General features: G+C 40.5%; 7 protein-coding genes across 22 annotated transcripts; 3 read left to right on the top strand and 4 right to left on the bottom strand.

Annotated features, from left to right (window-relative positions):
* Positions 1-94,262: 94,262 nt before the first annotated feature.
* Positions 94,263-181,478, top strand: CTTNBP2 (cortactin binding protein 2). 5 transcript variants are annotated; one of them, XR_010608199.1, is made up of 24 exons: positions 94,264-94,473; positions 105,218-105,325; positions 125,312-125,536; positions 130,142-131,795; positions 137,598-137,801; positions 143,209-143,308; positions 146,680-146,830; positions 147,928-148,182; positions 151,295-151,412; positions 153,805-154,080; positions 157,266-157,361; positions 157,777-157,856; positions 158,961-159,047; positions 159,131-159,230; positions 162,877-163,029; positions 163,297-163,484; positions 166,398-166,576; positions 170,503-170,708; positions 170,936-171,121; positions 172,880-172,940; positions 174,688-174,820; positions 176,738-176,839; positions 178,047-178,961; positions 179,869-179,952. XR_010608199.1 is itself a non-coding variant. In XM_065659818.1 (23 exons), exons 1-23 carry the CDS (start codon positions 94,405-94,407, stop codon positions 180,112-180,114), a joined length of 4,977 nt encoding a protein of 1,658 aa, XP_065515890.1. In that variant the 5' UTR covers positions 94,267-94,404; the 3' UTR covers positions 180,115-181,478. The 5 variants fall into 5 exon arrangements, 2 of the variants coding, with proteins under 2 accessions (XP_065515890.1, XP_065516010.1); XM_065659818.1 differs by lacking the exon at positions 178,047-178,961 and having other exon boundaries at positions 94,267-94,473; positions 179,869-181,478; XM_065659938.1 differs by lacking the exons at positions 94,264-94,473; positions 178,047-178,961 and having other exon boundaries at positions 105,281-105,325; positions 125,312-125,343; positions 125,457-125,536; positions 179,869-181,478.
* A 3,232-nt stretch (positions 181,479-184,710) lies between these two features.
* On the bottom strand, positions 184,711-278,851 carry CFTR (CF transmembrane conductance regulator). Of its 3 annotated transcripts, none has more exons than XM_065659611.1 (27): positions 278,660-278,851; positions 265,896-266,006; positions 264,307-264,418; positions 257,743-257,958; positions 256,735-256,824; positions 255,193-255,356; positions 254,595-254,720; positions 248,379-248,625; positions 246,784-246,876; positions 246,078-246,260; positions 243,628-243,819; positions 233,397-233,491; positions 230,605-230,691; positions 228,994-229,726; positions 228,282-228,410; positions 224,481-224,518; positions 223,071-223,324; positions 221,928-222,007; positions 217,028-217,178; positions 215,741-215,968; positions 213,429-213,529; positions 205,817-206,059; positions 202,200-202,355; positions 194,230-194,319; positions 190,996-191,168; positions 190,551-190,656; positions 184,711-185,146 (listed from the first exon to the last, which is right to left on the bottom strand). In XM_065659611.1, exons 1-27 carry the CDS (start codon positions 278,710-278,712, stop codon positions 185,078-185,080), a joined length of 4,320 nt encoding a protein of 1,439 aa, XP_065515683.1. In that variant the 5' UTR covers positions 278,713-278,851; the 3' UTR covers positions 184,711-185,077. The 3 variants fall into 3 exon arrangements, with proteins under 3 accessions (XP_065515683.1, XP_065515597.1, XP_065515764.1); XM_065659525.1 differs by lacking the exon at positions 184,711-185,146 and adding an exon at positions 187,914-189,308; XM_065659692.1 differs by lacking the exons at positions 184,711-185,146; positions 264,307-264,418; positions 265,896-266,006; positions 278,660-278,851 and adding exons at positions 187,914-189,308; positions 260,887-260,963.
* A 7,906-nt stretch (positions 278,852-286,757) lies between these two features.
* LOC136003283 (uncharacterized) lies at positions 286,758-305,247 on the bottom strand. The gene is made up of 8 exons (XM_065662731.1): positions 305,074-305,247; positions 302,134-302,211; positions 297,403-297,526; positions 293,472-293,554; positions 291,490-291,529; positions 289,116-289,211; positions 287,214-287,304; positions 286,758-287,119 (listed from the first exon to the last, which is right to left on the bottom strand). Exons 1-8 carry the CDS (start codon positions 305,245-305,247, stop codon positions 287,086-287,088), a joined length of 720 nt encoding a protein of 239 aa, XP_065518803.1. The 3' UTR covers positions 286,758-287,085.
* On the top strand, positions 292,010-349,373 carry ASZ1 (ankyrin repeat, SAM and basic leucine zipper domain containing 1). 5 transcript variants are annotated; one of them, XM_065659234.1, is made up of 15 exons: positions 292,010-292,054; positions 297,369-297,590; positions 298,444-298,488; positions 306,895-306,991; positions 311,709-311,831; positions 314,962-315,073; positions 326,721-326,832; positions 327,098-327,232; positions 331,397-331,509; positions 335,014-335,089; positions 335,432-335,488; positions 340,879-340,991; positions 345,761-345,887; positions 346,325-346,438; positions 348,228-349,373. In XM_065659234.1, the coding sequence occupies exons 4-15, from the start codon at positions 306,907-306,909 to the stop codon at positions 348,378-348,380; spliced, it is 1,320 nt and encodes a 439-aa protein (XP_065515306.1). In that variant the 5' UTR covers positions 292,010-292,054; positions 297,369-297,590; positions 298,444-298,488; positions 306,895-306,906; the 3' UTR covers positions 348,381-349,373. The 5 variants fall into 5 exon arrangements, with proteins under 5 accessions (XP_065515306.1, XP_065515387.1, XP_065515468.1 ...); XM_065659315.1 differs by lacking the exon at positions 298,444-298,488; XM_065659396.1 differs by lacking the exons at positions 292,010-292,054; positions 297,369-297,590 and having other exon boundaries at positions 298,296-298,488.
* A 5,411-nt stretch (positions 349,374-354,784) lies between these two features.
* Positions 354,785-372,353, top strand: WNT2 (Wnt family member 2). Its single transcript, XM_065664989.1, has 5 exons — positions 354,785-355,273; positions 356,569-356,792; positions 359,763-360,040; positions 363,359-363,623; positions 372,060-372,353. The coding sequence occupies exons 1-5, from the start codon at positions 355,194-355,196 to the stop codon at positions 372,287-372,289; spliced, it is 1,077 nt and encodes a 358-aa protein (XP_065521061.1). The 5' UTR covers positions 354,785-355,193; the 3' UTR covers positions 372,290-372,353.
* Positions 372,354-380,175: 7,822 nt separating this feature from the next.
* On the bottom strand, positions 380,176-527,936 carry ST7 (suppression of tumorigenicity 7). Of its 6 annotated transcripts, none has more exons than XM_065699808.1 (15): positions 527,346-527,522; positions 450,778-450,860; positions 441,997-442,156; positions 437,043-437,097; positions 436,468-436,583; positions 435,236-435,311; positions 432,067-432,221; positions 428,720-428,817; positions 415,510-415,624; positions 406,239-406,311; positions 404,582-404,684; positions 394,803-394,953; positions 389,926-390,018; positions 386,758-386,897; positions 380,176-380,502 (listed from the first exon to the last, which is right to left on the bottom strand). In XM_065699808.1, exons 1-15 carry the CDS (start codon positions 527,494-527,496, stop codon positions 380,407-380,409), a joined length of 1,665 nt encoding a protein of 554 aa, XP_065555880.1. In that variant the 5' UTR covers positions 527,497-527,522; the 3' UTR covers positions 380,176-380,406. The 6 variants fall into 6 exon arrangements, with proteins under 6 accessions (XP_065555880.1, XP_065555969.1, XP_065556058.1 ...); XM_065699897.1 differs by lacking the exon at positions 527,346-527,522 and adding an exon at positions 488,967-489,164; XM_065699986.1 differs by lacking the exon at positions 527,346-527,522 and adding an exon at positions 456,416-456,434.
* Positions 527,937-541,060: 13,124 nt separating this feature from the next.
* CAPZA2 (capping actin protein of muscle Z-line subunit alpha 2) lies at positions 541,061-576,504 on the bottom strand. The gene is made up of 10 exons (XM_065699683.1): positions 576,398-576,504; positions 559,864-559,927; positions 557,896-557,947; positions 557,120-557,183; positions 556,380-556,586; positions 555,161-555,240; positions 550,298-550,376; positions 546,787-546,858; positions 544,106-544,168; positions 541,061-543,223 (listed from the first exon to the last, which is right to left on the bottom strand). The coding sequence occupies exons 1-10, from the start codon at positions 576,434-576,436 to the stop codon at positions 543,083-543,085; spliced, it is 861 nt and encodes a 286-aa protein (XP_065555755.1). The 5' UTR covers positions 576,437-576,504; the 3' UTR covers positions 541,061-543,082.
* Positions 576,505-576,716: the final 212 nt, after the last annotated feature.

The following is a 576,716-nucleotide window of genomic DNA, read 5'->3' as shown; positions in this document are numbered from 1 at the left end:
ACATGTGAAATTCATCATGTGGGTAGCTGAAGATATTTCCATGTTAAATGCATGGAGCAGATTGCTGTGGACAAAATGGTCATTTTTAGAAGATTCATTGTGGTCTTGTGACAATGGCTATTATTTAATGTAGACATCAAATAATAATATAATCATTGTTGTCATTTGGTTTAGCAGCACTCTGCTGTAACTGTCTTCAAAGGCATCAGACATAGAATTTAGGAGAAGTATTCAAGGAGGAGATAAAATATTTATCAAACTTCCTAACAAAGTATTATGTGATTTCTTTACTTCTTCAGATATTTTTCTTAAGGACTGCATAATATTTTGGGTTTCTGGGCCAATGGCAGAGAGCCAGTCAGTTCCTTTCCTGGCTTATTTTTTCAGTTCTGGTGCTCACTCAAACTCCTCAAATTTGATTTTCCACTTACTTCAGTTAGAAACAGCATTAAAAATAAATGGTTCTAGGGTTATTACCTTATAAACAGGAACAATGGAGCCTGAGATCTGCTTTTTACGCAGTTCTTTTGTGGATAATGTAAAATTTACTTACTGTTATCAGAGCTTCCACTATTGCCTTATGCTAACACCATGTAACAGGTTTATTGTATTAAATAAAGATGCCTCCTATAGACCTTCTGGATGTAGTGTGTCCTTATTCAGGGGCTGCTTCTTGGAAGCAGGAAGGACGGTTGCAATCAGGAGATGGGAGAGTCTGTTGTTTATTTTTCTATTTAAAAAGTAAACAAGATGTTTCCACATAACCATAGGGAGAAGGAAGACTCCACTTAATAAATTAACTAACTCTATTTACTCTGTTTTCGTTCAGAAAAGATATATTAGACATGCTGCTGGTGTTGCACAATGTTTAACTCGAATAGTCTGAACTTTGTGTAGACCTTGTGCAGGGCTCTGGCATTTCCTTTCTTAGGACTTTTAATAGCTTCCAGTTCATGCAAGCTGGAGCATTTAAAAACTCTGCAGCTCATATTATTAGTCTTTATTTCACTCTGGGGTCAGTCACCCTCTGCAGGGGCCTTCAGAAATATTCAAATGTCAAGTTGCTTAATGCCTTAAGCATATGGGTCTATCTTTAATAGCATGCTGTCATGGATGTTCAAGGATGCTCAAGGATTCGTCTTCCCTGGAACTCCTGCTTACTCAAGTGCAGCTGGGTGTTATGCAGGACCAATAGGGAGCAACCAGAAGTCACTACCTGCAGTGGCTCAGGCCTTGAGCTCCATGGAAATGAAGCAGGAGCAGGAAGACTTGGGGCTGCCAAATCTCTCAGGTACTTTCCTGACTAGAAATAATCAGACAAATAAAGATAATAATGTTGATTATGAACATTGGTAATGATAATAACAAAACCAGCGGCACTACTACTACTAACAAAACCATCACCACCACCACCAAAAATAATTTAGAGAGTGTTGATTATAGAACCTGCTCTTTTCTCAGTGGAAGGCCTGGCATCTGATAGAGCAAGAGCCCCTCAGCACTCACTGATTTAGACTGTTTAAAACTCAGTCTTTCTGAAAAATTATTACAGTCAGTGCATGAGATATCCTTTTTGCTGTTGCTAATTTTTCTTGCAAGCTGCATTATTTGGTGGAAAATAGATGCATAATACATTGTCTCTGAAGTGTAGAAACATCAGACTATAGGAAAAAATTAAGAGAATAGTTTCTGCTTAGCCAAAACCTGTCATAAATCATGTCACACCATGTAATGACAGGTAAAAATGTTGCTGTATTAGAATTATGGCCCTTCATGGCTGGTGGTCCACTACTTGACTTCTGGAAGGAAAAAATGTAAGAAAAGCTAGATAGAATCACATTTAATCTTGTTCCCAACCCAAGACCTGATTGATTGAAAATTATAGACAGGCATGAATGTTTTCTCTTCAGAAATTTCTAAATATTTTTGTTCATTTTAACAACACCACTCTGAATTTCATCTCACAAATTGAGAACTGTAATCTTGAGTTGTATCTACAATTGACCTGACTATAACTTATTATAATTCCTGAAAAGCCTAAAGGCATGATTTATTTCTAATGGTGATGCTATGACAGTATGTCACATCAATGCTCATACACAGATATGAAGAATTAGTAAATGATGTACGAAAGTAAACATACAACAATTCTGTATTATGAGAGAAAGAGTTCCCTGGGTTTGCAAATGAAGCGACAAGGAAGAGTGAAAAAACCTCAGCTGTGTTCCAGGCAACAGGACTCCTTGTGAGTAGGTCTACAAAGTAAAAATATGTAGGATTGCCGATGTTGGCTCAACTGTTAGCTAAATTAGAGAAACGGGGATAGATAGAAGATGGCTAAAATAAAATAAGTCAAGTGAAGTTCATGTAGAGGAGTGGTCTAGTCTGCAGAACAGAAGCAGAAGTAAGGGAAACAGGTGTTAAAGTTAGAAGGGAAGGTCTTACCATGGGAGAAAAGGACAAATGAATCAAGGCTGAAGACCAAAGCTTAGTTAATTACTGATGTATCAGCACATCACTAGGAGAGAGGATCAGAAGGTGAGAGAGGAGAGCAGATGAGAAATCGTAAAATCATAGACACTAAATCATTAGGAATAATGCCTGAGAAATTATGGAGAGGTGAAATGATAAGACACAGAGGGATGAAGAGGAAATCTAATGTTGAGTTAAGGAAAAGAGTAAGAGGTTGGCTGGTACAGCCCAAGTTTGTGAGCAAGTTCACTGAATTGAAGCTACCTTTTTCAGGGTAGCTTCTCTTAACTAAATGGGGTTGCTTTGTGAAGAGTTTCCTCTTTTATGGAAGGGAACATCCAGTGCTTTGCTTGTTGCACTTTCTCTTTTTTTTTTTTTTTTTTTAAATCTTCTATCACTTCCAGAGATATTCTGTTCGTCCTCTGGAAGTCATCTTTCTTCTTTAGCATGTTATGCAGCACACTTTTCTTAGTTCCTGATAAAGACCTCAAACAAGCTGTTTCAGACTAAGGTATTTTTAGTGCTTCACCAGTCACTGCTGTAATATAATAGGCTTTTATGGATCAGCATGAATTCCCTGCAGGTAGATACTAAAAGCCTAATCCAAAATTGCATAAAGACAACTAAAAGAAGTACCATAATATTTGTGAGCAGATCTACAATTCCCTTGTCCTGCAGGAATGTAATCAGAGGCCTAAACTAAAAATAAATCTGTGGAGTATGCTTATCTTAGCCCTTTGAGAGGAAGAAAAAAGAAACAAAAGTATAAAAATAGACATAAAAGAGATAAAACAAGAAATAAGGAAGATTAGAGCTCTTGTTGCCTAGTATAAAGGGTAGAAGAAGTATGTCAGGTGCTGCTAGATGTATCCTTATTGCTAGATAGTTTATAAATGACCATTTCTTTTCAGGCAGCAAATTTAATGATTCTGAAGTTTCAGTCTTAATTTTTGTCTTGGGCCACAATTGGGCAGTTAATAGCATCAGGAAAAAATGCACCTTAAATCTTGAAATGTCCAGGTGCAACTAATCTAGCTTGAAGAGTAACTAGATGACTAGCTACAGAGTCCTCTACCTTTTATTCAGCAAACACCTTTTTAATTGAAACTTTCAGAGGCTGATAGCAGCTATGTGATAAGTCTTCCATAATAAATTAGGTTCCCAATGGACAGAACTGGCCAACTCACCTTTGTAACTCAACAAATGATGGCACTTCCACTTGCAAGAGAGCACAGGCAGTTATGGATCCCTGCTCCAGACTTGGTACACACCCCACTGCCTACATTTGCTTTTGGTGGTAGACTGCCCACTGTAGGAGACGATCAGGTTCAAGACCATCTTAGGAATCTGATAGTGCACAAGTCCATGGGACCTGATGAAATCCATCCACGGGTCCTGAAGGAGCTGTCAGACCAAGTTGCTAAGCCACTGTCCACCATATCTGAAAAATTATGGCAGTCAGGTGATGCTCCTGATGACTGGGAAAAGGGAAATATAACCCCCATTTTCAAGAAGAGGAAAAAGGAAGACCCAGGAAACTACAGACCAGTCAGTCTCACCTCTGTGCCAGGCAGTATAATGGAGCAGATTCTCCTGGAAAGCGTGCTAAGGCACATGAAAAGCAACAAGGTGGTTGGTGACAGCCAGCATGGCTTCACTAAGGGGAAATCATGCTTGAACAATGTGGTAGCCTTTTAGGATGGGGCTATAGAGCTGATGGATAGGGCCAAAGTAGTTGACATAGTTTTCCTGGACTTGTGCAAAGCGTTCGACACTGTCCCACACCACATCCTTGTCTCTAAATTTGAGAGACATAAATTTGATGGATGGACCACTCGGTGGATAAAGAAGTGGCTGGATGGCTGCACACAAAGAGTTGTGGTCAATGGCTCGATGTCTGGCTGGAGACCAGTAACGAGTGGTGTCCCTCAGTGTTTGATGTTGGGACCAATCTTGTTCTACATCATCGTTGGCGACACGAACAGTGGAATTGATGCACCCTCAGCAAGTTTGCTGATGACACCAAGCTGTGTAGTTCGGTTGATATGCTGGAGGGAAGGGATGCCATCCAGAGGGACCTTGACACGCTTGTGAGGTGGGCTGATGCCAGCCTTATGAAGTTTAACCATGACAAGTGCAATGTCCTACACCTGGGTCGGAGCAATCCCGGGCACAGCTACAGGCTGGGCAAAGAAGAGATTCAGAGCAGCCCTGCAGAGAAGGACTTGGGGGTGTTGGCCATGAGAAACTTAACATGAGCCAGCTTCAGTGTGCACTTGCAGCTCAAAATGCCAACCATATCCTGGGCTGCATCAAAAGCAGCGTAACCAGCAGGTCGAAGGAGGTGATCCTGCCCCTCTACTCTGCTCTTGTGAGACCTCACCTGGACTATTGTGTGCAGTTCTGGGGTCCTCAACATAAAAAGGACATGGAACTTTTGGAACAAGTGCAGAGGAGGGCCATGAGGATGATCAAGGGACTGGAGCACCTCCCGTATGAAGACAGGCTGAGGAAGTTGGGGCTGTTCAGCCTGGAGAAGAGAAGGCTGCTTGGAGACCTCATAGCAGCCTTCCAGTATCTGAATGGGGCCTACAAGGATGCTGAATAGGGACTCTTTATCAGCAATTGTAGTGATAGAACAAGGGTTAATGGGCTCAAACTGAAGCAGAGGAAGTTCAGGTTAGATATAAGGAAGAAGATCTTACTGTGAGGGTGGTGAGGCACTGCAACAGTCACCCAAAGAAGTGGCAAATGCTCCATCCGTGGCAATGTTCAAGACCAGGTTGGACAGAGCCTTGGGTGACATGGTCTAGTGCACATACATTGCAGGGGGGTCGGAACTAGATGATCTTAAGGTCCTTCCCAACCCTGTTAGTGTCTGTCATGGTGACGACAGCCAATCAGAGCTCACTTTTTCTTTAAATGTACACATGCTAAATCTATCATTCAGCTTTTGTGTGTATGTTATAGGGAGTGATCAGGAGCTTTCTTATGCAATATATTTCCACTGAGAAATGCCAGGTTTTTGGAAAAGTGCCTCTCAACCCAACTCTTCTGCCAGTTCAACCTTCCCTTTGACTGTCCTCAAAGCTGCCTCCATCTGTTTGTTTTTGGTGAGCTGGAGGTGGGCTTCCAAATTCCCCAGTTCCGTGTTCCCCAAGTTCCAAGTCCCCCAGCTGGTGGTTGCAAGGGATAGCTGGTATCTGAGCCATACATAACTTAATTCGCTTCCAAAGCCAGAGCTCCTGGGCTTTCATCTGGCTGCCTCTGCAGATCTCATCTCAAATGGTGTTTTTCCTTATGGCAGCAGCCTCTTGGACACCAATAGATTAAATTGCTAGTTAGCTGGGCATCTGCTGCCCAATGTCTTCATATCAGCCCAGGGAAGGAGAAAGCAGTGGTCCCACAGCCGGTCTCTCTTCCTGGTAGTCAGCAGACTTCAGGGTATATCTCCCTCATGTTCTCCAGCTGTCTCTTTCTGTGGAGCAGGCTTTCAGCTCTGTGGGAGCCCGCCTACATAGCAGGCAGCCAGAGGAGCTGGGCAGCCCAGGAAACAAGCTGAAAATATGTCTGCATCCTTCCAAAGAGGAATTTTTTTCAGGCTTTTTCCCTCCCACAAAAATGTTGTGATTGTTGGCCTTTGTGTCCCAGCAAGCACAGCATTGCTTTTCTTCCAAAAATAAAGCAAGTTGAAATAAACGACAGTCATCTGGCTAGCTCTGGTTATTTTATTCCCCTTTTTGGGTCATACCTTGATGCACGCTAGGGTACCATGACCTGTTAACCAGGAGCATTAAGTTCTCTTGAAAACTAAGGCTGGATGGAAAACCAAGCCACAGAGTATTAAAATTACATCTCTGGATCACAGTGAAAGCTTGGACTAGTGGCTCCATGGCTCTGCATGAAAGGAGAAGGGTAAGCCAGGCAGTATTTGAGGGGTGGTGTAAAGCTGTTTTGGTCAGACTCCTCTTTAGCTGATCTAATGATGTGTGGAACAGATAATTATTTCAGCTATTGTTATGATTATAGGTACCACAATACATGATCATAACTTCAGAAAGGGAGGGAGAGAATGAGAAAACAGGTATTAAAGTAGCAGATCTGTAATTGATTATTGTTAATATGCAAAAAGAAACTGTGTTAGTGGAGCTCACTGGGAATATCCAGCAACAGTAGCAATCCAGGAGGATTGTTTCAGACCCATGTAAAACTAATGCTGGGACTGTAGAGTTAAGGGTTTTTTGGTTTTTTTTTTGGTTTTGATTTTGTTTGTTTGTTTGGTTGGTTGGTTTGGTTTAGATGTATTGTTTGACATGGGGGCCTTATTGCATGATCTATCACGTAAGGAGATGCTTAGGTGGCAAATATTTGAGATATTGCGCTTTTTGGATTTGTTGTGGCAGGAAGAATTACATATATGTAGCTACATATTAACAAGATTGACTAGAAAATATTGCAAACTACACTGTATTGATTTTTTCTGAGGTCTGCATTTCTTATCATTACGGGGTTTTTTTTAACTTGACAACCTTAAAATTGTGATAGGCACATTCCTTATAATTTATTTTTCCTAGTAAGTGTTTTTCATAAATATAGCATTAAAATGTTTGTAATAGCTCTTCAAAGATCAGACCTTGAAAATGGGAACTGTTTTGATGACTCTGTTGGCTGAAAAATGCTTTATTTGATCAGGTAGAGAGGAAACTGATTATTGTAAAAAATAATGCATAGAGCAAAGTATTTAAATGTTTGCTATGCAAATCCAATAAATATACCCAGCAAAAAAACCTACAGGGAGCTTTGTCAAATATTTAACATTTTGCCACCTTGAAAATAGGTGCCACTATCGCAAAGCTTGTATAGAAGTAAACAGTAGCCCATTATACTAAAAAGTAACTGTAAAGCACCTTCCACTCATTTTCTAGATTGTTCATATAATCTGCAATCTCTCCCCACTTCAACAGAAGATCACACTGGACATATTTTAAGGGGCTAGGAAGCTTTTCTATTGAGATGTCATTGATTATAAAATATACTAGAATTGTATTTTGGTGACTGATTAGCAACTCCATAGTATCTGAAATGATATTAAACAAAAGTTATCAAATGCAAATAAGTATGTTTTGAGAAGCATTGATTTCTGCTGTTCATTGCTTTCATGGTCACGAACCTGAAAAAGTTAGCAACTTCCAGTGAGTCACACAAATTTTAGTATAAAATAGTCAAGGTTCAGCTGTGATTGAAGAATTAATTACTTTTGTACTTGAATAAACTTGAAAGAAGAGAACAAAATACCAGTCCACATGGGATTCTTGAAGTATTAATTCAGACTTTTGTGTTGTCTAAAAGCTTCGATTTCTCACAGCCAAGTCTTTCTACTAGACCCTGAAGTGAAAAACATAATCTTGTGTTTCTTGTAGAACATAGCAGGGTAGCAACGAATGCCACTAACTTCTGTCAAGATGAAGTAGGAGGAGAAGTGGGCTTAATCCTCAGCCTTCTTATTTATATGAATAATAAATAACACTACCTCTCTTTTCTCATGGTTTGGTTTTGGTTTTGTTTGGGTTTTTTTTCTCTTTCAATCTGAAATATTTAGCAGGAAGCTGAGCAATCCATACCTTGCCGTCAAGATTTACAAAGAGAAAAATTGGTGTCCTGTACTTCCCCTCCTCATGGTCTGGAAAGCCCTGGCCTAAGGCTGAGCTCCCCCTTGTTGCCTCTCAGACGGCAGTCATCACCATCTCTGCTGCCCCCAGCTTGTCCCCTGTGCTCTTGGCAGCAGAGTGCCACCTTCTTCTCTGCACCTCACCTCATCTCCTTATCCCCTGCTTACATTCATGATACGAATGGCTTATGAAATGCCTGTGATGAAGCATTACATATAAAGATAAGGGATGGACCAGTTGCCCACCCCAGGCCAAGAAATCCACAAGTCTGATAGAATCAGACCTGACTTTTTCTCAGCTTAGACACTTGCTCTCATCTCTAATTATACATAATAATTCAGTGCAGTCACTGGCGTAATTGGCCATCTGTGTGCTTTCATATGTGTGAAACAAATACTGGGAAGGGTTACACAGGCTGGTGCTACTAATGCTCATGAAGAAGTGATGGAGACTAATCTTCAGAGCTGGATTTGAGCTGAAATCCATTTTGGAAATGAAATGTGGTTTTTCTTGTTGGCTTTGAGAGTTATGAAAGGACCAGACAGTATGACAGCAGCACCTGATGGCAGGTAGAGAAGCAAGGGTGGGGCCAGAAGGCTTGCAATTTGTTTCTTAGGAAAAAAGCAATTGTTTGTCATACTGTTTGCTCAGATTTTTATTTACTCCTGGACAGTTTCCACTATTAATGAAATGAAGGACAGTGTTTCAAAAATGCATCTTCAAAGCTGCTTCTCTGAGAAACAGTAACAGTCCTTACAGCCTATTATATCTTTTTAGAAACTTTCCTATGCAAAGTAGCGTGGGGAGGGTAAACAGGGTGTGGAAAAACCTCATCCTTGTTGCAGAAGACTTTACTGTAATAAGAAATCACTGCACAGTGCTGCCAGGCATGGAAAGGTTACAATGAAATAGTGATGATACTTTTCTTGTGAGTTGATACTTTGTGAATACAAATAGTGGACAGTCAGGTCAGAGCCACATCTCCATCTATGAAATTAGGCATAAACTCCCCTTTAAAAAGCAAACCTTCTCTTGAGAAAAAAAAGTGTGGCGGAAGAGTCCAGAGTCTCACTTAACACAAAGAGGAATATTCCTCTGATATAAGGGTAGGACAGGGTGGGCAATTGAGATGGCTTTCGTAGCTCTGCAGCAGGATGAAGAGAAACTTTTGAAGAGCTGCTTCTTGCCATCCTTGGCTCACAATTTGCTTGTGTGCGTTCCCAGGAGCTCAGCTAAACCCTGCCTGAGGTTCAGAGGGCTTTCCTTCCAGCAAGGAAGCTTTCTAAACTGTTATGAAGTGCCACGGAAAACAGGGTGGGCAGCAGAAAAGAAGCTGGTATAAAGCAGCATGCATACTGGCATAAGGCACTCCTGCAGCAACCAGATGTGTCTGCTTTGTGGTCCTACTTTTCTTGTGATCTCTCAAGCTTGTGTATGCATTATATGTATTCAGATCTCTCTATATACTTAATATACTCTTTCTCTTCTTTAAACTCTGAAGTCAGAAGGTATTTTGATAGAGAAGTCAGGCCACTGGAGAGGCTGAGAGCATGCTCACACCCACACATGGTCAGCCATACACAGAAACAGTGCCTTACCAGCCCTCACATGAAAACATAGCGCTCTCAAAGAGCACAGGCTGCCTGAATCTGTTCCTTTTCTCCAGCTGATTAGTACTCAAGTCCACTAATGGAAAATATTATTTTGTGTTTATATATGTATATTTTATGCATATATATATATATAAAAACACAGCATGGGTCATCCTGGTAGCAGGTCTCCCTGGTTTCCCCAGGTGCTGGCACCCAGACGTACTACGCATGAAGGTTCACAGTTCTGCTCTTGTTGCTGGTACACCCACCTCTTATCCTACTTGCCTACAAGTCCATCTTGAAGCTCACTAACGTTCACACATTCCTACTGAGAACAGAAGACCGTTATAAATAGGATTTACCAGAATATTGGTTAGATTGTGTTGGTGAAGCACTAGTCTCAGTCAGACAAGTGCATTGATTACCAACCTGTTTACACATAACCAGCCCCTTTTGTCCCCTTTTACCTCTATTTTCACTTGTTTGTCCCTCCCCAATCCACCTTGGTGCCTCCCTTTTGTCACGTTTGTTCCTTCACCTGAATATCCCATAAGCCTCATACATTCCTACAATCTCCTTAAAATTTGACACAGGAAGTTTCATACAATCCCCAAATGCCCTTTCCAGTATCCCATAGTGAGTTTTGTGCCCCTGTAGGCAATAATCCCTGCAGTCTGCAGGGTGTTCTGGGGAGATAGCTTCTTTGGTTAATTCACCTTGGTGGGTTTCGCATCAGACATGATGGGTGAACACTTTTCCTTGGATAGTCTTCAGAACAGCCAATTCATTGTGAACAGCTTTCAAGTTATTAGGTTGCTAGGGCTCCGTTGTTCATCTGCTCCTCACCAGGCCTTTGTGTAAACTGGTGATTAGCCTTTAATAATATAACCTAATGACTATCTTCTCTGTATCTATCTGTGCCAGAAGAGCAAGGAGCATCTTATTATGAACTGGATGTGAAGATGATAGCAGTCCCATAGTGCTGCAGGAAGATGTGCTGCAGAATCTTAGGGTGCTGGTCTTCTTGGTAAAGTTGTTTTAATATTATGCCCAAGTACAGTGCTGGGGAATATTGTACTCCTGGGGGATTCTTTTCTGCAGCCTGCAATGCTGAGTGAAATGAATGTGCGCAAAAGTAGGCAATGGCAATTCACGGCTGTCACTGGAGAGATAAACTGGGGCCTGATCTCTTCTGCCACTGCTGAGCATAGGGCATCCTGTGAGAGGGGTTCATTAGCTTGCACTGAAACACCATGTCTGTGGATGCTGATCACTCCTGTTCTTTTGCATGTGTCTTGCCTAGATTCAGGAACACAGTGTCTGGGAGGCTCTTTATTCTGTATTATGTGAAGGTTTTGCGTGCAGTCAGCTCCACTCCAGAACACTCATTACTTTTTCCTTTAGAATCACTAAATCATAGAATAGTTTCGGTTGGAAAGGACATTTAAAGGCCATCTAGTCCAACCCTCCTGCAATGAGCAGGAATTTTCTCAACTAGATCAGGTTGCTCAGAACCCCCTCCAGCCTGACACTAGGTAACTTGTTCCAGTGTTTCACCACCCTCACTGTAAAAAAAATTCTTTTCTATACCTAGTCTAAATCTAACCTTTTTTCGTTTAAAGCTCCTTGTCCTATCACAACAGGATATCTCCATTCCCACGTTTTATCCCCATCTTTCATATATGCCCCCTTTAAGTACTGAAAGCCAGCAAATGTCACTTTTTTATTTTAGAATGTTACTTTACATCATGCCAGCTGGAAGTTTCTCCAGAAATCAAGAAACCAATGCACCTTGTGATGAGTAAATTAAGGCTACAGAGATGCCACTTTGCCACACACATTGTCACCAAACTGAATGATGGTACACCACCAGAGCTGAGTGAACAGTGTCAACACATGCCTATAAATAATTATTTGAATTCCAAACCAAGTTCTGAGTTCATGATACATTCACATCTAAATGAAGACAGAATAATAAGTTGCATGCTCAGTCTAAAGGGATGTTTCAGCTGGCAATACATTTCCAGTGGTATATTTGATGATGGCAGTGAGAGCTTGCTATTTGTCTTCCACTGTGTTCTCTAATCCTGAGGCAAACCTAGCAATTAATTACTCAACCAAGAAAGCTCAGATAACCAGCACTTCATTACAAAATAATCACAGGCTCTGCACTTGGGAAACATTCTGCAAACTGTTTTGAAAATAATTTTGAATAATGAGCATATCTGAGGATGTTGCAAGCAGCCTGCACACATTTCTGAAACAAAGAAAGAAGTGAAAGGCAACCATTCATACATGATGGATTAAACAAGGAAAGTGTCAAGATCTAGCTTGCTCAGTAATGTGTATGTCTGTGAACCCTTAGGTATGTCTCCACTGCCGAACTTATGCCCTGACAGGCTTGTGATGGTAGATTAAGTTGGGGCCATTTTTTCCTGTCCTTAAGGCAGGCATGTTTAATCTGCTTTTTGAATCACCTCTTGTATTGGTAAAACTTCATGGCTGTGAGAGAGAGGGATAGGTGAGGGCAAAGCACTTTGAGCTGACCCTCCTGCTTCGAGTGCAGTTGGGGCCCTTTGCTTTCTCAGCTCTTACTCCTACCCTTCCATTCACCCACCTATGAGGTGTTTTCATAAGGTGGCACAAATGTACGTATAAATGTGAGGCCAAGGGTTGCTGTTTGGACTTGTGATTCACCCACCTTGCAGTGACACTGTGGGCTAAGTTACACAGGTGCTGATAATCCCCTTCCTGCCTTTCCACAGCTCCTTTTGTACCCAGAAGGACAGGCAAGTTCATTGGGAAAGTGGTATAGGGTAAAAACTCTCTTTATGGCTGGAGAAAGAAGAGCACACCAGTCCAAGTGCTACCAAGAACTGTCCTTCTTGGAGAAGGCACAGTGAGTGAGATGTGGAAATAATCTTGTTGACACTGGTCTAACTCAGGAGCTCAGAACTTGGATGGTCTCTTGACCCTGCAGTGAAGATCCCTACAGACACAGGCATTATCTGCTTGATAACCCTACTTCCCTGTGCAGAAGGGCCTACAGTATGTGCCTTTGGTGGTTGCCCTTTCTGAGCAGGAGAGCCCATCTGATTCCTGATGCCTAGCCAAGGTGCCTGGGTAAGAAGTGTCATTCTTTTCTCCCCTGCTCTCCTTCTGAGGCTAGCTACCGATGTGTATACAGCTCCAGGTAGTAACTCAGGTCCCAGAGGTACTGAGTGGTCTTCTGGTGGCATCTTCATCTCCATGCTGACATGTAGACACTGCAGATGAACAATTAGGGGCATAAACTTATGTGACACTGATCTCGCAGTGCTCTTTTGCTTCTAATCCCCAGATTCCCAGCTGCCATTTGTCACATCTCTCTATATATAGCAGTCTGTTAAAGAAAACAGTGATCTATACATTCGGGGGGGGGGGGGGGGGGGGGGAACCCCAAGCTGAAAACCCTTTTGTAACTAACACTCCCACAGAGAGGTAAGAACAAAAGAAGAAAGGCCAAGACAAAATATCTGCAAGTGGTGGTGGTGAGATGGAGGAGGGAGTCACGTGCCTACATTTCTATTACCAGGCAACCAGGAAAAACCTATATGATATATCACTTGTTTAAGGGATTTGGGCTTTTCAGCTCTTTTGTTTTGCTTTGGATCTAAAGACTGGAAAGTAGCAACACATTTGCAGGAAACTTGAAAGCTGTGACACAGACCTACAGAAGGAATAGCTAGTTTAGGAAGAGATTTTTAAAAAATCTTGTGGAAAAAAGTAAAGAAAATTATCTACTGGGCAAAAGAAAAGAGCTGAATATATAAAGAATGGAAATTGTCCAGGAACAGGCAGACAATTCTTTGAGTTAATCATCTACAAAATCATCTACTAATATAATCCAGATTTCTTACACATCAAACAGCACTGGCAAGTGACATTCCAGCTTGTATAGCTCAGAAAAATCCCAGATTGCAATCACTGTAAGAGGAAGAGTTGCCTCTTACCAAGACTGTGATTGACCTCCTCTACTTCTTTCTCTCTGTTTTTCATTAATAGTGTGTGTGAAGAGAACAAATCATCTGCATATACTCAATAGTAGATGTAAGGGGGTTCTTTTCATAGGGTGTTGTGCCAGTGCATAATTTGTACAGCATGACATGCTTTATTTATTACTCCTGAAGCTTGGGCCCTGAACATATATTAGTATGTTTCTTTTGCATATCTGTACAACATTAAAAGATTAAATAGATTTATTTAGGACATATCTCTTTTCTGAACTATTCTTCAACCTTTCAAAATGACAGAGACTGTGCAGACAATATTTACTAGGTAGCATTTTTCAGGCTCTACAGTCCTTCAGATCTTTTTTGCCCCAAAGTGTAACTTGGGTCATTGATTGCACCTTTGTCATTTCTAGTACAGACAAGGGGCAGTTTACATCTCCACCTTTGCAATTGTTATTATGTACTTCACCAAATGAACTTCATTTTCTTCCTTATTTTTTATTCCCTCACAGGTCAAATTTTCTATCTGCCTGATTGTTCTCACTGCTTGCCTTGATTGGGACTGATTTCTTGAAGAGTGGGACCTGTTGCAAGAGACAGCTCAGCTGCCCAGTTAAGGACATTTCAAGGAGGAGGAGTTACTACTCCTTCCTTTTTGCAGCTTATGTGCTTGTTTCACATTCTCAGTACAGTGTTTGCCCACTTCTCAACACTGACATTTTTTTCTGATATACATCTGTTGTCCATGATCAGCTATAAATTATATCTTAAAACTGCCGAATGTGAAGGAAGGGCTGACTACCATGAAGAGTAACCCTCACAGCTTACTTGGAGAACTTGGCACAGTAAGCATGCAGACTTGCAGAGTACATTGCGATCCTGAATGTCAGATGCGTGGTAGGAGAGAAAGGCAACCAAACAATGTTCAGCTTTGTTCTGACTTGGATTGTGGTACTTTGAGTTATTAAAGCTACTTTTAGTGAAAATTTTGAAATAAAGTAAGGTAGGTTCAAAAATTAACCCATGTTTCTTGTTTCAGTGGTTATTTAAAGGGATACGAAAGCGGACAAAATCAATGGCAATAGAAGTGGTTTTTCCAGGACTCTTTAAATATGAATCCATCAAATGAGTAGCTCTGTTCTGTGTAAAGCCTGAGAATTGCTTGCTATTTCTGTCTCATACTCTTCCTTGCACTTCCATTTCTTTTGCCTTCTGCTCTCTTCCAACGCAGCTCCCTGGATACTCTTGCTTGTACTGTGCCATCACTTCGTGATCTTGCTGCTGTGAATACCAGTTTCCAGTAAACACCTTAGCTGCTTTTGTGCTATGTCTCCTGCACCTACACTTCTTCTTCAGTCAGGCTTTTTCATCTTCTTGCAAGCCAGCCATACTGCTGACCTTATAGCTGTTCAAGATCTCCCCAAACTTGCTCTCACACAGCTGCAAGTCCTTCTGCCCAACTTCTACTGCCTTTGAGGCCATGATACCATCTGCCATGCTACCTGTCATGTCTGACATCTGGATTTTCTTCCTCTGCTCCTAGGCTGGAAGAAATCACTGTGTCCATGCGCTTTCCCTTGCCACATATTCATTCTTCTTCAAAGCAACAACACTGGGTAACAACAAGTTAAATAAGATGCAAATTTGGTGGCAAGTTCTTCTTCTTCAAGGTATATAACACTAAGATCTTTGGGTGGAGAACAGGAACACTAGCTGTGGCATCATTCTTAGAAGCCTGAACACATGAGTAAAGAAAGCCTTTTCTGGCTCAATTGCTCTTGTGAAAATCTCTCCAAACAGTAGTACTTGCCTACAAGTTATACTCCCGCAAACAAACAAAATGCTGCATAAGTGTCAGTAACCTCATATCTGAGGACCTGAAACTAGGAACAGGACTGGCCAGCACACACTGTAAATGATGTCTCTGGAAAATAAGAAAAATGCATAAAGACAAAACAACTCAGAAAACTGATTTTTAAGCACTCCTGAAAAGTCCAAAGATGAAAAAGTCAAAAGCTGGCAACTAAGCTAGTAAGAAGGATTCAGTACTTTGGATATATCACGAAAAAATATGAAAAAATAGAGACAATATAAAAAATAGAGATGGATGCGCTGACAGTGAATGCAGTTATTCACACCCCAGAGGCTGTTTGCATATACATATTCCCTGAGAGGGTGCAGAGGCAGCTTGCCACAGAGTTAGTTGCCACTCAACAGCTGTGCCTTTCCTGATAAGTAATCTGGAACAGGAGAGAGTCTGATTCACAAGAAGTCTGATTAATTTGAATTTTGTATGGTAGGGACTGTTAAAAACTCATTCATGCCTAAACACCATTATCAATCTCCATTATGATGGTAGTTACGGGGTTTAAAAGTGATTGCACAGTCTAGAAGTGTAACAAGACCCTGCTGAAGAATAGAGAACTAGTGAAAAAGATTTGTAAGTTTACGACTATGTTACGTGCAAGTCATGAAATGTGCACCATAAACTGTAGGCTTCAGGCAGGGCATATTCAGTAAACCCCAGTCAGCACCCGGATGATAAAACTGAAAACATATTGAGACTTTTGTCAGAGAACATATTGTGCTCAAACTTATACAGCCTGCATAATTGTTGCTTTACATATAGGAGACCCAAAATGGCAAACAGACAGCATGGTGTCCTGGATGACAGCTCAGGATGTAGCTACTTTTGCACTAAAAGTCTTAGTCAAAATACTGACTGATCAAAAGTACACGGTACTTTCAGTGCCTTCCAGTAATTTTTGTGTTGTGTATTCTGAAGACTTTTTGGGAAGAACAAAACAATTATTTTTAACCATGTTATGTCTTGTTTTCCTGTTGTTGGAAGCAAATAAAAAACTGAATACTTAAAATTTAGGAAAAGACTAATGGGGTTACTGCACATTTTTGGTGATTAATAGCTTTACTGTTTCCCCACCTGTAGTATCATAAATTAATATTACAAAGAGAAAACACACACAGACAAAATATATCCTATATGTTAATTAACAAGTAGACTAAAGCAGCATACTATTAGCATATCCAAACAAGTTTTGCACAGTCCATCTCAAATCTGTCCAGGATTATTAGCTAAAATGTAGTATTACACAAACGTGGAACTATTGCAACTGTTTTCATGCATTCACATAGCACTTTGAACAAATGAGTCCTCCTCAACTCAGGAATGCTGAGCAGGGATAACTCATTGGAGCAGCAGCACATTATAAATTACCCCACTCAACATTAATGTGAATAGAAGAGAATTTACCCGAGTTTATTTCTGTTATTTTGTTGCCATCAACAAGTTATCATTCCATATTTGAGGCACATATGATAATACTTACTTTTATTTAGCTCATTTCTTCTGTCTGGCCTAATCAGTGGTTTCATTCTTTCTTCATGTACAAAAAGACACTATTTTTCTCCATTTCCTGTCTTTTTGACTGCTGCTTTCTGCTCCCTGGTAAAAAAAACCCCAAAGCCCCAAACTAAACAACCCAAATTTTTGGCTATGTTAGGCCCTTTACTTTCTCTCTTTAATCAGCTCGCTCCTGACATTTCATCATTCTTGCCAGTCAGAGTCTAGATGCTTTGAACAGTATTTATCGGCATGCAGCCATCTCTCAAATGCTTCACAAACATTTTCATTCATTTTTCTGTCTTTTTATTTTCTGCAGTGCTTCCTATTCCACAGCTTCTTTTTATGACCAAGACATCAAATAATGAAAAGGCAAACTAGGCACGTTTGTTACAGAAATTAAACACAAAAATGACCAATTTGCTCATTCTCTGCAAATGCTTTTCAGAGATTGCTTTAATATTTCCACAGGCAAGAAAGGCACTTGCAGTTCTAGGTATTTCTATTTTTACCTTAAGGTGAGGGGTTTTGTTCAAAGAAAATGTATTTGATATTTGACAACTGTGAAAAATTAAGTTCACTCCAATAAAATGATAGTGCGTCTCACAAAGTCAGGTAGCACGTTTGCAGTAAAAGCCTGAAAGAACAAAAACCATCTCTGGAGCCATTAGGAGTAATACAGGTGAGGTACAAGTGTTTGAAAGTCGATTGTGTTTGGTGTAACCCACAGTAAGAGTGCATATATACAAAGAAAATTGCTTTATCAGGCACAGTGCAACAGACAAAGGTATTAATAAGTGGTCTCTCTTCACAGTCTTACTGGTGTTGATTTCTAATACAATTAATGTGGTTTTAGCAGAGGGGTCCTGTGTTGGCATATGCAAGACAGTTGGGATTTGCATTTCAGTTCACAGTTACTGAAATAAAAAGGGTTTGCGTCTTTTTGCATTAGCTTCTTTGGGATCTCTTCTGTGCTCCATAGGTTAATAGATATCATTTCCCAAGACACAAATTTGTCAATCAGGAACTTCTTCATCACCCAGAGAACGTTTCTGAACAATGTTTGTTTTTTTTTTAAGTATGAATAAGTGATATAATATTAGCTAAAATCTACTTTTTCACTTTTATGAGAAACTGTAATACTGCAGAAAACATAATAACAATGTGCTTTGGAAATTCAAGCGTTTCTTACAGACTGCCTAACAAAGCTGCCCAGCTTCAGCTAACATTAGCCAAAAGGACACTTTTATTTCTGACTGACTTGCACAATCAGACACTCCAACTCTTCATCACCACTTGAACTAATTTTTTAACGTGTTCTAGTTTTCTTTTTATGCTTCTTTCAGCTAAATTAAAAGCATCTGCTTCTTTCTTTGCTCATAGCAGACTGCTCTGTAGTTTTGATCTGCTGATAATTTTGTGTAACAGCATGGGAGCACAGAGAAGCAAACCCATGAAAACTGTATATGACCTAGTCAGGGAAAAGAATTTTTTAGACTATAAGACTTTCCTTTATGACTTTTCAGTCCTGGCCTCACTGGAGGTTATGACTGAGGGGGGAGCCAGGGAAGTGCTATACAAGCGGTTGAGAGCCAACTTTCAAGTAAAGAGGGAGAAGACAATTTATCGCACATGGTAGAGATTCTGCCCAAAGCCAGAGGATTGGTAGGCCTTGGAATGAAAACTTCAGAGAATCACTCTACAGTTAATAACCAGTAATAATGCAAAAAAGGAGAGGCTGAAATTTGCCAGCTTATGGAAAGAAACGTAAGAGGCTCTGTAAGGGTGCTTTGAGGCTGTCCTAAGGTACAGTTGAGATAGGAAAGTATATATAGCCTATTTCTAGACCTGTTTTCTCAAGAAATAGTATTTTGAGACAGTTGGCTGGTTTTAATAACTCTTGTAATTACACCTGGAGGGAAAAGAATTGCAGGCACTGAAAATAACTTAGCCCTGCCAAGGTAATCACTGTTAGCACTGCTCTGTAGGTTAGTCAATCTGGTGACTTTGCACTGAAGTACCTGATGGTGAGAGAGGTAAGGTCTGATGAGAGCTGGGATCAGATGCTAGTCTGTAATGCCTGCAGAACAGACTGGACGATGGTGCCTGTGCGTCCCTATCACAGCAGCATAGACACTTGCAATTTGATGGCCAGATTACCCAGACACTACTCCTAAATTGCCTTTACATGCCAGGACTGAGGCATAGGGAAAAGTCTGGCATGATTCCTGACCTGTTTCAGCATGTTAGGAGGAGTTTTGCACCTTGGGCACCCTACACAGCCACAGCCGCGGTAGGTGACATCAGTATCCATCCAAGGGATGGATGCAAGCATCACAGGGCAGGGTAGGAAATGTTGGAGTTGCTACTACTAGTAGCAGGGGAACAAAAAACTTAAACAGGGGAAGTTTAGATTGGATATAAGGAAGAAGTTCTTTATTGTGAGTGTGGGGAGGCACTGGAATGGGTTGCCCAAGGAAGTTGTGAATGCTCCATCCCTGGCAATGCTCAAGGCCAGGTTGTACAGAGCCTTGGGTGGGAGGGTTTATTGTGAGGTGTCCCTGTCCATGGCAGGGGGGTTGGAACTGCATGATCTTGAGGTCCTTTCCAGCCCTAACTATTCTATGATTCTATGATTCTATCTACAGTGTCATTTGATAGCTGAGGCAGGTAAGTTTTCCCTTACATCAACATCACATTCCCAACAACATCACATTGTTGTCTTGGACTTAGAAATATTGACTTGGATGTTGTGCTTTGTTATGCAGTTCTTGGCACAAAAGAGTCATATATGTCTTTATCTTTGTGATTCGTAGGGGAACCTGGGATCAGTTCTAGTCTGCAATGCAAGATATATGCACTGCTCGGGTTGCTACATTTTATGGACCAAGATGCTCTCATCCACGCCATCCTTCTTCCTTAAGATTATCTTTGCACCAACAGCCATCACAGGTTGCATGAAGATCTGCTTTGTCAGTTATGGCTCAACAGGGAATTATTGAGCAGAAGAAAACCTAGATAGCAAGTAAAGCAGGGTCATGCCGGCTATCTTTCTTGTACAGTATTAAGCAGCTACATCAGAACAGGACTGTCTTGTGGATCCTATTCCATTTAAGTGCACTTTTGTGCTTCACCATCCGGGATACATGTTCTTGCAAGACTAGGAAGCCTGATGCACAGGGAAAATTGAAATCCTGAAATTTTACTTTATTCCTGAATTAGAAACACATCCTCCTTTCAAAAAAAAGTGAAATCTTCCCTGAAGGAAATGTATGCAAAAACCGTATCTATTTCAGTGGAACAGTGTTCAGTTTCAGCTTCTTAAAAGTTTTATTTTAGTAACACTCTGCAGGAACAATATGCTAATATTTTTTAATATCTTTGAAATTATAGTCATAGAATCATACAGTTGTTTAGATTGAAAAAAGAAGATCATTGAGTCCAACCATTAACCTAGCACTGCCAAGTCCACCACTAAGCTATGTCCCTAAATGCCACATCTACATAACTTTTAAATACCTCAAGGGATGGTGACTCAACCACTTCCCTCAGCAGCCTGTTCCAATGCTTGATAACCTTTTCCATGAAGAAAGAACTGGCCACAGTGCTGGGCCCTGGGAAGCACCCCTTGTGACTGGTCACTAACTGAATTTAACTCCTTTGACCACCACTCTTTGGGACTGGCCATTCAGTCATTTTTTTACCCAGAGAAGAGTATACCTGACCAAGCCATTCTTCAGGCAAATGCTGTGGGAAATTGTGGCAAAGGCTTTACTAAAGTCTAGGTAAACGACCCTATGTCAAAGCTGATTTAAATTTTTTGAATTGGAATGATTTGCTCTGAGAAATAGTCCTGGAAATGTTTCCTGCAAAGCTGAAGGTTTCAGAATGTGTTTGTCTCTGATGGAACTGAATTTTGCAAGAGGAAGCAAGTCAGTCAGAGTTCCATTCTAGTGAGAACCTGCTGCTCCCAAGTACTGAGGCAGCTAAATTCCTGTAATTGCACAGCTTATTGGCATTAGTCAAAATGCTACTAAATGCCTATAGACAAAGCCCTGTAAGAAGTATCTGTTACAGTTATCAAGTCAGTCATATTTCTTATTTGTCTAACTTTTTCAAAAACAGACCAATCCTTATTTAGCCCCAGTTCTAACAAATCTTTATCCATCTGGGCACCAGCCTTTTTCCAAGCTGAGCTCAACACCAGGGAAGAAGAAGAAGGAGGGATTTGTTTCTATAACTGCTAGTGCAGATTTAGCCTCATCTCTTCCCATCTTGTGGAGATACGACAGGTAACCTTGGATGTGACACATGCCTAGCAGTGCCTTACTGGAGTTTCACGTGAGTGATAATGCACAGGGGAATCACTCAGAGGCTTTCATAGAAAGGCCTTATATTGTCCATCTCAGCACACTTTGTGCATATCTTTGTTCTGAGTAACAAGAAGAAACTACATTGTGTTGATACAACATGATGATGACGCAAGTGTGTGGTTAGACACATGATAGAGGTGACAAACCTGAATGAGAAAATTCAGGCAAATATAGTCAAGCCACAGTGCCCACCTAGTGCCTGTCTAAAGGCAGAGTAGAATCACAGAATCGTAGAATAGTTAGGGCTGGAAAGGACCTCAAGATCATGCAGTTCCAACCCCCCTGCCATGGACAGGGACACCTCACAATAAACCCTCCCACCCAAGGCTCTGTACAACCTGGCCTTGAGCACTGCCAGGGATGGAGCATTCACAACTTCCTTGGGCAACCCATTCCAGTGCCTCGCCACACTCACAATAAAGAACTTCTTCCTTATATCCAATCTAAACTTCCCCTGTTTAAGTTTTTTTTCCCCTGTTACTAGTAGTAGCAGCTCCAACATTTCCTACCCTGCCCTGTGATGCTTGCATCCATCCGTTGGATGGATACTGATGTCACCTACTGCAGCTGTGGCTGTGTAGGGTGCCCAAGGTGCAAAACTCCTCCTAACATGCTGAAACAGGTCAGGAATCATGCCAGACTTTTCCCTATGCCTCAGTCCTGGCATGTAAAGGCAATTTAGGAGTAGTGTCTGGGTAATCTGGCCATCAAATTGCAAGTGTCTATGCTGCTGTGATAGGGACGCACAGGCACCATCGTCCAGTCTGTCCTGCAGGCATTACAGACTAGCATCTGATCCCAGCTCTCATCAGACCTTACCTCTCTCACCATCAGGTACTTCAGTGCAAAGTCACCAGATTGACTAACCTACAGAGCAGTGCTAACAGTGATTACCTTGGCAGGGCTAAGTTATTTTCAGTGCCTGCAATTCTTTTCCCTCCAGGTGTAATTACAAGAGTTATTAAAACCATCACAACGATATGATGTTAAACAAGGGAAAACATACCTGCCTGAGCTATCAAATGACACTGCAGATAGAATCACAGAATCATAGAATAGGTAGGGTTGGAAAAGACCTTAAGATCATATAGTTCCAACCCCTCTGATATGGGCAGGGACACCTCACACTAAACCATCCCACACAAGGCTCTGTCCAGCCTGGCCTTGAACACTGCCAGGGATGGAGCACTCACAACCTCCCTGGGCAACCCATTCCAGTGCCTCACCACCCTTACAGTAAAGAATTTCTTCCTTATATCCAATCTAAACTTCCCCTGTTTAAGTTTTAACCCATTACACCTTGTCCGGTCACTACAGTCCCTGACAAAGGGTCCCTCCCCAGCATCCCTATAGGCCCCCTTCAGGTACTGGAAGGCTGCTATGAGGTTTCCACGCAGCCTTCTCTTCTCCAAGCTGAACAGCCCCAACTTCCTCAGCCTGTCTTCATACGGGAGGTGCTCCACTCCCCTGATCATCCTCATGGCCCTCCTCTGGACTTGTTCCAGCAGTTCCATGTCCTTTCTATGTTGAGGACACCAGAACTGCACACAATACTCCAGGTGAGGTCTCACGAGAGCAGAGTAGAGGGGCAGGATCACCTCCTTCGACCTGCTGGTCACGCTCCTTTTGATGCAGCCCAGGATACGGTTGGCTTTCTGGGCTGCGAGCACACTGAAGCCAGCTCATGTTCATTTTCTCATCGACCAACACCCCCAAGCCTTTTTCTGCAGGGTTGCTCTGAATCTCATCTCTGCCCAACCTGTAGCTGTGCCTGGGATTGTTCCAACCCAGGTGTAGGACCTTGCACTTGTCATAGAATCATAGAATCATAGAATCATAGAATAGTTAGGGTTGGAAAGGACCACAAGATCATCTAATTCCAACCTCCCCCCGCCATGGGCAGGGACACCTCACACTAAACCATCCCACACAAGGCTTCATCCAACCTGGCCTTGAACACCGCCAGGGGTGGAGCACTCACAACCTCCCTGGGCAACCGATTCCAGTGCCTCACCACCCTAACAGGAAAGAATTTCCTCCTTATATCCAATCTAAACTTCCCCTGTTTAAGTTTTAACCCATTACCCCTTGTCCTGTCACTACAGTCCTTGACGCAGAGTCCCTCCCCAGCATCCCTATAGGCCCCCTTTAGATACTGGAAGGCTGCTATTAGGTCCCCACGCAGCCTTCTCTTCTCCAGGCTGAACAGCCCCAACTTCCTCAGCCTGTCTTCATACGGGAGGTGCTCCAGTCCCCTGATCATCCTCGTGGCCCTCCTCTGCACTTGTTCCAGCAGTTCCATGTCCTTTTTATGTTGAGGACACCAGAACTGCACACAATACTCCAGGTGAGGTCTCACAAGAGCAGAGTAGAGGGGCAGGATCACCTCCTTCGACCTGTTGGTCACGTTCCTTTTGATGCAGCCCAGGATACGGTTGGCTTTCTGGGCTGCGAGCGCACACTGCAGCCGGCTCATGTTCATTTTCTCATCGACCAACACCCCCAAGTCCTTCTCTGCAGGGCTGCTCTGAATCTCTTCTTTGCCCAATCTGTAGCTGTGCCTGGGATTGCTCCGACCCAGGTGTAGGACCTTGCACTTGTCATGGTTGAACTTCATAAGGTTGGCATCAGCCCACCTCACAAGAGTTTCAAGGTCCCTCTGGATGTCATCCCTTCCCTCCAGCGTATCAACTGGACCACACAGGTTGGTGTCATCGGCAAACTTGCTGAGGGCGCACTCAATCCCACTGTCCATGTCAGCGACGAAGATGTTGAACAAGACTGGTCCCAACACCGATCCCTGAGGGACACCACTCCTTACTGGTCTCCAGCCAGACTTCGAGCCATTGACCACAACACTCTGTGTGCGGCCATCCAGCCAGTTCTTTATCCACTGAGTGGTCCATTCGTCAAATTGATGTCTCTCCAATTTAGAGAGAAGGATGTCATGTGGGACAGTGTCAAACGCTTTGCACAAGTCCAGGTAGATGGCATCAACTGCTTTACCCTTGTCCATCAGTTCTGTAGCCCCATCATAGAAGTCCACCAAATTGGTCAGGCAGGATTTCCCCTTAGTGAAGCAATGCTGGCTGTCACCAAGTGCCTTGTTGTTTTTCATGTGCCTTAAGGTTGGCATCAGCACACCTCACAAGCGTGTCAAGGTCCCTCTGGATGGCATCCCTTCCCTCCAGCATATCAGCTGAACCACACAGCTTGGTGTCATCAGCAAACTTGCTGAGGGTGCACTTAATCCCACTGCCCATTTCACCGACAAAGATGTTGAACAAGACCTGTCCCAATGCCAGTCCTTGAGGGACACCACTCATTACTAGTCTCCAGCTGGTCATTGAGCCATTGACCACAACTCTTTGCATGTGGCCATCCAGCCAGTTCTTTATCCACCGAGTGGTCCATCCATCAAATTGATGTCTCTCCAATTTAGAGACAAGGATGTTGTGTGGGACAGTGTCTAACACTTTGCACAAGTCCAAGTAGATGACATCAACTGCTTTACAGAATCACAGAATCACAGAATCACAGAATCCCAAGGGTTGGAAGGGACCTAAAAAGATCATCTAGTCCAACCCCCCTGCAAGAGCAGGGTAACCTACAGTACATCACACAGGAACTTGTCCAGGCGGGCCTTGAATATTTCCAGTGTAGGAGACTCCACAACCCCCCTGGGCAACCTGTTCCAGTGCTCTGTCACTCTTACAGTAAAGAAGTTCTTCCTGATGTTAACGTGGAACTTCCTATGTTCCAGTTTACACCCATTGCCCCTTGTCCTATCACTGGATATACCCTTATCCATCAATTCTGTAGCCCCATCATAGAAGGCCACCAAATTGGTCAGGCAGGATTTCCCCTTAGTGAAGCCATGCTGGCTGTCACCAAGCACCTTGTTGTTTTTCATGTGCCTTAGCATGCCTTCCAGGAGAATCTGCTCCAAGATTTTACCAGGCACAGAGGTGAGACTGACTGGTCTGTAATTCCCCGGGTCTTCCATTTTCCCCTTCTTGAAAATGGGGGTTATATTTCCCTTTTTCCAGTCATCAGGAACTTCACCTGACTGCCATGATCTTTCAAATATGATGGCCAATGGCTTAGCAACTTCATTCGCCAGCTCCTTCAGGACCCGCGGATGGATTTCATCAGGTCCCATGGACTTGTGCACATTCAGGTTCTTAAGACGGTCTCAAACCAGATCCTCTCCTACAGTGGGCCTAGAGTGTTCATTGTCACAGTCCCTTGAGTCTGCCTTCCAAGACTTCAAGATATTGAAGTGTAAGCCAGATGAAGCTTTTCATTGGGAAGTTTTGCACTTGCAAGAACTCTAAAGAAATGAATTCATGAAGGTGTTCTCAGAAAAGAAGTAGGGTGTGATCCTCTTTTTTCCTCTGTCTAGGTGCTATACAAACAGTCTACAAATAGTCTACACAGCCTATGTAATGATTATCAAGCAGGAACTAGAGCTCTCTAAGTCTTTGTTTAAAAATCAGGTTGGACTAAGCAATACCTTCAATAACATTTCATTTATTCTACATTCAAGATGTTGTTTGAGCAGGAGGCTGCAATTAATGACTGCATAACTAGGCTTATCACAAACAGGGTACGTGTACTTTTCTCTCATTTGCAGAGCATCTGGTAGCAAAATTAACTGACCTTCTGTGATTCCCATGCATTGTCAGAGAGTGCAGTACCAGTCTGTCCCTTCCCTTATGCCTTCTGAAAGCCAGACAGACCCACTTATTTGTAGTCATTAGCTTTTCTTTAAAAGGCAAAGGGTGACACTGAGATGACATTCACAGTATTCAATACTTGATTATCAGATTTCTGCAAACTTCGGGTTAAGTGTATTGTGAAAAAGATTAACAAAGCTTAGAAAGAATTTAATGAATGTCAAGAGTATTATTTTTTCTTTTTTCTTGCAGAAATTGTCTTTCATAGAATCATAGAATCATTGAATAGTTAGGGTTGGAAACGACCTCAAGATCATCTAGTTCCAACCCCTCTGATATGGGCAGGGACACCTCACACTAAACCATCCCACAAAAGGCTTCGTCCAACCTGGCCTTGAACACCGCCAGGGATGGAGCACTCACAACCTCCCTGGGCAACCGATTCCAGTGTCTCACCACCCTAACAGGAAAGAATTTCCTCCTTATATCCAACCTACACTTGCCCTGTGTAAGTTTTAACCCATTACCCCTTGTCCTGTCACTACAGTCCTTGATGAAGAGTCCCTCCCCAGCATCCCTATAGGCCCCCTTTCAAGCATGAATATAGCATGAGAAGGCATTATTCTTCTGTGAGAATCTGAGATTGTTTCTCAGCAACAACCACAGAATAAAGTAGACAGTAGATCTTAAGCCATTCTTAAAGCAATGTCCTCATCTAAAATTTTAACCAAAACAACAAACATTCCATAGAGCAAACACTTTATCTACAGTTGCTCTGAAGAGTGATGTCCTGATTCCATTGAAATCTCCTTTGGGAAATCATCAGATAGGTTTTCTTTTAATTCTTATTTATTAATATGTATGTATATCAGTCAGGTAAGCCAATGATCCCAAGTCACTCTAGCCACATAAAATCATGTAATAACTGGAGAACTGATTTTCATTAGAGCTGATAAAATGCATTACTGTGAAAAAGAACAATAAAATATACCTGGCTTCCAGCAACTGGGTTAAAATACATCACTGATTCATTTACAGGGCAAGTAGCATCCACAGGCTTGCTCCTGAGAGCACTAGGCAAACTCAAGAGTTTTAGCCTCCAGCCCAAGACACAGATGAAACTGATGTATTACTGGGAAGTGCTTATTTGAGTACAGACAGCAGCCAGAAAAGATTTCCAAGTGAAAATTAAATTTTCAAAGCTTAAATGTTTCCTGTGTGCCATCACTTGACTTTGTAGCTGTCAAAAAAAAATTATCTGTTTTTCTGCTATTCCTGGAAGACAAACAGATCTCTGGACTGTTAACTTTTGTGGGCAGCTGACCTTGAGATGTCAACTTTTCATTTGTCCCAAACATCTGTTTATATTCTTTCCTGAAAAAGAAGATATATACTTGTCACTTTCACTGAAATACAGGCCCTCAATTTGGCCCTCATTCTCCTAATGATGCTAGAGTGGATCAAGTTTTCCTTAGCTCCCCTGGATGCAACGCATTTGCATGAGTGTAGAACTGGTAAAACTGAGAAAAGAGGAAAATCTCTGCTCTTTCAGAGTGAAAGAAAATCAGGTGAAAGATTTCTAGATCAGAAGTGTTCCTGCAACCCCATTGCTAAAATTAGAATGTCGCATCATCCAAAATTTGGGTTAAATAATGACCAGTATCTAAGGAACCCATTTTGCATGCCTCTAGATTTCTGAGTCTGTAAGTTCCATCTGTTTCATATTTCCAAAGTTTGCTGATTTGCTGGAAGGGAGCATTTAGGTATAGCTTTCTTTTTGTTGTTGTGTTTTAGTTTGGTTTGGTTTTATTTCTCCGGGGTTTTTGTTCTTCCCTGTTCTTTTTGTTTCTTCTTGTCTTTCCTTCTTCCTTCTTAAATAGGAAAGGAATGAGTTTAATACAGTTTCTTAATTTAAGCATCTGATATTTTTAGAAAGATGTCTACACTGTGAAACTCTGAGCAAAAGAGTAGCAGGCAGCCCTACTATTAGTGATAGTATGGAAGATATGAATACCAAGCCATACCATATAGTCACATGTTGGAGTATGGGTTATTCTGACTATCTGTATGGAGAACCATCTTCACATTAAGAACAAATAAACATTGGGTCACGTTGCTTTGAGAGACAGTGGAATTTTCACCCTTGGAGATTTTCAACACACAGGTGGGGAAGACCCTAAGCAACTGCTGTAACTTGAGGTTGGCCCTGCTTTGAGGAGCAGTTCAAACTAGGTGACCTTTGAGGTCACTTCTAACCTAAATCATTCTGTGACTTTAAGTTTCCACTCTCCTGACTACTTAACCACTCTGTAGATACCAAGATGTTGATCACTTTTCAGAGCTGTGCCACCATTCCTCTTGCCTGCGCACACCAGCCTTTCTCAGCACTCCTCGCACTACCCATTCCTGTGCACTGGACAGCACATTTCCAAGTCAGAGACCCACGTTCAACAGAAAGCAGTCGCCTTTGCCTTTGAATTCAGGACAGGGGCTGAAGCTGTGGCTGAGGGCTCTGTGGTCACTGGAACGGCCACATGAAGCAGCCACCACAGGCTTGATAGCAAGCTGTTCTGTTCGTGCTGGTGCTGGGAAGGGGTGGAGCGTGCACAGCAGCAGAAGAAATGCTCCTGTGCTTTCAGGGAACCCACAGAAGCTAATTTTAAGCTTTCAAAGGAGGTTCCTCAGATGGGTGGCTTGCCTCCCTTCCCTCCCTGTGCATGCAGTGAAGGACAGTGGGCACCTCTGTGATGGCTAAGAGGAAACATGGGATGAGAATGTTCCTACCTTAGGCATCTTGGCTGCATGCTTGGGGTTTCGTGGGCTCATTCTGAGCCTAATATGCCTTGGTTGGTAGCTGGAGAGCAGCTGTGTAATCATACCCCTTTCATTCAAGATAGATAGCTTCCTTTGCAAAGACAAACCCCAAATGCCTTGTTGTGTGCCAGCAAGTGGTTCCTGACCACCACTTGAAGATGTTTCAGAAGGGAGACAACAGCAGAAGATGCTTTGTCTGAGACTACATCTGCTTTCAAAATCTACAGCAAGACTTAGCGCGTCAAAAAGTGTGAAGGTTATCTTAAGAGGTGAAGAAACATGTTAGCTGCGGTGATGAGATTTTTTACCAAATTTTTATTAATTAGTGTTTGCTTCAGACCTCAAACACTGGAACAGAAGAAAGAAGTAAAAGGTAAAAGCAGAAAAATCACAAGTTAATAAGCAAATCAAAGAAGCAAATACATGAAAGACAGGGGCTGGGAGGCAGGAGGAGACAAAAGATACGTTAAATTACACATACAAGCTGCTCTAAGCAGGATATTGCATTACATTAATCTTTGCAGGCTTTTATCAGCCAGTGTTTGAACTCCCCCAGCGATAATGATAAGCCACCTCACTTGGCAGCATGTTACACTCTTGGCTGTTCTTTCAGATCACCCACAAAAAGTGCTAACAAACATGAAAACCCATGGCTTCTGGTGCAGCACATGCTTAGGGCAGCTGCTTTTGGGTGAGGGAGTGCTGGCCCAGCCTTGCACCTGGGTGGGCAATGCAGCTCTTCAGCGGCCAGGTGTGCACAGACACGTGCTGCCTGCACTTCTCCCCATGACAAACACCCTCAGCTGCTTCCAGAAAGTGCTGACATGGTGGCACACATGCCACATACCTTGAGGAAGGGGTAGATGCCAACAGCTCTTGTCCTTGGGAAAGGTAGATGCAAAACAGCCACTGGCCATTGTCGGAACAACCCAACTGCCTTCCCCTAACCTGTGGGAGATGCGCTGTGGTGTCTCAGGGACATTTTGTAATGTTTTTATGGAGATGGTTTCTATTCTTTAATTCATATCATTCTTGTGCATTGCAGTCTCCTTCTATGAGGTAGCAATCATTCACCTTTTCAAGGAGCAGTCAGATACCTACAGAGCAGTATTCTGTTACACTGCTGGTTATTGTTATTATTACTTAATATTTTAATTGTTAGCATGATGCTTTAACCTGATGAAAGTGGTATTTCCAAATAAAACCTGCAAACAGTGAATATGTTGAAAAGTATGTTGCATAAAAATGAATCCCACTTCAAAAGCCTTACACCAGATTAATACTGCTATAGCTGAGAGCAGAATTTAGTCCCATGTTATTACCTCTGAAGGAAGATTAAGGCTCAAGAAGTAATTAGCTTCAGTTTAGTAAAAGGGTCAGGACGGAACAAGTATACTTCCAGTAGAGTATTTTCCATAGGAGACCAAGGAATGAAAGACCTTTTGTATTGCTGTCTGAATTATACATGTCCCAAAGTTCTGTCTTAACCTTTAACAAACCAGTCATTAGACAAACAATGCCTTTGCATTACAGATTTTTTTTTTTTTGCGTATACAGAAATAATCACTTCTGTAAATTTTCTGCTTTAAACACAAGAATATGGAACTAGATGATCTTAAAGTCCTTTCCAACACTAACTATTCTATGATTCTGTGATTCTATTATTCTATATTGGTATAAAAATGTTTTCAGCAATAAAGTCTATTCCCTTCATGTTTCAGAACACTTTCCACTTATATAAGCATACTGATACTGGGTATAAACACTTTTCCCCAGATACAGCTAATGCAATTCAAATCTTTATGTGAAATAGAGCCTAGCCGTTTTCCTAGTCCTGTCTATCCCCGCAATCAGAGTGAGGAGGAGGAAGTATATGAGTCACTGGAAATGTGTTTTCCACTCTCCAAAAAAGTTAGATTTAGGAGGCCTAAAAAGTGTATTTAGTTTCAAAACATATTCTGGCATGGCACTTAATTTAATGACATGCCTTAAACTTCAGCAATTTTCTAATGCCGTACACCAGAATTAACCAGGTCAATTGTTTTTTTCCTTTTTCTGCTAATACTGATCATTTCACCGTGAGAGTTCCCCTCTCTCCCTTTGTCAAATCAAAATGAAAAGAAAATATCTTAAAATCAAAATGAAGAAAAGGTGGAAATGTAAGAAATATATAAATGATTTTGCTAAAACAGACTGTACACACTTTAGGCAAGGACAGGTTCACACAACAGGGTTGCTAAATTTTTCAGCACTGACTAGTGATGTATTCAGTTGGGATCTCTACACATTACTGTTTGTTCTGCAAGCCGTTCTGGAGGATAGTTGGTTTTGCTTTTTGAGAACTTCATGGAATAGGCTAAGGAGAAACTAAAGATGCTGAAAAGAAAAAAGAAATGACATTTTGAGAGAGTTTTGGTTTAGTTATAATAAATGTAATAAAGTAAACTTTATTGTAAGCAGTAAATTATGCTTAAATAGAATTTCTTATAGGCATTGTATTTTGAGAACAGACTTCAGGATTACTAGCACTATAGCTGGTTACTAACAGTAACTGGTTGAGAGTAGCAAAAGCAATAAGGAAGAGAAGTCTATCAGAAGAGTGTTCATGGTTTGAAATTCAATCCCTAGCTGCTCTAGAGATCAGAGATTCTCTTACAAACTTTAAGGTCTCCAAGGTCCTTCATTTATGAGATAAAATGTCTTCCCACACCATGCAGACTGTGTTCTGGGGAAAACATTTGGAGAAAAAAATCTTTAATTTCTCTCACAATCTCCCCCTCTCTTATGGTAAGGGTGAGAGGAGTAAGAGTTCAACACTGCCTGTTTCACTGTAGCCTCACTGATGCTGCAGTTAATTGTGTGTCTCCAGGATGTCTGTGTGTGTGCTGTAGTGGGTTAAGGTGCTCTGCAACTCTTTCCTCGGTAAAATATGAAGAAAATTCCCCCAGCAGGGTATGTGGGTGAAGAAAAGAGAGACACTGGAAAGTTATCAGCAATTACATGATTTAACTTGCATCTCCATTTCAAAGCATGAAGTCCCCACCAGCTGAAAGTGGCAGCCAATTTCCAGCCGATCCCTGAAGACTGGAAAACCAGCCTGGTCTGAGATCAGTCAAGCTCAATTTCTTTGATTTTTGGCGTGTGTGACAGAGGTTCCATCAGGTCAGTACAACCTGAGATACATCCATCAAAGACATAAGATTTTGAGAATACCTCATTAACTAAAGCGTTTTCCTCTATCAGCATAATTTCTTTTATTCTACAGTCCAGAATTTTTCTTTGCATTGAAAACAGGGTAAATAGTACTTCAGACTGTTTTGGAAAAATAGAATCAATTTTCCATATCCTCAGTGATCAGACATACACTTTACTTTATGAGATTCAAATTATGTGAAAGCATTAGTTCTCAATTATCATTTGCCAGTTTTTCTCAAACACACTGATGCTTCCTATTTAGCTCTGTTTAAAAAAATAATCTTTTGCATAATGAAGTAGTAAATAGGATAAAACAACAAGTAATCATTCAAACCTCTTGAGAACTTTGCAAACTCTCATTTGGAATCATCATGGATGCAATTTGTTCAAGAGTCTAAGAACTAGAAGTATTTATAACATTTGAGTAGTTGAAAGCCAGAACAGGGAGTTGGGCTAGATATCCAAAGATGGAGCTTGGAAAACCAGGACCAGTGGTCAGCCAAAGCCTTTCACAGAGCTGAGAAGATTTCTAGAATGAACATACATACATTCTGATAATCATCAGTGGAATATCTTTGAACGAAATCTAGAGCCTTAGCTGTTTGCAGTCCTTTGCAAATACTGTCATTTATTTATTAGTTATGTTGGGTGCAGCTGTACCTAAAGACTGATTTAGGAGCCAATTTGGACACAGAATAACATACACAATCTGTCTTGAAGAGTCTTCAAATGAAATATATGTAGGCAAAGGACATGATGTGAAAATCAACAGGGTAATTAATGCTTGAATGTCATTTAGTTCTCTTTAAGCGATTTGTTTCAAGTGGGTTGCATAGTAGAGCAACAAGTAAATGGAAAGATAGAAGTGACATACTGGGTAGAGAAGGGCAGGGGAAGAAAAGATATAGCTGTGGAGCGGTAGGGATGTACAAAGTTGTGAGGACAACAAAGGGTTTGTGCAGGCACAGAGCACTCCTTGTCATGGTGCAGTGGGTCCATCGTCCCACCACAGCTGCAGCGAGTCCTCTGCATGGACACATTCACCAAGTCATCAGGCTGGATGTGGTGAGGGACGTGCCCTTTGCTGTCCTCATGCCTCTCTTCTCAGTCTCTTGTGCCTGGCAGGGAGGAAGCCTTCAAGCAGATGTGGTCTGTGGGAATCGCCGGGAGACGAGCTCATCAGATGGTGACCGACTAGTCTCATTTATTGCTAAGCAGATGGACACTTATATACTTTGCATACAGAGATTATTGGCTCATAGCTTTTACATGTTACAAGATCATTGGTTTGTAGCTTCTACATTTTTGCAGCTACACCGTGCACCCCCCCACCATCCTCCTTCTCATGCACTTATCGCTTAGTGGCCTTGGCTGTGATTGGTCATAGTTTGTTGCTGTTTGCCGGTGTCCTTCATTTCCTCATTATCTGGCGTGAGAGGTTTGCACCATCTTCTACACAGATGTCTTGTTTCAGCTCGTTGATGGGAGCGTGACCTTTTGACCTTTTTCGACAAGCCAATCCTCCACAGTGGTCTGGGAGGAGGGCTGGGCCCTGTGGAGATGCTGAGACTTCTTCAAGCAGAGATCCCACCTCTGCACCATATCCCAGCCAAAATCAGCCTTTGGTTTGCTCCCCTCTGTAGTCTTTCCTCATTGTGGCATGTTGTGAGGGAAGAGTAGCACCAGCAGAACTTGAATTCCCATTCATAGATTTGTCAATGCAGGCAGGTGCTGGGGGTGAGTGTAATAGTTTTTCCTCTGGCAGACTTCGTAGATGCACCAACCACCCATCCTGCTTTTACATAAAGTGAAATGAACTTTGCCCTGGGCAAAGCAGAGGAAGGTGCATAGGAAAATCCTATTATTATATATATACAATATATATAAAATATTATTATATTACTGTGAGGGTGGTGAGGCACTTGAATAGTTGCCCAGAAAAGTTGTAGATGCCACATCCCTCAAAGAGTTCAATGCCAGGTTGAATGGGGCTTTGAGCAATCTGCTCTAGTGGAATGTGTCCCTGCCCTTGGCAAGAGAATGGGACTAGGGGATCTCTTAAGGTTTCTTCCAATCCAAACCATTCTATGATTCTATTCAGAATGACTGGTTACTGGGGGTATTGTAAATAAAAAACCTTTTGCAATTATTTGAAATAGCCTCTGTGTCTGAGCTCAGGTTTAGTATGTTGCCTGCTACCACAGAAACCCCCCTCAGGAGCTGGGACCATCTTGTCACACAAGCAAGAAGTGTTATAAACAAAAATTCATTATACAGTTGGATGTGATAAGGATCAGAAATAATAAATGTATGTTGATTAAAAAATAACCTTAAAGAAAATTCAAATTTGCATAGCCTATATGTATTTTTGTCAGCCTTGCAATCTGATAAATGCCCATGTCAGGATCTATATTTTGAAAAATAGACTAGTCTACTGACAATCCAGATTTAAATTCAAACACGGCCCTAGGTTTGTACCTGTACCACTCATTCATGATGAATCAGGGAGAATACTGTATTAATAAATGCATCTTATACACTACTGGAATGATGTGCACAGATGGAAAGATCATGGTGGGATCAACTTGAGATGCATATATTTTTCTGATATGTCAAGCCAACAAAATAACTACAGTGCAGTTTCTCATACTGAGGTATTTTCTACATATTTTTGTTTAGGTTTGCTTGTAAAGACAGAATAAATTGTTCCTGATGTTAGTAAAAATATTTTTCCTGTTAGTCCATGCCCCTTCTCCCTCTGCGCAGTACCCCATGGAAACAGTTCATGGGGAAATCCATGCTCAGTATTCTGCAGCTTTGAGTGCCTGAGATCTCCTCTCCAACAGATTACTGCAGGGGAAAATAGACTATGCTTGCTTTCAGCCTACAACTGTTTGCCTTTGTGAAGTGTAATGCAGTTTGTGAAAGCAATGCTGATGATATTTTGTTACATGAATCTGGATTTCTTATATTACTGAGTGATGAAGAAAGACAAAGAGCTGGACTATTCTAGGTAATAACATATGTATGTGATGTTCTTTGTACATGTATGCAATTGCGCATGTGTACATTATATAGCTAGTTACCAACAAGACGCAAAAATCCCATTCCAGCATCTAATGATGCTATCTGTAGTCCAGCCTTCCTCCTTTTCCCACACTCACTCTCTCATTTGAGATATTCTTATAGGCCTTATGCTGGCCCTTTGCAAATGTAAATCCATTTCAAAAATCTGTCACCCATATCTTTCCTGCAAAATTGCCTGTCAAAGTCTCCTTTCCAATCCCGCTTAACAAGAACTTAAATGTTTAAGCTGACGGTGCTCCAAGACCCCTGCCTGTCACACTGACAAACACGGTTGCACTGTTTCTTAGGATTTTTCTGTCTGTCTGGATTAGTCTGATGTCTCTATTCTTCTATCACATGCTCTTTTTCTGTTTTGCTTTGTTTGGTGATTTATACAGCTCTTACAACAAAAGAATGTTGGTTCTTATGCATTAAGATAATGCAAATAAATACTAATAAATGAAAAGTGAGCTCACTGTTAATGCACTCAGGATGAGAAATGAACAGCAAAGCCTGGGGGAATTAAACTGAATTAAATCAGACAGACAAAAAAAAAAAAAACAACTCAGGAAAGATACCCTGCTTTTTTTTTCAGATATAAAGAATATAATCTGTTTTCTATTTGAAGAATAACAAGATTTTCACAAGGTACTTGTTGGCTTAGACACATTATTGTACCATAATTCAATTATTTTTCTCTTCTTTCAAAGTAACCACTATGGCAACAAATAGGAGATTCCTAAGCAGCTGCCTACAGTGATGGTTTCATGTATTCAGGCTCTTCGCACCTGGAGGAACGCTGGAATTCAGGTGAGAATATTTTATGTTTTGCACCTGCAAAATAACAGCCACATCAAATGCAGAGGACAGGCACCCTTTGCTTACAAAAACTGTTGTGCTGAAACGCCACAGTTGGCTGAGCTGGTCTGTGCTCTGTTGTCCAGCTCACAATGCCAAATTGCAGCTAGAAAGACTGAAACACCACCCTGCCTTTGCATCCTTGCTCTGCCTGTTACCCCAGCCAGTGCAGAGGCGGTACAGTAAGGGCATAATGCGGTTCTGCATCCGTAATTTCAAACCCACTAAAAATAAATTCATTGATAAACAGGCAAGCAGCAGCTGGCAGCCGAGGCTCTGCAGCAAGCGGGGGGGGGGGGGGGGGGGGGGGGGGCAGAGCCTGTAGGAAGCGCAGAGGTGTGAGCCAGTGGGAGCACTGCTCACGGCGGTACTGAGTCCCCAAAGGAAGAGGACTGTCAGAACGTGGAGATTGGCATTGCGTATTTGCAGTACATAATAAGTTTAGATTGTGTGAAAAGTGGGACCCAAACTCTGCTCCACTTAACCCAAAACACTGCATGTAAGATGCCTCTGCAAGCTCTGTTTCCATGGAAATGAACGTTAGCATTAGCTTCCTTCCATAAAGTGAATCTATTCGACCGAGTTCAATAAAACAGGTATTTTAGCCCATTTCACTCAGAGAGAAGATAAGGATTAGTTTGAAATCTGCACGTGGCATTATAAGAGCATGATTTGATTATTCCTTCAGGGCTTTATAAGCTTAAGAACTACTAGGCTGTACTACGTGGGCAGAATAATACCCATTTATGCTGAGGCTGACTCAGATGCACAACTCTGCCAAAGCCATATAAATCTTACACCAAAAGGAGGACAAAATAAAATCTGAATGTATCTATCTGACCTCAAATTAGACTTTATTGCTGATACGATCTCCCAAAAATAGAATGACTGATTTCAAGAAGCAAAGAAAGTGTTTCAGTTGTCCTGATTTTTTTAAGGATTGGATTTATTTCCTACAAATAAACCTTTTTCCTTACCACAACATTAAATTATTAAATCATCTAAGTCAATTGAAAAGCAGACCTTTTCTGTAACGATATTAAATAGTAAGCTAAACTCCATCTCAAACATGGAGGAAAAGTGGGGTTTATATGGATTTGTTCTCAATACACATTACCAGAAACACTGCCTGGTGGGTCTCTCTCCAAGCTGTCAAAGAAATGGCAAGTCTCCAATGAATATTCTAGAAAAGTTTTAAAATAAACCAAAAGAGATTTCAAAGCTATTTTCAAAGCACGGTGGATCACTGAATTTGACAGAATGAGTACAGTGTTTACTCAGTTTAAATGTGGTAATCTTATTTAAAATGGCCAGTAAAATGGCTAATGCTGAAAGAAACGAACTTTTTTTTCTCAGTAGACCTGTTCTCTTTTCATACCTGTAAGTACTGGAGATCCAGAATATCTGTGGGGCAGAGAGACTCATGTCCTACCCCACGGATCATTAGTGTGGTTGGTAACTTGAAACTCAACTGTAGAATCATTACTTTCTTTCTTTCTGTGAGACAAACCTAATAAGACTTCAGATCCCAGACTGGATTGATGGAACTTAGTCCACAGTTAAAGAATTTTTATTTTTTTTTTTTATTTATTAAAACTGAAGATAATTTGGCCTGAGTCTGAAAAAAATTAAACTTGAGTCTAATTTTAAGCATGGGCTCAGTTCTTTTGAAGTAAGGACTTGATGTAAAGTAAGAGAAAGATGTACATGGCATGACATACATCAGTTTTATTCTGGGAGTTTATGGTATGTTTTCTTAGAAAGCAGCAAGCAGCAGTGAGGATGCCTTTCCTGAAATGCAGGAGTGCCCTCGTGCAGTCAGGAACACCCTCCCCTCCCACCAAACCCTGCAGGGCAGAGGGTGCTCATCATCCCATCCACATTACCAGCACTGTACAGAACTAGGCCTCTAAAAATCCATGCTGTTCTAGCTAAGGAAATTTTCCCACTCAGACCAAATTTTTGGAGGCCTTCTCTGTAACACTCATAGCTGTAAAGTTTTCAGGTAAACATGCACAGTCTTTGCTCCGTGACATTATTCCTTCTCTTGCGAACCTCAAAGTATATAATGAATCTAAAATCCTTAAAAATGCATCCTTTGGTCAGTCTTAAAGAAATACATAGAAAAAAAAACATTTAAAAATCCACTAGGAAACAAAATGCTTTCTAACATAAATGAGGTTACGAGAGTATCTTAGTCTAACACAGCTAATCCTATTGGGGCATAACCTGGTCTCCTACCCCGCAACAAGATACTGTTTATAACCTACCCTTTTAAATCAGTTCCTGATCACATCCCTCCCCAGTTCATTAAAAGTTATTCTACAAGAGTAGCTAATAAAAGAACTAATTGGGACACAGGCCAACATTTCCCAGCTTCTTGATAGAGCTCTGACATTTTTGTACTTTTAATTAAGTGTATGTGCTCATGTTACAGTGTGAAATAAATTGTTCAGTAATGATATGGAATACATTTCAGGACTCTTTTTGGGGAGGGGACAAATTTTTATTTTGTTTTTGAAACAGATGCACAAGTACAAGACTCTTCAAGTTCTGTTCTTGATCAAATGCACCAAATTCTCTCCTCCTCTTGATCTCATAATCCTGCAAGATCTTTCTGTTTCTCAAGTTTTCTAGATTTTATTGCCTGTAACAAAACCATTTGGTATTTTGTTGTTGTTAGTTTAATTTCATTAATGATATCAGTAATGAAATAAATGAGCAGATATCTGAAAATGAGAATGCATTTTGCAAATACATTTATTTTCTTTTTGTTTCCAAGACCACTTCATATTTTCATTTCTCCTCTCTTTCAGTAGCCCACTGTATTTGCAATGTAGCGTTTATTCTTCTTACGGCGCTTGCTGGAATCTTTGTTCCCACTGCTATTTAGGTCAATAGAAGTTCTGCAGCTGACCTCTGTGCAAGCAGACTCAGGCTGGAGTACAGATGGGTACAGACAACAGAAGAGATTAAGTACAGAAAATAGGGCAGGCCTAAGAACACCACAATACAGGCAGGGGTCTTGCTTATGCCCTTTCTATCCACACACAAAACCTTGTTTCTTGACATTCCAGTGGTCCTTCCAGTTGACACAGATGGAGGCTGGGCTAAAACTTGGACCAGTAAACCAGTTACTTCATAGCAAAGACAGATGTGCACACCACCACTTACAATATCATAGGCAGCTCTTGCCTTTCCAGTGTCAGCTTCATACTCCACAAATAAAAACCAGGGCTTTCTGTAACTCAGCAGGAAGGAAGCACCAAACAGCTCAGCGCAAGGCAACACAAAACCTTGTACAACATGCTGCAAGGCCTCCAAGCCATACAGAAAGTCTGCACTGCGGCTCTGCATATCCAGGTGTGATCAGAGAAGTAGGCTTCTCACTCTAGCTAATTTTCAGTACAGTTATAGTCTGAAGGCCATTGCCATGTAATAAAAATTTTCTGAATTCAGCCAACTAAGTGATTTCAACCCATTTCCACATGAATCCATTTTTTTGGCCGTAAAGCCATCACAGCTCTTTCCTATTGTTTGACCTTCTCAGCTAAGAATCCAGTGACTGGGTAAATTATAAGCAACTTCCATTTCCCCTTGGATCTCAGCCTGCCTCTTCGCCTCCATAGTGTGTGCTTGTACTTCAAAATAAGTTGGAGGAACAAGGTAGAAAGTTGTTTCTGTGTCTGCATATATCTTTTTATACTGCTAAAAAATGTTACTTCATCTTCAGCATTCCCTGCATGGTACTTTTTATAGGCATATAAGTCAACAAAAAGAAGTTCAGTGACATTTAAAACAGAGCGTGATACTTCATACATCAAAGCTGTAACCATTTTTCAGTGTTTGTATTCTGAACAAGAATAACTGACTGTAATTATTATATCAGAATTTGCAATGAAACAGTTAAAGGAAGATAGAAAAACTATGGATTTGAGATACATTTATCTGTCAACTGTTATCTGTATCTGCAACCACACCAAAAATCCGAGACAACAGCAATAAAATTTAGGTTAAGGAAGAAGACAAAGAGATTAGGATCTGATCAAGCATCTATAAACAAGTAATGGAAAAAAAGCTTTTTGCACATAAAGCCTAATTACTTTGGGAGAAAATCCTTTGCACGCTGAAGGACAGATCATGTGCTAGCTCTAATTTATGCTGATCCTTACATACTGTACAGTAGGAATCTGCCTTATCCCTTGGATGTCTCTGCGTGACATGTAATTTTTCACAGTTCTTCCCAGTGATTTTCAGAATAGAGGATCAGCTCAGCATGGAGAACAATGGCAAGCAAGATATGGTGAGTTGTGGCTGCTCATGGCAATGAGTTTCATGTTACATTCCAGCAACATGAAAAGAGATTTCATGCTATCAATCATGACTACTACTTGTTCATGACTACTACTTGTTCTTGTAATAGCAGTAAAGTGGACAAGAATTTCTACCTTGTCTTTCACCATCTAGCCATCTCTCATTTCTTAAGTAATTTCCATCTTTTCTCCATCTTCCATTGTTTCTTCTGTATCGACACCTTAATTCATTAAGGAGATGAAGCCACATAACTCCATGTATAAGTAGCAGACTTATTCTATCAAATACAAAATGTTTCTTCACTAGAACTTTTATGGTTATGATCTCTCTGAAAGCACTGCAAAATCTTCGATGATGTGACTGGTACTGGTAAGAATGGCTATTTTAGGCATATGTTCATATTTTGAGATTAGCAGGGATTTTTTTTTTTTTTAATATGGCAGTTACTATAGTGATACTGACAGTCTCAGAGAGGAAAGATGGTATTGTGATAAAGATACTGTACTGAGATTCAGCTCCAATCATCAGGAACCCTTCAGAAAGGGTCACTTACATCTTTCTGTTTTCCAGTATTTTTTACTGTTCTGGCAGTGCTCTGGTGAACAAGCCATTGACCCGAGTTGCAGGAGCAGAGCTGTCTGAGAGTTGTTCTTTCAATCTGCAGAATGCTTCCACATTTAGGAAATGTTGCTGTTCTGTATCAAGCAACTCCAAATTTCTTGAAAGCTATTTTGTGTAAGTAAAATAAACTATTCCAGCAAAGTTTAATGCTGAAGACCCATGCTTTGTGCAGAACAAGAACTTGATCCTAGGCTGCCAATCTGTCCCAAAAAGCCTAGTACTGGTACAATACTGAGGAATACTGTGGTTTTGCTCATATTTGAAAGGAATTTCTTTCTGGATTTGGAAAAGAAAAAAACCCTCAAAAAATACCAAACCCAAACCAAACAAACCAAAAAAACACAAAAAAAAAAAATCCCCCCCCCCCAAACAAACAAAACCAAAAACCAGCCACAAAAACCAACCAAAACAAAACAAAGAACAAAACACCCAATCTTTTTCTGGAAATAAATTTGTCATAAGAGGTATGCTGTTATGAAAAAAATGGGTTTCTAATGAATTAGTATTCTTGCAAATACTTGTTTTTAATTTAAAAACTAGCTGTAACCTGCACAACTGTGCTGGTCAGTTTACAGATATCCAAATAAAAGATGATAGAGAATCTATTTGCACTGATGTCCTGAAGTGTACATGTGTGTGCAATTCTACAATTTATGAGGCTGAGCTCTAATTCAGGCTTGGTCAGAACATGCTTATTTACATGTCAGCTTTTCATCCATAGTTAGCAAGCTAAAGAAAGTCAGTCCTCATAGTCACAGTCAAATATTCTCATGCTTGCCCAAGAAGCAGAAATGAAGCTCTTTCTTTGGTCCAAAGCTCCAACACACACCATGTATGGGGGCTGCCATCTTACAGGGAATTGTCAATGCCCATGATAATTACAGTTGCCATGGCCCTAGCCATGGCCCAGGTGGTCCATTCTTGCCTCTAATGCCAGTAATACACACATTTTAAAGTGTGACAGAGCCTTTGACGCTGTAAATTTACTGTACATATGGAATCATTCATGGCTGTTGGCAGCTGAAATGTTCATGGCTAAAATCCCAGGGACAGCTGAGACAAGGTTCAGGCTGCTGATCTTTCCTCCATTTCAGTAGCTGATTGCCAGCTCAGAGCTAGTAATTCGCTATGGGAAGCATTGCTGTCTATGGCCTGCAAGTGTAAGCTATTAGTGGAGAACAGCCTAGCAGAGGAGAGTAGGACTCTGGTCACAAACCTCAGATAGGCAGCACCAGAAGTGACTGATTTTTCAGTTGCCTCCTGAACAAGACCAGCATCCAACTGAGTGAGCTGGCAGTGAGGTTTTAAGACCAGAATTTTTTCCAGTTGTAGCTGAGAAACTAGTTTCTTATATTTTAACATCTTAGCTACTTGTCAATACTCTAGGGAGAAGTGTTCCAGCTCCGTTTACACCACCGCGGAGTACACTGAACTGTATAACATTGCCCTGGAGGAAATGTTAAAATAATCGATTACTTCATCTCAGGAAGCAATCACAGAGAAGCTTTCTAGGTTATCTCTGTAATGAGGTCTTCAGGATAAAGCCTCTGCCCATTCCTTGTGTATCCACCCAGCAAGAACAGTAGGTTCCAGAGTACCCTATGCCACATCATAATCTTCTGGTAATACTGCTGCATCCTGAAACATCAGGATCTCCTATGACAGGAGTGTTGGTCTTTGGCAACATGAAAAGTTTATTTCCCTTTTTTTTTTTTTTCACCTTATTGCTTTGGTAACCCCTGCTTCTAACAGCAGAATGAAGATAGGCTTTCTTCCAATCCAGAACAAAGAAACTAATTTATTTAATGCCATGGAGTGTTATTGGAGTGGTGTGATAACAATACGACAGTTAAGTCTTATTTGGAAGTGATCTAGCTCATGGGGACAGCACTGGCATTATTGCCATTTGGCATGGAGCTGAAAGGCCTAAAAAGCTGATTAGGCTAAAGTGTTTGAAGAAAGGATCCAGAACACAGCCCTGAGAGCATTATAATCCTCCTCAAGCACAATGTGACTTAAAAGCCCGCAGTTGTATTTCAACTGTTTTCTCCCTGTGCCTGCAAACCTCTATTCTTCAGAGCAAGGTGTGCTTCTTATTTTGAATAAGGTGATAAGAGGTCTGAAAGAAATATTGTTGCCACCTAAACTTACTACATAACTTAGCTTTTCAAATGGGTACAGAATCAGAGCAAGTCTCTGCTGATTCCAGTGACAAGGAGTAAAATGAATAATATTTAGGTCTTGAGGTTATAATTCCATTGAAGCTGGTTCTTCGTCCAGATCTGTAATGTTTAATAACATGGGTTCATATGGGTGACATTACCTCGCCTGAGTTAGTTCACAGTGGGGCCCTGTTCTGGGTACAAACTCCTCAATCAACAACAGAGGAAGATGAATGCTTGAAATGGCCAGTTACTTTATAACAAACTAGTAATAATCTCTTATAAAGGGGAGGTGAGGGTCACATTTGGAAGAAAATGGTAAAGATGATTTATGAGCAGTAGGTTTTGGAAACTGAGTCATTTTTAAGGCCCTAGAGCAATGAGCATGAAAATACACATCCAGATACCACCTTGTTCTGAAGACCATATCTGCTCTAAATCCCTTAATGTAAAATTAAGGAAGTAAGACAAACACCCTAAAGCATAAGCTTCACCATGTGTCACTGAAAGCAACATCTTAGCATCATCAGTGCTCTCTTGGGGAAGGTGGTGGAGAAGCTTAGGTCTGCTCCTTGAACTGCCACCCCCTCTCACTCCTACATACGGGTTTTAGGAGATGTTCAAAGGCACTGGAGGAGTTGGGCTTTAAGCTTTGGTTGTTGATTTTTGGGGACTCTGTTTTCATTCCACTGTCTTTTGTTATATTAGTATCTTTTGGATCATTTTAATTATCTGACAGGCTGTCATGTATAATGGTGTGCTTCTGGGTTGAGTTATTTCTTCTCTGAAACGTTCCAGGGCACTGTTTCAAGCAAAATCCTTTACTGGTTCCTCTGTTATCCTAAAGAGTCTTTTTGAAAATTTCTGCTTTGCCATGCACACAAGGCCATGAGGAGGATGAGGAGACCATCAAGGCTCTCATGTCAGCAGTGCTATCGCCTCTCACTGCAGAAACAGATGTTACAGCACTTGTGTGCTCCCAGGGGCAGGCCTGGAGAAAGGATCAGCTGAAAAGCAGTGGGGTAGGAGAAGACTCGGGCAAATGCAGCTGGGAAAGTATCACTACCCAGTAATCAGGGTGTTTCCCAGGTTACTGAAGGGATTTGTATGCCAAAAGCATACATGTCTAACAGCGTCAGGAAGAAATTGATATCCCTGGCTCACGTACATGTCATTATTAGAGCTATTGTCAGTCCAACTACTGGACTCAAAGTGAGTCCTTAACACCAAAAAAATGTCAAGCAAAAAAAAATTGTATCAATTCTATTTGAATTTTACCAGGTCAGTGATGATTGTCATAGAATTTTTCTTTTTGATACCTCTCAGGTGTGTGAAGGGCATCTGAGAGAGCTTTTGTTTTGTTTCTGATCTTAGGCACCAGGACTACCAGTTCTGATCCAAACTCACAGTTCTGTGCTTGTATTCCATCCAGTGACTTAAATAGAAAACACATGAAGACTACTGGGAGGAGGGATGGGATTTGGTCTTAACTAACGGTACTGAGGCTTAAGCATGGTTGAGTTACGACTCCTCTTATTTAGGTTCTTTTTACTCCTCCATGTCTTGATTTCCTATCCGCACAGTGGCCCAGCTTAAGAATGGAGCTGGAAAATAACCCCATCACAACTGTATCATTAGACCCACCACCCACAGTTAGGAGGTGGATTGGAAACTATTTAGGTTGAGGAATGCTTAGAATAGAACTCTCTCCAGACCAAATATTTATCCTGAGTGATGGCTGCCTCCTATTCTATGGTTTATTCTTAGTTTGGGACCCATTCCCCAAGAGATCTGACACAGCCTGTGCCTGGGGTTTCCTGTGGGGTAGTCCTTGGCATCTCCCTACCAAACGTTCAGGATCACTCCATCATGCAAGTTCCTCAGGACCCTACAAAATCAGGAGAAGATGCCATCTGAGGTACCTCTCTGTTTGTTGCACTGAAATGTTTGTCTTTTAATAATTTCAACATCTGAATTGGAAGGCGAGGGTTGGATTCATCTCACCCACGCTATACCATCTGGAAGATAGATGCTTGGTCCTGACTAATCATTTCAGCTCTATGCAGTGATGGCATATGGGTATGTGCAGGGATCAGTTCTCATCTATCTCAGATACCTGTTTTAGTGTGACCTGAATCTGCCTCTGCAAACGCCTGTCTCTGTAGTGATTTCTTATGGAGATTGCATCTTTAATTCAGACTCAATCTCCACTTTTAGGTAGTTTAAGATGAGTGTTTTATCATTCATTTCTACACTACTATATCAGAATATGGTCTAATGGAGTCCACACGTGATCCACAGTGGACAGTATTCAGTGCCTATTACCTACCAGATTGGCAGTGCACAGCTGCTAATTTTTCTGAGGAGCTTTCAATTAAAAATCCATTGGAACTGATTCCATATAGATATCAGATAATAAAATACTGAGCGTGGCAGCATGTTCATATTCAAGTTAGGTAGGAGTTGAAAGGAAATGGAGAGAATGGTGATCCGGGATCTACACATTAGCACACACAGCATAACAGACACTCAGGAGAACTGACATGGTTGTAGCCTTTGCAGTGTTTGAAGTTTAGCGGGTATTTCACAACATTCTCCAGACATAACTGTGCATCTATACATATGTAGGACACTGAAAGAATATAATGATTTAATCCAGGGAAAATGATACCCCACTCGCATAAACTGTTCATCCCTTAGGCACTGTGAGATTATGCTGTATTTTCCACTGAAGCCTTACTTGTAGCATTTAACCAGATCTAATACACTTGCTACTAGACAAACACTGTGAGTTACAGTACCATGAGATGCAAAGGTGGATGCTTAAAGTGGAAGGATCTTACTATATTAAGGAATAGTTCTATTTACTGCAGTTTAGCCCTTTGGATAGTATTGAATGTTATTAACAGATAGTTTTCCTAGCTTTAAAGGATATGTGAAGGTACTTTAAAATAACATTTTTAAAATCTAAGGGGAGGAGGTCATGCATGCAGTTTGTGTAGAAACTTGCTTTCAAATGTCTAATTATAAACCATAATTTAAAGGATTCTGATGTATGAGACTAGGATGTTTATCAATTAACTTGCTTGCTTATCTCAGAACAGGAGGTAATGGCCCAAGCCCTCTTCTGGTACCTGAAGGGCAAAGTACAAAGCACAATTCAGGAACAGTTCGCAGTGGTGGCTGTAAGCCATGTCAGAGCTGCTTGGTCCGAGACCAGCTGTATGGTGATCTACTTTCCAGTTTCAACACAGTAGCCTCAGGGCTGCTCTTGCTTGTGCCAGTTTTCCAAATCCCCAGCATTGCTGCTGCAATTGCAGAGAGCACAGGGAGATGTGGGAGGTGTGGAGAGAGGAAAGTGCCCTCACCAGAAGAGCCCACATTCTGGAGCATTCCTCCAAGACCTGTGCCAAGTAGCAAAGTCACCTATTGACTCAGACTGGCAAAAGTTCCTCAAATTTTGCAAGTTTTTCATTTTGCCTTTGCATTGCATCTAGAGGCTTTTTGTGTGTGTTTCTTGTTTTTTGGGTTTTTTTTTTTTTGTAACATACTGTGCTTTGTATGGTTTTGTGCTCAGGGGTGTTGTACTAATTAGCAGCGATTACTGTGCTTTCATATAGCGTTCCATTGTGATGGAGAGGCTGGAATATAAATAGTTGTCAATCATTATTTGGATATCTTATATATAAGATGCTTTTAAAATATTGCTGTGATGTAATTAAAAAAAACCATAGAAATTAAAGTTTTATTTTCCTTCTGCAAGCCCCTCCTTTTTCTCTAACAGTCATCAATTAATTTAGTTCCCTACATTTTGCAACAAGAAGAGGAATGACTGTACTGTCTTCAAAGAGGATGGGCACTGCAAAATCTTTGTGCTCCTGAGCAAGTATCATTGGAGTTAGTGCAGGTCTTGGAACAGGGCATCTAAGTTGGGTGTGGATGGGAGATATTTAATGCAGTGTAGAGGAACTGTATTGCTTTTGGTAAAGTCTATGAAGTAAATTTGTATTAGAACTGCCTGGGACATTTCTGAATGAATGACAATTTATCAAATGCAGATGTTTCTCAAAGGTGTATCACACAATTTTAAACAGAAAAGAGAAAGATTTTAGCAGCATGGTACTGGCCCTAGGAAGTGGGAGGTGCCGAGCCAAGGACTTTTAATTGCTTCAAGGTTATCTGTGTTAAAGAACTTTCACTCAGTGTGTGTAGACCTACATTTGAAGCTTTGTCCCACAGCCTGGGCCATTCTTCTTGATGAAATTGTCAATATTCTCATTGAATCATGCTTTAGTGAATCTCTTTGAAGGGTTTTCATTTCATTCTACTGTATAGTGGAACTTATGTGTAAAACCCCACTAGGAGCCACAAAACAGATTTGTCTTTTTTGAGTTTGTCCTGTTTAGAGTGGATGTAGGTGGCTCTACATATGGGAATAATCTTAAGAGTCTTTCACGGTGTCATTCCAAAGATGCATACCTGTAATTGTAAATCATATCTGCTTACATTGCAGCCTTAGTAAGTACGAAAATCAAACATATAGCCACATATATTTTAGTTTGTTTCCACTATTACCTAACAACTTTTTCTCTACAAATACAAAGTTACTCAGCAAACACCATAATCTTAGTAGCAGATTTTCTGTAGATAAAATTATTCTTTCCATGAATAAGGTGTAATATCTCATGATATTGTAGGCCCAGAAACAGAAGCTTTACACTTTTGAAAACAAGAAGCCTGCAGCTTACCGATGGAACCTATAGCTAGTTGTTTGCCTTGGCCTCAAAATAGTGTGTATTAGAAAGGCATAAGGTAGGTTGTTTTCAGATATTTTATGCAGTACTGTTACAGATAAATCATCTCACTTTATAAGGAGAAGGATATGAAAAGAAGCTCCAGTAGCATTTCTAAAAATCCCTTTAAATATTGCACTTTCGCCTGCTCCGTAATATATCTGACATCTCCCAACATGATATGTTCTACGGGGGGTATGAGAGTTTTGTATATGTAAGTTTTATATGAATTATGTAACTGATTCATGGTTTGCCTCCCACATGTAGATAACTATCCAAAATCCTGCTAGTATTACTTCTATGTGTCATCAGATAATTTTATATTGAACTACAATGTCCTTAAATGACTTCTTTGAAAAAATAACTCTGATGTATAAATATATATGCATATGTTTCCTCTCTCATTTTAGGCTTTAATTTTGTTCACAAATGTCCCTTGACAGTAACTGCATGAACATCTATCAGCAAAAGTTCTGCTCCAGATCACAGAGAACACAATGTGGAAACTTCTGCAATGGAGTTGAGCAATTTGTATGAAGATTAATACCCATGTCTAAAACTTGACAGCAGCCTCTTAATCACATTTGGAACAAAACCATCCACAGAATGGGAAAAAGGGTTAATGACACATCTTCCCTGGAAACAACTTGGACAAACATGGTTCACTATATAATTTCATTTTGAAAACACAAATTTATAGATTACATCTCACTGAATCGATTATTCCTGTAAATACTGAGAAAATAGCTATCTTTCTAATAAAAAGCAGCTGTGTTTTTCCAATACTATTAAAATTTGAATTAATACTAAAAGGAACAAAAAATGAAGGGAGTAAATAGATTATATAGGCATTTCTTGTTCCAGATGACATAATTCCACCACAGGCTCCACACGAAGTGTTTATGGTAAAATAATACTTCAGCTTAAAAATATTATTACTGAGTTCTTATTTGTATTTACTATAAATTCTTCTCTGTGGAATCAGAAATCACTCTCATGAACAAAAGCAAGAAGCAAAACTCAAGATGAATAAAATCCTTTCCACTTAAAAATGTCATTAATTAAATCTCAGCTCTGCTCCTCACAGATTTCTTTCATGGAGATGATGACCAGTAGGGACCAGTATAATCAGCTAGTCTAACCTTCTCTGTCTGTAGACTTTCACTCAGAAGCTGGATGAAAGCACGTTTTATAGGAAGACACATAATCATTTCTTGAAGACCTAAGGCTGTGATGGACTTACAGCCTCCCAATAAGCTGACTCAATGTTTAACTACCTTCACAGCTAGGAAATTACATCTCATTTTGAGTTCAAAGCTAGGTTTCCCCCCTTCATCTTCAGTTCTAGCTATTGGATGTTCCAATGCCATTGCCTGAAAGACTGGAAAACCCACCAATCACTATGTGAACAAAAGCTACCTTAACGGATGAGATCTTTAAACAATCCAGTAGTATTCCAGAGTCTCCACATTGTAAACAGTGTCTTTCACCACCTGAATTATTTGTGGGCTCCTCTGTACTGTCTGCATTTTCCACATTGTTACTCAAATGGGGCTGTCAAAGAGTCAGAAACAGGGTTCTAGTAATGGTTCTAGCAATGCTGCGTTCAGAGGCAAAGTGCCTTCCCTGCTTATTCTAGTATCACCCCTGGTGCATATGCATCTTATTAAATGCCATGGCCACAACACTGAAAAGGGTCAGTGAAGAGGCAATTGGGTTTTTCTAGTGACTGCTTCAATGAGTCTCTCACCCTGTAAGCACAGCTGATCTTCTCTGTACCCAAATACACTACACATGCTCTGTACATTTTGATGGTCTGTGATCTATAATTATGTATTTACTGCCTCACCTAAGACCTGCACTAACATCTTTATTCTACAGATATGGAATCATAGAATCATAGAACAGTTAGGGTTGGAAAGGACCACAAGATCATCTAGTTCCAACCCCCCTGCCATGGACAGGGACACCTCACACTAAACCATCCCACACAAGGCTTTGTCCAACCTGGCCTTGAACACCGCCAGGGATGGAGCACTCACAACCTCCCTGGGCAACCGATTCCAGTGTCTCACCACCCTAACAGGAAAGAATTTCCTCCTTATATCCAATCTAAACTTCCCCTGTTTAAGATTTAACCCCTTATCCCTTGTCCTGTCACTACAGTCCCTGACGAAGGGTCCCTCCCCAGCATCCCTATAGGCTCCTTCAGATACTGGAAGGCTGCTCTGAGGTCTCCAGGCAGCCTTTTCTTCTCCAGGCTGAACAGCACCATCTTTCTAAGCCTGTCTTCATATGGGAGGTGCTCCAGTCCCCTGATCATCCTCGTGGCCCTCCTCTGGACTTGTTCCAGCAGTTCCATGTCCTTTTTATGTTGAGGACACCAGAACTGCACACAATAGTCCAGGTGAGGTCTCACGAGAGCAGAGTAGAGGGGCAGGATCACCTCCTTTGACCTGCTGGTCATGCTTCTTTTGATGCAGCCCAGGATACGGTTGGCTTTCTGGGCTGCAAGTGCACACTGAAGGTGGCTCATGTGCATTTTCTCATCGACCAACACCCCCAAGTCCTTCTCTGCAGGGCTGCTCTGAATCTCTTCTCTGCCCAACCTGTAGCTGTGCCCAGGATTGCTCCGACCCTTGCACTTGGCATGGTTAAACTTCATGAGGTTGGCATCAGCCCACCTCACAAACGTGTCAAGGTCCCTCTGGATGGCATCCCTTCCCTCCAGCGTATCATCTGAACCACACAGCTTGGTGTCATCGGCAAACTTGCTGAGGTCGCACTCAATCCCACTGTCCATGTCAGCGACAAAGATGTTGAACAAGACTGGTCCCAACATCAATCTCTGCGGGACACCACTTGTTACTGGTCTCCAGCCGGACATCGAGCCATTGACTACAACTCTTTGTGTGCAGCCAGCCAGCCAGCTCTTTATCCACTGAGTGGTCCATCCATCAAATTGATGTCTCTCCAGTTAAGAGACAAGGATGTCATGTGGGACAGTGTCGAATGCTTTGCACAAGTCCAGGTAGATGATGTCAACTGCTCTACCCCTGTCTATCGGTTCTGTAGCCCCATCATAGAAGGCCACCAAATTGGTCAGGCAGGATTTCCCCTTAGTGAAGCCATGCTGGCTGTCACCAAGCACCTTGTTGTTTTTCATGTGCCTTAGCATGCCTTCCAGGAGAATCTGCTCCAAGATTTTGCCAGGCACAGAGGTGAGACTGACTGGTCTGTAATTCCCCGGGTCTTCCATTTTCCCCTTCTTGAAAATGGGGGTTATATTTCCCTTTTTCCAGTCATCGGGAACTTCACCTGACTGCCATGATTTTTCAAATATGATGGACAGTGGCTTAGCAACTTCATTCGCCAGCTAACCATATGGACTATATGTTGTATGACTCATTAATAAAAACATCAAACGAGATTGGAACAGACTCGTCTATGAAGTTTCTGGAGAGACTGTAGGGGCTGGATCTTGTATTGAGCATGAGGTGAAACAATTTTGTTAGTATCTTAATTTGCAGCCCTGAGTGGACATCATCTTCTTACCTCTCCATGGGCTCTCACTGCACTTTCAAGAGTCCTTGCTCCTGTCAGCATTTGTAGAAATTTTTGAAACAAATTTTGGCTTTCTCTTGACTCTTCAGCACAAAGGTGACAGATGGGTTGAATCTTTGAAACTACTTTAATAAGTAGCTTAAATATTTTCAGGTAACGATATACACTAGAGAAGGCTTACTTAAATGCAAGTTTCAGCAATATAGCCATTGCACCTGGAGAAAAATATGTGAGGAAAAGTCCAGGGACTTCATATCCCAACTGCCTTTATATCATTCAAATCATCTCCAAATACTGTCACAGACATGACTGAACATTTTTACACTATATTTACATATTTATAATGATTTTTTAAAAGTATGTTAGGACCTATATACTGTGAGGACTCTGGAAGAGTTAAGATGAAACCTGTGATCTCTGTTGTACACTCTTGGGGAAGGACAGTTTTACCAGCATGACTTAAAGAATATAGGTTAGGATAAAAGAAAAAAATATTGCTCTAGATGAAATGCAAAGGAAGAACAATAAGAGGGGGAAACTTTAAAAGCAGTAGTGATTAAACTTCTCCAGAACATGAAAGAGGCAGTAAATGGTCAAGTAATGTGATCAAAATGCAGATGGGTTTAGCATGCCTGTGGTACCATAAACAAGCACGAGAACTGGACAAGGCAATTTCACAAGCCATCATGTACAAGGGTGGAGAAAGAGAATGAAACTGTAAGAACAGCTGAAAACTCAGGCTCATGAAGGACAGAGAATTCAGTTTGCCAGACAGAGTTTTGTGAAGGTCTGCAGAAAAAGATTGGTGAGTGGCGTAAGGTCAGTCACTGAATCCAGCAAACAGCAGTATCCACTCTTGAGAGGGTGAGCAGACCATGGAGAGAGTGCCCAGTAAACACAACAGTTATCCCATGATGCTGTGGGCAAGTCCAAGAGACAAGAGGAGCACTGCAATTTATTGTACATGGAGTATGCTACTGTTGAACTGCAGACCCTTCCTAAGTCAAGAAGCATGTGTTTGTTACACATAGCTGTTCACTGCCCTGCAATGATCAATCAGATTTAGAATAATGATGTTTCCTCCTGCATGTAAGTTCTCCATGCTGCACGTCTTACCAGTAATTAGGCAAAATCTCTCATGAGGTGAAGACTGCAGAGTGCTGTTGTGAGAAAGTGCACTAACTTACCAAACAGCCAAAGAACACAGGTGAATGACGGATGGTGAGAAATAAAATGTGAGCAAGGATCTAACCTAATTTGAATACACTCCAGTCTGTTTTAGTAATGTGTGGTTTAGCCTGTTCTTCAGATACACTACATAGGCTAAAACCTTTCTCAGTTTCTAACACTTTGTGTTACATAGATTGACCAAAGGGCAGGATTGAGACATGCTGTTGTCCTTGAGGCAGTGATTTTGCAGCCAGCAATGCAGGAATTAGCTTCCCTTGCCCTTTAATACAGAAGATTTACCACCACCAAAGAAGCCTGTGAGGCATTTTCCTCCTCTACCTCTAATGACATAAATGCCTAAAGTTCTTAGCCTGAAAACCTGAATTTACCTCTGCTTCTCTCTCCATGTAGGATGAATGATTCATTTTGTTCTCTGATGCTGTTTCCAACGGCAAAACTGTTACATAAAGGCATTCAGGCCTTCTGCTTTTTATTCACGTTTGGGAATTGCCTGTGCTCACCACCAAGACCTAGGCAGAATGAATAAACTTCAGGATGGTCTTGAGTCAAGTGGCAGTAATACACACAGATTATAATTTTCTATGTTTCATTGTATTCCTTCTGATATTTAACAGAGAGTTGCTCTACCACAAAACTCAATATGGTTAAGCTAAATACTGTTTCATCTTGTCCATGAAAGATCTCATTTCATATCAATATGACATTTACTGAGTCCCAGCTCAGGAGGGACATCAGGTATCTGTTTAAATCACAGGACCAATTGGAAGAATGTACAAAGGTTTAACTAATGAATATGAATGGACCACACTGGGAATAGGTTAATCCCCAAAATAATTAGATTATTATTCTTGTCTATTTTTAAAAAACAAATGCATTTATATTTCTTTCAGTTGTGAAGTTCTTTGTCTTAATTACCTTCCTAGTTATCATCAGTATTTTTTATTTCTACTTGTGAATTTTACACTTGTGTGTGGATTCAAAAGTAATTAAATATGTAATATGTAATCACCTCTGATTAGGTAAGCCACACACACAAGCAGTATCTGTTCAATACAGTGAGCCTTAACAGAGCTAAAGGCTGACCTGTGTAGAGACATGTAATGGGCAACTGAGTTCTTTTGCTTCCTGACCCAGGTTTCCTTTCTTTGCAATGCACTAGGATTCTGCTTTGTCCCATTGGTGAACTAATACTGACAAGGTGATTTCCACTAGGAGAAACTTTCCAGTTTCTTAATATTATTTTGACTTTGGAAAACAGATAATTAGGATATGCTGAGATGGTAAAACTGATACTTTCTGCTATTGCCTCTGAAGCAGGAGGAAAAAAACCCAAGAGTAATGAAACACTATTAAATTTAGTTCAGGAAATGTTATTAATATGCTTTGTATAAAATCAAACAGGTATTTCCGGGCACTGCAAAATACTGTTGAAACAGATTAAAGGCACTCATCACAGCATTCTAGATATCATACCATTCTCTGTCAGTGTGTTATTAAATAGCATATACATGACAAATGTGCTCTCTAAGCATTGAAATGCTTTGTTTTGCTTGGGGAGGAGGGGATATGCAGCAAAACAGCACTATTGGGCCATATTTTTAGCTGCTGCAAATTAACATAGCTCCACTGGGAGTAGTGCCAGGAATTTGGAATGAATATTGAACTTACAGTAGAATCAGCTACTGTGGTATTTCAGTATATGGAGGGCTGGGGTGTAGAAAACATTTGAAAGAAAGCATAATGGATTATCTGTGGATAAGATTTGCTTAGAATAGAATAGAATAGAATAGAATAGAATAGAATAGAATAGAATAGAATAGCTTCTGTGTCAGGTGAACAGAATAAAATATTTCAAGCGGCAAATTATTGAATGTCTGTAATATGTTTCAGTACTGGCAGTATAAGTATCCTATAGAGGAAAAGCTGGTGCATACAAAACCATAACTTCCTAATACAGTAGAATTCCCTGTGTGTAGACTCTGAGGTAAAAGCTAAAAACCCCATTGTTTATAACCATATTCTCTAGTGAAATCCCTGTTAAATAAGCCATATGGTCATTACACTGCTGTTTGAAGCAAGAGGAAAAGTATTATCCTGAATCAGAAATAAGGTGAAAGGCATTAGATGAAACACTTAACAAATTCCCTTTTTCAGATAGTAAAATGCGATAGCAAAACTTGTGTTTTAAAATTAAGTAATATATATAAAAAAAAAGAAAAAAGAAGCAGTTTGGAGCCATTATATTTTTAAGAAGCTAAGTGAAATGCAATCTACATTGAAAGAAAAGTATTTAACTATTCATACAGTGTGGCTGAACATTGAATGAATTTTATCAGCTCTAGAAAAACATTTGGTGCCATGGAGGACAGGTCAGTGGAGTCATTGGTGTACAATGTGAGTTCTTAAAAGCAAAGTTAGAATATTGAAGTAACAGAGACAAAATATAACTGAAAGTAATCTAATATTGTGTATATCAGTCTTTCCTGCAATGCTGTGTCCAATTATGCTCAGCTTGTCTCAGCAGAGCTATAAACAGGAAGAGGAAGGGTTCAAAGCTGGATCAGTGACACCACAAACACTAGTGGAACTCATCACCACCAGTCATGATTAAAATCAAGACAAGACAAAACCAAAAAAAGATTAATCTTATGGTAAATGAATCACGAAAATATCAACAGTTATAGCAAACAAGGCACTATCACAACTCTGACACAGAGGAAAACCAAGTAAGGAATTATCAGGGCCAACAAGCATTCTTTTCAAAGGTCATAAATTATTTACCCCAGCTGCTTCCAGTTCACTGGATGCCTCACCAGCTGGCTGGACAAGTCTAATCTCTGTAAACCAGGCACAGGAATTGAGTCCTTGTTAATAATAACCAGCTCTGGCTGTAAATCTCAAAATGAAGATAATTATTATGGAAATGGAAATTGAGGTACTGAAGTAATTTCTTGATTTGTTAAGGGGAAGATTCTCAGCAAAACCCAAAAACTCAGCTATGGAGGGCATGATACCTATCAAACATCCCGGAATGAAACAAAAGCAAAGCAAAATTATAGTCCTGAAAGAAGAAACAAAACCTACAGCCCACTAGCTGGTTCAACCGCTGCCAAGATGGTGCACAAAATCTACTCGTATGTGAACTCATATCAGACATTACTGGGAGCAGGATTCCAGTAATGAAGCACAAATGTTTTTATTCATTTCCACCCAAATTATGGCCGTATCTTAGGGCTCTTGTTTTAGCCCTTTGGAGAGTAGAAGTGAAATGAGGCATTTCACTCATTTAAGATGTAACACTAATGTGCAGCTTTGCTGGTTTCTTTTAACATGCAATTATTTCTTCCTTGATAAGATTCAGTTAATTGGTGAGATAATGAAGTAGCTATTCCCCAGGAATTATTATGTAACTTACATTATCTTGTCTTAATACAATGGAAGATATTAAAATTAGAAATCTTTGCTGGTTTCAGCTCTTTTGCACATTCATTTTACATACTAAACATTGTAAAAGAATTCTAAACCTCAGGCATGTGGTGTTTTAAAAGCACATCACTGATTTGCCCATTGAATGTTTGTTTTGTTCTTATTAATTACAAATATGCGTGTAACGACACACTAGTTTGATTTCATTATGTTATGCAGGCTTTTTAAAGCCGTTGCCTAAGTAGTATAATATAATCTGCTGAGCTCTGGGCAGACTGATTTACAGATTGCTCTACATTAACCTGTAGTTCATGCACTGCTGAGTGTTCTCCTCTCCTAATTAGAGACTAGCCAATTGCACTATTTATAATTACTTAATATGATGATTATTTATGCAGAGAGAGATGAAATAAAGATTTAACAAAAACGCAGAACAGAGACAAAGCATTTAATTAGCAAAGCAGTAAGTTTCAGGATACTAGGATCTTCAAAATGTGCTTTCTACTAGTTTGTTCTTCTGTTGTTTCAGTCCTCTTTCTGCAGGTGGAAAACATCTTGGCATAGTCACAAAAAACTCCCACAGAGTCTTCTCCAGAAAACACTGGCACAAAATCTTCTTGATTTGAATAAATGTGTTGGTGCAGATAATAGTATTCCAAGCTCTACCTCTTAAGAAACAGGAGTAATTGCTCCATGTTCAAAGCTGTCAGGAAATTCTATTACAATACAGGATTACAGGCAAGGGAGGGGAGACACTCCTCTTCAAATTTCTTTAATTCATGGAAATTACCAATTTCCATGAAGGTAATTCTTATTCATACTGAAATTGGGGGGGTGGGGGGGTAGGGGGGGTGAACCCTGCAGATAGCAGGTTTAGCATTATGAGATGAGATGTGCTCTTGCTACTTTCCTGTGGAGCAAAACTATTTCTAACCAATCCAGATCAGAGCAAGCACTTCAGCTTTCTCAGCTTTTTTATCTCCTTTTCACCTCCAACAGATTTCCTGTTGCAGGGGCTAGAGCAACTCATGTAGGCTCAGTAAACCCAGTTGCTTGAACGATTCCTTCTGTAGCAAGCTTGGATTAAACTGTTAATGATATGATTATGCAAGTAGTCGCTCCCTTGCTCTCTGAAGCAGTCTGCCTGGATGATGAAGGTTTAAAAAAAAATAAAAATTATACATATATATATATATATATACATATATATATAAAAGACGTGCTTAAATGTAGTGTTTCCCCTAACCCAAGACATACTGACAGAACCAAGTTATGATGCAAATGTGTGTGATGTTACACCAACAGGTAAGAGCTGAGCATCTCTGAGTGTGTGTGGGGAGAGATGGCACCCTGATCAGCTGCTGTCAGTTCAACACATCTTAAAGCAATGGTCCTAGCAAAGGAAAATGTTTCTGTTTCACTTTCATAATATTTCTAACTTTTCTGGTCTTATCATATCTGCAAAGTAAAGCAGAAGATAAAACCTTTTTTTGCATAAAATCTGATCTATAAGTATTGTGGGAGGGACAAATTAAGATCTACGCTCAATGGCAGAAATACAATATATAAATAAAGCTATGAATTTTTAAATCCTAGCAGAAGTAAAATGAAGAAGGAGAGTGTTTAGTAAGAGCCAAGATAGCAAACATACAGCAATATTACATTTCCAAAATGAAAAACAAGAAGCTCTGGATGTTTTCAAAACAGCACAAGAGATAAAAACATAGCTCATCATTTGCCAGCCCCTTTTTGGAGTACTTTCAAACACTCCTATTTAATATAGCTCAATCTATAACATTTGCACAAATTCAAATAGATAAAAATGTACCAGCATGAAACTAGTGGCTGAAGTCTCACACATATTAAAGCCAACTTGTGCCATGGCTTTTCAGAGCCGAGACAAAGGTAAGGCCCTGTGTGAAGGAGCAGGAGGGTCCTTCTGGCCTCCCTCTTTATGCTGATTCTGGACAGTCCTATTTGCTCCCTGAGAGACTGCTGTTCACTGACACCAACATATGTGACAAGTGAGTAGCACCTGCATATCAATTGCCCAGTGTAAAGGAGCAGCAGAGGGGAAAACCTCTATTCAGCAAAGGTATGGATAATCTAGAAGAAGTACAAATTAAGCTATAGCAGCATATGTAGCATATTTACCTTTGAAAAATGTGTATACAGGTGTCTGAAGACAGGAGCGAAGCGTTAGGCAGTGGTGGGAGACTGTGGCTCTATGTGGGCAGCGCATACCCTTTAGCTCTGCCACAGAGGAAGGTGTGGCATTGTCCTTCTGGAGGAGTGAAAGAGGGTGACTGATATAAGGCATAAGGTATTCAATTAGCAACTGCATCATCTGCCCACAATTGATTGAGAGCTGAATATATGTATGATGGTTGCCACATGATGTTTTTAAAAAGATAAGGCAATAAATTTAACTTCAAAGATAAAGTTACACTGCCACCTAATCAACATATTTCTTAACAATATACAGTGCAATCTTCACTGAATATTTATAGTTTACCAATGCATACCTCTCTGGCCTAATTCAATATAGAATCATAGAATCATAGAATAATTAGGGTTGGAAAGGACCTCAAGATCACCTAGTTCCAACCCCTCTGATATGGGCAGGGATACCTCGCACTAAACCATCCCACACAAGGCTTCATCCAACCTGGCCTTGAACACTGCCAGGGATGGAGCATTCACAGCCTCCCTGGGCAACCCATTCCAGTGCCTCACCACCCTAACAGGAAAGAACTTCCTCCTTATATCCAATCTAAACTTCCCCTGTTTAAGTTTGAACCCGTTACCCCTTGTCCTGTCACTACAGTTCCTAATGAATAGTCCATCCCCAGCATCCCTATAGTCCCCCTTCAGATACTGGAAGGCTGCTATGAAGTCTCCAGGCAGCCTTCTCTTCTTCAGGCTGAACAGCCCCAACTTCCTCAGCCTGTCTTCATACGGGAGGTGCTCCAGTCTCCTGATCATCCTCGTGGCCCTCCTCTGGACTTGTTCCAGCAATTCCATGTCCTTTTTATGTTGAGGACACCAGAACTGCACACAATACTCCAGGTGAGGTCTCACAAGAGCAGAGTAGAGGGGCAGGATCACCTCCTTTGACCTGCTGGTCACGCTCCTTTTGATGCAGCCCAGGATATGGTTGGCTTTCTGGGCTGTGAGCGCACACTGCAGCCGGCTCATGTTCATTTTCTCATTGACCAGCACCCCCAAGTCCTTCTCTGCAGGGCTGCTCTGAATCCCTTTTTTGCCCAATCTGTAGCTGTGCCTGGCATTGCTCTGACCCAGGTGTAGGACCTTGCACTTGTCATGGTTGAACTTCATAAGGTTGGCATCAGCCCACCTCACAAACATGTCAAGGTCCCTCCGGATGGCATTCCTTCCCTCCAGCATATCAACCGGACCACACAGCTTGGTGTCATCGGCGAACTTGCTGAGGGCGCACTCAATCCCACTGTCCATGTCAGCGATGAAGATGTTAAACGAGACCGGTCCCAACACCGATCCCTGAGGGACACCACTCGTTACTGGTCTCCAGCCGGACATTGAGCCATTGACCACAACACTTTGTGTGCAGCCAGCCAGCCAGCTCTTTATCCACCAAGTGGTCCATCCATCCAGTTGATGTCTCTCCAATTTAGAGACAAGGATGTCATGTGGGACAGTGTCGAATGCTTTGCACAAGTCCAGGTAGATGACATCAACTGCTCTACCCTTGTCCATCAGTTCTGTAGCCCCATCATAGAAGGCCATCAAACTGGTCAGGCAGGATTTCCCCTTAGTGAAGCCATACTGGCTGTCACCAAGCACCTTGTTGTTTTTCATGTGCCTTAGCATGCCTTCCAGGAGAATCTGCTCCAAGATTTTACTAGAACAGCGGGCTTTTTTCAAACTCTCTTATGCACATTCAGTTAAGAAAATACACAAATCAGCAGTGACTTGCTACCAACAGTTCTGTTGCAAAGCAAAACGAGGAGACAAAACCAAAGACAGTTGGATTAATATCAGTCCTGTGGACTGATGGGGGTGTTGGAAAAACACACAGCAGAGAGGAAACGAAGGAGTCTTATGCTCAGGCTGCTGACTTCCAGATATCTCAGCAGCTGGGCTCTCAAATGGTATGGCTGACCTGAAAGGAAAGTCCGGCACTGGCTGGGACAGGTAGCCATGCTGGAGTTCACTGAAGTATGCTTTCAAAATAAAGGCTTGTATTTGTGGGATTTGGATAATGTTGTAGTGACAAAAGATTAATGGAAGAAACAAAAGCTCTGCTTTACGTTACTTGTCTCCTCAGGAAGGTGGATTCTTACGGATGCTTTAACTTGGTTTTGCCATTCTCTTACTCTCCACAAAATGAGGCTAAGTAGGTCAGCTATCCTATGGATGCTATGAAAGACTGATGAAAGTCGCTCTATAAAGGGAAACTATTAGTTGCATATATTGTTGTACAAGATGTGCCAAAGACTTTGAGCTAATCATCGCTGCTGTTTTTATATCATACTTCTACAGTTTGTAATATTTCAGAAAGGTAACCAAGATCAACATATAGCTTCTTCACTTCATGCTGTGTGAAATGTTCATGCTAGAAAGCTCAGGGTTTATTTCATATATTACAAATATCACAGTGATCACATGAATACTGCCTTTAAAACAAAGGATTTTCCTTAACAAAAGATGACATGTTTGGTGTGCTAGTTTTGTCACCCAAGTTGTTCTTTTGTAAAATATCATGTACCTTCCTAAATGTGCTGAGAAAGCTTGTACCAGATACTCTATGGCTATTTTTCCAAAAAGCAAGAAAGATGCTCTGAAAAGAGCATTTCTTTTATAGAATATAATGGAAGGGTAAAGATATCCTAAAGTTAAAGTAAGGTCAAAGCTGTTTAAAGCCATCAAATAATTTATCCTGGAGAAAGAATACTGGCAGGCTAAGCTAATCAAACAGTTTGGTTGACTGAACACTGGCTAACACACTATGGCACTTTATTGACTTTCCAGAACTTGTCGATCCTTTCAGCCTCCCCTGCATTACTGTAGAACGACACACGTCAGGAGCTCCGCTACAGTTCTAACTGCAAACAAGGCAAATATTTCTGAAATACTGCTCACTGCCCATTAAACCTTAGCACTTTCTCAAGCTGACAAAAAGACTTTTTAGGTGTAGTAAACTACTTGGAAAAGTCTCTTTGATTTCCCAGAGAACCTCTGGAAAGTTGCATTGCCTTGACATGCCTGTGAAATAAAATCTGTTGCAAAAAAACCCTCTTTTTTTCCTTTTTCTTAATCCTGCCAGTTGTGCAGTCTTGGATATATGTTTGCATAAAAGCAAATTGCATTTGTAATGTAGGCTATATGTGATCTATACAGTGTTCTTCGAAAACGGGTGTGCCTATTACCATTATTGCTGTATTCTGTTGCTGCCTTGATGGTTTACAATTGAGAATTTCAGCCTCAGCTTGTGTTTCACCTTCTTTTGCTAGCAGTCCACAAACATTTCTCCCATTCTGCTGAATGAAGATTATGTGGCTTTGCTTCTTTCTCTTCACATAAGCTGCAGTCAGTTCAACCCTTCATATAGTCTCTTCAGTTTAACTGAGTAACAGCCAGTCAAGTGCTGTACACTTCATGAAGTAAATAAAATTTCTAAGAAAGGGATCATTGCAGTCAATCGCAGGAATAGGGAAAGAAATAACTAACCATATTCAATTAGAGCTAGAAAGAACTCCATAAAAAGCTCCTGTGGTCTCAGAGAAACCAGATGATTCAGAACTTGCATGGTGTGTATAGCTGTCCTGCTATGCTGAAAACTAGAGAATTTATACAGCTGCCAGGCCAAACCCTGCACTCACCAAAACATAAATACACAATAATTCCATTAGCCTTTATGGATTTATGTTACTGCAAGGGAAATCAGAATCCAACTATTTATTTTCCCTGCTTCCTACAATGAGTATTGTGCTCATCATAAATACACAGTGTCAGGAAAACCCAAGTGTTGAGATTAGAATATATGTCTTCTAAAGTGGCTGGGAAAAAATTGAGACAAATTGATGTTCCTGATGAATACATACAATAATGTCCAGCTCCTGCTCTTCACAAAGTAGAATACAACATTTTTTTCAAACTTGACTTTAGTCAGAACAAAATGAAACCATGGTCATTTGCCAGTCTTCTTTTCCTAAAGGGTTTGCCCTAGGCAGGTTTGAAATGACAGCTTAGAAAGTGCAGAGAGAAATATGGAATTAAAGATGACATTTTTAATTTCCTATAGCTAGATTTCAGAATTTTATGGGACTGAAATGTAACCTGAATCCAGTGTCAGGTGTTCCAAGTTTAAACAAAGGCAAAGACATAATAAAAAATGGGACATTATGTTGACCCTTGTTCACCCTTGTCACAATTCCGGATATTAACTGATTTTTTTAAGGTAGGAACACTAAGTATTTAATACAAGTGAACTTTGGATGCCCTCTGGTACCAAATACAAATTAGCTAAATTAGCTATGTACTGGACCGTGCTTACAGAGGAAAGCCAGGGCTAGTCACCTGTGGTTTGGCCATTTAAAGGCTGAACTCTGGTACGAAGGACACTTGGGATGGTCTCCAGGCAGGGAGCAGCTTGATGCAGCCAAGTTTGGAAGAGGAGCTGTGAAAAGATTCAGCAGCTTTGAGGGCTCAGACCTGAGTCTGTACCTGGGCTACCTAGGTTCATGGGTCTCCAGTTTCCGAACGATGCTGGCCTGCGAGCAAAGCAGGTTATCCTGGGACTGTATGTGCTGCAATCGATACTTCAGTTCACAGTCTGAAGCAGGTCACAGATAGTTATATTCAGCACTTGGCCTTGCTGCGCTGCTTCTGGAGCTCTGTGACCTAGTTCAGGGAGGAGCAGGGAATTAAGGTGGGATGCACCTACTGCTTTTCTTTCCTTTCCTTTTCTTTTTCCTTTCCTTTTCTTTTTCCTTTCCTTTTCTTTTTCCTTTCCTTTTCTTTTTCCTTTCCTTTTCTTTTTCCTTTCCTTTTCTTTTTCCTTTCCTTTTCTTTTTCCTTTCCTTTTCTTTTTCCTTTCCTTTTCTTTTTCCTTTCCTTTTCTTTTTCCTTTCCTTTTCTTTTTCCTTTCCTTTTCTTTTTCCTTTCCTTTTCTTTTTCCTTTCCTTTTCTTTTTCCTTTCCTTTCCTTTTTCCTTTCCTTTCCTTTTTCCTTTCCTTTCCTTTCCTTTCCTTTCCTTTCCTTTCCTTTCCTTTCCTTTCCTTTCCTTTCCTTTCCTTTCCTTTCCCTTTTTCTCTTTTCTCTTTTCTCTTCTTTTCTTTTCTTTTCTTTTCTTTTCTTTTCTTTTCTTTTCTTTTCTTTTCTTTTCTTTTCTTTTCTTTTCTTTTCTTTTCTTTTCTTTTCTTTTCTTTTCTTTTCTTTTCTTTTCTTTTCTTTTCTTTTCTTTTCTTTTTTTTCTTTTCTTTTCTTTTCTTTTTTCTTTTCTTTTCTTTTCTCTTTCCCTTCCCTTCCCCCTTTTTTTTTCTTTTTTAATTAAATTAGAACATCACAAAACATGTAATGGTTGTTGTTACCACCAAATTAGTCTGATCTCTGGCTTTGTGTCTGAATGTGCAGGAGCTGTGAAGCATTAGAAATCAGTTCATAAGCCACTGTAGCTTCTTGTTTACCTAACAGGCAATTATTCCTATTAAAAACCTTTGATAAACACTTTTAGGGCTAATGACATATTTCAGTAAATAGTATTCCTAGCAGACACTATGAGGCCACAAACATCATAATAGGCATCCTAAAATATTTTGGATAATATCTACCATCAGCCAGGCATGGATTTCCGGGGCAAATGGAGATTTATAGCACCATATTAGACCCTCTCCAACTCCAGTGACACAACAGGGTGTATTTTGAAGTGCCTAATCTTAATTATTCTAATTCTCTGTCAAAAGACTTTTTGAACATAACACCTTTATACAATTGACAGAAGCTTGTATGGTCATTAGCTGCAGAAACTGGACATAACAAGTGGTGTCCCATCTAGAGCCTGCACGGGATTGATATTAGCAGAATTCTCTGTTTATCTGAAATAAAAGTTATTTCTTTGTTTAGCTGAATTTACTTGTAATATTTCCAGACTTGACAGAAATTAGGAATAAGATCGTGATTTATAGATGTGGTTCTGAAGCAAAAATATAACAGAAAGATCTTATTTTCAGACTGATTCTAGCCGTTGCCTTATGTATTCAAAATTGGAGTGTTCTCATGTCAAAAATCCACACGTACTAAATATCTTTTGAGCAGCTACATTGCCATTTCTGTTGTATTGAATTTCCAAGGGGGAAATCTTCCTTAAGCTGCAAAAACACAGTACAGAGCTTTAAGTATAAGCATAAGAGGATTACAAACCAGATAAGCTTATTTTGAAGAGGACAAGGAACTCACATTTCACATACATTCTGTCCCCCATAGGAAATCATAAAAGTCCATTCTATTTGCTAGACACATCTTGCACAATTCAGAAAACACACTTGAGAAGAATTATCTGCATTAAATATAAGGTCTCAACAAACATGAACATGCCTTCAGACATTTCTTTCTTAACTGCTTGGATGTCTTGTCTGACATAGTGCTCACAATCATTCCCTTAGAGAAATGTTTTGAGTAATAAGCTGGTAGAAATGTGGTCAGCTTGGCTATTGGAGTTGCATTCTCATGCCTTGAAAAACTGATTGCTGTTTTGTGTCTACGCATGGAGAGCCTGAATTCTGCTCTGCCACACACTTTTGCAATAAATGGACGTAAGCTGTATTGTGACAAAGATGTTGCAAGTGGGATGCAGTTTCTGTAAGACCATCAGTCTGAAATGGCAATGTAGGTCAACAAATACATTTCCCTGTACTAGCAGGTAGCCACAGAGTCCTGAATGGGCAAAAAACCACGAAATCCAAATCCAACTGCCGAAGTTTTTTTATTGGGAACAAACAACATCTGCAGTGAAAAACAAATATCTGCAATGACCTACAGAGGGGAAGCAGGATAAATCCAAGATATTGCTAGTATTGTAGGTTCCAGCATAGCTGGATTTTTTCTTGTTCTTTTGTGGTTTTTTATTTGTTATTGTTTTTTATATTCACAGGGGATTTAGGACAAAGATATCAATATAGAGAAACACAGATATCAATATAGAGAAACACAAGAAAACAGCAAAAATCCCCTAACCATCCCACTTGGATTAGGGGAAAAGTTCGTCCTGATCTTAAATATGGTTACCAGTTTAACTGTAAGTTTACTTCAAGTGGCACCAGGAGCAGTGCAGTGCTGTGCTATTGCATCCCGTACAGACACGTGGCCTATTTCCAGTTGGCTGGTCAATAGAAGAATGTAACAAAAAAAAAACCCCAAAAAAACCAACACCAAAAACACAACCTAGGAGCCAATTTATGTGTCAAGACAGAAAAGGAAAAAATAAAATAAATCCTTCTTTGCCCAAAGGCAGGCAGTGAATGCCCTGAAGCACAGGATTAATACAATATGATATATGTCACGAGCAAGCAGTGATCCAATTTCCTTTCAAAACTGCTGGAAGACTTGGACCTAAAGATTCATGTCTGTCCAAGGCTGTGCTGGGTATTGGAAGGCATAGCTTTCAAAACTTGTTTCTTTAGGTATAATTTCTTCCTGTGGAAAGAAAAAAAAAAAAGAGAAGCTTTTATCTCTGCAGAACTGAATACTGATCCAAAAAGGCATTTCAAAACCTGAAGTCAGCAAAATAAATGCCCTGTGCCAGGAACCTGCTGGTAGATGGTCATCTGGGATATAGAGTCAGAGAGCAGAGGTGCAGGCAAAGGAATTGGGAGTAAAGGCTTCAGAACACCATGTACAGTGAATATGCTTTTTTACATCCTTTTTTTTTACATGCTTTGTAAAAACCTTCCTTCCACAAAAAGTCTATGCCCTTCTACCTCCATATCACATATTATGATTCATTGATTTGACAAGAAGATATATCAGTAGGATTGGGTACTTGACTGACTGGCTTTCTAGGAAATCTTGTTTCACATTCTGGGCACTATATTTAAATTATGCCATGAGAGGCATTTTACATCAGCAGAAAGAGATAAAACTGCACTGGTGGTAGTGGGGATCATGGCAAAATATAGTCTATATGTATTTAGGGACATCAGAGTTTTATTTTATTTCTGCTGCATACTGAACACTTTTTTCCTGATGTATTTACTTTCCCTTAATGGTTTTTTAAGGTTATCCTTTTCTATCTGATTACACAGGTTAATTGAAAATAGAACCTATGGAAGATGAAGATATTACCCTAATGTATTTATGTATGTGAGTATCCGTGTGTGTGCATTTCTGGACCAAACCAAAACCAAATTTGGGAAGAAAATATCCATTATTTTTATTGGAGTCAGTATTTGTTTCAAATAATATTTTTGAGCTGTATTACTGCCTACAAATCCAACGGGAGATTAGGGCCCCTACTTGGCATGCACTGTACACATCTATAACAGAAAGGATACCCCACCAAAACCTTATCATCTGCACAGTTAATGGGAGATAACAGTGGGTACAATAGGCTCGAGCAGAATGAAGTTAAGATGCAGTTTAATCAGTGTAATAGGCATCAACCTGAAATGAGCCAAAGACTGATCTTGCAGCACTTGCTCAAGGTAAAGGGTTCTGTTGTCTTCATACACCAGTTTTGCACTGTGTATAAGGAAATGCCCTCAGGAAGATCATTCCCCTTTCTGGTCATCATTTGTTGTCAGTGATACCAGTGATAAGAAGTAGAGCTATTATTACCTTAATATGTACATATTTCAAAGAGAAGAGTTTACCCTGATCCACATGATCATGATAACATAAAGAGGGGAAAAAAAAGTTTTCCTGTATAAATAATATTTATAATACTTTAGATTTCAAAAGATAGTAATGCAAACGGCACTAGAAAAACAAAGGTATTCCAAAGGAAAGGGGATGTACAGTCAGATTTGCTAGAAAATCAGTATTTGTTCATTTCCACTAGATATGACTAGATCATTCAGGAAAATGGTAATTTTCTTTATATGTATTTAAAGCTGTCAACTTGAATACAGCTTAGATTAGTTATAGCTAGAAGTCTCATTCAGTGCGTGATTTATGTGAGAGATGCTAACTTTATGGCACGTTTTTATTCACTTCTGTTTGATGGTAGATATTGTTGCCTCAAATCAGTTTCTAGCAGATGATTTTCACACTACCAAAATCACAGTGGGTGAGCAGAAGAGGTCCCTTAGGTTGTCTTTTTAGGCAGTTTGGCACTTGCCAACCTGTTGAAAGTTGCATAAATGAATATATTTCATGGTAAAAAATCTTTTTATATAGGAAAAAATAATGCCATATTCACAAGCCAACACACACCTTTCATTTTGAATCTGCTGTTTCTTGAAAAAATTAGAAAAAAAAACACTTTAACTTCTCAAAAAAAGACAATTTAATAAATAAGAAATATCTTTCTCGAAATACACATTAATAAAAGAGATTTTCCCTGTGCATTTAATACATAGCTAGTGACTCATGAATTATAGCTTTTAAGCGCCAACTTGGATATCTAACATCCCAAAATAGAAGGCAAGCCACAGAGTGAGAAAATTCCTTCCATCTGCTTCTGGACAACCTTTTCCAAGGGCTTCCTGATAAATGAGAAAAAAAGTCTCAGAAAATGTATTTTTTTTTCCTAGGCGAAGGGGGTAGAGTTTCACTGAATTCATGATTTTCTGATTCCACGTGCCATGATCAACTGCAGATTTCTCTAGCATTGTACCATAGGAGCTGGTGCTTTTGTCCTCTTTAGGTTATTCTGCTTCTCAGCCTGCTTCTCCTGAGGGTCCCCACACACAGTGTCCCATCAGGAATGGATCTCACAGAAATATACTTGGAGCAGTGATGAGGATATAGCAGAGTGAACACACTGTCAAACTCCGTATTTCCTGTATTTATTGAATGTCGGAAAATGCAACTACATATTGCAGCTATATAGTACAGTAATACATCACCCAGACCTCAGCTTATAATATATATATATGTATGTAGCAAATTCAAAACATCACGCAATCAGTAATCTAACACTTGGAGTGCGTAATGCTCCAGTATAATGCAGGGGTTAATCAAGGTCCAGATGTGGGTGAATTTTGTCTGAGGGCATGCATGTGACTGCAGAAAGATACTGCTTTCTGGCTACTTTTTGAAGTCAAAAACAATAATTTCCAGGATATATAGTTTTGCATCTCTATCAAGGAAAGGAAAACACGTGCCATTCATTTGATAAAAAGGTGGGCTAATTATCAGGCAGCCAGATGGCAAAATAAAAACTATAATTCACAGGCGAGCATTCAGCACAGATCAACACCTCTCATATGGCTCCCACACCTAAACAGCAGTAAAAACATAGGGCTACAGTAAAGAAATGCTGTAAGGGTTTCAAGAAACCATCTAAACCACCTTCTTGCATTCAGCAAGGAAATGTTGGGTCAGTGCAATATATTTTTTTCAAAGAGAAACTGTATGGACAAAGGTCTCAGTAATTAAAAATTCCTTCATATACAAAATGGGGGGGGGGGGGGGGGAAGGGGGTGGAACCAGAGCAAAGCCTTCGGAAATTCACAGAAACCCAAACCACAAAAACCTCAGAAGAGAGGATAACCACAACATACATCCTGACTGCTGCAGACACATGTGGCTCTTTAATGTGGTTACAAGTAGAGCCTGCAACAGGAACCTTTTATTGCACATGTGATCATTCAAACACATACTGAGCAAACAAAAAAATACATTTCCATAACATGTGCAAAAACCCCAGCATCTGACACTGACTGAAAGCAAAGTGATGGACAAGTTATAAGAACCTGAATAGAATATGAACAACATTCACTATGAATCAGTGCCAAGAAAAGGCAGCCGATGAATCTGCACAGGTGATGCAGCTGCCATGGCTGGGTGTATGTGGGACGATGCAGGATGCCCTGCCACAGACCAGAGACCATGAGCTGTCCTGGGCACTGGCAGCAAGGAAGGGGTCCTAAACCCTATGAACACTTGTAAATCTTGTCCTCGCAGAAATTGGTCTGAAACTCCTTTAAAAGAAGGTAACTCCTGTGCTTGCTCTGGACTCAAACACCCGTAAGTCTGGGGTCCTCCTTGTGTGTTGATTTGCACAGGCACACCTCAGAAATGCTGCTGTGGCACCCTGCAGCCTCGGGACCAGTTTTGGATTTGTCTGCTTTTGTGCCTCAGTACTGAGTATATGACACACCACCTGCTGACTGCTTGAGGACAAATGGAAGAGGATGGCATCTTCGTGTACTTTGTGGTTTTTAATTAATTCTGTATTTCTCAACTAGGTTCTGTAAGACAGAAGAGTTATGTTGGAAGCTTTCTTAGGCATTAGTAATTGTCAGCAGAGAATATATTTGGAGTTCCTGCTCTGTGCTCAGAAGAGGAAAAAACAAGTCAGAACATATGTACTTTATTAGTGCTTTTTCTGAACAAAATTCCTAATTAACATAAATGGTAGTCTGACTTAAAGAACTGATGTTGTTTCTATTTCTTACAATTGCTGGTTTGTTTTAGGGTTTTTTTTCACCCCCCTGAATAAGAGAAAGCAGGACAGGAATCTTGAGTTTCTTTCCCTCGAAAATGTTAGTGGTGAGCACTGACCAGAGCCACTTCTGCAAGGGTGCTGATGGCAGACAGGAGGGCTGGCTTTCAAAGAGCACTGGCCTCTTTGGCAGCTCTTTGAGGATGCCCATTAAGAGCAGCACCATTTGCATTCTCCAAGGGCTCTCATCCATGCAACTTTTTGGTGTCATCTCATATGAACAGCGGGTGATGAAGTTTGCCCTGAAGTTACCACAGTTCAGTCCCCTGAAAGTTCAACATTCACAGTGGATGAGAAGTCACAAAAAGAATGGTGATCACTGGCAGGTATCTGCGACTGCAGACATCAGCTGCTTGGTTCTGCGAGCTAGTGAGGTCTGCCTGTTGCCTTCAGACCCAAATTCAATGCAATTACATGGTGGAAAGTGTAGACTAGCAGAGCATTGCAACTAGAGCTTTTCCTACTTGGAGGGAAGGGAAAGCTTTTTACCTCTGAAATTTAGCTTTCATTCATTTGCACAAGTCCTGTGGCTATCAGTGAGTTTTAAGGGTTTTTCTCCTGGCTGGTACTTTGAAATTTAACTTTCTGTACAGACTGGAAATGTAACAGACAAATATATTTTCTTCACATTTACATTTACAAACTGACATGTTTGGAATATTTTGTGACCTAATTGTATAATGAAAAAGCAAAGTATATCAATGCACTGAACACACAGAACAGGAGAGATATATTTGTGCATGCACATACAGTGTGAACAGCAAATTTAGCTACATTTTTTGCAAGAATTACTGAACCGCTGCAGCAGATTTATTTAAATTAGCCTGGCTGCATGAGATTTAACATTGGGAAGCAATAAGGATGGAAATGGAATTTCCTCAGCTGATATATAGCTATTGTTCATATTCTGCAGGAATGTTAACTAGAAATTTGAATCACACGCCCTTGTTAATGAACTCAGCTCTGAGAGGTACTTCCATAACAACACTTACCCTCTGCCTTGGTTCCAGCAGTTCAAGTTCTGTTTTTTCTACAATACCTTAGATGCATATGGATGGCCCAGAGAAAGGTTGCATTAAGTCAAGAACCTAGAGAAACAGAAGTGCCTTTGTCGTATAAGGTGAAAATGCTTAGGAATCTTGTGAAGTGGGTGTTGGGCACTTAGTTTCCTTGGAGTTTCATTTTCACAAGGTTACAGACCAGTGTATTTCAAATTATAGACCAGATGGGCTGTGTTTCAGATTCCCTACTCAGATGTTCCCAATGGCTCTGCTTTCTAAATGGGAAAGATTTTACTTCTCCTACCATGAACTGTCAAAGCCTACCTCTATATGTGCAAAATCTTCTTGAGGATTTGTATTTTCTTGCCACAATATTTACATCTACAAACTACTTCCATAATCTTAAGGTATCTTAAGAAATTCAGACACATATCATTTTCTTCTGCAAGAAGCTTTGTATAAATCAAAGGGTTGTTGTGTTTTGTCTTGTTTCATTTTGTTTTTCCAAAATAAAGCGACACTCAATGTAGTAGCAGCATTAAAGTCATACAGCGCAAATAACCTAAATGCTCCAGGACAAGGGTGGCTGTTCCTGGCATTCAGTACTTATCCCTGAAGCTCTTGGTTGACAACTGAGGACAACACTGCATCTGGACCACATGCTTCCATAACTACAGAAGACATTTTAAAATATAGAAACAAGAGACTGCTTCTTCTAAGCAGGGTTTGGTCTTTACTGGAAAAGTAAGCCAGAAGAAGAAGGGTAATATCCCCCTTGCAGCTAAACACTTTGCTGAGAATAAAATAGAGAATGTATCCCATAGCAATGTCCTAGCGGCATTACAGTCTGATACTCACCTCAGACACAGGCATATCTACTGTGAAATCATCTCCTCTGTAGAGGCATAAGCAAGATTCTGTAAAATCTTTTCTATATATTTACCCAGGATTAAACGTGATTCTCACTGTGAAACTGACTTGAAAAAGCAAAGGATCCTCAAAAGTTAAGACAAAATTCATCTGGAGACAAGATATTTTTAGTCCACAACACCCATACCCACATGAATTGTCAGCTACAAGCACATGCAATGTGTGCTACAGGGTCATGATCACAGTGGGGCAAGAGAGGCACCAGATGGTGAGAGATGTGAGGGCCACAACCTCAGGGTGCTCTGCAGGGCCAGGGCAGACTCTGGAAGAAGCATCTGGCAGCTGAAAGGAGCACAGAGGGCAGCAAGGCTAAGCGGGAGAGAGCTCCAGAGGAAGGAACACGGGGGAATAAAACAAATGTGTCCAGTGTACCAAAATGTCCTGCCCCTGTCTGAATACAATAAACAGCTTTGTGCATGGACCTGCAAGACCTGTGTATAATCAGTGCTTGGTTAATTTACCTTATTAAAATAATTCTATGCATGGAGAGAGGAAAATCCATGAGTATTTATTGCATCTGAAATTCACTTGCATAAACAAAACCTCTAGTATTGCTTTACACATGATTTCATTTACCTCTGTTTTATATCACAGTAATCCCAGTAATTTCAGCAGACATTTTACACTGCAGCATCTAAGGCCAGAGTGTGCCCCTTCCAACAGACTTTAAATATTGTGATCTTGGAAGGGATTTTTCATCTTGTGGGATAAAAATCCGTACTGGGAATATTCAGACGTAGTTTTTGTACACATTTTAAAAATTGTGTGTAAAGGGCCATAAACAGCCTCTGTGGAAATGAAAGTTTGAAATGCTGAAAGATTCAAATATTTGTGAGACTCAGAGATTCATTAGATGTACAATTCCAATAGCAAAAATGATTGTTCTCTGCAGATTACCTCACAAAGCATGCATTATATTTAGTCTTTTGTCTAATGTGTAGGTTAGCAATCTGTAGTTCTGAAATTTTCCCTTTTAATTTCTCGGTTCACAGTATTTGACATTTGACCAAGATTAGGTTTTGCTTATTTCGGTGTAGGTGATGACTTTATCAGAATCTTAATTAAAGGGCTCCAAGATTAAAAATTTTAACCTCTGTCATGCTTAGTTTGTATCATTCATGGACAAACACAGTATATACTGTATATCTTTTTAGGGAAACTTCCTTAGATTTTTTACATTAGCAACATAGTCCCTTGTTAAAACAAAAAGTCTGCACAAGGAAAAGTGAATTGTGCAACTCCACTAGTATCATCCCTTCCTTGGTACCCCTGCAGATTGGTACTGCATTCTGCTGCTCTTCATTCCACATCCTTAACTGTGTGCTAAGGGGTGATGGTCATTCTTCTGCTAAGAAATGTCCTCTGTAATGCTCAAATGTTGTTAAAATGTGGGGAACATGTCTAAAACCACTGCAGCCAGCTGTAATGAAGTCCATGACAAACATTACTCTGATGCCACACTGCTCATTGCAGCACATACATTTATGACACCCCCAAGGTACTGCATGACATTGTGAGGACACATTGACTGAAATAATGAGTGGACACTGTACAGTAACATGTCATTTTACAGGAGGGAACCTGTGTATGGTAAGCATGGTTCCACACAAAGATTGATTAGAATCAGATGATAAAAATTGCATTGCAATTGGCACCCCGATGAGCTTGCTGGAATGATTATTAAAATGGTAGACTGATCTTCCTGAAGCACACACATGTTCCCTAAGGCACCTCCTGGTGAGGTCAAAGTTCCAGATCTCAGAATTGGGATGGAAATGGTTGTAGTTGACCTCACTGATATATAAATAATTATATTGGTGGTATATATACAGTACAGAGGTCACATACCTACCAAACTCCAATCAAAACAAGTGCTCCTATGGTCCTTTTTCTGGTCCAGAATTCAGAAAACCTGCATTCAGTTTCTGTCTCTACTATGTACTGCCTGTGCCACTGAAGTGACATCCCTGTGGGTAAAGGCCTAATCCAGTTGCTGTCACTGGCGAAATTCTCTCTGACTTGCACAGAGAGAGACATTAGTTCTTAACCTTTATGTTCCTCATCTAGTAAATAAAGAAGATATTTCATTTCTCCTAGAACATCTGCCTATTGTTTCTTTATTTAGACTATAATGTTTTTGGACAAAGACTGTTGCTAATTTGGGACCTTCTATGAAATTAAGGTCAGTAGTAACCTGTGTCATCCTCAAGTCAAGTAACACCAGCATGTAACAGCCCAAATATCAGTACCTTAGGTTTCTAAAACCAAGCATGCTTACCAATGGGTAGAAAAATACAGCTAACAATTTGACAGAGGCTTACATGGTCATGTTGTGGCATGCAAGTGGTCCTGTCCTATGGTTAGCCTGGCAGTGCTCTTCCTATACCTTCACAGTCAGCACTAGACCAGCTGCCCAGAAAGAATAAAGATATTTTCCTGCAGCTCACTGGGAATTTAGAGCAGCTCAGCTGCCCCAAGCATTTAGAACAACTAGACCATTCTCTATAAAATGCTGAAATGATTAGACAATAGTCAGATCATTCTGGCACAGCTGATACTTTTTAAAGTTGCCATTCTCAGTTGAGCCAGATTAATGCGGTTAAGAATATTAAACTTACTCTTAGATAATATCTACCACAAAGGCCCTCAGTCTCAGTGAAGATCTCTCTGAGTTACAGTGATATAAATAATACTGAAATAATTACTGTGGGAATTAACTGATATTTAGCAATTTCCATTTTATTACAGCATTTGCCCTTGAAAGCTCAAGTGATAGGTTCTGTAGGAACATCCAATGCTTGTGGAAACACAACTGTAATTAATGATAACAGCAAGATCAATTGAGACAAAAATGTGATGAAGTCTCATAGAAAGTTTACAATTTAAATAAAAATATATTTGCAACATCAGTGCATTTAAAAAGCATTTCTTAAGTTTGTTCTATGCATTCAACAAAAGTTTTAAATAAGTACTTGAAGAATTCTTTTTTTGTCCAGAAATGCTGAAGTTGAAATGACACTTGTAGTTCTTCCTTGAGTGAGACAATCCATTCTACTGGTGAGACCATGTATTTCTACAGTATAGTAGTATCTTCTTCCAGCATGATACATTTTGCCTTACGCTACAGTACAGAGTGAATAATTTTCCATCATAAGTAGGACTGTTTTCTCACTTCAGCAGAAAAAGAAATGCTTAATTTTCATCTCACCAGCATTTAACTCACTTTGGGTCTATTTTTCATTCTAGCTAGTTGTGTAAATCATGCCCATCTGTTTCTCTGCAAGTCAAATGCTAGTATTTATTTTTGAAATGTATTCTTCTTTTTGTATATTGCAATACATCTTAGAATAATATTTTGCTGACCAATTAACTAAAAAGAGCACTAAAGAGTTTCCTTCACAGCCATAGGGTTCACAGTAAGTGCAAAAATTTTCTTTGGTCACAGCAAAAATGAAAGCAATTATTTTCAGGAGTGTCAGGTTTATGCTATGCATTCACAGTCAAAGGCAAACTCTGGTTTCTAAATGCAAATGATTTAATATAGTCTCTCAGCTCTAGAAGAATGTATAAGAATAAGGAACAGAAAAATTATAGCTTAAAATCCACATGACAGCCTTCTGCTCAGATCGTGAATAGACAGCAGCAAGTAAAATATACAAAGAAGGAAAAACAAAACAAAAGGAAAAAGTAGATGCAGCCATTCAGCAGTAAAAATAGTGAAATGATTCAAGGGGGTCACTTGTAATGGAAAAGTAGATTCTTTAGTTTCAGATGAAAATATGAATGAAACTCGAGAGGTTGTAGAAGATCTTTACTATCATATATTTTAGCGGTATGACCCAACTTGTCCTAGCTGTTGTCCATATTGATGGGGAAAAAAATCTTTTTGACTTCAGAAGCATTTCTCAGCTTGGGCTCCAGCTGCTGTACAACAGCAATTTTTCCTTATCTCATTCTCTTCCCATGTGGGAGACACCAGAGCAGGTAGTAGATGCAGATATTTGTGGTAATTTTATGTCACATATTCAAGAGGAACAAAGAGAGCACAGAGTGTCAGAGATATACCACTTCCAAGGGCTGCTCCTGGAAGGTGCAGGTTACCCAGCACTCCCAAGTTGCTCAGAGCTACTGCTGAAGACATGAAGATGTGGCTTTGTCTTTGACTTTCTGACTCCTGTTGCAGTTAAGGTTTTTCTTCTTAAACTTATGGAAAAAAACAGTTGTTTTAATGAGATACTTCAAATAATGTCACACAGTGCTGAATAGCTCCCTTGGCAGGCTACCACTTCACTGTCCTTCCATAAATATGAAAGATACAGAGAGGTTCTGCTCTCAGCTCTCTCTTTCATTCAGGAATAAGCTATTGGCTCCCTGGATTTGTGTTTTCTACTGCAGTGTTCCTGGAGCAAAGCCAAAAAATCATTCCTAAGCAACTCTGAACATAGAGTGGACTTAGTTGCATCTGTTTTGAGGCATTTTCGCTTTATTTTCTAGCCTGTCTATCCAAGGATGTGAAGGTTACAAAATTACACCATCTATTTCTTCTTTTAGGTGGCTGGCAGGCAGTTCCCCCTGCCTCCCCATTCTCTTCTCTTCATTATTTTGGTAGTCCTTGACCAATTTCAGACCCACATAGCATATGGTTAGAGATCGCAAATACAACAAACATCTACACTGAACTCTAGATGCTGATTAAAGATGAGAGACCCTACTGGTGCTTCTTCTGAAGTAAATGAATAGCATCTAGCTGGTCAGTCAGCTGGCATACCCTGACTGGCCATTTAGCATGCACATTTTATCAGGCTATATGGCTGAAAGCTGAAAAAATAGCTTGAACTCATAAGAAGTGCTGGTGAGGGGAAAGCTAAGCTAACACCAGTGGGCTGGAGAACCACTCTAGTATGAAGAAAGGGTATGGGACTTTGGGAAGTTGCTGCAAGTACTGCAGGGCAAGCTAGGAGGACAGTAGGAATCATGGCAGCAAATCAAAGGAACATAAGGTTGAGCTGAGTGTATTGTGGTGAGAGTACTTCAAAGGATATACTACACAGACTCAAAGGAAACCCAGCTTCACCAGTCCCACTGGCTGTGGATTAACTACTTGGGCACAGTTACCTCACCAGGACTTGAGAAGTGGAAAAGAGTCCATGGTTTGGAGATCCCAAAAGAAATCAGGCATTTGAGTCTGCAGTATGGCCCTTCCTGCTATTAAGACTGAAAAAGTCTACCGACAACTCCAGGAGCAGCCCCAACCGTTCTGATCCAAAGGGATCCCAGAAACTTCAAATAAAACAATCACTTTTTATTTTCCCTGCTCAGACAAGTCAAACTGGGACTAGACTGTGTACCTTTCATGCTGTGTGACTAAATTTTACCTGGCTCATTGCTTTTCCATTTCCGTTTCATGGATTGATTCTCTGCTATCTTAATTCGTGTAACTGTATTGCTTCTTCATTTCCATGGATCTGAATTGAGAACACAGAACAGCAGAACAGGAAATTATTCTCCAGTCTTGCAGGATCCTCATCCTTCCCATACACCTTTTCTGACCAAAATTTAAGTTTTTAAAAAATGTTAGAGGAAACAAGATAAAACCTATACCTTTATGCTGGAACAGCCCTGTGATGTGGGCATTCACACAGGAACTGCATCACCACCTGAACATATAGCAGAGTTAATATAGCAGGATTCAGATCCAAGCTTATAGCAGTTTATGAATGCTTGATTTTTAATATACAGTGTTTGCATCTAAACACACAAAATGCACAAACACGTATCTATGGATCACTTCTCTGTATGATGTGTGATACAGAAAACTCTGCAAAAATGTTTTCCCAGTCCTGACACCAAAGGAAAGCTTTTCGACTTTTCAGATTTTTTATGTATACACGTATTGCATGCATGTTTGTGTGTGTGTCTGTACATACATACAGATACGCACATATACAAAAATCTGAAAGTGTTGTCAGGATTCACTGTCCCACATGACATCCTTCTCTCTAAATGGGAGAGGTATCAATTTGATGGATGGACCACTCAGTGGATAAAGAACTGGCTGGATGGCCTCACACAAAGAGTTGTGGTCAATGGCTCGATGTCCGGCTGGAGACCGGTAACGAGTGGTGTCCCTCAGGGATCGGTGTTGGGACCGGTCTTGTTTAACGTCTTCATCGCTGACATGGACAGTGGGATTGAGTGCGCCCTCAGCAAGTTTGCCGATGACACCAAGCTGTGTGGTCCGGTTGATATGCTGGAGGGAAGGGATGCCATCCAGAGGGACCTTGACACGCTTGTAGGGTTGGCTGATGCCAACCTCATGAAGTTCAACAAGGAGAAGTGCAAGGTCCTACACCTGGGTCGGAGCAATCCCAGGCACAGCTACAGGATGGGCAAAGAAGAGATTCAGAGCGGCCCTGCGGAGAAGGACTTGGGGGTGCTGGTCGATGAGAAAATGAACATGAGCCAGCTTCAGTGTGCGCTCACAGCCCAGAAAGCCAACCGTATCCTGGGCTGCATCAAAAGGAGCGTGACCAGCAGGTCAAAGGAGGTGATCCTGCCCCTCTACTCTGCTCTTGTGAGACCTCACCTGGAGTATTGTGTGCAGTTCTGGTGTCCTCAACATAAAAAGGACATGGAACTGCTGGAACAAGTGCAGAGGAGGGCCACGAGGATGATCAGGGGACTGGAGCACCTCCCATATGAAGACAGGCTGAGGAAGTTGGGGCTGTTCAGCCTGGAGAAGAGAAGGCTGCGTGGGGACCTCATAGCAGCCTTCCAGGATCTGAAGGGGGCCTATAGGGATGCTGGGGAGGGACTCTTCGTCAGGGACTGTAGTGACAGGACAAGGGATAAGGGGTTAAATCTTAAACAGGGGAAGTTTAGATTGGATATAAGGAGGAAATTCTTTACTGTTAGGGTGGTGAGACACTGGAATGGGTTGCCCAGGGAGGTTGTGAGTGCTCCATCCCTGGCGGTGTTCAAGGCCAGGTTGGATGAAGCCTTGTGCAGGATGGTTTAGTGTGAGGTGTCCCTGCCCATGTCAGAGGAGTTGGAACTAGATGATCTTGAGGTCCTTTCCAACCCTAACTATTCTATGATTCTATGATTCCAAACATGATTATAGATGAGCTAAGTCAGAATGAGTGTTGTTGCATGCAGCTCCCAGTGCAATGAGGCTGGACACCTGTTCACCCCAACCATCAGCGAAGCTACAGGACTGCGACAACTCTAGCCCCTTACAGTTAAGGTGTTTTGCTGTTTGTGAACTATTTGACTCTTTCAGTGAAGGTAATCTCTCAGGGCAGCTGAATTATAGGATGAGATGGCGACTGCCTCACTGAGCAGGTCCAGTGTCCTAGCAGGCTCTATAGACCTTGGCTCAATTCATCAGCCAAAAGGGAAAGCAGCACAGAACAATCAGAGAGAGTTACATTCCTGCTGAGTTGTACTGACGGGCAGATAAGCCGCTGCATTGTGCACATGTCCTTTACTAGATTAAATAATTAAGCAATAGGTAGACATCTCTTCCTTAGACTTTAAGATCATTAAGCAAATCTATTTGGAAGCATTCATAGGTTTGCAATTATTCTTACTAGATTTAATAGCATCACAGAATGATGTGGGCAGCCAGCATCTTTCCTGATGCCGTTCAAGTGATGGGCTCATGCTGTGTAATTCAAAGTCACATTACTACTTGCTATTACTTTTTTCCCACATTGAAATATTTTGTTTTCAGCACTATGCATACATTCTTCTTAATTCTGGAAAGTCTTTATGTCATCTGCCTTTCAACAAGGACTCCTTATTCACCAACAATTCTCTTGAAAAGTAAATAGATCAGTAAAATAACAAAGCAGTTGATCAGAACAGCAGTCACTGCTGACTTGCTGTTCCTTGGTGATGGTCATCAAATATATAGGTATGATTTTTCTACACATGGAATAAAAGAAAAGTTAATTGTACAGACTACTATATTAAATAGTAAATATATTCACATCTTCCTTGGAAGAGAACTCAATATATAACAAAATAATCACACTTTATCTCCAAAATTACAATATTCTGTGCAGTGCCTTAGCAACTTGAAGTGATGATACATTTAGCCAGAACTTGACTGAGATCCACCTTTATTGCATGGTAAACGAAGAGCACAGCAGTTGAATCTCCAATCATTTGCTTGAATCTCCATGAACCTCTGCTGATGACCAAGAAATCTCCAGACACCTACGAAAGCTACAGTTACATCAGGAGGTGTCCTTTCCCTTTGGCCTTTTCGAATTAAACTTCAAATTAAATTTTCTCATTAAATTTGGAACCCAGACGAGCATAGGAGGGAAGGAAAGAATAAGATTAAAGCAGAAGTATGTTTTTATCTCATGTACAAGTCAATGTTTGCATACAAGGCGGTTTGCATAGCAATTGATGATGGTTGCTTCACTCTCTTGGAAGCATCTAACCAAGAAAGTGTCTTTGCTGAAGGAAGACCTTGCTTTGCATTTAAATATCTAATTTTAACAGGTATTGAAAGTTATTAGAATATGGTGAAGATTAGAGTCTCTCAACATATCGAAAGATTTTATTTCAATGGAAATGAATGATTTTTTTTAGCACTAATTTTCTAGTATTCCGTTACTTAAGAACTCAAGGTGTTACAATGGAAGTTTAAGTGCAAAATTTCTAGATCATAGAATCATAGAATCATAGAATAGTTAGGATTGGAAAGGACCTCAAGATCATCCAGTTCCAACCCCCCTGCCATGGGCAGGGACACCTCACACTAAACCATCCCACACAAGGCTTCATCCAACCTGGCCTTGAACACCGCCAGGGATGGAGCACTCACAACCTCCCTGGGCAACCCATTCCAGGGTCTCACCACCCTAACAGGAAAGAATTTCCTCCTTATATCCAATTTAAACTTCCCCTGTTTAAGTTTTAACCCGTTACCCCTTGTCCTGTCACTACAGTCCCTGATCGTCTCTAAGCAAGTACAGTCCAGCACAGTGTTTTCCTTTAGCCCCTCTGGAAGAAACTCCTTTGTGTGCCAAACCTTCTTATAAAGACATTTTGGCCCACATGTCCTAGGGCTCCAAAACTATTGGTGGCTATCACTGACTATGCAGTTGCTTTCTCTTTCTAAAAGTTTCTTCTGATCGGGACCCTGGTTCACAATTAACCCTTATTTGACACTTATAACAACAAAATATTAGGATGTATTTCTGTTCTTCAGTTTCTTCCTCAGAGTAAGCAGTCTCTAGGCTTTGATCATATTCCTTTTCTGTTTCTAATATGTGGCTTGACCTCTAGTCAGTCCATACATTTCATCTCTGTACAGGTTACAGGATTTTCGCATTACCACATGTGACAAGGAAGCACAGGAGTTCTATATTCAAAGTGGAACGTATGGTTTAACACAAATGTACACAGAGGAACCCCACAAACTTCTCCAGATGCTAACACAAGGTTTAGAGTACCTGTTTTGTGGCAGTGAAGTTGGAAAAAATATAGAAGGGCGACTGACTGTAATTCCAGCATGAAAAATTTTATCTCCTTTAGTTCTGCTCACGTGGAGCAAGAGGAACCAGAAGCATTGGTATGGCACTTTAAGTGGCAGGATTCCTTACTGCCTTATCAGTAGGGGCATTGCTAGCTCTTTCCTTCTTCTCTGTTGCACTCACAGACTTTGTGGCTCTATTCAGTTGATTAGCTGATTGAATTTTGCCACAAGATCATTCTGTTTCTATAGTGATCTTGGCGCCAGTAGTGTAAGCTCATCTCCTATCAGTCACAGTTTACTTACGTCAATGAACGCATTATTTTCAACTGCGTTTCTTTCATTCCTGCATCATGTAAGTCATTATATTTATATGCAGCCAATGAGACCAGCAAGTTTCTAAAATTGCCAGAATATTTAGAACAGTCTGACGAACTGTACTACATTCCTGCCTATTAATGTGCCATTATGTTGGGAAAACAGAGCATAAGCAAACACTAATTAGGAAAATAAGTAGAAAAAATAGGCAATTTCAGTAGAGAACTTAGAAACAAAAATCTTAAATATATGGAAGTTAAAAAGTCAGAGCATGCTAGTTTTACAAAGAAGTATTGAGTCCTAAAAGCTACAGCAGGGACTCAGCAAGAATGAAAAAATAAGGCTAACTAAAATCTATTATTGTTATTTCTGCTTAGTTGAAGTTGTGGCTATTATTTACCATAACGTGTATAGCACAGCACAGATCTCATGTTCTGATCTACCTTTTAAGAAGGCAGCTGTAAGTCAGATAAATGTGCTTTTCTAATTCTATGTACTGAAAATACTTAACAATTGTCTACACCAATCTGCCTTTTAGCCTTCAGTAGCCACTATAATGATATTTTGTTCTCTTGGGTGATGAGTGTATATGATGAAGGAGGCCTCTGTTTCCAAACAAGGAGGGAATTCAAGAAGAATTTGTCAGTGAATAGGACAGCTAGTAGATAAAGACAAAATTTTCCCTAGAAATAATTTATTGTTGTTCCATCACAAGTAATACAAAATGCACTAATGTAGCTTAGCTATGACTGTGAAAATCAGGATCTTGTTCAGACAGTTTATTTAAATATATTTGACTTTCTCTGATTTTAAATCATGTTTTCAATAAAAGTATTGGAATTTAGATTATATTGAGGCAAACCTTTGCAAAGGAAATTAAAGCAGGTAGCAAATGTTTCCATTTCTATGGAAGGCAATTACAAAAATGTGAAGTTTTGTAGCAAAGATAGGTAGTTATGAATACAAGTGCATTCCTTAATGATCATCTTGCTCTTCTTTTCAGGAACACGCACGGTGGAGAAAAGGGCTAATGAGAATGAGTTTTCAGGGATAGAAATTGAGGTATGGTTACTGAATCTTATGTTTGTATCACTCCAGTTAATATGAACCTGTGAAAGCAGCTTGAAGCCCCAGAGAAGGCTGACTTTGAACCCAAGACCCCTGTAGCCCTGCCACAAATTTTGCTAGCTGTTTTATTAAAGGTACATCCAGTAGAAAAAGACTTCAGGACTTTAAAAAGCCTCTTCCCAAAGCAACATCTCTGGTGAGAGCAAAAAGGTTTATTTAAGGATTTTCAGAACAAGGACCAGTTATCATTTGCATTTATGTTTCTCTCAGCTCTTGCAACAAGTAATTTTTTTTCCAGTTGCAATCTTGATGGCTAAACTGTGCAAGACTGGGTTTTTCTGTTAAATAACAGCATAATCTTCAGCAAAGCTGTAAGAAAAAGTGAACTAGAGGGGACAGGTTTAAGATCTCACTTCCCAGCGCTGTGGAACACTGAACTGAAATTTTTTATAGGCTGCTTTTTTTCTTTTTTTAAGTATGTCACTGAAAAATACTGTACCAGGTTTAAGCACATTGCAGGTTGGGGTCAGGTCTGCAGCTGATGTGCGCTGGCATTGTTTCGTTCTTTTGATTGTTCATTTCACACAACAGCCAAAGATCTGGTCTCCAATAAATGTGAAATTTTATCAAATTTATTCTGACATATTTCAAGAGTAAAAAAGAAGCTGAAATCACTCTACACCTAGAACAGCTCATGTTCAGATTCTCTAGACTATATATCCAGAAAGTGGGACTGAGGCTTCAGAATTTTGCAAAGTCCTTTCACTGCTGACTCGTCCTACATTTTGCAAGTGAATTCCTAACCAGAGGTGATTTTGCTGTTGGATTCCGGCACCTCCAAAGCTATATTCTAGCTTGCTGGGCAATGAGACCCAGGTGCCTTTGTGGATCTGGGCCTGAGAGAAAATATTTCTGAAGCCAACTGGATTAAGCATAACAGCATCAGACAAACATTGAAGTGGAAATGAGATGAAGGTTTCAGTCAGTAACTAAGTACAATAGCTGACTCAGGAAAACTTCTGATGAAATAATAATTTAAAAAATCTAAAATCTAAGCTATTTCTAATGAGAAAAATTAAGGAAGTAAAGAAGATATAAAATAGTAAATAAATAACTTGAAGCCCATGATTCACTGTGTCAAATGACTAAAAATGCTGAGGAGTAAAAGTTATATAGCTACACCTCAAAATGTAGAAAACCCAGAGAACATAAATATACAGCACATTTCTATTTTTATCTAATGTTTTCAAATCAGACAAGTGGGAGAAAAGACAAATACAGTGATCAAACAGATTATCAGGAAAAGAGGAGGAGGGGGTTATAAACATTCATAAGATTGCAGCAGGTACTCAAAAATCAATATTATAAACAAGGCAGGATGTGAGTCACGCTTGTTTGGAGGTTGTCGTATGAATTCTGTCACATAAACAAATGTATTGGTTAGGCTCTAGCACAGACACATATCCTGAGCCATCCTGAAATTTGTGGTTGCCATTATGCAGTACATCCTGGCTCCTCAGAACTAGGCAAATCCACCTGCTTTGGAAGCACTACCAAAGGAAAATCTCTGCTAGATAGAAAGATATTCCATATGACAAATGTTTCAACAATATGAAGTTTATCAACATACATTCATTATAAAATTACAGTATGCTAGTTTACTTTTTCAAGACGAATAATATAATTTATACATTTCTATGCTTGTAGCATGTTTTTGTGGAACAATCTTTTCTTTTTTTTTTTTTTTTAAATAACTGATTTCCCTAACATACCAGTTTGTTAAAAAGTATACGTGCTATTGGTAAGATGCTGTGCTTGGAAAAGCAGGATTCAAAAATTGGAAAACAGGATTCAAAAAATGTTCTCCTAGCTTTCATGAACGAATATTTGTCACTATAAATGGCCAAGGGATAGTAAGTTTGTCTCACCTGTGTGTGCATCAAAATGACTGCTCCTCATACCTTTCCAGTTGGAAGCAGTGAAAAGAAAATCAGGCAGCTGCCTCAACAACTGGCCAGTCATATTTTGGAACTGAGAATGGCTATGGAGACAGCTGTGAAATATTCATGCTCTCTGCCCCCATTTAATCAAAACTGAATGTCCAGACTCTTCACTGCCTACTGGAAGAAGACAGGTTCAGAGTTTTTCTGATTTTATTAGTTTTGTTGCCTGCCTGATAATTTTGCTCACTAGCATGATCTTTGGACATTTGAAGAAGCATACTAACAGTCTGACTAGTGTTCCAGTTTCTGGAGCATCCTGAGGCAAACTGTCAGACATCAGCATTCATGACACTTTTCTGCCCCATATCTATCTAAAGAGACATGACTCAGGAAACAGGACAGAAGCTTCACCCTCTATCATGTGCCTCATCTGCAGGCAGGACAATCCAAAGGACTTCCAGTTCCCTTTGCTGCATTCCACTCTCCCTCTGCACAAATATTAGTGTATTCAAGATGTTAAGAAAAGGCATCCTTGTAAGTACAAAGACTTTCAGTGATGCAACCTCTTGTCAATGTCTCCTTGAGCCTGTGCCATCCACAGTCTCATCTTTCTTCAACGAGAAAATTATTAGCACTTTTTCTCTTCCAGTAATTGATAAAAGTCTAATAATCCCTTTCTCTAGTTTTCTTATTACTCAATTTATGTGCTGAGACAGTAATCTGTTTGCTTTAGTGCTGGTTACATTTTGTTTCTGTCGCTTCACAGAAGTTTGTTGGTTATGTTTTCACTGTTGGTAATGGCTTGATTTAGCATTAATTCCAATTTTCTTTGCACTAATGGAGTCTCTTCTTGGCTTCCCCAATTAATTTCAGCAGGTATAACCTGTCTCATACAGTGTAAACATCCCCTTAAAAGTGGAATGTACCATGTGCACATCCCATTACGCTAGTGATGATTAATACGGTGGGCAATGCTAGAGAACGAAGAGCAGTTCTCCTTTCTCATAAATACAAGCCAGTGTCATGAATGATATGAAGCAATTTATCTCAAAGACAACACTACCAGACTAAACCTTGCCTCTTTCACAAGATTTAATTTGTTGTTTGTTTCTACTTCCGTGTTGCAACATGCAGCTGCTATTAAATGCTTCATTTTATAGCTTTCATATTCATATTCCAAGGCTTGAGTTTTTTTGCTCAGCTACTGAGCTGAACTCAAAATAAAGAGCTGGTAAGGATCAGTTTAGGGCTACGCACTTTAATCAGAGGCACAAATGAAGCAAATTATATTCTAGTTCAGAACCTTTAAGCAGGTTACTGTAACCATAGTGTTGCTCAAATCCCCCTGCTGCAATTACAAAAATACAGCACAACAGAAAGAAAATATTAGGTTTGGCAAAGTCACCTTTGAACAATTTATCAAATTCTGAATTTTCTGCAGAATAATAATGCTTGTCCATCAGAATGCAAACTGACTTATCCTGTGACGTGTCTAATTGTATATTTTCAGGATTTTCTGTGGAAAAGGCCCATGACAATAATTAATACCTAATGCTATAAACACCATTGCTTTGGGTGTTGCCTAGCAACCAGCATCCCGTAGGCTTCCTAGAGGGCCTCAAATAAAAGCAGGAGAGCGATCCTTTTGTACCACCATGGGGGAGAAGCAGCTTTGTTCTAGGCTGCTGCTCTGCTCTGGTTGTTTGTGGAGTGATCTCTGCAAAACAAATCTCCCTTTAGAGGTTTCATGTCTAAAAAGCCTTCTCAGAGGCTAAACAGGAGCCAAATGCTGCATATGTGGATTTCTTTGTACTTCCGGATACCTTTTATGATCAGAAATACAACCACTGTCCTCTTGTTATCCTCCAATAATGAAGCCTTGTTTCCAAATGAGGTGTATTTCTGTGGTTTCATTTCTACTTCTAATTAGAATAGACTCCCCTCTGTGACACAGTTCGTTTTTTTTATTATCATCTGGTTTTATGGACAAACTATACATTAAATTTAAAAGAGGACTAGGGCTGTGTAGTGTTATTGTACAAATACTTTTGTATCTCAGTGGTATATACAGTGGAGAGTAGAACAAATTTCACCGAAATGCAGTCTTTCTCAGGAGTGAAAGCATTCCTTTCTGATAGTGCCATTTTTTTTTAAGTGCCAGTTCATTTCCAGTGTAATCTCTTTATCTTGGCACAAGAACATCTAAATCTCGTTTCATTAAAGTATATATTTACTCAGATGGTCACTTCAATAAGAGCAAGAGGCTGGAAACCAGTTTTCCAGTGTTTCCTTTCTCAGGTACAGTTTCTGGACTGTTCTGTGGGCCTTTGCAAGTTACTAAGCTTTCTTTTATCTTTGTTTTTACATTGAAATTATGTTATTTGATAGTCCTTAAGGAAAATTTACCAAAATTGGGACATATTTAATTTTGTCATAAATAATGCACAATTCATACAGTTTTAAGCCAACACATTCAGGATTATTTGAACAGAAAAGATACAGCAAAAATTATGGTTTTAAAGTAATCATTTTATTGTCAGAACTGTGCAATATGTTTGCTAAGATCTGGAAGAGGTTAGATTAACTGATTGATAATCCAGTCCTCTGTTTCTATGAATCATATTTTGTAGCTGTTTTAAAATAACAAAGATCAAATATTATGTAAACATTCTTCATTCCAAATCCACTGACTTTCCTTTTTTCTGCCTTTGTCCAGCAGGAAGATTATTCAGTCTTTTGAGATGATTTGTAAAGTCATTATATTCATACAGATTTCTGGCTGCAGCATGTGTTCTGTAGAGCTTTGGTTTTATATTCACTCCCCATCCTGAAATCTCAGAGGAAACTGTCAAGGCACAGAAGGCAGGAGAGCCCCCAGCATTCGTTAAGAGTGGATGAAACTCAGGATACTAAGCACTCTTTCTGGTTTTACAACACAGCTGGTTCATACTCGTTTTTTTTTTTTAATTTCATTCCCTCTTAATTCCCAGCAAACGATACATTGAGGACCAAAGTCCCATACAATCTAAATTACAGTGTAAAACATCTCAATCTTGAGGAACATGCTGAGCAAAATTCTAATGAAAGATAATCTTATGGATATTCAGAATTTAAATGGCACACCAAAGCCAGAATCCCTAATCTCTGATTTAAAGACTTCAGTGCAGTTGTACATTGAAAGGTGCTTGTGTTTGACAGGGAAGACTAGACAGGGTTATCTCCATACTGCTCTTTGCTTTTCATCTGTCTGTCTCATTTACATGCAAATTAGTGAGTTTTGCACATATACTGAATGCCACATGAATTACAATTTTGCCTTTATTGCTTATGATTTTTTTTTTTCCTGATTGAACCATTCATCAGCACTTGTGTTCCCACAAACTTCAACCACAGACTTACATGAGTTGCTGGTCTTTAGTTCAGATCACTGTGAGTCTTGGCAAGATGTTCACATTAGTTCATTTTACGGAACACACACTCTCAGATCTCTTGCCTTTTCACAGAATTATTTTTAACTTTGAGAGTGTAAAAACCATGACATTGCAAAAGTTGAATTGCATCAGTAAGAAAGTGCATCACTTTCCTACAGGCAAGCAGATTTGTTCCTTTATTCTAGCAAATGTTTGTTTTCCAGGAGGGATTTAACTCCTCAGCACAACGTTTTCTGGGTTTTGTCAGCAGCAAAGGAGCTAATTCTCCTGGGCTGTGGTTCTGTGGTGTCAGTGGTGGAGCTAACAACCTATTAAAGCTGTTTTATTCCATTAACAAGGGAATTTCTCCCTAGTGAAGCACTTTGATACAAACAACATTTCATTACCAAGTCCCCATATAGAAATGCAGTCCAAGTGCTAAGGTAGTTACCACCTTACTGAAACTGATACTTCTTGGCAATGAATTGATTAACCTCTCTTGAGATTTTAGTTCTACAATCACAGAATAAAGGTCTTCTTGAAGCTGTTTCCTGTGCTGAATGTCCACATGAAATGCTCCAACAGTTTGCTCTCAGAGCAGCATCTGAGCTTTGGCAGAGAGGGCAGCCTTCACTGTGTGCACTATCATTTCAATACCAGACGAGTTTCTGCTGAGATGCAGAAGTCCATTTTGGCAGTGGTACAGCTTCATCCCTACAGGGGGGGCATTTAGCGATCCAATTTTCTCATAGGATGTCAGCAGCATAAGAAAATTTCAAAATGAACCTTTTGCATAATGAAAAGAGAGAAATGCCGAAACAGTTGGGATAGCAATCAATGGATTCTTTCCCAAATAAATAAAAAAAAAAAAGGGGGGCGGCTGGGGAGGGGGGGAGGAAAAAATTTTCTGCAATAAAAATAAAGTGATTTAACAATCACAGCAAAAAAAAAAATAATTTCACGGTGTGGTGATTTGTGGGCAAAGAGTTAAATTCCAAAATAAGGAGTGTACTTCCCAGCACTGCAGATCACTACATAACTCCTGCCAGTGAAGGAACAAATTCTTCCACGTCTGGCAGTTGCAGCATGAATTCCTCTGCCTCCTGCCACTACAGCCAATATGATCACAGCAGCATGCATTTCTCTTATGTCCAGAAAAAAAGAAAAAAAGTGGTTTTTGCCTGGAGCTGCTGATGCCTTTAAAAATACATTAGGCATCATGCCAGCTCAGGGAAACTGGTACTGAGAATTCTTGATTCCTGCACCTCCATTGCTTCAGTTAGCAAACTCTTTGCAGATCAACTTCACATTCCTTACTGGCACCCATGAGAAGATGAGTGCTAGAGAAGAATAAGAAGACTTCTAGCTTTTCTGAATATTTTCATACATTTTCAGTCAGATAACTATCCTATACCTTTCCAGTATTTAAGAAGCTGTACCCTTTTTTTTTTGCGTTGACACCAAAAGAATTATAATTTTCTTCTTTGTAGGTAAACACTTGCAAAACAATCAAATATCACAGTTTTCAGGCATTACAGCACAGACTTGAAATATATTAATACTCTAGTAAAAGCTTATGGATTTTAGTTCCAGAGAGATCAGTGTGTGATCATTTGTTTTTGCATAACACAGACTGCAAGACTTCTCTAAAAACCACTTTTCAAATTCATAGGCTGTACCCATTTTTAGTTTCTGGATCCCATTCTGGGCTCAGATTCCTAAAAGTTAGGCACAGCAAATGCTCAAATTTTAGATTCCAGTTGGAGCTAGCTTTCCCTCTTCATGTCTTACAATGAGGTCTCATTCAGAATCTTCCTGCTCAAGGTTAACTTTCTGAATTGTCACCTGTAATTTTTAGATACTTCCAGAATGTTACACTATTGGCAGAATGATGTCATTCAAGGTGGAGCCTCAGTGATACCAGTTTTCTCTTTTTATGTAAAAGATACTTAATGATCTTGAGGTTTGTTCTTTAGTATGAGTGAGGTTTGCAGTAGGCTCTATCTAATACTTCCTTTAAGGTTTTAAACATTAAAACACAATTCGTAAACATTCAAATAATCTTTCCTGAGATGTCAGAAATGCTGACAGAGAGAACAGTCTATTTTGATAGTGTTTTCCCTTCTTTTCATCCACTAGTGCTTTTCTAAGCAGATTATAGACAGTTTTCAACTTTCCAGTCAAGTGGATCAGATTACTAGCTTATAGTAATATGCAGCACTTTAGAATTTATGGTCATAAATCAACAATTCCAACACCTTTTATGTATTAGCTGTGCTCCTTGTGCATAGTCAATTAATGCATCTCTTCTGTTGATGCCTACTAGAAATTCCATTTTGTTCTCAAGGCTTTGATTTTTACATCCTTTTCACCTTCCTTTTTGATGTTAGTTTAACATTCTCAGAAACAGCCAACATGCCTTCTAGAATATTGATTTTTTTTCTATTGAATTTCACCCAGACAGTGGTGTGCCATCTTCTAGAGAAAGCAAACTCCTATTCACAAAACCCAATCTAATGGTTATCAGAACTCTCTGTGCTGCTTATAGGTCTCTAAGACCAAAGCTCCCTGAAGAGATAATCAGTGCAGTATTTGAATTATGTTGCTTGGCTTGACTAGATAAGTCCTACATGAGGGTGATGGCCCAAATGTCTCAAGTTATCACTGGGGTGACCTTTGAAAAGATTGCGATGATACAATGATTGATTACTTTTTTTCAGATACTCAATATTCTGTAAAAATTTATCTTAGGACTTCAGCGTCTCCTGCCTGATTTAAATTCAGATGCAGGCTTATTTTTTAGAAAAGAGTGAATAATATACCATTTTACATTTTTTTTTATTTCATGCAAATGGTTACTAGCAAGGCAATAAAGCCTCAAAACACTGTATGATTTAGATATATAGCAGTGTGTTTCCCTGCCAATGTAAAGCCAAGGAATGCATTTTCTATCATAGCAGTTGTGTGCTAATGGAGGGAATAAGCACCATTCTGTCCAGCAGCTGCATCCTGTAAGGTGTGGACATTCCACCACTATGTGCCAGCCCTCTAATCATAGAAAAAAATATATTTAAAGCTCGGTTGTAAGGCCTACTCCTAGGCTTGGCCTTCTTTTATGTCACTTGAGCCAAATAAAACTGGAACAGCAGGAGAAGAGTTAATTGCATTCAGTTTGCCAGCTATGTGCTAGTAGTAAAACAGTGAGCACCTTCCTCTAAGCACAGCAATTCTTCTGTCATACAGTAGTGATAAAATTATCTGTAAAAGCACAGGCAGGTTTTTCTCCTAGAATGGCTGTGGCTTAGCCATGAACTAAAGTACAGTCATAGCAATGACAGTTCACTATGGGAGCAGTCATGAAGTCATGCTGTCCCTCTCTCTGAACCCATTTATTACGTGTGTAGATGCTGAGGGTTTAAAGTCGGTTCTGAGAGAGGATGTCAGCAGCATAAACATAGTATCACAGAATCATAGTATCAAAGAATCATGGAACATCAGGTTGGCAGGGACCTCTAGGATCATTTGATCCAACCTTTCTAGACAAAGCATGACTTAATCTACATGTCCCAGCACCCTGTCCAGCTGAATCTTAGAAGTGTCCAGTGCTGGGGTTGTCCACCACTTCCCTGGAGAGACTATTCCAATGGCTGATTGCTCTCATTGTGAAAATCTTTTCCACTTGTGTCTAGTTGGAATATCCCCAGGAGTAATGTGTGCCCATTCCCCCTTTTCCATGTGACTCCTTGTACAAAGGGAGTTTACACAGCTTTCATAGCCACCCTTTAAATACTGGAACAAACCAGAGAATAAGTAAGACCTTTTCCAGTGATGCAATACTAACAATCAGGGAAAAAAACATTTCCTAATGTTAAGATGATACTAAGTCCAAAGGTGTTCTTCATGCAGCAAAAGCTCAGAAACATTTGGGCCCTACCACCATCCCTGACAATGCAGCTGATTGCTATGCAGCATGACAATCCTCTCCCAGTAGGAACTGGTAATGTCTAATATGGATTTTAGTGATCTCATGCCAACAGTGAGTCTTGTTGCTGTCATTAGTGGAGTGAGTGAAGAAACACAAACGTGCAGTATAGGCTCATGGAATTACAAAAATCAATAATATTTTCAAAATGTTGTGACCATTTAATGGAATAAGGAATAAATATAGATCATTCTTGCTTCAAAAGCATGCCTGTCATCCTTTTGACCACAACAGCAGGTCAAACTGCTTCCAGCATTTGGATATTACTTGTCTAGGAACAGGCTTTTAACTGAAGTGCTGCTGGTCCATCTATCCTATTAATTTTTTGCTGGCTGAGATCTGAGCACCGCCATCTCTCTCAGAAATCATCCTAGGTTTATCTTCAGATGAGGAAAGACAGATCAGTTCTCAAGTCTGAGATGTAAAGCTATGACTAATCTAATATTAATTGTTATGTTGATAAATGTACAGTTGGTAATTGATAAAATATCAGCTAAACCAGAGTTTATGATCTCAGCAGAGCAAGAGATAAATGGTGCAGCCCTTGCTACACCACTGCTGTGATGTGGATGGAATTTAAAAAATAGTACTTACACAGTATGTTGTGTGCATGCATTGTGTCAACTCAGTTAGAAAGTCACTTAAGTAACTGTCATGGTCAGCAGATGATTCTAACTCAACAGAAAAATACTGGCAATGATAATGTTAGACAGGATTCAATAACAGAAAATATATTTTCAAACCAGGTTAAGAACATCAGTGTTTAAAACCATTTTGGAGAAGATTAAATACCCATAAGAAGCCCATAAGAAACAAAAGACATTTCCATGAGTTTTCTGGTGGCAAGGCACCAGGTACTCTTCAAAATTTGTATGAATTATTATGAGTAATATATGGTACTTGGCTGTCATGAAAGTAAGCAAGCAACCAATTAAATGGCATTAGAGTACTGGGAATTGAGAAAAACAAGTTGCTTTAAGCTCTGTGTCATCAATGGAGCTGCTCAGCTTCAGCAGCAGAAAGGATGCAAGCACTCACTACGGTTATAAAAAGTGTGAGGTTTGAGTAGGAGGTGAGCTAGATGATTTTTAAGGAAAAACAATCCCTAAACTCAGAAAGCATCTGTTTGACTGGATTTTATGTGCCCTGTAATGGATGATGTGCACTGCCTTCTGCTCACTTTTTTCAGTGTACGTTTGTGTTACAGTTGGAGTTTATTCTACTAATTGCCCTTCAGTTCCCCTTCCGGTAATGTAAAGGGGAAAAAGTTCATGCATGTTTTCACTCACATCCTCAGGTACTGCGTGCTTAGAAGAACATTGCTGTCTTTGATCTAGGGAAGGTATTGGCCCATTTCTGTCTGGTTGCGGTGCCAAGGGAGTTCAGCACAAACCTAGACCTGACACAGCCCTGTGAAACGAGGAGACTAGCAAGGCTCAGATGAGCCTGCCCTTGGTGCAAGTTTGATGTGGCTGCAGAGTAAACAGTGTTGCAAATTCAGCTCAGGATGGATTTAAGTGGGTTCCAGAGAAGGGTACATTTGGATTTGATCTCAGTGTATAGCTCACCAGGCAGGCTTCCACTGTGGAGGGGAAGCAGTGGGACCTTCAGGATCATCCCCCTGGAGGCAGGAAGCATGGCACAGATGGAGTTCTCCAGGGGAAACATTTAGCCTATGTAGTGGCAGCTTCAGCTCAGCAGCCCAAACCTTCCTCTGGAGGAGTTAGAACAGGCTTTGGCTTCGGTACCAGCTTGGAACGGCAAAGGGCGGCCCCAGGCCAAGGTGGGCTGCGGGCTGTAGCATGCTGAAGCATTGGGCCTGGAAAATGGTCTACCCCCACACAGGCTCTGAAGTCCCCCTGCCTTTAAAATAAGTCAGTAACCACGGACTGGTGACAGAAATGTTCTCCCCCAGCCCCTCAGCGGGTGTCGGGAAGGAAGAGGTGACTGTGTTAGCATCCCTATGGAAGGAACGAGGTAAACAGATGCCTATCCTTCAACGGCTTCAGCCGGTTTAAACACCTCACCGATCAGGTGAGCCAAGCCCACTATAAAAACCCTTTATTTTTTTTATCGCCCCCTCCACAACCCTTTCTTTCATTCTCCTGCTCCCAAGCTCGGGAGTAGAGCGGTGCCTGCGTGGAGGCGCTCCCCTCAGCCACCACGGCACGCCGCAGCCCCCGGCAGGGTCCCACTCCCCTCCTCCGCCGGGCTCCGAGCCGCCTTATGGCGGACCGGGAGCGGATGAATGGGGAAATCCGAGCACCCGCCGGCGGGAGTCGCTCGCCTCAGCCAGCGCTGGGGGCGGCTCGGCTGCGGCAGCCCCGCCTGCGAGGCACCGGATGAGTTAAGCGCCCCCGCTGCCGGCGGCCCGACTGCCGGCGGGGAGGGGGTTAAGCGCCTGGTGGCGGCGGCTGCCGCCACTCGGCTCCGCGCCGCTCTCCGCGCCGGAGCCGTTACAGCGGGAAGATGGCGACGGAGGGCGCGAGCAGCGAGCCGAGCTCTGGCGGGCGGGAGGACTCGGCGGCCACGGCAGCGGTAACAGGCTTGCCGGGAGGGGAGGGGGTCGACCCAGCCGAGGCGAGGATAGCTGCTGTGGGGATGAGATGAAGCGGCGCCCGGAGACCTGCCTTTCCCGCTCCGACCCTCCGCCCTCCTTCTCCCCCGGGGCGGGACGAGACTCGGCTGTGGTGGGACCCGCATCCGAGCCCCGTCCCGCCCCGGGGATGAAGAGAGAGGGACGTGGGGTCTCCCTCCCTGCTGGCCTCCTTATTACCCTCCGCGGGGGCTGCGGGTTCTCTCCCCATTGTTCCTTCCCGCTGCCCCTTCGTGCGCCGCCTGCAAGGGGCACGGAGCGGGGTCCGCTTGCCGGTCTCGCCTCCCTCACGCCCACCCGCCTTTTCCCGCCGCTTGCCGCGGCGAGGGTGGCTGAGCCGGGTCTTTGCGGGCGGGCTGAGGCGGTGACGGCGGCCGCGGCGGTGGGACCTGTCAGACCGCAGCCGGGGGGGCGTTGATCTTTAACCCTGTGCTGGGCCCGCAAGGAGCTCGCTCCCTCCTTCCTTTCCCCGTGTGGCGTTCTGGGCGCTGGGGCAGCGTCTTTTCCCCTGCTGTCCCCGCCCAGACCGCCGGTGTGTGGAGACCTACGGGCGGGTTCTGGCTCCCCGCTTAAAATCCACGCAAAAGCCGAGCAGAACCCGCGCTCCCTGCGTGTTTGCTCTGCGGGTGGGTGAGGCGCCTGGGGAGGCGGAGGGATTGCGGTGGGGCGTTAGCTGTTAGCCGTTCGCCGTTCAAACGGTGTCGGGCGGCGGCTGCCCTTGCCGAGCCGGGCGGCAGAGTCACCCCCCTCGGGCCACCCGCAGCGGTGGCGGGCCCCCAGCTCCTCAGCCCGGTTGTGGCAGAGCCCTAGGCCCCGCAGCCCCCCTCTAATCAAAGGCGCGGAGCGGTCAGACCCCGCCGGCACCGATCGGGGCGAAGCAGCCCGTATCAGTCGCTTGGTTGGCAGCCGTCGTGAGAGTGCTGCGAGTGCTCGACATGCAAAGTTTAGGGCAGTAAAACCACAGTGGTGTACGTCTTGCTTGGCATCGTTTCTGGAGGTGATGGCCCCCGAAGAAAGGAGATACTAGTATCTGTGAAACTGAGGTTATTGCTGGCCTTTTTTATTATTGTTTTCTTTCAAACAGGCACTAATTCTTACGTGAAACCCTGTTCCAGCTGTGCACTTACAACTTCTGCAGTGTTGTGGAAATTGAGTTGTACTTAAAAAACCTAAACCTCATGCAGTGAATATTTATAACATCACTGTCTTTTAAAACAATGACATATCCATAATAAATATGATTCATAAAAACAGACTAATGCTTTAGAGCCGTAGTTTTGAGTAAGATATATTTATGCTAAATTCTTTAATATACTCACATTATTACTGCCTTAGGTTTCAGATTGAAAAGTGCAAACAAGTAGCTCATAATCAAGTAGCACACCAATATTGTCCTGTTAGGCAGTGCAGCCTAAGCCACACATGCAATTTATTATTCTCACAGTGGAAGGTAGGAGTGATAGCTCCACGCTGCTTTTAAAATGTTTTTAAAACTGAAGAGGTGCTAGGAAATAACCTGTGTGTTGCTCCCTAACAAAAGTAATGGCTTAAGCGATAGTGAGATATTTATTAAGCTATTACTTTAATTTACCTTCAGTCATTAAATATTTAATATTCCTTTTAACCTTTTTTCCTTGCCATTATAAATGTATTGTTGATTTCATTTTTATCTCTTGTACAGGAAAGTAAAAAGAACTCCTCTGTATAATGAAAAGATTTAAAAATTGTATTTATACAATTCTGCAATATTCCTTTTGAAGGGTTAGTATGAAAAGCTTATTTTCTGTCTTTAATCTCAAGATACAGAATTACGAATTGAATCATCATGCTTACTTTTAAGATGACAGTAAGCATCCAGGTGACTGTAAGTTACGCTAAACTACAGATTAGACCAAAATACTGGTTTTGGTACAGTTTCAGGTTTTTTCTTTTTTTTTTCAGTTCTCAGAATTCTGGTTGCAGAAATCGTGCAGTAAAGACCTGCAAGAACAGTATTTGTAATAGTAATATTTTAGTGTGTAGATTTCATGGCATAAGCAGGGCATGTGTAACACAGGATGATACAGTAGGGTTTCTTGATACTGAATGCTGTTATTACATCTTGGTACACACAGTAAAAAAAAAAACAAACCCTAAAAAAACCCCAACTTTTTTTTCTTCTTCTTTTTTTTTTTTTTTCTGCTTTTAGAAGCACTGTAGAAAAGTTCCTCCCTCCCTCCTTTTTTTACATTCACCAGGGAATTTGACTGAAAAAGCCTGGACTGTTCTGTAGTGTGTTACATTTAGAAGCAGAGCTGATAATCTTGTCATTCTGAGTTTCCTTGGATGAAACACAGCATTTGGTAAGCCCACCACTTCTTTCCCACAAAATCATGGTAAGGATGACAAGGGAAAATGGCAGGGGAGTGGTTCTGGTCCTTTTTCATACCTGCACAGCTTGATTGCACTGAAGCAGTGAAATTGTGTGGATGCAATTTGGACTAGTATTGAGAGAAAACATATGTGTGTATTTTAAATTGTCTTTGAATGACTTCCATCTGCATAATGTCTATCAATAATGATTATATAATAGCAAGAAATGATCCAGTTTGACAGTCTTTTTGTTGAAACGTTGAACATCAGTCTGCTGCACTTAGAGGGCTAGCTTGTCACACAACTTCAGTGTAGTTTTAACAAAGCCTATGAAAAGCCTATTTTTGCTGTTGAAATGGTAAACATGAAGTTTGGTAAAATGATTCAGTAAGATTTCTGGGTTTGGTTTTGCTTGACCAGCGATCAAAAGCATAAACATTGTTTTTCTCTGAAGGCGAGTACCTTCAGCTGTCTGTAAAGCTGTACATATAGGGGATACTGGTAGAGTGAAATCTTGACTCCTCTAAAGTGAGTAGGGATTTTGCTACTTCATCAGTTAAAATTTCTTTAAGAATAATATGTGCATACCCAAAAGGATCAGTCTGGGTTGCTGTGGGTCACGTAACAGTACCAAAAAGTTGCGCTACGGAGAAAACTCTCAATATAAAAAAAAAAAAAAAAGATAAATGGAGAGAAATTCCAGGACATTTTGTGGTGACATTGTGTAGGATTTTATGCTCAGCTCAGTATATTCGCTATCTATCGATCTGCAGGAATGTTTGTAGCAGAACTGCCATTCTGGTCAATATTGTGAAATGTTAAATAATGGTTTGGTCAAATCAATTATGCAGGCTGATTTAGATCAGTTGGCTTTCAAACTGATTCCAATAGATTCTTTCCTGAAAAATATTGCAAGTAGCAAAATGAGACACAACCCTTGAAGAGCAAGGGATTATATCATGGAAAAGGGTTACTTGCAAAAGGACTTGAGTTAACTACCCCTGTCCTCGTCTGAGTACAAGTTCTCAGTGTAGCATTATTATTCAGAGAAGTTATTTTCATCTAGTCAGATTTGCAGTGCTGATGTGATGTTTCAACATGTAGGTGAGATGCAGAGCACAGTTCTGTCCAGTTTAGTCCCATTGCTCCTCTGTGATGAGAGATGGGTCTTGATCTCTTGATCCGTCTGGCAGTGATACACTTCAGACCTCTCTTCTGCTTCTTCTCCCCCTAGTTCAAACTACAGCATTGCCTTTTCTGTGCCTTCTACTTCACATCCTGCAGCATGGCCTCTCCCTTTGTTGTGGAGGTTTCAGAGGATAAGATAAAGCCACTGAACATAGTCCACTTTGTGAATGTCTCTTTCTCTTCAAAATGGGGACTTGTTCACAATGTCTGACAATAAAAGTGAAGTGCAGAGAAGCAATGTTATGAGCCAGATGTGTGGACGTACATCTGTAGGAGGCAGTACGTCCTGTTTTTTTCCTAACTGCTGTGGCTTTATTTGTATAAGCATTGCTTTGGCCTCAGAGATGATATGGCAGGATAGGAACAGAGATGGAAATTGGGATGGGAACAACAGAGCTTGGGAAGATAACAGTTTGAGGTTTGCCACCCAAGACGGGGATCAGTTGATTGACAATACCTGTGTAATCCTGGAATATGTAAACAGGAAGGTGTCAAGTAGGCTTAGGAAAGAGGTACTGCCTCTATGGTATGTGAAATAATGCTTTCTTGGGCATTGATTTTTGGTTCTATTGTAGGATAGGGTAAGGTATAAAAGATAGCTTCTGGAAAACTTCTAAAGATAGCTTCAAAAGTGTCTACCTGTACCTGGATCTGTTAATGTACTGTTTGCCTTAGAAGTGACTTACGAGAGTGACTTTCTGAATAGACATTGCCTGTTAATTGTTTAAACTTGGTTATTGAAGGGTTGTGGGCCTAGATCCATACAAAGGACTTAGTTACCTAACTTGCACTGAAATAAAAAAATGACTAAGTACCTTTGTGGTTGTTAATAGATTGCAAGCATGTTTTAACAGCTGTGACAGTATCTGGGTGTATGTAAAGGTCAGTATCTTACTAATTTCAGAGGGGTCGGGGGCTGTGTTTTCTTACTTCCAAAATAAATATTCCAGTTTTGAGGTATATTTATGGTTAATGTGGAAGCTGTTAAAAGTTTTGCAGTTTGCTCAAGCCAAAAAAAAACCCCACAATAACTAAACAAAACCTCCCCCATACCTTTTAAAGAAAACCATTGAAAAACCCAGAAAGCAATGGAGCTGTGCTTGGAAAAAAGGACGTCAGAAAAAGCAGGTAACTTAATGTGATGAACAATCCAATAAAAGTAATTGAGCTAATGGATAGGCATAATTAAATGTATGTACAGTCCCCTCATGATCCCTCAGATATGATTGTATGAAATTTATGTAAGTCTTGGATGTTAACATCAGATGATAACTCTCTTCAGCAAGGAAACTTGGCCTTAGGTGACATAAAAGTTCCACAGCATTGCTTTTGGCTTGAAAGATATTTCTGTGCCTTTGTATTTGTTCCTGTTGCCAAAACATTCCTATAGGTCACATCTTAAGTATATCTTGGGTAAGGTAGGAAAAGGACGTGTGTTTTTGTATTAGATAATTTCTGGAGAGGCATGGCTTCACAGGTGCTTACCCTGGTTTCAGGCTAAAGAACAAACCTTCCACAGCCAAAGCAATAAATTGTGGGTTTCCCTGAAGTATTCACGAATACTGTATGGATGTTATAACTACTTCTTTTAACACTCTTTCTGTTTTCAGAGTGTTCTTTATTAGAAAAAGGTTAGGATTTATTTGACCACATACCCATGTTTATGTTGAGCTAGGTCTTGAAACTTCCTTTTATAGTTGGTGGAGTGAAGCAAGTGGTTAGAAGGAGTAAAGTCTTTCTACAAAGGTGTTTCTGAGATTTTCTGGTTTTGAGTGAAGTGATTTAGGCAGCTGACTCTTGGAGGTATGGGTGGGGTTCAAGGCACTTAGATTTAGGTGTCTGCATGTATGCACAGCGTTTAATAACCTGTTACTTTCAGGGAGGCCATGAGTAAATAGTTCTAGTGGCTGGTTAGCTGAATAGTTGACTGTTTTGACTGGGCTGATCTGTTGGAAATAAAGGGGCATTAGGTACCTAGCTTACATAGCTCACATCTACCTTTAGGTGTCTTAGTCCTCTCTTGAGGACTTCCTTTAGTGGTCCATATATCCCTGCTGGCCTTCTGCTACCTGTCCAGATGGCATGGATGATTCTCCTAAATCCTCTGCCATATCTTCCTGTCCCCAAAAGATATCTCTGATCCCTTAGACATTTTAAATCACACTAGATACTTCTATGTAGTAGGCAACTACTAATAGAATTAGCCAACTAAATAGAATTTAGGCAACTAATTAGAATTAATCAAAACAGATCTTTTATATTTTGTCAGATGAGTTGTATCTGGGGGACATATTCAGTGTTGTAAAACATATGAATCAGGGCTGTGTTTCCCTGGTGTAGTTTTTCCACAGATCTGACAGATGTGAGACCTCATGATGTTAAAAGTTTACTTTGTATAACCTAATAAGTAGTAGCTAACATTTTATTTTTAGAATCTCATCTTGGAAGTCTACTTTGTGAATCCTCAAGAGGATTGTTGTATTTAATGGGACCTCAATATAGAATATGCAACAAACGTAGATATGTACCTTTCCTTTTCCTGAAAGGGCCTTTTTTTACAGCTTTTCCATATGTATTTCCCATACACCATTTTTATACTCTTTTCCTCATCCCTACCTTTTGACTTCAGCCCTCAATTATGCTCTACAGGTTTCTTTCCCAGTTCCTGGGTTTCCAGCTCCATCTGTAAAAAGGTTATGTAGCTGCTTTCCGAGGAGGAAGGAACTTGTTTTCCATGGTCTTTACGGTTAATCTGCAGCTAAGATGTTTTTTGCTTCTGTTCTGCTTAGGAAATACATGAAGCTGTGTCTTTTATACTTTACCTATTCAGACTTCAGCTGAAGACAGCAGAGTTTGTAACAGCTGCTGTGGTAGCACAATGAACAGCGCTTTTAGTTCATTAAGTTGCCAGTACTGCCAGTACTAGCAAGTGGGTTGGGTCAGCAGAATCAAAGTATTGACATTGCCACTCCCTCACAAGATTTTTTTTTCTTTTTTTTCTTTTTGAATCCTAAAGATTTTAACCGTCTCTGCTCTAAATTGCTATGCTGTGTTCCCCTGCCTCTTCTTTACCTTGCAATTTCATCCTGTTACTGTCTTTTCCAAAGATGATAGAGGTGGAAGAATGTCTGTCCACTTTGATCACTACTGTCCCAAGTCATTCTTCTCTTGTTCAGAAGAGCTGTTTTTGTCTTCTTTTTGATTCATGGTAGACCTTTTAATCATCAGCAGTGCAGGTTATCATTTTGCCCATACTCCTTTTGCAATGCCTCCACAGGTAGTTGAATGAGTTTTAGCTAATTAGCTGTTTGTTCTATTGTCAGTGCACTTGCTGCCAGGCAACACACCCCCCTCATAAAACTGATCTGAAAAATAACATGTGGAGGCTTAGAGACACAGAGGACTGAAGTTGTAGTCTTTTTCACATTCTTTATTCTTATAAATCAGATAAACCAGACACTTCAAAATCCAAAAGAGGTAGAGGGAAAAAATAATTCTCTTATGCTTTGGTTGTGTATGCCAAGTGTCACCCTGGGGCAACATATTAATATATCCCTGTTATGAAACCAATATAATGGATGACTGTTACATAGTTGTTAAGTTGGTTAAATTGTTCCAGCGTGGCACTTCAACAGAGGTATTGTAGCTAAACCCCAGATGACAGATAAGCCATGAGCTGCTAATGCAGTCTTCAGTTTTTCTGGCAATCTTAAGACTTACTGCTCCAGTGGAAGATATTATGAAGTTTACTTTTCTAAATCTAAACAAGTTTTCTCTGTAACTTAGGCAAACAGTGCTCCATTTGAAATAAGCACTTCTGGCAAACCTGCCATGACTGACATCTTGATCCCCAGAAGGTGGCAGGGAATGTTTAAGAGGAAGAATACTTTCATTTCATCATATGCTTTATCAAATTGAATCTTAAAAATATTTTTAAAATTGTGCTGGAAAATATATTAAATCCTTAAACTATGTATTTTGGTCCACTTAGGGTAAGCTACATTGGAGCTCCATAAGCACTGATTCAGAGATGTGCATGGAGGGAAGGTGTGGTAGCTTCTTCAGCAACTGCGATGCATGCTCTAACCCTGTGTGAGGGGATTCAAGGTTGTTTATCCATAGTGAACAAACCAAAGGTGTCCTTAATGTTCTGGAATAAAGTGGTCATTCCAGCTTGGGAATTTGTTGGTTAAAGAATGATTAGAAAGCCTCAGTGGGCATAAATTTATTCCTGAACAAGCCTTGAAAAATGGTGGACTTCTCTTTCATCCTGAAAGCTTTTAAATTCTTTATTTCACTTTTTCTGCTTGTGTGTCATTTCTGGTTGATTTTGGACATCAGTTTGAGGGAATTCTTTGTATGTACATGAAGACATGTCTGACAGAATTTGTACATAGAGAATGTGGGTAATAATAGATTATGTTTTCTGTGCTTAATAAATCAGAAGGCATCAAACATGTAGCTGATGTCAGCCTGACAGCAAAGCTGGTGGTTTTTCACAAGCTGTGTAGTTGTGCTGTGGAATGTTGTGGATACTAATGTGACATAAAGATTCAAAAAGCAATGGGACAATTTCACAATGGGTATGTCAGCCAAGGGCTGGTACATGAAAAATCACAATTTTTGGCTCGAAGGTATATAAGCTGAAAATTGCTGGGGGCTGGGAGAGTATTTCTGGGCAGTATCATTGTGTGCTTGTCTTGCTCTGGTACTGATTTCAAAGCATCCATTGTTGGCTGCTTTTAGAGACAGGATGCTCAGATAAGTGGGATATTAGTCTGATATGCTAGAACTGTTTGTATACTAAGTGGTTTTGTTAGTTCTTATTTCCAGTTCTTGAAGTGAAAATATAAAGCCTAAGTTGTGTGTCTTATTTTTATTACTATTTACATTTTTATTTGTTTATATCAAACTAGAAATTGCCAGAGAATACTTTTAATTGCTTGTTATTGCTGTCTTTTCATGTTTCCTAGTTCAGGGTGTGTACTTGAGCAAAATTAACTGATTGCTTGATCAGGTGCTTAGTTAGAAAATGCTCATCACTGCATCACATATGTTGAAGGATGCCTTTTTTTTATTAAGAATGTAAGAGTGTTTTCATTTATGTCTTGTGGAAGACTGCAGAAATGAGAACTTTCACCTGTGATGTACAGTCAGTCTTTTGGCAAAGAGCTGCTCTGTGTTATACATCTTGACAAGCTTAGGTTTACTGAATTGGAAAAGAGCAGGATCATGTTTCTTGCACTGTATTTTTCTTAACTTTGTCCCTGTCTATCAGAAAACTTGCGTGCCTTTTTTGTCAGAGGAGGCAAATATATTTTAAAAGGGAAAATAACGTAGTGGTTAAACACCTGAACAAAGACTTTGAAGACTGTTGTTGAATGTTGTGTTTTATACTACCGGCTTTCTGTGTTGTTTGGAAAAAATATCCCTTCATCATTTTCTATCCAAACAATGGAGACAGTGTTCTTTATTGTAAAGGAAGTTATGTGAATAAATCAATTGCTGTCCTTAAGCTATTTAGATATTAAGTGATTCAAGAAGGAGAGTGGAAAGGTGGGTCCTGTTACCTGACTGAATTAAATTTAGTAGTTGTACCTACTGAGAGTGAAATCTGCTGCAGCCTATGGGGTAAAATCCAGTGTATTGATACTAGATTACATGAGGAACAACATGTGTTTAGTAACTTTTCACTTTATACATGTCCATAGATTGGTGAGCACTGTATAGAGTTGTGAAGAGCGCTGTGAGAGGCTGCAGCGTACATTGGGAAAAAGCCTTCAGAGAAACCAGTTGGTTTTCTTGACCCATTGGTGTGGAGGGTAAGATGTATCTTCTGGATTAGAGCAATAGCTGATCCAGTTAGCAAAAGTAGAGGATAATTTGTTCAGTCTAGAAATACTGGTTAGAGTATGTGGCCCTGTTCCAAAACCAGTTATGCTTAATAGAAATCATTGCTCCTGCTGTTGATCAAGGTTGTTCTACACCTTAGATTTTATGCAGTACTTGTGATATGGGTTTACCAGCATTTTATGTAGTGGCAAAATGAGGATGTTAACCTTTCAAGTGAGGAATTTTGTGCAAAGTTTCACATGAAGTAGATGTCCCTGCCACTTCTCTATCCTTTTTCCACATTATTGATGAAGAAGTTGAATAAGGCTGGTCCCAGAGGTGCCCCGCTGCCTACGTGTCTCCATCTCAAAAAGTGGTTGTTACTCATAGTGTTTGCTTCCTATCCATGAGGTGTCTTTTCATGCAATATGATTGGAGTTTCTGTAATAAAATTTGATGCAGAACCTTGTCCAAAACTTCTTGAAAATCCAAATATATTAGTGTCCAGTGGATCCCCTTTACTCATGTGTCTGTTGACATTGTTACAGAACTGTAATTGCTCATGAAGTAGATTTGGTTTTACAGAAACTGTACTGATATTCCCAGCATATAGTGTTCATGCATGTGCTCAGTGATTTAATTCATCAGCATAAACTCATTCACCATCTTGCTGGGCTGAAAGTCAGACTTAAACTGATCTTTGTTGTGGAATGAGAAGATACTGTTGTGAACTGTTGTGTGTCAGCACCTCTTAAACCTGAACTGGACCCTTCAGCCAAACAAATGAGACTACAAATAAAGCATACGTACAAGATTTCATGTCTTTTCACAAGCTGTTCTTCAAAAAAAATCACATGCAGCCCAGTGTGGTGTGATGAGTTAGTTTTTTTGCCAGTGAGGCGCAGGTTATACTGGGTTACGTGTGCTGTGGTTTAGGTTCTTTAACCCTCTCTTGCCTTCGTCCCTGATGCGCTATTTCAGGTGTGCTGAATTGTTTTGGCCTCTATGAGGCTGCATATGGGAACTGTTAATGACAAAGTTTCTTTACCATTTCACAAGACTTTGCAGGAATTCCTTGCAACAGCATGGGATTTAAAATATGTTGGGGTGTGTGTGTTAATCTATTCACTTCAAATTAAAATAATAGAAATTAATTTTGACTTTATATGCTATAATTAAAGCCGCCTCAACTTTTGAAAGTTACAGATGTTTGAGGAACCCATAATTAGGATGCTGATATGTCTGTGTTTTGGATCTACAGTAACTGTTGAAGTCAGTTAGTTAGTGTGTTTAACAGTGTTTTGTTTTTTACAGAAAAAAGAGTTTGATGTGGATAACTTGAGCAAGCCAGAATTGCGAATGCTTTTGAGTATAATGGAAGGAGAACTAGAAGCACGAGACCTTGTAATTGAAGCCTTGCGGGTAAGTTACTGGGCTGCTGGGTTTTTTATCTATTTATTTATTTATTATTCCCGTTTGCCACTTTATTTGTGCTGTGCATAGAATATTATTACTGAAAGAGAAAATTGTGATTTTTAATGTTCTAGGTTGACTAAATCTCAATAATTACAGAATATGTTCTTATTTACTTGTTGCTATTCAGCAATTCTATGTAATTTCTGTATAAAATATCAATAAAATTTCAGAGAAATAAGTGCAAAACCTGCAAAGTTACTGGCCCTATATATTATTTAATATTGTGGAGTCTGTTATCTGTGAAAGGAAGGAAGAACTTAAAGGGAAAATTCAGTTCTTTGTTCTGTGTTGTTATTTGTTCTAATAGTCTACATATTTGTGCATCTAGTCTTTCAGTGCATTAATATTCTATGAAATGGAAGGAATGACAGAATTGGATGGTCATAGCCACTTAAGGAAAAGTTTTTGTAGTTTTTTTTTTTTTTTTGACTTTTTTTAATGAAAGATGAAATACAGGATATATACTCTTAACAGTACTCACAGTACTTGATTAGAATTTTGCTATGCTAGGCACATGTGAAGGTTGGTTTTCTGCTTCAGAAGGTTGCAGTCTGAAAGGCAAATTAAAAAGTTGACTGGAAATTTACAAACTGTACTTTAATCAAAAGATGATACTTTTTATGACTGTAATGACTTTAAAATTGATCTGGAACTGAATAAAATTTAACAGAGCTGCTAAGCAGACTGCAGGTTTAGGGGGGAAAACAGCCTTATGTGTTTTGAAAATACTTAACAGCTTCATAGTTAGGTAGAGGGGAAACTGTGCCCTTTAAGGTCATCTAAAGCAAAACCTCAATGTAATAAAATACATTTAATACTAGTATTTAGTACTATATGTAATGATTATCAAGTAGTGTGGGAACATTTTCCACTTGTAATGTTAGTCACTATTGTAAATGCATTTTTATTCTATTTTAATTTGTTTTGTGATTGTGGTTGCTTCAGATCACTTGATGCAAATGGATCTGTCATTGATGTACCTGCATTAATAAGTAAAGACTTTATAGGTATGAATCTCTTACAAAATGCAATTTTCATTTTGTAATGACAATAATACACTGGAAGTGGTACGTTTCTGGGGGATTACTGCACTTTGAAGTTACTTGGTGTTTGGCCTTCAGGTATATGCATATGTTGAAATATACTGCCTTTTCATCTAGCTGTTTTACAATTTCACATCTCATTTGCCTGGACTAGGACTTGTTTTTTACGCTGACTGCCAGTTAAGGTTTTGTAAAAGGGGAAACAACATGCGCACCACATCCAGAATCTTTTTTTGACTCTTCTAACTTTGGACGAATGCAAATAGAATACTCAGACAATTTTCTCTAATACATATTCATGAACAAGCTACTATACTGCATACCAAATAATAGATGTATTGAAATTGACTGGAAAAAAAAAATGCAGTGCACATTTAATGACAGTAAATGTTGGACATTCAGGATAGTGCAGTCTTAGGAGAGGAAAAGCCTACATCAGATTCCCATGCACCTGTTGAAATGGGTAGTAGCATGTACACAGTGGTTTTTTACTGACTAATGTAGAACAATTAAAAAAATTGCTCAGCTTCATGTAATGTATATAAATGCTGAAAATTAGTTTTGCTTTGTTTTTTGTTTTATTCTCCTGCATCTCAATTTCTGGTTCCTGTGTTTTGTAGTAAAATCCTTTAAACAAATTCCATGTGGAATTCAAGTCTTCCAGGCAACTTGCCTGGTTAACTGTACTAATGTTAGAAAACATGGAAGTTATACCTGCTGAAGAACTATAGTCTGGTATCTTGGAATATGATACTTTCGGATCTTCTGGCTTCTTGTGTGGGAAGCTGCAACTCAGCAATATCAGCAGCTGGAGTCTCCAAGCAGGTCACAAAATAACCTACTAATAGCCAAATATATGTCTTTTACAAAAGTGAACAATGAGACAATTCCATTGGAATTGTGTCAAATGTGGTACTTTGATTTGTTTCAACAAATTGGCATAGATACTTTGTGTATCCTTAAAGCGAGAAGAAAAGGGTTTCATATTAAGGGAAAAGACATTATTTCAAACACTGTTCAAGCTCTGTTTCAAAACTAGGAAAGTTTGTGAGTGTTGGTGTTTGGGGAGTATGGTGGATTTTGTTTGTTACGGGTTTTGGTTTTTTTGAGGGGGGGAGTTCTGTTTTGTTTTTTTTCTTAATATATGTGTTGTCTTTTCCCCTTAAGTGATCTTGCTGTCAGTTTTCAGTCACTGTGGTGTATATATTTATTAAGCAGTCTGTATATTGGTCTTTTTGTAAGAACTGGATCTTTTAATCTTTTAGAAAATAACTGCTCATTCTTGAGATTGTCCTCTTAGATTTTTCTCTGTAATTACTTACGTTTAACTATGTTATTCCTAGTGTGTGTGCCCCTATCTGTACACATTTTTTAGGGTTTCACTGAGCATTACTAAAAATTATGCAATAAATACTCCTTGTGTATCTATTGGAAGTACCTCTCCTGGAAAGTTCTGGCATTAAAGTGAATCAGTCTTGACTGATCATGAAAGAACTGATAATACTGAATATAATTAAATACTGACTCAGATGGTACTACTCTTAATCTGTACCTAGCATAAAGTCTCTTGTTTTAACAAGACCCGTTTGATGCATCTGTTAGTCTGTCCTTTTCCCACTATATGAATTCTTATGCTGATCTCTCATTTCCCACTTTACTAATTTTGTGTAAAGCCATATCATGTGCTTTACTGAAGATCTGAAACAGATCTGATTGGATTTTTTCTGTATCTATAAAGCCAGCTATGTAAAAAAACCCTACACCTACCTTCAGCATCCATAGGCAGGACTTCTTTTCAGGCCGGCTCTTACCGGAGCTTGCTTCGCACAGTGCCACAGGTTATTTTTAATCTTGGTATGCATGTCATATGATCACAATCCATACCTTATTCACAGTATTCCCTGGTGGAATGGAAAAGATTTCTGGCAGAGTTAAGGGGTAAGAACTAGGGAGCAGGAACAGTATTTTTGGTAATACATGGAGTTGGAACTTTTTTTCTCCTTTGCTATATTCATAGAGTATATATATGCATTATGGCGTTCTCACTTAAACTACTTTTAAAATCATATTTTAAATTAATTCTCTTCACTTAATTTAGATTTTTTTTTTTCAGGATTACAGTTTAATGTTTCCTCATACATTGTAAAATTGTAATTTACCTGTCGCAGGTTCTGATGGATTACACAGAAAAATCTTACGATGTCTTTGTTTTTGTGGATTGAGGCACAGTCCTATATGTGAAGCAAACTCTACTGTTTAATAGATCATAGAAATATAAAATAATAACTTTCCGAATGTCTTACATTTTTGCAGCTTGTGGGTTGTTTTTTCTCGGTTTTTGGGGTTTTTTTTGTTTTTTTGTTTTTTTTTAATAGCTATAAAATTATGTGCAGTTTGAGGTGTCAGTGAAAGAAATTAAACTACAAAATAATACCCTGTATCAGTTAGTACTGCCATAACATTGCTTTTCTGACAGGGAGACAATGCCCTTGGATTTCAGAAATGTATTGTCTTCAGATGCTTGTCTTCTGGCTGTTCATTTACAATGTAATTGTTTCATAAAATGAAATTGTATTTATGAATTTTGGGTCAAGTTTCCCTCTCAGGTTGATTTCTAGATGGCTACCAACTCTTCATGTAGCATTTTTAAGATGTTGCATAACTTTTTCTGCTTATTTAAAGCTTAGTTTCAAAAAAGTGCAGTCCAATGAGAATAAAGAAGAAAGGCTTCAGAGTTTGTTACTCTGCTTTGAAAAGATTGAGCTAGGCAATTTTACGCATCTCCACTGGGTCTTGTTCCAGTGCAGAGTGTCCATTTTGTCTACTCTTTGTAAATAAAAAAATAAAAATTCAAAGTGAGAAAGGCCAGTGGTTTGGGGTTATGGGTAGAAATCTTGTTAAATTAACTAGTTATCCCAGGGGCGGGGGTTAGGGAAGTTAAGTTTTGTTAATAAAGTGAATAGTATTCATACAGTAGATTCTTACTAAGGCACTTGAATTTGTGCCACATGATATATTAGAAAGAACCAAACCCAAGGTGTCACAAATAACAAGTTAACTTTTTATTGCATCTTGTGCATAAGCTGTGGTAGAATTTCCATTGTATTCTATATAAAGTTTTGATACCTTCAAGTCTGCTTTTGAAACAAAATCCAGTCTTGAAATTGAAACTGCATTCATAGGAAGTATGAGATTACATCTGTATACTTTTGTGTTTTCACAATACGTAGTTGTTCCTTTATAATACCCACAGCTGCAGATATACAAGGACACATGGCATTCCTGCTTGTAAAACAGGACTGTTGCTTCCTGCTTCAGCAGTTGAAACTTTATGTAACTGGGTCAACAACTCCTACTATTGCTGTAAAAGTAGTATAGTGCTTTGATGTAAACAGAAAAGCTCAGGGTTTTTTTGCACTTAGCATGTATAAATTTATTATAGTATACTCTGATTTGTACAATACAAAACTCACAATATTTTGCTGAGTTAATCTATCTGAGCAGTTTTTTTTTTCTTTTTTTTTTTTTTTTTTTTTTTTGAGGAATAGTGGCAGACCGAAATTTGGAAGTTGGAGAAATTTAGATTTAAAAATGTTACCAACCGGAGCAGTTTAAGGTGCTGGACAAATTCAGCCATGTGAGGACCAACAGCCTTTGAAGAGCAGACCTTCATTATGCTCAGGGTCAAATTTACAGATTTCTTCTCCAAGTGAACAGTTAATATGCTTGGAAAAGAGCAGCAGGATTCACCTCAAGGAGGTGATCTTTCTGTAAATCCTTGTCATTAGCACTGCATTTTTGTATAACTACTACAGCAAATGATTTAAGATGGTTCTTTCTAACTGTAATTTCTTTATATTAGTAGCTCCATCATGCAAGTTGCACTGCAATTAAAATTAAATTCAGATTAACGTTTAAATCATTGGAGTAATTTCATTAGTGAGAAATAACGTTTAATTGCTATTGGGAATGGATATAGTTAAAAAAGGAGGGAGACTTAACTATGGCTGCTGCCTCCTGTCTCAATTATCTAAGTAAACTTGTCTGCCTGTAATAAGGGGATAATACATTCCTAATGTGGAGGTAATGTGGCCACATAATCAAAGCACTGGTCTTGTCTTCCACAACTGTGTTCTCAAATACAGCATTCATTAGTTGTTTTGGTTTGGTTTGGTTTGGTTTTTTTTTCCATTTTGTTTTGGGTTTGGTTTTTGTTGTTGTTTTTTTTATTCCAGCCCTAAAGTGGTGGCTGTATCTGTTTGCTTTCTAGAAGATATTTTAAAGTGCGTTGACCCTCGTGTGATGGATTGAAGTGCTAGTGTTAGCTGCCAAGCATGGAATTACAAATAGTAAATGCTGCTTTTAGCAGTGATTCTCTCATAAAGTTAAATCATTAGGAAGTTATTTTTCATTTAAAATTTTACAGCCCAATTTAGTTGGGATTTTTGTTTCTTTTTTATTAGTTTTATTTGCCCATGTAAGTTTGATCAGGTGGTGAATGGTAAAATGAAAATTTATATTATAATTGCTTCTATGGTATGAATTAATTAATGTGAACAACAAAAAAAAGCAAACTCTTGTCACAAAATCACAGAATGGTTGGGGTGGAAGGGACCTGTGGAGATCATCTAGTCCAGCCCCTTGCTGAAGCAGGTTCACATAGAGCAGGTCACACAGGATCGTGTTCAGACAGCTTTTGAATCCCTCCAGAGAAGGAGGAGACTCCACAGTCTCTCTGGGCAGCCTGTTCCAGTGCTCAGTCACCCTCACAGAAAAGTTCTTCCTCATATTTAGATGGAACTTCTCGTGTTTCAGTTTGTGCCTGTTGCCCACCTCATAGAACAACTGTGAGATCACAGCTGTGAGAGGCCACACTTGTACGTTGATTATGTGGCCACATTGCCTTCACATTAGAAATATATTATCCCCTTATTACAGGCAGACAAGTTTACCTGGATAATTGAGACAGATGGAAGCAGCGCAACTAAGTTGTTATAACAACTTCCTTGGATTGTTGGGAAAAATTACCAATTAAATAAATGGCTAAAAGAATAGCCAATACCAACAATGCTAATTAATTAAAAATCCCTACAGTGTCATTGCTGTGGGGCAATGTCTTTCCTCTGAGTTTAAGTGAGATACAGATTAACAGATTCTTTGTACATGATGGCCAGGTCAAGAGGACAAGATGAGAATGGCAAGGTGAATTTGGTTGTAGGCGTTTCTTCACTGTTGTAAAGCACTACTGTATTTAACTTTTACCATAACTTCCTGAGGCAGGAAAGCTTATTTTCTGTGCACATGTTTGTAACAATGTCTGTTGAATCTGTTAGTTTCTGCAAAATCTGGCAAAATGCTAAGCATTTCAGAAATAGATAATGTCCTAAAACCAGGCAGCTGGGAAAGAAAAGTCATAGGGCCTTGGTTGAAGGAAAGACAGAGAGTTGTGGTGTCTTATACAAAGAATACAGAGTTAGGGAAAATCAGACTTTGATAATTTAGCTGATCAGAGAATTGAAGTTATATTATCTAAGTTTATAGAAATACGAGGAGAAAAAGATCTCTACTGTGGGAGTTAGTTCTGCCCAAATTGTAAGTACAGTCTATCTCCCTGAATCTAAGCATTTTGATAGTCCTGCAGGCTGGCCAATAGAGCTGGAAATGAATCATACTTTCTATATTATGCCTAAGTAGAAAATCCATATAAGATAATTCCTGCCTTCCATTAGCAAGGCATGTGAGTGCTTGAAGAGCAGTGGTTGAATTTTGTAATGAAGGTGTGGTTAACGTAATGAAATAGGTCAGAAGATGGAAATTAATGCATCAGGTAATAATACTTCATAGCCACATTTAAGTTTAATAACCCATTCTATTAGCTTTACCTTAAAAAGCTTCCAGTCTAAAAAGATTTTAAATAAGGATTAACAAGTTCTAGAAAGTATAGTCATTACTGTGTAGATTACACGTTTCTTTAAAATAGATAATGCATTCTATGTTGAATGCCATTTTCAGTTTCCAACTCTCCTATTAATTATTTTAGCACTACTAGGATATTGGTGTTCAATTCCATGAGAAATTCAGTAATTTAAAGCAAGTCTTTAAAAATAGCTTTAATACTTTTTAGGAGGATCATTTCTTTTGAAATTATCTCTTTCAGAGATTTCTTAAATAATAAGCTGAAATGAAAAGTCACTTAATTTCTAAGGCTAGAATGGTATAATCCAACATTACTTCAAAATTCTGCTCCATTTTTCAAGAAGTATACATAATCAAATTGAACATTGTTTTGCGAAGTATTGCATTTCAGAACAATAACAAAAATCTTTCTTCATGTGAATGTTGTGTTAGAAAATTCTGGTGATAGTGGTAGCTTGTAAAATGTCAGGATTCATTATGACAAAGGCCCTTTTTTACATATCTATGTAATATGTGTGTGTGTAAATGAACTACTTGAGTGAACTACATTAGCATTCAAACCAAAAGCACACTTTTGAAAAAACTCTCTGTTGTCCCCACCTACCTTTGGTTTGATTTACTTAACAAGTCACTTGGAGACTGTGTAAATTGAACTGTGACAGCAGAGCTAGTCCTAAGTAACACTTCCTTCCAAATGGCAGGACCACAGGTACATCCCCAGTGCTGATTGTGTTGCTCTACAAACTTGTTTCTGCTGTGCTGCGCTACCTGTTAATGTTGACATAGTCACCATATTCCTATACATGCCCTGTTCTGGGATTGCTTTTTAAAATATAGTAGGAAATACAGTTTGATTTGATCTGTATTATAAAAAAAAACAAAACCCAACCAAACAAAACCCCCCTTTATATCTCCATGTTTACATCCTAAGATTTCCCAATGCTTTATACCATTATGATCGTTCAGGAATTTAAGACAGGTGGACCCTGCTTTTGAAATTGCCAGATGGATCATTGTAAAATGTTCTTCTGGAGTCTCTTTCTCCTCAAAGGGCAGAATGCATTTTCTGCTCAAACTAGTTTGATTTCAAGTCCTGAGCTGAGCACTCTGGAAGGCTATTATTAGTAAACTTGTCTTTCAACTTGGCTGACAGTGATTAAGCACTGAACAATACACTTTTATTTTAATGTCACTGAAAACATAAGACTATTTTAACTGTCATATTTACATATTTCTGTACCACTTCTACAATTCTTTAATGTAGGTGAAGATCAAACAATATAAAAAAAAAAAAGCTGAGTGCATTACAGTTTATCATAACAATATACTACATAATAGCAGAAGTTTTTTTTGTAGGTAACAGAGATTGAAATGGGAATGCTATGCAGAATGAGGAGCTTTTCAAGACTGGCTGTAGATACTCATAAGCTATACTTGTCACTGCTTCCCAGTGACTTCTGGCCAAGGCAGACTTTTGCCTACTGCAGTTTGAGATTTTAAAGAAAACTTGATTTATCAGCTAGAGTTTAATTTTCTTTTAAATGCGATTTATTGTCTTCTGCATTTTGCGATGGGGTGATGCTTGGTTTTGCCTGTACTCTGTAACTTACACATTAAAATATAATCATTACATATGCCATAATTGTCAATTGTTTATGGATAAAGAAATACTGCACAAAGTCAACAAGAACTGGTCTATAAGACTTGGCACTTCTAGAATGAACTTTGGGGCTAGAGGAAAAAAATCTGGGAGCTATACGGAAAAAGGGAATGAATCCATATAGTTTAATTGTTCTCAAATTGACTCATAGGTAGAAAAATTACATGTATATGAAGTGTAATCTGTCAAAGGAAGCTACATCACCTATAAATTGTGAAGACCCTTCCCTGCAGTAATGGTGCTAAGTTATGAATTTAAAATGCAAATCTAAATTTCTCTTATGTATCTGAATCCCATGGTGCTCTCGTAGCAAAGAATGGAGCTAAAAGCACACAGAAGGCAGCTTTAGAGGTAAGACAGGTGGCAGCCAGTAAGACAGCCTGTTTTGTAGCAGGTGTCTTTGAAAAATGGTGATTAGGTAGAAGGAGGAGCAGAAAATGTTAAACTGTGTGTAGCAGAAGGTTATTATTGTAGACAGTATGATGGGCATTGGTGGCAGAAGCAAACCATGAAATAGAAGTCAGAAAATGTCTTCTTTGCATTATCATTTTTGCATGTTGCAGTTTCTTTGCAAAAATTTAAGTTTTACAAAACTTCAGGGACATAAAGATCTGTAATTTGTGTCCTCGCTAATCTGTTCACTACTTTGGATTTATTGACTTTAATTATGGTTGTGTATACATTTTTTTTTCTGCCTTTTAATACAGTATGTCTTTACCTGTGCAACGATTCTGGTTTTTACTTTCATAATATTAGTTTATTGTAATTTTCTGAACATGGCTGTCCAAAGTATTGTTTCACTATTGCAACCTATTTAAAATTGATTGCAAGGAAACAATGAAATATGAATAAACCTCAGACAGACTGGTAGATGAAATGACTTAGAGCTTAGTTTGGAATGATTTCTTTATCTGTGCTTTATTTAAAGTTTTAAATTAATGCAACATGTTCTTTGTTTACCTAACGGAAAAAGTGGTGCTAGACACAGCCTTAAAGAATGTTCAAATTTTGATTATTTGTTTTTCCCTATTCGATCATGGTTTATATATTGGGGTTTGGGGTGTTTTGGGGGGGGTTATTTTTGGGTTAGTTTTTGTGTTTTGTGGGGTGATTTTTGGGGGTTTTCATTGTGGGTTTTTTGGGGTTTTGTTTTGATTTTTTTTTTTGTTTTATTGTTTATTTTTAGTTTACATTATATGTGCTAAATTTATTTTTATAAAATTACTTTACATGTTTTGATGCACTTTATTGCCAAACAATGTAAGAAACTAACTGTATTCCAGTAAATATCTGCATGGACCTCAATTTCTGAGAATTGTGTGACTGGTTACAGAGTAAGAAAATAGTTTCTGTTGCATGAGAACAAAATGACTGAGCCTGCTTTAAGACAGCAAAGCCTAACACTATTTCAGGAAATGTTGTGAAATTAAAGGATGATCTTATACCTTATCCTTGATAATTATAACCTTGCATTGCAAACATCCGTTTCACTCTGCCCTTTCCAGCAGTGACTGTTAAATTAATAATAGTATTTTTTTTGTTTGTTTTTCACATAAGATCTGAATCTCTTTATTGTTGCCAGGCATGTAACTATCACTTTAGCTGAAAGTATTCTGCTGGTTTATTATTTGGATAATTACTTTGCCTTTCCCTCTTGATTCCTCATATCTTCATTTGATTTTTCCGTATAATCCAATAATAAACTAGTGAGCAAATATACACACACTATTTGTAAAAGTAATAATAATAAATTCCAACATCTTGTTTATGTGACTGTTTCTCCATTTCTGTGATCTTTATGAGTAATACAGCTGTGACTTCATTGTTAGAGTAACTTATTTACACTGGGTATTTCCTCTATGCCAGTTAATGGTACAGTTAATTTTGACGGTAACACTAAAGTGCAACTGATAGCATAACAATTCTTTCTTTTATTTGTATGTCTCTTCATGTTAGTGTTGCTGAAGGAATAGAATGTATAAGGTTTGTTCTTGGTTCTTCAAAATAAATTATGATAGTAATATATAAAAATCTTTATGAATAAGAGATTTGATTGGGGTCCTTTGCAAGTGCAACACTTGTTAAAAGATTAAAATAGCAGCAGTTATTTTGGTTACTCTTGGGTGTATGTGTTCCCACACTTTTCTTCCTCCCACTCCATTTTGATGCTATTCTGACTGGTGGTTGGGTCTTTCCACCTGCAGTTCTACCAGAGAGAAGCATCTGTCTTAGAAGCTCTGGGAGCGTACTAAAAATACTTAGCACTGGTTTTCTTATATAAGCCAGTGTTCCATTTGTATGGATAAATGGAAAATTAGAGAAAATAAAGCAACAGTGACTATAGTGAGTTCTGTCTGAAATAGCAGAGTAAAATACAGCTAGATATTGTGGAAGTATTACCTGTTATATGACAATTTTGAAGTTGGTAACTTTTAAGTAACAATATCTGTAAAGAGAGTACTAGCTGGAAAATTGCTTTAAAGTTTTAATAAAAGGCATAAAGTCAAAAATATAAAATGTAGAAGAGTTTATTTACTTTAAAAAGTTCCATTCTAGAAACAAACTTTAGTTAAATCTATTCATTCAGCTTCTTCAGTCCCTGAACACCTTTTCTTTTCCACTTCCCCTCCTCAGGAAGCTGTAGAGAGCAATGAGGTTGCCCCTCAGGTTCCTTTTCTCTAGACAAAACAGGCCCAAAGTCCTCAGCCGCTCCTCATAAGACATTCCTTCCAGCCCTTTCACCAGCTTTGCTGCGCTCCTCTGGATGTGTTCAAGGACCTTCACATCCTTAAACTGTGAGACCCAGAACTGCACACAGTGCTCAAGATGAGGCTGCGCCAACAATGAATACAGCAGGATAATGACCTCTTCTGACCAGCTGGTCATGCTGCTGTTTGATGCACTCCAGGAAGTTGTTTGCCCTCTTGGCTGTCAGGGCACACTGCTGCTGACTGCTATTGAGCCTGGTGCCAGCCAGCACCCCCAGATCCCTTTCTGCAGGGCTGCTCCCCAGCCACTCCAGTCTATACTTGTGCCCAGCATTACTACATGCCACGTGCAGAATCCAGCATTTCAACTTGTTAAATTTCATCCAGTTAATCATTGTCCAATGATCCAGTCCATCTAGATCCCTCTGCAAGGCCTCTTGGCCCTCAAGAGGGTCAGCGTCACCTTGCAGTTTGGTATCATGAGCAAACTTGCAGCTGGCACATTCAGCTCCTGCATCATCGATGAATATATTGAACAGAACTGAACTGAACTAGAACTGAACCCTGAGAAACCCCACTGGTGACTGGGTACCAGCCAGATGTAGCCCCGTTCACTACACCCCTTTGAGCTTTGCCCTTCAGCCAGTACTTCATCCAGCACACTGTGAACCTGCTAATCCCACAGTTGGAGACCTTGTCCAGAAGGATGCTGTGAGATACAGTACCAAGGGCCTTACTAAAATGTGGAAAACTACATCAACCACCTTCTCTTCATCCACCTTATTATAGAAGAGTATCAAATCAGTTAAACAGGACTTTGAGTTTGTGAAAGTATGTTGACTGTGCTGGATGAGTGCATTGTAAACTCATAATCTGCATACGTTTTCATTTAAATAATTAAAGTTTGGTAATCATGTAATTGCCACGCACTAGTATGGAATGATATTTTAACTGAGCTTTTGATAGCTTGAAAATATGAAAATCTGAATGCCTTTGGTATGTTTTGTCTGTTACTGAGCTGCAGAAACTTTTTAACTGCTAAGCATGGAGGTTAAAGTGTTCTTTTTTCATTAGAGATGGAGTCTGATTTCCTTCAGCTCTTCAGAAGAATGACACGTTTCCATGCAAAGAATTATGAATTGATTTGCATGAATTTGAACTGTAAATTTGAACATGCAAAAATTTTAGATGCCAAATGGTTATTTAAAGAAACCAGAAAGCTCAAGTCTCTTCTATTTTTTGAGACTTACTAATATGAAAATCTGTATTCAGAAGTAAATGTCTGGGTGGTTTGATAATCAGAGCATTTAACAGTGTTATTTCCTTACAAGATTCTGGCCTATAATTTTCAAATGTTTAAGCATCAGACAACAAAGCTGTGATAAAATAGGTCCAATGTCTTTATATAGAACATCTGAATGTACTTTCACCACTTTTCCTCCTTCCTTATCTAGAAACATAGCACAAGGCCTGAGTTTCACATTTCACATCTGTGAGAAGTGGAGGATCTTTTATATTGACTGTACTGGTTTTCCTTGTTGTACTGTTGTGTTAGTAACTGATCTTAGCTTTGTAATATGGCCTTTTCATTTTTAAATACAAAATCTTGAGATAGTGGGTTTTCATTATTCTGAGAGAGAAAATTAATAATGAAGAGTTAGAAGCATGTCTGCCTGTCCTGTCTGTACCTCTTCCTTTCATGGAGGTTTTTGTCAGGTAACAGGGAGAAGGAGAAGGAGGTTGCATTACATAGCAGTATTAGGGCAATAGGAAACTGTTGCTGTTGGGTGATACTCATTTTATGGAGACAGATCCCTAAGGAAATTCAGGCTTGATCATCACCTGGGTTGTGTAATGGGATTTTTAAAGAGTTAATTAAATGTTTGTCCTCCTACATATAGATTTGAAGTAATTGTTAGGCATGTTGTACTTCTGTTAAATCTCCTTTTTAGTGGAGAGAAAACGGAATTGTATAGCTTTTTTGCAAACCACTTTAATGTTTGAACACTTAGCATGAAATAGATAAAATCCAATTTGCTGTTGTTTTCATTGTTGACCCTTTATACCTTAAAATTATATATTTTTTAATACATCTCCTTAAATGGAGGTTACTGATAACTGCCTTGTAAAACAACGAATCTGTATATTTAGAGCATAGGTATGCAATGTCACAGTGTTGAAGGAAGGGATTTAGACTGTAGTTAAGACTGTGTGGAGAAATAGAGCATCATGTGTTCATTGACAGAAATCATGCTGCAACATAACCATTCCTTCAGCATTTCAGTTTTCAGTTTGTTTTGTAAAACTTCATATGGAAGTGACATCTCATATGATACTTTGAAAACATTAATTTACATCTGCATTAAAAAAAAAAAAGCCAACAAAGCTCCCAAGCCCTACTATGTAACCAAATTGCTTGCACTCTTTAAAGAGTCATTCTTAATTAATCACAGAAGACATCATATGCACGTGTCTCTGAAAGTAATGCTTTTATTATGAGTATATACTTACTGATAATTCTCTTTTGCTTAAATAAGTACCTCCAGGAAATCATTTCAAGACACTGTACAATGCCACTGAATAAGATTTATAAACATGTTCTCTTTCAGTCACTTTCCTCTTTCAAAAAATTCATTACCCTTTTAGTTTTATTTAGAATAAAGGGCTCTCCCTTGTCTTTAATGTAACATATAAAATAAGCTTTTACTGCCTCCTCTCCTGTGCCGGTTAGTTTTAGAAAACTTTTTACCACTCCCTAATGCATATGTCAACAGAAAATATTAATATGAGCCTATCAACATCTGTTGAAACAATTTTAGTGTATGTGGAAAAGGAAATTAATCAGAGGAACAAACGCTCTTGAAAGGAAGGAAATTTTGTTTAAGGGTTCTGGGGCAGCTTTAATTCAGTTCCATTGTTCCACAGCAGTGTAGGACATGCAGTCCTATGTTGATGTTTATCATCAGTTGCTGCATGGAAGACTTGGACTTGTTGAACTCTTGGCAGGTAAATGAAGAGGAAACTCTGAGATACATTGGGGAAAGAGTACTGTTGCTTATATATTCTGTTACTGATTATGTAATCTGATTATGAAAACTCATTTCAGCAAATGTGTACAACTAATATCAACACAGATTATTAGCAAAAGAAAACTATCAATATGACATATGTGATTAATTTTTCATTTTCATAATTGGGCTTATTTTTGTGCTGTATTTGTTTTTCCTTGTTTCTTTTAAGCTTTTAGCTTTAAGTCCACAGTGCGATGGATACTATTTGAAGGCCCCTCTGTTCCCTTAATTCTTGTTTCAGTAACTGGGAGGTGGAGGGAATCTAATTAGACTTCATAATTCTAAGTTTGCTCGCAAACATAGATTTCCCTCACCCCTCGAAGTAGAATATAAAATACAAGTGGCTGCAAGGCCAGTTCTTATACTGGGTTTGCTTTTCCCACAGCCTGTCATCCAGATACCTGCACTCCTGCACACCCTGCTGCCAGTCTTCATCTGCTAGACGATAAACGGTGTCAGTGACTGCAAAGGGTCAGCTTAAGAGATGGAAGTGTCCAGGACAGAGCTGGTAGATGGGTGCACAGAGGTGACTTGAACAGTGTGAAAAAAGTTGGTGTACGGGTGAAGGAAGTTTCTTGCTGTACATGGTAGGAGACAGGCTCCCTACGAGAGTAATAAAAGAAGCAGTTTATCTTACAGCCTGATCCTCCAGATTCTTTTGGCTGCAGATCTAGGAGAGAAAATTTGAGACTAAACCTTCCCCTTGTGTCTCACAGATGCATAATCCCTAGCATTCAGTACTGATTTTCATTTTTCAAAGTATCACTAAGTCATAAAAATGGTTTTCATGATCCAAACCAAGACATAGGACTTGTTCCACCATTATGTATTTGGTTGGTTTTCCTTCCTCTGAGGGCATCTACACAATAAAAATATAACAGTCTTTGAAGAAATCACTAATCATAGAGTAATTTAGGTTGGAAGGAACCTTCAGAGATCATTCAGTCCAGTCTTCTGCTTAAAGCAGGACTAACGTCAAACATGGATCGGGTTGCTGATGACTTTATCAAATCTAGTTTTGGAAATCTCCCAATAACAGAGTTTATATGTTTTTCCCTGGGCAACACGTTTCAGTGCTTATCTGCACTCAGTGAGAAGAATTTGTCTCCAACTTGAATTCTTCTCATTAGATCATGGGACAATTGCCATTTGTCCTGTCAGTGTGCAGACCTCTACTGCATTTCTCCCTCACTGTCTCTGTATCATACTGAAAAGTCCTATTTCTACTTAGCTCTTCCTTGAAGAGCAGCCATGTTGTACCTTTTGACCATCTTTCATTCCTCTATGAAGATGTTTTTCAGTTCTACTGTATTTTTTTTCAGTATAAACTAGTAGTCCATTGTTGATCTAACATAATGCTATAGATCAACCTGTCAGCTTTGGGTTTTTGTTGTTTTTAAGTAGTGGTTTCACTCTTATTTTAGTCTCCTTGTTTAATGTTGCAGATCCTGTTTAAGGATTTAAATAATATAAATGTGATGTTCTTATTGGACTGAATTCAAAAGCTGCTGTATGCAATTTTAAGCTTCTGCTCTGTTGCTGTAGTGAATTTCATTAATTAACTATTTAAAATGGGTTTTCCTTTGTTTCTAGATATTTTCTCTTGATTTGTGTGTGCTTACTGTCAGTTTTCATTAGCAGTTACCTGTTGGAGGATTTAGCTAAAGTCAAAAGTCATAATTTTGTGTACCACTAGCATAGGCTGCAGAAAGTATAATTCCTCAGGGATGTCTTTTTATACCTTTAAATAATACAATGTCAGCCCTATGTCTCCAAGTCACTGTGGAGATAGGTGTGTACAGAAAAATAAAGCTGATGGTTTATAAATTCACTTAGCACCTTTTACAATGCAGCAGCCCTGATTACCTCATATGGTGGATGCATATTCTGCCTGGTTTTGAAAATTTTCTGTTTCAGAATGCATTCAGTGAGTTACTCAGTTAGTTATTTGTTCAGTCTGGAGAAGAGAAAGCTGCGGAGAGACCTTAGAGCAGCCTTCCAGTACCTAAAGGAGCTGACAAGAAAGTTGGAGAGGGACTTTTTACAGTGGCCTGTAGGGGTAGGACAAGGGGGAATGCCTTTAAACTGAAAGAGGGTAGATTTAGATAGATTAGATATTAGGAAGAAATTCTTTACTGTGATGGTGGTGAGGCACTAGCACAGGTTGCCCAGAGAAGTTGTGGCTGTCCCATCCCTGAAGTGTTCAAGGCCAGGTTGAATGGCGCTTTGAGAAACCTGGTCTAGTGGAAGGTGTCCCTGAAGGTGGCAGGGGGATTGGAACTAGATGATTTTTAAGGTTTCTTCCAACCCAAACAATGCTGTGAAGCATCCCATAATTCACCAATCAACTTTTAAAATGTTATTTTCTGTATATATCACTGTGCAATTTAAGCTAATATATGAGATGCTGGTAATGCTGTTTTAGCACACCCACCAAGTTATGCAAAGACTATTTTAAAGGATTCATTACCCCTCTGGCATTAGACTGTATATTCCCTAGATAATGAGTGCCATAAAAATCAGGTATCTTGATACTGCTGCTAGCTCTTATGACTTGAAAGTCAGTGGTGAAAGATGATGTAAGAGAAATTTTTCTGATTCTAGTACTTCTGTTCCTCATATGTGATGTACTTAAGTGAAGTGCAAAGGGACAAAAGTATTATTTAGGGGCCAGAGGAATCATCTGAAAAAAAAACAACCAAGCCTAACTTGCAACTTTCTGCCTAAGTTTTAGGGAACTACTCACTGATTCCCTTCTACCAAGCTGCTTTATCTTCATTTGAAATCATGCATCCTTATCCCATCATTTTATTTCATATTTTTAGCCCTTATATAGAAACATGGAAACATTTGTTTTAATATTTTGCATTTAGCTTCCTTTTGAGTTAGAAGCATCCTAAAATGGCTTTGATGTTTATGGTTTGAGAGTCTGTTTTACCCTGTGCTTGAGGGGATATAGTTACGGCTTCGGCTGTACAGGCAGGGTTAGTCATCCCAAATCATGTGCTGTTCAAGACCTGTTGGTTTTTCCACAGTTTTAGCTTTCAGATTTTTCCTGTAGCCACTTTAATTCTTAATGCCAGCAGAGTGTTTCGATCTTCATTCAGGTGGAGCTGGTCCCTTCTATACAGTTTAATCTTTCCCTTAATTAATGAATATAGGTACCCAATCCTGTTGCTGTTTCGGCAGGTGCCTTGCTTGCTTTGTAAATTTCTACAAATGTTAGAGAACATTTTAAAGACTACATACTGCATACATACAGTATGTGCTGAGAGGACAGCTATTCATGCGTCATAACAAAATATGGAAAGTACGCTTTCTTTCACTGTTTTCTACCTGTGTTTCCTTAAAGGCATGAATGGTTGCCTTTGCCTCTGAAATCAGTTCATCTCCTTAGCGTCTCTTTTTGCTGTTGGTTACTGGATTTAAGTATGGGGGGCTCTGGTCATATATATTTATTTGTTTACTTACTTATGTATTTATTTATCTATTTGCATCTGAGCTGCTACCTCAGTGCTTTTTTCCTTTTTTCCTTTGATGGCTCATTTTATATAAAACAAGTGGATTTTACACTGCTGATTACATATATGCATTGTGCCTCCATCTCCATTTAAATTCTTAAAATGCTTGGGTTTGTCATCTTCGTCAGCTGCTTGGCATTTTAATCCAGTCAGGTTTTTGGTTTTGATTGCTTTTGATTCCTTTACATGGAAGTTGAATTCCTAAGCTGTGTACTATCCTGTAACTTCAGTATATAGAACCAGGAGCTACAAATATACTCCCTCCCCACCTGGCTTTGCAGTATTACCTTTGGAACTAGCTATTTGATTTAACTTTAAAATCAAAAATAAAAATTAAGGGATTAAAATACTAGACTAGTTAGGAGTTCTTTGTGAGGCAATTTATAAAAATTAACTAGGTTCTGTCGTCTTATTTTTGTCTCTTCAACCAATCACTATCTGACTTTGGAAGCCTAGCTAGACTTTAGCTCTGAATGAACTTTCCAAGGTTTTTCTGAAGTTATGTCCCAAAGGGCTGTCTTTTTTTTTTAATAAATAATTTCAAGTTCTATTTATAATACCAAATTGAAAAATAGACTAGAAGTATTTCAAGCACCAGAATATGTAAGCACCCTTATGTCTGTTGCAGTCAAATTCTCTTTTTAATTTCCCACTTTTCAATTTTGTAGACAGTATATAGGAAACAGCTGGGCATTCACTAAGGTATGTTAGTTGTAGTTTGTCTCTAGAGTTTTTCTAACATAGTTCTTATGTTCTTTGGTTTCTCATGCCCTGAAATATATGTGTCACCTTTTATGACCTTTTCAAATGTTACAATTTTAACTTAAAGCTTTCCAAATGATCTTCTAACTGATATGGTAAGCATCAGGCTTGTTCTTCCTCTTTTGTATCTTGGAATTTGCTTATTCTTCCCCCCCTTTTTTTTGGCTATTCTTCAAAACTGAATTTGAACCAAATCGCAGATGAATGTCTCATCCATTTCTGGAGGGATTCCTCTTTCTGATGGTGTTTCTCTGCACTGTCGGTGTTTTTTATTCCTGATTTTTATGAAACATACAACTATACAGAGCTGCTCTCCTGTGATGTGCCCCCCAAATTAGGCAGGTCTTAAACATGAGATTTTGGAACAATATCTATGAAGACTGTTAGAAGTAAGTACTTATCTGTGGCCTTCCTGTGCACTGTGTATTAAATGTAGAAAAATAGCTTGTCTGAAACTGATTTTGTTTTCACATTGGGCTGAAGAACTAAATATTTGTCAAGCAAAACTACCTCTGGTCTTTATTTTATAATTTGTTTTTGGTTTGGGGGTTTATTTTTTTGTTTGTTGGTTTGGTTTGGTTTTGGGTTGGTTTTTTTTTTTTTTTTTTAATGATGAAGAATTGTACTGCAGTTTAAAAATATAATCGTGTTTTAAAATACCAGTATGGAGAAACATGATCGTGAAGTTTTTGAACAGAGATATGAGAAGTGTCTTAATTACAGAAAACTTTGGTATTTTTTCTTTCTGCTCATGCTATTACTTATGGAAATCTCTGTATGTGTAAATATACCATCAGTTTTTATTTGAAAAATACTTATTTTGTTACTATGGTTAACAGACAAAGCATGTTTTCATATCTTTTACTAGCATCATTTTAATACACAGAAATAGAAAATTTTATTTTAGAATGTTTTTCTTCCCGTTCCTCTGTCAGCCTCTGTAACAGCCATTTTCCAAGAGGTTATTTTTGTGACACTTCTGAAACTGCTCCAAATCGATATTTCTGTGTTGAACTGAGAAGGGAAAGGGTTTGGGGTTTTTTAATGTAGTGAATTGTATTGACTATAATGAATTCTGTGTGCAACATAACTATTTCTTTTTGAGATATTAAACAGATACCTAAAGAAAATATTTTAAAACCATATATAAATAACATCATCTTCTGTGTGGTTTAGGTCTGTTCTATGTATTGGTATACACCAAAGCATGCATTTAGGTTTATCTCATTGTCTGTCTGGATTTTTTGTTAGGCCCGGCGCAAAGAGGTTTTCATCCAGGAGCGGTATGGAAGATTTAATCTGAGTGACCCATTTCTTGCTCTTCAGAGAGACTTTGAAGCGGGTGCTGGTGATAAAGAAAAGAAGCCAATATGCATGAATCCTCTGTCCATTTTAGAAGCTGTTATGGCTCACTGCAGGAAAATGCAAGAAAGAATGTCAGCTCAGTTGGCTGCTGCTGAAAACAGGCAGAAGAAGGTATCCCTGCCTTGATTTATTCTTTTAAGCTGCTTTTAAAATTCACATCTTTGTCTAACTTGGTTATCATTATGAATGTTAAAATGTTATCACTTAATTGCCATATATAGTGAGGTGCTGATTTTCTGGGGATATTTTATGTGCATACCTCCTTCATTCCATGAATTTAGCTCTACTTATGGAATAAATGAAATGTAACTGTTACAAGTTGATGCAGTATGTAAGTGGGTATCTCAGCATGAGCTGAGAAAGCATCATCACAGTATATTTTTAAACCAACACCACTGAAGCCAAGTGGAGCTACTGTTATTTTTATTCTAACCTAAATAGCATAAAATAGTTTACTGCATTTTATATATGGTGGCTGTGTTTTATAAATCAGTAACACTAAATTGTAATTCTAAAACCATCCGTTTTTGCATATTCAGAACATTTGCTGTAAAGAGAAAATTATTTGGGGTATTTTGAGGGATTTCTAGAAATGTTTGACAAAGTAGGGTGACCTAATGTAAGGAAAAAAAAAGTTAAGCCTAGACAAATGTGACCCAAATACAGAGCCAGCTATACTTCCTTCATTCAAGAGCAGTTCCTCCTTCTCCAGATATGATTCCTATATCTGTTGCCTCTTTTTGCCTCACTGTCTCACTCTTACCCTCACTAATGAAGTGTGTGTACAGCTGTGTTTATTCTCTCTGGATATTACCAGACTTTAAACAGGCTCAGACTGGACTTTTATTTCTGGGGATTTTTCTGTGAATATTGTGACCTTAAAAATATTCTTTGAATAAATTTTTTATTTGATCTTACAAAGCAAGTCATAACAATCTGCCAGAATGTAGAAAAATAAAAGAGGTGCACAAATGACTGTCAGTCACTGGCTTACCATATACCAAACACCTAATTTCCAGATGTCATCTGCTTTGTGTTGAGTCTCCATCCTCTTCCATCTCTTCAAATGCTTTTCCTGGTGCTGCTATGAAAATTAATTTTGAAGTTTCCTGGGAACTCAAAATCAGATAATCAAATGACAGTTCTTGCTTTGTCAAGTGTTTGCAAAGTAGTTGTATTGGGAGGCATGCTCAAAGAAAGATACGTTGGTTGTGCGAGGCCCATTGATGCAATTTAGTCTAAACCTTGTGCTCAAAGGAGATTACCAGCAGTACATCTGATCATCTGTGAATTTGTCTTTCTGAGCCCTGAAAAAACCCAGCAATGGCAATACTGTAGCCTTTTCTGCACTACTATCCTTGTGAAGAACCTTTTTCCAAGTCTGGGCCTCTTAAAGGGCATTTTTGCGTGTTAACCTTTTGTTATGGGGCCCAACCTGCCACTACCAAGAAGAATTTGACTCTGTCATCATTGTAAGGGCAGTTTAAAAGGAGTGGTATGTTGCTATTACATCATCCCTTGGTCTTTTTTCACTAGATTAAGCAAGCCACGCTCCCTCAACCTTTTCTCACAAGGCATGCACTCTGTCTTTACCTTTGAAGGGCCTTTGCTGGTTACTTCTTTGTGGGATACTATAGTTTTTCTTGGTATCCTTTTCTACCCCTTTTCAAATCCTTCTTGAACACATTTCCAGATGTTTACATTACTGATACGATTCGGTGTATATAGCACACTTTGCAAAAATCAGGCCGTGGTTTATAAACTCATTACAGCTAGTTCCAAATCTGTTATCTAAAGGAAAAAAAAAAATGCAGTGTATATATATTAGGAGTTCTTTATATGTAATGCGTACAAAATAAAGTGATATAATAGTATGGTAAGCTGATTTCATCCCAGTTATATGTTAAAACCTGCTTGTGATTAGTTGAAAGTAATATAATTTCAGAGCAGTGCCTTGTCCAAAAGCAAAATGTAGAAATAATAAAGTTCAGAAAATCTTGATAAAAGACATTTTGAGTATAACCTTATTGCATTTCCAAGCTTTAAAAGGTGTATACATTTCCCATGATTTTTATATCTGTTTTAACAGAAAAGAAAATGTTGGATACTCCACTGTTACTGTTGGATGCTCCACTGGCTTTGAAATGCTTGTGAAGCGTACGAATACTGTTGGATGCTCTGAAAAAAAACAATTAAATGCTTGAGAAAAACGATGATCTTTCTGCTTGTGGAGAATTATGAATGGGACCATTCCTAAACACAGTGTCATCATCATAGCTTGTTAATTTAATTTGCAGCTGTACTGTCTTTAACATAATTCAAGAGGTGTTGTTGCTGGTATCGTTCATTTAACAATGTTTGCTTAATAAAGCCATACCTTATTTTTTATGGTTAACAGTGTTTTTAAGAAAGAGTGGACTTGGGTTTGTGAAATGTGTTGTACAGAGTGTATTGGTTAACCTGCAGTGAAGCTTTAAAAAGCCAGTGGAACCCCTCCACTGCTAAACAGGGTTTGAGCTATTGGAAGACAAAATAACATTTATAACATAGGTATAGTTTCCCGCAGTGATTTCTTCCTCTTAATTTACTGTTTCTTATGATAATGGTATGATTTCAGGAAGAAATTTTACTATTCCTGTAATATACATCACACCAGTATTGCCATCACCTCTTTATGCTTTTCTGATTCTTCTGAAGAAAATGGAGGAGAAAATTACAGTCAGGTAACATGATCAGAAATGTTGGGAGACTGAGACAGACATTCATCTACCAATGTAAATTCATGCAGGATTTATTGTTTGTTCTCTGTATGTCATTTCCCTTCCCTTTGTTTTTAAGCGTTTTCTTAGTGAGTTTGTTAAGTATCTAAAGTGAATTCTATGTGGTAATGTGGGGGAAAAAAAACCAAACCCGAGACAATCAGCTATAGCAGGTGTGATTTATTTCTGTTACAGCTGCAGACTCTCCATCTTGTACTCATCTCATGATGGCATGAGTTTCAACTCTATGGTATAACTTGAGAGTAACAAAATTGGTATTTAAAATAGTATTTATATTAGTTTTAGTTTAAATGTGGCTTAGTTAAAAACGAATTGTAGACACATCTACAGTGCTGTGGAAAAAAGGGTTTCAGAGCTAAGAAATTTCATCTTCTATTGGGGAGGACAGGGAATAGTGCACTATAGTAGGAGGCTTCTGAGAAAGCTATTACATTCTAATGCCTGGCTGGTTTATTTTGCCTGTGTGTCTGTTTGTTTCATGTAGCAACCAAGACAATATTTTAAACTTCGACTGAGAGGAGGTACTCCATAGCTATTACCAATCCCTGAGGCTATTTTGTTTCCCACATTACAGTTTACAGTAAATATATTCCTCGACACTGTATTGTCTTAAACTCTGAAATTAGTAGCATTTTAGCATGACACTATAATCTGAATCTATTATCTGTGACTCTTCCTCCATCTCTTGAAGTGAAACATTTATTCCAAATAAGATCTTTAGTGTACTATTTGCCACAGCTTTTCTTTGATTATTTTTTGAGCATTGTAAAATGAGTCATGTTGTAGAAGCATGAAACAGTTTCCTGTTGCAGTAAAAATTAACCTTTCATGTTTGTGAGCACTTGATTTTATTTTTTTTCTGTAGATATCTGAAAGTATTCTTACAGAAAAAAATATGCCCACTTAGAAAATGCACTGTATTGGTACAATCTGAATTGTATTTCTGTATTGATCTGTACGTAAATATGAAGCAGAACTGACAAGGCTAAACCAATTTAAAAAGTACAGGAGGGGGAATGCTCAGCAGTTCCTTGGGGGTTGGTTGGTTTCTTTGTTTTTATCAGTCATTCGGGAAAATACAAAGCAAGTTGGGTTGTGTTATTACTAGGAGGTATTCTATAAGATGGTGCATTAATGTGTTTTTCCAGTGCTTTTCGAGAGCATGGTCTTTGAATAATAGCATAATTAGCAGGTAAGATGAATTAGAGGTGATGGCTTTATGAATGAGGAGAAAAAATACTCTTATCCATTATCTGCACAGTGTAGGCAGTTTTTGATTCTAACTTGTAGTTTATACAACACTGCTGTCAGTGAGACCTACTACTATTAGTAAGTAAAGGAAGAAATTTGTGCCTGTGCCAAAAAGTTGGTCTCATAAATGAATGTGTTTATTCATAAATGTTAAAACAAGATATAAGACACCTATTATGGGCATGATGGACTGTGTATTTCAACCTTAATCTCCTTCAGTGTGAGAAAGACCTAAAACCTAAGCCTTTCATTACTGGACTTAAAGTTTATGTACAAAGCTTATCACTTGCTTGTGTCTGGTTACTTTACTGGCAAGAGGACTTTCTTTGATATCTTATGGCTAATTTCTGAAGAACAGGTAGCTCCTTACTTAGGAATCAGAAGAATTGAATCACTTTAGGGGATGTCTGTGTTGTTAACAGGAAAAAGTAGATGGGTTTACTTGGTTTCTGAACTGTTCTTCAGAGATGCCTGTCTCTTTTCTTTTGCTTGTATAAGATTATAGGCATTTGTATTAGATATTACAAATCCTTTTCCTGAGTGTACAGGTTCATTTTAGGTCCTTTCCAACTCTAATGATTATGTGGTACTCTCAAAGGTTAAAATACCAGTGTCAGGTTAGTACTAAGTTTTATTGAAAGTCTCTGTCTTGTTAATGAGAATTTTTATTTATGCTTTCTTACAGTTGGAAATGGAAAAATCTCAGTTACAGAATCTTGAGCTGGAGCACAAAAAACTATCGGCTCGTCTTGAAGAAGAACGTGGAAAGAATAAACACATAGTATTGATGCTAGTGAAAGAGTGTAAGCAGTTATCTGGGCGAATTGTAGAGGAAGCCCAGAAACTGGAAGAATTGATGTCAAAATTTGAAGAGGAAAAGAAAAAGGCTGCTGAATTGGAGGAGTCTCTTGCTGCTGAGAAACAAAGGAGCACACAAATGGAAGCTCAAATGGAAAAGCAGCTGTCCGAGTTTGACACAGAGAGAGAGCAGTTGCGTGCCAAACTTCATAGAGAGGAAATGCACACCAGTGACCTCAGAGAAGAGAGAGAGAAAATGATCCAAATGATTGAGCAATTAAAAAAGGAGAATGAAAGTAAAGCTAATCTTTCTCTTAAAAATAAAGATAATAATAAAGATAGGAGTCTTGTTTCTGTTTCTGTTGAAACAGAAGAGCCAATTTCAAGAACTGTTGCCTGCCAAACAGATACTGTAGTAATGGACAGTAGCACAGAAAATGTAAAGAAGATGCCTTTGACTGTATCTGTAAAGCCTTCTACAGTGAACCCACTAGTATCTGGCAATACTATAATGAATGTGTGCACCAGTGCAGCATTGGTGAAGCCTGTCATTGATAGGCAGTATTCATCTAGTGAACTCATCCCTCCCACAACTCCTGTTCTTACACAGAATCAAAACAGAATTGAGGAAAATGGACCAAGTACAGGCTCATCACCTGATCTACCAAGTAGCACTTCCCCTTTTACAAATAGTACTTCCCTTTGCACCCCTGCAGCACCGACTGCTGCAGCTCAGAATTCCTCATCTATGCACAGTTTGCATTCACCATCTGCCAGCACTACTGGGCATCCAGGCCTAAACCCACGAATCCAAGCAGCTAGGTTTAGATTTCAAACAAATGCAAATGACCCAGACCAAAATGGAAACACAACCCAAAGCCCTCCCTCAAGGGACGTATCTCCTACTAGTCGTGACAACCTAGTTGCCAAGCAGGTAGCTCGGAATACTGTTACCCAAGCCCTTTCTAGATTTACAAGCCCTCAGAGCAGCACTCTGTCGCGGTCAGGGACATCACATTCAATGGAAGTTGCCACTTACCCCCCAGTTGGTAGAACAAGTATAAAGACTCCCAGTGTATCAAGAATTGACAGAGGAAATCCTCCACCAATTCCTCCTAAGAAACCAGGGCTTTCACAAACTCCTTCTCCACCACACCCACAGCTTAAAGTTTTAATGGATAGTAGTCGTTCCCCAAATACAAGTGCAAAAACTGACAGCAAAACCGTGACCTCACCTCTTTCAAGTTCACCACAAGGAATCAGGGTAATAAATGAGGAAATTATTTCTAAGTCCTCACCTCAGCTGCCACCAAAACCTGCTATAGATTTATCTGTGGCACCTGCAGGCTGTGCCATACCAGCCATAGCCTCATCTCAGGTGGGTGCCTGGCCTTCCCACTTCCCTGGACTGAACCAACCTGCATGTTCAGAAAATTCCTTTGTCATTCCCACCACCATTGCCTGTAGCTCCTCCATAAACCCTGTTAGTGCTTCATCCTGTAGACCATGTGATTCAGACAGCCTCCTGGTAACAGCATCAGGTAAAGGGATTGATGTGCTACAAACTGTCTCCCTCTAAAAGAATATGTCGGTTTTCCTATACATCACTTGTTTGCTTTATTTTTTTTATACCTTTCTCTTTTTTTACTTTCTAAAAGCTGAAATTTTCGTTTATGTTTTTTCCATGTTCCATGGGTATGGGAATTCTTTTGCTGATTTCTTAATGTTATAAATTAGTTTGCTTCCCTCAAGGAAGTTACAAATTGAAAGCTTTTTTTTTAAAGGTTAAGGATTAATGTGTCAAGGAAATGAGGTGCAGTTTATGGTATATTAAAAAAACTTTTTTTTTTTTTTTGGGGGGGGTTGTTTGGTTTTTTTGTGAATGCTGTTACTTTGGACTTCAGAATGTTGTATCATCTGAAATAATGCTTTGAAAATTACCTTTGCTGGTGATCTTCCATGGAATATTTATGTTGGGGAAGCTGTTCAAAAGCAGTGTGTGCCAAACTTGTGTCTGTATATATAGGAGATTCTAGGGCTCACATTGTTAAGGAATTCTTGTTCCCATTCTGCTTCAGTGAAGACTTTCCTCATGTTTCTGGAGTAACCCAGTCATGCTTTTAACATTTGGCTGTGGCATCACACTGTCAGAATCCTCACTGCTTTCTGAACAGTACCATAAAATATAAGCTCAGAATCTTCCATTTGTCTGCTACTTCTCAGAGGTAAAAAACTGTGGGATTTGATGGCTGCCTCTCAGTTTGTTGTTTTTCATATTGGTATCCTGAATCTTCATCTTAAATTCTTATTCCTAACTGATTGCCGTGTCAGATAGATCTAGCCTCCCAGTATTCCTGACAGTCTCCAAACCTCATTAGGCTCCATAATGGAAAGAAAAATTCATTTAAAAAATAATCAAAGATTTTTTAACATATACCATTATTGGCAAAATCATCTTCATAGTAATTAGTTTTTGTAGGCAAGAGGCTGTCTTCCACAACTCCTATCAGCATGAATTAGGCTGCATATTTCAGTTACTTACATTAACTAGATGATGCTTGGTAACCATTTAAGGCAGTTTTTGATTTTTTTTTTTTAAGTAAATGTTCTTAAAAGCTAGATTACCACCACTTGACTTCATAACTCCATGTATTGTTACTGCTTTAGTTTGTACTTTGAAGTATAAACTTTTTTTCTTAGAACAGTCAGCCTGTGGACAAATAGTTTGTGTTTCTTATGAAATCTGTGACTCTTTTCAGCGGCAATTCACAAAGATAGGATTTTTTTCTGAAAAAAATATAGTTTGGGTTTTTTTGTGTGTGTGCATGTGTTTGCTTTTTTGTTTTATTTTTTGCTGTTTTAGTTTGATTTGGGGTTTTTTTTTGTTTTGTTTCTTTTTTTTTTTAAATTGTGCTGTTTTATGTGCTCAAGATTGCCTTTATTCATTTACACTTCATTGACTTGTTTTGGGGAGGGAAAGAAACATTTGGGTTCATTTACGCATCTTATAATCCTTGGTCTGAACATTTGACACTTTGTATTTTGTAAGTGACACTTTTTTGTTAATTTTTGCAATTACAAATGGGAAACATATTCCGTAATCAGAAGTGTGCACAGAAAAATTGCTTAGACACTAGTTAGGTCTAAGCAATTTTTTATTAATATAGAGATGTTATTTTCTCCTGTACTGACTATAAGCAGGCTCACAGCACTTTAATAACCTTATCTGCAATATTCAGGTAATATTCAGGAGTTCTTTTGTCTCTGCCCAAACTAATGCTTATATTTTATTGCACTTACTCTCCAGTCCCATTTTTATTTATGTTTTTCCAGGGACACTTAATCTATTTTGGCCAAGAGTTCTGGCAAACTGCAGAACTAAGTAAGCTTTAAGCAACAGATGTTATGAAAGTGTGGAAAGACATTTCCTTAAAAATTTCATTCTGAGAAAAAAAATAGATTTTATAAATATATATGGAAATAGACTTCATCTTAGAAGAGATAACCCAAGCTTAATAACAGTGTTTTCAGTAAGATAATGTCATCAGTAATGCCTGAATTCATGTCACTTACTTTTTCAGTTCCTTTCTTAAGTATGAGTTTGCTTGAGGTGGACATCTAACAATCTACAAGTACTACTGAAACCTCCTTCCCATATCTGCATTTTCATGCCCTGTAGGCACAGTTAGTTTTATTAATGTTCTGGTTGATTTTAGTCTGTTGGGGTTTTTTTGGGTTTTTTTTTAACTTCCCCCCCCCCCCCCCCCCCAGAAAATGTTTAGAATTTCAGTTTTACTTCCAGGTAAAGCAGAGCATGGTGAAATCTTATTCATATTTTATTGTATAGTAAGTAGTGAGCTTCAGTCAGAATTTGTTAATATTTTTAAACAACAGTGCAGAGCAAATTTAACATTTAAGAAAAGTCTTGAAAGTATCCTTTGTTTTTATATTTTTTGTTTGTGAACAAGCTCATGTTTGTTTCTTCTTTCCATGGACTCAGAATTGATGACAGTCTAATCACTAAAGTAAACTATATATTCATTTTAAAACAGTTCTAGTTATCTTAGATTGCTGTAAGAACATAGCAGCAGCCTGATGTTCAGTAAGGGAGGGTCTTGGCTATAGGAAAAGCAAATATTCAAAGTAAACTTAGAATCAGAGTACCAGTTCTTTCAGTTATGTGCTCTGCTAAATTAACATGACAATACCTTCTTTTAGAGACAGAATTGTGTTGCATGTTGCTCTTTCCATGCCTGGTAGGAAAAGACACCAGCTTTTGCCATTAATGTTGAACAGACTGCACATAGAGAAATTACAATGAACATTTATGGCCTGATTCAAAATCTGTGACAGTGTTTTCATTAACTTCAGCAGCCTTTGAACTGGTGCCAGAATGCTTCTGCTCTGTTTGGATTTCCACATTTCAATGGCTGTGAGACTTCAAAATGAAAACGAATGTAGGCAGTTGGATTTTCATACCCCTGGGATTTCTGCTTTCACTTTCCTCTTGGTTTTGCGCTTTCTATGTCACTCTTCAATGAAATATGTTTTTCATTTTGCTCATTTCTGTAATGATTGATTTATTCTTTCTATACAATTGGCTTCGAAGATAAAAGCAGGGGGTGAGGGACTGATCAAGGCTCTGAAATTAACCATCTCACATTCTGAAGCTGATGCCAGAAGCTGTTTTTGTCTATACCTCTGCCCTTCATCACTGCATGCCCTACAAGCTTTCACAGATGCTTCACATTTCCTAACTTTTTGCATCTGTAATGGTGTACCTTATTTATTGGTATTTTCTAACAGTGCTGTATTTTGTTGGATGAATTCAGCTTTATTGTATTGCTTTACACTGGTAATAGAAGGTAAGGTTATATTTATGTTACTACCTGGCTTTTGTATTTTTTTTTTTTCCAGCAGGTTTTCATCTAATTATAAACTAGTATCATTAATTTCATCCCTGAAATCACAACAATGTAGTCTTCATATCAAGGAGTTGAAATGAAAGTTAAGATACCACAAATGGCACCAAAAGAAATCCTTTTATTTTGACATTTCTGTTAATGATGCTTTTATTAGGAAAAAAACCGAAAACAACCAACCCACCAGCAAAAAACTTGCACCATTTTCAATAAGGAAGGGAACACATAAATTTTTTTTGTATTACAAAGTGAACTTGGCAAAGTGTCATGCATAAAGCATAGAGTCAGTCTCCTCAAATTTACCCAAATACTTACATAACATGGACAAAGAATGTTAGCAATCTGGAGTGCCGCCTAAGCAATGTCCACTATCAGTTGACTACCAAGGCAAGACAGTAAATCTAGTTAAGTACTATTTAAAAACATCAAGATAGATAGATGATAGATAGATGATAGATAGATAGATAGATAGATAGATAGATAGATAGATAGATAGATAGCAACAGCTGCAGCACAGTTTGTTTTAAAAAACAACAGAAGGTTAGAAATATAAAACGTCTTTTATAATGGAAAAGATGAACAAAAGTTATTTAGATCTTTGGGGATTTAGTAAAAGTTAAGTGTGTTTATTGCAAATGGAAATAATATGGGGGTTTTGTCACTTAAAGAATACAATTTACTTTGTATATAGCTTTTTAAAAAACTGCAGAAAACATCGAAATACTCTGATTAAAAATACTGGAAAAACAAATATTAGTAAGAGCATTAATAGTCAGAAGATGGTTTCAGAATTAAAGTTTTATGAAAATGGATGGAGTTAACTTTACAGTTTATTTTCAGGTAACTTCATAGCTGTAGTGATGACTTCTTATAGTCAATATCAAATAAATAAATAAGTTGAATAATAAGCTAGCATGGTGAAAATACTACAAATTTTTCCCTTACATACTAAGCTAATAAACTGAATGTGAAATGACAAATTTAGCTTCCTTTAGAAACAAATATAAAATACTCCAATAATTTATTTTTCTGTTGTTTTGAACTGGGATCAAACTATGCTGCTTCACTGGGGCTGCTCAGGTGATGGATTTTCGTGTAAGTTTGGACCTTAATTAAAATTTGTTCCGATCTTGTAAGGTTCCCAAATCTATAGTTTCTGTAGATTTATTTTGGGAACTTCTATATTTAATTTTGGTTTTCCAAAACACACAGCAGATGATCCCAGCATGGTAGAGCTGCTGCCATACGGTTTTTCTGATTCTGGTTGTTGGAGATTGAATAGCACTTGGTTAGCTTGATGGAGCTGGAGGTAATGCCTGGTAGCTCCTCCTCAATCTTGGGTGTTGCAGAACCACAGTGAAAGCTGCTTAAACTTGCTTTTTATTGTAAGATTTCAGGCTCATATAATAGTGGCCACAGGATACAAAATTATTTATTCAAGAGAGAAACATTTTTATTTTTTTTTAACATGCTGTGGATTTTCTGCAAGTAGTAGTGAAACTAAGGAAAATAAAATCTTTCTCCTGTTTTCTCTTGCAGTCCTTGATCAAGGAAGAATGCACAAAATTTTTTTTGCCTTATGCAGCAAACTCCATATTCTTAACAAGCTCCCTACTAAAGCTGATAAGTAATGAACAGAACATTTAACCAAGATGACTCCTAAGCTTTCAAAGCTTGGAATTGAATATTATTCTTTAATGGGGTGACTTGAAAGCTTTCACTCATAAATTTTATATAACCTGTTATTCATTCACACTGGAGCATTTTATAATACATTGTTTAAGCATTGCTGAGTAAAAGGAACAGTAAGGTACAGTTCAATAGTAAATATATTTATTTCTGTATTATTTGTGTAAATGAGGCCTACATTTTTTTCAGACTTATTAGAAGTTGCTTACAACTACTAAGGGCTCTCTGTGCAGTTTATCCGTATAGCTGCAGGTGAGATATAAATACTGAGGTTTGCACTGAGACTGTAAAGGAAGATGAAAATTCATACGCACATAATTTCGTATGAAAATATATGAAAATAAATGTTTTGGAAACCTTTTTTAGATACTTTAGAAAACCTTCCCAGCATGTCAGCAATTCAGTTAAAATTTGTATAAAACTTTTGTAGTTTCTGAATTTTAATAATACAAATTTTTTTGAGACATCCAGCTACTACTGCAGTTCATAACAAGTTTCACATTAACCTTTTGTAATGAAATCCTGTTCATTTGCATTAACAACTGTCACCCTTGTACAGGGTTTTTATTCTTCGGGATACCTTCTAATGTATAGACAAAGCATCATCACAAAACTTGTGCTAAGCTAACAAATCCTGTCATTTTGAAGATCCTTTGTAATTTAAAAAAACCCACAGAAAATGCAAAGCTTTATTGATGTCTGCCATCTAACTTCCGTTGCTTTAACTCACAGGCTGGTCTTCCTCCCTAACCCCTTTGTTAACAAGTGGTGGTCCTGTCCCCCTGGGTGGCAGGCCCACCCTTCTTCACCAAGCTGCTGCCCAGGGAAATGTCACTTTATTATCAATGCTGCTTAATGAAGAAGGACTGGACATTAATTACTCTTGTGAAGATGGCTATTCTGCCTTGTATTCTGCTGCTACGAATGGACATACAGGTAAGTGAAACTAAGTTTTATTACAGCATTCATGTGAAATAGTGAAAGTATATTTATTTCATGAGTTTTTAATAATTAGGTCAAATGTGTGTTTGTTTTAAAAATGTGGAACTGAAATTCAGATACATAAGATTATATGGCAAAAAAATCATAATACATGTATAAACGATACTTCTGGAGGCAGAATTTTGTAACACAGAAAGCATTATTGCTAGTGGTAACATTCTGCAGGGTGATTCTCCACTCCCTTCCCATAAAGAGCCACCAGATACCATCACCCCATGTTCTGTATCAAACTAAAGATCTTTCAGATTTCTACATGGAATATGCAGGAAAGAGTAGGTCATCAGCAGTGTTTTGATCTTCCGCAGCAGTGGTGAAAATGATGGAAGAGGGTTTCAGAGTAGTATGTTACTTGGGAAATAAAATTAACTGTCTTATTTTTGAAATAGATCAAACAGCCTTAGTTTGTTCTCGCAGCCCTACTGAGATAATATTTTTCTTTCCCCACTACCCCAGTCCTCCGTCTTGATGAGGTAGGATATTTGAACCTTTCAACAGTCTTCATATTTTATGAATATATTTATGAAATGGGGCAAATATGTTAGTAACAGATCCGAATTTCATGGATACAAATGCCAAGCAATAATTTTAGACTCGTAAGGCTCTCGAACATCATCTTTTTTTAAAATTTCAGCACACATTACTGTAGTTTTTCTACATATGTAGAAATCTCCTAGATTCTTACATTGCAAGTAATACCATTATGCTGTTTTGGACATTAAAGTTTAAATCCACCAACACCAATGACAAAACCAAAATCCACCTATTTTTAGTTAGGTCAAGATTTTATTTCATGGTAGAAGGTGGAACATATGCCTTTAATGCTGCTGCTTTCGAGAGTATTTTGTGGTTTTATTTAACAATATGTTTGTTGGTGACACAATTAGAAAACCTCAGTCCAGCATTCAAAATAGTATTTAGAGAGACTATTCCATTTATTGTTCTCAAGTATTTTAAAAATAAGTAAAATTAGGATCCAAAATCCATACCTAGGGAGATAGTGTACATTTTTCTGACATGTTCAGGGTTAATTTTACTACCAGACACAGGGCTAGAAGTGATTTTTGCTCTATTTGGAATAGTACATTTTGAGTTTGCTTGCTAGGTGCTGTGGTTTACTTTGTAGGAACATCTGGACCTTTTCATCTGACAGATTCTTTCCTGTTGCCAAGACCTGTAAAGTATTTTAAAAGTACTTTATTTTTATTTTATTTTAGTATTTGGCACCTTTTTTTTTTCAACTTTTTATCTTCAGTATCAAGTCCAAATTTATTATATTGTATGGATTTATTTCCCCACTGAATGAATGTTCTGTGGATTATGCTAGGCTTACATCCATTTTTCATTGCTGGTGTTTGTGAGAAACTGTAACTGACCCAGCTCTTCTTCACTCATCTTGTGCTCCTAGCATGTTTCAAAGCAAATGCCCTGATTTTCAATTACAATTACTAAGCAGCTCTTACTGACACCAAAGGCAATTAGGTTTCCTGTGTTATTGTCAAAATTACAAGTAAGAGAGGCATTTGGCAGAAGTATGAGAACACAATAATAAAAACAAACCATGCATATTCATCCTGTAGTTGTTTAATGTCTTTTACTTTTTAAGCTAAAACATATATTACAAATACTTTAGTGTTGCTTTTCTATTTATAGTTGACAGGATGTGAAAAACACTTTGTTGTACAAATCATTGCGTTTTAGTGACTGAATGGACTGTATGAATTCTGAATGAGAGAATCGCACAGCAGCAGTACTGGTGTCTCCTTAATGCAGTATGTGAAAATTGTCAGCATTAGATGTAATATTTTTTGAGAAAGGATTTTTGTTTTTATATGTAATCCCTTTTTTGTTACTTGCAGTTTGTTCCTAAATTCATGGATAGGTGCAGCTCTTCAAAATGGAGACTTTGAAAAACAGATTTATGTAAAAATATATAGGCTTAAGAAAGGAAGCATAGGAATAAATCTGTTATTTAGAAAAATACTTTTTAATAGCTTAACTAACCTGGTGGAAAGAAATGACACTAATGACATTTTAAGAAGGATAATATAACTCATTGTACAGATTTTTTTCATTATGTTCAGGAGGATTTGCAATAGTAAGTTACTCTCTTTTGGCTGGTTTTATTTTTCCTTAGAATCATAGAAACATTTAGGTTGGAAAATATCCTTAAGATCATTGAGTCCAGCTGTAAGACTGAACACAATTTTACCCTGGTGGGTGATCACACCATGATTTAATTTATTGAGAATACTTTTAACCTGTAGTTAGTGACTGAATAGATGCACAGGATTCCAGGACCCCTTGTTTTTACGAAATCAACTAGCCAGATTTTCTGATTTCTCCTGGGAAATAGTTGGCCAGAAGAGTAGCTCTGCACTTGTTAAAAGCCAGCATAGCGAGTACCTCCCTTCAGAAACAGCGTGTTGCAGAGAGTCTGGGAAGAGTGGAAAGCAAATGATTGCCACACATTTTTAGTGAAGAAATAGGGGATTTGAGATGTGTCCATAACTAGAGAATGGTAGAGCACATTGTAACCAGCATGGTGGCAGCAACTCTTAGGTGCTTTCAGCCCAGTCTGTAGAGAAAACTGAGTTATGCAAGAGAACACTCAAATTTTCTTTCCTAATCTATCCTATTTGCAAAATGTGTAGCCTTCCTGTTCAGAAACAGTTGCCTTTTGAGAGCTGCAGCTGAGGGTTGTTCCAGCACATGAAGCTCTTAGCAGCTGCTTTGTTTCCTGCACACACTGTTCCCAAATCTGGTAGGTCTGAGGGAGGGAACTTCACCCTACAAGCATAGACCGAACACTTCGTGTTTGAGTGGACATTGGGAAGCTGTTAATTTTATGATTTAACCACTAGATTGAGATAGCTGAACAGATTGTTTTGTCAGGCCCTCTTGGTTTGATCCATTAACAAAGCAGGAGCCACTTGAGACTATTGCGCACTTGATAACATGTACAGTAGTTCACTTAGCTAATATACCTGTATATCTGTATTGTGTTGCCAGTCTTGACCGTTCTCTGCCACACACAAGGTGGTTGAGGAGGATGGAATAAAATAAGAGTTCATGAGTCTGAGAGATGTAAAGAGAATAATAATAATATTCTTTGGACTCAGCTATGTGTTAATCATATGCATTTATGGTATAATTGATTCTCTTCTATCCTGAGTATTTGGAGGCTGTGGCACCCTCATTGATAGGAAAAACTGGAATTATGTGGGAAGTAGAAAGGAATGAGGTGCAGAGACATACAGCTACATGGAGTCAGCTCTGCCAAGCCACTGGATGTGTCTGCATGGTGTTTGCCAGCACTCTGGAAGAACTAACTACCCAGCTGTGGTGGAAAGCAGTAAAGTCTCCAGGTGTTTGTGTTAATATGCTTCCATGTTTTGTTTTTGCTCTGACCAAAACCTTAAACTGAGTGACATCAGTGTCTTGTCTTGTGCCTGCCTTTCTGCTCAGTCATCTCCACTGCTGGTTACTCTGTGGCAGATGGCAGTGAACTGGCTTTAATAAGCCTGGATTTACTCAAGTCACACTTCTCCAAATCCCAATCCAAAATCCATCCAGAGGATCCAGGCTTCTTGGAGATTGTTGTTCGCTGACTTGATATGCCACCAGAAAAGGCTTGGGTACAGCTTACTAGCTCACATGGTATACCTTATGAAAGTAGCTGTATTTCCTCATGCTTGCACCTCTCCCTAAGAATAAACAGCCCTTTTCAATGACCTTCATCAGAAACAGTATTTCCACATAGATAAGCTACAACCTAAATGATCTGTTAGTCAGTAATTGTGAGTTAACCATACCTTTCTAGAAAGGTGGTCTTGTTCTGTGTGTTCTTCATAGCTTTTGCATGGCAAACATATGCTTTATGAAGAAACCAATGACTATTCTAGCCCAATGTGCGGAACTGCTAGAAGAAAATGTTTTCAACATCCTTCATAAACTTCAAAGGTATTTTAGAATGTCAAGCAGGAATCTGTATTTTTAAGTTAATTGTTTAATGTAAGACTGGGACCGACAATGGAAAGAGGAAAAAACCCCATGTTGTGGTTAGCAGAGTATTTTTTCTGTTACAAAAGGATTGAAAATATAATTATATTTTAATTGGTATTATCTTACAAGTGGCAAGTTAGGAAATACTAGGTAACTTAGTTAACTGAGAGCTTCTTTATTACTTAAAAAACAGGTCCTGGTAGCTTATGCTGACAATCAACCTTTTCTAAAAAAAAATTAAAAAATAAAAAAATAAAAAAGTCATGTCAGATCAGATTACTTATTTAAGAATGTATGAATCTTAATTTACAAGAATTCACAGAGATTTAAAATTTATTCCTTAATGTTAAATGTTTATTTAATCAACTCCACAACATCTGTATTAATATTTGGAAGATTTGTAACAGAAGTAAATGCATTCAGGAAATAGTGTGGCTTAGTCAGATTTTTAAGTAACTCTGAGTACATTTTTCGGATATCTAGAGATAAGCTTCACAAGCAAAGCTTGGCTTTAGGACCTCAGTGCTGGGATGGAGCACATTAAGCTTGCTCAGAAATAAGGCCAGGAGTTTATAATTGGTGTTCTAGTGGAGCTTATTTTCAAAGTCATAGTTTCAGCTACAGAAGACTTGTTTTATTTTGGTCTAGAACCAATATCAAGAATACAGAGCAGATTAAGTGTTTTCTTCAGACGTAATTGCATCAAATGATATTCCAATTTATGGATGGAAAGCAGTTTAATTACTGTATAATTAATTATCTTAACTTGGCTTTAGGATGGTGGAATGAGGCTGGTGCTATTTTTAGCATGCTGTTTTGGAAATCTGTGAATGGGAACAGTTGGGGGAAGGTTTGAGTTTGTCAGCTTGTCTTATTTGTCATTTCAATTCTAAATCACAGTGTCCTAAAACAAGATTGGCCAGCGTGTTGCTTAACTTATGTGTAGCTTGTGTGCATCTCCCCTGTGGCTGTCATGTTCGGGCTGTGTCATTTGACTGCCAGAGGACTGTGCTGCCTTTAGGGGATGCTGGATAACTCAAATCCCCACTTCAGAGGTAAATTGGGTAACACTGTGGGAGCTCCCAGCAATGGGCACATATTTGGACCCCAGTAGAGCCCAACCCAAGCCCCTTTTGCAAAAGAGTGGTGATGCCCCCATGGAATCAATTCTCATCTCTCTCCTGCAAACTGCTTCCAGAGCTTTTACTTGGGTTCGCTAAGGTATGTGATGTATAGTCAAAAAGATTTGCTGCTGTTGCCCCTTGAGCAGGTTTTAACTTCTGGTAGTTTTAACCACTTGTTTTTGTTGCATCAGTCTGTGTTTCTGCTCAATTTATAGATTGTGTAAGATTGCTGCTGACTGCAGAAGCACAAGTTGATGCTGCTGATAAAAATGGCTTTACACCCTTGTGTTCAGCAGTTGCTCAGGGACATGTCAAGTAAGTGAAGTCTTAAGGTTTTGCCTGTCAGCTGTTACTCATTTTTATATTCTCTTTACGTTATAGTATATGCTTTTTTCATTACATTACTGTTGCATTCTTAGGTAATTGTGTATTTAACTATCATTTACTGAAAATATATACTGAAACTCATATTTAAATGCCATTCTGGTTTTGATATGTTTCACTTCGTGTGTTTCCAATTGCAGCTCTTCAGATTGCTGAACACGTTTTCTTAGTAACCACAATATAATACTGGTCTACATGGGTGTCATACCTTTGAATTTCTTATTTTTCTTTGAGTTATCAGCCATAATACAGGATAAACACAGGAAGAAGGAAATAAATTATTTTGTGCTGATTGTTTTGAAGCGTAGAGAACTGTGAATATCATAGGGACAAAAGAACATTAAGTATTCTCCTGAGTGACAAAGAGTCAAATGCTTTCAACAACAGAACAGGTTCTTTAAGGTTTAAGGTTTTGGTTTTTTTTTTATATCAGTAACTTTGAGAGCCTGTAAATTATGTATGAGCCAAAGATTTCTAAGAACATTCTTCAAAATGTAGTTACAATAATTTCCTTTTATATTTTTGAGGCTAATTTTACAGATTGGTGTCTTGTGACAGCATGATTAGAAGATTTTCTTTTTCTACTGAGAACCACTATTCAACAATTTATCCAGATGATTGTTTTTTTCCTCACTTTCCCTCTCTTCATCAGAGGGGCTGAAGGCTGATGCTCTGCAGCTTTACTGTCTATCATAGACTCATAGAACTGAAAGTTAGAAGCAACCATTAGGTAATCTCTTCCAGAGCATCCTTATCCAGATCAAACCATTTTACAAGTGCAAGTCTTAGCATGGCTAGGAATCTTTATTACATACTTTACCTTTGGTTTATGTATCTTTGGTTACACTTATCTTTCAGGTTTTTATTCTTTTAATGATGCACTTTACTATTTTTAAGGATTTCGCTCTGATACAGTAACATGTAGGGGTCCGAGTCTTTGAGTGTTATGCTGTAATAGGTCCTGACCCAACAGTGAGGAAGAGTGGCATCCCTGTCCTCCTCATGATCTTCTGTGAGTGTATAAGGATTGTCAGAGTTTCTTGTCAATTCTTGGAGGACTTTAAGCTTATCAACTAATGGGCATCTTTTACTGGAATTTTTAATCTAGAGGTAGCAGATTCTTAATAGCACATTCTGAGCACAGAAATACGTATCTCATTAAATGTCTCAGTGTTTCACATAAAATCTGTAAAAATTACATGTGACTCCACAAGACAAACCAAAAAATACACTCTTCACGTTTTCTTACAAAAATAAACATTAAATATTGTTTAAATAGGAAGGAATATATTTCTCTCTTACCCTCACACTTTGCTGTGTATCATCTGCTGTTATGATATTGCAGACTTTATATTCTTTTTCCTTTAGAGTTACGTAAGAGTATGATATCTCTAAATGCTTTCCTTGCTTTCACTTTTTCTAGATTCCAAACATGAATCAAATTGTAAAAGTGAGCATGGAATAATAGGGCCAGCCAAAAACATCAGAGAGACTAAGAATGCTTCAGGCTGTTTGATTGGTTGATCACTTTAAAGTTCTAGCTCAGAAAAAAATCAGTAATAGGCAGAATTTTGGGCAATAGTATTGTCTCTCCTCTTTCAAATGTTGTGTTGCATAGTCCATGTTACTTGTACGACAGCACTAAGATTCTGGGGTGAATAACAGCACTAAACTACTATCAATTACACAGTACTTGCCTGTGGTAGATTTTCTAGCCAGTCCCTTGTGACATGTTCATTAACCTTATTCCTGAACTGAGACAATACTGTTGTTCCAGCCCTAGTTATGTACTCAGGAAAAAAAAAAATAGTTTTTTGAGGCTGTTCAGTAATATCACCAATTGAGAAAATGCTTCTAGGAGAAACTTTCAAAATCATTTCCCATGTGGTCCAGGCTAGACTGACCTTACGTGCTCTTCAGGTGGAAAGTCCATGTAGCATTTCCAGAATCATTTAATACAGTGCAGAATAACAAATCAGATATTTTTATATAGCAGACTTAAAACTCAATCTGAATTGCTTTATGGAGGTGTCTTGTTATGAGCCTATCTTAAGATGACCTTTGTGACTATAGGGTTAGGATACATTTTCAACATTGCTAAGGTAGAACATTGCTTATATTTGTGGACTTTCTGTTCATTTAAGCATTTTTAGTAAGCACAGCTACATAATTCATACTAATTTTATATGGTTTCCTCTTTTCTAAAATTGTGCATTTTGTCTTGAACTTGATCGATTTTTTTTTTTTTTTCTGACTAAACAAAAACTTGAAAGAGATTTTTAAAAAAAAATACTTGTTTTTTGTTGTGGGTTCTTTTTTTTTTTTTTTGCTTTAAATCTGTAGTTTCTTATATACATACATTCTTATATATGTCTTACATTATTTTAAATAGTTTGTCATCTTCATTGTCATAGTATGGTCTCCTCTCCAGTAGTTAGTTGGCATTGCATTAATTGCTTTGAGGCTTTATTGTTGATATCATTCTATTCATGGACTGATAAATATTCACCCAGAGATGGGGAATTAACTTTGTTTATAGCCCTTGTTTGAGCTGCAGAAGGACTAGACTGGCGTTAAGATTGTTCTAAAGTCTTGAGAGTTGTTGAAAATCTGGGTTTGGGAAGGGAAAGGGAGCCAACCCTGGCTCAAGAACTGGGAAGAAAATGACCTACTGCTACAGGATTATGAGGAAGTATGGGGTCTTGGATCCAGTACCACACACCCTAAGCCATCCTTCTGGAGTAACTTCCATTCAGGGATGTGAATAGTAGATAGTGCCATTGCTGTTTTGCTGTCCACACCAAGTTACTCTTCTAGGCAAGTGGCTCTTTTGTTGGTATCTAAAGCTAGTCCTAGTCCTTCTTTTTTTTTTTTTTTCCCTTCTTTTAAAAAGTATTTTAAATATCAGTATTAAATCAGATTTTAAATATCAGTCAGGAAAGAAAAACCTTTTTTTTTTCTAAGTTGAAGGCTTTTCTCAAGAAGCTGTCATTCGATTTTAGTAGCCTTGTGAAATTAAATGTTTTACGTTCACATCTTTTGAATTCATCTACAGTAGTTTAAGATTCAAACAGTTTAAGATATGGTATTCTGTGAGGATTCATGGGTTTAAAGTAATCTGATTTTCTGTCTTTATGCTTACATATAAAATTGTACCTTATACTTGTGTATACATGATGGATAAAATTATGGGTAGATCTGTAAAATCAGTACTTTATTAAAAATATTTAAATGTTGTAAGTTATAAAGAGGTTTTGGATGTCAAATATAAAATCATTTTACTACCTTACTGTTTGCTCTAGGTGTGCAGAATTATTAATTATGTATCAGGCTGATATTAACCATGCTGCTGAAAGAGGACAGACACCTTTGTACCTGGCCTGTAAAAATGGAAATAATGATTGTATTAAGCTATTGTTGGAAGGTGGAGCAGATCGAACAGTAAAAACCACTGTAAGTTGAAATAGTTCGTAAAGTTAAAGTACCTTGTATAGTACTGAATATCTGCAAACAGCTAGGAAATACTAACATTAAAATATTTATTTAAAGGGTGTTTTTTTTAAAGGTGGAATAAACAGCATAATTTGAAATTAATATTTTCTTCTTTTCATCATACTTCTTGGGGTTTTTGAAGCTGTGTATTGTCTAAAATCCTGTAAATTATGTGACTTCCATATCATTTTACATATTTCAGATTCCATCTGCATTTTGCACTGGATTTGCAAAACAGAACTCCTTTATTTTGACTTATTTTTAAGGTGGAGAAGTGGAGATATGGATTATGCTTCCACATTTTGTGTTAGGGGGCTTTATTGTTGTCTTTGAGGGGACCTCCACCCCAAATTTGTCAGCCAGGATTGTAAAGTCTGATATATCACAGGTGACCAAAATCAATGTATCTATAGAGGAAAAAAAAGGACTGTCTCAAAACTAACATGTAGGTATTGCCTTTTTCGCGTGCTTTCCTGAAGTTTTTCTTAAGACTTGATGAAAACATGACTATAAATGAGGGATAGGGGCCGTGAAGAAACAGTACAAAGAGTATTAGCTTCACAATACGTTCTACTCCACTATTACACAGATTATTTTTTTTTTTTTATTTGGAAAGTAAATCTATTTTGTTTGAAATGAGAGGAACTTATGATGGCAAAAACATGAAAATATCAGACTGGTGAGTTGATTAATGCAGTATGAAACAGATTATTGTTAGAATCGTGTTAGTTTGGTACATGATAAGGAAACAGTTTATTAACAGCATGTAAGTCCTGTATCACTTAGACTCCACTGAAAATTTTGAGGTCTTTGTCTGTTGGACTGTTCTTGGAGAAAGCTGTGAAATTTCCTTTCTGCTACATTTTATTCCCTCTTTTTCTTCCAACCCAAATATATGCAAGCAACTCTCTTTTCCCAAAGGATTATTATGTCACTCTTGCTTATCTTTTTAATTTCCAAACATTGCCTTCCATTCAGATTCATTGCTAATACAAGTTCTGCAGACATTTTTCTATGTGTTTGGTGGGAGTGTGCTTTTTTTGCTTTTGCTTTTGTAGGATGGTTGGTCCCCAATTCACGCAGCAGTGGATTCTGGTAATGTTGACAGTCTCAAGCTCCTTATGTACTACAGCGAGCCAGACAATGGGAACTCTTTGACTGATCCAGAGCCTAATTTAGACTACTTTGAGTTATACAAGAGAGAAGACGACTATAGCACTAGAGTAAAGCCTGTTATTTCTGCAGATCTCGTCAACCATGCTGACAAAGAGGGTTGGACTGCTGCCCACGTAGCAGCATCAAAAGGCTTTAAGGTCAGTCTGTTTGAACAAGTTACTGTAACCTGATAGAATTTAGGCAAGATAAGTCCATCTTTTTTTATCTTTAAAGAACTAAAACTCATGTGTCAAATCTAAGTTTGTTATCTAGTTTATTGTCATACTTAATTTAACAGAGATAGTGAGATACTTCTCACTGGAAAATTTATCCTAGAAGCTATCTGTCAAATGAAGTGAATTATAGTATTTAAATGCCTATTTATTTGGGAAAATAACAGAAAAAAACCCCATGATTACTTGGATTCGTATTTTCAAAGTTAAGGTGAGGTGAATCCACCCTAAATGCCAATTAGTTTGTTGTTCTGCACTTCTAGATATTAGATGGACATAGTTCCCCGATACCATTAGGGATGATTTAACTATGAACAGTTTTCCCTGAGGGAAGGAGGGCAGAATAAAAGAGATTAGAATCAGAATTGTGCAGTAATACATAGTTTAATTTGTTATTCTGGGTAGCCTTTTTACCAGGCAGTGAATAAGTTTTTTGGATATTGGGATAAATGATAACATGGAAAATAACGTAACATGGCTTACTGATGATAAACAGGAAGATTTCTGGAAATTATTACTTGAAGGATTTGACATCAGAAACTTTACATTTCCAGCACTGTTTAAAGGATTTAAAAAAAAAATTTTTTTTAGTGGTGGCTATCAGTCAGATCTTACTGTGAAACTTTAACCAAGGGAGAAAAGAGAGAATACTAAACACAGAAGAGAATGATTTTTTGGTAAATATAGTCCAAGACTTTGAAAATCAGCTTATGATTACATGCCAAATTAAATAGTGACCACTATATTTGCTTTTTTTCCTGAATACATTCACTGTGATAAATTCAAAATAGGCACAGATTTAAGACTCAGTTTATTAAATTACAGTTTTTAGGAACCAGCCACTGCTTACTCCACATTTTGCATTACATACAGTGCCAATGTTCCATTACCACTGTATGTTAGGCAGGTACAGAATCTTATTTCAGTTTCCACTCTTCTGAATTTAGATGTTTTCTCAGGTATTGTTATAGTCTGCAAATACCTAAATAGTGTGCAATATGGTGATTCTTTCTGCAGTAATATAAAACTCAGGAATTTGGAAACTAGATTTAATTTGCTGCGTGAAAGAGGCTTTGGCTAGGTGTTCTCTCTCAAGGCTGTGACAACAGAAGTCTTTGCATAGACTTTTAATAAATAACTTGTGATTTTGAGTTTTAGAGCACATTCCTAATCAATTGTTTAATAGCATCTCCATTGGGGGTTGAGGGTATTCTCTTAGGCGATGAAGGCAATATATAGCTGGCAGTCAGATTCCTGGTTTTGATGTTGCACACTTTCCACAATTGTATTTGAATGCATTTATTGACTTGAGAGAGGTTTGCGATATTAAGAAGCTAAAGAAAGCTTAATAGCCATCTTCAAGTACTATTAACACTTCCACTCCATTTTCTAATCCTTTATCTCCATTACATGTCATTCATGACACTACATGATAGTTGCATATAAACAGCGCTGGCACTTACACTCTTTTCTTTTGAGATTGGTAGTTGCCATTCTTTGCAGATGAATTATGCTAGGCCATATTAGCTGCTATTTCATAGGCAACAGCCAACAGAACTTCTCATTTTACTAAGGAAATAAGCCTCATTTCTTTGTTGTCTCCTACTTCTTTTTTCTCTCTCTACTTCCCATTTTTAGCTTCACAGTTCAGTTCTCTGCCTTCTGCTGTCTTTGCCATTTATTGCACCCATTTGAGAGACAGAATTAACTTACTAACCTGGCAAAAAAAAAAATGCTTTTTTGTTTTTCTCCTAATCAGTTTTCTTTTGGTAAAGTCAAGTGAGCTAATTGGTTTGGGTGTTTTTTTTTTTTTTTTTTTTGTTTGTTTGTTTTTTTAGAGAAGTTCTTACAAGTGCTGGAACAGCAATCTGGTAAAATTTAATCTTCACATAGAAATATAGCTTGAGTGACTTGTTATGTTTGTGAAAGGTGTTAGAGTATCAGATATACTGACAAAAATCTTTCTGTTAGGACAGGTACAAAATAGGTAACAGTAGCCAAACCTGCAGCAAGTATTAACTAGTATAATTTCTGATGGTGTCTCTTTTTAATAGGGATATCTGTCCTTGAAAGGCATGTCTGAGAATGACAAAGCTTTCATGAAGGCCACCTGTGTTGTTGCTGAATGGATGATCTTTAGAAATAAGTGTCTTCTGAGCACTGGTCAATAATTGAATGTAGTTTTGAAAGGGTCATGTCCTGTGCTTTCCCCCTTCCCTCTTTTTCCCCTCTCCCTCCCCCACCTAGTTTGGAAGGATCTATATAATTAATGTTTTCTTCATGTAATAGTATAATTGTACCAATCTAAATTAATCTGCTACTAGCTTGTTTCTATTGAATTGTAATAACTTTTTGCTTTTGTAAAGCATATGACTTTTTTTTGAGTCCTTGAATTTTAAGAGGGCATCATGTTGTTGGCATGCACAAAATGTTTGTGCTCTGACTTTAATAAAAGGTTTACTTGCCAAAGAAGAGGCTTGCAAAGTGTTTTTAAAATTATTGGTTTTCTTTTGCTGTATCCCACTCAGATGTCAGGCACAATGGAAACTCACGTTGGGTGAATCACAAAGTGAAAACTGATTTTATGGATTGCCATCTGAACAGATTCATTAATTAATCTGCATTAAGCTTTAGAATTGCTTTTAATATCGCTTGAATATTGAGGCCAAGATGTTCAAAATACGATGCATAGTTGGGCTTTTATTTCTTTACGTGAATACCTGAACTAGTGGCCAGGTGTTAAGAACTTCTCAATTCAACTTAGCAAATGATGTTTGGAGACTGTAGAAGCCTGGCTGTGTACATTCTGCTTTTTCAAAATCTTGGTTTGAGACTTTCAAGTCTGTCTGCCTTAAAATGTTTTCACTCCTGGCTTTCAAGTCTGTGAGGAACATCATCTGAACACTCAGAAACCCGACTGCTGGCCATCTTTGGAAATGCATGTGTAAGAATTTCAATTAGGAGTCTAACTGCGTATTGGTAGAACTCTATAATGCAGCAAATGGACAAGTCAGTAATACAGTTCTTACCTTTGCAGAACTGTCTAGAAATCCTTTGCAGCCATGGTGGACTAGAGGCTGAGAGAAAAGATAAGTGTAATCGAACATTACATGATGTTGCTACTGATGATTGCAAACATCTCCTAGAAAACTTGAGTAAGTAAATGCTATCAGCATGACATAAAAATGTTTTTAGTAAAGAGCTTGTGGGACAAAAAAGAGAAATTTGAAAAGGGTAGGTTGTCACTTTTTTGGCAAAAAATTAAGTTTTCTTAACCTGGCAAGTTTCTATTCTCCAAATTATGAAAAAGCATATGATAAAATTCTGTTGGAGGTGACTAAATTACTTATTTCCTTGTTTTTAAACCATTTGAAAATATGTTATACATGTGCAAGCATCCATAATCTCTAAAATTTCTGAATTTAACATTAGTAACTACTTTTTCCAAAGCTATTATCCCCTTCTTATTTTTTCTTCAAATTCTTGCAGAAAAAACCCCAAATGCTTAGTTGCTGTTAGCTGTCAAATTTGCTCAGGTTAAAACAATCGTCTAGTTTCATCTGGATTTCTTCTTAAAGCAGAATTTTATTTGTCACTTCTTTACTGATGAGGGGATTCTTTGTTCTAGTCTTCAAAAAAAAGTCTTGGGGACAACATCAGACAATGTCCTTTTTCCAACTTCAGTAACTTCTTTCAGGAGATTGTTCTTCTGTTGGAACCTGTCATTGTCTTCCTTCTCCATAAGTTTTCTCAAAATCCGGCAGAGCAGGATGACCTCTATATTTCTTGAGTTAGAACTTAGTTCATCCACACATTTTGTGTTTTCTGTGTATAGTCAAAAGTATTGTTTTTGTAGATTTGTATGCTTTACATTTAATCGCCTTTTTTGTGTTTGTGTTATGGGATATAGGGCTGTGGGTAGTCAAGTACAGTAATTATAGACAAATTAAGGAAGCTTTCTGCATGCTGCTTCTGTTTTTCCTCTTCAGCTATTATAATACCTGGTTTCTTACCATTTTATTGTAGGTGTAGAGGGGAACACAACTCACTTTATATTAGAAACTCCTAGGTGGTCTATTTCTTTATCAGACTGAAGCCAATTTCTGATATTTGAAGGTACAGCCTGTTAAATTGATGCTGGTATTATTTTCTTCAGTCTTAGTACCCTGGTGCTCTGGTCAGGCTTATCATGAATCCAACTGCTTTTATCAGGTCAGAGCCTTTGGACTCAATTTCTCTTCTCTCATTTGTTAAGCCTGTAGTTAACATCAGTGCCACCATAATTAGCTTTTTTGACCCAAGAAGATTTGATCTGTGGAAGCTTGGAAACGCCACTTTTATCTGTGTATACTCCTCAATAAGCCAGGACTTGAGTTTTGGGTAACTGTGTGTGTACCATCCTCTACCTTCCTCACAACCCAGTAAGGTTTCCATTGTAAGGAATTACATGCGTGTAGGACAGGAGAATGTGCTCCAACAAATCTGAAAGATGGGGCAGGGTGGGCCAAGTTTGCCATCTGTGCCACAGAGGACCTATACAGTGAAATTTAGGCGTACACTGCTCCTCTGTCCTAGGGGCCCGTTTCCTTGTGAAGAAGTCAATGTAATTCCTATAGCCATTGCTCATTTCCCTGAGACCCAGCTCTCAGAAGGGCAAGCCTTTGATACATTCCTCACAGTCCCACATCCAGAAGGGTGCCTTTGAGCTAGTGGGTTTAAATCAGAGCTTTTCTGACCTCAGAAATGCTTCATTGGTTTGTATCAGCAGAAGACTCGACTTCTGAACTCAAAAACAAAACTCATGTTGCAAGATTTCATAATGAGCTGATAACTTTTTGTGATGCACTTATTTTTAATATCGGAAAATTTCTGAAAGGTACTGTTTTGGCATTAAAGTTAGAAGATAGTTTCATTTCACTTTTAGTCATCTAAATGATTCAGACTGCTGCTTCTGTTGAGTTGCGTTCCATTTTTCAAAAAAGCAAGATTTAAGAAAACTGGTTTTTTTTCTAGAATGTGCTTGTAAATTTTATACTTTCTTTTTTAATATTTTGTCAATTTACCTTATAGGAAATCAAATATACACTTCTGAGTGAATTTTCTGTCTTAGCTCTTAGCTTTTTATTTAAAGACATTTGGCTCAGCTGTTTTCCACTTGTGCACCATGCCCGTAAATTCCTTTCTGCATTGATAATAAAAATGTGCACAACCACAATAAACTGAATCATTAAGACTACCTGCCATATGTCTTTATTTATAATAAAGAAATTAGTCTGTAAAAAGGAAATAAAAGATTTAAGTTATGTCTTGCTTCCTGTTATTTAAGCGTAATACTGATTTTTTTGTAGTGTAAAAAAGATGGATACCTCTGTTTGTCATCACTGCTCTGATTTTGTGGTGGTGGTCTGTGCTGCTCTTTACCATTTGCTTTTTTGTAGAAGGAGTTATTTTGTAGCTTTTATTTGCAATATTAGATGCTGTTGGTCTTTAATAATAGGATTCTTTTCTAATTGAGTTTTACATTCTTGGTTTTTTGTTTTTCAACAGATGCTCTTAACGTACCTGTAAGGATTTCAGTCAGTGGCATTGAACCAGCCCATTGTGGTACAGAAGAATTCGATACAGAAAACACAATATGTGCTTTAAATATCCGCAAACAGACATCATGGGATGATTTTTCAAAGGCAGTGAGTCAGGCAGTGACAAACCATTTCCAAGTAATTGCTTCTGATGGATGGAGGAGCCTAGATGACCTGTCATTCAGTAGTGCTGCAGAATCGAACATTGGCCTCAGTGCAAGCAGTATATTATCTGTCAAACTAGGTATCAATATTGGTATAATAAGAAAAAAACGGGGGGTTTCTTGAATTTGTGAAATCTTGTAAATAAGGTAAAAATATCTTTAGATTTCTGGGTGGTTTAAAGCTTAGACTAAGAAATACCAATACTAGCTATGAAACTTTGAACAGTGCTGGCATGAAATCATTCTTTACTTTTAGTTAGAATCATAGAATAGTTAGGGTTGGAAAGGACCTTAAAATCATCTAGTTCCAACCCCCCTGCCATGGGCAGGGACACCTCACACTAAACCATCCCACCCAAGGCTCTGTCCAACCTGGCCTTGAACACTGCCAGGGATGGAGCATTCACAACCTCCCTGGGCAACCTATTCCAGTGCCTCACCACCCTAACAGGAAAGAATTTCCTCCTTATATCCAATCTAAACTTCCCCTGTTTAAGTTTTAACCTGTTAGCCCTTGACCTGTCACTACAGTCCCTAATGAAGAGCCCCTCTCCGGCATCCTCATAGGCCCCCTTCAGATACTGGAAGGCTGCTCTGAGGTCCCCACGCAGCCTTCTCTTCTCCAGGCTGAACAGCCCCAACTTCCTCAGCCTGTCTTCATACAGGAGGTGCTCCAGTCCCCTGATCATCCTCGTGGCCCACCTCTGGACTTCTTCCAACAGTTCCATGTCCTTTTTATGTTGAGGACACCAGAACTGCACACAATGCTCCAGGTGAGGTCTCACAAGAGCAGAGTAGAGGGGCAGGATCACCTCCTTTGACCTGCTGGTCACGCTCCTTTTGATGCAGCCCAGGATACGGTTGGCTTTCTGGGCTGCGAGCGCACACTGAAGCCGGCTCATGTTCATTTTCTCATCGACCAGCACCCACAAGTCCTTCTCCACAGGGCTGCTCTGAATCTCTTCTTTGCCAAACCTGTAGCTGTGCCTGGGATTGCTCCAACCCAGGTGTAGGACCTTGCACTTGTCATGGTTGAACTTCATGAGGCTGGCATCAGCCCACCTTACAAGCGTGTCAAGGTCCCTCTGGATGGTATCCCTTCCCTGCAGCGTATCAACCGAACTACACAGCTTGGTGTCATCGGCAAACTTGCTGAGGGCGCACTCAATCCCACTGTCCATGTCAGCGACAAAGATGTTAAACAAGACCGGTCCCAACCCCGATCCTTGAGGGACACCACTCGTTACCGGTCTCCAGCCGGACATTGAGCCATTGATCAAAACTCTTTGCATGTGGCCATCCAGCCAGTTCTTTATCTACCGAGTGGTCCATCCATCAAATTGATATCTCTCCAATTTAGAGACAAGGATGTCGTGTGGGACAGCATCAAACGTTTTGCACAAGTCCAGGTATATGACGTCAGCTGCTCTACCCCTGTCCATCAATTCTGTAGCCCCATCATAGAAGGCCACCAAATTGGTCAGGCAGGATTTCCCCTTAGTGAAGCCATGCTGGCTGTCACCAAGCACCTTGTTGTTTTTCATGTGCCTTAGCATGCCTTCCAGGAGAATCTGCTCCAAGATTTTGCCAGGCATAGAGGTGAGACTGACTGGTCTGTAATTCCCTGGGTCTTCCATTTTCTCCTTCTTGAAAATGGAGTTATATTTCCCTTTTTCCAGTCATCGGGAGGTTCACCTGACTGCCATGATTTTTCAAATATGATGGACAGTGTCTTAGCAACTTCATTCGCCAGCTCCTTCAGGACCCGCGGATGGATTTCATCGGGTCCCATGGACTTGTGTGCGTTCAGATTTTTAAGATGGTCTCGAACCAGATCCTCTCTTACAGTGGGCCCAAGGTCTTCATTCTCACAGTCCCTGTGTCTACCTTCCAGGACTTGGGTGGTGCAGTCAGAGCCTTTGCCAGTGAAGACCGAGGCAAAGAAGTCATTCAGAACCTCAGCCTTCTCCAAATCTTGTGTAGCCAGTTCTCCCGAGAGCTTCCTCAGGAGCCTACATTGTCCCTAGTCTGTTTATTTTCTACGTACCTGTAGAATCCCTTCCTGTTATCCTTAACATCCCTAGCCAAGTTTAATTCTAACTGGGCCTTAGCCTTCCTAACCTGGTCCCTAGCTTCCCGGACAACATCCCTGTACTCTTCCCAGGCCGCCTGTCCTTGCTTCCACTTTTTATAAGCCTATTTTTTCATTTGAATTTTTCTCATAGCTCCTTATCCATCCAAGGAGATCACCCTGGCCCTCCTGCTGCACTTCCTTCTAGTTGGGATGCAATACTCCTGAGCTTGTAGCAGGTGATCCTTGAATATCAACCAACAGTCTTGGGCCCCCCTGCCCTCTAGGGCTATATCCCATGGAACCTTACTAAGCAGGCTCCTGAAGAGGCCAAAGTCTGCTCTCTTGAAGTCGAGGGCAGTGAGCTTGCTGCACACTCTTCTCACTGTCCTGAGGATCTCAAATTCGACCATCTCCTGATCGCTGCATCTGAGGCTGCCCTGGAGCGTCACATTTCCAACGAGCCCTTCCTTGTTGGTGAGCACGAGGTCAAGCATGGTACCTCTCCTTGTCGGCTCCTCTGTTACTTGCAGAAGGAAGTTGTCTTCCACACGATCGAGGAACCTCCTGGATTGGTTGTGTCTGATACAATTCATTAAGCACTTTAGTATCTCCTTGGGTACCATGAGGCCCTATGTTAGCTTGTCCGTAGTCCAGAAGAGAGATCTGTATTACAGGTGAAACAAAGCAATTCAAAGCAAAGCCCACACTATGTCTTTACAGTACATGCAGGATGTACAGTAAATTCAGACTGTAAATCCTCATCATAAGTAGAACAGAACTACTCGTGCTTTATTTAACTTCACTTATCAAGGTAAAACAGACAAATCTTTAAAATAATGAGAAGTTAGCCAAAACGTGGTAGTAGTAATAGTAGTTGTGTAGGATTCTGAAAATTTCATGTGCTTCATCTTGAATCCTCCTCCCCCCTCTACCTATCACCCTAAAAAAAATCCCTGTTCATATTAGACTGGGCAAATAATCTTATTTTACTTGAATTTGCATGTAAAGAGATAAAGATAGGCTAACTATTAGACTTGTGTCTCAGTTGGCAAAAAACATTATTATCCTCAGTCGTATCAAATAATAGTATGATTTAGTGCATGGAACTCTTTGTAACCAAGTGAATATATTTGAGTATAAGACACTTCATATAGATACAAGGAATATCTCTCTTTTTTTTCTATTTAACAGGAAACATTTCATGGTCAACAGGTCAGATTTTTTCCCAACCACCATGGGACTTTTTGAAGAACAACAGAGCTGAGCATATCACAGTGTTTTTGTTTGGTAATTGTCAGTCAATAATTTTCAGTTTTGAATGTCAAGACACTCCATATGAAATACGTAATTTGAGAAGCATTCACTACTGGGTTTGTTTTTCAGTGTTTCATCCTCTTTCTTGATTCTCAGAAATATTGTGTACAATTAATTGTTTAACTAGCTTTGAAAAGGTCTACAACATTTAGAAAATATGCTGGCACATATATGCCCTACAACCTTTTTTCAGTTGTGTAGTAGTGTCCATTTTACTTATGTCATGGATACTCATGAATCTGTGTTGCTAGGTAAATCATTTTAATATGCAGAGCATGCAGTTTTAGGACATCACTGTAGAATACTGCATGAAAAGCATATGTATCCATCATACATGCTCATAAACATGAGAGATTTGTAGAAGTAACTTGTATGTGTCTTTATAAAGGACCTCAAGAAGGCTGCCTAAATAGTGTGACTTATGCATCTATGATCCATCTTCAGACACTTCAGAATTACCTCCGCCTGGTAAGTGCTAGGCTATCCTCTCTCTGCACACTATTTGTACATGAAAATACTTCTATAATACTGTTGACTAAAAAAAGTTGTCTACTCTGTGAAAGAATGTCAAGACTTCTAAAAACTGAATGGGATGAAAGCTGTTATTTTAAAATAAAGTTCCCCCTAAATCTTACCCCATTAACTTTAGTCACGTGAGGGTGTTAACTTTCTTCTTTAAATAGCTGCCATCTAATTAATTGAACTGCTTAAGGAAATGTATTAAAAGCTCTGAGATATCTTCTTTCTAAAATTATTTTATTTCGCTTTTTGAGGGGAAAGTAAATTAGAATAAGATTCGTGTAAACAATTATTTGAGACTTGCATTTTATCACTAAGTTATATGTATCTCCTGTAACTCTTACAATTTATTTAATTCCTAAAAATGTAAGGATGATTGGATAATATGAGTTAACTTTCATAGCTCATTTGTTAACTTTCATAGCTCATTTGTTTTAACATTGCTAATCAAATCAGAATTAATTTTAAATCAGTGCCATTTCTGCAGTGTCCTTGGTTAGTATTTCATGTTGTTAGAACAGTTACGTGCCACAGATTGCTGCTACCTTCACTGATATTGCACAATGATATGATTTTATGCTGTTACTGACTTTTTAGTGATAATTTTACAGTTAAGATAGATTAAATAATTTTTATTCTGCAGTATTGATAACATGATCCCATTTGAATTGGAAATAAAGTCCATAGTGTAAGTCCTTAAGTTAGCAGCAAATTAATTACTCTGATTTTAACATCATTCTGGTTTATCTATTTTAATACAGTGATTCCAAAAGTCATTCTTCCTACATGAGTGTTTCAAGATTTAATGATTGTTATAATGAAAAAGTATCTTTTCATGTAGTTTCACAAATAAGGATCTAAATTTATCAATATATTTCCAAGATGTAGTATGAAAATATTGCCTATTTTGGAACTAATTATAGTAAGGATTATTAACTCCAGTAGTGCAAACCAAAGAATTTTGTCTGTTAGACGCTGATTGTCTTATCTAGGTAAAAAAACAAAACCAAACCAAACCTGAACTTTCAAGATTAATTTATTTTCTATCTGTAGGTTGAACAATATCACAATGTCATTTTCCATGGTCCAGAAGGAAGTTTGCAAGACTATATAGCATATCAGATAGCAGCCTGCATGAAGGTATTAACACAAGCATATACATTAAATTAGTTCATAAATTAGAGTTTGCACCATTTCACCGAGTCTGTAAATTTTCAACACAGCAAAAGCAAGTGGCTGCAGGATCCACATGTGAAATCGTTAAAGTTGAAGTGGATGCTGGTTTCTCTAAGGAGCAGCTTGCAGAACTGTTCATCAGCAGTGGTAAGGTTATTTCAGCAGGACTGATTTTGGTAATTTTAGGAAAGTTTTTATGGTACAAAGTAAAGAAAAACATTAAAATCTTTCGCATGGTGGCATGTCTTAACCCATAGTTTTCCAGGTGCTTGGAGAATAATGCAGAATAATCAGAGTCTAAACTGAGGTAGAAGTGTGACAGTCCAATAGGGAGCTCTGTCAAAAGTTCATGACATTTAAGTAAAATGAATAGTTCTTAATATTTTTTGCTCATTTCTTTTTCCCTTTGTTTGTGAGCCTTTAAATGCTATGTGCTGTGGCTCAGATCTACTGAATCAGAAATAAAGGTCTATTGTTGCCTTACTATAGCTGTTATATTTTTTAAGAAAAAGATATGAAAAGGTAAGCTATAATTATTACCTTTCTGGAAATAAAAGAAACAGTGAAGGAGTTCTTTAAAAGTCAGACCACTTGCTTTTGATATATGCTTGTTTACTGGATATTTATGTGTGGATCTGAGCCAAATTTTGTCACCTGAACAGACAAATTTTACGGCGTATGAGTATTCTGACCATTACTACAGGACAAAGTTGAATTTCTGTTGAAATAAAGAGTTTTCTCTTAATAGATGTGAATAGCTATATGTAGATTAAAGTCCTGTTACTTGGGTGCTCCACAATAAATCATTCTCAGAGTGGTCAGTAGGCTGTACCTGTGTAAATTCATGATGAATAATTGGGAAGAAGGGAAAAAAAGGACAATGTAGCCAAAGATGAATGACACTGAAAATGAGCAAATTAAATGTAGAAGCAGAAAAATGGGGGCACATGGGTCAGTTGTGTGATATGCTTCCTTTTCTCTGGTATTGTTTAAATTAATTTGGCTCAAATACAGTTTTGCTGTTTGCAGGCAGTTCTCAGATATGTAGCTGCTTTCATCCCTTTACAGCTTTCTTCTTTTTTTTGTTTTGTTTTTAAATGAGTGTTTAGTTTGGGGGATTTTTGTTGACAAAAATTAGCAATGTAGTTTGAATCTAACCTTGGTAGCAAGACCTTGTTTTCACCCAAAAATCTGGAGGTTTTCTTTTTATTACTATGGCCTCTTCTACAGCTCTAGGATTTTAACTTTACTTCTTATCCAATATGGTCATTCACATTTAAAAATAAAAGGGATAAATGTCATTATTGCTTGGGATAGCCTGGTGTATGATTGTATGATTCTATGAACTGTCATTTACACGTTTCACTGTCTGTATTGAAAGAGGCTGGGCTTTAGGTGTTTGAAATGAAACCAGTTTTGATGGTACCAGTGCAACGCCTCTGGATGCATTCTCATGTGCTGCCATGATGAAACTTTGAGACAGCCAGAGCTTTGAGAGAATCAGCCCCTACCTTTTTCCTCCTCAATATGGGCAGATCAGGAATACCAAGAGGGTGACCAATCTCATAAGCAAATGTTTTATTCAAACAAACTAGAATTACTAACTTTTTAATAGAAAAAATACAATTCAGTGAGTGAGACTGAATGCTGATTTCTACCTGCTGTGCATTTGCAGTGTGGGGCATATTTTTCAACTATGCTTTCATCTGGAGCTTTCATTGGCTTTCTTGGTTGCAACCTCGACAAAATCTGTGCTCTTGAGCAAAAGCAGAGCCAACCCATGGGCTTGTACAATTGTGTGCAGTGCTATGTTCTGTTTGTTAGCATACTTCCCAGTATAACCTCAGTCTAGGTAATTTTTTTTTTTTCCCAGGAAATCTTGGTAACAGTTCGGAGCGTAGCTTGTGTCAGTGATTATTCCACATGTGATTTTCAGTGCCATCACATTGCTGGGAGAGGAGAAGAGAACATTTAGTCGGAAGTCAGTTAGGCTTTGGTGTCTGGCCTGCAGGAAAGAAAATCATTCCTAGTCTGGTTTGTTTACTAGCCACTTATGAAAGCTTCTTTTGGATGCTTTACTTTGTGTCAGCCACACACTTCTCTTAATAGCCTGTGCTTGCATTTCAGCATTGTGCTGCTGGTAGAGTCTCTCATTTTTCTGGTTGCTTTTTGCCCCATTTTTCTGCTACAACTTCTCTCCTAGGAGAGCACCCTCCTCTCTCTAAATAGTTCCATCCGTCCTGCCATCCAGCTATATCCTCTTAGTAAAACAGGGCAGTAACATTCAGGAATCTTCAATAATAATTAGCAATAATAAGCTAATACATAGCAGTCACCAGCTACAGTGAGTTTCTCTTAAGTTTTGCCTTATTACTCATTATTTTACTTAATGGCCATCTTTAGTACCACCCTCAAAAAGTTCTGAAACAATGCAAGACACAATATACTCACAACCAGTGTTTTGTTTAATACGTTTATTACAGAAGCATTCATCTGGGATTTAGTTTTACAGGAAGACTTGCAAAGGCTGTATCTTTAGGCAAGAAGATGTCAAAATCAGGAAAAATAAAGGAAAATACCTGAAATGTGAAAAAATTATGTGTACATATATGCATGTATACATATATATATACACACACATATATAAAAAATTTTTATGCCTGTTAAGTTCAGGCACTGCTATTTGTGCCTCAGACTAGCTCTGATTGCTTGGGTGATTCTTAAAGATATTGAGAGAATTTTTGAAGAGAGGATAGTAGCAAAGAAAGAAGCAATCTCATAGAATCACAGGATCATTAGGGCTGGAAGGGACCTCTGGAGATCATCCAGTCCAACCCCCCTGCCACGGCAGGGCCACCTACAGCAGGTTACACAGGAACACATCCAAGCAGGTTTTGAATGTCTCCAGAGAGAGAGAGAGACTCCACAGCCTCCCTGGACAACCTGTTCATTGCTCTACCCATGTAAAGAGGTTCTTCAAGTTGAGGTGAAACTTCTTGTGTTTTAATTTATGGCCATTGCTCCTTGTCCTGTCACTGGGCACCACTGAAGAGAGTCTGGCACCACCCTCCTGGCACCTGCCTTTCAGATATTTATATGCATTAATAAGGTCCCCTCTCCGTCTTTTCTTCTCTAGACCGAACAGGCCCAGCTCCCATAGTCTCTCATAAGAAAGATGCTCCAGACCCCTGAACATCCTTGTGTCCCTCTGTGGACCTTTTCCAGTAGCTGCTTATCTTTCTTGTACTGAGGAGCCCAGAGGACACAATACTCCAGATGTGGCCTCTACAGGGTTGAGTAGAGGGGGAGGATTACCTCCCTCTGCCAGCAGGCTCCTCCCAGTGTATCCCAGGATACTATTGGATTAAGTTTCTTACAAATGTGTAATATTCTGAACCTTTTCATCACTATATAGTATAAAGAGTACATGTTAAAATTTTAAGATGTCTTACAGCAAATAAATCTTTTCAGAGGTCTTTGCTATCTTTTGTGTTATATTTATTTTCAGTGTGCTGAAATCCTTCCTGTCTTTGAAGATCCCATGATAGCCATTTCAGGAATATATCTTAATGTTAGCTTTCAATTCTTTCTGTACAGTATGATATTCTTTCCATTGTTTGATTTTTATGCTTCCTGTTTTGAACATCTTATGCAGTCTGTTTGTGTCTGTGAACAAGTTAAAAGGCAAAAAATAAAATAAAAATCCTATGTTGCATTAGTAGCAGTAAAAGCTGTATATATAAATAAAAGTCAATTTTCATAAGTAGACATTAATGGGATTTTTATATTTCAGCTTGTCTGGTCCCAGTTAAACAGCCTCCTGTAAGCAAGACAACCATTGTGATTTTAGAAAATTTGGAGAGAGCTTCTTTGTCTGAATTACTAGGAGATTTTCTGGCACCTCTTGAGAATCGGAGTTCGGAAAATCCTTGCACTATTCAAAGAGGTATTTAAAGAATTTGGGATGGAGAAATGTTTTTACTACCATACAGCTGTATTATAATACATGGCAAACAGGGAACAACAGAAAAATATAATCTATTCAGGTTTTAATTTTATAGCAAATAGCTGTTCTTAACCAAATATAGCAAGTTTTAAGGCTAATTTATGGTGGCTTTTTTTCTTTCTAGCTATGTCACTGCTTCTTGCTTTTCTGTGAAATCGTGTTAAAGCTTTGAGTATTTCAGTAAAATGATTTATGGTTCTTTTTTAGCAAATGGAGTTTCTGGTGCCTTTTACTTTCATAAGAACTGCTTTTTACTGGGGACAATTGCAAAGTGTCATCTTCATGGCTCTGACCTGCTGGTTCAGCAACATTTCCGTTGGGTTCAACTTAGGTGGGATGGGGAACCAATGCGTGGTTTGCTTCAAAGATTTTTAAGAAGAAAAGTTATAAACAAGGTAAGAACTCGAATCTGTTTTAGCAATTTTGGTCATCACCAGGTCTATGAAATATGTACAGTGGTAATGTCAAAAGCTGAGCAGATAACTAAGTTGTTTCAGGAAAAAAATACTCATTTCTGGGAAGATAGATTCTGTGTAAATGTTGTGCTTGGCCTCATTAAAGAAGGTGTGTGGCCATGGCTGATTAGCATAAACACTCAAGTTGACTGCACATAATGGCACAGTGGATACTTGTTTATCCACTGTATGAAAACATCCTTCAGTAATTCTTTAATCTCCTGTGTGAGCATGATAGTAAGAATCTGTTCAGATAACAAGAATCTGCTCAGCAAACATAAAATTCCTTTCTTGAGAAATGTATTTTATATATCTAAAATAAGATAGTTTATGTACTGTATTGTCTAAATTTTAAACAGCAAAAAGAGGTTTTATGATTTTCAAATTAAAGAGGAAAGAGGCATAAGAATATATCAGTAGGGAAGTTGTTTTGAGCTAAAAGGCTTGCTGAAGCTGGAACAAAAGTCCAAACAAGAATAAAGATGGGAAGTCTGTTTTTAACATGAATAAATAAATGGAGGATGCGAAACGAAAACAGAGATGTGGGCAAAAGCAGAATTGTGGAATTCTGAAAGTTAATTGGAAGAAAACCTTTCCGGTGTGATATCAGCTACTGCAGACAGTCAGGCAGTGTTAGATGCTGGGAGGAGGAATTTAATTGAAACAGCTGCAAAGGAAAATAATTTTGGCAGCAGAGTTTTGAACAGGCTTAAAATGGGAGATTGTTCTAGGGATAGGAAAAGCTATCAGTATTAAAGAGTCTCAGTCTGAGACAACAGACCTACTGTTGTTTTTGAGTGTTCAGCTGTATGTGTCTTGCTTATCCTTGGGAATGTCATCTCCTGTACCCTATGCCACAGTTCTCATCTATGAAAGCTTACTGTTCTGAAGAGATCCTGAAGAGGAAATGTGCAGTAACTGAACATTTCAATGAGGAAATTTAGAAACCTAGGTACTCTTTAATAGCAAGAACATGAATACAGAATATAAAAAAAGAATCATGAAATATATCAATGAAACTCTTAATAGATTACTTAGGTTACTTTTTTCAGGTGCATAGCTATTATAAGTACTTTTTTCTGTGTGAAAGAATGTTTCTTTTTTAACACGTGCACTTTAAATCTTTGGGTCCCTACAGGCATAGTAAGCTGGAACTGCTATGAGTGATTGTCTGATTGAGTGTATGAATAGTTTCCAGAATCCTTAGAAGAGGGTTGCAGTTGTCTATAAACAAGTGGTAGAAGCTGGTATCTTGCAGATACACTATAGTGCTGGAATGAGGTATAAGCCAGAGGACAGTGCAATAATGGCATGTAGCAGAATTCTCCTCCATCCTTGTAAGGAGAGAGATCGTATCCTCAAGTCTACTCTGGAGAATATCGTGATCTAAACCCCTTTATAAAAGGACAGAAAAACTTAGATCATAGATCATTCAAGATCAAAGAGAAGGACTGTCTTCAGCTGAGCACAAAGCCAAGAAACACAGCAATGCAGACAATCCCAGAAGCAGTGGTATTCTGACTTATTCTGACAAACTGCTTTGCCTACCAGGACTTGCAGCACCAGGTAGCAGATGTCATTTTCAGGCTGTTTTATTTAGGCTTAAAAGGCACTCCTTAGTCTCACAGGTTAGAGTTTAACAATGTAATAGGTTGCTACCTCTGACTGAAGTTGAACAAATTTGGGTGGTAATCTCCTTTAATTTATTACTGCTAAAGCATATATGCAGATGGTGGCCATTTGGAGGAAAAAAAAACCCAAACAAACAAAAAAAAAAAAAAACCAAAAAAAACCAAACAAAAGCATGTTTCTTCCTCTGTCTTCCCCAATTAAATAAGAAATAAAAACGCCCAGTGTGCCAGTGAATTATTTTTTTCTTTAATACAAACATGGCCTAAATGTAAACTCTAATGCCAGTTGGTGTGGGGCTTGAAATAATGGGTTCCAAAGTTAAAAATAAAAGGAATATTAATCTCTTATAAAAATCTAAAGGAAAGTAAAAGCTTATTTATTGTTTTAACACAAACTATTTCAATGATCCTTGCTCTGTATTCTGATACCTTGTTTGTGCCTTAATATTGTTTTCAGCTGAAAAGCTCTTTTGCCCTTATTTTGAGCTATTAGGATGTATTGGAACAATTTAAATGTTTTTTTCTATATGAACTTTACCTTGTTTACGTGTAGACTCTTGTCAAGAAGCTCTGGCTTTAGTGCTAGCAAATACTATCTCTAGTGCATCTTTTAATGCTTCCTTTAATTCAGACTGTTCCAGAGGATAATCCTAGGATTAGGATGATGAAGACTGTAATTTGGAGTCAGATGAAATAGAAGATTTTTCTGGCACAAAATAATTTGCCTTTAACAAGGCATACTGAAAAATGTGAGTCTTAGAGGAAGGCATCTTCCTTCATTGCTGCTAAATCTAAAATCAATATGGAAATCCACTGAGGTCATGCCTGGATCAGACCTTCCTGTTCAGTGTGATTGTATGTTCTTTTATACGCCTTAATTATATCACATACATTGCAGAGGATACGGTAGGTATCTCTTGTAATCCTAATCTTAAACACCATAGAAAAAGCACTGCTGACAAATTTGTGCCTCAGTTTCCCACGAAAAGTAGAGGCATGTCAATTTATGCATAAGGAGGTATCTTTTAAAGTCTAGTTGGGGAAATAAGTTTTAATACAAGAAAACTTCAGTATACTCTATAAAAAGGTCTGACCAGCTTTTGACTGTTCCTGATTTATCTAATGGCAATATAGCAAGAAAAGAAAAAACAAGCCTTCCTGGAGTTTCAAGGAAAAGTGTTTGCAGCAGAGGCCTTACGTCAAACATCTTTTCTCCCTGCAGTTCAGAGGCAAAGTACCTCCTCCATGTGATCCTGTGTGCAAGATCATAGACTGGATTCTTGCTGTTTGGCACCAGCTGAACTCCTGCTTATCACGTCTAGGAGCACCTGAAGCACTTATGGGGCCAAAGCATTTCTTCTCTTGTCCAGTGGTGCCAGGGCATGGCCAAGTGACAGTGAAGTAAGATTGCTGTTTCCTGTTTGACACTGTTCAATGCCAACTAAATACTTATTACAAACATAGTAGTTACATTTCTCCCGAACTCCATCTGACTGAACAACCTTGAAAGTATTTTAGTGGTAATTCAAAGTTCTAAACTTTTGTTTCATATTTCGTTACTGGAAGGGTAATTTGAAAGGGCACAAGTGTGAACTGGGTGTCTAGCACTGGTTAAAAGTCAGTCCTGTTGTGATCTTTGTTATTTTCTGACACAGAGGTTGCTCAATATTACTTGTATTGCAATGGCTAATATTTCTCAACCCTTTAAAGGTTTTGTTCTTCATTGCAAGAGAGCATTGTAAAGAAAGCTGTTCATTAGTGAACAGACCAAAATAAAATTCTAGAATTCTGTGCTTCAGAATTTGATAAAGTTTCCTTTTAAAGTTGCACATGTGGGAAACTTGGAGAATGATTTCTAACTCTTTTTAATATTGGTATAATTTTTAAACATACGTGCAATTTTACAGATGTATTAGCTTAGTAAATAAGGCAGATATATACACATGGTTAAATGTCCAGTAGAATAAAAGAAGAATGATGAAAATTTTGTCTCTTCTTGCCTACAGTTGCACAAGCATCTGCTCACATTCCAACTTTTCTGCAAATGCTAGCAAGTGATATAAGAAATAGTTACAGAATTTTAAAATAGATTAATTGCATGCTAAGATGTTGCTTAGCTATATTGGAAAGTTGGGGCTGTTCAGCCTGGAGAAGAGAAGGCTGCGTAGACACCTCATAGCAGCCTTCCAGTATCTGAAGGGGGCCTATAGGCGTGCCGGGGAGGGACTCTTCATCAGGGACTGTAGTGACAGGACAAGGGGTAATGGGTTAAAACTTGAACAGGGGAAGTTTAGATTGGATATAAGGAGGAAATTCTTTCCTGTTAGGGTGGTGAGGCACTGGAATGGGTTGCCCAAAGAAGTTGTGAATGCTCCATCCCTGGCGGTGTTCAAGGCCAGGTTGTACAGAGCCTTGGGTGACATGGTTTAGTGTGTGGTGTCCCTGCCCACGGCAGGGAAGTTGGAACTAAATGATCTTAAGGTCCTTTCCAACCGTAACTATTCTATGGTTCTATGATTCGAATGAGCCCCTAAATTTCAAAATTATTCAGAATTCCAATAATAACACTGGTTTCTAGAGATGAGAAATTATTTTTCTCATCCTGCTTCATAGCTTTCTCCTGAATTGCTACTTCTCTTCCTTCTCTGACTTTTCTCTCTTGTACTGGTTTCTGCTGACTCTCTTACAGGGTCCTTTGCTTAGCATATGCAGTGGGTTTTTTTATCTTTTGTTCTGTCTGCAGATCTTGGAACATTTTGCTTGTTCATTTTCTGTATTATTTTTAAAGGCAGATTATCTAATATCCAGAGTAATTATCAAAGACTAAATCTAATCTTATCCATCTAATGTGGATGTAACATTGACTTGAAATTTTGTAGGTGCTGTGAAATAAAAGATAATAAATTATACCATGCATCTATCTTGTTCCTCCCTTTTGAATCATATCCTCTGAAATGTCTTAATCATTTATTTATTGCAGTGGCATTAGTAGAGGACAGAAAAACTGTTCCTTAGACACCTTAATAATGCATTTTGAGTTTGGATTTCTCTTATGTGTAACTTAGACTGGATTCACAATGCTTTATTTTGGGCACAACCCCAAAATGTCTTCTAGAGTAGTGATATGCCATCTGACTTCTCATTTTAATCTGTTTTTTTTTGTCCACTAATAAACAATTAGAAAGCACAGCTCCAGTGAGCACTTACTGGACACTTTTAGTTTAACAGCATGATGACTAAAAGTGTGGTCACATAACTAGCAATAAATAGCTTTAATTAGCAGCTCACTGGTTGCTAATATTTCAGTCTAATTAACCACTCCTGTCCTCTTGCCCCTTCTCTCCACTGTGCTATTCTGCTGCTTTTGGCATTTGTTAAAGCTTCACTGAGCCAGCTTAATTCATTAAGACAGTAAACAGCTATCTACAGTCTGGGTTTGTTCTGGGCTAAGTGTTAGCATGAGGCAAGTGGCAGAAGCAGGCAGCTGGGAAGGGGGAGAGAAGGCATGACAGGAAATTGTTTCCTGCTGTGTGCTGTTTCATGTAGCTTCCCATGGTTTGGAGAGTAGAGTGAAAAAATGAGGAAAATTTTAGCTCCATTCTTTTCTCAGTTTTGATCTAGGGTATTAAAGGTGATGTTCCAACAGGAAAGAGTTTCACTTTACAGCTCTTTTCCAGGGGCAGGAGTCTGCTCTACCTTTCGCAAGTATCAACTGGGGTCTTGATCGGGATGAGCCCAAACCAGGTTGGAATTCTATTTAGACAAGATGGCACTGTACAGTCCAGCAGTTATTAACTGTTAGCTTAGAATGGGCTCAATCAATTTTATTTTGGCAGCATTTATTTCTGACCATTTCTGTTGCAAAATAGAAATAGTACTGCCAATAGAATAGTAGTGCAAAATGTCAAAAGCTTACACAAGCAGAAACGGAGAGAGTTCTTTATTACTAAAACTAAAGCAATTGTTTATTTTGGTAGCTTAACTCTGCTAGCAGATGCAGGTTGTATCTGTATGAAATGGTATCTATAGTATTATGCTAAGAAAGCCTCAAGGACCATCTCCAATATGCATTTTACATCTTATTTTAACAACTGTATTACTTTTTTTTAAGTAATGTAACTTTATCAAGCTTATACCAGCACTTTGTAGCATGTTTATACATCATAGAAGCTCAATCTTATGCTTCATAACCAACCAGAAATACATCTAGCAAATAATTTATGCATTCTAACTAAACAAAAAAAAAGCCAAAGCAGATCATCATAATCTGTTGGATAAAATGGTTTCTGTGTATCAGCATATACAACAAAATGGTTCATTTAAGTCAAACTGACAATTTAGCCTTCATTTTTTCGAATGGATTTCTGCAGAGCTGAAGCACAGAATTATAGCTATAATTTCTTATAAATAAATCCTCTGACTCTCAATCTTACCATCTACCTCCTATAAGAGGCTATAGCAAAAAAAAAAAAAAGTTGGATTTGATGTAAAAAAAGTTTGCTGCAGTGTCTGTTATAGATGTGAGCTGAGCCCTAAGTCTGAAACTCGTAGCCTTTATCCCTTGAGAACTATAAGCTGTAAGAAATAGCATTTATTTATTACGTAACACAAGTTGTTCACTTCTGTGCTAAAATCAGCATAATATTTCTCTCTTAGAAAAGCAAAAGTCCCAGAAGAACCATGTCATTTTGAATCAAATTCTTGTAATCAGACCCAGTTTCTAAACCAGACTATCTGGAAAACCCACGGCATCCTGGAAACAGAGTTCACCATAGATCAAATAAACAAAAGGAGAGTGAGAGCAAGGCAGCTGTATGAATAGAAAAGTCCTGTAAACTGGACAAGTTTTGAAATGGAGGAATACTGGAAAGGGTGCAGTCATAACTGAATACGTCCTTTTTCTCACACTGGCAGTAAGTAGGCTATGAATGAACACCTGCAGGCACGGAAACTTCTCCATGCACTGGCAAAGGTGAAAGGAGCTTTTTTTTGTATATACATAAACACACATCTTTCTGGGACATCCTTTCTGTTAGCCTTAAAATGAAAAGGGTGTTTTATAGTCCTTATCTGAAGGAGGCAAAGCCTCAGATGGAAAATAGTTTGCCAAAGCAACCTGAAGAAAGTTAGGTCAAATAATTTAATATAAAAGAAACAAGTAAACTCTGCCTTAAATAAAATCAGTTCCTCTCTGACATAAGGTACATTATTAAGTCCAAAATATATGTGCTTTGTGAAAATGCGAAATCTGCTATGTTACCTAAAGTATAAAATCTTGGGGTTTGATAATTGTCTCTGAAGTTGAGGGATTGTTTGTGTGCCTACAGGTGGATGTCCAAATTATGGAATGCTGTGATAGCTCCCAGAGTTCAAGAAGCAATACTCTCCAGAGCCTCTGTGAAAAGACCATCTGTACCAGGACAAGTAATCGCCCAAAAAAACCCTAGCCAAGGTCAACAGGCTGTTGTTAAAGCTGCTCTCAGTATCTTGCTAAATAAAGCTGTTCTGCATGGCTGTCCTCTACCCAGAACAGGTAACAATGAACTGTCTAAAAGGCAAGTAGTTGTACAAGGCCAAAGTGGGGCTTTTAACTTTTCAATTCCTTTTTCAAACCTTGTGCAAAACATGACTGTAGTAATGATGGGAGGCATGTGGTTAAAAGCATTTCCAGTTGCTAAACTAAGTAGTTGGATAAGGTAGTTAAGGAAGAACCATATTCAACAGTCAATTCTTCTTAACATTGTTATACTTTTGTTTCAGAGCTAGATAATTATATAGCAGATTTTAAGGGAGGAAATTTTCCTTTATCCGTTGTTTCAAGCTACAAAAATTGTACTAAGAAAAGAGGTGAAAATACTTCTTGGAGAAAAGTGAGCACAAGTCCTCGCAAAAAGTCGGGCCATTTATCCTCTCAGTCATGGAATAAGCAGGAGACACATACTGAAGGTAAAGCCTTATATTGTCAATTCTGAAAGGAGGTGTCGGGGGTTAAGCTGCGTAGATATGAATCTAACTTTTCTTCTATATTGTGAATTAAAAATTCTCAGTTAAATGACACTCATGTTTATGTTAACCAGTAAAGAATTGTTTACTTTTTCCCCAAAAAATATATTTCTTTGTGCCTATGAGGTATCCTAATTAATTTTTTGTTTGTTTGTTTGTTCTAATGCCCTTCCTGTTGTCTGATATTGAAGTAGGCTTTGACCAAGATGGTGGAAGAGCGAGGACTGGTTCCACCTCATACTGCATGGAACAATTCTCTATCAGTCTTTTCCCCAACACCGAATGAGAGGAAGCTTCTCCTTAGTTCTACACCTAGTTTGCAGTATGCCTACATTTGTGGTTGTTTTTACATGTGCTTTATAGCTTTACTACAATTATGACTATTGTCTGAATCTGCATAAAAATAAATGAATGCATGCATCCTCAGATCATGCTTCCCTTGTTCAGTCTTACTAGATAAATTGAGTCGAATAACCTAGAAGCCCTGTAGTGGAAGGAGGAGATCTTTGGTTTTAAATGAAAGATTTATGTTTGATTTCCACTTTAACTGCAAAAAAACCTCTATAGTCACAGGTACTGTAGCACCTTCAGGAAGTTCCTACATCATTTTCAGTATGCTGCTTGATAAAGAAGGCTTCATATGAAGCCTGTGCGTGTATATGACTTTGCAAGTTACCTTAGTCACTGACACTTTTGAAATATCTTTCAACTCAAGATCATAAGTCATCTAATAAGCAGTTTTACCACACTGGGATAAATGTCTGGGTATGTACAGAAGCAGCATATCATTATTCTAGAAGTACATATCTGTCTAGAAGAACAACGTAGGAATACCATAACTGAATACAATATAAAACAGGAAAAACTTCTAGGGCACAAAAACAAGTTACTTACTTTCTTTTCAAAAAGTGAAGGTGACTCCTTCAGAGAGGAGAGTTAGGACGGGATTTACAAAGAGGCTTCCTCACATACACTTTAGAAACAGTGATTCTAGCCTCAATTACTTCATATATAAAAGACTGAAATACTTGATGGGTGGTACTTTGTAATGTTAAAATGAGCTATTCATTTCTTTGGCTCTTGTTCAGAAAGAAGTCTGCTTTTTCTGAAATGCAGCTTAATGTCCTGATTTTGCTTGCTCGTTCTCTGAATTGTGAATTTATCTAATCTCACTAAGAGGATTTAAGATACCAGATGAACACAACCTGAAGTAGGATGTTTCATACAGTATATTGTTCCTGAAAGTGTTCTTGGAGTTCAGTTAATATATGTGAATATAAGTAAAAAAGAAGGTCAATTTAATTTCAGTGGCCTTGCATTTCTGACTGACAGAATCAAATGTTCCTGTTTCCAAAGGTAAGTTGTTTGATTTTAATAAATGAAGCAAATGTAAATCTTCTCGTGTTGACAAATGATTTCTCTTTCAGAGAACCAGTAAAGGTGGTTCAGCTGCCTCACACAGAAACTTAAATGGTCTGTCTTCTACAAAAGCTTTGGCAACTCATGCCCCGTTTGCCATTTGAGCAGTTCCTAATGCTACTCTGAGCAGTTTCAGGGGATGTATTCTGATCTTTTGACAGACTTTACTGATATAATTAGGCAGTAAATAGTAACCCATTTTTCCAGTTAATTGCAGATTTTAGGATAAAGAAATCGGTGTACATGATAACACCCTAATAAGTCAATCTGTCTTTTGTGCAGGTATAAAATCCAAGACTATATTGCAACCAAACTGTAAGAAAAGAGCTTCTCTCACCACCAAGTAAGTTTTAGTTTCTGGTATTTATAACATTTAGCAAACAAGAAAGATGATAAAATTATGTTGTAAACCTGCACTTTATAATGAATATATGAAGAACTTGTTAATGTTTTGGTTCCAAATCTGAAGAAAGGAATCCTTTTTAATTTTAACTTCTGAGAGAAAATAATTTTGATACAATTTTAGAATCTATTTCTGTAACCCAAACCTTGCAGCACTGCATTTTTTTTTTTTATATTACAGAATAGTCTGTGACTTGAGAATGTTATGTAACAGTTACTGTGCCATGAAAAGCCACCCATATTCTTTTCTCACCTGGCATTATATTTTAAAATCTCCTCTGGCTCTTTCAGCTTATTGAATGGCAATTCATAATGGTATAGTGCATGCATTTTAGTCTAAATGATACAGAGTTACTCTAAGAAAGTGTACAAATTAGCCAGAGGGAACTACATTTGAAACTTCAATATGAAGCCTTGGATCTTCAGGCACAAAGAGCATAGAATATTTATGCTTCCAGTATGCCAGGGTTTTTTTAAGTGTTTAGAATGAAGTTCATAGAATCATAGAATAGTTAGGGTTGGAAAGGACCTCAAGATCATCTAGTTCTAGCTGCCCCTGCCATGGGCAGGGACACCACACACTAAACCATCCCACACAAGGCTTCATCCAACCTGGCCTTGAACACCGCCAGGGATGGAGCACTCACAACCTCCCTGGGCAACCCATTCCAGTGCCTCACCACCCTAACAGGAAAGAATTTCCTCCTTATATCCAATCTAAACTTCCCCTGTTTAAGTTTTAACCCGTTACCCCTTGTCCTGTCACTACAGTCCCTGATGAAGTACCTCCCCGGCACGCCTATAGGCCCCCTTCAGGTACTGGAAGGCTGCTATGAGGTCCCCACGCAGCCTTCTCTTCTCTAGGCTGAACAGCCCCAACTTCCTCAGCCTGTCTTCATACAGGAGGTGCTCCAGTCCCCTGATCATCCTCGTGGCCCTCCTCTGGACTTCTTCCAACAGTTCCATGTCCTTTTTATGTTGAGGACACCAGAACTGCACACAATAGTCTAGGTGAGGTCTCACAAGAGCACAGTAGAGGGGCAGGATCACCTCCTTTGACCTGCTGGTCACGCTCCTTTTGATGCAGCCCAGCATACGGTTGGCTTTGTGGGCTGCGAGCGCACACTGCTGGCTCATGTTCATTTTCTCATTGACCAGCACCCCCAAGTCCTTCTCTGCAGGGCTGCTCTGAATCTCTTCTTTGCCCAACCTGTAGCTGTGCCTGGGATTGCTCCGACCCAGGTGTAGGACCTTGCACTTGTCATGGTTGAACTTCATAAGGTTGGCATCAGCCCACCTTACAAGCGTGTCAAGGTCCCTCTGGATGGCATCCCTTCCCTCCAGCATATCAACCGGACCACACAGCTTGGTGTCATCGGCAAACTTGCTGAGGGCACACTCAATCCCTCTGTCCATGTCAGCGACGAAGATCAAAAAGAAGAGTGGGATAAAATTGATTGTTTCACCTTAAAAAGAGGAGAATCTTTGGAAAGAGTAGGCAGAAGAATCCTTTGTTAAATTTCAGAATGAAGAGCATAATTTGTGGTAGTAAAGGTGATTTGGAAAGAAGTTACTATTTTCAGGTGTGTATGATATTTATTCTTAAATTCTGTATCATAGCTTAATTTTAATTGTTCTCTCTGTTTCTTTTTTTTTTTTTTTTTTTTTTTTTTTAATTTTTTAACCAGATCTTCAGAGAAGGATCAATTGAAAACATTAAATCTGGAGCAGAGACTGTCCCTTGGTTCTGATGATGAAGTAGATCTTGTGCAGGAACTTCAGAGTATGTGTTCCAGCAAATCTGAGCCTGATATCAGCAAGGTAAACACAAGGCTTTTAAATAATCTACTACATTACCATATGCAGTTGTTTGCTATGTGTTTAAAATTAATTTTTAATTTACAAGCACTGCTTGAACTGAAGAAAATAATTAAATTATTTGGGAATAAGCCAAAGTCAACTAATAAATTATACATTTGAGAGTAAGTGCTCTAGTTTAATGTACATTATTTTAAATTACACCTCCTCTATTTTTTCGTGTAAAGTCTTTTTCAGTGGAGGCTGAAATTTATAAGCTCATAAATGCAGGTGACAATAGCTGCATTATTGCTCCCCATGTTATCTTTCACAGTATCATTGCTTCCACTGGGAAACTATTTTGTAGCCTTAAGGACATAGGAAGTTTTTCCTAATATGCATTGCACATTTGGTTTGTTTGATGTAATCCCAATAGCCATCACAGAACTGGCTCAAAGCTCCTCTGCTGTGTAGGCAGAATGCAGTTTTGCTTCCCCAAGCAAGAAAGGATGATTTGGCCTAATTCACTTTCTTTAACAGTGGCAGAAGAAGGTGAGGGATGCTTGCAAAGCTCAGGTTTGGGGCTGTGTTCCACACTGGAATGGATTGTGGGTGGTTATGGGAAGCCTGTTGGAGCAGAGGGTGAAGTTGTGGATCTCTCTCATTTTCCTTTCTACACTAAAAGCATCCAGCTCTCCCTGTAGGTGCAGCTATTTCTTCTTTTCATCTCCTAGCACAGCAGAAGTAGGTGGCTGTGAGAGGCAGTTGTGTTCACACCAGTGCAGCTGTTCTGTATCTTTTGAAGCACAGATGGAGTCAGTCTTCAGCTATTGTCCAGTTAGACTGTGAATTACATCCTCTAGGATCTCCCTGAACAGCAGTTTCATTAGCTTTGCTTTATTAAGTATTCTGTTTATCCTTAGAAGTCAACCAAGTTTTTATTAAAAAAAAAGAAATACTGTGTTTGGGAAGATTTTTCAACCTATTTAATAAGATCCTTTATTATAGTGTTTTGTTTGGGGTTGGTTGTTTAAAGTATTTACAGTACTTGCATGAGTCACATGTGCCAAGCTGGCAAGCTCCTCTCTAGTCAGTTAGCAGGGATTTACCATAGCTATCCTTGAAAGAATGGGATGTGCTTAAAGAAATGGTAACCAATTGAAAATTGTGTTTAATAACATTTAAAATATAATTGCTTGTTGTTTACAATTCAAGGAAATATGGGTTAGATAAGGAAGGAGATAGATGTCACTGTCTTTTGTTCAGTTTCCTCATCATGGGTGGAACCATCCAAGGCTGGAATTTCTGTTGTTAATTCGCCAGCTGCCTAGTAGAGTCTTACAGAAGTGAGGGTGCTGTTGCATGTTTTCTTTGTGTGATGTAATTTCAGGCTGCCATCAAAGTAAGTACTTCTACTCTCTGATTTGCCCTTTCACTCAAATGTGTTTCTGCTGCCTCTGTTATGTTTGGATTGAGAACTTTTGCAGTTGCTGAGTTGAATCAGATCAGCTTGCCCCAGGATAAAATACCCAGTTTTCAGTGAAGACACAAGGCTGATAAGTCTTTCTGTGTTGATGGTCACAAGGGCCGATGGAAAAAAACAGGCAAGACACATAGAAAAGGATCATTCCTTTCTGTAATGTTCCTGGGGCTAGATAAAATTCAATGGGAAACTACCCTTAAGCTCTGCTGAATAGTATTGTTCTGGAAATGTACGTTTCACTTTCCTCTGATAATGGTTGTTGTGAAATCTCTCCCTTTATTTCCTACAAATGCACTCAAGAGTAAAGGGAAAATATTTAAAATGTTCTTTGGATATTTATGCATTTTATTGCACAGAGACTATATAAAAATAAAATAAAGACTCCCAAATTTGGCAAATTGAAACTTAATCTCTGCTGTGAATAACTAAAAAAATCACCATTTTCCTATCTTTTTTAGATTGCAGATTCTAAGGATGAGCTACTGACGTTCAGTAACTCCCAGAACAATCCCGTGTTTTCAGCAAGTGGTACTAACCCAAATAAAACAACAGCACAAAAGGTAAGTGTAATGATTTTTGTAGTTGGTTAGAGAAGGTGTCTTGAATTTCTTCAAAATTTGGATTCCTGATTGGATCCAAAGAATTTGTGGTCCAGGGCCCTGTTTATTGCAAGAATAAACTGTCATGATTCTTAGGAAACTTGCTAGACATACTATGCCAAGTCTCTTACATGTGTCTTAATAGAAACTAAAGATTCATTAAACAATGGATGTATTTGCTTCAGTTTTCATGTTTACATAAAGCCATCTCCCTAGGCCAAGTATTGTTGACATTACTTTGACATTGTATGTTATTTGGATCAGATTTTAAGAGAAATAAAACCTGAGTTCATTGTTCACCCTCCAGCACCCGCAGTTAATGTTATACAGTGAGTTTGCAAAAGCATAAAACTTTTCAAAATTCTTCATGCAAAATTGCTGGCTTGTGGTTCATTTCTGTACCTTTATTTATTTATTTTGTAGTGGTTATCCCAATATTTATTATTTCAAACCACTGTTTTCCTAAGTGATGTTATCTAAGTAGAATTGAGCTGCTCTGGTGTAAAAGCTCTGATCTCAGAGGTAGAAATTTTGAGAAGAGATGGTATTACCAGAGTTTGTGAAGAGTAGCATTTCGGTTTTTTTAAGGGTATTCAGTTTCTTTTTCTACCTGGCTATTTGTTGTAATATACTTGTCTTGTAATATATTTATTTTGCCATCTTATTTATGAGAACCAAACAAGAAACCCTATGTTGTAAGTTGGGTGATACTATGAATCTAAACAAACTAAATGTCTAAATGTAAGCAAACTTCAACTTCAGAGCAGTTTCAGAGTGGGAAGATAAGCTGAATAGTACTGGAAGGTCTAACAGGTCTACTGGTATTGTCTTTTCAGAAACTGAAATAATTAATTGTGGGTGCTAACATCCCTGCTAAATCTGAAGATGAAATTACATCCTATTTAGTTTTCATTCTTTGGATAATAAAGCAAAAATTACGCTTTCTCTGTTACAATTTTTTTTTTTCTTTCTGGCTGCCTGTGGTTTTGAACATTAAGAGAGCCTCTGTGCACACAGTTCAATTGACCTCAGCCAGAGCAGAAGCTGTTGCCTGTGTTCCCTCACTAGGCCCTCTATGTTCCCTCAAAAGGGGTTCTGTAGAGTCCAGCCCAGGCACTTTTATCTTACTGACACATTGTTTTATAGAGATATTCTATTTTTTCTGCAGGTACAGTGAAGTAGCCCTGAAAACAGCTTAACTTGCAGACCTAAGCATTAAAAAAGCTAAAGTTGGATGAGATGTCCCACCACCCGCACCATTGTATTTTTTCATACACGTATATTCAAAGTGTTGGGATATTTTTTGTAATTTTACTTAAAAATCCAGGGAACAGTCTCTGCTAACAGAAAAGTTTTAACATTGCAGATCCATGTTTAGATATACTGGTTTTGAATATTTCTTTAAACATTAACTTTAGACATTCCAAATCAGAGCTCCACATAGTGGTCATGCCTGGATCATTTGGTAAGCCAGCTGACCTGTCCATTCCTACCATAAATTTTTCCTAGTGATTTTTCTTTTTTTTTTCCTTTAAAATGCCTTTTAAGAGTGTAAGGCATAACTGTTGACTTTGGAGGCAGACAGGCTTGGCTACCTTTGAGGTTTTTGAAGAACTTAGTCAAAATATTACATACAGAATAAAAAAAATTTCCCATATCTTTGTGCGCAAATGTTGGCCAAAATGAAGGAAAGACAACCCAACTTTTTGTTAGAGGGGAAAGAGATCTAGTAGATCTAATCTAGAACAGATCTAGATTTAGTCATTACTACAACAAATTTCTCAAAAATCTGGAAGAGCACAGTCTCAGTTTGCAAGCAAAAGTGAAACTTTTTAGAGGCAGTTTGTAACAATGATAAACAGCTGCAAAAACTGGTGTCTGAAAAAGTTTGCGATTAGAAAAGCCTTCTTTTCTGAAAGTAAATAGAGTTCTGCAGGTAACAAAAGCAATACTGCAGGAGCAGAGATCTTACCAACAGCAAAGAGACAAGTTACTTCAAAGGGCGACACACCCATAATTATTTTTTTTTAATTGGCTGGAAGAAGAAATGCTTTCAAGGACATGAAGGGGAAAGAGAAAACTGGTAAGAGATGCAAAATCTTTGATCCAGGATACAAAAAAAAAGCAATGGAATCAGGAACTAATAAGGAATATGTGGTGATGAGTAGTCTGTTTTCATGACAGCAACCTTTACATGAAGATCTTTTTAATATTGCTGCTCAGAAGGTGATTGGGATTCAACTGATGCCAACAGTCCCAATTGCCCTTTCCTGTCAGTGGAAAGATAGGCATCCCTCATGAAAGATATAAGTTAGTGACCATCAGAAAATGGCTTAACTTACCTCTTTCTCTTTGACGGTAAAGGAACAAACAGTGACAATGTACCTGACTTTGGCATTTTCAGGTATCTAAATTTGGGCAGGGTGAATATGGTCCCGGTGTTAAGACTGTAGCTACTTAGCACAAATAATTAAAATGTAACTACCATTTCAACTTCCATTCTTGAAATGTTGGCCTTTGTCAGAATTATTTTGTTGTTATTTATGGCCTTGCTGGTACAAAAATTAGTATCTTTATTCAAGCTGTAATGCTGAATTTTTTGCTCATAACTACCTAAATTTCCATTTTTCCTTTTTAGCTGTGTCTGCAGCTGTCATTTTTTTCCACACTAATGGAAGAAAGTACATGCATTTTTTATTTGGGCACTCCTAAAACTGAAACAGCTGAGAAGGAAATCTAAGGTTTTTTTCTCAGTGGCAAATACACCATTGACCTATTTTGGTATTTGGAGGTGTTGATGACAGTTCCGTTCAGTCAAAGAAGCAAAAAAGAGCCATAGTTTCTTCACCAGGTAGTAAGATGCTGTCATATTAAACTGCAAAAGACTGTAAATAACATGGGTTCTATAGGGCTGGTAGAGTTGGTTGGTTGTTTTTCAGCCCAAATGGCAGTAATTATTTATACAGAAAATGGGTTTTTTTTTTTCACAGGATGGAACGCGTCCTCTCAGCAGCAGTCGAACTGTGGAAAGCAGCAACAGTAAATCAAAGACAGAGTTGGGTGTTTCAAGAGTTAAATCTTTTCTTCCTGTTCCTAGAAGTAAAGTCACCCAGCCTTCTCAGAATACTAAAAAAAGCAGCAGCAGTAATACAAGGCAAATAGAGGCAGATAACACCACAAAACGAGAGATCTGGAATTTGCACAAAAAAGAACCAATAGAAAAATCTAATAAATAAACCTGCCTACCATACTATTTTCTGTGTTCATATAATCTCTATTGCAAAGAACCAAGTACTCAAATATGTAAATATTTTTTTAAAATAAACTGTTTCCCTGTAATGTAAAGTTTGTACAGGACCACAGTTTTGTTTGTGTAAATCAGCTAGAAATTATATTGATTTAAACTTCAGAAATGGGCAGTTTTGCCACCTTCAGAGATGTTTGGGTTGTGGTTTTTTTCTTCTTTTATTATGAAAATTACTCATTTAACTGATAATATTCAGGGGTATTACCAGAGGATTCTGCTTGTGTATATACTGTACATAAATATATTCTATTAAGTTCACATGTTAAACTGCATTCAGATGAGTTGCACAATATGTACAGCAATGGCTTAATGCTATTGTACATGCATTTTAAAGACGTGTTTTTATCTTCACTTATTGAAAACTTAATGGAATGTGGCAATAACTAAAATGATTGGAAATGCAGATCAATTACTTTCAGCTACAAGCCATACTGAATACTTTGATTTCCCCATCCTCTGCCTGCTAAATTGTGATTTTGTTTCTCCCAATCTTTTCTTCATCTAGTCATCTAATGGATTTCCGTTATAACTTTTATCTTTCAAAAAAGGAAAGAGATTGAGAAATTAAAATGCAATAAGTTATTTTTCTCAGACTCTTATTCTTTGATAAAACTGAAGACAATGTGATCATTTATTATTTTAGCTTTTCTTGTATACTGTAAACTTTTATATACTTCATTAGTGTTTTAAAAGTATCTGAGAAATAATAGTGTTTTACAGAAACAAAGTTTACTGAAAAGGAATTTGAGCGCAAGCTTAACTGCGGTATTATCAGAGATAATGTAGTAGCGATAACATGAGTTACTATGTAATTATCAATTTCTATTGTGGATTTAAGATGTAATTGCTGTGGAATTAATTATACTTGAGTTGCAGTTAAAATTAAAGTCTTTATCATTTTCCCCCCACTACAGAGGTAGCTCGTGTTCCCAGGAGGGAGAGTTTCTATGAAGGGTGTATTTCCCCAGTCTCTCTTTGCGGTCGCTAGTTGCATACTTGTGAATGGTGGTGATGTGGAAACACTCGTGTCTAGGTCCTGGTTTATGGTAGGCAGAGGAAACTGTAGAGTTTTCCGAAGACCAGACTTGGGTGCCTGGTGATGGGCCACCCAGGGATGGTTTTAAGAGCTGTGGACAGTAACATGGTCATGCCTATAACTTCCAAAGTAGCATTTTTCTCAAATTAAGCCTGGAAGAGGAAAGGATTACTGAACTGTTTCCTAACACTTCACCTTTGTATGTAGAACAGTCATCCCAAGCTCATGTCAATAAAATTTTTGTACTGCATAATGTCTTTCTGTCTGTTAGTTTGGATGTGTGTTATCTCTATACGTATAGAGTATTAGTAGCTTATTTCTGTAATCATTTCCTACACAATATATTTAGAAAGTACGTTATTATTCAGTAACCACTGTTTTATTAAAACTTCAATTTGTTTTGTGATAGTAACAAACACTGGTGATTTCTCTAGAGGTTGATTTTTTTTTTTCCCCCAGTAATTTAGTGCTGAAAAATGAGATGCTACTTTTGCAGTTGGTTCTCAGCAGAATAAGTCAGCTGTAAACCGCTGCAGGTCAGGGCAGAGCAATGGATCTCAGCAACCAGGATCCCTGAACCAGTGCGAGCAGTGGTGCAGTAGCTTGTGTGAGATGCTCAGGCATGAATTCCCTGGTGAGGAGCAACATAGAAAACATTTTTTGTAGGCATCACGCAACTGCAACATCAGTATTTGTAATAACAATAAATACTTTCTTTAAAAAAAAAAAAAAAAGGCTATAAAGAAGAGAAAAATCCTGGCATGCTTCTAAGCTAGGTTTGTCCTACATTGAAAGTACACCTTGGAGATGTCAGACCTCATTTAAATCACGACTTAGCAGTGTGTTCCTGTGTGGGAAGATCTTGGGCACAGTGTCCTAAAGCACATTTTGAGATGTATTTTAAGACTGTGCATATTGTCTGTGAGAATCAAAAGTCGCCTTTGCTGTACTTTGAGTGAATATCTGCAGAGGACAGAGTAGCTTTCTGTTCATGCTTGAAAGTTAGGTCTCTCGCTAAATTTAGCATTGCCTTTCAATGCCCCCGTTAGCCTTGCTTTTTAGCCCGCTGTCCCAATTTCCCTCCATCTGCATCTTTTACTTGGTTAACCTGTATCTGCTAACATGTCTGTCTGTTCAGCGCATCTGTGATCTTCATACATCTTCAATCACATGCTATTTTTCAGTCACCTACCTGAATCTAATCTTCTGTAGTAATCTGAAGCTCTCTTTTTACACAGTATCAGGTCCTGGCCTCGAAAGGTGAATTCCATATAGCCATACAGTAGTTTGCATCTGAACACACTAGCTTCTCTGCTTGTTTATCATTTGGATTGTGACAGATCATGCAGAAGTGAGGCAAGGTCTGGTTGTGCACTCAAGGTTTCACTGCATCTTCAGGTTCTTTCTGCAGTGCCACAGACAGTGCTCCTCATACATGGCTTGTAATACTGACTGCTCATTTTGGGTTGGAGTACTGCATATGGCTCATCTGGCTCTGGGGCCCCCAACATAAGAACATGGACCTGTTGGAGTGAGTCCAGAGGAGGGACACAAAGATGCTCAAAGGGCTGTGACACCTCTCCTATGAAGACAGGCTGAGAGAGCTGGACTTGTTCAGCCTTGAGCAGAGAAGACTCTGAGGAGACATAGAACACCTTCTAGTACCAAAAGAGGCCTACAAGAAAGCTGGAGAGGGACTTTTTACAAGGGCATGTAGGAATAGGACAAGCGGGGATGGCTTTAAACTGAAAGAGGGAGCATTTACATTAGACAGAAATTCTTCAGTCTGAGGGTGGCAAGGCACTGGCACAGGTTGCCCAGAGAAGCTGTGGTTGTCCCATCCCTGGAAGTGTTCAAGGTCAGGTTGGATGGGGCTTTGAGCAACGTGGTCTAGTGTGAGGTGTCCCTGCCCATGGCAGGGAGTTTGGAAGTGGATGATCTTTAAGGTTTCTTCTAACCTAAACCATTCTATGGGTCTATGAAAATCTTTCTTCTTCATTCCTTCCTGTGCTGTCAACAGAGAGGTTTTAAATGAGCTCTCTACGGTGAGTCATGCTGCTCCACGCTGCACTCCACTCCCATCTATAACCTTCTTCCCATATCTTTAAAAGGCGTGAGGTAAGTGAAGAGGGTGATACCCTGCCTATGTGGAGTACCGCCTCAGGAAGTGTAGGGAAGCTTCTAAGGTTGCACTCATTCCACAGGCCACTAGGTCAGTGAAAGACAATAACTACACTACATCCTTATACGCAGCTCAATCCCCTCAGCCAGACGAACATGAAAGGCCATTCTTATCCACCAGTGACCTTGGTAAATCCTAAACATTCCAGCTCTCAAAGTCCTGAAAATAAAAGTTTTCAGCACATCTCCTTAGTGTTCTTATTTCATGGCAAAGAACATGGGATATGTTCCTTAAAAAAATGAGTCCATCAGACAGTATTTGCCTTTGTTCCTGAGTTGCTGAGCATAAGCTCTACAATAAAAAGGGTGAAGAAGCCTGCTCCATCATTCAACAAAGGCAAACTCAGAAGGCCTGAATTGCTGGGGCACGTTCCTTCCCATAAAACCGCTCAACAGATATGCAAAACAAATCAAACCCCTCCAGCTTCCATATAAAACCAGAGCAGCAGAAGAGTCTCCACAGGTGGAAGATACTTGTGGAAGGACGCAATTTGGAGAAAGGATGAGGGACCACTTTCTTGGTGCTAACTCCGGCTAAAGTGATGTTTACAATGTGCAAACCATAATTAAGAGACCAGGATTACAAAGTGGGCTGCCTTCAGAAACTGAAGTCAAAACAACTGTTGGTGGCAGTACAAGGTGTGCTTGTACTGGGCTGTACCAAAAGCAGATGCGGGGGCAGAGGTTTGCTTTTGTGTAGTTAAGGTATTGGAAAGAAAGGACTTTGAATTCTAAGGATTTCGAGGAACAGAAGAAAGTCTAGAAGAGGGGAAAGACTTCCTCCACACAGTGGTGGTCCAACTGTAGTTTGGCTGATACTAGCTCGAAAGGAGAGGGGGTGCATTCCCCTGTGTCCTGCCACGCAGCCCAGGCTTAGGAGAAAGCAGTGCCCCAGTAACTGGCAGGTCCAGTTGGTGGCACCTTCCTTTTCCAGATACAGAGGCTGCAGTGATCTCACCAGGTCATCACAGACACAGCAGCAGCAGCTGTAGGCCCCTGAACATACCGGAGTGACAGAAACTCAGTTTTACGACGTTTAAAAGGTTTGTGGAGAAGAAACAGAGAACCCATCCATACGTTAAACTTTGGTCCCGTGAGAAACACCCTGTTGAGAAGAAGATAAAATAACAGGCAAGGAAGTTCGACGTGACTTGAAAACCTCCATCTGCGTTTACAGGGGTTGTGTTTTGAGGCTGAAGTATGTCCTGGTGAATAAAATTAGTAGTAATATTGTTTATCCTTAGAATAGGAAATTGGTTTTGGAGAGCACAAGGGTTTGCAAAGGAAATGTGTTACTGTATTGCAATGCACATGTTTAATTAGCAGGATTTTTAAGCAGCAATTTATTGCCCATTAATGAACAACTGTTTGGTTATAAAGTGTTGGGGTTTTTTTTCCGCAAACGTTAAATCATAGCCAAGTGATGGTAGAGCTAAAATACCAAATCTGTATCAGAAAGAGGAGACAAAAATTGCCAGAAGACTTTTTAGATGAAGTAAATAAAATGCAAAACAAATTACATAGTTCTGACCTACAACAGCTATGCCAATTCAGAATGAAGGTGAGGAAATGTTTGTAAGGCACCTTCTCAAGCAGCTGCCACCTTTCAGAGAAATAACTCAAACCACCTGCTTGGACAGGGCAGAATTCCAGAAGTATGGAGACCATCAGGTGTTCAGCAGCTCCGAAGCTGGGTAACAGGCTGAGGCTTGTGGAAATGGAGGACACAGATCTTAGGAAAGACCTGGGAAACAGATACTTAATGAGTAAAATACTGAAATGGGTAAGATGACAGCCAAGCAATTGTGAAAGCAGAATTGGTTTTTAGAAGAGCGGACTTGTTTGCCCCCAGTGAGATCTGGAGCAGTTCCTGCTACTGCTGAGAATCGAGCTGCTTTGTGCAGTTACTTTGCGTGTGAACCTTACGAAGACAACCAAGTGTGCACAGCTCAGGTGTGGCTCTTGGCCTTGCTGCCCAAAGAGCTTCTCAGTGCTGCATTTGCCGTTTGCACCCTTGTCCCGTCTCTGTACTGAAGGAGAGCTACAGATCCTCTGCAGAGTAGTTTCGCTCTACAGGTTTTTTCAGTTTCTTCCTAGCAGGCTGAAAATTAAATCACCATACGTAGTACTAGAGTCATCATGCTCTTCTCTTCAGCCATATATTGTACACACACACACCTTCTAACAGAAGTATGGGGTTTTTAATAACAAAGTCCTTTGGGAGAAGGATTTTTTTTTTAAATACAGGGTTTTTTTTCAATCAAATGTATTTGAAGTGAGACTCATGAAAAGAAAAAATCTCTTAAGTAATGCTCATCCTGTGTTCATGAAGGTTGTTGTTTGTTCCTTCCACTATTATAGCCTGGGTTATAGCCTCATTTTCTTTTGTTTTTCCCTTTTGCCCCCTTGTGCTCCATTTTCCACCATGAATAGCATGTGCAACCTCCCAGTTAGCTTCAGGCTAGTAGCCCTGGGTGCTGTTATCCCACCAAAAGCAAGTAGAAGAACACTTGTTCTAAAAGGTGAGGTGCTCCTCTTGACCCTGGCTGGGAAGCACATGCTCTCCTCCTCCTAGTTACGGAGGCTGGTACCAACCTGCCTCCTGTTCCAGCCTGAATGCTGAAGTAGCTGAAGTGGCATTTCTGGCCTAAAAGAAACAGCATGTTCCTCTTCTGCCTTTTCCCACTTAGAGGGCAGAGAGAGGAATTCCTGCAGCCCTTGCCTGAGCCCTTTGGGACAGGCAGCAGGGTGTTGGCAGGAGGATGCTGACGGCAGGAGCCGCTGTGATGCGCGCTGTGCTGCAGCGCAGGGACCGTGATCTCACTGACATATTTTTGCCTTCAAAGCACTCCTTTGAGTGTTCACATCAGCAGCTTCCACACATCCTGCCTATTGCCTGTTCCTGCTGTATTTACCTCTTCCCTCCTTGAAATGCCTCCTGGTCTGCTGGGTCCAAGTGGCCACCTCCTCACTCTCTCTAACAAAGACCCCCCAAATTAACGCTACTGACTGTGCAAGCTTTGAAGCGCGCACTGAGCCTCATGCCACCATGGTTCTCTTCTGCTGATCTTTATGTATCATCTTGTTTATTTGGATAATAAACTCTCCCACATGGTATGTCTGCAGCTCTGAGTAATATCCTGAAAAAGGAGGGATCCTTGGCGTTGCTCCCAGGGCTTGGCCATGCCGCAGCTGCCCCGGCCTCCCCACCAGGCGTGGCCATGTGTGCTGTAAAGACTTGCACAAATGGGGAGCTGGCTTTGTGAGGAAAGCCATACACAGCATGAGGTGAACCGTTTGGGTGTAGGGAGAATGAAGGTGGGGTTCAAAAGTGATGCTACTTCAGTATACAGTTTGTTTTCAGTTGTTACAAAGGCCAAAGCATGCAGAGCTTAGTGGCAGAGAAACAGTGGCATGGCAAAACTGAGACCCAAAGCTATGCAGAGCACTCTGTGAGCAAGAGGCATCACTTCATGGAAAACGTAACAGCAAGATGTTCATGCAGACAGAAAGGAGAGAGCCAGGTAAGTGCTAGAAGATAGCAAGAACAGCACTAGAGTATGAAGGACTGGGAGGGGAGGAAATAAGACAGAAAGAAAAACTGTATTTGCAGAGGAAATATGCAGAAACTATGTAATGTGGGGCAGAACTAGAGGAAACCCCGGGTGGGACAGGGTGAGCAGCTGCTCCAGAGTGAGCTCTGGAGTGCCTGCAGGCTCAGCCTGTGCCCTTGGTGGCTCTTGTGCAGAGCCCAGCTGTAACGCTTGGTGCCCAGCCTGGTGGGACACTGTCACAGGCTTGGGCAGAGCTGCTGTTCCCACCTGATACCGAGAAGCGTTTATTTATTTTCAAGCTTTCCATGTATTGCTCTTTGCGGGTTTAGGGCCCAAGCACTGTGAGAGATACAGAGCTCATCTGCGAGCGCTTCACCGCTGTAAAGCATTTGAGTGGCGGCGCTGCTGACTAGCAGTGGTAGCGGTAGCGGTGCCTTAAAACGGCTCTTTCCGGAGCCCCTCCTTCGCCAGACCGCCACACGGGAATACGGGAGGCTGAGGAACGCGGCTGCCTCTGCCTGCAGCAGCGCGCTGCTCCCGCGGGAGCACACGGGCCGACACAGCACGGCCCGGGCAGCAGCGGCGCGGCCGGCAGCGGCGGTCCGAGCGCCGCAGCACCACCTAGTGCCGCCGGCACCGGCCCGGCCCCGCATGCGACCCGCACCGGGCCAGGCGCAGCCGGGAGATCTTCCCGAGCAGTTTTGTAGTCAGCAGAATGTATTCGTTAAACATCATGCACCCGCCTGGCTAGGCTGCAGTGGCTGAAGTGGAAGTAGAATCATAGATTCATAGGATAGTTAGGGTTGGAAAGGACCTCAAGATCATCTAGTTCCAACCCCCCCTGCCATGGGCAGGGACACCTCACACTAAAAGTAGCAAAATAGGTCTGCGAGTTCTGCACCATGACGGGGTGTAACACGTCATGTCATACAGACGGCTTCTTTTTATTATTTTTTTTTTATTTAAAGAAAAAAAATATAATCTATCTAAAACATCTGTATCACTAGAATAGTGCACAAACACAGCATCGGACAGTACTTCGCCTAACTCCGGAGTTGTCTTCGTTTTTTAACAGCTCTATCATGATGTGACATCAAAGTAGTAGCAAAAACACCCCAACAATCCAAATATAAAACCTTTTGTACAAATATATTTTTCTTTATAGTACATAATCACTCTTAAAATACATCATTTCCTTAGTAAATGTTTGCAACAATATTAAAATAAATAAAATATCCTAGAGAAAGTTCAGTTTCATCATAAAACTGCAAACCAGAAGAGTATAAAAATTAATTGCATTATTAAAGTCTACTACTGAGAGGTTTCCTCTGTTTTGTTTTTTTTTAGGCCAGAGTACAGAGCATGTCAAGGTGCCACACATAAGCAGACAGTCACAGTTCCACTGCCAGGAGCCCTGTCTGTCACTGGCTGCTCGTGTCAGTCTGCACTCATCCCACTGCACAGGGTCGGGCTGGCAGTCTCCTAGGTTCTAAGAGAAAACACCAATTCTCCCTTACCCATGGAGACGTGACAGATGTTGACTGGCTTGCAAGTCAGTGTCTTCTCTTCCCTCATTCTCACCTATGCCCATGGAGCAGTGCGCTGTTACGAAAGGGCATTTGGCCTCTTGGGCTAAGCTGGAATTGCAGTTGCTGCACAGAAAACAAAGAGGAGGAAGGTTTCTGTGCGCCTCATTGATATTGTCCTGTAATTTGTTTGAAGGAAATGAATCCAAAGAAGCTTTTTACATTCTGATTTTTCTATTTTCCACTCAGGTTTGATTATTTTTCTCACATTCTGCCTGTTGTCACCCTAGCAAGAACATTTCTAGAAGTTGACTGAAATGATTATGTCAGGCCAGGCAGGTTAATTCTGCTTGCCATCTCTTTTGTACCAAATTAGAGCAGCTCTTCAAAGGAAGTCTGGTTTTACCATTACAAGTGGCAAAACTTCAAAGACTGTACTAACTTGCACACAATTAACCATGGAAGGGAAGCAATTCCCAAATGCACATGTAGTCACTGCAGTGAACACCTCCTGCAAGGTTTGATTTGTGCCCAGCTCTGCAGGTTCAGAAGCGCTGGTCCTGTCCTTGTAGGGCACTGCTGGCGATTTGCTTCACTAAGAGGGTGCCCACACTGCACCTCACAGCCTTGTCTCCTGCACTTCTTCCTCCGTCTCCTCCTGCAAGGCAGTGATTTTGGGTCGAGGTTTGCGCTTGCTGGAGTTTCTGTGGTGTACTGGGAATAGCTTCAGGCGATCAGCGTGGCTGATGGCTTGCCTGAAGGAGCTCTTTTCGTTCAGCAGCTTCTGAATGGATTCATACTGACGCAATTTATTATCCTCTATTACCTGGAGAAACATACCACTCTCTTAGATGGGCAATGGTGGAGCTGTGAGAATTCAGCTAACACGACTAAGACAGCAGGGAAGAGAGATGAAGGCATAACAGAAAACGTACTCTTAACAGGAAAAGCCCGGTTTACGATGGCTATTTCTAATTTCTAGTTTGCAATTTCGAACTGCAACCATAAAACAGACATTAACATTTTAATGCAGATAAGCTGCCTGTTGTTCAAGTTACAAAGTGCCGCTGGGCTTGCTGGTTTCTCCTTGCGACTTGCATTTTACCTCTGAGATCATTTGTTGAAGCCTCTAGGTACTGTGGCATTTCCCCAGCACAGCTAAAGTGCCCCATTATGAAAGTGTTAACTGCAGAAATAAAGTTGTATCACAAGCAGGGGAAGGCTGCCAGCACGGTGCCAGGCCTTCTTTGCTTTCCTCTTGCCAAACAAGGAAGCGCTGCTCACCTCTGTTTGAAGGAGACAACAGGTTTGCCCTGTAAGGCTGTGCCAGCCTCCTGTCAGGCAGGAGACAGGTTCAAACGAGGCTCCTGCGCTGGCACTGTGGTGGCAGAGTTTGCCTGCTGCTTGCCTGCGCGGGCCGACGCAGCCCGGGCTCTGGGCTGGAGGCAATAAAATGAAGGTCCTCCCTTATGGAAGGGTCAAGAAAATACAGAGGAAGGAACCTCAATTTTAAGAACAATTACATAACTTGCCTGTTATTTTCTTTACTAATGATTTTTATATAACAAAGGAAATACCCCAGGACTTCAGTACTTTGTCACCTTGATTAAACAAGAAACAAATATTCAAGTGGCTTGACGGAAGAAATCAGTAATTCTGATCACTACATGTTTTCATAGGAACCCTTCTTCCCCATGCAGCCTCCTACTGCTCAAGAGCAAGTGCAGCCATCTCTGCATTTGCAGTGGTAAAGCTCTGTGAGATGCTGGTATTTTTCAGGAGTTCCTGAGCCAACTGACAACATAAGGCACCTGGATCAGCAGCTGAATAGCCTACACAGCTTTCCTCCTGGTGAAAGAAGGAATCCAGCTCTTCCATAAAGCTCAGCTGAGCACAGGTGCCACAGCTCAGGTGAAAGAGCAAACAGGAGCATGCTGCTCTTCTGGTGACTATGTTGCTCTGAATGACCCCACCAACCCAGCCAGTTTCATCAGTTCCGCTTGGTGCATTTTGCACATTCATCAAATGTAATTAAACGAGAGTATGTGAGACTATGAGAAACACTCACCAAGAATCGCTGGCACTCCAGCATCGCCTCCAGCCTGTGTTCAGAGAGTATCACCGTGCAGTTGGCAAATGCATGCTTCAGGGTCTTCCGGATCACTTGGGAAGTTCTGAAAGGCAAACAAGTGTTGGTGTTCAGACTGCAGTGAACATGCTGGTGCTTTACTGGTGATATTTAAGTCTGGCTGCATGCTGGAAGGCTCAGGTGCATGGACACCAACACCCTGCATCATCTCAGCTTGCTGCATTTCTGCTGTGAAAGTACATATCAGCCATAAAGCTAAGGTTGTAACTAGGCTTTCCTGATCCCCCAGGCAGAACTGCTAACATATTACTGAAATCAGGCTTAGTAACAGCCCAGACAAATTACAGAGTGCCTTTTTAGATGGTGCTGCCTCACCAATTTTCCTATTTCATATTAGAAGATAGAACAAATGAATGAAACTTACACAGGGTCCAGGTGAGCACTTGGTTCATCAAGCAGCAAGATCTTAGCTTTGCTGAGAACTGACCGGGCAAGGCACATCAGCTGCCTGTGGCCGTGACTGAGGACGCAGCCGCCATCCACAAGAACGAAATCAAGCTGGCCTGGAAATTGCTCAATTACAGACTTCAGCCCAACCTGACGGAAAGAAAAAGGACAGGAAAAATCAGTGAGATACAGCTAATGCTGACTGTGGGTACAGCAACCAGAGCCTTTAATTTCCTTGCCTTTAATTTCTGACAGCGAAAACATAAACTGATGAAAAGGAGAATCTGTCCTATAAAGACTACAAGCTAAGTAGCTGAATGATGTGAAAAGCACTGAAATATTTGAATCCTATGACATGCTAGGATTTATGTTTGGAAGCTGAGTTAATGCTTTATTTGTTTGTCACGTACAATGAGTTTTAGCATTTTGACCAAAACATTCTGAGTTAGCAAGCTAGAGAAAGCAATATATTTGTAACTTCTTATTCAGTGGTGATGTACATCATTGCAAATATTGAGGAAAGTGATTTTTGAAAGGAAACCAAGCCTCTTTGGCTATTAGGAGGGTAAAAAGAAATGATCAAAATTCATATGCGACATTATAGCAACAGAGAAGGCAACCCAGGTCACTGTGGCCATTGTCTCTATAGCTCTGAGAGCATTTCCATCTGTTTCTTTTTCTGCCCTACAGGTCTTGTGAGCTTTGTTCATACTAATGGTCTCAGGGTCTTCCCTCTGCACTGGTGATACAATGCTTAGAGGAGTGCCCATGCCAAATGAAGCTGCTTCCCTTGGGTCAGAAACTGGAATCCAGCCCAGGAGATGTTTTCTGACTGTTTCTTCCCGTACTCCCTTTTTGCTCTCACGGGGAGATGCATTTTGTACGCCTTAAAGCAAAGCTTTGCATCTTCCACAGCTCCAACCTGATGGTGCTCATTGGCTTAATCAGCAGTGTTTACAGAAAAGTGTTTGTAAAATAAAAGAACCAGGAAACACGTGAGTTGCATGGCTCCAAAATCCGCTGGATTTTTTAAATGTTACCAATCTGCAATTTGTTTGCATTCGGGGGGGGGGGGGGGTGAAGGAGGGGAAATACTACTAGAATTCCTCCTTTGTGTTTCTGTTTTACATGGAAACCATGCTAAACTGTGGTGTGTGGGTATGCACATTGTGTTTCTGTAGTGTTCATGCTTTTATTTGTAAGTAAATTAAGGCCAGAGCTTTGTTTCTTGCTCCTCCTCTGAACACATATTGTGTCCTTTAACAAAATTTTGCACCTAAGGGCTGGAAAAACAGCACAAGGCTTCTCCGGGTACCTGTAGGTCCAAGCAGCTGACTGCAAGAGTAAAACTCAGCCCTGGAAGCTGACACACGTCTGACAGACTCAGGTGCTGAAATATGGGAGCAATAAAAAGTGAAACACCTGATGTGTTCAACCAAAGCCTTGCTCTCGGCAGCTGGTTGCGAGGAGCATAAAAAGCTGGTGTTGATCTCATCACGATCTTCTAACCCCCCAGCAGCAACATTAGGTCAGCGCTATGCTGACAGTTAACTTTCTTTCTGCACCATGGTCCCAAAGTTACACTGCCTCACTGTCACTAACAAGCCAGATCTCAAGAGCATGAACTTTGTAAACAATCCAATCACTCCTACTAAAAAGCATTACAGCTTTTTTTCTTCTCTGTTTGCTTTGCACTCTTGCCTGTGCAGTGAAAGCCTCTATCACATACGGATTTGCCAAACTCCTTAATGATGAACACTTCAAAATACTTTTTTTCTTTCATGCTGTTGTAAATGAGGTTTGGCTCTTTTAAAATCCCAGGCTCAATTCACACGCACAGTCAAAACAGTCCTTAAAAGCAGAAGGAGAGCAAGGAGAGCTTGTCTTTCTCAAGAAAAGGGGTACTAATCCACACTCCATTTTTCTCCCAGCCTCAGAGAAGTGGAGCAGCACAGCACCGAGCACCCAACTGCCTCTTCTAGGACCAGCTGAAAAGCTTCTGTCACATCATTTAACCAAAAACGTCATGATGTTTTTATTCAACAGTAAATTACTCATCGGAAGTGTCTACTTTCCTCTTTTCCAAACATGGGAGAGAAATAAACCCAAGACAGCAAGCAGAGATAGAGTTAACCCGGATGGGAAAGGAGGAAGATTTCAGATTAAGTCCCACAGTTGTATGTATTTTCTGACCCTTGAAACTTAAAATCAACAATGAAAATGGCACCAGATCATTTCTGAGTCTGTATTAATTAGGACATCTGTACCTTGGGAAAAGGCATGGGCTTTCTAGGCTACAGCCCTTTCCCTCCCCTAACTCTCATCTGCCTTTTCTCTGCGCCTTTTGTTACCTGTGCCACCTACCAAGCACTACCAGAGCCAATAGGTGGCATCTGACAACCGTAATGCATGGGCTTCAGCTCATCGTGGAACAGAATTGTAAACATTAGGCCCCTAAACTTGGGGAATTTTAAACCAAAAGATATCAACATAAAATTGGAAAAAACCTTTAGGTTCATAAAATCTAATATCCCATGATTCTTACTTTCCATGACAGAGCAGCTGCCCACGACGCAAGCAGTGTGTAAGCCTGATTGCGGTGTCATGAAGTGCTCTTTCTCAGCTGACTTTATGCTGGCCTGAGAATTGCAATAACTGGAAAATATCTTGAGGAAAGAATTTTCTAAGCTGAATATAAATATTTCCTATTGTAATAACACCAGTCTTATTTCTAGGGCAGGCCACAGACATGTTTCACTTTTTTCCTGGCCTCCAAAGTGTTTACTAGTCATCTTTTCACGTTTTGACAGAAAAATATCTTGCAGAGATCTCATATATTTGGTGAAACATTAAAATGAGAAAAGATTAGAGGACTTTCTGCTGTATCAGCTTCCTCCACTGTTTTTTCTCACAGGGTCACTCAGCAGAGCCAAACAAAAAACATCCCCTATGCTAAATCACTGCAGGAGCTACCCAGACTGTGCTGTGCCCAAGTTCATCTTGGTGTTTTGTTCCTTAATCTCTGAAAAAGGCACATTTTTATTAGGAAATAAGGAAACCTGGTTTATAGCAAACACCTTTCCTCAGCACTTTATTTCCTAAGACTCTATAAATGTAATATAAATGTAATATACAACGATTACTTGACCTACACTGAATTTTGCTGTAACTACTTCACCAGAGTGATACAAATAACTTCGAACAGTTTTACCTCCTCTGCAACTTTCCATATTTCTTCATCACTCCACTGCCCATAAGGATCCAAATTCATCCGAAAAGTTCCAGAAAATATGAACACTTTCTGCAAGAAAAAGGATATACAAACACAGGTAGGCAGATACCCTGAACATTGTGTAAACCATTGCAAATTGTAAAGCATACGGTGGAAAGAATAACCTTCTGCAGTCACCAGACAGAGCTGCTTGCAGGTTACTAAGATTTTTCAAAATATTGTTCCAAAAAAAAGTTACTTTAAAAATCCTTACATTCATTTTTTTGGCAATTGTCATAATCAAGACTTAGCCAAACTTGTTTGAAAAACGTCAAAAATCAAATTTCAGCAGTTTTCAGAATCAAAGTTTTCCTATATTTCTATTTTGGAATAAGCCTTTTAAAAACTATTTTCTTTATTTTTTAATTATATGGAACGTAATTAAAATATATTCAAACAAACAACAACAAAAAATCCCTAAACCAAACTGCATGTTTTCACAATTTTGTTTTGAGAGAGAAAATCTGTTAGGTATTTGTCAGTATTCAGGGACACTGTCCTAAATTGGTTTTCATCAATTAATTTCTCTTTTTGCTAATTGATTATAGCCAAATATGTATCAGCATAATTCTGTTACCTGACATTTCATCATGTCCCAGTCCTAGTTCAAAAGAGCTTTTTTGTTTCCTCACTTCCTCACTGTCACATCACTGAGATATGACTCAGCAAGACCTGATTCATGACTGTAGCAGCCACAACCTGCTCTCATATGTGGCTCCCCTAATCAGACCCTGCTCTCTCCATGCTCTGTCCCGCGCTTTCCTTCCATTACACAAAATGAGAGGCTGTACATTTCCTGGCACTGAGATGCATCCTTCTCACGCTGGAGTTTACTACTCAGTTCTGCTTTTAGGCACGCAGATTTAAGCGAACATCCCTCAGAAACACCTTCTGTAGCTCAAAAAGCCGTGACTCAGACAAAACTAAATATTTGTTTAATCTCTTTTTACATGGGGTGGGTGTGTCAGGTTCTGGTGGAAATGAGGTTCTTCAAGGGACACTGGGGTTGCACAACATTTCTTACGAGATGCAACTGTTGTGTTCTATGCTGCAAGATACACCCGCTGTTTGTAGCAGGGAGAACTTTCTCTCAAAGAATGTAAGTGCCTTGTTGAGAAATACAACCACTTGCTTGCTCTTTCCTTGTACGTAGAGAACAAATGCCAAAAGGAAAGATTTGAGACAATTACTTCTCTTATGTCTTCGTAAAGAAAATATATTTAAAGAAAACGCATTGAAATCCCAGCTATTCGCAGCCACAGAATTTCTTAGAGTCTTGGTAGTCAAACACTACAGAAAGCAGTGAAGGAGTAGCTGTACCAGAAGAATATTCTTAGAAAGGGCTTGTCCAGAGTTTGGCCAGTCTACCACAGTTTTCATCTGACCTATCCTGGGAACACTGCATTCTTTCATCAGATTTCAAAGTGATTTATACACACATTTACATTAATCCTTTAAATAGATTAATGAAAAGTCTAAACATGGCAGTGGCAAATAAATTACATTAATTAATTTGCTTAATAAAGACACGTAGGCCATTGCCAATAACTTATCTGGTGTAAGAGAGAAGGAAGTACCTGATTCAAGAGACCAGAACTGAAAGACCAGAAGAAAAGCAGCTGCACCGTAGTCCCCTGGGGTCAGTGGAGTGGATTTAAGTGTGATGGTACCTTCGCTGCCCTGCCAGCAACACCCCAGTGGAGCTGCAGCAGAGGCAGCAGCGCACATAGCTAAAAGTCATTGAAGTAGTACTTTTGGCAGAGACCAGTGGGCAAGAGTAGACCCTTTCCTTTGTGATCATTATTGTCAATAACAATGAATGCTCCGGTGAAGTACAGCGAAGTTCTTTTCCCATGCCCTACGCTGGTTAGGTGGCGTGAACAGGGCAACATATTTGCAGCAGGATTAGATTCTTCCAAGTAGTGGGTGTGGTGGAATAATAATGCTGCGGAAACAGCGTCAGACGTGGGTTTCTTCACACTTGGAGCACCATACATCTAACTAATGGAATAGGTATTTTCATTTCTCAGTGGTAAAGAATAGTTAACCGAACAAACCAGTTTTAAAGAAGATAGGGCTGAATAACATTCCTGCTGAAGTGCAGCAGGCAGAGAAATAAAGGAAACTACTTTCTTCAGAAACTGCTGTTATTCGTAATAACCATGCTTTCAAGAAGCAGGTCACTAAAAGCAAGCTATTCCCAAATGTACCTTTTTTTCTTCCCCACAAGGTAAATATTTCATTGTCCTGAATTCTGGTACTTCTCTCTCCATTTCAACATCACCTTCTTCCCAGCTCATTAGAAACCATACAGGGTTCACTTGAGTAAATATCATGTGAGTCACATGGCCAGTTTAGAGTCCACTTAAAGATAATCCGGGGGGGGAAACAAAATTCTTAAAAAGCTTGAACTCTAAAGTGAAAAAAAAAGCCAAACCCAAAGTGAATGCCATGGACTTGTGTGTTGTTTATAAATATGGCAGAAGTAGAAATAAGGAAAGCATTGGAAGGGGAACCGGATAGCTGGGGAGACTGGCAGCAAATCTGGAACCGTTTTTGATTCTCGGTCACTTGTTCAGATTCACCCAGGATGTTAATGGGTGTGATCATGCAACAAATAGTTTCTCAGGCATGACATCCACCCACAAGCAAAACACTCAGGAATATAGATACGGTAATGCTTATGTTCTGACCACCCCAGATATTGTAAAACAACCCCTCTGAAGGGCGTTAGTCCCCTCAGCAGCTAGAGCTTCTGCATACTGGTTATGGTGTGGGATACACTGAGCTTGTGGCAATAGGCTTCCTAAGCGATTTAAGTGTTAGGTGAAGAACCAAGACCCTGGAGTACCTAAGCAAACCCATACAGAAGAGCAAAGGCTCAGTTAACAAGAAGCTGCCAATGAGAGGGATTATCCTGGTTGTGAGTAGCTGCTGTTGCAACAGAAAGACAACCCATGTGCGAGACCCATGGACCCTTGACCCTATACACTCCAGGGCTGGAGAAATGTGACATCAGCTAGAACCAGACACCAGCTCCACACACAGAGAAGTTCGAGTAACAACAATATGACCTCCATGTAGCCTCCTGTGCTTCATAATATTATGGCAAGAACATCAACATGAAAGACAATCAAGTTGCTATGTTGTCCACGACATACGTGAATGCTTTAGTATTAAGAGCAAAGTTAAAGGGTTTGTTTTCATAAGTGCCCCTCTGGGGACTTTACATTGACATTAAAATGTTTCCAGACAAGAATAAGAACATGGGAGCAGTGAAGTCCTTCTGCAGGTTTTTGGGGACCAGCTCTGTAAGCTTCTCCTCTGAAGATGCTAAAACCTCTGCCTCCCATAAAGCTTACTGGTGAACCCAAGTGCTGTGCTTCTGGCAACACTGCATCCGCAATGCAGAAAACAACCTATCTATCTACTGCTCTAAATGAGCATGTGGGGTTGTTAATGAATGTCCCCAGCTGCTTTGTGCATGGGTCTGATGCAGCAGATGCTCTCTGGTATCTGGGCTCCCCTGCCGTGCAGGAGCCCAGCCTCTGTAGGACCCCTCTGGGGAGCAGCACTGCCCCATGCAGGAGTGCTCTGGCATGCTGCAGAACAGCCACCCCCATGCAACCTATGAAGTGAACAGCCCTGAAGGTTATGAGAAGTGATGAAACAGTGCTGGGGACAGACAGGCAGAGAGGTAGGAAGCTACAATGAAGAAAATGAGATAACTACTGAAAAATTGGAACTACAAAGATGAAAGTTGTGAAATTCCACTTTTCAAGTAAAATAAAGGAGCAAAACTGATTTGGTTATTTTTATTTGATAGCTGGCAGTCCCACAAATTGTAGCAACCTCATTCTCCATGCTAAGCTTGATGTTAATTCTATATGGAGTATTTACTCATAAAAACAGCATGAGATCCACCAGGATGCAGTGGAATAACACTCAAGAAGACTTCAGAAGTAATTTCTTTCCTCTGAGCTAGCAGCACCTTATGGGTCTTGGGATTCCTCTCATTGATTTTAATGGAACATTTGCTGCAGGTCTCCTATTCTCCATTTGAAGCCAAATTTCTGAAGGTATTTTCTCAATTTGACTCAATTAAATACTCCAGGATGCAATCTTCATGAGGCCGTGTACACTAAAGAGATTCAGTGTTGAAACCAGATGCAGCTGGATGTCCTCACCCTGGAAATGTGGTGGGGAAACTCTTGCAGAAGAAACATCAGAAAGGTCTGCCCAGAAAGAAGGGATGATGGGCTGCAATTGTACTTCAAACAGGCTGATATCGCTGCAGTAATTGCTTTGCATGAGAATGACAAACATCCAGTAGGAGCTCCTGCAGGAGTCCTGTAGGACTGTGGTCCAACTGTGCTTCAACAGTGCAGACGTGTGAGGAGGAACAGGAAGGACCTTCCTTGTGGGGTGCTCCAGGAAACATGTTTTATGTGATTCACTCCTTCATGCCACTGTAATGCTGGATTTGAGATACTGAAAGACAGGGGGTTTGCCTTTGCTCTGGCTCAGCTGATCCCTGACCACACTGCAGGCTGATGCTGTGCGTGCTATGCAGGCATCATTGAGGTCCTGGCAGAGGAAAAGAACTTCTTTTCTTCTAAACTGGGAAAATTAGGGATAAAGAAGGAGAAGGAGAGGTTTGGAAAGTTTTCACGAGGAAGCATGCCTCAAGTAGAGCTCCGTTCTCCTTTTGTCAGCAAAGCCTCTCCTGGAGACAGTGAATATCCAGGTGTTGATGTAGGCCAGTCTCCCAGGAAAGGAGAGGTAACTATTTTTTCTCCTCCATTCTGAAGCCGTAGGTTAAGGTCAAAGAACAAAAGGCTCCCTTTGTTCTGCTGGGGAAAGGAGGGTGGCATATGCAATTTCTCTTCCCTGCTGGGAGAGTGCTGGTGAAAACTTCATTCTGAATGTGGGAACTTTTGAGGTATAATGTGCATTTTCTTGGCAAGGCTTTGGGACAGGACCTGCGAGCTGAAGCATGCAAACAGGCTGGCAACTCTCATGACCTTCCAGAGAATGGAGGGCCAGGATATTTTGGTGTTGATGCATTATCAGGAACTTCCAAACTGAACTAAATGTGTAATTTTAACAATGACCTAACAATGCACCTCATTACCAGAAGGGCAAGTTACACTGCTCATGCAATAAATGTCTCTCACATTTTGCTGATGGCTGCAGAATGATGTTTTCAATACCACTAGTGACTCTATAGTGAGTACTCAGCTATGGGAATTATTAATCATATTTTTTTTTACTGGGACAACAAGGCTACTTGTTACTAAGCATTCAGTTTTCTCCTCATTCCATGTGTTCCCAAGGACAGCTGGACACGGAAAGCAGAAATACTGCTGGGCAACCCCAGCCCAAAGGAAGAAATGGCTGAGAGCAGAAGGATGACTATGGAAAGATAGGGAAGCCCCTTCCAACACAGGAAGTTATACTTGGCTGTATAGGAAGATTTCACAATGGAGACATAGTTTATACTATGAAAGCATCCTTCATCTTATACATCCATCTTTTGGAGATGTCGTGGTTTAAGCCCAGCCGGCAACCCAGAACCATGCAGCCGCTCGCTCACTCCCTGCCCCCTCCTCCCCCCGCTCTCAGAGGGATGGGGAGGAGAATTGAAATAATGTAACTCCCACGGGTTGAGATAAGAACAGCCCAGTAACTAAGGTATAACACAAACCACTACTGCTACCACCAATGATGATAATGATAAGGGAAATAACAAGGGAAGAGAACACAACCGCTCACCACCCACCGACTGATACCCAGCCCGACCCGAGCAGTGATCTAACCCTTCTGGGTAACTGCCCCCAGTTTAGATACTGGCCATGATGTGCTGTGGTATGGAATACCTCTTTGGTTAGTTTGGGTCAGGTGTCCTGTCCCTGCTTCCTCCCAGCTTCCCTCCTCCCTGGCAGAGCATGAGGCTCACAAAGTCCTTGGTCAGAGTAAACATTACTGAGCAACAACTAAAAACATCGGTGTTATCAGTGTTGCTCCCAGGCTAAAGTCAAAATCACAGCATTGCACCAGCGACTAAGAAGGAGAATAAATGACTGCTACTGCTGAACCCAGGACAGGAGGACAGCTGTATAACATACCTGTCCAAACTCATGTACCTGCATGAGATGTAGCTGCACTTACAGTTCACTGCACAGCTGCTTCAATCTGAAGGGGTGACTTTTTTTCATACTTGCAAACAACAATCATGCTGCAGAACTGAACCAGCAATAATAAAGAAAAATAAAGGATACATAGATGTGAAAATGTTGAAGAGAAGACAGAAAGAGTGACGACAGGTCAGCTATCAAAGGGCAGCTTGCCAAGCAAGCCTCAGCAAAGCAGACAGCATATGACAGACCAGGCTGTCAGTAGAGTCCAGACAAGAAACTAATCCAACTAGTGCACTTACCACTGCTCCCTTGGTTCCGTTTTTTTGAGTCTGTAACTTGGCAGTGAAGACAGGGTCTGTTCTGGCAAGGTCAAAGTACTGAAAATTTGCTGCCTTTAAGGAAATTTCAGAGCATCTTTGTGGAAATGCAGAGATAGGAAAGAGCTGTGTCTTCTTTGCATGCCCTACACTAAGTAAATGCCACTCAGGCTGCTGTGGGAAAACAGTTTTGAAAGGGAAGCCATCACAACTCAAAGCTGATCATGAAGTAGAAAGAATAAGTTTTGAGTTCCTCTTGTGCTTGCAAACATTGTGTTTCCAGCATGAGCATTTCAGTGGTTTTTAACAGATACCAAAGCCAAAACAGTGCCATAAGGAACGCCTCGGTTTAGAGTTAAATGCCACCTCCATGACACTGAAATAGATCAGAAGTGACTTTAATACAATTAGGCTGCTTTGTTGCATTATGGTAGAAAGCAGATTTTAGCCTACATACCCAAGGAAGGGTGAAAGTGATGACACACCTCTGCTCTGCTATGATGGCTGTAGAAAAGAAAACCACTATTTTGAAAATGCAAACCTGGCAGCATATTTTTTAGTTCAATCAGCTGGCTGTCCAAGAGTCTTTCCAACTATTTCAAAGCATCTCAAGCTGTCAGTGCACACAGCTTTGCACTACACTGCAGCTTACCAACTTGCTCAGACAGTAACTGCCTTTTAAGACAGTAGACAGGCAAGTCCTAGGTTTAGTTCTTTGCTCCTCCTTAGACTATTTCTCTTGTTCCAGTTATTTGAAAAAACTAGGGTGCCTAAACCCATGTGAGGAGCTGTTTCCTCTTTCATCTCTGAAATGGCATTACTTCGCCAGCACTGCTGCAAGCATAAATAACATGAAGTGCTCCTTAATGCATGCATTATGACATTGTCATGAGAGGTGACAGCTAAAAAAAGTGATGAGTCCATGTTGGGAATCAGTTAGTGGTCTAGTAGAATATGAGAAAATTAATAATTATGGTACTAACCTGCCATGGAAAACAGGCAATGTATGGAATTCACATGTTAACCACAATATGTGATGTAGTGCTTTAGAAAACAGTAGCTGAGAACACCACTGACTGTATTTTTTATTTCAGGTGGCACTATCTTATTTTGAATCAACATGCAAACTGTTTCAGAGGTGCAGAGAAAAGCATTATGAACACAGAAAAGGTTATGAACATTTCTGTTTGAGTGTGCTGTACCTTCTGATTTCTAGAATTCTTGTGTGAGTGGCACAGAAACCCTCAGAAAGTAGTTTGTTGTGAATCATTGCACCTATCTATCCGTCCATCCATCCCTCCATCCATCCCTCCATCCATCCATCCATCTCCCCTTTTAACAAAATTTTTGTGTCTTGTTTCTGTTCCTTAGTACAAAACAATTAACTTCCAGCTTGAAGCATACGTAGAACCAAAGAAAATGAAGACACACAAATATACCGCAATCTCATTACCTGAGGAATCACTCCAAATGCCTTTCTCCATTGCTGCACGCTGACCGTGTTCCAGGAGACTCCATCAATCTGGATATCCCCTTCTGTATTCAGCAGTCTTAAAAATGCAAAAAGTAAAGTGCTTTTTCCTGAACCAGTTCTTCCTAAAAGGCCCACCTGCAATGCAAACCATAAAAGCAAACATTCAGTACTGCTCACATATTAACCACAGTCAAAGGCAGAAACACTCAGAGATCTCAGCAGTGGAGAAAAATTTAAATGATTCTCAATGGGATAGTAAATGTCACTCACTTGAGAATGATAAAAGCCTACGGCAGGAGCTGAACAAAGCACTAGGTCAGACTCTATTTTATTATAATTAACTAAGATGAAGAAAACTGTTAGCTGAAGAAATTTGCTTCTAGATTACCTTGTACTGAGTAGTCCAGCTGTTTGTACCTTTCCCTTTCTTCTGCTATGAAGCCCTCTTAAACAAAACCCTATCCAGCAGACAAAAACCAAGTAGGAAGAGCACCTGAATCACACTACTAAGCTACTCCATTTCCATAAAATTGAAATCAGAGGGCCTAATTCTGATCAGACCATGACTGTAGTGGGGTAGCTTTTGGTCTGAGGCAGTGGTCATAGCATACACCATGCTGTTGCCCTGCCCCAAGCAGCAATGCAAGTCCTCAACCTGCCCAGCTAGTGCTGCCTTTCCCTACCTCTTAGGGTGTAAAGAAAAATAATACACAGGGGTTTTCTAAAATGTTCTGTTTCCCTTATGGGATTCCACCGACCAATTGCTGGAATGAGCAGTATCTGCAGAATCCACAAGCAACTGCCAAGATACTGCCTTTTCCAACAGCTGGGTTTTACACAGCATGAGCTGCGTTTGTAGGGTGACAATATATATGGTGAAGGTGAAGAAAGGCATTCTTCCTGCTGCCCGTAACAGTGCCTCAGGCCTCTGAACCATATGAGCAGTCTGCACTGCGTTGCACTGGAATCTATTGATTCCAATCTACATAAAAGGCATGAGGGAAGACTCAGGGAACTAAAGACCTGCTAAATTAACCTCAGTTCCTGGAAAATTATGGAGGTGATATTGCGTAATATTGTAAGGTATTTAAAGAATGATGGACTCATCATGCAGAGTCAACATGAGATCACAAAGTGAAAGTCGTGTTTAACTAATTTGATACCCTTCTATGATAAGGTGGATGAAGTTTTTCTGCATTTTAGTAAGGCTCTTGTTACTGTATCTCACAACATCCTTCTGGACAAGGTCTCCAGCTGTGGGATGAGTGGGTTCACAGTGCACTTGGTGAAGTACTGGCTGAAAAGCAGAGCTCAAAGGGGTGTAGTGAATGTGGCTACATTTGGCTGGCAACCAGTCACCAGTGGGATTCCTCAGGGTTCAATTATAGGGCCAGTTCTGTTGAATATATTCATCAACAACGCAGGAGTTGAATGCACCAGCAGCAAATTTGCTCATGACATCAAACTGGGAGGTGCTGCTGACTCTCTTGAGGGCCAAGAGGCCTTGCAGAGGGATCTAGATGGATTGGATCATTGGACAATGATTAATGGGATGAAACTTAACAAGCTGAAATGCCAGATTCTGCACCTGGCATGTAGTAATGCTGGGCACAAGTATAGACTGGAGTGGCTGGGGAGCAGGAGTGGCTGGGGAGCAGCCCTGCAGAAAAGGATCTGTGGGTGCTGGTTGGCAGCAGGCTCAATAGCAGCCAAAAGGCAAACTGCTTCCTGGGGTCCATCAAACACAGCATGACCAGCCAGTTGAAAATGGTGATTATCCTGCCATATTCAGCATTGGCACAGCCTCACCTTGAACTGTTTACAGTTCTGAGCCCCACAATTTAAGGATGTGAAGGTCCTTGAATGTGTCCAGAGGACAGCACTGAAGCTGGTGAAAGGGCTGGAAGGAATGTCCTATGAGGAGAGGCTGAGGACTTTGGTTTGGAGAAAAGGAACCTGAGGGGAAACCTCATTGCTCTATACAGATTCCTGGGGAGGGGAAGTGGAGAGGAAAGTGCTGAGCTCTTCTTCTTGGTATCCAGTAATAGGACACATGGGAATGGTTCAATACTGCACCAGGGAAGGTTTAGACTGGACATTAGGAAACATTTCTTTATCAAGAGGATAGCCCTGCCCTGTCTTGTCCTACCCTATCAATCATCACATACTATTCTATTCTAGTTCGTTCCATTCTATTCTATTCTACTCTATTTCATACTTGTGCTGTGCTATTCTACTCCCTCAGCAGAGAAAAGCTCTCCCCTTCCCTGCTTATTTTACTTTTATTGTCTCTGCTTCCCTATGGGGCAGAGACAAATCCTCTCCAGTTTAAGAAGCATGCTCCAGTTCTGGAAATACTTCCTTGGAGGCCAGGATTCTTCATCAAAATTGTACTGAGTTCCTAAATCATAGCCATTGAAAAAAAGATCTTTAATTGCTTTGCCCACTCTCTGCACAGTACAAAAGCATCTTTCATTTTCCATTCTCCAAGGGATTTTCCAGGAAGTAAATCCACTAGACTGCAGTGGCACCTGCAGCTCCACGCTCCAGGAATCACAGGTGCTTCTCTTCCAAAGGCAGAACAGTTTCAGGATAGCGTTACAGAGGTCAAACTCCCCGTTTGAAAATTTTGGTGCCCTCCAACTTTGTAGATGAAACATTCAGTTCATGTAAACCAAGACAGATCTACCAGACCTAGCAGAGACTGGTGCTATCCAAACTAGGAGCAGAGCTTCCTTCTGGTGAAGCCAGGTTGCTGTCACTGAACCTTTTTTTCTCATCTGTGTGGGAGAGTTACAATCTACCCTTCATCTGTGTGGCTGCTACTCAGGAAGTCACGTGAGCCTTTCTTCCCACCCCACCAAGGATGATCCTTCAGCACGAACTTAAAGCAGAGCATTAAACCTCTGCCTAACTGCTGTACTGAAACGCTCTTTCTTGAATGCAACCCCAACCATGCAGGAAGATTTATCAGAGGTCTGTCAGTGCTCTAAAGAATAGAGCTGTTTATGGTTTGCTATATAATATTTTGGGGTGGTACAGAGCCCTCATCGAACAGGCGAGACGGCACCTCCACCCTCTGGCCGCCGGAGCCAGCAGTGCATTACCCTTGGCACAAGAGCCAGTATTCTTTTATGCCCTGCTCCACCAGGGTCAGGCTGACCCCGGCATCCACTCTCACCAGCAAGCTTCCCTCTCCTAGGAGGAGGAGGAAGAGTTTAAGCACAGGAATACAGCTTGGGGAACTGCTGCGTAAGTATTTTATCGGTATATGCTGCTCCTCATGGCCAGCAACCATCCCCACTGTGCTCCACTGAGGTGTAAATATCCTCCAGATTTCTAGGATAACTGAGGCAGATTTTCCTTGCCCTTTTTTGTTTGTAGCCAGTAATCCTACAGACGAGCTCTTTTTAAGAGGAGACACAAGACATTTCTGTTCTTCAAGTGCTTTAGACGATTACTTTGTTTTGTGACAATTTAATTTACAAAACTTTACTGAACTGAACCTGCTCTTTAGTCAATGAATAGGTTTATAATGACATTTCTACAGTTAAGCTTAATAGAAGTCAGATCAAACACACAAAGAAGTGTCTCACCCTCTGTCCTGAACTTATTGAAAAAGAAATGTTTTCTAACACAGCAGCTCCTCCTTCGCCGTATTTGGCTGTAAGGTCCTTCACAGTCATTTGTCCCCCAGATGGCCAGTTCTTCCCTTCCTTCGCATGCCTGTTTTCAATTACAAGGGCATCTGAAAGCTGGTTATTCTTCTGTGGCTTCATGTTTTTCATCTCTTCTGTTGGCATGTCAATGAATTTAAATATTCGTCCAACAGACCGCATCTATGAATCAAAACAGAGTATTCTAATTTTAATTAATACTTAGGTGTCAAAACAAATGCAATCAAGTTATTCCTAATGCTTAGCCAGAACAGTGAGTCTTTTTTCTGCGTAAATTATGCCATGACATAATTTTAAAAGGCAGGATACTTCCTATAGAAAGCTCAAGATTCTCTTGCTTTTTTACTACTGACAGTAGTCCAACATGTGATTCCATTTGCTTCCTTTATAAATGGACACAATAGGTCTTTCCAGCCCTAAAAATGTATTTTGAAAATTGCTGATGACCTGTATTTATAAAATCAAAGTATGATCATGAAAGCAATCTTGGAATCTTCAACTCCTTCTATCTGAAAGGGTTGCTCAACCAAAAAGCTGAAGTACCTTGAATAATGATTGATGTCCAAAGATTAGCAGATTATGTGGAAACGGAAAGACGTAAAGCCATAGCATCAAATAAAGAGGAACACTCATCAGACTTTAATGTCTGAGTTTCTATAAGAAATTATATATAGCTTTTAGCAAATAATTAGTAGTAAGTTCCATGACAACTAATTTTATATCTGTTATTATATGTATTCAGTAAAATAATCAAATCCTGTAGTTCTTGAACTTCAGACAGAAGCTGTCAGTAGCAGTCTTGCTGAATTTTCAAAGGAGCATGGGACTCAAAGTGTTCCCCTTGACTGCCTTTTTAATGGGTCAAGGGTCATTTAATAAATAGTTCATTTACCTCCTTCAATAGAACTTCACTGCTCAGGTAGTCAGAAAACATATTTTTGAGTCTATGGACCAGTTTATTCTTGTAAGTTTATTAATTTCAAATTGTAAATAGTACTTTTTCCTAGCTGCTTTCCTCAATTTATAGAAAGCTACCTTAGACCAGTCACCTTTCGTTCTCCAGCACTAGAGAAAAGTCCAGGTTTAAGCTTCTTTCTTATGTTCTTCTTCTTCAAACATCCCAGTTCAAATTACTCTTTCTTGTCTGACCAGAATGTACACAGCGTTTTGGATGACATTTCACAAAGACATTGTACAAAGGCACTGATACTTTCCTATGTATATTAGGAATATCTTAATTAAGACACCCTAAAATCATATTCTTTTCTTCACAGCTACATCTTTGAGCCACCCTCTGACTGAGCACTGGTCAGCCAACCTTTCTTCCATCTTAGCCATTTCTAAGATCCTGACTTACTTTAGAGGTTATTCTTAGTAGTCCCTAAATTCAAGTCTTCGAACTTCAGTTACTGAAATCTGTTTTGTATCTGCCATTTGAGGTCACTTAATACCTTTCAATTCCCAGCAGCCTTCATGCTAACATTGCCTTTCAGCTTTGTGCCTTTGTCAGATTTCTTCAACACATTTTTTTTCTTTAAGACCATTAAAAAAAGATTAAAATGAGTTCAGTCACAAATCTAATCTTTGTTGAGTAGCCTCCCTATAGCTTAATGCTTACAGCTTAATGCCATTTCCTTTCTGTCCAACTCATTAACTAGTTTACACTTCTTGTAATAATCCTGATCTCCTTCATTTATATAATTTCTGAAACAGAGCCATAGCCAGTGCTTTCCTGAAGACAAATGAGATCTACTACATTACTTTTGTCTGGAAAATGTATCATCAGATATCAGGTTAGTCTGATGCAACCTTAATGTCAGCAAACCTCAGTGAATTCACTCTGTAAGCACTGCATCTTCAATTACATTTTTCAAAACTGTAAAGACTCCTGTCATCAGACTAACAAACTGATGGGGGCACCAATGACTTTGGTTTCTCCTTCTTAACCAAAAGTGACAGTTGTTATTCTATCACATGCCACTACCACTGCCATCTTGGTGGGTTCATTTGATGTGGCCATTATCAGGTCTCCAGCTTCTCAACCAGCTCTTCTTCAAATGTCAAGTCTCTCCTTTCTATCTGCTTCTTGATCTCTAGCAACAGTTTGTTCGGGTTAACCAATCCATGCTGTAGAGGCTGTAATTTCTAATATGCTTTTATAGAATGTTGTTCATGCTCATAGTCCTGAAGTCCCTCAAAATTCCTAATGTTTTTCTTCTGTATTCAGGAAACAAATTTCAGCTCCTTACTTGAAGAAAACGTGACTTGACTTTACATTCCTGCTAGTCCAACTAACTTAACTAGATTCCGCGTTTTATCAAAATTTGTCCTTATAAACAACAAGAGTAAATTATAAGATAGTCTCCATGCTTATTGGTCAGACATTACTTAGCAAACTAAATTAATAAATAGATAGATACTTGCTGAGTTACTGCATGCAGGAATATGTGGGCCTTATTATTAGCATTTATTCTTTAATCTGTATTCCCAGTAGTATCTCTCTTTAGTGGCATTATGGAAAAGCCTTTGTACATCTTTGACCTTGTTTAGTCGCTTATATATTCTTTCTGCAAAGTGATTCCACTTGATCTATTACCATTCCCTCCTGTTCTTCGATCCAGATTGAAATATTGTTAGGTGGATTTTCCATGTGGAAGCAAATTTATATACAGTGCAAGGAAATAATAGGATCATAGCTTACATTAGCATCTTGAAACACTATTGTGACAGAAAGTACAAAAAGCATGGTAACACCCAAGCAGATTGATTACAATTTCCATCTCAACCACTGTGCAAGATAGAAAGGCATGTTCATCATCATGCTGATATATGAATGTCATCTCATTTGGTGATACATACAAGAAGATGTGGACAAGACTGACAATTTGCTTCCTGTCTGTCTCTAGTAAATATAATACATGCATGGATGAGCACCATGCATTTGTTTAGTCAGTGTTTGATGGTACCTTTGTTTTAGAAATCTTATCTATACAGAAAAATTCAGAAATTAAGGTCTTTCTTGGCTTCGTAATGACCTGTAAACATTTGTACAGGCAGGGATTCCCTACATTTGCCCAAGAGATCCTACCATTACACAGTAGCTAAAATCTATCAGTTTATCAATAGCTATGAAACCAGCTGGACAAAGAGCCTTCTCTTACAGCAGAAAATTTCACCTCTATGCCCCAGTGCTCCTGACTAATTTATCAGTCACATCACATATGCAAATATCTTATACAGCTTTATACTTTAAATAAATTCAAAAGGAAGCTTTCCTGGTTCTGTAATTTGAATTATGATTTAGATCTGGACAGAATGCAGCATAAATCTCACTCACATTTTACAAAAAAAGCCATTCTTCCTTTCATAGATAGAAATCTTCTGTCATTCATAATGACAGGTATAGTGTAGCTGACAGCAAGTTTCTTATCCATTACTCCCATCAACAATGTGTCTGCTATATTCACATTCACTAGTTAATGCTTTAGAATAAAGGAGTATATTTACTACTTCAACTAAAAATGTCTAGAGCATAATGCACTATTTTTAGCCTTGCCTAATTGTATTTGACTGAGATTTTAATAACACTGCACATTCTTTAATTTACTTTCTCATTAATATCATTTAAATTCTTCTTAATGTTGAAGGAGAATTCATAATATAATTATGTAATGTATATTTCCTGAAAGTGGAAGAAGTAATTCTTTTACAAGTAATCTAATACAATTAATTTCATCAGGTCCTATGTTCTCTTCTGCTAAAAGAGAGTAGTTACCCTCTCCAGACCAGACATGCCTACTACTTAACGATCATGTTGCAAGACACCACTTCCTCAAATCCATGCTGGCTGGAAAGAGCAGTGCGCAACTCAGAGGTTCTATGAGAGGTTGGTCCAATTGGCTCATGCTGTAAAAATCCCCAGTGCATTAAGTCACTGCAAAAATAGGGTCAATACAGACAGACCATAAGGTTTTACTGAGGTTTCACATCTTCTGCTGTTACATTTTGGGTGCACTTACAGGGCATATACTCCTGTTCCATACTGCACAAATGAAATAATTAGTTCATTTAAAACTTGTACTGAATTTTTTGTTCTTTCTCACACTGCTTTGCAGGCACAAGAGAAAATGTTCCAACAGATCTTTCATGGTTCTGTTTCCTTCCAGATGACCAATACCTCACTTTGAGAACTGTCATTCGGATTCAGATTTTATAGTCAAATAATTAGTCTACTGAAACTCTATAAATTAACAGAGGTCTCAGGTTTTACGCTGACAGTAGTGAAAACAAGCACCATCATTTTTTCTAAGTCTTAATTTTCCTTTGGTCCTCTCCTCTACTTTAATTCTTCAGCATCCCTGATATACAGGACTGGACACTGTGAGGTTTAGCAAATTTGGTTTCAATATCTCTTTGGGGAATTCTTTTTATATCTCCTTACATAAGTAATCTTGGCAACAGTAAAAGCATGGCATTTTCTCTGTCCCTGATAAAATGAATTGTCCTTACCAGTTATAGCACTGCTACTACAGAATACACATCAGTGAACAAGAAGGTTATAAAAGATTAAAACAGTCCACTGGGACAAGCCAATGCTTATCTGTGAAAGCAGCACTTACCGGAAAACTTATTTTCTATTTCCTTATGAAGGAAAAGGATTAAAAATACTACAAGGCTGCCTGGAGGGATAAGAAAAAGACTGAAAACCAGCTAAAGGGATATTAGCAGAAACGATCAAAGTGAAAAGATAAAGCCAGCCTAACTGGTCGCTTGAAATGAAACAATGGAGAGCTGTCAGAGTGACCACATATGTTAAGGAAAAAAAAAAAAAGGCAGAGTAGATAAAGTATCAGGGCTCGGGATGTAGAGAATGAAATGCCAAAACCATTATGGGATATTAAAAGACAATGGGGATTTTTCAGTTAAAGCCAAACCAGTTCAACAGAAATTGCTTCAAAGAGGATATCTGTGTATGTAAAAAAATCCAAAATAGAAACTTGGTTTTCTTCAATATATATGTCAGTGTCATGGAAAGCTCAGGAAGGAGATTGTCTGGAATAAAGTCAAATTTGCCACCTGCCCATCTGTTTGGCCAGTATTTCTTCAGGTTCTTTTTTCCTTCTTCACATGATCCCGCTCCTCTGTTCTCCTGCTTTCCTGTCGTTTTGCTTGCATTTGTTTTACATCCCTTGCGTATCTTGTAAAACAACTCAATATGAGCTTAATGTTATGCACTAATTAGAGGAGCTATGCCTTTGGACATGGGTTTCAACCACTTGCAGAAAACTCCGGTTTATCTGACAACCCAAAACTGCTACCTACAAATGTGCTATACATTCAGATGCGCTTCTGTGCAGGCTTTTAAACATGGATGTCACAGCTGCTCAAGGAAGAGCAAGAATGATGCTATCTAGAGCAGTGCGTGCATATCTGTAACCAGAGACATATGGAGATGTGTTCTAGTCAATCTGGTCCTGTGAGGAGCTTCAAAGTACCCCTTGAGAGAAAAATAGAGTATAACCAAATAGACTACTAAGGAACACATGCAAGCCTTTGCAGGACATCTGTCACCAAATAAACGTAAAAGACTTTTAAGAGGGAAGTGCTAAATGTAGAGAATACAGAATTGGAAATAATACATCTGCATCACCCACTGAAGCAGTTTTAGTATCTTGAAACCATTAAGCTATTCTTATCTGCTTGCATACAGGAGCAGCTTTTCAATGCCAGCAGTATCTATTAGTTTGTCATCTGGGATACCTAAACATCCATGGGATGGGGGTGGGCAGCTATCTACTGCCGAAAGAAGTCCAGAGGATCCACCTATAAGCTGATGCACCTTAGAAGGCTATCATTAATAGAATATGACCGATGCTCCAGTACAGTAGTTTGTCTTAATACAGAGAAAAGTGCTCACAAACATCTAAAGCAACTTGAGATTTTCTTTTCAGGGGAAAGGGAGTTACTTCCTTATTGCTACTAATAGATGACATTTTAACATTGCTGTATTTTGAAAAAGGGTAAGTTCTTTATTGAAACGCTGATGTGTCCAACACCCTCTGAATCCTACAGTAAGACATTCTATTACTCTTGTAAAACACCTTCAGTTCGCATTAAGCCATATAATTCTTATGCAGATTGTTAAACTGATCACATTATGCCTTACTGGGTTAAAATGGAGTTTATAAATGACAGCAGATTAAATAGTCTCTGTCTCTGTTGTGCCTTACCAATGGCACATTTTACTTCATTATCAGTCACACAACTGCTGTTTGGTGTGTCTTGCAGTTATGGCAAAGAAGGCCTTCTACAAAGTGCTTGGCCTTCAAGACAGGCTGTTCTAAGAAGCAAAGAAAAGAGTCATCATTAAACAACTTGTGGATAGGGAAAAAATGTGTCCCTGAATGGCAGTCAGCTTTCTGGACTATCACCAGTCACATGTGTAAACAAGAGATTAGCTGTTGTAAGTGGTTAATTCCCAGGTTTGGGGCTCTTAAGGATTTCCTTCAGGATAAGGCTGGTTAAATCACATTCAAAAGAAAACAAAATACATTGAACTGGCAAATATTCCTGCACTGTTACTATTTGCCCCAATTACTTTTTTTTTTTACCAACAACCCTTTTAAGCTAATCAGGACTGCAAGACTGTCTCCAAGATGTGCTGTAAAAGCTGGTTTTTCTTCAACACTGACATGGCTGTCTCAAGAAGCTAATTTAGGGTTCAGAGAGGTTATGACTGGATGTGGGAGGTTTTAATTTCTCAGAATTCTCTTTTTATTTATAAAGCTACTGTATTTTACAACAAGAATTCTGTCTAAAATAGATCCTAAAATGCCTGAAGTGCAAAGAGAAAACTAGCTACTACATTTAAAAATAACATCTAAAACTTTCACACATTCAAACTAAGGTATGACAAAAACTATAAGAACAAACATATTCTTTTATGAGTATTCTGCCTGCTTCTCATATCTCAACAGACAGGTGATGATAAGTTAACCTTGTGAAATATTCTGTTTTAAAGCCAATCCTAACTAACGGACTAGCTACACAAATTCAAGTGGCAAACATGGACCACTCCAAAGCCTTATGTCAGAGAAAAAGACCCTCGGGGAAGTCTACAACAGATTTTTAAATCACTGCTGATTTTTCATGGAGGGAGCTCAAAAACATGCATCGTGATCTGCTGTGCAAAGCCCTTAAGTAGACCGAATAATGTATATTTTATACCTTAGTAAGGTATATAATCATAACAAAACAACTCCAACCCTTTATGAAGTTTTAACATCTGCAATCTGAATCCTCAATTCAATTATTTGCTGCTGCCTATCCTAGTCCAGGAAAACTATTGATCTTAGAAAAACTCAGTTTGTGCTGTGCCAAAGTCAGTCAGTTGCAATGAAAGGTATGAGGGGAATTTTTCTGACACATCTGCCTGTTATCCAGCTCAGAAAACAACTTACTGAACACCCATAATCAACAAAATAAGGCAATTCCTCAACAGAAAGCACAGTACAGTGCATTTTATGCTTACCAAACTATCCACATCTATGCTTGAGTTTACTGCCCACTGCAAGGTTCCCATGATGTTCATAGCTAAAGTAAGAATAATGCCAACTCTACCTGGTCCATCACCTGTGGAGAGAAAAACACACTCAATTTATATGCAAATAAATCAGAAAATTAGCATGTATAGCTTAAAATACATATTCACATTCTCTCCTCTTTTATTTCATGGAGAAAACACAGATTTGCTACTTATACAAAGGACTGAGATCTTAATCATCAGCTAAACGGCTTTGCCATTGAATTCATGAGAGACCCTGTTCTTGCTTTGGCAGAACAAAAAATTAAATCTTGGTGCTTCAGCTATAAAGAGAATCAGACCCCTGCAAACCTTGGTTTCCATGTCCTTTTTACAAAGCATATAATCTATGAAATTACTTTTATCTAACTAAAACACCACAGCTGACAACTCAAAATTCAAGATAGTTGCGCTGGTTTACTTTTTCATTTCTCAGACAAATAGAGGACATGTTCTATTTACTGTTCCACAAAGATGCAGATACAAATTCTTTTGCTTTTATTGTCTGTTGTAAAAAGCAAGGGGTTTTCCAGGGATTTTCCTTTATGAGTTCATACAGTATAATATAAGAATTTAAGCTACCCCACTGTTGGTTTTAATCCTATTATGTGTTAAATGGAACTGGGAATTTAAGCCAAATGCCTTTGTATGATTTCCCCATCTCTTCTATGGCTTTCTTTGGCAAACTTCCTCCTGTTTTGATTATATACATCTTGTTATCGGATCAATTATAGAAGTAAATAAGAAAAGCAAAATATTCCTCCTGAAAGCTGGCAGATTAAGAAAAGGAATTTAGTGCTGCTCCAAGGGCCTTTTATACAGTGGTGGCAAGATGACAAATTTTCAAGTTTCTTAAAAGGGCTTCGAACCCCTTTTCTCAAATATCCAGAAAAACAGTAACACAAGAAACAGTTTTCCTAAAAAAAAAAATCAAAACTACTGAGCACACAAAATAAAAAAATGAGAAAGGCAGCAGGGGAAATGCTTCCCTATGAATTTTAGGGGAACTAAAAGTCTCCTTTGTGACAAAAGTACTGTAGGTGCATATTTTAGTACAGAAGTATTTGTGTGGTTGTTTTGGGTTTTTTTTTACCTAAGAATCAGGAGAGCCCCTTACACAAAAACAGAGGGTATCATTTCATACAATACTGGATAAAATGTACACTTTTCTTAGCTCCTTTTCAACACAGTATGAGGCCAGGCTGGATAAAGCCTTGAGTGGCATGATTTAGTGTGAAGTGTCACTGCCCATGGCAGGGGGACTGGAACTAGATGATCTTAAGGTCCTTTCCAACCCTAACTATTCTATGATTCTATGATTCTATGATCAAATGAAATCTCGATATTGTTAGAACCAGAAACCTCAACAAAATTAGCAAAATTTGTTCATCAGTGGCCATCGTATTGCAACTGCATCCAGCTCCTGCACACAAAATTCAGTGTAAAACTTGGGGGAGAGAGAATAATACCTGAGAATCAAAATTGAAAAAAAAAAAAACTTAACAAAAGCATAGTCAATTAAAAACTGTATTTGAAGTAATCTGTAGCTAAACATGATGAGGTTTTCCACAGAATTGACTTATTTCAACATCTGGGGGACATTATTCCCCTATTCTCTGCTTGTCAGAAACTGGCTACACCTGTCCAGCCATGGGCAGTATTTCAAATACAATTATGATAGTAAGGCATACAGTGATTCTCATTCATGTACTGGGTTTACTAAGAGTGGTGAGCCACTTTTAAGGGGATTTTGAATGGAATTTGAAAAACTTCACATCAGAAAATGCACCAGTGGGATGGAAATTAGGGAACTGCATGACTATTTCTACTATTGGTTTGACCTTAAAAGATCATTAAAACTTTGCATGTCTTAGCCATTTGCAAATGAAAGGAACATTAACGTCTATTTATTAAAAAAGTCTGAGCTATACAGATGATAATCAACATCCAAGCTTTTTAGTACACTAACAGGGTTAGATTAATGTGGTTTCAAACACACTAAATTGTTTACAGCAATTATCGTCACTAAAAGTTCTGTCCCTTTAGATATTGTTTTCAGACTAATCTCTTTAATGAGTCCTCTACAACATCAGATTGCAGATAATAACGTGTAATTTCTATTTTAATTAAATCATGTTTATTATTATGACAAATCAGTGACTCCAATCTATGCTAAACATGTTTGCAATACTTGGAAGCTTCTAAAGCTGAGCTGTTAAATAGAAGACTTCCATTTCAGTCCTGCAGTAAAATTACTGTACCTGTAGTTATGATAGAGATGAATGCCACAGCAACAAAAAAGACAACAAATATCATTTCTATCCTCATCTGGAACCAGCGCAGTGTTGACAGATAGAGGAACCAGTTTGCTGTGTGTAGATTCAGGGCTTTGTGAAATAAGGTCTCAAAATACGGCTGCCGCCCAAAAGCTCTCAGTGTCCACAGACCTTTTAAACTTGTAACAAGATGCGTGAATATTGGACTCCGGGCTGTAAAGTGTTTAAATTAGAAACATCATAAACACTCATAAGCAAATACCTTTGAAATAACACAAATACACAGATTTATGCTCTAACTCACAGCAGTATAATTGTTGTCAGTGTTTAATTTACATATGTTATTGGAGTACATGACCAAAGTAACCCCAGACCAGGATATAAAACAACAGACTTTGCATGAATGGGTTGAAATTCCAAATAGTGTAGTGCCAGGAAGGGGTCACATTAATTCTCCATAGTTAGCATACTACTTGATAACTACTTGGGGAAGCTCCTGCAGAGAAAGGTGGCTCCTCCCCAGCCAAAATGAATTTCTGTAATTCTGATAACTCCATCAAGTGAAGTTTTTTTAGCACAGAGTAATGCTCTGGATTCAACTGTACTGACATCATAATTTTGAAAGTGGTGAGCCAGTGCTGGATCCCTGTGAACATCAAAGAAATTTAGATTTAGATTTGAGGAACTACAGAATTACACTGCAGTAAAGGAAAGATGGTCATCGGTGTTTAAGACTCAGGACTGATTTGCTGAGGATCTGCCAGTTGTAAAGCCAGACCACAGTGCCTGATCTGCAAACTCACCCTTCAGAATGAGGTTTTCCATTTTATTTGAAATGTGTTAGTCTCTTAATGGGAGGAGAGGAAGGAAATTTAGTCAAATAACTTATTTAGAAATAAGCATTCTTTGGAATAAAAATATATGAATTCCAATTATTTCCTAAAGAGAAACAAACCCATAGGGCACATACTAAGACTGACCACAATTTTTCAAGTTACATTTACTCTCAAGAAAACTGTATGTCAAGACTTTGTTTTCAGCTGCAGTGGTGATAAAGCCCAGCTTTAAAAAGATCTTTTCCATCGCTCTTTGGAAGCAGAGCACTCAGTATTGGCTGGATCAGTAACAGCACTGGCTTTAAGGAGGTAAGTGTTCTGCTCCCAGAGACAATAGCACCTCGCAAGAGAAAAGGCAAAGAAGAGGTGAAAGGGTGAATCACTTCTCAATTGATTTGTTGTGGATTTAGAATTCTACCAATTTTGCTGCTCCTACCTTCAGACTCCAGTTGTTTCAGCTGCTGAGAAGTGTGGAGGAAGTATGCCCTTAACACAATAAAGGCTGCTATCACAGGCACTGATGCCAGGAAGATGTAGGGTTGTAATATTGAGACTACTGTTATAGCGCCAATCACAATCAGTATTAACTGTAGAATGAAAGAAAAATACTATTGATATAGTAAACTTGTCATTTTATAGACTAGAGATTGGTGATGAATCTCCTTCCCATGGCAACTATGTATTGCTTCAACAAACATAAAGTGCTAACCTAAGTAGGATTTGCAGCTGAGAACAAACCTCCATGAAAAGATCATGAATAATTCAGACCAGATCCATAACCTCTTGGAATATCTGCCATCTTTTTTTAATAGATGGAAGAAGTGTTTTATATTGTACAACCAGAATTGCAGGCTTCTAAATCACAAAGCCACACAAAAACAATGGCAGCTAGGCATTCACTGTCTAGTTAAAGTTGCAAAAACACCACTTGCAGTATCTGCAACCACCTCCCAGACGTAGTGGTGGTGTCCCTGTCTCTTGTCTGGACTAGGGATGCCAGACTGTCAGGAGCTGACTACTACTTGTCCTGATCAGGACAAGACAGGAAAGAAGTCGTAAGTCATAACATGATTTGTGGTATGAAAAATTAGCAGTTTCAGGAGAAACAAAGATGGTTTAAGGAGACAGATGACTCAAAAGGAAGAAATTCATTCTAGAGTTAATCCATTAAACCCACCATGGTCTCATAAGACCTCATCCTTGGTAAATCCAGACAAGATTTAGCTAAATCAGGCTTTGATCTTTACTCTAGAAGTACCTTAAGCACTTACGCTGTTTTTGTCTCATACTAAATCTAATGAAAATCAAGTATACCAGTGTACACAGAATAGCAAAGTTCTGCTTTGCATCAGGGTGTTACTTTTCACACTGAGCAACTACTTCAAACTGCAAAATTATCTGCTCAAAGCAGCTGCAAATGGACAATTTGGACAAAATTATGAACATCACATTGAACCATCATTTGAAATGACCACTCAGCAAAGAAATAGATGGAAAGCAAAGCTAATTTCACATTAGGAAGAAACATGCTGGTGGTGCCTTTGCTACTACATCTGCATAAATTCCAGGAAGGATTGAAATTGCCAGTACTCCAAGTCAGAGTCTTTCAGGAACAGGTAAGCATGTTCCAGGTTTCTTACTTTTTTCTTTTTAACCAGAAATCTGAGCAATGCAACAGAAAAGTAAGTGTAAAGGCAACCAGAAGATGACACCTTCTCTACAAGGCAGTAGCAAAAATCAACACGCAAGCCAGCAACACTGGCATATGGTCAGGGAATGGCAGCAGAGGGCTCACGTAGCCCAGTTAAGAGCCATAGTGCGGCACTGCCATGCCCCAGGTGCTGAGCTTTCAGGCCTGGGACAGAGGCCAGATGGGGAGACATGTTTTAATCCTTCCTCTGTGTCACCGGTTTGGAAATGCAGCTGGTGGTAGACATAGCAATTTGGTAAGGGTTCAGGGTGGTGATGACTGCAGCAGCCAATCTGGTTAAACAATGGGGGTTTATTATTTAGGGAAAACCAGTCATGACCACAGGTATAAGTGTCCAGTGAGTTCACCATGACTTTTTGAGTGTGACTATATTAAACCTTAAGGACAATCACTATATGCTAGCAGCATCTCGTGAAGGATCTCCAAGGAATGATGGCCTCACTGTAAGCACTGGTAGAAGACCAAGACAGATGTTAAAACTAGTGGTAATGCTACTGCAGTCATAACCTGGTTACAATTCATACCCAAGATATATGGAGCAGGCCAGACGGCTGTCAGAGAAAGCATCACAGATGCCATCTCTTGTCATTGATATGAAGGCTGATACCGCTGTTTCCTTTATGGGCAACTGGGTACATCCCAGTGATTGGAGAGTAACCCTGGCCTCTTTCAACCTTAAGTTTCATTCATCCTGGATGAAAAGCCCTTGTCCCTGAAAGGGAAGGCCCACCGATAAGTCTACTGCCCATAAAAGTCCTAAGAAAAGCTAATCATCCTCATCTTGAAGATGATTAAGGGACTGGAACATCTCATATACAAGGAAAGGTCGATAGAGCTGGGATTGTTTAGCCTTAAGAGAAGGGTTAGGGGGTCTTACCTTATGGTATTTGTTATATATTATTTTGTGTATATGCGCAACTATTTTTATAAATTATGTATATTTAACAATTATATTCTGTTTATATAAATAACACTAGATAGTTGGTGCAGATAAAACGCATCAGTGGTACCCAGTGGGAAGATAAGAGGCAACGAGCACAAGCTGAAACACACAAAATTCCATTTAAATGTAAGAAAATATTTATTTTGACCATCCCCACATCTTATTGTGGGGATGGTCAAACACTGGAACAGGTTATTCAGAGGACTTGTGGAGAGTCCACCCTTGGAGATATCCAAAATCCAATGGCCCTGAGCAACCTGCCCTAGCTGAACCTGCTTTAAGCAGAGGGGTTGGAGAGGTCCCAGGTCCTAAGTCCGGTGATCACTCCCACATTCTGCAATAATCAGATTCCTCTTTTAGAGGAATCTGAGCTTGTTCATAAGCAGGGTCCATAGAATTTTTAGGCTTCCAAACAAGCCTGAATCTATAGAAGATCAGAAGGATTTTTTTTATGAAGGGATGACCGGTGAAAAGCATGCAAGACAGCATTCAAGTAGGTTCGATGATCTTCACCAGAAGAACCTGAAAAGACAGGGCAGTTTATCATGGATGTTCAGGAGCCTCTGCAGTTGAGACTGAGGAGACAGAGGTGAACCTATAGGACACCAGAGCCTCTGAAAGGCATCACAACAGAAAAGCCAAATTTAGGGATTTTTTCTTACTGTTGAAAATATGAGAAACCAGTGTAGAGAGTCTGAAACATAGAGACAGGCTAACTAAAATAATTTTGGAATAAAATCCTCATGGCAGATCCAAAATACTAGAAACAAAATGGCCACATCAGAAAAGACAGTAGTGAATCCTGATCATATGAAAGATAACACTAATGATTCAGAGAAGGCCTTAGTGTCCATGTTTACTCCTTCAGCAAATCTTCATGACATCAGCAGGATATGAAGTAGAGTGTAATGTCATTGAATCTCTTTATGTGAAGTTGCATTGGCCTCTCTAAAGTCATGAGCCTAAGTTATCAATTACTAACAAAGATACAGGGCAAGCGATTTGGCTTTGATCAGACCTTCATGTTGATAGGGGTGGTAAAGCAAAGCAAACTCACAGATGGAGACAGGCAATGCGGGCAGCAGAGCGTTTAGGTTGATTGCCAGGCCTGCCCATCTCCTGAATAAAGGCAGAGAGGAACAGGAGGGCCACGGGAGATTTTATTTTATTTTTTAAATGTTTCTGGGAATCAGCTCTACCTGAGGAAAAGCTGGCACTGCAGCATTCGTGGTGGGACACTAATGAGGAGTGCTGGGATCCACACAGCCACAGAGTCTCAGAATAGGCAGGACGGGAAGCAAACAAAGGCATCCTCCTTGAGAAACACTGGAATTGCCTCTATCTCTGTATTCCTTCAATGTTCTCTTCAGTGTGGATGAACTGGAAGGTCATTCAAAACCGAAGATCTTGCAATGCATGGAGTTTCCCAGGACGTATGCTGGAAACAAGCCTTTCCATCCAAAACCCCAAAAGTTTGCAATTCTACAATTACGAAGGGCTAGAGACAGACTGAGAAAATTGGGGCTGTTCAGCCTGGAGAAGAGAAGGCTGCATGGAGACCTCATAGCAGCCTTCCAGTATCTGAAGGGAGCCTACAAGTGTGCTAGAGAGAGACTCTTCATCAGGTACTATAGCAATAGGACAAGAGGTAACAGGCTCCAACTTCAACAGGGGAGATTCAGGCTAGATATAAGGAAAAATTTCTTTACTGTGAGGGTGGTGAGGCACTGGAATCGGTTGCCCAGGGAGGTTGTGAATGCTCCATCCCTGGCAGTGTTCAAGGCCAGGTTGGACAGAGCCTTGGGTGACATGGTTTAGTGTGAGGTGTCCCTGCCCATGGCAGGGGGGTTGGAACTAGATGATCTTAAGGTCCTTTCCAACCCTAACTATTCTATGATTCTACAACCCAGGAATGTAAAATTCCTTCAAATAACAGAGTCATCTAAAGCTCTCCTCCATCATAAATAGTTATTCAGTGCCTGACAGCTTAAATCCCAGAGACTCAGGGGAAGCCACAAAGATGCAAAGGATAAAAAGACAAAATTATGCAGTCAAACTTGTTAAGGGAAAAAAAGAGGAAAAAAAGGCACAGAACTGCCCAACTGAGACCTGAACACAAAACATCATGGTTCAAACTGCCCAAAAAAGCAGTCCTGGAAGAGTTTCCCCAGAACACAAAAGAACATAAAACCAAAAATATATTCAAGAAAAGAGAAGAAGTACATTAGGGGTGATGCTAGCAAACTGGTAACAGAAGAGGCTAAGGATGTAAAGTAATGAAAATGAATGAATGCAATCAACTGATAGCATGAAAAAAATACTAATCTTGATCCAAGATAACCAAAAGAAACTAATGAATGCCCTTTACACCTCTGAAGTTGAATGCAGGCAGAAGCAGAGATACTTGTACTGGAGGGGTATGCAGGGCAAAAATGTTTCTGAGTCTGAGTACTAAAAGTGGTTTGCACAAACATAAACATATAGACAAGCACTCAAAAAAGAAGCGATGAAGGCGACACACAACATAAGAACCTATGCAAATAGGTATACAGACTGAAAAAAAGGAAGAGGCATTTTATTCCAATTGTTATCTGTTCTTAGTAAGATCTCTTTTGCATGATGTACAACTGAAACTCTACAGTGCTCTAAGACAACAAAATTTAGAACTTTTATTCTACAAACCTGAATGAAGTCAAATACTGTAAGTGGAAGTAAGTCATCCAATATTGCCGTATCTTTGGAAAATCTGTTAAGCATGCCACCTATGGATTGAGAAAAAAAAAAAAAGGAAAAGAAAGTCAAACATTTTAACACCCCCAAAATCCTACATTTGTTACTTTAATAAAAAGAACAACTGTTTCTGAATATAAAATATTGAGTACAAGATTTTTTCTATTACATGCAATTCTGCTATACTACAGTTTAGTGGAGATACAGTTTCTTTCCCCATGGAGGAATTTGGCTCCACAACTTCTGTTTCAACTTTCCGAATTTTAAAAAACAAAACCAAAAAACCAACAAGAAAATGCAAGAAAAACAAACAATTAAACAGGACAGAGACACAAAGCATAAGGTCTGTACCCCTTATGCAGCAGGCTCTGCTGATACACAGATAGTTTGCACAGCAGCATTTGCATGAGTTTGCACACCAGTTTCCTAGCTTCTGAGCAGAATTACTGTATTAATCACTAGGTAACAACAGAATTAAGAATTTAATGGAAAAATGAACGAGAAAACCTATGCTGTATTGACATTTACCAGCATTTCCTATACTTTGGTAAGCAGCAGTAAGAAGGGTAGAGGGTAGGAATTTCATGTACAGCGGGAGATAGAACTTGTTGCACCAGTTATATAATGAACTCTGTATCAACTCCAGAGCCAAATTTGAACACACATACCATTATTCACACTACCTGATGTTTTATGCCATTTTAGTAGCACTACTCACGAAATAAAGCACTATTTATCATTCACATCTGACTCCTTGTCACTCACCACATAGCTGACTACAGCTTTTCTATTACAGTTTTAGACAAGGTCTATTCATTAGAAGCTATTCTAGTTTTATTGCCTCAAACAGTTAACAGTTCATTTTCTCTAACTTACAAGGTGGTATTTCAGAATCGGAATTGATAACTGAAATACGTCACACTTAAAGTGCAATCAAGATTCATTAAAAGATTCACAAATTACTTAATGTGGCAAACTTCTAACATTCAGCTTGATTGAAAATGTAAATGGAAACCAACAGTATCCTTCAACAGAACAAACTGTTTAATTAAAATGAAACCCACACATGAGTCAATCGGTTCCCATCTCAGTTACCTGCTTTCCAAGAGTTGAATGTTGACATAGGTGCATGAAGAACTGCATGCACCATCTTCTGATGAAGAGTTTTAGACACTGTGATAAGCGTATGCACAAGGGGCAAACCTCTGAAGATTCCCATGGCAAGCAGGGTATCTGCCACTCCCACGTAGATGTAAATGATGTAGTAGGTGCTAGTGTCAGTGACAATCACAGGAGGTTTGTCAGAGGTACTGTTTTCTGATTGCGTTGCATTTGCTTTCAAGGCTATCCTGTTTGATGGAAATTATAAAAAAAATGCATTACTAGAAATAGCATTTTTTCTCTTATTTTCTCTACTGAAGAGCACTTCAATGTTCATTTATTTAAAAACTATGTTAATGGTTAGTTATATGTATTTCCAGTCACTTTTAAATATTGTCCTGTATGTCTGAAATGTAAATTATGAACTACCCCACAATCCACTGAGGCAAAGTAACCCTGTGTGTGTTCAGCGGTCAAGGCAATAAATTGCTTATTCATCTACTCAGCTACCTTTGGTAATTCAGGAACCTACTGGCATTTGCAGCAATTTCTGAAATTAGTTGCAATTGTGCAATGAAGGGTTTTTTGCCAAGATGGAAATTAAGCTCATGGTATAACCACAACCCCTCCAATAATTTTCCTCAAACTACTGTGAAAACGTCCTGCTTTGGTCATCTCTTGCAGATCTACTGCCTGTTAAATCACTGACAAAACTAGCCTCATCATGGAAAGCACATCCACCTCTTTTAATAAGAAAAGAAAAACACTTAAGCATTGAAAAGAATTATTGTGGAAGTAAAATGCTTTAGGTGTACTGTAAAAATCAAACACCTTAGTGACCTACTGTAAGGGGACATCAACATAAATCCCTCCTCCTCATCAGACCTATGTCACCATATGTTTTTAGGCTTAGCGCTGCAGGACAAAAACAGGGATCAAAAGCATTAGCCCAGGAAAAGCCATACTGCTGCTCTCTGTGTTTTAACCTTCATCTGCCTGACCCTGCAACTCCTGGTAATTTTTCACAGGTGAGTAGAGGAAATAGTACAAATGAATGGAAACTGCTTCCTTAAAATGTTCCTTAGCAAATGTCTCACCTGGCATGCTCTGGAAGTGATGAACCACAGAGTATTCAGGATAAGCCCATGCATCTCTAGAGTCAGATGGCCCAGAAAAAGTCTTGCATGCGTTGTTACGTGCTCAATAACAAGGCACAAACCGTCTGACTGTCAGAACTTAAAGAAGTACCAGCTTAAGATACTGCCTACATGAGGGATTTAAACCATCCATCTCTGAACCATTTTATGGAATATAAGCTAGTGCCTACCCATACAGAATTCTGGCTGAATTCATTATTTATAGCAAAAATCAATATAATGGAGACGACGGGTTCTCACTACTTACTTTTTAAGAAACCACAATCCAGCAAGAGAAGCAGCTACCTGTGACCAAAGAAAACAAAGTTAATTTTTTTGTCTTGTCACATTATGCACTTTTTCTTACTTATCTTCTTCTACTGACTTTATAATTGTTTTTAGAGAGAGCATTATAAATGAATGGAAGTCAAACTTCCCTGAAGCTAAAACTTTGTCATAACTGCTCCTCTTTCCACAGAAACTATTAGTGCATCCCACCAGGAAAGCTACATTTAGACTTGTATTACAATCAGGCTCTCGAGTGCCTAAATATTCTTTTATTGTTTTTTTACCCTAGTATTAACAAAGGCTTGCTAATGCATTCCTAATGACTAGGAATATTCACTGTACGCTTTAACATATTTTACATTTTAAAGACTAATATTTCTTCCTAAAAGAGACTCTCGGTATCTTCAAAGGCAGCTATTCAAATACAAATGTCAAACCTTTAATACTGTTATTTTTGCATTGTGTTTTTTGGTAGCTGATACCTACATTTGATATATCAACTCATCTGGTATTTACAGAATCACAGAATCCCAAGGGTTGGAAGGGACATCAAAAGATCATCTAGTCCAACCCCCCTGCAAGAGCAGGGTAACCTACAGTACATCACACAGGAACTTGTCCAGGCGGGCCTTGAATATCTCCAGTGTAGGAGACTCCACAACCCTCCTGGGCAACCTGTTCCAGTGCTCTGTCACTCTTACAGTAAAGAAGTTCTTCCTGATGTTAACGTGGAACTTCCTATGCTCCAGTTTACACCCATTGCCCCTTGTCCTATCACTGGATATCACTGAAAAAAGCCTAGCTCCATCATCCTGACACCTACCCTTCACATATTTGTAAACATTGATGAGGTCACCCCTCAGTCTCCTCTTTTGCAAGCTAAAGAGACCCAGCTCCCTCAGCCTCTCCTCATAAGGGAGATGTTCCACTCCCTTAATCATCTTTGTGGCTCTGCGCTGGACTCCTTCAAGCAATTCCCTGTCCTTCTTGAACAGAGGGGCCCAGAACTGGACGCAATATTCCAGATGCGGCCTCACCAAGGCTGAGTAGAGGGGGAGGAGAACCTCTTTTGACCTACTAACCACTCCCTTTCTAATGCACCCTAAGATGCCATTTGCCTTCTTGGCCACAAGAGCACATTGCTGGCTCATGGTCATCCTCCTGTCCACCAGGACCCCCAGGTCCCTTTCCCCTTCACTACTTTCCAGCAGGTCAACCCCCAACCTGTACTGGTACATGGGGTTGTTCTTCCCCAGATGCAAGACTCTACACTTGCCCTTGTTGAATTTCATCAAGAATTCTCTACATAATCTATTTTAATACTTTTAAAATGTGGAATTGAACCATTCTTACTGTGAGATGCTTCAATGCTCAACAGAAGCTTACTCTGGAACACTATTTCTTCCCATATATTTTTATGGCTCTGGTACAGGAATGTATTTCCATAATACCCCACTACCTAATTAATTCTTCTCCTTAGGAATCACTAACTTGTGGAGGTCTTACAGTAAGTAACTCAAGATTGACCATGATGCCCTGAATTTAAACATTTGTGAGGATCAGGCTTCTTTCACAATAACATTTTCACATCTCTCACCAGAATTCTTTTCTCATCCTCACAACAGAGGAGCTTTTCAGCTATGAAGATGAAGGTAGATAATATAGTGACAGAATAACTTCACAAAGCCTTTCTCTATGTTTCCAATCATAACTGCTCTTCTTTCAGTTCAGCAATCCTAGTCTCTGCAAATTACATCTAGGAAATACAGTTCTGAGCCACTTGAAAGAGATATTAACACACACAACCCCACAAATCTATGAAGAATGTACAACTGATGCCCTATTTATGGTGATCTGTGTGGACTCACCCTGGAATCTACAATACAAAGCAATCCATTCTAAATCAGCATTTCCACAACACTCCCACCCAGCTCTGAAGGGTGTCACAACTCCACTTTCAATTTATGTGTCACTACTCTCCCAGTTCAGCTCTTGGATGCTCATCCCTAACCTCTCTGCATTGTCTAGGGCTAGAAGGGTACATACGAACTGTTAGCGCAGGCCACATAACCACTTGGCATGGTATTTCATCTCATGCACAAAGATCTGCTAAAGGTTATACAGTCTGTACTATGGCTGAATATCTTCCAGCCCATTAATTTATCAATAGGCTTTTACTTAAGCAATAGTCATACTGGAAAGTTTCTTTTACTTAAGCAATAGTCATACTGGAAAGTTTAACTTAGATGGATACATTCTTTGTCATGGGATTTATTCTTCAATTAGAAGATAAAGCTTTTGAATTATTTAAAAAGGTTTCAGTCAAATTTAAAAGAAAAAATTGGTAATCAAGATTAGACATGTATGCTGAATATACAGGGATAAATCTGATTGATACACCTCAAAGTTAAAATTTCCCTTTTCCCTAAAATGCACATTTAGCTTTGCTATTGTAGGTTTAAATAGGCATTTCCCACTAGCATGAAAACAAAAACTTACATAAGAACAGCTATGCATCTAAATACTGTCTTGCTTTTGGAGGTGGTTTAAAAATTTGGGATCTCAAACTTGATCTAAGCTCCAGGCCTTATTCCTAGTCCAAAAGAACTAATTTAAATCACCTGCAACATAACATTAGTGTAGACTCAGGATAACATCAACCATATCTTTCTCCAGGTTTGATGGTACCAGAAGTTTGAATACCACCATAGAACTGTTATAAACCTTTCACTGACACAATCAGCCCAAAACTAGTTCTAATGGAACTCCTAATGGATTTTTCTCTTCTTTCATAGAATCATAGAATAGTTAGGGTTGGAAAGGACCTCAAGATCATCTAGTTCCAACCCCTCTGCCATGGGCAGGGACACCTCACACTAAACCATCCCACACAAGGCTTCATCCAACCTGGCCTTGAACACCGCCAGGGATGGAGCACAATTTCACGTTGAAAAATGCCAAGAGAAGTTGGTACCATATTTTATAAGTTGACATATGAATACAGGTTCATTAATCTCCCAGTCTTCTCTCTGAAACATGTTTCTTCCCCCAGAAAAACACTAGATTTAGAATACTAGGTGTAAAAGAGGACACTGTGAGATACCGTATATATGCTAAATGTCTTTCCTAAATTGGGAGACAAGTCAAATGCAGGAAATTTCTGTTATAAGAAAAATAGTCAGACTTGCATCATCAGACAGGTTCTTCAGCACTTTTTCTGACAGTGTTTCCCACTGTACTTGGAAAAATTCTTCCCTGCATGCTGCAGACCCACCCCATTCATCTTTAAATGCTGTCACAGGCATTCAGCCCTCTGCCTTACCACTCTTCTTTCACTAGGAGCAAAGCTTCTAACTTCCTTTTTAAAGCAATTCTCCAGAATTTATGTATGTGCTCATAGGAAAAAAAAAAAAGCAATTGTTGTTGTTAACCCCTCAAGGCTCTGAACAGTATCTTAGAATGGAAAATGGAAGATTATTCACCTGTGAACAAGAGACCTGCATAGGACAATTCTCATCTATGGTACCACACAGCAGAAAGTAAGTGTGATAATTTGAGAAAGTGGGTCTTCTGCTGCCATGCACTAATCACTATCTTTGCTGAGAAATGCTCATCTAAACAGTAGAAAAGCCACTGCAATATCACTTAAAGCAGTTGCCAGTAAGCGATAAATACACGAGGTAATGCTAATAAGCTGATGCTTTATCCCTTTCATCACAAAGAACAAAGTTTGAACAAAAATCCTTTGTAGTAACGTGACATTGAGCACAGATTTTCTTACCTCAATTAAGAAGACAGTCACACATAAAATTAGAACAAAAATCAAGTTTTTGTGGATGGTAACATATCTGAAATAGGTATTCCATGTGGTAACAGCACCCATGTTTTCAGCATCATCAGTGAAGCATTCCTGTCAAAGAATTCACAAGACCATACTAAGAATGATATTATCTATATATGAGAATTTATGACACATGAATGCTGTTCCGCTAACTCAGTCCAAATAATTGAACTGCATCATTCAAAGTGGCTGATAATGGCTACAGAGGGAGGTACTGGCAGGTTAAGTCATCTTTGACAGAACAAAACAGTTTAGAGATAATCTGAAATTTTCAGACAAATTTTTGTAAGCCTTCACATTTTAAATGTCAATTTTACGTAATTGTTTTAAAACAATGCTTTCCCATATTATGGTTTCAAATTTCATTTTAGCATAACCTTAAAGATGGATCAAAATTCTGCATTGAAATCCTCTACAAATAGCATTCAAAAACTGAAAAATCAGGCAAAATATTTATTTGAGGATTTCAATGATTTCAAAATGATATCTGAGTTAAAATTTTCACAGATATTCCAAAAGGATATTCCATAGGGAAGAATTGCATTAGGAATGACATAGTCAAGTAGAAAAATAAGTAAAGAATAAGTAAAGAATATACTGCACTAAACTATCGCCATATCAAAACCCAGGCTGAACGTAAATCAACACATACCTTCAAATCCTCTTCATTGATTTCATCAGTTATGTCTAAGACACTGTCTCGAGACAAGCGCCTGGTGTAGATATCTATCTCAGAAGACAGGTTCGTCTGAGGCACCACTGACATTTTCCTAAATGTTGTACTTCCCTTTTTGGTAAAGTTTGGTCCAAGGTTCACAGAGGTACCCGTCATCAGATTTAACACAGACTGCCTCCTCCGACCTTGCAGCATATGGTCAGTGTTTAGCACATGACTCCGAAGCAGACCTACGTCTCCCTGTTCCAAGTCAGGCACCAGCGAGAGCCTCCTTTCTGGTGGGTCGTTGTGGCCATCTTCTATCCCATTGACTTGCATTCCATTCTTCTGCACTACTGAGAACTTTCTACCTGCATTAAGAGGGTTAATAATTATGGAGTTCTTCCTTTTGTCATTAAAATCTGACGTCTGTTTAAAAGATTGCTTCTTGGTTTCATTTCGTGATCCCATGCCTTCTCCTTCAATGGAAAATCGTCGGAGAGTCTCTGTTAGTATTGAATTTCTTCTCTCTGCACTGAACTGATCAAAAGAATCAAATCCCATCAGCTCTGAACTGAAGTCGGGCCGTTGACCCTGAAGTTCAGAAAATGTCCCATAAAAATAGCAGCTCCCCTCATGTAAAATTAGTATTTTGTCCGCAATCTTTAAATGTTCCAGTTTTGAAGTAACTAAGATCCGAGTTTTATTCGCCATCAGCTTGCATACACAGCTGTAAAAGATGAAAGCGTTAAAAGTAAGATTTTTTTCTTCATGATTAAATACTGCTTACATAACTTTCATTTTCAATCTATTTCCTTTCACCTGCCCCCCTCCCAGGATGTGCATGCCTGGGCACTCCCTCAAACTACAAAGGAAGCAGTAAGGCTGAGATGTGTAAAGGGTGAGTACTTTACCACAGGAACCAAAAAAAGCAGAGAAAATTTAATCATTTTCAATCCAAAAGGCACAGTTCAACGTGAAAATTAAATACTTCTTTTCGTCTTACGGTTTCTTAGATCTTTTGCTGCCAAACTTAAAGGTTTTAGCTTGATTTCAAAACATCAAACTTATGATGACTGAAAAGCTCATGCATAACAGTATGTATGTCCTTACTCTTTCAAGCTTCACCTTCAGGACAAGTCAAAAGTCTCTGTCTTTGTCCTGCCTGCTGCCAATCTCTTGGTCAGTGGGCACTTTCAGGTGACTAGTTTTTCAGTCATTAGAAAAATAAGAGAAAATAAAGCTTTTTGTAAAAATTTATACTGACAAAGCAGGTGTTTTAAAATTAAAGCCTTTCTGGTACACAGACACACCAGATATAAAGCCATGCTCTCTGGTAGGAACAGATTATAGCAGGCTCAATACGTTAAGATGGAAGAGGGAACATTAATGTACACACCTGGCTCAGGCTTGTCCCCAGCACAGTATGCTGTGTCCTAGTGCTAACACAAAATACTCAGTCACAAGAATGCCTTAAAATAAACAGCCCTAAAAGGTACAATTTTGATCATTTCAGTACTTTTTTACTTTTATTGAATTCCTGTTCTTGGTTTTACTTTGTGCTGCTTGGTGGGATTCTTAAATACAATCTATCAAAATATACAGTACCTTTCAAATATCTCTTTTTCTGTAAAAATGTCTAAATGCCCAAAAGGAGAATCCATGAGATACAAATCAGCATCTTTGTACACTGCTCTGAACAGAGAAAACAGAAATTACATTAACTCTCACAAGTCTTATAAATTTACGTAAATGTAACTTAAAGACAATGCCTTTGTCTCAGAAACTTGCAACTGGTAGACTTTTTGACAGCATCAATGTGGAGCTGAAGTTCAGTTTACAATGCACTTGTAAGACATCTTTCAGTAAAGCCTTTCCTTGCTGCAGACCACATTACAAACCAACTGGGTTTTCTCTTAATTTCTGTGCAATCAAAGCAAGCTATACAGCTGCCTTTACATAGGTTACTCTAAAGATCTGTTTATGGCTTGAATCTGACAGGCCCCATCAGTGTATAATGACCATTTAAATGGGAATTTACTACCTACCGTAATGCCTACTGATACCTGAGGGAATACTACATAAACGTAATTGTGTGAAAAGACTAGGTCTTAGCACTTAGTTTTAAAAGTACTTCAAAGTAACTGTGAGCAAAGACAAGTGTATTAGTGAGCCATGATCTTGCAAACAATATCTGAAATGGAGCTGTACAGTAGTTTGTGTTCAGGACATGAAAAACTATTTGTAGCATTAGGACCTTAAGCTTTATGTGACTGGACATGGATCACTGAGATCTAAACCTGGGGTTAAGAGGGCTTTTTATTTCAAATCCATTAAAAAAGGCCCCTTATCTACCTCTGTGAGTATGAAAATCATGAAGTGATATGAATCAGGGTGCAATTAGCAAAGAAAATTTCGACAGCTGCATTTCGGTACTTTTTAAAGTACTCTAAAATGAGTTTTAAAATCATTATGTTAAACAATGTGAGAATATTTAACCACCAGGAGAAAAAGCCCTCAATAACAGCATATTATGTTCATGAACCAAGAAACTTTATTGAAAAGTCCTCTGTCACGATGGATTTCACTGACCATACATTACGATGGAGTGGCTGCACAACAACAAAAGTTCATACTGTTCTTGGCACTTTTATCAGCAAAAAGTTTGCATTTTTTTTTTTCCTGGAATAATGGTAGCACTCACATTATTGCTATAATTGGTATGTTGGGCTTAGTAGCTATACATGACCGCCTTTAGGGTACCAGGCAAGTGAGGCAGCTCAAAGCCAGGGCAGGGGCTGGTTTCTTTCCCTTGATCTTTTCTTTCCCCCTGTTATAGCTGTAAGGCATTGACAAAGCTCTACAAGAAAGATGGACCTAGCAATCTCTATCAGCTTCTTGTGATGGCTGGTTGATTGCACTTCCACCTGGAAGTCTCATTTCACATGACTTTGCACAGAGTACACCAGAAACGTGCATGAAGACAGTCCAAGCAAATAACATCCAGCTTGTAAGCAGTGCAGAGGGGGCTCTAATCTTCAATTTTCTCCTCTGCCTTTCTCAGAACTTTATCTGCAGCCCACACCTCAACCACCTGCATACCTTGCAGCATGCCGAGTTTAGACTGGAGCCCAAACAAAAGGTACAGCAGATATAGCCACTGACTTTGGGACATTTAATTGGTTTTTTAATAATAATTATGTAGCTGACAATAAATATACTATATCAGTTATGTGACCCTCCAGCAAATGAACTGTGACTATCTGAAAAGTGACAGATGTGATTATCCACAGAATCTGGGAAATATTTCTTTAAATGTTGAATTTTAAATGAAAATCTAAGTGGGTTTCAGATTCATAGAATAGTTAGGGTTGGAAAAGACTTTAAGATCATCAAGTTCCAAGCCTCCTGCCATGGGCAGGGACACCTCACACTAAACCATCCCACACAAGGCTCTGTCTAACCCAGCCTTGAACGCTGCCAGGGTTGGTTGGGGTTTTTCGCTCTGAAAGCTTTGCTAGCTCCTCCTGTTCTCTCTTACTGCAGAAATCAGAACCATCCGTATGTCTCTTCCCTCTCACAAATTTGCTAGAAAGATCTACACTGAAAGCCTCTATGTGTTAATGAACCCATCTTTTAGCCTCACACAGACATGCGTATCTTTCATGGGTTGCCAGTGTGGATCATCATAATGTGATTTAACTTCTACCCAGAGTTTCTGAGCATGGGAACCACCACAATTTGTACTTGGCACAGAAACAAATGGGGCCATTTACACATCAGAGCTGTCATTACTGAACCTCTGATGACAGCTAAGTGATCCCACTGAAACACATTGCAAATTTGTTAGACAAACACCTACATTATTGTTCTGTAGATCTTCAAAATTACTAACGTGGGAAGGTCACACAGACAAGGCCAGATCGTTATTCACAGGTGCTGGCTAGCCATTTAGCCATTGCTTTCTTAACCATTCTATGATTCTATGATTCCACCTTTTTTTTTTTTTTTTAACAGAAAACCCAAAACTATTAGCAACATTTTTTGAAACGTGGAATTTTTTCATCTGGAATCTTTTGTACACATTTCTTTGGTACTTAGAAAGCTACACTTACAGGACTAAGTCTCCACAGACATCTTGCATCAGGGAGCAAAAGATTTATCTTCAGCCAAGCCATTGCATGCATCTAACATCAAACTTTCAAAATCCAATAAAGAAATATGCAGGTGTATCACAAACACAGTTGTATAGCAAAATTCAGATTTCTGAGAGTAGAATGAAGTTCCTGATATACCTGGTGGATATTTATTCAGCAGGACCTGGTCCACATATATTTAAGTGCTCAGTCGTAATAATTTCCTTATACAAGAAACAGTACATTACTTAGAGAGTAAAATACCTTGCTAGTGAGATTCGTGCTCGCTGGCCTCCACTCAGAATGATTCCGCCTTCACCCAGCACTGTATAATCTTTGTCTGGGAACTTGGAAATATCCTGTTAACATTTTTTTAAAGAATTAGACATGTATTTTCCATATCCAAGAAACTCAAGTCACAGACTGGATAGAATCACAATGCACAACAGCGTACAGACAGGTTAGACAGAAGTGGTAAGAAAAAACCTCCCACGGAGGTTTATTTCTTTAAGTTATTTATGTAATCAGAAATGGTGATAAAAGAAATTGTGTAATTCTACTGCAGAGAGCAATCACAAGCTGCAAGGTCTCAAGAATAAATATTTGTCTTGATTGCTGGATCTCTATAAAAGCAGGGAATGTACCTTCATACAATATCAATCCAAGATGTTAGCTGGTTGTGTTTTCTGTCAAGTAACAATGGCAAATGCATTTGCCACTGAAGTTAGGGAGAACAAGAAGCTAACTCTGGATCTCAGCTCTTCAGAGCCCAGAGAAATTAATACTTCAGGTATGTTCATTAAAAAAGGCTTGCACAAAATTCCTAGCCAGGAATGCCAGGAATACTCAAGGTTTGCAAAAGGTTTGGGAGCCAAGTTCCACTGCTTGGGCTGTATGTTACTTACAGCTCATGACCATGCTAAAAATGAATCTTTAGCCAGTGAAAAAAAAGTAGAAAATTCCATTTCCTTCTCATGTGAGACAGAGAAAGGAGTAAAGGACATCCTTCTGCTCCACTGGCAGAGGTGGCCAGAAATTTTCTTGAGGGGAGTATTTAGCACCAAACCTGACAATCCTTGCAAACCACAATAATTCATAGAAGCTGGGACATGGAAAATGGTTTGTGCGCCTGCAGGCTGTCTAGTTTTAATGCTCCTACAGTTGCTCTACATTCTGCCTTCAAGTCTTCCCTGGCCTCCGTCTTTAAGCCACTGCAGTGACACCACTGTAACTGTGGTAGATTCAAGGCACTCCTCCCAGAAATATGGGCTGATGACCCCCCTGTGCCCCAGGGCACCAAGGTTTCCAGCAGGTGTGACTCCAGGGTAGTTTGCCTTGTGCAAGCTGGGAGTCCTGAGAGTCCTGGAAGCTCCCAGTGCCTGTGCTCCCCACTCGGCAGCACAGGACTGCTGCTCTTGCTGCCTATGCATGTCCTCCCACTCCAAAGACAGGGATCCCCCACAGCTAAGGAAGCTGTCCAAGGCATCTGATACCAGACAAAATCAGCTCCAGGGTTCTCATGCCTTACAAAGATGTGCAACTTCTGGAGGAAAAAAAGTGGTATGCAAAATCCCCCTGAAAGTGAGCTGCTGGGAGCAGGCTTTAGGGAATGGTGTGGAAAAGGCAGCCTGATTTGTGGTCTCTCTTCCCCCAGGCAGCTGAGAGACATACAGGAACTCTGCTGTCTGCATGCACTCCACAGCACCCACAGAAACCCTACGACATCTGGGAAAAATACCGGAAGACATGTGAAGCACTTCCAGTGCAATCCGACCTTCGGATTGAAAATTGAACTGCTCTCTAGAAGTTTGCATACAAAGTCAGATATAATCCAATTTTGACCACCCCTGCTGTGATGTTGATGGTTAATCACTCTCTGTTGGGCAGCCTTTTGGCAATCCAAGCCTCTGAGGTTTTGCAGAGTAAATAAATAAATAAAACCCCTTCCAGATAAATGTTTCCTTCTTCCTCCCCTGCAAATTGCCCTGACCTCAGGAACAGAGTGAACAATGCTCTTCACCCCTGGATCAGTGACAGACAAAAGGTCCAGCCACTCAAGGACTAGAAATTGACTGCCTGGCCTGTCCGGAAATGGGAGATTCTCTCATCTCTTTAATTTGATAATAGCGTTTACTTCCTGACTTAGAGGATTCTGACCTTAAAATCAAGATGCTCTTATGCATGGAAAATCTATTGCAGGTGATTTTTAAATTCTTCTCATGTTAACTAGTTATTTCCCTCTTGTAAAATTAGAGCCACACAAGCAAATTGCTGGTACTAACAGAACAGCTCAGGTATTTGAAGAAAGAGGGATGTGACAAACAATGCCAGCAACATTTTTAAAAGAGAATTTTCTAACAACATCATCGTGCTATAATAGGTCATCAAGTATTTAGAGAGAACACGTGAAATTCTGGCACAAAATTTTTTCTGGCATCTATTTGAGACAACCTGCTCAGATACCTGGGGTTTCACGATGCATGCAGGAGCCATGTTATTCATGTTACTTTGACATTTACCCAGTGTCTTCACCTAAACACTGAGATTTGCGTGTTTAAGTATCTAGGTATCTAAGCTGATTTCCACTGTTTCCCATGTCTACCAGTACTGCTGCCGGTAATGGTGCTGGTGCTACTGCTGTTTCCTAATTCTGCTTCTTCCAGAAAAGCCCAGGTGAAGAACTGGGCCCAGTGTGTCCTCCCCTGCAAACAGGGTAAAATCCTAGCCCTGCTGAAATTAATGCCAGGGCTCCTATTGTTTTAAATGGTGGTGGTATTTCGTCAGATATATTTCTTTGCAGGTGCGTCAACACGGAATTTTAATCAGACTTCTAATGAGTTCCCCTTCTGCTCTCTTCTACCCTTCACCTCAGGATAATACATGGCATGGAACAGACAAAGAACTTTTCAGGCTGTAATCATCATAATTAAAAAAATGTTTAGTAATTTCTTTCAAAGGCGTAAACAGAGTGATGAAGTTCAATAGACACACAATGCTATTTGTTGGAACATGCATTACCTATTGTAAAAAAGTACATAGGGCTGGTCCAAATACATCCTTGCTGTCATTTTATGCAGGAAGTGAAATCAAGCCAGGGACAAAACCCATGTAATGATGCCGAACGGCACAAACCCCAGCACATTAATGAAGTAGCCGCTGGATTTTCTTTAACATTTCTATTTCTAAACGCTTAAATTGAGAAATCTATTGGTAAATATTCAGAGAAGAAACCCCCCACAGTTCTCACAAACATTAATTACTTTTGTGGGTGCTTCTAATACCAGGAGCTAACGAATCTCAAGTTGCACACCCAAGAAGAAAGCACCCCTCTTAACATCTCTTTGATTTTTTTAGCAGTGTAAATGTCATATTCATCTACCTCGGCAGCAAAGGGATGACTGTTACAATACCTTTATGCTTCGTACAGAAGAAAACAGCCAAGAGGCTTTAAGGTAATATCTCTTTTCAGGGTGAAGAGGAAATACGGTCTGGTTATAAAAAAAGGAAACCTCAAAATGTACTTCACACTCCAAGTCTTTTCTGCAGAGATTGTTTGTTAACAAAATAATTCAATAAATCATTAGCAACAATTAAGATAATAAAGCATGATAAGAAATAATTTTCTAAGAAACATGTCTTTCAGCAAGCAGTTGCTTTATATATCCAAGGCTATTCAAACTACTCAAGCAGTTCTAATGACAGAACATATATATTTTACTTATGAGTCTCCTCTTCCTTAAATATGTCCTTAATAATGTAGCCTTTGATCTTCCCTCTCCTGCCTTCCTTCCCCTGCCTTCCCTCCAAAAAGATAGAAGTCCTGAAACGAAATGGAACAGCGCAGCAGTCTTGACTGTCTCCATTTCATCTTCACTGACCCTTTCCTCTGTTTCAGTTCTGTTTTTTCTATAGTCACAGTTTCTTTACCATCTCTATCCCCTTCCCTTTCTTCATTGTCATTAACATTCCCCATGTTTATTTTCTTAGTTCCCAGAAAAATCTCCCCATTCACATTGCTACCTCCTTTCTCACCTACCAAACTGCTCCCTTTTTCATCTTCTTTCTCTCTTTGCTTTAAAGAAGCTGCCTCCCTTCTGTAGTATGGACTACTTGCAATCAATTAGAAGAAAAATAATTAATCCTTTCTTGTATAAAATGCCAAGTAAAGCTCAATAGAAGTTAAACAGAAGCAGCGCCAAGGGTTTCAAGCAGCAGCTGCAATACTCTTACACTCTATTTGATAATTTTTGTCTTTAGTTATAAGACGAAAATTTACTGTTACCTGCTTTGACACTAACATATTAACATAATTATTGCTGTACTTCCAAGCCATCATATCCAATTCTAATATACCCATGAGGATAAAGAGAACTGAAACAAACCTCCAGATTTCAATTCAGTGATTACTAAAAACCTTTTGATAAAGAATTTGAAATTTCGTTTTGTAGAAAGTGTAACTTTCAGTTTGTCCTGACTTTCAGGGAAAAAAAATAAATCTTGGAACTCAGACAGATATAAACTACACTGCAAAATTTCAAGTTTTCAAGTTCTGAAATCAAAGCTTGTGTTTCAGACTTACACCTACGAGTGAGCATTTCTGTTAATTTTTAAAAGATGAAGGATTTTCAGTATTTTTTATATGATGGCTTTTAGGTAACCAGCTTGAACATACCCAAGTCCTTATTTTCGTGGGCCAGAAGTCAGAAAACCAGATCTCTTTAAGGTATTTCAAATCAGAAGTTACTTTAAAAAATTTCACTTTATTTAGGAAAGTCTCCTTTCTCTGCCTGTGACTCCTGAAGCTGAGGCTTTTGTTAGATTTCAGTGGAACCATTTATGAAGGACTTATGACACAAAAGCACACACTTTGTTTTTGTAAGAGTTTGTGACCTTGAGCAGAGTTTCAGGCTCACCCAAACCTAACGCGAATGCTGGCAAAACTTGCTTTCTCTATGGTGAAACATTCTCATAGAAGAGATTTCTGAAACATGAAGTAGTCAGTATGCTGCTTGTGGGTAGATTAAACACAGGGTAAGGGAATTAAATACAGTTCCAGAAGTGACACAGAACATAGGACAACATCCAAGGTAATCGGTCCAGAGCCCTGTACCTAAGACAGAGAAAGGGGTGGGGAGAATTGTCTTGATTGAAACAGGTTTTTAACTAAACGATATCAAAACAGAACGTTGCAGAGGGGCTCTGTTAAACACATTTACTTGACTATTCATAAACCTCTTAAAATCAGCGTATTTGGGAGTTTGAGTCCACTTTTTTTCTCTAATCGAGATGCTCTGCTGCTATAGAGAAACTGTGCTGGCTTATTTACTTCTGGTTCCCCAGGGAACTCACTGTGTCAGCAGTTTCACTGCTGACCTGACCATGATTTTGGGCCACAGACAAGAATTTCAGTTAGAGGAGTCTGCTCATGCCAGTGGATCATACCAGTGCAAGGTGGAAAAAGGATAAAGGGCTTTTGGGCCCACGTGTCTGAGATGCAGTGGCTGTAGTGAGAGACTTGAAATATTATGTGGACTTTCTGCCTGCAAGAGGCATTTATGCTATTTCAGCTGTTTACATTAGGATGAGATGAACTTCACCTTGACATGCCTGTTGCCTCTCCTCAGCTAAGAGAGGCCAAGCAACTTTCTCTCACTTAGTTTACACTATAGACATGCACATGATTAGGTAACCAAGCTACCTCTTAATATCCTCTTGGAGAGAATTACCTACTAAAGACCACTCAGTTCCAGACTTGAACCTTTAATATTCCCCTCTTCCGCACACTTTGTAATCTGCAGTTTGCAATCCCTTGTCAAAAACAGGCACAAGATCAGGGCACAAAGTATTTCATTCACAGACATCGTAACCTCTCAACTCCTACTGATTTAGTTATCTGCAAAAAAACACCGCCCAACCAACCAACCAACCAAAATCAGACAACTGCCAAGCCAGCACAGATAAAACGGGGTGGAGCAGTACAGTGTGATGAAAGGATATGTGCTCTTATTTCAGGGCATCCTTGACATTGCAGTGAACACATCAAACATGTAGGAACACAAACCAGGGCTTTGCGTATTGAATCTCTCTATTTTCTCTATAACTTAAGTTCTTAGATGAAAATGAATCTCCCACACTCCCTGTAAAACCACCTCAAGAAAACATAGGATCTGGCCCAAAATTTCTTTAGTACTATTATATGATGTGATTTCACATGGAAAAACTTCCTCTATTTGCATGCCATGTTAAACATTATATTTACGAGCAGCTGGTGGCTCTCAAATCAGAACATGTGTTTACTTTAAGAGTGGTAATCTCTTAAGGGTAGTTTGCCATTATACATTTATGGCCTCTTAGGTAACTATTGAAGGATCAAATGAACTAACAAGGTGGAAAAATATCTATCTTACACTGCAAAAAGGTAAAAACGAAAGTATGGAAGTATGGCTTCAAAACTGATGAATAAGTAAATCAAATAGGATAGGATAGGATATGATGCTTGTTGATTTTTTTTAACAGGAATAACTATAACAGACCTGCTTCTGCAGTCTTGATTGGAGGAATGCATTTTCTTAGGATGATTTTGTTCAATGTTAACAGCATTTAGACACAGTTTCAACTGCCCAAAGGTTTTGCCTTTTTAACTTTGCAAGTGCTAAAACCAAACAAAAATCTCACACCCTGTGTATAGTATGCTATTAATACTGATTTTGCACTGTGAAATTCTGAAAATCAAGCCACATTCCTTTGTCATTTCTAATTACATCAGTAATAAGGATTTTGCAAGCCCAACTGGCTACTCCTACAATTTCTCATTTCTATTCTTGTCATCCCCTTCATGACATTAATACAATCCTTCACTCGCCAGGGAAGTTACACCTGTGGAATTACTTCAAATAGCAGGTTTCCATAGAAATATAAACTCATCCAGTTCATATCTCCCTATAGCTTCTGCTATTGAGCAATGAGAATAAAAATCAATCAATTATGCAGGAAGTTTTTTGGGTGTTCAATTTGTTCGTACTTGGTCCTTAATTTAAAGTGGCAGGCTAAAGTTCACCTTCTCTTGCTAACTGATTTTTATCATGAATGTGATGAAAAGTACTTGATAAAAAGGGTAAAACACCGTATCAAAAACAACAACAAAAAGAAGGTAGCATAAGCTACCAATTCATTTTATCTTACTTTTTGACTACCGTTAAGCTTGCCTATGGGGACTGTGTATAGGATATGAGTTCAGAACCTGTGCCAATTATACCTTGGCTTCTATCACAGCATCCCAATATAAGATTTTAAAGGTAATATGTCTGTGGTAATACCTGCATACTCAAAATTAAACCTATTGAAGCAATTTATTTCAAAAAAGATTCTGGATAAAGGACAAATGGTAAGGACTACTGATCAGTGCTGAATGGTTTGATCTAGAAGTTGAAAGCCTTTACTTCCGTAAGTGCTAAATGGGATCTTCATTTTAGAAGACATGTTAAATCAGGTGCTCACCCTGCTTGCTTGGTAAAATACTATTTCTGGAGGAAAGGAAAAAAGCAGAAGGCGGCAGTAGAAAAGGAACAAGTAGCCCTTTTTCTATGCCTTTTTGTAAAACTTTTAACACTGGCGTTTTAGCACTATAATGTTTCACAGAATGTATCATGTTATTGAAATGTACCAGCCTTCCCTTGAGTTCATCATCACACAAGAATAAGGGCAGTGTCTATGCATCACTTATATCTTACTGCAGCCATGTTTAGTTTGTGATGGGTTTTCAGAAATAATTTTTGCCAGTAAGGCTGTTTCTATTTGGTATCAAGAACGTCAAAGTAGCTTTTAATCACAGTCCCTTTATCTTAACTCCAAAGCAGTCTCTCTTTTGTTCTAGTACCCTCCACTGCTCTTAACCTCTGCCCATTTCCAAATTCCAGCAACTAGAACAACATTGTAAAACATGATTTTGCCTCCCTTGATGCCCTACTTACCCCCAAAGGAAAAATATCATAGAATCATAGAATAGTTTGGGTTGGAAGTGACATTCAAAGGTCATCTAATCCAAACCCCCTGTAATGAGCAGAGAAGCTTTAACTAGCTCAGGTTGCCTAGAACCACATCCAGCCTCACCTTGAAAGTATATAATCAAGAAACGGAATTATAATTAAATTCTGAATCATTTTACATAAATACAGCTGGCTACACTACCACAAAGATACACATGTAAGCTGTACAAACAACCAGCCATTGGAGTAATCTCTTCAGAGAAGTGGTGGACACCCCAGTGTTGGGTGTCCTAGCTGGGATATCCAACTAGGTGTCCCACAGTTGCTGGGACACCTAGTCTAGGTCATGCTTTGCCAAGAAAGGTTGGACCAGATGATCCTTGATGTCCTTTCCAACCTAGCAATCTATGAAGTTTAAGAAGTACCTTAGGCGTACTTTTACTGATGCACATCGAGATGTATTTGAGAACCCTTCTCATGCTCCTTCAGTATCATATGCCTACATAGTAACCTCCTGCAATAGTGACAAGCAGTGGTACTTAGACCTGACAAACTTCCCTCGCTGAACCTTTGACACACAACTGTCTTCCACTGTGGATCTTTTCAACAGCTCAGATCTCATACACTTGTACAGGGTTGCACTGTGGTGTCCCTTACCCTTGGTATCCCCACATGCCACAGAAAGCTACAGAGCAGAGCTGTGAGGACCAAGCACCACGAATTAAACTTAGGGCATGATACTGCTGCTGCAAGCATGCCGTCAAGTGGGACGACTCCTTGAAGAGCCCATATAAGAATAAGATTCAGCAACAGACCTATATTCAGGTGGAATATATAACTAGTGGAATATATAACTAATATCTAGGAAAGTTGCAGGGAAGGGGGTAAAGTGAACTCCCTTAGGCAAAAACCTTCTGGTAACTCTCCTTTCTGACGAATGAGGACACACACAACCCCAGTCCACCAAAGCACTAACCCTTGTCACAATAAACCTTTAAAAGGTCACACTGGTGAATAAACAGGGAATTAATATTGGAAATCCGTCCTTCAGTCTGCTGTAGTAAGTCCTGTTCAGTAACTAAGATGTTAAAGCTAACAAGACTAGAAAGCATAATAATAGCAATAAGGTAATGCATTTGGCTTCCTTCCAGACCATTCTGCCTTCTCTTCAGGCAAGCCCAATTTATTCAGCTTCAGTCTAGAAGAAAACATCCTTGTAAGTATCAAGCTTGATCTCATATAATAAGCCCTGCTAGGAGGTGAAGCATATCATTCCACACCAACATAGATTAAAGCTGGCCTGACTAAGCCTGTTTGGAGAACAAAAGAGCCACAGCCTACTGAGACACCAAGCCATGCCACCAACACCATGACACTAAGCCGATCCACCAATACCAGCACACCAAGCTGTCTTGAACTGCTGAAGCCAGTTGTTTCTGAGAGCTTTGGCACTAACTACAATTTTTATGATGGGGGTTAAAGACTACTCTCTTCAGAAAGCCTGACACAGAAGTTGTGAATTCTCCTGTCTTCAGAAGCTTTCAAAGATTTACAGCAAACTGCAATCCAAACACAAGCTCAAATGGCCCTAAACATATAAGAACAGATTAATTTATTGCTTAACTATAGCCTGCTCTGAGATAAAGCACAGTAACCTCATCTCATTTTTAAACAGATTTGCTATTGTTTTTCTGGTTAACTGGCACTAAAAGAAAATATGTTTTACTGTGCGACCTAAACGCAGATCCTATTCAGCACAGTTAAATATTTATTGTTTTCATCTACATGTTACACACAAAATGCCTGATCTTAAAGCACAGCAATAAGGGTGCAAAGGTCTAAAAAGCTGGCTCCTTTTGTATCTTACAATGTGAAAAGGTATCTTTTCCTATCCTGGCAACATCAAACACACACAAGGACATTTCCACGTCATTGTATTAATTGTGGACTACATGTCACAGAAAGATCAATCCTGCACTAATTTCTAGTGTGAAAATTTTCAATGCTCACACAGAAAACCCCAGTTTTAGTCAAGATTTTCCTCTAAATAATGCAGGTTTCTGACACAGAGTTCTAATTACCCCTGGGGCTATTTACGAATTGCAAAAAAAAAAGATGAAAACGGGTTCATTTCCAAGATTGTAAGGAAAAGTTTCTTTATGGAGAAGAACGTGAAAAAAGTTTTGTAGGAGTACTTTTTACAACATTTCTTCAACGTTAATATGTTTACTCAGGTTTTTAACTATCAAAGAAGACTGAGAAGGCAGACACCTTATAATATCTGAGCCAGCTTGTTTAGCTCCTGTTGCATAAACTACCAGAACTGGCATGGTCAATCTATCTCCCAAGGAGCTGGCAACAGGTTCACTTGCGATTCCAAAAATCTGGGATGCAAGGCTGAGTTCCTTAAATCTCAGAAATGTCTCGCTTACTTAAAACTCCACTGACTTTTTCTTTGGGCTTTTTCACTTTGGTTGGGTCACAGGTCTTAAGAGTCCTAGATGACTGACCTCTTCCAGTTGGCAAGCTTTGATGACACTCTTGTATCGGTATTCATCATAGGATACACCAAAAATTATGTTTTCTTTTATTGTTCCAGGCATGATCCAGGAGACTTGAGGTGAAAAGGATATCCTTCCACTGTGTTTAATTTTACCCTGTGATGGCTCCAATTCTCCCATTATCAGCATCAGAAGAGAAGTCTGAAAATTCATTAACACTTGGTTAATAGATCTGTACAACCAGAAGAAATGTTAAACAAAGTGAGAATCACTCTGCTAAGTTACTTAAATGGTACATTTGTCTTGTAAATAGTGTCCCTGTAGGTACTGATGTAGTGCAGGTTGCCATTAGAGGAGATTTTCATGATATGTATGGTTCTGAAAGGCCTCTGAAGTGAGAGAAACTTCATTCAGTGAACAACAATTGTGTAATATCTTGAAAAAAAGGCATGCTGCTGCAAAAGTATGTTATTATATGTAATAATATATTTTTTATTAACCTTCCAGTAATTTTACAAGGTAAAAATGTGAGACATATACAGACATAAGTTATTAGTATTTATGGAGAATATTATTTGATTTTTAATGTTATCAGTAGCTGTTTTGTTTGTTCTTTGTACAAGACAATTAACGTTTACAATTTTACTAGTGTTCATAGGCCTTTTATCTGTATTGCCTTGAAAAATGCAGTTTCTTCGTGTATGTCTATGCAATTACTCACAAACTACTCAGTGTGATCTGAATTTTCCTCTGTATCTTTTAACTCATTTACGTGAATACATGACCTAAGTGTATTTACTGTTTCCCTTCATAAAAGAATTGATTGCAATTTCAGTACTGACATGTTATAATTTCAAAGTTAATCAGTAGCTTGTAGTAACCTTGTCACATATAACTGGCTACTAGATCAAAGAATAGAATTGAGAAATACAAGGAAAAATATGTTACAGAGCCATTACAGTGGTGTTCTTATCACTAATAAACAGTCAGCAAAGCTGGGACGTAACAGCCAAAGATCTGAATATCTGTCTAAGTCACAGCTTAATGCTGTCAAGCCCGAAGATCCTTTGACAAGTTATACAATATACGGGGGGAGTCTCACAAGATTCTTTCCATTCATATCAGAATCTAACTTTTTCAAAATGCTGAGTAAGAAGTTTCTGATCCTGCAAAGGACAGACACTTAGTGTGTGTTTAACACCGAATATTAAACTACTGTATCTGACGCCATATAACATAAATGGAAAAAAAAAACCAAAACAAAACCACCAAGCCCAACCCTATCTGATATTGAAGCAGTATTAAAGAGCTGATGTCAGGCTTCACACCCGTTATAAAGTAAGTGTGCAGTCTGTTTCACAGGCCTGACAGTTCCTGGAACATACAGTAACACCCTTAAGAAACATGAACGAAGCCATAAGCTAAGAGGATGCAAGGGAAGGAGGATTTTATTTTTGGGGGGGGGTGGGGGGATCCTGTTTGGGGTTTTTAAAAATCTTTCAGATAATATTACAAGTCTTTTGTCTTTATTGCCTTGAAAAGTGCAAATTTGTTGCACGTATATAGTCAAACTGCTCACTGTAACCTGAATTTTCCTCAGTTTCCTAAGTAGCTGAATAAAGGAGGTATACATATGTCCTTCAGCACTTTCTAGTTGATGTTTTTGTATTACAAGTATCACCTTTAGCAACACGACAAAACTGATTTTTTGGTGGTATCTTAGCAAAATATCAGCAACACAGCAAAATTAGTCTGTAAATTCAGAAGTATCACAGTAAAATGCACCTCAGCATATCAGCTTGAGGGCAGCCTCATGTGCTGTGCCCCTTGCTCTTCCCTACTGGTATCATCACTGAAAAACAATATAGAAGCCTTGATCATACTGTATTGAAATTGATGGGTGCTTTACCATTGACTACAACAGAAGAAATATTTTACTCCATGCAAGGAAATCAGAATATGTTCACCAATAATTTGTTCAACCCAAAAAGTTGCCAAACACATAACGAATGTTTGATTTGACTTTCACATCTCCTCAGAAAACGCAGTGAAGACGACAGATTCATCTAATTACTTGCTTTTTGAAGTTAATAAGAGTATCACAGTTCAACTCATTTTATATTAATGAGGTTAATCAGATGTGTTATCTGCAAACTCAATGTATTGCTAACATTTTGGGATTCTAAAGAGATGACTGATCTAAACCACAACTTTTCCTGGAAAACCACCAGTTTCCACAGCACCTCCCCGAGGCTTCACATGGGACTGGGGGAGCCTGTCTGAGTGAAACACTGTGGGAATACACTTTTTATACTTTTTCCTACAGCCATCATGTTTACAGCGAGCAGAAGACAGCAAGAACACAGTTAACAATACAGATATCATTACAGCTAACAACATAGTATTATTTCTTGAAAGTATTAGGTCTTTTGTCAAAAAAAGCCCAGAAATAGAAATACCTTGCCTGCTCCAGTAGATCCAGAAACAGCTAATAACTGTCCCTTCTCAACCTTGAAATTTATATCCTGAAGAACAGGAGATGCATGAAGTGGAAAATTACTGAAGAAGAGATTGTTGTCAGTGCTAGGAGCTTTGCTGTTGTTGTTTTCCTGGCTTGCTTTTACAAACAGCTCTCCAATTCCCTGCAACATACACAGATGTGTATTTGTATTTACGTAAAAATAAATAAAACATATGCAGACATGCATATCATACTACATACTTAGGAAAACATATAAACTTACTTTTCTGATGTTACCTGGCCTGTCTATACCATATTGATTATATTATTAAATATATATATATATTCATGGACTTGCTCCTAAATTTGTGGACACAAACAGAATTTGCCTTTTATAGAACTCCTTTCCAATGTTTATACCTGCCACAGCCTGATTCTGTTTTCAGGCTGGTTTAAATCAGAAATAACTACTTATTACAGGCCTTAACACTTATTAAAAGATCTCTTCCAAAGTTTCTCAATCATAGATAATTTGATATTATACATTAATTACTTGCCATATATTCCTTGCCTGCTGATAGCTGAACCTAAGGTGAAGTTAAAATGAAGGAGCATAGGCTGCCTATTTTAGAGAACACGATGGCAAATATCAGTGAAAAAAAACACATTCTGTGTTTTTATTTAGTTTGGGTAAAAGTACTAACCTCATCCCAAAAAGCTGTTACTTTGTCCAGCTCAACGCCAGTGGTTGTTAGATTATACTCCAGGGCTTTATATTCCTTTTTCAGCAAGAAATCCTAGAAACACCATGAAAGCAGATGAGAGGAAACAGTAAGAAAGGACAGCCGTATAACACAAAGGAGTACATACTTGCCAACACTGAGCACAAAGATTTCTTACAGTGCTAGTGCATTGTAGTGTCTTAGAGGGAAGCATAAATATAGTTTATCAACATCTTTTGGATGCAGAAGGAAATGCTTTTGAAGCTACCAATTCTTTCACTGCTAGTGAAAACATAACCATAAAGATATTTAGTTCTGATTTAGAAAGAATATTGAAATTTGGCGTTTCCTTTGCTTTCAGGACTTGTATCAGGCAACATCACCCCCTCTGACCTTAATCGTTTTCAAACAAAGCTTTTGTTTTGGAGTAGGATGTGGAAGGTTGCGCACTGGTATCTTCCTACTCCAAAACTGCAAGACTTTAAAAGCATTACAATGACGCCTCTACCAACAAAACAAAAAAAGGCAGATAATGATCCCAGCCAGTACAGCACTGAAGTAGTGTAATTTCAAATAGCACAAGTCAGCAACTTGACACTTGCGTTACTTTCTGGGATAATGACAGAATACCTCCATTAATGCCTAGGGAATCTGAGAGCAAATGGACTGCCTAAATTGGGACTCAATAAGGCCTTCTAATGTTGAACAGAAAAGTTTATGATTTGACTTCTCAAACTTTCTGCCCAGCTGAAAATCATAAAAATCCAATATCTGCTTCTTATTTTATACTAACATTTCTGATTAGGACCTTTAAATTCCATAGTAGGTATTTTTATTAGTCTAAAAAAAATAAAATGGCATGTTTAAAAAAAAATAATATTCTATTTGCAAATATATAAAAAAAGCCCAAATTTCATTCTGAAATAGAATAAAAATTCTTTTCCTGAGGTGTGATTTCAAAACAGCAGATAAAATAGTGTTAATGAGAATTCACCCTGATTTGACTCTGCAAATAAGCCTCTCATCCTGGTATATGAGCAATTCATCTCAGTAGGTAAGGTAGATAATAATTATTTGACTGGTACCTTAATTATGTTTACTACTCATAATAAATGAGATGCATATTTGCATAAGATGCACAATTTCCTGCTGTTCTTGCCACTAATAGCTACGAAAACAGCAGATCTGTGACTGCAACTACTGGAAGCTGTGCTATATAAAACATTTCCTAATTTTGTACTTCCTTTTCCGAAGGAAAAACATCTCTTAAGAACCACAACTCATGAAATATTTTTTATTAAGTTCCTTATTCTGTAATGAGAAGAAAGAAGTAAATGCCACATTTCAAAAAAGGCAGCATGCAGGTAGCACGAGAGTCCTGTGGTTATGCTACCTGGGGAACCATATAACAATATCAAGATTTATAATGACATTTCATGGTATGTAGTCAAAGCAATGCATAGTATATTTGGAAAGTCTGCATAAATGCTGTGCGCTTTTGTTGATCAACTGACAAGATAACGTGCTATGAAGAATGAGCTTACGTACTTGGGAAGATTTTAGTGCATATAACCTACCTGTATTTTGTTTATTGCTCCAATAGAGTCATACCAGGTCTGTACAGACGCAGGAAACTGCCTGGTCACTGTCATTCGAAGAACAATGCAGAAGGAAATGGTGGTAAATATTTTTCGGAGAATAATTCCTTTAATCACAGCATATGGAAGCACAGCTAAAAACACCACAAAAAAGCCTGAAAAGAAGAAGGCTGAGCTGTTCAAATATCTCACATAAGCAGCTTTTCGGGTAAGCTTCAGTTCAGTTCTGTTAAAAAAAAAGAAATACAAATAATTAGTATAGGATTCCACAGTTAACATGTTACAAATATTTTGGATGGACCTGGTGGTAAACAATTAACTCAAAAGCTCATTCATTCTTCTTATTTTCTAGCATTGCAGCTAAAAAGCAAGATTCCAAACAATTTTTGGACCTAAACAATAATTAGACACCAATGTTCAGAGATGTCAAAAAAAATAAAGCTTGTTGAGAATGTGGTACTACAGGGAAGCCTTGGATGCAGCGATCACAAGATGGTCGAATTTGAGATCCCCAGGACAGTGAGAAGAGCGTGCAGCAAGCTCACTGCCCTGGACTTCAAAAGAGCAGACTTTGGCCTCTTCAGGAGCCTGCTTAGTAAGGTTCCATGGGATATAGCCCTGGAGGGCAGAGGGGCCCAAGACTGTTGGTTGATATTCAAGGATCACCTGCTGCAAGCTCAGGAGTGCTGCATCCCAACTAGAAGGAAGTGCAGCAGGAGGGCCGGGAGACCTCCTTGGGTGGATAAGGAGCTGCCGAGGAAAATTCAAAGGAAAAAAGAGGCTTATATAAAATGGAAGCAAGGACAGGCGGCCTGGGTAGAGTACAGGGATGTTGTCCGGGAAGCTAGGGACCAGGTTAGGAAGGGTAAGGCCCAGCTAGAATTAAACATAGCCAGGGATGTTAAGGATAACAGGAAGGGATTCTACAGGTACGTAGCAAACAAAAAACAGACTAGGGACAAAATAGGCCCCCTGAGGAAGCTTTCGGGAGAACTGGCTACACAGGATTTGGAGAAGGCTGAGGTTCTGAATAACTTCTTCGCCTCGGTCTTCACTGGCAAAGGCTCTGACTGCACCACCCAGTTCTTAGAAGGTAGACACAGGGACTGTGAGAATGAAGACCTTGGGCCCACTGTAGGAGAGGATCTGGTTCGTGACCATCTTAAAAATCTGAACGCACACAAGTCCGTGGGACCTGATGGAATCCATCCGCGGGTCCTGAAGGAGCTGGCGAATGAAGTTGCTAAGCCACTGGCCATCATATTTGAAAAATCATGGCAGTCAGGTGAAGTTCCCGACGACTGGAAAAAGGGAAATATAACCCCCATTTTCAAGAAGGGGAAAATGGAAGACCCGGTGAATTACAGACCAGTCAGTCTCACCTCTGTGCCTGGCAAAATCTTGGAGCACATTCTCCTGGAAGGCATGCTAAGGCACATGAAAAACAACAAGGTGCTTGGTGACAGCCAGCCTGGCTTCACTAAGGGGAAATCCTGCCTGACCGATTTGGTGGCCTTCTATGATGGGGCTACAGAATTGATGGATAAGGGTAAAGCAGTTGACGTCATCTACCTGGACTTGTGCAAAGCGTTTGACACTGTTCCACACAACATCCTTGTCTCTAAATTGGAGAGATGTCAATTTGATGGATGGACCACTCGGTGGATAAAGAACTGGCTGGACGGCCTCACACAAAGAGTTGTGGTCAATGGCTCGATGTCTGGCTGGAGACCGGTAACGAGTGGTGTCCCTCAGGGATCGGTGTTGGGATCGGTCTTGTTTAACATCTTCGTCGCTGGCATGGACAGAGGGATTGAGTGTGCCCTCAGCAAGTTTGCCGATGACACCAAGCTGTGTGGTCCGGTTGATATGCTGGAGGAAAGGGATGCCATCCAGAGGGACCTTGACACGCTTGTGAGGTGGGCTGATGCCAACCTCATGAAGTTTAACCATGACAAGTGCAAGGTCCTACACCTGGGTCGGAGCAATCCCAGGCACGGCTACAGACTGGGCAAAGAACAGATTCAGAGCGGCCCTGCAGAGAAGGACTTGGGGGTGCTGGTCGATGAGAAAATGAACATGAGCCGGCTTCAGTGTGCGCTCGGAGCCCAGAAAGCCAACCGTATCCTGGGCTGCATCAAAAGGAGCGTGACCAGGAGGTAGAAAGAGGTGATCCTGCCCCTCTACTCTGCTCTTGTGAGACCTCACCTGGAGCATTGTGTGCAGTTCTGGTGTCCTCAACATAAAAAGGACATGGAACTGCTGGAACAAGTCCAGAGGAGGGCCACGAGGATGATCAGGGGACTGGAGCACCTCCCGTATGAAGACAGGCTGAGGACGTTGGGGTTGTTCAGCCTGGAGAAGAGAAGGCTGCGTGGGGACCGCATAGCAGCCTTCCAGTACCTGAAGGGGGCCTATAGGGATGCTGGGGAGGGACTCTTTGTCAGGGGCTGTAGTGACAGGACAAGGGGTAATGGGTTAAAACTTAAACAGGGGAAGTTTAGATTGGATATAAGGAGGAAATTCTTTCTTATTAGGGTGGTGAGACACTAGAATCGATTGCCCAGGGAGGTTGTGAGTGCTCCATCCCTGGCGGTGTTCAAGGCCAGGTTGGATGAAGCCTTGTGTGGGATGGTTTAGTGAGAGGTGTCCCTGTCCATGGCAGGGGGGTTGGAACTAGATGATCTTAAGGTCCTTTCCAACCCTAACCATTCTATGATTCTATGATTCTATGTTATAATTTGGATACCTCATAAACCACAAGCCTCTACAATTCCTAGCACAACCATCCTTAAGCATCTCTAATGCTGTGGTATCTGATACACTCCCAGAAACATCATCCCATATTCATCCGGTCATGTAGCTATGCAATTCCCCTGGAAGTAACATACTTTGAGATGCCAGATTTGCTATACAAGACCATAAAAAAACTAAGAACAATCCACGGTCTGATTATAACAGCTTTTTGCAGACCACCCTACTAACAGCTTCATCCATGAAGTAAGGTATCACTTAACCTCAGCTTGAAGAGGTGGAAAGCAGCAAGTGTGCTCTCCACCTTCCTTTTTCTGTAGAGGCTCAGTCTTCAGAGTAGCTTACTGACTGCTGTAGAGACAGGAATGCAACTGGTGATTATCTTGACTGCTCCCAAAATGTCTATGCATCTTACTGCAAGCTATTAAATAAAATGAGAACTAATCCAGGAGAGTAATTCATTTTCTGAGCTGATAGCCCTAACTCACAGTGCTGAAGCTTTATATCAACTGCTCTCATTTTGACCCTGCTCACATTCCGCAGTTGTCCCACAGCACAGCTTTGCCTGAACAAAGGCACCACTGCTGCAGTGAAAGAGCAATTGCTCTCCTGCAAAGAGCAATTGACTGGGGCTAGAGATGCAGCTAGACCCCAAGGTGCCCATTCACTGGGTGGCTCTAGCCACTGGGTTCACAGTCACGCTGGTCCTGGTAATACCTGCTGGTGCAAAGTTGAGCACCATAACCTCTATGTGTCTTCTGGTGTTGAACCAGTTTCTGCATGAAAAGTCCGTCCAGGAATTTGGAGCTGTGAGGAACCCTCTTTCAGCCCCACACTATGCATGCATGAGACTTCCACATGCATCGAGCACCTTATAAACTTTTGTCAGCCAAAGTGTCCCTAAAACTCACTGACAGAAAATCTGAGCTCAGCCAGTTTTGGAGCAGAGTGCCTAGCACTACTTGTTAAGTCTTTATTTCATAAGAGGCCTGAAGAATGTAGACAGGCATGCAGGTCACCACCACAGCAGTAGCCACTGCACTGGAGAAAGGGCCTTGTAAGCCCCTCCAGAGCTTGTATGAGACTGTGGGTGGCAGCGCTGAACAAGGATAACAGATGGTTTTGCACTTGGTTCTTGTCCAGTCCCACACAAATGCCTGGGTAGAAGCTATCAAAAAGCTCCCCAGTGCTGAAGCACACAGCTGGCACTCCAAAGAGGGAGAATCAAAGCACTAACCCTTTTCAGTATGCTCCCAAGTACCAGCCACAAGCTGACTGGCCCACAAAAGTTTTCCACAGGTAGATCTGTCTGTGATGTAGGCTTGAGAGCTCTGTAAATTAGGCTTGTATTTGGGACAGGTCTTGTTGATGCAACACACACATTTGGAGAAAAATGGAAGGGACATTATGAGCCTTGTGCATGTAGAAAGAACAGTCCAGTGTATGCCTGTTTCTTAAGTGATGCTGCAGAAATCACTTCAAATACATGAGTTTGAGATTCTTTGTTTTACATGAAGCTGTATCTTCTGCTGACAAAGTATGACACTTCCAGCCTTGGACTTCACCTTCTCCAGTGCTATGTTTATGGTTCAGGGGAACAGTTAGGTGTGATTTTTTACTTCTCTGAACACATGGCATAGCCCATAGAAGTGCAGGTACGTATATTCAGACACATTTACAAACAGTTATTATCAGTATAGACTTAAGAGGACACACAGGAGACAGCCTATATTGGTGCCTCTGAAGTGTCACAGTTCCCCGGGGGAGTTAACCTGCAGCAGTGTTGCAGGATGGCCAGCTCCATCTGGTAGCTCAGGTCTACCCGAGTAAGGGCACAGGTCCATCTAGTTCATTAGAGTTGATTAAACTAGGTTGCATTAGAAAATGGCATCATGCAGAAGCAGATTGGTAATGACTAAGCATTGTTTTAGCATTGCTGCTAAAATGCAATCATGGCTTCAAGCACAAGGCCTCATTTCCTACCAGCTTAACAAGGCAACTGACTGGGAGACCCTGCAAAGCTAGCTCAGCAAGCAAACTTCAGCTGAAACTCTGACATTCCTGGGTTGATCTCTCTGGTGATGTCTGTGACCTGTTGGATCACTCAAAAAACTACAGTATTTTGGTGCAGAGAAGTAGAAAAGAGATACTTTGACCTTGTAATATTGCTAGCACCCCTAATTTTTAAAAATCCATGTACAAGATACTAAAAACTGAATTCCAGCATTACAAATGTGCTACAGATTACCATAGAATATACAGCTCATATAATAACAGCCCCTTTTGCAGGTTTCCTTAACCACTTTGTGGACTAAAATTTTAAAATTCATTTCAACAGGATTTGTTCACAAGATGTGGTCCCAAATTTCCTAAAAGCAATGCACGTGACTAAGTGACACTGGGCAAATCCTAACCCAGTCCCATCTTTGAGCTAGAATTCCCAGCACAGATTCAGACTGAGTTTTCTCTGATCATTAAATCATTACAAATTTTAAGATCTTCCTTATTCTAAAGGTAAAGAACATCACTTTCCCTGGACTGTCTTTCAGAAAGCAGCTGAACAAGAAGGTGTTTGTGTAAAAATATAATTTCATCTCTTTTATTTACATGATAATATGAGACTTACATTTCTTTTATTTTCTTTTATTTTCCCAATCACACACCTGGCACAGAATTTTAATTCTGTGTAAAGGACTAAACAAACACACAGGACAGCTTTGGTGAAGCATCATACATCAATCAATGTGTCACCTCTCCTCCCTTCCCCCAGGACTCCCTGGCAGTAACAAAGACCTCCTCATAGCTCTCAGCTAACTAGGTTAGCTCCTTTACTTCCTTTCTGTTTCAGGTCTGGTAGTTCCAGTTCAACCTTGGTATTAATTGAAGAGATAAGCATTATACAAGGCTATCTACTGACAACAACAGCTAATGCAAATGTGCAGGATCAATAGATGAATCTGCACTGCTTTAATCCTCTCACAGATTGCATGCACCATTTAAAACCAGCTTTATTGCATTTCTCAGAAAACTGGCTGCAGAAGACTCATACTGTTTCCTTCACCACAGAATAGGAAGGTCTGTAAAGCCTTAGGTAACCACCACAAAAGGGCTTTTTATTGTAAGATGAAGCTGGGGTTGGCCAGAAACAAACACAGGTGCCACAATTGTTTTATGTCCGCAAACTAATCACTGAAATATCATTATAACAAACGAGGAAGTAAACAAAACAAAAAAAAAATAATAAAAATCTCACCTCCATAGTGAACTTGACAAATTGTGAAAAAAACCCAGCTGCAGTGTGGGAATTCACAGTTAGTTTATGGAGGATTAATGTTTGTGTGCTTTCCTTCTTAACTAACAAGACCACAGATGATGTTCATAGCCACCTTTTTTTTTTTTCCAAGCACATAAAAAATTTGACTAACAAATGAGAACACTTACTCACGGATACTTTCAATCATTTTTTCCATTGCATCTTCCCAACAATAGGCTTTAACTGATTGTATGTTTTCAATTATTTCTGAGGTGATGACAAGTCTCTCATTGATCTTTCCTGCTCTCTTATTCCTACAACGTAAAAAGGCAGTAAGTTAATCTTCATCTTTTTCACGCTGTATACTTAGTTCGTATCCCATTATATCTTATGGAAACACTTTCCCTATTTGCTTATGCTTAAAATGTTCATTTTAACAGAATTATTATGAAGAATGTGAAAGGAATTATTAGAAATCTAGTAATTGTTTTACTAAGGAGAAAACAAAAGCTCTAAAAAGAATAAATCAAGTCACTAACAAGGAGTTTTAATTCTACAAAGCATTATCACTATTTATTGCATGTTAGACCTTTCATTTCGCTAAGTTTAGACAACTACAGCTAAATAAGTAAAGGCTTGTCCATGACTTTCCCAACACAGCAAACATTATTTGGACTCCTCTTTTGTAACAATGGCATACCTAGAGACTTAATCAAGTGGTATAAACTTCTTAAATCGATGTGGTTCAGAAAAATATACTGAAATATTTTAAAACAGTCTTGTCACCTGTATTTCATCATCATTTGTCCCAGCCAGGCTTGGAAAAAGGCCACGACTATTAGAAAAGCAAGTCCAGATAATGCAGAAGCTTCTAACATATCCCAGAGCAGTCCCATCAGCAGGGCCACTTGTAAAGGTGCAATCCATACAAAATGAGCTAGAGCAAGACCCTGCAGAAGCCCAAAGCAGAAAATAATAACAATACAAGTTACAGATGTGCCCTAAAAACTAGATTAAAAGGAAGAAGTCATTAAAGTGACACTTCAAAAAATGTAACAAAGAATGGTACAAATATTTCCAGTAGTAAAACAAGTTTATAAAGGAAGATTTGTGAGCCTGAGCACATAGCATTCTGGGTGTTAATTATGATGACACTGCAGCAATACATACACATGCCACACCTAAACTTTGATTTTTGTAAGGCAAAGTTCAGTCTGCAATTGTCTCTGAGCTATGCATATGCACAAGGAAAAATCCCAGCTTTGTAAAAGTAAACAGAATTTGCCATCGATGCCGCTTTTTTCAACCACTGAACGATGAGAAAAACACACAGAAGAATCTCCTGAGAGTTATTTCATCTGATATAGGAGGCGAATACTACTTTGGTGAAGAGATGACTGTCGTGTGAACACAACTAATCCAAAATAGATTGCTGCCCACTTCAGTCATATTCCTTCACACTGGGGAGATTTTTGGACTGAATCCTGTGATCAGGCTGCAGAGGGGTCTGTGTTACTGCAGCTACATTGCCGTCCTAGCTTGTTCAGTGCTAGCTGACATTGCTCTATATAGGAATATGGTGCTTAAAGTAAATGCACCCTGCATTTCCAGCCATGAGTCTACAGTCTCTCTGATCTTGCTTCTTTCATAGGAAGCAAACCTTGTACTACCAATGGGCCAAACACACGTGCCGAACAGGAGTTAATAGAGTTTCCAGTTCCTAAAGCCATTAGTCAGGATCTACCTCCGTGTCTTTTAACAAAAGAGAACTTCTACAGGAAACTCTTGGAGTATTGTCTAGCATGGATGTGTTGGGAATGATTCCTAATAAGGTCTTACATCAACGGTTAATCACTTTTAGAAGAGTAATAGTAGCAACACGACGCTGAACATCGTCACTTGTTCAACAGCAGGAATGGACTGGATCACCTTTAGTAAAAAGGTACGGTCATCAAGAAAGGAGGTTGTAAGGATTGAACCAGCAAGTTATGACCTCTCTGAAATCAAACACATAACCAAGGGTTTCCCTGTGAGGTTCCCACTGGACTGTAGAACAAGCATTTTTTTATGGTATATCTGGTTTTTGGGTTTCCTCTACTAATCAGCATAGGAGGTAAAGGACATCATAAATATGAGAACGAGCATTTCCAGGACCACGTGTCAACATATTTTTTAAGGTAGTGATTCATTTTATATCTACAATAAGCACTCAGTGCAGTTTGTCATTCATGCTCCTTCCTTCCTTAATATTTGCCATGAACATCTTGAAGTATTGAATTTGCATTTATTTGATGGCTCACCAAGTGGATTAAACAACCAGTGACGTACCTCATCAAATTTGTTCAGATTGTTGGAAAGAAGACTGACCAATTGTCCAGTACTTATTTTATCTAGAACTCTGCTTGACAGTTTTAAGATCTGTAAACGAAAACAGAACCATAGAAAAATGGCCATGCAACTTGTCCCCATAAAACAGAATACAGATAAAAATGATAAGCAGTGGTACAGTAGTATAAATAACAATTCACTTATCTACTTATGCTATAAAGTCTCATTAAACTTGTTATTTATGTCACTTAGATTTAATATAGCCATTAAATTCTTTTACAAATATTGATCTATCGACTTAGTCCTTGCTTTCTGTTGAATATTTTATGTATACAGCTATATATGCAAATGCAAGTTTTAATTAAGCATGCATGCTGTGTGCTGCTGTGCATCCTCAAAAATCTCCTACTGTGCCTATCCTGACAATTACTTTTGAAAGATGTTTTCACAGTGAGCTTTATACTAGAGTAACTAACATGTTTGTCTAAATTATCTTCTTTTTGGCATTGATAAAACCAAATACCTTTTTAAATATTTGAATTTGTGACATGCAATCCATCAATATCTGTTGATTCTTCATGCTATAGAGATCTCACACAGTATCATTCAAACCCAATTCCGTCTATGTTATATTTACTTTTTAAATCTTCACCTCTAATCCTCTTTTGAAAATATTCTTTGGCCACCACAACATATGTTATTCTTCCTTTGCAATACCCGTGCATAACAGGAGCACAGTGGTATAACAATTAAGGCATCTTACCACATATCCTGCAAGTCTGAACTCACACAGAGGCTGACTTCAGTCAAACCAGCTGTAGACAAGTACTTAATTCTTTGGACTTAGGAAATAGGGAGCTGTCAGAAATTGCTGTTAGCCACATTATTCTTTCGTGTACTTGTGTACCTTGACTAAGAAATCCATTAATCTTTCTTTCAACAAACTGGCCTAAAAGTGACGTAGGCTACAGTCAGAGGTTTGGCTTTGAGTGTAAATGAAACAATTACCTTCTTATAAATCAAGCTAAACATAGCTATCCTCATTTGCATTCCTATATGATGAAGACCAAATATAGCAGGGTGCATGAGTAGTGTTCTCACAAGGAAGAGAAGGCACAAGCCAATGCCCAGGTAGTATGCTATGGATCTTTCACTGGAGTTATCCGGATCATAGGAAGCTATTATTCGTCCAAGCAAAAGGGGCTGCACAGATTTGGTGACTTCCTGCAGATGGACATGAGAAAGATGATTTTGGTCAGTAGTTTGTTCACTTTTTCAAAATGGTTAACATTTTTATTTCAGCCAACTGAGTTTTACAGCTTAAATGTGGAAGCCAGGTCTGTTTTCTGTGCATACCATGAAAAGCTGCAGTAATGGCACAGAAGAATAGACAACTCATTGCTCTTATCTGGGATGCTCCTGCAACTCCATCAGAGCAAATCTAGTTTGTAAATTTTGTTTGAACATTTCCTATGGAAGTGACAACTGAGGTCAGCTTCCACATTTATTTCCAGAGTTCTGATGGATTAGACACACAACTGAACCCAGTTTAGCAGGCTGGATCTCTGTTTTGGCCCCTAGGGAACAGTTCTCACTGCACTTTACCAGGCTTATAGGACACAGGAAGACGCATAGCTCCTGAAATGAACACCAGCAGAGCACTATGAGGATGCAGCTAAACCAGAAAGTAAATAGAAATGGCAACAGAAAAAAAAAAAAAAAAACCAAAACACCCCCTCCCCAAAAAAAATCCAAAAAACCCCACCAAACCAAAAAATTTGAATCATCCTACTCAGTTCTAGACACTGTGTTCAGGATTGTAGCAAAAGCAGGATGAGAGGGTCTAAACAGTAGAGGAGGCAAGTTCAATAGAAGTCGCAGAGAGAAACCACCCTTTCTGCACTGTAAGCCCCAGCACTTCCCATCCTGGGATGAGCAACCTAGTAGAGAACCAGAGCAGGAGAGGAAAAAGAGGCAGTATCAAACTGCTAAATGGCAAGGCATCCAAATTATCTGCTATAGCCCTGACTTTACCTTAGCCCAATATTACATTTGTCCTCAGCTTCCTGTGCTGTTGTAATTAAATCCCATACAGAAACTCAGACAGAACTAGTGAAGTTCAGCTGTAATTAATGCTTTACAGTGATAAATAGATGGGAAAATCCCCTTTAATTTTTTTCCTTCTCCTTTTCGTTCCTCTTAGTCTCTAATACAAGAGCAACAGTCTTTACTGTAACCCCTTTTGAACATCACTGTTAGTGGAACAGATATTCACCACTCACTTCCACAGAAGAGATGAAATTTTACATCTCAAATAGCATACCTGTTCTACTCACTACATTTTCCAAATTAAAACACCACTCTGCCCCAACACAAACACTGTAAATCTGGAGCCAGCTTTCTCAAAGACTCAGTGTTATTAGCAGGCAAAGGGAGGAGTGTTTATTAAAACACACATGACCCAAGGCAGCTGTGCTTAGACCATATGCATCCCGAAGAGGCAAACCAAAACTCCCCAAAACTCACAAAATACAAACAGTCACCTCTCAAGGACAATGAGGCGCTTTCATACTCTAAGAGATTCCAAGATAAGCTCTTATATATATGCTTAAAATAGCAAGATTTCTTTTTTTCTGTATTTACTCTTATTCCAGTGAAAATGCCATGCTCTGCTGCTGTGTTTGTTGTGACTATAAAGGTATTGCATACATGCCTAGCTCGCTGGAAAAAAAAAGTGATTTACAGATTAAGGGTAGAATAATAGCTGGCAATAAGCCAAATCATTTGCTATCTCATGGGGCATAAAAATCCACTGGTTTACAGTAGAGATTTATCATCTTACTTGCCACAGATATTATTGTCTATATACAAATGAAAGCAGAACTACCTGGGTTTTATTTTTCCTCTTGTAACCTCAAAATTAAGCACGAATATAAATATGGATAAATAAACTGATTAGAATGACCTGCCTAAAAAAAGCAGTGAGATCTGGGTACCTAGCATAAAATCCAGTTTTCAAGAGTCATGTTTTTCCTTCTTCTGTCCTTGCTCTTCCCCCTGCATTTGCAACAGGCCATTAAGAAACTAAGAAACATCGCTCTCACAGAAATCTTAATTAAAAGAGCAAAGATCCAAAGTGAAATGAGAGTTTGACACAGGATATGGTGCTAATCTGACCTGGTATGGCTACTCTTACGCAATAAGAACTTTCACATTACATGTATCCCCCACATGCTCTATCACTCTGCATTTTAAGACAATAATGCACATCTCTGGTTTGGCCTGCGTCCAAGAAGTGCTTCAGGACTTTCGTATCCCTCCCTGCCTCCTCACTTACACCCGTGACCTATATGCAAGAACTTCAGGAAATCCTCATTAGGGATATGACACTAAGACTATTTCTAAGTTAATGTTAGCAGCAGCTGTGCCTGAGTGGAAATATACATTTCACAGAGATGAATATAAGAGAAAAATACAGGTAGAATGAAACTGATCCTCACAGCAAAGCACCCAGTTTGGTAGCCAATATTATGCTAAGAAGCAAGATCTTTGTTTTACCACCATACCACCTTCGCTTTAGATTGCAAGACACGTCTGCTGATGAGATGAAGCGTGGAAGCTGTTTCAAACAGCAGGGGAGCACATACATTAAACGCAGTAACTCAACGTGCTTAACACCACACTGTTTATGAGGGGGAGTTGTAGTACTCTAGGGGGCCAGAGCACAAGTGTCCACCCTGCAACAACATCATTACCTACAGCGCGTGAGGGGAAAGGGAGAAATGGGAAAACTACTAGACCTAATGAGAGCAAAGCTGTGATGCCAGTTGCAATGACAACTACACAGACAGCAGGAATGTCAGCAGAGTTTAAACCACACTTCAAGAAAGGTGCTGTGAAAACAGCTCAGGGAAGAGAAGAGCTGAAAGGAAAGTGAAGTTCAAAAACACACACAACATGATTGCACCTATGCCAATACAGCACAACATCCTGTCCCCATTCAAATTAATGGCAAAGCTCCCATTAATTTCCGTGAGCAGGGCCTGAAAAGAACACCAGCAGCTTAGGCAGTGATTCCTTCCTCTTACAGCTTTCAACAAAATGAAGATGAATAATAATTGAATCATTAAACAAATTTAAACTGATACTTACTCTTTCCATATTCATTGTGAAAGGCGCAGGTTTTGCTTCCTATGTGCTGAATTGCACGTCTGAGATTTCTTAAAGAAATGGGAAAAAACCACAAACAAACAAAGAATAGGACTCAAAAATCCTGCCGTTCCTTTCTGTCCTTACCTGGTCTAAAATTGTGCTCTGTTTAAAGAGTCCTCACAGAGAAATCAACCCAGCACAGTTCCACACGTGCATGCCCACAGAGACTTCACTTGCCTGTAGTCTTGGAAAGGAAGTTATCCTCAAAACTGCCTGCAAGAGCCCTCAGACACTGCTTATCTTTTAACAGGAATGAATTACTGAGAAAGTTTTGGCTGGCAGACTCTGCAGGAACACCTGTTATAGTGTATAGTAGGCTAAATTTGTAGAACTGCTGGTAAGGGGAGGGGGTGTTAAATACAGACCTGACATGAATAAGGAGCTGCTGGCTTGGTGAGGAAGAAGGCTAAAAAAATAAAGGCAGTAATAAGATGGCAGGAGCACATAAGAGACAGCTGGGTAGGAGTTCACAATAAAAGGGTCTCATCCCAGAGAAGAGTCACCAAACAAGGTGAAAGAGTATAGAGAGAAGGATTATTACAGCCCCTTAGATAGCAAGAGGCCCTGTCCATAATGGTCAACTGCCCTTCCCACACAAAGACAAAAAATTGACTCATCAACTTCCATTCCAGCCACGTTGCCTCCTGCCAGCCCTGCACAACAGCCATAAAGCAACCCAGGGTTTGATGCAGAAAAGCCCTCCAAATGAGCACAGACATGACTGGAACCATCATCTCCTCCCCACTTCTCCATTCACAGCCCTTGTGTGTGGAGAAGGCAAGCGTGGCATGTCTCTTTGAAACAGATCTGCAGCAGTGGTGACTTCATACTGAGGTGAATGGCAGCGAGAGGAGACCTGAGGGTCTTCACTAGTGACAAAAGTCCAGCAAGCTGGAGAGATAACACTGGGAGAGAATAAACTTGGCTTGGGAGCTAATTTCTTAATTCCTCTATTTTTAATCAGAATTTGTGTACACACACGACTGTATCTATCCATGAGAATGAAGCAAAAAAATAAAATGTAAAGAACTTTTTCACTCTTAAGTTTTATTTCCAAATCAAACCTGACTGCTGAGAAATTGCAGAATTGCTCTTTATGAGCCACATCTGGGGGACAGTCTAAACGTGACTGCAAAAGATTAAGGCCTACAAGGATCTTTTCATTCTAAATCCATAAAGCAGCACGACATGCTGAGGTGCATCCTAATTTTTTTAAAGACCGAAAAGAATGTGAATGCTGCACCTTAAAGGGAAGCAATTTCCATTTTTTTTAGATAATTTCTTTGTTTTTCTTTAGACCGTTTTACTCTGTGACTTTCTGATTTTATTACTGACGCTCATTTTCCCTGGACATGGTGTTAGAAGAGAAAGCAGCAGTCAGTTTTTTCATAATACTTAGGGGAAAGTCCAATCTGAAGTGAAATGGTATTTCATCATTAAGTAAGCAAATCAAATCAACGGTGATCCAAACCGGAAGATTTGCATCACTAGCAGTCCTAGTTAATACACTTACAAATATTTTACAGGACTTTCATCCCAGGACCCTAAATAAATCTACCTATTTTGTGACATGCAAGATCAGCCTGTCTTTCACACAGCCATGTAAACAGGAGGAACCCCATGGAAGTTTATTGGGGTGGAACCATTACAGCACAAAACTGATGTCAGTCTCCAAATTCGATGCTTAACCCCAAAAATGCTCTTTCACCTGAAACACTGCCTGATGCACTAAAACTTTTCACCCTTAAGTCGTTTCCTTTGAACGCTGAAAAGTCTGCATCTAGTTAAGGACTTGCATTTTAGTTCTCAGGATATTCTTATTTATGTTTGAAGTGTTGTATACAAAATTATTAAAACTTGAGGATACAGGTGCTGGTGCGTTTTCACTTAGCATATATCTGTCATGGCTGCCATAGAGCAGATTACGATCTTTCTTCATCTATCTACTAGATCTATCCAGCTTGACATCCCCCTTCTACAGAGGAGTCAGTAACAAGCTCATGGGCGTGATAAGAACCCTCAACACTATTCTCCCCTTCCTACCTGGGAGGGAGGAGTCATTATAATGGGCATGGTTTGGCTTCTTATAATGCTCCTATTCTCTCAGACTAGTTCCTTGGATATTCAATGAAAAGCCAGCAGAAAAGAGAAGCCTGGTTTTATAGCAAGCAATATGAACTTCATAGACACCTGTGGGCTATTTGCCATAAATTCCCCTTACGCTCTTCCACTGCCCAATCCATGGTCTTGAAAAGTACAGCTACACTCACATTTAACACTAATGCCAGTGGAATTAGCTCCTTTCTGTAACAACCTTCTGAAAACAAAAATCTGGCCTAGAGATCTGTCTCACATCTGAAAACACTATCTGAGTGCATCGGACCACTCCAGGCCATTTTAAGGAAATTGCTTCCCTTCATTTGCAGCATTCACATTCTTTTCAGTCTATAAAAATTTTAGGATATATCTCAGTATGTCATGCTGCTTCACGGATTGAAAATAAAAAGACAAGCATTTTGAACAAAGAAGCGCGGAGGGTAATCTTCCACTTTTAATACTAAATTGCAGAAACTTGAAAATAACACCGATACTTAGTGCGCATATTATCAAACAGTAATTTTCAGATTTACAGGCTGGCTATCCAACACACCTAGTGAGACACCATTAATAATAAACTATTTTCACAGCTCCTAACCCTAGAGCTAGGGTTGTCAAATTGGTGGCATTTTTAGGTCGGGGTAATCCTAACTAATATGTTGGAAAGGTGATTATACAATCAGTTCAGACTTTCACATCACATTCCTGAGCATAAACTTTGCAGCACTAACAGTAGCAAGATCACATATTTCACATGGGTATTTATGCAGAATTGTTACCACTGATGAAGACAACTTGTTTGTTGCATACATCTGAATAACTCATTTAGCTATGAAGTTGCTGTTAGTCACCTTGACAAAATTGACCTAATCATGTGAAACTGCACTGTAATTTTTTTAATGTAAGTGTAGAAAAAGATTTAGAAACTTCTTAACCCATAAGAAAATAATAACTTTAGTTCAGCACTGACACAAAAATTCAGGTGCTCTTACCTGTAATTGGAGAGGCATATGCCATATTCTGAAATATACATTTCAGAATCATCAATATGTATGTTTTAAAGATGCTAAGACATTAGCAGAACATACTTCTTGTTTTTTAATGAAGGTCCCTGAATATCTCTGCATTTATTATCTTTATAATCAATACCTAGAGCAAAATTTGTAGCTATTCACAAGATTCTGTAATTAATTCAGCTGTCCCTAATACTTGGTTCTATTTATGGAACACAAAAAGTTTACTGAAGAGAGGATCAAACCTTACCCCTAAATATAACATAATTCCGTAGAACATAAATTTCCAGAAAAAGCATCGTCGAAGAGCATTAATAAGTTTGGGTTTTTTCTTTGAAGTTGCCAGTTCTCTGTCCCACTCTCTGAAAAGGAATCAGAAAACAAGACCATTAAGTTGCATGAGCAAATACATGGGTCTATGGCTCTGACATACTTCAATTCACTCAAGTATATCCAAGGAGATTTAGCTAAGGTGACTAATGAAAGAAAGTTTTGCAGAGACCCCAAAGACCTGGCCTTCATTGACTTGGAAGATCAATAGAAGTTCAAACCTAGTTCAGTCACATATTTGACAGTTTTAAATACTCAGCCATACATCACCCTGCAGGGAATTAATCCATGAAAAGGCCACATTGTATGTTTTAAAGAAACCTGCTGTACTTAAGACCAAAGCACAAATAACAGGCAAATAAACGGTTTGGAGCTCTTCCAGTCTGTGAAAAAGAAAACACCAACAAAGCATCAAATATGTGACTCTTCTACTGCACAGCATTATTTCTGATCTGTGCTGCTGTGACAATAATTTTCTATTTGATAATAAATTGCTGATCAGAAGCAGTGTTTCATACAGCTCTCTTCTTCATTTTTCAACAGAATATTAAATCATCAGAATATTCAATTTATGAACTATCAAAATACATTAAGCATAGTGTCCTGGGTTCAGCGGTAGCAGTCCTTTTTCTCCTTAGTAGCTGGTGCAGAGCTGTGGTTTTGACTTTTGGCCTGGGAACAGCGCTGATAACACCGATGGTTTTAGTTGCGGGTCAGAATGTTTACTCTGACCAAGGACTTTGTGAGTCTCATGCTCTGCCAGGGAGGAGGGGAAGCCAGGAGGAAGCAGAGACAGGACACCTGACCCAAACTAACCAAACAGGTATTCCACACCACAGCACATCATGCCCAGTATCTAAACTGGGGGCAGTTACCCAGAAGGGCTAGTTCACTGCTCAGGTCGGGCTGGGTATAGGTCAGCAGTTGGTGAGCGGTTGTGTTCTCTTCCCTTGTTATTTCCCTTATCATTATTATCAATGGTGGTAGCAGCAGTGGTTTGTTACACCTTAGTTACTGGACTGCTCTTATCTCAACCTGTGGGAGTTACATTCTTTTGATTCTCCTCCCCATCTCTCCGTGAGCAGAGGGAGGAAGTGGGGGCGGGGGCGGGGGGGAGTGAGCAAGCGACTCCATTCTCAATGCTTTTGAGCATTTTGGAATACATATGTCACACCATAATTAAATTTAACTGGATTGGCACAGCAGTGCACACATGAGCTGACCCAGCACACCAGGGAAAGCTACACCAGTGGCTAGGGAGAGGGACTGGATTTAGTCACCTGTGTCTGGAAGAGACAGGTACCAGTATATAGCAATTTAGAGAATCTAGGTGTTACATCTACACCAGTGATCCCGATCAGCTCCAAATGACAACTGTGTGCTGAATGAGAACATATTTAAGCTGTTCAGTGCATGCACCCAGTGCTATTTAAACCTTTTATCCAGCCTCTTTTTAATGAAAATTGCAGGGTGATTCCTGAAACGGTTACTTCACTAAAGCTGTCATACCTTTCTAGTTTTTCAGAAAGATTATCAGCAGAGTCCGCAGATGGGATTTGGTAAATATCCGACAGCTCTAACCGTCGTCTGTAACCCTTTTTCAAAATTGGTTTTGTCCATCTAAGGGGGAAAAGAAAAAAATCACCATTTCTTGAGGTTAATTCTGGAGATACATTGTCTCAGCCTGAATATTTTGTCCACAGCACCCAAGTATGTCTATGTGCACACACACACACATACACAGAGAATATGGCATAATACACTGCAGCTCTGCATTACATTTACAAAACTATATTAACAAACATGACATTAAAGCAGTAACTGCAAAACTGTTGCATTTCATCAGTTTTGGTGTGGGATCATGCCCCGAACTTTCTGTTCAGTCAGCAGCAGAGACATGAACAGGGGATTGAGATCTTTGTACTGTATTTCTGAATAGGTGCTATGTCCATATAAATGAATAGTATATCAGAACTACAGTAAATTGCATGTAGAAGTTTCATTCCTGTAAGACAGAAAATCTTAATATAGCTTGAGTGTTCCTTTGACAGCTTACATTGCAGTGCACGCTTAACAACACACCAGGACTTTCACAGGACTCCTCTCAAGATCTTCATTTCATCCATCATATATACATTTCACATTTCTTTTTTCAAATTTCATGTTTAAAAACTTAATGCAAATCTAAAGAGCATGCTGAACCAAACCAGAGCAGGAAAAAAAACTCCAGAATGGCTACTCTGTAGAGAAAATATTTATAAGCTATTACTAATTTTCATGGAACCACAGAACAATTTGGGTTGGAAGAGACCTTAAAGATCATCTAATTCCACTCTCAGTACCACAGGCAGGGACAATTTTCCATTATGTTGGGGGCCCCAGAGCTAAAAGCAGTACTCCAGGTGGGGTCTCTCGAGAGCAGAGGGGCAGGATCACCTCCTTTGACCTGCTGGTCCCATTCCTTTTGATGCAGCCCAGCACACAGTTGGCTTTCTGGGCTACAGGTGCACACTGCTGGGTCACGTTGAGCTTCTCGGCAACCAACACCCCCAAGTCTTCCTCCTCAATTTTATCAAACCATTCAGCTCCTGAAAGCCCTATGAATCCCCAACTGCCAACTTGTACAAAGTTTTGCAGCAGCTTCTGTTTGAAAATCATTTTGAAAGCAGAGGACTAAAACAAAACACAAACAAGCAACCGTAAGAACCTAACAGAATATTTTAAAACTATTGGAGTTTCTGTTTTACTGCCATTGTCAAAAATATTTCCTTAAAAGAATGAAATACCTGCAAATGAAGTAGCTTGTGGTTGATTGCTGTCATGCTTCCACATGTAAACAGTTTGTAAAAGAACCCAAACACATTATTTATGTTCATGATAAAAGTTATGATCTGCAAAGCCTCCATCATTTCAGAATTTATTGTTTTCAAGTGTCAACATAGACAAAAGTTAACAAAATTGAAAAAAAAGTGCAATAATGTTTCACATGGTCACTAAAAAATGCAAACGTCTAATTGGAGATGCTTACCCATACACCTATAAGAACACTTATCTCACACAAAGTAATCCATATTCTCAGTTGCTCAATTGCCTCTGAAATTAGACACTACATGAGTGCAAAAAGACCTTAGCACAATAGTCAAAGCCTACCTGTGTGCAACTGTGCACACATACACGCACACTCTAACACGTACTTTAATGAAGTTATGAATCATACGAGACATCAGTCTATAATCCCTGTAATTCAGTAAAGCACAAGGATATTTCCCAAGTGAGCAGTTACACCACACCCACTGCAAACAGATCATGTTAAAAGAAATTAGAATATTATCCTTCATTTCTGCAATCATACTACGGCTCCAGACGAACCATATGGGCTTCAGCTCAGTCTTTGACACTCCAGTGGCTGAGAAGTAATACATGCTTCGCAGTATGCTACAACAAGGCAAACAACAAGCTAAGAGAGTCTACTTTGGAGAGTCATTGACAAAATACCCATAAATTTTACTGGAAGAAAGAGCCAATGTTTTCAGGTCTGTAACAAGATGGATTAAGAGAAAACTGTTTAATCTAAGATAATACTGTTACATGAAAGTTTTTCATGGCCATTGCAAATGATAAAACACTGATTTCTGTTTTGCCAGCTCCTGACGGCAGAAAGGACCAATTGCTATTGGCTTTGTGCACATCTTGTGAAGAAATAGCTCATCCTTGTCTTTCAGGAACAGAAACTGTCATGGACTGACTTCACCAAAAGTTCTGTACACAGATATTTTGGCAATGATAAAATGAATACAAGTTATGGGACACTAAACAACTACTGCAGCAAATGCAAATAAATAACAGGACTTCCTAAGCAACCTCTTTAATCCCCAATACCATAGCTAAGTAATAACCTGCTGAGCCCCTTAGTAATGCTTTGAGACTGCAACAAGTAATTCCCAACTTGTCTTGACAAAAGAGAAATGCTTTACAGTTTCAGACTTCATATGTTTTTGGAAAACATGTTTCCACTACACATTTGATTTCATTTATACTTCTGATTAGCACCTACCCTGGCATTTTGCCACTGTTAGAAGTAACAAAACGTGACTGCATTTAGAAAGCAAGCAGAGTAGCTCTTTCATTATTTGGGGAAGGCACCATGCTTAGCAGATCTACTGTACTCCTAGAAATGTCTCTTGTTCTGCTTGGTGCTTAACCAGGTGCACTCCTTAGTGCCACCTAAATTATGTGGTCCCTAAGCTATTGTCCTCTCCCAAGTCAACAAATTTGACACAAAGATTGTGCAGCCCTTGTCCTCATCTCTGCTCAGCAAGTAGCTGCAACTATGGTAGATGACTCCTCCAGCCAGCTCAGGAGCGGTGCTGACACCTTCGCCCAGGGTCCTCCTGTTCTGCAGTCAGGTTCCTACCACAGGATGCTGGCAAGGCTTGCACAAAGATGTTCACCTCCCAGCTGCCCTGGCCTTGCTCAGAAGTCGCACCCTAACTAGATCTGGCCAATTTGTGAGCTGTGCCAAGTGGCTTTGGGTTGGGGTGGTAATGGTGGGAGGACCTGGCCTGTCACATGCTGTTTGTCTCAAGGGAGATTTTCAACAGCTGCTTGGGCTGTGTTGTCAAGAACTGCGGGAGACAGTATGTATTCTATTAAAAGGAATGTATTAGACCTAGAAGACATAAATATCTCCTAAAATTAACCTTTTGCCAGATTCCAATAGCATACAGTTTACCATTATGCTCTGGATTCTTTGCAAAGTTTTGAAGTGCAAAATGGTTATACATTAATTTTAACTGGCAAGATCATCTGTAGTTACCGATGTTTCTTTACCACCAGGTAACAGAGCTCAGTCAGAGTTTGTCAGTGAATATGGCTCTTCTATTTTTTGGCTTAATAGAAACAATTTGTCAGCATTAATTCTGATTTTTTTCTTCTTGTGGTTGCTGAGAATGAGAAATTTATCTTGAAAGAAAGACAGCAAGAAGGAAAGGAAACAGATTGGCTTTACAGCATTACGTTAGCAAATGCCACCGGATTACTGGCTGGCATTTAATGAACTCTTTCACGGAGAAACCTGTAGTGCTGTCAGTTTTGCACTAACTAGGAACGCTATTATGGGTACACACACATGAAACCCAGCAGGAGACAAGTTTCAAGGGTGTACAGTAGGAAAGAAAAGAAGGAAAACAAGTTGCACCTCTATTATTGATTGCCTGTAGCATAAAATACCTTATGAGCTTAGTGTGTAAATACAATTTCCATAACATACTGTTTTAACTTCTCTTTTGTCAGATTTCTAATGACCATTTCTTTGTCATTCACTTTAGCAGTATGTAATAGATTTCTTACTACAGCTATCTTTCTTCAGCACGTTCAATCTCATTTCTCTCAAACAAATTGTACCAATAAGAGAGACGTCTTTGCCTTTCCAGGGAGTGTTAACACAAACTGTTAGCTTGTCAATGGCATTTGACTCTCCCTTAAGGCTACTTTGCATGCCACTGAAGACAGAAGGAGCCTCTGTGTTGCTAAGCCAACTGCTCAGATCTTCCTCCTGGGCACAGGGATTCCCCAGCTCAAATAGGCTCATCAGATCAAGAAGTATTGGGACCATGACAGAGCAGCAAGGCTGGACTATCCAAGACCTGCAAAGCAGAGCAGCTCTCCCGCAACGGTCCCTGACCAGGCTGGTCCCATTTCAGCATGTGTCCTGTGCACAACACAGCAATGTATACTGAGAGGTGTGAAGGTGACCACTGACTTCACTTCCTTCTCTTACAAAGCATTGGTACCTGTGCACAATATAGTTAGGCATACTGCCTGCAGCAACTAAGGAACTGGACCTAAATCTTGAAGGAGACAGAACAAGAAAGACGCCTCTGGCTTTATCTTATCACTTCTTCTAACAGTTTGGGGGAACATAATCAACCCATGATTTGCCTGTTTTACAAGGTGTTGTAGGGGCACAAAAGCCTACTGACCTTAGGCAAAGACTGAGGTACTAAGTAGGCTCCCAAAGGGCCAAACCAGCTTCTGTCAGAGGCTCTGCATTCCCATGCTGTCCCAAAAGATACCCATCACTCTGCTGGTAGAACAAATTGTAAATTGTTGCTTACTTTGTATTGCAAGTGGCAGCTCTACTACACTCAGAACTGTACCTTCAGGAGACTCTCTGTACTACGAGCCCTCTGAGCATCCTGCAATGCAGCTGTAATGGGTGACACTAACTCCGCATGATCCTTGCTAACAGATGGGACAAGCCATCACACCCACAGAGCACAACTGCCAGGCACTACAGCCTAATTCCTGCACCCTGGTTACCCTTGAGTAGTGTTGGAGGTACTGTGTTTCAAATTGTAACCTGCTGAAATGGCATGTTCTATATTCTGAAAATTATATCAAACCCTTAGCATTTTCCCCTTTAAAAGCAAATGCAACACTCTGAGCTTATATTTTACACATAATTATTCCAGGGCTTCAACAATGGAAAGTAAATGCAGACCCTACGAATGTCTGCTTATTTGTTGCTTTTTCTCAGATCACAAAAATTAAGATGCAAATTTCTTCACTAATAAACAATTCTTCCCCATGAGCTGTTATTTAACACGGAAAATATTTAGCTGCAATATTATTGACTCTGCCACTAGCTGTGAGCAGCACCATTTTAAGAATAATCAATGTTCTGCTGAAACCCCAGGATTTCAATAGCGAATCTTAATTAGGATTACTCCACAGCAATTCTTCAGGAAGGCTTACCTTTTTATGTCTAGTTTTTGCAAAGTGGCACTCCTTACATTATTATCTAATCTCTAAATGCTTTTTGGGATTGGATTTTTAGCAGCAATTCAGTACTTTCTCCTTACAGTTAGTAAGATCATCAAAGTATTTTGGTTTGCAGAAGTACCAAGCACTATTTTTGAGAGAAAACAAAACACATTAGGGGTACAAAGATATTTGGGTAAGATACAAAGACAGAATACATTCATTGTATTAAAATCTGTCAGTTGTTTAGATACTCAAGTCAAGTGTAACATATGCCTCAAATATTTCTTTAACAAAGCTATCAAATAACATAGTAGTGATGATGTGCTATGAACAGGGTTTGCAAGGCCGTTCCAGCACATACCTACAGTAAGACTGGCTAGGAGAGGACATTTCTTCATCTTCAAGAATAAGATTTCTTTTTCCTAGTCCTTTGCATGACCAAGGAACGTTGCAGAAAGTTTGCATCAGCAACACAATTGCAGAGCTGTGCTATTCATGATTGAACTGAATTTTAAAATCTCCCAGATTGTCACTAAAGTGACAGCAACAAATTTCACCCAATTTAGTACTCCACTAACTTAGCCATGCATTTATAGCTACATTTCATAACAAGTTAGCATACAGTTGCACATCAGGTGCAATGGCCCTCTCCAAATCTGTAATTTGTTCCAGCCCCAGTGACTGATATGGGGGGGGGGGGGGGGGTGTTGATTGTTTTCTTTTCTTTGTTACCTCTAGAGAAATAAAAGTATTCCAGATTTTACAGATTAACCTTAAACTGACTTAAGTCGAAACAAGATAGAGTGAAATATCAGATTGACTCCAATACAATGAAGGTTCACGTCCTTTATTTTAAAAGTTAAAAAAAAAAAGAAAGAAAGAAAATAGGGTATAAAAAGTGCCAACATTAAAACATGGGGATATACCAGAAATCGAGGTCCTTTCCAAGCTGTCACTTAAGATTTTCCCCTAAGGCGTGCCTTTGCCCATGGAGTCAAGGCATTAGTATTGTAGCAGGCCATGCCAAGCATTGCCTTTCTAGGATCAGTCTCCTCTCCTGCCTACCCTCTCCTGAAGGAAGGATGTTTACCCCTATCTGACAGCCAGGAGGGTTTTGGTTTCAAGGGGAAAACAATGCTGCTTCAAAATACCTCCTAAAAGCCTACTTATTCTTTTCTACTTTGGGGAGTTTCATGAAAATGCAGCCTTGGTTTAGCTAGCTACTTGCCAACTGTGAAAATGCTCATGCAGATCCTTTTGCTTATATGAGAGGGAGTGATACACAAACACAGCCTGTGAGTTCTTGCTAATCTCGCCCAGGCGTACCCCCTCTCTCGTGGAAGGCAGTTGAATTGCATCTGAAAGTTTACATAGCAAAATTTTGCAACATGTATCACTAAAGTCGTCTTATATGCTACAGCTTAATCTGACTTCTGACATTTATTTTAGAGGACATAATGGGACATGTTATTACCTAGGTGTCAGGTACCATCCTGTCCCTACAACCAATATACCTACACATACATGCTGCAAAACAGAAGGGGGGGAGGGGGTGTGAGCTGAAACAAACAAACAAGGTAACAGCAACCTGCAGAACTCCTCTGCAGTAACTCATGCTATTCTCACCAGTTTGACAATTAGCATATTAAAAACATTCAGATATCCAGAAACTGAGACTCTTCTGCATGCAAGAGGTAATAATTGTTCACTGTAGAAATATGCTGAGGTAATTTTGTCACACCAGAAATACCCGTGCTATTAGTGTCCTAGACAGTAGATCTCAGGCAGTCTGCACTGAGCCCACCACGTGCCCCTGGGATCCTTGTACCGCCCCGCTTTCTTCTCTGTGCAATTACTAAACTTCTTTTTAGCCCATCCTTTGAGCTATCTACTTAGACTTTAAGATCTTCAAAACAGACTTCCTTATCAAATGCTTTCCAGTACTTAGTACAACAGACTTCAAATTTCTGCTAGGGCATTTAGAAGGCTGTATAATACAAATAGTGCTACTTTCCCTGTCATTGCCTACAGTATTTAGAATTCAAGAACAGGAGAGATTATTTTCTATCCCACCGAAATCAAATAAGCATGGAGGAGAATAAAAAGGTCTACAAACCTTTTAAATGCTTAATCATTTGATTTTGAATATCAAAATGGTAAGTCTTCCTCCCGCAGGAGGAAAAGCAGCTTTATATGTATTTCAGAAACTCAGATGCAACATAATACAGGCAACTGTGCTTTAGAGATACAAAGCAGCCAGAGAAGGTTACTATGCTATGCAGGGTTTACACTTCTGCTCATTAGACCAAAGATGCAGTATCAGGCTGAACCAAGGAGACAACTAGGTCTTACTATTAGAGTGGCTGTGGCTAAAATTATTTCAGAGTAGGAGACTCGGCATCTTTCCTCTGGCTCACTTCAAGTTTCACATTTTACTTTGAAAATATTAATAGAAGTCAAATTTCAAAAGGAGTCCAAAACTTGCACATACATCTTTGAACCATCTGGGGGCTGGCTTTCAAAAGTACAGAAAGCTTGCTGTCTCAAACATGTCTGAAGTGCTGGTAGACCAGCAGGTCTCCATGGACCATTTGTGGCAACAGATAAATTGATCAGTCAGTCTAATGAGGACATAACCTGTGCTGCAGCTGCAACTGTGCTTGGTTATCACTAACAGCCAGGATTTATCATTATCTGGGATCACAGGAAGATGGGTTCTCAGGACTAGACCCATAAAGGGCCTTAAGAATATACTGTGAGAAATTTACCTTATGTAAGTGTCTAAGCCAGCTGTCCCAGCAACTGAGCCATCACACTGTGCAATTAACTGTACCTGCTCATCACTGGCAATATACACAGAGTCTCCCTACTTAGATAGGAAAGATAAGCAAGAGCCTACAGCTAGGTATTGACAGGGGATGCTCCAAATACATGTTGGATATGATAATTTCCAGACGCCTGCTCTCTGGAGTGAAATGTATAGATATGATTTAGGTCTCTAAGCTTCCTATACAATAACCAGGATTTCTAGGAACTTGAGACAGTTTCACAGGAAGTTCTGAGTATAAATGCACACATTAAATCCCAAAGTTCTCCAGGAAAATACACACATAAGACATTTATTCAGAAACCAAAATACTAAGCACCTTCTTGGTAGTAAACCTTCAGATGCATAGTTCAAGGATGGAGTAGGGACTGGCTAGGGCATGTCTGGCTTTAGTTTGTTTCTCTGAAGAGATTCAAACTAATTATCATGATAATGCCTTTTCAGACCAGGAACTGCCTTGGTTAAGGCACTCTCAAACCTACAATTACGACTGAATTAATTTAGAAAAAGAGAAAGAATAGCCATGACTGTAGCACATGGGCTAGGTACTTTCAAAACTTAAGTCCTGAATTCTGTTATCTACCCTAAAGACTGTTAACAGACTTCGTAACAAGTGCACTCAGAACAGAAAACAAGTTGGACTTGCAAACAGGTTTCTTACCCACTGGACTACATTGTCAGTCTTACGCTTTAAAAATAATAGCTGAGCCAGAGATAGAGAATTAAAACACCTTCACTACCATACACTGGTAACACTGGTCCTACTTCCCAGGAGAGGTGAGGTGAAGAATTGAATTCCTTTTCCTACCCCTCCCAGCACACACATAGCAAAGGAAGGAATCCAACACTTATGCCCTACATGCTAAATTGTTCTTGGAACCACTGGACAGCTGTATAAAAGGGTGGCAGGTTACTATTTTTCTGGTTTGTAAAAACAGAAGCAACTACAGCAAGTCTGATTGACTGAGCCCATAAAAAACATGACACAAAAGCTGGCTTAGTTTGTATTTTTCATTTGAATTTAATAATGAATCAGGCACTAAACTACTCAGTCCTGCCAAAACAGATGTCACATTTGGTATACACTAAAGCAAAAGCATATGCCCAGAGAAGCTGTGGCTGTCCCATCCTTGGCAGTGTTCAAGGCCAGGCTGGATGGGGCTTTGAGCAACCTGGTCTAATGGAAGGTGTCCCTGCCTGTGGCAGGGGAGTTGGAACTAGATGATCTTTAAGGTCCCTTCTAACTCAAACCGTTCTATGATTCTATATGCTTAGAGAGTTGGACAGGAGCACAGGGATTGCCTTTTCTGAACTTGTATTTAAATATCTAAATTTGCAAACTACAAAACCAAAAAAAACCAATAAAACAAAAAAAACCAAAACAAAACAAAAACAAACCCACAACAACAAAAAAAAAAACAAACACAAAAAAACACCAGGATTTTCATGAAGTTGCAGCTGTTTCTGAAACTCTAGCACTAACTCTGTGTTCCAGTACCCAGTTAAAAATTGATTAATTAATGATACTTTCTTATCTCAGTTAATCTACAATAAAAAGTAGCTGATTGCAAAGCACGCTGATGTTGTTTGTCGCAAAAGGTATGGCCTTGACCCTACAAAACTCCAAGAAGGTAAGTAACTGTTGTAAAGACAAAAGTGAAGTTTCACAATGAATACAAAGTTAAGCAAATTACCACCTGACTGCTTCTGCATAAGACTCTTTCCTTTAAATGAGACAGAAAGTTGCCAGTGCACAGCTAAATGCCTTGCTTGTGGTTTGGAACAAAAGAGATCAACTCTGAAAATATAACAAGGAAATTACAACAAACATAAAAGAAACCCTGAAACCCCAAACACTTAGTAACTAGCATTTCCCAATTGGCATCCTAATCAAAGATCTCACACCACTTGTCTCCGCACCTCATTTCTTAACCACCAAAACTCCACTTCTAAGCAGAAATTGTTGAAATTTTAGGATGACAGTTGATATCAGCAAAAGTTCCTGAATAATAACTACTAATACTTCAGTATCACTTTGCTAACATGACCTTCAGCTCATTGCACTATATTCCGATTGGCACTTCACACATAATTGCACAGGAGCCTTCTATAAAAGTTACTTCACTGCAGCATTCTGCAATGTTGCACTTGAAAGCAACTATTTCATCATCATTGGAAAAAACAACCTTTTTCCATACACACCTTTTTGGGCTTTTGTGGGTTTTTCGTTTTGTTTTGTTTTGTTTTAAGAAAGAATTGACTACTTATTTCAGATATAATGCCCTTGACTTCTGTCTCACACCGTTTCATAGAACTAATTGTAGGCATGTCCTGGAGTACCTTACTGAAAACAATCAGTATCAGAAACCAATGATGTGTGTAGATTCAGTTAAAACACTAACAGAATATTCTGACATCTTAGAAAACCTTGTTCCAATCTCAGTCATTAATCACTACTTTGTGGATGTTTCCAGTTGAGCGGACAGATCTCTTGCTACTGATACATAGCAAGTGCTCCTGGCTTTGTAAAGCTCATCACAAATAACATACTTCAGTGTTATGAAAAAACTGTACCTTGAAGAATATTAGCAATGTGATAACGTACCTTTTAATAATCTTTAGCACTGATCTTGACCTACTCTTGCTGAGACAGAAACTGATGGAGTCCTTGAAGACTGAAGAGAGACATTTTAAAACAAGCTAACATGTTTCATCACTGTAATGTATACTTTTCAAATGCGTATTTATTTGTTTGTTTGTTTATAAGAGAAAGACATCTTTGCTGCCAAACTGGATGTAATTCACTTTATTCTTTTGGGGCTTTCACTTTTGTGACCTTTTAATTTCATATAATATTTGTGAAGAAACAAAGACATTCACAGTGTATGTGGTAGTATGCATGCAAACAGAGACTTTGTCATTCACAGAAACATCCTTGCAAAGGTATTAGAACCACATTAGATACTTCACAGACGTACACATGCAATTTTGGTTGTTCTTACCCAGTGAACTGAAGGTTTACTTTGACAGCCTGATTCTTCTACGAAATAATCTTACTGTAAGGTTTTGTACAGAAATTTATCTGCTCTAGTCAATATTCATCACAAACCTCTCTTTATATACACTCAGATACCTGCTAAAATAGAATGTATCATGCATGCCAAGCATGATTCAAACATTACTTAACTGACCTAAAGACCACGATTTTAAAAGACCAAGTTAGTCAGGCCCAAGGATGGTTAATTATGCACTTAATGAGCATGAACCACATCTGGTTTCAGCCACAGGAACTTTTAAGTAAGGCAGGAATCAGAAGTATATTTGCTTTATCTTATAGGGGTGTTTTTCTTGACACCTTCAGCATCACAGGTTCTAAGAGAGCACTACTCTGATAGAAGCTTTACAAATAAACAAAATTACATAGAACAAGGGGCTAATACAGAGCCTTATATAATATTAAGGGGCTAATATACAGATTTATTTTCTACAGATTTGTGTCTTGTGCTTGAGAGAACCACTGACGGAAACTTCTGTGGAGAACCTGTGAAGACTTGCGCTCCCACCATCCACACTCCCTGGCTCTAACAGCATTTGAGAGCAGTTGCAGCTTCTTTCCCACTGCAGCACCACTGGGGGACACTTCTAGGAACCTCACCTTTACCTGGATGTTTGTAAAACTTTAGGAACAGGTTACATTTGGGATCATTCTCCACTATCACATCTGGCTAAAATGAGCCCAAGTGGGAGAGGCAGGCAGAAAGCTCTCCATGCAGACCCACTTCCTTAAGAAACTTTAAAAAAGGGTCCAGGCCAACCTGGAAAGGGAAGCTATCCCAAAAGGCCTGAAAAGTGGGCTAAAAGCCCCCAGTTGTTCAGGCAGAGACCTCGTGCCAATGTTACGGTTTCACATCACGTGCTCCCATTTCAGTCACTGTGCTCACGACTTAGATTTCCTCCCTCCCCTCCCTACAAAGCAAAAGACCCCCCAGCAACAAAAGGGGGAACCAGCACCCAGGAAAAACCTGCGGCATGTGAGCCAAAGCCAGAAAGATTATTTGCTCTTTCCAGGTGGCAGTGTTATGTCTAGCATTGTCATATAAAACATGTTCAGGCTTCTATATTGTCTAACAGAGCACACTGTGCCCAGGCGTTGGTATTGGCTCCTTCTTCCCTTTTTATTTGAAGTTGTGAGAAAGAAAAAGCGACAGAGACTTTGCTTGTTAGGAAAGGCTTACAAGGAACTGTTTCCAGTATACTCACACACCGAGCAAATGCTGAACACCCGAAAAGCCAAACAAGGAATCCTTGCTCCGAGAGCATTTCCCCTCAGCTCCCCACCACCCCGCTGTGTTTTCACAGTTTACAGTGAAATAACAGGTTAACGACTTGAGCAATTTACCAAAGGTTGCTCAAATTATGCCATAAATACATCTGCCCAGGTCCAGCGAGGGTTTATGACACCTGACAGACAGAGCCCAATCCGGCTGCTGAAAAGCCAGCAACAGCAACAGCAGAAAAAAGCGAGATCTCCTCATTCTGCTCCGCGCTCCCCTCGGACCTTCCCAGGGCTCACTGGCGCCCAGCGCCCGCTCCCCAAAGCCCGACCGAACCCCCCGCCCCGCCGCTGCCCGCTGCCCGCTGCCCCAGGCCGCACGTGTCCCGCCGGGGCCGGGGCTCCCACCTGAAGAAAAGTTTGGAGAAGATGTTCGCCTTCTCCAGGGGGGACCTCTGCATGGTGGCCGGGGCGGCGCGGGGCGGAGCGCGGGGGGCCAGCGGCAGCCGCTAGTCGCTGACACCTCGCTCGCTCACCCGCTCCGCTCCCGCGGCTCTCCCACCTTATCCGCTCGGCCCGCTCCGCTGTCCCCGCCTGCCGCTGCCCCTGCCCCTCTCCACGCCTCTGCGTTGCCCAGGTTCAAAAGGGGCCGGGCTGGGGCCCCGGCCGCGCGCTGCCGCCGCCGCCTTCGCCGCTGCCCCCCCCCCCCCCCCCCCCCCCGCGGCTCCCCCCGCTTCCCCCCCGCGGCCGCCCTCTCCGCCCTCGCTCCCCGCCGGCTCTCGGCCAGCCCGTTAACTCCACCTGCCGACTCCGCTCCGCGAGGCACCTCACGGCGGGTCCCCCCCAGGCTGCCCCCGCGCTGAGCCCCTCGCCCGAACGGGGGCCGTGGGGCAGAAGCCGCCGCTCCGCACGCGCCACCCGCCGCCGCTGCGGGGCAAGGGGACAGCGCAGCGCCGAGAGCCGAGGAGCCCCGCTCGGGCACGGAGCACCCTCAGCCCCTCGAGCGCGCAGTTCCCTACGGCCGAGCCCGCCCCAGTTCACCGGCAGCCAGCTCGCAACCTCCGGGGACCGGAGCCGGATTTAACGGGCACCTAGGACCGAGCCAGGAGCCCACGGACCCCCACATGCTCCTCGGCTGCCCCTACACCTGTGCGCAGGGGCAGGGGCGGGTGGTGAGCCCGGGGGAGAGCACATGTGCACGGCAAGAGCCGTCGTACTCACTGCAAAATACACCTGCCGCAGTTTTGCGAGTTTTCCGTCAGACACAGCTACCTGGGCCGAGGGAAATGGGGACTGGAGGTGCATCCTTAAGAAGTTTAGCCCAAACACCCGGGTTTAACACTAAAGCTGTTTCTGAAGCATTATACACACGCTGCGCAAACTAAATCACTGCTTTTGGAGCGCACTGCAGAAAGCATGCTTTCTGACAAAGACGACAGTAAGCCGGAAATAGAACTTGTTATTTAATTCTGTATAAGACAATTTTATTTAATGCTTTATTGTGATATTTACAGACTCCAGTTTCCTTTCACTTTTTCATCCTAAAAAAACACGGGTGGAAAAGGTCACGGTCTCCTGGGCACGCAGCCGTCCCCTCTCAGCTGGTCTGTGAAGGGGCAAACGCGCTTCTCTACGGACTTAAGGGGCCACGGAACAATTTAACCAGCTGGTCCTCTGCAAACTTCGCAGGCGGTTTTTATTTCTCCGCTTCCCGCTACACCCCGCTGTGTTTTCCTTAAGAATTCCTCTGCCTTGGCAATTCTCCCTCGCCGAGTGTGGATAGCCAAGAAGTGCCCTCTTACCCTGTCACCGCACCGGGCTCCTTTGTGTCTCAGACCTCCCTCGGATCCTTCCCGATTCTGCTTTATTAATGACAAAACCAGCAAGAGACGGGGGCAGGCAGGACGCCAGGAAACTGCCCGCGCTCTATCGTGCCCTCAGACAATACAGCGCGGACAGGCAGGGCCGAGGCCGGCCGGGCTCCGCCGCAGCGGCATGCAGCCCTTCCGCATCCGCCACCTAGCGGAGCCCGGCCTGGACCGCTCCGCCCCGCACCGCCCCGCACCGCACCGCACCGCACCGCAGCGCGCACCGCACGCTGGCTTTCAGGAGAAGCTGGAAGCAGTCCCTTCGGGCGTCTGGTGCCGGTCCCGCCAAGAAGGCACCTCCCGCCATTCCCTGACGCGCCTGGTTGGTGTTCAGGATGCTCAAGTAGGAACTCGGATCAGGATTCTGATGCCTCCTTCTGCTAGAGCTGGGGCAAGGTCGTGATCCCACATGCATAAACCCACCTCTGAAAGAAGCTCTCTGGCTGTAGGCTGTGGCATACAAATCATAGAATCACAGAACCACAGAGTGGTTAGGGTTGGAAGGGACCTTAAAGATCGGCTAGTTCCAACCCCCCTGGCACAGGCAGGGACACCTTCCACGAGACCAGGCTGCTCAAAGCCCCATCCAACCTGATCTTGAACACTTCCAGGGATGGGGAAGCCACAACTCCTCTTACATCACCTAAGTCTCCAAAGTTCTTTCACACCATTAGAAAATTGTGAAATGCTAATTTAAAGACAGACTGGAAGCTGACTCTTCTGAGCAATAAACACCCCCCATGCTATGGGCCTTTTCCCTTTCTGGCCTTTGGATCTTTGGTACAGGTGAATAAAGCAGGAACTGAGCACGGGATTAGGCTTTTTTAGTAGTTTACATTAGAAAGTGAAGTATGTTAGTCATTTAAAACCTTCCGTGGATCTGGTCCAAACTGCTTAAAATGTCAATGTCTAATGGAGCATTTTTCATAACAGTATCTCCCTGAGCTGACTTACGAGCATTTTTAGCGAATTTGGGACTAACAAAGACATCCCATCAGTCACTGCTGATTATGTAATTTTTTCCCTGAAAATTCCACCACGTTTTATATGCCAAGTTCTCCAGATCTGTAATTTTTAACATTTCTTCTCTACACTTAGAATATTTCTTTGCCAACTTCCTTAAGTACCAGCTATGGCTAAGTTCAGCACCACCAGAACCCAGGGAGTGATTTTTTTCCTGCTCTGTGATCCAATCGTTTTGCAAATAACTCTGTTACTTTCACACAAACACGCACACTCGCACCCCAGAGTCACAAATTCCTAATTAGTTGCATTTTACATAATTACTTTTTGTCATTTTTCTCAACTGTTTCCACTAGTATATCTCCTTGCCCCAGTTTCTTAAACTGAACATTTTGCAGCTTCAGAGCTACTGTTCTTCCTAATCTTCTCAGAGATCGTGAACATACTCAGCTGACATGAATGCAAAACTTGTCGTTAGCATTACTGTGAGTAGGAATAAACCGTAATATTTCTATTCTCTCCAGAGACTGGACCTCCGATTTCAGAATTACCTATGAATTTCATTTACATTATTTTCTTTCACTTCCACAGAAATGCAGCCTGCTATGACAACAGCCACATTATCCTTTGTGCCCACACCCACCATCTATCTAACTTTCTTTCTCTGAGGAAAACGTGGTGAGGCTGAGTTAGAGCCAACAGCATGAGAGCAGAACAAGTACAGACTGGTTACCCATGTCCTCACTGCAGGAACTCTGACTACTGCACTTGCATGGGGGTACCTCAACCCGGTGAGACCCAGCACGCTATGCTCAGCCTGAAGCCGCATGTGTGGGAAACAGGCTGGCTGGTTAGATGCTCTCATGTTCACAGCATCTCTAGGTGATTCCTCCCTCCTGCCCTTGGGTACAGAATCACAGAATCACAGAATCCCAAGGGTTGGAAGGGACCTCAAAAGATCATCTAGTCCAACACATTCACATTCCCCTCCAGGACCACCAGATTGCATGAAAAGCTCCTTAAAGTCTAGCTGAAACCAGTGTGGTATATGAACTTGGAGAAAGAAAACCCACTTAGTGCTGGTGCTACAGGAGGTAAGGGTACGCACCGTATGGCAAAGGGCAGGGCAGGAGAAAGGCAGGGCAGGGGGAAGATGGACTTTACCTGCCACGGAGTCACCAGTGAAATTCTGCAATCCTTTTCCTAGGAACAGCAACACATTAGACCTCTGGGGATTTTTTTGGTTTTATCCAGCTGCTGATTATCAAGAAGGGTAGAAGAAATTAATTACATTTGGATCTTTGATTAGCTAATTTCAATGGACAAAGGGGTAGAAATTATTAGTAGAAAGAGAAAGCATGATCATTTTAAATACCATCTCCTTAGAAAATGAACCTAAGGAGCTGCCAAAGTAACACTTCAAGTCACTGATTTCTTTGTTGTTGCTGTTTTGGGTTAAAAACCCACTGTTTTGTTCAGTCTCACAATTCCCATCTTCTGAAAACTTCTTTAAAATAGCCCTAACAAAAACCAAGCAAACAAACAAACAAACAAATGGTCCTTTGCTTGCAGGGACATGGAGAAAACAGGTATCAAAGTAAAATTTATTTTCTTTGTTATGAAGTCAAAGCAACCAGACCTGTCAATCAAATTACTACCCAAATCCTCATTTTTTTCCCTGACTCTTTTAATTGACTGGAAACTAGTTCGGTTACAATGTTTTATTGAACCCAAAAGCAGAACGGTCTATTCTCCACATTTCTTTTTAGTAAAAGCAGAGAATTTGCTCCACAAACCTGACAATGGCCTTTCCCCCAAAGGTTCCCTGTGCCCAACAGAACTCCAGTACACCTGGCTTCACTTCCTCATACCAAGTGATTTAAATAATGGTGGGAGGTCTTGCTTCAAATCCTTTTAGAAGAATAACTTTAAGATGTGGGTCAGGTATAGCTCCTCAATATTGCATGTGAGATGGTGTCACTTCATCTAACTATTCATCCAGCTATTCTTGGGAGCAGCAAAAGCAGGCTGGCCGGCTTACCATGTGGTAGGGCTTTACCCTACAGTTTTCTTTTACAAAAAAATGATTACCCTGACTAAAGGCTGCTCACACTCCAAGATAGAGACAACCTTAATGAAGGGCTCAAAAGCAGTAACAATAAGAGAAATTTGCCAATTAGAATTATCAGTATAATGTATAACTTAATAGTCAACAAAGCATTCTATTTGATGGCTTACAAATATCTAGTTTTAGATGTTAAAGATCCCATAGTACTCTCTAGTTGTGGATAAGTTTGCAAAACTTGCTTTTCACATATCTCGTCAGTTTGGACTGGTACTACTATGAATTCCAAAGAGCTTCTCTATTCCCACAAACTATAATGAAAACTGAATCATAACCAAGAAAAAACCTACAGCAGCATTCATTTTTAAAAAGTAAACTATTCACAGATATTTACCAGGCAAACAGATTTTGAGATGGCATTCATAATACTTTTAGAATATGGATGGACAGAATATTTTATTTTCAGATGCAGAAGATGCCAGCCTGACAGCCACTGGATCAGTTGTTTCCATAAGCAAAATCTGTATCACAATGCACTGTCTCAATACTGCCAGAATTGCTTCAACCAATGCTTTCAGTATTTGCAGGTTAACATTCTTAATTCCATGGGCAGCGGAGACTTTTGTCAAGCAGAGCCATATATGCTTTCCCATGCTACATCATCAGTATTTGACTATGTCAATACAACACATGGTCTTAAAAAGTCCTGAAAGCAGTTTGATAATCCAGGGAAACTAACAGTACTTCACCTCCTAGCTCTGTATCTTGTATCACAGAAATACACGCCTGGTAGAAGATTTACTTAAAGTACCAGGCCTTTCATTCCGGACAAGCAAAATGGGCAGAAGACCAAATTTTGATAAGCACTTACATGGAGATCATGAAAGGGAAACCAGCAATGAATACATCACAGGCCTGATGTAAGAACAGAACAGCTGTGTGTTGGTGTTTAGTGCAACTCATACTGAATTTGAAGAGGTTGATTCTACAGACTCTCCAGACCAACTTCTTCAAAGCACTTCAAATTGTATATAATTTTCAACAAGAATTGTAACATCACACTAGGAGGAACTATCAGACAAAAGTCAGACATGGTCATACGCTGCCATGTGGTTTATGAAATCAATAACAACTGCAAGAACACCTTTTTAAACTGGAAGGAATTTTTAAGCTTTTTGAAATTGTTGATGCACAATGAGGGAAATGAAAATATATCACTCCATTCAGAAGCACAGGATTCTGTGATAATCCATTTCTATTTGTACTGATGGATGAATTCCAGTGCATCAAAACCAGTAACAACTTTTACATCTGCTGAAGTGTCATCTTGATCTGTCTTACTATCAAAGTACTCACTGAGGTCTTGCTGTCTAAGCTTTCATAGAATAAAGTTCCCAAGGAACTAGAATCTGAGAAGTTTAGACTGTGGCCCTGATTACATAAAAAAGCCATACTACTCATTTTTAAGCATGAGTTCTAAAAGACTTGTTAAAATGGTGAAAGTCCTGGTGGTAGTAACCCTCATAATACCAAGATGTGTGTAGGGTTTCGTCATTTTGGACACAGCTTAACCAGAAATGATAACTGTCCTGACAGACAGGGCATCTGCCTTTAAACAAAAAAGCCCAAACCAAAACAAAGCACACTCAAATTAAAAAAAAAAAAAAAAAAAAAGAAAAAAAAAACCCCACAAAGAGTAGACACTGTTGACAAATACTGCAGCTAATAAAAAAAGTAACTTTGAATCAAGATGGTGCAGCAATATAACAGCACACTTGTTGGATGTAGGCACACACTCTTGCACTTTACACTTAGTAGGACATATTTGGTTCTTTGGAAGCTGCAGAAGAAAATGAGCTGAAGAGAAAGTTTTCCGAAGACTTCAGGGTTTGTTTGCTTTCAGTCTAGAATAAACGTGAGAGGAGTTAGAGCCTGAGAATCCAAGTCTGACAAGCTTGCAAGGGTTATGTTTCCAAAGATAGCTTTAACTTCTTCCTCTTCCTACTGTCAAGTAATAATCCTAGAACAATGGTATTATTGAGGTTAAGGGGGCAAACATCCAAGACTGGTACCTTCTATGACTCAATAAAAGGCACATGCCGGCAGTCTTAAGCAGTTGAGCAACAGAGATTATTGAATCACCTAGAGCATAACAAAAAGTGCTTAATTATTTACAACCATTTAAAAGAGAAAGAGCTTGAGTTCCTGACAAAGGACTGAGACTGACAACTTCTTTACTGGAATCTTACTGCAAAGATCATGCAGCGTTAACTCTGCCCTGTGACTCCATGCAGTGCAATGAAACATTAGCCCACTGCTTTTTAAAAGTGTGCTTAGTATGGAGTATTTTAGGCTATTCTTCCCTGAAATACTTCCACAGGTATCCAAATATTTTCTAATCTTAATAGAAAAAGTTTGAAGCAAACACCACCTTTACTCAAGTTACAAAAGAACTATAAAATTTGGTCTTTTTTTCTAGTCTTGAAATAGCCCAAAATTGCCTCTGCAATTGCCTCTTCAGTAAGGAAGTTGCCTCAATCTTCAGATTAAACATTAAAAAAAAATGTTAAAAAAAATGAGAAAATAGAGAGGGATGACCACCCCCTAACAATACCTAAGGACACTGAGCAAACTGTGGGAGTAAAGGGGCAGACAGTGCTGCACATGAAGACAAAGGGTCAGGCAGCATAAAATCCGCCTTCTCCATGAAGTTTTCTCAGCATTCTCAGCCCACATTCATCCCACTTCCAGAGGACATGGTGACATTCAGGGTAGTAGGTTAAAGCCGCGTGTTTAGTCAGGCTTCAGAAACCCTATAATGTTTTCAAGTACAAAAGAAGGACTGGGCTTGCTGACTGACATTATCACACGGGTTTTTCTCCCAGCCAAAATGAAAAGTGATGTCTTTTTTTCCTAAATGTCAGCTGACAGCAAAATATGAGTTACTGAGTTTAATGAGAAACCTCTCACATTGGGCACAATGGAAAATTTATATTAGGTGGAAGTGTTTCTCCCCATATGAACTTGCAGCTACTTGTGCTAAACCAAACAGGTGCAGGGGTATTTCAAATAGTTAAGATTTTCTGAGGCTAAAAGCAAGACCTTTGAATTTGTGTAAACTTATTTAAAGCTGCAATTCACAGAATTAACAGTAAGAGAAATCCACATTCCATTGCTATGGCAGCCTAATACCTTTTTTTCCTTTACGAAAGACTGTGACTTTTCTGCTAGAAAAAAAGTTTACATTACAGGAAGGTAAGAATCGCTGTAGCCAATCACAGCACAGTGGTATCAGCAACAAAGAAGTTAATCAGCCTTTAAAATGTTGCCCACAGAACTGGTTATAAAAAACATTCCTCCACTTAAGAAGGAACCTCTCAGATTTAAGAATTCTGATTACGCTTGTTAATAAAAGTTGCTAAACCACCGGAACATGAAGCTTGATCATCACGCCCAGCCCGCCACTATTGCAAGTAAACCTACCGATGCTGCAAGCCAAGAAATACTTCCCAGTATTCTAAGAAAATTAAGGTTTATTTTAAAATACTGGCTAACACCAGAAAAAATAGGGAGCAAGGGATGTTAAGGGCATATAAAGCAACTCAGACCCTTGACTTTTCACTCAGTTATTTATTAAAGAAACAAATTTCACATACTGAGGATATAACGGCTGATCTGAAAAGGAATAAGAAGCTGGTCAACCAATGATTAAGGAGTTTTGCAAAGACTTAAAAAGGTGATGAAATTCATGCTCCACTAAAGTTCTGACCATTGACTTGAACTACAGTCTCCCACACTGTAAGAGACCTAGCTGGGTGATCATTCTGAGATGAGTCTTCTGAGTTTGCCCTCCTAAAGCTGTTCCGCTTAAAGACAGCAAAGTACCCACAGTCATGACCTGGTCAGTGGAACCCAAGTTCCAATCTTCTATTTGAGCTCTATCTTTCAAATGAGGAATGACGGGTTTTTCTCCTGAAAGGAAAAGTACACTTTGAAAGAAAAAAAAAAAAAACCCAAACAAACAAAAAACCCTAAAAACAAAACACCAAACCAACACACAACAGACTTGTCAGGTGTCTCAGTTTCTTCCCACAGCAGAATGGGAGAGTGGATAATTTCTTTGGTAGGAGACTGGAGAGAGCTGGTAACAATGGGTTCTGATAGAAAATAAGAAAAAAAGGTTAATTTAACAGCATTGAGCATTGAAATGACAGATTCAGTTGTAGGAGTTTATGGGAGAAAGTATTTTCATATTAGACTCTAAAATCTACAAAGGCTCGTTTTAAATTAATTTTTGTTTTCCTACCTAGGGGTTTGTATCATCAGATAGCTACAAGGACTATTACATTGCTTAATGCCAGCTTTAAGTGGACAAACATTATCCAAATATAATTACCTCTCAAAGCAGCCAATATTCACTATATTTTTTAAGTAGAGGTATACACAAAAATAATTATAAATCACACATTAATTTTATTCTTTAAGAAATTGAAAACATTTGCAGATACAACACTTTTATTTCCAACTGCATTTATTGGAGAAATTAAAAATAGGAAGCTAACTCTATCCTTGGATAGACTTCTCCCTTGCTGGCATACAAAAACTTAATTTACACTTCCTTGTGCCAGTATGAAAGGAACAATATGATCTATTCATACGCTCTAATGGGTTATAAATTAGTACAACCATTGAGGGAAAGAACCAGCTGTGGGTCTAATTGTAGACAGCACAATGAAACAGGAGGGGACAACACAAGGCGTAAGTCTAAGTTATGAGATAGAAACTAACAATTAAAATATTTCACTACATTGTACAGAAATGTAACAATTTCTCATCAAAAACTTGTTTCAGCCTCAGATACAATGCAACAATAGAATAGAATTTAGAGAACAATTAAAAAAATATATATATTGGAAATACTATACAGAAAAGCAAAGACTTTCAAGCACTTCTGTTTACACTTTTGCATAATATGTAAGAAAGAGGAAATGCTTTTATTATTCAACACAGAATTGAGCTGTGAAAGTGAACAACCCATGACTTTGTTAAGCTTACAAGGACTCAGTACAAAACCAGATATTTACACGGAAAAGGAAATATTTAATGCATTTACACTGGTCATTTATAAAAATCTGAAATGCCTTTGTCTTCAGACAATCTCTACTTATACGAATTTAGAAGCCAACATCTGGTACATGCAGTCTATCACAAGACATTCTGCTGCTGTAGCTTTACTCTTTTTGCTGTGGCATCCTGTACAGGATCCTGGCTGGGCTTGGCAAGCACAGTAGATTGGTCTGTCGTATGTATTTGCCTGCATGTAACTGAACAAGTTTTTATTGACACAAATTAAACCAATTTTATTCTGACAGAAATATAGTACTGCTCTAGACTCTCCTTTTAGAGCTAGAAAATAAAGAACAGCATCTGATTAACAGCAAGAAAACTAAAAAAAAGGAACTCTCATTCATCCATTGGCCATACAATAATTTCATTTTTGAAATCTGAAATAAGAGATATTTTCAGTTTATTTACTCTATTACCTTCTAAGTCATTTTCCCTATTATTGTGGTGCTACAATCAGCTAAACCAGGATTCTTCTCAACAAAAACACATAAAAAAATTGTACTCTCTTTCCTCAAACTACTTCCAGTTTGAAGTTAAGATACAACAAATAAGTGAGACAAGCTTTCAGATGGCGAGAAAACCTGCAACAAGAAGGGGCAGCAGCATGCATATTAAAGACCCCTCTTTCAGCTCACCCTTTTCCCAACCTCAGCCAACTTTCTACTTCTCCGAGAAAAGCAGATCAAACGTGCTTTTGAAAGAGCAGGTACACCCAGTCCTTCCACACCTGGGAGGGCAGGAGGATGACTGAGATACATAAAAAGGAAGAAGTCATAAAGAGAAGTAGACATTTGTGGCTTTTAGAAAGAAAAGGTTGAACAGGTGTAGTGTGATTTCTTACCTCCTTCCTCAAGAGATGAGATAGTTAAGAACACCAGCAAAAAGACCAAAGCTGTAAAAAACAGCTGAAGGTTGTGTTCCCTGAGCTCCACAGGTGCTGAGGGGAGAGCAGAAACACTGAACATTAGAAGAAAGGGAGTAACAGAAATAACTGATTTCCATTCTTCAAAGATTAAGTCAGGAACAGAAATTAAAAAAGAATTTTTAAATGGATACCATGCCGAAAGATACAGCTAAAACTCTACTGGTATGGCTGATACCCCTCATTTCATGCATGTATTGATGGAAAAAACCCACTACAAAACAGCAAAACAAAAAACCAAAAAAAAAAAAACCCAGCAAAACCAAAGCTGAAACCAATGTATCTGTCTTGGAAACATCATAAGAATTCTGAATACTGAGCGTATGAGAAGGAGGCTTTCCTAAGCCATGAGGCATTTCTTTACTACTCAAGCACCTTCTTGTCTAACTACAGTTGTCTGTATTCTACTACAAATGCCTGAGGGGAAACTCAGAGGCTAGAACATCAAGTGCCTACACCCAGTCTAACATGTTCTCTATATCCAATGAACTTGAGTTGGTAGCTTGTCATAAACACTCTGCTTCAGCAGACAGGAACAGCAAACAGATTCCATTACAAAAAGAAGTCAGCCTTTTAAAAGCAAACACAGAAAGTGTAACTTACCACTATCCAGACATAGCTGGCCCTCAGCAAAAACCTTGTTAACACCAGAACAAAAAGCTGATCTAAAAATCAACAAAAGAAATATCCCCTGTACCTCATGAGAAGGGAATGATGACATTTTCTCTTTAGGTCTATCAGCTGTAAATGCATAGAGACCAATTGATTCCCACTTGGGATATCCCTTGGGAATATATCCATGAGATATTAAATTGAAACTGGTGTGGGTCAGTGCTGCCCAACAGGGGAGCAGCTACTGAGTGAGATTTCCCTGCCTGATCCATGATTTTCAGGAACTGAGTTTCTATTTAGAAAAATATCCTTTGTGTTCTTCTAGGAGGCTGACATTTTTTCTGAATCATTCAGTCTAACTGGAGCCAGGATCCACACCCATCAGAGGCTTGCAAAACCCAGAAGACACCAGATATAATTTATCTAATAGGGGCCCTCAGGTCCTACTTCCTGCAATTTTATATATTTTTTTAGTACTGAAAGAATGAAGGCACAGAAAGGTAAACAATAGCCTATGTAGCCAAACCAAATGGGATGTTTCCTAAGGTTCCTACTGCTGGAATTCAGTAACAGATAAAGCACATGATGCAAACGCCAGCCTAATCAATCACAAATCTCTTTTTTTGCCTTTTAATCATCTCTGGATCAATTAGATATACTACTCCCACATACCATGCCTTTGATTAAATTTATTCTAAACCAGCAGTTTCAACGCTGTTAACTGAACACTGCATTACCAAATGGAAAACACTGTCTTTCTTTATACTTAATCTGCTGTTCTCATTACACGTTTGTCATCATTGTTTTGATCATTAACTGTATCACTAGAAGAGGCTTAATAATTATTCATTGCTTCTAGAAGCCTTAGTAGAAAATTCTTCCTTATTCCTCAGGTATACTGAGGGAAAAAAAAAACCAAATTTTTTATACCATCACCTGTTGAAAGCTTTTAATGTAAGAGATACTTGCAGTTTTAATGAAGCCTTCCAAAAAGCACTGCAACAAGTACAGCAGTGAGATTAACAACTCAATAGAGCAATTGGATGTTTAGGTTGGTTGATCATAGCATGAGAACCCATCCGTACTGGAAAGCAGCCTCTTGCCAGAGTTCGTCTCTAACAAAATGCAACAAGACATATGCTACTGTTTTGCAGAAAAACTCCCCAAAGCAAGATCTGTATTTATCATATTGTGCTCAAATTTAACACAGTTCCTCACTGCATCTGCTGTTAACTTATTAGACATTAAATACTTCTGGTGATTCATATTATGCATTCAAGTATGAAAATATTCCTTCTGTCCCTTTATAAAAACTTTTACAATGTCAGGAAGACCTTTCTAAGCTTTTTTTTATATATAGGAAGTCAGGTATTTCAAAGTATTTTAATGTGGTTGAAATGGGGTTTTTTGCACTTGTATGGTTATATTGGTAAAATAAAATTGGTGTAATAAATGGGAAACTGAATCTTCTATTAGCGGACAAATTAAAGAGTAACTGTTTGACAGTATTGAGCTACATGCTTCCTCCACATTTACAAAACAATCATCGCTGCAGCAAAACTTGAATGTCTAAAAATTTCATCCACAAAATGTTACACATAATATATTACATTTGAACTTACATCACCCATTGCCACAGAAATTGGCAGATACAGGTTCAAATTTGCAAGATCATGAATACCTATTTTTTTCAGTTCTTTCCAGATGAGACATCTTTGTGACTAGAAAGGAAAAAAACATATTTAAACCCCTCAGATATAAGAAAAGGAATAGACAACAAAGGTGCTTGTTTGTTCACTACTGCAAAGAGGAACAGTATTTTATAGGAGGATAAACTTAAGAGCCATGCCCAAAGTTTCAGAACCAATAAATCAGTAATGCAAGCAAAATGATCTTTATAAAGAGGAGAAAGTGTGTGAATGTCCTGGGTTTACCAGGAGCCGTTTTGCTCCTTCTTAGTAACTGGTGCAAGCTCTGTGTTTTGACTTCCAGCCTGGGCAGAGAGCTGATAACACAGATTGCTTTTAATTGTTGTTAAGTGATGTTTATTCTGGCCAAGGACTCCGTGAGTCTCATGCTCTGCTGGGGACGAGGGAGGCCGGGAGGAAGCAGAGACAGGACACCTGACCCAAACTAGCCAAAGAGGTATTCCATACCACAGCACGTCATGCCCGGAGAGGGAACTGGGAGTTACCCGGAAGGGGCAGGCTCTCTCTCTTCGGGGGGGTCGAACTCGTTTGGCGGTGGTATCGTATTCTCTTGTTATTTTCTTTTATCAATATTATCATTGGTGGCAGCAGCAGTGATTTGTGTTATACCTTAGTTACTGGGCTGTTCTTATCTCAACCTGTGGGAGTTACATTCTCCTGATTCTCCTCCCCATCCCTCTGGGAGCGGGAAGGGTCGGGGGGGGGGGGGGTGTGTGTGAGTGGACGAGCCATGTGGATCGGTTTAAACCACGACAGTTCTTTTTGGCACCCAACGTGGGGCACGAAGGGTTGAGATAACGACAGATCTGACCGGATTAATAGTCACTCGTCACAATGCTGATTTATTGGCTCTCAAAGCTGTTCCTCTTGATCTCACAGGTTCAGAACTCTGTACATTACATACGGCCGGTATTTGCAGTGTTGGTGTTTTTCAAGTGTGGGGCTTGGGCTAAGCTTTTTGTCTCATTGTACTTTATTATAATGACCTGTAATACAATAGAATCATTGATCATGAAACTGAGCGGTCTTATGTTCCCAGTGTGGTCACCACCTCTATACTTTGGGAGGTATATAATAAAGGTGCTTAGCAATGTCACATCTTTTTTCTCCTTCTCGGGTGGTGAAGGAGACATTCTTTTACCCTCCTAGCCCCCTCTCAGACCATTTATAGCATCATTTGAGAGTTCTGAAGTTCTTGAATGGCCTTTTAATATTGTTGAGAGCTGTTTGCTGATTGTGAATCGGATTACCATGTTGGCACACATACAGAGTGTGTTTTGCCCACAACCATTTCGCCTGATTTCAAGAGTTAAGCAGAGTCAGGTTTGGGCCTTGTCTGGGGTTAAACGACGATATAGGAGGACCAAGAGATTTTCCCTGAGGCTGGACAGCCATGAGTGGCAGGGTGTGTGGGATAGTATGGGCAAGTATCTAGGTCAGTGGGCTCCTCCAGTACTTTGGAATTTCACCACTGAACAAGGGCAAAATCTGGAAGAATTAGTAAAACACTTAAATGAGGTGTGTGGTCAGTCTGGCCATACCAAAGACAGACAAATCATGGCAACGTGCTGGGGCCTGGCCTATGTTTACAGGGCCTTGTTCAACACTATCCAGCACCTTCAAAAGGAAAAAAATGCCCCTGCATCTGAGGGCAAAGCAACAGTCAGCGCAGCTACTCCAGCTCCAAGCACAGCAGCTACACCACCCCCAGCGACAAGTACAGTCGCTACCCAAACTTTGGCTGCAACAGACAGCATGGCTACCCCAGCTCCAAGCACAGCAGCTACACCACCCCCAGCGACAAGTACAATTGCTACTCAAACCACAGTGATAATCACTGCAGCTAAACCAGAGGACCAATTTGTACCAATATCGGTTGCCCCTGTATGTAAGAGAAAAAGCAAAAAGGAGGCAAGAAGGGTGAAGCAAGATGAAGAAACAATGTATTCACCACCTGGTCCAAAATCTGAGGAGGAGTCATCATCACATGACGAAGAAGAAGAAGAAGTGACTTCTCAACCTCGGACCTCAACCGAGCTACGGAATATACGAAAAGATTTTACCCGTCAACCAGGGGAGCACATCATCACCTGGTTGCTCCAATGCTGGGACAATGGGGCCGATGGTCACGAACTAGAAGGTAGTGAAGCCAAGCAGCTGGGATCACATGCTACAGAAGGGGGAATTGACAAAGCAATTGCAAGAGAGAGAAAGTCCCTCAGTCTTTGGAGGCGGCTCTTGGCAGCTGTGAAAGAAAGGTTTCCATACAAGGACGATGTTATGAGTCGTTCGGCCAAATGGACTACTTTAGACAAAGGCATCCACTCTCTGAGGCAATCAGCCATCGTAGAGATGATCTATCACATCAAGCCAAATAATGGGGATGTACCCACAGACCCAGATGAAGTCGAATGTACACAACCCATGTGGCGAAAACTAACACGGAATGCACCGTCATCATATGCCTTCTTGGAAACCTGGTGTTTCAATCTTGCCTTATTTCACATTGTATTATTTCACATCACTTATATGATGTCTTTTGTCTTATGTATTTTTTATGTATAATATGTTAATATCACATTTTGAGAATTATTCTTCCCTTCAATGTCAGTTATGATATTGTGTCAAGTGTATGAACCCATCTTCACATACAGACTTGTTCCAAGCTTCAAGAAATGCTGACAAAATTATGTGATTCCATTCTTACCCTGGCACAAATCCAGAAATTGCATGTATGCATCCATCAGAGCACAAATTTAGTCCACCACATCTCAATTTACTGCCTTCATGTATCCCATTTACTGAATTAATGACACAATGCACTCTCAACAGGAAATTCTTTGTTCTTAGCCTGATACTGGATTCACTACGCCACCTTTTGTCCCACAGATTTCGAGAAGAGTTGGAAGCAAAGTACCTTGGTACCAATCCAGGATAGATGAAAGTCACGTTGACTGGTCTAAATAAGCACGCAAAAGGGGAGTTGTAATGGCATATTCTGTGAATACATACATACTCAATATCTATTCTTAAGCATTATGGTCCCTGTGTTATTTGGGGATCTGCCATTCTGAAATTGTCAGTTAACAGCCACCACATAGAATCAACTAGGCTGGAAAAGACCTTTAGAAATTAAATGCCTCTTTGCTGCTCACCACGATGCAGTCCACACCATGACTGGCAGCTTTTAACCTTGAAGCTGGAACACTAGAATGTGTTACAAAATTATCATCAGCTGTCAAGATCAAGTAAAACAAAAGACTAGTCTGTTAACACATAAAATAAAAAGGCCTGAATAACAAGTAGATGTTAAACAGAAGTCATATTTACACACCAAAGTAGGAACAATGCAAGCAGGAAAAAAACAATAAAATTAATTCTAAATTATTTGAAAGCACAAACATGTTTAAAACTGTTTCCAGATGTAACAGAGAAATGAAATTCCTTTTTTCTAGGCTCTCTTCAAGTCTAAAGGCTTAAAGGGTCATGTTAATTCCTTCCTTACAAAATCGGTTTATTTCAGCAAACACTGCTGTATGCTTCTGTAAATACTCTCCCTATCCTGTTTAGGTGATGCAGATGGGCTTAGATAAGGTCTGAATGTCATATTTTACACTATTCTGAAAATGTTTTTTCCAGCATGTATTCTTGGTATAGGACATCAAATATCCATATAGAAAATTACAAACTCAAACTTACTAGGATCAAAAAGAGTTTGAAAGTATATTTAATAGTCCTGAATGGGGTCAAGGCTTATAGAACAGCACTTTCCTGTACTGGTCACCTAAATCTACACATACTGTGTAATTTCAAGAGGTAGTTTTAGCAGTAGCCCAAGAACATATGAGGTCCAATGACATTGTCTTTCCTGGTATGTCTTCCCCTATCTCTCAACAGGTATAGTGATGGGTTTAGACCACTGTACAGAGGAACACACATTTAGGAATATGTAACAGACTACCATCCTCCACTGTTTTTTTAAACAAACATCTGGCAGGATAAAATAAACCCAGCAGAAATCTCATGAGCTGCTCTAAATGAATGAGTGTAATATAATGTTATTTTATGATGATGAGAAAATGGCATAGTTATATTACAAATATGGAAACTAAATTTTGTTATCTCTTGGAATTGGAGTTCTCACTACAGCTGTGCCAACTACTGCCATCTCTGTGGCTGACAACCAGATTTCCACTGACATCAGGTAGTGGCCTTTTTTGCCCTAAGGGCTAAAGAAATGGTGTAATTCTTTTGACTGTTGTACTACAACACAAAGCTACATCATACAACCTAATGCCTCTTGCATTAAAATTAATAATAATCATGCTTTTCTTGCAAGGAGGCCTACGACCAAATTATCTTATTAAGAAGGAAGCAATAAAATTTCAAATTAGATCACCTTTATCAAAGCCAATTTTCAAAGCAGTAGAGTTTTGTCAAAACACTGTAACAGGAATGGTTCCAATATGAAAAAGACCCATTAAATTAAATAGCACAGAATTGGCAAACATTGTAAAAAACAACAACAAAGTTATTAAAACATTTTAAAAAAATATACCAGAAGTGGATGCATTGATGTTTATTAGCCTGGCACAATATGCTTCAGGAGAAGTCTTTGTGACTAGCAGGTTTTTATTGTCTACTTGTTATAAAACTCCGTGCATTTAATTTAGTATCTCAGAATTATATAATTGCTTTGAGGATCTAAAGGTGCTTCGTGGAAGTTAACAGATTAAATAAAGCCCGCACAAGTAGCATGTTGAATACCACTGGAAAAAAAATCTATTAAATATACAGTATTAAATACTCTGATGTCCAAGAATCCCCTAGAAATCAACAGAAACCTGAATATTTCTATACCTCAAACTCAAGACTCTCAATACCGTCTCTAGCTGGGAAGAGAATTCCTAATGTAAAAAGATCAGCAGCCAGTCATCAGTGTTTACATAGGGCACAAGTAACCACCTTACACAGCAGTAACTGCTACTCAATGCTTTTGAGTCATCCCAGACTAGAACGCTGATGTTTCTGGCATTCGGCATCAACTGGGCAGCCTACAAGTGCTACCTCGGAGGTATAGGCTAGGTCCAAGTCAGGTGATGCCTTTAGTGAAGCAGGTTTAAGCTCGAAGCTGTTCAGCAAATAATAACTTAGCACACAGCTGACAGCACTTCCTGTCCCTATATGTCACTTCATTTGTGTCCTTTGTCCACAACTTTACTAAGCATGTAACACTACAGCTTCATCATGAACTATACATATTTTCTAGAAAAAAACTGAGGAATGATGGAACCATCATTTTTCATTACATTTAACCACCATGCAACCAGCTTTCTGTAAATATTTTCAGCACTATAAGCATTTGAGATAGAAAATAATTGTCTACTGTGGCAGTCTCAGTTCCTCTTTTCTTCTACTCCAGACTGCCTGCTATTATTCCTACCATCAAAACCTACTGAATATTTTTTAAATTGTATTTTCAATACATTTACTCCTGGTTCTTTTTAAAGTTCCACTTTGTGAAGGCCTTCTCAGTTCAGCAGAAATACAGCTTAGTAAAAAAGACTAATTCTATTCTTAGTGTACTGATCTGGCCTTATTTTAGCCATAGCAATGCCTAGAGATGCATGTTGTGTTTTTAACGTTATCTTGTAGGGAAAAAGGTCTGCAAATGTAACTCCTTTTTTGTTTCCAAAAGCCATATAAAAACTGGTTTGCAGCAGTCTCATCACAAGAAATTAAGAGATTGGGGGGAGGGGGGGGAGAGAAGTGAATTTAAAAAAGAACAATCAAAGAAAGGAAACATTTTAGAAGTTGTTTACATGAACTTATCTCTCTTCAAATTTGTTAGTTACTGACGTAACAGAGGGCTCAAGGAAACTTACTACAAGATGGAGAAAATCTGACAAGGTCTTCCGAATAGCCAGTACTACTGAGCTGCACAGGAGTCTGCCTTGTCCACTGGCCTCCCCTTCTCTTCCTGTTACAGGGAACCTCCTCTGCCCTTAGCTTAGTAGAAATCAAACATTACCTCTGCTCTCAGTACAAAGACCGTGCCTCTTTCCTCCTTTGGGTAAGTTTACATGCTTCCTTTCTTGCTGTGATGCTTTTAAAAATTAAGCAATATCAACTGGAGAGGCAACAGACTCTCCCATGTAAAGAAGGGGATGAAATAAAATGCCTTGTTCTTCAGAGCTGCAAAGGAAAGGATGGTCAAAAGTATGAGTAAACAGGGAAGCAGGCTAGGTAAAAGCAAGATGAAAGAGCAATGTATTTGGATCTTCACTGAAATCTTTAAACTTAATGTTACTGTTTGGGTACACAGCATTTAACTCTGAAAAATTCCAAGCCTACTAAGAACTAGAACACATAGTTGTGCTTGGATCTGGTTAAAGGAATGGGTATTACAAGGAGGAACATAGGAAAGAACCACATGGGGCAGCGGGAAGTATGTTAACTGCAGAGCCTTATACTCAGGCAATTGGGATTCCACAAGTTCAGTGTACGGTAAGTTCTGTAGAAAACTATTATGAGAAGGAAAACTAGAGCAAACAGCTGTCTTAGCAGCTTATACATCTGCATTTACAGAGAAGAAACCACATCTTCAGTACCTGAATAGTTCCTGTATATAGGATGACTAAGACAGGGCATTTTCACAGCATCAGAGTAGATAGGAACTGATAAAGATTTTATGCACAGTTTAGACAGAAGGTATGGTTTTTAATATATTACTGCCTGATGATAATTCTGAGATTTCACACACTGAAAATAATGGGACTAATAAAAGGTTTTTGTAACAAGAGAACCATTATATCTATGGCAACAGCAACTTGAATGAAGGAGTTGTTATCAGTGGTTAGAGACTTGGGGAGAAAAAGATACAGATACATATACAGGATCTTAAGTAACAACGTGATTCAATATAGGTACACAGGAGGCTGGCCAAAAGTTTGAAGAGAAGCATTAAGAGTGTAAGTATAAGACAACTGAAAACAGTGCAACGTATTTGGATGTTTTTCCCATATAGCATGTTTTCACATTCCAAATGTTGGCATTTGTAACAATTTTAGTTTATACCACATATTGGGGATGTGCATGGTATCACAATTATCCTCAAAGAGAAGAGCTTAAGGCAGATGTAAATGAGACACTGACTTTGCTAGAGGAGACAAATGAGATAAAAGGGATCAGTAGCAAAGTTCAGTTGGCACGTTAGGAATTCAGTGAGGGGCTGAGCAGTTCCTCTCTGTCCTGGTTTAGGCTGGGATAGTTCGTCTCCTTCCTAGTAGCTGGTGCAGTGCTGTGTTTTGGCTTTAGCCTGAGAACAATGCTGATAACACACTAATGTTTTAGTTGTTGCCAAGTAGCACTTATCCTGATCAAGGACTTTTCAGTCTCTCATGCTCTGCCAGTGAGGAGGGGCACAAGAAGCTGGAAGGGAACAAAAATGGGACACCTGACACAAACTAGCCGAAGTATCCCATGCCATACACTTGGTATATAAACTGGGGGGGGGGGGGGGGGGGGAGGTGGTCGGCCAGGAGACGCCGATTGCTGCTCAGCAATGGGTTGGACATTGGTCAGCAAATGGTGAGCAACTGTATTGTGTATCACTGTGGTTTGGTTTGTTGGTTGTTTTTTCTTTTAGTTTTTTCTCTCTGTTTTTAGTTATTTCCCTTTTCATTATTTTTATTAGCATTATATTGTACTTTAATTATTAAACTGTTCTTATCTCAACCCACAGGTCTCACCTTTTTTTTCCAGTTCTCCTCACCATCCACCAAGGAAGGGGAGGTGAGCAAGTGGCTGCTAGTACTTAGCTGCCAGCTGGGATTAAACCATGACAGTCATTTTTGGCACCTGAACAGGGACATGATGGGTTGAGATAACAAAAGATTTGACCAGTATGTGTTGAAGCAAATTTGTTATAAGCATTCTTCTTTTTGTTTTGTTTTTTTGTTTAGTAGTTGCTGGTCACAGTGTTGATTTATTTGCTCTTGGAGTTGTGTGTATTCTCAGAACTGCATTGTGTCACACATTACTTGCAGCCTGCATTCACTGTTTTGGTGTTTACCACCCATGGGGCCTGGGCTAAGGTTCTCGTTTTGTTGTACTTTGTAATAGGCTTGTGATATGATAGACTTGTTGGTCATGAACCTAATCGGGTACATGTACTCAGCATTGCCATCACCTCTATACTTTGGGAGCCATGTAATGGGAATTATTGTTAATTATACCTCTTGCCTTTTCTCCTTGGAGGGCCAACCTATAGAAGAGACATGCTGCCACACTTTCCCCTTCCCCACCAGGCTACTTACAGCAGTGTTTGAGAATTTTGAAAATTCTGAATATTCTTGGGATGTTGAAACCAGCATGGTCCTACTGCTAAGAATCAGCATGTTGCTGAATGTGTTTCAGGTCTTGTTTCAGGTTAAACAACTACTTAAAAATACCACCCAGAGATCTGTTCCAGGGCTGGATAGTTCTGAGTGGCAGGGTGCGTGGAATAGTATAGGTAAGTACCTAGGCCGGTGGGTACCTCCAGTATTTTGTAACTTCACCCCTGAACAAGAGCAGTTAGTTGTAGAAAAACTGAATTGGTGTTAAAACTGTTTCAAGAGTTCCAACAACAAAAACGCCTGTATAGACCAGCATCTCAGCTATTAACAGTAAGCATTCTTCTGCTCAAGAGAGAGGATAAAGAAGGTACACACCACAGGGTACCCTGTGGTTTTATCTGAGGAGCGTGGAAAGGACATGAGGAAGTGGCATCGAAAATCCATCCCAGCCCTAGAGGCAGAGGTACATGAATCCCAAAGAAAACCAATCCCAAAATTGATGTTCTCCGAGGAAAACTGCTGTTCCAGTTTCCAAAGGGCAGTTTCCCAGTCAGAGTGAGAGGGCTGATCTTACCCCTGACCCTGTGGTAAAGAATCCTAATCTGCTTTTACAAGAAGTAATTGGAGAATCCTCTGACCAGCACTAGAAGGGGCCCTGTCTCCAGACAGGTAAAGGAGAGGGACAACTGGGTTTACTGGACTGCGTGGATCAGATGGCCTGGCACATCACAGCCACAGGAGTACAAGGCTCTAGTAGACACCAGTGCACAGCGTACGCTGATGTCATCAATCAGCCAAGTGGCAGAACCCATTTGCATTTCTGGAGTGACAGGAGGATCCCAAGACCTGATTGTACCGGTTATAGCAGGAATCATTCTGCCATGGACTTGCTATACAGACCAAAACTTCTAGGTTATATGGAAAGCAGCTAAAAATGTGCCTGACTGACACTAAAAAAAATAATCATCTTCAACTTTCTAATTCCTGCTCTAGGGGGGGTTTATACACTACTGTGGTAAGAAGAGATATTTTCATGACACTGGCACCTAGGAGTCCCTGAATAGCATTCAGGTGTATACCATGACCATTAAGTCCACACTAGTCAGTTCATGTGGTCTATTTTGACAATGGTTTAAGGCTTCTACCAGAAAACAAATTTTATGAACAGGAAATCAGTTGTTATACAATTTATACTCAAGCTTTAGGCAGCAGATTGAAAGTTTAGCATCATATACTATACAGAGAGATCTGGCAAAGTGGACAGGATGAATACAGCTGTAAAAAAAACAAAAACACATGATCAGAAGCAAAACAGCTGAAATTAAATGCTTTCCATCTATTATAAGTACATTAGAACAATGACTGAAATAACTGAATAAATCAATTTGCTGTAGTGCAGCAACTCCTAACAAAATGTCAGGATGGCAAAACTGAAACTATTTAACACAAAGGGTGATTTCACATAGCATAGAAAGGACACAGATCAGTGCTTCTTACAGAATAGACAACTTACAGTCTGGAATGAAAGGTTGTAATATTAGCCCTTCCCTATACTTGAAATACCTTAAAAATAAGAGATGTTACAGGTATATAGTCAACTGAAAATTCATCCAGGACAAGCACTATCAATTAACAACAACTACTATCAAGTACTTTGTTTCTCATTTGTTTCATGAATGTGACCTATGAAATTGTAATCACTTGTGCTATGTTATGGATTTCTTGTAAATTATGCAAACTCCTCTACGATGTCCTGCCCTTAACCATGGAATTTGTACAGCTGGTACCATTCCTCAGCTGAAAATGTACCGGTAATTTGTCAATTCAGTAGACCCAGAGCTACTAAGCCTCTCTGGTAATGAGAATCTCTTACAATTACTAAATCTCTTCTTTATGGAGTGCACATTGCTTGTACAAGGACTTGTTTCCTCCTCCACACAAATCAGGAGAACACAAAAGAAATGGGCTCAAAAGGCCTTTTATCAGTTGTCTCACAGTTTGGTGAAGTTTTGTCAAAGTATTAGCTAGCTGACATTAAGACAAAGAATCACTCAGTTTTTACTCTAAGTAATGTTACCACACATGAAAATTACGTGAGAATAATAGTGAAAGGGTGTAGACTGTTACTCAAACTAGTAGCTGTAATAGAGAACTATGCAGAATTCCACTAAAATGCCATTATTGCTCTTAAACCTCTCAAGTATTAGCTGCTGTGCTGTTAGTAGAACTTTATTGCAGTAGTTAAGGTTTACAGAGTCATTATCTTTAAACATTTACCAATCCTGATTCTCCTTCCAAGAACATTACTTTCCCAGCGTCAAAGCCTGTACGTATTTGCTTATTCATCATTTTGGTCTGAAACAGAGGAAACTGAACAAGTTAAAACATTCTGGAATATTCCAGCAACCACGTCTGAATAAAAATGTTTAGCTATGCATATATCAGTCTAACACGAGACACAATAGGAGGTATAGATAAAAATACTGAAGAAATTCAGACAACTAATGAAATCTATCTAATACCAGAAGTAACGAGAGAAGATAAAAGTCAGCTGACAAGTACAAACAAGCTGATGTCTAAATGGAGGTATGGCTGGCAAGAAGGGTGCCTGAAGACAGGTGGAAAAAGTTTTAAGGAAGTTATAATACTCAGAGCAAAACAGGTTCTTACATGAGTACTGTTACTGCATCCAATGACTTCTACCTTTACTATTCATTGTATTTTTAATAGGTATGTTTAATATAGGCTGACATGTTAAGTACTCAGAGTTAGGCTATGCACAGATTAGGTATTTATTTCAGGGTTGGCTTTTAGTGCTTGGTCTGATGCTCCTTGTGATACACAAAATTATTCTGAGATGCTTTCCCAGCTTGAGCCATTCTGTAATTGTTTCCTGCATGTAAAACGAGTACTTCATAGCAATGTGGAAAAGATGTTGGGAACTGCTTCTACCAGATTAAGTAAAAACATACTGATATTTGGCAAGTATGGATGACAGCCAGGAATTACCACACTGTCAACTGAAATGAAAAGTCTGATTAGCTAAAAAATGAAGAAAGACTTCAAGGTCATAAATGATCACAGAATGTGAAAACGAAGAGGGCAAGCCCACATCAACAATAACATTTGATTTACAGTTCTAACAAAACACAGAAGTAGAGATCACCTGCTATAAACTTCTGCATGATCGGCATGTTCACATTTGAAGCAGCTATCATGCACACTGGCTGCAAGGCTCTTCTGCATCGTGAGTTTCTGAAAGAGGGGTTTTTTTGTAGTACTAGGACGATCAGACCTATTACTGAAAGTGACCATTTTAAAGAGGTGGCTTTTCAGCAAAGCAGCAACACACAGGTTGTATTTGAAGTGTCTGTTGTGACATTTTAAATTGTACATGAGATGGTGCAGAGAAAAGGGCACAAAAACCAAAACAACAAACAAACAAAACCAATCCCCAACTTTGAAATCTGAACCAGAACAAATAAATCACAATTATTAAACAATTGGTAGTGTATTAAAAGTAACAAATCTGTAGATAGTGTCACCACCGGTTAGAAACAACTCTCTTACATGCATCGGGTCAATTGTAAAAAGTCACACTCCACTGTCATTAGAGTTCAGCAGCTAGAGACAGAAATTCTACTAGTAAGCCCATGTTCTGTAACACAGCTGAGGCAAACAAAGAGCATTGTGGAAGCTTGATCCTGGACATGGAGAGTGTAATGTCAAGGACTGATAGACTCATAGATACAAAGAAGCTAGGTGACAATGCCATATATTCTACTTTTCCTCTGCAGGCAGAAAGTGACACAAGAGACCTTCAGGGTAGTGATCATAAAGGTGAAAACTCTGAGAATAATGATTTTATAAAAACTGACATGGGTACAAAAATGTTTCATTATTATCCCCAGTAGATGTTCTATCTTCATTACTAAATTAAACAGACTTTTAGTATATGCAAGTAAATCCCAAATAAGCACACGAAGCTAAGCCTTTATATAGAGGTGCATATTACAGTTGACTTGATTTTAGCATCTTTTGTTCTCTCCAAGGAGGCTGTGTGAAAGGAAAGGTTTTTGCATTTCTATCAGGTTTCCATAACTGGAAGTTTCTTTCATGGGAGTTCATTTAAAATTTTCACCTAGCTATATACCAGAGTTTCTCACTGTGAATAACCTGACTTTCATAAGACTTTTATGTAAATAGGTTGCCGTATTTTACAGACAAGCCACTAAAATCTAGAAAAATCACTCCTGTTAAAAATGTCAGGAGTGCACAATTGAAATATGTGGACCATGGCTGTTTGTGTTATTTTTAATAAGTGAAATTTTTATAGCATTTAGTACATTCCAAGTACAGCTCTATCTAACCTGCAAATTCCTAAGATGGTAAGAGCTGCCTTACACACTGCATTGCACCAAAAAAATACCCAAAACCAAACACAAAGAAGAAAAAAAAAGAAAAAAGGAAGAGATGCTTCACAGTCCCCTTCTGGTTAAGATAAGTGAAATTTTTGTTAATATGAACTTACTAATAACTATACTTTTGTGTTGTCATGGGCACAAGAACTACATGCACCATTCCGCATGAGCACCTGCCTCTTCTGGAAGACCAGACTTTTTCCCTTCTGTTCACTTCTGCTCAGTGGAACACCAAATTCATTCCAGACTGGGGCAAAGTCTGAGCTCAAAAAACAGTTTTGCCTGTGGATGACACACAGAATGCTGTTCTTTATCTGTTCTTCAAAGAGTTTCATGTGAACCTTGTGATGGATAAGGCCTTATTATCTGTAATTACAAACCCAACCATAATTCCAAAATTTAAAGTAATACCCACATACACCAAGATGGGAGGGAGGAGGGTGAAAGTTTAGCTCATGCATGGCTGCTGCTCAACCTTCCCCACATAACTGTCACTATCATAAACTTTGGCTATGTAACAGCATGTGTACACATACGTAAGTAATGTAACAGACTACTATTAGGTTAGGTGGCATTTTAAAGAGTGTATTAATAATGCCAAAAAATAAAGAGAGAACTTTGTATTTTACCTTAGATTTGTATTTTACCTTGGATTTACCAGCCATAAATCTTCACAGGCAGCTGCATGCCTGGCTCTGTTGCCTTACCCAATGCCCCATAGAACAGTCCAGCCGCTACTAAGCCATCTTACGTTCCCATGTGCTTATAACCATGAAGTTCTAAAGGTTTCTTTCACCGGGCGCTCTGCCGCCACGACCAGCAGGCCCCGGCCTGCCCCCTTCCCCTCACGAACCCCGGGGGCACCGGCAGCCCCTGCGCCGCCAAGCCTCCGTGCGCGGGAAAGCGGCGCGGGCCACGTGACTGGGCGCTGGCAGCGGGTCGAGGCCGTGCGTGTGGAGCGGGGAGCCATGGCGGGCGCGCGGTGGGGGTTCCGCGTCGTGGCGGGGGGCTACGAGAACTGCGACAGCGACGAGGACGGCTGGGATATCGGCGTCCTACGGCAGGAGCCGCTGGTGGGGCCCGCTGCGGTCTGCGGCGGGGCGGGCGCGGAGCGGGGGAGCGCGGCCTGGTGCCGCTGTAAGAGCGCGGGGCTCGGTGGGTCTCACTGAGGCGGGGCTGCGGCTGGTGACCCCTCTGTGGTTGTTTCCCAGCAGGGCAGTGGTGGTGTGCCCTCAGTACCGGAGTACAGAAAACCTCTACGAACAGCCCCCACCCACCCCTCCCCAAACTAGAGTTTTGGAGGGTGTCTTCCTACATAAAAACATGTATATAAAACACTTTCTAATAGCAGACCCTAGCCCTTACTTCATCGTGAGAATAAATTTGAAAGCAACCAGAGGCTTATAAAGCTGTTTAAAAACTGTGAGACTGCTGCTAAAGTGAAGATTGAAGTGGTTTTGTCGCATCTGACAAGTGTGAGGCATCTGGTAGTATGAGGTGGAGGCAGATCTGCAAGGCCCATTAGCCCTTGGTTTGTCCCGTGGCTGGAACTGGAGAATGGAAATAGCTTAATACTTGCTGAAAGTTGCAGTCAGGTTTTCAGGTTTTTGATCTTTGAACTGAGGTGTCTCTCCAGAGATATGCGTTATTTGGAAATTGTTGGCTGAGTAGGACAAAAATAGGGCTAAATGATGATATTGGCTGTGTCTCAACCTTTGGTTTTTCTAGACACTAAGCACTTAGTAAAACCTTTACAAAAAATGTTGGAAAGAAAGACTACAATGTGCTAGGGAAAACTGTAATTCTCAGTTCTCATGACGTCAAAACCTGTTGTGAAATAGGACTTCTTGCCATACCTACTTATGTCTGCAAAGAAACTAGTGAATAGTTTTCCACTTACAGGTTTTGTATAATCTAGGTAACACCACTAGTGATATTCAGCTGCATCTGTAGCTTTGATAGAGACCGAGTCTGTGTTGGTTTTGGAAGAAACTTGAGTCAGGCAACTGTCTGATGCATAAACTAGTCTTTTGGTCAGGGCATTTTTGAGCCAAATCATTCATAATGCAGCAGCACAAATACCTCTGCCACAACAGGAGTGGCAGGAAAGATGAACAGTAACCTTTTCCAGCTGTGAACTGGCGCTGTATTAAGCCAGACAGCTAGTCACAGAGCTACATTGCCCCAGACTTTCAATTTTTATGTTTGATAGATACATGTTTTAATGCTGTGATTCCAACATGTGAAATGTACAAAAAAGGTACAGAAATCTGTTGTAAAGTTTTTCTACATGAAAAGATGAAAAATAATCTTAACTGAAATTAAACACCATTAAGAAAAACTGAGAGCAGCATAGGAGGATAGTAGGTATGTTGAGAAAGAAGGTATCTTCAGAGAATGGAACCTTTCTGAAAAGTCAGATTTAAAACTTACGTTTTACAGTAGACCCATAGCAGATGTGCAGAGATGTAAGAATAAAAGTTCTGCCTTGCTCCTCACCCTGCTTCTCTGCTTTGTCCTTACAGACATCCTTGGTGCTTTTATACTGAAATCAAGCTTTAGTTTTTACCTTAAAACAGGTACTGGGTTTTGACATAATTTTTCTTTGCCTATCTAGCAGTTGGATCAAATGTTGCAGGCGGACAAGGATGAAGCATTAAGGAAGGCTCTGTTTCGTGGTGATGTGTCATTAATTGAAGAACTCTTAAACTCCGGTAAGGAAAGTCAGTTATGAAGTTGAATTTTTTAATTTTTAATTAAACTTGGCAAGAATTCTAAAGCTTCAGAGTTTCTTGTTTCAAAGTAACATGTAGAGTGCATGTAGGAGTATGTGAATATTTCCAATACAGGATAGAAACTCTTACTTTAAAAATCAGATTACTTTTTCAGTGACTCAGCACCTGGTATTCCAGCAAAGTCCTTCTAATTTCTATTTCTTTCATCAGCCAGGAGCACTGAAAATTGATAAAACTGTAACCTGTGAACTGTGAAATAAGGTGTTTCTTTGTTTTCAGATGCGCCTTTAACCTGAAAATAACAATTACAAACACTGAATTTGAGGTGGTTTAAATTGAGAGTGAGAATTCAGTGGGTGGTTTTATGTTAATGTTGAGGGTTGCTGGGGGAGAAGTTGGCAGGAAGGGGAAGCTGGCTTTTTTTCCTTATAATGTTCCCCCAGTTTGGAAATTCCATTTTTTGTATTTTTCTCAGTCACAGCACTGTTAAGTTTCTGGTATGTGCCCTGTATAATACTGCTGTCCTGGCAACATCAGCTGGACAAAGATTCTGTGTTTCTGAAAGGTCTGATAGGGTTTGTGTGGCATTTGTCACTAAAAAGTAGTTTGTCTTAAAACTAAAAGCCTTTCTCCCTGTTCTGTTTCTCAGTAATTGTGTGTAACGCGTTTCTGTTATTCAGTGTTAGGAGGATTGGATCACTTATTGAAGCATCCAGGGCAATCAAAAAAAGCATAGCTGAGTTGACCTGCCTAGTGATAATTGTCAGGAAGTTCTGCTTGAGCAAGCAAGCAGAATATGGTAACCAAGAGCTTGTTCTCTGAGGAAAATCTGTCTAATGGCAGGAAGAAAATAGTTTCCTAGTTAGCAGTGAGTTTCTCCAAGATAAAACGATGGCATTCCTTGCCCTTTTAGAAGACAACTGTTTCTCATCACAGTGGAGGAATGATTTTAGATTAAGTAAAAACTACTGGACAGGCTGAAACACAGAAGTGTGATATAGAGTGAAATACATCTTCTGTCTTTCTTTGGGAAAATATGATCTTATTTATAGAGTTTTTTGCAATATCTGTGCATCAAATTACGTAATTGTTTTGCTATAGCCATCCATATTTAGTAGCTGGTATTGTAGCCCAACAGCAATAGTTCACTTTCCGTGTTGGTGCCTGTTACGTACTGAGCGGTTCTATGACATGGGAAGATGGTGATAGGTATCTGTAAGAGTGTAAGGTCAGGCCAGAGGTTCCTGTAGTCTGCGTCCTGTCTCCTGAAATGCACAAGACAGTATCACAAAGAGAATCTGTCGTTTCCTGCAAATAGGACTAACAGTAAATTTTGAATCATCCAGTACTGTCCTGCAAGGCAGTAGAACACAATGCTTCTAACAGGGAGGTGTTTCTGAAGAAAGGTAACATTGTCCTTCAGAGGATTGATGCTCAGTCAGATTAAATCTTTGCCTCCAAAGCTGCCTTTAGTGTATGTTCAGTAGAGCTTGTAGGAGGCTTGCTACCACCACTCAACCAAACTCAGTTTGTGTTGGAAGCATTATTTCCTAGCAACAGTTGGGGCTATTCTTTCAGACAGAGTGTGAACATGTTGTCTTCTGGCTTGCTTAGATACTGCTTTAAGAATCTGGTGCTGAGGCGGTTTTACAGAGCTCCTTTAGGAGATGGACAAGCACAATGTCTTCTCTTACCCCTCCTGTAAAATGGCAACATAGTAAGAACAATTTTCTAAAGTATGTGTCATATAAAGTAATGCAAGCAAGTAACAGGTTCAGATAGGACTTGGGTTTATTGGTCTGCTTTGGGAGTAAAATACTTAAAACCGTATAATTCATAAATTTGTTTTCCTCAAATGGAATTAAAAATTATGACCTTATGACAGTTTAGGCTGATCAAAGATGTAGCTACAGTGAAATCCTCTTTTCTTGTTTTCATTCAGCCGTTCAGCAGCATGTGCTCCTCTTATCCTTGCATGAGTGCTAGAGCTCATCTGATCTTTCATGAGCCGGTTCAAGGAATTAAAGTAGTAGTAAACCAGGGCGGGTGTGAATAATTTTTTCAGCCAGTTTAGGACTCTGAACCCTGAGTCAGATGAGAACCATAGCTGGCCTAGCAGTGGAAGACATCAGCAGCTTTGATTCACCTCAGAAATCAGTACATCTATTAGAGAGCAGTCTTGTAGACAAAAGCATTCTAGAACTTTTCCCTCAGGTAAATTGGGTCTGAATGTGAATGAATTATAATACTACGAGCTGTTCTTAAACTTAAGAGTTTTGAGACTTCTTTTATTTTGGTGTCAAACATTAAGTTATTTAGCATAAAGAGCTGTATGTAGAGGTTGCTTGTAATTCTTCAGGCATTCCCTTGTTAACCTTTCTGAACTTGAGGTTACATTTTTCTCTATAAAAACAGCCTTTCTGCCATAACTGTTTTTAGCTACAGTCAACAAAATATCTGAAAGAGATACCAGAGAAACTGTAGTAATCATAGAAAGAATGTAATTCTTCCTTTTTCTTTTGCTTCATTTATTCACATGCTTCATATAGTTTCTGCTGTAGAGCTCATCTGGGGCCACAGTGTATTTCTCCCTATTGCTGATTAAAGAGGAGGATATTTACGTGTAACTCAGATTGTAAGAAATAATGTTCCATCCGCTTTGCTGCCCAGACATAATTTGTGAGGATATGTGACTGAAAAGCTTCTCTGCTGATGCCCACAACGGTACACAGTGATATAATGGCAGGTGGGGGAGCCCAAATACCCTGGCCCAGCTCTTCCATTGCCCATCATGGAAACCATCAGCCCATCACAAGCCCAGAGGAGCAGAGAAGCCCGAGGGTGGGCAGGAACGCACATTACAGAGTCAGAGGAAAGGACCCCGGGCTGCCATGGGGTCGCTTGTGCCTGGGTGCTGATGCCTGTAAAGACAGGAGTGAAAGCATGTGCCAGCCGTAGGAGTGGAACTGGGGCCCGGAGGCCTGTGTGTCTGTGATGCCAGCAGCTGGAAGAGATAGACGTATCCCAGAGGGGAGCAGTATGAAACCATTGCTGCTGTGTGAGTTCATATGAGTGCTATGTCTGTGTTGATCAGTGTGGCTGGTGTGTGCCTGCTGGGAATACATGCTCAGCATCAGTATTGGTTGGACGTTGGGTTGTAGAGCTGTGGCAGCTTGTAGATCCAACTGTGGCTGTTGGATCTGGCCTGATTTTTCACTGTAAATTTTTTTCTGGGCTTCTCTGTTGCCTTACAAGACTTCTTCAAATGCTAAAATAATGCTGCTTACTTCAGGAACAGTTTATGTTATGGGAGGGTCTGGATAGTAACCAAGGGGAGGCATTTTCTAGTTCAGTCATCAACTCTGATAACCATGCAGCCAAGCAGCAATATGATTGTTACTGTTTCAGTTATCCTTTCCTTATCTTCCTCTTAGACTACAGCTGGTTTTGTGTACTGCAGGCAAACTGGAATGCTGTGGCATGGAGGACTGCAGCTAGTATGTATGCATTACTAAGGAGGATTGATTATGAATTCTGTGGCTTGCGGGTGTTAAGAAGTGTTAGAATGCTTCAACACCTGGCTTTCATTGAATGTTCTTTCTTTACTGATTGCTTCTATGACTTCAGTGAAACAGCTGAAGAATAAATCCAACAGCAGTGACTTGTTACTCCCTCAGCTTTGATGACTTTATGTTGCTACAGTGAGCACAGCTTTAACAGACTACCAAGACAGGGAGGGTAAATGCACATTTTGTATGAAAATGTATGCATGTAGCTCAACTGTCACAAGTTTCTTAGGAGATGGTTTGTTTTGTTTTGTTTTTTAAAGCTGTCTCTTGTAAAGAAGTGTTTTTGATTATCCATAATCACTTTCCGATTAATATAGAACCAGCTGATAGAAACTGTTGTAGAGGAAGTAATATTTGAGGAAGGACTGAAGGAAAGATGATTCCTCTTACTGCAAAATGTACAGAAATTATTATCTGAAAGTTGTCAGGTGAGTATCTCAGGCTGGTACTTGGGACTTGGTGAATTTGGGAGAGCTTTCTGGCAAGTTTTCTTCTAGCCATAAAAGAAGATGTGGCTATTATAAAGGGTAACAAATCTGTTGATTGTGACTGGATCTTGCAAAATCTTCTACTTCTTTCTATCAAGATGGTATTTTGTTAGTACGGAACGCAAGACTGGTATCTGTTAATTAACTGCCGTTCAATGCAGAGAATAAAAGGAGCTGTGAAGCAGGAAAACCCTAGTCAGTATGATCTTAATTACCTGACAAGCAGTTTGCTTCCATAGCTTGGCTTGGAAAGAATCAAAATTTTTAATTTTCATTGAAGAAAGTTACTGCACATAAGTGGAGAAAACAGAGATTCTGTGCACTTCTCTGGAAAAAAAAAAAAAAAAGAAAATCATATAAGTAATAAATTTAGCTGTAAAAATTATTTCATTGTAGTCTGTCTGAATTGAGAACTTCCTGAATTGAGAACCGAGTTTCCTCAGTGTCAGTTCTAAAAGTTATTTGCTGACGTCCTAGATAAAGGTGTATTAGAAACACAAAAATGGTCTAAGAAACTTCTCTCTCTAGGACTAAACACAGTGTGCAACCTTTGTAGTGATAAGTATTGAGAATAAAATTTATAACAAGTATGTTTATTGTGGTGCAGTTTTACAATTTTAGTATCTTAAATTTTGACAGGTGTGAACATAGAATCTAGCTTTCAGTTTGGATGGACTCCCCTGATGTATGCTGCCAGTGTGGCTGACTCTGCGGTAGTGCGTCTTCTTCTGGACAGAGGTGCTAATGCATGTTTTGAAATAGGTAAGATGTGAATGAACAGTACTGGTTAGTAATGCTCAGTACCAGATACTGTCCTATCCTTATTCTCTTTTTACATATATAGGGAAAAAATCAAAATTCACAGGCGAATGGGGGCCTAGTCTAGGTTTCACAGTTTTGAAGTAAAAGTAGTAATTTTAAAGTAAAAATTGTGGTTTTGGAACTGATGTGGAATTAGTTGATGGATTTTCTTGTTCCTTCTCTCTCATTCTGTCTTCTTCACCCTCTACCTCCCAGTCTCCAGGTACTTTTTTAAAAATAAAGTATTTGGAAATATTTGTTCAAGAATTTTAGGCCAAAGTTGGACAGCTAAAACTTCCTTTGTTTGATCCTGTTACGAAGTATGTACACACAGAAACCGGATAGAATTCCAAAGAACAGGAATAACTTTCCAGTTTCTGGGAAACTAATGTGGACTTTTCTAAAACTGGAGCACATTTTTCTATAAAGTGAAAACTATTCTTCAGTGTCTTGCTAAATCACTATATTCTGCAAGGGTTCAGTGGAGCTTCAAAGTATTCTCAGTTACTCTATCAATTTTAATGGCATAATAATAACTTTTTCTTACTTAAATTATTGTTATTTTCCTTCTTTTTCATTGTGTTGGAAGATTTATCGAAGTTAAAGAAAAACCACAGCAGTATAGGAGAAACATATGACACACAATACCACCAAGTACATAAAAGCAGTAATCATATTATCCAATAACTTGTCAATATTTGTAATAGTAGAAGACTGAAATGCAGATGATACAAATCTACCTCAGAAAATTTTCTTGGGCTCAGAATATGAGGTTAGTGCAGATTACCTGCACCAAAAGCAATCATGCCTTCAAATTACTGTCCTTGTAGCCAACTTAGAACTTCCATGTGGCTGCCTATACCTACGGCTGCCTACAACTCACACCTGGTCCTTCTTGATCGCTGTAGAGAGCTATAAATGGTGCAGAAACTACTGTGGGCAGCAGTTGTGGCTGACCAGTTAACCAACATGCGTGTCATGTTTCTTCAGTGTGTGACCAAATGTGTTTGCCCTCAGTGACACGTGGCTGCTAGGATCAGGTTTCTTAGCTTGTTTCCCTAGTAGTTTGTGTAGTGAAACGGTAAGTAGCTGAGGCATATGTAGCAAAGCACTGTCCAGCCAGGAAGTCTTGCAAAGCACTGGTTTATGTCAGGTCGTACATGTTCAATAAAGTTATGCCATCCTAAAATGCTGCTAAATGTTGCCAGTTGTCCTGCTTTTTTTACATCAGTAGACAATCACATAACTGATCCTATGCTAATTATCCTGTAATGCTTATAATCCTAATAATAGCTATACTGTTAATCACCTTTTGTCATGTTTCAGTCCTCTTTCTAAGTGGTTAATTAATTTTACCCTTTTTGTAGTCATGAAAAGCAAGGAACTAAAGTAACATTCACTGTGTGATGGGATCAGAATGCAGAAGCCTTGGAGTAAATTCACTGGCTCATCTGGGTTTTTCAGCTAGGCTGAACATAAACTGATCTTTTTTGCACTCTTACCAGTTTTTCTCAGCAAAAGAGAAACCTGAGAATTCTAAAGTGTTTCTTCCTCTTCTTCTCTTGCTCACATGTATGAGCTATGAGTATGCTAACAGAAATTAATTTCCCTCTGTTTATCATTATCTGAAATACTGAATACAAATGTAACTGGTTTTTAATGGTGCTTAGTACTTTTAATGGTGCTTATTACTGCCTTTGCTCGGTGTCCTGCCATCTTTCCATTCATGTTATTGATAACCAAGTTAACCATTTGAATAAAAATCTGTCAGTGTATTGATTAATTTACTAAAATGTTGGTTGTTTATTGTTCAGGAATTCAGGTGACTCTCTTAAACTGAAATTTTCATTCAACGTTGTATTATGTGTGTTAGAACTTCTACAGAAGGAGTTGAAAATTAGAAGATGGTGTATTAAGAAACAGATAAATTTGAATGCAAAACTGAGGTCTTTGGTGGTGTCAGGGACAAGAAGTGGTAAGAAAGAAAGTAAAGCAGAGAGGAGTAAAGTACAGAACAAACTTTCCATGTTTAAATAACATCTGATTTCAGTTGAAGAATAAAGGTGTTAATACATACACAGTCTTAAAATACCTACAAGAGAATTAGAAAATACATTGTAACACTTCATGATATGGTCTGAAGTAGGTACAGCTAAAATTATACTCGTTAAAACATATTGTTAAAGGCATGTTTGAACTTGTGAACAAGTTTGTGCAACAAGCAAAATGGGCAGTTGTTCAAATGGCAGTCTTCTAGCTGACTCTAGGGCTAGCTGACTCGCTAAGGTCCTTGAGGTGTGATGCTTCCCACATCCCTAGGAGAACCATAGGAAAGGAGATTCCCCTGTTCTGTGAGCAGACAGCAGTGGTGTAGAATTCTGATCTGTGAGCCAAGGTGGCATGTAACACCCATCTGCCTTCAGAGCTGGAGCAGCTACACTGGTTCCTCCTGATGAATCTCTATGGACTATGTAGATGTTCTTTAAATACACATCTAAACCCCAGCTTTTAATCTTTCTCTGGCCACTACTGTACCTCAGTATTCTAGTAAATTTACTTCCTTCTCCTTCAGCCATATAATAAAGCCTTGTTACTTGAACTGTCCTTTGTTCTCCATAGAACCGATGTTGCTGTGTTTTTATAATACATTTCATGTACTTTTTTTATCTATTGCAGTTAACTTTATTTAATTTGTTTCTTCCCTTGACTGTATTTTGGGGAGAGGTGGAGAGGAACAGGGAGTGAATCTGCTGGTATAAAACAAGATTTGAGGAACAAGCACCTGTAGTTAAGCTCCTACTGGTTTTGGGGGAGGGTACTAAAGAGGTATCCTAGACTTCAGTAGGATTAGATGCTTTACTACTGCCATTCACTCTCATCTGAGTATCTTCTCAGATGCCTTTACCTTACCTGTTAATTCTAGTGACTTTAGCTGGAAGGAAAACAAATTTCTTACCCTTTTCTAGATATTTTAGAGTATCAGAACCTCATTAACAAGTCTAGCAAATGTAAAGGCTTTTAAAGGAGCTTCTGTATTAGCATAGTATTTACATTTACACAGGTAATTCTCTAACTGCAAATTTCAAAACAGATAAGTACACTGTGCTGATGGCAGCATGTACCGCACATACTTCAGAGGAAAACATCTTGAAGACTGTAGAACTGCTGCTGTCAAGGAATGCTGACCCTAACCTTACTTGCAGGTACCAAAAAAACCCCCATGTCTCTCAATGCGTCATAAAATTTAATGTTAATATGCAGAGACATCTTTGTAACATAGCTGTTGTTGGTTAAGATGATGTGTACTTCATTAGCTTTTTCTAACTTCGCTGCTGTCTCTATATAAGGAAAGATTAATATCCAGATATTCATTTCTCCTTGTATAGCCATTTGTCTGAGTAAATAAGACTATGATCAGTATTCATTATGTTTGTCAAAATTAAGTATGTTCCTCAGCTGAACAAGATCTAAATTTAAGATAAAAAATACTCTTAATAGTTCAATTGACTGCAGTATAAGGGCAAGAAGTATGTCCTCTGCCTTTCACAAATCATACTGTCTCTTTTGTATGAGGATGTAAGTTAAATCAGTTAATTCTTTATATAGATTCATGTTCTCCTTTTGAGCTTTATGTGCGTATCTATCTATATTCCTTTCACAGAATGTATTTCTCCTGTAGAAAAAGAAAACTTCTCGGTAAATAAAATGCATTTATTCCAGTACAGTCTGGATTAAAAGGAGATTTAATCTCTTAAAAGCAAGTAACAGCTTGTTTCTGGAATTACCACTTCATGTCTCAGGAGTCTGAATCAGTGCATTGTGAGATGTCTGTAGTTGCATAGTCTTATGCAATGTTTCATTTTGCATCACGAAGAAATTCGGGGCTGAGCCAAGATAAACTCTCCTCCCTCTGCTGGAGGAAAAGATATTGCTTGAGTCAAATTTAAACAGCTTGGTTTTCAACTAACTGAAACTTATGTTTTATACCAGAGCCCTTTCACCACATTACCTGAGATATGTAGACTGTGTAGCCTCCTAAAAGGACAGAATTGGAGTCTTGATGGCTCTCATTAATAGAATTCAATCAGTCTGGGCCCTGAACCTCACGATATTGTTGCCATTAGATAGCTGAATGCTAGATGAACATCTGCTTTAAAAAAGGGGGAAATCTTAACATTATTAAACTTTGTCCTGAGTGTTTGAAAGTGTAAGCTGAAGTGCAAAGCTGCAGGTTTACATTTGGAAAGGCCTTTGGTTAAACTTTGGGAGGAAAAAAAAAGTTTTGATTCTGACACAAGAGATGGGAATTTTAAGGGCAAAACTTTATGCATAAACGTAGAATATGCATAGTTGGTCTTCATGTACAAATATTTATTTGATACCTCTTTGTTTCCTAAGACTTTGTGCTAACAGGAGTTATGCTTGCATGTGTCAGATACAGCGTCCAATTGTGGGTTTTTTCACTTTTGCAATAGTAGTCTTTCTCAAATGAAAAGATAAATAGTGACAATACAAAATGTCATATTTGTACCAAACAAAAGTAGAAGTTAGATGACAGGATCTGGATTTATCAGAAATCTTTGTGCTACCTTTATTCCTTTCTAGTATTTAACTTCTGTGCATACCATTCTATCAGTACATCTCCTCAGACAGCAGCTGCTGCTTCTCGTGGACTTCTTCCACTGTGTTCTGAAACAAAGGGATGAAACGCATCGAACCAGCTTCTGTGAAGATAAGGTGTCAGAGCAGACCCTCTGTGTGGCTCTGTAGTTTCATTCACCCGTTTCATTAGAGCAAGCTATATGTTCTGTAGCAGAGCGTCAGAGCTGTCAGTGAGTTTAGATTGTGAGAGTACTTCCTCTGTGATCAATTTACCACAGGAGTTAGGAACTACGGCTCACATAATTTGCCTGTCTTTGAACCGAAGAACTGAAGTGATTTGTGGAAGCTTCTCTTTTGTCCACCAACAACTGACGTGTGTGAATGCAGAACTTGCATGTCAGATAGAGTTTAATGTTTGCCTTTTCGCTGTTGTGCTGTCAGGGCACCCAGTAGGCTTTTCTATTTCATGTCCTCTGGTGATACACAGAAACTTGCAGACTTTTTTGTCTAATTCATAAAGTGTTCATGGGGTGGGGAAGGCTTAGTGAGAAATAAAATGATTTTTCAAATGCAGTCTGAGAAAGAAGATGAGTTTAGGAGTGGGTAGGTAGACGGCCTCTTTGTGATAGGATGGAGTACTGAGGAGAAGGTGTTCAGTAGAGTAACTTCCAGTACTCTTGCCAAATCGAAATTGGGAACAGAATACGGATGGCTGTAAAAACAGTTTTGTTGATGATGAACATAGTGTAGCAAAGCATAAGTTCTAACTGAAGAGTTTTGAAAGATGAACAAGAAATAATGTAATGGCTAGGTGAAACAAGAAGGCATTGTAAGAACTCCCGTGTATAGCCTTTGTAGAGCTACTACAGTCTGAATGCTTCATTTAAGTGAATTCTACCTTGAAAAATTTCTTCTGCTTATCTTGTATCTTTCACCTCCCTCTTGCTCCAAAATGTAAATTATATACTTTGTCCTTTTGTAAGGCCTGGAAAGATGTAAGCAGTCTTAAAAAAAATAATAAAATCTCTTTAACCTGCAGTGCTTCCTTAAAGGCATGCTGGATTTTATTAACATTAAGCTGTAATTTTGTTTAAGGCAGAAGGAGGAGGCATGACCAACTGATAACTAAATTACTGCTTCTAGGATTACATGTCATAGGCTGTTTAGTAAATATGAATTTCAGTGACTACATCCTCCAAGTTCTTGTTTACATAAGTAGACTAAAATCAGCCTAATGGGTTTGGGGGTAAGGAGAGTGTTTTGATTTGATGTTTCATGCAAATGGTTCTTTGTTAGAAGAAGGTACAAACAGGTGAATGGCTGAAGTCCTCTTTATTTTGACATAATAATCTGCTGTTCTGTATGGGATTAGGTAGGTGTTTGATTGTGTGGCTTTTTTTTTTTTCCTCTTTAAATTTCTGGCACAGTTGGGTCCTAGTCAGTGACCAAGCCTCTCTTCAGAGTTTCTGCTCTGAAATAGTTATGAATTTTATGTGTGTTTAAAGAAAAGTCTTCATAAAATGTTGGTGTTTTTTTGTCTCAGTGTATAGTAAGACTAGACTTCTGTCTGTCTTTTGTCATTGTATGTATTAAAAATTGAGCTTGAAGCGTACTGTCATGTATGCGTATACCTGAAAATATGATCACTGCTCAGGTCTGCTTTTAAGTTGCCTATGTGTGCTCACGTATGCTTGCAATCAAAGCAGTTTTGAGGAGTATCAAAAATGGTTTCATGATGAAAATTTTGGTCTAATTTGCCCTGTTGAGAAGATGATAATGGAAGGGGGAAGTTGTCATTGCATTATTGCCCAGTTCACAAAGTAGGTCTCTCTTCATGTTTCATAGTCAGAATAAAGCAGTTGTGTAACACCTCAATTTCATCAAGAAATTCATTGCTGCTGTTAAGATAAGTCTGCACTGCCACATAATGATCTCAAAGACATTGACGTGATCATTGTGTGATAGTTAACCACGCCAGAAGCAGCAAGTACATTTCAGTAAAGGTAAACAGCGTGGGAAAAGTTAAAGCGTGACAGTGCATTTTACAGTTGGGGCAAGAAAATGAGGGAATTTAATACTGATTGAGTTGAGATCTTTGATCCACCTCAGAGCAAAAAACACCTTGTTAGGTTTTGCTCTGTTTACTTCATACCTTTCAGAGATTATTTTATTCTAGCACTATGAACTTAGGATAGAGGGGCTAAATGTAAAAAAAAAATCAAAATTCAAAATTACGTTTACAAAGTAGTGTGTTCATTTGGGCTGTGTCCATACATCTCTTATCCCCTCTTACCCGATGAGGGAGAAGTCAGAAACATGGTAAATGTGCAAGTTTCGTGAGCTGGAAGAGTGGCTTTTGGACATTAAATGGTGGGTCTTGTTCATGAGATCTTTTGGTATGGGGAAAGAGTGTAGACACCAGAATAGATGATTGTACTTTTCCCAGCTGGTATTGACTATATGGTGGTACTGACGCTGTTGATCACGGTTTCTGGGCAGAGGTATAACATACTCAGGGACAGTAGCAACATTAGAAGCTATTTTTAACAGAGGCATTCTGACAGTTTACTGTGCTGTCATGGAATGTCACCTGAGCAGCCTTTGTGTAAAATAGAAACAAAACCTACCCTGAAATCCATTAGCATTGTATCAGCAACATTCTATCCTAAGTATATTAAACTTCCTGTCATTGCCACTGGCTTACCCTGATCATGTGTTATTTGCATAGAATTGGTTTGGGTTTTGTATGTGATAGTTACATAAATTTTGTGCGTTAATTGCCCTTTCATTAGAAAGGTGGAGTGGGTTTCATGTGTATGTGCTGAATTTCTTGACTGCAGACTTTACCCCCAGTTGAAAGTTGAAATTGAAATAAAGTTGAAAGCAGTGTGGGAGGTTTCTGATGACATGGATAACTCACTCGTTTTTAACTAAACCAGCTTGCTTGTAAAAATGTGGTGCAGTAAGGATGTAGGAGGACAGGACAGGATGATTGTGAATGTCATAGCGTAGAGTTCTTCCATCCCCATTCTTCCACTGTTAATCATTCTTACATTGTTAATCTTCATGCTAGTTCCTTTCATAATCACATCGTTTGTATTTTTCTAGTCATATGAAGATGACTTTGTAGCTTTCTACCTTCGCACCTCTGTGTGCTATGGAACTTAGATGCAGGTTTTTTTAATCTTAAAACAATCATGTAAACAGAGTTCAGAAACAGAAAAATACAAGAACTGGCAAACTGAAATGAAGCTTAAAATTAGGGGACCTGAAACTAAGCTGTCACCTTTTCCAATCAAGTCTTCTTAGAGAACAGTATGTTTCATTCTCCTAACAAGTTCTGCTTGTTAAATGAGAGGTAGAAGACTCTTCTGTGTTGCTTCAGCAGACAGTGCCTAGAAAAAGTATATTGCTGCTCATAGTATACTAAAGTATGTTCTTCCAGTAGTACTTGTACTACTTGTTTCTTGTCGCTTAAAACCCCAGTAAGCCAGCAAATGGGCAAATAGCTTACCTTCTGTTGCTGTGGGCATGCTTTTACTGCTTCATTTCTCAAATCCAGGCTTAATGTACAGAGCTGGAGTGGTGAAACTGACTCCCAAAGTTTCTGAAGATGCTTCCTGTTTATCTGAAACAGGATTCAGTTTGCAGTTCAGTAGACTAAACATTAGTGTCATGTAGCATCATTTCCTTGCTTTAGGATCTCAACTAGAAAAAAGATTGAGACTAAACTCACAAGGTGAAATTGTTTTCTACCTGCTGTATTTTTTTGTAATGTGAGTAATACATTGGTCTAGTTAATAAACATATATCCAGTTAGGAGTCTTCACATAAAGATTGTACTTCTCAAGATCACTAGCTGAAATACTGAATTTTCTGTAGATACCTCCCTGATGGAAGGAAACTGTCTAGGTGGAAGACAGTTTCTCTTTCTCTCCTTCCTCTTGAATTTTCTGGGAAGATGAACGTTGTCTTGCTTGAGAGCGACATCCCAAACATACGGATGTGTGTTTTTCAGGTGTGGGTAATTCTGCAGCACAGAGTCAGCTTAGTGGTAATAAGACAGGTACTCGGGACATTTTTCAGTGAGATTGCTAGCTATCACTGTATCACCTGATTTTGTTATGGCTTGTGGTTATCCAGGGTAGAGGGCTCTAAGTGGTGGCTTTTAGGGCTGTTCTGCTCATCTTGCTCTCTTGTGATTATATTTTGTCCCATTTTTTCACAGGGGAAGTGGGCCTGTAAGAAGCTCTGGTTGTATCTTTGTGTAGGTGTCACATACAAAATTTTGGATGGCCCTCAAAACTGAAAAAACTTTTCATTTTGTCTTTTTCTACAGCCTTAACATAAAAGCTGCGAGACCTAAAGATGAAAGCAAACAAGAAAACCCCTTTTCATTTGCATGAGACCAGTGAAGCATTTCTTATTTTTTATCTAGGTGCTGCAATAGCTTGAAGCAAACATAGTTGAAACAGACATGCTTGATCAATGAATTGTGTATGTCTTTCAAGATTTTTGTTTATTTACAGACTGTGACTTGTGTATCATGTTCAATACGGGCAAATGTCATGTTGCAGATCGTGCCACACAAAGGGCTTTGCAAGTGTTTGGACAAGAAGGTCATCTGCAAACCGGATTGCTGAAACACAAATGCCTGTACAGTTTCCCCAGATGATGAAAGGATCCTTCAGATCTTTTATCCTGATGATTATCACTACAATTTTATGTACATTTTTAGATTCCTGAAAGATTTACCAATGCATTTAATTTCTCTTCAACTTTAGCAAAAACCAGTGGATTTGGCATCTTAAATCTTGCTGTTGTACTTGTGGGGGTTCTTTGCAGGGTTAGGAAAAAAAGATTTTTGTTTTCCCTAATGCCCCAGTCTCCCTCTTGTGGACGTACATGTAAATGAATCTTGCTTTCTGAGGTGGTGGCCAAGACACTAAATGGTACACCCATATATGTGTTGGTGTGTAAATGCAATGGCAAAAATGACCCCTTGCTCACCAACAGGGAGGTGCTGGTTGGAAATGTGATGCTCCAGGGCAGCCTTGGTTGTAGTGAACATGAGATGGTTGAGTTCAAGATCCTCAGGACAGTGAGAAGAGCGTGCAGCAAGCTCACTGCCCTGGACTTCAAAAGAGCAGACTTTGGCCTCTTTAGGAACCTGCTTAGTAAGGTTCCATGGGATATAGCCCTAGAGGGCAGGGGGACCCAAGACTCTTGGTTGATATTCAAGGATCACCTGCTACAAGCTCAGGAGTGTTGCGTCCCAACTAGAAGGAAGTGCAGCAGGAGGGCCAGGAGATCTCCTTGGATGGATAAGGAGCTGCTGAGGCAACTTCGGAGGAAAAAAGAGGCTTATAAAAGGTGGAAGCAAGGACAGGCGGCCTGGGAAGAATCCAGGGATGTTGCCCAGGAAGCTAGGGACCAGGTTAGGAAATCTAAGGCCCAGTTAGAATTAAACTTGGCTAGGGATGTGAAAGATAACAGGAAGGGATTCTGTAGTTACATTGCAAATAAAAGACAGACTAGGGACAATGTGGGCCCTCTCCGGAAGCTCTCAGGAGAACTGGCTACCCTGGATTTGGAGAAGGCTGAGGTTCTGAATTACTTCTTTGCCTCAGTCTTCACTGGCAAATGCTCTGAACACACCACCCAAGTCTTAGAAGGCAGACACAGGGACTGTGAGAATGAGGACCTTGGGCTCACTGTAGGAGAGGATCTGGTTCACAACCATCTTAAGAGCCTGAATGTACACAAGTCCATGGGACCTGATGAAATCCATCAGTGGGTCCTGAAGGAGCTGGCAAATGAAGTTGCTAAGCCACTGGCCATCGTATTTGAAAAATCATGGCAGTCAGTGAAGTTCCTGACGACTGGAAAAAGGGAAATATAACCCCCATTTTCAAGAAGGGGAAAATGAATGATCCAGGGAACTACACACCAGTCAGCCTCACCTCCATGCCTGGCAAAATCTTGGCGCAGATTCTCCTGGAAGGCATGCTAAGGCACATGAAAAACAACAAGGTGCTTGGTGACAGCCAGCATGGCTTCACTAAGGGGAAATCCTGCCTGACCAGTTTGGTGGCTTTCTCTGATGGGGCTACAGAACTGATGGACAGGGGTAGAGCAGTTGACGTAATATACCTGGACTTGTGCAAAGCGTTTGACACTGTCCTGCATGACATCCCTCTCTCTAAATTGGAGAGACATCAATTTGATAGGTGGACTACTCAGTGGATAAAGAACTAGCTGGATGGCCGCATGCAAAGAGTTGTGGTCAATGGCTCAGTGTCCAGCTGGAGACCAGTAGCGAGTGGTGTCCCTCAGGGATCGTTATCGGGACTGGTCTTCTTCAACATCTTTGTTGGTGACAGGGACAGTGGGATTGAGTGCGCCCTCAGCAAGTTTGCAGATGACACCAAGCTGTGTGGTTCAGTTGATACGCTGGAGGGAAGGGATGTCATCCAGAGGGACCTTGACACGCTTGTAAAGTGGGCTGATGCCAACCTTATGAAGTTTAACCACGACAAGTGCAAGGTCCTACACCTGGGTTGGAGCAATCCCAGGCACAGCTACAGGTTGGGCAGAGAAGAGATTCAGAGCAGCCCTGTGGAGAAGGACTTGGGGGTGTTGGTTGATGAGAAAATGAGCTGGCAGTGTGCGCTCGCAGCCCAGAAAGCCAACCGTATCCTGGGCTGCATCAAAAGGAGCGTGACCAACAGGTCAAAGGAGGTGATCCTGCCCCTCTACTCTGCTCTTGTGAGACCTCACCTGGAGTATTGTGTGCAGTTCTGGTGTCCTCAACATAAAAAGGACATGGAACTGTTGGAACAAGTGCAGAGGAGGGCCACGAGGATGATCAGGGGACTGGAGCACCTCCCGTATGAAGACAGGCTGAGGAAGTTGGGGCTGTTCAGCCTGGAGAAGAGAAGGCTGCGTGGAGACCTCAGAGCAGCCTTCCAGTATCTGAAGGGGGCCTATAGGGATGCTGGGGAGGGACTCTTCATTAGGGACTGTAGTGACAGAACAAAGGGTAACAGGTTCAAACGTAAACGGGAAGTTTAGATTGGATATAAGGAGGAAATTCTTTACTGTAAGGGTGGTGAGGCACTGGAATGGGTTGCCGAAGGAAGCTGTGAATGCTCCATCCCTGGCAGTGTTGAAGGCCAGGTTGGACAGAGCCTTGGGTGACATGGTTTAGTGTGAGGTGTCCCTGCCCATGGCAGAGCGATTGGAACTTGATGATCTTAAGGTCCTTTCCAACCCTAACTATTCTATGATTTATGCATACTTTATGTGTTTCCATACTGAAACAGCTTGTAGCCTTTGAAATTAAAACTCAAACATTAAAATGGAAAACTGGAAGTACTGCTTGTTCGTGTTGGTGGACCTTCTAAATGTGATGTTTATTGGGTTTTACTTAAAAATGGTGAAGCTTTTTCAGTGGCTTTACTGTCATTGAGTTTTTGCCTTGATTTCAGGTAACCTGTCTGCAGTGCAGTAGAGATGTAACTACTACATTATGTTCTTTGGAGAAAAGACTGTTCTGTAGCCTCTGGACTTCAGTATTTTTTTCTTTGAGAAAGCAGAAGGTAATTTTAAGGTAGTAGTATGTGCAAGTTCAAAAAAAAAAAAAGCCAAAAATGTTATGAGCAGAAGAAATTAAAACAAATTATTTTGCAGTCATATGTAAGTATGTCAAAGGCGATAGCATGGAAAGTCTGTCAAAGGCTACCTGCCACTGAATAGAAGTAAGTGTGGGAGTGAGTGTCTGCAGGTTTGATTTGTGTTGGTACAAATTACATTAAAATAATCTTTTGTTCATTCTTTAAAATACAGGTATCTATAGATACCTGTGGATGTCTGTATGTATACATCTGTATCTCACTGTCTCATCAAGTTACAGGAGCAGACTGTAGTCTTTTTCTGTATTTTTAAAATAATCACAGGATTACAGGGTATTTCAGGTCAGAAAGGACCTCAGGAGGTCACTAGTCTGACATCTTCATAAAAGCCACCTCTGCTGTGACATTTGGCTTGTGCCATCTGGTCTTGAAACCCAGCAAAGATGAAGATTATATAACTTCTCTGAGCAACCATTTCCACTGATGAAGCATACCCCAGGGTAAAAATGTATCCTTATGTTAAGTGAGAGCTTCTGCTTTTGCAGTGTTGATGGACTAAATTGAGCTACTTATGCAAGTTTTTTCATTTCATTACAAAGTTCCTTCCTCTTATTGCCTGTAAGTCTTGAAGACCTTTCATTGTACTTATTTCCAAGTAATTGGCTATTTTTCCCTAAGACTCTTTCAAATTTGTAATGTGACTGGATTTTTTCAGTGCACTTTTAACTGTGTTTGCATAAGACAAAATATTATCCTTCAGCGAATGCGCAATAGCAAGGAAAGATGGTCAGAGCCTTCTAGCAACTTCCAGCAACTTTGGAAGGAATCAGAAGTTCTGTTATTTCAGGACAGCTGCTTTGGTATACATATGCTTTTGGTGGTCCCTCTAGTGGTCGGTATTGAACTTACTATTAAGAAACCTGGAAAAAACGATCCTCCCCTCAAGTAGAGTCTAACAAGAGAAAATAATCTTTTGACAGTACGTTTTTGACACAGAGCTGTAAATTAAAAGTGATAAATGGTAGTTTTTCAGGAAATATGTTTCATTTTAAGATACAATAAATTTTAGCTGAACATCACTAGTAAAATATTTTCGCTTAAATCTGATTGCTTCGTAGTGACCAGAAACTCCTTATCTTTCTCCTCCAATACTGCTTTTTTTTATTCTGCAATTTTATGCCACCAGAGAATACGTGTCAGGTATCTGGAAAGATATTTTTCTAACAGGAGCTTTTGAGAAACAGATTCTTTTCTCTCAAAATATGCAGAGCAATTCACAGTGGCTTCATCTTATAAGCATCTCAGTAGAAGCATAAGATCAACAGACTGTTATTATGTGTTTGGGATATGAAAAAGGAAAAAAAAACATTAATGGGAAAGATGGTGTCTAAGTACTTTCTCAGCATTTGTAAGAATTAGTAATGTATGAGTAATATATGTAGGAGAGAAAGCTTCAACACATACACTTCTGGGGACAGAAAACAGAAATGAGGTAAAGGAAAAAATATTTTGATGTGCATTTAGTTTTACTACTTGAAAAGTTAAGATTTTTCAGTATGGTATTTGTATGTAGTCGTCTGAAGACTCTTCCTAGGCCTACTCAGGTGGGGGTCTGAGTATTGTTAGTAGTGTGCATTCTGGCTATTGCACTGCTCCTCTGCACACCCACAAGAGCTGTGTGACCTGAGATTCTTTTGCTTACACTGGATTTATCAGAGGTGGCTTTGCATGTATGTACGTAGTTGTTGTTCTTAATATTCTTTCTTTTAAATATTTGGGTTTGATTTATAACTTGTCCTCTGTGAAACTGCATATTTCTCTTCAGAGCTTTGGTGTAAGTTGAGCTGTGTGTAGAATACATCACTTAAGCTGTATCTTTTAAAAATAATTTTTGAAGTAAAAAATTAGTCTCTGCCACCTTTTTTAATACTGAGGAGAAAAAGGAGTGATTTGCTGATATTCTCTTTTCAGTAGGGTGAAAACTGGAATCAGCAGTTAATGCCCATTGCCTTTTTCTTGAGCCAGGCTGTGTGCTAAATGAGAGGCCTGCTGGGTCTGTGGCAGCAGCAGGAGGGATGGTCTGTGAAAAATGGGTTTGTGTAGTTTGTAACCAAACCAGAAATGGCTTAGTCACCAAACTGCTATGTTTCATATCTGGGACATGTTATGGTTATTTGTGTGCTACTTTAATTTAGAGGTGATAAAACAATGTGGTGGTTTGGGGGGTTTATTCAGTTTGGTTTATTTTTTTAACTTTTTCTTCCAGAAGTACTATAGATTCATATTGTAAGCTCCTGGAAAAGAGTTGTTTAGTTTCTTCAAAGTTTCCTTCTTGTGGAGGACAGCAATTGCCTTCTTGACTTTATTTCAATCAGAAAATAAATGTATGCTCTTAAAATATTTTAAAGATTTCTAACTGGACATAAATGAGTTGCTGAATCTATTAAGTTGACTCTTGCGCTGAAGCACAAATGTTGTGTCTTGGACTTTCACCCTCTGCTTAGTTCTTCTGCAGAACTGAGAATCTTTACACTGTTGAAGTGCTCTGCTTGATAATGCAGTTGGATTTTGTTATCCAGAAATAATTTTTTTCACTTGTCACATTTTCTTTCAGGAGACAAATGACTCCCCTGATGTATGCAGCTCAAAAAGGCTATCCTCAGGTTGTTGCTCTTCTTGTCGCTCATGGAGCACACATAAATGCCCAAGATGACAATGGGTATTCAGTAAGTGATTTACTTCTCTGTGTTGTAATTAACAATAAAAACATTAAAAAGCAAGAACCCACAAACTTGTTTTTAAGTACAGCATTCTCTGAAATATCCATTGGTATATTCTTCTGCTTTAACACCACTTTGAGATTCTTTTGCATTAATTATCTTTGTCTCCAGATTCTGCCATGTAAGAATTTTGAAGGTTACATTATTGATTGAACCTCTGTTCTTTCATGTTCCATATGTAAACTTGGTAAAAAGGAGTTGTTCTTTGCAGGCATTGATATGGGCAGCACAGCATGGACATAAAAATGTAACTCTTAAGTTGCTTGAGCTGGGAGCTGACAAAAATCTACAGACTAAGGATGAGAAAACAGCAGCAGAGATAGCAAAAATCAATAAATATTCAGAGGTATTTCATTTCTCTTTGAAATGCAAATTCTGTGGTTTGCCTCAAAAATCTCATCATTAATTGTATAATTTTCTGTAAGAGTGTTACTTTAATAACTAAATTGTAGTAGCTAGTTGAATACTTATGCTATTACATCTCTATAGACTATTAAATCTATATAGGTCTGTTACACCAAACCTTTCACAGGGCTTTAAATGCTATATAGAAATGTTTTGGGAACCTTTCTCCTCTCCCCCTTTGAATTTTTGATTCAGATTTAGAATACAGAACAAGGGATTATTCATGTTAGAGATGTTGATATGAGAAGTAGAATAAATAATGTGTTGGGTTTTTCCTGTTTGCCAAAGTGTGTAAGAGAACGTGGGTATCTAAATTAGTTAAATTTGCAGTGTATAGTTTCTAAATGAATTTGGAAGTGAAAAGGCTAAAGCTAAAAATGGGGGGTTGCTACTGGCTATCTTCAAAATCCATTCTCAGGAGGGGAGGTGTAATATAATACAAATTGATCAGATCATTGGAGGAGCAGCTACTAATTGTCAGTGTAGAGTGAGAGCTACTGAAGACAACGTACAGTCTCCTAAAATAAATCTTTTAACTGCTGTTACCAGATGATGCACAGTGGATCAGTCGAACCAGATTCCTGTGTATTTTGCTTTGAGTTACTCTTGCCAATGATGTGGCTTTTTGCAGTGGCTCCTCAAAAATGCATAATTCATTCAAATGAATTCTAATTCACTTTACAGATTGTTTTTCTTTCTTGGCTTTTTTGAGAGTTTGTTTTTTTTTTTCTCTGTCAGACTCCAGAGCTATGCAGGAACAAAAATCATAGAATCATAGAATAGTTAGGGTTGGAAAAGACCTCAAGATCATCTAGTTCCAACCCCCCTGCCATGGGCAGGGACACCTCACACTAAACCATCCCACACAAGGCTTCATCCAACCTGGCCTTTAACACTGCCAGGGATGGAGCACTCACAACATCCCTGGGCAACTGATTCCAGTGCCTCACCACCCTAACAGGAAAGAACTTCCTCCTTATATCCAATTTAAACTTCCCCTGTTTAAGTTTTAACCCATTACCCCTTGTCCTGTCACTACAGTCCCTAATGAAGAGTCCCTCCCCAGCATCCCTATAGGCCCCCTTCAGATACTGGAAGGCTGCTCTGGGGTCTCCACGCAGCCTTCTCTTCTCCAGGCTGAACAGCCCCAACTTCCTCAGCCTGTCTTCATACAGGAGGTGCTCCAGTCCCCTGATCATCCTCGTGGCCTCCTCTGGACTTGTTCCAACAGTTCCATGTCCTTTTTATGTTGAGGACACCAGAACTGCACACAATGCTCCAGGTGAGGTCTCACAAGAGCAGAGTAGAGGGGCAGGATCACCTCCTTTGACCTGTTGGTCACGCTCCTTTTGATGCAGCCCAGGATACGGTTGGCTTTCTGGGCTGCGAGCGCACACTGCTGGCTCATGTTCATTTTCTCCTCGACCAGCACCCCCAAGTCCTTCTCCACAGGGCTGTTCTGAATCTCTTCTTTGCCCAACCTGTAGCTGTGCCTGGGATTGCTCCGATCCGGGTATAGGACCTTGCACTTGTCATGGTTAAACTTCATAAGGTTGGCATCAGCCCACTTAACAAGCGCGTCAAGGTCCCTCTGGATGGCATCCCTTCCCTCCAGCATATCAACTGAACCACACAGCTTGGTGTCATCGGCAAGCTTGCTGAGGGCGCACTCAATCCCACTGTCCATGTCAGCAATGAAGATGTTAAACAAGACCGGTCCCAACACCGATCCCTGAGGGACACCACTCGTTACCAGTCTCTAGCCGGACATAGAGCCATTGACCACAACTCTTTGTGTGAGGTCATCCAGCCAGTTCTTTATCCACCGAGTGGTCCATCCATCAAATTGATATCTCTCCAATTTAGAGAGAAGGATGTTGTGTGGGACAGTGTCAAACGCTTTGCACAAGTCCAGGTAGATGACATCAACTGCTTTACCCTTGTCCATCAATTCCTTAGCCCCATCATAGAAGGCCACCAAATTGGTCAGGCAGGATTTCCCCTTAGTGAAGCCATGCTGGCTGTCACCAAGCACCTTGTTGTTTTTCATGTGCCTTAGCATGCCTTCCAGGAGAATGTGCTCCAAGATTTCACCAGGCACAGAGGTGAGACTGACTGGTCTATAATTCCCCGCGTCTTCCATTTTCCCCTTCTTGAAAATGGGGGTTATATTTCCCTTTTTCCAGTCGTCGGGAACTTCACCTGACTGCCATGATTTTTCGAATACGATGGCCAGTGGCTTAGCAACTTCATTCGCCAGCTCCTTCAGGACCCGCAGATGGATTCCATCAGGTCCCACGGACTTGTGCACGTTCAGATTAATATGGTCTCAAACCAGATCCTCTCCTACAGTGGGCCCAAGGTCTTCATTCTCACAGTCCCTGTGTCTGCCTTCTAAGACCTGGGTGGTGCAGTCAGAGCCTTTGCCAGCGAAGACCGAGGCAAAGAAGTTATTCAGAACCTCAGCCTTCTCCATGTCCTGTGTAGCCAAAAATTATAACTATGCACCAAGTTGTCAGTGTAGGCTAGCAAGATCACTGTCTGAGGCTCAGTGATCTGTTAGCTCAGTTTACTGGAAGGGGCTACAAATGCATTCTGTCTTCAATAAATTACTCTTTCATCAGGCTATGGCCATATAATCTTATAACACAACTTTCTCTGACATAGAGGGACTACAGGCTCCTCACGTTTTAGTGATGCGTCTTGTCTCTTAACCTGGAACACTAACTTTCACTCAATTACTGCAAAGTCTTGCAGATGATATTGAGATATTTAATGGTCAGGAGCTTCTTCCACCTCGGGGATCTGCTCTTCAGGCTGTTGGCAACCCAAGATGCTGTTGTACAGACTATGTCTATAGAAACTGTATCTGCGAGGGGTGGTATTTTTCTTACCTACTGTACTGGGTTTGGCTGGGATGGAGTTATTTTGTTTCCAGTAGCCTGTATGGTGCTGTGTTTTGGGTTTCTGACCAAAACAGTGTTGTTAGCACACCAGTATTTTAGCTATTGCTGAGTGCTGGTGAAGCATCAAAGCCTTCTCTGATTTTCATTCTTCTCCCTGCCTCCAGCCAGTAGGCTGGGAGGGATCAAGAGGTTGGGAGGGGGACAGCCAGGGTAGCTGACCCCAGCTGACCAAAGGGATGCTCCATACCATATCATGTCATGCTCAGCAGTAAAATTGTGAGGAAATTTTTTTTCTAAAGTAGCCATTGCTTGGAGACTGGCTGGGCATTGGTCTGCTGGTGGCAGATGGTGAGTGATTACCTTTGCATCACTTAAGCTTTTGGGTTGTTTTTTTTTCCCCTTCACTTACTAATATGCATGTATCTCAACACATGAATTTTGTCATACTTCGTACCCTTCTGATTCTCCCCCATCCTGCTGGGGGAAGATGAATATGCAACTGAGTAGGGGCTTATTTGTCAGCCAGGATCAACCCACCATTCATACATGTATATATGTGTGTGTGTATGTATGGCTGTTCACCTGAATTTCAGGAAAGTGGCTTCACCATTCCTTTAGGCTTATTGAGGTTCTACTTGTTTTGCAGAATTTTTTGTTTAACTATCTCGAAACTCACACAGGGGCTGTTCATTTTCTGGATTCCATCACTGATGCATAGTGACGTCTGGCAGAAGGCTTTCTTCTATAATCAGTTGAAAGAATGTGTCTGTCAGATACAGTTAAATTAGATTGTCAGTTGTAAATTGCTAAATGTTGGGTCCATATATGCATTGGAAATGGAGATATTAAAATAGTTGTATGCCTCACGCTCTTATTGCCTTGAGTTTGTAGAACTCTTGTCTACAAACCACAAAAAATAGTATACTGGTGTATTGCTGCTTCTGTAGTGACAGATACTAACTTGACTTAAGTTAGGTGTGCTGTTTTGCTCTGTGTCAGTTCATTGTGGTGGAATTCAGAAATGCTTTGGATAAACTGTTTGTCTTAACTGTTCATTGTAGTTTTATGCTTTAGAGAAGTGCAGATATTTCATGTTCCTTGTAAGCAGTAACTTACGATAGAACTGTTTTATCATCTTACTCCTTTGTATTTCTTTATGCATTTTGCATTTGAATAATAATTCATTTTGGCTCTTCCAGATTTATAGTTTACTGTCTTTGGCTGCAAATCATTTGCAAGGGAGATCCCATGAAACAATTAAGGGGGAGGCTATCTACAAATTCATGACAGCTGCCTCTGACCAAGGAATTGGGTAAATACAGTCATAGTGTAATTTTACCTTATAAGCATTCCTAAGAGATTGTATTTGTTTGTGTCAGTGATTAAATTGTACTGATGTGTATTGTTTGGAGTGCTACCAAGAGTACACAGTAAGTATATTAATGTACTATTAATTTTTCAAGATTGCAAAGTTCCTTTGCATTACAAACAAAGAGCATGCTGTAGATCTTTCATTCCTCTCATTTGGTGTAAAGTATAGTAGAGCCAGGATCCAATGTCACTTCAGTTCATTTCAGCTCCTTTAAATGTGTATGCTCTCCTGTTGCATGTTCCTTGTTGTTCTGAATTTGATGTTAGATTTTTTTTTTTTTTTAATGCTTTCACTGACTGCATGTTTTCATCTTCATGCCACTAGGAAGAGCTGTGCCTTTTTCTTTTTTCCTGCATGTATCTGAGTCAAGCCACAGTTACCTAGTTAAGCTCTAGAACGTTTTGCATAGTGTGCTTCTGGCCCTGAAGCTTGCAGGTGTCCTGTGGCTGAAATCAGCCCCTGCTTCAGCACCTTCAGAGATCTCTCATGTTGTTTCATCCCAGAACCTGTTGGTTAACAAGTTCTCAGCAAACCATCCACTTACTTCCTTGAGCTTGAACTGCGTGGTCTTGAGAAGTCAAATTCCAGTGCTGATAGCCTGTTCTGATTTGTTAGCTTGATTCTTTATGTCCCTGCTCAGCCAGGTCATTCTGAATTTGACATGCCCTAGTTTTGTATCATTACTGCCATCATTGATGGCAGTTCACACTGAGGTAGTCTCAGACAGAGTACCTCAGTTCGGACAAAGCGTCCTGAGGTTCTGTTGTTAGATGAATGTATATGTCAGTCAGATTTTCATTCTCTGGTGCTTCAACCACAATCATCTTAGAGATACTTAAGATTCCTAAAGGTGTTATTCTGGCTGTATCTCCCCATCTATGATCCACGTCTCCCATGGGATCTGTCTGCTCCTTGGGGATCATCTTTTGAGTCCCTGTATACTTGACAGGAAGGTGACATTCTTTTACATAGATCAGTCTTCTGGTACTCTTCACAAAGACTCATACTCTTAGATATAATATGTACTTAATGACCTCAGTGCTAAAACAGATTCTCCTTTTTTTAGCAGGTTTGGGTTCTTTAGGAAGTTCTGCAGGCTTTTTCTGGTATAAGGAAATTAACACTATGCAGCAGTTATCCATATAGATTTAGTGCTGTTGAAACCTGATGGTGACTAGAGGACATTCTACCAGTGTTTGGTTAGTCTTGGTAAGTTTTTAAAGTCAGACACTGGAATCCTGAAGCCCACTTAAAATAGTTTGTGGCAGCCAGATGTCTAGCTATGCAAATGTAATTCTGTATTAGGCAATGGTTGGGCTTCCAGGATTTCACAATGTGCCAATAGTCTTTATCTAAACAGTACTGGTTTTCTTTGCCAGATGAGAAACTGATTTGCTTGTATGAACAGACATTTATGTCAAGCTCAAGGGTTTTTGTATTAACAGTGGCTAGTTCTGATGTTTCATAACTTTGAGTATTTCTTGTAATGAGTGGAACCCTTGGTTTCAGGAAAGTCCCCTGGAGTATACCAGATGTCTGGCTGTTATATGCCTGTTCTTACAAATGCAGTTTATCTGTTTCAACACACACACATGTACTTGCCCCCAGTGAGCTGGATTTTTTCATCTAGTGGTAGTCAAGAGGTACACTGATGCCTGTGTTTATTCCATCACAGCTCCTTGAGCTCTTCTCTCAGTTGCTCCTCATGCCTCACCTGGTAATGGATATCAGTTGTGCCCTGCCATGCAGGGTCAGTGAGTATAACTTGTCATTGATGTTGTCATCATTTAGTCATCCTTAGGTAGTGAGTGTACCTTCAGTCATTGCTGTCTGCCATCCTAATTAAGCCAATTTTCCTGACTCCAGAGCCCTGGACTATACAAGGAAGTGCACATACATGTCAGGAATTTGCATCCTTCAGCTCCTGAATTAGGCCCTTTGCTGGTTCAGGGACTTCTGAGTTACTGTCCAGTTGCTGAATAGCCCTTTCCTTGATCCTGGGAAAAACACCCTTTCCTTGCACCTTTAGCAGAACTGAAAGTCTTGAGTTACTGAGGGGCTTCCAAAATCTTTGCAAACTGTGCACTTTGAATGCCTAAATAAGAATATTTGATCGCTGCAGGTCATTCACACACTCCCCTCTTGTTGAAGGGGATTGGCTGTTTGGATGTACGCGTGAATTGTTTACTTCGCAGACTGTTGCTGTCTGTGTTGGGAGAGGGAGGAAGCATGCAGTGATTAACACAATTCTACACAACTCCATGGTAGGGATGATGCCTTTAAACATTATTAAAATTATTTTAAACTCCTTCTCTATTTTTCCTGCTGACGGAAGGCACTCTCACAGAATTGTTGACTTGAGACAGTGTGCATAAACTCCTTTCATATGTGATTTAGGATGTCCATCTCGTAAAAGGATAAGTATGCTTAAATACCAGTAATACAAGGTTCTCAATGTGCAGTCCTGAAATATTTTCTTACGTATTCAGAAGAATTTTCAGAGAGGTTTGGTTGGTTGGTTGTTTTGGATTTTGGTTTGGGGTTGGTTCGGGGTTTTTTTGAGGGGGGAAGGGGAAAAGAGGACAGAGTTGGTGGTGTTTGTTTGCCCCCCCCCCTTTTTTTTTTTTGTATCTATGTAGATACAGAAATTTTATAAGACCTGTTTTAAGTCTTTAATGTAAAAAGAGGGCAAACCTTGATTTCAGGGCCCACAATAAGACTGAGCAAACTGTCTCTTAACTCAAGGTTTTGGCAAAGGACTTGCTGTAGTGAGTGCAGTGGTCCATTCAGCATTTCATCTTGACTTGCTTTTAGGTTTAATTCTGTTCATTACAATTGTTCATCTGATTGTTGAAAGCCATTTAGATATTTTCCTTTCTATTTTTGTATCTTTTGGTAGGCAAGGAATCAAAATTGATACTTAACTTTGCAAATAAATGTTAAACTCTGAACCTACAGTGGATTATGCCTCAGTCTGCCTTCTGAACAGTAGTCCTCTGACAACTAATTTCTTACCAGTCTTTAATCATAGACATTTTAGTTTCCTGGTAATCGTGCTATTTTGTTTAAATGGAACCAGAAGGGAAAGAGTTGTGGGCTGAATCCGTTTTATATGAATGTTATCTGATAAGAAGACATAATTATCTTTCTTAATCCCACTTCCAAATTTTTCAGGCTTCCACAGTCCGACTTGAAGGTTCAGTTGGAGCATTTTGATTCTGCTCATTAGACAGAAAAGCCATTTCTAAAATTTTGATAGATTAAAAAATTGATTAAATTGTACTCCATGATGCTTATGAGATACTACTGTCATCAGTAGGCCTGTGCAACATTAGTTTGCTCCCCAGTTCTCTGCCTGGGGAGCTTTTCTGGAGTATTTTGTTCTAGTGGTCTTTTATTAACTTCCACTGTTTTCATCTCATATCCCATTTGTTCTGTTTTCAGTTCCTATTCAACTTTCAATGACATGGAAGTGTTTTTACAAGGTCTTGGTCTAGAACACATAATAGGATTATTCAAGGTAAGTTTGTGGTTCATCTGGTACCCGTTAAGTAATCCATGAAAGCAGAATGTACTGACAGCATAAAAAACAAAGTTCTGTCCCTATTAGTACCTTAATTCAAATAAATTTATTAAACAGAAGTTTAGCTAAAAAATGTTAAGTTGAACTTCAGTGGACAGGATTGGACTGCTGAATTTTAATTATATGCATTAGTCATGTACATTATGTGATGTTTCTAAACTAGAATAATGGTGTTGTGTAGCTGGTTTTATTTCTGAAAACTGAAGTAAACCATAAGTGAAAACTGTTTTCTTCTGAAATTCTTTTTGATTAAAAAAGAAAACTCATTGTTTTATACAGGAAAGAGATACCACTTTAGGACAACTTCTGATGATGCAAAAAGATGAGTTAATACAGGTCAGTTTACTACTTTAGAACTTCATTTAGTTTTCTCCTCTTTCTTTTTTAACGTCTTATCTTTATAAATGTCTGAACTTGTAAGAATTCTGTTTTCAGAATCTTCTGCAGCTTCTTGAGTTTCAATATGAATATAGACAGACCTTTTCTAAATCCCACAGATTAGCCTTGATTTCTGACTTGAGTTCTTGCATCTTCTTTGCCTACATCTGACTACAAAGTGGAAGTCTGCAGTATTTGGAAGTCCTCAGTATTTCTTTGCTGCAATGATGTGGAAGTTGGGTTGAGCAGGAAATAGTTCCGTTTTAAAGTTCAGTTGTTACCATTTTTGGTATTTAAGTATGTTTTCCCATTTGGTATCAGTTGAAATCACGTGGTATTTCACTGTTATTGAGGACTAAGTGACACATTATTACAGGATTTGAGTTTCCAGTGGAAATAGGGTGGTTACTTTTTCCTTAGTCTTTGCTGGAATTATTCCTGTGGGGAATGAAAGACTTCCTGTGTTTACAGGAGGATGCCATAATAAAATCCAACTGCAGGAGTCTCCTTAGGACAGCGCAAATACTTCAGGCCCCAGGATTCTTCTCAGCACACTGTACCTGGTCTGAGATACCAAAGATATCTCATTGAAATAACTGACTCAAGCCTGCTACTGATGCTAGTCTTGTCCTTCATGTCAGCTTTACTTGCCCTGTTCTGGTGCCAAGGAGGCATGTGTTCCAGCAGCTGGAACCAGCATTAGCATACAGATGTTAATTATTACTTCAGAGTTGGTGTCACAAGGATGTTTTGCATGAAGTTTTGTCTTGTAACTGAGTAAGGTTTAAGTGTTTTCCCAGAGATCAGAAATAACTCTGTATCTCAGCGGGTGCATGTACAGGTGGCTTTGTCAGTGAAGAAATTATATAAGAGTTCACTTTGACATGCCTTATAATACCTAAGTATGTGTTCTGATGTGACTGCTTTTCTGAAGCCTCAGGATCATGCCAAATGGACAGCGTCTGGGTGTGGGCTTTATATGGACCCTAAAGCCCCCACTGACAGGAATTTTGCTCTTAAAGGAGATATTCGTCGCTTTCTTCTTATCACTGTGAGCTGCTGTGTTGGTCATGCTTGCATTAAACTGCAAATCTGGCTGCATATATGTTCATATTGATCACCTGGTTTGATGTTGTAACCATTATTTGTTTTTGTTCAGAGACACTGGGGGAAGGAAAGAGAATTGTGGACTTCAGTGAAAGGCTAATCCTTATGGTTCCTTCATCAAAGAAGGAACTATAGTTTCACATGAACTAATAACCTCTGTTTCAGTGTTTCAACATGTTTCAGAGTCCCTGTTATAAAGAAGGATTTTTTTGAGAACTGAAATAAATACCTGGATCAGCTCCTCTTCCACAGGAGGATAGTATCTATAGGAACAGAACTGTTTTGCCTCTAAACTGTGTGACAGCAGGAAACACTTCCTGGAAAATAAGCCATGCTTTGTGCATGGATGTAAATTAATTAGTGAGTCTTCAATTGAGAATTTAAAAAATGACATAACACTCCTGCCTTATCAGCACTTCATAAGTTACTCTAAATTCTTGATGCAGTTTAGTTATAGAGCTGTACTAACAGTTTCTCCCCACGCTGCTGATAGAACAAATCTAATCTGTTTCCTTGTAACTCCAGAGTTGAAAGTTTTTAGTGTGATGGCAGATCTTCAACTAACAGCCAGCTATTTTAAAGAGCCTGGATCTTATTACTACAAAGATTAATGATGACCTCTGATGGATGCCTCTGAACCAAGCTGCTTTGTATCCAGAGAACTGGGGAGAAATCCTGTCACTAACATGATACACTTTCCTCCATCAAACAATATCAGAAAGATACTTTCTCTGTAAATATCTTTATCTATATTCTGCACAGAGCCTAAACAGTGACTCTTCAAAGCTGAAATCCTTGCATTCCTTAAGCTTATAAACTGTTCCATACTGAGACAAGTCTGTTCAATATACTGGGACATGTCTATTCAGCATTTGAAGGTTTTTGTCTGATACTGTGCTGCTCGTAACCCTTGGATATTTTTTTGTCTGGATTTTTTGGTTGGGGGGGTTGGAATACTTTCTGAGCATTTGTCTCAAAAGATAGCAACAGAAGTAATTTTACTTCTGGATGCATTTAGGGTATGAAGGTTCTTTTCTTACATGCTTATTAGTTTAGAATAAGAGAAACTGGCATCTTATTCTGGATTTGAGAATGCGTAATGACAACACATCAAAATTCCAAATACAACTCAGACATTTAACTTCATTGTTAGAGAATTGTCAGGTCTGTGTGCTTTTATATTAAAGTTCCAGGATTCTTCTTCCTCTGCCTCTCCCTCCCTGCAAAAGCATTTAATATTTGGCAGAAGAATGTCAGCTTATTTAAAATAGTGGCCACTTGGGCAGGTTGGCAATAATGTAAGAGTTTATTCATAACTTCTGGTTTTATCTGAGAAATACGTCATCTTTCATTTCCATCTAAAGAGTAACAGAAAAGTCATGTTGATGGTGGAACAGGAGTTTGGAGCATGGATTTTCAGGGGCTGTTTTTTATTTCTGTACTTACTTAAGAATAACATAGATGTTAGAGTTGGTAGCCCTAGCATTATGTCACAGGTGTAAGCAAGGTCTTGTACAACACTTGCACATTCTTAAATGTAGGGCCACTTGACAATAATATTTGTGTTATTTGGACTGCAGAGTGTAACTGAACTAACACCAACTTAAAATCTTGCTAATCTATAAGGAGGAAGGGCTTCTTGCACCACGGTTGTTCCATGCATTCATCATTGCATGAGTAGTCAGGTTCTGGGTAACCCTTGTGTTCAGCAGTGGTTGTCTAGAAAGGTAAAAATTGTCTGCTTTGGGAAATAGCGTGGACTAGTCTATATGTCTACTGTTCTGCACCTAGTACCTCCAAATTCAGAATTACTGTGGTGATGGTGGAAAACTTTATCTATGATGACTTTTATCACATTCTGTACTTCCGAAGCCGTATCTTCAAGATGTGGTGGTACTCAGTCACTGATCCATTTGCAGAAGGATTGAATTGTTTTATTTATAGGGAGACAAAGTACAATGTCTTCCTGATAGAAAACTATATCCTTATTTGCTTGCTCTAGGAGTGAGAAGATGGAGTCAAAAGCAAACCCAGTCTTTGCAATAGTTCCTGCTTTAAGCAAAATAGTTTTAATATTCAAGAATAACAACCAACTTACTCTTGGGAGAGCTCATTTGATTTGTTGATTATAATTAAAAGTAAACTTGCTGCTCTTGTATAAATCGGCTTACTTCTGCATTATGAAATGATGTAATGATTATGAAATACTTTGTAAGCATTAAGAAAGCATGAGTTTATACCAGATAGGGCTCGACAAGGCAAACCTGAGTACTAATAAATTGAGCAGACTTACAGCTCAACATAAGCAAAGTTAATTATTTCTAGGAAAAACAGATCTTTCTCTCGTAAGGCTGCTAGTGATATTTACCATAGAGACTCAAGTATAATTTATTTAGGTACCTGTGGCAACTCTTGGAAACTGTAAAGTTCTTGACACCTGTAGTTAAACTCCCAGTTAATCTGCTTGGGATTTTACATTACTGAAGAACTTACTTGTCCGTAGACTTGTAACGATAGACTTACGACATGGTTTTGAAATATAACTATGCGCTCACAAGTATGTCATCTAACATGTTACCTGTGAATTTTGAGCACCTGGTAGGGAGCCTGGGGGACTGTTTTATGGAGCCACAGTGAACACCAAACATCAGAAACAATAGTCTCACAAGAAGCAAGCATTTCTCTAAGTACCTTCCCTTCCCTAGGATTGCTGCTCAGCACCATCTGAGGAAGTGAGACTGCCTGGTGTTTGATGTGTTGTCAGCTGCATGTCCAAAGTTCTTTCTTCAATCATTAAAAAAATCTGGGAGACTACAAACACTAATATTTTACAGATTTCTGAGGCTACAGCAGGGAGCTTCAGGTCCTCAGAACATCAGAGAGAGTCACGTATGTTCTAGCTTTGAAGGCTGTGGGATCCTTGTGGTCTTAAATTCTAGAATGCTCCATTCCTGCTTCATCCAGGTACTTGGCTGGAGAGTTAGGAACAAAGTCATACTTGGACCTGGCATTATGTGATTTTTTTCACTTGTGTGGAGAAGCATCCTTAGGGCTGTCAACATCAGAAGTCCTGTGTTGCACAGCAGCCTTTCAGATGAGCAAGGAAAAATATTGAGTGTGCCACAGGAACACTTCTGTTTTAACAAATGGGCGACTTTGTTTTCCTTATTTGTGTTCTACCAAAAAAAATTCTTAGCCTAGGATTTAAATAGGAGTTAATATGTAATCTGAGATGGTTCATTGATAACACAGCTGACAATGTTTTCTGTCCCAGGTATCACTTGGAGAATCTCAGTTACATGGTATATGTCTTCTGAAGAAAATTGTTCTTTTCTTCAGCTAAAAGAGACAGAAAGCATTGAACGCTTCAGAACTCTTCTGTTGTTGTTTGCAGCATTAGCCAAGAGTATATAGGATGAACTGATTTGAACTTAGGTACTGTATAAACTGATGTCAGGTAGTAGTTAGGCTTGGTCTTAGTTTGAGGTCATAAATCTATTTTGAGTTTATAAGTATGCTGTCCTTCAGATACATGAAAAGGCTTCTTTTACAGCCTGTTTCATGGTAGAAACATCTGGCTTGCATGTCTTTTTAACAGATTGTGTTCTCTGCTAGTTTCTGATTGCCTGAGGCTTTAGAGATAGCACCAACTAGATTTCTGTAACGTAACTTACTTTTTAAATGAGATTCTGTAAGAAAACAAGGTTTTACAAAGATCTGTCGTATCTTCTGAGAATGGTTTAACTGGAAGAAATGTACACCCAAAAGCTTGGAAAAGCCCTTCTTAAAATCTGCCCTCTTTCTCTGAAATTCTAGCCTTTGCCTATTTATAGTTTCCATTCTTTCATCTGAGTTAATGCTGTATTACTGTCATGGTGATTGGTTATTTTGCTGTAAAAAATGACCGAGATGATTCTGAAATAGATGAGCCTAACATCCTAACACTGGGGTACTCACAAAAACTGCATTTTTTTTCCCCTTTAATAAACCTTCAACAAATTAGCTGAGCATCCTGTAAAATTTCAGTTTGACTTTTCCTCAGGTTTTGTAATTTTGTTTTGCATCGTTGAATAGTTTCTGTGGTTTTATTTTATTTTGGCAGTTGCATACACTATAGTTGCTTGCAATAACTTAAAAGCAACTTCTTTGACTCTAGAAGCTTGCACAATAAATGGTACTGTCCTGTTATATCGAGTAAATATTGAAAGTAAATTATATTTGGAATTACTCTTTAAATTTAGATTGGCCTTACAAATCCTGAAGATCAGCAGAAACTCCTAGATGCCATTAATGAGCTGAAAGTGGAGGAAACAAGAATTGGAGATGTCTCTGAAGTGGTGAAGCTGGAATTGAGGTATTAACTGGATATCTAAGGAAATAGAAGTGAACTATGAACTATTTAAGACAACTGCATTGTTTTCTGTATCTCGGAGGTAAAATTCCCTCACACCTTACCCCATGCATAACACTCATGAGAGTGCACTAGTTAGTGGATTATAAGGGCTGGTGGTAGTTGTGTTTTGTACAAAGAAAGTTGGAAACATAGATTTCTGATGTAGGAATCTGACTATATTGTTGTTATGTGACATTACTTTGGCCATCTTTTTGCGTGATGAGTTCGTTCTTTGTACCTCAATTTTTCATGGCCTTGCTGTGCAGGGTTTTTAGTACTCGTATCATAATTTGTGAAACTGGCTTCTTGGGCTGCAGTATTAAATCATCTTTTATTTTCTCTGATATGCTTCAGTGAGCAGATTTGGTTTTGTTTCTCTGTGGAAATGGGGTCTTGCCCTCCTTGCTGCCCCATGCTTCAAGAGCGGCATGGAGCCTTATAAAACCCCATGCAATGTGGACTCTGTAGTTCTCCATTGTGTCTGTAGACAAGGCAGGCACTCTCAGTCTTGAAGTCAACTTTGTCTGATTGTAAGGTGCAATAAAAAGATGTGTGGGAGGGAGAGATGCGTATATGATTTCTGCATGGGGCTTTAATTTTCAACTGATAGATTTAAATTACTTATATATGTCCACCTTAATTCATAAATGCGACTGCTGTATTCAGGTTTTTTTCTTCTTTTCCACTGGACACAGTTTTAACTAACTTCTAAAAGACCTAATTTTTTTAATTACAAGTTAAGAACTTTGTAAGATGTTTTCTGTATCATATATTATATGTATCAGTAGGAATAGGTTCATAAGGAAACTGTTCTGTAAGAAAGTGTTACTCCTTCAAACTTCCATTTCAACTTGATATTTTTCCCATTACAAGTTTTTTCTTACAGCCTTAAGCATCAGCTCTGCAATACCTCGCATACTTCCAGTATTGCCTTGTGCAGTCCCATGAAAGTCAGGCCTACCTGAGCTGAGAGGAACATCGCTCAGCTTATTAAACTTCATCAGTCCCTTAAGCACTGTTAGAGTACTCTCCACATCCAGTACAAAAAGAAGAATGAAGGTTATAGTAAAGGCAAGGTGTCCTAAGATTTCTTAAACCCCTTTTCCTCTATTTGTGTAATTTTTTTTTTTTCCAGAGACCTAGACTTGAATTTAGATTCTGTGCTCATATCTTTCCTCTTTTTACTTCCCAAACCTACAGAAGAATAGCTCCTGAAAATAGGATTAGTTTGCAGTTTTAATTTGCAAATGTTTTAGAAACTTGCCTTTCCGAGGCTTTTGTCAATTGAACTGTGATTGTTTAACCTAGAGAAGACTGTTTTAGGGATACTGCTCCTTCCTTGTGCTGTAGCTGCACCAGTAGTAAGTTAGGTTCTCCGTGCTTGTTCCTTCCCAGTTTCAGCCATCATTTGCGTAGCATTGTGTTGCCTTATTTGCAGTGGCCTGGCTAGAGTGGTACTGGGGAGGTGGGGAGAGAAACTGCCTTGCATCCAATCTACTGATCAAATAACTTTCTATGTCTAGAAAAGTCAGGGTTCAGTTTCTCCTTAAAGTGTGTGCATCTCCCTGTTGACTAGTGACCTGACAGCTGTGCTGCTACTCTGCTAGCTGTTTCTTGACTCCGAAACACTGAGAGCAGCTCTCTGTATTATTTAGCTACTATAAAGCTAGACTCTGTTATTTAAGTTGTTCACTGGACCAAAGAATGTGCTTGGGTTCACTCTGTACACATCACCATATTTTGGAGGCAGCTGAATCCACTATGTATTAGCAGTCACGTCGTGATGTGTTCCTGCCATAGCGTTGTCTTTTGTGCCTTGGTTACATGAGTCTGTCTAGTATGTACTTATTCTTACATGCACTGATTGCTCCTGATTCTGGTACTGTGCCTGTATTTATATCCATTTCTGTGTTTACACAAAGGAGGATTTTCAGGCTGCTTGAGGTACATTTTGCAGTATGATGCCAAGTTTGAGCTGCAGGATGTGGGAGGACATGCAAGGCACTTGGAGAAGACTGAGATGGGCTGGGAGAGCAGAGTGTTCATGTCCTGATACAGGACCTTGGTGCTGCTTCTAGTCTGTGAGGAGATAGCATTTGATGGATGGAACACTTGATGGATAAGGAATTGGCTTGATGGTTGCACTCAAGAGTTACGGTCAATGGCTCAATGTCAAAGTGGAGACCAGTGATGAGTGGTGTTCCTTAGAGGTCAGTATAGGGACCAGTGCTTTATAACATCTTTATTGGTGATACACAAGAAGTTAGCAGTTCACTGTGCGTGTGGCCAAATGCAATTGAAAACCTACATGATGCCCAGTACAGTCTTGCACACCAATTATATACCTAATTTCTGGCAGAGTATGGGTTTAGATCATATATAGTTCTCAAAACCAGAAAATAATTGATTGATTGAAGATTGCAGTACACAAAATATGACAGCATTTCAGTTATGGCAAGCACTGCATAGTTTTCTAGAAAATGGCTTGACATGTATTTTAGGAATCTGACCTTGAGACTAAAATCATAGGCTATGTTTACATGCTATTATATAAAGATTTTACTTCCCACTTGCTCAAAGTCATTCTGTGAGAAGGAAGATCAGTCATTAAGTCATAGAAAAACTAACATAGTAGAAAATGTTGAACTGATTGATTATAAACTCACAGAGTGTCTAGTGCTGTTTAGCCACTGGTGTTTTGACAGCCATTAATTCTATTTAAAAGTGGGGTTTTTTTGAAAACTTCATTTCCATTTACAAATATAAGAACGTGTCACTGCAACAGATACAACATTTCTATGAAATAGGTTTCTAAGAACTATTATTGATATAATAAAGACATATGAGAAGTATAAATGTTTTTCTTTTCCCTTTTTTTTTTTCCCTCCCCATGTCATGGCCATGACAACTTTTTTTTTTGCTGCGAATCCTTCCAGAATTCCTAAAAATAATTTCCTTTGTGACAAAACACAGAAGTAGCCACAACTGATCCTAGCCAGCTAAAAAATTACCCTTTTAAATAGAGGGAAATTTTCACAGGCATGGCTTGACTATAGTAGCATGGGAGAAACTTTCAGACTGTCTCCAGATGTGATTATTTCTTGTGTTTGGCTTTACCCTAAATACTCAGTTCAGTTATATTGTTCTGAAATAAATAATAATTTATTTTATTAAAACAAGCAAATAGGCTTCCTTACTTCACCATCTTCATAAAAACCATGGACAGTCTTGGTTTTCAACCTCCAGCACTCCTGCTGGTGCTTCTGTTTATTTCTGATTTAAGCGTTGAAGTCTTAAATGTTCAGCAGTGTTGCAAATCACAGATGTCCTGAGCAGTGGTGGAAACTTTGCTCACTAATGGTCTTGTGCCAAAGTTGAAGGAAAACACTCTGGGTTAAATTCAGTCTCTGTTTAGATACTTTCACCACATTGGCAAGTAGCTTAGTTTAGCTGTTTGGGAAATGTATGCCTTTTTGCAGTCAAGAGCAGCAGTAAAGGTGGTATATGTTGCATTTAGGTTCGATTGCCCTAGGGAAAAGAGGAATGGTGGGGTCTGAATTAATTTATTCAGATCTTTCCATAAAGATAAGAGGAAGTTCTGCTATAGGAACTTAAAGTTGTGTCTTGTTCTGGCCCTGCTTGTTATTCACCTGAGTGACTCATACATGGTAGAAACTTTTCTCCTGGAGATACAGGCACTTCTCAGGATTTGAGAGCTCGCTCTATGAAAACAAATGGCTGATCTTCCTTGTCCTCTTTTCCTCTGCCCAGTCAATGGCAACAACTTTCTGGCGAGTACCATGACTGATAAGTAACACTCTTTGAGGCTTCCAGTAAAATAAATTGAGTCAGTATCATGCGGGGGCTCCAGAAACTTAGCATTGAAATTAGTCCGTTAATTTTTTTCTATCATTTTCTCCACTCTTCGGAGATACTGATAAAACTAATTTTCAGGGTTGTCTTCCTGCTTGTATAAATTGTCTTTGAAGTAGGTAACATCAGAGATTTTAGGCTTTGAGGAATGTATTTCCAGAATGAAAGGCCAAGTTAGTGTTAACTGCATTCTTTTTTTCTTCTACTGTGCTGGAGACTAAATGGTCATTTCAGCCCTGACTCCAGACTACAAACTAGACTTTTCTCTCACCATCTGCATCAAAAATGTGAGCTGCAGGTCAGGAATATTGATATATCCCCATAAAATTGACTATAAATTCTCTGTTTCTGGTGTTGCGGGACTGTGATCTGTATGCACACATGCACATGAACAGTGTTGCTGGTGTTGTGCATCGCATGTTACAAAATTACTTGTGCAGTAGCTAATGAAAAATTTTTGTTGACAGTACAGGACTGATGAAAGATAAAAACAGAAGTGGAAGTTAACAGAATGTTTCCGATAAGCTTTGGGGTGACGCTTTTTTTAGTTGTCAGTACATCTTATGAGCTGAATATTTCAGATAACACAATGATTTTTTTTTTTGTCCTTCCAAAACAGTGGAGAGGTGGGGACATGGGGAAGGGTGAGGGGACACAACACGCCACACCACACACAGAACCACCCCAAAACCTGCTAAGACTTTAGATGTAGTGTTATACTACCCTATATTAAAATACAGGGCCACAGAATTAATATTTTTATGCAATGAAATTGCATGTCTGACTAACCAGCCAGTGTTGGAAATGCATAGATAATACTTAGCTTGCAAAAAGTTACAGCCTTTGACAGATAACAGAATATCATTTTATTTTTGTAGTGGAGATGAATTCCTCAAGTTTCTGAAGAAGTTGAATGAGGAGTGCAGTAAGCTGACCATTCCTGTGCAGACCGTGAATAAGCATTTTCTCAATCGTTCCCACAAGGTATTCAACCAAATTAAAAAAAAAGATTGATTTAGAGTACATTATTCTAAAGTATTATTCTAGAATATTATTCTACCTTGTAAAGTGAAAAATATGAACAGTCACCAGCCAGCTTGGTTATTATAAAGTTAGATAGAGCTGTCCAGTATTCTCTCTCTAAAGGACACCCTTTTTTTAAAGAATTGATTTCAAAAAGTTAAGCTACCCAAAGAAAGAAGACAGAGCTGTTTCTTCATGTTTCTGCTGATAGGGGAGTTAGGGTGACAAAAGGTTTGCACAAAGGCTGTTTGTAGGAATAATGTGCAGAAATTGTACAATGAAAACTCTGTAAATGCAGTTACAAACTTTTTCTGTCACTGTCTTTTATGATATGTTAACTAAGGAATATTAAGTTACAATCTACTGTAATTCTGGCAAATAACTGTAGCTATTAATAGATGGTGCTGCAGTGGACACCAACTGCAAATTATATTGAAGTCTGCAAAGACTTGGTTTGCAGTATTGAAAAGCTGGGAGAAGAAGCTGCCAAACTGCAGGACCTGATAGAGAAGGTGGGTATGGGCAGGTGAGGCTTTGAAACGCCATGTACAAGTTTCTGCTTGCAACTTCAAATGTGACATCCATCAGTGAAATGTACCTTTGTTGTCCCAGAAGTGGTATCATTACTTACTGTGCAGAACACCAGTGTACACACAGAGTTGAGGTATTTTGTTGTCAGCTATTTTGCAAAATAGGGTGCTAGGTGGAAGCCTCGCTGTACATAGTTTTGGTCTGCCACAGGCTCTTTAGCAGTAGCTTACACTTTGCATCCACCTCTCCCCACCTGTACCTTCCCATGGACAGAAGGAGAAATAATCTGGAATATTCCACAGCAGTTTGGAAAGTCTCCATAGGAAGGCACAGTCAATCTCTTTCTACCACAGAAAAGAATTAAGTGGACTGTATCCCTGTGCTCTTGGACAATCACTGTGACATAAATGCCACTCTGAATACTTACACTCTTACTTCTTAATGAAGGAATCTTTTGTTTGGAATTACTGACTCACAGGGAAGTTACTAAATTTTTATGGATTGAATGGGAAGCATCCCAGATAACTCTGCTGAGTGACAAAAAAAGAGGGTGGGAGAGGTCAAGGCTAGATGTTAGCACCACATCAGTCATTCTCAAACCAACACAATGACACGCTCTTGTCAGAAGGGGTCATTTTAAGTAATAGGCTAGTAAAAGGAATGGCTGCTGGGATAGAGTAAATGGAGCATCAGTGTCAGAAAGGAATCTGTTGCTGAACGAAGCCATGTGGAACTCAGATCTTGGGTATAATGCTACTAATGGAGTTTCCTGTAGTTTAAGTAAATTTGATGTAATATAACAGCCTTCTCCCAATAAATCACTTAACACTAAATATATTTAAGAGGTAAATAGAGGCTGGGGCAAGGAAGTTTTTTGCTGTTTGTGTTCCCCTTTTGAATATGCAGAAATCAATTGTATGTATATATTTGCCTCCTGTATGTACAGGCTAGTTACAAGGGCTGGAGGGGATCTGAGTTAGGTGCCACTTGACTTTGCTGTCTTGTGTACTTAAGGTTTTATAGCTGTCAAGATGAAGCACAGTGGCTCTGTTACCAGTGTTAAACAGAGGTGTTAAACAGCTTTCTGAGTACTTCAAAAATGTAATTCTTGTTCTATTAAAATACTGTAATGTTTTATGAATTTCACCGGTGAAGACTTTAACACAAAATACTTCTGTGCTGCTTAATTTATGATGGGGCACTCTTCTCTGAGTAGAGCACTAAAACATTTATTATGAAAAGTGCCAGTTTAAGTGAAACAGTTAAACCTTTTAGATAATAAATTTGTATAAATTCCCTAAATCTTCAATACTGTTTGCTAAGCTTAGTCATTACATGACTTTGCCAGCAGTACATGTCTGTAGCATACAGTATTTGAAAACACAGTAAATGAGATGGCCTTCCAAGCATTATAAGCTAAGGTAGGGTAAGGGAACCTAACCCTGCTGCACTTAATGACAGTGCTTCACGCATCTTCAGCATATATTCAAACAGGCACTTTCCACTCTCCATTTAATTTCAAGGAAGTCTAACCTGTTGCTTATTTAACTTGCTTAATTCTTTTTAATGAAGAGTTGGTTTAGTAATTAAATAGCAAAAGTTCTGGTTAAAATACTTGATAATTGCAGTTCAAATGTTTTGTTACTAGATTTTTGTAACATCTATTAGCAGTGTGTGTACTCCTGAGGAATTAGTACATACTTAAGAAGCTTTCACCCTAACTTTTTTTTCTTTGTTGCACTTTTTACTTTAACTTAACATCTGCTTCAGCATGAACAGAGGAATGACCCCAGACAAGTGAAACTTCCAGAAAAAGCACCCATGGTGGAAAAAAGATTAGTAAAAATGGGAGCGGTAACATTGCTTGGATTTGGTTTTTTCTTCTTTATAACCAAGGTAGCGGTAAAGAAAACATTACTTTAGGCTTATTCTTGTGAATGCTTTTGGAAAATGCGTTCACATTGCAGTTCGGTTCGGTATAGGGAGCTGAGCTGAAGTCAGGAGAAAACTTGCGTAGCTTCTCATCATACCCATGGTGTATGCATCCAGTAAGTGCTTTGATCCAGAAATAAAGTTAATAAAAATCAAAACTGCTGCTTAAATGAATCTTAGGGGGTTATATTAGAAATTACTTTTGGTATAGACTGTAGGTCTGAAATTGTCAAAGCCAGTTTTCTGTTTGGGCATAAAGCTGTAATTATTGCTTACTAATTACTAGTTTCATTTTTACCTTTAGCTGTTGTTTAGAGGTGAACATAAGCAAATAATTTTGATTATATGTTTGTATTTAAAATTGCAATGCCACATGTGTTTTGGGGTTGAGAGCGAGGGTTTAGAATATTTTAAGTATCTCATGCAATTCTGTGTTGATAAAGACCTCTTCTTTTGCAGTTTTTCATATGAATCTGTCATAGGAAAAACTTGCTGGTGAGGTATACGTCTCTTCCCTTTGTCACAGTCACAGGACTGTAGAGATACTGTTGCACATTGCCTGAAAAGTTATTTTGCACTGAACTGAGATACTCAAATTATGCCTGAAATCTGTTTCCTTGGGGATACTTACTACTATTAAGAGTTTCATCACATCTATTAAAAGGATTATAGCAGTCCTTTGCTATAAGAATGCAAGCAACTTAGAAGGCATAGCAGCATGTTTTTTTCCTGGTCTGGTCTTTCATGACAACAGCTTCATGCTTAGAGTAATTTTTTCTTAATATTCTCTGCACTTAAAAAGGTGTTTGTAATTCCACAGTGGAACATTAATATCTGGTTTTCATCTGGTTACCAAAGCAGCTATGTTGGGGTAAAAAGGGAATTGGCATAAGTTAATTCAACTCAGTTTTGTTTTCGCAGACTTCAATAAATATCTGTAAAAATGCTGAATATTTCTGAAGGGTCATTCTTCTGTCAAAATAAAAGGAGTCTAAAGAAGATGGGTGTGTCACACCTTGGCTCTCTGTTTTTTCAGGGGTGTGTGGAGTCTTAATCTTTGATGTTCCTTCCAGAGACTAGTAAGAAGATAAAAACTTGAGTGCAACTCCAGTTGCTGTCACAGTTGTTCTCTGCTTTTTGTTTTAGAAAGCTACATTGGGCGTTGGTGTGTTTCCTTGTTACTGCAGTTGTTTTACCTCCTTTCCTCACAGGTTTCTCCTTCAATGCAGGGAACATCCTACCAGAGTGATGAGGCCAAAGGCAAATACAACACAGATTGGGTTGTTTCCCATTCTGTTCCCAACCTTAGGTCAGAGGGGACAAGCTGTATTTCCCACTACCACCATCTACCAGCTGAAGTGGAGAAGTGCACATACTATCAGCTTGCTGACTTCAACCAAGAAAGTATAGTAAAGGAAATGTTTAAATAGTTCTGTTTCTTCATATTACCTTATAATTAATCCTAAAGTAACAAGACACATACCACAAAAGGAAGAATTCATGGTATTAAAAAACGCTGTTAAGTGCAGTTTTAACTGCACATGGGGTGCACATGGAATCCACATGGAATCTTTCGTATACCCAGCAGTCCTCTGATTAGCTCAAAATACGGTTCAGATGCAGTTGCTCAGTGATGGGATGGCTCACAGGTATTACTAGAAGTTTGACAGCTAACATCTTTAGGGCTTTTTTCTATTAGGTGGAGGCATTGGGCATTTCAGGGGTGAAGGAAGGGGTTGGCAAGCATTTTGTTCAGACTGTGTTTCCAAATGTACTTACACTTCTGTTAAGTGGGATTATTTCCACCACTAATAAGATTTCTGTGATACTGCCCTTGAAAAGATTTTGTTACTTAGCCTTACTATTCCTTACTTCTCCACTTCAGTGAGAATTTGCATTAATGAAGCCATGAAGCCACTTCAGAGGACACTGAACCATAGTTTCTGTTTCAAGACATGCATTTTCTTTCACTAGTAGATCTTGCCATTTGAGACAGCAAAAATTCAAATTCTTTTTCCCATCAATTTGAAGAAAAGATCCCCGCATATGGATGCCTTTTAAGCTAACCTTGGAGGTTAGCTTGTATTTTATGGATCACCTATTTCAGATGCTTATAATCATGATTGCGAACACTCAAGTGAACAGCATTTGGGTTAAACATGGGCTTTCTGCCAGCAGCATTTTTAGCATGGTACACTGTTCAGGAATAGTGTTCAAAATGGCATAAACCACACATGAACAGCAAGTGTCTTGAAGAAGAGTCAAATAAACAAAGGTTATTTTAACCTACATATAAAAAAAGTGATATTTTCCTCTTCAGCTTCCAAACTCACTTGGGCTTATGCAATGAATTTCAAGGTCCTTTATTCACTTTCATGTTGTTCCAGTGCCTCTTTCAAATTCTCTGTTTGAGAAGGTATCCCAGTACAGTTGTGATAAGGCAGGAAGAAAGGAAAGAGATTCCTTCAATATCTGGCCCCTGAGCTGTGCCCTCACAATTCTCACCCCCATGAGCACCCGGAGCTTCAGATGAGAATGTCCCTGCTGAGAGGCCTCCCTCTGTAAGTCATCAAATTAAAGTCATTTTCCCAGAACAGTAAGAACACAATGATTTACATATCTATGAGGGAATTGGAGGAGAATGCTAAAGAGCTTTGCATGCATTAAGCAGGTAAGCTCTGCAGCCCTGTGAGGTTTTGTTCTTCTCTGACAGTAGTGCAAATTGAGATGCAATTGAGTGGACTGGACCTGGGGCCAAAGCCTGCAGATACATTGTTGTTTAAAGATGCAGCGAGGTTCCTACTTGCCATACCATTGGATACCTAACTTCTCTTGATTACAGATGAATATTCATGCAATGGCCTTTTCTGAATCCTTAGACTTAGGTAAAATTAGGGCCTTGGGTGATCCTGTGGAGATCTGAAAGACCTTAAAGAATTTTCCTTTCTGATTTGTCCTGTCCAAGATAAACTGCAGGTTGTGTGTGTTGGGTCTCTCTTCCTGCGCTCTGGAATTTGCGTCACTCTTTAAATTTGACTTGTGAAGTACCTGGCTTGTTATAAGGCATTGCCCAATTCGTCCTGTGGGGTACCAATTGCAAACAGTAGATGGCAATCTGGGCTATGTGCATTCCCAAATTGAGAAAGAGTGAGCATTGTTATTATGTTCTCCACTGACGTAGAGAAGTGCTGTGTTTGGTTTTCTTCTTTTGCTTCATTCTGCTGCCTGTCATGGACAAGACTGAAGCTTGAGCTGTGCAGCTCATTCTTTTTCATCTTGCCATCTTTGAAGCCCTCCAGGTGTTGCCCAAAGCTGTAAGTTGATCGTAAATGTCAGGAGGTGTTTGCTTGCATTTGCCTTCTCTGTTCCAGCAGTTCTGCAAATGTTATGGGGCATCTTTCGCAAATGAAGCTGCTGTGTCACTAGTGAAGTGGCACAAGTGTTGCTTTGGATCTTTCTGCGTAGATAAAAAGCCTTGAAGGTCTACCAGTATCTAACAGCAGGTTTCTGCTTTTAAGGACTCTCACAGTCATTTCTTTGTTCTGGAGGCATGGGTGAAATGTGTATTTGGAAATTTAGATTTCCCTGCTCTAGAACTGGGAATTTCAAAGTAATGGGGCTTTGTACTTTACAGACCAGAAATGATAAGCAATGAGGTATGAAATGGGGTATTACTGACATTACATGAATAATGTGATATGTATCCTTAACAGCTTTAATAGCTGTTAAATTAGTTTTTATCATGATTCAAATGGCACAGTTTCATGTAATGTAGAATCATAGTCTCTGGGAATGGGACTTAAAAGGATCCCTCTGGGAAGGATTTTCAGTTCTTTTAAGCTGTGCTACTGACTGTGATAGATATGGGAAGATGCCTTCTACTTAAGGGTTTGGTGGGAGTTTTTCTCTTACTAATTATTATTCTTAGATGAGCCTGCCATGCTTTCAGCTTTGCTGAAAACAGTCTTTATTTGAATGCACAAATACAAGTTAAACTGGGCTTTCAATGTTCCTGGCTGCTCCGTTGTCCTCTGTATTAGACATGGCAAGATTTCTTGACTGGATGAGGAACTGTACACGTAATACCTATTGAAGGCACATACAGCTCTGTAAGCCCAGCCTGCCCTTGCAGCCAGGGAGGGCCACAGCCTCTCCAGGACTGCATCAGGAACAGCATCACATCACCTGCAAGTTAAGGGCATGATCCTTCCCCTCACCTCAGCAGCTGGGAGGGCCGCAGCTGGGAGGGCCACAGCTGGAGTGCTGGGCCCACTCCTGGGATCCCCAGTATGAAAGAGACATGGATATACTGGAGTGAGTCCAGTGAAGAGCCACAAAGATGCTGAAGGCCTTGGAGCAAGTAAGTCATGTGGAGAAGGTGAGAGAGCCAGCATTGTTCAGCCTGGAGAGCAGAAGGCTCAGGAGGATCTTCTTCATATGTATAAATACCAAGAGAAGGTGGTGAGTGGAGCTTGTGCATTGAGATGAGGGCAGGGAGATCACTCACCAGTTACCATCATGGGCAAAACAGGCTAGGGGAAAATTAGTTTAACTTACTGCAAGTCAAACCAGAGAAGGATAATGAGAAATAAAAACTCAATCTTGCAACACCCGAAGTTGCACTCCAGGTTTTTTTTCCCCCTTATCAACGTTACCCAGAGGTGCTACCACTGTTGGTGATGGGCTTGGCCTTGGCCAGCAGCAGGTCCATTTTGGAGCTGACTGCATTGGCCATCCCCGTAGTCCCCTTCCTTCCACCCCGCCCCCAAACTTTGCCACACAAACCCGACAGGGTTCCCCATGTCCCTTTCCAACTTTGTCTGTTGTGTCATTTTGTATAATGACACAGTGGTTAACAGAGAGAAATGATGGATCCAATGTGAATTCATGTAAGGCCGGCACAGAGTGCACGGTTTGGAGAAGGAATCTGGGCAGCGATAAAGCTGGAATGCAGATGTGGTAAATGACTCTTCTGGAGAGAAGGAAACAACATTCATGAGCTGCTGGTGTGGTTGCCACAGGTGAAAGAGCTACTGTTAATATAGAAGGGTATCAGAAAAAACAAATGGGTCAGCTTTTTCACTGCAAGCCTGAGAAGGCTGATAGCAGAGAGGATTGTAGCCTCTGCTCAGAGGGGTCTAAAACACGGCTGGAAATTCGCTTTCTCTTCCTGGTGTTCCTCTTTCTCTTCTCTGCTAAATGATCCAAGGTCTCATAAACTTCAGAAGCTGAAGATGGCCAGCAGCTGAAAATCGGAGTGTGCTTTTGTTCACACTGACAGTATCACATAGATGTTGAAGGCTGATCTGTTGCTCTTAAAACCTGCTGGAGTTAATAACTGGAACTGTAGTTGCCTCTGGGCAGGCAGTACTGCCGAGAAGCAGCAATGTGCTCTACACTTCAACTGCTCTTAACCCGAGGTCTTTGCAGCGAGCAGTTTTTCTGATAGTGGGGGGTGGTTGGTTGGGTTCCTTGGGAGTGTTTGGGTTTTGTTTTGTTGGGGTATTTAAATTAAATTGGTCAGTAGGTGACTGTTACCTCCTTGAAAGTTGGCACAGCTCTTGATTTTTGAGTTTCTTAGTGAAACACGACATGCTTACATCTGGATCCCAGGAAGTCGTACTGAGCAGCAGCCTGGGCGACTGATGTCTCCTCTGCACAGTCACGGCTGTAATGGTGCTGCCTGAAGAACGGGTCTCAAAGGATGCTTCCTAGTTTGTTTTTCCGGGGTTTCCACCTGGAGTTGACAACTGAAGGCATCTTTTAGGAACGAGAACTGTGCAGTCCCTAAGTTACTTAGCAACCTGCAGAGTTTGTCTGTGTTACGGCTAAGGACTTGGAACTGGGGCATCTCCATGTAGTTAGCGGTGGATCGTTGTTTGGAACAGCTGCTATCCCGTACTTGCCATACAGAGATGATACTGAGTCAAAAAGCTGTTGAATTCCTTGTTCCTGAATTCGCTTCCAGCCCCGGAGGCATTGCCCCGCTCCCCGGCCCAGCCCCTTCTCGCCCCCCAGTCCCTCTTTCGTCTCCCTTGGCCGGGCCGGGCCGGGAGGCGGCAGCGGGTCGTGTCCCCCCGGAGCCCGTCGGGCGCTGAGTCGGGGCGGGGCCGCCCCGGGGGGCGCGTCCCCGGTGCCGGGTGGCGAGGGGCGGCCCGGGCCCGTCAGTGCTCTCCGCGCTTCCCCGCTCACAGCGCGGGCAGCTCCGTTCTGCGCTCGGTGCCTGCGGGTGCGCAGCAGCAGAGCGGCATCGTGCAGGCTCCGAGGGGTACCAAGAGGTCCTGAGCAGCCGCCGAGCATCCGCGGGCGCTTTTGAGCTGAGCGTCTGCCTGTAGGGTCATTGGAAAGCAACTGGCTCTCGGGATCCCTTGCCTAATCAGAGGTGTTACCTCCTCCTCTTCCCCCAGTGTCTCTTGACATCATTTCATCCATCAGAGTTTCAGAGGAAAAAAACCGAACCCACCCAGTCTGCGAGCAGCCCGCACCAGCCCCTCAGTTCTGCCGGGACTGCCGGGAAGAGCTGGAGCAGGGCAAAGATGAGGGATGGGAGCGGGGCTGAGCTCCTTGTCCTGAAGGACTGGGCGCGGGGCGAATCGAGAGGAAGCCGTGGCGATGGGCCGGCCGGCACCCCCCGAGCCCCGGGCGGGCACCAGTGAGCCCCGCGGCCACGCGTGGGGAGGCGGCGGCGCTTGACCCACGGGAAACGAGGAGCCCTCGAGGTGCGTGTGCTCCTGCCGGCCCTCGCTGTTCCATGGGACTTCTGCTCCCCGCGACAGACCTGATGTGGAGGGAAGCGTTTCTAACATGAACTTTCTCCCTGGGATCTGGTGGTCTCTTCCCCTGGTCTTGGTCTGGGCGACCCCACCGGTCAGCTCCTCATGGTGGTAAGCTGTGCAATTCCAGGAATTTTTATTTGCTCTTGGGGAAGGTGGGGTCGGATTAATTGTAAATGAAGGAAGTGGGGGGTAGGGGGAGCCTCTCCCTCTCAGGCTTGTACAAGCGGAGGTCGCTGCTGCCAGCTGCTCCGGTCCAGCAACCCCGGCTTTACAGCGAGCGGGATTAGACGGGCTCGGCATCTCCTTCCACACGCCATCCCTTGCTCCGCGGCCGCCGCCTCCTTCATAAGCGCAGAGCAGATGCGGGGCCGAGCTGGCGGAGGGGTGCGGGGGGCCCGGCCGGGCTCGGCCCGGCGGGGCCACTGGCACTTTCCGGCCGGCGCTGCCAGACCCGACCCTACCCGAGGCGGAGCCGCCCAAGGGGCGCGGAGCGCTGTCTGCCAGCGGCTTCCCCGCGCCCCTCGGGGAGCTGCCTGCAGCAGGGGTGGGTTTTACCGGTATTAACGATTTTCTCCCTCTCCTCGCTCCCCCATCCCCTTCCTCCTGTCAAGTCTGCCCAGCGGGTACGGCGGACCCCGTCCCGATGACTCGCCGTCTCGCTGCGGGGCGCCCACGGGAGCCAGCAGCGAAGCGGGCCCGTAGGATGGGTTGGGGTGGAGACATAGACCCGCCCTGCAACCCCGACCAGGGATGGGGACCCCGACCAAGCCCGCACTGAAAAGTCTTGGCGTGGGAGAGGAGTTAAACCGCCCCTGTAAACCTGGGGAACACATTTAACCTTGACACCGGCTGACGCGGGACCAAAGCCTGATTTATCAGATTGGGAATATTTCAGTGGAATTATTATCTGTGTCCACGGCCGTATGAACGTTATTTATGGCGATGGCTTTTTGTCATGGTGTCTTTTTAACTGCCACTTAAACACTTCATTCTTTTCTTCTTTTGAAGTCACGGCTTTAACGATTTTACGACCGTATAAGCTAATGAAAATGCAAGAAAAGGACATTTTCTCGTGTTTGATCCCTTCAAATGACACCTATAGGAGCTTGGGTTTTATAAAAGGTACCTTTCGAAACATTTCAGGACTAATAGAGACCATCTGGACACAGATGATGTAATTTAATTTTGTCAAGGTTTGGTTTTAGGTTTTATGTTTTAAGTGCTGCGCGGGGCTGTAGCAGCGGGGCTGGGGGCTCCCCTCACTGCTCCTTCGCCTTATTAAAAATCGCAGCACCGGGGGCTGGTTTCAAAGGATTTCCAGCGAGGCGGCGGAGGCAGCTGCAGCCCGAGGAAGGCTCCTGCCCCCGTTGCCCCGGCGCTGCCCTGTTCCTTCCCTCCCGCAGGTACATGGGGGCCGTGGGCTCGTCGCGGGTGATGTGCGACAACGTGCCGGGGCTTGTGAGCCGGCAGCGGCAGCTGTGCCGGCGGCACCCCGAGGCCATGCTCTCCATCGGCCGCGGCGTGGCCGCCTGGACGGCCGAGTGCCAGCACCAGTTCCGCCGGCACCGCTGGGACTGCAACGCCCTGGAGCGGGGGCAGCGCCTGCTCGGCCGCGTTCTGCAGCGCAGTGAGTCCCGCGGGGCGCGCGCAGGGCGGTGCCGGGGAGCGGCGGGGCTCGCAGCCTCCGCGCAACTCCCGCCGGCTCCCCGGCGCTGAAAGGGGCTGTGGAGGGTCGGCGCGGAGATAAAGGGGGTTAGGGACGGTCACTGCTGGGGTGCCCGCTAACACCCTCCTCCTCCCCTTCCCCTTGTCCCCAGCGTTCGTTTTACAGTTGGGAGGAAGGGAAGGAGAAAGGCAAAACTGCCCTCGCGTCTCCCAGTCAGCAGGACAAGAAGCGCTGCTTTGCTTAAAAACCTGTGTCAGAGCAGACAGGCATGGGAAGGGCTCAGGAAGGGGGATTGCCGTATTCGGGGCTGGTCCTGCGCTTCCCACCTTGTCAGTTTTTTTGGTACCTCATGGGCCCCAAAAACATAAGTTAAGGGCCACAGAGGAACTGAGGTGCCAGAATGCAGCACTTGGGCAGAAGGCTTTCCAGCCCGTCCCATCGAGGGGCACCAGTACTTGTGGGGGTGTGTGTGTGTGTATGTGTGTGTGTGTGTGTGTGTGAAAGGGGCAGCTTGTGTCCAAACACGATCCCAGCGTGTTGGGATGGCAGACGCCGGGATGACAGATGTTAACCCTTTCCACAGCTGGTTGTCGCTGGAGCATTTCTCTGGGGAAGGCTGCCTGTGAGGTGTGGGGTGAGGTGTGGGGTCTGTGCCTGTTCCAGGGCAGCATGGCCCTGCAGGCTCTCAGCCCTCTGTGGGGGTTTGACTGCTCATCCCTCAGATCAGGCTCCAGGAGAGATAAGCAGGGACACATCTGGTAGGTCTGAGCCAGGCTGTACAGACCCCCAGCATCTGAGGACTGCAATGCGCTTCCCACCTTGCAGGAGGACAGTTACACAGGGCGTTGTTACTATCTAAATGTTGAACTAAGGCATCTAGTGAGCCTTCAGACAGTTTATATGGTCCTTTTGACTCAGAGATGGCCGAAATCTGTTACTGTGCCAGGATGTCCTTACCCAGGTGATAAACATGCTAAGATTCCTCTGAACTGTGGCTCCTTTCACCAAACTCTATGCCTGTGCACACAGCTGTGGTGCACAGCTGGTGGGGCCAACCCTGCCCTGGCATGCTCGTCCCTGGGATGTTCCCAGCATGGTAACAGCCTCTCCAGGCTGTGAGCAGCATGGTGCCTGCAAGGAGAGGAGGATGAAGGTGCCCTGGGACCAGTGCCTCACCCACCCGTGGGGATGGAGAGGAGGATAGGAGGGACTGGGCATGCTGACCTTAGCAGTAGGATTTCATCCAAGGAGCATCATCCGGTGCCAGGCTCTGCTGCTGGCTCCCATAACCAGCTTCATGTTCCCTTACAGATGTTAGCAGTAACATCACCCATCAGCTGAAGTGTTTGATGAAGTTTGTCTGACATTCAGGAAAACACATCCAGCAGAACATGGCCTAATGCTGATGAGCCTATTTCATAAAAAAACAGCAAAAATGCAGTTTTTTCCAAAAGTGAAGTTTTCACTGTTAGCTCATGGGAGAGAATTAAGGCATGAAGTTTCTGAGCTCTGCGCTGAGCCTGATCAGGCAGAGACTGTAGCTTGGTATTGCTCTAGTTTAAAATGGAATGTTTTTGATTAGTTTAATAAACCCAAATGAAACATTTCTCTTCCAAAGACATCAAGAGTTTCTTTTTAATTAACACTAAAAAGCCGTGATGTTTCTCTATATGTCTTCTCCCAAACAAGTCTTCAGAAGAGCATGGTCTGTAACAAGCCATGGTATTCTCTGCCTGATTTTGAAGGTGGGGTAGGGAAGGCAGGGTTTGTCCAGGCTTTTTGTAAGCTTTTAGTTGCCATTTGCTGATGGTTTGCACAGCACATGGATGTTCAGGGCCTTTTCCTATTTGCAACATCTAGAGGTGCCTGGAATAGAGGTACTAAATGATAGGATATACAGTGTAATGCTGCCCCTACAATAAAACCACAGATAATATTCACTCTTTGGGGTCCTGCTTTTGTGCTAACATTACCTATGGCTTACAAGTCCTCTGCATGGGTCTTTCTCACTGCTAGGGGGGCTTAGATGCACAGAAATCTATTTCTCACCTTTTCCATGCTAAAACCTTTAAAGTATGAAAATATCCCATTACTATAGAGTTGTGACGATATACTATAGCTCTGTATTGTAAATTACTACCTCCTAAAATAAACATAAGCAATTACTGCATTGAAATACATTCCCAATAGCCTAAAAGTAGGCACAGTCTAGAAATGCAGATAATCTTTGGTATAATAAAGTATCTTCATTAAGTGGAGGGAAAACTGCCCAAGCAGCTGGCGTGAACAAGTCACAGCTGCCAGGCCAAATCCTGCCTCAAGCATGACACAAGCAGTGCCACTGATTTAATGGAACTTGTTTGTGTGAATTACGGTTACCGGGCTTGGTTCTGGGCAGAAAATCTAAATTTCACTTCTTTTCAGTAAATAACAGCCAGGATTTCCCCCTGCTGCCTTTTAAGCAGGAGAGTTTATTCCGAGTGCTTTGGAAGAGGAAAAGCTGGTTTCAGGCCTTATTTGCAGTATTTCGCAGCGTGCATGCTGTTTCAGAGTCCCTGATTAATAATTTCTTAAACCTATCTCTGTAACAGCACTTCATATATTCTCTAAATTGATGAAACATGATAGAAATACCAGCTGTCCTGTTCACATATCTGTAGAGAGCAACCGATCCATGAAAGTATATTAATCAATATCAGAAGCAAGCATTTAATGTTTTCCAACTCTAACACTATATTGATGAGCTTTTACCAGGGAGGGGTCCAAGTTTAAGCCATGACTAATTCTGGCTCCAGGGAATGTGTATTTGTGTGATTTCAGCCCAGTTTTATCTTCTGCTTAGCAAACAAGTCCAGGCTGACTGGCTGGGCTGGGGATAGCTGCTCAAAATAAGTACCCCAGTGGTTTTAAAGTGACTTCTTTTTGTTTCAGGTAGTCGGGAATCTGCTTTTGTGCATGCCATCTCCTCCGCTGGAGTTGTTTTTGCCATCACCAGGGCATGTAGCCAAGGGGAGCTGAAATCCTGCTCCTGTGATCCCAAGAAGAAAGGCTCTGCCAAGGACAGCAAGGGCCATTTTGACTGGGGTGGCTGCAGCGATAACATTGACTATGGCATTAAATTTGCCAGAGCTTTCGTGGATGCCAAAGAACGGAGAGGAAAAGATGCAAGGGCACTGATGAACCTTCACAACAACAGAGCTGGAAGGAAGGTGGGTATCCATCCAGCAGATGCCTGGAGATGCTCTCAGAGAGTTCTCAGGGGTCTGGGGCAGGTAAGGGTTGGCTCTGGCTGACAAGTCTCAGTAGTCAGGAAGAAGTATGGGATGAGCAGGAGCCTGAGGTGGTGTTTCTCCTTTGGAGGCTCAGTGTGGCAGAGATCTCCAATCAGATTACATTCAACTGCTTAACAGTGCTCCTGTCTGAGTCTGTTCATTGGCTCTTTGTGTGAGAAGATAAGCAGGAGTCCAAGTCATTGTAGCATCAGTTTGCATGGAGAAACCTTCATGCAAACCTCCATGTTTCGATCCTTACATATGGAAGGGTTTTACTTTTGGTTAATACAGAATAGAAATTCCTAAGGGAGGCTGAAGGCCAGACTGAAGAACGGGCTTGACTATTAAAGAGCAAACTCAAAATAGCATTAGAGGAAAAAAAAACCATCATGTCCCTTCATGTATGCACACAGTAAACCTGAACACAAAATGAGCAGAGAGAAAATACAATGACTTCCCTTTTTCAGACAATGAATCCAAAATGCATGTCCCTCTAAACGGCGTTGTCCTTGCGGCATGACCTGCTCTAAACAAACCCCTTTTCGAAACGTTGTATGAAAATGCCATTCCAGAATTTCATAAAAAGACTCTTTACTTTTTTGTTGTAGGGGAGTGGGAGTAGGAGTAGTTGCTGGGTGTACCGGCAACTGCTGGTGCGAGGGCTTAGGAATACATGCGCTCACATTTCATGGTGATAGCTGTAAATAGTAAGAATAGGGCATGAAACTGGAATATGCTATGCCATTCTTCAAAACATAATCAAAATCTGCTCCATTCATGACAACCGGAATAGCACACAAGAATATTTCATAGTGCTGGACCAAGCCCTTCTCAAATGATCATAGAGGCTTCTTTGTCTTTGGTTTTCCTTAACGTATATTCAGTAGGAAGGAAATTGATCAAATTCTGATCTTTTTGTATTAAGAAGTTCCCTTTATAAACTGTAAAGTTATTCTATATTAACTATCCCTTATTAGAAGCAAAGATCTAATTTTAATGGATTGCACTGCAAGTAGATGATTTTCCTGATAAGTGTTTCTCCTTTGACATCTTTTCTTCATCTGTTTATTACCAGCAGTTGTAATGAATATGTAGTATAGACAGGCAAGCTTCATTATTGAATGATACTCATATGCAATACTATGGCTGTATTTACGTCACTGTCCAAAAGAGACTGCAGCCTTCAACACAAGCAAAGACTTCATCAGGGTGAATTAGCTCCATGATAGGAAGCACTTCCTGTAATAGCTGAGTATCTTCATAAGTTTAAAAAATACATATCATAGAATCACAGAATGGTTCGGGTTGGAAGGGACCTTAAAGCTCATCCAGTTCCAACCCCCTGCCATGGGCAGGGACACCTTCCACTAGAGCAGGTTGCTCAAAGCAGTAAAGAATTTCCTCCCAATATCTGATCTAAATCCACCCTCTTTCAGTTTAAAGCCATTCCCCTTGTTCTATCCCTACAGACCATTGCAAAAAGTCCCCCTCCATCTTTCTTGTAGGCCCCCTTTAGGGACTGGAAATCTGCTCTAAGTTCTCCCCTGAGCCTTCTCTTCTCTGGGCTGAGCAAGCCCAACTCTCTCAGCGTGTTTTCACAGGAGAGGTGCTCCAGCCCTCTGAGCACCTCTGTGTTCTCTTCTGGACTCACTGCAATGGTATATGCCAAATAGTAAGGCAGCATTGGTAAGCAGGTAGGGTTTTTAGAAAAAGACAAAATTTTCCTTAATAATTACATTAGATTAAAAATAACACATTCTCAAATGCTGTAGGCCCTGCCTTACAGAGAGGTGTGCTCTTCTGTATCCACCATGCAATAGTGTAGGTTTAGCTGTGCAAGGATCTCACAGCCTCAGCCTGCCCACAAGCCTGGCATTTGGATCTGTACGAGACCAGCAGCACGCTTGGCATTTTCTCACCCCCAAAAGGGGTTTGGATAGGTTTCTTTTAAAAGTAGACTATTCAGTTTTTACTAACTCAAAAATACTTAGAATCAATATTTATAATATTCCCGTATGACTCATACAAAATAATATGCTGTGTATCATTATGGGAACATTACTGACAAAAAATTTGCAAGTCCTGCGCTCCTATGTATGTGCTTCTTCCACTGTTCCAGCAAGTTGTTCTGAACATACAAGCAGTTAAACTGATTTCTTCTCAGATAATTAAAACCAAGCATCTGCTTAAATCCCAGTTCGTGATAGTACTGTTGGCAATGAAGTGGGGCTGTGGGAATGCCAGTGACTTCTTTGAAGTAGTCATATTGTTTACAAGTTGCAAAGAAAATTAAAAGCGCTTTGGTTCTAAAATACAATTCTCACTTTATAGCTTAATGCCTGACTGAAAAACACTGCCCTGCTGTGCATCAGTCTCGTTTCTAATCATGGACCTTTCCTCTCTCTTACTTTCCTCCCAAGATGCTGGTCTTCTTGCACAAACTCTAAAATGTCCATATTCCATGAGCCCTTACGGCGTAATATTTATAGATCAAATATCAGCATCTTCAAAGTTACAAATGAATTATTTATTGTCTATGAACCGATCTGCTGTTCTCCAGCATCATACAGGTAGCCTGAATGTCTGAGCTGAAGCTGTAATGGCTTTAGTGCTATCCAAACATTAAATTAATGATGAAGGCGATCTCTCCGGTGCAAGCTAATGAAGGGCTTATTCTAAAATGTTTGCTTGAAGGTTTATAAGCATTTAAGATCTATTGTATTTTAAACTTTTGCATGGATGCGATGCGGAGCCCAGGGGGGATGCTTTGCACAGTCTCTGTAAAATTATTTGAATACAAAATGCCTATAAATTTCTGGGCAATATTTGAAACACTATTCAGGGCAGGGGGCAGCTTTGTGAATCTGAGCTAGAGAGGGGCAGCATGGCAGTGCTTCAGCAGGAGCAGTGCGGAAAAGAGGTACTTTGGGCTACCGAGAGGCTGAGTGATTCTGTCCACTTCCCAGACCTCTTCCTCCTGTGCAGCCTTTGTCCTAGCGTTATGGAGCATCCCGACGCTCGGGACGGCTTGCAGGAGTGAGGAAGATAAGCCCACCAGCCGGAGGCTTGTGTGTAGGGTTGAGTCAAGCAATGAGAGCAGGCCAACCATGTGGGGATGACTTGATGTTACCAGTGGGTGTCACTACAGACCGTGATTTGGAGACCTGCGGGCCTGCGAGCCTGGCATTGCAGGATGAGCGGAAAAGAAATGACACGTTGTTTCACCTGTGTATATTTTGCTGCGTTTCTAAACAGGCCGTGAAGCGGTTTTTGAAACAGGAGTGCAAATGTCACGGTGTGAGTGGATCATGCACTCTAAGGACCTGTTGGCTGGCCATGGCAGACTTTAGGAAAACGGGAGATTATCTGTGGAAGAAATACAATGGAGCGATTCAGGTGGTCATGAATCAAGATGGCACGGGTTTCACTGTGGCTAATAAGAGATTTAAGAAGCCAACTAAGAATGACCTGGTATACTTTGAAAGCTCTCCAGACTACTGTATCAGGGACAGGGATGTAGGTAAGCCTCTATCATTACACCTGAATGGTTTTATTTCAGACATTTGTACTTTGAAGGTCAAAACTTACTATTGAGTGTGTGTGTGTATGTGTATATGTATATGTAAATCCATGCATGTAATCAGCAGCAAACGGGCAGGAACACATTTTGGAAGGCCAGTTCTTTACAAGAAGACTAGCTCTTCGATACCCCTAGATGGAAACCAGACAGCAGTTCTAATACAATGCAGCAGTTTCTGCCAGGTGCTGAGGAACCCTGGAGCTGCTGCAAGGCAAAAGCTGCTTTTAGGGCAAGTTTGAGTTCTGCTCTGGAGGCAGGTCCATCCTTTACACAGCTCGTACATGCTTGTATCCCACAGCTCATTCCAGAGCCACCAGATGTAACTACATCAGTCCCAAGTCTGTGATGTCTCTATGTCCCCTTCTATCACATTTCTTCTTGTCCATACTGTTATACTACTGCTGCAGACACCCAAGAGACCAGCGTTCTCCTTTATCTGCAGCTGACTGTGGACCCCCTAGGTGCAGACACAGCTCTCCCCATCGATAATGTATGTGGTGCCACTGTCAGTATGTGGGACAGGACAGCTGGAGGACATGCAGATGGATGAAAGGCTAGAGGTCAGTGGGGCACAGCACACTGCATTGAGTGACACAGCTCTTTGCGGGACAGTGTTGGCTCCATCCATGATAACCATCACATTTTCTGAAGAGCTGTGCCAGCTCCAGTGGGAAGAGATGAATTTTCAGGGCTGCTGTTCGCATGGAATTTTTTCTGCTTTTGTAGTCTTCAAGAGAGACACACCTAACAGTGTTACAGGATTCAAGGAATTGCCAAGCACCAGGAATCCCGATGTCGGTTCATGACCCACGTATCGTATTTCCTGATGTAGCAATTAAGAACTAGCAACTAGAAAACCAGAAATTTGGAAAAGAGAGCCAGGCTGAGTAATGTATGAGGGATGTTGTGGAACTAATTAATAGGTTGTATAACATACCGGATTGCACCCTGTATGACATATCTGTAAGTATCTGGATAGCAACGCAGCTCAACTCCTTTTGGCGTTGCCGCATATTTACAATCCAAGTTTACTTGGCATAAGCATTGCAAAACAACTGCACTCAAATAAGAACAATATGTGAAATCCTCGTCGTGTACTGTTGACTTCAGTGAACCCAGAATTTCCTCCAGTACACTCGTGTTGTACAGTGTTTCTGGTTAGTTGAGTAGTCAAGGTAATTTTAAATGTTGTTTATGGCTTTTGCAGGTGATGCTTATTACCTGCACAAGTACATATTGTTCCTTGAGTAGTGGTTGATCTGTGAAGTCTAATACTTTAATCCAAGTGAATAAATGGGCATACTGCAGCACTGTGCAGGGACTAGCTTTGGAGATTAGGATGTATTCAGAATTTGAAGTTGCCTCATCCATTGTAAAACCTGCACTTTCTTTCCCGTGAAAAGGAGAGCCTGTACATGAACCACCTTTATGTCAAAACACCATTTAATAATCTCTTTGCGGTTAGCCTAATCTCATCTGTCAGCCTTGCTGTCGTGGAGGAGAGTGGGCATTTTCCCTGCAGTATGTTGCGTGCTCTTGCCTGATGCTGTCAAGCCTGCCCAGAGATGGCAGAGTCTGACATGTGCTTTGGCTCAGCTTGAGATAAGGCTGTGGGTGAGGCCGTGTTTCTTCCCTGCCCAGAATTCAGAGAATGTGTCTGTTTGGAAGAGCACATTTTTGGCAAGCTGTGGTAAACCTTTAGTGGGATGTGGGATGTCCTGCTGCCTGCGTGGAGCAAAGAGAGAATCTAAACCTCATTTGGCTTTGAAAGAGGTGATTTCTGCAGCTGAGCAGCATTTTTTCTTTATTACCTTTGGTTTTCCTCGTTGAGTGGTCCAGAGTGTCAGCCCTGTTAAATGGCTGGAAATGAAATGAGATTATGAAAGTCTGAGTTCGGAAATACGTGGGCAGAATCTCAGCATCAGCTAAATCTAATAACACAGCACTTCAGTATGCCCTTGAATACAGTTGTGCCTTCCATTCCTGGGGGAATTTAACTGATGTAGTGCTTCAGGAAACAATCTAACAAAAATCAAACAAAATATCTGGGGACTGGTTAGTACTGGGACTGAACAGGATTCCCACAGTAAAACTTATGAAGCGTCACAACTTGACCAGGAGACAGCTTCACAAACTGCAAAATGACCAAGCCAGTGTCCTCTGGGGCTTGTGTGAAGTAATTTACTATGGCCAGTAAATTGAAGGTGCCCAGGGCCTGTATCATCAGTGCCCTAACCAAAAACCCCACATACTTCATCTTCTGCCATAGGAGCTTTTAGCACTGGTTCTTCTTCCTGGTTGGCAGGCAGGCACTGGAGGGTCCTAGGGCTGAATATACCCCACTGGTCTGGCAGTATTTCTGGGGGAGGCAGCTGGATGTACGTACACGGATCACCCCTACAAGATGAAGAATGTGCTATTAATATTGCTTTTTCCTAAAGGAAGAGAGGAGTTATTGATTTTGGGAGAGATATAATATATGTAAATCACTGCTAGCATCTCAATAGCAAGAGAACGGAATAACCCAACCACCTCTTGTCTAGCATTAAGATTTCAGGGCTTTCAGAAAAGGACCAAAGGAAGATTACCAGAAGTGTTCCGAATTCATTTAACTCTGCTTACGTGGATGCTGAAACAACCTTTATTCACAATTTTGTACTCACAACCTGATAGAAACAGAGGTAGGACATCCAAGAGGGATATGAAACCCTTGCCATAAACTTACTAATTTTTTGCCACACTTTGCATGGTCTTCTCTTACATTATCATGAATTCCCAGCTCCCCAAACCAATGCAGAGTAGCCAGGACTGCACACGGGGAGACCTGTTATAAATTATAAAGCTGTGAAGCAAAATAAAACAAGGTCTATGCAAGCAGCAGTCCTTATGCTGTATTACTGTACCTCCAGATTACTCTGAAAAACGCCTCTTGCTTCTCTGCTTGTAAGCTTCAGTCAGTAGCAGTTGAAGTTTCGGAAGATTGCTGTCTGGCCATCCGCACAGGCTGGGTTGATTGAAAGCTGTTGTAAGTTTATCGTGCTTTGAATGTACTATTGGGTAAGTAGAGACCGTGTTATAACATAGAAGCCATAGCGTGGGCATCACCAGGTTGCTGGCCAAGCCTTCATTACAGGCTGCTGCCCATGCACACTGTGAAAGCAGTGTAATGTCTTCCTGCAAAAGAAAGCATTTCAGAACAGGTTTATTACAAATTAATTTGTACAAAACTCTCCAGGCAGTGTTTGAGTGAAGCCTCTTCCTGCAGGGAGACCCCCACCAGAGTGCGCAGCGCAAGCTGGGCTCAGCTATGTGCGTTGAGGTGGTGCATATGAGCGGGCAGATTGTGTCCCCAGGCCTGGACACCAGCGTGGAGGTGGTGGGTGAGCAGCAGGGCGGTGTTGGCGAGTGTGTGCTGACTGTTCACAACTGTTCTGGCGGCAGTGAGGCTTTGGCCATGTGGAGGTGGTAGTGGAGCAGAGGTAGGGCACATCTATGTATAGATGATCTTGAGCTGTTCCAGCAGTCCTTCAGGGCCTGCTGTAAACCCATGTGCCATGTGCTTTAAGTCATCTGCAGGTTTCTCCTGATGCTCACGTGGTCGTGGTTTGAGCACTTGTAAAGCCAGCATCGCTGCCTCTGCCTGTGCGTGGAGCGGGGGTCATGTACCTGGGTTGCGGTGGCTACTTTGTGTATCCCCAGTAGGCATCTGGGGTGCTGTGATGGTGTTTGAGAACCCTCCACACCCAGTCTCGTGGTGGAGAGCTCCGTGGAGATGCATGTGCAGTGCTACAGGCGGCCCCTGGAGCTGCGCATGGAGTGACAAGCAACATGCCCAGGGTCTGTTGCTTCCCTTCACGGCGGGGCCCTTCACAGCATTATTTTCCTGTTAATTTATTTCCCCTGCTGCCCAACATGAGCCATTTGCTGCGTTTTTGAGATGAATGGGACAGAGTCCAGAGCGAAAGAAAGGTGGGAAATTCAAGTATAGCCTGCACAGTACTGGTGCTGTGCAAGATGTGTTAGTGCTTCAGGTATGTAACCCATGGAGGGAAACCAGTCCTGATCTATGTTAGAAACTTCTCACTGAGATTAGCTACATACAGGCAGTTCCTGTGTGACTTCTTGGCTTGTGTCTTCCCCTTTACACATTGCAAACTTGTTGGGTGCAGTCCCAGCCCTGTGGAAGCTGACAGTGGAGCTCGCAATGACTTCCATCAGGGCAGCTCTCCTCCAAGCACCGTCCGGCCAGGGAGCAGTGCAGTCCCCCCAAAAGCCACTGGGAGTGGAGAGGTTATGGCAGCCTTCAGTGCAGTTGGAAACTAGAACGAGACACGTCTTCACTCTAAACTGAATCTATTGCTGGCCTGGGAAATCCCAGCCCCTCCAGCAAGGCTGCTACTGGTGTGCGCTGCCTGTTCTCTTCAGTGGAAACTGGTTATTGTTGTTGGGGATTTCACTGTTTTATTGGGGTTTTTTTGGGGGTGAAAGTCAAATAATCAACTTTATTGCTTAAAATCAGATTGTTAAGCAGTAGAAATAGAAGGCAGAATCTTGAGTTTTAAGGGAATAAATACATCTTAGTGCTTTAGGGTGGGAAAAAGGTGGTTTTCAACTTACCATATGTTTGCTTAAGAAAAAAAACGGCAAACCAAGAAGAAAAGGTTTGATGTATGGGCCATAAAGTTGGCAGTGTTAAAAGCTGAGGATGTTTTGGCAGGTATAATGTTGTGTTTCGGCATGGCAATTCCAAAGCTTGAAATAAACACAAAGAGGTTGCACGAAAGCTTTTTACAAGTTAGAACGTCCTCCTGCCTCTTAAATGCTGAGTAGGTGCATTGCAAAGGTCAGAAAACTGCCTTGTTTAGTTTGGTGTCTTCTGCTGCCTTCATCACCTGGGCATCTGAGTGCCCACTGAGGAGCACTGGCCGCTCGCTGTCAGTTACTGCTCATTTTCTTTCTCATGAGAGAAGCTGCAGAGATGCTGAAGATGCTGTCTGAACTGTTAGCAAACACTGGTTTTGCTCAGAAAATGAACCTTTGTATGAGCCTGCTTTCGTTTCTGTCACATTCTGTGCGTAATTTAGCCTCCTCTCCTAGTGGCACAGTAGATGTTGATGTATTGTAGGCAGTATCAGATGATAGCAGCTTCTGACTCTGTTAGCAGCTGAAATCATTTTGCATTTGAAGTCAGTGGTAAAACTCCTGTTGAAACCAGTGGGTATCTCCTGCTGAGGTTCTCCTTCACCGCTGTGCTATTTCCCCAAACATCTGGAAATGAGCATTTTGGAGTTGGAAACTAGCCTATGCCTCAGCTGAGGAATGTGGTCAGACCTTTCCAGGGCAGCTCCTACAGAGTGTGGGGGGACTGGGGTCTTCCGTCACCACCTGCAGCCAGGCGGGAGGTGAGCTGAGGTGGAAAGCAGCTTTGCTGTTCCTCCGATGGAGAAATGATGCTGGTCTGGCCACCAAATGACAGTGGCACAGTGAAGGATCCATTGAGCGACCAGCTTGTAGCACACAACCCACATGCAGAGAGAGGAACACCCAGTGTTTTGACATCTACCCCAAATCACAGTTGGAGATAACTGTCCTGGGTGTGCTGCATTACGCAGCCAAGGCACACCAGGACACTGGGGCTGGGCCTTGTCTGTGGGGTAAAGCAGGACGCAGAGCAAGGGAGGGGAGGGGGAGCGGTGCAGGGAGGTGAGCAGGAATTCACACCAAATTCCTGATGCAGAACATTAATCACAGCCGTGGCAAGTTTTGCCTTTGTACTTTCCTTTTGCTTTGAGCAGAGGGCAGGACAAGCACCTATAAAAGTGGTTATTCAGTTGTATTTTGTACAGTCTAGGATGCAATGGATATTGCTTTGGGCTGACAGAAGCACCAGCACTTATATTTATATGTCCCAGTGCTCTGCACAACATCGTGGATGGAGGAGAAGGTGGTGGCCGGGATGCAGGGTTTGTTTTGTTTTCTGCCCCAAGTTTCCTAAGGGACCACAGGTGGATCACATAGTTTTGCATCCTCGTGACTCCTCAGCCCATGCCTAGACTGGGGGCACCCGGGATCACAGGAAGTCTCTCTTGCCCCAGTGTGGAGTGATTCCTAAAAAAGGAAGAGCCTTTTGGCATCACTGTTTTGCCTGTTGCCCTGGTGCAGCTGGCCTTGCAGGGACAGCTGCATGGCAGAGGGCTTGCTAGGGGTGATGTCTGCTCATGGTGGTACTTCTCTGCCCCAGGTCCCTTTGCATGGGATCCAGGCACCTGCACTGGCTGTTGGGACAGGAGACCAGGAGTTACTGCTGGTTCCTTGGTGCGGGGCGAGCCCAATGCAATGTCACTGGTTTTTACATCCAAGTGAGGTGCTCCCCAAAACAGCAGAGACTTTAAAGCACTGTTCAGCTGCCTGCCAAAGATGCTACGCAGGGCGCTAGTCCCCGGCAACAGTGTGAGCAGGCTCGGATCCACAGGACATCTGGCATTTATCAGGCTGCTGGAGCAGGAGCCCATCTCTGGCTCTGTTCAGCTGTCTTCTTCCTCTGCCTTTTCCCTCTTGGGTAGCTCAGCAGGTCTCTGCCTTGCTGGCACAGCAGCACCTCTGCAGCTGAGGACCCTTGAGCTGGGGGCAGGTGGCCATGCAACACCCTTCTGCTCTGCCCAGAGACTTCATATTGAGGCTTTCCAGATGTATAGTTCTACTCAGTGAATATTTGAATATTTAAACAAACACAGGTGTAGAGGTTATGGGGGAGAAGGCAGAGATGCCTTCCAGGGACTCCAAACACTCCTCCGAGCAGCAGTCAAAGCCTGTCCTGACTTAGATGCAAGAGCCATGGTCTGAGAAGGTGACTTATGGAAGTCCATGAAACTACTCACTGCTGCAGTGGCTGGACTCAGGCCTGAAAAGACATGAAGTGCTGTAGGGGACAGAGAAACAACAAATACTGGTGTGTTGTGAACTGCTTCAAAACAGCAACATCACTGCATACAACCAGAAGTACACCACAGGGGAAAAAGAAAGAAAATAAGAATTTATGAAGCTTAGATTTTTAATAATTACAGCTTACTTACGGCTGATGATTTATTAAGATGGTTGCTATCCTCGCTCATGCAAATTTCAATTAACGTCTGCATGTATTCTTTTCTTTGAGAAAGTAAATTGTTGATGTTTGATGTACATCTGTGAATACACTTTGTAAAATGTTGCCAGTTAATTTTATGACCGCAATCAATATTTAGGGAATCCCATTTTGGCCAATAACATAAGAACGGAGCTATAACCAGGTGTAGGGAAAATGTCAGAACATTGGCGTAGATCCCAAAGTGTACCCTAAGATAAGCTTGTGTTAGATGAGCAGCTGCTCCTATGGGGTTCAGTTGCTGTTCGGGCAATGGCATGCCTTAAAGAGCCATTTTGTGCCACATGGAGATAGGCAGAGGCATTTCAGCCACTCCAGGGAGGTTTTAAGAACATGCAGAGACACCCCACTTCACACAGCCCTGGGGACTGGGTGCACGGCTGCCTCGGGGAGGGTACCTGCTTGCTGGAGAGGACAAAAGTGCTATGGAAAGATGAAGCAAAGCACGGTGATACTAACAGAATCAGGCAGCACCTGGAAGTGTTGGGTCCATTTTGCACCTTCTCAACTCCAGACCTGATCTCTAGGAGGAATCTGAGAGCAGTTTTACCTTATAGGTATTTATAGAATCATAGAATAGTTTGAGTCGGAAGGGACCTTCAAAGGTCATCTATTCTAGCTCCTCTTCAACAGATCAGGTTGCTCAGAACTACATCCAGCCTGTCCTTGAATGTCTCCAGGGATGGTGCATCCATCACCTCTCTGGGCAACCTGTGCCAGTGTTTTACCACCCTCATTGTAAAGAATTTCTTCTTCACATCCATTCTGAATCTCCCCTCTTTTAGTGTAAAGCCGTTACCCCTCATCCTATTGCAGCAGGCCCTGATAAAAAGTCTCTCCCCATCGTTCTTATAGGCCCCTTTAAGAACTGAGAGGCCACAATAAGGTCTCCCCACAGTCTTCTCTTCTCCAGGCTGAACAACCCCAACTCTCTCAGCCTTTCCTCACAGGGGAGGTGCTCCGTCCCTCTGATCATTTTTGTGGCCCTCCTCTGGACCCTCTCCAACAGGCCCATATCTTTCCAGTATTGAGGACCCCCGAGCTGAATGCAGTACTCCAGGTGGGGTCTCACTAGAGCAGAGGGGCAGAATCACCTCATTGGCGTGATACTGAATCCCTGGAGATGTGATGCTGAAGGATCAGATACACTGCAGGTTATGTCTCCTACCCCTATTTCATGTGTTCTGTCCTTCCCTAAAGCCCACCTCCTGACCTTCGCTGCGCTCCCATTGCAGGGTCCCTCGGGACAGCCGGCCGGGTTTGTAACCAGACGTCCCGCGGCATGGACAGCTGCGAGGTGATGTGCTGCGGGAGAGGCTACGACACGTCCCGTGTCAGCAGGATGACAAAGTGCGAGTGCAAGTTCCACTGGTGCTGCGCTGTGCGCTGCCAGGACTGCCTGGAAGTGGTTGATGTTCACACCTGCAAAGCACCAAAGAGCGCTGGCTGGATCTCCCGTACATGATGCGCAGGCTACTGGTGCTTGAGGACCACAGCTTTTGCTCTCCCTGGTCCGTGCAGGGAATATGCCCAAGGTCTTCTTTACTTTTACGTCAGTTTTGCCTTTGTCTTTCATTGCGCAGAAGCTGCTGAATAATCAATACAAATTCTGCAGCATTTGCTTCCCATTTCTGCATGACAGTGCTGCTGCTGAGTTGTCTCTGCGTAAACTGATGCAGCTCTGGAAGGATGTCCTTCTGGCAGGACTCTTCTGACCGACGTGCAACTCTCCTTCACACTCCTTGTGGCTATTTGTTCCTGCCATGAGGAACACGGTGAGATGCAAAGATGGGGCATTTTGTGCAAGACCACCACCACCAACTGCATGGCTGAGCTTGCTCAAACATCTTCTGAAGGATCTCGTGCTGGTCACAGTTACGCCTTGGATACCGAAGTGCTCAGGAATTTGAGCACCAGTTGGTGATTCCTCCGTGAGAGAAAATCTGGGGCTAGGCTGGGTGAATGGCTTTACAGGAGGGGCGTTCGTCCGTCCCCAGTGGACTGGAGTTTGCAGTAATGTGGCCACCTGAGGCCAACCCAGCCACCGCTGGCACACTGGCTTCCCGTGGGGCAGAAATTGGCCCATGGCGAAAAGCAAAGGGAACTGCAGGAGATGTCTCCAACCACAACACTCCCATAAGCTATTAAAAAGTCAAAGCAAATGTCTTAGTTATGTATTTGTGAAGACTTGCCTTAAAAGTTTTTTAAAGGCCATTGATATTAACTGCTGTGGATTTTGTGATCTGAAGGATCAAAGTAATTTGTTTTGCAGCTCAGTGAGAGCTGGGTATAGCACACTCAGCTACCAAAGGACGAGGTTTTCTAGTTGTTGCTTACTGAATAAGCAGAAAAACATTTGCATAAAGCTGATGGAGAAGGAAATACCTTGTCTCATTAATGATCGGGTTTCTAAAGAATCTATCAACTTCTATGTTCTTTTAAATTTAATAAATCCATTAAATGTGTTCAAAATTATACTTTTTATTCAGATGGGAACAGCTAAACAAGATTTTTTCTGAATACTTTCTGCAAAGACTTATGTCTATGATTAAGGGTGCACTGGCCTTCGATGGAGGCAGTTACAGGTTGTGCCAGGTCTATATGCTGGGCAGGGATCAGCATAAAAACCAAATTACTGGAAAGGTGTGCAGCCTTGGGAGGCTCAGAAATCACAGCCTCACTGGGGAGGAGCTGGGTCAGACGGGGGACCAGCTGCCTCTCCTCTCCTCGGAGCAGAGGCCAGCAAATGCACCAGGATGAAAGATGGGTTCTGTGCCAATCGGTCTAATAAGGCTCTGGAAAAGCACCAGTGAACTTCAGGGATGGGCAAGGTAATGAAAAAATAACATAGCAAAAGGAGGTTGAGTGGGTGATAGAACATTCTGTAGATGCAGGTAAAATTTCTGTATGAAAATGAAGAAGATTCAAGGAACCCTAACAGGTACAAGCAGCGCATGAAAAAATAATATGCAAGTAGCATATCATGGCAATAATGTGAGCACTGGTTATGTTGATTTTTTAAAAGGAATATTTAAAAGGAATGGGATTTTACATTCACGGGCTTGAGGGAGCAGTCATTTCCATCTGGAAGGCTTTGGAAAATGTTTGTATCATTGAAATAGGTAAGTCATCTCCAGAAGGCACAGCTGGAGGGTCTAGATTAGGAAGGTCTAGAAAGGTATTTATTTGGACAATGAGATGATGTCTCAGTTACTGTATATGGCATTAATGCCATGATCATGGCTAGAAGTAAGAATAATCACAGTATAAAGCGACTGCTGGCGGGAATAGCCCTATCAGCGTGTACAGTGTGTGCAGTACACACACATACAGTGTATATATGTGTACACCTTTATTTCAGTGGTTATACTGTTGGCCTCACTACTGCTGGCAATTCTGGCTCTGGGCTGGATGAGGAAAAATTCATACCTAGTTGTATTTAAAGGTGAGCTCCAAGGAGGCTTTTTATTAGCATTTCATTATGAAATTAAATCCACATGTAGTTCGCAGCCTGAGCAATATCACACTTATGCCTTAAAGAACTTAAAAGCAGTATAACAAATTTTATATATATATATTTTTGTGGCAGGTTTTTTTGAAAGATCCAGGGACCCTTTGAGTAGTCTATAAATTCCCATGTAATAAAGCTGAAAATATTTTAATATTCTGGGAAAAAAAGGAACTTGTTCCAGGCAGTTGAGTAAGAGGCAATGAAATCAGATCACTTCTTAACTCCATCATTTGGTTAAGACATCAGAAAACAAACCCACCTCAATTCTGCAGTCTCAGGTAAAATGTTTTGTGGTCATTGTATTAAAGGTGGAACTTCTGTTCCCCAGCACGATCCTCGTCCTCCCCCAAGTGCATCTTCTTGCTCCAAACGTTCCCCTCATCTCAGGGGCCTGAGGATCTTAAAGGTTGCTCTTCCCAGTTAAGACCAGGCAGATGGTGGTGTGGAGTCCTTTGGCCTTTTTGGTGTCCTTCCTGACCAGACCCCTGCCCCATTTGGCAGCAAGCCCTCCAAAGGTGCACACAGCAGGCTGAACGCTGTATTTCACACAAGTGCCATATTCATCAGCTGCAGTGCAATGCCTCCACCAAATTCCTTTCACCAGAGCAAAACCAGGATATTTTGCAGCACAACAAATGTGTAACTGTTGAGCTGGCCAATTATTTGATTACTTTATTCTTTCTATATTTACTTATTTATCTATTTTTTAAAGAGCTCAAGGTAGCCTTCTTACAGCATTCCTGCTGCTTCTTCCATCAAGAAAAGTACTTTGGAGAGCTTTTGCTATTTCTTAGTGGGAAAAGATGCTTGGAGATGTAAATATTGCTAGGAGAGGTACCTCCTTGACCTTCGGCTAACTAAATAAAGGCAAAAAGGGGAAAAACCCACAAAGAAACAAAAATCAGGCAATGCAAATGAAATAATCCTGTGTATTATTCTATGGAATAAATTTACTCATGTATTTAATCATGAAGAGGAAGCAGCAGTCAGAATAACACTAGCTGAGGCAAAAGGTTGTAGGCTTATTTTTGTTTTAAATATGCAGTCCAATTTTCTTGAGGGAGTTCCCTTTAATTTGCTGCATGAAATCAGAATCTAGCAGTGCTCTGCAACGCCGATAGCCTGCCAAGCTTCTGCGAATGCTCCCTCCCCGCAATTTTCTTTTTCAACAAACTTTCCCCTAAAAAGCCTGTTGAGCTGTTTTAGGAGAAATGGAATTTTTTTTTACTGCATGGAAAATGGGGAATGAGTTTTCGGAATGGGGGTGTATGTTAGGGCATGTGTGTATTGTAGCTTGAGAGACTGTTGTGCTGCTTGTTTCCTTCAAAACTATCTAAACACAATTTGTGCACCTCACCCTCACCTCCCATTGTGTGCAACCTTCTCTGCAGATGTGAATTAGAAACAAAACACTGCATTTTTGTTACTGGCACAGCAGCTGAAGAGCATCCAGCCTGGATGCCTAAATCACCCCTATGTTGAGCAAGCCGCTGGTGGTCCTTGCTTGCAGGCTTCATGCCCAGCCTCTTCTGGGTCTTGGTGTATGCTGGCAATGGGGAAATTAATCTTTTACTGGGGATTAGTGAAGATCTGGGGCTGAGGAGGGTGCTTTTGCTAGGAAAAAAACAGCTCTTAATCCAATGTGGCAGCTTGAAGTGTACCAAGGCTTGCTCATCTCCATTGGTTTTGCCTTGCACTCTTAGGAACAGCTACAGCCTCCACGTGCAGGGGCTGGCCACTTCTGATGGCAGAGGTGGTTTTGTTGTCACATGTAAGAACCTGCAGGTTTCTCCTGCCACTTCAAATGACACAGACACACTTGTATTATTACCTGAAAACCAGCAGTAGTTCATGGGCTATAAACATTAACACAGTTTTGTGGGGTTTTTGTACAACAGCTCATTTGCCTGATTGATTAAAGGGATGTGACTTTATAATGCAAGATTAGAGAAGAGATTCAGAGCAGCCCTGTGGAGAAGGACTTGGGGTTGGTTGATGAGAAAATGCACGTGAGCCGGCAGTGTGCGCTCGCAGCTCAGAAAGCCAACCGTATCCTGGGCTGCATCAAAAGGAGCGTGACCAGCAGGTCAAAGGAGGTGATCCTGCCCCTCTACTCTGCTCTTGTGAGACCTCACCTGGAGTATTGTGTGCAGTTCTGGTGTCCTCAACATAAAAAGGACATGGAACTGTTGGAACAAGTCCAGAGGAGGGCCACGAGGATGATCAGGGGACTGGAGCACCTCCCGTATGAAGACAGGCTGAGGAAGTTGGGGCTGTTCAGCCTGGAGAAGAGAAGGCAGCATGGAGACCTCGTAGCAGCCTTCCAGTACCTGAAGGGGGCCTATAGGGATGCTGGGGAGGGACTCTTCGTCAGGGACTGTAGTGACAGGACAAGGGGTAAGAGGTTCAAACTTAAACAAGGGAATTTTAAGTTGGATATGAGGAGGAAGTTCTTCACTGTGAGGATGGTGAGGCACTGGAATGGGTTGCCCAGGGAAGCTGTGAGTGCTCCATCCCTGGCAGTGTTCAAGGCCAGGCTGGACAGAGCCCTGGGTGACATGGTTTAGTGTGAGGTGTCCCTGCCCATGGCAGGGAGGTTGGAACTAGATGATCCTTTCCAACCCTACCTATTCTATGATTCTCTCTCTTGTGAGAAAGAAGCAAACATACACGAATCTGTGTATGACTGCTCTCCCTTGGTGGTTCTGTGTGCCTCTCTGCTACCTCAGTGGTGGGCACAGGCAGGAGCCCTGCAGGTAGCTGGGTAGCATGTGGAGCTGGGGTTACCTTGCACGCTTACCTTAACTACAGCTCCTGAGGTCTTCAAACCCTCTGTTCACAGCAAATAACTGCAAACAACAGCCTTCCCCTAGGTATAGCACTCACCTCTCCCAGTGTGGCTCTTGCCTTGGAGCAGCTGTAAATCCATGTGGCTGGAGGCCAGAAGGTGGCCAGCTTGGTTCACCTGATGCTCCTGGGGGTCTCTCTTCTTTTGTTCCATGCAGGCTACAGCGTAAAGAGATAGTGTGCATCCAAAATAGTATTAGGTTGTCTTTACAGAAAAAAAACAGGAACTGTTGGTATCTGGAGTTGAAAAACCTTCTTTGCCTCCTTCCCTCCCTACCCCCCCCCCCCCCTCCAATTTGCAAACTGAAGATTCGGATGTGTTATTATCTATTCCAGATTTAAGAAGGCTCATCTCCACACTAAGCCAGAAGCTCTCCATCATCATAATCATGGGCTATGTTTGCCTTTTGATCTAAGCTATGCTGAACTTCAAAGGAAACATGTCAGGGGCACAAAAGCCTAAGGCAACAAACTGCTTGATGAAAAAGAAAAGCCTTCTGTCTGACTTTTCTAGTCTCCAAGATTCCTAGAATTATAATGAGAGCTAAAAAGGTATTTTCTAGATTAAATCCATGGCTCATTACTGCGTATAAGGGAGATGGATACTGGAAATAGCAGAAATGGGACTGCATAACTGTTTAGCCTGGAGAAGAGAAGGTTGCGTGGAGACCTCATAGCAGCCTTCCAGTATCTAAAGAAGGCCTGCAAGGATGCTGGAAAGGAACACTTCATCAGGACTGTAGTGACAAGAGAAGGGGTAATGGGTTTAAACTTACTTAGACAAGGGAAATTCAGGTTAGATATAAGAAGTTCTTCACTGTGAGGTTGGTGAGGCACTGGAACAGGTTGCCAAAGAAGTGGTAAAGCCTCCATCCCTGGTGGTGTTCAAGGCCAGGTTGGACAGATCCTTGGGCAACATGGGTCTAGTGTGAAGCATCCCTGCCCATGGCAGGGGGGTTGGAACTTGATGAACTTCAGGTCATTTCCAACCCTAACCATTCTATTTTTGAGTTCCTGAAAGTTCCTGAAAGTTTCCCATATTTCAATGAAGAGATCTAATTCTTCCAGGAGGTCAGCATTCCTTTTTATCAGATTATTACAAATCGTAATTTCCACACAGTCGTAACTTGCATTTTCTGTTCTTCTAACAGAAGGCCAAACTGCTACCTTAAATTGCTGACAAACATGGTCATCTGCGTATAGCTAGTAAAACACTGATAATGCAAACACATTTACGTATTAGGACCGTTAATCACAGCAATTTCTTCTTTTAATTGTAGGGGGTATATATAAATGAACTTGGAAAGGTTTTTAAGTGGCTGGAAATAAGCGACACAAAGCAGCACAGGATAAAAAGACCTGATCTGATTCTCAACAACCTTAATTCTCAAGGCACCTTTGTGAGGTAAACCAATGGATATGATTATCCCTAGTTCTACAGCTGGAGACATGCAGGAACACCTCCTGTATAGGTGTCCTCTGTGCCTGTCCTACCAATTCAGATTGAAGACCAAAACCACAAGTATCAGCCCATTCCACACTTCCCATATGCTGTTCGCTAGCAATCCACTTACTCTAATCTCACATCATATCCCACATTAAACATCAGCCGTACTAATTTCAACATTGATTTGTTTTGCAGGAATACTGGCCAGAGATGAAAAACCTGTATGAAAATCCCCAACGGTGACATAGCACACTGGTTTTAACATTCGGCCACAGGGTTCTCTGACCTTCTATGTACTCCCTTACAACCAGTTTCTCCTGGTGTGGGGCTGCCTTGTTTCCTCACAGCATAGCCGTCACGCTTTAATGCACTACTACTGCCCACTTGGACAAAAATTTTTTTCCTATGTAGAGTAGTAAATCTGTGATCAAGAGGGTAAAAAATAACACAATGCACCTCCTGGCTGTGAAGAAACGCTTTCTGTTTATACCAACTCTGTAATGGGAGTTTTGTCTTTGCTCACTCATTTCCTCTCTGAAAACCAAACTTACCTCCTGGTGATCACAGTCCCTGAAGCTGGTCAGCATATTTAGAACAGCGAAGTTGGGCTGGCAAAGTTGAAGTAGCGCTTTTGATCCACTGCATTGGGTTTATGCTTCCTTATCTGGGGGAGGAGTGGAAAAAAATCTTTGTGGCATCTGTAAGGTGCGCTTTCAATTCATGCCAGACAGGACTACTTGCTTCAACTTCCAGATCAAATTCTTAACCTCAGAGCTGGCCTTGTGCATTAGCAGAAGTGTCTGTGGGAAGTTTCCATCTCCAGCAAACCTCCCACAGCACAAGGATAACATTTCCTGAGGCAGGCACTAATGACAAAATGCCAACCCCTCTATGAATTGTGCATGAACTAACATTAACTTTGCTAATGAGCTTCTGGTCTCAAGCCAACAGTTTATGATGCTGATGTTTAATCTGCACAGGAAGATGCACTTGCTTTTTCATACTTGAAAAATACTAGCAATGCAATAAGAACTCAGCAATAAATACATAACAGCATGAATGCAATGATTACTCACAAGAAGTAGATTTGTTTCCAGTTCTCTGCCCTTGCTTATGCTTTGTTCTGTAGACAGAGAGCAAAGTATGGAGCTTCTGGAGGAACCTGAAGTAACAGTGGTGTGAGGAAAATCTGTGAAGTACGTGGACTTTCTGAAAATTCAAACTGACCTCTGTGCAGAGATGGGAGTCAGAAGCCCAGTGTGCCATCCAAACTGCCTGGGGAGCCTAAAGCTGCTTTAAGCTTCTAGACAGCTTTAACTGTCTAGAAGCCTCGTCTAGACTGTCTGTAGCAGTGAGAGCTTCACCCTGGCTGAACTCTGTAAGAAAAGGCAGTGATAGCCTTGCTTAATTGTAAAGTTATTAGCGTTCTTTCATTAACTGAATGGAAAGCCAAGCTTTAGCTGTGGTGAAGCAGATACGCCACACATGTTTTTTTAAGAACAGTCAGTACAATCTGAGCTTTGAAGAAGATGCCAACAGACAGCAGTGCTGCAATACACAAAAGTTTATTTTTAAGTTTTTCTTTTCCGAAGGCAAAATATAATAGAACCTAACATCAATGTATTTTGTACAACAAAACAGATTTTTTATGAGAACAGACAATCCATGAAGAGTTTTTAAGTCTTAGAACTGCTTCCCTTTTTTATCATGCTTTCTTGTGGTCAACAAAACGTTGGCACAGAAGATGTCACGGCAGTCAGTCAGCAGGCGTGCTCCCTCAGATCCTCGTCAGCTGGTGCCACAGGCTGGAGGGAAGGATACTTTCTACTTTTTCCATCACAAAATTTAGAGGGGCAAAGAGGGTGCTGAGGAACTGCAAAGAAATCAGATAACATTCAATCAAAATCCAGGAGACAATACAGCTCAAGAGAGAGCTGTCCAGTAAGACGAGAAACTCTTGCTGTGTTATTCTGTAAACTCCTGCAGCATGATAAAAAATATACAATGCACGTAGAAAGACTTTCTCCCAGATTCTGAGCCTTTCACGTATACAGATCTCTGGATTTTTGCAGCAAAGAAAGCAAGAGCCCCACTTTTATGAAGATCAAAGTGATGAACTAAAGAAGTTTTCACACATCTCATATCCTACAGTTAAGCTCATACAGAAGCCACTAAAAGCTCAAACCAAAACCTACTGAAGGGAAAAGAGAGGCTTTTTCATAATGGCAGTCTGCCAGACCACATCTCAGAGACAAAAAGTGTGTCTTTAGATTCAGGTTTAAAACGGTTCAGTGTTATGTACAGTTCTGCTACATACACCACAGCATCTATAACTGGAATTTATTTTAACATCCCCCCTCTCTAACACAACACATCTGGCAATGGTGAAAGAGGTTTCAATATATTGTTAGGACAGGCATATGTGACAAAAAACAAGCGAATAGGAACCACAGGAAAAAACACTGCCAGCTACACATCTCAGAACTCAGGTACTCGAAGCACTCCCAAAATTTGGGGAAATACATATTAACTGTGTTTTACATTAACTGCAATTTAACTGTACGTGTTACATACAGCTATGCTGAGGCTCTATACATGTACAAGGGAGCACAGTAACATACAAAGTCAGCCACCTTAAGACTGTGAACACTGTGGCTTCTAACCATTCAGGCTAGTGCAACTTTGCTAAAAATAATTCTCTTTGGAACTAACTGGCAAAGAGGTGAAAGAGGTTTGTGTTTCAGTTACTGCTCTGCAGTCAGCATAAAACATGTAAACTGGTTACTGCACCACTGGGTATATGAACTCAGCTTGGTAGGTCTATTAAAGCAAATCTGGCGCTAGATCTGTTCTCTTTTTGCCCAGAAGGACTCTCTTTCCTGACAAAAGAGAGCATCAGACTTAAAATCCCTTACATCCCTTTTCACGGTCTGAATTTGTTCCATGTTATCTTTACACACATAGAGGACACAGACATGAGGATCTGGTTCCCCTGTTGTCACTGAAGAGAACTAAGCACTTCCAGAGAGTAACTGTACCCATCCCAGGACCAGAACTGCCCTTTGAAATAGTCCCTTTCCTCTCTGCCCCCAGCTGCAGAGGGAGCTGCAGTGGTTGGCTTTTGTCTTCTCCTGTAAAGCAAGGAGGAGTGCCGCACACTGCAGGCTGCTGGCCTGCCCCACACACTCCAGAACTGCTAGCACAGCTCCTGACACAGCTCTGGCCCATGCCAGTTAGTCTTTCTTCAACAAAGCCCAGCAGAGTTTAGGGATAGCACAGGGCAAGGACAGTTCTCAGCAGCCAGCAAGGGCAGGGGCATCCTGCCTCGGAAGGGAAAATAAGTTAGAGGTGCAGACGTGAACCGAGATGTGTCACTTGCCTTTGGAGCCACAGAACAAACAGTATTTTATTACTTCATACAGATATGTCCTTGGTCTCTAAACCAGGCTCCAAAGTACCTAAAGTATGAAAAATTCAGAAATTGTTACAGGTCTTTGTGCTGCTTAAACACAGCTATATATAGAATCATAGAATAGTTAGGGTTGGAAAGGACCTCAAGATCATCTAGTTCCAACCCCCCTGCCATGGGCAGAGACACCTCACACTAAACCATCCCACACAAGGCTTCATCCAACCTGGCCTTGAACACTGCCAGGGATGGAGCACTCACAACCTCCCTGGGCAACCCATTCCAGTGCCTCACCACCCTAACAGGAAAGAATTTCCTCCTTATATCCAATCTAAACTTCCCCTGTTTAAGTTTTAACCCATTACCCCTTGTCCTGTCACTACAGTCCCTGACGAAGAGTCCCTCCCCAGCATCCCTATAGGCCCCCTTCAGATACTGGAAGGCTGCTATGAGGTCTCCACGCAGCCTTCTCTTCTCCAGGCTGAACAGCCCCAACTTCCTCAGCCTGTCTTCATACAGGAGGTGCTCCAGTCCCCTGATCATCCTCGTGGCCCTCCTCTGGACTTGTTCCAGCAGTTCCATGTCCTTTTTATGCTGAGGACACCAGAACTGCACACAATACTCCAGGTGAGGCCTCACAAGAGCAGAGTAGAGGGGCAGGATCACCTCCTTCGACCTGCTGGTCACGCTCCTTTTTATGGCAAATGTATTTAAAATGTTGCAAAACTGCAATATCCAACAGCCAGGGTTTATAACCATTTCAAGGTATGAAGCAAGAAAACATCTGCAAACAGTTTCACTGCTCACCAAAATGGGCTCTCTGCAGAGTTTAACTGTAAAAATGTATGATGTTGACAATGCGTATGCATTTTAAAGGCAACAGTAAACATTCAAATTCTTTTCACCTCTTGGACATGTCTGCATAGAATACAGACACTACAAGATGGACAACTTGTGCATCAGAGGAAAATCAGGTAACACCATCCCTGGTAACGAGGTTTTGTCTTAAGCGCAGGTTGAAGAAAAATATTGTAACTGAAGCTGAACAAGAGTATTTCAGTGGTAGTGCCAAAGCTCAAGCTGTGTAACATGAATTGCAGCTGAATTAATATAACACTGACTTACCTAATCTCAGATTTTGTCATTACTATTACAAGTGGCTTAGCCTAAGTAGAAGCATTCCCTCTGGTTAAGCTGTGAACAGTTTAAATAAATAAGTCCCTTTAATTTTGCCAAATGCAAAAAGCTCACTAGAGGATATTTTCTACTCTTCGAGTAGTACTTGATCTATGTGGTAAGCTTGCACCATCGCATCTACTTGGATAAAACTCAGCTTTGTAACCAGTGCAAATTACACACTTGTTAAATCAATGAAACAAGAGTAATTTGCTTGACAGTAAGTTTTATTGCAATTCATAGGAATTTTGTTGCTGAAATAGTCGACTGTATCCTGTAACAAACTCAGCAAAGTATCTGTGGCTTAAAACAAGCCAAGTTTTCCTCCACTTGGAAAATGAGCTGATGTACAAAATAGATTTAAATTCATGGATACCGAAACCTAGCTTCACTGAAGTCCAAGTAAAATCTTTGCTGACAGCAAGAGGTTCAGAATGGCACCTACTCAATTCTACAAGCCCATATAAACAACATCTGTGCTGGGGCTATGTGGGGCTTGGAAAGCTCCTGGTGCTCCTGTCCTCAGACAGTATGGGCAGCTTGTTTGCCACATGGCAGCACCCAGGAGGGCTCAGTTTGCATGATATGGGTTTTTTTTTTTTCCCTTTCCTTTTGCCACCATGTCGGTTGGTGTTTGAATGGAGGAACTATTTATTGCTCAGATTGGATCTACATGTTCCCTGCCTCAGTGCCTGTAGAGATCCAAGCAGATGAAATATCTCCCTGGGTAAACCCTCTTTCTGAACTGAGGTCTCATTCACCGTATGTGAAATACTGAAACAGGTCATGTCAGTGATCTCAGGCAAACAAAGGAATCAAATCAGAGAAAAATTACTTTCTTGAGTTTCACTCGTTTAAATAATTTAACTAGGCACTACACTTTTAGACATGACTGTTGACTTCAAATGCTTTTGACTGCTGCATCCAGCAGCGGAACACAGGGCCCAAAGGGGCTGTCCGTCACAGTGGCACAGGCCACATTTGGCAGTCTCTCATGTGGAGGAGGTCCTCAGCACTCAAGGGCTTTTTCTGCCTTGAAGTGTCTGGGTTAATGGGCTGTGGAAAAGGGGCAAGAAGATGCAACCTGGAGGTCAAGTGAAAGCCAGTTCCCAACTCCTAGTCACGCTAACCCACTCAGGTTTTATGAACTATGGTGAATACCAACTTGCAGTAACACAGCTCTGGGCCATGATGGCGATATTACATCTGTGCAATGCTTTTTGGATTGGCAGGTGTAAAAGAAGCAATAATTTTGACCTTTTAAAATTAAAGCTTATGTGTACTGTTTCACAATATAATCTACCACATCACAATGACTACCAACCATACCAGCATAGGTAATCCAATGCACATAACCACAGCAACTGTCAGCACATTAATCTTTTAGCTATTTATGAAGCTAGTTATTTATGAAATGATCTTCTCTAAAACTGAAAGGGACTGGCCAACCTCTTCTGTTTTGTTCTGATACAGCTGCATCTCAGAGAGATAGATGTCTGCCATGATTTTCTTCAGTCTCATACACCTGGGCTACTTTTCCCAGAGGAGACAACAAAATGAGCCTTCCGAAGCAAAGTTGTTCTATGAGCTACTAAGTGAATGTCACAGGTTTAAATCCTGCCCTGCCTGTGTACAACAGAAACTCAGCTGCTCCATATAGTTGTTTATGGGGATTAAGATACAGCTCAAACAAGTCACAATACGTGTTAACTGACATGCTAACTGCATCCATATAGGTTCAGAGATCTTGAGTAACCTTGCCAACTCTATGCACATAAAGCAGCCCACATTTAAATTATATTTGTCTGCACTTATTTTACTAACTAGGAGCTTCACCTGCTCCAATATGCAGAACTTAACAGCCACACACAGAATCCTGAGGTATCTGCTCTAATTAACCTCAATGGCAACTGCACTTTCACATCAGGGAAACAGATCTTTCTGGTCTGCCTCTGCTTCCCAAATGGCTTTGGAACGTGCAAGCTCCAAATCACACAGAGACAATTACTAATGCACCAGCAGTGATATCTCTGTTTGACTGCACTCAGCAACCAAAGCCAGGTGAGTTAAGCCCATGAAAACATGCTACTGATTTTATCAAATTCCAGTTGCTCACTGCCTGTAGCAAGAGTACCAAGAACAAATTCTCATCATGCTGCCAGCTTGAGATATATTCTTTGTTCAGGATATGAGGCTGAGAAGCACATGAACAAGGCTAACAGGGACAGATTTGGGATCATTAACTATGGCAGCATCAGAGAATTGCACAGTACATTGAAAGAGCCCTCTAACAAGGGTCATGCATTTCGATGACTTCAGAAAAAAACCATAAAAAAAGCTTTAGAAAGAAGTTTAAGGTCATATGCCTGAGTTACACTTACTGTCCACAAAACACCTACGTATACACTCAAGAAACAAGAGAAAGTAGTATTATTTCAGGTAAATTTCAGCGCTTTTTGCTGATAGATGTGCTATCTTTTGCTTGGTGACATCTAACCTTATTTCCTGCCTTTTAGAGCTAATTAAAGAAAACGCTTAACGTTATGAGCTTGTTGCTGTACCAGACCTTTATCGCTCACAAGTCTGGGTGGTAGAAGACCTGGTTCACTAGGTTGTCTCTTGCCATTTGCAAAGGATTTTGAGAAAATACGATCTGGAATTTGGCAAAGCCTTTCAGCCTTGCCTCCTCCACCCTGCTTCCTATGCTTCTCCGAAACAAAAGACATTAAATAGCCAAGAGTCTATTTTGTAAACACAAGATCTAAAAGAGACATGAATATACATGAGATAATATCTTGCAGCAAAGCATATTCAGTACTTCTTGGAGAAGCAGAAAGGAGTTTTTATTATCCTAGAACTTTTCTGTAAGTGGATATTTCATTACCTAGCACGCTGGAGCAGTGATGTTCTTGGTTTTGAAAAGAAAAAAAGCATGTTTTGACATAGTTCACAGCCCTTCCCCTTCATCCTCCAACATTTATTAATCTTTGGTAGACTAAAAAAGAAGAATTAGTAGAGGCTTCCTGGCATGTAATTAAGAAAAAATATGAGGGAAATATTGAGACTATTTCTTTCATGGCTTTGTGGGGAAAGAACACAGAAATTTGCCCTGGTTAACAGAATACTCTCTTTCTGCTCATTCTTTGAGTTTCTATTGCACTGGAAAGCATGGCACAGTCATTATGGCTCTACACAAAATAAGAGGGATTCTGAAAACCATTATTAGTTTATTTTATTGGATTATATATGAAAATACAGATACTCCCTTCTCAAAGGAATTCCCTTCCCTCACCAAGCCTTTTTGGCAAAATCACAAAAGATCTGCCCTAACAAAAGAACCATATAAACCAGAGAAGACAGTAGTGTATTCTACTGATTAGCTCCCTTAACAATTGTTCAAATGTCCCCCAGCTCAGACATCTCTTGATGTTTTATTTGTATTACTGAATATGCAGATATTTAATAACCGGTACTACTAAGCTCAGCTTTTCCTGCATCTATGTCTTTATTTACCAGAAGAGAGCAGCAGCAGAGAATACTCACAGCTTTTGCGAAGACCCCCATGAGCTCTGGGAACTGATGTGTCAGGAGGGCTAGCATGGCTGTGAAAGAACATAGTCCAGCAGTGAAAAGGATGAAGAAGGGAAGCTCCTTCTTGGGGTAAACTGAAACCTCATGAAATGCTGTAGAAAAAAGAAGGGAAGGATAAGTTTAAGTTAAATTAAATTAAAAAATAAGTTAAAAAAAGCCAAGCAAAACCTAACCAAAACCAAACCAACATTCTGATGTGGTTTAAACAGCCAGAGACACTCAAAGATGCTTTCGAAGGCAAAAATACATAGAAGGTCTGAAACACCAAAGGACAACATTATTGGTGTATCAGTCAGACACTGCCACATAATTCTCATCTAAAGATCGTATTTCTGGCTTATTCTGGTCCTACATACACATTACTTTTGCCTTCCTTGGTCAGTAACAATGAACCCACAAATAAAATACTAGGTTTTTAATCCAGGTCATTGACTAGCCCCATGTTTGCTAATGCTGATACAGAGATTGCATGGAAACATACACCTGGGAGCAGCAGTGAGACCAAGCTTGCAGAAGCATTATCAGTTTAAGCAGGCTGTAAAACTACAGTCTTTGCAACAGTAAATTATGAGGGTTTAATCAGCAGAACCAAGAAAAGTTAACTAAAAAGTAGGACATATAAACAAATACTTTAAATTCAGGATTTCAGAATTATCTGCATATGTAACACAATTTTTTAAAGTGTTCAAACCTTGGATTTAAATTAGTAGTGAGATTTTTTTCTAAGGTGTTTGTTAGTCTACACTAAGAGGAATACAGAAATTTCTTTGACTCTGGTATGATAAATTGCTCACTGGGCTCTGGAGAAAACAGCACTGAAAAAGCTGAAAAGGCCAGAAGAGGATAATTAATATTTTACTGCAAGAATATATATCCCTTTAGCTTCTATGGCAGCTCAGATTCAAGGTGAAAATTTGGCTGGGTTGACAAAAGGTCTGGTTGACTCTTACCTGTCTGTTTCATTCATTCAGTCCATAGTTTGGAGCTACAGTCATGCTAAATGCAAACATTTTTCCCCACACAGGACCAACCTCAAGGCTTCCCATATACTCAAATCCTATGACTACACATACACACAAAACATTATTCTCCCACTTTGCCTACTTTCTTTCTTTGCTTCAGTGACCAGCTCTCATCTCATTGTACTTGTAAACAACATAAGCACAGGGTAATCCAGAAACATGGCAGGACAATATTATTGACTGCATTCATCCAGAGTAGCGTAGTTCTCAAAACTTAACAACAGGAATTCTAAGAGTTTGATTAAAATATTGTAAGCTAAAAATACATATGATCTTTTGATCTGATAATTCAATCAGTTTAGAAAGAAAACCAGATAATCTGCAGCTTCTCTTTGATTTAAATTAAATTTAGGGATTGGGAAATACCAGATCATGGACTTTGTATATTTCTTGCGTTCAGTTTTTTGCACTTGCTTTTGACACAGGCTCAGACTTGTTGTTCCAGTCTGTTATCCAGTCATGGCAAATGTTTTGTGATTGATATTTTTAATTTGGATAGCCTACTAGATCTCAGTGTTCTGATGTAATTCCAGATGACTCTCCTTTAAAACACGCACAATTAAAGGGCGTGGACAGGTATGCAAAACCCCTTTAAACAACCTGTGTCTGTCATGGTATGTTAAAACCTTTCCCTACTCAAACCCAAGGGATTTTGCAGCAAAAAGCATTTCCCGTAACTGCCAGGGTAGTACTCAACTGCCTGCGCATGCTGTTAAAAGAGTCCCTTGCTTCTAAAATTTGACAAGAACAATTAGTTTTGCATCTAAAAAGAGAACACTGAGCTATTCTGCATGATTTTGCCATTCCTAAATCTCCTGACACTCCACCCTCCCCAGCTCAGCATCCCTCTGAGTAAAGCAAGCAGAGCACTCTAAGAGGTGTTGTTATAATTAGGGTGATTATAATGGGGTGGGGAGATACTGTCAGTTGCCAAGGATTTCTGTGTAATATCAGCAAGAATGTACTGTGAAGGAGAAACTTGCAATGAGCAGATTTTTGCTGTATTATTCTCACCTAATGTTCACTTATGGAGGCTTACATAAAGCGGCAATGCATTTTTTAGGCCAAACCAGAGAGGTTTTGAATGAAAGAATACAGAAAGAGCAAATAATACCCTCTAAACCAGCCTGCACAGCAGAAGCAAGTTGCATTGTACTTTTCTCAGAACGGATTTCTCTTTGTTCCTTCTTCAGGATAAAGAAAGTGAGAGAAGAATCTCCTTCCTTGGATCAACTTGGATCTCCTTCACCCTGACCCTGCAAACCCCCCTGCACTTGTGTGTGTTCCATTTGTGGTCACAAAAAGACCCAGTGTGAGAAAATGTGGGAATGAAGCATAACTGTTAGCAAGACTGGCTGCTTTGGCTCTTTCTCTGCATTCCTGTGCTTCACTGCATGCACTGTAGTTAAGTCTTGTTAACTTGGACTGTAACACTTCTCAAGGGCTGGATCTATCTTTGTAACTTGCAGAGCACTGGGAATGCTGTTGGCACTTTGCTGCCAACAAATACGTGTTTATTATATGCCAAACAATACATGTGTTTCTTATATGCCAAAACCACATATAATAAATGACTGAGGTAATTTCACATCAGTTTCTTCAGCACACGCACCATTAAATGAAGAAAACCTTTCTTGCTATTTAAGCATAAGCTGTCAGAGTAACAGCTGCATTAGTGATCCAGTTGTCCTCAAGCAGGTTTGATCTTGCCTTGGAATTCAAGTAACTAGAGTTAACTGTACAAAAGACTAACAAGGCTGTGCCACTGTGCTTTTGGTTTGATGGGATGTTACCCTAGATGAAAGATCAGACATACTTTCTAGTGTCTTGACAAGAGAGAAGATCAAGATCTAAATGATTTTTACCTCTTCATTAATCTCTCTCCTTGTCCCTACACTGTCAGCAACGATAAGTATAGTTAACTGTTAACGAACTGTGGTGAGGAGCTGCCTATCTTAAACCATCAAGGGAGCCCCAGAGAACTGATTATTCTAATCCAGTGTTTTCAATTTAAAAGGCATCACTGGAGATCAGTGCTGCAAGACTCAGGTAAACAATTATTTTATGTCAACAGTAAGAAGAGGGAAGTTGGACGTACATGGTAGTAGTTCTCTATCTGCAGTTTCTGTACAAATAGGGTAAGGGTAGAAAAGATGTCCTTTTTCCAGTGGATAGGGGATCATTCTGAAAGCTGGAAAGAAAACAACACCGTGTATAAGTTACTGTGTGACAGTCACATATTTACAGGCAGTAACTATATTTACAATTCTGAAAAATAAACACAACATTTATATTTGGTTGCAAACACAACAGAAGTTGCTTAACGAAATGCCCAAATACAAATCTACATTGAGCTTTTAATCCTGCAAACACTTATGTTTCTTTTCTTGGGAAGAGGTTCAAGAGTGTCAAGTGAGGTAACATTGCAAGTACAGACATAAATGATTGTATGACCAGAGCCCATAATTCCATAGCCAAATTTACACACTCTGCTGACGCTTTTAGTCTGTAGAAGTTTTAACCTTCAGGGGAAAGAAGTGTATCTAATATAACAGGTACAGCCCTCAAAAATGACCAGCTGAGCTTGTGTATTCAAGCCAATACTCACAAACTCTGTGCATCACGTGAAACTGAAGTTTTGCATGGAAAAAAGTAACACTACCTTCTTCCCATCGTGCTCCAGCAAATCAGGTAACACTGATGACTCAAGGCCAGAGAACCAGTTTTCCAACACAGTCATGTTTTCATTTTATATTTGGCTATCAAAGATTAATACAGAATTATTAAAACCAGGCTCCTCACACGCATTTTTTAAATGCAGCATATCAAGTGAGGTTTCCAATATAAATCTCCAGGTCATGGATTAAATTCCACTTAATCTTATGCATTTTAAAAATTGAAAATAATAACAGAGAGGGAGGGAAATGGATTACTAAACCTGGATGGTGCTGATGTCATAGGCCTTCTGAGGGCGGTTTATGGAAACATCAGAATACTTGACTGAATTATAGCTTTGCAATCAAGGCATCCTTTTCCATTATCCTATAGATTATTCTCACTGTTAAAATGTCATCAGGGTGTTATTCTCACTACTCCTATAAACATCAGTCACTGAAGCAATATTTTCCTCAACAGATGTCCTAGGAGCAGTGTTTATTTCAGATGTTAGGTACAGCCCACTGCCACACGACAACACTCTAGTCATTATCTTTTGCGCACAAGACAACTGAGGCATTGGTTATAATACACAATACCCCAATATTTTCAGTTGTGCTCACTGCATTTGAAACAATGCTAGCTGTATTTTTTGTGCAATTATGAGAGTGTATTTATTCTCAATTACTGTGTTTCAAACAATAGTAAAGAAGGCAGAAATCCTCAAAGACTGTAAAACAACCTGAGCTGTAATGCTGTCCCAGTATTAACCCCCCCCCCACAGTACCCCAAAAAGCCAAGCAGAAGTACAATAATCCAAGACTTGTATGATGTTCACATGCAGCAAATTTGAGTGTCTGTGTAAAAATATGTGGAGGGATGTTCAAAGCTCATTATTTCAAAATCACTAGCACAAGCTTTTCCTTCCAATTTGGCTTAATATTTGAACAATCAAGCCTCTTCTGCCTCACCTTGAATCACAGCAGTATTACAATTCTAATAAAAATAAAAAGGGATGGTAAAGATGTTGCTTTTATAAAGCAAGTGAAAAAATGTCTGGAAAGATTTGTCTGAATATAAACAGCCATCTTTGACGTGAGACCAAATATGGAATATTTACAGCAAAACCAGTTTATTTAGCAATGTTATCAGCCATGGAAGAAAAGTGCTCTCCTTCATCTGTATCAGTTTGTGTTTGCATAGGCATTTCTCTGCCTTACTTTTACAGTATCACTTGATCCTATTTTATGTTAACCAATTCAGGTAGCACAGAGGCAGTTTGCCATTCATCCGTGTGCTTGTCCTAAGAGCTACTGCAGCATTTGAGAACACCTAGGTTTTTCTTCTTCATGCGCACAACAGGAAATATGACATGTTTAGAAACTGACAGTGACAAACAGGCACCTCACTCTCTTTCGAAATCCGGTTACATTTGAGACTACAGACCCCCTGTACAGAGCACCTGGACCAAACCCAGGGCAACATTTCACATGGTGTCACTTGGGCTTTTTCAGTTGTACTATGAATAAAACTGTGCACTGACTGATTGAATGAAGAGAGAGCAGGAAACAACCAACATTCCAGTTCAATGATGATCATTATTTTTATAACCTCCCTTTTCTCCACTGTTGAATGCATTTGGGGAAAAACATTCTGTGAGAATTTTGGGGTTTTAAATATCACAGTGGTATTTCTGCATAAAGTTTGTTTGAGGTTGTCTTAATTAGGGGTGATCTTATTCTCCTCCAAAGCATTCAAAATGTAACCCCCAAGTGGCTGACTTATTGTATTTAATTCTGCCCAATTCCCACAAGGTCAGAACTAAATAGTGTATATATGTGGGCTTTAAATTCCTACATGCAAGCCACTAAAATGAGACTTGCGGTTATTTAAGCACACTGACAGAATACTACACATTCAAGACATGGCAAATGCATAAATACCTAGGAAGAAAGCCAAGGCACTGACCTGTGCTGTATGTAGACTGTTGATTAGAACTAATATTTAATGAAATTCAATTTCTCTGTCATGTTTCCACTACTTTTAACTTACAATTGTGCAAAGATGCCAAAGAAACCTTTTGCAAGTAAAGGATATGAGAGTGATATAAAGAATTCATTTCAACCGTATACAGACTAAGATACAAACCAAAAGTTATGATTATTGGACTAAATACTGGTGAAATCATTAAAACCCATGGGAGTCTTTATGCATGAGCAAAATCTGAACAAAATTCTTGAGGGCTGGTGCACTGTTCATCTCTCTCTGAAGGCACTGTGCAAAATGAATTATGGATTTTTCTTTAGAGGTTAGGCAACAATACTCATGTACATCTTTACAGGCTACTATACAAATATTAGCTAATAAAGTGCAAGTTCAGATTGCTGTGGAGGTAATAAAAAGCAGAATCAGTTAATGTATTTAGCTGGGAATGCCCTCACTGTCTTCAGGCACAGATGACTAGATTTCCTTAGTGGCAGGAGGACTGTAGAGCAGCCAGCCTCCTGTGCCAAAAAGCTGGTCCTTTTAAACAGCCCTTTAGGCACTTCCCAGTGTGACAAAGCTAACGAATTTGCGATTCCCTGCAAAATACTGCTCCGTGATGATGGTACAATGAGCCTAGGGGTAAAGAAGTTCTCCAAGCACCTGAGGAGAAGAAACACTACAACCCACTGAAAATTAGCCACTGGGAAAGAAGCTCTGACAGAGAAAGTAATAGACTGGGAGAAATGACAGGAAAAGAGCATGCAGGTAGGACAGAGAACAGTGCAGCAGGGCAAACCCCAGGTGGCAATTGTATGGATTACTGAGTAAGGTGTTCCATACACCTAGAAATAAAGCCATTGATTCCTCAGGGAGCCTCCATTGCAAATTAGGCAAGTTCAGCCCATTTCATGCAGTGACTGAGACAGTAAGTCTTTTACAATGGAGGTATTAACTGCATTTCTGTAGGAATTATCACAGTGACAAACTTTTCTATCAAAGCTAAATGAGAACAGAAAATGGGGAAAGAAAAAAACACAAGTGGTACAATAAGGCATGGAGAGGCAGAAAGAGAACAGGAAAACAGAATAAGCAGAGCAGAAAAGGGAAACTAGATACCACCAAGAAAAACCTGCATTAAAAAAAGGCTGATTATAAATGGTACTTTTTAGTTCTCTGAAACCTGAAAAAAAAAAATCAAAGACAGGATAAGACAGGCTAGACTATATGACCTTTGGAGGTCATATAACTCAAAGCAGGGTTATCTTCAAATATACGTCTGGTTGCTCAGAGCCATGTCCAGCTGAGCTCTGAGTGTCTCTGGGGATGGAGATCCCACAGCCTATCAGCAACCTGTTCCAACACATCACTACTCTCATTCTGAAGGCATTTTTCTTATGTATAGATGAAATTTCATGTTTCAACTTGTGTGTATTGCCTTTTGTCTTTCTGTTGCACCATTCTGCAAAGACTCTTGACTCTGCATTCCATATCATCATTTCTGTTGGGTGGTTGAAGGCAGCAACTGGATCCTCCCTTCACTGACAAGAAGTTTTTTCCAAATTGAATAAAACCAGCTCCCTCAGTGTCATTTCCTACACCACATGTTGTAGTCCCCTTTGTATCCTAGTAATTCTCCACTGGACTCATTCCAGCTTGTCAATTAAAAAAACCCACCATAAAATACTGTGATATCTTATACTGCACATTAATATTTATCTACCTATATGGCACTTTTGTAATTTCCCAATATCAAACCATTCACAGAATCATAGAATCATTTGGGTTGGAGAGATCTTTAAAGATCATGCAGTCCTACTCCCCTGCCATAGGACAAGAACACGACTAGACCAGGTTGCTCAAAGCCCCATCCAATCTGGCCTTGAGCACTTCCAGGGATGGGGTATTCACAACTTGTTTGGGCAACCTGTTCCACTGTCTCATCACCCTCACTGTAAAAATTTCTTCCTTACATCCAATCTAAATCTACCCTCTTTCAATTTCAAACTGTTAATTCAAATAATAACAAACAAATCCTTACAACTCTGGAATAAGGAAGGCAAATTATTATCCCTTTATCGATGAGTAAGACAATATGCCTCAGTACAGATGGGAAATCTTGTTCAGTATTACAGAGACAACACAATGAAAGACTTCACAACCCTTTTTCTCATTAAATGAAGTTTGCATTTTCAGTTTTAATTGCCCATATTTCAGTGCTGTGAGGATACAACTGACCTCCAAAATTCCCACATACTACACAAAAACCTAGTATTTTCTCATGACATTCAATAAAAATATTTTATTAGCTCCTTTGTAAGAAAGAGGATTACTTACTGCCTTCCCATGTACAGTGTAAAAGATTCAATGCCCCCTCTACTCTTTTCCAGTGTTGAAGATGAAAGAAAGCATATGCTATTGCTTCACTGTCCCCTCTCTTCAGAATATGTTCAGGGGGCAGAATTAAGCTTTTCATTTCTAGAAGATACTGTAATAAAAAAGCAGAGCACAATTATTTCAGAGGTAATAAAAACCACAAAAAACTGCCTGCAATTCAACAATGCACTCTGAAAGGTCTATTTCCCTAAAGTACTTTCACTCATAAGCGTTTCATCAAATGTGTAACATCACCAACTGCACTTGAAGATACTTACTGAATTATTCCCAAAGACTAAGATATGCTGACAGATGGTTAATGTTCTGCTCTTCAGCTGCAGTAGGGGGACTACAGAGAATTTCAAAGTGAGATGTCTCTCTTATCAAAGGGGGTGGAAATAAAGAGCTTAAAGCACAAAAAAGAATCTAATTACGAAAGCTCTCTTAAATTAAAAGTGTTTATACTAAGATTAAGCAGTTTGAGGCACATAGTCTTTCTATAAGCAAACACACCCTGCTCACAGTTTGCACACAGGTTGCTTTACTGCACTGCAATCAATTGGTTGCTAGGTCTATGAATAGGCAAGGTTAGTAGGCACCAACCAGTTACAAAGTACAAAGTAAAGAAGTTACAAAATGAACCAAGTAACCGATTTCCAGAAAAATAGTTTATCTTCAACTTGCTACTTGGCATAGTTACTGAAAATGGTATGAAAACGAAAAGTGACCAAACCCACAAGCAATATTCCCCATTTCTGGATCCCCCCCAGCAGAAGCGGATACCACAGGAGAAGACAGAGGTCCTGGCTGTCATTCAAGCAGGTGATCTTTCCTCCTTCCCCAGGTAGGATGAGCTAGACCACTACCATTTCAGCAGACATTAGCTCATCACTGGTGGTGCACTACACTCCAGTTAGTGGAGTGGAAAGATGTACCCCTTCCGGCATGCTTTACAGGGAAGGGAAGGACAGTCAGACATCACAAGCTACTGAATCAACTCCCGTTTGTCAGATCTCCTCTGAGAAGTGTAACATTACCCAGCTGTGTGCTGACTGCTCTTGAACAGCGTAGGAAAAGTGTTGCTCTCTTTCATGATGCCTAAGAGAAAATGTTCTCCCTACCAGACTACTTAAAGGAACACAAAAGGCAGCAGGAAAGTCAGGCAGTAGCCTGTCAGGCCCTAACGCAAAGTTCGGAAAGTAAAGTTACGGTTAATCACTGGCATAAAGAGAGTGAGTGTGCAGCTCCTCCACTTTACCCTGTGCCTACGCACTGGTTTGGAAGGAGGAGGACTGCAGGACCCAGGGATTGACAACAACCCAGTGCAGGCACCGACAAGAAGGCAACCTGCCTCCAGAGCTGAAACAGAGGCATGGGTGGTGTTAATGTTTCACAGCTCCTCTTAAACACTGACTTTTGTGGACAGGATGAGCTGGTGCAGAAAAACAGGAGGAAAGAGGGAAAAAGAAGGTAATCAGAACTGAAAATCAGACTTGGGGAAAGGAAGAGGAGAGGCCCAAAGGAAATGAGCACCACCAGCATGCTGTTATGGAGGGACAGAGCTAGTCACCCTTTTCCTGAAGGAGCCTGGAAGGAGCTAACAGGTAAAGGATTTGAAGAGACCATGGTCAAAGCAAAGAACCCTACAAAATGGACAGGTACTTGAAAGGCGAAAGCGAAACCACAAGTGTTTCTGATGCAGGTAACAGTATTAAAGAAGGAGAAACTGAAGTAACAGTGGGAGTACTAAGCGTGACACTTGAATTTTCTCTAAAGCCTTTCAGAAAAATCTGACAAGAGCTGCAGAGCAGGTGGGTTAACACAGGAAGCTGCAATTTAGTATGCAGGACATGGGATTAAGAGTGACAGAGAGAACAGCATAAAGAGCTGATAAGAGGGAGGGAGCTGCCAGGCTTACAGAAATACAGCAAACATTCTTATGTTTGCTCTAATGAATGTGCCAGCCTTTTAAAAACATACATTATATCTGTTGAGTAGAATGGAATACAGCTGCAAGAGCTGCATGTTTGTATCTGGTTTATTAATTTAGAACTCTTATTTCCATTTTCTTTTTAAAATTAAATGAGAAAGTAAGTACTCATATTTAAATATTTCACTCAAATAAAAAAAACCACCAACAACAACAAAAAAAAAAACCCTAAAGAAACCACAAACTCAAAGCCATGTCACTATCTGTAGGGAAATTAAAACCAGGAAGGAATATTCTATTTCTAGGAGCATTGAGATGAAAACGTTATTTTGATTCTTACATATTATTTGTTATCAGTGATTAAGAAACAAATCAAATGGAAATACCAGATGGAAGGATGTATCTTGCAAATCATTCTTAGCCCTTACTCAGTTGCATTGATTTTTCAGTCTGTATTTTTCTCAGTTTCAGAAAGAAAACCCTCCCTCATTACTTTACCACAGCTACCACAAACAAGAAGTATATAATCTAGTTCAGTGGCATTCAAGAAGACCCCCACACAAAGTTGATTGATGGCTCGTTTGGGCCTCATAATAGTTTTTGGTTTATGCACACAGGTCAGCCACACCTTTTGGCCATGAAAGCTGCCAATTAATTTATTCTGGAGGCATTCCCAGCAGGAATGCTAACTGTACACAGCTCCAGAGATACCTTGTCTGGAACACCCTGTACGGTTTTCATCAGGTACTTACAGAAATGTAAAGATCAATTTTTTTGTACAGAATAGAGTTAAGCAAATAAATGTCAAGTTTGTTTTTTGACAAGGCACTTGAAGGCTTCCATCTTTCTAACTTATCTATCTAAATAGGAGTAATAGGTACCAAAAGGCACCTAGCTGTACATAGGGCTTGATTATTTTGGAAGGAGAGCTATGAAAATTAGGATGGTCTTGATGTCCCAGAATATTGTATGTTTGTGCATTGCTATATTTTCAAGGGGAGTTCAGAGCCTGGATGGCTTTCAGGTTCCTAGACGTTTCGCTGACAGGGCACAGGGTCTACCTGGAGATACCATGGCCAAGGGCAGCCCCCTTTTACAGTAACTGCAGGCTACTGGCAGCCAGATATTGACAGGCAGGACTGAGTGCCAGCAATCTGATGGTTTTCTATCAGACTGTTCATGAAATCAGCACGGTGCCCATGAAACATTTTGAAGTGGACAAGCAGACAAATTCTAATAAAATGAAATTGAATGAAAAAAAAACAATCTTCAAACTATCTAATGATAGCTGCAGTCCTCATGCTGCCCAGATAACATGTGAGTCACAGTCCTGACAGAATTCTGCATGCAACAAGTATCTCCAGCTCTTGGAAAAAATCAGCCAAAGACAGACACCTGACAGTAGTTTCCAAGAGGCTGTTCATTGCACTTAATCAAAGATACTGCACTAGACAGGTACAGTCTTCTCTTCAGCACCCAAAGACTTCAGGGTGGGAATACGACTATTTATATCTCAACATTTCCAAAGGCCTCAGTGCAGAGCTCAGCCCTTGTTGTTACAGTATTAATACAGACACAAGATCCTACCATACTACTAAAATTAATACCAGTATGAACTCCATCTGGCTTTACAAGAAAACAACCTACACCACATAACAGACACCCTATCAACTGTAACTCCTGATACACTGGCATCCTCTCAGATTCAATAATGACCTTTACAATTGAAGTAATAAAACTTCACTATCTTTTCAATACATAGGGAAGATGTGAGCTCTCTGTCATTCTGACAGGGCTTTGAATGTATGCATGGTTGCACTTCAGAGGGAGGGTCAAGTAACAGGCTAAATGAGAAACTTCGTGAAGAGCCAGCCATCATGGAGGAAATGAAGAGAAGGCTCAGGCAGGACCTTGTAACAGTCTTCCAATACATAAATGGTGCCTGCAAGGAAGCTGAAGAGGGATTTTTTACAAGGACAATTAGTGATAGGACAAGGGGGAATGGCTTTAAACTGAAAGAGGGTAGATTTAAATTAGATATTAGGAAGAAGTTCTTCACTGTGAGGGTGGTGAGGCACTGAAACAGACTGCACAGAGAAGCTGTGGCTGCCCCATCCCTGGAAGTGCTCAAGGCCAGGTTGGATGGGGCTTTGAGCAACTGGAAGGTGTCCCTGCCCATGGCAGGGGGTTGGAACTGGATGAGCTTTAAGGTCCCTTCTAACAAAACCCTTTTATGAGTCTGTTTTTATGAAATGGAGATGGCAAGCCCAGCTTATCTCCAACTGCATTGGTTTTTCAGTGATTATAAAGTTTAACTAGAACATGAGAGAGTGTATCAAAACCATATGGGATTATCATGTTTCTTTTAAAAAGTAATCACCTCAGGAAAGACTGTAGAAAACTTCAGCCAGAATGACCTAGTCTTAATCAAGTTATGAATGAATACTGAAGTTGTGCAATGATTTCCTGTCATCAACAGATGGCTCAATCAGCCTTTCTCCACTGCGTTGTTATGGCCTGGCTTTTTTTGGTTGTCTTTTGTTTTTCTGGTCTCTCTCTTCTCTCACCCCAAACTTTTTCCTGTCAAAACCCTGTATTTTAGTTATGACAAAGGTCACAGTATTTTCTATGGATGGCTTCTGGGACAGTTACATGACACTTTAACAGATACTGCTCAGCTACAGCCATTCTGTACACTTATGGGAATATGCTTTTTAATGAGCATTTGGAGGATGACAATGGACCTTGCGCACAGGAAGTGCAACATGGTGGAGTTTCTATTTCTTGAATTGATTGAATATACATTCTTTATTTCACAATATTGACAGTACCCTAGCTATTAATGCTCCTCTGGGAGTGCTTTTAACATTCCACATTAATGAGCTACTTCAGTATCCTTTTATGAAATAAATCAACCTATCTCAGGCAAGTTTCCTTCTTTTCCTCAATTGTGCAATTTGCCTCTGAAATTACAGCTCAGGCCACAAATAGGCAAGAGTCACCCCTGCACCTGTGACAGCATCCCCCCAGGCCAGAATATGAGAATTTAACATTGTTTGAACAGGAACTCTCCTTATCCCAGAGGGATGAACAGCACAAGCTTAAACCAGTTCCAAAATACCGGTTTCTACATGTCCAGAGAAGCTATTTTTAGGTCACCTTACAAGTTCTCATTGGACTGATGGTAACTAAGAAGTTTGGCCTTTTTGCTGAAGATACAAAACCAAATCACTGTCTCACTGAACAGTTAAAAACTCTCTCAGACATGTCTGGAATAGTTTCTCTGTAATATCATGGGGTGTGCAAAACAGATTCATTTCCCATCTGGTATATGAATTTGTTTGCATTATTTGTTTCTATTAGCAACCACAACTTACTAGAAACCACACACGCATACAGGCATAGTTCTTATAAAAAAAATAAAATAAGAAATAAATGAGAAGGGATGAAATGGAGAACAGATAAATATTTGAAAGTGTTTAAGTCAATGGTTTGTCACATCCTTTTAAGAAACTACAGACAGAAAATGGCATTTCTTAAAGTAATATCAATTTGAAGTTGTCTGATTCAAATGCAGCACAATTCAGCAGATACTCTCTTTAAATCAACTCAGCTCCTGACTTACTTAGCAAACTGTGTGCAGAGCACGCTTGTGACTCACTCTTCACAATCAGACATATGGCCCATCATCTGCTTTCCTTTTGACTTCACTGAATAGCCTGTGTCTCACAGATCACAGAAAAGAGGGGGTGCTTTTCACGAGTTTGAATGTAGGGAGGGAGCCTTGCAAGTCAGTTCAGAAAGGGTGTTCCGCAATTGAGGAATGTCCCAGAAACAGCTGTGGAACTTTATCAGTATTAGCTTGGGATAGTTGCATTACATATAAGTGGGGAAGCTCCAAACACAACATATGCATAAAATTGAAGTCTTTATATGCATATATACATATACTTTTTTTCCCACCCACTCCACAAATTATGTACTCTCCATGACGCAGGATGACTACTCTGTCATATAAAACGCTCTGGAATTACAGTGATAACCCAACTGCTTCAGTGGCAATAAAACTCTTTTTGTTTAGCTCTTAAATTTTTGAGCAGCACATTATCAGACAGCATCAGCACATCTCCTTGGGACCAAAACTCCACAGTGCATGGTGCAACACTAAAACAAAAGGATGCTAATCCATAGAATCTCACTTATGACAAAGATGGTTGAAAAAAAAATCAGGCAAATCTTCACAAACAATGACCCTATTTGCTGGGATTCTTCTTAGAGTGAAATTCAGGGCTCTTTCCTTTGTTATCTTTCCTGCTGTACTGCTGACTTCAATCTGCTAGTGGTTATGTCCCCCTTTTATTATAAAGAACCCTCAAAACACTGCCTGGTGAAGCATTTTCTTTTCACATAGGCAATTTCTGCCAAAGTATAAAGCTGCAATTTTCTGTGACAGAGTTTTCAGTAACAAACAAGACAAACTGTAGATATATGTAGTATCTTTTATGAGATATTTTTCTGGGACAGCATAAAAAATTGAGCCACTTTCAAGCACAGAAACCTTTTTACAGATTACATGTCTTCAGAAGGAGAAGTCTTGATCAGTTTGACAGTGGTTCCATTTTCTCTGCAGTCAAGAAGGAGATCATAGTTGACAGACCTGAGCTGGCCTTACCCTGCACAGCTCAGCTTCCAGAAACAGCACAGCCAGGCCAGTTGCCCAGCCTCCTGGAGAGATCTGGCAGGTTGCACTGAGCTCTGTACTGCCTTTGTTCACTTAAATCAAATTCTAGTACCTCCACATGTCATATCTTGACTCCACTTTACTGCAAAAACAATGAGAATTTATCACCTATGGCTGAGACTTAATGGACTTATCTCTGGGAATTAAACTACCACTGGAATGCACTCAGAAATGGAAGAAAAAACCTGCGTCAAAAGGAGGTGATTTGCTGGAAAGGTGGCTGCCTGAAGAAAGACTGTCAGCCATACTGGGTCTTTGCAGACGGCATTTTTGTGCAGACAGAAAATAAACCCCAATGTGATGTATAGTCATCTAGAATCAGTGAAAGTGGGTGCCAACATCTTCATGACATACACACTGGAAAGACCCCAGGACCATGCATACACACTGGTTCCCACGTGGGGAGTAGGTGTTTTTGCAGGGTTTCTCACCTCTGAAGTTTGAAATCTGGGACTTTTAAACTTCTTCTTCTTAAGGGGTGTCTACATCTTTAGATTACATTCAAAGGAAAGTGTAAGAAGTGTATCTGACCTCTGCAACATCACTATCAGCACTGGACTGCAATCTGGCCATAATCTCCTAGGAAAAAAATCAGCAGCATTGTAAGAATCCCATGGTTGTTTTACACAAACCTGCAGTAGGTCGCAAGGGTAGACCCAGTCTCCCTTTCTTGCTAAATCCAGCTCAGCAACATCTCAGTGTGTTCAGAGTGTCTCCCCTGCATTCCCTCCCAGAATCTCATTAGCAAAGATATGCCCTTTCCAGTTAAATGTGTTGAAAATGCATATGCAGTAATAATCTTTTTATGTGATAATTCTAAATTTTAATGATTTGCACTGAAAATGGTAAAATCTCTTTTTGAGACAAACCAGAAACATATCAAGCTGTATTTTTTCTCTTTAACTGTGCAGTTCTCTGCTTCGAAAGCTTCTGCTAGGCACTTTGCAAGTGCTTTAAGTAATTTGTCACCTTTGTTTCTTCCTCAGTCTGACCAAGAGACTCATTAGTGTTTAAATCCTAAAGAAGCTCTGTAGGAGTATTAGTTTTGTGGCACTGCTAGATTTCTTGTGATGCTGCTTGCTAAAACTTATCTCCATTTTATTAAGAACAAATTGGATACGGCTTAATGATAATTGAGTGGAGATTGAGGTGTTACATCCATATTGTGCATAAAATTATAATGAAAAAATATTTTTGCCACTTTAATATCTTTTAGCTAATAGCAGAAAAAATGAGTGTGAAATCAGTAGTGCTGCATATTAATCTGTATTAGGCTACACTGTTTTAATGTTAAATTATGAACTAAAAAAACCCCCCTGGAGCCTGCTCCTATTACTACCTTGTTATCCTGATAATTCGTATATTTCACAAAGGTTTGGAATTTCAAAGTGACAGAGTTTGAAAAACTGAGGGAATCTATTAACAATATAAATTGACAGAAAAGCTCAGAATCTTAAATGAGGAAGAGCACTGGAATTTCTTGACACCCGAAGTACCAAAAAGAACACACATTCTGCATTTCACACATAGTGATACTTGTCAGAAAGGAAATTCAGCCTTGTATTGAAAAGCCACCTAGAGAGAACCTGGCTAGTCAGAAAGAGGTCACAAGCAATGAACGAAAGTACTGACCTACAGGAAATCTTGGAGATCTGGGAGTGCAGAGGTTATGCAGCAACTGCCACAACTTAGAGGCAGATTTTACAAAGGAAGTCAAACTAAAGAAAAGCAAGCTCTTTAGCATAAACAGAAGAAGAACAAGAAAAAAGGTAGCAAATGGAGACAGCCTCAGTTTCATGGCAGTGTAGAGAGTGGAGACAATAGCAGGATGGACATTAGGAGCATGTACAAAAGTGGAAGCCACTGCAGCCAATGATCTTTGTCCTTGAACAATGAATTAATCAGTCCCAGAAACAGACAGACTAGTATAACTGACTTAAAGCAAAAAGACCCCCATTCAGAAACAAGTAATCCAGTGATGAGAGAAGTAAATGCAATACCATTCATTTAAAGAGGAGGGAGACTGTGTGAGTTCGTATGGAATCATTAGTATGTAAGCTGTTAGAAAAGATTTTGATGGAAAGAATTACCAAAAGCATGGAGGTAAGTGAGGAAAATTAAACAGGCTCCCAAGGGCTGCTCATGACAGGCTAAACTGATATCTTTGCTTGGCAGATACCCAATTTTTTAGACAGCAAGGACAGATACTCTAACTGGGCTTCAGTAAAACATTCAGAAAGGTTCACCCAGAGAAGGACTGAAATAAAGTCTTCTGCACTCCAGTGGAGGCTGCTTACTTTAAAAGGGCAATACCAGTCCAAAGGTTTGTGGGGCGAGGTTCAGAGGCAGATGTCCAAGGGCCAAAAAGCATGTGCCTCTAGTCTGCCTTTATAATGAACTTACAGACAGCAATACTATAAGATGATGAAAGAATAATGTACACTAGCCTTTAGTAGCCTCTGGGTAAGATTCTTACTGCTAAGATACATATCTAGAGAGGAGATTAGGGCATTAGAACATAAATCCCTCTTCTTACTTTGCAGTTCTCAGCAATCTTTCATCTCTGAGCTTTGCGTTCTCAGAACTTAATGACAGGGTGCTGCATAAGGAATTACTAATGCAACTTCTATGAAGCACCCCATGAACTCCAAACATAGGTTCCTTTGTATAGCATGCCAAAAATGTATTCTTACATGTAATCATCAAAACAAATAAAACATGCTATTTTCAACTAGAAGATCTTTAATGACTATTTTGTAAATAACGATCTGTCTTTATGTATGATTCTGTCCTGAAGCATAGAATTTGGTGGTGTTTACTACCACAGTCCACCACGTAATTGTTACTCACGTAAAGGACTCGCTTCAGCTAAAACTTCAAGTTGCACAGTCCAGAGTAGAAGACATTGAATGTGAAATATCAAATGAAAAAACTGTGCATACTATCAGCTTCTTTCTCTTCTCATTGTTTGCTCCCCTTTCCACAACATCACTCGTTAATCTAACACAGAAATCAGGAATCAGGTCCTCATCAGTGTTAAAGCTACAATAATGCTTTCTCCATACTCACTTTTGGCACATGTGGATTAAATTCTACTGCTCTGTGAATAGCTTCTACTGCATTCATCTCTGCAGTACTCAGCCCTCGCCTTGAGGCAGCCTCGGGAGAAAATCTGCAAAAGCAAAGAAACAAATACATTAGGTCAGAAATTCTAGTAAGAAGCAACAAAAGGAATCTAGAACATGGGCCCATGTAACCAAACTGAGTCCATTTCCTATGCTCTCCAAACTTCCATAGCAAGTGGAAACTCTGAGTGATCTATTACATCAAGGCCAATGAAAATCCCAGCAGAAGTGGAAAGCATATCTGCATGTAATCATGGAAGAAATTCAGTTCAAACAGTCCTTTCTCTGTCACTACTCTAAATTTGCTCTAAGTACCTCACTAAGGGGCATAATAAGGGCTGAAATTGTAGAAAAAAGAAAAGCAAAAAAAACCCCAAGAAACAATCAAACCAAAAAACCCAATGTCAAATTATCGTTGGAGGGTTTCTACTAAAAAACAGGTTTGGGGAAGTTTTAGGGAGGTTCCCAACCCAATGCCCCTGGGTCAGGTTGGGATGGAAGCACGATGCAGCAGCAGTAGCGGGTGGTCTACTGGCCGCAGCACCATTGAGGGTAGCATGCCCAAACTGTGGGCAAATCATCTGCCCCAGTGAATGAAAAACCAGACCATGCAATCTCTTTCTCACCTCACACCCCACGGCTAACTCCAGAGCTGTACTTGGCAGGCAGACACCACAGGGAAAGCTGTGACAACCTTAGCCCTGCCCTCCCAAGCTGGAGTCGCTGTGTAGGGAGGAAAGATGTTGCAGTAGGTACTGGCGATCTACAGGATAAAAAGAATGAAAGAAAATTACTTAGATCTTGATGTGTACATACACTTTAAAAGCAAAAACTATCAGGATGTCAGTCAAGAAAATGGCTTTCCACCCTACTTGCTTTCCAACTTTAGGGAGGCATTCGACCCTCGGGTGCATAGACACAACTCTGCCTGGGATTTGTGTGAAGGCATCTGAGAGAAGAATTGGGATTTTTGAGCTCCATCTCACAAGGAGCTGAGCACCCTTTCAGAGTGGGCCAATGCTCTCAAGTCCACAGGCATCAAGTAGATGTGCTCAGCACCTTGGAAGGTTGAGACCCAAGAGAAAAACATAACAGGAATGAGCAGATACTTGTGTCTCTAAAAATATGAACATCATCTACCTCTCAGAATCCCTGACATAGTAACACTAAATCCACCTGCTACTATTCAAGTAGACAAGCAATCATCTAACAGCACTTGCAAAATGACATTGCTACCAGCGCATCCACATGTATTTATTACCTTTTTGTGGTGAGGTTTATAAAAAGTTGAAGAGGTTCAGCCACACAACACCTTTTAGTCGCATCTTCATTATACTATCTAGGAAGCCAAAGCTCACCCAGAGAGTATATGCAAAACTGAAAAAAATAACTGAGTTTATGCTATTTCTCTTGTTTTTTTTCTGTAATATCTGAAGTGCAATGTTTGATCACTGCAATTTTTTCTTATATATAAAGTAATTTTATGAATTTACTGCAGGACTGAATTCTCCTGCTAAGCCAGCAGATTGTTAGGGTGTGGGCTCAGCTATGAGAAATCTCAAGTTAAATCAGGAATTTTGCAGTGGTTCTTATGCACTTACTTGTCAGAGACGGCTCTGGCTTTGAGCAATGCAGCTGTGTAACATATTGTTGCTGATTTTGGTAAGCTTATATCTGTTGAAAAGAAAGAAAAAAGTAAACAAGTGAAAATGTAAAAGTCTTCAGAAATAAAAGTGACTGATACTTTGTAGTATGCATGGCATACACAAAACTATTATGTGAACTAAGAATACTTTCTGATCTTAGGATTTGTACTCCCACATCACATGTATTTTTGAATTTCCACCAAATATGAAGGCTTTAAAACCTGTGTTAATGACTACTGGAACTGCTATTTAAGCAGCAGCTGGGCTCATTAGAGAACTAATTCAAAGAGTGCCATGACAGAGACATAATGAAAGAATTCATCACTTCATATATAAAGGTACAGGTAGCCTGGAATACATTAATTTTTCCATAGTCCACAAAACATCTAAGTAATAGCTGAGGGCTATCTTATTATCTCTTCTTGTTTTCACGCAGAAGTAGTTGTCTAATATGAGTATGTGGCAGCTATACAAGTTAAGACAGCTATTTAAGTAATAATGGATTTGACTTGTAAGCAGACAACCATTAGATTTATTGCACTTAAAGATCAACAGTAAAATAAGGTGTTTTGCTTCTTAAGGAAATCTTGGAACAAAAGATTTACCAGTCTCTGGACATTTATGCTATTTCAGAGACATACAGGAGCCATAAACCTGACTTAATCCATCAGTTCAACTTATATCTGTTCTCTACCAACAGATTGGCGCAAAGCATCCAAAGGTACACATTTGTTCCCACTGTTACAGAGAATTAACTTCCACACTAGTAATCTACCCAGCAGACACATTATTGTATAGTGACTGAAATATTTCAGCATGAAAAAGTTAAAGATTACAGCTAAATAAAAACCAAACAAAAAATCCTCCAAACCAACCCCCACTAAAGGCTGGATTCTGCCAACACTTCTGCACACTGCAATACTATAGCTTCCTATAGTAAATAGCAAATATACACAAGGCACTGGAGTAGGCCCACTGTAAAACTGAGGAGCAGCTAATCTAACTATTCTTCCAAGAAACTATTTATCCCTCAGTTTGTCATTAGTGTTGATTAGAAAGATGAAATTATCATAGAGCTAGATAACTTTAGGGTTAAGGGAACCTTGTTATTTACTGAACCCCAGTGCCTTGCAAGACAGGGCTCCAAAAAGCAGTTAAAGAGGACAAGGAAGTTCTATCTCAGCAGTCACCAGCCTTCACTTATTAACAATCAAGCAACCAAGCAGAACATTATTTTGTTAGACAGGAAACTTTGCCAGAATGACTGAGGCACTTTGAAAATGCTACCTGTTAAATCCTCTCTATTGTCTTTTTATGCACTTGCACTTCAAGTATGAGATGCAAAGATCTTGTTGGATGCTCCCCTACAATATATTCCAATTATAATTTCACTGGAGTATGTAATTGTAGTGACTAAAGTAATTAAAATCAACAGCATGCCAAGCAGTCTGGGTGACAGATATGTTAACTACTCCCCTAATAGCAGCTAGCTACAGACACAGATGTGAGCGCATTGTCAATGACAGGAGGAGAAAATATTTATAATCACCTCCAATAATTCTGCTTATACCAGGGTTTTCTTTAACATTAGGAGTTAAAAGTCATTTTCAGTAAACAGAAACGACTTTTCAGAACATACTGGTCTCTGTCTTTCAGTACAAAACTCATTAATCAAATCATAAATGGAATGAAATGTAGAGAAATGGAAAAGAAAAAAGGAAAAAAAATAAAAACCCCAAACCTGAAGAAAACTAAAGATGTGCTGTCATTTGCAAGGTTTTCAATTGGTTTATAGAATACTTTATTTTCCTCTTACCTGCAAGTGTTTCTCTAGGCCATCAAGCCACAATTACCTCACACGAAATATTTCCCCCTCCATCAGTTCAAACCTAGTAATGTTGGCTCAGGATCTGACATTCACAACATTTTGCACAGAACAAGAGATCTTCCTAGAAGTCCTTGGAAATGATTCTATGATTCTATGAAATACATTTTCCATGCAAAAGACAAACTCCACATATTAAAAAAGGACCAAGAGAATGTTTGCCTGGACTTCCTCAAATAATGCAGCAAGAGACCACTGCACTTTTCTATGTTAGAAGGAGCTGAAAACAAGGAGGAATCAAGAGGTCTGCAGTATGAACTGATGTAGCAGAGGATTTCCTATGCCAATGAAAGCTGCTTGTTCAATTTCATAGATGAAAGCAGGTATGCCAGTAAAAGTGAGAATGACAGCAAGAAAATCTCAATTCAGCCACAATACACAATCCATGAGGTTAAACAATGAGATCACTCAACACACAAAACCCCTCTGTATAAAAGCTAGTTTCTGCATCAGATCGTGATACTTGATACTTGAATGGAGAATGTGCAGTGGAAGCTGCATGGACTCAAGTTGTGAAGATTAGCACAATTCTTGGCTAAGAGATTAAGATATCATACAGTAGGAACTGAGCTTGATACAGGGTTAAGTATATTAAATCAGAACACTCTATCACAGAACAGTATCTTCTAGTAGGTAGTAAGTGCTCCTGAGCTGGAAACATCTATGCATATAGGTTGCAGGATGATCCACAATGAACTGCTGGCATCTGTAAGGAAAGACAACGTGGTGAGGTGAGATAAGGCTCAGGAACACCACGAGTCATTCCTGCAGAAGAAATGGGATTTCTCAAGGAATGTTGTGTTCAAATATGATCACCCATGGTCAAGAACAACAAAAGTAAACGAAAAGATTGGACTGAAATAATGAAATAATGTCTGAGAGAAAATACAACTGTTCCCTAGGCATACCCACAAAGAACACCAGGAAACGAGAAGTGCTGCTTAGGTAAAGGATAATGTTGGCATATGAGTAAACACTTTGGAATTTAGGCTGGAGATTAAAAGAACGTTTTTGAGAAGGGAATTTTTGAGGCAGACTTCCAGGTAGAATGGTGGGGCAAACAACATAGCTGATTCTAGAATGGAGCTTGCTCAGCTCATGGAAGTGGTAGTATCATATAGTGAATGCAACCATAAGGTACCTTACTCACCCAGGAGGCCTCTTCCAGTACTATGCTCCTAATGAGCAAGCAGCAATTATTTGAGGACAATCTACAGTCCCTTAGAAATGGAAGAAATACATACAAATGGTAATGTTTAAATTACTGTGGAGATAGCCCTCAGTAGGTCCATGCCTGCCTCATTCCTAAAGTGTTTTGCTTTTTGTTTGCTCCATATTAGACCGTAAGTATTTAGTTCAGCTATAGTCTGACCACTCAGTACTTCAAAATCCTCATGTAATTTAGGCTTCATCTCCAAAACTGGACCCTCATGTTTTAGAGAAAAGCATGAATCTATTATGTTCAGTTACAACTTGCATTTAGGAAGGGAATCAAGCCTAAACTAGCCCTAGAATAGGTCCTCTGTCAGGAACCAAAGTGAAGTTTTTCATAAATGACTGTGTCTGACTCTGTGAGCCATCTGGCAAAATATCTTCACATATACTGTTTCCCACCCTCCTGTGATTACTTGTGAGCTCCCACAATGTGCTGAAAGATATGCCTGCTATTCTGTTGTCAAATCCTTTAGGACATTTTTTTGCCTAATAAGAACTGAGGTGTCAATCTAAAAAAGGCTCCCTTTCCTTACTGCTTGTATCTTTAACAGTATATAAAATAGTCTAGGCTCAATTTACTAGCATTTTCTTTTGAGTAGCCCCAGTCAGCTATGGGGATGGCTGGGAAAATTAATTGCTACTGTCATTTGCTTCATAAAGCAGTTGCTTATGAGAGTGAACTAATGGAAAGATGCTACGGATACAGACTTTCAACCATAATATTGCTACTTCTCTGATCCAAGATACCCACAATATGCCATATATCATCTAAATAGGTCATGGGATCTACTGTTCTTATAAAATAGCAACTGAATCAAGAAATTATGAATCTGGATATGGACTGAAGTAACACTCCCTACCCAAGCCATCAGAAGACCCCAAATGTGAAGACAGGCATGTTGCAATTGCGTTAGACATTAATAAATGCAAAATCTAAGTCACTAACCAGAGATTATTCCTAAATTTGACCCCAAAGTGTATGTTATTCCCAAATCGACAATACCTGTTTCTATGGGCTTAACTTTAGATAGGTGAACAGTTTTATCAGCATTAACAGAAATTAAATATTTGTTGAAATCAGCTGTAGTTATGAGGCCATAATTTGCACAGCAAGAACTGCTAGTTCTTCTCCATAGCAATAGAGAGAGACTACATTAAGCTGCTGGAATCATTCATATATTTCCAAATATGCAATTGAAAGTATATCAACACACTGGATGAAGCTCTGTGAAGATGTGAAACCGAAAACACTGGAATACAGGACTTATATTGTGCTGTGACTTGAGGATGAACCCCAGCTCTGAGTTTTTCTCCTTCAGCCTTTCTGTAGACTAGTGTTTAAGTGATAGGCCAACACTTGCTCTGTCAGCACAGAACTCTCCCAGTTCTCTGCACTTGCAGGCTAGATTATCAGCTCTTGCACAGGTGGTAGAAAAATTGCTTATGTGAAAGATTGAATGCTCCAGCAAAGAAGTATGTACAGGCTAGAGCAGTGATGACAGAAGAGAGATGCAGTCATCTATGAGGACACAAATATTAAGAAAAAAAGTGAACTAAGATGATACAAATAGCTGAAAAGCGCGAGCAATGGGATGGAATTAAATAAAGGAAAGTATGAACGGAACATCAGGGGACAAACACTTTGTCAAAAAGATCTAGTATTGTGTAGTATTATGTCCCATGAGAATAGTCATTGCATTTTTCCACAAAATGTGGTAGAAACCATGCTGGAGGGAGCAAAATTATGAACAGAGTAATCTAATGTTTGCTTTGTGCTTGCAAAATTAAGCAGTTCTGATTCTCTGCATTTTGACATTCTTCCTCAGTGGTGGGAAACACACCAAAACAAACACAAATACATATCTATGTATGTTAGGGCCTGGATTTTGGTCCCCTGACAGGAGAGGGAGAACATTTCAACACAAACAAAAACTGTTTATTTTGCCATGACCACAACGAAAACTTAAAACTCTTAAGTTATAGAAAGATCTTGATGGTCACTGCTGGTTGTAAACACTTCACATGCAGCTTTTGCTGAGGTGCTTATCTCAGTGACCAAGCAGATGTCAGCCCCTTTGATTCAACCAATTTCAGTCCTAAATGGATATAGAGGAGAAGGAATAATTTCTCCCATAGGAGATTAGAAAGAGGAAGATTAGTATAATTAGTTTAGACTTTCTGTGCTTTTTCACAAGCAGGAAAAAACAAAAAACCCACAGAATCATATGGCAAAAAACCAGACCAGATGGTATGAACAGACACCTAGCTGATGCAGAGACCTAGTTGAAGTGACAAGTGATTTTGACATGAGGGAAAGAGCTGAGTTCTTAGAAGCAGAAGCTGAAAAAGATGCAATGAAAACAAACAAAAAAAAAGGACAAACGAATCTCCTGGTACTGCTGTTACACAAAGTGGAGGTTTTACTTGATTTGCATCTCTTGGAGAAGGTAGACTAGGCTTTGGTATAACCTTAGCTAAACTTTCTCTTAAGGTCTCACTTTCAAAGAAACAAAATTATAAAATAGTATGCATAAGGCAATGGTTGCTTCCATCCTGACACTTGCTACATCTTTAACTCAGAAGGAAACCCCTTTTGACATCTACTCAGTTAGGTCCACCAGGTAGAACATCTTCTCAAAATATAAAACATAATCATTACAAGCAATGAAACTGATTGAGTGGAGCTGTGATCTCAAATACATGCATACACACAAAACCTCTAGAAACCATAGCTTATGTAATTGAAGACTCTATGCAATTAGCTCATCAATCTGCAACCATCTACAAAAGGAATACCTTCAAGTTCAATGTAAACAGAATTTACACATTTTGTAAGTATGTAACGACATGAAGAACTTGGACAGAGAAGGACTGGAGATAGGAGAGTAGTCCTGAATATGCTTCATTTTAGAGAACTGATTTCTCAACATGAACTGTTTGGATTTCACTAAACTGAAAGTATTCCAAGACAAAGAAGACTGTTTCTAAAGTGTTTCTTCAAAGGCCTACATTTTGATTTGACAGTAATTTAAAGTAGGATTCTTTGAAGTAAGCTGTTACTAAATAAAAAAGTATCAGAGCCTAAAGCAGAACGAGAACTTTTGTATTTAAACTCCATGTTCATTCTATGTATCTTTTGGTCTCAATTATCTTCTCAAGTGAATTCTGGATTTGGCACTCTGTCTACATGGTGACATAATCTTCACCCTTCTTCGCAAGGGCGTAAGTGAAAGGGCAATCTCTATAAGGTGTTCTTCCTGCAAACCAGAAGGCTTACAGTCTCACTGGAAAACACTGTCACTTAAAAAAAGGAAAGGAAGAACAGGTTCAGGGAGGAACCACTGCACCACTATGACTAAATACACAGGCATCCAATTTTTTAAAAATCTGACTTTCAGTTCCAGAAAGGTCTGAGTTTTCACACTGCCCAGGTTACAGGTAATAACAATCAAAGCAACTGGCTGCCCAGGGAAATTCACAAATCATTTGCTCTAAGCATCACAACAAGTAGACCTACTCCCCTGGAAAACAATCTGTTTAAAAAGCAAGGATAGAGGAGCAGAGAAACTTTATCTACTATGAATACCAGAAGCTTATTCCATCAGGAACAGTCTATTTAGCAGCCATAACTATTTCTGCTGTAAATAACGTGGATATGTGTTAAATCAGAGCCAAAAATCTTTTCAGAATTCCAACAGTATTGAGGTCATCTGCACTCTATTGACAGACACTGAACTCCGAAACCATAATGATGTAGCTCAGCAACAGTGCACGCCGTCCGGCTAATGAGGCCCTTTTTCCATGAATAATGAGTATGGACATCAGCTCTGTTGCCAGGTACATAATATATAAACAATTTAACACATGGCTTTTGGTAAAGCAGTGTGTCTGCCTGCAGAGGTTGAGGTTTCACATAATGTGATCCAACTTTCTAGCCCAGGGTGGGGGCAGACTGCTCAAGGAAATAATTTGTTCATATGTTATCAAAATACAATAAATCAGGTTTGGTCTTAGTCAAAAAAAGGCAGTGGAGTGGGACCAACAGAAACCACAGATAGGAAAGTATAAATGAGTTCATTGTTTTATATTCTAATAAATCTTACAACACATGAAGCTGATGAGTTCTAAAATGAGCTGAGACTCCCTGAGATGGGCCTTCTGAGACTCATGAACTATAAGGGTTATACTGGTTAAGACTGCTGAGTCCTTGTATACACCTAGTGTATGCACACACCTTTGTTTCTACATGACAAAGCATGAGTTGAAACTGAGGTTCAAAGTCAGAAGAGTTTTATTTTGAAAAGCCTCATTTGTTATATTCATGACCTTAGTTTTGATTCGATCAGATGCTTTTAAGAAAACAAAACATGCCTTCAAGTTTTAGCAGCTTCCATGACACTAAGTGCCACCATGGTATTGTTTAAAACTACGTATCAGTGCTTTAATATGTAAAAGTAAAGCTGGAACAGGAGTTTAGTTTGAGACTTGGGAGGGCATGGCTTAACTCCCTGTTCTGTCACAGTTTTGTTATCTCCCATGACTATTATCTCATAACTACACTACGGACTAGAAGATGCCAAGATCCTGTGGTGCCTGGAGCAGAAAAATGGGCATTTCTGTTTACTTGTGTCTTAATGAGCCAAAATAAAGTTCATGGGGATCTACACCTGTGTCACAGGAATACTGACACACAAAATGCTACAAGAAAGGCTCTGATGTCACCACTTTAACTTCAACCACTTTGCTTCAACCAGACGAAGCACCTCCAAGATCTCTCCCAAGGTCATTACTGCTACTGGATGGCAGTACTCAAGGACCTGGGTGACATTTTTATCTCTGCTTAGAATGATTCCAGAAAGAGTTTAAAACATTGCAGGCTGGACTGTTGCAGTGACTACAGTTGCCTGTAATCAGCTGCTTATTTATCTTGTGCTAAACAACTTCAGCTCTGCTACAGTCTGCTGCAGGGGTCTGAAATTCGGCAGTATGATTGTTAGTATCAAGCCAATGATTTCTTGCTAGCCTAAGATGTTAGAAGAAAGCAGTAAGTACATACTCATTAAAAGGTTCTGCAATTTTTTTGGTATACCCTCCAAAGATTCTTTGCTCATTAAGTACACAGGTGTCAGAACCCCAATAAACTTCTGTGCCATCCCCTTGCCACTGTTCCATGTGACAATATGGGGCCAAGTACTGGGGCTGATAATAAGCTCTAACTGTTCAGTTTTTTGGCACCCAGGCAATGCAGAAGGAAAAATTAAATGAAGAGGATGCAGAAGCCACAGAGAAAAGAGTACATAGAAAGAATGTCTAGTAAGATAGGAGCTGGAAAGCAGATGAGGAGATGTACCATGACCATCACTGCCCTGAAGACTGGGATAGGTAGTTAAGAGAGGCAGAAAAGTATGCAAGTTGATGAATGCTGCTGAAGGGAACTGGATTATATTCCTGTTTCTATCAAAAGTTTTTACATAATACCAAGAAAACCCATTTAACGTAAACTAAACAAAGTATGCCAGTTGGCATTTCTTATGCCATCCTTTCTCTGCTTGAGGCCCTAGTGTCAGGAATTCAGGTTCAAAGGCCTAAAACTGAAGGCAGCAGGAGATGTGATTTGAACATAAAGAGTGATGTAATATTGCATAAACCGATGTCTACTGAAAAATGCTGAAAATTAATGCAAAAAGTTCATCTAATCTTCTGAGCTTTCCAAGTTTTCCCATAAGACATGAAGTCTGCTACTCACTAGTGTGCTGTAAAGTTAAATCAATTAACGTCTGTAAAACACTTGTATGCTAGTAAGTCAACATTCATATCAAAGTCCACAAGGGAACTGATAATCCTTCCTTCAGACAAGGTCTGAACAGCAGGCAATAAAAAGTCTGCAGAACCTAACAGAACTTCTAAACATCAACAGAAAGCAAAGAGCACTGAAGAGCTGCCAGTGAGTTCCATTATGCTGTACAATGAATTATGCATGGTCTGCCAGAAAAAAATGCATAATATTTAATTTTTTGATTAAGGACTGTGTAAAAGCATCCATGAAGCTTGTGATCAAGAGTTTGACTTGGAAACATTGCTTCTGTGCTTACCATATAGAGAAAATATAAATATATATGAACTTACCATCATACTTTGCTAAAACTGCCTGGACATCTGCATATGCTTGCAGTTCCAACAAAGCCTCTAGCAGGTTTTCATGGATGTTGAACATGCTGAGCAGAGGAAACTCCTTCATCAGCTAAAATCAGTAACATAGGAAAGGGTTAGATTACTAACATGAAAAGGACTTGTTCAAAATGCACTGAAATAACCACAGCCAATTTCTAACCCCTCAGTTCCCCTGTTCTTGAGTTTTTAATGGATACTGGGTCAGGTTTCTTGACAAGACATACTTTGCAAAGGATGTAATTATTCAAATCCAGGAACACAGCTGCCTGAATACGTAAATCTCCTTCAAGAGACTTAAGAGGCTTCTTCACAGTAAAGAAGATTCTTCTCATTGTACTAAAAAAGAATCTTCAACAACGTAGCTTCTGTGTATCAACAGTGAGTAATTCAGCACCCCTCTAGTGTATCAGTTGATAGACAACCTCATAAAATACATTGTAAAACAAACAGAAGAAGCTTACACATATGCGACTATATTATAAAGTATGTGCTACTAGGATCTGTAATTATAGATACTTTAGGACACAACTACTATTGTGGCCAGTAATAAGAAGGGTAAAGTTTAACACTATAACTAGGAATCCATGTTGCATGACAAACTGAATGAAATGCGTAGTTAAAATAATCTAATCTTTTTATATGTAAGTACCTTTACTTTACAAACTAACCCTTTGAGAGACACCAGGGATTTGTTCTTGGACATCCTCAGTTTTGGTGTCTGCACAGATTCAAATGACTGAAGCTGATACTCTATTGCAACTACTTTTTGAAGCCACACTTACTAAGAAACAGCCATGGTTTTTACTGCAGAATTGGTTAAATAATATTTTTATTGTCAGAATGATTCTCTAAAGAACTGAAGTGTTGAAAGATCCTTGCTTCCTTGTGTCCTCTATTGTTCTTATACCTTAACATGATGTAGGTTCAGCACAAAAAGGTTCCACACCTTGTGGAGCTGATATTACTGCTGTTCTTCAGGAACTTGCAGGAGACACTATGATACACAATCTCTCCGAGATGGTTTACGAGAACAGAAATACTGTAATAAGTGAAGTAAAGATAATGATTCAAGGTCAACCTTGCTCCACTTGAAAATAACAGGTTGGACCTGAAACATCTGTCACTTAATGAACCTACCTCTGAAGACAGAAATACAGAAACTGATGAGAATCTGAAAATCTTAGTATCACAAACAGACAACATAAACAAAAAAAGCCAGAAATAAGAAGGGTGGAGAGTCACCAAGAACCTTAGAAAATAAGAAACAGGTAACACACTAAACCTTCTTCACTCTATTAAGGAAGAGACCTTAACAGGTAATCACAGATACGAAGCACAGAGAATTTCTTCCTAGCATTAACACTCTGGCATAAGCTAATACAAGAACTATTCTGACACTAAGGGATAAGTCTGTCTAATTTGGCTCTTTGGATAGTATTGACTTTGCTGCACTTTGAGGATTATTAAAGTATCAAAGGCAGGGACGGCAGTCCTTTGTTCAACTGATTATATAACTTTCTGGTGGAAATCATGATTACTGAGACAAGGAGTTGAAAGAGCTCGCCGAATTTTTGATGCTAATGGCCATCAAAATGGCCAAATGGCCCCATCAGATGGGGATGGCCATCAAGCTCCTGTCTCCAATGGTAGGAGCTGAACTTGTGAAAAAGAACACAAACAAAACTGCATAGTTTGCAGGCTTTTGTCTTCCTCCATTTTACCAAAAACAGACCACAGGCCTTAGTGCTCCTCTAGGCAATGGGAAGGATTTGACAATAAAATAAGAAGTTTAAGTCATTGCTCATGAAAAAAAATAACTGCAGGTGAAAATTCACATAGCTGGATTCATCAGTTAGGGACCCATCATACAGCCTACTTCTCTTCATCCCTGTCCTTACTCATGATTGCATTTTTAACAGAGGAAGCTACTATTTGGCAGGAAAAAGCATGACAGAACCTGGCCCTACGTGAACAGTGATCTAAAGTTCAGAATGAACATATTACAAAGAAACCCTTCCAAGGGATTAAGAAAATTATCCCAGCTCATTGAGAAGGAATAATGGCTGGCAGAATAAAGTTCTCTCCACCACTGAAGAAAAGGGAAGAGCAGCAACTAGTTATAGATGAATTGTGGCCAGTAAAAGCTCTTACTCTGGTTCTCCATTTCACACAGACATCACTCACTGATCATTCTTTTTTTTCTATTTTGATTAGGTTCTGTCAGAGTGATAAACCCTGCCTAAGACACCAGCAGAATAAATGTCACTTTTTGGACTGCCAGGACTTCAAACTGACAAGTGTTAATAGAGGTTTCATCTGTGAAAGGTCAAATGTTAAGAACTACAGCCAGTTACTATGAACTCAGTTGATATTGTAGCTGCAAAAATAAAACACCTCCAAATATCCACTCAGCTATTCAAACACTCACTGTGCACAAACGACAGCATGTTTGCTATTAAAAAAAGAGAGAGGACATGAACTCATTTCTGTCATTTCAAGATACAGAGTATATAGTTTTCACTGCAAATAACTTTCAGTCACAGTAAAAATTTGATTTTTGAGAAACTTCCCAGAAAGTAAAGCCACTCAGATGGAAGAATATCACTGGGGAAATAAAACAATGACACAAAGGTTGCAACATAGGCCTGCTGAGTAGTCAGGGCAGGCCACACACTGAATCATTCTGAGGAGCAAAGGAGAGAAGGCTATGAGCCTGCTCCCCTCCCTTCAGATGGTGAGTAAGGCTGGCTCATACTCCACAGAGAGATGCAAAGATGGGCATGTTATTCCTGAATACAGTATGAAGAATGCACCCTCGAGTTCCCCAGACCTCTAATGTGGACTCCAGTTTAAGATGCACAGACCTCACCCTGCACCCAAACATTTATTTTCTGTCCAGTAAACACAGTGACCAACTGGACTAAAAGCTGAAGTGACCAGAAGCTTCCATATAGTTTGGCTTATCAATTTTAATTCTCATTATGTCTTTACTGTAACCTGACAAATGCTTTCGAGTGGCAAGCACTGCACTCCAAGAAAAGATGAAGACTCTGTTACCATCTTTCTCCACGCCTTAAGATCTCAAGAGACAGCCATTGAACTCAGCCCTCGGGATTTCTCACCACAGCTGCTATAGCTTTTCATGTGAACATTACTTAGGACTAAAAGATTCATTATCATGGAATGGTTTGGGTTGGAAGTGACCTTAAAGATCGTCTAGTTCCATCCCCTCTGCCACAGTATGGGACAATTGTAAAATTCCAGTTAGTTGGTTTCTGAGCTGGTATGAAAGAACAGCGGTTCACTGAGCAAAGCTTATTTTCATACCATATGAAAACAGATACCACATGGCTATGCATGTATTCCCTTTTTACAATATAAGGATGTTCAAACAGCTATTGAACATATCATACCAAAACTATGTTCACAAGGCTTTTACTTTAAACTTGTATTGGTCAAAAGGCCTTCTAGTGATGAAATTCAGACCTGGGGCTGGGTTAACCCACATTCTGTTCTAATTGCTCTGCATGTTTTGGGGCAAAATAGGTACCTGTGTATAAAGTGGAAATGCTTTTCATTAAAAGATTCATCAGGTGTGCTGCAAATATACAGAAATGGTAGCTTTTGCAGGCAATTAATAACTTTTATATTTTTTTTAGATAAACAATATTTTGGGAGTATAAGTTTGCAGAAAAATTCTCGAAGTAAGTCTGACACAATTGGGTATCTTATCACTAGTCCTGGAAGGATCAGATTTCCAGTCTCACTCCAACCCATATTACAGAGTTCAGGTTCAAAGGTTTTGTGATGGAATATGAAAACGTGATGATCACAAAAAATGCTTTACGGTACAAGGAAAGCCACATCTGATTTATTGGATCGGGAACAAGCTTTATCTCCCAGAGAACAGTTTAATGAAGAGGGCTCCCTTCCCTGAGAATATTTCAGTCACCAGCACTTTCTCATTTAGATCTAATTTTTGAAACATTTTCAAGGAATGTAGCCTTAACTGTTGCATCCGTTCTTCTCCCTGTGCTGACATTAACATCATGCATCAATTAGCTATGATACATTATTTGTGTAGAAAACAGCTTTAAGCTACAGTTTATGACTATAACTAGACTGGACTCAAGGGAACACAGAGATGGATAAATGAATGATATTATTTATAACCTGGTGTTGAGACATTCATTCTCCATTTGCATTATGGCTATATGCACGGTCACATATTTTCTGGGCAGTGCATGCAACCATTCACTGTTACTTATATCTTCTCAAGCAAGCACATTTTAGATCAATGTATACAATTGAGTGCATTCGTAAACATGAAAAATGAATTCAACTTAAAAAGAACAAACAAAACAATACGCAGATACGGAAAATTCAGTGCAATCAGTGAAACTGTTACAACCTTAATTCCTAGTGTATCTATTCCCACAGTGAGCATCTCAAATGGTACAATCTGCCCCCTAAAAGAGCAGTGACTGAAGCTGCCATCTTCCAGCTGCAGCTGTCTACCATCACTGAAGAATCAAGCACACAGTATGGATAGCACTGTTATTTTCACAAGCACTTCACATAACTGCTTTCTGGTATGACTTGTAATCTGTAAGAACTGTTAACTGACAAGGGAGAAAAGGCATAACTCTAAGCCATTTCTGAGTAGAAAACCAGAAACCTCAATTTCTGTGGGCTTCATTGTCTACAGCTGAGCTTTCAGATGCCTAAGCTCTGACTGAAGATTAACCTGGGCTTGAGGCATTTGCAACATGTCCGTACACATTGACTCTCTGACACACTAATGCTTAAGTTTTCCTCCTGGCCAGCTCACCTGGCAAGAACAGAAGCACCGTCAGCAGCCTAAGGCTGGCACACAAAAAGGCTCTATTAACAATGTCAGATGCTTAAAAATTAGACTAACTCCTGGCCTGAAAACTGCAACTCATTCCAGCATGGGCTTTTTGTGAGTGAGATCATGTGATGTAAACAGACACCTCATAGCTCTCTGAGCTGGAAAATGATCTGAAATAAACTGGACCTACCTGAATTAAAGTTCTGCTTAATTACAGCAAAAGTAGTATTCTAATATTTAACACACTTCTCTATAGGCTGCATTCCTTTTGGCAAATAATCACTATTTTTTTTGGAAGCAGCTCCACAGTTACTCTTCCACAGCTCTGAGAAGATTGGAACTAAGAAGCGAAATCTGCCAGATCCTGTTCTTTTGGGGCTTGGAAAAGATTAGCAGTAGGACCTACATATTTTCATCTGTATGTGGAATTCAGGGAATTTGACATGTCATCTAGTGGTTGAACTTCAGAGTGTCAGAAAAGAGACCCAGATCCAGTCTACACTAACTGTGGAATGGCACATGCATAAAATTTGCAGACATTCCATTTATTATTTGCCAAATGTGAATTTAGTCCTAGTGCTCTGTAATATCCACAGACAATATTACTTGTTTTTAATGTAGGGTTACCAATGAGTCAATAAAGTGGAAAATATCTTACTGAATATGTAAAGTCTAAGGAAATATGCTAGAACATGCAGCCTTTATGTTCTCTCTTAATTGGAGGATTAAAGTCTTCAGAGTATGACTTGAGTTCTTTAAGGAACATAATTATGAAAACGCTGTTATTCAGATTGTGTTGTAAAAGTGCATGTATTTCAGGAATAAAGAGAATTTTAAAGGCAGATGTGGAATGAAACCAGAAGAGCACAAGTTGTTCCAGATGTACATTTACTACTAAAAGATCACATCACACAAAAGTAATTAACAGTGATAAATTCTAACGTTTGTTACATCAAGGATTAGTAACTTTATAAAGCACAAGAAAGTCATTATTCATGGCCCACTTCAAAAATATTCCTTTACCTGCATCATCCCAAAGCATTTTTTGCAAAACTTTGCCATATTTTCAGAAGTAGGTTTTAAAATTAAAGTGAGGGAATTATCTAGTAGCTCAAAAATGAGCTAGGAGATTCCAGAGATGAAAGAGCATAATTAAAGGACTATACAAAGCCCCTGAACATGGAGTAATGCAAAAGGGCAGACAAAAAAGGAGTCCAAGTTACCAGGGCACCTACCAAGACCGTGTGAATACATTCTATTTTAAGAGAATCACAATGCTGGAAGCCCTTAATTTCTATGAGAAGCATCATCAGGGACTGTAGTGATAGGACAAGGGGTAATGGGTTTAAACTTAAACAGCGGAAGTTTAGATTGGATATAAGGAAGAAGTTCTTTACTGTGAGGGTGATGAGGCACTGGAATGGGTTGCCCAAAGAAATGATAAATGCACCATCCCTGGCAGCGTCCAAGGACAGGCTGGACAGAACCTTGGGTGACATGGTTCAGTGTGAGGTGTCCCTGCCCATGGCAAGGGGGGTGGAACTAGATGATCTTAAGGTCCTTTCCAATCTTAAGTGTTCTATGATTCTATGATTATTAACGGGTTTAGGTAGTAGTCATCAAATTTCTAGTTTTGGAGGGGTTTGTGCAGGAACACAGTCATGACAAAAGTGAGGCACCTGCGTCATGTGCATGTAAAAGGAAGAGATAAGCACCATCAGGGGACTCACAGTAGTCTCCATTTTGCTTGAGTTCATTCAAATAAGGAATGTTCCAACCTACCCCCCTGCCCTTGCCCGTAACATGTGAATCTGTGACAAAACAAACCACATTTGAATATACAGACATGTTAAACTTGGCAATGTTAAACTTAGTATTTAACTCTGAAATGTTAAACACTGCATTTATCACTTGCTGTTATTGCCGGGCTTGGGTCTCAAAACAAGAATTAACTAAAGACACTACTCTGTGCTGTAGAATGGCAAACATCACCATGCACAAGAATAGCACTCTTCTAAATTTTGCAAGATAACCCTTGGTCTCATTTAACTAAGATGTACTTTTCCTTCAAATTTTAATAAGTGGTACTTTAAATAACTGTTGCAGATGTTAATAAAACTAGAACCCCACTCAAGCAGAGCAGCCTGCTTAACCTGGCCTGTGTAACACAAGCCAAATAATCTAACTCGCTAATCCTTGCCTCAAGCACAGAAGTATTTGGAAGAGAGAGAGTAGCTGCAATACAAGTATGTTGTTAAAGAGCTAGAGATCATTACATCTTTATTAGCAATTAGTAATCTCTTTGTTTCACACAGCTTGATAATTCAAGGTGCAGAACACTGTCCCAGCACCTTTTACCCAAGAGGAAATCAGCAATGCACACAACGATACAGAATTGAAGAAAATATTGAACAGAAAACCCTATTCAAAGCCCAGCAAAAGAGGTTGTCAGGAAAGTATGCTAACTTTGCAGAACCACCACACTGGCAAAAAATCGCTAACACCGCCGGTCATAAAATGATAAAAACCCAACTCACCCATATTGCTAAAATTGGTTTAGTATGGCTGAGTACCCATTTGAAGCCCTCAAGTGATATAACCATTTTAAATGCTCAGGGCAGCCCAACTATTTAAAGAACTTACCATGCACCTCTTTGATGTCCATTTAGCACTCTAACAGTAGAAGCTGCTTAGGTACTGATAATTCCCTGGTGTCTCCTGGGGCACAAAGTATGCGCTCAAGAGTCTGCAGGTGGGTACCAAGATGAACACTAACATCTAACATCTAATACATCTAACTGAAATACCCTCAGCAAAGTTCTCAGAGCTAGGTACACAGAATTAGACATCTAGATCCTTTCCTGTAGTCTGAAGAGTAATTTCTCAGGAGATGTGACTGATCCCAGAAATAAAATGTACTTTTCTGACCCTTATAAAGCATTTTTGTTTCTATCCTTGCCCAGAACTGAGAAGAGACCCAGAAAGTCACTGTTCTCCCTAAACCTCACTCATCTGCAAATAAAGCTGCAAAGCATGGGGCAAGTTGCAATTCCACTGTGTCTCAGAAAAGTATACTTGTTAAGACTATAAAACAGTCATGAGGGGAGCACAGGGCTATGGGATAGGAGATAAAAGACATTGCAGAATGAGTTTCTTTCATGTTCTCTCTGACAGGGGAAGCAATTAAGAGCTTCTGTTCACTCTGTCTACTAGCATGCCTTCTGCCTGCCACCATTCGCTTTCCTAAATGTGCATCACCTTTCAATGAAAGCTTGTTCCACAGTCCTTCAGAACAATCCCCTGAAGCTTGAATTAATTTAGTAATTCACTTTCTTGCATGGTACATTTTCACCTGGATATTCCAGTAACCCAATGGAGGGAAATACTGGGTCATTTCTCCTAAATTCAGTAGAGCAGTCACTGATGCAGTTGCCCACAGAGAGAAGTGCCTTTGCGCACCCTCCACATCTTCTTGCTTTTTAATCAATAAAAACCCACGAAACACAAGCCCTGCACACCTGTGCTTTCTGTCACTGAAATGGTGAGGGAATCTTCAAAGAGCAGAGAGCAGCTGGTACAAAAGGCTACCTTTGCTGGTCAGCATGTAGCTACTTGGCTTGCAACGCTGTCCACTGTAAAGATTCAACACCGAGGTATACTGGGGATTCCCCACAGACATCATTAAGGCCTTTCACCTCTGCATACACCAAATTTGCCAATGTCATTTAGAACAAACTTGTTTAAATCCTTTTAACATACTCAGCACAACAAATAAAACAAACAGCACTATAGCCTTTTTCCTCAGGGACAGTAAAAGAGATCTAGTTCCCTCACAGACTGTATCATACTCTGTAGAAACAGGAATAAAACTGGAGTAACTCTGTTGACTGGAGTTCTTCCAACAATACACTAATCAAAATGAGATCACAAGTGAACTCAATATATACAAATGACAGCTGCTGGTTTCTATAGCAAAATATAGTAAATAATCATCATCACAAAATACAAGCAAAAGCAACACCTATTTATGATGCAATTACACGCTTCCATAAAAATTTCAGGTTTGTAATTCTCATCAATTCAACTCAACTAGATGACATCCAAGCAGCCAAGCCAACAACAAAATACTATCTCAAAATTAATCACAGAAGCAACAGAAATTCCTACCCTATTTTTTAAAATTTTAAACCCCTTGGGTTTAAACAGTTTTAAATAAACTGGTTTTAAATACAGAACCACAGAATCATAGGTTAGGGTTGGAAAGAACCTTAAGATCATCTAGGTCCAACCCCTCTGGCATGGACAGGGACACCTCACACTAAACCATGTCACCCAAGGCTCTGTCCAACCTAGCCTTGAACACTGCCAGGGATGGAGCATTCACAGCTTCCTTGGGCAACCCATTCCAGTGCCTCACCACCCTAACAGGAAAGAACTTCCTCCTTATATCCAACCTAAAATTCCCCTGTTTAAGTTTTAACCCATTACCCTTTGTCCTATCACTACAGTCCCCAGTGAAGAGTCACTCCAGCATCCTTATAGGCCCCCTTCAGATACTGGAAGGCTGCTATGAGGTCTCCATGCAGCCTTCTCTTCTCCAGGCTGAACAGCCCCAACTTTCTCAACCTATCTTCATACAGGAGGTGCTTCAGGCCCTGATCATCCTCGTGGCCCTCCTCTGGACTTGTTCCAACAGTTCCATGTCCTTTTTATGTTGAGGACACCAGAAATTTCTTCAATATAGTATTAAAATATGATTTTCTTATCAGCAGTATATATAACAAAAAAAACCAACTTCATATAACCATAAAATCAAAACCTTATCTAAGTCACCAACAACTCATTTTTTTTCCATTAAGGTGTTTTAAGCAGGATCTCAGTCTTTTCTTACATAAAATTCAAGTAAGACAATCTAATACATCAGTAATATCCTCAAGATGGCCTCATGTATGCAATGAATTAAACACTCTGTAATATTTTATTTTTTCAAAGTGGCAAAGACTCACTACATCCCAATATTTCCCAGATGGTGTCATGAACCTCTTAACACTTCATTTCCATTTTGTTCCATGTCTTGAGAAACCTGTTTTCAATCTTTTAAACACAAACAGGGCCTCCGCCCTCTGTCCCCTGATGATTCAGCAGTCCCCAGCCAACATGTTCTTCGTATTTTTTTTAGGGTGAATAAATTCATCTCCTCCCTCATCAATCACACAGAAACATTCAATGACATATTCATGTTCTTCAAACTTCTTCATAAGTGTATTATTTACATCTTCTATAAAGAAATTGAGGCTATGCATTCATCTGAAATAAGTAGCTCCAAGTCAGCCTAAGGAAAGCATCTGCAAAACTGACTTGACCCCACTCTTGCTCCCAGTGTACTGGAGTTGTGACCCAGAAATACTGCTGCTTTTACATGTCATCTAGAGACCTGCTAATTCTCAGATCTGCTTGCTCACAATGAAGAGCTCTAGAGGTATCTAAATTCAGTTCTGAGAATTTGGCTTATTGTCTGCATGTGGAAAAATACACAGTATACTGAGCTGAGCTGAAGCTCTAGAACCTGAAATTCTATCTTTATACTTCCTTTGTCCTGCATCCAGTCCTTTCATTTTAGTAAAACATTCCTATTGAGAAGATCATTTTCTGTCCTTCGAGTGTCTCACAAATGATGACTTGGGCTCTCTGTTTTTTGAGATCCACATTATACCTGACTTCAACCATACACAATTTTCTTTCTAGTGACAAAGTGAGCCATTCATTAACATCAAAACTTTCTGAGTCTCACTTGCATATGAAACCTAGGACTTTCCCTAGAGGGACCACGCAAGTTCTCTGAATCCAGTGCTCTGCATACAGAATTAACCACACATATTGACATCAGCAGAAGAAGGCTTCACAGAGTATTTTTTCCACATAGCCCTATCAACAAATCACAAAACATATACAGCAGCCCATAGTTAGCTCCAGAAGTTGACATAATTATGATGTGTGACATTTGAATGTTGAATTCAAAATTTTATCTTTCTTGTATATTAATGCCAGAACTTAGAATTCCAGTGTTTGTCCCTGAACATCTCAGTATTTGTCCCAGAGTGCCTGTGTAACAAAATTCATGAAGGATCAGTAGAGCTGGCTGGACCAAACCCAACATTTTTGAAATCAACATCGTCCCATCGGACCACAAGACTGCAAAACCAGGTCGTTCTTCCTCATCCCTCTTTCTCACACTCCTAGCTGTACGATGGCTGGGTTTTCGACAAGCTCTTTTTCAGCACCTCTGCCTGGGATATCTAGCCTAGTGATTCTGGGGAGTGAGAGTTGTGTGCCTGAAAACCCCCAGATAGAGACAGGAAACAAAGTTACTCACCACTTGCCATCTGGCAGATTAGTTAGGAGGAGGACCTGCATTACTATGATGATCTCTGCTCAATGTTTTCAAGAAACATTCCTGAGTGCCCCCGTTCCAGGAGAAGATGCTGGGTGCTGGATTCTAAGCTTGCAGACTTACATGCCCTATTGCCACTGATGCAAGCGTCTCAGCTCCAGAGGAAGTCACTTGATTTTTACACTAAAATTCCCACTGACTTGCAGTGAGAACTTCCCTTTTCACTAGGCAATTTCAGGACCATTCATCTGAGCTGCATAAAGCACATTTTACAGGTGCTTCATTATGGTCTGGGACTCCATTTTGTGCATTTAAAATCTAGGTCCTTCAGCTTAAGTTGCAGAACTCTGCCTTCTGCTAGATTCATCTCTACCTCACTTTTGTGGGAATTAGAAAACCAATTGTAAGAAAGGAGGACACAGGAAACTGGTAAGCAGTTCTACCATCATAGAATCATAGAATCATAGAATAGTTAGGGTTGGAAAGGACCTCAAGATCATCTAGTTCCAACCCCCCTGCCATGGACAGGGACACCTCACACTAAACCATCACACACAAGGCTTCAGCCAACCTGGCCTTCAACACCGCCAGGGATGGAGCACTTACAACCTCCCTGGGCAACCCATTCCAGTGCCTCACCACGCTAACAGGAAAGAATTTCCTCCTTATATCCAATCTAAACTTCCCCTGTTTAAGTTTAACCCGTTACCCCTTGTCCTGTCACTACAGGCCCTGATGAAGAGTCCCTCCCCAGCATCCCTATAGGCCCCCTTCAGGTACTGGAAGGCTGCTATTAGGTCCCCATGCAGCCTTCTCTTCTCCAGGCTGAACAGCTCCAACTTCCTCAGCCTGTCTTCATACGGGAGGTGCTCCAGTCCCCGATCATCCTCGTGGCCCTCCTCTGGACTTGTTCCAGCAGTTCCATGTCCTTTTTATGTTGAGGACACCAGAACTGCACACAATACTCCAGGTGAGGTCTCACAAGAGCAGAGTAGAGGGGCAGGATCACCTCCTTCGACTTGTTGGTCACGCTCCTTTTGATGCAGCCCAGGATGCGATGCAGCCCAGCATCATCTATTCTGAGTTCTAGGACTCCATTCCTCCTTCTGTCACAGACGTCTTACTTCAGGTGAGGCAAGTCACTGCCTCAAAGAACTTTGTTCCTAATCTGCATCCAAGGGATCTCACTTGAAGAAATGCTGGGCATTTGCAGCTATATCTAAACTTGAGCATTTTACACACCTGAAACACATACAGTGCCTTACGTGGCAGCTGCCCCTCCTGCCGTCCCCAAAATAGATACTGTTTGGTGTTTCAAATTTGTAGCTTTGTAGCTTACTGATTTAAGACTACCATGGCAGCTCCCCTGCCTAAAGAACAGGGATATACTAGAACAGGGATATAGCCATCCCGCATCTCAGAGGGAAACCAGTTCATTATAGATTAATTACTTGGGCTGGACTACCCAGTAATAGGTTTTGCATGAATAAGTAACTCTGTCCTTGGGTGTGAACAGTGTAATATAAATAATGCACAGAGCCAAACTGCAGCTTTGGAAGGAGCAAACAGAATACTTAAGACCTGTTTATTAAGTTAGCAGCATTCATAACATGCTTCAGAAAAAATGTTAGGAACTTCACGATCAAACAGTAAAAGACTGTACTCCACTGCACATGTACCAGAATAGGAAAGACAGTCTGTATGGACAACTGTCCATCTGATATTTCATTACTTCATAGTATTGCTTTTGCAACCTAGCAAATAAATGATCTTTTAGCTTAATCTTAATGCATATTATCCACACAAAATTACATCAGCAGTGCTGCGTGCAGCACGAACGGATGTTAAACTTGTAAAGCAAATGGGTATGCTTTTTAGCTACTATTATCTAAATATCACATGCGAAACAAATCCAGACTCACATCTCTCATCATTTTCACTGCTTCCCTGGTCCTTCCCAGCTTTCTTGCACACATTGCCAGCCTCCTCTTAATATAAACTAACACATTGGTGTCCCTTCCTGTATAAGAGGAAAGAGAAACAGTATTAAGACAAAAAAATTAAAAACAAAGGTTCGTTTAATATTCCAGTACAAAATGAAACACAGTTTTCTTGCCATTTTTTTTATTAGCTATCTCTGACAATAATTTTAATTAAAAAAATTACCGAATTCTACTAATTTAGATGTGACATAACATCACTGAAATCAGTGGAATTACTCCAGATATTCAGTGGTATAAATAAGGAACCATGTGCTGGCCTTACACCTATGATATAAAAGCAGATCTGGAGGTACAGAGAATGCTGCAGGTTATAGACCATCAAGTGATCAAGCGAGGCAAGGAGAACCCCTATGAAGTTAACACTGGCACAAAACTCTGTGGTCACATACAGCATTAAATGACTTACCCATTCATATACATGGATAAGACAAGAGCATCCATAAAAATGCACATTATAACCAGCTTTTTTTTTTTTTTTGGAACTCACGATGTACGTGCTTGTTAACAGGAGAGGCAGCAAAACAAATCCTCATCCTCTAACAGTCTTCTTCTTAATGATTAGAAGAAAGTAAGTATACCCTGAACTTTCTGTTTACAGAGCCTTTACTTGTTACCCAATTACCATCTTCGAATTCCTTACTTCGCTAGTTATGGATAGCAAAGTAACACATTCCAGATATAACAGTCCAATGTGTTGGAAGATGCCCTACCAGCAAAGATGACATAAACTAAACAGCTGCAATAATTGTTCTCTTGGAGAATTCTTAACTTGTTTCATTTCTCATTCTCTTCCCTGTAATTCCAGTCTGAAATCCTAACATGCTTCTGGACCATCAGGAAATGAGCAGACAGCTAATCATCTATAAAATTACCTTATTGTGAAAATGTAAGACACCTGCTACAAATGATCTTTGTTTATAGCATGCAGTCTGCAAAGATTTTAATCTGTTCCTAACATTTTCAAGTCTGTCATAATAATAACAAGATGTACACTAAAAACATTCTAAGTTCCTACAAATTGTTTTAAAACTGTGATTACAAATTTCAGTCAGGTTAAGCAGCAGGTTGAAAGGTTTGACTTTAGAAGCAAAAGTAAGTACGAGAGAGAAGGAAATTCTTTAGCTTATGTAATTCTTTGCATCTGTATTGACTCCTGTTGATTTAAAAACCAATTTATTAGCTACATGTGTTTTAACATGTTTATGTAGTGAAACTAAGAAGGTATACATTTATGTCTATATATGTATTATACATTATGTAGTGAAACTAAGAGGTATACATTTCAGGCCATGCTTCTTTTCAGAAAGTCTTTTCAGTCAGAATGGTCAAAATTTACTCACTACAAAATCAAGACAACCCTTCAGGCCAAAATTTTCAGAGGTGAGTAATGATTTAGGGTGCCTAACACTGGCCACCTTAAAAAGAAGATTGCCCATGCTTTCTATAAACTAGCACCTTTTGAAAAAGGCTAAGTTGGGTAGTCAAAGTCATTATTTACTCTTAAAATTCATGGTCTAATGTAAAATACTATATGAAGGAGATGAACATGCAAATAAAGAGAAATATAGAGCAATATGCTGTTGTTCAAAAAATTACATTGTGTTCTTCACTGTAAAGTTGAGATGCCCACTTTCATCCCAAAGTCAACTTCAAGGGCCAGAAATGGAACGACAGACATCTCAAAACCATGGAACTGCAACACATCTGTCCATGGTCCTCCCTCTCTCAAGAGAGACGACCTCTTCACATTTGCCAGACATGCAGAAGTCCAGCATATAATCAAGAGAATCCTGCTTGAAATCCCTGTGTCCAAGGCACCATCTGAGGCTGGAAGTTCTCTACCTCCTCTGGGCACACACTAATATTATTAAGGGGAGACTGGGTGGCATAGAGAAGTGTGACCACCTAGACCCTTCTGAAGCCACAGTCAGAGCTGGCAGTCACTTTTCAGCCCCTCCTGCTCTGTGGCAATGCATTTAATTTGGCAATTCAACTGGTTACCTCTTCTGCTGTCATACTGAAGGTTCAGGGTATGATGACAGTAGCCACCCAGCACACACAGGTTACAGAAATACCATACTTATATGCCTGTACAAACTTTGTCAAGTTATCTTGGACATAAGCATTGTGAAAGTATTTAATTACTCTCATTGCGTATTGTTCATAGAATCGCTGTTATTTTCTGCACTCAGGATGGATTGAGTGCACAGATTAAGGTTTCACAGACAACCATAAGCCTGCTGCAGCCTGAAAATCGCTTCAAGGGCTCAGCTGCTCTATATTTTTATTTTCACCAAAAACACACAAATCATCCTAAATATAATTTTATAACCAACAAAGGTTTAAAATACTATCCCCAAGCTTTATAAAACCTCAGGGTTTTAGGCACAGACTTCTGTACACTTTTGAAACCAGAGATCACAGACAATCTCACTATGTACAATTCTGATCCGCAATCTTCAAATTATGTGATAGCCAGAGGCTCTGAATTCAGGTCCTGAAAACTTGAAGATGCCCAAAATATGTTAGTGCTTCTACTTCTGTAACTGCTGTTATTTTTCGCCTGAGGTAGCCATTTAAGACTAGAAATAACCGAGATTGCTTTATTTATCTTTTTATTCATTTACTAGCAGTGAATCCTCATGTTTTTCCTTATGTTTAAAAAGCATATAATAAATATCATCACAGCAGCTAAATCTGCTTATTCAGTTTCTTTTAAATATACTTTCAATTATTTGTATTATTCAGTTGTTAATTTTTATGTTTCTGTGACTTTTCGTGATGTATGCAATTAACTTTCCAAATGTCACACTGGTTAATGGGTCTCACTAACTTTTACACAGAACAATGTGGTATATGCATTTACCCTCACAGCTGATGGAAAGAAGCTGGCCAAGCACCACTTCACTCCTGTTTCCATCATTCTTTACTGCCTTTTCACAACATGAGCCCATGAGCAACTTCCTAAACCAGTGCCCAACGTTTTCTTACTAACAGATCTCTGACACCTTTTGGCTCTACTACCTTTTATATTCAGTTAAGTACATGCTCCAATATTCTGGCACACAAAAGAAAAGGTGTATCCTTAATCAGAGCATTACTAGCTCAAGCAAAAACACTGAAGTCTGGCTCTCTTTTCCAGCCAATGTTAAATGCTGAGTACATAGTTATGAGAGGGAAAAGAAAAAACACAAACAACTAAACCCAAAGAACTCCCTGGAACTTCTCTCCATTAAGAAATGGCTATACCCTCCAAATAAACTTACTGTGTTGGGCTTCATACTGGGCACCATGGTGCTGTAACTGTTGACTGCGCCTGTAGCAGCCCTCTCCAGCTTTCAAAGCTTGCTTGAACAGCTTCTCTGCTTCTACAATTGTTGTTGCTTCCTCTTCAGCCAGGAGAATATAGGCAGTAGCACACCTGCAAAAGTATCAGAGGAAAAAACATGAGAAATTTGCATGAAGTGAAAGCTGTACAAAGACATGCAGCCTGGCAAGGATGCACCAGATACAGAGGCCATGGAGCTTTGTGCATATAACTTTCTAAGGAACTATTCTGATGAATAAATATTCTAGCTACCAGACCACGACTTTCATTTGTAGGTACTGCATCACTCAGCCACTTCAGGAAACCTACTGACAACTGCCCCAGAAAGTAAAGCACTGTCTCACTAAGCAGTCATGGCCTACAACACTAAAACTCCTTCTGGAAATGAAGACTAGTTTTATGCACTATGGTTGTACGTGAAAAGTCCTGCACCAGGGTTGGTGCACAAGTACAGGCTGGGCAGAGAATTGACAGCAGCCCTGAGAAGAAGGACCTGGGGTGTTGACTGATGAGAGGCTCAACATGACCCAACAGTGTGCACTTGTAGCACAGAAAGCCAGTATGTTGGGCTGCATCAAAAGGAGCATGGCCAGCAGGTTGAGGGAGGTGATTCTGCCCCTCTACTCTGCCTTCATGAGACCCCACCTTCAGTGCTACATTCAGCTCTGTGGCTCCCAGCACAAGAGGGACATGGACCTGCTCCAGTGAGTCCAGAGGAGAGTCAAGAAGATGCTCAGAGGGCTGGAGCACCTCTCCTGTGAAGACAGGCTGAGAAAGTTGTGCTAGTTCAACCTGGAGAACAGAAAGTTCTTGGGATACCTTAGAGCAGCTTCCAATAACTAAAGGAGGCCTACAAGAGATCAGGAGAGGGACTTTTTACAAGGGCATGTAGTGATACGTCAAGGTTGGAATGGCTTTAAACTGAAAGAGAGTAGATTTAGATTAGATATTAGGAAGAAATTCTTCACTGAGAGTGGTGTTGACACTGGAACAGTCACCCAGAGAAGCTGTGGATGCCCCATCCCTGGAAGTGCTCAAGGCCAGGTTGGATGGGGCTTTGATCAACCTAGTCTAGTGGGAGGTGTCCCTGCCACATTGGAACTAGACTATTTTTAAGGTTCCCACCAATCCTAACCATTCTATGATTCTATGATTAACACAAAATGTCTCCATTACTGCAATGGTCTAAAAAGGATCAGTAGACCTGTAACACTTGCCATATGCAAAGAACAGATCATGAATGTAATTGTAGAGATTAAAAATCAAAACAAAAAACCCCAAGCAAGCCACAAAACAGGAAAGCAGCTTCAGGAATACACAGAAAGGTGAAATGCATGGTGGAAGTCACTTCATCCAGCTTTTAGCTGTCTAATTTACATCTCTTAATTATCTGTGCCCCTCCATCTCCATCAAGAAGCACCTTGACAAAGTCATTCATTCCACGTTTAAAGATCTCTAAGAACAGGCTGAATTGCTGACCGGAAGTGTGTCTCCCATTGACTGTAGAGGGAGCCCAGGTAACTACTTTAAAATCAATGGCCACAATTTACAGGTGAAGTTAGGTGGGTTATAGCTGTTGACTTCTTTCCAATACAAAGCACAATGCTGATAAAATTATTCTTTATACAGAAATAGAATCAGGCTGCAACTGCCTGTAATTGAGTTTCACAAAGGGTCATCAGGTGAGGAACAAGAAATACCATGTCTGAGTGAAAACAAGATTCCAGGCACAACTAGTTGTTGTGCACCACCCAACTGGAAAGCAGCTTGACAGAAGAAGATCTGGGTGTCTTCATGGATACCCAAGTTGACCACTACCTAGCAATGTGCCCTTCCAGCAAAGAATGTGGATGAGCTATATTAGGAGGAGCGTTGTCAGCAGGTCAAGGAAGTTGATCCTTCCCCTCTAGTCAGCACTAGTGAGGCCACTCCGGGAGTGCTGAGTCCAGTTCTGAGCTCCCCAGTACAAGAGGACAAGTACAAGACAATACAAGAGAGTCCGGCAAAGGGCCGTGAAGATGATTAAGTGACTGGAGCACCTCACATATGAGGAAGGACTAAGTGCTCTGAGACTGAAGCCTGGAGGCGAGAAGGCTTGAGGGGATCTCATCAATAGTTGTAAATCATTGATTAGAGGGTGCAAAGAGGATGGACCAGGCTCTTTCCAATGGTGTCCAGTTACAGGACCAGAGGCAAAGCACACAAACTGAAACACAGGAGGCTCTGTCTGAATATCAGGAAACACTTTTTTACTGAGAGGGTGACTGAGCACTGGCAGAGGTTGTCCTGGACATGGTCCTGTGCAATGTGCTGCAGGTCACTATGCTTGACTGGGGAGGGTTGAACCAGGTATCTCCAGAGATCCCCGCCAACCTTCATTGCCATTCTGTGATATGTGAGTGAACGGGATAGGCATACTTCTGCAAAAGCCTTTTATGCTACGTGCTCCCTCAGTTAAACTGCTGTCCAGGTACAAACAATTCTTTTTCTTCTGATGAAACACATGAAGGACAATCTGTAAGGCATCAGTTCATGGAATTCAAGAATGCAGTAATCTCTGACAGCAAGCTAAGGGAGTCTCTCTGCTTTATGCACTTAACCATGCCAGTAAATCACCACAGCACTGCGTTTACTGTGGGATATTACACTTCTCACTGAGAAAATAAGTACCAGACTCGAAAAGCGGAAAGTCCCAGAAAATTACATCATATTCTCTCTCAATATGAAATGAATATTTCTGAAGGTGTTTATGAATCCCTTCTTTCTTGCCTGTCTTCAGGATGTCTGAAAAATCCAAAACGAAACTCTCCATCCCATAAAGTCGTGCTTCACATGCTCATTAGGAGGCAACTTAAATTAATACTTTGCTGTGCCAATCCAAAGCCCACTGACATCAACAGGAAGAATCCCATTGTCACCACTGCCCTAAGGATCTTCTGGGTGGCTAGCACAACATGCAGCTGTGCTTTTTTGCTCCCATTGTAGGCCCTCCTGTGACAGGCCTGTAATCATGATTAAAAATTGCTGTCGCAAACCCCCTGCCTTAAGCTACCATCAAATGGATTTTTAAATGACAGGAAATAAATGTTAATGTTGTTGTCACTCACTCATTCAATTCCAAAGCTTCATGTGCTGCAGAAATTCGGGCTTGGGGGTTTCTCTCTCTCCAGGCTTTTTGCATTACTATTCAATAAACAAAGCAGAACAGGGGCATATCAGTCATTACGGCGTTAACAAGGAGAATCTACTGCATTAGAACAGCAGAATTTATTGCTCTCAGCCTGACTCACTCCAGAGCATTTCCAAGAACTCAGTGATCACTTGAAAGATACATACTCAACAAGAGCTTTTTTCCCCTAAATATTCAGCTTTATTTTTTCATTTAATCAAACTTTTTTCCATGGGAAAATCCAGTTAAGAGATCATGCCATCTGCACTGTCACATAGAGAGGTAACAAGCAGCTTTTTTCTCTTGGGGTAGTAGATCCCACAGGGCACAAAAGAATACAAGAATAGATGGCTTTCTTACTTCTTCTATTTCCTTACTTTGCTGCTGCTTTAGGTGAATGTTAAATGGCAACAACATCCAGGCTAATCAGACATTCTTGTAATTACCCCACTGAGTTCAGAAAACAAGATTTATATTTATTGTGTGACAAAACAGTATGTTCTCCTTTGAATTATGCCCTCAGAATGGAGAACCTAACTGTCAGTACCTCTCCCTTCCTAAGAGACAAAGATTTGTCTCTTCAGAGGCAAATTCTGATGATTGAAATCACTGTCATACATTTTTACCAGAACCAAAGTCTGCATGTGGATTTAACAGTAATGGCTTAACACAACTAAAGCTGCTTATACAAATTCAGTTGTAAATGCGTTGTTCCCATTTTTTTACAGAGCTTCTAACTACATCAGGGAACGAAAAACAGGACTCAGGTTTTACATAAGCTCTGTCTTCTGTCATCATAGACTAAATGGGACCTGGGTAATGCAAGTCAACATGCTACAGTGCAGCTGGAGGCACGTCAAGTTATACATGTTTGAAGCCACTGCTAGAAACAGGAGGAAAAAACAAGTTTTTACACTTGCAAACGGTACCTTGAATGACTTCAGCAAGACAGCAGAACAAAACAGTGACACAAATTAGACAGGTTTATACCTATATAGATACATGTTCAGATTCAGAATACCGTAAATCCAACCGCCATGGCTTTCCATGCTCAAACTTCTACCTTTCCCTATCTACCTCAGAGAACTGACGTCTGACTGCATTTTTTTTGCATCAGTTTGAAACAATCATTAACCTATTAGCAAAAACGGTTGTTCACAAGTCTCTTACTAGCATCTGCAGGCCGTAAATGATCCGTGTCACATGTGAAGAATGTCTGATGGTCCTGTGCTGAAAGATTCATATCGTAGTAAGTCAAAGGTTCTCTCCCTGTCACCCATGTATACCTGCAAACATGCCAACAAACAGACATTTTGGCTGATGGGATCACATTCAGCAAAATTAATCTAGGAAAGAATCCTAGACATTAGAGATGGAATGACAGCAGTTGAACCTAAGCTAGTAAGGATGTTGGAAAGCAAACACTGGAAATCAGTAATACACATACTCAAACACTAAGACTACATGAAATCAAGATATAATGCATTAGGCTGTTTGCTATAACTGATTTGAACAGAATTACTTAATAGTACCAGTTTTTTCTATTATAAGGTCACCAAAAATGTATGCATGAGCATGAATTCTGATTTCATTCAGAAACATTTCACAAATGACAGAGAAACCTGGCATGAGTACGTGTCCGCAGCTGGGTTTGGTTTTCCATCTCTGAGTTAGATTAATGGAAAAGTACAGTTAAGGTCCTTAACACAGTACTATGCCTGAGACTGGAACATCGTAGCACTTACCGATTATATTCCGCTCCTCTGAACAGATTTAAAGGATTTCGCCAGACTTTGCATTCTGTCATAAACAGAAATACACAATAATGAATCTCTGCCAAATTACAATGGTAATTGAAGTTTATCAGAAACATCAGTTACGTTCTAATGAGCCTTATCAAATGACTTAGATTTTTTATAAGTACAAATGAAGGCAGAAAAAAACCAAAACAAATCAAAGCACAGAGATGTAGGTAACCAGACTGTTTTCCCTTTTAAAATAGTAACTCCATTATAAATTAGTGTCAACAAATATAATCATTCCAGACAAACAACCACTAGCAAAGCTCCAAATGCCAGATGAAAAGATAATACTGATTAGTTCTAGGCCATGCATTTACCATAATGCAGAAATGAACAGGGATCACACTGGGTTATTGCACTGAAAACCAGCAATTAACTCAGCCCCTACAGACTTGTTATTTCTACAGAAAAAATTCACTGTCCAGTTAATACTGTAAATCAATGAGCATCTCAGCTCCAGTTGCCAAATGTAATTCCTTCTTAGCTCATGAGCTAGAAGATCCATAGCAACATCTGCTGACCTTAATGAAGTTATACCAGGGTTGACAAAGGATGCTGAACAGATTGGCAGAGAAAGTTCAGTGCACTGCAAGTGTCTGGCAACACTAAAAGCATTTCATGCATTTCTCTTGGGCAAAAAAAATGCAAATTCTTCACACTACAGGGAGGAAGAGATTAGAATATCCACAACAGCATAATTTAAAATGGAATGTCAAAAAAAAAAAAAAATCAATTTCTATAGCTTTTGAAAAGGTGAACTCTTAATTCTGGCTTTTCTTCCTTTAACACCAGACTTGTTCTCTTCATTTCAACACAGACAATTCACTCCAGTGAAGGTAAGACCAGAATCAAACCTCCTATTTGCACAAAGACTCACTGAGAAACAACATGTTCCACCACATATATGCTACTGGATGATCTCTTGTGTGGTGCTGTGCAAAAACTCAGCAGCAGCATTGGCCCTCCAGCATTTCACCAGCTGCCTTCCACCACCAAAAGCCAGCCAGCACACTTTTCCCTCTGAAATTTTGTGACATCATTTCTAAAATATCAGAGCAACAGTTTTTTGGTGGAATACTGAGTCAGCAGGATATCTACCGTACTTTATACAACCCTGGTAATATAATATGCCTGTTCCCTTTATGCCTGTTTCATTAAAGAAACAGGTGGAAATACAGACCGGCACATCCAGCCCTTCTCTTTTCTCATAGACATAGCTCCCACTTCCAAGTATAAGGCTAAAGTGGCACAGAGAGAAAGGTTTTTACATGAATTATTTGCAATAATGTAACAACACCCACAGCTACACAAAAACTAGTCAAGTGCCATAGGAGATGGGCTCTCAGCTTGCTGCCTACATTACCTAAGACATGCATGAAACATGGGAGATGTGAATGGGAAGACGTTTGGGAAGAGTGAGTGCATTGACTATGCATCTGCGTCTTTCAAGCAACCACTTCAGCAGGTAGCTAATATTAGAAAGCTCTACTGGTTTAATCAGAAGTACTCAATTGACATTCAGCTGTTCAGTTGTACTGCCAGAGGGTACATCCGTTTGACAAGTTTCAATCGGACAGTTTTTACATAATATGAATTTCAAAGCTTCGTAAATGTTAAATCAACATCAGCCTTCTCAGTTCCAGAGGTACAATTCAATGGCTTGGCTTATTTCATTTGCAACCAACAAGATCAGACAACAACTACTTGACCACAGTGCTCATCTTATTCAAATTTAAGCCATTACACTTCATCTGAAGTATGCAGTACTACAGTACTGCTGCAGGGAAAGGTAGAACTGGGGAACAAAAAGCGGAGGTGAAGAAGGGATTTTATTACCACCTTCTGTCCTGTGGGTAGTCTGGCATCTGTCTGGTTAAACATGATGTGCTCTTCGCTCCTTTTATCTTGGTATCTGCTGATACCATGGTCTCAGTACAACAACCATTCTTCTGACCTTTTGAAGGCAAAAATATCTACTCCAATACTCAACCACAGTCAAACATCTACATAAGGAAACATGGTGAGCCAACCAAAAAAACCGTCTTTGCCTTGTTGGATAGTGAAAGAACCCCAGTGTTGATGCATGGCAAATTGCAAAGGTTGCCTTTTCTGTTACATTACAAACTAATAATATATCTATGTCCTTATTTTATATAAACAGTAAGGATTTATTAAAGACTAATCTTACTAATCTTTTAGTTCCTTGTCCAATGATCACATTTTGAGCACAATATCTTTCTGAAGGCATGAGTAACAGGCTATCTGTACAGACACACTATCGAGAGACACTGGGACAGTCCCAACTCATAGCCTCAAATGCCAATGCACTGAAACACACTCCTTTACTATTTCTTTATATCAGAAAAGTCAGGGTGCTTGAGCAAACCTCATTACTCAAAATACTGTGCCTTCTGCTTTAAAACAACAGGAGTTAATTCAGAGTTGCTGGTGTGACTGATCACACTAATGAGGGCACACAGCTGTTCATAATCCATCCCATGCTTTCTGCCAGTTCACCAAATCTAATACCCTGGACCATGCAGTGCCACTATTCACAGCCTCTCCTCAGGTGGGAAAGATGAGAGTTGAATTTGCTGTGCTATATGGAGGCTTCCTGACATACTCAATAGAGAGCAAGGCTTTTTGAGGCCACTCGTTTTACTTAACTTGTGAATTCAAAGCTGATTTTTGCTTGCTTGTTTTCATGAACACTGAACAGAAGAAATAAAAGTTGCCATGTATAGACACAAGCACCTCAGCTGCTAAACAATTATGTTTTCTCCATAACTATTTTTTTTTTCCATTTATGTTTCCTCACTTGTTAATTCTAATATATTTTAAAAGTCTGCAGAGGAAATAAATTTAATGAAACCGTAACTGGTTCTAGGGGCACATCCCTAATGAAAGCTGAATTAATGTCCAATATTAAGATAATGGTCTGTATTCCAAGCTGGGGCTGAAAGAGGTAAGCTTCATTTTACAGATGAGGAACACAAGGCAAGATGCTCCTGCCCTGACCTCCATTAACAGCGTGTATTTCCAACTCAAGCCAGCAGCATTTCAGCATCTTCCATCAGTCATGGATAAGTTTTCAATTCATCCTCTCCAGGTAGCTGAGTCACCCAAGCATGGAGACAAATTCTCCTGGGACTCAAGGTCTTCAGTCCAGCAAGATCAGGACATGGGAGGCTGATTCATTTTAGGCAGAATGGCTTGTCTCTCTGAGAAATGATCTACAGACAATCAGACACCTGCCTCAAAGCTCCCCAGCAGAATCCCAAACCCTGCAATGTGAATGAAGTGACCTGCAGGTATAATCCTCCTGTGGCAGAGCTGTAACAGGACTTAAGCTGCCTCAGTTCAAAACTGATACCCTCCCCTCCATAGCATAAGGGCTAATTTCTTCTGATATAACTTTGTCTTTACTGGATGTCTTTTCTTAAAACCTGACTGTGTGATGACTTGCTCAAAATCACAAATCAAATTAGTAGCAGAGTCAGGAACAGAACAAGCCTTTAAGCTATAAAAGTTGCTATGCTTCCACTTACTAAAGTAAAATCTGTTTACATACTACTTACATGATCTAAAAAATAAACTGATGCAAACAAAAGGAGATGGACATTCCTGACATCTTTTTCTGATTCTTTCTTTTAACAACACTTACTCTTCAAAAGATGTAAATAAAAATACTCCCTACCTTTAAAAATTATATTGCAGAAAGAGCACATGTAATTTAGCAAGGCTTTTAGAAGAAGGCAGAAACAGATGCACTGGCAACACAGCCTCAGTAATAAGCATTGCATGAATTAGAAAAGATAATTGGCCAGAACAATTAATGAAGCAGCTCTGCCTTTCATCTGACCGCAAAACAAGTTAAAGGAAGCCTTATCTGGTCTCATGGCTCAGCAGAAGATGGTGTTTGTTGTTGCCACAACCCCATGCAACGCTACTGCCTTGGGAATAGTGGCTGGAAAGCTGCTCAGCAGAAAATGACCTGGGGGTTCTGAACGTGAGCAGCTTGTGGCCAGGCAGCCAAGAAGGCCAACATCATCCTGGCCTGTATCAGCACCAGTGTGGTCAGCAGACCAGGGCAGTGATCATACCCCTGCACTCGGCACTGGTGAGGCTGTACATCTAGTACTGTGTCCAGTTCTGGGCCCCTCACTACAAGAGAGACATTGAGGTGCTATAGCAGGTCCATAGAAGGGCAACAAAGCTGCTGAAGGGTCTGGAGCACACGACTGATGGGGAACAGCTGAGGGACCTGGGGTTGTTTAGCCTGGAGAAGAGAAGGCTCAGGGGGACTCTACTGCTCTTTGCAACCGCCTGAAAGGAGTCTGTAGTGAGATGCAGGTTGATCTCCCAAGTAACGAGAGATCAGACAACAAGTAATGGCCTCAAGCTGGACCAGGAAAGGCTTTGACTGGATATTAGCAAAAAAATTCTCCACAGAGAGGGTGCTCAGGCATTGGAACAGGCTGCCCAGGGAAGTGGTGGAATCATTCTCCCTGGAAGTGTCCAACAACCATGTAGACGAGGCCTTCAGTGGCATGGCTTAGTGGCAGATTTGGCAGTCCTGGGGTAACGGTTGGGCCTGATGGTCTTAAAGGTCTTTTCAAACCTAGCTGACTCTACGCTTCCGTGCGCCTTCCCTTCAGCAGGCTACCCAAGGCTGCCACAACAGACCTGGCCGGCGGCTGGGCGGGGTGCCTGCGGAGCGCCTGTGGGCGGTGAGGCTGACTGCGCACGACGGCTGCGCCACTCACCCGAGCCGCGGCCGGCACCCAGCAGCTTCATCCTGCTGAGCGCGCACAGCCCGGGCACACGCGTCCGCCTTCCCCGCGCTGCGCGCCCGGGGTGCCGCGGCAGGGGGCTCCGCGCGGGGGGCGCCGCTCACCTGACACGCTCTGCCGGCTGGAGTCCGCGTCCCCGTTGGCGGCGCTGGCGGCGCTGGGCGCGCTGTTGTCCACCCCGCCCAGCAGGGGTCGCAGGTGGCTCACCGAGACCTGCTCGATGAAGGAGGTGCCGTACTTGCGGAAGTACCACCACTCGAAGATCTGCAACACACACACACACACACGCACAGCGCGCCTCAGCCGCGGGCACCCGCCTCCATGCCCTCGCCTCCTGAGAGGGGCACCTGGCACCGCGTTCCCGGCCCAACCGGCCGGCCGGCGGCATACCGGCGGCTTAAATTCCACCCTGGTTTGTGCCGAATCCGGCAAATCGCTTTAAAAACCTGGTTTACAGGGGTGAAAAACCTCGCTCTCGTCAGCAGAAGGAATCTGGGATTTATTTTTGTTTTTAACACAACGTCAAATTATTTCTTTTTAAGGCATTTAAAAGTGCTAGGCGCATTCTTTGACTCCTGGGAAAAAATAACAACAAAACCAGGAGCTCAGCTCCATCCGTTCAAGGCCAGGCTGGACAGGGCTGTGAGCAACCTGGTCCTGTGGAAAGTGTCCCTGCCCGTGGCAGGGGTTTGTAGTCGTGGATGAGCTTTAAGGTCCTTTCCAACCCAAACCAGCCTGTGATTCGATGATCCTGTCTGACACTAGCCACGCAAATGGGATGCTGCAGTCGGGAATATGCTCTCCCCTCGCCTTTCCCCAGCTCCCGCTGCAGTCAAGGGAAAGTGAGGAAAAGCAGGTTTCCTTGTTTTCCCAGTAATGCTTCCAAAGGAGTTTACTGGGTTTAATTAAAAAAAATGTTAAAAATGCCTAAAAAACTCCAGGCAGCTGAATCCTGGGCTTTTTTTCAGGGCTTTTTTCCCCCAACTGAACTGTGATTTTGTTTGTGAACTGTGTTTGGTTTGGGTGACTTGGGCTGATGCCAAATTAATTTTATCTTCAGCATTTTGGTTCAGTGATCAGTGAAAAAAAAATATTTACAAAGCTCTACTTGGAAAATCATTCCACAGCCTCAAAGAACCCCTTATAATTGAAATTATATACATAAATATGGAGTTGCAGTATTTTCACTGAGGAATTCTATTCTTGGGTAAGAATACATGTATTTCGGGAAACGACATAAACCTGGAAATGAAGACTGTTTCATATAAACAGGAAAAAGGTTCTGACTGTAAAAATTGTAAAGGCACAGGCACTTCTAACGAGTATGTAAAATGAGTGTATTTTGCAGTTGCACTTGAATCATCGCCCAAATGTCTTCATACCAACTGGAACAAAAGCAAATCAAAGGGGTTTTGAAAAATTTGGCAGTACTTTGTAATACTGATTGCACTAGAAATTGTGAATGAATGCTCTTCGCCCTTTAGACGTTACTCAGTGCCTCCATGTTTTATGCCAGTGCTGCAACCTTTTACAAGACATCTACCAGAACAACAAAAAGAAAAGGTTATTTATTAATTTTTACGACTAGGCACAATCAGCGAAGGGAATGTGTTCACACCTCTGACACCATCAGCATGCTGTCCAGCAGCTTCTGGTGTGCCAGCCAGGAGTCAGCCGGCTCTGGAAGGACTTGTGGAAGTCCACCTGCTGCAGAGAGGTTCTGCCTGGGCTTCACACTGTCACTCACACAATGTGTTTTCATTTTTTAGCTCTCTTGAACTCTTTCTATAATCGAGCTGACTTCTGCCTCCATGGGATTGTCTGTAGACAAGAGATAATCACCCCCGCTCCCTTTAAATCATTCCATGGGGGAAACCCAGAAGATAAACCTTCTGGCATAGTAAGAAAATGTTCCTTTCCAAAAGACAGGCCAATGTGTTGCACACTGGGGCTTCCCAGATGTGAAGCTGTGTTGTTAAAGCACCTAGAGCATTCATATGGAGAAAGCTGCACTGGGATGGAGTGGGAATGCAGCTGGTGGCCACTTGAGACAAGTTCACACAAGAGTGCCTGGCAGCCTTGATGTTCACTTGGTCCCCAAAACAATCTAAACTCTTCTAGGAGACATCAACAAGGAAGAACAGATCAGCTTCATGAGTAAAAGACAGAAGGCTATGTGAACACACTGAGATCACAAGCATTTGGGAAGATAAACAGATGGTCAGAGAAACTAGAACATAAACACACCCAGATCTCTGTGAGCAAGACATCCTAGGCAAATCACCAAAAACCCGCACAGCCAGGGCAGCTCCTCCATACACAGGCTCCATGGTGCCTCTGTCACTGTACTCATTCCATCAGCAGGCGCTTGCAGCAGTGCCCAGGTGGGAATGCTAGGAGCCAGGGACAGAGTGCTGGGGTACTATCACTGAACACTTGTTCTGTAACTGCTGATATACTTCCCCTGGCATGCAGCACTGCCTCCAAATGCTGGAGATGGTGGACAGGGAGCTGGCACGGCTGAGCATGCCAGCTTTGGTTTTAGCTGTTCTCATGCTCTTATGCACACAGCACTTTCTAATGTGTTTAGAATTTAAATCTTCTGATCTATGAGAGCAGGCAGCATGCAGCTGACTATGGGAGAAAGGCTGTGCCGTTAAGATAAAAGTCCCAGATCTGCTGTGAGCATCTGTTTCTGTTTTATCTTTGCAAACTTTGAAGCTCGAACCAGTCAAGTTCTACCTGCCCAAGGCCTCAGAGGGAATGGCTGTTTAGAATCAAAGATTATAGTCTTACACTGAGGCAAGGGACACTCGGTAAGACTATCACTATAACATAAGTCAGGGCCTGAAGTACAGCTGCCAGACTGGCTGCTCACATCTCTTGGCAGTTATAGACCATATCTAACGGTATCCATGGCAGTGGGGGTTGGAACTAGCTGAATCTTTAAGGTCCCTTCCAACCCTAGCCATTCTAGGATTCTATGATGATATGATTCTAACAAGCTTTGTACTTTCTGTAGGAGAAGAAAAAAAACAGATTTTTCCAAATGTGCTAATAAATTCTTGGTCGTTATTTCAATCATAATCAGCTTTCCGATAAAAAGTCAGTAAAACCCAGAGAGGGAGAGTGGCGCAGCACAAGAGCATGCTTGAGCCCACTTGCCCTGCACAAATATATACCAGCTGGAAAAGTGTCACACTGAATTTCAGTGAAACTGAGAGTACGAGCAGAAAGAATGTGGATACGTGTGGTAAATATTACAGTTCAGCTAAGTGACAGAGACTTGCTGAAACATGTGACACAGCTGTAAGTCTGCCTCGCTAGACTTACATTAATTGCTTTTAAAAATGACATTAAAGCTCCTAAATTGTTTAAGGCAGCTTTAAAAATATTTACAATGTTGAGTGAATCCAGTGCCAGGAAACATCAGCTAGATCTCAATGCACAGAGTTTCTTAGAAATTGAAGTCATAAATCATCATCATAATAAGTCTTTGCTTGGAGTGGTTTGTTCAGGGTGTATGAGAATGTAATCTGTAACCTGGTACTGAAGTCAAAACAATAAATTCTCTTTGCAGAATTTTTATACCTTTCTCAGTGTCAGCTGTTTTGAAACCCGATTTCTGCAAATCAAATTAATTTCTAACTGCACCAGCCAGTCTGAGAGCAATGTGAAGTCAGCAAGCTTTTCACACTTCAGCAAATGAGAGGTATCTGCAGAACAATAGCTGACTATAAGGCTTAATTAATTACCCATTGAAAGAGATCTGGATCAGAGAGGAAATTAAGGAGAAAGATCATTTCCGCACCACTTCTGAAAGATAAGGCTACCTCACTTCTGGCATAGATACAGTGGGAGGGAAGCTCATCTTCACAAAGCTTGTCCCCTCCTCAGGAGTACCAGACTTCTGTGGGCTCTTTCTATTTGGTGCCTGTGCTTTCAAACTGGAGCAGGGTCAAACATCTCCATTATGTTCACAAAGGCCAAGTTGAAACCCTGTTCTGAACATTTAAAGAAATCCAGATCTAGAATTTTTTAATCTAGTATTGAGTAAAATGCTTAATGTAAGAATATTTGTTTTGGAAAATCCTTACTGATGATTTTTAAAAATGCATGGCTATGAAAAAGCAACCTGAAGGTGACAAATATATTTGGGTTAAGTAAGCTGGTTAATCACTCGTAAGTCTTCTCAATGCATTTCAGGTATTTGCTTTGGACTTTTTTTGCCTTTGCTTCTCTGGGCAGATACTTCTCTTCCCCTGTGCAATGAAAATGTTGCAGTCATCCTCTTTCTTATCTCTGCTCTAAATCCTGGATCATTTTATTTCTCTGTGTAGCAACAAATCTGTTCTGTATCACTTGTATATCTGAGCTTCCCGCCTGGTTTTTCAGAACAGATATTGTATCATAAATGCACCGGTTCACAAGGGATGGTTTTGATGGTGGTTCTCACTGAACCAAGTAGTGATGTCTATCAGTGTTTTGAATTATGCTTTCCCGTTAATCATACCCAAGACAGGCATCCTCTCTTACAGTGATCTCTGTAGTCCTCTTCTAGGGTACATGTCTTCAAGAGAAGCACTATAGGAGCAACTTCCACAGCTCCGAGTTTTCATTAGGCCTCTTCCAGGTCTCTGAAGAGTAAGATTTGGAGTACTCTCCTAATACAGTTACCTCAGTGGTAACAACCATCTAATGGATTTAAATGAAATTTACTCTCTTGAGGAACAGGATATCAATAGTAGTACTTGATTCCACAGTTAAGCCTATTTGATAAATAAAACAGGACCACAGCACAGGTTTCGCTGGCTCTATCATCCGTACTGTTTGTTTGCTAGCATGCTGCCTGGCCTGTGCCAATCTCCAAGGCAATGACTGGACACGTTCTAGGGATATCAAAGCCCAGGGGCGGTTTCCAGTAAACAGTATGGAAAAGATCATCCTGTTTTGAGAGGCAAGAGTGTTTATCCATATGGATGTAACTATACACTGTTACTTGCCTTCCAAAAAATGCAAGTCCCAGGTCTGTTTTACCTAGCTGTTACGGGTAGCCAGCAACTCAAGCAGATCTTCCAGTCCTGCCCAGCTTGGTTCTAGGAAACAGTATGCTTCTGACCATGCTTTCAGTGCCCTTAACAACAGTCTTGAAGGCTATGCAGCTCCATTCCTTCTGGATTAAATACACCAGTTTATTATCCTCTTAGGCTCTGTTCCTGGTTACCGAACACCTCCTTGTCATATCTCAAGAAGTCAGCATGACAAGGAAGACACATGCAGTGCTAATGAGCAGCTATTAACACTTCATCTACCTCTGGAAATAGAGAAATGGGAAAGAAAGTAATATACTGCTTATATTATAGGCACTTAAGGCTAAGTGTAGGACTTCTCTCAACACTGGGTAGACCCCAGTTACTTATGATACCTCTCTCTTGTCTGTGGACTGTATTATAGCCCACATTCCTACAGACCCTTCCCCTCTCATCTGCTCCTTGGCGAGTGTTTCCAGTTTCTTAGGAACTCCCCACAGGGACTGTGCCCTCCCTGACCTGTCAGCCTCTGCTGAGCAGAGCAGGAACTTTGAACAATTACCAGGTATCACTTTTCAGCCACCAAAGATTGTCTCTGCACAATTGTCAGACTCTCTTGGAATCTGTGGCAACACCCAGAACTCAGTCACCTTTCTGCCCCTCTGCAGCAGACTACACAAAGGTAATGAAACAAGCAGAACACCACTTAGTACCTACAGAAAATGAGAGGTCCCTTCTGGGTTACTCAGGTCCTCTGAGACTTCCTGTACGAGTACTGTTGGCTACAAAAGGCTGGGACTCTCACATACTATACACACACTCAGGCAGTAGCAGAGAGCCCAGCTGCTCAGTGCTAGCCACTGTGACGACGCAGCACCCATGCTCTGCCTCTGTAGATTTGGTTTCTAATTCTTTTCTCTGAAAGACCAGGTATTTGTTCATTGCAGAATGTTTCTCATTGTGTAGCAGAAAACTCTTGTTATTGTCCCAAGCTCTGAAGTAGAATAACAAGGCATTCTTGGTGGAGATTCAAGACTGGGGTTCACTTCTGCCTGTGCTTTGTTAGAACTGAGACTCCTTCAGTTTGCAGTGCAAATGCCACCTGCACTTGCTAACCAGCTTTCACTCTGGTGATAACTGTATGTTAAATACACAGCCTTATTTAGAAATCTCAGTGGCATTTACATAGTTCCAGTTCACAGCATTTACTGGATGTCAGCTGTGTTTCATGACAGTTTTATTACCCTACCTGTGGAAAACCTTTGCCTCTCAAACACTGAACACAATGCAGCTCATTGTATTCTGTGAGACAGAACTCTGTTTTTTACTGGATTAAAAGTAACTGTGGCAGAACCAACTTTCCAATACAATATTTCTAATGCAGCTTGGAACTTAATCTGGTTCCTGGTTTTGATACCTAAAATAATGCAGGCATGAACTGAGTATATGCTGAACTGTTCATTTTAAACTGTGCTGTAGTCAAGTAATTACTGGGGAGAATGCTTGAGATAGAAAAGTATTTTCTGTACAGTTCTGAGCTATGCAGAAAAGAAAGCCTGAAATCCTTGCTTCATTTAAGTCACGTTGCCTACAGCAAAGCCAGAATTTCACCTAAAGAATGAAAACAAAGTAACAGACAAAATAAGAAGGGAGAGTAGTGTTTCGCAAAGGAGTCACATAGCATGCAACTGCCCAAAGCTGAACTCTGCACAGTCATTGTTACATGAATCAAACATGAAATAGGAAAAGCATTCACTTTCCTATCCGTTACCACACTTCTGAAATGATGGAATTTTCCATAATTTCATAACCTGCAGTGCTGTGATTTCTCCTTCTGATTAGGAACTGCAGCCAACTGATAATGGAAAGAAATCTGCCAGACCATATGGTGGAAAATTCCAAGGAATATTAGTACATCTATACTGAAAAATACCCCAGTGATGCAGTTTTGACAAGAGAATGTTTATTTTATAGATGAGTTTCACTGAATACCATTAGCAGGAGTAAGAATCCTTTAGAACTGAAGCTGCTGTTTAGTGTGACAAGTAAGTGTGTGGTCATAAGAGCAATTCAGCATGTTACTGGGCCATTGGTAAACAGCAAGACAATTAAGAGATGATTAATCTGAACCACAACGGGCTAGTGACAGACTAGCACTACCTCGCTAGGACTTACTCAGCAGTCTTTCCTGATGTATGGTTGTTCAACTTGCAGTTTCTTCTTTCCATGATTGTGTCTGCTGAGTTCCTTTTTCATTATCCAATTTACAGACCACACGTTCCTCTTGGACACTGGTCCCTACAATCTAGGTTTCCTGGCTGTTACCTGCCAGGCCTATGTATCTTTTGCACCGTTAGGACGGTGGCATATGAAAAGCAAACAACAACTGGTAGCAGTAGTAAAGGTCCACAAAAAAAAGGCTTTCAATCTTCTTTCAGTCTGTGTCTATGCCTCCATCACCTCACTGTCCCTTCAACTTGATCATAATGGACTTCGTCATACAGCATTTAGTGATTAATTTTTTTTTCGGTTAAGGCTTGCTCAGTCTAATCTCTTCTTGGAAGGCTTCTATCAGTCTTCTTTTGCCCCTTCTTCGTATCACACTCTTGGAAACTCTTTGCCACTTTCTTTTTGTACTTCCCATCTAAGTACAGCACTTAGAAATTTCTTGCTTACAAGTCTCCTACTGGACTTATTCTTCAGAAACTGCCCTCATAACTACACTATAAAATGTAGCTACACTTGCAATCATGCTATACACAGAATTTAGTTACAGATTATTTGTTCTCTCTTCAGGGTTTTTGTTCCTGTTTGATTCTGTAAGGTATTTTCTTAAGGCACAAACTGTCTTTTTTGTGCCACCTCCTCCCTCTGTCTTCACTCTCTAGTATGGAATTGTGCCTATGGAACCATATTTCTCTCATTCCTTCTCATCTTGGTGAATGGGGCCCAGCCTTTTAAACATTTCTTCTTTCTGAGTGACAGTACTGAATGAAACAGTCAGTATTTTCCTTCCATGCATTTGAGTTGTGAAGAACTGAATCCAAGTCTTAAATGCTGGGCTCCTGTTTCTATGCTGAAAGAAGCGTTGATATCTCTGGAGCTCTGTCCTGTGCTTTGGGGCTCAATCCATACAAGAGTGATGAATGCCCAAGGTGCAGACATAAAGTAGTTGCCTTCTGCTACAAGGAAACCCAAGAGCAAGGCACAGCAGCAGTGCACCTGATGGTTTATACCTGAAATCATCTAAGGAATAAGTCTCACATGCATTCAGAAGTTAAGGATGCCATTTCTTTGTCTACACCAGCTACAGGCAATGTGGAAGTGAGAGGTGTGGATTTCCCACACCAAACTGATACAGTCTAATTAGGATCCTGCTGTAATTAAGCTGAGACAGTTGGAACCTCTTCTCCTCATCTTTTTACCTGCCTTTTTATTTCTGTAGTACTTAGAATCATAGAATAGTTAGGGTTGGAAAGGACCTTAAGATCACCTAGTTCCAACTCCCCTGCCGTGGGCAGGGACACCTCACACTAAACCATGTCACCAAAGGCTCGGTCTGAAACACCTGATGTGCAAACGCTTGTTAAGAATTACTATAAGGTTGTTAGTGGGGCACACTGACTTTCAAGACTTTTTTTCTTCAAAGACATATAGCACTGAAACATTTTTATTTTGTTCCCACAGTAAAAAAGAATATACTTTCTTTTCCATAAAGAAATACAAATTTTATGTTCTGCAGAAATGTAAGTGTAAGGGGGAAAAAAGACACCCATTAATCTGGATAAAGTCTGAAATCCCATTCTGGATAACGATACTAATTTATAAAGTAATATTAATGTATCTAGTACTTACCAAAATAAGTCCAGAGATTAATGAGGAAGTGCCTGTCAGGGCAACATAGAACTTGGGGGTTAATGTGTTCAAAAACATACTCACTGGAAAAGAAAAGAGAGGAAACCATGAGTACAAGAGCAGGACATGTTCTCTACATGTGTCCCCTCCTCCCAACTGCTTTCCAACCACAGATAAGTTATTACCTTACTTTTGGTAAAAAAGACAAATTTTAAAAAGCATCCTGTTCCATCTGCCTAACATGTGATACAGAATTAGCCTGCCACGTGCAGAATTTTGTTTTCATAACAGAGTCAGCCACAATGCATTGGAAAATAGCTACACACACATTCAGGTCTTTCCTGTTCCAGTCCAAGCTCCACTGACATTGAGTTCAGGATTCCCCACATTACATGGAAGACATTACTGCGTTTGCTACTCCGCTGCAGTTAGAAATTTTAGGGGTCGATCTCATTGTTCTGCATTCAACACTATCTCAACATCCTGCACGATCTTGGTGCATCTGGACAAGTTTTTAAAAGCCTTTTATTTCTCATTACCTTGGTTCCTGTTTTATTAAGTAAATTATAATAAATAGCATTTCCCTAATTCATTACACTTCATTAAAGTTGGTGAACCACTCAGTATGAGAACACTGAGTAAATGCAAATAACAGATTAGGAGAAGACCTAACTGGCTTTTTGACAATTAGGGGTGAAAATCACGATAGCTATACAGATTGTCTGAAATCTAGGGCAGAAGCAAAGCCAGAGAAGCTACAAGGAATGGCAGTTCCATCTGTATGGGCTTCTGGAAATTCAAAGAGCTTTTCTAGTCATATCCTGACTAAAGCTGCTGAGAGAATCCCCAGGTAGTCGTGCTCAGCCCCGCCTCCCCCCCCCCCCAAAAAAAAAATATCTCTGTGTCCTTAAGAGAATAAAATAATGTTTTTATAGGTTTTGGATCACTCTACAGAAGCTACTAAGGAGAACTGGAGCTCTTCCATGAAATTCTAGATGTTTAAAGAAAACTCTCAACTTCCCCTCACCTCCATCTTCCACAAATGAAAACTTTCTGTATTAAACTACCTGAAAGGTTAGAATATCTTCTGTAAAAAAAAAACTACTGTTTATTTTTACACTGCCAGTGCTGAAGTATTTCTCAAACATATGCACATATATGTATATACACACGCACACACACACACACATATATTTGTATACATACATGCATCCATGACTGAAGAGGGAACTGACACCAGTTAGCTGTTAAATTTAAAAGGCTTGTATCAGTCTACCAGTCATTAAAAAATGCTGATAAAAAGATATGGATACATAGATGGGAGGCCCTCAGTTCATCCTGTTCTCTTGAGAAATGACATTTACTGAGATTAAATAATATGGAGCCAAAAAAAAAAAAGAAGAGAAGATTACAACAGCAGGATACAAATCATCAAACATATGATTAATTTTCCATGACCAGTAAAACAGAAAATTGCCTTCCAGAAATGTATCACTAAAAGAGACTGAAACCCTGCAATTCAGCTACTTTGTTTGGGTTTTGGCTGCATATTTTCTGTATTTTTTCTTGAAAAAGTCATAAATTGTTAAAATGGAAGTGTCATTTTCTGCTCCGCTGGAGTGGCATTAAGCACTGAGCTGGTACAGCAAAAAAAAAAAATAGTTTGGTGGGGTTTAATTCCACTGTACATTTTCTTTCACAGATGAATTAGATGTCAGATTCTCAGCTAGTGTAAATAAGGATAATATCCCCAATTTTACTGTGTGCAGTACAGCTACACTGATTTATGCTGGCTCTGGCTCAATAGTTGGGGTTTTCCCACATCTTATTTCTTTTTTTACTGTTCCCATTCTTTCTGTTTGTTTTATTTTCATATGCCTAATACAAGCTGCCTTTGAAATAGCAGTCCCTGCTTTCTCTAGCCCCAGTACCTGCTAAGAAGGAAGAGGAATGGAGAGACTGAAATAGCTTTGGCTTCTGCCAACCACCATGATTCCTTTAGAAGAAACATTCCTCATTCTGGAATGCAAATGTAAGCCACAGACATAATCAAACTATGTCACTGGGGAAATTTCAGACTGCCAGTGAAATTACTTCCTCTGCTTAGGTCAGGATATTCCGGAGAGAGTATATGCTCTGATGGGATATAGATGTTCATAGCTCCCATGCAGCACAGTGCTGCTGCTGTGCCAACAATAACATGAAAAGCCAGGCCATGCTTTCTCTCCCACTCCTCCGCCACAGCTTCACAGCTCCTGGAATGCTGGCATTTCTTCTATTAAACTGGGAAAATTTTCCCATTACCCTAGAGGAAACTTGATTTCCAAGTTGTGAAGCCACCTAAATCTGCTGTGTTTTAGAAGATTCTCCATGAGGCTATCCACTGAATATGGATATAGTCTATTTGTTTTAAATTCCTATTGCCTGTTTCACTAAGAAGTGCTGCAAAGACAACAAAGTTTCTTAACCAGTGATGAGATACTCATCATTACTGACTGCCATCAATAGAATTTCCTTTCAGAAATGCATTTCAATTTTGAAGAGCCCCCTCATCAGATCAGCTCCATGGAGCTTATCAATGGAGTAGAATAAATGAGGCTCTTAAGAAATGCTGTTAGCTTCTCTCCATCACCACTCTTTCACAAGCAGTGTATACTGATTCATAGACAAACTCTGTGACCTTAATGAAGACAGGATTTAATTTATGTGTCACGTGCACCATTGTTACTGCTTTCTTATTTGCTTGCATGTATACTGGTGCTCCTTTATGATTTTCACTTCCCTTTTACAGCTTAACCATGGGAGTGGGCAAGGCGAACAGATACAGCACTGGATGCTTTTAGATTGTATGGGCTGGACTACCAGCCACCTGGAGTAGCCCAGTACATTTGCTACAGTTGCATTTAAGTACCAGAGCTGCTTATCTGGACTGTATCTCCCTAATCCTTTCGCCATTCTTATTACTACTCATTAAATATAAGAATATTCTGTTTATTAAGAGATCTATCAACTTTTGCAAATTATTAGTTACTTTCCCAGGCCCTTTGTGTCCATAAATATTAACAAAAGCAAACACTTTATAAGAAACACCTCCAAAACAGTAAAACAAAGCACTGGAGGATCTGCGGACAGACTGTTTTTATTCTGAACTTAATGAGAATTCAGTAATTGTTTCAGTGGAAGCTACATCAAGGCTTAGGTTTCATTATATTAATACCAGAAGTAAAAATCAACATGTTTTGGGGTTATCTGATATATATCATTATCCATAAGGAAGCATTTCTTTACAGTCACCATTCTGGCAATGCAGAAATCATTATCATATCAAATGTCTCTATCCTGTAGTGAACTCAGGTTTCCTCCAGTGTGCTGCAGTAAACTAGCATCATTAGACAATGCTAAATGTCCATCTGCCTAAATTCTGGATAGCAGTATTTTTCTCCTCTCTCCTTTTAAACTGTCTAATCCTGGGGACTGGGGAGCAGAGACAGATTTCCAAAAAATGAGATTTGACAATGCCAGCAGAATGAACTGCAATGACTGCAGAATAAAGAAGCCAAGTAGAATCACCAGGGAAAGGTGGCACTGTACATCCTTTCTTCTGAATTCAGAACATGCCTGTGTGTGCCTAATTATGTCTGTCCACAAAGGGAAGATGGTGCAGCTATTCAGCTTGGAATATCATCTCTGTAACTTGGTAGGACTTAAAAAGGGCAACTAAGGAGTACCTAGAGAAAGAAACTTGCCTGATGTTCCTACAGTGCCAACTCATCTGAAATTACTGTCAAAACCTGATTATTTCTACAGGCTTCAGATGATGAACGATTTATTTTAGGTGTGTTAGCAGAGATAATGGAATACAGTACAGCCTGTTTTGGTTTGTTGGTTTTGTTTGTTTGTTTTATTATTTCAAGACAACCAAAATGACCTGTAAATGATGTCTAAACAAGCCAAGTATGTGTGCTTGTGAGAAGCTCCTGGTCTTGTAAATACCCACCCCCCTCTCTCTTCCCTTCTCTTTATTGCTTTTATTTTAATCATGCCTGAGTCACCCAGAATAAGGCACTATTTACATTTCCAAAGGTGCCTACATTACATTGGTGAATCATTCCATCCTATTGTATAATATCTAGGGAAGGACTATTATTCCATTGTTAACTGTGCATGCTCACAGAGATGAATTTACATCGTATTTGGTTCACGGCAGACAAGCTAAAAAAGCACACAAGTCATAACTCAGATTTCCTGTTGAGGCTAATCAAAAGAGGCGACTGAAATGTTCTTGAAAGCTGATGCCATTTCATTCCTGTTATGTATGTTATTCATTGCCAATATTCATGATTCATTCTGAACATGGGAATAAACAGGAGAGGAAAATCCAGACATTTTTCAAGCAACAAAATCATCAAATCGCATACAATGTATCACTCAAGGTGATAAAAACTATGTTGTTTAAAACATTTCTTCAAGGACTTGAGGCATTCAGATTTCAGGCATGTGAGGAACCCAAGTAGGAGAGAAATAATGGGGTTAAACTGCTTAAAATATCATCGTGCTGCTGTATAAGTTAATTACATTAGAAGATCACTAGGAGAGGGAACACTGCAAACTGCCTGCTATTCCCACGTGTGGATATACTAAAATGACAGGCCCATTACCTACTTCTGAATGTGAGACTATGTAGCTTGCACACTAGATGCAAATAAAAATTTAATAGCAATGTTACAGAAATCATACACATAAACAGAGCGAAGACAGGACTGCATGATTTAAGGCACTTTTAAGAAGAAAAACAATTCCCTGAAAATACAGATAAAATTAAATATATGTCAGTAACTGAGTATAATAACTATGCTCTGAGTGAGACAAGGTTTCTGGGTACAGTGGTAAGTTTTATAAGAACAAATGGCCAGAAATCACAGAAAAGCTTATGGTCACAGAGTCCTTCCACTACGTTACTGATCCTTAAGTCATCATGGCTGAAACGTGTGTCACTAAGAAATTTTGCTGTATTTGCTTAGTATGCAGACCAATGCAAATTCTTGTAACACCAGTGCCAAGAGCCCAAATCCTTTAGACAGGCAACAAGCTAAGAAACCTGTTGCTGAAGACCTGTGACACAGCAATTCAGCTTCTTTTCACTGCAACCATTCATTCAAGCTAGTGTTCAAAAACGATACAGACGACGCAGCAGTGACTGGCTTATCTCACATTGGCTTCACTGCATGGATTAATGCAACCCCCTGATTCCAACTGGTTGCAGCGGTGAAGAACTCTTCTACCAAACTGTCAGCAAAGAGGGCAAAACAAAAATGAATAAACTTACTTTAATAAATATATAAACTTCCCCTGAGTAGGAAGTGCTGCATAATCTTGAATTTAATTGAACCATTTATACATTATCTTTTTGAATCCTCAACCCATCTTTCTTAAGAATGTTAACAATACACTTTTGGGAAAACATGCTAGGGTCAGGCTGAATTATGCATTATATACTATGATGGCCTCCAGCTCAATATAAATACAATCCCCACCAGGTTTAAAGCCAGTGCAGTGTATTGTCTCAGGTGTCTCAGCAAAAAAGAAGAAAATAAAAGAACAACCCAAAACACCAAGCCCACAAACTTTTACCACTTACCAGGGGTTTCCCTGGGAAGCTACCAAGATTGTTTTGACTTCTTCAGACTTCTTGAATAATTAGCAAAGAAGAAGTAAGCATTCAGAAGTTTAAGAATGCTGCAGAGTGAGTTTCATTTTTACTTGTTGTAAATGCTACGCAGCTTCCTCCTGTAAGGCCTTTTCTCTAGATCTGGTTTCAAAACTTGAAAACATTTGTCACTCAGAAACAAACATGTGGCCAGTCCATGCAGGGTGTCTGTGTGCTATGCACAAGGAAATCCAGATGCCCACTCACTTTGTTCAACCACATTCAGAAGTCTGGAGCCTAAGCTAACCAGCCAGTGAAGCAGTCTGTTGCTCTCAGCGAATGCTGGATTAGAGCCTAAGCGAGAGAAAATGGTGATGTGCCAAAAGCCACCTATTACTTGCGAAAAATAATGAACTTTGATTAACTGTACAGTTGTGCATAATCAAAGTTCTGCCCTCACAGGTATTTCTAATCAATGAAATAGACCTTTCTGGACTGAAGACCACCACACTTTCTTCCATGTTTCCACATCTTAAATGTAGCTTTTCGCTTTCAACAGAATACCTTTACCACAGTTAAAAGGGGAGTGAGTAGGAATGGTCACAGAACTGAGGGCAGAAGGACTTAAGAGGTGAGTCAAGGCAACCAAATCTGGATGACAAAATACAACTTAGGCACTACTGTGACTTGGGAAAGGGAAAATAAAACCAGATTAGAGACAGACAAGTATAATATAGAGATGAGTTAAAACAAAATGAAAAAAATGAATGGCCATAAAAATTAACATGCTTAGAAAGGAGACAGAGACATGAACAGCAAAGGCAAAAAAGACACACAAGAAATGACACATGCAACATGAACGTGAATACAGGCTATTTTTGTTTTACAAAAGATGTCTTGCAATTCAGAAGTACCTTTTCACTGGGAGAAGACTATCAACACTAATAGCTTCGGTCATTTAGGAAAAGATACAGTCAGCAAGTTATTCCTTGGTAACAATGTACCTGGACATACAGGCACCGGACACAGCACAGCTACCCAAAGAAAAACATCTCTCTTGCGAATTCAAACACTAAAACCAGTTAGGATTGCTAGACTCAAGCATGGTATTCTGCTATTCCATCTGTCTGAGGTCATGAACTCCCCACCTTGTGGATTTTGGGAGAATAAAAGTATGGAGAAAAAAATATCAACTTTCCCCCATGAAAGCCGCCATTATAATGTAAATTTGCTGTTACCCAGTTGCCCCCTGCCAAGGGACAAGGACATTTGCTTCTACTTTCACAATGTGGTGGTGACATGAGTTAATGACACAGTTCCTGTTAACTGCAGAGCATGATGCATGAACACAAATATTTGCTAATATATTGGCAGCAAAAAACCCATTAAAAAAACCCAAAACACCCCCAAAAACTGCCCTCCCAACCAAAACAAAAAAACCAGCCCAGCATTTCCATTTAAACGGGAGAAACCATTTCCTGGGACCTTAGAGCCCTTAACTGTCAGGGACTAACTACCGTACATTTCTTTATGATCACCACAGTGTCCTAATGCTAAAAGCAGCCTCCTGGTATTAATATGTACAGGTGGAAGGGAGGAAGTGGGCCAAGTAAGTGTGAGGCATGAAGGATGAGCAATGACGTACTGAGTAGAGATATTAGTATTTGGATTTTCAGAGCTGTGGATGTGTAAAATCAGGTTGTTGTTTGGTTCCTCATCAAATTGTCTTACAACACTTTCAATCTCACTTCTAAAATCAGGCTGCTTGCCACTTGATTTGAAATGCTGTTGTTACACAACTCCCCTGAAGATTTTAAAGTTTCAAGAAACGTAAGTCCTTGTCTTAATTTTCACTTGCATTGCACTGGATGAGGAAGTGCTCTCAGACTTGGGATGGGGGATTTTCTTCACTCTGCAATGCTACAAGGTGTGTTTGTAGGCAGAGACAGCCCAGTTACTGCAGAAAGCACCTTCCTAGTTAGCTTTTGGCTTTCTTTTCTAATAACATACGCATCAGCATGTGTGTGAATCAGCAATTTCCCCAACAAAAAAGCAAGGGAAATTCTGACGTGATGCTACAGTCAAGTAAGGATGCATTCCCAGGTGGCCTTACATGTGACCGCAGAGTTATCACCGTGCACAGCCATCTACCTTCTTTCAGATACACACTTAGAAAGCAGGAGTATACTGTTTTTATACTTAAGAGTACAGCAGTTGCACACTTTATCAGGTATTTTAAGACCTTTAACTCTTCAATTTAAGGCACACAATTGGGTTCTACTGGAAATCAGTAATAATGTATTTCATTGCAAAACTGTACCCACGCACTGCAACAAAATTACCTTACTTCCGCTCTGTACCTCCAAGTGCCCAAACAAATCCATATTTTAAAATTATTCTTAACATCAACTATGTTAGAGATCATTCATGTAACAGAACTGATACAGCTTTATCCAGTTTGGACAGGCACTATTTGTGAAGTCAAACCTGCCTCTTAACTGTTGCTTATTCTGAGGCATTACACAGATTTATGGGGTTTAGTCTTTCAAAGCTGTATTAAAACAAAAGCCAATTACTAAGCCTCATTATCTGGAGTCATTTAAGACAATTAATGGCTTTTGTTCTAAGTGCCAGATCAGCAAAGTTCTCTCAATGGAACAGGGTAAGTTTTGCCCTCTTCTTTCATGCAACACTCAGGGAGGTAAGAGCTCCATTAAATCTTCTTGATTTTGGTTCATTAGCTGTCTAAAGAATACCCTAAACTAAAAGTTTGCCACAGTGATTAATTCCAGTGCCTCAGATAACAAAGACTAATCTACTCTCCAGAGATAAATCATGCAGTTTTCACTACCAACTACTGGCATTCCACAAAAGAGAAAACATCCCATTGACTCCCATTATCCAGGAACCTCTCTCGGAAGAGCTATTCCCATGCTAAGACAAAAAGAGGCACATGAACAAAGCATCCTCAGCTGCCCTGCAGCCTCCTTTTGTTCCAGGCAGGATTTGATACTTGCACTAAACCTACAGATAAGTGTCACATCTTCCATCTTTGCTTGTGTGTTGCATTCATAGGCATACAAAGACAAGTATCATCATGGTTTGTGCATCCAAAAAAATTGTGTCAGCAATGAAAAAAGTTCAGAAAATATGGCTGAAATTTGCATCTTGACTAATTTTTTTTCTATTTTTCAGATAGATTTTTCTTTTCTTTTAAATTCTGGAGAAATATTCCATTCCAGACATTTCTGTTCTAACCTTGATAGCCTCATTCTATATAGCACATCTATCTTGAGAGTCTCTAAGATCCTGATCTCTTTGCATGCAAGAAATTTGCAAGGGGCTTCTTGGAATAGAGGTGACTGGAAAACATTTTCTTAATTAGAGCCACCAACCTCATGAAAACTCCCTGGAGGTCTACAATAGCTAATATCATTATCCCATCATTGAAAACTCATCTGTGCTTCCTACTTACAAAATCAATAGGATGTTTATGCCATTTTTTCTTCTATGAGAAATTTCTACTTAAAATAAATTTCTATATGAGGCAGGGATTTCTTCCCCAGTAACTGATGGTCTGAGTAATGCAACACAAAAAGAAGGGAAAATATAATTTTGCGTTACATGTGATTGATTATTCTTCTGTATCTAATAATCAACTTTCCCATTTTAAGCATTCTTAAAGCTGACACACAGAGTAATCATACCAAATGGACAAGAAGACAAGTTAAGTAGAAAAGTTTTACCTCTCTGCCTCCATTCTGGGTATTTCGAAGAAAGCATAGGAGCAGGTTTGACAAGTGCTGTATAATTTACATTGCCTATCAGTCTCTTGGGACACCCAAAAGTTATTAAAATGGAAAAGGCTCTGTAGTAACTCTAGAGAGAGCTGCAATCTGCATTCAGGACCTGACTGATGAGGAGATAAACTTTTGGGGGAGAATTTTGCATTATAAAGATTTTCAGTAGAGTGAGCTCTAGAGAATGTCTAACCAAACGCATGGCAAATGGCACACTGAAGGTTGAGGGAACACCCTTCTCGCACAGCCTTATGGATGTATAGCATGAAGTTAAGACTTTTAAAACATGGGCTGGTCCTCCTGTCCCTAGAGGCAGTGAATCTCTCTCCAGTGCAATTTCCTCCAAAGGTCTCATGTGTCTGTTAGACAAAACTGGACTGTCCATAGTTCTAAAGCTTGTACTGTTTCACAAGAAGACAAATACAATGCCACTTAAGAGTACCTCATTAAATATAATGTTATTTAATGTACCCTTTGATGAAATCCCAGGAGAAAAGGCAGTGCAAGACACCCACTATTTTTCTTACTGAATATTTGGTGGGTTTAATTCCAAACACAAGCTGTGGCTGACCTGGCTGAAAAACAACTGAAACAGCATTCTGTCCAACAGTGTCTTCTTTGATTTTCCTTCCTTCTGTTTAAAATTACAAGTCTTTTCAGAGGCAGGTCTCCTCATGAAGGTAGGAGGGACCACAGAAAGAGTAGGGCAGGACTCGCAGGCAGAAGCGGGTGAGGTTACTGCTGCGCAGAACTGTCACTCAACCTGCCGCAGCAGTCAGGCTGTTCAGAAACACAACACAAATACACTAACCCCAGCACTCCCTGTTACTGTCTTATCTTTTTTCCTCTAAAACCAAACAGCGTGGAGAGAGAAGTGAAAAGCACCAGACTAAATTAGCCAAATGGAGAACATCTGATAGACAAGGCTGTATGAGAAATAACACTGTACAGGACTTACTATACCCGTGTCTCACCCCTGTTGCTGATCCACTCAGGTACTGTATTGGCTCTAACTAGAAAATTCAAAGCTGTGTTGGGAAACTCCCACGTTTAGGTCCAGCCTGGAACCTGTGACAGTAAATGCCCACTTACCTGTCTAAATTCTCCAGCTGGACATCTAGGGGCTGTAGAGTGCACCCCACATTTTAGTAAATAACTCCAGGGAAATATTCTGTATATCATTCTATATCAAACTATAGCTAGATTCCAGATACCACAATGCAGAAAGCAGCTTAAAAATACAAAATCTCCTTGTGATTACCAGGCTATGTCTTGGGTTTTTGTGAGAAAAATGCTGAGCTAAAGGGAGGACATGCCAGAAGCATGGCCAGGCAGCAGGGCTGCCCTTCCTTTCCACTGCATCATGCAGATGAGGGTCTCAAAACAAACAGGTAATGGCTGAAGACCCTCTCTGCAAGTTTCCCCCTTGACTCTGACTTGAGCTATGGGAACTCTGAGTTCCTCAAAACTCAGGCCACGATGGCTCAAATTGAGTGTCTGCAATTAGAAACTGGTTTTGAAAGTTTGGTCAGGCAGGCAGTGAGTCACTGAGGTGAGACGAACATCGGGAGCCCAGCTTTCCATTCCCCAAGGGCCAGTAAAAGCTGAGCACTGAGCAAACACCACTGCCTGTATTCACTTCCAAACACAACTGAAAGCTACTTCATCGCTGCACCGGGTGACCAGAGAAGGCTGAGCTGCAAAACAGCCTGTCAGAATGCAGGGAATTTCTTGCACCTGCTTGTTCCTCTTCTGTTCACATTACTGCACCTAGCACTAGTAACCACGGCTATGCTAATCCTCAGATACTGCTGGTTAATTATGTTAATCACTGCATTGGGATTTTTGTCAGCTGTCCTTTAAGTTGGTCTACTCAGATCACGCTGGAAAAACTGCCTTTGGAGCTAAAGCTTGCCATGTTTTCTCTTGATGCAGTAACAAAAGCTTCTGATTTTTTGGGGGGCTGAAACACCAGCTAAAATATTCAACAACTGGGGACCTCACGTCCGCTGCCTGGTTTCTCTATGCATGTGGTTAGGCACTAGATTCCCATCTAATCCTTGAGGAAGAGCAATAGGAAAGTCATCTCCAAGTGTTCAGCACGTGGAGCTGATTCCCCTCTGAACACACACATGTGAGTGAGCAACTGCTTCAATGGAAAAATCCAGAAGAAAACTTTGAGAATGGCAGAATACCAAAATCAATACAGCAATACATTCAAAGTGGGCTCTGGTACAGAAAGCTCAAAGAGGGAATGCAAAATTATTGTGAGCGGCTACTTAACTTAATGCTTTTCAAAATGCCACTTGGCTCAGAAACAGGGAGATTTGGAACCTGCTAAGTGTGTTTAAGTGCTTGGATTGTGGTATTTAAATGACCAACAAAACCCTTATTGCTCATTATTCAAAGCACGAAATACCACCAAGAGAAGGGCAGCTGACTTTCTGGCTACAAGTGCCCATTAGAGAGATGCGCTTAGGGATATATAATACCACAGCAACATGGAATTTGCAATAGAGCTTGGCTTCTGGTCTTAGCTTTATGGCTGGCTTGCCTGCAAGTCTTACAATGCAATGTTTTCGGGCCTGGGTTCCCTGCCTGTACTTTGTGAAGGAACCTAAGTAACATTTTGTGTGCAGAAGCAGCAGACATCTCTGCAGTCACCTACGGCTCCCCTGTTGGTTTCTTCACTTCTACATAGCACCTGCCTAAGCATCAGCAAAGTAAATTGTTCTGGCCTTCTCCAAGGACCATTTCTGGTAATGTCATCCTCCAAGCCAAGAAGGCTTTACAGAAAACAGCTGATTATATTCAAAGGAAGGTATTTCATTTAATGCTTTCCGGCAGACCTGATCTGGGTACAGCCTGTCCCAGGATAAAATGGCTTACACTATGGTGGTCCATGAAGTAGACTCACCTGCCCTTATTATATAATGGGTTTTGAAGATGAAGCAGAGCATGAGAAGGTATGTAAAGGTGATTAGAACTAAAAACTAAGTTTTTCAGGCTTAAAACCTCCCTACCGCAGGAAAAGTGAAGACTTCACATATTTTAGTTATCTAAGTGTTGAGCTTGGGTCTCCCTGTATTTTGCTACTATCTCCCTGTTTTCTTTGCTACTTTTGAAGAAGAAAAAAAGCTCCCCAAAGGAGTTTCTCTGAGCTCCAGCAACATTAGCACTATTAGGGAATGGTCTCTTGAAGAGCTCTTTTTCATATTACGTGATTAATATTTCACATGGTGAAGAGCTGCCACTGAGCAGAAAGATCCAAAACTTTGAAAACAGGAGACATCAACATCAAGGGGAATTAAGGAAAACCATCTGGGCTTATTAAAGCATTGCTGCCTGAACAAAAGAGCACAATGTCCTAATATGTATGACAGCTCACCATCAAAGCCAAGCCCAGAGTTGATACCAGCATCAGAAGCCAAAGGCAGGAGATGCCAATAGGTCTGTGAGCTTGAAATGGTATCAAGAGACATCACCATTTTGTAGCTGCACTAGAAAATGTCTTTAGCTGACATGCAGTGGGGCAAGATTTGTTTATTTCTGCATGAATGCATCAACAAAGAAATATTAAATTAACCGTTTCCCGAAAGACTCACCTTTTCTCAGTAAAACGTAACACTTTTTCCTATTAACAAGTCCTTTGCCCTGAAGATACTCAATTTTTAGATTAAATATATAAATCCAGCGATTTTTAACCTGAGACTTATGAATACGGCTTTGTGGGCAAAATGCACCTCTTTAATTGGAAATGTTATAATAGGCTTTAGACTTCTCCAAAATGATGGTTTCCTTTTGCTCTGAAGTGAGACTCCTGAGGAAACTACTCCAGGTCCATTGCTCACGAAGTACATGCATAATTTGGATAATTAACTGAACGCCACAGGGTCATTATCTTTTCCCTAAAGCTGTATTCTCTTTTTTTTCCTGTAGGAGTTTTCCCAAGTTAATATTGTCAGTTTTCCCAAGTTAATTTAACACTGCCAGCTAGGTAAATCCTTCAGAGATCAGTTCGTCTCACACCAGAGGTGGGCTGACAGTTTGCAGCAGGTTTTGCTGCTATTTTAAGTATGTTGCTCTTACTGGTTTTCAAAAGCAAGGAAACATTTTCAATCCTATGCCTGATTGCTCCTGTGAGGTAAAGCAAAAAAGGAAGGCAAGAGGGCATTGTTCAGAGTAACAAAGCTCTTTTTGCCCCATCTGCCAGTCCCACTGCTGTGGATGCTGTTCAGCTGTGAGAAAACGCTGACTGCATTGACGTATGTCAGGAGAGCTGAAGTGCCACAAAATGCTGCAGACGTTTTCCCATACTGGAGTTTCGGGAAATGCAGGTGAATGCTATAGAAGAAGATGAGCATCACTGAGGCAAAATTACAAGCAAACATGTAGCACAGATATTCAAATGCATAATTAAATCTGAGTTACAGCGTGTGCCTGGGTGTTTGAAAACAAGCCCCTGAGGAGTCGGTAAGGAGAGGCCTCTTCACTGAAGTGGCCCAGGATGTTCTCAGGGGCTGGAGAACCTCCCTGCCATGCAGAGCACACTGATACCAAGCAGCTCAGCTTGCCTTCAGATGGGCTGCAAAGAGAAAACAATTCGTATCCTGCGGTTTCATGCTTATTTCATATAGAAGTAAGCAATTTCTGCCAAATTCTTACCAATAAAATCAAATCAGCAACAAAAAGAAAAATCAAGAAATAAAATGAAACAAGCCTGCGATTCTCTATCAACAGCCACTAACTGTGCAATCTTCCTTCTGTGTAGACCACTGCTGCTTTCTCTGTTTTGCTCTGAGCAGGGAGAAATATTTTCACCACAGGTATACTCCCTTTCTTTGAAATGTTTACCACCAGGAGCACTCCACAGAACTGACAGGGAAAGCACAGGGGCTCTGCTAGCAGATGGGTTCATTAAGATTTTTTTGCTCGAGGCCAGCATCAGTCTAAACCAAAGTGCTCTCCATACATCAGATTAGCTGAAGTGGTTGCCTGGGTCTAAAGGACTGAATTACTTGCTCCTCCATCTCTTCAGGGCACACCTGCAGTTTGTAAGTTCATTTCCCCACAACACCAGCTTCCAGCTCACAAGGACATTTTCACGCTGCAGTAGTTTTAAAGCCTCTTCTTGCCTTCTTTTCTGCAATGTGCATCCACTTGCTTGCCTCCATTGCAGCTCCTTCCCCTTTGACTTTTACATTATTCATTCTGGCTGTCATCTAGCTCAACTTAAGTTTCAGTTTGCAATGTTGGCTGAAAACACAATAGATCTGTCCTCCTAGCCTGTCCTGTCCTTTCCCATCTGCATGCATCAAAAATAACCTCAGAAAGGAGAAAGAACTGGACTTGCAAAACATCTGTTCGTGTCTTTTCTGCCAGGAGCAGACAACAGTACCCATTTCTGAAGAGTTCAGCAGAAGCTGCCACTCTCCCTTACACAATCTAATCATATGGTGAACAACGATGGACTGAATGTGTAACGAATGCTGAGGGGCAAAATCTCTGACCAAAGTCCCCGCTGCCACAGAACAATTTTGTGTGTTTATTTTCTCAGTAAATTGTTTTGCAAAGCTTTCCCTAAAATCAGATTTCCCTGCAGTTCAGCTGAAAAGGCGAGGAAAAAATTCCAAGAAAGTGGTTGATGAACAAACAGATTTGAAGGAGAAGGGGGAATGATCAGGAAATACAGCCAGCTATTTAGAATTGCAAGTTCCCCTAACCTTGGAGGAAAATAACCCTGCTAAAGAAAAGGAAACGGCATCACTGCCGTGGCTCTATTGCAAGAATAAAGTCTATGATTTCTGTACCACCTGGTGTGGTGCAGGCATGGAGGCTCATGGAGGGCCGCTCTTCTGTGAGGATAACCCGATGAGGTGGCCACAGCTGCCCCTTCCCCTCTGGGGCAGCACTGCCTCTGTATGGCTGAGCCCTTCTTTGAAAGGGAGCCCCAAGAAGCTGAAATCAGTAATTGCCACACGCTGTCTGCCAAGGCAGGCAAGAGGCAGTGCAGGCCATCTCTGGACAAGGTCCTTTAACAGGGTGATGCTACCCAGGTGACACATCCGGCATGAGGAGCAGTGTAAGGAGACCCTGCTTCCTACCAACGCGTTATGGTGCCCTTGTCTCCAGATCCCATGGATGCAGAAATACAGAATCACAGAGTCATTAGGGTTGGAAGGGACCTCTGGAGATCATCTAGCCCAACCCCCCTGACAAGGCAGGGCCACCTGGAGCAGGTTACACAGGTTGCCTTCTGTTTACCTTCTCTTCTCTCTGTAGTTTTTAAAAGGCACGTACCTTATTTTTACCTCCTCTTCTGAGATTTTTCAACAGTGTGTTAAACTCTTAGGCCTTTTCCTACCCCATCCTGATAGACTCAGCTCCTCTGGTGCGCTCCCAGGGAAGTGGACAGCCATGGCACTCCTTCCCTTAGAACGAACTAAGGAAGAGGTTAAAACCAGCTGAGTGTCAAAGGGCTCAATGTCTAACTCTGCTCCCTTATCATATGCCACACAGTATCTTGACCCAGGCACAGTGCCTTCTGGGGGCACGTGGCTGCACGTGTCTGAACTCACCACTCAGGGCAAACACAGCAGCATGGCGAGAGTTCATGTCATCAACAACGTGTACTGCACTTTAAGTGACTTCATTTCTGACTCACAACTCAAAGAGTGAAACGGTATGATTTATTATAATCCACCTTCTAATGCCAAAACACCTGTTAAAATATATATATACCTGTTAATATATATATTAGAGAACCCAAAATTAACTTCATGTGCCTTTTTTCTTCTTTCTTCAACTGTCTTCCCCCTTCCTCCATTTCTCATGTTCATGTCATGCTGAGCCACTTTCTAAAGCAGGATTAACTGCAGCTGCTAGAATGCAGCATAATAATGGTGGTTTTTAATATAAAACTAAAAGAGGAATAACTTCTGGATAGCTAGCAAAAGGGATTTTATTAATGAAGTCACACACAGAAGCATGTTCCTTGCAAGGAAATCTGGGAATGGCCAGAGCACTCCAGTTGTTTTTTTGTTGCTGTTTTTTTGGTCACTTCGCAATGCAACAGGAAATACTGATGCAAAACCAGCATGCAGGGTATGTTGCTTGTATCTGCAGTGCGTGGATCGGTGCTTGTCTATCATGAGACAGAGCTAAAAGCAGGTATAGAAAGAAATTATTAGAACTCGACAGCTCTTGCCAACCAAAATCTCCAAGTGTTTGCCTAATTACTCATTTTGCTGGTAGTAAGCATGTTTATAATATCTGCAATTTGCCATCACACTTCCATATTTGTTACATTATTACACACAAGTTAAAAGGAGAAATCCAGGAAAATCTAAACAGATCTCAGTATCCAAATGCACTGAATGGCATTTGGTAAAGAATTAGTGACATGACTGTAATTTCTTCCAAATGGCCTTTTCTAGTTAAGTTTGGGCCTCTTACTCTATTTTCCACCATCCATCCCTCCATGCGATTACTAATTCTTCCAAACCTCAACCTCATTTCTGTCTTCAGGCCACCACAATCATAAAAGCTCTGAGACCACAACATGGAAGATGCCAAAACTGATGTCCAAAAGAAAGCCTCTATAACTCAAAGCAAAATAAACCAGAGTAAGTGACACTACTTCTGCTTCAGAAAGGCTTGCATGTATGGAAACTTACTTGTTTTTTCCAGCTCTAACAAACGGTCTGAGGAGATTATCCCTTCTAATAAATTTTGCTTAGCACTTCAGCATCCTTTCCACTGTAGATCTCAAACTGCACTGCTAAGCAGTGTGCATCAAATTCGTATTTTAGAAGGAAAAACTTGGATACAGGTAAGCGCTAGTAACCAGTGAGTGAGTGGTTGATCTGAGAAGAGAGTGACAGGGGAAACCCATCTACTCACCTTGAAAGCATGGGAAGTTTTGCTACTGGCGTTAGCAGGACCAGGATTTCACCCCAGCAATCTGATGCCTCTGCCATTTCCCTGGTAGGGTTAACAACTCCACAAAGTCTCATCCAGGTAAAACCATTTTGCTAATTTTGCCTCCAGAAGGCTGTCAGCATTATAGCAGTAAGCTATGCAGGGGGATAATTAAGTGGTTACAGCAGAATGCACAGTTCTTGGATGATAGCTTTTCTCTTGCGCATTGGTTATGATTAACAGTTATATACATTGAAAAGAGGAAAGCATCATCTGGGCCCTATTTCCAGGCAAGAATGATCTTAGGGCACCCAGAAAGATAGACCTGATAGACAAAACCCATCTGTTTCAGAGCTGATTTCATTATTTTGTACATCTGCTCAGTTCATTTGGTGTTAACACACTCTGCTCCACGGCACTTTTTTACTAATGAAATACTAGTTAAAGAATAATAATTTGCTACTGTTCTCTGTGTACTGCTGCCTTTTCTGGACAGCCATCATGCTGCAGATGCTGGGAGCAAGCCAGCCACCGCAGGAACTTTTCCAAAGAACCCTACTGAGATATGAGAACTTCTTGTTCAAAGAAAGTCCTCTCGTGCCACCACAGGGAGACCATTCTTCTGCTCCCTTCAGGGCACCCTTTTTTCCTTACATAATTGTTATGCAACTTTTACATAGACTTTTATGATATGATTCATGTGTGAATGCAAGCACAAGCGCATGCATGCCTTAGTGGGGGAAGTAACAAAAGCAAAATGGCACAGAGCAGTTCCCTTGTTTGGGTGTGGTTTTGGGGTTGGTTTGTTTTTTTATTTACAGCTTTGATGGTCATTTTCACATTGCCATCATTTTCATCATCTGGCTGCTTGACACTGTCCTGCCTAGTGGTGACAAGGCTCTCTTTTATTGACTTTATTATTGATAAAGTAATGCCTTAATAACATGGGGGCTGCTTAACTCCCCTTCTTACCTGCAGGGGATGAAACTTTGATCCTCTTCAACTCTGACACTTGCTGCTGGTTAAGGACGGTTGGCTAGAAATGAACCCAGGTATCCTGTAACTTTCTGTACCTTTCCTGTACCTATTCATGTACCTTCTCTGTAACATACTAGGAAGCACCATACACTGATTACTGTGCTGTAGGCTAGTAAGAATCTACAGGTGATTCACAACTCAAAAAAAAGCTCCCTGCTTCACTACATACCCTGGAGCCTCATACACGATAATACCTAGAGCCTTGCTGATCCACTTCCCTCTAAAAGCAATAGAGAATATGAAGCCAAAGGTGCACGTTAAAGATTGCATCAGGCCTTCCCAGTTCTGCTGGAAAGACAAGAACTTCCCGCTTCCCTGGTGCAATCTGGATAGCTGTGTAGGCTTCTTGAGCAGATGCCTCAGGGCTCACAGGGCAGCCTAGAAGCTTTGCTTTGTGATAAAGCTCCTTCTCCACCCTAGTTAGGGCATCAGAAAGGCTTTTGGGGACACCCAAACAGCTGCCTTCTTCCTAAGTTTACAGACAGGCTTTTAAGATCACTTAGACATCTTTTACCCAAGCAAAGAAACAAGGAAAAGGGTCCTCTTGCATGTGATCTTTAATGGGCATGGAGGAGATAGATGTCTTTATTCATAGCATGGAAAGCTTGAAATGTGTTTTGCTTATGTATTTCTCTGTTATTTATGTAGCCCATGCTGAAGAAGAATGTATCAAGATGCCTGTGCAAAAAAGATTAGAAAGCCAACCTATTTTACTGAGATTAGCAACTGTTCACTGTAACCACATCTGATATGTTTATCTCCCAGTATTTTCCTCTGATCTTCCCCTTGCTGCAAGCTAGAATCTTCCTGTCATTCTCTATGTGGGATGTTAGTGCTACAAATAGATTGGAGACATGTATTTCATTTCCCCAGCCTGTTTTTCACTTTCGGAACTTAATTTCATGTCTTCTTGCATCTTACTGGAAAACAGCATAAATGCCCTCACACCTTCTTCAGAAGAGATGCTTCAGAACACAATGATGCTTCTACAGGCTGATCAGAGCTCTGGTTTTGGTAAAGCCTCTTTTGTTTTACAGAAATTTCCTCCTACTGAGAATGGCCTGGTTTTCAATATGTTTCGTTAGAGGGGCTCTGAGAGATACAGATAAAATTATCTGAAGAGTCTCTTAACTGAACATATTTGAAGGTCATACCTCTTCTAGTTTAAAATAATTGTAGAATCACAGAATAGTTTGGGTTGGAAGGGACCTTTAACACGCAGCTAGTCCAACCCCCCTGCAATGAGCAGGGACACCTTCCACTAGATCAGGTTGCTCAAAGCCCCATCCAGCCTGGCCTTGAACACTTCCAGGAATGGAACATCCATCAACTCCCTGAGCAACCTGTGCCAGTATTTCGCCACAGAATCATAGAACAGTTAGGGTTGGAAAGGACCTTAAGATCATCTAGTTCCAACCATGGGCAGATGAACATTCATCTAGTCCCTGCCATGGGCAGGGACTTCTCGTACTAAACCATGTCACCCAAGGCTCTGTCCAACCTGGCCTTGAACACCACCAGCAATGGAGCATTCACAACTTCCCTGGGCAACCCATTTCAGTGCCTCACCACCCTCACAGTAAAGAACTTCTTCCTTATATCCAATCTAAACTTCCCCTGTTTAAGTTTTAACCCATTACCCCTTGTCCTGTCACTACAGTCCCTGATGAAGAGTCCCTCCCCAGTACCCTTATAGGTCGCCTTCAGATGAGGTCTCCATGCAGCCTTCTCCAGGCTGAACAGCCCCAGCTTTCTCAGCCTGTCTTCATACGGAAGGTGCTCCAGCCCCTGATCATCCTCGTGGCCCTCCTCTGGACTTGTTCCAACAGTTTCATAACCATCCGTCATCATAAAAAAATTCTATGTTATATCTAGTCTAAATTTAGTATCTTTTAGTTTAAAACCATTACCCCATGTCCTATAGCTACAGACCTAAAGTCAATCCCCAAATAATGGCTCTGTCTACTACTGAGAAGTATATTGATTTTGGGTGCACTACAGTATGAGCAACAACAGCAACCAAAAAATACATTAAATGTTACATTAAGACCAATTGTTAGAATTTGAAGGATGTGATTCCTCACTCAGCATACTGATATAAGCAGAGTTTTTTATTCCATGGAAGGAAAAATAAAATGCATGTTTGTCCAATATTTTCAAAAGCTTATTTCATTTGGAACTGCGTGGCGATCTAAACTTAGATGAAAACCAACTAGTTAAACAAATTATCAGCACATTTTGGTGATAAAATGTTTCTTAGGAGGACAATGAGAAGCAAACATAGATCAAGATTTTTGAAAATACCTTATAAAGGTTTAAATTAAGGCACTTTAAAAGCTTCTTATTGAGGAACAAAGCGTATCTTCTATAGGATCCTTTGGAAGATCTTAGATAAAGTGTCCAATAAAATGGGATATAAAAAATACCACTGAGAGCTTGTTTAGAACAAAAGCAGGGGGTTTTGGCCATGGCAGAATGTTTGCTGGCAGAAAAAGAAAAGCCAAAACCCAACTATCGTCACACAACCTCTCTAACAACAACAACAAAATCCTTCCATATAAATTTAGCATAGATCTGGACAAACCTGACACTGCAGAAGATGGAGAGAACATCTAAATGTTTTTGCAAGGTTTATTACAGAGCACCCTGAACAACTGCTTACTGCTTCAAAACCCCATGTGGTGAGGTAGGACAATGCTGTGTTAAGATGCTCATTTTCATCCAAGACAGCTGCAAAACGCTATTAAACAGCTTGACAGACTAATTAGCTGGAGTACAGTGCTGAAGAACAGTATTTCTTTGGTATTATTCCACTAGCTCACTTGAAACTCTGCTGCACAGTACAGACATATTATTCATCTGAAAAACTTAGCACCGTTTATTAAGTGACGATCCCCTCATGACTCAGTTTGTCCCTCAACCTTTATATTAAATTCTTATCTTCAGATTTTTGGAGCTAAATATTCTGCTGCATGTCGAATGCCATAAATAGCAGCTGAATCTAATGAGGCCTGTATCCAAAATCATAAAAGAACTCAGATAAAATGTCACTTCCGTATTTATTTGAAATGTTAAAAACTTTCAGTCTTCTCAGGCATAATTAAAACTTGTGTTCTGCATGAACACAAGTTTTATGATTTCCCCCTCTAGAAAATAATGATTTATTATTTTAATGGCATCAAGACATGTTTGTATGACTGGCATCTGACAGATTTCATTAAAGTCATATTTCTTTGAAAAGTGAGATCCATAACTCTCTTTAATGCAGGACTCCCTCTGTGCATTTTATTTGTGCAGATAGTGAGCATGCTTGTATTTTCCCTCTTTGCTGACAGTAAATCTGTTTCTGGTTGGAGCAATACATTGAAGCAAGCAGAAATTAGACCAATTTTGTATGTAAATGTAATGTACGCAATACATATAATACAATATATGTGTGTGTGTAAATTATATGGAGTTTCTATTTGATGGAGTTAATTAATGTTCAGCTTACTGCTGGTTTCACAGAGTTGGCTTAATACCTAAGAAGGTGCTTTGCTGTTCAGACCCCTCACCCTGATCTATACCTTCAAGACTGTACAACTTTTCTGTCCTGCAGTGCAACCACAGCAGCTTGCTCCCACACACTGCTGGACCAGAACATCAGCCTACAGATGGCCTGGACCTCTGTGCACACACACCAGCAGGCTGAGGACCAAACAGTGATGAACTGCAGGTCTTCCCCACTACTACAAGAGAGATTCAAGATGTTGCCCCACTCAAATTTGCATGTCTTGCTTACCAAATGTATTGAAGTCATTAGCTAACCACAATTCTAATTCCCATATTTGAATGCTCTTTCATTTACTACTTCCTTTGGTGACCGTAATTACATTTCAGGGCTTATTGGCTAGGAAAGTCAAATGCCATGATACGAAAAGAACAAGATTTAAGCAAGTTTTCAACTCTGTCAAATACACAAGATTGTACTCTGAATTTGCACCAAATAAGACTGTCATTCTTTATCCTATAGTTAGCTATACACAGAAATTGTCCTTTCCATTCCATTCCTTTTCCTTACAGCTAATGGTTAAATTATTGTGCTTTGAACAGTAGGAAAAGGCCACATCAATAGAAAGTATGGCAGAACCTTAAGTAACTTCTACAAACATAAACCCAGATTTTCAAAAGAGCTTTCTTCCAGTGACCCTAAGGCAAACATTGCTCACAATCTGCAATCATTTATTTGTATTTTATTAGTATTATTCAGAACTATTACTAGTACCAATATCTATTAATGTTAATAATTATGATTATTATTTTGATCACAGGAAGTACAGCTATCTACTTGGGATAAAAAAGGTACTTGCATCTTTCAGGGAGTTGTCAATATTTTACATGTGGATGACTGCTTCAATCACTGGATAGCCACATAAATAACTGGATATATTTAAAAAAATAAAAATCAATATATTTATGCATTAAATAATATAATCCTATACAGAAACTGACAGTAGTAGCTGGTTCTGTGTTTCTCCACCAAGGGAGGAGGTGGAGGTAGAGTTAGAGTTTAGTCCCTAAAGGGCTGAGAGAGGAGAATTCGTTTTGGATTAGAGGGAAATAAATGGAAGGAATCTAGAACAGTCATTATATTAACACATGACTTTCAGTACCTACAGGGAAGGCACAAGCAGTTGCTGCGCTCAGTGTCTCCCCTTCTCCCAGTGCCAAGTGTAATTATAGACAGCAGCAACAGATGCTGCCAATAAGCTTAAAAGGAGAAAGGGAAGTGGTAGGAATAGAAATGCAGTGTCATACAGAAAAAACCAACAGGAGGAACACCTGAAAACACAGTGACTTTCTCTCCCCCAAAGACAGACCTGCGGCAGCAGTGCCTCTCTCTCACTTCAGTTAAACAGATGGTTGCAAAGGCTCCAACGACACAAAGATCACAGGATATCCCACAAAGCCATAGAAGGAAGGAAACCAGTAGCATTGCTTAATAGTCTGCTTATTTTACAGTCAAGTGGATTGCCAAGCAACTAAGCTATAACAAGTCCCATATTTAGGAGAAGAAATGTTTGTCTTCTGTCTGTGCCTGCTTGTAAATGGCAAGTGGAGGGCATTTCTAAGCCAGATAAGTCGAGTACAGCATGTTCCCTGAGTCCCAAGTCTGTGCTGCTGAGCAGCCGGTGTTAATCACAGCAACAGTTGACACACACCTTGTCAGAGTCCAAGTTTATTCTCATTCTTGTGACTTACACTATTGCTCGAAACAACAAAAAGGCCCTAAACCCTGCAGAATCTGAGATTCCCACACTACTTAATATGACCAGATCTCTTTAGGATAACATAAAAGGCAACCCCTCATGACAGGAAGAGCTTGATTCAGTAGTCACAGCCTGGGCATTGAAAGCTGTCTGAGATGCTGATACACTGGTACAAGGCACAGACAGAATACTCTCAGGGACCAACAGCTGGAGGCCAAGTGAAATACATCCTAGGGCACCTGAAATGGCTCTATATGCCTCATTCAGGCAACTGATTTGAGCCCTGAACAACCTCTTCATGTCTCGCACTCTTCAACTGCATCACTCACCAATAAAAATAGGTTAGCATTGCTATTAGAAAGCACCTATATAAAAGTACAAATATACACAGTGTGTACATTTGGAAGCATACCTTAAATCAGTAACAAAGGCTAAAAACATAATATACCTTCTGAATACAAGCAGATATTGAAGACTCTCACCCAAGAGAATCATCTTGTAAACACAATGCTCAAGCCTGAAGAAAGATGTGATTTGCCCAAACAGAATATGCTAAAGAACAGCACTTCTAAGACTTCATGTTGTCAGGTCCCTATCCCAGAGCATCCTCCTGCTGGAGAAGAACAAGCAGCAAGAAAACAAGCCTATGGGTCGTACATGAAAGTGGGGCAAAATGATGCCAGCCTGGGCCATCAATGCCTGTGACATTTCAGGGATAAATCTAGATCATCAACCTCAGCACTACCAGCCCACAGGAGATGTAATGTGATGGACATCTGTTATCTCATTAATGGCTTCTCAGGCAGCACCTGACTACCTTTATTCAGAAAATACATCTTTTTCCCTGTCTCAGCTCTCTAACATCAGTGTTTTCCAGGATTCTGCCTAATGGTGACAGAATAAAATGTAAGGTGTGATGAAAAACTATAATCTAAACATACAAGTAGTACCTCAGCTTAGACTGATACCACATTAATGCCCTGCTGAAATACTAAGGAATGAAAAAGAATTGTTAAAAAATAATGATTTAAAGCTATCAACCAATTTTCAAATGGGTTCTTTTTGTAAATCGCTGATTTACTTCAAATAATAGGGTCAAATTAATGACAAAACCACTATTTTCCTTCAATCTGAAATGATACTAAGAATCAAAGTAAGATACAGCAATGGAAACATCCACTGGCTGATTAGTGCTAAAACTTGATTGGAGAATGACTAAAACATCTTTACTTGGCAAATTACTGCATTTAAAGTTGCTGTTTTCAGTTCCAAATTTGCTACATTTCATTGCCTTGACTCAGTTCCTCGCTTTATATCCCAACACTAAAGCTGACAACAGAAACCACCAAACCCACAACTGCCAACTAGACTTCTCCCTGAAGGAGGACGTGAAAAGGTAACCTACAGCTTCTTTACTACATACAAGCTATACGTAATAAACATTGTACGCACATGTAAAATGTTTACTGCATAAAAGAGGAGCATGTGTTCTTACGCTTTTACCCAGTAACTGACACAAACACAACTAGAGAACACAAAAATGGGGGTATAAATAAGTACAACATAAATTCTGCCATTGCTTTAAGCAAGTGCTGCCCTGCAAGCACAGCAGCTACCTTCTTCCACTCACCACAGTCACTTGCTGCTAAACAACTTTGAAACTTGCTCGAAGCAGATGTAAATACTGACTGGAATTGGAAGGAGCATTGCATTTTATGGAGATGTACTGAGGTGAAAGTGCTTCCGGCTGTGAAGCTGTAGCTGAAGAGCCAAATTCTCTTCCTTACCTGTTAAGGATGACCCTTGTCAGTCCACTCAGAGACCGGAGAACCCCACTGAGAAGAAAACTTAACTACTTAATGGCACCTCATAAAAGTCTCCTTTCAAAACTAGGTGCTTAACAAAATAACTCACTGAACAATTTCTGAGATAATGTCATGAATTGTAACTATACAAACCAGAGTGGCCATAGCAAGGTCTGGAGCTCGAAGGACAGCCAGATATGTTTGTAGTGAACAAAAGGAGTAACTGTGGTCCTGAGATGCACGGTGCATCACCCTGAGCCCCATCAGCCAAACCACATGCAGTGCTGGGAGTCAGTCACTAGCAACAAATAAAGTGACAGGTTCAAGATAAAAATATGATAGACTGCACCAAGCCAAATAACTGAAGGCCATGTCATAGATAACAATAACTATTTTCCCTGGGTGTCTGTCCCTTCTAGAGGAGGACAGGCTTGTTGTTGCCTTACTTATCTTTCTTACTGTTTCAGGGATTCTGCCGAAAAAAAAAAAAAAGGGTAAGTCTATTAGCTTCAGAACAGATTTATATCCGCTTTCAAAATATTCAGTGCCTGTCTGTTAACTGATTCTGGCTACCTATACTTTGGACTCTGCCTTGTTAATGCCAGAGACCTAGCTAAGCCCCCTCTGTAACAGATTACACTCTCTAAACCTGTTCTGTCCATCAGTCTGAGAAACGGCCTTCTTTAGATTTACTGAATTAATTCAGTGCACCTTTTTATGCTCAGGCAACCTATCAGGCATGCTGTATGGGCTGTAATGGAAAGAAGAGCATGGTGCTTTTTACGGCTGAAGACTGCAAAGACTAAGCTTCCAGGGAGAACCTGGAACACTGACTGTTGGAGGTGATCATACAGCACATGAAACAATGGTATGTTCAGCCACCTTCTCCACTGTCACCTTTAGAATTCTGAGAAATAGGGAGGAAAATCAAGTATCTCTTCCAGTAAATTCCTGAAAAAATGAGATTTTTCAGGATAAAGGGAAAACGTTCCAGCAGGAAAATCTCTGTGGGGCCATACTGGTGGTGCTGAACGGGTGACTAGGCCTACACTCAGAAATTCAAGTTCTGAACAGAAGTGCCTGTGGAGCAGCTGGAAGCTGCAAGAGATCTCAGCAATAAGCAGAGACTTTCAGTTATTTTGTCTGAATGACAAGATGCTAGATTTAAAACAAGCAATGGATTGAAAGGGATCTGACAGTAAATGCAGCTGGAAAGAGGGGAGCCATCACTGAGGCAGGCATACATGCATTTGCTGTTCCCACTTGTTCATTAGAGAAAGAGAAGGGGAAGAATTAAATGGAAATGCCTCATTTTCACAGCAGCTGAAAATAACACGGCAGCCCATAGGAAGGCACAGCTGGTACTCAGGCTTATTGCTGCCATCAAGGCTGAATGGCTAGCAGGATTAGGAGCAAGCCAGGCTCAAATAAAACAGCACCAGGCAGCTTCTCCTCTCCCTGGCTCCCACCCCACCCCGGTTTTGCTCTACATCATTAAGTCACATCCCTCCATTAATTCCACCTCAAACGGCAGGCTGCACCGATCTGTGCACAAGACTATAGCTTGGGCTCCTGCCCGTTCTGTTACAGCACAGATTGCTTCTGGTATTGAAGAGGGAACCATCTGGGAGAAAGAGCAAATGCTCGGCTACTTAATTGGTGCTGTCAGTAAAACAGGCTACAGTCAGGATTGACAGACCTGGCGAAAACCACAAAAACTGCCACTGGAAATGACGGTATGCAAAAGGAGCCTGCCTACACTCCGGAATCTGAAAAGATCTGGAACCAAAGTAGGATTTGTGTCAGCTGCCTCAACCCTGGGTCACCACCCCAGTCCAAGAGACACTGCCCTATTCTGCCACCCCAAGCAGGAGCAGCGGGACTGGCTCCACGGACATGATAAACTCCTGTTCGCATAGCAGTCAAGGACTGTGTGATAACATTTACTATGGCAAATTATCTACCACCCACCTTCTCATCTAGATACTGGAGTACAGGGAGGCCCATGTCTTGCTTTTAATTTCTAAAATGGCCTCATTTACTAGGATCACTTCAACAGCATTTCGAGTATTTGCATTTTAGATCTTAAGGATGCCTCTTGATTTCTTCCTGGGAATGGCAGCACATCTTCTTTAACAAAGGGTGGGCAGGACTAAGCATTCCACCATTAGGCCTGTTAACATCTGCCCTTCCTACAGCTTCTCTCATCCTCCCCTCTCTCTTAAACATATATACTGAGGGTGCCTATTCAGCATATGAGGTTTTAGCTCTCGTGCTTTCCAAATCCCCCACAATTCAAGAATTTACTATTCCAGGATCTTCCATGTTGCAGACTTCCTTCTCTCTTCTAACTCATTACACCTCCTCAGTTTTCTTGTTGCTCAAGAATAAGATGGTCTGACCTCTTCCTTCAGGTTTCCAACTGTTCTTCTTCCTCAACTTATTTCAGTCACCACAGATCAACAGCTTGCAAAATATATTATGTGCTCGATTCCTGTTCTTGTCATAATCTGAAGTTTTAAAACCAGCTCAAGTTTAGTATTTAGATCCAGAACACAAACAGGAGGCTGTGTGGTGCAAAGACTAACTTTCATACCACCTTGCACAATGGTTTATGTACCAAACTATGACAGATAACACCCTCATAAATTTAAGAAGGTTCTTCTCACCTCATGCTCTCAGAACTGTTGATGCTCTGCCACTATGGATCAATAGAAATATCTCTAGGCTGTTCCACTAGGAAGCATGGCCTTATCTGTGGGTTGAGTGATTGACACTACCTAGCATCCATTTTCTTGGCATGCTCCGAATATCTATCGTTAGCTTTGCAGAAACATCACATGGCAGCAAGAAGAAAGAAAACAAAATTATTCATGCTATGCTTATAAACCATAGTTCATCTTTGGCAGATGTGAAATTTAAACCCTTTATCAAAGGCCGTTTGTGCTTGTTAAGAACCTGAGAGTGAATTGTTACAAAAGACATTAAAAACAACAAACCATGTTGCCATTTTTAGAGCATCGCTTTAAAGCACTCAGACCTGCCTGCACCCACATTTTGACACAGTATAGTTCATGGACATTCTTATTTCAGCTAAGAAAGTTTATTTCAGTTAACCTTAAACCTACACTTTGTTAACTCAATCTAGTCCTAATTGAGAATCTGTGAAGGTTTTTTTGTCCCATCTTAATTAACCGTGTTAAAAAAAATCACACTTTCATTTAAGCCTAAGGAAGGACACGTATAAGCAAACCTTATAACAGATCATGTATTATATCTGAGAATAGTAAGCACAGAAAAGACTCATCAATTAGCCCAAGCTTTTACAAATCCAGCAAAAAGGTTTTCAACACCTCTTTAGCACAAGTCTCTTATTGCTCAAAACCACCCTTACATGCTGCTCCCGAAGAAAAGGTGACCAGCTGCAAATGGCTAATACTCAAACCTGACTTGTACCATAACACAACTGCTGTTGTTAACTTATTATCGGACATCACCATCCTGCTGTAGCTGGTGTGAAATCATTGCACAGAAGCAATCAGATGAAACTGGGCTCCATGAAGGCCATATTTTGCCTTGGGCTTATGTATAAGTCTCATAAGAAAGCAACTTTCTACAGTAAAAGGGACGTTAGCTCTACTTTAGCTCATAGCTAGCCCTCCATTCTTCTTGCAAAGAATGAAAGCAAATGAAATGTTGGGAAACAATGTGATTTTTTAAAGCGTTCAAAAATATTTCTTGTCCTATCATGAGTGTCTTGTTCACCAACTCCTTTATAGTATAATGTCTCACACTTCTGTTCACAAGTTTATTTGCATTAGACTTCATTCTGACTATGTCCAACAACAACTTTTGCTATTATTTGACTGTTCACTCTCATTTTCTTCTTCAAAATTATTTAATGAGGCAAAGTCTGTGTGTCTGGATGCTAGAAAGCACAAGCACAGCCCAACCACTATGATTCGAGTTTAGGATTTAACGGTTGCGCATCTTTCCCTTTGAAAGGTTACTTCCAGACTAAACTTCTGAAACAAAAACAAGACTAACAGTCTGCTTTTAGCCAATTAAAAAAAACAAAACCAGCAACAAAGCTATCAGTAACCTCCAGCAGCTGATTTTCAAAGATGACATTCCAGCTTCTGAAAGCCAACTTGGCAGCATAATCCTCCTTACCTGTACATTAGGCAGCACATGAGTCAGCTGCAATGCAGGCTTGCCCGTGATGCCTGTGACATACCTCCACCCCCTTCAGTGAGCATGTCTGCAATGCTTCTGGGGATCAGAGCACAGCCAGATTTCCAGATATACGTAAATTTTGGGGCTCCCTCCACACAGGAACCAGTGTTACTAACTGCCATGGTACTGAACACCCTGGAGAGAAGCAGTAAGATCACAGCTTCACATCAGCAATGACATGCCATTTGGGGAGGCAGCTTCAGGACTCCTCCTTCACTAGGAAAAAAGCTGCTTTAATGTTGGTCAACCAGTCTGTCTTACAGCCCTAGTAAGAAGAGGGCAGTTATAGTTTTAACTCGCAACAGCTGTCAAAGTAAAAACAAAGATTAAAAATACATTAAGAAATATATACACATACAGTACATACATATAAAAGCTGGGATGTTTTTTGAACTCCTTTGACCGTAGTTAGATTGCTCAGTGACATCAAGTCACCTCGTTCTCCCCAGTGTAAACCAGAACAGATCCGGAGTACATACAGATCAGTGAAGGAAAGGAGAACAACTAGAAATGCCAATGCTGTGCATTTACTGCCAGGCTGCAGGCAGCAGCTGCTCCCGCAGCGCCTGGCTCTACAGTGAGGATGGCTGCGCTAACGCTCCAGATCAGAGAGTCGCTTTGTTCCCTCAGGGAAGCCTCTGCATTTAAGGAGATGCTATTAAGGATGGCAAGTCCAAACATGAGCTTTTTCTTCTTGTCTTCCTGCGTAATTCTGTGTGAATATTCACCTATACTTTATTTATGGAAGAACTGATTGAATGTCACTATAGACACACAAACAAGACAGAACCTAAATAAATGCCAGGCACGTTGTTCACTGAACTCCTGCAGTACAGGGCATTTGTTTTAAATCTACAGCTTCATTCCTGTCTGACATGCAGCCAAGACCCGTAGAGACTCCAAGTCATTAGCATACATGCAATGCCCCAGAGCTAATATCTATTGCTTGGTCTATGAGCCCAAGCTAATGTCTATCTGCATCCAGACGGTCACGGCAGGCTGTGACACACAATGCCCACAGCAGTGCCACCTTCCACAGTGTGGAGGTGTATCCTAGTATAGTGAAAATCCCAGGCATAGAAATACTTATACCTATGAAGATAACACTGGTAAAGTCCCATGTGAATGCCCTTTCTTTGTCGGACCCCACTCTGCAGTGACAGACCACCAGTGCTTTATCCTGGGTAGGCAACTTAACCTCTGGGTCACTGCAGCTGTTGTACCCCTATGGGCTGGGGCAACACCACATAGTCCCACAAGTTTGTGGCAACTGTAAATGACACTAAAGATGATGTAGTACGTCTTATTTAACACACTTGAGAAATCCTTCATCCCACTGCCATCTCCTCGTGCTATCACAACATCCCAGCTGAAGCCTCAGAAAGACATCAGTAACATGTCTGCAGTTGTAGAGAAATCTGCTCCCGCCTGTACTGCCACAGAGCCCCTCGTCTGTAACAAAGGACACTGTATCCTCCTCTTCAGTGTTCATGCATTAGGCCATTTCCTGGAGGAATTTCCACTCTTGAACATGAAGCTACAGCTCAGATCTTGCTGCTCTTTATTTGGCTGCTCATTTCCACCATTCAGAGATTTTCTCCATCCATCTGCACAGGCAGCCTGATTACCACTCTCTTCGCTCTGCACGTAATAATAACAGCTTCTCTGGAGTTATCACTATGGACCATGCAAGCAGCAGAGGACACAGAGAACAGCCAGGCACAGCCAGGCAGATATACATTGCTGAGTTACAGGAACACTTCCCCCAGCTTACTTAACCCTCTGGAAGAATTCTGCCTCTACTCACTGCCTATAAAATTTCCAGGGCTTTTTAGCTGGACTTGTTTGTGCTCATGTCCTTGTGGATGACAAAGCACAGCATGCGATCTTCACACAACTTGACATGTTTCTTTACCAGCAAATTTGACATTTCTGATCTACTGTATTCTCTTTGATAATCTAAACAGAAGCTTGAGAGTATTTTTTCAGCAGATGGATGGTTTGAGTGACTGGTTATACCACTATGCAAATACAGCAGCACAATTTACTGCCACTGCGACAGTCCTAGACACCTTACTAATACTGGTAATGAATGCAGCTGACAGGAAAAAAGGTTAGTGGTGCTAATATTTTCCACATTCAGCTCTTTTCGTGAATGTTAAATACACCTTTTTAGCATCTTTCAGTATTGCTAATTACAATGCTTTTCTTTTCTTTTTTTATATTCGTGACCAGCAGTATTTTCCTTGTGCTAAGTCGGTTCAGACTCAATGTGACTCATGCTAAGCATCGATAAGTCAGTGATATATGCAGTTCAGGTTCTGCTTGGGATGCTATCTTCTTACAGCAGTTTTTCCTTTTCTCATAGCAGAGGTCTTACAAGTGGAGTCAGTTGCCATCTTCTGAGCTCCATGGAGGAGTAGTTTATGCCCTTCCCCCCAGATTTGCTTTCTAGTTACATCTTCATCACACAGTTCCTTACTACTCTTAAAAAATGCAGCAAAGACATGAAGTGAAACATGTCTGATCTCCTTTTTCTTCTCCCATCCAGGAACTTTTGTAATATGCAATTGAGTACATTTTCCTTTTGCTGCACTTGCACAACCACATCAACTCCAAGCCCATATCCTCTCAAAACTCCTTGATGCACCATAAGACAGGTACTTCCACACTAAGGTGAATACAGCAGGAAATCTAAATACATGACAGCTTTCCAAGACTCATTCTTAGCAGTAAAACGCAAGTTGGCATTTGCTGGAGTGATGACATACATGAAATCGTATCATCACTGTAGACTGCAAAATCACTGGGCTAATGAGTGACAAGTTAAACGTGAGAGGCCAAGGGAGTTGGATCATCCTTCCATTGCCATCTTCAAAACCACCTCATTGCTTCAAAGACTACAGGCCTTTGAGTGCAAGGCCTCACTTCTGGAATGTTCTTCCAGAGTTCATTCCCATCACTTTCTCCTCTTTCCCCTCTGTTCAGTCAAACCTTTACAAGAGCTACGTACACGGGAACTCCCCACTATAGCCAGATACTTCCTCTGAAAAGCTCACCAACTTTGTATTGTTTTCAACTTAGGTTCCTGCTTTGACTGAAACACTATCTAGCATGCTTTGAGGGTCACCTCATCATCCTTTGTCCCACTGCACCAAGGAAAGAGCTTCACAGCCACTGTATTTCTCAAAAGGGGTCAGACATACCGGAGTTCGGTTTTGTATTGCTGCCTCACAGTTTCACAAGAATGTCCCTTCTACTTCCCATGTACTGATCAAAACATTTAAACCTCAAGATGCCATTTCCAAATTAAATCCATGGAGAGCCGTAGGAACTCCTAAAATACTTTTTATCTAATGCTGGAAAGCAATGGCACATTTCTTGGTCTAGGTAAAATATGCGTTTACTTACACTCTCAGTTTCTGAGCATCTTAAGTCAATCTCTCAGTATAAGCTTCACCTTGATCACAGACAGCAAAGCCAGCCAATTTTCCATTGAGCTACACCAGATTCTGGGTAGCAAGTATTTTTCTCTGTAGTTGTAGAGCTTATTTCCCGAATATAAAGCCCCAACCTCCTATCCTTTACAATAGGGAACATAATGACAATTCTAAGATTCTGTGATCTCTCACTGGTCACTGTGAAATAGTCTAAGTGGTGATGTTACTACCTCAGTATTTTCACCAAACAGGAAAGACATCCATTAATCTTGAAACTTGCAATACTCTATCTCACTGAATCCCACATGCTCTTTTTGTAGCACATTACAGACCTTTTCCCGGTGCTTCAGGGATCTAGCTCAGACAAAAGAGACAATTGTTCTGCAAAGAAGTGGAGGCTTTTTGCTGGGCATACCCGCTAATCACCCCAAAATTACATGAAACTACTGCTTCTACACCAGCTCAAGCAGTATGGCACAGTCCTCACTGCATGTACTGCACTTCCTATCTGGGTCACATGGCCCAGAGGGACTCTAATAATCTTTCAGTTGTCCTTGGGCATAAAGATTTATCCCTGTTTCTGGTCCTGTCAATTAAACTGGTCAAAGGACAATGGAACCACAGGAACCTCAGCAGCCAAATACATTAGTTTACAGTTACAGCTTCTGGTATGTTCCTGTAACCTCCCTTTGACGTACAGTTGCCTGAGAAACCAGCATAACATCATTGTGAAATTGTGGCAGTCATCTGATGCCAGGTACCCATACTTACTATGATTACTCATCTTGGAAATTCAGGACAACAGTGAGCTATTTATACCCAAAAAAATAGGAGCATTTTGGTCATCTGCTGGTTCAGCGGAGCCCACTGTTGCCAAGGCTGACATCTCACCAGAGTTTCAACAGCCATGTCCCACCCTCCCTTGTGCCACTGCCCATTTAGTCACCCCGTGAATCAGGCTGGGGAGCCAATGTGCTCAAAACTGACTACCTGTAGAAGTGGTCAGGTTTTGACTGGCTCTCCCACTGGTGCCAGAGGAAGGAGAAGGCAGGCATACCAACCCAGGACAGCAGCAATCGTGCCTATCGGATCATCCTTGCTCTTAATATCTCATTATAAGATCTCTCATTTCGCCACTGTTGGCTGCTGCTGTTTTGCAGGGGTTTGTAAGACTACTTTTCTGATGCCACAAAATCAATTATCTTCGTGCAACCTTGCCCATTTACTGCATTCTGGCTTGAAGAGAATCTGGGCGGGGGGCAAAAGTGCCCAGGAATAACAGCATTTTCTGAACTGACAGAGCAAAAGACAGTACAGTGAGCATGGGACAAGCACAGCAGCTCTCCTGGCACACTGAATTAAGCAAGGTCTTCCCTGTCCACAGCACTCCCCAGCTCCCCATGGAGAGCAGCCTTCCAGCATTAGCCTCGTGATGGGGGAAAGCTTTGCCTGCCCTTTGGTTTTGAATTTCTCCTGCCTTTTGGTGCACTCTCCTTTGGTCCAGTGTCTCCCCACCCAAGCACAGCTGCTGATCTGACAGACAGGGACCACCACAAGCACCTCCCGGACAGCCCCGGATGGAAGAGCACCTCCCAGGCAGCCTCCCTGTAACTCTCACACTTTAGTGTCGCTGCTAGGTTAAAACACTCTGGCATGAACGAATGCAGCAGTACTGAGAACATCACCTCAGACACTGACAGCAGGTATTTGGGTCCTTTCACAGTGTTGGGGTGAGTGGTGTACATGTGTGCAACTCCCTCCTCACAGCTTCCTACTGAGATGCTCTGAGGTGCCTGAAGAACACTCAGTGCATGTTCTCACACACGCATGAAATGGCTCTCTGAGCACCTCTTTGCTTACTTTACAGGCTCTGAACCACATCCTGCCCCATTTCTTCCCATTACACAGACTGATTTGGTGAAGCCATGCTGCCCTGACCACCCCCAGCATTTGTGAGCCCCAACAACCATGGCTGCTCCTGCACTTCAGTTTAATCTGTGCCTGTACTGTCTCTCCTGTCAGCCTGCAACTGCCAGTACTGAGTTAGACAAGGGATTTTACTGGTTATTTCCCCTAGGCTTGGGGTTATCTCTTCTCCCTGAACTGAGGGTGTCCTTCTCTTGGGGCCCAGCTCATCACTTGAAGCCTGACCACTTCCCTGCTTCGGTGCAGTGCTGCAACATCATCTCACCTTCAAAAAGACTTCATTCTCAACCCAGGGTTTTATCAAACCAAGTTCTACTCACCCCGTACAGCATCTGAAACAATTACAGTGAGCAGATAAACCTGTCAGGTCAGCAGGAGAGGTGGCACAGGATGGAGAGCTGCCCCCCATGCAGACAGCCCCTCGGTGGGGCGGCTGCAAGTGGATAAGCACATGTGCCTGATGGAAAATACTGGGAATGTCCATAGAGCAACTGCCCTGCACAGCACAGCCCTTCCCACCGACACTTCTTGGGGGTTTTGCTTTGCATACTCTGTCTTTGCTCAGCGTTAGCAGCTGTTTGTGGATCGCCTGCTGCCTTATCCCCCTTCACAGGCCAGCCTTGCCTGCTGTTTGTCTTTCCTTGCATCCAGGAGGCGATAAGCAGATGCCTGTTTCTACAACAGCCCTTGGACTATTTTTTATTGCCCTTCCGACTGCTGTTAAAAGCAAGAAGACAAACCGGGAATGCGGAATAGGAGTTGTCTTGTTAAAATATTTTGATCCTGAGTGACAGAATGAAGGTTCTAAACCAGGATTTGCTTCTGACCATTTTTCTTGGGTTTTTAATCAAAGAAGAGAAAAAATAAAAGCCTAAATACTAATTGTAAACAGGAGGATTAAGAAAAATGCAATTTGCTCATTTAATGTGTTTTGGGCAGCAGCAGAAATGGCTACTGTTGTGTTTCAAGGACCAGATGATGCTGAATCTCACTGACTTACTTTGTTTTGTTTATTTTATGTTCTAGCTGGACAGAAACACTAACTAGTCACATTGCTGTCATTTTACAGCTTGGAAATATGACGGAACAAGAGGAGAGGGAAGGCCAAAACCCACCAGCTGAGACTGGATTCTGACCACATTCATTTTGATGCCATTTTCCTTCTTTGAGAGCAAACCTGCGGTGCCCCAGCAGTGGCGTGGTCAGGGCTGGTTACGGGGGGTGGCTGCCCAGCATCACCCCACTCTCCTGTCCTGTGCCAAATCCCACGACAGCACGCAACAGCACATCCAGCCTGGCCCGAAGGACCTGAACCCGTGTCCCAGGGAGCCCTGGGTACAACAAGGTCCAGGTCCAAGCAGAGGTGCAGGGGAAAGGGACTGCAAAAAGGCGAGGCCATCACACTGCCTTCCTCTTCCTCTGGCTGGGTAGGGTAGGCAGGGACTGCCCACAGCCTCTGCTTGGATCAATGGCAACAAGCCATGTTGCATTTAGCTCCTTGTTTAAAGGCAAATCATGTTGCTAGACCCTTCTGGGAAACAGGTAGTGGCTGCTATAAAAGGTTCTGTTGCCCTTTTCTGCCTTGTGAGAGGCACAGAAACAAAAGCAGCCACAGCTGCTGGTGGTACAACTTGTGACCTTAGCCAAAAGCTTGATTTGACAAACAAGCTGTTTATTAATGCACCTCATAAAACACGAGAAGGGCTACAAGGCTGGATAGCTTAACAAGACTGAGTAATTTTGCTTTCCAAGTATGCAACAGGCACTCTCTGCAGGAGGGCAGGTACACCCCTGATGCTATCTCCCAGCAAGTCAATATACATTTTGCAGAGGCAGACTCCATGGACGCACATGGGGCTCACAGATCTGGCAGGGTATGAACAGATGCAGCTGCAACGTTAGGCATCTCTGCTCACACTGCACAGACCCAGAGCTGCAAGCGTGTTTACAACCATGCATAAAACAAGTGTCCCTAAACAAAAGAAACCTAAAGGCAAATTTTGTGTTTATGCTGCCTGACCTTGACCAGTGTTGTGGCAGAGGAGGGGACTGTTGACAGAGTCAGGTAATAGAAATGATTAACCCTTTGGGAGCATGGGGTTTTGACAGCCAGGAGGACACAATTATGAGGTATCCCAATGCTCTTACCACTTCCCAGGAAGAGCCAAGCCACAGAACGGGTCCCAGCCTAACAACACGGAGACATTACAACATGCTGCACATTAGAACACTATAAAAACGCCACTGCTTCATATTCAAATGAGACACTTTTCAACAACGTGCAGTACTATTTGTGCACAAAACACAGTGTAAAGCAACTGTTCTCTGTTTTTGTGTTACCCAACAATCACTGGATCAGACTGGTCTCCACACAGCCACACTGTCACCAGCAACATTATTTATACACAAACCCTCAGTCTTCCTCCATGGCCAGATTTGCCAGGTAGGTAATCGCTGCTCCTGTTGAAGGTAAACTGTCTGGCTTTCAATGACATGCATCTGCACTGCTATTATATAGCAGACTGCCTCAGTTGAGATTTTCCAGCGCAAAAGATCAGGAAGAAACAAATAAATGATCCTATTATTTTGAAATTTTATCATATTTAGAATTCCACCTAATTTAATTTTGGATTCTCCAGTTACAGGAGGGATCCAAGACAAGCCGCCTTTTTCCTTGGAACAAAAATGAAGCAAATGACATAGATATTCTTTTCCTGCTGACTAAATCACTCTCCCCCAGCTCTCACCCATCTAATGCTGCAGCATTCCCAGTCCCCAAACATATCACCCAAGCAGTGCATTCATCAGAGCGTCTGCAACTCCCTATCATTGACAGATGTGATCTTATCAGTTCACACATTCAAGCAAAACTGCCTTTTTCCCCCCATCTTTCAGTGGCCTGAATTCAGCAGCGCTGAGCGCCCCGCTGCTGGCATCAAGGATGCACCCACAGATGGGAGGTACATGCTTCCCCTCTGGCATCTTTCATCCCCTGGTAAACAGGCGAGGACCACAGTATTTAGCCAGTGACCTACAGCAAAGGGAATGCAAACGCGGAGGGTACAGCAAGACTAAAACAAGACCTATTCTCAACAGAAAAAGGATGTAAGTGGGATGCATTTACTTACATGAAGATTCAGTGCCAAACATGGCTGGCCCCAGATGCTGCTATTTTAAAGAGGAAAGAAGAAAAAAGAGTGGAAGACAGAGGGAGTGTATGAGAGTAGGGATGAGACTGCTACACAGCAGGGGTCATGAAGCCAGACAATGCAGTCCAGGCTATCCAAGCTGCCAGATTCTCCGCTCTCCTCCTCTTCCCTCCTCTGCTCCACACCGCAGCAGCAGCAGCTTTTCCTTGCAACCGCAGCAAAGATCCTTCTTCAGGAAGCAAAAGGCAGGAGCTTCTGTTTTAAATCCAAGAGATACAGGCAGGCCAGCGTCCCTTCCGTGATACCGGCCGGCATAAATAGGTAGCAGCCACCAGATACTGCAATCCCCAGCCCCTGCTCTCCGTGAGACAATAGCAGAGCTTATGCATACACTGGATGACGTCAGGACACTGCAAAGACTGACTGCTGCTAACCCAGAGGCTTGGAGGGGGCTTGAACAGAGCACAGCAATTCAAATGGGAATTCCTTTGTCACAAAAAGCAGAAGACAAAGAGCCAGACATGTATTTCCCTGTGTGATGTTGAAGTCCCCACCCGGGGCTGTAACGCTAGCAGGAAAATATCTGCCTTGGATTCACACTCCTTTCCTCGGCTGCATGAGATGCAAAGTGTTTCCATGCAAACAGAATAAATTCTGAGGACAAATGTCCTAGTAAATGCCACTTTTCGCATCTTCAATAAAGAATAACCACGATTTCTATCACTAACTCTCTTCATTATTTTTTTTCTTCAAAGAAAAATTAAAATCTTGGCCCATTCTACGCTTCAGACCTATTTTTGACATCAAAGTGCTAACCAATTGTCTCATTTACTTAAATCTATTGTCAGAATACAGTACATTGCAGCAATGGTCTAACCATAATAGATAAGTCATACATCTAAATAAAAATAAAAACCCCCAAATCACACTGATCTCAGTGATAAAAAGGCATCCTAGCAACCAAAGGAATAGTTTCCTTATCTCTTCTTTATTCTTCTAAACCACCCAGCTCCAGTGTTTCTTAGCCTCTGCGAATGCATTTTTGAGTGCATTAAGCTTATTTTTTCTGACACTCAGTCATTTAAAAATGTTCAAACACAGAAACAAAGCCCCAAGCTGGCTCCTTCCAATCGTCCTGCAGACAAAAGGAATTTGCCTGTCTTGTGCTGGCAAGAGCAGCCAAGCAGTAAGTTAGCTGATGGTCAGAAGCTACCAGACACTGGAGGCCATCCATAGGAATAGCTGCCCAGAGGGGGAAAAAACAAGAATATTTTTGATAAGCCCCACAGAACAAGTATATGCAGTTCTCAAGATGGCAAAGACTGAAATGTGCTGCTGGTGGAGGAGGAGAAAGGATGCAAGCCCATTAAGTGAAGCACTTAAAGAAAAACAACCACCACCCCCTATTTCTGAGCTTTTGTGGGTTAACTGTTCCCAAATGCTCCTGCTGCTCTGTGTGCTAAGGACCTTTGTGCTGTTTGTGGAATATGTGAAGCCACCATGAGCAGCAGGCTGGAAAAATGAGCAACCTGCCACCTGAGGGTCTCACTGTGCTTAAATCATCAGGGAACTGAGCAGGCTGGCTAGGGCCATCACTGCCCTAACAGCAGACTGGGAAGCAATGTATAGGTCAGAGCCACAGTGGTCCACTGCCACACTAATTCCCCTGCTCCCGGGGATGGGAAACATAGTCCCAAGCTCCTACAATATGCATGTCCAGAAATGGCACGTATGGACCCTCAACAACCCTGGCCCACAAGTGCCAGGAGGAAGGATAGCCATCAAGAAACTGTAGAAACTGATCGTGCCCTTGCTGTCCTGGTGGGGGACACCTGCTAGGCACGTCAAGCTCCTCTCCTGGTAACCTCCATTGGCGCAAAATGCCCTTCAATTATTTCTCTGCTTTCGAGCCCACACACTGAACAGTCTCTTTGTGTTCTGCACACACCCTAAGAATACTTAGGACCACCAGGCCTTTGGGAGCATTTATCTGTATTTCATCTCTGGAACGGAGAGGCCATACCCTGGGGTGAAACACCTCACCTCATGTTCTAATAGGCAACTTTTATTCTCTCCATCAGCAGACAGGACACCGGTGCATGGTGACTTAAATCAACCCTTAGGCAGTGACTAACCAGATGTCCTCAGATTTGTTCTTAAGAACCTGAATTAATGGCCTGGCTGTTCAATCGTATAATGAATATTTGCAGTCACGTGCATGGACGCCCAGCACCAGGAAGATACATCCAAATTACTTTTGGCCATAATGATACAATGAGAGTGGCACAGATCCTCTGACAAGGACCATAGTTTTGCTGTTCCCAGAACTAAACTAGTTATTTTGACTATCTGAAGCTGCTAACATCTCTTTTAGTCAAAACAACTTGACAAGAAGCTGTAGTGCATGGAGCAACACAAGTGTTCTGGCTTGGCTTTCCAGCAGCCAAGGCAAGTTCACAAAAGGAACGTGTCTATTATGTACTGGCAAGTCCCCCAGCATCTTTGAACACAAATCTCTGGAACAAAAGCCCAAGTGCACTTATGCAATGGCTGAAGAGTAAATTTTGCTCAGATGGGTAGATCTGGACTTCCCACAGCATTATTTCCAAGGAAGATGCAAAACCTCAGGGCTTTCCAATGACATGCTTGAAGGTGTCACAGAGCCCAGGCTCTCTGCCAAGTTCTCAGCACTCTGACGCACATAGGCAGTTGAAAAGCCAAAACAACCCATGCAGTATCTGTGGAAAGATTTCATAATAATCTATTTCGTTAGCGTTAGGCTTGCCAGGTCACTGCTTTGCCTTGCAGGGAAGGTGACTCTTGACAAGCCACTGAAAGACTTTTTCTGCAATTCTTTCAAGCCTATCGAAAGCACTCTGTGAAATGCCTTAGAGGAAGAGTTAAAATCTGTTTCTGATCCACTGCTCTTCTAAGACCATAACCTTTTAGGTTGCTAGCTGGTTAGCAGAATTCCAAATTTATGTAAATGAGTGCACAGAGAATGTCAAATGACATCTTCTGCAAGTGTCAGCATTGCTGTGATTTGCTTACGATGTGCCTAAGACATTGTTCAAGTGTGAGATTAATTTACAATGCAACTTCCATACATTTCTCCACAAGCCAGCATAAAATATTTAAAGCAGCAAATAATGCATATTCATTCAAAGCTCTCTCCTATACATACACATTTTCCAAAGAAAGGCATGTGCTCCTCAACGATCACCATTCTTAGAGCAGATATTCTTTATTCCTCAGTTTATCACTGCAGAAAAATAATATACATATCTTACATTGTTTTATAAGGATATACCTGTCTAAACCCTGAAGCATAGTTTGGGTTTTAATAAAAAAATTGGATAATGAAATCTTAAATTTTATACAGATGTAAATTTCTCCTTTAGAGTAATTTATCTCAAGAAAAACAGTGCAAGCATGAAATTTGAGCTACCAACAGAGGTAGATCTGTACACATGCCTTATGCTGATCCACTAGACCAGAAGTCTTTATTCTCTCTTGTCACTAGAGAAACATTTAATTTTGAGCTTAACCTCCTTTTCCACAGGGGAAGCTCTAGAGAGGGGAAATGAATCCATTCGTCCTGTGAGGTTCTCCTGTCCTACTGCCCTGAGCAGCAAACCTCAACAGGGGAAGTTTCACCTGTCTCCTCCCAGGCAAGGGAACAGATCCCACACCTTCAAGTCTCTAGAGGGAAGGCAGAGGATAATCTCGATTGTCCTCAAAGATGGGAAAGGATTTTTATTATGTTAGTTAAACTTGACTTGACTTTCCGAGTTCCCTATTCTGTAAGCTTTTAATGCCTGAAAATGGAAAGTTTTTTAAGTCACTGAAAAATGTAATGCATTTAAGGTGCTGCTGGAAATCTCTGAATGACTGTGCAGTTAATCCACACCGTTCAGCAACCCCCAGAAGGAATTTATTCTGCCTCTGGGAATGTTAGCTGTCTTCCAAAAACCCGGCGAGACCCCCAGTCACTCATGCAGTGACGATCTCCAGCTTCTATAGGTTTTGTCAGCTCTGGCAACACCAGTAATTGGCCGACACCAACAAAACACTGCCTCTAGGGAAAAATGGAGCCAAACAGCAGCACGCATCACTGAGCTACAGCTCCTTGGCTTTACACTTTCCCTGCCCTTGTTTTGCTCAACTGTGCTGACTTTAACAAACATCTCTGGTGAAAAAAGTTGGCATCCTGATTACACCAGGGAGAACCTACAATGCTGGTACAACTCCAGCTTCAAATATGGGACCCTATACTTAAGGTACGGGCAAACCCCCCAAATGACCAAACTGAACAGCCTGTGCTGATGTTATGATGCTGAGTCCCCGACAAAGAACAATTACCCATCTGCTGGGTATTTTATCGATACCTCCCTCACCAAATGAAGCCAGTGTCTCAGAAATGGCACCTTTGAAGCCATGGCCATGGGCAGAGGGAATGTGGCTGGCCAGGAGAGAGGACAGTCCTGACGAGTGCTTCCTGGCAGGAAAGCAGGCAGTGGAGTAAGGGTCCTGTGAGGACCACTGGCTTGGATTACACAGCATTCAGAACCAAAGAGAGCCAATAAAGGCATGTCCCACTGGAAAGAAATGTCTGAAACGCTTAATTTGTGGAAACACCAGCATGTTCCCACCAGGATCCAGGCTGGGCAGCGAGGAGAAGAGCAGCCCAGGGAGGCAAGGGGACTGGCTAGCCAGACAGTGGAAAATATCCCTGCACATCTGAACTGTCTGGAAGTCCCCAATGTTCTCCTCATAGCCTGCTCTTATCAGCTTTTGTTTATGGTTTTCCACCCACATTCCCTCTCTGCAACTTTCTGTTCCCTTGTTGCACTGGCACAGAAAGGAAGGAGACTGCTGGCAGAAAAAAGTCAAGGTCTTTGTCCTGTTCAACATAGAAAAAAGATTTTATACCAGACTGACCTCTGCACTGCAGGAATGGTTTTTCCTTTTTATTATTAGCTGCTTTTGTGCTGATTTTTAAAATACTTCTGTGCAATCCATACTGCATTTATGCAACCCCATTTCATGTAAAAATCCTTTTTCTACAGCATTTTTTGACAACTAATGCCCAGAACAACTGATTTTTTTGAGTAAACATATGCATGCATACACACACACAAGTTACAAGACAGACTGAAGAGTAAGTATTTAATTTTGCCACACAAAATGTTTTTATGCCTGTGTTGGTCCTTATCCCAGAGATACAGTTGAAAAGACAGATTGCTTTTTTAAAAGACATACAATGAACCATAACAGCCAATTACTGCATTACTGCAATGCCTTTTGACTTCAATTTTAACAAAGATCTTAGCTTCAGCACTGCTCTGTAGATGATTACTGCAACCATTCACAAAGGGGAGCGAGAGGCAGCTCGGAGGATATGCTCAGCAATTAATAGAGAAAGTTCTGTGTGTTCTGCCTCTCCCAGCCCACCCACCCATCCGGGGCACATCTATAGGACATGAAGACCCAGCAGTTATGAAATGATAGAACATTACACACAGAAAGCTGTAGGTAAAAAATACTGTGCACAAGAAAGAAAATAAGAAAGGATTAGCCCAGCTTAAGCACTTAATTCTAGGACACGGCTGAGACTGTGGATCCTAGGCGGGTATCTGGCTCTCTTCAGAGGGCTGGGTACTTGCTCCCCTTTAGAATCATGATCTTCAAGAAACCCCAGATCTTGGGCTCCTGTCTTCTCATAGGAACCAGAAACTTCTGTAGGCGACAGAACCTTGAGATACTAAGTAATAACAGTATCTGCTTCTTCCCTGGCAGTAGCCCCTACACTCTATTTGAATACCCAGGGTCTAGAACCAGGGAGCAACAGAACAGAAAGGTATTCCCATTCTGTACAACAGAGGATGCAGAATAAATCTTCAATTTTCAACAACCATTTCCCTTCCAATATTCAGTGTGAGACTGGAAAATAAAGCAGTATTATTTTATAAGTGGCAGAGTATAGCTCCCTTTCTGTACAGGACTGTCAAAAGATTAGGATCATGATTCATCTCCAATTTATTTCCATTCTGTTGGTTTTCAGTTTGGTTGGTTTTGGTTTTTACATTAAACCATTTATCCTCAAATACCTAAGGCAGTTAGCAACATACTAAGGCAATCTACTCACTGTGTGCAAATAATGTATCAAATCCAAATCAAATGTGTTGTTATTTTTTTAATAACATCAAGCCCCAGTGCTCAACAGAGCATGTGTAATGGCTTTGTGAAGTTCTGTGGGCAGTTTTTGTCCCAAATGCAGGCAACTATGTGATGAAATGGTGCTTCTACTGTATCTGAAAAATATCTCGGCAGAACACACAACCCTTCCATAGGATCCAAGGGGAACTGAAGTAACCAAATCAGCACTGTGGTTAAATTAAGTACACTAAAGTAACCACCTATTGAAATGCCTCTTTAAAATAATTAAATACAGAAGAAAGGAAAAAGTGTACTTTCTACATTGAGGGAAATACCTGAAATATTCTGGTTTGGGGCTTTTTTTGTATTCTGAGAGTCATTTCCAAGGATCTATGCCACAGGACTGCACACAACGTACACGTGAAAGCCTCAAGTGTCAGAGTGAACAGAGGTGGAAAACAAATTAAAGAACAGATTACAAACAGAAATGTCATCATTCCTTATGCAACTCTGAGGGACCACAAATTAGGATTAAGGCTGGCCCGGAATAAACCCCATGCAAACTGGCATCAGAGGGAACATGTGTGCCTCAGAAAAAACACAAATACCAATACGCATAAGTCAGAGAGACTTAGAGTAGTAGTAAATATTGCCAACACTGCATTATGATCTGCATTAATAACGTCTGATCTGATGCCAAAACTTCACGATTCAGAGCAAGTCTGATTGTTGAGAGAGGAAGATCAAATTTAAATTACTTCTCAATCCAAGTAAACACAGTAAGAAAATTAAATTTGACATTATAAATAGCAATTATTTCATCTTACATATGGGAAAAATTAGGAAGGACTTCAGAGCCTACGAGGGAATACCCACAAAATAAGGTACAAAGGTGTCCAAACTGTTTACAGGAGCATGCTCGGTCTGTCCCTGCTTAGAAACTCTGAAACCTGTCAGCCATTTCAATCCAACTTAGTGAAGGGATAGGACAAACATATTTATCCCATGTTCTATGTGACAGCAAGGAGTTAGGTAGGGAAGAGATAACTTATGAAGGTTGCTGCTGGATGAGTGAGTGCTGTGTTGAGCACACTCCCTAGAAGATATAAAATAATCCATAACATAACCATGGGAAAAACTTCAATCTGAGCTTTATTTTCCTATGTGGACACTCATGTGCATAACAGCTGATGAGCTGACACTGCAGCCATAAATACACCACCACTGTGGAGTCAGCGGTGAAACCAAGTCTACAGGAAACTGTTTCACTGGTTCCACTGGACAAACCTGTAGTCATTTAAGGATTTTGGTTTGCCCAAGATGCAGCATGTTGGTGGTATCCCAACCCCTCTTTCCAGGGCTACCCACTCAGCTTCCATGCGGTGCCAGCCTCACAGACTGGTGAGATAAAATTCCTGTCTTGGAATAAAAAAGTTTAACCCCCAAAATCAGTAAATGTTTGGATAACTTGATTATAATAGCTTTTCTTGAGAAAGAACAACTTCTAAGAGTCAATAAAACAATCAGAGCAAGATGTCCTCATGAACCTGCAGCTTGACTGGTGTTAGGCTGCTGCAGTCCATTGATGAGGCTCAGGGTGCAGGTTCCAGGCAGCGAGCCTGGGTACGGCAGTCTCATTTGTTGAACACTCAACACCAGAAAAGTAAAATCTATCCTGGAAATGCAACATTCTCCAAATTAAAAACAAGACTTATGTGGATTAGGGCCTGAGGAACAAATGTATAGTGGTGGCTTCCTCGTCACTGAAGCACTTAAGTACCACTGGCTTCTAGGAGAAAAAGTAGGCTTTTAAAGTAGGCTCTTAAACTTGACAGACACCTTGAAAATGCTCCCCTAAACAAAGCACTAGAGAAAATGTTAGGCATTTAGTCATGGTAACAGAAGGCTTATACACACAGAGGAAAATAAGACTGGAAAAAGTGATGGCATCTGCCCTGCTCATCGCAGAGTCAACTGCACCGATATCCTTCTTGCCAGGCACCAGTAGTCACAAAGGAAAAATGCAGAATCCTAAGTTCCTGCTCCATGTGGGAACTCCCCTAAGGATGCACAGCGACCTTTATTAGGAGCTCAAGGCACTTACTAGTTCACAGGGTTCCTCTCACAGCAAACCACCATGCTGCCAAAACACAAGGAAGCCTCAGTAAGTACAGCTTACGCCTTCTGCCCAGTAATGGTCACTGTACGAACACCGTGGTAGAACCGTGACTCCAGGTGGGCATGATAGTTAAGTGTCCCACTTAGTGGCAATTAAATAATCAGGTATCAACACTAGTAAAGTTTCTCAGAGCTTGATACTAGTTGTGGTTCCCCATCTGAGCAGACCACACTGCCCTGGGCTGGGGTCCTGTTATCCTGCTTTCTGGCCTCTTGCCTGGAGAGATGCGCAGTACCTGCAGAGCTGCTGCATTCTAGCAGCATGAGGAGAGGATAGAGACATGGAGGTTGCAGCTCCCATTCTCCATAACGCTCATCCCAGGAAAGTCTTGAGCAGCTCAGATGCAGACATCTACATACATGTATAAGAAGTGATTCCCGTGTGCCTGGGAGTTTTAGGGGAAGCACAGGAAAATGGAAGGATATGTTGAGATCAGGGGCCCCGTACTTCAAGGGAGGAAAAGCACTCCAAACCTATCTTGAACTGCGACCTTTGTTATGGGTACGAGACGGCCCAGAACACATCCCAGACTTCAGCATGATCAAGTCTCCTGGATCAACACATGCTCAGCTGCGAGAGACATGCTTTCCCTCCCTGCAGCTGCATAAAACTCCATCACACCAGTGTTTTCTCCATGTTCAGAAGCACTGAGCCACTTCTCTGCCTTCACTGCCATGAAGGATTCAAGGGCTTGTGCCCAGTACTAGATGGCACACAGATGGTTTATCAGCTTCATCAGCCCAGGCAGGAAGATCATGCTAAGCACAGTGTTTGCAGATGCACTTCATCAAAGAGCAAATCTCCCCTGCCATCAGAGACATTCCTCCTCCTAACAAATTTAACATGGAGACACACTCTTTTCTCCAAATGGAAGGGTTTCTGGCCCTTTCAGTATAACTGATTTGTTTACTTAGTACCACCTAATCAGTTGTCAAACCAGACTGAAGAGCTTCAGCTAGCAGTAGAGCCCATGCATACAGTTCTGCTCAGCCTGCGTGGTATGATAGGCAGATCACCTGGCTTCAAGAAACCCATCAGCCCTCAGATGGCTACAGGCTCTGCGTAGCACGGTTGGTTGTTAGTGTTATTTGCCCACTTCAGCCTCTGGCCCCATTTACGCTACAAGTAACTAGTGTTTGACACCACTTCTCCTTTGCAGAAGATGGTTTGGTGGTTGGCCAAAACAACCTCAAGCCCAAGCAGCGACTTGCCTCTTGAGTTTCGTTGATTAAGGCTCCGCACCACCACAGCCGTGCTGTGGGATCCCTGCAGGCATGCCGGAGCAGTAGCTCGTGGGCCTATTAAACATCAATCAAACAGCATGAGGAATACATCTTGTGCAAACAGTTTCATCTTTTTCAATGAAAAATCTCAAGAAATTGTTTTCTGAAATAAATGACACAGACTGTTGTGTCTTTCCTCACAGCAAACATCACTAGAAACAGTGCACTGGATGAACACAGTCGTGGATGGCACCTTCCCTGATCTTGACCCTTACATCTCTTTATATGCTGGTAAAAACAGGCTTCAGTACTTTTCTTCTTGATAATTGTGTGTTTGACTGAAATTGGTACAACACATTATGGGTAGGGTGTACTTCTGCAGACCTAACAGTACAGAAGTAACTCTTTCAACTGCAGGCAAAAAAACCATGCTGTGATGACATGACTAAACATTTCCATGTCATCAAGCCCAACAAAACAGATTGTGTCAGGCAGTTCTGAAGTTTCTGCAGATAAAGTAAGAACATGAGAGCCTTTGATTTCCCAAATCATGGACTTTTCCATGATACTTTCCATAATACTTCAGGGTATTGCACTAGAAGTGGGCTAGAAAGTAGTTCAGAAACATATCACAGTTTGGATTTTCTTAAAAGTTACAATGCTTTTTATTGTTTCTTGACAATAACCAGACAACGGATATACTTCCTTGCATTTGTTGTGAAAGAATTGAAAAACAGTTTCTGAACGTCCTTGGTTTGAAATACCACTGACCTTAAGAGAAAAACATGATCTTGATCAGGTCTTTGGGTTTTTTTCTTCCAGTTGACAGATGACTTCATATACTGTTGGCAGTGATCAGAACTTTTCATCCTCTTAAAAAGCATCAGGCCAAATCCTGAAAACCCAGCTGTTTCATTTTCTTTCACTATCAGGTAAATGCACACTTCTGGCAATACTGTGGCATGATTAAACCCACCTTTGGTACTTGCTTTCCTGAGCGGCATGTGAGGAAGCAGGGAATGGACCTGGCTGAGCAGAACGTAGGTAAGAGCACACAGTGAGACCAACTGCCCCCTAGAAAGCTGTTTAGCGGAGCAAAGTCACCACTGACTCACAGCCGTCTCTGCCTTCTTTACTGCTCTGTGGGAATCACAAAGTTCCTGTTAACCTGGGACGCTATTACTGCACCAAATGCTGTGGTCATGACCAAGCTCACTGAAAATATAGCCTTTGGTCACCTTTGTACCCCTAGATACCACACCGGCAGACCTAACACACTGTTCTCCAAACAGACAGAACTCACCCTTTGGATAAAATAGACTTCAGACACCAACAGGCTGCACATGCAAGCTATTCTTTTCAAAACAGTACAGTTCTTTTGGGAAATACAAAACTTCCTTTCCCATTTCAGTGATGGTTGAAGTCATTTCTGAATAGCATTTGAAAAGAAATGTAACATTCTCTAGATTTAAAGATGCTGCTTAAATGGGAAAAGAGTATACTGCATCCCAAATTACAAGAGTTGGTCTCAAGGCACAAGGGAGTTCAGGGAAATGAAGCACATCCGCACAAACGTGGATCTAGTGCAGACTCCAAATTCCCACTGAAGTAGGAGAGCTCACCAGGCGTCTTTCACCCATTTTAACTCCTTTTGGCCTTTTATCTATCTATTTATGTATTTACTGCCTAGAGTTTGCAATAAATAGCCCAAGCTGTCACCAGGACCTTAGGAAGGCTTTGGCCCTTGCAAAGTCTCACCTAATTGCCCCTACACTCGAAAGAGAAACCATTTCTGACTACTTCCCTCTCAGAACTCTGAAAACCTCTTTCTACAACCTGCACAACTGATTAGAAAATGTTGTCAGCAGAGTGCAGTGAGCATTCCAGTGCCTCCCCTACTCCCAGACCCCAACCCTTGGTAATAGATTCCCAACAGCTCCAGTTGGGAGCTGTTCGGAATACAGTTTCTATTAAAATTATATAAAAAATGTAAGAATTTTATAATAGAATCATAGAATCATAGACTAGTTAGGGTTGGAAAGGACCTCAAGATCATCTAGTTCCAACCCCCCTGCCATGGACGGGGACACCTCACACTAAGCCATCCCACACAAGGCTTCATCCAACCTGAACACCGCGAGGGATGGAGCACTCACAACCTCCCTGGGCAACCCATTCCAGTGCCTCACCACGCTAACAGGAAAGAATTTCCTCCTTATATCCAATTTAAACTTCCCCTGTTTAAGTTTTAACCCATTACCCCTTGTCCTGTCACTACAGTCCCTGACGAAAAGTCCCTCCCCAGCATCCCTATAGGCCCCCTTCAGATACTGGAAGGCTGCTCTGAGGTCTCCATGCAGCCTTCTCTTCTCCAGGCTGAACAGCCCCAACTTCCTCAGCCTGTCTTCATGTGGGAGGTGCTCCAGTCCCCTGATCATCCTCGTGGCCCTCCTCTGCACTTGTTCCAGCAGTTCCATGTCCTTTTTATGTTGAGGACACCAGAACTGCACACAATGCTCCAGGTGAGGTCTCACAAGAGCAGAGTAGAGGGGCAGGATCACCTCCTTCGACCTGCTGGTCACGCTCCTTTTGATGCAGCCCAGGATACGGTTGACTTTCTGGGCTGCGAGTGCACACTGCCGGCTCATGTTCATTTTCTCATCGACCAGCACCCCCAAGTCCTTCTCTGCAGAGCATATATACATATTTTATATATATTATATATATTTATTATAATAAATATTATATATTATATAGTATATATTTATTATATATTAATTTATAATATAATATATCTTATAAAATACATTTCTATTATATATATTTTTATGTAATATATATTTTATATAATATATAAAATATAATATAAAATACAGTTTCTACTAAAATGCTTTCAGACCCTGCCAGAAGGAGCTGAGTTGTCAGGTTTTTTATCTGTGCTCTCTACACAGCACTCAGATGTGTTTCTGCAGTGTATCAGCTCTCAGTGTGCCATGCACTTTCCCTGTACACAGACACGGCTTACAGAAGTCTCCCTTCTTGTGCTACTGTTCCTCACTCATTTCTAGTCCAGACAGAGCCACCTTCTGACACAAGGAACTAGCAGACAAGCGCCCACCCTGCCATGGTCCAGAGATTCCCATTAACCATCATCATTCACTTTACTCACCTAAAGCCACCATTCACATCATGACCCTCCTCGCATGTCTCAGAGCCCACCGCCACTGCCCTGGAGTGGATTTGCATATCCCAGATTTTCCAAATCCCTGATTTTGCTTTGGCAGGGAGCTAAAAAAACTAACCTTGAGTTGTTCTTATCAAAACCCACCTCCACAGGACTCAACAGACAGCAAAAGCCTTGTCTGAGAAATACAAGCTAATGATAGCACTGTGAAGAGACTGCCTGGTGTCATCACAGCAATGCAACACAGAGCCCTTTCCAGCAAACGGTGAGGAACCCCAGCTAAACACCTCTGGATTGCTGTGTGGCAGCAATCCATGCAACAGACTGGTGCCATTTCCCAGGTCAGCCAAGGCTTTCATTGCTACAGGGACCTACTTGCATTTGCATCACCATTTTATCTAAAATCTTTATAAGGCTGCAATGGAAAGCTGTGCTTCAAGGACCAGGCTTCACTGAAAAGCCAGAGACCTGGCAATCAAAACACACTGCAGAGGAGACAGAGTCAGGGCAGACTCAGGCGCAAGCACAATGTGAGAATTGCAGGAGATGGGAGACGGTTAATGGAGTGATATGGCGAGGAACGTAGTCCATCCCTCTCCGTGTGGTCACAGCTGCCTGAGCCACATCCTGTGACCAAAGAGAGCACCAACAACAAACCTCCAACCCAGCCCGGCTGTCAGAGGAATTTTCCCACAGTAAGGATCACATTCATCGCTCCGTGCCAGGAACAACATTGCATTGTAACATCCCCGGGATTCCAGCAGACAGAAGAAAAAACATCCAACCTCAGCCATGAGCAGACTCCGAGAAGTGGCTGACGTGATGAGGGGCAAGGCTCTTCTGGCTGCACCGCAGCGCCAAAGGTTTTATACGTGTTGACCACATGGCCAAGCACAGTGACATGAACTCAAGTGAAGAAGGGAGACTAGCTCTTAATAAACCTTAAAAGCCTTATGATTAAGCAACCAAGCTTGACCTTACCTTTTAAATTCAAGGGAAAGCTGAGAAAGGTCAGAAACCCCCAAGCTTAAAGACAAAACCAAGTGTCTGAACCTAATGTATATGGCCAAAAGGAAAAAAAAAGGAAAAAATAAAAAGAAGAAAAACAGAAACAATGAAGAAGAATTTGAAGTGCTTTTTTACCTTTGCAACCTCACAGATCTGTCAGTGGGAAGAGAACATGAAGATGGCCGTGCAGACAACACTGCAAGCTTCACTGTTTGAATAAAAACCCCAAACTAATAGTTGCAAATATTGTTTTCAGGGTTCTTTTTTTCAGTTTCCCTAACATGTGGCAGACCTTATGTCTTCCTAAATATTAGGCTTTTCTTCTTATCTGTAATGGTCACTGTTATTTTTCTTCCTACACATTTTTCAAGTAATCTTTCCCAGCATTTGTATGAGAACAGGATTTCACAGCCACTCTGTTATTCTTTCGGTCCGGGACCGCTGGATGCTTTCTCACAATCCTTACAGCATGAAAGCTGTAGCCTGCACAGAGAGGAAAGCATAAATTACGCTATGACAGGTTTATAAGACTAATCCGAATAAATATCTCTCAGTAGTCTCCTATTCACTGTTTCCTTAGAAGAGCAAGGAGGGAATTTTCTGCTGGTAGCCTTTCCAGCTGTATGACTGTATTTCATGGGAACACATTAATTTCAACACCCCTTTGCCAGGGAAGCCCAGACAGGCCTGCAGGCCAGGAGGAACAAGGAGGACCCCTCAGAGCCCCTTGGTCAGAGCACTGGCCTGGGGTAAGACAGACCAGAGACCCAACCTTATGTGATCACCAGATGCGTTCAACCTATTTTTTTCACCTTGGATCACTGCAAGTCAGGCTTCTGATCCAAGCTTCTTCCCCCACAAGACCCTGCTCTGGCCAGCTCGGCTGACCTGGAGCCTGGCAGGGCAGAGATGTGAATTTAAATATTGGTTCAGCTGCATCACTGAAGCTCTTAGAAACTGAAGTGCCTTCTTCTAAGTTTAATTAGGCACTTCCTTATTCAAGTACCATTTTACTTCCTAGAATGTCACGTCACTTTTGAAAGTAGGATTTAGGTGCATGATGATGTGGAAAGAATTCAGAACAACTTCACTTTGGGTTAATTAACCAGTCCAGTAGCTCACCTGTACCACAGACCCATAACAGTTTCATTTGTTAGCAAAGTCTCTGATACTCAAGTGAATGCTGCAGAGGCCAGAGAGATCTGTGCGTTCACACCTATTTAAATCATACAGACTATGAAGGTCTAGGATTAAAACCAGAGGCTGAAGGATGGTGTTCAAAAGCTAGACGCTGCACTCCTAGCAACGCTCACAGAGTTGTCTTCCTATGTTACACTTGACATGGAACATAGCAAACTCATAGAACCATAGACTCATAAAACAGCTTGGGCCAGAAGAGACCTTAAAGATCCTCTGGTTCTAACTCCCCTGCCACAGGCAGGGACACTTTTCACTAGACCAGGTTGCTCAAAGTCCCGTCCAACCTGGCCTTGAGCACTGCCAGGGATGGGGCCCCACGATTACGGCCTTCCACCCTCAGACTAACTCCATTCTCTGTATCATGCCCTCAGTACACAAAATAACTAAGACTCAAAAGAGCAACATTAAAAAAAAAAAAGGTTGAAATACAAATAGAATTAACCTGGTGATACAGTTCTCACCACCTTTATCTACCGACTCCTTTTCTGATTATATAGGGACAGTTGCACCAACTCCAGAAATATTGAGAAAGTTCCCTTATGCAAGGCATGCAGCTGGACTTCTTTGCCCTCCATGAAATGCCTTTTACCCAACCCCTCTGCACTTTTCAGCCCAAGCACAGAGTATCTGACCCCACCTCCGCTTTTTGTTGTGAAACTGGAACATGCCCAGTATTTCTTCCTCAGTAGACAATCTATTTTTAAGTCCATGGCTAAGAATGCAGCCTAATATATTTTAAAACAAATGTTCTTAGTCATCATTTCCATAATATTTCAATCCATTCACAGGAAATATGATTCAGAACAGCAACAGAATAAAACCCAACGGTTTTCTATTAGCAAGTGCCCACAGCTCTTCATTTTGCATCTCAGCAATAATACAGAAATGCAGTACCAAGAACCTGGACAAAGACTGACTCTTTGCAATAGCACTAATCAGAAACTGGAGTTCTCTCTGAAAAGTACACCATATTCCAGTGGCACATGGTTGCTCAGCTACTGAAACGAATGCTTAGATTACGTTGTCTGTATTAGAAGCATGACAGACCTTACAGGTCTTCAAATAAGTTTAATACTTAATAGGAGATAATACAGGTCTAAAATTCAATCGCATTCCTCAAACAAATTCTCATTGATACCAACTGGCCTGTTCTCCTAAGGAAAATTCTCTGTCCCAGATGAGGAGAGAAAAGGTCTCCTATACTGTAATTCCCTGTTGCTTCTTAAAAGTACATCATACATTCATAGAAAATGAGGTTAAATGCCTTCTAAAAAACAAACTAGCTCATTCCTCCTACTTTTTCCCCTTAGCACTGATAAATAAAGGTGTGTTGTCAGCGATGCAGCAGGGTAGATGTCAGGTCTGAAGTGACAGGTTAAAATGTTAAGGCTTTGTAAATTAAGCTTTCATAAATGCCAGGCCACAGAGCTACTCCACAAGTCTGGGCAGGCAATTTCAGTCCCAACTAGGAATTATTCCTTGCTTCTATACTTCCTGCATTACACTTCAGTACAAAAGTGCTACTGCCATATAATGTAAAAGCAGATCAATCTCTCTATTGCACTTAGGGATCTTGTAGGTAATAAAATACTGTATTGACTAAATGTATCTTACTGTGTGCAGCTACAGGAAAAAACAGAAATGCTACTGCAAATAGATTTCCACTAAATTGCTACATTTCTTCTTTCCTTTAGTTGAATTATTACTTCTGCTTTGCTCACTGACATGTTTTTTTAAGTTCTTTCTACTAAAGCAAGTCGGAATAGGATGTATACGAAATAATAAAAGTTATGCTGCTATTTTTCATACGGAATTACTCAAAACCACACACAGCATAGGTTCAAACCACAAATTCATGACCGAACAGACTTTCAGTCATGTTGCCATGAACTTTTACCTACAGAAACCAGTCAGGAATCAGCTACTAAACACCACTGTGAGCAGGTCAGAATAAAATGTAACAGGATAATGTCAACCTGGGATTGAAGAATTTTGTAAAAAAACAAGTGGGAATCAAAACATACAATGGTCTGACCTGTATTAAATGTTTTCTCTCAACTCCATTAAAAGGTTAAAGACAGTTATAAATACACTGTTTTCTAAAATTGGCTTAACAGAGGCAACATGGGCAGAATCATGGGCCATGTCTGATATTCGAAAGCTACAGCATTTGCTGCCCTGCTGAGACCATGGTTTGCTGGCTGCAAAGAACAGGATTTCTCTTAGAGAATACATTGCACATGACAGAAAGTATTTGCAGAAAACAGTAGCTGTGCCTCTGTCTAAACCTTACACATCCACAGACTGGACTCTGTCTGAGTACCCACTGAACTCTGAAGAGGAAAGGACATTCATCACCATGGCCACGGAGCTCCCAAGAACACCTACCTTCAACAGCAGTATTAACAGGACATTAGGTAAGAAAAGCAACTGCACCTACACAGTTACTTTTGCAATTAGATTCCCTCAGAAAACCTACCTGTCATCAAGAATGAACAAGCTCTCACCTCATATTCCTGGCAGAGTCCAGTGGTCTCAGCCCCAGGGCTTAAGATGCGACCTTCTGGAGCCCCTGGGTGCTCCACGTGACTCCCAGAGAAAGGATATGGACATGCCACTGGTCTACTAGTACTTACATGGGACAATCTATCCAAAGAAAATGGCTAAAAATCCCAAGGTTTCCAGGCACAAATGTCCTACCTCGAAAAACAACATAAATCCAACATGCTGTTGGCAATATCTTATCCCCTCCTAGAGCCCTGGGTTTCCCAAAAGCCAAAACCCAACAGTCCTTGCCTTTTCCAATTCTTGTCCATTAGGGTAAAAGGCTTCTATTCCTATGGAATCTCATTTTTTCAAAGCCATTTCTCTTGCTGTCCATGCAGTTCACGGAGCAGAAATCTATCTTGGCTCATGAGTGTGGCTGGTTTCTGCCTAATTGCACGGGGGTATAAAGTCTGAAGCCTCACTGGCAGAAAACAACTGCTGCAGTTATACAGAAAAGCTGTTGCACTGAGACCATACCTTTCTGTGCCAGAAAATCTCCTCTAGCCCTGCCTGTCTGTGAAGTTACACATCTGTGCTGAGACACAAATTCTGTGAACCAGAGTGCAAGTTACAACTGTCAATGGCTTTCATGCACAGGGCAGAATTCATAAAGTTATATGGGGATATTTCACACATGGTTATGAGCATGCCTAAAAAGCTCCTGAACTTCTCACTTACTAGTAAATGAAGAAAAAAGTAACAGTGATTCCTTAACTTCTGTTTCTGGTTAACACTGAAGATGAAGAACTGTTAATAAACCAACAGCAAAAAGAAGACAAATACCTGGTAAAAATCTGTTACCCTAAAACAGAGTCCTGCGTACTGATTTGAGACAAAGAAGCAGGATTTTTCAAACACACCTACTGTTTGGATATGTCTTCCATGATTATGGGCTATTTCAAGTCCATAAAAGAAGTAGCAAGGAGTGCATAAAAGGCCTTCACTCTTGGCTTTAGACAAAATTAGTAATGGAAAAATTCATCAAATGTCTATGTCATGCAAATTAAACAGTCAAAACCACAACACACAGTCAAGATCTTGTTATGGGTAAAACATTCCTGTGCATGACTTCACAAGGTCAAACTTTTAACATCCACAATTATCTATAATTTCTCAACATAGTAAAACACTTCAGCACCTTGTTGTAAAGATTTTCCAAAGGAGCCGATTTCAGGATCACAGAACTATGGAATGGTTCGGGTTGGAAAGGACTTCTAAAGATCATCTAGTCCAATCTCCCTGACATGGGCAGGGACACCTTCCACTAGACCAGGTTGCTCAACCTACCCAACCTGACCTTGAATACTTCCAGTGATGGGACATCCACGACTTCCCGGCAAGCTGTTCCAGAGTCTCACCACTGTCATTGTAAAAAAATGCCTTCCTTATGTCCAATCTAAACCTCCCTTCTTCAGTTTAAAACCACTGCTCTTTGTCCTGTCACTGAAGGTCTTGGTAAAAAGTCTGCCACTGTCTTTCTTAAAAGCCCCCTCTATATGCTAGAAAGCAAGGTCTCACAGAGCCTTCTCTTCTTTAGGCTGGACAAGCCCAACCCTCTCAGCCTGTCTTCATAAGAGAGGGGTTCTGGCCCCAGGAAGAGAGATCAGAAGTGACACCCCAACACACACATCATGTTTAATGGTCAGACACTGGACAGAGATTTACTTCCATCTCCCAGGAAGACTCATGTAACGTGCAAAGAGAAATGCCACACGGTACACAGAGGAGAGCAGTGATCTCTTGGAGGGCAAAGATGGTCCAGAGCATCAAATCACTAGTTTGAAACCTCTGGGGTGAGTGAACACCTACGCTTTCAGCGTTCTCCAAGTTGCCCAAGGAGCATCAGATGGAAGGGCCTGCCACCATCTTCAACCACCTACACAGCTCCAGAGGAACCTCCGAAGCACGACAAACTAAATCTGGCAGTGTTTTTAGTAAATAATGTTTTCCATTAGCTACAAAAGCTATAAAATTAAAACTTCTGGTCAGTCAATGCCCTTCTGTTTCCATTTACGGTTAAGAATGCAAAAACTCGACCGTAATTTCTTTCCCAAACTCTCCTCATCCTGTTCCAATTTTGGGACAGAATTCAGCCTAGTCAAAAATATTTTTAAACAATGTGGTTTATTTATAATCAGAAAAGTGATCTTAGTAATCATCAGAATTACTAGAAGTTACTAAATTTAAAACACAAGGACTGCATTTTCTTCTCTCCCCACACAGAGCAGCAGATTGAGCAGGAAGTCTGAGTGCTGCTGCACACAGCTCAACAGAATCCCCTCCCTCTATGAACAGCTGCAACCAGAGACAGAAAAAAACCCAAAAAGCAAAAATTTCCCAAAGCAGACAAACAAATGCAGTGTTAGGAATGGCAAAAAAAAAAAAAATGAAATAAATAATCTCTTTTATATATTCTTAGCTCACCTTATACTTAAAAAGTGCTACTACCGGGCCCTAAATGATGACTGTAAAGGGAAATGTAGCAGTGGTAATAAAAATAGTAGGATTAATAAAATCAGTGTCACATAGGTCACGTAAGAGCCAAAGGAGAAGGGATACTGTAACTCTATGTAGAATAAAGAAGAATTGCAAAAAAGCAGCCATTCAATAAAATAAGGGACAAACTGAGAACTGTACGAGAAAACAAGCTTTCACTAGACACATAATTTACTTGCAGCAGTCATTGTGAGAAGATGCTGAAGTCAAGAACTAGCAAACCTCAAAGCTGGAATGATAATAAAACCATCCAGCGGAGTAACAAAAGGAAAGCCAAGTGGCAAACTCACATGTGAAAGTAAATGAGCGATGAAGGAGGGGCAGATTACGACTGGCATCTGCTCATTAGGAGTTATTTTACATTGTCTGCTGAATCTGCATCTGGTGTTAGCAATTCTCAAGAAAAAAAATACAACAGCCACAAAAAACCCATCAGTCCCCACCTCCCTGAACACAACAGTAGAAATGCGCTGAGTGACTCCACCACAGAATGGTTTCTGTGTTCTATGCAGATTCCGGAGCAGAGCCTGCCTGCACACACAGAATTCCCCTGTGCTGCTCAAATATATCAAGAACACGTTATAAACCCTGCTTTACAGACAACAGGAACCTGTTGGATGATTTCCAGACTAACCTGAAGAAGCTTTCAACATACACTGTATTATGTCTGAACAGGAGACTGTCTTGTCTTCCCAAGTTAACGCCGCAATCTGTCATGCTTACTCCAGCTATGTGACACTCTGCAAAAGCAAAAGCAAGACTAAGGCTGTGGTCTGACAGGTATTTCTGGCTGCAGGTCAGGCGTTAAGTGATTTTTCAGTGCCAGCGGCTGTCGTCACTGCTATCCCTACCTGGGGTAACCCCCAAAGGCCTGCTGGTGTATCCATGTGTCAGCTCTGCCTGAGAGATGGAGGTCCCAACCAGAACCAAGCTCAACCACTGTGTGGAAAAAGTTGCTTGAGCTGAGATCACTTCTCCTTGCCACATCTGTCCAGATGTGTACCTCCTTTTGCAGCCCAGGTCAGATGTATAACAGAAATGAGGCCTTTCCCATAGGAGGCTTCAAGTGTGCTGGCTTTCATGCTGAATGAAGTCTAACCACAATTCAGTTAGTTTTGACTCTCAGTACTCCCAGATCAGAATAGGGATTCATCTGCCTTTGGAGTATAAATGTCGAGATTTTGCCTCCACTAAGACTTTACAGCAGTACTGCAAATGCCTGCTACTTATATCGTATGAGAGACGGAGAGAGAAAAATCATTTTGGTAATGAAGACACTGCTTCTTGGTAATCTCTGGATGCTAATCTCCATTTTATTAAGCATCATTTCCCATTCTCCCATAAACACACTGAACTCCTGTGTCTGACCAATAGAAATGAACTTTCGTGGCAACTAAACCCCATCCCTCCTGCTTACTTACCTCAATTAAAAGACCCTTCCCAGGAAGGCAGGCAGCCTAGATCCAAGCACAAGTAGAGGAAATTAAGTAAATGCTAGCAAAGATGCAGTAAATTTGATGTTACCTGTGATGGCTCCTAAAGGGTTTCACAAAGGGTGCAAGTATGGAGGGGAAAGCTGTTATGTTCTCTCTCTGCCCAGAGAGCTGGATGTTAAAAACTTTTCATCTAAATTCAATTACAAAATTGTAGTAAAAAACAAACCAGTGGCACATGGATTTCAAATTCCTTCCATATCAGTGTCCTTCAAATTTGCAATGGGGCTGTGGTGACATGGGTGAAGCAAGACACAAATAAACTCAAATACAACTGGAGGAAGACTATGAGAAAGCTATCACTTATTTAAGACCTGGAGAGCAAATGAGAACTTGACACTCAAATGATCATAGAATCACAGAACAGTTAGGGTTGGAAAGGACTTTAAGATCATCTAGTTCCAACCACCCCCATCCCCCCCCCCCCGCCATGGGCATTGGATAACACTTCAGAAATAAATCAATAAATCAGGCATTGTTTTTTCCTTCATATATGAAGAACTGTTTTTAACAAAACATACACAGTAAGCCCCGCTCACATTTCACATTCAATTCCATGTTTTCAGCTTTACATGGAACAATACAATTGGACAAATTTAGCCGTTAAGAGTTATTTGCATAGGAAACTACTTAACATGTAAACTTCTTTTAATTCTTCTGACCTTGCCATTGTTGTTTGGCACTAGAAAACGTGGTAAGCTTAGGAAGGGATGAGGGCTTGTCTACAAAGGCAGCTATTCTTTAAAAGTCACTTCCCTTCCAATTATTTTATACCATGTTAAGCTTAAGAGAGGACAAGGCTGAAATATGTATTACACCAAGGAGATGAAGGAGATGCTTCACTGGAACAGAACACCTATCCTATGCCCTCGACATTCAGTGTGTTGCTGGTAGCCACACAAATCTGTTTTCTGATATTCTCTCTTTGAAATCTCTAAAAGTCTTAGTTAAGCTACTGCCTTGGTAAGACATTAGCAAATATTTTTGTTCCATTTATGAATACACACCATAAAAACACATCACAGCTGAGACTGCTCTTACTAAAATACTTGTCAAACAAAAATTTTAAGTATTTAATTTGCTTCTACCTAGCACGCCTCACTGTAAGTCTCCTTAGCTGAAGCTGTGGTTCACTTACAATAAGCCACATACGCAAAGATCAATTTAATAACCACGAAGCAGGTGGGGACATGGAATACAAAGCACTGAGACCTGCTCAGCACTTAGCAACCTACTCTAAATCATACCTGCAATGCTATTTTTCATCTTTTATCACTTACATTTATTTTCGGTTTCTCTGGATAGGTCACATAAAGGTGAGAACAAGCTCTCCCCGTCCTTGGGTACCTCCTGTGTCTTTAACAGGATGCCCTCTAGTGCGTGAACTGTACATGGATCCCACTTCTGCCTACATAACTGCCTACTGAACATAAAATCTGTTCAAGGCAGCCTGGGCAGGGCACGATGCAGGGCCCAGCTCAAGCAATAAGGAAAAGACTAGAAGAGAACTAGCACAGACAAGAGGAAAAAACCACCTACAAACCAACAGCATAGAACAAAAATCTCTTCTCACTCTTCCCACCAGAGCAGCAACCACTAGGAAATGGAAGGGACGCAAATGCAAGCGCATTGGCTTCCACTTAGTTTTCGGCAGGATAAACATCTGGTGAATTGAAACTGTAATTTTATCCTCTTCATAAACAAATTCAGTGAATCCTTTCTACCAAACTGCAAGATGCCACACAGTGCTGTTAATGGTCTCTGTAAACAAATAATGCGGTTTATTTTGTTCACTATAAATTAAGAACAGAATTCAGACATGGGACCATTCCCACCTACTGCCATGCAGTGCTGGTAATCCCCCATTATTTTAAGAAAAAAGCTGAGGTCTTGAGTCAGCCAGCGCTCATCTTGCCGAACTACAGCATCCACAGAAAGCATATTTGTTTGAACCAGCACAGGTTTATTATTACTATTATTATTATGCTCTCGCATCTCTCATTAACTTTCATTTCAAACTGATAGTGTAACTTCCTGCAAAAGCATCAGCTACAATGCACAGTACAGAATTACACTAGCGTATGCGTAAAAGGATACTGTGCCATTATAGGCACACATTATGTACTGCAGACCAGATATTTAATGCTTTTCTTCCAGTTAGCAAAGCACTCTCTGGTTTATTACTATGATTATTATAAAGAGTACACAAATAAGTACACGTTAATAAGTAAACGAATGGCTGACTAAAGCACTTAGGTGATGAAATACCACAGACGCTTCTAAAAACGTTATCCTGCAGATGTAATTCCCAAATAAACTAATGCTATAAACAGAAGATAGTTTTCAAACCCATTTATTTCCACCTCTAAGACCAAAGGCAGATAAAAATCTAAGGAGGGGGAAAGGAAGCAGACAAAGCCCTTAGTGAAAAGGCAGACTCAGGTACAGCTGGTGAGGGTGAAGGTGTATGGTACTGCTTCTGTAAAGAAATAAAAATACATGCAGAGAACTGCAGAGCCCACCCCAAACAAGATATATCGGCACCTACTCCATCAGGGCAATAGGAGAAAGCTCTGAGAGGGTAAGACCAAGCCCTGCAGTGCCTATGGTTTCAAGGCCCTGCAAGCGGATGTCAGCCCCCGGGCACCACCAGCCCCTTTGCTCCCAAAACAAAGGCATTTGTGAGAAAAGGCTCCGTAAAATCTCATTGCTTCCAGCATCCTTCTCCCTTAAATGCTGCTCTGTCACATCCGATTAGAAAAGGAAAAGAAATGTGAAATTAAACAAGAGAGATTTTGGTTGGCAGGCCTTTCGTTATTCATTTACTGTTTATTATTGATTTTTGTGCCTGTGCAGAAGGATCACGTGTGTGTGCTGGAAAGAGGATGAGTGCATCTATTGAGGGCTGAGTACCGAAGGGAGTTCAACAGCCAGAGCTCTCTGTGGATTCTCTCTGAGCCTGGGTTTTGGATTGTTTGGGTGGGTTTTTTAAACTAAGAAAGTCTCCAGTGTTCACCCTGGCATAAACCACAAACTCCTGTGTCACTCCAAGGGTCCACTGCAAAGATGCAAAGGGGTGATAATCTGGAGTGGAAGATCTGAGACCCTGGGTGACCCCCAGGGCAGCCGCTGACCTCCCAGTGAGCCAAGCTGGGTCACCATATACAGCTAGAGCCACCTTACAATAACTGGCAGCTGGTCTCAGGCACACCAACAAACAGGACAGCCCCAGCAGCCCTGCAGTGAACTGGAGTGTGTAAGACCACACAAACCCACACGTTACGGCCATCCAATTAGAGGAACTCCACTGTATCTAGGGAAGAATGGATGTGTAATGAAGACATTACAAGGTATTAATTTCAAGCCTGTATTACAAGTTCACCTAAGGAAAGAAGCAAATGATGCTGACTGGTCCCACCCATCACTGACTCTGCACTCCAACTGACAGAGCATCTGTAGAGCATCTGTAGACTTAGACCCTCAAACACAAGGGGGATGGTACTATACAATTATTCAGAAACCTAAATATAATGAATTTCCTAATGAGGATGTTGTTCCATCAGCAGTCACTGCCATCTTGAATGTGGCCTGCAGAACAATTGGGAATTTTAGATCTACCTGAGTTTTAGAAGACAACAGAATAGTACTTGAAGCTCCTGAAATTTTCAGCTGAGTGCTTTACTAATTACTGGGTTTGGCTTATATCATGTAAAATTCATGATATGGCGATAAAGCGTACAGTACCTTGTAAAACTGAGACTTTATCTTGCAACTTAAAGAGCTTAACGAAATGTGTGGGAAGATAATTAATTAAAACTCTTTAAACATAAAAGCACTTGAGAAACTTTGCAGTTTCGGTTTCAGCAAGTCAGCTTTTTAACACATAATACTCACTAAGTATGTGTATTTGATGCTGTCTAACATGCACTGCTGTCTCTTGATAGCTGTGATGTTCCAAACACAAGAAGTCAGCAAATGCACAGACCTATCTCAGACGGCTGAGGAGTGTCTGGGAGTCGATCACCCCCTTCTACCAGGGCATAATGTCAAAAAACTCTAGGGTCAACACAACTGTTTCATTAGAGTCAGTAGGAGCTTTGCTGACTGCTTCCAAGAGGCCAGAACTGCAACACAGCCTTTCCCAAAATAATAATGGACAGTTAAATTCCATTTCTACCTCACAGACACCAACCCATCAGCTAAAGCTTTTAAATAAAGCAACATCAGCCCTGCACAAGTAACACCCACAAGACCTGGGATGTTCAAAGATTTCCCTCTGTTTTGGTGAGGACAAAAAGCACAGAAATAAGACGGTATCTGCTAGAAGTGAGACTGAGTTATACCTTAAGAGTTGTGTAAAACCACTTAATATAGATCAAAATAAACACACTAAACCAGTAAGATTACTGGTTTATTACAAAATAGAGACAACAAGGTAAGAAACAGTAGACAGTAACGCCAAAACAAAGAATACTTTTAAATGGCAACAAAACTGCTGAATGTGGAGTTAAAAAATAATAGAAGTGCAAGAAAGGAGATACTGTCACAGGAGAAACAGAGACACGATTCAAAGAGCTTAACACGTTCAAGACATGGCTGAGCGCAAGACGAAGGGAATATACATAAATCATCTTATTGAAAGAAGTGGCATTTGAAATATGAAGCCCAGCATCAAGACAGCTTTAATAAACTGATGAAACTCCCCAAACTGTGCCAGAGCACCTCATATTTCTGTATTTAATATGCACACCCAACTACTGACAAAGAAGTACTATGTGAAAGTTCAGAATTTTAAAGATAACACCAAATTAAGCACCAGAGGTAATGAAAAATTGGATAAATCACAAAATCAATCATGCCAGACCAACCAGACGTGTCACTTTATTAAAAATACCCAGTCTTCTAGCCAAGAAAAATGAGTAGCTCTAAACTGTCTGGATTTCAGTAAAGTATTTGACAGTGCCATAGGAAGCTGTTAAAACAGGAGACGTGGGGAAGAGAGAGAGGAACTGGCAGAGATGGAGAAACCTCCAGCTTGCCTGGGAGCACTGGGCTATGAGAACAGCCCATGGAGCTGAGTATTTTGAATTACTGTGTATTTTCATTACCAAAACCAAAAGGCTGCAAAAGAAGGTTGGTATAAGCTGCCAGAGAAGACAGATCAAAGTTAATCATGCAAAGGGCAAGGGACCAGTGTGGGTTTGTGATTGCAGCTGGTCAGCATGCATGACCACATACTGCTGCAACTCACCGAGGAGACACCGACACCAGAAAATGCAATTTTAACCGCATGACTACACAGCAAAATATTTCCATTGGAAGGAGAAACGAGCAATTAGACTATGTAAGGCAGTTAATGAAGCCTTCCCCTGGTGTACAATGTACAATGCTGGTTACCCAATTATGAAAGGGATAGAAATTACGAAATGCATCGTTAGTATAAGCAAGGACATCCAGCTGTTTTAGGAGAGCATGCTAGGATAGCCTAACTGACTCAGCCTCCTAAGGGGAGGACAAACAGGGATAACCCCATGTGAGTGCACTGGGAACCAGTCATGGGAATTCCTGGCAGTAGTGCAGTTTCTGAAGGTAAAGGGGATAGCTGTCATGAGCGCAAATGCATGCAAGCCAGGCACAAATACATCTGGGATGGATAAGACCAAGGTTTCTAACTGTCAAGAGCTATCAAGTTCTGGAAAAATCTTTCAGTGCCGTGGTTAATGGGAAGATAACATTAAATATGACTGAGGACTGGGGTCAGGGATCCAGAGAGCTCCATCCACCTCTCTAGTCCCACACAACACAGCTCCTACCTACTCCCCACAGGAGGCATGGAGCGAGAATGAGAACCCCCGCTCCTGAAGAGCCTCAACTGTAATACAGGCCAAACCCTCACCCACCAGGTGAACCTAGGAAAATCCTGCAGTACGAGCACCTCCATAAGCCCTGGAAGGAATGACAGCTCCTCATGGCTTGTGCTCCCCTCAAGACTACACGGCTTTTGGGGCTGCTGCTAGCACAGCTCTGATCAACACTTTTATGCATGGACTCCAGACAATGATTTCTGAGAAAATGTAGGACAATATTTATTGCTAAGGAGATTCTCTTGTGCTTGTATCAGTCCTCCTTTGTCCTGACCGAAGGGCTGACAGATGGAGATCGGGACCAGTAGGCACTTCTATACCACCCAAAGCAGCGCAGTACAGGAGCCTAGTCTGAGAAGGCAGATAAATCCATCAAGTCAAGCGGTGCTGAGGAGATACTTCCGGCTCCTAAAAGCAGTAGTTCTGCCTCAGTGCCGCCCTGCACGAGGCTTCCTCGGGTCCCCATCTCTGCAGGGAGAGCTCCTCAGTTTGGCTGCAGCGTCCTGCTGCTGTGTGGCTGGCTGCTGCTCAAGCAGTGGCCTGAGCTGCACTCAGGGTCTCTCTGTCTCCTTGTCCCCTGCACAGGGTGTGACAGGCCAGCTGCACACCTTCTCCTAACAGGCGCTGGTTTAACCTTCTCTCCAAAAACCGAGGGAATGGCTAGTCCAGGACTCTAACCTGTGTAAAACATACCAGCTGGGCACGCCGCTATCAAGTTCACTTTGGAATAAAAAATAGCAAGAGGAATTTCACATGGAAGACTAAGTGCGCTAGTGGATCGCATAACCTTGCTCCAGACCAAGCCACGCTGTCAACAATTTTCAGTCCTCGACAAACAACATACAAGCAGTGCCATCAGAACATTTAGTTACATGAAGATCAACATCTAGGACACTCTCAGGTTACAAGCACATCTTCTTTAGAACTGAATGGCAGCTTTACAAAATATGAGGATGATAACATTTATGGTGCTTTAAATCTGACCTCTGAGTGTCTTGGCACTGAGCACAAGACCTAACGTATCAGCCTAACAAACTTGACATTTAGCAAGCCAAGTTTATTTCTAGAAAGTGAGCTGGAAATTAAATCTCATGGTTGCAATTGGCACACTGTGCAAAAGAGGAATCTTAATGATGACTGCATTTAATTTCTGCCCTATAGCTTTCATCCTTCTAATTGGTATATTTAAGTGCACTTAATCACTTAAGCATTGAACCTACTGCAGTGGTAAATCTCCAGTTTAGACTCCACAACAATAAATCTTTGTCTTCTCTCAGCAGCTGGGGAGATGATTTGGACTTTGAATTTAGGTCTTTTCCTCAGGCTTAACAGTAACAACTTGTTTGTTCTGTCTGCTGAAAGCATGACATTAACTCTTGTTTTTTAAATGCATTATCATTGCTTAAGCTTAGTGCTCTCGGTGTTAAGACTGGCTGCCCTTCTAAGCAGCACTTCTAAGTGCCCAACTAAGAAACACACCAAAAAGAAATCCAATTAGCCTGTGCTGGGAGTGCACAAAGCAACTTTAACTCATTAGTATTTACACAGCATCACTGGTCCACATGACACTTCACAGACACGAGGACAAGCTGCAGCTCATAACACAATCTTTCAATAGATGCCTCCAGTGCCACAAAGAGCTGATTTAAAAACAGGTGGAAGGAGCCTTTGGACACCCCTCCTTTTAACAGTTAACGGAGGAGTAACACCCCTGAAAGCACCTCACAGTCTGGCCACAGCACCAAGCTAGGTTTTATCTTGAATTCTGTGACAAATGCCCCTAAATTCCTGAAGCAGCTCTGGTAAAAAAGGTAGAACTTAGATGCATCCATCAGATCACAAGAGGGAAAACTGCCTTTGAACAGGCTGTGGGCTCTATCCCTTGGTTTTGCTACAGGCTTCCCGCAGTACCTTGGTAAAGTATTTAGGCCCCAGTTATTACGCATTCACGCATATTAATTATCTTTGCAGTAAACCCCTGGGCCTATACTTGCAGAACAAACCATGCCATTAAAGACTTGTAGGATCAGGGTTTCATTTCCCCATGCCACAGTTCTCCCTGTGCAGTTCAGCACAGCTCTCAGTTGCAGTCACCACACCAACAGCTGCCTGGAGTGGGGCCTTGTGTTTTTAGGTATAAAGTATGTCCTTAACAACTAGCCTTGTTATAAAAAAGCTGAATCCTGCCTTGCTGCGACTGCTGCACCAAAGACTGCGCCTTCATCCTTTTCTGACGGTGATGTTAATTTCAGTAGCTTTTAGTCCAGAAGAAACTGCTCGGTCATCCAATGCGAGTCACCACTTGAGTGGTTTTGTTTTCTTTACCACTTGCCAACAAGACAAATAGCCCTCCCTTCAGCACAGCGCTTGCCAGCTGACCGAGCTATGCACAGAAACCTTGGACTCCGTGGGGACGGCGGTCTGGCACATGCACTGAAGCCCTGGCACATCCGGGGACTATTGGAGCCGCCGTGCTTGCACAACCTACCTGCACGCTGTCAGTGATTGCTTCCAGCAGGGTGTGGGGGTTTTAAACTCAGCATGATAGGGTTTTTACTAGCCAGCAATCCTATTCATTAGATTTCAGTCCTGGTCCTCCCACTACTGTGCTTGGCAATCCCCATCACACTGACAGTCTTAATACCATGATAGCGAGATCTGCAAAGCCATATAGCATCACTTGCCATAGCAGTTGGGTCCAAAGGCACACATCTTCAAAAATTTCCTTTAAAAACATACTTGACATGTGCATTACTCTGGATTCAGCTTGCAGCCACCCATTTTTGTAAGATTCGTCTCCCCTATAATAAAAGTTACTTAAGTACCTGCTATTTTTCTCCCACCTTACAGTTCACAGTGCAAGCAACCAGCTCTCAATTCCTTGTTCTATTCAAGTGAGGGCATTGCAGGCAGCATGTCTCACAGCCAGGCTTCTTCTTCAGACCATAGGTAATTTGTCCCCAGTTCCACCAAGGGAAACACACACATTTTAACCCCAAATATTGAGGAAGCTCACTATGTTTGCCAACCAGATTAAAGCACTTACTCCTCCTTAGCTACAGTTGAGTTCTTCTCTGTAATTAGATAAAGTTTGAGCTTCCTTATACTAGCCATGTGCTCTGTGTAGTTCCTCTCAAGAGAAGGCACACCATTCCCTCCCAAATCCCTGTTTTATCCACCAGCATCATCTTCCTAATTCCTGCTAAGTGTTGCTCTCCAGGCAGGCATTATATCCTTCGGTCTTTCAGTTAACGTGGAGCTTTGGCACTGAATTATGTATTTCTCTGACTCCTTTAGGCACTGACACCACTGAGCACTTCTTGTGTCTTTCACAAACACAAATTCATGATCTGGATTTTTGTATTTGCTTTGCTTACAGAATAACCACATACACACAAAATCTATTTTAAATTCTTCCTTTACTTTAGAATCACAGTATTTTCAGGGCTGCTCAGACAATTAGGACCTACAACCTCTGTGAACAATGGGGCTTATGTTCTTTCAGGCTAAATATTTCCAGGCACCCAGTGGATGCTTTGGGAAAATCCCACTACATATATATGCAGTTTTAGGAGGACTCCTGCAGATTTCCATCAGCACACAGAGGACACCAGACTTCAGTCAGAAGCTGGCAGTACAACTCCATGCTTGCACATCAGCCAGTGTCACAGTAAGCTCACTCCAGCTTTTATCAAATGTTGTTTTGAAGGCTCTGGCTTACTCATTTCCCCTGAAATCCTGGCTGCAAATCTTCCAGAGCTCTGCTAGTATCAAAGTCCATTTCTTACAGCAGCGTTTTCTGAAAACCTTGCATTTGCTACACATTTCCTCGAGTTTCCTGAACTTGGTGCTGGCTGAAAAATTGAACTCAATCAAAAAATCAAACTCCTGAAGAAATGCCCAAATTGACAGAAAACCAGTATCACTGTATGCTGCATCCATCAGGAATGCATCTAACAAGTTTTGTTACGGCTTTTTCCCCCACAAGAATCCAAAGTTTCAAAAATAACACACTGCTTTCATGCACATCATATTCTTTTCCATAAAAATTAAAGGGAGAGTTTCCAAGTGTACCACGCTGAAAATACACACGCTAAAAATGGTTAAAATCTGTTTTAGAGTAACCTCTTGAGTATTAGCCTATATCCAGGCAACAACCAACTTTTTGCAAAACCCCAAAAGGCAGACAGACCAAAGAAACCCCTAACATCCAAACCCTGCCTGGAGGCTCGAAGCCACTAGGACTGCTCACAGTGCTGTAACTGATACAACTGAAGACAGAGGTTAACAGTAAACAAAACACTGTTTACTTTAATTCCATTAGGACTGCATTAAGTAAGATATGAAGACAGGCTGAGAAAGTTGGTGCTGTTCATCCTGGAGAAGAGAAGGCTGCGAGGAGACCTCATAGCAGCCTTCCAGTATCTGAAGGGAGCCTATAGGGATGCTGGGGAGGGTCTCTTCGTCAGGGACTGTAGTGACAGGACAAGCGGTAACGGGTTAAAACTTAAACAGGGGAAGTTTAGATTGGGTATAAGGAGGAAATTTTTTCCTGTTAGGGTGGTGAGACACTGGAATCGGTTGCCCAGGGAGGTTGTGAGTGCTCCATCCCTGGCGGTGTTCAAGGCCAGGTTGGATGAAGCCTTGTGTGGGATGGTTTAGTGTGAGGTGTCCCTGCCCATGGCAGGGGGGTTGGAACTTGATGATCTTGAGGTCCTTTCCAACCCTAACTATTCTATGATTCTATGATTCTATGATCAGTATTTAGGAAAGACTTCACTTACACTCTGAGAAATGCAAAAATGACAAGAAGCGATCTGGGCGCAGTGGGTGAACTATCGATATAGCTGGTTTTGTGAAATCCAGATGCAGAATTAATGCTGACCTCGTCAGAAGTGCTCACGTATTTAAAATTGTGCTTTCAACACTCAATTTCATACAAACGAAGAAACAACCTACACTGTACTTGCATCTTTTTATCTTTTCCATCTTTTAGTGGCATCAGGGCTCTGCTGCAGGTCTTCCATGGATAGGTTACCACACTCCTGCAGCTCACACAGCAAAACCCACCTCAGCAACGGCACATGACTTTGAAAGGACAAGCAACTACCAGCAAGCCCACAAACATAAAAGTAACTGTCCTTCAGCTCTTCTCTACAGAAGGCAGCTGCTCACTCATTTTTAATCCATTTGAAACTCCCCGGCCTTGGTCAGGTTAATGTTTTCCAAGACTCATGATTAACTTCCTGGGCTTAAACTCATGAAGCGGAACGATACCTCCTGACCATGCTGTCAAGATGCTATCACCGCAAACACACCCCAACATGCCCAGCAGCCCCAGCACCAGCGCCCACAGCTATGCTCCCCAGCCCAGGGAGGACAAACCCCCCGGCATCCAGTCCCCCAAGAAACCTGCTGCCCCAAGGGTGGTTCACCCATCACTGTAGCCTGGCCCACACGCAGCTCCGGGCAGACAAATATCACCAGCAGGAAAGAATGGTTAAATTTTAATACCAGTGAATGTTTTCTGCTGCTGCCTGAATTTGAGACCATGGGAATGAAATTTACTTACTTCTCACACCGTTTGTAGCACATTGTACCAGTGCCCAATATAGATCTGCAAGGTCAGGAAGCCAGAAAGGGAACACTAGAGAGAGCTTCACTGAAAGCAACCACCACCCTCAGACAGCATAGCCTAAACCTGACAGGCACGCTTCACCTCCTCCACCTCCTGCAGTATTTCTGCTTATAGAATCACACCCAGCTTTCTTGCATGGTTAAATATTGGAGAGTTTTCATAACATGAGGGAGGGTTCAGTGAGATAGGAGTGGTCCAAGGGCTTTACTCACTGAAGCCTGTGAAAGTACGCACCAGTGAATGGATTTGAGGTGGAGCAGATCACCATAGCCTCCAGCTGCCTAAAAACCTCTCTGTTGTGGGTCTTCACAGAGATAGAAAGAAAAGTGTTATCCTTATTTTATAAGGAACAGAGGAGACACTTGGACCACATTCTATCTGCTCTGTCCTCCTGCCCATGCATGCACAAGTGAGGAACCTGGTGCTGGCCAGTGACATAAGTGCTGCTGCACAGGAGCCTCTTCCTCCTCCTCTGCAGTGGCTGGCACCATGTGCAGTGTTTCTGCCTCTGGGCTCTAAGAGAAGGCTATTACCTGGTCACAAACCCCACCTTAATAAAAGCCCTGGGTAATTATTTCAGTAGGAATGCCATAATGATGATTTAACAACTCATACAGAAGAAAGGCGCCGTGCTCCTCAGAGCACAACTTTGTCACAGCTACCAGCTCCCCACCAAGGTGATGTGGTCTTATTCCTCCAGCCACGGTTCTCCTGGGGTTGCTGACCTCGGGGGCCCAGCAGCACAACATTACTTGCTTTCTTTGCTGCTGTAGGTTTATCACCTCCCTTCTCCAGACATTCAACCTGCAGCAGTACAGGGCCTTGCTCCGGTGCAGCTCAAGTGGGATGTCCCACACAAAGCTAACACTACTCCACAGACACCGACAGAGCTAGATTCAACCTAGAGCTTGTACCACTAGCTTTACGAGTCACACTTTTAGTAAACCAGGTTTTCTGATTTCTCTGCCCTGAACAACGCAAAGCCTTCCTCCTGTCTGCCTCGTCACAAGCCAGCAGTACCTAATGCTCTGGTAAAGAAAGCCCATCTTTCTGTTGCACTTTGAAAGGATAAATAAATGATCAGAATCGGTTTAACTTCTGGGACCCTCTCCTTCTTCAGACATGACCAGAAAGCCAAACTTACGTCAGGAAAAACAAGCCGGGTTGCCCATTTTTAGAAGCGGTGCACCCTAGTTCAGATTAATGTGGCATTCAGAAATCGGGGGAGTGCCAATACGGGAGGGAAATACAGCACGTTATACAAAATAATTGTGTTTGTTCTAAGTATTTTGGAGTAAGATGATAACACCCACTTCCTCAGCTACTTGTTCTGTAGTTGGTATTTTAGCCTGGCACATTAAGTCTCCTCTCTTGCCTCCTGGCTAACGGTATAGTTACCATAGTTCAAGCACTCCTATTCATAAAGGATTTTATAATATGCTTTGCACATCAGGCTTCAACAAAATGCAAAAACCATGAAACAGCACAGATTTTTATCATAATTATCAATATATTTATGCAACAAACTAGATTCGCCTTTGATAATACCACAGTAATGTACTCCACTGAAGATATTGAAATTAAACTTGCCCTAAACTGCGAGGACTTCCAAGCCTGGAAGCCCAGTGAAACACACAGGGTGAGTGCTTGCAATACCATGGATGCCAATGCTCTGGGTGTGCACACCTGTACGACATCAAAAGAGGTGGAAAAAAGGCCCCATGCTTCACCTTAATCAAAGTGGTCTACCCACCCTCACAGCCCACTGCCCAAGCCCCCGCTGAAAACCCAGTTAAAGCTGTATGCACACCAGTGGCTCCTGTTCCGCCATCTGATTTGAAGACTTCCAGCCATGGGAAACCCGTAAGTTCTTTAGCAGCTGATCATTAAAAATTAATGCCTGACTGTGACTAAATGGAGCTTTCACTCTGCTTCCAGTCATCAATTCTTGTTACGCTTTTCCTGATTAAAAGGCCGTTTCTTTTTCCCCCATTGCAATACCTCTTTACTGTAATTCCGTAACCACCCAAGCAAAATCTCTTATTCTGATGCTTCTCTCAAGCACTTTTCCACTATCTTGTCCAGCTTTTCAAATTCCTGTCAAAAAGACTGACATCTGGCATAGAAAAACAGAATCACACAGCAGCACGAAGTACCAGCCCCACTGGTAGGTGCCCTTCCTTACATGCCATGCTTGTCCTTACTACCACAACAGCCCACTGAGGACTCAGCTTAAGACATTTGATCTTAGTATCTAAACCCTTTTTAAATCACTATCCTGTGAGGCGCAAATCAAACCTATGGCACTGCGCTTCTCCCACCGGCTGCCTAACCCTGTGTCTGGTGGTACTGAAAACCAGCTTGTTTGACCTCAGCTCACCAACAGATCCAGCTTGTTCTGGGAAAATGCCCGGTCATTGTTTTTAACCACCATACTATTTCTTTACGTCATGCAGAAGTTTTATTAACAGCATTTATACTTCTATTTTCACATCACTGAGATATATTTGATTAGTGTCACATCAGGGGCCATTACTTTATGAGCAACCTTAAACCAATGACAGTACCCTACTGAGATCAAGTGGGGAGGAAAGGGGGGGAACACAATAAATCATATTGGTTTTAATCCATTCACAAAAGCTTTGAAAAACAAAACAAAAGAAAAAACCCTCAACCCACAGCCAGTGCTGATTTTTTCAATAAATCCCATTTAGGAATAGATGATGCATAAAGGCCATATTGTGCCTATTGTTTTCCCTTGGTAACTAATTTTCATCAAGTACTTTGGGACTTACTGTTAATTTCTTCAGTCTTTTTAACCCCATCGATACTTAAAACACACAGTTATGAAAAATCACTCCTATTTACAGATTTTATACTGTCATTTTGCTTGCATCTGGGAACATTTCAATGAAAACAAAGATGACTCAGCTGAACGCAGACCCAAGTAACATTTCAAATGAGAAACTGCATCAAGAATTAGCTGGTTCAAACTAGTAGTGATAGGACAAGGGGGAATGGCTTTAAGCTGAAAGAGATGAGTTTTAGATTAGATATTAGGAGGAAGTTCTTCACTGTGAGGGTGGTGAGGCACTGGCACAGGGTGCCCAGAGAAGCTGTGGCTGCCCCATCCCTGGCAGCACTTAAGGACAGGTTGGACAGGGCTTGGAGCAACCTGGTCTAATGGAAGGTGTCCCTGTCTGTGGCAGGGGGTTGGAACTGGATGAGCTTTAAGGTCCCTTCCAACCCGAACCATACTGTGGTTCTATGATTCAGACTCTGGAAAAACACCACATGGGCTCGATTAGGTCTCAGATGGATGCTGTGATTGTTTTCCAATGATGAAAATGATAATATAAAGTATGGTGACATTTTTGCTTGACAGCCGTGGCCTGCAATGTTTACCTGGGCCATATGCATTACATCAATTATTAAGACCAAAGCAACAAGAATTACATCTTGTTCTAATCAGTGTGAAGCAATGCCAAAACAAACAGGATATTTGTTCAAAAACACATTGAGCAAATTTGACCAAAATTGTATTTAAAAGCAATTTTAATTGTGTTTACACTTAAAGTGAAAACTGCAGGATGCCGCATCATTTTTCTTTTAATTGTTTTATTTTTACGATGGATTTGTCAGCAGAGGCTTATCAAACGAGAAGAGGACAGAAAGATGGACAAGAACGTTCAGGTAACATTTGGCCTCCCAGCAGCAGGGATGCCGCATGGGTTACATCTCATCTGCACCCACAAGAAACAGCCTTCTCCAGAGTGTGCGTGGGGGAAATTAAATAATGAGAGTACTTAGGAAGGAAAAACGAGCAACTTCAAGACAAAGATGGAACTGCCCAATTCAGACTGGCCAACACTACCGCAGTTAGTTCTGATTCAGTACAATAGCAGCATACTACCTCATTAAGGTAGTCATTAAAGTCCTAACAGTTAGGACTCATTAAAGTCCTAACAGTCAAAGCAAAGTCCACAGCAACAGTGATAATCTTCAGTAAACCTGTGTGCTCACCGTTTGTCATCATTCAGAAGAATAAGCTGATATCTATTTTTTATCAGAAACATAATAAAAGTTTCAATCCTGTTGAAAGAATGCTTGAGTATAATATAAATTGTATGGGAAAAGGTATTAATTTCACTCCATGCACTCCCTGAATACACGCGTATTCCACATAATAACCAAGATCCTTTTTTATCCTTCAAAGAAACCAAGAATTTTCCACAAATGTAATCTCCCGTTGGAATCCCTCAAGCACACATGTGCCACCTGCTCCTAAGAAAACTCCCAGAAAGAATGTGCTGCCCTGCAACTGAAGATGGGTCTGTATTTACATACTTACTCAGCCTACATCAAAGATAAGCCTGTTATGGAAATGAATTGAGACCGGGCACATACGTGATGCTAATTACTTTTGGTTGCTCCTGACTTAGGCTTGCGAACTGAACAAGCTGCACAGTTTTTACTCAACAGCCTGAAGTTCTCTGGTTATTCTCAAAAGTACACAAAAAGCACAACACCGGGGGTGGGAAGGGCAGTTTCGCTATTTAGCATTTATGCAATAAATATAAAATGCAATGAACAAAACCCAAGCCCTGTAAAAACAGCTTAAGCCACTACCTGGAAAATCAAACATGTAATATTTTCTCAAAGAGCCTGCTATCAAAAATCAGCTTCTTAACTCCCCTAGTGAAAGTCCAGCGCGAAATACAACTCCAGCAAGCCTCAGCTGGTGCATGCCCACGGTTTGCCCTATCCTCCTGAAGTCATCTTGACCTCCCCACCTCTACTAACAGCATTCGAGAGGAGACAGAGAAGCTCCCCCGGTGCCACCGCAGCTCTCACACCCCAGAACTCAGCCTGGGGGCACAAGGCCCCAGTGGAAAGTTTAGCAGCATCCCTCAGGTAACTCGTTCCAGCAGCCAAAACAAGCGGGAGAACTGCAGCTCCCCAGCGGATGATCCCCCTGCACACCACCAAGCACCCTCTGGGCGACGCAGGGACCGCTCCGGCTGAGCTCCCTGCGCACCGTCAAGCCCGCTTGGGGCTGGCTGCACCAAGCACGGAGCCCACCAAAGCCCAACACCGGGTCCCAGCCGCACCACCAAGCCACGGCGAACCCCGCTGCCTCCGGGTACACCCCCGGCCTTGGCTCGATGGGACACCAGGCTCCTCCGCGGGCTTTACGCCGATCGCGGAGTACGGCGGGGAACGGTGGGGTTCGGGCTGCCAGGTCAACCCGGCATCCGAGCGGGCAGCAACCGACCCCTTCCCGCGGGAGGCAAGACCCTCCCGGCAGGAAGGGCACGGCGGCTGCCTATGGCGAGGAGGGAGCACCGTGAGGATACCGCACTCTACCTGTGGTTAAATTGTCATTGATCTTCAGGGGCACCCTTAAGATGTAGACCAGGAAGAGCATGATGAAGAACCACAGCGTCCAGAGGTAAGTCCAGGACCAGACGATGCAAGACTTGAGCTGCTCCAAAAATCCCGTCCCAGCTTCAGCCATGTTTTTGGAGGAGGAAAAAAAAAAAGGAAAAAAAAAAAAGAAAGGGGGGGGGGGGGGAGGTTTGAGCCCGACGCAGACGCTGCTCTCTGCTGCCACAGCCTCCCAGAGCGTGCAGGCGCTGCCCGCCTCACCGAGGCGGCTTTCCCCCGCCCGCCGCACCGACCCGTGCCCCAGGGGCGCTGCCGCCTCTCCCAGCGCCGCGTCCGCAGCTAAGATGGACTCCTCCGAGCACAGCCCCCCCGACGGCAGCCGGGCGGGTGGGGGGTTCGGCACAGCCACCTCGGCGGCAGCTCGCCCCCCCCGGCCCCTCCTGCCTGCGAGGGGCGGGGAAGGGAGAGCCGAGACCAGAAACTTCGCCCGGCGGTCCCCGGGCCCGGGGGGGTGTGTGGGGACGGGACGGGACGGGACGTGCTGTGCTGCAGCGGCAGCTCCAGACCTGGCCCCGGCCGCGGCCACCCCCCTCACCGCTCGGCACCCCGCGGTCCCGGCAGCTGCATGATGAAACGTGGAGAAACGGCGAGAGGCTGCGGGGGGGGGAATGGAGAGGAAGGGTGAAAGGAAAGATACGAAGGGAAAGGAGACAGAGGAAAGGGAAGAGAAGAGGGAAAATAAAAAGAGACAGGAAAGGGGGGAGGAAAAGAATAAAACAGAGAATAAGAGAGAATAAAACTAAGAAAAGAGAAAATACAAAATATAGGAGAAAAGAGGAGGGAGAAGAGGGGAAAGTAGCAAAAGAACCTAAAAGAAAAAAGCCGTGCAACTCTTCCGATTTTCCAGAAGAATTTCAGGCTCTGTTTTCATGCACCAGGACTTTAAGCCTAAAAAGAGCTCGTGGGATTTCTTTTGGTTTTTTGGTTGTTTACTCGCTAAGCTTCTTGCTGGGGTAATATCCCAGGCTTAAAACTGCAGTTTTGCTTGTACTTGTGTGTACCATGCCCACAGCAGGGTCCTGAACTGCGAGCTCCCCCCCTCCCCAACCCACCTCGGCAGACTGTGCAGGAGTGCGTGTCTCCTGTTAACTAGTGTCGGTACAGCAGAAACTTCGTGCAACTGCGCTTGGCTGGAAAACACCTCTCTTGTTCGGGGCCCTCTCGCACAGGTGTCGCTGCATGTGACACGATTCGTCAACAGAACATGGCAGAAGTCCCGGGGCCAGCTGACACAGCCGATCCCTGCTGCTTTCTTTGACGTTCCAAGGGTTACACACATTGAAGTAGACATGCACCGCGTAGTGCAGTTTGTTTGGATTTCTCTCCCGTGTTTCCGCAATCTCTGTCCCCTAGGATAACACTTTCCAGCGTTTTAAGAAATAAGCAGCACTTCCTAAGCAGTACCAAAAGAATAGAAAATCCTGGAGAACTTTTCCAACTGGTAATAACCCCTCTGTCCTGGGATTTTCTAGTCTGCCAGTGAAAATGTCATCATGGGGAAAAACATAGTTGCTTTTCCAGAGTGCTTGCGATATGTAAAGACATTAAACCAAAATAAATGTGTAGTTGTACAAATCGATCCCTCCTCATGGCAGCAAAGGCACCGCATTACTTCTTCCAGACTATGCTGCGGCACTTGAAGCTGGATGGGGAATACTGGCTGTATCTTGTGTGTTTGACAGTGAGGGGATCTTCCAGTCGAGGGTCTGTGGCCTCCGTATAGGAATAGTGGTGCAGAAGTGTTTCCTGCTAATAAGTCACAACACTTTTAAAATTAGAATACACAGAAGGACTGCAAAAGGGTCATTTAAAGTTTAACTACATACCGCAGAAAACCACATTGCAAGTATTTTGCCTTCCCCTTCCAGTTGTAAAGGCAAGAAATACTTACCAGATAAGTCATATCTAAAGAAGTCAACATCGTTGCATCATGCAGTTATTTATAAATCAAAATATTTATCTCACATTCTCTTCTGTGTTAGTAAAAACCCCAAAACATGAAGATATTTTTTCACTTTCACAATTTTTCCTCTATATATTTTAATTTTCAGAACGTTAGTGCTTGTATTATAAAAGTAACTTGTGCTCAATGGGGCTTTTTTAAACTCTATTTTTGTAAACAACTTGTCCTTTTCACTCTGTTAAGCAGTCTTTTATTGACAGATTGGAGTGAACTGGGCTGGTTTCTTCAGCTATGCTTTATTTATATCCCCTCTGTTACTAGAAGATGAAAACACTGTGAACTGTGCCCACTTAAAACACAGTAATTTTATGCCTCTCTACCTATAAGTGCCTTCTTCCCCTGGAATTGCAGCAGTTCCTAATGTCTTGCAGTAATAGTCTGCATTTCACTCCTGCACCACTAATGTTTTTGCAATGAGCATAAAGTATTCAAAACCCAAACTGGCAATGGAGTCCAGCTCTCCAGGCTGCCAGTAGCACACTCCAATGGGTTTCCCATTGGGTGCTATACACCAAAGTTAGTAATTATCATCATCATCATCATCATCATCATCAAGACAGAAGAAGCATGTGTCCAAATCCAGCTGTTTGCACGAGGTGAAGAGCAAATCCCCGTTAGGATATCCTGGCTCATGACCAGCTTGGCGCACTCGAACGGCAAATTACATCTCTGTTGTCCCTATTAAAGAAACGCCTCAGCTGACATAAGACAAGTTCACAGTTCAGGCTCTGTTTAACACAAATTATCCCTCCTCTTTCAATTCTGTTCAAAAGAAGTGCCAAGTATTAATACAGAGCCTTAAAACATGCATTTCACAAGTCAAAGAAGCAAACTGTTCGGTGCTAGGAAGGGACATGATTTTACTGTCATCGGGCTCCAGGCACTCATTTGCTAAGTCAAGACATAACAGAACACAGCTGAAATGATCATTGGACAAAAATCGTTTTGAAAAGAGTCTTTTGCATTTCTGCTAAGGTTTTCCACTCAATGACCTCACTTGTTCAAGTGTTTTCTCACACAAACCCTCAGGTGCCCCAGTTCCTACAATACCTGTAACTGTGAACACTACTGAGTTGTTTGCCATTAACCTGGGTCTGGGTTCCTGGTTTCTCATATGGCTGTGGATGACTTTGCTAAGTGAAATCAGGAAGGAGAAGTGATGACAGTCACTGAACATGAGGTTACTGGTTTTTTTTCCAGAAGGAAGAAATGCTCTTGAACTTGGCTCCGGGCAAGTTAGAGATGGGACCACTGTGCATCAAGAGTCTAGTCCGAGAACTGTGCCCACCTGATCTTTTTATGGATCAAGATCCAAAGGAGTCGGGGTTGAAATGTTTGGGGTTTTCTTTAAATGAACCTTAAGATACCTTCTGTTGGAACACTTCAGAGATCAATTCGTCAGGGACTGTAGTGACAGGACAAGGGGTAATGGGTTAAAACTTAAACAGGGGAAGTTTACATTGGATATAAGGAGGAAATTCTTTCCTGTTAGGGTGGTGAGGCACTGGAATCGGTTGCCCAGGGGGGTTGTGAGTGCTCCATCCCTGGCAGTGTTCAAGGCCAGGTTGGATGAAGCCTTGTGTGGGATGGTTTAGTGTGAGGTATCCCTGTCCATGTCAGAGGGGTTGGAACTGGATGATCTTGAGGTCCTTTCCAACCCTAACTATTCTATGATTCTGTGATTCTATGAATAGCATTTTCTAGGCCCACAGTGTGCAGCCCGCTTGGAGCCCAGCTATAAACCAGGATTGCAGCAGGTTTCCTGGCAGGTGAGACATGGTCAGGCACGTTTGTTGAGGACATTCAGAAGGGGCACAAGCAAGACCCACATCAGCTCCAGACACCTGTGAACGCTGGGAAACATTGTCAGCTACATTCGAAGGGGCCAGGCATCCCCTTGACCTTCACCTGATGCCTGGTTAGCAACTGAATCCAGCTAAGCAGTGTTACACGCTTTTAATCTTGATACATATTAAACAACTATATATATATATATGTATGCGAGCATACATCTACACGAGTAGCTACATACACATAAATACATAGGTCTATAGTGCATCTATGCTATTAAGCATATCGGATGCATATTAAACAATATCAGAGATGAACTGGAGATGGCAGTCTAAACTGGAATCAGTGATGGTAAGAAACAGTGTGCCAATGCGAGTGAAAGCACTGGAGGAGAGTTCACAGGGTCACACACCCAGAACTTCTCAGACATACCTGAATAAAACGGCTTAAACACTTGCGAAGAGTTGCTTTCAGGTAAAACACACGGTCCTTACTCACAGTCCGCAGAACTGAGAATACGCTAAGAAAGACCGAAATAAGAATTCATGCTTAATTCACAACTTAATCAATATATGTTCATTAAACAAAGATATTTCAAACGTATGCAACTACAGACTTCCAAACAGTGTGCCCAGGCTGAAGGTTCTGTTCCCCATCTGAAGTGAGATCTTATGGTATGGTGTGAATATTCTTCAACTTAAACACATTTAAAAATACACCATCATTACTAGTGAGGAAAGTCAAATAATTGTTCGTATGCCTCGAGCACCACTTGCGAAAAAGCTTAAAATAAAATGGTGTTCCGTATTGCTTCCAAAGCAGTATGAAGGTGGGGACGTGGGGATGAAGCTCTGCCTGTTTTATTGGTCCAGAAAGCAGGGGAGCTGGGTTTGAGAGAGCTGAATGGTCAGATCCCCAGGGGCTGCTTAAACTGAAGGAGGGTGGAGGAAACAATGAGATGGCAAACGCCCCTAAACTCACGGGGCTGTCCATGGCCATGGGGACTCTGCCAGAAACAGGGTGATGCAGAACGTGTCTGGGCAGTTGCAAGGGAGGGAGGAAACACCAACCAACAAGCCCCCTTAATTGCAAGACAAAATCTGAGTTGCAGCTGGCTCAGTCAGGAGTCAGTCAGTCGTCGGTGCAAAGACAGGGCAAAGAAAGGTGCTACCAAGTAGCTGGTGCAGCTCAGAGCGCTGTGTCAGTATTTTCAGGTAGTGCTCAAAATAAATCCTAACCAGAAAAAAACCCCACAAACCAACAACTCCAAAACAAAAAACCACTCCAGACCTGTTTTCCTCTTTCGCCTAACAAATTACTCCCTAAAAATGAGATGGGAATTCCACCCTGACCGTCAGCACAATTAGGCATTAGTGCGGGGCAGAGTGCCCTATCCCAAACACACACATTTGCTAAAGCACATTGAAATGCTGTATTTTTTTTAAACCAATGGAAATATCCCCCAGTAACAGATATGTTTATGAAGTAGACGGACACACAGGTTCAGTGAGGCATTTCATGGAGATCCTTTATAAAAACCAGGTGGTGGCCCAGGATAGGTCAGTATTTGTACGAGGTGGCACGTGCTTTGAGTTCATAGAGGAATCATTCAAGCTGAGCGGTTGGCCCTTGGTCAAAGGAGAGATCTCGGCAAGTCAGAGTCTGGCATCTGCATCCACACGTTCTGTACGTCACAGAGGCAAACAAGGCTGTCAGAACAATGGGGAGGCAGATGGCAAGAAGCCTGAGGGGAACCAGTGTTGGCTTGTCTCCCCCCCCCCCCCCATTTAGGTTGTGGAAAAGGACAAGAGCTCAGCTCCCCACATCCATGCGTTGGGCTGCAGCCAGACAGCAAATCTGGGTTGGTTTTTGTTTTGTTTGGGTTTTTTTTAAGGAGATGCATGGAATTCTGTTGCTGTTCAGTATCTTGTCCTTTTTCCTTTTTCCCTCCCTTTTTTTTGTGGAGAGTGACCTTTAATTTGCTGAACATTGATACTGTATTTAATAACCAAACCTTTCAGAGAGAGGAAAAGGTCTCAACTCCTCTGCTCTGAAATCTGCAATTAGCAGAGCAGAGTTTATTTTCCCCCTATCATTTGCTAAACAAGCATCTTTACCAGCTACGTATCACCAGAAACAGAAATCCACTGGCAGTTATATTTTACTTAATCTCCAGAAATTCAGATGAAGGAAATGGAACAGTCACAGAGCTGGGTCACGCACAGATCCTTACTGCTGTTTGTGGCTGGCAACTATTAATGATAAGAACAGCTATGACTGGAGGCACAAGGGGACTGAGGTATGTGTTGCTAAACATCCCCTGCCATGGAAGCAGGTAGCATCTAAATGGCACACCATTTCCTTGTATTACAGCTAGGTCTGGCTCCTGGCCACTGTGTTGCCTGTTCTGCACCCACCATTCTTCACATCCAAGTTCCTTCCTCACAGCATCCTTTCACTCATTCCATCCTGCCTCCCGTTTTAGTAATGAAGCAATCGCTAACCCAAATTACATTTACCTCTCTATTATGTAGGTTATAGTATTGTGGGAAAATGAGGAACATATTTTGCTGATGTGTAGTGAGAAAACGTACCAAATAGTCTCTATCTAAACAGAAAACCTTGTTGACAACCTTGATGTAGTTTGTTATGGCAAAAGAGAGTTCTAGAAATGAAAAACCATGATGGCCATTTCTTGTGTAGATGTGACCTGGCTGAGAAACTGACATTTCAGAGTAAGCCTGGCCTAGGATTTAAGCTAATCCACTCCCTCAATGCTCATGAAACAGCAGAATAACCCCACGGGCATTGTTTCTCACTTCTGAGGTGGCTGGGAAATACAGCCCTTGCCGTAAAGCGTTTCTTGCTCTGTCAACAGGAGCTAACAACACGTCTCAGGCCCTGCACGGGCAAGTGGTGGGTCCAGGAAAGAGAGAATGAAGCTTCCCACTAGTAGAGACGCCTGGGTTGACCAACATCCTAAAACAGAGCTCAGTGTTAATCGCTGGTGCCAACTTCATACCTTGCCTTAAAGTGGGATTTGTTACCTGAACACAGTAAGCTTTCCTTCTCCTTTTAATATGAATCTGAATAGCCCACATCTTTTTTCTTCTACATTATTCAAGTAGATTCTGTACTCTTTAGCTAAACCCAGACCTAGGTGAATCCTGTTAGATATGCTTTTATATGACATTTTTCATTACTGCCTCTTTCCAGTTGTGAAGAACATGGAAGAGAAAGGCGATGGAGTCCCACCTGCTCTGAGAAGATTCTCTTCCTTCGCACGCTGGTAAGCTCCAAGTAAAATGACTTTGTCATAAATTACTGCTAGCTTATATCCCACTCAGCACCTCTTATCGTACAGCCCTGAGTTTACCGCACAACTGAGCATAACTGGACAGCCTTTGCCGAGACTGTTGCACACGCTGGTGTGAGGTGGGTGCGCGCAACCCCCAGAAACACAGTGCTTTTTTCACATACGCCGCTGGCTGATTGAGAGCGAGGTGTGTTTGTACTGAAGCATCAGTTGATACCTGCAGCCCCATTATTCACTGCATATCCCTGGCCCCATTCACTACTTATTACTGAAATTCTTAAATATATATATAGCATATATACATATGAAAGGTGATGGCATCTTTCATGACACTTGGCACTACAGTACCACGTTCTTCATCTACTTCATATAGACTTTTCCCATGATTTCTTTTGCAAACATAAAGCTGTGATGGAGAAGGAACAATACTAAATATGACATTGACAGTGGGATTGAGTGCGCCCTCAGCAAGTTTGCAGATGACACCAAGCTGTGTGGTCCGGTTGATATGCTGGAGGGAAGGGATGCCATCCAGAGGGACCTTGACATGCTTGTAAGGTGGGCTGATGCCAACCTTATGAAGTTCAACCATGACAAGTGCAAGGTCCTGCACCTGGGTCGGAGCAATCCCAGGCACAGCTACAGGCTGGGCAAAGAAGAGATTCAGAGCAGCCCTGCAGAGAAGGACTTGGGGGTGTTGGTCTATGAGAAAATGAACATGAGCCGGCTGCAGTGTGCGCTCGCAGCCCAGAAAACCAACCGCATCCTGGGCTGCATCAAAAGGAACGTGACCAGCAGGTCGAAGGAGGTGATCCTGCCCCTCTACTCTGCTCTTGTGAGACCTCACCTGGAGTATTGTGTGCAGTTCTGCTGTCCTCAACATAAAAAGGACATGGAACTGTTGGAACAAGTCCAGAGGAGGGCCACAAGGATGATCAGGGGACTGGAGCACCTCCCGTATGAAGACACGCTGAGGAAGTTGGGGCTGTTCAGCCTGGAGAAGAGAAGGCTGTGTGGAGACCTCATAGCAGCCTTCCAGTATCTGAAGGGGGCCTATAGGGATGCTGGGGAGGGACTCTTTGTCAAGGACTGTAGTGACAGGACAAGGGGTAACGGGTTAAAACTTAAACAGGGGAAGTTTAGATTGGATATAAGGAGGAAATTCTTTCCTGTTAGGGTGGTATTAGGGTGGAATCGGTTGCCCAGGGAGGTTGTGAGTGCTCCATCCCTGGCAGTGTTCAAGGCCAGGTTGGATGAAGCCTTGTGTGGGATGGTTTAGTGTGAGGTGTCCCTGCCCATGGCAGGGGGGTTGGAACTAGATGATCTTGAGGTCCTTTCCAACCCTAACCATTCTATGAATCTATGATTCTAAATATAGCCACTACGACCAGACCTTGTGCATCGCTGAATACTCATGACGTTGTATTTATTGAACTCCAGCCTGACATCAGTTTGAAACAGCAAGTACTTCTTCTGCAAAATTGGGCTTCTCTGGGCTTGCACGCCCCAAGGTGAGAAACATCAGCCACCCATAGCAAAGGAGGATTATAAGGACCATTAACTGGAGACAAAATTCTCCTGAATCCCAACCACTGCTGCTGCTGCTGCATGGGGAAAAGAGTGGTGGCTCTGCAGCTGCAGGGAGAACCAAGTACTGCAGTGGCTGTGAGAAAGCACCAAGGTCAGAGCAGCAGGTTCAGTTCTAGCACCAAAATGCTCTGCAGTGGCTCTGAATACACAAATGGAGCATAGTGACACTTGCACCAGAGCTTTATACAGATACAGACTTGCAAAAGGCCAGTGTTTCTAAAAAGCTTTTTCTCTCAAGACATGTTCTCCTTGCCAAATGGTGACCACCCAAGGTCACTCGCAGCCTCCCATGACAGGCATGACAGAGACTTGCTGAGCATCAGGGTCCTCTGCATGCCGGCAAGGGCAACACATGCAGGTAATGGTTATCGGAGTGGCTTTCAATTCCCTCCCTTCCCATTGTACCCTGCCCTTCTGAAACACTGTCCCTTAGGAACAGGACTCATTTTAATTCCTGCTACTATTCAGCCAGTTTCTTCTGCTTTTCCCATTCATTCTTTTTCCTCAAGACATTTGTGTATTCTTCCCTCAAACTCCTTGGAAATTCAGCTGTTAGGCCTTCTCCATCTTTAGATACAGGCTGTTCCCCAAATCTTTCTCTTGTCGGTTTTGTGCTTTATCTTCTATGCTCAGGAGATTTTAAATCCTTAGGAACTCCTCTCCTACAGACTAGCCCAAGTCTGCTCCAGCTAACTGGTTTTAATGGCATACCTTCCCCTCTGCTGCTCCAGCAGGAATTCTTCTGTCCCATCTTGATTCCAGAGAAACACACATCTAATGAATCCACATGTACACTTGGCTCGCTTCACTTTCTGTTGAGACACAATCACTGCAGCTGAAGAAGCCAGTTTCTCTTCATCCTGCTGACAACTAGTTGCTTTGCACAGCAGCAGGGAAGGACTAGATGAAAACCCTGATGGGCAAGCAGGGAGCTTCACCCATACACTTCCATTCTTTCTCCTCAGTATTTCGTAACCTTGCTGGCAGGCACAGAGAGCCATATTGAAAGTTTTTTCCATGAGACCATGAGAGGTTCTGAGCAAAGGACATAATGGTTGCTGATGAATGTTTTAATCTATCATCATGTGATACAGCAAACCCATCATCTGCACTGAAAATCCACTGTTAAAGATAACCTTGGGACCTCTTCCACTGGGTCCTTTACTTTGTTGGCAACTTTGATTTTTCCTAGAACAATAATCCTTGGTTGCATGTGGTACCACCCTGTTTCTCAGCCTTGCCATCATCTGTGTTTTGAGGCACTGGATTACCGCACTGCATCACCACCTACAATTTTGGTAGCAACTTTACTATTTCTGGAATGATCTTACCAGGAAGGTGAGGTGTCAGGTAGCTGGATTTAGTCCTTGGGACATTACGTACTGGCACTCTCTACCTTCTTCATTTACATTCAGGTAAGTAACTCTGGTCACACCATCTGCGAAGCACACAGTATCCAGCTGAAGGAGCTAAGGAGGGTTAGACAAGTTCTTAAATGTAAAATGATGGCTCACTAGGTTTAGTAATTTAGTAATTACTGACTTTATAATGGATTCCTTTGCACTCAGAGAATCAGTTTTGTAGCAGCCTTTGCATTGCAGCAAAGACCTGGAACAGGAGCAGCACTTCAACTCTTCATGAGCGTATGGCATTTACTTTCTTAGCAGCATCTCTCAGGCCCAGTCTTCTGCAGTTGTGCTGGCTCCTGGCATCTGTGACAAAGGCCGCTTCATGCTCAGTACATGCCTACAGGAACTTTAAACAGGCTCTTGAATGACACAGGCTTTTCTAGTACCCTGTAAGAAGTTCTGGCTAACTTGGTGAAGGATACCACCTATCCCTACACATGGAACTGTTGGGACACATGGAAAATGCTTGCATGGTAACACCAGTTACCATCCAGTCTGCACCAGTGCATGGCAGGGTACATGAGACTGCCTCAGTGCTTTTGAAAACAGGACAAGTTCTTCTGGAGCCCTAGCTCAGGCTGCCTTGTCAACTCTGATCATTGATCCCTTTTCCTCCAAAGGGAAAAAAACATAGGAAAAAAGCATATTCTGCACTTCTTAGCACAAGAAAGAGTGGTGCATTCCACTGCCTCAGTTTTGACTGATACCAGTGCCTACAAGGTACTGCTAAACAAACTGCCCATTGTTGGCACAAACATTCCAGGTAACAAAGATCCAGCTCATTATTTGGACAAGTTCACAGCAGCCCCTAATCGTTTATGCCAGGATGCACTTAGCTCAGAATCCATTTGCTGGCTGGTCCATATTATTAGGATAGAAAACAGTCTCATTTTTGTACACTCTCAGTGCCTGCTTTGTCAATGGAGAAGGATAACATCAGGTACACATACCTAGCAGTGGTTCGTTGGTTGGTTTTTCCCCCCCTCCTTACTATGGCATAGGCTTTAAAATTATATCAGAAACCTTATAACTGCTATTGAAAACAATACTAGAGAATATTAGAATACTCAAGGCCCAGATTCTAGCAAAAGGAAATCCAAGCATTATGTTAATATCAGGATAGTCTGCAATAACATGGAGGACCAAAATGAACAATATGCAGAGAAAAATCAAGCTTCCAAAAATGATCAGAAATCAAAAAGCAGCATGTAGAGCGATAACTTAAAAGTACTGGATTTCATATAGAGATCAGAGTTGCTGGATTCAGTCTTGACTGTAAAAGCTCCACAGTCTGGAGAAGCACTTCAAATACATAAAATGTGTTGCAAAGAAAATGGGAGCAAACTGTTCCGTATGCCCACTGCTAAGGTAAAAAGAGGGTAAGATCCAGCAAAACTTGGCATTTCCTAATATCTACCTTTATACTAATAATACCAAAGCCCTACAAGAACTTGGAGAATAAGGATAATCTTTATCACTAACATTTACTTTCGCAGCAGCCATTCAGGATTTCAAGATTTCCACAACTGTTCTTGGCCAGTCGTGATTTTGCTTCCTCATGTTCCTGCTTTTACAACTAACTGAAAGGCTTGCACAGCTGACCAGTTCTGCAGCCTCTGAAAGCTGGTTTAACAATGTAGCGTCATGTCAAAGGAAAGAAGGAAGCAGATTTTTCTTCCTGCTTAGTTCAAAACTGCTAATGGCTCTTGAAGCTCAGATTTCTACTCCAGTTGCTCACACAGCTATTAAGTGTCACAGCAAAGTTGCAAATGTATTAAAAACACCCGTTTATCTTTGGAATATTTAGTTATTTTGCAATTAACTTACTAACTTTTCCAAGCCTCTTTCCCTAATCCCCAAATTATGTGGAAGTTATTTCTACACAAAACCTGTTACAGGACAGCCAATCACAGTAGCAGATGAAAATATTGCTAGTTAATAAACCTACAAAGTACTAAGCACTCATTCTCACAGAAAGAATAAAGTACATATTTACAGCTCCCTTCTTTAACTATGGAAAAAAAAATGATGCAAATTTTTCCCTTTCAAAAAGAGTTCAGAGTTGACATTGTCACACAAAAATTGACACTTCAGGGGTACAAACAAGCTAAGTTTAATCTAAACCTAGTTTACAGTTGCACCAGAGGAAGAACAGTTTCAGTCTTTCCAGTAAACAAATGTGGCAGAAGCTGTGTCTGTGTCACCAAGTAATTCAGCACAACAGGGGTGAAGCCACAACAATCAACAGTTGATGTTCAACCTCTATGTCTATAGCATATACAGCCTGGAAATTTGAAGACCAGGTTTATTCTTTTCCTCCAGACAGCCTCGACACATAGATGCTTTCAAGCTGCCTGAAGGAAACCTCTGCTACGGAGTCATGTAACCACTTGGAGCTGAAGGGAACCTGGCACACGTCAAGAGCCCAGCTCCCAGGTCCCCAAAAGGAAGTGAACTTGAGAGCACCCAAACTGCTTTGTCAGCCGAACTACCATGTGGCAAGTGGGATGAGAGAGGGATTTAATACAAACTACACAAACTACATCACTGCCGTAGGTGCAGCTGGAGTCATCCCCTAAAGAGAACACATCTATCAGGATGCTCAGCCTCACACACCACCATTAACCCTGGGCCAAATGACCATTCACTAATGAACTGCATTACAGTGTTCCAACTGAACCAGCCAGCAGAACTGTTACCAGCATGTAGAGCATAAGAAGCAGCAGTGGTGTAATCAAAACTACAGTGATTTTAAAGTTTCATTCTACCTGCAGTATGAATTTTAAGACAGGCATACAAAAAGGGGTGGCTCAGGAGAACCTGAAAGCCAAATTGCCACTGCCCTTGCCAGTGTTCACAAAGAAGTTTAAAACTACTTGCAGAAGTTAAAATTCCTTTGTATAAAAGGGCACTGAGATGAGTAAGACATAATACACTTCATAAACACAAGCATTTTACAAGTCCATATTACAAGACATAATGTCCAGTACATCAGCATTCCACAATACAAAGCTTGTCTTTATATTTAAAATAGAGTATAAACGAACAGTAATTCACATTAAGACAATTGCCACAGCACTATTTCTCAGAGGAAGTGCTTTACCTACACACAGTATCCTGAAGCCTATCAAGCAAGCTATAAATTTCTCCAATTTAAAAGGGGTAGGGTAGAAACGAAAGGAAAGAGCAGGGACATCCAAAATATTTGAGAGACATCAAGAACTCCAAATGTGCCATGTGCCTGAGCTGATACTCAGGTCAGCTTCAGCTGGGGAGTCGTTACCCCTAAATATGATGCAACATACCATCTCAAAAAAGTAACAAAGTAGTTATTTACTTATAAATGGCTTTATTGAAGCTATAACTTAATAAATTTGATGTTCAAGGTGTAAAATCATCTCACAGACTAAAAATTAACACAACAGGAAAAAAATGTAAGTAATACAAATCTACCTATGTCACCCTACTGGTAGAATTGAACCTGTAGGATACTATTCTTTGAAGATACGCATTAAGGCTATCACAAGACCGAATAAACAGAGAAGAAAACAGAATAATAGAGTACTTCACAGTAAAATACCTCTTTATTAGGAATATATTTAAAACTAGCTTTTTATTTCAGGTAAGAAAAATAGCATTCTGACTTTTAGCCAGTGCTGATTCCGGTCATACACAATAAAAACAGCTAGAAAAGTTATTTGCACAGTTGTTGCCCAGTAACAGTTCTCTTAACTGACCATTCATTGCCTTTGATTTTTAGTTTGTTGTTAAATACATTGAAGAAATTCTTCAAACCAGGTGTGTATTTAGATCTTTCCTAAGACTGACAGACTGACTTGACAGCGACTCCGCATGTTACTAGCTCATATACAACTGTTAAAAGCCTTCTTTTAAAGAACATGATTCAAAGCTGACCTGTGGAGACAACTAAGAGGGCAACTTTGCAGGAAGACTGGTAGAACAAATCCCACTCTTTTACTATACAGCTGAGTACTGTAAAGTAGCAGCAATGTCAAGAACTTCAGTTAATTCTATACCCCTTTATAAGACAGCACTGAAGAACATCACATAGGGGTATTGTTACTACAATTCATACGGTAAACTGTTCTGTGTGTACATTTTTCTACAAGTCCAGACTCTCTCTTGCTATGCTGTAACTCAACAGATTAATTAATTGTATCATGCTGCAAACAAAGATATGAAACCTTTGTGTAAGCTTTACTGGTTTAGGAGTGTGCATAAATACCTGCCTTCTAAAAATACAGAAGCTGTTTAATTTTCCATCATAAGCTTATGTATCATGAGCAATATAATTAGGCAGCATGATTTAAAACATGTTTTCATCCAATTAAAAATGAAGTCCATGCATTTCATGAAGGTCTGATGCAGCATTTGTAATGAAATCCCTGTTTTTAGATACCTGACATCCATTTTCAATACTAGATATATCAGACAGGGGAAGTATTCTCCAGACAAATACATTGGTTTTGTTTTTGTAATTTCTTCCATCCTCTGTGGCCAATATGAAGCTAAAATATACCTGTTTTAAGTAGGCTTCCATATGTTGATGTTTCTTAAATGCTGATGGAAATGATGATATTACAACAATCTCCAAATACACTGAGAATAGCCAATAAGCCACAAGTTTGTGGCTGTTTTAAGCAGTATCTTAAAAAAAAAAAACAACAAAACAAAAAAACAAACATAGAAACACCAAAATTAAGCTATATCAGGAAGCAATCTGATACTCAAATAAATAGAAAATTTGCATTTTAATGTCACACTGAATTTTAGTACATTTCAATCCAAGAAAAAAATAAACTGACAGACACAGCAAGGAGTACAGGGTTATATATTACAATATGCCTTGTTATAATACATTTGTGGCTTATGATAGAGAAACCTCAAGGGCAGACAGTTTGAGCTCACTTAATTGTCAGATACAAAGCATTAAATGCATTTCTGAAATAAGTACTTTTATTTAATTTTGAAATCTTAAAACAGTGTTAGAACTTGCCCTTTCCTTTAAAAAAAGAAAAAAGAATTTAGTTACCAAGGAGCTAAATAAGTATTCTGAAAGGTTTACACAACACAGAAAATGCTTTTCCCAATTTTACATACAATGAAAGGATACACAATTTCAAAAAGAGCACCTACAACACTCCATGTTGACCTTGACCTAGAAATGCATATTACTGATCTCCACAAAGAATCCAGCAGATTTTGGAAGTTGTCCATTTCACATGAAAGCAAGAGAAAGGGTTATCATATGCAAAAATATTTTTCCCAACTGTTCTTAACTTGCAATTGAAAACTAAAGGCATGGTCTCTTCATTATAAAAAAATAAAGGTACAACAGAAACTCTAAAGGAAAATATTCAGCTACACTGAAGCTGCAACCCTTTGAAAAGAAAGAAAAAGGAAGAAAGTCAAGTAGCTAAGATTTGTGCTCTAACCAAACTACTTACAGTGATTTTCAATGGCAAAAGCCCATGCTGACTGGGTGATTTGACAGTTCCACATACTTTTTGTAATTCTTATTTGTATTACAAGGACACTAAAATGATCCAGTCATGCAACGTTCACTTTAAGCATTCTGCATCTCTTTTCCAATCTTATAGCTAAGGATCTTGTTCCAGTCAATCTTGGTGCGGGTAACTGGCAATTGTCGACGTAAGGCCTTGAAAGTAGTGTCCGACATAGTCTGATAATTCTCACTGATAGCAGTCTGTTGAAGTCACACAAAACAAAGACACATCAAGAACAGGATGTTACAGAAGTTAAATGACTGAGTAGTCTTGTTACCTCTTAAAAAGGCTTAATAAAAATATTCTACATTAAAATAATATCTTATGAAGGAAAGCTGCTAGATCTAGACTGAAACTATGTGAAGAAAATCAGTGAGACAGCTGCAATAAACATGGCCATAGCCTAAGGGCTTCAGCAAACCACAGCAGCATGAATAAAGCCCTGATCAGTTAGCTCATACATCATTAATTTCAGACACCAAAGTCTTCCACTGCTTTTTCTGTGGCGATAGTTGGGTCAGTCCACAATATCGTATGAACTTGAATACAATACACATGATACATACATAGTAAATTTTTATTAAAGAGCGTTTTTCTTAAACTGACAGAACATGGCATCTGAAATTTACCTTGTGCTCAAGACCTAAATGAACGTGAATTGACATCTACAGAGGATATCTAGAACAGTTACACTTTGCTAACTTTAAAATGACTAACTGAAATGGATAATACTTATACTTAGCAAAGCTGTCTAACAGACTCTAAACAGAATCTGTACAAAAATTCCACTTAAGGGATACACTAATACTGAAAGAGCTCAGAATTGATGGTATTTGATCATGCCAGGGACCTTCCTGCTCTCAAAACAAAACCCATTTTAATGTTGCTTTAAGTAGGTGATTGCAAATCACCAGAAGATATGAAAAGGGAGGATACAGTTAACAGCAGCATATAATCTACATTTGTAAGGAACTGCTTTATCTTGGTATCAGAAGCTTGCTCATTATAGAATACTAGCTTTGGTTAAGTATATGGTAATGTTATACATGTGAGTAAGGATACAGTTTTTGTTTCCAACATACCTGATATTCATTTTCTGCAGCCTCTACGATTTTTATAAATTCCTTTGCTGTCTGGGCTTCATTCTAGAAAAAAACAAAAAACCAGCATATCTGAATGAGGTCTGATGTACAGCATGATCCCAAGAGCATTTGGATTATGTTTTTTTTCTGTAGTTATGAGTGATGTCAGGTAGACTCCAGGTAGACACAACCATTTAGTGGCTATACCAAAACTGAACAAAATGTTTATCCAAAAGGCACATGCCACATAAAAACAGTTGAATGGCAACATGCATAAAAGTTACCATGGAGCTCATTAGTATATTCTGATTTAAAATTCTATGGCATTACAAAGACACATGGACCAGAATAACATCTGGAAGTATGACCATGTACACACACAAATCTCTAAAAACATACAGAGTACATGTATTATCAATGTTAAATTTCCAGTACAAATTCAGGAAAACTTAAGAGACCACCACCTAACCCAGAAGTATGCAGAATGCAACCAAAAAAAAAAATCAAGACAAATTGTTCACCTCTACACATTCTGAATCCGAAGACTAAACAGAGGCAAACACTCGACATTATATGCCTAGACTTCTAAAAACATCCTCAAGTACATCTTGCAAAAATGAGGGTCCCACATACCACAATGTCCAAAATTCATTACGGCTGATAAACACTTCCTTGGCTTCAGGCCTCACCCTTAAGTATGCAAGTGTGTGTTTGTCTTGAAAATAAAAAATGACCCATCAGTCAATCTGGAGACAAATTAACTGAAGTGCTTGAAAGAAGTCTCAAGAAGGAAGTGAGGGTTCATGAATTTCAAGACTTCCAACTTGGTGTTAGAGACATTCCTAAGGGTGCTTTCTGCAGAAGCTGTTGAAAGTTAGGAGTGTTCTTTCCCCATGTGATCCCTCATTCCTACAAAGGCAAAGACTGGGAAAGAACTGTGGCAGCTTCGATTACAACTGGTTCAAAGTTCCAGTGAAACTGCACCTAGCAGCCGTGAAAGCGCTCCTACACACCACAGAAAGACATAAAGGAGGAGTCAGAGACCAAGTAGCAATGAAAGGGCTTTGACTTTTCACTGAACTGAGGCAATGAATTCAAAGGCTCTGCTAACAAAAGGAAGAATTCAGGGGTATGAAGTCTTATTTGGCTCAGAGAGAAACTAGGGATAAGAAACTAACCTTCAGCAAAACTATTCATAGCTCTAGCTACAACAGACCTCTTCAGTCATTTATTTCAGTTGCGAACATTAATGATATAAAACTGCTTCTCTGCCAAACAACAAAAAAGAAGAGTCATTCAGGCTCCTTTTAATCTACCTACCATTCCTTCTGTGTGAAATAAGAACGTGTGCAGCCTCTGCCCTCTGTGAAGCTCAAAATCAAGGCTAAAAATTGGTAATTAGCAGCATACTTGCTTTTGTTTTAACAGAAGGTAGGAAAGTTAGATAAAAGATGTTTTCCTACTTATCGGTCTTCTCCTGCTTTATTAAATTGCGGAATAGGTTTAAATTATTTCCCAATAGAAAGTGAAGCAAAAGCTATTGAAAGGGGAACTTCTTCCACATGATCTTCCCTGAAGCAACTTTTAGTTGAATGATGGACTAAACGGATCCCTTCACTTAGGGGATCAAAAGTAACTTTATACCTACAGCTCCAGGAGCATTATCAGTTGGCACCACCCCCCCCATTCTTTGTAGTGCTATTACAATTGAAAAGCCAACAAGCCTTTCTTTATATTAGCAAACAATATTGTTTATTGATGAGTTAAGCTTTTCAGACAAATTGGTCACGACTAGTTATTAACTTTTAAACGCTTCTACTGTTTGCTTTTACAAATGCCCTCTGCCAGTTTGACCTCACCAGCTCAAGTTTTATTACAGAACACTCCAACAGAAAATCTCCCTGTTTATAAACGCAATCTCCAGTAGGCAAGAGGAGCATTACTTCAAAAGCAGTAGTTGTTCATATTGCCACATTACCAATGTATCTAATACTGTTTTCAAACAACTTTTACTTTCACTGCCTGCTTCTCACATAATCCATTTGGGAAGAAGTTGAAAAACAATAAGATGCTTTAAATATAAAGCGTGTTATGCTTCTCAAGCTGAAGCATCTCTGAAAGGGCTTTTTGTATGGAAAAGCAAGAGGCTGACAGCACCAGTTACAGACAGGGAGGAAATGAAGGGGGAGTACTCACCAACTGGTATCATTTGTTTACTAATTTTAGCATACTGGTCTTCTCCCAGTGAAGCAAAGGAGAGTCTCCTATTGTACTATGTAAGTGGGTTGTTATAACTCAAACCTTATTCATATTAAAAAAATAATTTTATAGGTCATTCTGCAGACCTACAAAAGTTTAAATACAACAGTGCAGAAAGACTGACAGGAAGCTAATTACAGATTTACAATCAAAGTTAATTTAATTTATATAAGCCACATGCAGTCATATATTAATTTAAGGTTTTGGTTTTTTTTTTCCTTTTAGTTTTAAACAGTAACTATACGTTAGGTAGAAGTAGTAAATGTTACACACACACTATTTAAAAATTAGAACATTAATTCCCATTCACGCAAAACAGCAAACTCACATCCCAATTTCTGAGCCTTTTTTAATCTTGCTTTTCTTCTTAAATTGAAAAGTCACTTCAATATATGGACTAAGCTTTTTAAAAGTTCACTTACAGACACTGTTAGAGAATCTTGTATGTCTTTATGGCTCACCAGCTGAACGTTACCATCTTCATAATAATGAACCTACAGAAAAATTAAAGAATATTGTATGAAATGTTAGAGACCAACAACATACAGGAAAATCAAAGCACTATAGTATTTATCATAACAACAAACCTACACAAATGAAATGAAAACACACATAAAATGTTACAGAACAACAAAACAAATTGGAAAAACAAAATGTTGTAAAATCTAAATATTTTTGAGGGGAATAGTAAAGAAGGTACTTGAAGCATTTTTTGTGTTGGTGTTAATCAAAATGTAAACATCTTTACATGAAACATCATGATGACAACAACATACTATTTATGGGACCTTACTAGAAACTCTTGAAATGAATAGGCTATTCTAAATGGTGAAGATATATTCAAAATGAGAATAGTTTTGGCAAAGCTTCAGGATACTATGAAGATGTTTTTCTGCATCATATAAACTCTTTTCTAGGGACAGCGCAACATTAAGCTTCCCTTTCTAGATCTGCGTAGTTTTGGTATTTTCCTCTATTAGATATAGCTCATAACAAAAGCTGGTATATATCTAAACAAAAGAGCTATTTGAAACAGAGTTTGCCAAGGTTAGATAGCAAAGCAGAATGAAATCTATTTCCTCTTGAAATGTCATATCTACAGAATAGCTTCCTTGATTATTTTGCAGCATGAGGAGACCAGTAGAACTCTACCCAAGCTAACTTCAGTACTTTCAAATTCAGTTGGGAAGGATCTGAAAACATTCAGTTTCTAATGCAAAGGTTGGAAAACTTAAACAGGAAGCATATATAGTTACATGTAATCATTCATAATAACTGACACAGAAGACACTGACTTTTAAACAGGTATCCTTAAAGATCTTTTTACAATTTTGATAAAAGTCAACATAGTCAATGTAGCTGATATTATGAGAAACTGAAACATTTGTGTCTCACCTTATTAGCCAAGGTAACATTTTAATTTGGAGAGCAATGCACAATACCATAATTTCATATACATTATGACCATGTGTGTAAGAGATTGCTAATTTTATAAAAAATAGAGGAAACAACAGAGTAAGACAGCTGTAATACCTAAGCAAAAGAAAGGTTTTCTATATGAAAAAAAAAAAACATTTCCTATCATTCATCTTACATTATTATTTTGCTTATTATCAAATACTTATTTTTCAACAGAAGGTACCATCCTAACCATAAAATAAGCTTCTTTTCAAATCAAATACTGGGTAAAACTTCTGCCAGCCTTTTTCAATCCAGTTCCTAAAAGATGAGAAGTACTTTCTCAGTGCAAAATCTGAGACCTCCGAATGAAACAGCAGAACCCAGAGAAGTATGAACCTCCCCTCTTTGTCACAGTCCACTGCAGAGAGCCCAAACCACCCCTGTGCTCTGAGGCCAGCATCAGCATGAACATCTTATCTATCTTACCAAGTCACATTCCTGGCAAATGCTCAGGCCTAAAAACTTAACAGGGATCAAGAGTCAAATCTGTTCTGGGATGTGTTATATCTTACACAAAATATGAGAAGTAACTGTTCTGTACTATACCTCACTGACATCCTTCTAGAATGCTAGGGCTGGGTTCAGAAGGCTACAAGAAGGATGATGTTTATGAACAGAACCTCTTGGAAAGGTTAACTAAGGAGGGATGAAAATAACAAATTATCTAAGAGATAAAATTAGTAACCAGTACACTTATCAGTTTTTTTCCATGCACAGTTGGAGAATGTCCAAGCACCACAGGGACTTAGTTTTAGTAAAAGGCTCTGCTATTGCAGTTTTACCCTTAAATATAATTAAAAGAAAATTAATCAATATAAGAGATTAAGACAGTTGAGAATATCCTATGTTAGAATTTATTAATAGATTTTTTTTTTTTTAAGGGAAGAAATTGTGCAAGTGACCTTAAAAATACTGAAAACACCTGAAGATAGCAGGCAATGCTGGAATCTGCCCCAACTTATTTTTAAAAGCTCTTATCAGAAACAGAGCAATGCCTGTACTGCTGTCAAATAGGGGAATGGCTGTATTGCAAATAACACAAACTTCAGTACCCTGAAGCACTTTATCTGGAGGGAGTAAGGGGAGCACTCCCACAAACACTGAAGAATTTGTACACAATTTCTAAAGAAATTGAAACTGACTTGAAAATTCCCTGGTGAAGCAAGTAGCAAAAAAGTGAAACTTTTCATCACTTTCCGGAACACAGACTTTAACAGATGTAAACAATGCCTTAATTATGTGAAACAGTAATAAAAGACAAAATCAGCTGGTGTCCAAATCAAGATGCTTATTAAAATCTACCTAACATCCCTAAATCAGGCTATTTTCTAGGCTACTGGGCTCACCTTTCCCAGAATTAGGTAGACATCTGCCTACTTGTTCTGAAAAATCTCCTAAAACATTTAACCAGAAGTGCATGCTGTGGAGAAAATCTTTGCTGCCAGCTGGATTTGAGTGACAGTTTACTTACATCCTCCCAAATTCTTGAGAAGCCTAAAAGTTACTTAAGATGCTTACCATGACTTTGATCAGACAACAATGATGGTTGTCGATATTTGACTATCATTCTAGCTGTCAGAGAATTTGCCCCAGAAAGTGAAACCAGATTCAGGCCCCCGGTTGGGTGGATCTGAACACAGCTACCTACCGCATCCTAAAATAACATCCTAGCTTCAGGGTATGGCTAGAAAGACACTGCATTGTATCTTCCTTCTGCAGTCAATTCACTGACCAGTAAGGAAGTGCAAAACTCATGGGGGCACAGAAAGAGCAGGAAAATGGAACTTGAATAAAGTACTGTGCTAAAAGCCAGGCTGCACTAAGATCCTAGTCCCTGATTCCAGAACTGTTTTAATAAACTCCTGCAAAATATGCAAACACATTCCAAGGAACCAATCCAGGAAATCAAGTCCCCCTGCTGACCACATGACAAGTCAGGCTTCCTTTGGTCTCAAGATTTCTGCATTCCTGCTCAGGCAGTATGAATGCCCTAAAGCCACCAGTAAGGGCAAATTCTGAATGAAGCAGACCCTGATTCAAAAACTACAGATGGTGGAATGACTGAAACCAAAGATTCCCACCTTTCTGAGCCGCTGGGTGGGTAACATGAAAAAAATCCAAATCCTGCTATTATCAGTTAAAGAAGAAAAAAAGTTGTACTTTAAAAAAGAGCATACCCTCAGGAAAGGCTTGTGCCACTTTGAATTCAAGAAGCAAGAAACCAAAGAGATACATGCCTAGCTGGGGTGAATACACCTTCTGAAAGTCTTCTAAACCATTAAACACATATTCTTCTGTTTGTAAGATTAGGTAAATATGCAATTAAATTCACTAACACTTAAGTGAATGGCCATCTCTGCTTTGCTTATTGGGTCCCCAAATTCTCTTAGAATATTTAATACACTGGCCTGAATCTCCCTTGATAATAACTGGAGAGTTTACTGATCAGGACACAGTCTGAGATAAGCATACCTGAATTTTCAAGATGCCAGCCACTTGAGTGGTTGAAGGGGTGATTGTAAACTTCCATTCTGACCTCCAACGGCCATTCCTTTAAAGAAAATAAAACGGAAATCAGATGTCACCCCACTGGTTAAGAAGAAGACCCAACATATAATAATAGTCAAAGGAAAACAGAATGAAATATGCTGTGCACACATGCACAAAGTATCTCCTTGACGATTCAGCCCTATAGTAAGTTGAGAACAGTTCCCCAAAATATTTTGGATGTGGACCAAGGAGATTTATTAGCAAGGACCTTTTAACAAGGAATTAACTTCTGAAAATACCTAAAGCCTCCAATGTTCTTCCCCTCCTTTATAATTAGTTAGGCATATATAGTCAGTATTTTGTTTCTGGGACCTGGATGGCTTGCTGGATCAGCGGAAGTCACACTTCACATCAGGCTATGAAAAACTTGAACGGAAGGAATCTTAAAAGTAGCAAAACTTTCCACTATGCTGAACTGTAACTAGGCCTTTCAGCACTTCTAGCATTTCTATTCCAGGACAACTATTTCCTTCCAGTTTCCTTCTACAAATTCAACATCCTTGCCAAATTGCTTAAAGGGAGTTTCAAACATCTGGAAAAGAGTATGGGGAGATTGTAGTTTCACCTGATTTCTTTCCTGTAGACTAGACATTTTCTTTTTCAGTTATGAGGTTAGTGAATTAGAAGGTTAGTACATTAAAGCTATATTAAGAATGCATTGTGGCCGTCTCTTGATTCCTCTTTTGTTTGCACTTAAAGAAGGAAAGAAAGTTGAAACTACGAGTTCCAGTCCTACTAAGGTTAGGTGTAGATTCCAGTACATTCAACAAAGGAAAGGAAAGAGAGACTTTAAGATTAACAGCTACTAACATATCTATATTGACACATCCCTGATACGAACAACGTTAACTCAATAATAAAGCCATTGATAATTATTTCAGACAATATCTAAACTATAGATTATCACTGAAAATTCAGACTAAAGCAATTCAGAAGCAGCATGTTGGAGTCTCTAAGAAACTGAAAGGGCCCCGTAACTCAGTGATACTAATATTACTGGTAGCTTCTCCAGTGTCATTTCCCATATCTACATCTAGGATGTATAGAAAAAACAGTCACCAGGGAGGCTCAATTCTTCCACTGTAGCTCTAGTTTGTTTCCCTCAGGAAAGCACATGCATGTTTGCGTGAGCAGAAGGTATAATGATGACCTAGGTGATGTCTGAATTTAGGTTCTGCTTGATGTAGTCTAAGTGCTGTATATGTCTCTTTCTCTAATTTTTCCTATTGGCTGCTTTTAGTCCCAGGGAGTCCCCTGAAGAATAATAAAAAAAACCCCAATCAGAGTGACTTCAGCAGAGAGTATAGCCCAAGACTCTGAGCCTATGAGTCCCCACTGAATACATTAAAAAGGGAGACTTTTGAAAGTTTTAAACTTTGGCCATTTCTATGCAGACATACATCACTGACAGAAAGGTGGCTTCTCCCTCTACACATACCGCCCCCCCGCCCAGTACAGTCAACTCTTGGGATCCTCCTGTCACTCCAGAAATATAGATGGGTTCCACCCCTTGACAGCTTGACAGCATCAGCGTACACTGTGCACCGGTATCTACTAAAGCCTTATACTTCTGTGGGACTGATGTGCCAGGCCATTTGACCCACACAGTCCAGTAAATCCGATTATCCCCTACCTCCACCTGGCTGGAGGCGGGGCCCCTCTAATAGTTATCAGAACTTCGAACACTTAAGTCATATTGAAAGGGAGGAAAATATACCAAATCCTGCTGAAAGCCAGTTTTGCCATAAAATGGAGTAAGGTCAAGAGACCTGCACAAGAGATTCAATTTTTGGGAATAAAGTGGCAAGATGGACGTAGACAGATCCCCACAGATGTGATCAACAAGATAACAGCAATGTCTCCACCAACTAATAAGAAAGAAACACAAGCTCTCTTGGGTGCTGTGGGGTTCTGGAGAATGCACATCCCAAATTACAGTTCGACTGTAAGCCCTCTCTATCATGTGACCCGGAAGAAGAATGATTTTAAATGGGGTCCTGAGCAACAACAAGCCTTTGAGCAAATTAAACACGAGATAGCTCATGCAGTAGCCCTCGGACCACTCCGGACGTTAAAAATGCACTGTACACTGCAGCTGGGGAAAACAGTCAATGAAACTTAATTGTATGCAGTTGCCTGCTGTGTAATACTTTTATAGCCCATCAATTAGATTTCTTCAGGTCACCAGCGACTGGCCCTGACTTCCCTCCAACCATCATCCCAACAGAGAATGAATTCTGATAGAACCAGACAAGTTCTGCAGTGAAGGAACTATCAGCATCAGCAGGCAACGATCCAACATTGTACACAGCCTTTCCTGCCCTGAAAGACTGTTACAAGGGATGGAACCTGACATCATGGACTGAATGGACTCAACAGCATTACAGGGATTGGTCCATGCACTAAGAAATGATTTCTTTGTCTGTGTGTATGTGTGGATATATATATATATGTAGATATACATGTAAGAGAGATGGTATATTGAAAATGTGGGATCTGAGCATGATGTGAATGGTATGGAATAAGGGGTGGATACTGTCCTGGGTTTACCAGGAGCCGTTTTGCTCCTTCTTAGTAACTGGTGCAAGCTCTGTGTTTTGACTTCCAGCCTGGGCAGAGAGCTGATAACACCGATTGTTTTTAATTGTTGTTAAGTTATGTTTATTCTGGCCAAGGACTTTGTGAGTCTCATGCTCTGCTGGGGATGAGGGGAGGCTGGGAGGAAGCAGAGACAGGACACCTGACCCAAACTAGCCAAAGAGGTATTCCATACCACAGCACGTCATGCCCAGGGAGGTAACTGGGAGTTACCCGGAAGGCCACACTCTCTCTTCAGGGGGGTCGAACTCGTTCGGCGGTGGTATTGTATTCTCTTGTTATTTTCTCTTATCAATATTGTCATTGGTGGCAGCAGCAGTGATTTGTGTTATACCTTAGTTACTGGGCTGTTCTTATCTCAACCCGTGGGAGTTACATTCTCTTGATTGTCCTCCCCATCCCTCTGGGAGCGGGGAGGGTCGGGGGGGGGTGAGTGGACGAGCTGTGTGGATCGGTTTAAACCACGACAACTACATTTTATAGATGCACAGGATTCAATGACTAGCTACCACATTTTTTTTTTTGCTTCTTAGTCACTTTGTAGTCCTTAAAGCCAAGATGAACACAATGCTGCTACTCTGGGATATCTTTTTTTGTCCTTAAGATGCTATTACAATAAGAAGTGTTCAAGTTCAGAAGGATCTTTCTGCAGGAAATGCTCTAAGTTAAAGACAATGCATCATTATTTAGCTCTGCTGACTTAAGAGGTTTTGTAAGAGATTAACTGCCCTTCCTTTTCTTTCACATTCTTTAATAAACCATCTCTCCTACTATGCTGATAGTATTTCAGAAATCTTAGAACATTTTTCTTTGGTCTGTATTGATTTTCTGTCATCCCACAAACTTGGTTTCGTGATAGGCTGCCAGCCTTCCAAATGCCTAAAAACCTGCGACACCTTGAGAACAAACACTGGCTGCGGCCTGGGCTGGATACCCAGACATCCAGCTGGATAACTGAGAAGTCTGGTTAACTTTGGTTAACACTCCTCCATCCCTAAATCCCCCAAACCAATATAAATTTATTAAAATTTGCTAAGAGTGAGAATTAGAGCCTGATTATCCCCCTATAAAAGTCTTAGGAGCATGGTCAATATTTACCCATATAGGTTTGACCATAACTTTATTAATGAAAACTTTCAAGAAAGATTTTTTCCATCTCTAAACGGTTGTTGCATATCTGTTTCTCTTCTTTAAAGACTACAGTATTAAAGTAACTATTTGGAATACCAGAATTTATTTGTACTTCTGACCTAAAAAGAAAACTCAGTATTACTTCAAGTTACTTTTGATATTGATGTAAACCATGCAGCCTTAACTTAACAGTCAAGTTTAAGTCGGTGGAAGAAATTATTAACTGTGCAAAGAGTGTACTGGGCAAATCATTGAACGGATGTAGACACATGCTCAAATTACTATACAACTATAATATTCACCTTCAGCATCAGAAAACAGTATTTCTGCACTTACGCACATTAACAGGGTTTCAAGTAGATGCAAAATAGCAAACAAAATAATGAAATCCATTTCTTCATAGAACTGCATATACTAGCTATCTTTCAGATACACTTCCTTATCTCATTTCTGATACTGTGATATCTCTCTTGTCTCTGGCCAGTTTACTGCAAGGAGCTACCCAAAGTTCACTCCAGACTGTGGAAAACATCTTTTAATCAAGTGAAGAAACAAGAAAATCAAGCTGCAATTTATAAGAGCTCATTCCACCCGAGACCACTTTCATCTAGCTCACCAAAAAACTAACAACTCAAGTCTGACATTATATTAAACTTTGGTCACCTTTCTCTAAGATATTCAAAGTAGGAGGAGCTGGATTTATGGTATCAGTCACAACAAAGGAAACAACACTAGCAGAAGCAACTGTATTAAGGAACAGAGAAAGGATATCTGTGCTGATGTGATAAACTGGAAGAATCGTAAGGAATTCTATGAAGTTCACAAAGCTCTTTGAAGGAGATGTAGACATGTAGCCTGCCGCTTTACTTACCATAAAGGAAGATATATATACATATGTAGTTTTGGCAGAAAAACTTGGGGTGAAAGGAGGAAAAAAAAAGTCACATGCAAGGTGTGCCAGCACCTCCTCCTCTGAACTAAGGGTTACTAGTGTAATGGCACTAGTAAAATACATCTGCTGTATTTTACTGCATTTGCATCCATACAGTAACTTACCAAAAATTCTTTGCTTGGAACTGATGGCTCTCTATGCATGCAATAATGGTCTGCTGTCCATCAATTGTTTTACCATACACCTGAATTAGAAATGAAAACAAACAAAACAAAAACCCAACAACAACAACAAAGAGTTAAGTTTCAGCATCTGTCTTGCTCAAACTGCTTAGAGGTATCTTGTTCTCTTATTGTTACATAAACTGTAAAATTTAATTTTATAACCATTGTGGTTTTTACATAGTATTTTATACATAAAACATTAAAGTGTGTATTACAATGCAGAAAAATGTAAGATTAGAAAATCTGAAGGTCAAGCATCTTAAATGAAATTTTATATACTGCAAATTCATTTTTCTACATTATAGGCATTTTAAGCCTATAGCAGTGACTGGTGTGACTATAAGCTTTACCAGCAGGGTTTTAGGTATCAGTTATTCTACAACTAAATGATGATTTAAGCCTTTATGGACTAACAAAAAGGTGATTAAAAGGGTGGGTTTGGTCTTCTGTTCTGCTTATCCCCTAAACTCAAATACTACTAAAAATTATCTCAGTGAACATGCAATCTGGTTTCCCTAACAGAAGCTGGAAATCATCTGGATTGCCTGGAATCAAATTCAATGTTTTAACTCAGCAACTGATGGTTTTGGGTTTTTTTCTGTAGTTAATTTTTCCATCAGGTTAATACAAACCACAGCTATCACTAGGTCAGTTTGCTAAGCTTTAGTCACAGGGCTCCTTAACAGTAAATGAATGCTATTTAGGCCAGACTGAGAGGTTTTATTTTAAGAAGCCATCAGAACCTGCTGATTCTGGTGGTAAGAATACAGTACTTTGAGAAATGTCATGGAGAGAAAACAGTTTGCTTTGCTGACAGTTTTGTCTGTCAGGTTAAGCCAAGGCAAGTCTTATGGATTTATTTATTTTTTTTTAAGTAACCAGCCAGGATCAATCTGCAATAGTCTACAGAAGGTCTTAAGCACTGAGACGTAAGTCATCACTGTCACCTGCAGTAACCACCCACTAGTAATCCAATACCTGAAATATGAAACATCTGAAGTTTTCCCTCATTTCCCTGCATGAACTCTTGACAGGACTAAATTCTTTGCTGTCTTTACTGTTGGAAGTGCCCATCTTCCTGGTTTTCAGTTTTAGTTTTTTTATTTCTTTTTAGATTTCTGTCTATAGTGGCACAATGGTTACATAATTTAGTACTTACTGTGCAGACACCATTTGGGTAGTGTTCTTTCACATATGCTTTCATTGCTGTTTCAACTGAATTCCTCCAGGATTCTATGGCATTTTCAACTTCATGGGGTCTGGGATCAGTAGCCTCCTTTCTTAAGTGATCAAATTTAAAAGAAATCTTGTTCTTGGGATCCAAAAACTTTCCATTTCCCAAATCACCATGTTCTGTTATCAAAACCTGTATTGTAAAATTTTATTTAATAACATTTATTATTCGGAAAAAAGAGTAAAAAAAAAAATCCCACAACAAATGTAATTATATTCTACATTTAACTGGAGCTTACTTATAGCCAAAGACTCACATATATATACATATATGTATATTGACATATAAACTATGCATATAGCACAAGAGGACAAGTCTAACATGACACTGACTCAGAAACAAAACATCCTGAATCGTACCCTCTTACTGCAGCAAACAGTGAAATACAGTAATTCAGGTCTTCTAGTACTGGAGATGGAGCAAGTTGTTTCTACAACTCCAAATCATGTCTGAATGAATTCAAGCCAACACCACAGACTGAAATTTCAAGCTCTTCAGATGCCCTAAATTATTAACTTATGGAACTAGTACCATTGGAGGTCCATAGTCTCTGTATTTTGGCAGGAAAGATGCATTTCTTTTCATTTTCTTGCCAAGATATGTTCCAATACTATAACATCTTGAACAGTTTAAGGAACGTGGCAAGGATTTCATTGTATTCATACCTGTTCGTCGTAACCGTCAATTTTTACTGGAGTAAACTGGTCCAAGTTGTACTGTGCAAACGCACTACAAGAGGAAAAAAAACCAACACCAAACGCCTGCGTCAAGCACAATCTTTTTCCTTAGTATCCGTAAGGTATCTAAATAATATCTAATAACCTGGGCAATGATGCATCAAAAGAATTATATCAATACTTTGTTATCTAGCAGGCCCAAATTCTTAGAATCACTTTGGTTCAAATTACAGATTCCAATGACCATCACACAATGATTTATGTTCACAAGTAACCTGACAGAAACAAACACATAAGGTTTACAGGAACCCATAGAAAGTGGAGCAACAGATTAAGTTTAAAATCCACAGGGATCCAACCTACTAAGCTGGACATGTCTGTTCTTATAGATGACACTAATTTTGGCATAAAATATAGTAAGTGTAATGTTTTGATATAGAAAGGTCTAAGAAAGCAGTATCTTACAGATGTTCAGCGCCTAACACTGAACGCTTAGTACCAAGAAACAGAAAATGAAATCCAAAAAGATGGAGACTAGTTCCAAAATCCAGGTCACGCATTTCCAAAATGATTGATCCAAATATTACGATACAGTACAGATCTCTCCTCTGCCAAGAATTTAATCTTTATCAAAGACGTACAACACAATAAGGTTTTACTTGCCAAGCACTCATCTTTTTAAATGAATCCCTTACTGACAGTGAAAATCTTACTGAAAAACATCTTGCTTTTACCTAACTGAGCATGTGGCATCTGGTACTTACTGGGCTGCTCCTTCCCTGAGAAGATTGTCATTATTAAGCAGCAACCGAACATCTGAAAGAAGGTATTTACAACATAAAAGTACAGTTAACTCGGAAACTTGTTTCAGTCACATAGCAAATGTCAACAGATTGTACAAACACAAACCATAAACCACCCCACACCCATAAGAATACTAAGTAGGAAATTTATTGCTTCATATTTCATAATTTTGACTCAAAAAAGTTAGAAGAGTAGTATGGAAATGGATTCCTTCCAACACAATCTGGTAAGCATATATAAGCCCCATTCTTCAGGCTGTGTGACAGCTGTAGGAATCTGTCAAACTACCTTTTAGAGAAGTTCTGAATGAGAACAGTACAGGATTCACAAGTTCACTTGTAACACGCAAACTACCAAATCCTTCACACTATACTGATTGTAGTGATTACTGTATTTTGACAACATTAATATGTGTTGTACTTACTAATTTTTCAGCCTTATCATTTTTGTCTTTCTTCCTTAGTGACACTTAATAGCCAGAGTACAGTATATCATAATATAATTTCTTCTATCATCATACAAGAAACACATGAATATAGAATAAAGTCAATACTCTCCTCAGAATGACTTCATATTTACTAGGCAGTAAATTGTTGTTTATGTACTTGACTTACTGGCTTACTATTTACTAGGTACTATTTTAATAACAATGTAATGCACTGATCATTAGTCTTGATATAACACTTTAAATTCTAAAAATTCACAAGGTATCATACAAGTAAAATAAATATCTGGAATATACTTGAAGTATTACCTAAACCAAAACACAAAACAACAAAACACCCCAAACGAAAACAACTACCTCATAAAGTCAAGAAAACCCTAAGCCAAACCAAATGAAAACACAGTTTGCAGGGCTTGAGTTTAAAGCTATCTCTTTTTTTTAAGAAGTCAGTTTGAATCCCATTGAACAGTGGTCGGGCATTTATTATCAAATGCTTTGTTACATGTTTTCAAACATATTGTACTCAGTTACTGAGCAGGTAGCTGCAACTATAAACTGGCTTAACAATGAAGTTTATAGCAGTACTGCTCTGAGAAATTGTATTAACTTTCAGGGAGCTGGTTTAATGGGCAGCCCATCAATTGCCCATTTCACAAATGCAGTAAGTTTAAATAATAATCAGCTGGTCACAGTTTAACTGAAGAATAAAACTTTTATATTCTCTAACAAATTTAAGCTCTCACCAGCCTGACACTGACTAAAAGTTTAGGATACTAAAACTTCCTTCTTTGCTTAAATAAGAGTAGAGAGATTTGTCAGCTACAGCTACAAACCATATGCTTTATGCGATACGTATGCCTACGTACCTTGATGCAAGACAAACACAGTATTTTTTAAAGGAAAATAACATCTTAAGTAAAGTTCAGGCAACAATAGTTGAGAGAAGCCGATTTCAAATTTTCTTTCACTTTACCATTACACTCAGTAAGATGAAGTGTGTTCACAATCTAAGGGTTAAAAATGTCTGAAGATTAATATTCTTTTCACAACTAGCATTAGGCAGCAGCCCTCTGTATATTCAGTGTTAAGTATTTGTCATTATATTCCTCCTTAGATATAAAAGACTATTTAATTCCAACTACTTTCTGTTGGAAAATGTAATTGTCTATTAAAGACTGAAAAATAAAAAAAAGAAAGAGTACATGTCTCTCCTAAACAAAACCCCTAGTGACTGTTAATTCATGACTGAGTAAAAACCAGAAAGAAGCTCATTCTCACATCACTGAGGAAAGTGGCATTTTCTTCCTTTTGCACTTAAATTCTGTCTTGTGACTGCAAAGCTTACTATGCCAAGCTGCAAACCCAGCTCTTGCAGCAAGTGAGCTGCTAAAATATAAGCTACATAAAATTCAGGAGAGTAACTGGCAATACAATTCTGGCTATAGATGCCTTAAATGAAAAGACAGAGCGGAGAGATACTCACCATTGAACACCTCATTGAATTCCCCAGGAGGAGCGTGAATTATGAATTTTGCTGCTATACGCACCTGAAATACAAAAACATTTATGTGGTTGTACACTTGCATTCTTTCCTATTCCAATCAACATGAATTCCAGACATGAAATTGTACAACTCCACTGATTCCTGTATTTGTTCACATTATTTAAACTACTTACTCTTTGTTAGAAACACAGAATATAAAGTTTCACCTCTTCAAACGGAATAAAGATTATATGCGACGAAAGCAGATAAAGGAAATTGAGTCACTCATGTTTTGTATTACTGGCAAAAAGAGATTAACGTAATCTCACAATCTATTTCAACTTCCAGTCCATAGATGCCTGGGAATCAACACACAAAAAACACAATGAAGATACATTCAATCTTCAAGGCTTCCCCTCTGATTTTATTATACTTTCCTATGGTTCTAAACTTTTGGAAGGCCCACAGCCAGACAGTAATCAATAGATTACATGAGCTTAAAAACACTTTCATAGGCACTAAAGCATGTAATTTCACCTGCGTCTACCTGTAAGGCCTCTTGGTACCACAGTACCACTAGGTAAGGTTAAAAGAGTCCTTCAGCAATTGCCTTCAGCAACAACCTTTTGCAGACAAAACACAGCATAAGCCAATACTTTCACTAAAAGTGTGTGCACCTGCCCAGGCTTTCTCCCTCCTTCTGCTTGCCCAAGCACAGTGAATTTAGTTTTCCAGGCTGGTTCCCTGGACTATTTGTTGCACAGCTGCAGACACATGTGCTTACAAAAGGAACATAAAAAAATCTTTTTTTTTTTTTTTTCTTCCATGTGAAGTGCCTCAAAACTTTTCAACTATTACCTTACTTGCACAATGTCACGCAGCAGACTCACTTTCATTCATTCTTCTTTCCCCCTTAAACTGTTAAGGGCACCCATCATAAAAAAAGTGTTGATTTCCTAACTTAACTTGACAAAGTTCCTAGCCTTCACACTACAGTTATCTAAATTCAGGAGACATTCAAAGCTCTCTTGCACCCTTGAATATTCAAATACAGGATACCACCTGAACCACAGTTCCCATTTCTGACATTGCCAGTTATGTTTTTATGAAATAAACAGTTGGAATATTAGTGTCTGCACTCTTTGGGCTTCCTGCTCAAAATTAAAAGTATTTGAGAGGCACATACTCCATCAACAAATACCTAAAAATAACCAAAGAATGCTTGATGTTTACATTTTTATATGTATTTTAAACTACAAAAGAGCTACCTGAGCATGCTAGAGCTCTAGAACTTAGAGCTGAGGGTAGCAATACAGTGTTCTGGCCCCTGGTTCTTAACAGGGCCTAAGCTTCACTGTGGCATTAGCAGTGTTCAAATCTCAATGAGATCCCAAACGACTAGCCCAGGCAGCTTTTTGCTCACCGAAAGTCAGCACACGGCCACTCAGAGCTGGCTAACAGAAATGGAAAAGCTGTCAGTTCCCAACTTTCTAAACTGAATGCTGCATTCTGGATTGCAGACAGCCTTTATCTGCTGCCTCAAATACCTCAAATTCACACCTCTTTCCATGTAAACAGAAATTTGCATTATACTGAGATAAATGCCACGGGGTTTGCTCTTCTCACAAGAGACACAGAGAGGCAAGAGCATCTTCTTCTATAGCAGCTTACTGAAACACCTCCTCAGATAAGAAAAAAGCATGACTTGGATTGTCTGGTTTGACCCAAAGGAATATGAACTCATCTGCCTTAGCTAGATTACCCCAACCACCAATCTGCACGTTTCCCAGGTACATACTTCATACCTCTCCTGCTGAAAACAGCATACACAGCTCAGTGCTCACACCAAAGAAATCTAAAGGCTATGAAATACAGCTAACCTACAGTACTATGAAGGAGAATATAACTCATGAAGGAGAAGGGGAAGATAGGTTCCAAGTTCTGAAATAAAACGTCCATCAATTTTGGGTTGGGCAGCAGCTAAATAAGCAAAATTAAGCAAAACATGGGTGCCCAAACTGCACTCTGAATAATCATTAAACTGGTCATTATTTGTTACTTATTTATTACCATTCATATCATATCATTATTATTCACTACCACTAAACCAGTAATATCTGTTAGGTGAGATATTAAATCTCTATTACAACTAGAATAATGCCTTATTTTTCAGCTGTTTTGGTAATGTGAAAACTGGGTTTTGCTTCTTTTTTGCTATCAGTAAGAACTTTTCTTATGAGTCAGATTAATACTTCTGAATGGATATTACTCATAATGTAGCTAAAGAGTAACACATGTTTCCTCAGGACAGACAAACCAGAATTCAATGATCTTAAGGTCCCTTCCAACCTAAACCATCCTATGATTAGTAAATTTAATTCCTCAATGAGATTTTTTTTAGTGTGATAATTCATCATCCTTGCCACTTCTTACAGGACAAATAAACATGCAAATTAGGAATTAATTTCTCATCAAGAAATATATTCATGCTTACAGAAGCAAAAAACCTAGTAGGTCTTCAGAAGTTGAGTCTTGACAGCTAAGGCACTCTGGATTTTGCTAAGCTGCCTTTGTGAAGCACATTTAAAGCTAATCCATTTCAGCAGTTAAAGCAAATTAACTTACCTGTGGAGATAAGTATCTGAAAAAGCCTTATTTCCCCAACTCATAAAAAACAAGAAGCACACCTAAGAATTAAATCTAGTAGATTCATTTAACACACAAAAACTGAAAAGCATTTACAGCTTCTTTATTGCCACTGAATTTTTCCAGAAATAAATGCTCTAAAAGAGGCTTCTGTCTTCCAATAGCAGACTGATACTGAAGGATAAATGAACACATTTTCATGAGCCTCAATGAGATGAAGATCTCCCCCTTTTGGCAGTCAAAAGCCACTGGCTCAGCTATCACTCGAGAAAGCACATTTTTAAATAAAGGGACAGTCCATATAAAATGTGGTGTTTGTCAGCAAGTAAAAGAAAAGATTTTAAAATGCATATATAACAACAGGCACATTACCTTTAATACAAAGTAACAGGCAAAAAACTCAACTGCAATAAAGTCCAGCTGAGATAGGAAATTATTTTTGCTGAGAACTGTTGAAGAACACACATGCTCAAGAAAACACATCAATAAGATGCATTACAGTTAAACCAATGCTGGTTATTCAATACAAAAGAAAAAAAAAAGACTTAAAAACTGATCAGAACAGATCTGAGCAAGTCAAAAGAGAAACAACATAATATTTTGAAAGTCTAAATGACAAAACTTTTCAGTGAAAAGAAATGCACCTTCGCACACAGTACGAGAACCTTATGAAATGTATTAGCAAGTAACAGAAAAGGAGGTTACAGTTGAGTATTCCTTTAATAAACTCAAAAGACTGAGAAAACACCTGAAGTTTCTCCACTTATTATTACTGTAGTTACTCCCAAAACACCACCTAAAGTTTAAGACAGTGTTTTATTGATGTAGTTTCCAAGATTTGAATTACAGACACTGTTTTCAGTTAAATGTCTGCAGAGCTGCTTGCAAGAAACTATAAAATTGAGAGTTCAGTAATCCAGAACATCTGATCAACAGCGGCTCAGAAAACCCAGGTCTTGCTAACAGCTTTTACCACAACAATTGCACATTTACTATATTAAATTCCTTGAAAGCATAAAATCAATCTAAATACATTTTAATGAAATGTGACTTCATCCAGGTTTGAACATTAATTTGGACAAATCATATAGAAGCTAAGAGGAAGTTATATTAAAAAAAAAAATAATCTCTGAACATTGAGAAGAGAAGCATTCCCCACTGCAGGGTTTCTCTTTATCTGATTTTCACATTTACACCAGTCACAGTCTCACTTCAATGGAAGTCTGATGCAAGTAAGTCAGAACCAGTGAGATTTACTTTCTCAACTCAAGTGATGCCAAACGCTACCCATCACATCAGTGACAAGCTTTTTGATTTTATAAACTATTTCAAGTAAGGTAAAAACTCAGTCTGAGAAGCTTAGTGAAAGACAAAAGGGTAGGTTTGTTGTATGAGATTAGCATGGATACCAGGTATAACAATGCCTAACTTCATTCTGCTAGAACTTAACTGGTCTGTCAACAAATGCCTACACTCAGTTACTACAGTATTTGCAGTTTTCAGATTACACAAGCACAGAGGTAGTAATATACAAAGAGGTCTAAGTTATGCTAAATCCACCTTGTTTTCATGCTTCTGCCTTTATTGCACAATCCAATTTCTCTCAAAGCATGACACCCACCAGAGAGACAGAGAAATCCTACTTCTTTTTCAGTCTTGTCCAGTCTGAGACATTCTAAAGTTTGTTTTATTTTAAAGAAGTTACACACAGCGATTGCACATGCCCCGGACTAACTCTTCCTGTTCCTGGCACATCGGAACTGACACTGCTTGAAAAAGCCCAACCTTCTGTGCTCTATGTGCCTAAATATGGTCATGGACACAGCCTAGCTGAAGCACACAGGCGCCCCCAACGCCACCCAGTCAGCTCCACTACTACACGCTTGTTCCTGATAATCAGCTAGATTATCAAGCAACAAGAGAGACATTAAAACTTAAGGTAGCTTTCCCCCCGACCTCCCCCACCTCCCTTCCCCTTTTGCTTTTCTCCCTTTTAATTTTACTGAGGTACAGCTGTATTTGCTAGGGCTCTGACAGTTCCCTCCTTCAATCAACTGCCACGCTGCTACACAACAAAAACTTGCTAGTATGCAAGATGCTGTGAAACCACATACTTTGCCCTTACTCCTTGCTACACATCACTTCTTTCAAGTTCAGCTATAAACTCCTTGTGGCAGGGAGACCCACCCTTCCTCTACACTCATAACAGGTTAAAGTTTACTGTTCCAAAGCAATAAAAATGAAATAGCGAAGGAGATATTAAAAGCCCTTGTCACCTAAAAAACTGCATTAAAATTTGAGAGGGGGGAGGGAGAAGTAACATAAGACCTCCACAGTAAATTTCCACTCAGAGAAATCTTTGTTGCTAATCACAGGGACAAAGAGCGAGCTTCCAGCAGTTACTTTTACCACAGTGATTATATAAAGTGCTAGAGCAGGAGAAAAGCTTTGTATATCACACAACCATAGAATAATCTGGGTTGCAAGGGACCTTGAAGATCATCTGGTTCCAACCCCCATGCTGTGGGCAAGAACAGCTTCTACTAGACCAGGTTGGTCAAAGTCTTGTCCAACCTGGCTTTGAACACTTCCAGGGACAGGGCAGCTAATCTTTCTGGGCAACCTGTTCCAGCACCTCACCACTCTCATACTAAAAAATTTCTTCCTAATACCTAATTTAAAGCTACACTCTTTCAGTTTAAAGCCATACAGCTTGTCCTGTCACTACCTGTCCTTGTAAAAAGTTCCTCTCCAGATTTCTTGCAGGCCCCCCTTTAGATATTGGAAGGTTGCTGTAAGTTCTATTCTGTATTTCTAAGAGCAACCTTCCTTTCTTGTAAAAGAAATCTCCCACTCACAGGAACCTATGTTTGGCAAAAAAGTAGACGAGAGACCACTTTTTGGAGAAGGGAGCTTTTTGCTTCTACTCTAGGAGCAGTGAAGAACCCAGAGAACCCTATTGCCAGAGCCGTGCCTTCTGCTGTAGTTCCTGCTGGTTCAGGAAGCCTTTCTGCAGGCAACTAAACGAATAGCTTGGTCTTGACCAACTGAACTCTATGGGTAGCTACAGGGGTTTCTCACAGTCTGTAGTTACAGTAATATTAACACAGTGAAGCCTTATTCAAATTAGGTAAGTTCCTGTTCTCTCAAGACCCTGTAATTCACAATAACATGCAAGTCATTTTGGTATCCTGCGTGTACCATATGGAGTAATACCGGACAAGACAGTAATACTGGACAAGACAGTAGTGTATCAAGCTCCGAGTTTGATTCAAACTCGTGTTTTGAGTCAGCTGAGATGTTTCACATGAGGCATTTTCAATATGCAGCTCTGCCTGCTAATGAACAACAAAACTGCTCTGATGTCTTCTACCAGTCAAAAATCAGTTTTGTATTGACACATATTAATGTAGCACACCAAGGAACACAGTGTAAGGTTCAATCATTTGCAAGATACAGTGATTGATGTCTGTCAGTACTGCAAACATTAACATAGATTTTGAGTTTACGAACCCTTCAGTGTTAAAAAAAAAAGTAATTGTTTTTCCCTTTGCACAGGTAGGCAGATACTTGGTACTACCGGCTCCAATTGCTCATTAAATTCTTAAGTTAGATACTTCCAAAGATGTTACACCAGCAGTTACAATACATCCTTTAAAATTAAAAACAAGCTGGTGGTGTTTCCTAAGTGGCATAAACTGACCTACTACCATGCTGCTGCTGCCACCAAAAGGCCTAATCTCCTTGCTGTTCCCAAAAGCCCTGTGATCCATTTTTACAAACTCCTTTGTATCACCAGTGCTCATCTATTTTGTAAGCATCCAGAGAAGCAAGCTGATCTAGCTGAAGAATATCTTTAAAAGGTGGCAGGAACATAGCAACAAATTCACTTACGAAAAGAGCTAAAGGAAGTATTCTTTCTTGCTGCTAACAGCTTAGTGAGGTGAATAAGCCTTCAAACAGCCAAACACTGAGAAAGTATATAAAATCACAGAATCATAGAATAGTTAGGGTTGGAAAGGACCTTAAGATCATCTAGTGGTATCCCCCTTGCTATGGGCAGGGACACCGCACACTAAACCATCTCACCCAAGGCTCTGTCCAACCTGACCTTGAACACTGCCAGGGATGGAACATTCACAACTTCCTTGGGTAACCCATTCCAGTGCCTCACCACCCTTAAAGAATTTCTTCCTTATATCCAGTCTAAACTTCTCCTTTTTAAGTCTGAACCTGTTACCCCTTGTCCTATCACTACAGTCCCCAACAGAGTCCCTCCCCAGCATTCTTATAGGCCCCCTTCAGATACTGGAAGGCTGCTATGAGGTCTCCACGCAGCCTTCTCTTCTCCAGGCTGAACAGACCCAACTTTCTCAGCCTGTCTTCATACAGGAGGTGCTCCAGTCCCCTGATCATCCTCGTGGCCCTCCTCTGGACTTGTTCCAACAGTTCCATGTCCTTTTTATGTTGAGGACACCAGGACTGCACACAACATTCCAAGTGAGGCTTCACGAGAGCAGAGTAGAGGGGCAGGATCACCTCCTTTGACCTGCTGGTCACTCTCCTTTTGATGCAGCCCAGGATACGCTTGGCTTTCTGGGCTGCGAGCGCACACTGGCGGCTCATGTTCATTTTCTCATCGACCAGCACCCCCAAGTCCTTCTCTGCAGGGCTGCTCTGAATCTCTTCTCTGCCCAGCCTGTAGCCGTGCCTGGGATTGCTCCGACCCAGGTGTAGGACCTTGCACTTGGCATGGTTAAACTTCATAAGGCTGGCATCAGCCCACCTCACAAGCATGTCAAGGTCCCTCTGGATGGCATTCCTTCCCTCCAGTGTATCAACCAAACCACACAGCTTGGTGTCGTTGGCAAACTTGCTGAGGGTGCACTCAATCCCACTGTCCATGTCACCAACAAAGATGTTGAACAAGACCAGTCCCAACACCAATCCCTGAGGGACACCACTCGTTACTGGTCTCCAACTGGACATCGAGCCACAGACTACAACTCTTTGCATGCGGCCATCCAGCCAGTTCTTTATCCACTGAGTGGTCCATCTATCAAATTGATGTCTCTCCAATTTAGAAACAAAGATGTCATGCAGGACAGTGTGAAACGCTTTGCACAAATCCAGGTAGATGACGTCAACTGCTCTACCCCTGTCCATCAGTTCTGTAGCCCCATCATAGAAGGCCACCAGATTGGTCAGGCACGATTTTCCCTTAGTGAAGCCATGCTGGTTGTCACCAATCACCTTGTCCTTTTTCATGTGAGAAAGTGATTATCCCATGTCAGCAGCAATCTGTCTTCCCAGCATCCCATGAAACCTCACCCATCCATGGGTATCATTTCAAATATTGAAGAGACATCCCAAAACATGCAGCATCTCACACAAATACAGAGCAAAGGCAATGACTCTGGTTGAGAGGGAATGAATATAAAAAAGCAGTGTTGCAACTGCTTTCCTACCAAACTCAAGTGAAAAAAATGCATGGTAGTATTCAACTAACTTCTGCTTCTGGGAGAGCTGAGGAAGAAAACACTGCAGAAATGTGGTTCTGAAGCACAGGAAAGGAGGGGCACATTCCATGCCTATGGCTTTGAACAGACATTTCCTTCATAGCTATGCCTGAAGCTGCACTGCAACTGCAACGTGTGTATTAAAAATAATTGAGGAAAACTCAAGTATTTGGAAGTATGTAACAGTACCAGCACTTAATAGTGGTGCAAAAAGTAATTCTTACACAGTGTGAGGTATTCTAGCTGCATTCTTTCTACCTGAAGAACTAGCTTGGATAATGAGATTTATTTTCACAAAAACAACAATTTTAAAAGTTGCTGACTACTTCACTGTAGGGCCTTTCAGCAGCACTGTATCTAAACATCCATCTTAAAAGTCTCCATCTTAAAATAGCTTTATACATCACATCATATTAAAATGAAGGATTAAAAAAAAATAAATAAACAAAAAATAATAATCAAACAACCCCAAAAGAGGACTTCTGAAAGTCACTGTATCATATACAGGCAGCAAAGAGGAATAGGAAAGCAATGTGGACTACCTGGGTAATAACTAGAAACTAATTACTTGGGCTTAACTAAAAAAAAAAAAAAATAACTGTTAGAGCAGTTAAATCTGCCCCATGTAATTTTGCAGTTAGCCTAACACACATGCTCCTTAGCTGCAGCAATGAGACCTCTCTTTCTCAGCCATATTTAAAGACTGGTATCTGCTATAACCTAAAAAGCACTTGGCTCATATTTGCAAAGCTTTCTTCCACCACAAAGCCTAAATTTTTAAAATGATCCTTCCTGATACTCCAAGATCATTATTTATAATTCATAGAACCATACAACACCAGGTTGGAAGGTCCCTCAAGAATCGCTTGGTCCAACCTTTTTTGGCAAAGCATGACTTAAGACAAGATGTCCCAGCACCCTGTCCAGCTGAGTCTCAAAAGTGTCCAGCACTGGGGAATACACCACTTCCCAGGAGGGACAATTCCAATGGCTGATTGTTCTCATTGTGAAAAATTTTCCTCTTGTTCCAGCTGGAATCTCCCAGGAGTAACTTGAGCACATTACGCCATCTCTTTTCTATGTGACTCCCTATGAAAAAGGGAGTTTACACCTTCTTTGTAGTCACTCTTTAAATACTGGACATCAAGCCTGGATTCAACAGTAGCAGGGGGAGAAAAGAAACAGTATGAGAGCTTGCTCTATGAAAAATGCCTTTATTAAAAGGCCAGGTGAGATGGAGCTTTGACCAACCTGGTCTAGTAGAAGGTGTCCTTGCCCACAGCAGGGGAGTGGGAACCAGGTGATCTTTAAGGTCCCTTCCAACCCCAACCACTGCAACAACTCTATGAAAATTCACAGAATAAGGTGACACACCTAAGGTATGCCTCCTCCCCCCCCCCAGTTTTATGCCTTAAAATTCTCTCTTGAAGACAGAATTAGCTTGAAAGTTTTAATGTTTTCTGTCAAGTAAAAATATTTGAAATATTTTACATTTCAGAAGCTTTTTACTCAAGAATTTAAATAATTTCCGTACGCTGAAAAATTTACTTTCATTTCTGCATGAACAGTTCAAAGTCCTTTACACCCTGCTTGCAGAAAGTAGAAGTGAATATTACAAAGTGCTGCTCAACAAAAACACACTGATTTGCTTAGTAATGTGGCTAAAATACTTATCACACTCCTTTTTGACTGCCAACATTCAAATCAACCAAGGAGGCTCTCTCATAGCAGAACTGTAGTTTTATGACTGTTGGTGAGCAACAGAACATTATTTAACACAAATTATTGTTTCTGGTTTCACTACTGGATTTGCCAATAACTTGTTCTATTGCCTTATCTATTTTTCATAGAATCATAGAATAGTTAGGGTTGGAAAGGACCTTAAGATCATCTAGTTCCAACCCTGAACACCTCACATTAAACCATGTCACCCAAGGCTTTATCCAGCCTGGCCTTGAACACTGCCAGGGATGGAGCATTCACAATTTCCTTGGGCAACCCATTCCAGTGACTCATCACCCTTACAGTAAAGAATTTCCTCCTTATATCCAATGTAAACTTCCCCTTTTTAAGTTTTAACCTGTTACCCCTTGGTCCTATCACTACAGTCCCCAACAGAGTCCCTCCCCAGCATCCTTGTAGGCTCCCTCCAGACACTGGAAGGCTGCTCTGAGGTCTCCACGCAGCCTTCTCTTCTCCAGGCTGAACAGCCCCAACTTTCTCAGCCTGTCTTCATAAGGGAGGTGCTCCAGTCCCCCGATCATTCTTGTGGCCCTCGTTTTGGACTTGTTCCTACAGTTCCATGTCCTTTTTATATTGAGGACACCAGGACTGCACACGACATTCCAAGTGAGGCCTCACAAGAGCAGAGTAGAGGGGCAGGATCACCTCCTTTGACCTGCTGGCCATGCTCCTTTTGATGCAGCCCAGGATACAGTTGGCTTTCTGGGCTGTGAGCGCACACTGCCGGCTCATGTTTGTTCAGTTTTTTTCTCTTATCTACTTAAACAATGCGGTTTCCTGGGTAGCAAGTTTCCACAAAGTTCTGGAAGCACAAAGCCTGCAAGAACAGAGCTTTTGACAGTCCTGAGGTGCCACCACATTACAAATACTCCATGACATGGTAAAAGTCATAATCCACAAAAAGTACATCATTTCCTCAAAGCATTAGTAACAAAAGAATATAGGAACTGCAACTTTAGAAATCACTGATCTTGTACTTAGAATAACAGTTTCATTTGTATCCATCTTCAAGGTTCAAATAATAATTTTTAACTAATAGAAATGGCAGACATATTTGCATTGCATTATAGCTCTATATGGAGGTGAACAAAGACAAGCAACCCAGGACACAAGTTGCAATACTTCCACATTAGGAAAAGTTTCTGACCATGGAAGTAGTCAAATATTGCAACATGTTGCCTAGAGGAGCCTGTGCAGTCTCCATCCTTGGGAGATACCCAAAGCTGAAAGAGTAAGTCCTAAGCAACCTGATCTAAGTTGGCCTGCTTTGACAAAGCTGCATTCAAATTACCTCCAGAAATTTCTTCCAGCCTGTATGTCTCTCCAAATAGATGAAGTTATTATTTCCAGTTATAACAGTATACAGTATTTTTCCTCAGGTACTGTTGAACATTTCTATCATTTCACAAAGTGATTAAAATTCCTACTCTCTCCTTCAATCTCAAGGCCATTGATGCCTTTGTTTAAAAAAAAAATTAATTCCTACCTCAAGGAAACACACTATGATATGTCAGGATGTACATTAAAACCCTTAAATCTCGGTAGAACTGCTGTATTCAAAATCAGCTGTCACCCTGAGAAGCATTTCCAACTTCCTTATTTTTATTAGAGAATTTCCTCAAAATGTTATCAAAGTGTAAGTATTGAATTTAACCTCACTTTTGTAAAAGGAATTCCTTTCACACAACTTCTGTCACATTTCACTTGTGGAAAAAAAAGTTAACTTTCACAGCTTTATTATGCAGTAAATCAAACAGCAAATATGCTTGACTGTAACTGAGTTATTTCACATTTAAGTATTAAAGGTTTTTCAATCTTTCATTGGAACTTGCAACAGCATTTCCAGTTCCATATAGAATTTAAATATAAACAAGAACCAGAGAGCCCACAAGCTCCTCCTGCTAGACACACTTGCAAAGCTGCACTTTCAAATATAAAACAAAGTGCATACTGATGAAATACAATGAAAGAACATTAAGGACACTTGCAAAACTTTACCTTATAGGTTACAGTGCAATTATAACCAGAAAAGGCTTTTTAAATCCTACTTCTACTCCAACACATTCTGCTTCTAGTCATATATGGTCTCAAAGTCTCACTCAGGGCAGTTCTAGAGATCAGAATTTGAGATTTTTCAAAAATGAATGATTTTGAGAACATGCACTGCTTTAAAACATGTAGAGATATTTAAAAAGGCTTGGTTGTTTTGTTTGGTTGTTTGGGTTTTTTGGGGGGTGTTTGTTTGGGGGGGGTTGGTGGAGTTTTTTTTGTTTTGTTTGGGGTTTTTTTTTGTGTTTGGTTCAAAGAAAATCAGCTAATGCTTCCAAAGCAGAAAAAAGGTTTGTTTGCATTAAGGAAGCACCCGAACCTCCCACACCGGTGAGCTTGTACATGCAAGTGTGATCTCCTGTCAATGCATTACATGTTAAAGACAAAGTTACACACATAAGAGAATACATTTCCCTGGCATAGACTTTTCATTTCAAAACAGTGACTAAAGAAACAATTGTTCTTTAAACAATGTGTCAAAACTACACTGCAGAGTTTGTTGGTGTAAGACATCCACCTTTATTACTTTGATTTGTAGGTTTTGACATGTAATTCAAGAAGTTACAAAGTTCCCCAGTGCACCAGGAAATACCTGGAAGCAGTGTTGGCTCATTTTCACAAATGGGACTGCTTCCTCATCAGGAGAGAAGTTTTGCTCTAATTGCAGTAAGCTTTGTAATTAGCAAGACCTACTGTTAAATCCCACCTTCCTGAACAAGTGGAACTACCAAAAGATAACCTTACTGAAAAAAGATGTGGTCCCTTTCTTACCTTTTTTTTAAAAGATAATGTTTGACAATTCCCATAATCATAGGCTCAGCATCTGAAAGAATGCAAGAGCTAATTTTGCATTAAAAGAGAGAGATGTGTTATCTTTTCCTACAAGGATTCTCTCCTTTCCTCCCTGAAGGCATCCCAATTTTCTCAGGCTTTATTTTGATATCAACACAGCTATTTAACTCCTATGCACCAAAACCCCACGGCAGAACACTGGTTTTAGGATTTAAATAGTTTTACTCCTGTTTTGCATTTGCACTGCTGTTTGTTAATTAATATTTACGTTAATAAATGCAACTTTTACAGCAAAATCAGTACCTTCCGCTAATCACTGCCTAAGTTCATGTAGATAAATTGCAGCTTTTATATTCACACTAATACACTTATTAAATACATTTTTACATATGCTTATTACTTTGACACAGCCATAGGTAGGAAAACAATTTCTACAGAAACTTGAATAAAATTAAACTGCAAATAATGATTACTAGACTTTAACTACTTCAAATATGCTGGATAAATAAATAGGTTTTGCATGCAAAACTTAGGGAAGATGCACTACCATAGGGAAGCGCACAGAAGCAATGACTTCCCATTGCTATCTCCCATGAGAATTCAGGGCCTCAAGATTTCCACCTCTCACACCTCATTTTTATGTACAGGCTGAAGCAAACAATCTTATGTTATTCCACCTATTTAAAAGCTTCTGAACTTTCAGTGACCTACATTAACAAAGTGACTATGGAACAATGTATCTCACAAAAGCTGGTTTTAGCACTAGAAAAGCCCTGGTACTGAATGCTAAATCCAGTAACTTTCACTGGCAATGGCCCAACTTTGTATCTTTGGATGTATACAAATCTTAACACCATAATTACTACAAATAGCTCTCAGGGTTTTTTTAAAAAGAGCTTTTATAAATATATGCTCATGCTGTCATCACTGAAAGATATGCAAAGTTTCAAAAATCTCAAGCTAAAATGTGAATCTAAGGAACAAGACTGGGTTCTAAATCAGTTATGCAACCTTGCATATTGAAACCACCTTCTTTCTGGCAACTGGCTCTTCTCCTTCCTTGGTTTTAAAGCTTCTTTACCCAAACTGCAACCCTCTGCCGCTATTCCAGTTCATGCCTTTTCTGTACTCTCAATTATGCTAAACACTGCAAGTTTTAAACCTGAATTACGTTAGAGCTAAATACAGCCATTCCAAACTGACTACTAGATAGCAACAGGAAGGCATAGCTGCTATAAATGGAATTGCTTACTGCCTTTGCAACACTTAAATCTATTGACTATACACAAATCAAGATGTGAATTGAAAACCTTTCAGAACTTGTATCACTGCACCATTTATCTCCTACTTATTTATGCTTTTACAGCAGTATTATTACTTTGAAAAAAAAAAAAAATTTATTTGCTCACCTTCTTTCCTTCTTGAATTTCTGCAGGTTTAACCAGTGTCCCAGTTATGCAAAACTACCCACATCTGAAATTACCTACAAAACTATACCACCACCTCAATCAGTCCTCAATACTATCAGTTCCATGGGAGTTTCATGGGAGAAAAGTATATGAAGGAGCAATGTGATTTATCCCCTGTGAAAGTTAAATGTAAGAGTAAATGCAAACATTATTTATAGTCCCAACCAGGTGGGTGAGAAGGGAATGCTTTTCAAATGCTATCCAGCTTTTTTTTTTTTTAGCTATGTTTGAGACATTTTTAAAGTAAAGTGATAGCACAATTTAAACTTATAAAAATTAAAATCTTAAGGCATCAGAAGATCTGCATAGATATTTGCCTGCTTTTCCAAGAGTTTGCAGTGCTACCCATCTTTGCTTTATTAGCCAATAAAATATACTGCTAGGCTTGGAAAATTCCACTCATATGGGACAATCAATTTTATATGGGACTGAAGCAAATAAAAGAATCAATTTAAATTTACAATGGAAGAGTGCTGATTCTATTCACTTATACCAAGGCAGGAAGCCTCTAAAAGGTCTGGGAGAAAAGAAAAACTGGAATTAATGGACAGAAGAAAGTTCAAAACTTAATTCCATCAGTCACAAAAGCACAGGCAAAGCATCCCAGATCATACAGAGGCAAGATATAGCTGTGATTCTACCTTTTATTATTTGACAGGACAAATAAACAGGGCACAAAATGAAACATAGGAGGTGCCCACTGTGCATCAGGGGACACTTTTTTACTGCAAGGGTGACCAAGCACTGGCACAGATTGCTCAGGAAGGTTGTGGAGTCTCCATCCCTGGAGATTTCCAAAAGCCATCTGATTGCCCAGGAAGGTTGTGGAATCTCCATCCCTGGAGATTTCCAAAAGCCATCTGCACATAGTCCTGGGCAGCCTGTTCTAGATGACCCTGACTGAGCAGGGGACTTGGGCAAAATAAACTCCAGAAGTTCCTTCTACCCTCAACCATTCAGTGATGCCAAGATAACTTGTAATCTAAGTATTTTCACTCATACTATCCAGGAACAACACACTGGATTTTTGTTGCTTGTATTTTCTATACAGGGCTAAGAATCATGGATTACCACATATACTTCTCGACTACCTGACATACTAACAGAGAGGTGTTGTATGAATACGAGTTAAGCAGAGGAGGGCACAGGCCTAAAGCCTCTTGGAAAAAAGACAATGAGATCCTGGTGGTATGCATCTTGGCATATCAGTCCATCTCTAGCTCTGAAATGGGGTCCTCTTAACCTCAAACCTGCAGAAAAAACTGCTTTATTGTAATCCCTGAGACTTATGAAACATTCTTCTAACTTCAAAGAAGTTAGAAACATCATTTATCAATGTCTCCTACATTTAAGTCATCTCACAGCTTCCACAGTGATGAAACCCTACATCTTTGAAGTAAAAAATGAATAATACTGTGTGTTACATAAAGACATGACAGCACACCAGCACCATGTACACACACCACCACACCCTAGCTCTGAAACAAGCAGCTGTCATGGAGCTGGATCCAACAGAGGAAGACCAAAAAACACTGATAACTGAGGTCTTACCAAACACCCTGCTCCTTGTGTAATTTTTTTCCTGGAAAAAAATTTGTCTCAGATTTAAGACGTTTCCAACTGGCATAAAAAGAGATTACACGCAAATCTCGTTACTTCTGACCCTCTGCTCCTTGACCTTACACTTCCCCAGTTACTGTCTCTTAATAGGAAGTAAAACAGCCCTCCTCATCCCCACGCCTCCCCTCCTCCCCTAAACCTCCCGCATCCCACCCACTCCCGGACCCTGCGGGGTGAACCGCGAGGAGATGGCCAGGGCCGGCCCTGCTCCGGCGCCAGCGCCGCGGCGCGGAGCCCCTCTAAGGGGAGGGCCGTGCTGGTGCTGCGGAGCGGCCAGCTCGCACGGGCACGGCGCCTCGAAAACGGGAAGTGGCTGTGGGGGAAGCGAAGGCGAGAGTCCTTCCGCGCCCCTTCTCTCTCTCCTCGCCGCCACACACCAGGCGGCACGCACCGGCCGTGAGCAGCGGCAGCGGGGAGCCGGCAGATAAGGGCCACCGCCTTTACCGGGCACCGGGCCCCGCCCCGCGTAGGGCCCGCACCGTACAAGGAGCGGCGAGAGATGCGCCCGGGCCAGCCCTCCCCGCTGCCTCCCCGCCGACCCTCTGCCCGCCCCCCCTCACTGACAGGCCCGAGCGCGCGGCGACGGTAAACACACGAACCGCAGGGCGAGCGGCGGGCTGGCCCCACGGCCTTCCGGCTCAGCGGCCCGGGGGGACAGAGAGGCGACATCGGTGCAACATCCCCACCCAACCCTACCTTCTCCTCATCGGACAACTGCTCCTCCAGGTCCGCCATCTTCCCGTCTGCCTCCGCCCGCCACCCCCAGCTCCTCCTCACAGGCAGGAAGGGCGGGGCGCTCAGCACCACTGGCCGGGGAGGGGGCACCTCTGCGCATGCGCAAGGTGGGGGGTGTCGCGCTGTGAGGCGTGGGAGAGTGGTGGCGGGTGAGGGGCGGAGCCTTCCCGCCCGTGCCCGTGCCCGTGCCCGTGCCCGTGCCCGTGCCCGTGCCCGTGCCCGTGCCCGTGCCCGTGCGCTGGTGCTTGTCGCGGCGGTTGCCCGGGGGAAGCGGGGGTCC

This window comes from Lathamus discolor, chromosome 1 (genome assembly GCF_037157495.1).
Source record: "Lathamus discolor isolate bLatDis1 chromosome 1, bLatDis1.hap1, whole genome shotgun sequence".
Lineage (NCBI taxonomy): Eukaryota > Metazoa > Chordata > Aves > Psittaciformes > Psittacidae > Lathamus > Lathamus discolor.
The sequence above is the reverse complement of the archived record's forward strand: the minus strand, read 5'-3'. Positions and strand labels throughout refer to the sequence as shown.

Coding starts and splice junctions, on each gene's coding strand:
- CTTNBP2 (XM_065659818.1), top strand. CDS start 94,405: ATGGCGACGGAGGGCGCGAGCAGCGAGCCGAGCTCTGGCGGGCGGGAG. Junction 151,413..153,804: donor ACATCTCCTAGAAAACTTGA/GTAAGTAAATGC, acceptor GTTTTTCAACAG/ATGCTCTTAACGTACCTGTA. Junction 166,577..170,502: donor CATGGCCAAGTGACAGTGAA/GTAAGATTGCTG, acceptor GTGTGCCTACAG/GTGGATGTCCAAATTATGGA.
- CFTR (XM_065659525.1), bottom strand. CDS start 278,712: ATGCAGAGGTCCCCCCTGGAGAAGGCGAACATCTTCTCCAAACTTTTC. Junction 246,877..248,378: donor GAGCAATAAACAAAATACAG/GTAGGTTATATG, acceptor TGGTGTTTCTAG/GATTTCTTGCTGAAAAAGGA. Junction 217,179..221,927: donor CAGTATTTGACTTCATTCAG/GTTTGTAGAATA, acceptor TTCATTCTACAG/TTAATACTGATTGTGATTGG.
- ASZ1 (XM_065659076.1), top strand. CDS start 305,246: ATGGCGGGCGCGCGGTGGGGGTTCCGCGTCGTGGCGGGGGGCTACGAG. Junction 311,832..314,961: donor TAATGCATGTTTTGAAATAG/GTAAGATGTGAA, acceptor ATTTCAAAACAG/ATAAGTACACTGTGCTGATG. Junction 346,439..348,227: donor TGCAGGACCTGATAGAGAAG/GTGGGTATGGGC, acceptor CATCTGCTTCAG/CATGAACAGAGGAATGACCC.
- LOC136003283 (XM_065662731.1), bottom strand. CDS start 305,247: ATGGCTCCCCGCTCCACACGCACGGCCTCGACCCGCTGCCAGCGCCCA. Junction 302,212..305,073: donor TCGTGGCGGCAGAGCGCCCG/GTGAAAGAAACC, acceptor CCTCTGTTTCAG/ACCAAAATGATGAATAAGCA. Junction 287,120..287,213: donor GAAACTGAGACACCTGACAA/GTCTGTTGTGTG, acceptor TTTTCCTTTCAG/GAGAAAAACCCGTCATTCCT.
- WNT2 (XM_065664989.1), top strand. CDS start 355,194: ATGAACTTTCTCCCTGGGATCTGGTGGTCTCTTCCCCTGGTCTTGGTC. Junction 360,041..363,358: donor ACAACAGAGCTGGAAGGAAG/GTGGGTATCCAT, acceptor GTTTCTAAACAG/GCCGTGAAGCGGTTTTTGAA. Junction 363,624..372,059: donor TATCAGGGACAGGGATGTAG/GTAAGCCTCTAT, acceptor CTCCCATTGCAG/GGTCCCTCGGGACAGCCGGC.
- ST7 (XM_065699808.1), bottom strand. CDS start 527,496: ATGGCTGAAGCTGGGACGGGATTTTTGGAGCAGCTCAAGTCTTGCATC. Junction 404,685..406,238: donor GCCAGAGCCGTCTCTGACAA/GTAAGTGCATAA, acceptor TTGCTTTTGCAG/ATTTTCTCCCGAGGCTGCCT. Junction 390,019..394,802: donor ACACTGTACATGGGAAGGCA/GTAAGTAATCCT, acceptor TTTTCTTTCCAG/CTTTCAGAATGATCCCCTAT.
- CAPZA2 (XM_065699683.1), bottom strand. CDS start 576,436: ATGGCGGACCTGGAGGAGCAGTTGTCCGATGAGGAGAAG. Junction 546,859..550,297: donor CTGGCATCTTGAAAATTCAG/GTATGCTTATCT, acceptor ATTTTTCTGTAG/GTTCATTATTATGAAGATGG. Junction 543,224..544,105: donor CTGCAGAAAATGAATATCAG/GTATGTTGGAAA, acceptor TGACTTCAACAG/ACTGCTATCAGTGAGAATTA.